Source organism: Nyctereutes procyonoides, unplaced genomic scaffold, assembly GCF_905146905.1.
Source record: "Nyctereutes procyonoides isolate TBG_1078 unplaced genomic scaffold, NYPRO_anot_genome, whole genome shotgun sequence".
Classification (NCBI taxonomy): Eukaryota; Metazoa; Chordata; class Mammalia; order Carnivora; family Canidae; genus Nyctereutes; species Nyctereutes procyonoides.
The window spans coordinates 49,414,069-49,987,086 of NW_026575126.1; the positions used below are offsets into that span (position 1 = coordinate 49,414,069).

At 47.7% G+C, this 573,018-nt stretch overlaps 7 protein-coding genes and 1 long non-coding RNA gene across 22 annotated transcripts in view; 4 read left to right on the top strand and 4 right to left on the bottom strand.

Annotated features, from left to right (window-relative positions):
* The first annotated feature begins 23,567 nt into the window (after positions 1-23,567).
* On the top strand, positions 23,568-137,197 carry BMERB1 (bMERB domain containing 1). Its single transcript, XM_055341209.1, has 6 exons — positions 23,568-23,805; positions 86,174-86,297; positions 125,500-125,573; positions 131,820-131,934; positions 132,894-132,976; positions 135,407-137,197. Exons 1-6 carry the CDS (start codon positions 23,700-23,702, stop codon positions 135,517-135,519), a joined length of 615 nt encoding a protein of 204 aa, XP_055197184.1. The 5' UTR covers positions 23,568-23,699; the 3' UTR covers positions 135,520-137,197.
* Positions 137,198-146,638: 9,441 nt separating this feature from the next.
* Positions 146,639-187,476, bottom strand: MARF1 (meiosis regulator and mRNA stability factor 1). Of its 6 annotated transcripts, none has more exons than XM_055340361.1 (27): positions 187,403-187,476; positions 183,627-183,828; positions 181,336-181,485; positions 179,842-180,016; positions 178,704-178,930; positions 177,127-177,244; positions 176,396-176,568; positions 174,046-174,474; positions 173,677-173,834; positions 173,431-173,589; positions 171,616-171,808; positions 170,718-170,896; positions 169,090-169,170; positions 166,171-166,407; positions 165,926-166,045; positions 165,034-165,209; positions 163,559-163,779; positions 162,550-162,692; positions 162,243-162,376; positions 160,888-161,090; positions 159,824-160,051; positions 156,450-156,680; positions 154,303-154,515; positions 153,059-153,119; positions 152,846-152,971; positions 151,284-151,454; positions 146,639-149,318 (listed from the first exon to the last, which is right to left on the bottom strand). In XM_055340361.1, the coding sequence occupies exons 2-27, from the start codon at positions 183,768-183,770 to the stop codon at positions 149,074-149,076; spliced, it is 4,695 nt and encodes a 1,564-aa protein (XP_055196336.1). In that variant the 5' UTR covers positions 183,771-183,828; positions 187,403-187,476; the 3' UTR covers positions 146,639-149,073. The 6 variants fall into 6 exon arrangements, with proteins under 6 accessions (XP_055196336.1, XP_055196334.1, XP_055196333.1 ...); XM_055340359.1 differs by having other exon boundaries at positions 171,616-171,805; positions 174,046-174,471; positions 180,778-181,485; XM_055340358.1 differs by having other exon boundaries at positions 174,046-174,471; positions 180,778-181,485.
* Positions 187,477-192,190: 4,714 nt separating this feature from the next.
* NDE1 (nudE neurodevelopment protein 1) lies at positions 192,191-219,185 on the top strand. 4 transcript variants are annotated; one of them, XM_055339715.1, is made up of 10 exons: positions 192,191-192,256; positions 198,072-198,183; positions 199,705-199,830; positions 200,822-200,975; positions 207,134-207,282; positions 212,997-213,133; positions 214,473-214,652; positions 215,949-216,040; positions 216,974-217,125; positions 217,958-219,185. In XM_055339715.1, the coding sequence occupies exons 3-10, from the start codon at positions 199,748-199,750 to the stop codon at positions 218,049-218,051; spliced, it is 1,041 nt and encodes a 346-aa protein (XP_055195690.1). In that variant the 5' UTR covers positions 192,191-192,256; positions 198,072-198,183; positions 199,705-199,747; the 3' UTR covers positions 218,052-219,185. The 4 variants fall into 4 exon arrangements, with proteins under 4 accessions (XP_055195690.1, XP_055195689.1, XP_055195693.1 ...); XM_055339714.1 differs by lacking the exon at positions 198,072-198,183 and having other exon boundaries at positions 192,194-192,256; XM_055339717.1 differs by lacking the exons at positions 192,191-192,256; positions 198,072-198,183 and adding an exon at positions 192,764-193,374.
* Positions 219,186-220,230: 1,045 nt separating this feature from the next.
* On the bottom strand, positions 220,231-337,649 carry MYH11 (myosin heavy chain 11). 4 transcript variants are annotated; one of them, XM_055339712.1, is made up of 43 exons: positions 337,568-337,649; positions 320,687-321,048; positions 310,614-310,770; positions 291,983-292,010; positions 280,406-280,508; positions 278,797-278,817; positions 276,287-276,379; positions 274,995-275,058; positions 271,310-271,408; positions 267,717-267,860; positions 261,025-261,120; positions 258,629-258,747; positions 257,781-257,933; positions 256,717-256,890; positions 255,389-255,562; positions 253,746-253,860; positions 251,106-251,299; positions 249,215-249,336; positions 249,022-249,091; positions 248,678-248,838; positions 247,175-247,283; positions 244,626-244,757; positions 244,322-244,528; positions 243,259-243,396; positions 242,172-242,295; positions 241,227-241,398; positions 239,445-239,657; positions 237,927-238,071; positions 236,144-236,350; positions 234,674-234,778; positions 234,434-234,586; positions 233,974-234,222; positions 232,181-232,393; positions 231,626-231,838; positions 231,222-231,383; positions 230,747-230,875; positions 230,321-230,409; positions 229,765-229,888; positions 228,940-229,148; positions 227,934-228,042; positions 227,671-227,843; positions 223,987-224,025; positions 220,807-220,942 (listed from the first exon to the last, which is right to left on the bottom strand). In XM_055339712.1, exons 2-42 carry the CDS (start codon positions 321,029-321,031, stop codon positions 223,995-223,997), a joined length of 5,838 nt encoding a protein of 1,945 aa, XP_055195687.1. In that variant the 5' UTR covers positions 321,032-321,048; positions 337,568-337,649; the 3' UTR covers positions 220,807-220,942; positions 223,987-223,994. The 4 variants fall into 4 exon arrangements, with proteins under 4 accessions (XP_055195685.1, XP_055195686.1, XP_055195687.1 ...); XM_055339710.1 differs by lacking the exon at positions 223,987-224,025 and having other exon boundaries at positions 220,231-220,942; XM_055339713.1 differs by lacking the exon at positions 278,797-278,817.
* On the top strand, positions 236,357-236,680 carry LOC129519316 (uncharacterized). Its single transcript, XR_008666392.1, has 2 exons — positions 236,357-236,471; positions 236,573-236,680. It is a non-coding gene; the product is annotated as an uncharacterized LOC129519316 (long non-coding RNA).
* Positions 337,650-345,142: 7,493 nt separating the features above from the next.
* On the bottom strand, positions 345,143-362,334 carry CEP20 (centrosomal protein 20). Of its 2 annotated transcripts, XM_055339719.1 has the most exons (5): positions 362,244-362,333; positions 357,730-357,927; positions 354,734-354,818; positions 350,403-350,539; positions 345,143-345,687 (listed from the first exon to the last, which is right to left on the bottom strand). In XM_055339719.1, the coding sequence occupies exons 1-5, from the start codon at positions 362,269-362,271 to the stop codon at positions 345,611-345,613; spliced, it is 525 nt and encodes a 174-aa protein (XP_055195694.1). In that variant the 5' UTR covers positions 362,272-362,333; the 3' UTR covers positions 345,143-345,610. The 2 variants fall into 2 exon arrangements, with proteins under 2 accessions (XP_055195694.1, XP_055195695.1); XM_055339720.1 differs by lacking the exons at positions 345,143-345,687; positions 350,403-350,539 and having other exon boundaries at positions 354,730-354,818; positions 362,244-362,334.
* Positions 362,335-389,643: 27,309 nt separating this feature from the next.
* On the top strand, positions 389,644-525,262 carry ABCC1 (ATP binding cassette subfamily C member 1). 3 transcript variants are annotated; one of them, XR_008666370.1, is made up of 31 exons: positions 389,644-389,758; positions 428,660-428,836; positions 431,461-431,586; positions 436,317-436,454; positions 437,595-437,720; positions 448,700-448,761; positions 450,076-450,207; positions 458,608-458,838; positions 459,729-459,906; positions 461,182-461,343; positions 465,041-465,133; positions 466,946-467,149; positions 476,400-476,546; positions 478,218-478,305; positions 481,304-481,379; positions 482,886-483,012; positions 486,420-486,596; positions 488,404-488,571; positions 491,207-491,390; positions 500,940-501,030; positions 503,441-503,576; positions 506,277-506,484; positions 508,468-508,778; positions 512,952-513,151; positions 514,844-514,970; positions 515,760-515,861; positions 518,596-518,742; positions 520,942-521,100; positions 521,773-521,939; positions 522,840-523,089; positions 523,594-523,717. XR_008666370.1 is itself a non-coding variant. In XM_055339515.1 (31 exons), exons 1-31 carry the CDS (start codon positions 389,711-389,713, stop codon positions 523,700-523,702), a joined length of 4,596 nt encoding a protein of 1,531 aa, XP_055195490.1. In that variant the 5' UTR covers positions 389,644-389,710; the 3' UTR covers positions 523,703-525,262. The 3 variants fall into 3 exon arrangements, 2 of the variants coding, with proteins under 2 accessions (XP_055195490.1, XP_055195491.1); XM_055339515.1 differs by having other exon boundaries at positions 522,895-523,089; positions 523,594-525,262; XM_055339516.1 differs by lacking the exons at positions 389,644-389,758; positions 428,660-428,836; positions 431,461-431,586; positions 436,317-436,454; positions 437,595-437,720 and adding an exon at positions 445,029-445,119 and having other exon boundaries at positions 522,895-523,089; positions 523,594-525,262.
* Positions 525,263-530,256: 4,994 nt separating this feature from the next.
* ABCC6 (ATP binding cassette subfamily C member 6) overlaps positions 530,257-573,018 on the bottom strand; it is a 55,146-nt gene continuing 12,384 nt past the window's right edge. The window contains exons 8-31 of the mRNA XM_055339518.1: positions 569,459-569,662; positions 567,942-568,119; positions 565,013-565,174; positions 562,971-563,063; positions 561,789-561,992; positions 560,472-560,618; positions 559,502-559,589; positions 559,031-559,106; positions 557,202-557,328; positions 556,819-556,995; positions 554,552-554,719; positions 553,927-554,101; positions 552,509-552,584; positions 550,995-551,115; positions 548,968-549,175; positions 547,768-548,078; positions 545,601-545,800; positions 543,549-543,675; positions 542,455-542,556; positions 541,663-541,809; positions 539,776-539,934; positions 539,530-539,696; positions 531,116-531,310; positions 530,257-530,793 (exon numbers count right to left, since the gene is read on the bottom strand). Of these exons, the coding sequence (XP_055195493.1) occupies positions 530,685-530,793; positions 531,116-531,310; positions 539,530-539,696; positions 539,776-539,934; positions 541,663-541,809; positions 542,455-542,556; positions 543,549-543,675; positions 545,601-545,800; positions 547,768-548,078; positions 548,968-549,175; positions 550,995-551,115; positions 552,509-552,584; positions 553,927-554,101; positions 554,552-554,719; positions 556,819-556,995; positions 557,202-557,328; positions 559,031-559,106; positions 559,502-559,589; positions 560,472-560,618; positions 561,789-561,992; positions 562,971-563,063; positions 565,013-565,174; positions 567,942-568,119; positions 569,459-569,662 (3,721 nt within the window). The 3' untranslated portion in view covers positions 530,257-530,684. The remainder of the gene's footprint in view (positions 530,794-531,115; positions 531,311-539,529; positions 539,697-539,775; positions 539,935-541,662; positions 541,810-542,454; positions 542,557-543,548; positions 543,676-545,600; positions 545,801-547,767; positions 548,079-548,967; positions 549,176-550,994; positions 551,116-552,508; positions 552,585-553,926; positions 554,102-554,551; positions 554,720-556,818; positions 556,996-557,201; positions 557,329-559,030; positions 559,107-559,501; positions 559,590-560,471; positions 560,619-561,788; positions 561,993-562,970; positions 563,064-565,012; positions 565,175-567,941; positions 568,120-569,458; positions 569,663-573,018) is intronic.

Here is a 573,018-nt window from a genome sequence, read left to right on the forward strand (position 1 = left end):
AACACTGTTGAATGTGGGATGCCTGGGTGGCTCAGCGGTTGTGTGTCTGTCTTTGGTTCAGGTCGTGATCCCAGGGTCTGGGATTGAGTCCTGCATTGGGCTCCTTGCAGGAAAGCCTGTTTCTCCCTCTGCCTGTGTCTCTGCCTCTCTCTTTCTCTTTGTCTCTCTCTCTCTCTCTCTGTGTCTCTCATGAATGAATAAATAAAATCTTTTAAAAAGGTCACTGTTGAATGAATTAGTGTAGTTTGTGAATTTATCATCTGTTGCTTTTTGCTGGTGTTGAGAAACCTGCACTGATCTCACTTTTTTTGTTGTTTTGTATTTATTTGTTTGAGGGAGAGGGAGAAGCAGACTCCTCCCCTCTGAGCAGGGGAGCCTGAGCAGAAACTTGACAGGGGGCTGGGTCTCAGAACCAAGGGAGAACCTTTATGTATTCTCACTTTTATTTTCATCCCCAATATGCAGGCAGCTGTCCTGTTTTAAGCTCAGCACAGCCTAGACTTTTACCTATTCCAGCCTCAGGCTCAGACATTTATGTCTTCTTAGGGATGCTTATGACTTACGGGCTTTAGTTTCCTGTGCCCAACTTGCACATATCCCTCAGAAAGGCATCTCATCACACCTCTACAAGGGCTAGATTGTTTGTCTTTGAGAATAGGTAGAATTATGGTAGTTGGACTTTCTCTGAATCACTGAGAAACATTTTCTAATGGTTAATTATGTGTCAACTTGACTGGATCCTGGGAGAGCTAGATATGTGGTCAAACACTCTGGGTGTTTAGAGAGTGTTTTTTTGATGAGGTTAGCATATAAATTGATAGAATGAGTCAAGCAGGTTACTCTCCCTAATGTGGGTGGGCCTCATCTAATCAGTTGAGAGACTGAATACAAGACAAAGGCTGATGTCGCCGGAGTAAGAAAAAATTCTTCCTGCCTTCAAACTGGGACACTGGCTTTTTTCCTGCCTTTGCACTCAAACAGAAACATTAGCTCATTTTGGGTTTTGAGGCTGCTGGCCTTCAGATGGGATCTACACCATCAGCTCTCTTGGTTCCCAGGCCTTCATACTTAGACTAGACCTAAATGATCAGCTCTCCTGGTCTCTAGCCTCCAACTCACTGGTAGAGGGATTTGCCTCCATAATCATATGAACCAATTCCTTATAATAACCGCCCCCCCCATATATGTACATCTCTTGGTTGTATTTCTCTGGAGAACATTAAACAATACCTCTTTGTTTATATATGTTAACATTTCATAGTTTGTGGTTCATGCATTGTGGTTGTCTGTGGGCGATGACCACCAGCTCATAACGATTATGGAATTACACAGAACATTATTTTCTGGGACCCCTGAAATCATAATGTGTAGGTAGGTGGTCATCCACCCTAATCCACAGCCTCTCTATTAGGACCACAAATCTATATGACCTGAAAATATTTCAGCCAGATAGCCAGATAATTGCCAAATAATGGAACTGACTGCGTGTTCACTTTAGCTTGACAGTGGATGGATATGTATGTTGTGAATTCTATGAATCTTGGGGGCTGAGAATGGAGTCCAGTTAGACTGAGACCTTTAAGTGCTCGATGGTGTTCTTTCTTTTTCTTCTTTTTTAAAAAGATTTTATTTATTTAAAAAGATATTATTTATTCATGAGAGACAGAGAGAGAGAGAAAGAGAGAGAGAGAGGCAGAGACACAGGCAGAGGGAGAAGCAGGCTCCACATAGGGAGCCCAACACAGGACTCGATCCTGGGTCTCCAGGATCATGCCCTGGGCCGAAGGCAGGTGCTAAACCGCTGAGTCACCCAGGCATCCCTAAAGATTTTATTTAGTTAGTTGAGAGAGAGATAGAGAGAGGGAGAGAGCGCAAGCAGGGGCAAAGGGCAGAAAGAGAGAGGGAGAAGCAGACTCCCCGCTGAGCAGGGAGTCTGATGTGAGACGCAATCGCTATCCGAGGACCTCAGGATCATGACCTGAGTTGAAGGCAGATGCCTAACTGGCTGAGCCACTCACGTGCTCCTTGCAAGTGCTTCTTTAGTGAAAGAGTCAATGTAACTGATATGCCGCCTCTATGCTAAGGTCAAGTTGGTAGTCAAACACCTGCCATGTGAACATTGCTTTTTTAGTATTTGTGATGAAAAGCTGTATTTGTTCATCTTCTAACCCTGGGGTGAGTCCTATTCTCCCAAACTACAGAGTTAGAATGTTCTTTCATATTTGGGTCAGGAAGTGTTGTAAGGGCAACACCAGTAGCTTTGTTTTTAAGTTTAAATTTTATGTATAAAACATGTATATTAAATTTTTGGTGTATTGTGATGTAGTGTATATGAGAAATAAATGAATTTTAGTTAAGTACAGTAAATGACTCTGGCTATATTGTGTTATTGGTGGTATGAATATTCTTGGAAATATGTAAAGGAAATGAGATTTACCCTAATCCTCTTTATTGCAAATATGAAATTTATGCCCTTACTTTGGATTGAGATACAAGTTGTCCTTATTCGTTTACATGTGTTCTTGTCACTTATTTAATTCTTTCCAAATGTTTGGCTTACTTCCTATGTATGTCCATACAAACATACTCTCAAAGAGCTGAAAATTTAGAATTGAAATCTTTCCCAACTGGTTTCTCAAAAACCATTCTTTTTGAGCAGAAGTAGGAAAAAAAATTGCAGTATTAAGATCCCTTTTACTAACACTGTAGAGGCAAATTTGAGCTTCAACTTCAAGTTACTAAGGCTACTTTTGCACCATTTAGAGCTGACTTGGCTCCTTTAGGCTGGAGTATGCTCTTCTCTTCTTTTGTGATTTATATTCTTTCCTACTGTCTTGACTGAAATAGATTTCCCAGAACACACTCAATGAGAATGTGTTCATTCTCAACTGGGAATATGCATTTGAAAAACGTGTTGCATTGTTCTGAAGTTGAGTTCAGCAAATATTTGCATGTCTATTCTGCTTATGAACATATATATTCGTATGCCTCAAGGTCACAGAGGTCTTTTCTTGGCTACTCTTGCTGTATTTACTGCATCTGCATTTTAGGTTCCTTTTTGCTGCTCAGTATAGACTCAAACTGTTGTGGGGGTGTCTGCACGGCTTAGTAGGTTGAGCGTTTGACTCGTGATTTTGGCTCAGGTCATGATCTCATGCATCCTGGGAATGAGTCTGGCATGGGGTGATGGGAAGTTAAAGGGGTGGGAGGTGGGGGGGGGACTCCAAGCTCAGCAGGGAGACTACTTGGGATTCTCTCCCTCTGCCCCTCCCCATGTGCATGCTCTCCCTCTTTCTCTCAAATAAATAAATAAATATATATATATATATATATTTTTTTTTAAAAGAATCTGTTGTGGGTAAAAGAGAGACCCCCCCCCCAAAAAAAAAGACTCTTCGGAGCCACTGTGTGGCTCAGTGGTTGAGTGTCTGCCTTTGGCTTGGGTCATGACCCTAGGGTCCTGGGATGGAGTTCCACATCAGGCTCCCTGCAAGGAGCCTGCTTCTCCCTCTGCCTGTATCTCTGCCTGTCTGTGTGTGTCTCTCATGAATTAAAAAAAAAAAATCTTAAAAAAAAAAACAGACTCTGAACTATAGAGAACACACTGATGGTTACCAGAGGGGAGGTGGGTGGGGGAACAGTGAAACAGGTGATGGGGATTAAGGAGCACACCTGTCATGATGAGCACCAGGTGATGGATGGAAGTGTTGAATCACTATATGATAGACCTGAAACTAATATACCACTGTATGTTAATTAGCTGGAATTAAAATTTCTAAAAACTGTTGTGGGTATAATGGGAATAGTAAGTAGTCATCAGGAAGTGAACTTGGGAGTATGGGAGCCAGAATTCCCTTCCATGTACATGATGCTTGCCTTTTAATTCTAGAATCTGAATGGGGATGGACCACATGGAATTAAGCTACACATAGCATTCAGGTTTATTAAATTTTCATGTATCATTCTCTCTGAATGTCTTCTGTGTAACAGTTGTAAACAGGAAAATTGAAATAAAAACTAATAAACCGAAGTAAAAATATTCCACATTCACTTGGTTTCTTTAAAGATTTATTTATTTATTTATGATAGACAGAGAGAGAGAGAGAGAGAGAGAGAGGCAGAGACACAGGCAGAGGGAGAAGCAGGCTCCATGCACTGAGAGCCCGACGTGGGACTCGATCCCAGGACTCCGGGATCGCACCCTGGGCCAAAGGCAGGCACCAAACCGCTGAGCCACCCAGGGATCCCCTCACTTGGTTTCTTTAATAGCAGGTTTCCATATTGAAGATAAGGAGAATGTTTTAACATTAACAACAACAAAAAAACCCCACATGTGTCCATGTCCATGTGTTCACAAGAACTTGTATAAATTCTTGTACATTTTGGCCAGTTTGTCTTATTTCATTTTTTTGCTATTGAAGAAAAGTTGGGGGGGGGGCATCAGTTTATGCGGTTGGATGCCAGAGAAAATGCTTTAATAATATTTGGAGGTCTTAATAAAGAAACATGAAGTATTACATTAATATACTGAAAAGTAAGATATAAACCTACCAGGCAGAAATTATAATCTGTCACATTTTTGCAGACTGTTTTTACTCCATAATGATAAATAATACCAAAATGAGCCACGATTTCCAGGCTTTGGGCCAATAATGAATTTGTGAGAATAGTGTTAGAGAATTTCCTGCAGGTGATGTGTGAAAATTTTGAATAGAGTTAATAATTCCAAGTGGTTTATTTTACCCTCTGGGAGGAATTAATAAAATGTGATATGTACATCTTGAGTCATTTCTCAACAGTTTGGCGCAATGATGCTTTCACCTGAAGAAATGAAAACTCACAAGGACAAAAAAAGTGTATAAAATGGTCAAGTGTAAGATGAAGGCTTGAGGAGGCAATTTTTAACTGCAGATGTGTAGAAAGAATGATGAACGATACTCGCAAATGTTTTTACAAGGGAAAATCAGCAATTTCTGTATTCCTCCCCCCTACTGTAGACTGGTTTCTTCATGGTCCTGTTAGAACAGCTGACATTTGCTCATGTGTCCCTTCCTAGGATATTGTGTCTTTGCCTCTTTTTTAAAAATGCAAATTCTGAGATGCCTGGGTGGCTCAGCAGTTGAATGTCTGCCTTTGGCTCAGGGCATGATCCTGGGGTCCTAGGATCAAGTCCCGCATCCCTGCAGGGAGCCTGCTTCTCCCTCTGCCTGTGTCTCTGCCTCTCTCTCTCTCTGTGTCTTTCATGAATAAATAAATAAAATCTTAAAAAATAATAAGATGTAAATTCTGGTCATAAATCCCCTTGGTGGAGGAGAGTGGGCCTAGGTTAGTATTCATTCCTGTGCTGGCTCTGGTCAGTATGGGCTCTGAAGGCTCTTCCCCAGGGTTAGGGAAAATAGGGTTGTGCACACATGGTGACTTAGCAGGCTGGGCCATGATGGAGCCACACACATGTCCATCTTGCTAGAAAATGGACATGCAGGCAACAAGAACTGCCATGTAGATAGATCCTGTGCATGGACCAAGGCCAGTGTTGGTTTAGGCAGTGATCGATGCCACTTCTGAATATTGACCTAGCTCGTCCTTGCTGAGGAGGTCTGATATTCACTTCAGAGGATGGCCTTTCAATGCTTACTCAACTCCTCCCCAGACAGCGTCTCTCTCTCTCTCTCTCTCTCTCTCTCTCTCTCTCTCCAGCCCCAGAAATCTCTCTGCTTGGTCTCCCCCTTCCATTTCACCTCCCTCTACCTCCCCGGGTGAGGTAATCTGAGTCTTCATTGATTCTCCACAAATCTATTAATCATTGCCAGAATTTATGCCCTGAGTCCTTTGGGACTTTATTTTTGATTCTCAGAGGTAAATTACCGGACCATAAGAGGTATTTAAAAGTCATCCTTCCATGATGAGTTTCCAAAGCTTGTTTTGAAATCCAGGAGCTAATGATTGGACTTCTGGGTTATGTATGGTTTTTCACTGCGTCTTCCTTCCTCTGAGCTGCTGGGGCTAGGGAAGGGCCATGCATACAATGCATGATGGTAGAGAACTAAAAACAATTCACTAGAGTACCTAACTACTCATTCATCCATTTATCCCCCCCCCTTTTTCTTTTGAAGTAGGCTCCCTGACCAGCATGCAGCCCCATGCAGGGCCTGAACTCACAACTGTGAGATCAAGACCTGAGCTGAGATCAAGAGTCAGAGGCTTATCCAACTAAGCCACCCAGGCACCTCTTCCATTTATCCATTTATTCAACAAATATTTATTGAACTGAGTACCTATTCTGTGTTTTATAGTCGGTGTTCAAAGCCCAGTCCTAAACTCCTTGCCCTAAAGCCATCTTTGTGGGATGCCTGGGTGGCTCAGTGGATGAGCGTCTGCCTTTGGCTCAGGTTGTGATCCCGGCATTCCGGATCGGGCTCCCCATGGGGAGCCTGCTTCTCCCTTTGCCTATGTCTCTGTGTCTCTCATGAATACATAAATAAATAAATCTTTTAAAAAATAAAAAAAAAATAAAGCCATCTCTGCCTGGTCTGGTCATTCCTATACAGTTCTTTTCACCTCTCAGAGCGTTTACAGTCTGTACCCCACAACGCAATACTTAATGACATATTATTGTGTATTGTAAGCTGTCTTACGTATATTACATTTTCTTCCAACAAAATTGAAGCTCATTGAAGATAAGGAGTATGTTTTAGGTTGGCTCTGTATCCCTCCAGCCCAGTGCCTTTGCCCAAAGGGGTTCAAGAAATACTTGTTGTTTTATTTCTGTGTAAATGGGTACTAACATTAGCATTGATTGCATTCATGCATAGAGAGCTCCTAAAATTAAAGAAAGCTGATTTCTTTGATTTTGCTATCTGGCATAATAAGTAATATGCCATTAGATCTCAAGCTGGTAGAGAAGGAAGAGGAGAGAAGGTGTAGGGTGGGAATTAAGATCAAGAGCAATGGTTCTCAGCTGGGGATGAGTTTGCCCTCCAGGTAGGGCTCATAGATTTAGCAAATAAAAATAAAGGGCACCCAGCTAAATGTGAATTGCAGATTAACAATGACTAATTTTTTTAGTCTAAATATGTCCCAGAGGTTGCATTTGGGGACATATGAGTAAAAATGATTTGCAGTTTATCTGAAATGTATATTTAACTGGAAACTTCCAGCACTTCTGTGCTTTATCTGGCAACCCTACTGCCAGTGGTTATTTGGCAATGTCTAGAGACATTTTTGGTGGTCACGACCTGGGGATGTGGGAGGTGCTACCAGCATCTACTGGGTAGAGGCCACGGGTGCTGCTAGACATCCTACAGCCCCCAGAACAGAGAATTGTCTAGCCCCAAATGTCAGTTGTATCCAGTAGAGAAACTGTTCTACAGGGTAAAAAGAAGCTAGTTCCAGGATATTTTGTCTTAGGGGGACCGTGAACACAGTGCTGAGGGTCTCTGACCTTTTTAAGGGTTTATAGAAATGTTAGAAACTTGAAATGTGTGTGTATATACACACATATGCCTTTCAGGTATATACATATACATATATGTATGCACTCACGTAGGTGTGGCTTCAAAATACAAAAAAAATCTTGGAAAATTAAAATGCATACATTTAAATGTCTTGAGACAATATCATGTTTGCTAGTCATCTGCAGCTCAATGTACTAATTCTATCATCTATGTTAAATGGGGGATGTGGGTGCATTTTAATACGTTTAACACTATGTAGGGTAACCCTCTAAAAGAAAGAGTGTCCAGGTTTTACGGAGGTTTAAAAATAGCTCTGCTGAAGTCCAAAATATTGTTTCTGGGTTGGTGCATGGAAGGAGAAGCATGAGGTTTCAGGATATAGAGGATACTGGAATATTTCAGGATATAGAGATACTTAAAGATTATAGTTGAAATAGCCATGGAATACTTGTTGAAAAGCACAGGCCAATTAAGGACAGAAATTAGAGGCAAGGGAGAAAATAAGGAAAAGCTTTTCTGGTGCAGCTGGCTGGCTTAGTAAAGCATTGCCCAATTCTTGATCTCAGGGTCATGAGTTCAAGCCCCATGTTGGACGTGGAATCTACTTAAAAAGAAAAAGAAAAGGCTTTTCTGCGTTATTACAAATACAATATAGTTTGTTGTAGAGTGCCCCAAATCCTACCTTCTTTTCTAGTCGTCAGATGAGTAAGCCATTTTATGTCCCTCCCCCGAGAATAAACGCTTGAAATGGCTCTTTATCTCATGCTGAAAACAAGCCAAGATTATTACAACAGTTTGGAGATCCAACCACATACCCTAGTGTTTTGACCCTCTGACCTTGGTTCTTACATTTTTTTTCTCTTCCTCACATTCTCCAGGCATATTTATTATACCTGTTGCTGTGTAACAAATTGCCCCCAAAGGTGATTACAACAGACATCTATTCTTCCATGGAGTTTCTGTGGATCAGAAATCTGGGATTGGCTTAGGTGGGTGGTTCTGGTTCAGGGTCTCTCATGAGATTATAGTCAAATGACAGCTGGAGCTGTGGTCTGGGGACAACAGACTGAGGCTGGAGGATCTGGTTCCCAGCTCACTCACACGACTATTGGCTGGAGGCCTCAGGTTTTCACCAGGTAAACTTCTCCATGGGACAACTCTCAACGTGGCTTTCCCCAGAGTCTGAGACCCAAGAGAAAGGACATTTGAGAGAATGTCAACGTTGTGTATGACTTAGCTGTCAAGACACACTTCCACTTTTGCCACACTCTGTTCTAAATCCAGCCCTCAAGGGTGTGAATACCAGAGGCAGGGATCATTGGGGGCCATCTTAGAAGCTGGATACCACAGGATCTTTGCATAAGCTCTTCCCTATGATAACCTCAGGGCCAATTCTCTCAGGTTCCTCAATTCTTTGCTCTAATATATCTTCTCAATAAGGTCTTCTCCTACCACCTTGGTTAAAATGGTCATGAGTCCCCTTTCCCCACCTACTCTTCCAATCTTCCTTACTCTGATCTACATTATTTTTCTATGGCACATAACATCTTTTATTATCTATATAGTTTATTACCTTTATTGTTTGTTGTATGTCTCCACCATTCTCTTCCCTCGAGCTCAAGGTAGGCTATTGTCTATATCCTTGTCTATTTTGCCCACTAGTGTATCTCAAGCTCCCAGAAAAACAATTGGCACATAACGGGCACTCAATAAATATTTTTGACTGAATGAATGAATAAAGACCATAAGTAGAAATAGTTTATTTGAAAATTAATTTATGAGGCACCTGGTGGCTCAGTCAGTGAAGCATCTACCTTGGATTCAGGTCATGATCTTTGGATCGAGCCCCACGTCAGGCTCCCTGATTGGTGGGGAGCCTGCTTCTCCCTCTCACTCTGCCACTCCTCCTGCTTGTGCTCGCTCCCTCTCTCTGTGTCAAATAAATACATAAAATCTTAAAAAAAATAAAAATGAATTTTAAATTTTCTGATGGCTCAAGTAAATATATAGAAAGTGTATCAGAGACTCTTATCTCAAAAGGGAAACTGGAACTTAATCAAGTTTAGCCTTCCACAGGATAGGAGAAGATAGAAATGAGAGATAAACCAGAAGTCTTTTAATAGATGCATGCGGGTGAGAACGGACAAATCTGGCCCACAGAGTGCTTTTTATGGCACCCACAAGGTTTAAAGACTTGGAAGATTTCATACTAAAACTCTGGTTTCTGGCATCTCCTAAAAGAGGGGAAGATCCAGCCCCATGGTTGCTGTGGTCCTCCAGTAAGCATTGTGCAATAGTACCCGCCTCCATTAGAAAGTTCACCATTGACTTCATATCCTATGGTCTTACAACACGCTCAAGGTATTTATTTTCATCACCCACCTGGCCACTGTAGCCATGAGTTTGCGCGATCCCTGTTTCTGATGATACACTACGTTGGTGACATTGGCTAGAAAACCACATATGGCTTATTAGCTTAGTTGATAAAGAGCATAAAACCATGAAGGGACGGATATGGTGCTGTGACAATATTCCTTGTATCTGTCTGCTGGTGTAATGAGGAATCTGTTGGTCAGGGATGGTCTAATTCCATCTTGCTCACTATTTAGCACATCATGTTATATTAATAGTGGTAACATTTGATGTGGTACAGTATGATTCAGATTTTCTATTCCACTTCTCATGGCAACAACAAATGTTTTCCTTCTGAGTCAGCATTACCTAGATGCCACTGCTGACCAAAATTAGACCATATATTTTCAACCACATAAATATGAGCAGTTGAGAATTTTCTTAATATTGATTGCGTCTGTAGTTCATATAATTAGCCTATGTTTATAGTTTTGTGATCTATGTATGGCTGCTACAGAGCCAGAAAGGGAAATGCAACAGCATTTTCTCTGTTATGCAAGCATCATTACATTATAATGAATAGGTAATTTTAAATTGGGCTGATGAGTCATATTACAGTAATCCAATATTTCCTGTGTAAAGTCCCTGAGGTTTATACAAGGAAATTTTTTCTAATAATAAGAGCAGAGATGATGAAGCATGTGCCTCTCAGCACCTCCTTCTTCATTTACTAGTTATGTGATCCTGGGGAAGGAGCTCAACCTTCCATAGCCTCAATCTACTCAGGATTAAATGAGATTAACTATGTGGAAACTCGAAGAAGAGTCCCTGGAACATAACAGGATCGATCAATGTTAGTGCATTTTTTTTAATAGAGATTGATTCTTAAGATCCACTAAATGATAGATGAGACTTTCTCTTGAGAAATTTATTTTCCTGTGTAGTAGGGGATTACATATCGTTCACACACAGGACGCTTCTGGGATAGACGTAAGTGAGGAAAAGAAAAAGACTGATCTTACTCCTTTCTACTCTCAAGCCAGGCAAAGCAGACCATGACCCCTTACTTGGCATTTCTTTTCTGCACTGACAAAAAAATTCTAGCAGACCCCTAAAACATGTACTGGGATATATCGCATTTTTAATCCCAGTCTATAATTCAGCTAAATCTAGCTCGTTTAATTTACTAATGCCATGAACCAGCAAGAGTTTATGTTTTCATGTTCCCTAGAGTCAGGCAATCCTCTTTTCTTCTGGTTGACACAATTTCTACAACTCTATCACTTTGTAGTCACCATTCCAATCTTTAACATTAACTCAACAAATATTTAAGCTGTGGCCCAGCCACTGTATGAAGCATGAGGGATTGAGATAAGAGAAGGACCTTGTTCTCAAGAAACAGACTTGTAAGCAAAATAGAGCTCTAGATTTTAAGAATTGAGTGATTTATTAAACATTTGTTGATATTTAAATAATAAAATATCTTTATCATTTAATAGAGTTTTTAAAAAAGATTTATTTATTTATTTGAGAGACAGAAAGAGAATGAGTGGGGGGAGGGGCAGAGAGAGAATCCCCAAGCAGACCCCCAAGGAGTATGGAGCCCCATGTAGGGCTTGATCCCACAACCCATGACATCATGACCTCAGAAGAAACCAAGGGTCCCAGGGCACCCGGGTGGCTGAGTGGTTGAGTATCTGCCTTTGGCTTGGGTCATGATCTCAGGTCCTGGGATTGAGTCCCACAGGGAGCCTGCTTCTCCCTCTGCCTATGTCTCTGCTTCTCTCTCTCTCTCTCTCTGTGTCCCATGAATAAATAAATAAAATATTTAAAAAGTAAAGCAGAGTTGCATAGATTAATTCAAACATTCCTCCTTTACCATTTGTAAGAGCTATGTTAGCCTAGTGAGGCTATCCCATGCTGCTTGGTCAACAAGTCCTGTTGTCCCTTTAAGGTCACTTTGGTCTAGACCTCCCTTTTGATCTCAGTGCCATTGTTCCTTTCAAGACCCATTGTTTCTCATGTAAAGCCTTGCTACTCAAAGTATGGTCCACAAACCACAGCCTCAGTATCATGTGGGAACCTCTAAGACTCTCATTTAAGACTGTCTGAATCAGAATGCCTGTTCTAGCACATAAAACTTTGAGAAGCACTTTTGTATTTTACCACTAGAGCCTCCCAACTGATATTCTTGCCTCTAATTTTATGTCATTTCCAATCCTCCACCCCATTCTCCTGGGTACCATCAAATGACATTTCAGAAATACTGACTATGCCTCTCTTCTGCTAAATATCAGTGGTTCCTTCAGTGGTCCCTCGTGGCCTTCTGGATAATCTCTAAATTCCTTTGACCGAGGCGGCAAATGTGACTTTTTCCGGCCTGGGCAGTCTCATCTCTTGCTGGTACCTAACTCATCCCTCTACTACAGCTTAGTTGTAGGATAGCTCAGTGGTTGAACACATGGCCTTTAGTGTCATACAGACTTAGGTTCAATGCCTGGCACCACCTAGGTGACTTTCGGAATCTCACTTAACCTCACTGAGGTGGTGTCTTCATCTGCTAAAAAGAAGGGAGAAAGGGGCACCTGGGTGGCTCAGTGGTTGAGCATCTACCTTTGGCTCAGGTCATGATCCCAGGGTCCTGGGATTGAGTCCTACATCGGGCTCCCTGCAGGGAGCTTCCTTCTCCCTCTGCCTATGTTTCAGCCCCTCTCTCTCTCTCTCTGTCTCTTATGAATAAATAAATAAAATCTTTTAAAAAAAGAAAGGGGTGAAAAGGCAAGTGTATAAGAAAAGCTATCTCATAGGCTTGTAATATGCACAGGACCCAGAGCTCAGAGTCCGGCACAGCGCAAGCTCTCCATACAGTAGCCACTTTTGTTTGGACTTCCCCAAACTCACCAGACTAACACATTTGTATCTTTGCACTTGCTGTTCCAGCTGCCCAGAAATCTTTCTCTCTTCCCTTGATAACTCTTATTCATGCCTCAAAACTTAGCTCAGATGTCACCTCCTCCAGGAAGTCTCTCACTTGTCACCTTCTTCATCTAAATCAGTGCTTTTTGGCATTTGTGGCTTACCTCTGTCATAAGTCTTTATGGGCATTGACTTACATATGTATATGTTTAATAAAATGGGGACATCATATATATTAACAAATGTAGCTTGTTTATAAACAGAACCTAGCAAAATATGGCATCCCCAGGGAAATAAATATACAAGATCTTAGTTGAAACCAGTATGTTCCTTCTCATGAGGGTTTCCCAGTACGTGCTTTGTGATGTATGGTTTTAAGAACCTTGTAACTGTTATCTGACAAGAGGGTTCCTTGCTCAGAGAAGTGTGGAAAACACAGGGTTACATGGGGCTGAACAGTTCTCAAAGCTTCTAAGACGTTAATATCATAACGAACCTCCAAGAAGGTGATATATTATGCATTGGCCACCTGCATCGGCCCACAGTTTTCTGCCAACTACTGAACAACACTTCTTCATGGCTGAACCCTGGAATCTAGCACATTCCCTGGCACTGAATTCATGCTCACAAATATTTGTTGAAAGAGTAAGGTTAAATGTATACTGCATTGTCCAGGGGAGACATCACTGGAACCGAATTTGTTCAACGGTAGTAGAAACGGAGAGGAAGGGATAGACTGTAGGTTAATTGATGTAGATGCACTCCAGCTGATATCAGCAAGATTTGTAGGTCAAAATACACATTTTCTGGCTTGAATGACTGGCTGAAGCAAAAATGTCATCCACCGTGGTTGGTTTTGGAGAGAAGGGATTTAATTTGAGGTGCTTCTGGGACATTTATTCTAGTGGAGCTGTCCAACAGAGTTGCATATACACATCTGGAGATACAGATCTGTGAACTTTCAGCACCTCTATTCACTTTGCTATTTAGTTTCCGTCAACCTTTTCCCAGCCTCGATGGTGATGGAAAATTGAAGAGAGTAGAATTGGGTCTGTATCTACATAGTCAGTGTGGATAGGGTGAAATGATTTTGCTCCCTGGATGGAGAAGTATTGTGGAGCATCCAGAAATATCAGCCCCATGTGCAGAGGGATGCTCCTGAATCATTCCGCATGGAACAGTCAAGTGAATATGGACACAGCACAGAGCAGTTGTGTTATGATGTGCTTATGAGAGCTATACACAAATCAGGGAGCTTTTAATAGACTTTTCTTCCATTTATTTAGTTTATTTGTTCATTCAACAAATATTTACTGAGTACCTACTGTGTGCCATTCGATCTTCCAGCTCTGATGATTATTTATTTATTTGAGAGAGAGAGAGAGAGAGAGAGAGAGTGTGTGTGTGTGTATGTGAGATTAAGCATGAGCAGGGAGAGGGACAGACAGGGTGGGGGTGAGAGCAAGAGCCCAACTTGGGGTTCGATCCCAGGACCCTGAGATCATAACCTGAGCTGAAGACAGACATTTAACTGACTAAACCACCCAGGCACCCCATGTAGTACACACTTCTGGTGAGTATAACTTGGCATGACATCCCTGGAAGATGGCTTAATAAAAGGCACTGAGTGCCTTTGATGATGTACACATCCTTCGACTCAGCAATTTCAGGTTTAGGAATTCATCCTAAGGAAAGAAAGGATGTCTACAGAGCTTTAACTGCAAGACTATTCTCACAGTTTTCTTGATCATTCCAAGAAGTTGGGGGAATAACCTGATTTCCTCAAAACCAAAGAGACCGGTTATGTAAATTATTCTTCAGGCAGTGGGAATGCAATGGGGGTTTTTAAGCACATGAGTGGCATTGAGTGTGTGTGTGTGTGTGTGTGTGTGTGTGTGCTTCAAGATAATTTTAGAAGCAGTGTGGAGAATGGTCTCCAGTGGGGAGAAAACAGAGAAGATGTTTTTTGCAATAGTCTAAGTGAAAGATGATGCAGAAGTGAGCTAAAGCAAGGCAGTGGGAATGGAGGGTACGGTTGGATTTGGGAGAGGTTCCGAAGGTCGAATCAGTAGGATTCGTTGACCGACTAAGGTGGAGGGAGACTGTAGAATATTGGAGAATGAAGTACTGAGGAAAAATATGAGATTTATAATTCAGGTGGAGCAGGTTTGGAGGAAGATCTAAGGAGTCTGATTTTGAACATTTTCAGCTTGAGGTTATAAATCCCTTTTCCCGGCCATTGCCATGGTGATTCCTGGAGAAGAAAGGAAAGCTTTGAGAGGTGGTGTGAACTGTGGGTAAGTGTTTGGCCTCTGGAACTGGCAGGCTGAGACTGAATGCAGGTCCTGCCACTTATTAGTGAGCAGTTTACTTACTTATTAGTGAGGAGCTCTCCAAGCCACAAACCCCCATCTTGTAGGATACTGTTTGGAGTATAGAGTTAAGAAGGGTAGTGCTTGTAAAGTGTCCACTATATAGTAACCACTCAATAAATGTCAGTTGGAAAAAAAAAAACAACTAAAAAAGCACCATAATACAGGGAGAGTCCCCATGCATCCTGGGGATTTTTCTCAGCCTCCCTCTGTACCCTACACAGGCACGTAGCCTTGGCTTCTCTCATAATAACTTCATGTCCCAGCAGGGCCAAAACACCTGATCCCCTCTCCTTGAACAATTCGTGCAGAAGCACCAGCCCCAGCGCTCTAACAGATGCAGGATTTCAGATCCTAAGTCTTGGGTATATATTTCCTTAGCTTCCTTTCTCTCTCCTAAGCCTCCTTCAAGAGCAATACACAGTGTGCTTTCTGGAACTCTCTTTAACTCTATTTGCTCTTCCAAATCCATTTCCCTCTTTTATCAGTTTTCCCAAGACTGCTGGGTCTTTCCAAGAGGTATGGCGGGGGGGAGTGTGTGGAGTGGAACATTTCTGAGAGGGAAAGGAGCTGCAGATGGAGATTAGAAGCCATTAGAACAAATGATAATTTTAACTAGGAAGGGGGTGAAGAATGAGACGAGAAGAGCCAGAAGGGGATGAACACTTGGCAAACCATAACTGAAGGGGATGAGCATTGGGAGAGGAGCTCCTGAGGGGGATGGCACAGTGGAGGCTGGGGTCAGGAGGACCAGGAAAGAACCTTCCTAGAAGCCGGGTGGGGGTTGGGAGTTTAGAGTGGGGTCTGGCTCACAAGGTTGTATTTTTTTGGAGAGATTAAGTAGGATGATGACTGAGACAAAGCTATTGGATATGACAAGAAATAGAGCATCAGGGATCTTAGAGCCGTTTCAGCTGAATGGAGAGAAGTGACTTGCCCAAGGGTCACGAACTGGTAAGTGGTATGGCTAGAACTGCACACACACTAGAATGTTAGTAGCGTCTCTTGGTGTGTGTGTCTGTGTTGGAAACTAATGATGTGCTATGAAACCCTAAAACCCAAACGCATACTTACATGCTTACTTCAATATTCACTTCTCCCTAAACTGGGAGGAGGTCTATTGACACATTTGGTCCATTGTACCCCATCTGTATTTATTTTAGATGCCAAACAAACACATCCAGATTTGCTTTATAAAAGCTTATGAGCTCCTAAGACATTGATCACAGGCTTTACAAACAGAACAAACCAACAGAACAACCTAGTTCTGATGAGAGAAGAGAGTTGTGGTCCTCCCAGCTCTGTGTAATGAAGTGTCCATTTCTGGTTTGGAAACAACCTTCCCTGTCTCCAAGTCCTAGGCAACCACTAACCTGCTTCCTTTCTCTATAGATTTTCTATAGATGTGCTTCCTCTGTAGATAGACATCCTAGGCATTCCATACAAATGGGATCATACAATACACATGTGGTCTGTTAGGACTGGTGCCTTTGACTTAGCACAGCATTTTCTTTTCTTTTTTTTTTTTTTAAAGGTTTTATTTATTCATGAAAGGCACAGAAAAAGAGAGGCAGAGACAGAGGCAGAGGGAGAAGCTGGCTCCCCAAGGGAAGCCTGATGTGGGACTCGATCCCAGGACTCTGGGATCACACCTTGAGCTGAAAGCAGACCTTCAACCACTGAGCCACCCAGGCGTCCCAGCACAGCATTTTCAAGATTTATCCACATCGTAGGGTATTATCGATGCTTCATTCCTTTTTATTGCCAATTATTGTTTCACCCTAAGAACATACCACATTTTATTTGTCCATTTGTCCACTGATGGACATTTGCATTGTCTCTAACAGCTCGTGGATAATGCTACTATGAACGTTCATGCACACAGTTTTATACAATCGTATTTTTTCGTTTTTAGCAGGATTGGAATTGCTGGGTCCTATGGTCACTGTGCTGATCCTTTTTTTTAATTTTTTTCTTCATTTATTTATGATAGTCACAGAGAGAGAGAGAGAGAGAGGCAGAGACACAGGCAGAGGGAGAAGCAGGCTCCATGCACCGGGAGCCCGACGTGGGATTTGATCCCGGATCTCCAGGATCACACCCTGGGCCGAAGGCAGGGGCCAAACCGCTGCGCCACCCAGGGATCCCTGTGCTGATCCTTTTGAGAAAGTGCCAAGCTGTCTTCCAAAGCGGCTGTACTGTGGTACATTTCCACCAGCAACACCTGAGAGGTCAACTTCTCTACTCAGTGACTTTTAATAAATCTCTGTTTTGTTTTGGAGACCTCACTGGGTAAATGCCCCAAAGGTGAGAACTCCATACCGTCAGCCAGCACAATGTATTCGTAGTAATAACAATAAAAAGAGCAAAGACGATGACAGCGACCACTTGTACTGGGGACCTCTGATGTAGTGTTGCACGTGGTCTCATGTCACCAACATGCCAGTCCCCGGGGATATTGTCATTAGAGGCTTAGAGGTAAAGAAAGTGAAACTCAGAGAAATTAAGTGATATGTCACACAGGGTAACACAGCTGGCAGGTGGCAGTGTCGGGGCTTGAACTCAGATGCTCCAGATACCAAAGCCTGTGTTTTTGAAAATTGTGCTGTTCTGGTAAGTTCGGTGTCATGTACATTTGCAAATTGTTAACACGCCGGATAAAGTACCAAATTACCAAGCTGATATTACATTATTTTCCCTTTCAATCAACCCAAATGACAGTTATAAAAGTGTGTGGCACTGGGCCCCGCTGCCGCCCTGGCTCTTTGTAATCATCCAGCATCCCCTACGAGTCTGGCATTCCCAGAAGAGTGAGGCACTGAGCCAGGATGAGAAGCCAGGGCTGGAATAGCCACTTAATAATTCCACGCAGATGGTTACTTCAGCCAGTTACTGAACTTGAAGCATTACCATCCCAGACTAATGCAAACAGACAGGGTTCTGGGCACGGCTGTGGCAGGGCTCGTTTTGTCCTCTAGGATTATGGAATTGTATTACACATTTTTAGAAATAGAATTCATCTATCTTTCAACAATGACCCAGCATGTGATCAGTAGAGATGATTGGAGAATTCAGAAAATTAAAAAGGAAAAGATTTCCCCCAACCCTCCACTCTTAGAAACGACCATTATTAATATTGTTGTGTGTTTGTTCTTCATCTTTTTATTTTCCATGCATTAAAAACATTATTGATTTTTTTCTCTGATTATAAAAGTAACACATACACCTTGTGGGAACATTAAGGTGGTCACTCTTAATGCTTTGGTACGTGTCATTTCAATGTTTTCTTTTATTGGATATGTGTATATATGTGTGTATATATGTGAGCAGATAACAAACTTGGGATCACAGTATTTTTCATTTAATTTCCACTATTATCATTTTATGAAATACTTAATATGTTTGAGATTACAGTGTACGCTTGATCTTAATCAAAAGATCAAGAACGATAGCCCATACTTCACATTACATTGTGTATTCCACTTTTCCCTTTTATGTTCATAGAACATTGTGTGATAATGTTTAATATTTCAAATATTTCTTAGGGTAGATTCCTGAGAGTTGAATTTTGGGTCCAAGAGTTCTGGCTACTTTTCTGTTCTTTTTTTTTTTTAAAAATACATTAATTTTAATTTAATACAGAAAAGTAGAGAGAATAGCATGACAAAGATCCCTGAACCTACTGACCATTTTAAATTTTATTTATATACCCATTTGTTTAGTTTTTTCAATTTTTATTTTCCTTATTTTTAAAATATTATTTATTTTAATTTTACTTATATACCTTTGTATTTAATTAGGCTTTTTTCCCCCAGAGATTTTATTATTTGAGAGAGAAAGCATGAGCAGGAGGAGGGGCACAGGAAGAGGGAGAAGTAGACTTTCAGCTGAATAGGGAGCCCAATGTGGGGCTCCATCCCAGAACCCTGAGATTATGACTTGAGCCAAAGGCAGATGCTTAATGGACTGAACCACCCAGGCATCCCATTTAATTAGTTTTTAGTACAGGGATATAATTTCCATATAGTAAAGGGCATATCTCTTAAGTGGCTTTCCCAATGAATATCTGTATTCACATATATATCCATATAAAAATATATATCCATACACACCCATATCATCATGTCATCAATCATTTCAATACATTTCTAGTATTTTAACAATTCCCCTTCTTGCTTATTGTTCAGTATCCCCCTAAAAATAACCACTATTCTGACATTTATCACTACAGGTAAATTTTGTCTGTTTTTGAACTTTATATGGATGGAATTCCTCAGTATATACTATTCTGCATCTGATTTCTTTTGCTTAATATTAAGCCTCTAAAAGTCATCCCTTTTTGGAGTAGTTTGGTCTATTCCATTGCTGTGGCTTCAATCACAAAAAAAAATATGTATATATCATAAGTTTTAGGGAGGGTGTGGAGAAATTAGATCCCTCATGCATTGCTGGAGGGAATGTAAAATGGTTCAACTACCGTGGGAAACAGTTGTTGTTTCTCCGAAAGTTAAACATAGTATTGCCATATAACTCAGCAATTCCACTCTTCGGTACCTTGAAAGAGGTTCTCGAACAGACAGTTTTGTGCAAATGTTCAGAGCAGCACTGCTCATCATAGCCAAAGGTGGAAACAACACACATGTCCATTAATGGATGAATGGATAAGCCAAATGTGGTGTATTCATACAATAGAAGACCACTTGGCTGTCAAAAGGAGGGGAGTACTGATTCACACCCCAGTATGGACAGAACCCTGAAAACAGTATGCAAAGTGCAAGAAGCTGGACACAAAGGTCGCGTACTGTATGATTTCATTCTTGTGAAATGTCCAGAACAGGCAAATTCATAGAGGAAGAAAGGACTGGCAGTTGCCAGGAGGTGGAGGGAGAGGGAATATAGGATAACTGCTTAATGGGCATGGGAGTCTCTTTAATTTAAGCAGACTCCCTGCTGAGCAGGGAGCCTGAAGCGGGCCTCAATCCCAGGATCCCAGTATTATGACCTGAGCCAAAGGCAGACACTCAACCACTGAGCCACCCAGGTGCCCCTATGATCTTAGGAATTTAAAAAATTTTGCTTTTTTCTCATTCAGTCCTTTCATCTCCCTGTGATTTGTGTGTATATATGATAGGTAGTACAGGGTTGACATTTTTATTTTAGTTTTCCATTTGGTTAGGCAACCACCTCACCACCATTTAGTGAAAAGTCTATCTTTTCGGTATTTATTCATAATGCCTCCTCTGTCATATACCAAATTTCCAAAACATGTGGATCTATTTTGGGGCTCTCGATTTCCTTCTTATGTCTAAAGGCTTTACAATAGCTTTTTGTTAAAAGATTTTATTTATTTATTTGAAAGAGAAAGAGAAACAGAGACAGAGCAAGAGCGGGGGTGGAGGGGAGGGGGAGAGGTAGAAGGAGAGGGAGAGGGAGAAGCAGACTCCCTGCAGGGAGCCTGACACAGGCTTCAACCCCAGAACTCCAAGATCATGACCTGAGCCCAAGTCAGTTGCTTAACTGACTGAGGCTTAGTTTATTTTAAAGTCCTATTCCCTATAGAGATCATGACCCGAGCTCATTCTTTAAAAGAAATAAATCTTTAACAAAAAGAATCCAGTTTTTGGGTTTTTTTAAATAAATTTATTTTTTATTGGTGTTCAATTTGCCAACATATAGAATAACACCCAGTGCTCATCCTGTCAAGCACCCACCTCAGTGCCCGTCAGCCAGTCACCCCCACCCCCCTCCCACCTCCCCTTCCCACCACCCCTAGTTCGTTTCCCAGAGTTAGGAGTCTCTCATGTTCTGTCTCCCTTTCTGAGAATCCAGTTTTTGTAATGATTATTACTTTTTTTTATTTCTTAAATACATTTTAGTAATTTGCTTCTTAAAGTTATCTATGTCAACCAGTTAAAAAAAAAAAACCTTCCTGTATTAGTGTTATGTCTCCTTTTTCATTCCTAATATTACTCATGAGTGCCTATCCTGGTGAGTCTAGAAAAGTTTTACCTTATTTATTTGTATATTCCCCCCAAGGAATCAGGTTTTGGTTTTGTGGATCTCCTCTATTGCTTCTTTAATTTATGTCTTATCATGATGATTTTCTTTTTTCTGCTTCACAGGTTTTATCTGTTCTTTCTTATTATTTTTAAGTTCTATTTCTTTCTTTTAGAGAGAGACAGAATGCAGGGAGTTGGGAGGGAAGAGGGAGAGAAAGAGAATCTCAAGCCGACTCTTTGCTGAGCACAGCTAGACACTGACACTGGGCTTGATCTCACGAACCTGAGATCTTGACCTCAGCCCAAATCAAGAGTCAGATATCTAACCATCTGGGCCACCCAGGTGCCCATCCCTTCTTCTTTATTAAAGTCTTTTGAGTTGAACACTTCACCCATTTTTTAAACCATTTTTAAGTGTATGTCACTGGTATTAAATTCATTAATTTTTGTGCTGCCATCACCACCATCCATCCCCAAAACTCTTTTCATCTTGTAAAACTGCAAATCTGTACCCATTAAACAATAACTATCCTCCCTTCCCCCAGCCCCTGGCAACCATCATTCTACTTTCTATCTCTATGATATCTGACTACTCTAAATACCTCCTGTAAGTGGAATCACACCGCATCCGTCTTATTTATTTATTTATTTATTTATTTATTTATTTATTTGACTGGTTTATTTTGCTTAGCATACTGTCCTCGAGGTTCATCCATGTTGTAACATATTGTGGAATTTCCTTCCTTTTTAAGGCCAAACAGTATTCCATTGTATGGATAGACCACATTTACTTATCTGTTCATCCTAACCTACTTAGTCTTATGTTTTTTAATGCAGGCATTTAAGGCTCTATATTTGTTTCCATCAAAACTTATACGTTTTAATATGTGGTAGTCTTAGGGTTATTCAGCTCTAAATATTTCATGATTTTCATTGTTATTTCCCTTTTCTCTCATGGGCTATTTAGAAGTTTATTATTGATAATAACTTTTTAAAAAGATTTCATTTATTTATTCATGAGAGACACAGAGGGCAAGGCAGAGACACAGGCAGAGGGAGAAGCAGGCTCCCTGCAAGGAGCATGATGCAGGACTTGATCCCAGGATCCTGGGATCATGACCTGAGCTGAAGGCAGACGCTCAACCACTGATCCACCCAGGTATCCTTACTGATAATAACTTTTTAAGGGTACTTACTACCAGTAGCTAAACAATTTTCTGGAACAGCTAGGCCATTCTACACTTTCACAAGCCAAGCGGATACCAAAAATTGCCCCAGATGACATCTTTTTTTTTAATTTTTAAAAAATTTTTTATTTATTTATGATAGTCACACACACACACACACACACACACAGAGGCAGAGACATAGGCAGAGGGAGAAGCAGGCTCCATGCAGGGAGCCCGACGTGGGATTTGATCCCTGGTCTCCAGGATTGCACCCTGGGCCAAAGGCAGGCACTAAACCGCTGCGCCACCCAGGGTTCCCCCCCAGATGACATCTTAAAAGCAACAACGAACAACAAACAACTCATATTCTATAGTGTCTCCCCCCACCCCCTCCTGCCGTACAAGACACCATATCGATGTAGTCTGAAGAGTCAGCATAATAAAGAGGCTAGGTCTGGATTCAGTTGCTGACCAGGCCACTCGGTACATGTGGGACTTGGAGCAAATAATCTTGTTTTCTTTTTCTGCTCTGTAAAACAAGGCTGACAAAATAGTATCTGTTTCAGACAGCTATTAGGAAGTGTTTAGCACCTAGCCTGTCATTTAATAACCATTACTAATTTTTACCCATGTAGCTGCTGATTTTACTTTGAACTTTTAATACGGCCATGCTGTGTGACTAAGAGGAACCCCTGAGTTTCCGGAAAGTTAAAGACCCACGTTCTGAACAGCTTGGCTACAATTGTATCCAAAATACGTTCCTGTCCCTCTCAAGTTCATGCAAACACACAGAGTTGACATAAGCACCTGCCTAACAAGACTGTCCCATTTCATAGTCCCATATGTCCCATAACGTAGTCCAGTTACACGCAGAGAAGCAAACCACAGAGATGCCCTCGGCCAAGCACAGAACCCACAGATTCAAGTCCACACTCAGGCTTCTGCACCCTCCCCACAAAGATGGATCCGTCGCCCACAGCTAGGGATGCGCTCACAAATCCCACTCAAATCCTAGCAGCGCGCTGACGGAGCCCGAGCGGCGCAGAGTGCCCAGGCGGAGCATCACCACCGGCTCCAGCAATGGGCAGGGGCCTTATTTTTACTCCCCATTTCAGTTGTTTCTGTTGTTCTTCTTGGAGTTTTCATCTGCCCCTCTTTCTCTCTACCCAACCCCCAAGCTCCCCCCCGCTCCCTCCTCCCCTCCCTCCTCCCGCCCCCCTCCCGGGCCCCGCCGCCCGCATTGCGCATGCGCCCTGCATCCCTCCCCCTGCTGGGTACCAGTCGGCGCTCCCCGGCCCTGGCGGCGGAAGAGATGGAGCAGCGTCACGAGCGCCCGGCCCCTTAAAACGCTGCTGGCTGGAGCCGCCTCCCTCCCTGCAGCCCGCGGCGGGGATGGAGTAAAGGGGGGACCCGCCGACCTGCCCGCGGGGATCAGCGATGGAGTTAAAGCAATCTCTGTCCACCCACCTGGAAACCGAGAAGCCTCTGAGGCGCTATGGGGCGGTGGAGGAGACGGCGTGGACGGCCGAGGGACTGGGGCGAAGTGAGTACTCGGCTGCAGGGGGGCAGCTGGGGATCCGGGCGCTGGAGCCGGCGGTGGCGGGAGCGCGGGGCTCGCGGGGAGCCGGCCGAGGGGGGCGCCCCCGCAGCGGGGCTCTCGGCGCGGGGGGATGCGCAGCGCCGCGCAGCGCAGCGCCGCGCTCTCCCCGAACAAAAGGGGGACCCTCCAGCCTGGGCTGCACCGGGAGCTCGGGGACGGGGCGGGGGAGGGACTCGGTCGTCCCGGATCCCTAAGCTCGCGGCCCGTCTCGGAAAGTAGGGTCTTGCCCGCGGCCGCCAGGGGAGAGGCGGTTCTCCGCCCGGGATGCGCTAGGACGCGGGAGCGGCTGGACCCCCCTGCAAACAGGGGGGAGTGTCCGCCGGGCTTCTCCCCCGGTGTTTCAGGTTCAGGGCACACACCTGAAATCCCCAGCGCGTCCTCCCCCGCCTGCTCCCGGGTCGCGGGTGGGGAAGCTCAGGGTTAGGGGAGCGTTAACCCTGTGCGCACCCTTCTGCTCTCTGCCTCGACTCCCTCCGTCTCTGGTTTGGGGACAATCCTAGAAGGCACTTCGGAAACGGGCGAGTCTCTCTACGGTGTTCGGGTGCCAACAATGTTTACCAATAAACGGAGGGTTTTTGTTGGCAATGAATGGGGCGCAGTGGTTAAAAACTCCTGCCTTCGAGTCTAGAGGCGGCCGCAAGGGCCCGAGGGTCGCCAGCCCTCCCTGCAAAGCCGGGGGCGCTCTGCCCCTGCCCCTGCGCTGCTCGTGCTAGCGCGGTGCCTCCTGCCGGGCTGGGAAGGGCCTCTCACCCTTCTCAAGGACCCTCAGCTTCCTGCCTTGGCTCTGAGTAACCATGCTCAGCACCAATCTCAGAGCTCTGTTGGCCCAAAGTATTGTGAATGTGGTTTTTTTTTTTTTTTTTTTGGTAGGAGATTGTGTGTGTGTGCCCTTTCCCCACACCTGTAATTACAAATTCAGAAAATCTTCCTAGAATGGCTCAACTGTATTCCAGTTCTCAAGGGTTCAGGTTGAAATCACAATTCGAGGGCTCAGTTCTGCACCTGGAACTCACAGTGCTCCCAATCTTTTGCCTTTTCTTGCTCCTTTAAAAATCTGGGTCCTTTCTCCTGTTTCCTCCTTTCAAAACCCTTTGGCTTTGGTACTTTGGCATGACACCAGGACCGAGGGTCCCTTTGGCTTTGGTACTTTGGCATGACACCAGGACTGAGGGGCTCTGCTTCCTACAAGCTCAGAATAATCCCCACAATGGCTGCCCGGTTTGATAGACGGCCACGCACCAGGTCCTGGGCTGAGAACTTTATTTTTTTTTAAGATTATTTATTTATTTATTTATTTATTTATTTATTTATTTATTTATTTATTTGACAGACACAGACAGAGGCAGAGACACAGGCAGAGGCAGAAGCAGGCTCCATGCAGGGAGTCCCATGTGGGACTCAATCCTGGGACTCCAGGATCACACCCTGGGCCAAAGGCAGACGCTTAACTGCTGAGCCACCCAGTTGTCCCTGACAATATTTTTAATATTTTATTTATTTATTCATGAGAGACAGAAAGAGAGGCAGAGACACAGGCAGAGGGAGGAGCAGGCTCCATGTAGGGAGCCTGATGCAGGACTCGATCCCCAGTCTCTAGGATCACACCCTGGGCTGGAGGTGGTGCTAAACCACTAGGCCACCGGGGCTGCCCTGGGCTGAGAACTTTAAATGCATTATCTCATTCGGTGCCCATGGCTACCTCCCGAGGTGAATATCGTGGACCCCCTTTTCATAGCTGGCAAAGCCTGGGCTTGCTAGGTGCCCTGACAGTGAAGCTCCAGAGCCAGGATTTGAACCCAGAGCCCCTCTCTGCTTTTAACATGATTATTTATTGCTTTCACAGTTTTAGGAAGCTCTAAATCTGTTGAGAGAATCCCAGAAGACATATAGCAATTTTACAAATATGAGGCCACCCTGTTGGTCTCTGGAGCTCCCAGTGGCCTTGAAAGAATGCTGGGTCCTTGTAGAGTAGAAGCTGTGTTCACATAAGCTCTGGGTTTGAATGGGGCTCTGCTCTGCCCCTCGCTGGCTCTGTGACTAACCTGAGACACGTTTCTAAGCCTTACTCTGCCTCTGGTCTCTGAAAGAGATGATCATAGGACCTACCTTATAGCCTCATTGTGAAAACTCAATAAGAAAATGTCTGTAGAGCTCAAGGTAAGTGCTCGATATGTGTTTGCTGCTTTGATTTTTTTTTTAATTACTATGTCTGTAGGAGCAACAGAGTCTGTCCTTCCATCTTTCACAAGGGAGTGCATAAAGTGACACTCTACACTCACACTGCAGTATTGGTCAGTTTCCTAATAATTCTCTTCTACCTTTTCATTCTCTTGCCATTTTATTAGGACAGTTTTCAAACATACAGGAAAATCATACCAAACACCCCATTTATAGCATTTGAGCTCTTGAAATTTTTATCCTTCTGAGTCTTAGGTTGCAAACTGTTAAAAGCCTGGTAGAAAGGCTTTCTCATCTTCTCTGTTCCAAATCATCAAAGACTCTGACTTTTGCTTCCTGTTCACATACAAGACCACAGTTTCTGATCTCCTTTTGGTTGGATCCCGAAATCTGCTTCTCCCCCCACCCCTATTCAAACTTGAAATACTCTTAAAGCACTGATCCAGAGTCCTGCTTTTGAATCTTAAAACTGGGATTGTTATCTTTAGAAAGCTTTGATCTCTGGACTCTTGTCTGCAACCTGACCTTTTTTTGTTGTTGTTGTTTTTAGTTTTATTTTTCTTAAGATTTATTTGTGAGAGAGAGAGAGACAGAGAGAGGCAAAGAGTGAGCATGCACACAGGCCTGAAGGGCAGAGGAAGAGGAAGAGAGAATATAAAACAGACTCCACATCCACCAAGGAACCTGACACAGGGGTCAATCCCACAACACTGAGATCATGACCTGAGCTGAAACCAAGAGTCAGACACCTAACCAATTGTGCCACCCGGACACCCTCTGACCCTTTTGGATACAAGTGGGTTTTTTTGAACTCCCTCTCAACTTCCTCGGGATCTATGGATTCGTATCATAACATGTGGGACCTCCATTTATTTATTAATGAATGTGAAAATTAGTACTGTTGATTCTATGGAATTAATAATTGCCAAGTCAACAGAAAGTTGTAATGGATGAAATGCTGGAGGCAAAAAAAGAAGCATATTACAAAGAAGCTAGGCTTGGGGCACCTGGCTGGCTAAGTTGGTAGAGCATGAGACTCTTGATCTTGGGGTCAGAGGTTTGAGCCCCACATTGGCATAGAGATTACTTTAGAAATAAATACTTTTTTAAAAAAGAAGACATGCTTTAACTCCTACCTATATTTAAATATTTTATGTTAAAACTTGAGTGTTACTCAAAAAATAATTTTTATTTTATTTATTTTTTAAATATTTTATTTATTTAATCATGAAAGACACACAGAGAGAGGCAGAGACATAGGCAGAGGGAGAAGCAGGCTCCCTGCAGGCAACCCGATGCAGGACTCGATCCCAGGACCCTGGGATCATGACCTGAGCCAAAGGCAGACACTCAATCACTGAGCCACCCAGGTGCCCCTAAAAAGAATTTTTTAAGCGCGGGGTGGCGGGGGGTGGGGGTGGGGATGATTGCAGAACTGGTCATTCTCAGTGTAGATTGTGTTAACTACTATCTTTAATTTTAACTATAGTTTTCAAATGGAAGATATGTATAGTCCAGTAGCAAAGAATGGGAGTTTTGAAATCAGGTGAATTGGGTCCAAATCAGCTCTAATGCTTTGTTGCTTTGTCACCCTAGGAAATTGTTGCACCTCCTTGGGTGTCAGCTACCTCATTTGCAAAATGGCAAATTTTGTTAGATTTGAGACCTTGGGAGCTTCCCCTGGTGAAATTCAAACCGCCCCCCCCCCCCCATACACAGAGAGGAAGGATGGGTAGGCTGCTCCAGATGCGTAGGTGGCAGGTTCAAGAACCAAGGACATTTCTATGTGGTTGCAAGATGAGTAGATCTCCATGTCTGCCCTCTAGAACCTTAAAAGTTTTTATGCAGGCCTGAACAGGTTCAGTCATGTATACTTCCAGATGATCTAGGTAACTCTCTCGAGGCTGTGCCCTTGGAATGGCTTCCCCTGTGAAAATGCTGGTACCTTTCAAGGACAGGGCAGGGGGTGAGGAGTCTCCCCTTGCTCCAGGGCCAGCTCTTGGGTCAAATGGTGGTCATGTCCTCTCCATAACCTCCCCCTACAGGATAGTCATCATCATGACCATTAAAGGCTGTCCGGAGGATTCAATGAGATAATGTATATAATGCACTTAGCACAGAGCCTGGCACACTGATAGTCGGCGCTGAATGGTTGTCATCATAGGACAGAAGCGGATGGCACCAGCCAACATGAGAGAAGATTATTCTGAGCTTACCAGTCAGTTCTTTTCTTGTGTCCGTTGCTTTGTAATTTGCAGATAATGATTGTGTACCCACCATGTTCCTCCTCATGGGAACGTATGGAGGAATGGCTTCTGAACCCTTGAAAACCACCTGGTGTTTTCTCCTTTGAGAAGGATTCCCAGCATTCGCTCCCATCCACCTTAGACAACATTTTCCCACTAGCAGGGAGTTAGTTTTTTCTTTTCTTTTTACTCAGTTGGAAAATGGATAGTGACATTTCAGTGTTGTGAGATATATAAAAATATTGCTTTCACCCAACTGTAATTAATTGAGGGAGACACAAAGACAAGGTGACTTTTGAGAAAGCATGGAGTTTTTTAAAAGCACAGTTGTCTGTGGTCATAGCCATTTCATGATAGGCTTACATATCCCCTAAAGGATGATCAAGATTTTGGACTGGGGACATGCAGGGTTCAAGGCTGGGATGGGGAGGTGAGAGTGGCACAGCAGGGGAGGGAATGCCCCAGAGGTAAAAGCATTGGCAAAAGCACAATGGTAGAAATAAGTGTGCTGAGAGTGGGGGATTGGAATTAAGTGGAAAGCTCAATCACCAGGGGAGGTGACGATTATTTAAAAGTCCAAGGGTGTGTACTGACTAGCAAGCAGATTGTTCCCCTGGCTGAAGCTTCAGGTATAAACAGCGTGGAGGCGGAAATAATACGGATTGCCGGCAATCCACATCATTGATTCTTGGCAAAGGTTTTTGTGTTCCTTTCATCTGTCTGATGAACTATGCTAATTTCATTATCTCAGTTTTATTTTGTGCTGGCATTATTTCTTTTTTCAGATTATAGAATAGTATGCGTACTTTATTAAAAAATGGAAATTCATCTGAAATATAAAAATAAAAAGTGAAAAATGACCATGATCTGCTTCGCCCCTGTGCACCCCATTTATTCATTCAATTAATAGGTACTGAGTGTAAGTGCCAGAAAGTGTTCTAGTGCTCTAAGTGCAGCAGATACAGCATTGAGCAAGACAGAAGAGGTTCCTGCCCACGGGGAGCTTCTATTCAGAGAAATGAAGGTGTCAGATAATACGTAGGCAAACAAATAATGTAGCTCAAATGGTAAGTGTTACATGAGAATTAATAGGGGAGGAATATTTCCCATCTGGGTGGTCAGGAAATATCTAAGAAGGTGACATTTTGCCAGGAAATGTCAGGGATCAAATGCAAAGGCCCTAGCTGTGTTAGAGGAAGACAGAAGGCCAAGGTGGCTGGCACCCAGTCAGGGAAGAGAGTGGAGATGAATCAGAGAGGAGCCAAGGTAGGGCCTTGTAGGTTGTGGTCACACACACACAAACATACAGATTTTATTCCTATTACAGAAGAAGCTACTACAGAGTGTTAAGCAAGAGACTAACATAACCTGCGTTTTGTTTTCACTTTTTTTTTAAAAAAATTTTTATTTATTTTTGAGAGACAGAGAGAGAAGGGGAGAGAACAAATGAGGGGGAAGGGCAGAGGGAGAAGCAAACTCCCCACTGAGTAGGGAGCCCAAAGCAGGGCTTGATCCCAGGACCCTGGGGTCATGACCTGAGCCTAAGATAGATGCTTAACCAACCAAGCCACCCAGATGCCCTGGGTTTTGTTTTTAAAAGGTCACATCAGCACCCTGGATGGAGAATGAGACCACAGAGGGCAAGTAAGGATCAATGAAATTATCCTTTGCTGTCTATAGTCCTGGTTCTTTCTTTAACCAATCTTGTTGATAAGTGGTAGGAATTTCCGTGAGTGTGAAAGGTGTGACAAGGGGTAGGGGCAGCTTAGGCTGTCGTGTGGGAGACCGAGCTCTGAGGAAATGTGACCGTCTCTCCTCTCTGCTGGATGGGCAGCTGATTGTGTAACTTACTGCAGGAATTATCGTAGCAGGAACGTGAAGATTATGAACAGGACTGTATCTAGTATGCACTTAGAGCAAACCCAATTATTTATGTTTCTCTGAGTTCATACTGTTGTTTCTTTCTTTCTTTCTTTGAGAGAGAGTGCACACAAGCGGGGGGAGGGGCAGAGGCAGAGGCAGAGGGAGAAGCAGACCCCCAGCTGAACAGAGAGCCTGGAAAGGGACTTGATCCCAGGACCCTGGGATCACAGCCTGAGCTGAAGGCAGACCCTTAACCGACTGAGCCACCTCGGCGCCCCTGTCATTTGATTCTTGCAACCATGTCTTTCTTACTTGTTAATTGAAGGAAAAACTATTTGCGCCTCTTCTTGGTCTCTGATTAATTATTAAAGACTTATTAATAATAATAGTAGTTAATGAGGTCTAGCTGGGAACTTAAGCTTATTAAATTCTCATCACAACCCTATCAAGTCAGCTGAATTCTTGCTCCCCTTTTACAGATGGGGACACTGGGGCTTCAGGAGGTTGAGAAACTTGCTCTGAAGGTCACGAAGCTGGTATGTGGCAGTGCTGGAACCAGAATCTCATCCTCCGTGACTGTAAATGTTCCTTGCCAGTGTCTATTATTCCTAGCATAGATGCTGTGGAGATTAGAAATGAGATAAGACACAGCCACCACCCTTAAGAAGCTTCTAGATTTGGAGAGTGTGGAGACACAGACATCATTTGTAATATAGTAACATGAAACAAATGCTAAATGAAGGGACAGCAAGCAGCGAGAGGAAGGAGATCTCTGCTCTTCCTGGGGTCCCCAGCGTGACAGCAACGAGCAGTGTGGGCACTGGGCCTGAAGGCCAAAGCAGGGTTTCCCTAGGTCACTCACAGAGGGACGGGCATTTCAGGTGAGCTGCCCGGCCCCATGCAAGGAGGTGGGGGTCCCCAAGGCCAGGGTCCATGCACTAGGACTTTTTCTTTTTTTTTTCTCTTTCCCCTTGGCTTTCAAATCCTGGGACTCAGGGTCTGTCTGATTCATGGATGTGAATCCTCTGCTACCCGGATGAGCCTGCAGGTTGGAGACCAGCAGAGGCAGATAGATGCTAGCAGCGTGGCCACTCAGACCAGCACTCACAAGGTTCCCCCAACAAGGCTGCCCAAGTGGTTCATTCATTCCTTCACTGTTCACTTATTCAGCAGGCTCAAGCCCCTCCTGTGTGCTGGCTGCAGAGGCAGAGAGAGGAAAAAGACCCAGACCCTACCCTTTTTTTTTTTCCCAGACCCCACCCTTAAGGGGTTCTCCGACTATCTGTGTTCCAGGCCTCTGTCCACTGCTTCCTCGCCTTCTGATCTTGGGCCAGTCACCTACCTTCCCCAGACCTCAATTCCTTCCTCTGAAACCCAGAGATGTACTTAATACCACTGAACTGTACCCTTGAACACAGCTAAGATGGCATATTTTGTGTTACGTGTGTTTTGAGGGATGGTTCTGGGCGGTCTGAAGTAGCCTGAAAAGATGAACAGTATTTCAACACTGATGGGGAGGAACAGCCTTCCAGGCAGAGGGAACAGCCCCTGTGAAGACACAGACCTGAAGTGACACATGCGACCTGGGAACTAAATGTATCAGTAATACTCTAGGCTTTAAATGCATGAGAGAGGCAAGACCAGAGCAGGAGATGAGCAGGCTTTGAAGCCCAGGGCGAGTCTATTTTGGGCTGGATATAGAGAAGGCTCAGCTCCCCATTGAGACAAAATCTTCCTGCAAGGTCCAAGTGGGACGGCTAAGGACCAGACCCCTAGAATAAGTTTCTTTGAATGAATCAGTCATGTTCATGAATTTTTTTTTTAAATTAAAATGCCTCTACACATAGAGATGGTTAAAGGAGAAAACACCAACTATTCTAAGGGAGGTAGAAAGGAATGATTACAGAAAGTAACACGTACGGAGCCCTTCCCGAGTGCCTGTTCCATGCATGTGTGTGTCTACATACATCCTCTAATTTACTCTTTCTAAAATACCTTATGATGGGAGGCATGTGGAAATATTAGTTGCATTTTACAGATGAGGAAATTGCCTCTCAGGGAGGTTAAGTGACTTGCCCAGTGTCACTTTGCCAATAGATGGCAGAGCTGGGACTCGAACCAAGCCCAGGGGACTTAGCCCTGCTGCTTTCCTGGTCTCTTGGGATTGGCTTGGGCTGCCATTTGTCCACATGGGTAAGGTCAGGTAGTGTTTCTAGTGCATCTTTGTGTTTCTTAGTACTGATTCTGTTCTCTGGCTCATTAATTTCCACTACACACACGTCTCTTGTAAACTTGACTCCATCTCACTACCTCCTAGTGCCTTCAGGGTGAAATGGGAGCAGGTTCACAGAAATGCTGCAGGAAGAGCCTTTCTGTTTTGGAGAAGATGTGTAGCTTCACAGACAAAGGCCTCCTTTGGGTGTTCAGGAAAGACATCTTGGGCAACAGAGGGGCAGATTAGCGTAGTGTTTGAAAGTGGAAGCTCTGCCTACATTTGAATCCTGGCTTTCCCTCTCATAAGCTGTGTGACCCTGGGCAGCTTACTTAACCTCTCTGAAGTTCAGCCTTCTCATCTATAAAATGGAGCTAATAACAGGACCTACCTCATATGGTAATGAAGAAGATCCAAAGAGAAAATATGTGATAGCCCTTGGCATAGAGCCTGGTGCTCTCGGTAAATGGGGGAGATGGTGTTGAAGGAACAGGACATATAGTGGGCCTCAACTGGGTACATTTAGACAACTGGAGAGAACAAGGGACATCAAAGTGGGTGGACTAGCCTCAGAAAAGAATGCGGGTGCCAGAGCATGTGACGATTGCTGGAGGCAGGCTTGGACTTGGCTGCATCAGGAGGAGTCATGAGGTATGAGGTTGGTTGAGCAGGGTCACGACGCTCGGCCAGAATAAACATGACAGGTGTCCGGAGCAGGGCAAGGGATAGAGGTAAAGAAAGTAGCATTTTGGGGATCCCTGGGTGGCTCAGCGGTTTAGTGCCTGCCTTTGGTTCAGGATGTGATTCTGGAGTCCCAGGATCGAGTCCCGTGTTGGGCTCCCAGCATGGAGCCTGCTTCTCCCTCTGCCTGTGTCTCTGCCTCTCTCTCTCTCATAAATCAATCAATCAATCAATCAATCTTTTAAAAAAAGAAAATAGCATTTCAGGAAGACTTGTCTGGCAGTGGTTGTACATTGTGGGGAAGGGCAGGGAAGCAGGAGGGTTCTGGAATCATCTGGTCATGAAGTCACCAAGGCTGGGGCCTACAGCAGTGGCAGTGGGTGGGGGAGGAAGGGGCTAATCAGATCTCCCAAAGGGAGAAGGCATTAGTAGCTGATTACAGGTAGGAGGCAAGGAGGGTGTCCGAAGTGCTGGCAGTGTGGTAGGCAGGGAGTTAACAGTACGGTTAGCCGGGGTCTTGGGAATTAAATACATTGGCATCAGTGTGGCCCACTCTCACTTTCTATAGTGTTTGAAGAGGTGCAGGGATTGGTGTATGGGGAGAATAATGACCCCATACATTCATATAGCGCTTTCTAATATTTTTCCTGCGTTTTTGCATTTGCTCTTTACAAAAAAAGGGCAAGGAGCTGGAATTGTTGTGTCCCTTTGGATGTAGGTAAACAGGTTAAGGACTCATCCCAGGGAAGGGGTACAGCAGTAAGACTGAGTAAGAATCTAACAGTCTAGGCTGCTTGTACTAGACCAGGGTTTCCAGGGACATTTTTATTTGACACACAACTGCATTTTTTTTTTTAACAACTGCATTACAAATGGTATGTCTTGGGGCTCCTGGGTGGCTCAATGGGCTGTGTTGACTCTCAATTTCAGCTCAAGTCATGATCTCAGGGTTCTAAGCCCTATATCAGGCTCCTCGCTGAGCATGGAGCCTGCCTGAGATTCCCTCCCTCTCTCTCTCTCTCTGCCTACCCACCCCCACCTCACATGACTTTCTCTCTCAATAATAATAATAATAATAATAATAATAATAAAGTATATCCAAATTCCATAACATCCAAATTGGAAATTAACCATAATGTGTGACACTCATTATTCTGTGCATTTGAAATTCCCAAACAGGTAAATCATTCATTCACATGTCTGCCCATCTTTCCATTCATTCCTCATCCATTCAATACATATTTATTGCTGGCCTCTTATATGCCAATTATGGTGCTAAACTCTTGAGAATACAGTAGCATTTTGAGTAAGATGTTTATAGCCCCTGCCTTCAAAGTGATTTAAGGTCTACTAGTAAAAATAGAACTGCCATATGATCCAGCAGTCCCACTTCTGGGTATATATTTTTAAGGAAACAAAAACAGGATATTGAAGAAGTATCAGCACTCCCATGTTCATCGCAGCTGTATTCACAATAGCCTCGATATGGAAACAACCTAAATGTCCATGAATGGATGAATAGATAAAGAAGATGTGGTGAATATCTACAATGAAGTATCATTCAGCCAGGAGAAAGAAGGAAATCCCGCCATATTCCATTTGTGACAATGGATGGTCCTTGAGGGCATTATGCTAAGTAAAATAAATCAGAGAAAGACAGAAATTGCATATCACTTATATGTGGAACCTAAAAAGGAGACATAAAGAAAAAGAATTAATACTCAAGCTCACAGAAACATAGTAGAGAAGTGGTTACCAGGGGCTGGGGGATGAGAGAGAGGTTGGTAAAAAGGGTACAAATTCTAAGGTATAAGATGAATAAGGTCTGGGGATCTAATGTAAAACATGGTGGCTACAGTTGATAACACTGTATCATATAATTGAAATTTGCTAAGGGAGCAGAACTTAAATGTTCTCTCTGTCACACACACAGAAGATAAATAGGTAAGGTGATGGGGGTGTTAATCACTAGATGATAGGAGTTTGTTCACAGTGTATCCCTGTCACAAATCACCACGGTGCCCACTTGGAAGATCTTCCATTTTCATCTTTCAATTACACCTCAACCAAGCTGAGGAAAGGGGGGTGGGAGGGTCAGCTGGGAGCAGTCCCTGTTTCCAGTGGTGCTGAACCAAGGGACCAGAGAGAGGATGCTGTCCTTCTCAGTCCTTTGGAGACAGGATCCAGGTTAGTTTGCTGACCTCCATGCACTCCCGGCAAAATATTATCCAGAGATTAATTCAGTTGTTTTGCTATACACCCATTTTTGAAGGTCCTTGAGAAGATGAGTCCTCATAAGGTCAAACCACATTTTATGGCCAAATCCAAGTGCTGTGATGTGATTCTGACTTCTTGCAAGAACAATGATCACAGAGACACTGGGTGTCATATTTGCTGCTCAGTGCTGAATGCCCGGCATCTACCACATTGGCCAGCACTTAGAAGCTTCTCATTCAACCCATAGCTGCTGAATTAGGTGGCTGTTAATCCCCAAAGACTGAAGTGCAAATGATTTAATGGTGTTTGTAATCCTTTGAAATCATTGAACTGAAGAATAAAGTTAGCTGGAGTCTTGGTCTGAATCGCCTGCCCATCTCCTAGTTTAGACAGGTTGTTCCTGATGCTTCCAGGGAAAGAGGCATTCAGAGCAGATACAAAATAGCAGGAATAGGTCCTGGTTACTGCGAACTGGCAGTGAGCTAACAAGTCATGACGGGTGTGGGCTTGGCTGGTGCTTTACATATGAATCATATCTCCTTGACTATTAGGTGTCCAGAGAGGTGGGGCACACCAATCCAGAGTCCCTCACATCTTTCCAGAACAACAGAAACAAAACCCAGCATGGCCATGTTAAATACACCGGGCCATTAAAAGGCCTTTTAATTTCATGCAGAGAACAAAGTCCTCTTAGATGCTGCTGGTGGAACCGTTGAGCGCTCTAGCCTTTTTGGAAAGCAACCGGATAACATCTATTAAAATTTAAAATGCTCGTATGCTTTGACCTAGCAATCCCGGCTCCTGGGACTCCATCCAACAGAAATGAAAACACCAGCATACAAAGACATATGTGGGGTGGAAAAAAAAAAACTGGACACAAAATGAAGGCCCATCAGCAGAAGGATGGTTGAATAAATTATTGTTCATCCACTGAGAAATGTTCCAAAGCCATTAAAAAGGAAGAAAGTAGAGCAATAATAGTTGTCTTAGAGGTATGATTGAATGAGGAAAAGGAAATCCAGGAAAGTGTATGTAATAGGATCTCATTTTTGTAAAACAAAATTCTGTTTCTATGTATAGCACATATAATGTATAGCATCCACTTGCATGCACGTGCCCGTGTGTGACCTTATCAGTAAGAGAAAAAGATGGAAGGATGAGTAATAAGTTATTGCCATAGGCTATGTTGGGGAAGGGATTGGGGACGAAGCTGATGTGAGGGAAGAAAAAGGTGGCATGGGACACCTGGGTGGCTCAGTGGTTGAGTGTCAGCCTTTGGCTCAGGTTGTGATCCCGGGGTCCTGGGATCAAGTCCCACATCAGGCTCCCCACAGGCAGCCTGCTTCTCCCTCTGCCTATGCCTTTTCATCTCTTTCTGTGTCTCTCATGAATAAGTAAATAAAATCTTAAAAAAGAAAGAAAAATAAAGAAAGAAAGAAAAAAAGAAAAATAAAGGGGAGGTGGTAGCAGACAGCCAAGGGAAAAAGAGAATTTTAAAAAGTACTTCACTGGGGATAAGAAAACATCCTCTGATAATATTATCACACTTACATGTTTGTGTTAAGTTACACATTTGTGGAACAGGAGAAGGGGCATCCTAACTTCAGAAATGATAAAATGTGGTGGGAAAGGTGGGCCTCAGAATCGAGGAGAGAGAATTTCGTCTGATTTAATCCTCACCACAATCCTCTAAAGATAAAGCAGTGTGTGTGTGTGTGTGTGTGTGTGTGTGTGCGCGCGCGCGTGTGCATGTGCGCATATACAAATATATATCCAGGAGCAGAGAGATGGAAATCATACCCCATTAGTCAATAGAGAAGGGATTTGACTCTCTAGACTATCTGATTAAGAAGTTCATACCTTTCCCACTACAATTATTTATGAACATCCAAGTATATTAAATTCCATTGGAATTGTGTATTTTATTTTTAAAAAAGGAAAGGCATCTGCAATCGTTTGTGGAGCTCTATTTTAAGAATCTGGGTCATCACCATGTGGACCATGTTCCTTTAGATCTTCTCTCTTTGCACTTCCCAGTTCCCCCTGGTGGTCCCCAGGGCTGAGTAGTGAAACCACTCATGCCCCATAATCCCAGTCTCAGAGACAGTATTTGGGAAATAGGCAATAATCAGCGGAGGAAGAGATCCTACCAGGCTTCCCTTAACTGTTTTGCTTTCCGTGTTTACTCTGCTCAGGCTGCTACAACAAAAGGCCATAAGCTGGGTAGTTTATAAAAAACAGAAATTTATTGCTCACAGTTCCCGAGGCTGGAAGTCCAAGATCAAGGCACCTGCGGATTCTGTGCCTGCTGAGGACCTCCTGCCTCACAGACTGTCCCGTAGCTGTGCCCTCACGTGGCGGAGGGTACAGGGGGTCTCTGGGGTCTCCTTTATCAGGGCGCTAATCCCACTCATAAGGGCTTCATCCTTGTGACCTTGTCACCTCCCAAAGGTTCTCACCCCCAAATACCATACCTCGAGGATTAGATTTTTTAACATATGAATTTGGGTGAGGGAGGACATGCATAGTCAATCGACTATGGTCCTGGAAGGCATTAAGATCTGAAAGCTGGAGATTAGTCCAGGCCCCCACTCCCGGGGTGAAATGCTTTTAGCAGGTGGCTCTAAAAGGCGGCCATCATTTTGACAAGAAACAGAAATTATTCCCAGTTTGGGTCCATTTTGTTCTTCCACAGTCAGCACACCAGGTGAGACCTATGCACGCATCATGCGCTTGCAGGGCTGTGTTGGTGCTGGACACCTGCCGCCCACCGGTCCTGCAGCCCATCCATCTTCATCCTGTTTAAACAGACACATGGAAGGAGCACATCCTGGTGGTTACATTCCGTGCAAACGCCATCCGTAAAAGCAGCTCAGCTTGGGCCCAGGACGCCGGGCTGGGTTCCAAGAGCTAAGAGGTCTGCTTTCCTAGGGATCAGTTCTGCCTTACAGCCGGGGTTTGTTACTTCCCAAATGCTTAGCCAGGACTGGTTTAGCTTTGTGCATCTTTCTCCTCTACTGAGATAGAGATTCATTCATTCCTTCCTTCTTTCTTTCCTTTTCACTGAAACTCACATGCCATAAAATTAACCCTTAACCATTTAACGTGTACAATTCAGTGGCATTTAGCATATTCACAATCTTGTGCAATCTCCACCTCTACCTACTTGCGAAAAACCCTGTACCCTTAAGTGGTCCCTCCCTATGCACCCCTTCCCCTAGTCCCTGGCAACTACCTTTTGTCTCTATGGATTTACCTATTCCGGATATTTCCTATAGATTGAATTGGGCAATATGGAACCTGGCTTCTTTCACTTAGTTTTTTTTTTTTTTTTGAATATTTTATTTATGTATTTGAGAGAGAGAGAGGAAGAGCACAACAGGGAGAGGGCCTGAGGGAGAGGGAGAAGCAGACTCCATGCTGAGCAGGGAGCCCAACGCGGGCCTCGATTCCACCCTGAGATCATGACCTGAACCAAAGGCCCAACCGACTGAGCCACACAGGTGCCTACATAACCCCTTGCGAACACATAGGTAGAGAGAGGGAGGGGTTGCTATAATGTCTCTTCTAATAAGGACACTAATTCTACCTGTTTCTTATGACCTCATTAAACCTAGTTACCTCCTTATGGCCCTGCCTCCAAATACAGTCACACGGGGGTTAAGGCTTTAACATGGGGACTTGGGGGACAATTAAGTCGATAGCAATAGACTTATTATTTAGGATTGGAATCATGTTTTAGCATCATGACATCTTAGGGCTGGAAGGAAATTTGTGGAGTCCTGTTGTCCAGGATTTCTCAACCTTGGCCTTATTGACATTGACATTTGGGGCTGGACCATGCTGTACTGTGGGGGGTGACCCGTGCACCGTAGGATGGTCAGCAACACTTCTGGATTCTGCCCACTAGATGCCAATAGTACCAACACCCACTCCTGCCAATCGTGACAACAAAAAACTCTCTCTAGACGTTGCCAAATGTTCACTAGAGGGGCAAACTTGTCCCCAGAGAAGGGCTGATCAGATCTCATTCCTTTTTGATATGGATACCCTAGTTTTGTGATGCAAAAGAGTCCAAAGGTTTTTTGACCCCATCTCTGCACCTCAGTCCCTAGGTTTCTGGCCTCTGTTTCTCCACATACCTCACGGTTTTCTGTTCACACACACAGAAAGCATTGTCATTAAAAACTGTATTGGATGTGCTCAGCATTAAGCCAGGAGGAACCTGATTATGAGCTCCCTGAAGCATAAAGAAATATCCCCATGCAAAATGGATTCGATTTTCCTTAAGGCTCCTGCCTGGGAAGATTCCTATTTACTAGAAATTGAAGTGAAGAAGAAATTGTCACTTTCTCTTATAACAAAGAAAATGTTTCAGGTAGATAAGTAGAAATACCCCTTCAACAACAGCCCTTAACTCTGCTACCAAAATGAGAAGGACTTATGTCAGCCTCGAGAACACGGACTCAAAGTTTTCTCTGGAACACTGTGTCTGGGGACTGACCCTTTTCTTCTTTATCACCACCCCAAAGAGTGCACAGCCAGTCACAAAAGGGACCAAGAAAACAGCACAACGGGTGACAGATGACATCTCCATTCTTGTGAACTAAAGTGAGCACTTCTTTTGATGAGGGGGGGAGGAGACAGAAGGCATAGTTCTTTTAATGTTCTTGGATGAATTTCTTAGTGTAGACGTATACAAAGAAATCAAGTATTCCTAATGGTTCAGGTGTCCCCTTCTCTTCTTCAGAAAGACAGGCTGTGTATATGTTTGGCCATGTTTATCATTCTATTTCTTCGATAGAACATAGGATAAAAATGGCTATTTCTGGAGATAGTCTAGTTCTGTATGATTCTAAGCTCTGGCTGTACATTAGATAAATCCCCAGAGCAGCTTTGAATACAGTTAGCCCACTTCTCCACCCCCCCACCTTTTTGTATTTTTAAAAGATTTTATTTATTTACTTATTGTTTGAGAGAGTGCATGTGTGTGTACTTGAGGGCACACGTGCAGGGTGGGCAGACGGAGAGGGAGAGAGAATCTCAAGCAGACTCTGAGCTGAGTGCAGAGCCCAACAAGAGGCTTGATCTCATGACCCTGAGATCATGACCTGAGCTGAAATCAAGAGTCAGACACTTAACCAACTGACCTACCCAGGCATGCCCATCCCTCCCTTTTTAATGGATTAGAAAACCTTACCCCAGAGGGATGATCATTTTCCCAAATGTTCAAGCTGGGTAAACTCAGTAGAACTTGAACCCATTTATCCTGCCTATTTGAAAAGGACTAAGTAAATAAGAGTTCCCTTCCTAATAAAGGACTTTCTCCACCAGGTCATGATGGCCAACACCTGAAAACTCAGTACAATAAATTATTAAATACTAAATTGTAAATCTGTCATTGCTGTTGGGAGAACAATTCAACCCACGGGTCCTGTTGCCCTAGATCTGCCATCCATTTCTGAATACAAAAGGTACTATTGCTATTATGATTAGCAAACATTATTCAGAAATTTGTCATGGATAGAAAGATGTATAGCCTGTATCAGGGGGACGAGCCTCTCCATTAATTTAGCTCCTTTTCTGAAACACAAAAAAACTGTATTTAGAAAAGATAATTATCCATTAGCTAATGCGTTTCTCAAAGAAACAGTCTGCTACTATATGACAATGTGGCATTAGCAGGAGAAATTCACCCATAGTTCTAATGGGGCATAGGGCAAGAGACAAGGCATATTTGAGAGAATGCAGAAAAACATTAATGTATTTTTCTCTGTTATTGTTAAAAGAGAATTTTCAGGGGCACCTCGGTGGCCCAGTCAGTTGAGCAGCCAACTCTTGGTTTCAGCTCAGGTCATGATCTCAGGGTCATGGGATCAAGCCTCACATCCACATCTGGATCCATGTTCAGCAGGGAATCTACTTGAGATTCTCTCTTTCCCTCTCCCTCTGCCCCTCCCCCAGCTCACCCACATTCTCTCTCCCTAAAAATAAATAAAAAGATAATTTTTAGAAAAAGGTAGAATCATGACTCTCACGATGATATAAAAATAAACACATGTTAGGGGACACCTGAGTGGCTCAGTCGGTTAAGCCACCGACTCTTGATTTCAGTTCAGGTCATGATCTCAGGGTTGTGAGTTTGAACCCCAAATTGGACTCTTTGCTGGGCATGGAGCCTACTCTAAACCATTTTTTAAAAATAAACACATGTGGGGATCCCTGGGTGGCGCAGCGGTTTGGCGCCTGCCTTTGGCCCAGGGCGCGATCCTGGAGACCCGGGATCGAATCCACGTCGGACTCCCGGTGCATGGAGCCCGCTTCTCCCTCTGCCTGTGTCTCTGCCCCTCTCTCTCTCTCTCTGTGACTATCATAAATAAATTTAAAAAAATTAAAAAAAAAACACATGTTAAAGGTTTTCCTCTGCTCAATGAGGGAACCAAGTACATGTAATAATCCAATTCAACAGAATCTGAAGAACAGACTCATATATATAGATCAGAAATCTTGAAATGAAGGGTTAAATGCAAGTAAATCTGGATTTTCCTTGAAGGAAAGAGAAGTTACTCAGACTTCTACCAGCTGGGCGAGGATTTGCATGTGCACAAGAATTATTTTTGCCTTGTTATACTACTACTTACACAATTGTAGAACAGCTCAGAGACGAGGAAGGCATAGAATCAGATAAGCCAGAGAGGTGACCACTAGATGCATAATCTCCCGTCAAAGCATTTTCGCTTCCGACATGCCCTACATGCTCTCCTGAAGAGGAAGCCGTGTGAGCCCAGGCTCTGAATTAGCCAGCTTTCAGACACAAAGAAAACTACACGTTTTCAAGAGGTACAGTGAGGAAAATTACCCTTGAGAGAAGAAAACGATTTCAGAGGGGACGTGGGCCAGTGAAAGTCTGTATTTGAAAACCAGTCTGGAGGGCACTGAAAAATGAGCAACCCAGTCTATTAATTATCCAGATGTTTAGCTCTTGATGCCAAATAGCTTATGGACTTTAAAGCACCATCCAGATGTTCAGCTTGATTGAAGCTGTGAGGGGGTAAGCCTTGCAGTTGTCACGTAGCTGCCCAGCAATCTAAAATTACCTACTCTCTCTTAAATATATATATTTAAGTTCAGGGTCATTACCATACATCCTGTGGCTGATGTCTACCAACCTTGCCCGGTTAACAGATCTTCCTTTCAAAGAAGAGGCTGTTAAACGTGGGAACCGGCACACACTAGGAATTCAGTACGAGTTTGCCGAACTGCATCGAGGTATTTGATTCCTAAGCAGCTGAGGCATGCTGCTTCCCTTCCTGAGGAGGTAGGGATACTGGGCAAGATGCTAACAAGCTTCTAAAAATGGCCTTGAGAGAGGAATCACTTTGGCCTCTGTGGGATTGGAATTGGGTGTCTCGATTTACAGTATGTACTCAGCTGCCACTTGTATTCTCTAAAAATAAAGCAAGGCAGCTTGAAGTCGGCGAGTGAGTCTAAACCCCTCGGTGTTCGATTACTTACTAGCTTGACATACGAGGCGGCTCGGTGCATAAAGATCTGGAGACTCCACACAGAGGCGTATTGGAGGCCGGTTATAAAGATAGAGATCCGCGTATCCATTTGTCTTGGCTGCATTTATGAAATCAGCCATCTGGATGCTCATGGTCCAATAAAGTGATCTCCCGTATGACCATAGGCCTTTTCTCAAAGGCAGCATTTCCTAAGCCATGTTCTGAGGAAGAGCAGCTATTGGCGAGTTTTCTAAGAAAATGGGAGGCCTCTGGTCAATAAGCTTGGGAATTGCTGGGTGAAATTTGTGATGCACATTTCTTGATGGTAGAGATCTTCGATCGGCCTTTAGTTGGCCTCTGACACCAACTACAAACTCTTCTACCATATATATAAAATATATATTTTAGAGAGAGTGGGGGAGGGGCAGAGGGAGAGAGAGGATCTTAAGTAGGTTCCACACTCAACGCAGAGCCTGACTTGGCTCTATCTCATGACCCCGAGGTCATGACCTGAGCCAAAATCAAGAGTTGGGAACTTAACCACCTGAGCTACCCAGGTGCCCCACCTGTATCATATTTTGTTGGTTGTTCGTATTTATTTATGTATTTAAAGATTTATTTATTACTTTGAGGAGAGAGGGAGAGAGAGAGAGGCGCTAAACCGCTGAGCCACCCGGGCTGCCCTCATATTTATTTTTTAATTGGAGTATAATACACTCTGCTTGGTCTTCCCCACCCTCAGTAATCCGCATCTTTTCTCCCTCCCAACAAACTTACTTTCCTCTGTGCTCTCCAATTCACCTTTGATCTGAGCATCAGTCTCCACATCCTTGTGTGTAAAATGGGGATAATAGGTACCTGTCTCCTAACAATGATCGAGAGCATTCAGTGAAGGTACTGCCGGTGGGGCATTGAACACAGTGCCCCCCACGTGTAAAGGGCTCGATTATAGCAATGGTTATTATTATTGTTGTCAATATTGTTGACATATTGACAATATTGTTGTTACTCCCTTCTTTGCGCCATGCCACCCTCCTTTCTTGTCTGCTCAAGCGGGATCCTACCTTTCCTTGGTGGCGGCTCCATCGGTCTCCCAGCTTCTGCAGCTCCTTTCCTGTGATATGCACAGCTGACTCCTGCCCCTTACGTAAAGAAAAAGGCAAATGTAGCTCCACGTTCCCAACCAGATTGTCTCCAAGCCCCTCCTACATAGAAATAACAGGTGTTGGGGCACCTGGGTGGCTCAGAGGTGGAACATCTGCCTTTGGCCCAGGGCGTGATCCCAGGGTCCCAGGATCGCGTCCCACATCTGGCTCCCTGTGGGGAGCCTGCTTCTCCCTCTGCCTGTGTCTCTGCCTCTTTCTGTGTGTCTCTCATGAATAAATAAATTAAAACATCTTTAAAGAAATAAAAAGGAAATACAGGTATTGCCAATGCCCCAGGCTCACCTCCACCAGGAGCCCCCATGTGTCCTTCCAGTCCACTCCTTCTTTTGACCTCCTGTTGCACTGCCCATCCTGGGTCCTTGATTTGTTTCAGTTGCATGGAGACTGTGTCGCCCTGTTGGTCCTGAGCTCCTTGAGAGCAGGGACCAAGCCTTACCTTTATTTTAATCTCCCTCCAGCATTTAGGTCAGGGGTTGGCAATCTCTCTCTGTACGGGACTAGATAGTAAATATTTTCAGCTGTGTGGGCCATACGGTCTCTGTCAAAACTACTCAGCTCTACTGCTGTAGCCTGGGTGCTGCCACAGATGAGAATGACCTGAATGAATGGACATGGCTGTGTTCCTTATAAACTTTACTTCCAGACACTGAAATTTGGATCTCATGTAATTCTCACACATCATGAAATATTACTCTTCTTTTGATATTTTTTCCCAACCATTTAAAAATGTAGAGGCCATTCTTAGCTCATGAGCCAGAAAAAACAAACAAACAAACAAACAAACAAACAAAAAACCTGGCAGTGGGCAGCTTTGGCCTGCAGGCTTGTCAACCCCTTGCCTAGACAAATGCCAGGCATAGAGAAGGTGGTCAGATCCCAAGTGATGTTTTGTTTGCTGCAGGAGGAGAAAATTCTGGCCAGTTTGGCTTTGCTCTTATGCTTGCCTGCTCCCAATCACCAGTGGCAGGCTTTTTGCTCGTAGAGCTCGTCCTGTAGCTAAGGAGAGTAGACTGCCCGAGAGAAAAGTTGGTGTGGTTTAGTATTCCTTTTATAGGTGCTCATTTGGGGCTTTCCACACACGACAGGTAGGATTATTGACAAGTGAACAGGAATCGACTCAGGATAACTGAGAGGCTTTCCAGGTGTGGGAACAACCCATCGATCAGTTTAAGGGGTTGCAAACAGAATTTAAACAATGAAATAGAAAATATAAGGATGCATCTGAGGGACTAAGGATAAATATCATTTTGTGCAAATTTTATTTCACTTATGTTTATGTAGATACCAGGACCACTCTGTGTGTGTCTCACTGTGGGTCACATTTGTTTATTTAAAGATTTTGCTTATTCATGAGAGAGACAGAGAGAGAGGCAGAGAGAGAAGCAGGCTCCATGTTTTGGAGCCTGACACAGGACTCGATCCTGGGACTCCAGGATCATGCCCTGGGCCAAAGGCAGGCACTAAACCACTGAGCCACCCAGGGATCCCTGTGGATCACATTTAAATAAGCTTGCAAAGCACAGAAACTTAGGAAGAAAAAAAAGTTTATTAGAGGCATGTGAAAATCCTTATAGAATTTTTAAAAAGGCTAAATAGCTAGACTTTATTTTTTTTTAATTTTTATTTATTTATGATAGTCACACACAGAGAGAGAGAGAGAGGCAGAGACACAGGCAGAGGGAGAAGCAGGCTCCATGCACCGGGAGCCCGACGTGGGATTCGATCCGGGGTCTCCAGGATCACGCCCTGGGCCAAAGGCAGGCGCTAAACCGCTGCGCCACCCAGGGATCCCTAAATAGCTAGACTTTAAAATGAGTGTCCATGATAACTGTAGAGTTCCAGGTAAAAATAAATAAATGAGTAAAAAAAGTCCAGGTGGTAGAAAATTCAAGCTGCATCAGCACCCCCTTTCTCATTTTCATCCTCCAGACACTGTGTTCAAGATTCAAACACCCAGGGGGAGGACAGACAGAAAAATCTCTAAGTTAACCAGAGTTAGTTCTGTTGCTTGAAAATAATTCTACCTCCTGCGTATGGAAGCCGCCCAAATGAGGGGCACCTGCGTGGCTCAGTGGTTGAGCTTCTGCCTTTGGCTCAGGTCGTGATCCCAGGGTCCTGGGATCCAGTCCCACATTGGGCTCCCTGAGAGGAGCCTGCTTCTCCCTCTGCCTGTGACTCTGCCTCTCTCTGCGTGTCTCTCATGAATACATTTTTAAAATCTTAAAAATAAAAAAAGAAATGCTTAAAAAAAAAACCGTCCCCAAAATGGGAACCTATAAAAGGCTCGCCGGACTCTACAAACTTTCCCCAAATCCCAGTGCCTCCTTCCGGTATTGACCTTTGCAACTACTCTTGGGCGGTGGACTCTCGCCTGCAACCAGGCAAGCTCCACGAGCAATCGGTGTTGCACCGCGGTTGGCAGCAGCCAAGCTAATAGGATCAAAGCCCAATGTGTTTATTGGTCCAGCTCGATCGGTACCCAACCCTGGAGTAGGACGAGTGGGGCATCTTGGTTGCCAGTCCCAGCAGACGGCATTCCACAGGGAGAAAGAATTTCACAAACACAAGGGAGGTGCATGACCAGAGAAAGGACATCGGGTGCTTGCAGAGCAAAACCCCTCAGTCCCTCTACAGATAACCACTAAGGGGGTAAGATTGTCTTTCCCTCACCAATAAAAACAACTAGCTTTTAAATTCTGATAACAAGAGGATTAATGCTCATAATTTTTTAAAAACTAGATCCTCAGTTTATTATAAAAGCATATAACTCAGGAATAGCTAGATGGAAGAGATGCGTAGGGCAGGGTATGGGGAAAGGGTGGCGAACTCCCAGATGCGCCTCTTTCCCTGCTCCTCCACATGTTCAGCAGCCCGGGAGCTCTCTGAACTCTGTCCTTCTGGGGTTTAATGGAAGCTTCATCACCTAGGCATGGCTGAGTCATAATCTTTTTAATTAAAAATACTGAAGATTATCAAAGAAAGCAAATGTCATTTAAAATAATCCTGCCACCCTCAGATAACCACCAAGAACATCCTTCCAGATGTCCCTTTGTCTTCCTTCCTCTCCTTGCCCTCTCTCCCCGCCTCCCCCTGTCCTCTGAATCACGCTTCTTCTCAAAGAGAGACAAGTCACATTTTGGAATCTGGCCCCTTTTTCTCACACATTTCCACTGTTTTAGGGCACATCTCCCTCCCTGTGGACAGAAGAGAGGGCTCTTTTTTAGTGTTTGGAGGGAGGAAGTCTTCAGGCAGAGCTGCATGCGGCTCAGAGCAGGTGAGAAGTGGCGGCTGAAGAGAAAATAGTGCTTGACAAATTAGATGTAACTGGTATAATTTGGAGCAACAGTAACGAGAATGGGATGGAACAGAAAGTCTAACTTGATTCAATAAACATACGTTTTGATTTCTTTTTGTGCAAATGGCTTGCTGGGCACTGGGTTTGTGCATTCACCACCAGCCAGCGAGAACTGGGCATTACAGAGAGACAGAGGAAAAAGCAATTAATATGCAGCTATCAATTAGTTTGTTCTGAATCATTTTCATCTCACAAATAAGAGGGCATCTACCTGGTCTGTTTTGCAATCCAGCCTCACCTGGATCCCCTCCTAGTTGGTTGCCTTGCTCTCATTTCCCAGGGTGGGGAGCCTCTTCTGCGGGGTGCCTTTGCTTGGATTCTCTCCTTTCTCACCTGGCAAACTCCTCCTTCTCATGCTTTAAGGTGTCAATGCCGCCCCCCACCCAAGGCTTTCCCTGGTGTTCCGTAGGCTCAGTGTCCTTCTGTCTTGGCAATTTTCTTCCCATCACATGGTTACTCTTTCCCTTAATTCTGTTATAGAAGGGATCACACCTGTTAGTCACTCGGCGCTTGGCAAGTTCTCCATTAATATCTGTTGAATGAGTGAGAATTAAGTGAATGTGTCCAATGTGAGAATACCCGTGTTGAAAAATAAAATGCAATGGAATAAGTTTTAGAGATCTTACTGGCTTTAATCAACGATTCATGCATCCAAATCCAGTAGATAGAACAGAGCTCCAAAGAGCAGTACAAGGTGAGAGATTTTATAGCCAGAAGGGAGCACAAAGAAGGTTGGACTAGAAAAAAAAAAAAAAAAAGATAGTTGGACTAGGCAAAAAAAAAAAATGGGTTGGTTATGGCACGTTTACTTTCTTTAAGGGGATCACACGGGTGTATCAGGCAGATAAGGTAACTAATCTGATCAGACAATTCCTGATCGACTGGTTTAAGGTTCCATTTCTGGGAGAGACAAACTGTAATTTTTTTTTTCCAAAACTGTAACTAAGTTAAGTCTCGGTTTGGTGATGTGGGGCTTGGCATAAGTGATTCCATTTGAGGTCTGCTGTCTGGTTTCTAACACACTCTAATGAGAAAAGGGAGCTGATGCTTTTTGTCCTGATTAAGATAGGGTGGCTCTGTTTAGTTAACAAAGGGGGATGCTAAAGCAGTGTGGGATGCTGGGCTGGATCCTGCAGCAGAAAAAGAACTTTAATGGGGGAAATGAGTGAATTCAAATCAAGTCTGTGGGGTAGTGAACAGTACTGTACCAATGTAATTTTTTTTTTTTAAGTAAGTAGGCTCCAGGGGATCCCTGGTGGCTCAGTGGTTTAGCACCTGCCTTTGGCCCAGGGCATGATCATGGAAACCTGGGATCAAGTCCCACATCGGGCTCCCTGCATGGAGCATGCTTCTCCCTCTCCCCATGGCTCTGCCTCTCTCTCTCATGAATAAATAAATAAAATCTTAAAAAAAAAAAAAAGTAAGTAGGCTCCGCGCTCAGCTTGGGGCCCAATGTGTGGTTTGAATTCATGACCCCAAGATCATGACCTGAGCTGAGATCAAGAGTCAGACACTTGAGCAAGAGTCAGAAGCTCTCTGAAAGTGTGAATATTAAGACCTTTGCCGGAGGGAGCGGGGGGGTCCCTGGGTGGCTCAGTTGGCTAAGCATCTGACTTTGGCTAAGGTCCTGATCCCAGGGTCCTGGGATTGAGCCCCACATCAGGCTCCATGCTCAGGGAAGAGTCTGCTTCTCCCTCCACCCTCTTCTTCTGTTCCTCCACCTGCTCTTGGGGCACCTGGGTGGCTCAGTGGTTGAACATCTGAGCCATCCTTTGGCTCAGGTCATGATCCCAGGGTCCTGGGATCAAGTCCCTCATCGGGCTCCCTGCAGGGAGCCTGCATCTCCTTCTGCCTGTGTCTCTGCCTCTCTCTCTGTGGCTCTCATGAATAAGTAAATAAAATCCTAAAAAAAAAATGTATGAAAGCATCTAAATCTTAAAACCTGACTTGATGTAATTGAATAATGACTAACCCTATTTCTCCAACACTCGCAGAGCACCTCAATTTAGCCTAGGACATTTTTTAGGTTCTACTGAGTATATGGAACAATATGAAAAAAAACACATTCACATTTCCAAAATATGTGAAATCCTGCACCTGGGATCAAATGATTTTCAGTCTCCTAGAAAGGGGTCTTTTGTGATTTGAAGAGTGTTTTAAAAGTCTCCAAAAAAGGGTGCTTGGGTGACTTAGTTGATTAAGCACCCAACTTTTGATTTCAGCCCTTGATCTCAGGGTCTTGAGATCGAGCCCCACATCAGGCTCCATGCTCAGCAGAGAGTCTGCTTGAGAGTCTCTCTCTCCATCTGCCCCCACCATATGCACACATGTGCTCTTCCCCCGCCCCAACTCCCGCAGTCTCTAAAATTAAAAAAAATCATGATAAGCCTAGCCATGGCTGATGATTATTAACTGCTTTGATGGGGAGCAGCGGAGCTTGAATATGCTAACAAGTCCTTCTCAAACAAGCCATCGGAAGGACCAAAAACTATAGAGTTTCCAGCACTATTGCCTTCCATGGGGTCAGTGTCCCTCCCATAGTACGTCCTAAGATCACCTGTGCCCAGACGCCATCTCAATCCAGAGATTCCAGTCTCTGGGAATATGCAATAGGCTTTTGACCAAAATGACTTTGTTAAGCTACAAGATCAAGATTGCTACTCTATTATACTGTGAGCATGGTGAGGACTGAGCAGGAAAAATGGAATTCAGCACTCAGAAAATTACATTTGAAAGGCTCTCCTTTGAACGCAGCAACGGTTCAGGTAGTGGAATTTGGTTATAATGAGTATTTTGTGAGAAATCGCTCACGCAGGCTCTGAAGCATCAACAGTCTCTTGCAACTAGAAGCCTTGAGATGATTAGGGGAAGAGTAGAACAAATGTCATCTGAAAAAATACGCAACAATGGTCATTACAAGGGGCTTCAACCATTTTGGGTTGCCTGAGCCTGTCCCAAGTTTAGCACTGATAAGTCCTGCATTCCAGGAAACCATCAGTCCAACCAGCCTGGTTTGCCCTCCTACTACCTGTTTTATGGAGATTGCAATGGTTAAGAAGGTTTTTGCTACACAATGGTGCACAATATAACGGGTCACCCCCTGCTTATCCCTGGCACAAAAAGCCAGGTACTGTGATGCTGAGGGTAGCTGCTGCAAGAACATGGCCCCAGAGGAGAAAAAAAATGTGTCTGGAATGAGCTGGTATATTGGATGTACAACAATTGAGTCAATAAAGCAGTGGTAATGTTAACTATGTCAAGATAGATAGGAAATAGCTTTACTTTAAGGGATGCTCCTTCCCCTCCCCCTTCTTGATTGTGAGTTTGAGACGCATGTTGGGAGTATAATAAATGCTCTTCTGAGGTGGTATTCCCCAGCAAGGCGTTTAGCCTGTATCCTGAAGCCAGGAGGCTTCTGGCCTGACTTTCTATCCACATTCTTGGAAAGGGCTATAGTTAATGTTTGACTGTTCTTTAGCAGTTTCTGGCCAACCAAGTTGACATTTTCTTTTCTTTTCAGGCAGCTGAGATGTTAAGAGATTGAATTAATTTCGTGGCATTTATTGCAGGGGCTGCATAGATGCTGTCAGTAAGCTTTTCAAAAGTCTTTTAAAAGTCATACGTGCTCATTATAAAAATTCAAGCAATTCAAAATGTAAAAAGGACAAAGTAAAAGCCATTTCTCACCCTCAAACAACCATCAGATTTGGTGGACATATACTAACATAGGTTTTTTTTTTTTTAATGAAAACAATTGTATGTTTACTAACAGAGCCTAATGTTTTCACTCAATATCACGGCCCACATCCTATGTCAATAATACAAAACTAGCTCATTTTATTTATTTATTTATTTATTTATTTATTTATTTATTTATTTATTTAAGAACGAGAGACAGAGACAGTAAGCGGGGGGTGGGGGGGTGGGGTGGCAGAAGGAGAGGCATACAAGTGAACTCCAAGCCAAAATCAGGAGTCTGATGCTTTAACTGACTGAACCCTTCAGGTGCCCTCAGCTTATCCTATTTTTTTTTAAGATTTTAGTTATTTATTCATGAGAGACACACACACACACACACAGAGGCAGAGACACAGGCAGAGGGAGAAGCAGGCTCCATGCAGGGAGCCTGATGTGGGACTAGATCCTAGGCACACTAAAAAATATCTATTTGACATAAATGAAGTCAGTAAAGGAGGAAGAGAGGAATAAAAAAGACAGGAGATGCAGAGAAAACAAAGAGCAAAACGGCAGGTGTAAATTCAATCACACCAGTAATCACATTAAATGTAAGTGGATTAAATGCTTCAATTAAAAAGCAGAGATTGTCAGACTGGATTGGGTGGGGGTGAAGATCCAACTACATGCTGCCCACACGTTTTATTTATTTATTTATTTGTAAAAAGATTTTATTTATTTATTCATGAGAGACACACAGAGGCAGAGACAGAGACAGAGGGAGAAGAAGGCTCCATGCAGGGAGCCCGATGCGGAACTCAATCCCAGGACCCCGGGATCATAACCTGAGCCAAAGGCCGATGCTCAACCACCCAGGTGCCCCTACCTACACATTTTAAACACACTTTAGATTCAAAGACACAAATAGGTTGAAAAGAAAAAGATAGAAAAATATATCCCAGGAAAACATAAGAGAGCAGGAATGGTTCTACTAATCTTGAATGAAATTGACTTTAAGACAAAAAACATTTTTAGAGACAAAGAGGGGCATTTTACAATGATGAAAGGGTCAGCCCAATAGGAAGTTTTGATGTTTATAAACATAGATGCATCTAAGCACAAAAATAAAAGGGAAGAGTAGAATGAATTGTATGTTTTCAGAAGCATCCCTTTGAACCTCTCTGGGTTCTTTACCTGGTGTCCCCCTCTCTATTCTATTCTGAGGTATCATCACGCTCAGGTGCACTGTAGTGGTGGCTTTGATGCAGAAAAGAAATTACAGCAGCATCAATAGGAAACAGCCTCAGGGAAGAGCCACCATCATTGTTAGATGGGGCAGTGGAGGATGCTTGAGAAGCCATTCTCAACATCAGGACTTCTGCTTTCATTCTCTTCTTCTCTTATCTGATCTCTATTCTCTCAGTTGCTCTCCCTCTTGCCACACCTCACTTCTCATTAGTTCTGGTCTTAATGCCACCAATCTTCCATTCTCCCCATGGAATTGGCATGTTTTCCACTTCAATTCCTGTTCCACTCTTGGAATGGACAGTGACAAGAAGCCCTAATTTAAGTTATTCCTCTAAAATTCCCCTATCCCTCCAACTTCTAAGGAAGTAGACTCCCAAGAAGAATTCTCTGAGGGGGTTGAGGATTCTCTGAGTGGGATGCAAATTGGAAAAGTCTATAGAGTGGACTAAACATCCCTACATAAGAAAAAGAACCTGCCAACTATAGGTACAGGGAGTTGGAGTCCTGGGTGTTTGGGACCCTGGAGCCAGCTTGGCCAGAGAAGAGTGGGAGGAGAAATAAGGAGGAGAATCAGGGGAGCATAAAGGGTGTATAAGCAGAAAAGATGCAAAGCAAGAGAACATTTAGAAATTTTGCTCTGCGATGAGTCGCGTAATTATCTTGCCCTAAAGCTTCAATTAAAAAAAATTACTATTGGGGTCAGGTTTGTTGTCTTTGTTCTTTATTTTGTTTTTGTTAATTTGTTTTTGATGTTATTATGTGCCCAAAGCGGCCTGAAGATGGTCAAAGGTAGAAGCAGGGCTGGGCCACATTGAGACGAGGCAGTCAGTGTGACACATCAGTGAATCAGCTTTAACACATCAACGACTATTGGCTGAACATTTACCAGCTCTACCTAGTTACAGGGTTTCCAAGATGAATGAGACACTGCACCTGCCCTCAAGGAATTTATGGGCTGGTGAGAGAGACAGACACATTAATACATAATTATATAATATGTTAAGTGCCTCATAAGAGGGAAGATCTGGGTGCATTGGGAACTCAGAGACTTCTGACCCAGCCTGGGGAGCCCAGGAAGGTATTCAGACAGAAATTACCCCTGTGCTCAGGTAACCAGATGAGGAGGGAATGAGCAAAGTCGAGGAAGGGAATGAGCAAAATCAAGGAAGGAAGGTAGGCTGGTTGGGTAGGAATGTTCCCAACCAACCTTCCTTCCTTCCTTCCTTCCTTCCTTCCTTCCTTCCTTCCTTCCTTCCTCCCTTTCTTCCTTCTTCCCTCCTTCCTCCACACACTCATCCATTCACCTATCAGAGTTCATTCCGATCCCATCTGTACCCAAAACTTGATTCTAGGAGCCAGGAATAAAACAGGGGAGAAACAAACCTATCCATTGCCCTCATGGAGCTAATCATACAAGTGGAAATATGATTTCCATCTGCAGGAGAAGTCCAGGTAAGGTTGCCAGATAAAAATGCCCAGTTAAACTTAGAATTTCAGACAAACCACAAATAATTTTTTGGAAGATAAGTATGTCCCATGCCATATTTGGGGATATACTTATACTAAAGAGTTTGTTGGTCTGGAAGTTAGAGTTCACAGGGCACCCTGTATTTTCAGTTGCTAAACCTGGCCACCATAAGTCCGAGATACCATGAGATCACCTGGCTGGAAGGCCGGGTCTGGGGCAGAGTTGGGGTGGTTGTCAGAGACAGTGTGACATCTGTAGCACAGAAGCCTTTACCTGGGAGGGGAGTCTGGGAAACGCACGTGTTTCTGGAGGAGGAGACAGCAGGAACAGGAGTGGCAAACAGCCTGGAAAAAGCATTTGAGAGCAGGCCCCCACCCCCCGCCCCTCTGGGGCTTGAGGACAGAGATTTAATTTACTGGGACATGGAGAGAGGAAAAGAAATAGAAAAATAAATAAATAGATCACGTTTTTAAGGAGGCTGCTATAAATGTCAGGTACAGTGACTCAGGTTATTGATTCTAGAAGATTAGTCAAGGGGGCTGAATGCTGGACTCACTCAGCCCTTCTGCTGCCAGATGTCAAATAACTCAGACGCGGAGGCTGGGAAGCAGGCAGCTCCGGATCCTTGAACCATGCAGAGTCATCCCTCAGTTTGGTGGACATGGCCTGGAGACACTCATCCACAGAGTTTCACAAACTGGAAAGGGTTCTGGGAGGCCAGTTTGTTTCTGCTTGAGTATAAAGCACAGCCGAACTGATCTGTCCGAGAGACACCGGGGAAGCCTTTTAGTCAAGGAAGCAAGCTTTGTTGGCCATGTGGCTGCAAGGCGGTGGTGAAGAGGATGAGAAAGGATCTTGTACTCGACCTGCTGCTGAAACCACAGGGTGACACCTGTGGTTTCACCAAGTGGACTTGGACCAGAAGCCAAGTAACTGTGCAGCTGGCCAATTGCCTGGAGCAGTGGCTCTTGATCAGGGACCATTTGACCCCAGGGGACATTTGGCAATGTCTGGAGATACTCTTTTTTTTTTTTTTTTTTTTTTTTAGAGAGAGAGAGAGAATGAATAGTGGGGTAGAGTAGGGGGACAGAGGGAGAGAGAGAAAGAATCCCAAGCAGGCTCCCCTGCTGAATGTGGAGCCGACTCAGGGCTTGACCTCAAGACTCTGAGATCATGACCTGAGCTGAAACCAAGAGGCAGATGCTTAACCGACTGGGCCACCCAGGCGCCCCTGGAGACGTTCTTAATTGTCACAACTGCAGGCCTCTGGTGGGTAGAAGCGAGGGGTATTGTTAAACCTGTGATGTGTGGCTCAACCCCCCTCCTCCTAACAAGGAATTATTTGGCCCCAAATGTCAATAGTGCTGAGGGTGAGAAATCCTAGCATGGATATACTGATGAGGGGAGGAGAGGAAATGTCATTCTGAATCCAATGACAGGAACGAGGTCCTGTGCCTCCTTCCAATGGTATCGTGGGTGACAGAGTCTTTGAAATGCCCCTAAAGGCCTCCTTGGAACCACTGTTACAGCAGAAGCAGCAGGGTCCTAACCCGTAGGGTGAATAAGCCAGGGCAGGAGCACGTGGAGGTGGGGGAGGAGGCGTAACAGGAGCGTCTCTTTACCCACCTGCCTCTGCCTGCCTCATCGCTGAACCACTCAACAGCCTGACCTTGGCTTTCACACAACTTCTCTGGGTCTATTTTCGTTGTGGCCTTAAAAATGATCGCAGTAACTTCTCACCTAAAATATTCCTGAAGAGATGCCACGTTGGGAGAATAGATTCGGGGAAAGCCACCCCATGCCTCACTCTCCCCCTTCCCCACACCCTCTCCTCAACCTTCCCCACTCCAGCTCCAGCAACTGCCTTAGTCATCGTCAGGCTATGGGTCTTCCATATGGGGGTATGTCTCAGCATCATGGAGCAAACTTAGGGTTCTTTCTGTGAGTATTTTTTTTTTTAGAGATTTTATTTATTTATTCATGAGAGAGAGAGAGGCTGAGACACAGGCAGAGGGAGAAGCAGGCTCCCTGCAGGGAGCCGGATGTGGGACCTGATCCCAGGACCCCAGGATCATGCCCTGAGCCAAAGGCAGCCCTGAGCCAAAGGCAGACAGATGCTCAACTGCTGAGCCACCCAGGTGCCCTTTTTTTCTTTTTTAATTTCGGGCATAAGACTAGCACAGAGAAAACCTAACACTCCTATATCCAGATTTGGATATTGCTAAGGTCTTTACTTCACATCAGTTAAAAAAAAAAAAAAAAACTTAAAAATTCAGCAAAGTTCCCTTTAAAAAAAAAAAGATATTATTTATTTGGGAGGGCACACATGAGTGGGAGGAGGGACAGAGGAAGAGAGAGAAACAGACTTCCCACTTTCCCACTTCCCAAGCCCCAGACTTCCCCGAGCTGGGGCTTGATCCCAGGATCCCAAGATCATGACCTGAACTGAAGTCAGACGTTTAACCAACTAAACCATCTGGGCGCTCCTGAAGATCCCTCTTTAATCCCCTTCCTTTCCAAAGTGCTTATCCATGTGCTTTCTTTTTTTTTACCGTATGATGTATATATCCATAAATAATATGTGATAACACATTGTACATATCTTTTTGCCACTCGTTTTTGGCACTAAACTTTACATTTTCAGGATTTATGCACGTTGATACATGTAGAACAATTTTTTAACTGCTCAAAATATTTATAGTATATGAATATACCATAAATTCTTCACTCAATGTCCTATTAATAATATCTGGGTGGTTTTTGATTTTTCATTATTAGCAAACACTGCTCTCATGGTCCCTGGTTTGTATCTTTTTTTTTTTTAAAGATTTTATTTATTTATTCATGAGAGTCACAGAGGGAGAGGGAGAGACATAGACAGAGGGAGAAGCAGGCTCCATGCAGGGAGCCCGATGTGGGACTCGATCCCAGGACTCCAGGATCACGCCCTAGGCTGAAGGCAGACACTCAGTCACTGAGCCACCCAGGTGTCCCTCTGGTATGTATCTTTTTGGGCCCAAGAGTTGAGGCAGGGTATTTATCTAGAAGTGGAAGTGCTAAGCAGAGAGTATGCACATCTTCGGTTTTAGTAAACACTGTCAAATTGTTATCCAACTGTGACTGTTACAAATTTACATCCTTCCCAGCAGGGTAGAGTAGCCGTGTTTTTTAATATCCACACTGAACAACCATCGGCTCTCAAGATTATTAAAAATTTGCCAATCTTATGAGTGTGAAATGGTATTTGCTATTTTATTTTTGCATTTTCCTGATTACCAGTTAGGTTAAACATCTTTTCATATGTTGATTGTATATTTGAATTTCCTCTTCAGGGAATCCTTAGTTCATATCAGTTTGCTGTGTTTTTTTTTTTTTTCTTTTTTTCTTCCTATGGTGGTGGTGTTTTCAGGGCATTCTTTATGTTTGGTTCCTGATCATAGGTATATTTGTGTGTGATAAATACATTTTCTCAGTCTGACCTGTCTTAAAAAAATTTAGAGATAATTGTACTGCACATGGAGTTGTTAAGAAATAATAGATCTCTGTCTACCTTTCACTCATTTTTACCCAACGGTAGAATTTTACATAACTATGGTGCAATATCAAAAGCAGAAGACTGACATTTATGCAATCATTGATATTATTCAGATTTCCCCAGATTTACATGCAGTGTGTGTATTAAAATCATATATATTTTTTTTGAGATTTTTTTTATTTGAGAGAGAGAGAATGTGCATGTGCAGGGTGGGAGGGCAGAGAGAGGGAACCTCAAGCAGACTCCATGCTGAGCCTGGAGCCCCACACAGGGCTCATCTCCTGTCCCATGAGATCATGGCCCATGAGATCATGACCTGAGCTGAAACCAAGAGTCAGACCCTTAACCAACTGAGTCACACAGGGGCCCCAATTTTGTTGATTTTTCTCTATTGTTTTGATGTTTTTTAATTCCTTGATTCTGCTTTTATCTTTATTATGTCCTTCCTTCTGCATTCTTTGGGTTTATTTTACCATTCTTTTTTTTTTAGTTTCTTGAGATAGGAACTTAGATTATTGATTTGAGAAATTTCTCTTTTCTATCATATTTAGTGCTACAAATTTCCCTCTCTCTACAGTCTTAGCTGAATTCCATATATGTTGATATATTGTATTTTCACTTTCATTTGGATCTTTTTTAAAAATTTCTTTTGAGATTTCTTTTTTGAGCCAAGGATTATTTAAAAGTATGTTGTTTAATTTCCAAGTGTTGGGATCCCTGGGTGGCGCAGCGGTTTAGCGCCTGCCTTTGGCCCAGGGTGCGATCCTGGAGACCCGGGATCGAATCCCACGTCGGGCTCCCGGTGCATGGAGCCTGCTTCTCCCTCTGCCTATGTCTCTGCCTGTCTCTCTCTCTCTCTGTGACTATCATAAAAAAAAAATTTCCAAGTGTTGAGAGATTTTTCTGTTATATTTGTTATTGATTCCACTATGTTCAGAGAACGTAGCTTGTATGATTTCAACTGTTTTAAATTTCTTAAATTTGGTTTTAGCCCAGGATGTTGTCTATCTTGATTAATGTTCTATGGGCACTTGGGGAAAATGTGCATTCTATTGTTGCTGGGTGGAATGTTCCATAAATATCAGTTACATTTAGTTGATAGAACTCTTCAGTTATTTGATATCTGCTGATTTTCTGTCTAGTAGTCCCGCCAGTGGATATATGTGGATCTGTCTGTCCTTTCCACTCTTTAGTTGGCTTCATGTATCTTGAGGCTGTATTGTTTGGTGCATAAACAGGGTAGCTATATCGTCTTGATGGACTAACCCTTTATAATTATATCATGTCCTTCTTGTAATTTTCTATGCTTTGAAGTCTACTTTATCTACCTTGAAGTCTACTTTTATCTGATATTAGTATAGTCACTCCTTCTTTTGACTAATGTGTGTTTAACTTTTTCTGTCATCTTACTTTCAATCCATGTATGCTGTTATATTTGAAGTAAATTTCTTGTAGATAATATATTGCCAGATCATAAGTTTCTATTCACTTGCCAACTGGTTTTTTTTTTAGTTGATATATTTAGGCCATTTACATTTAAGATAATTATTCATGTCTTAGGGCTTAAGTCTGAGCCCAGCTCTGCTTGGAATCATTATGTTCCTCACTGCCATGCACTCACAGGTAAAAAACAAACATCAGTTTCACTTAAGAATGTTCTTGATGAAACAATAAGAATTATTAATTTCTTTTAACTTTTGACCATTGAGTACATGTTTTTTAAATATTCTGGATGATGGAATGGGAAGTACATATAAAGCACTTCTGTGTATTCTGAAGGAAAAACACTGCAATTGTTTGAACTGAACTAGCTGCTTTTCTTTTCTTTCTTTTTTCTTTTTCTTGTATAGAGTGCCGTTTTTACTTAAAAGAATAACTGACAATTTTCAAGGCTTGGCTGTTTGCCAGACGGTTTCTCAAAAGTGAATGAAGTGAGACTGTCACTTCAAGGAAAACAACTGACAGTATTTGTTGCCAGTGATAAAACTTGAGCTTTCAATAGACGATTAGGATTTTGGAAAACTTGCATCTGTTCCCATGAGCTTGACAGCTTCCCAGTACATGACTTGTCAGATGAGACTGGTAGTAATGTGAATTAATATGATTTTTCTGATGAAATGTGTCAGCAATGAGAGATTACCATAACTAATAAATCAATATTTTCTAAATGACCAATGTATGATATTGCAAAATTATGCTTAGCTAAAAGATTTCTTCAAAGAGTAAGGTAAATCAATGGATTTTCATGTAACAGAATATAAAAAGTTCATGATATAGTTTCAGAATCCACATTGTGGCTAACCTTGAAGATACTACTTGTTGAGTTTTGGTATCGTAGAAAATAAAAATATCCACAATAATCTGGAAAGGCTATTAGAACTACAATAGCCAAATTATGGAAACAGCCTGAGTGTCCAACTACTGATGAATGGATAAAGAATACACAATGGAATAATACTCAGCCATAAAAAAAAGGATGGAATCTTGCCATTGGCAATGATACAGATGGATCTAGCAGGTATAATGCTAAGCAAAATAAGTCAGTCAGAGAAAGGCAAATACCATATGATTTCACTCATATGTGGAATTTAAGAAACAAAACAAATGAACAAAGGGGAAAACAGAGAGAGAGAGAGAGAGAGAGAGAGAGAGAAACCAAGAAGCAAACTCTGACTATTGAGAACACACCAATGGGAAGGGGCGGAGGGCGGGGGATGAGTGAAACAGGTGATGGGGATTATGGACTACACTTGTGATGAGTACAGGATGATGAATGGAAGTGTTGAATCGCTGTATTGTACACCTGAAACTAATATTACATTGTATGTTAACTAACTGGAATTTAAATAAAAACTTTTTTAAAAGCTTATTAAAATACTTCTATTTGCTAACCATATATCTGTGTAAGGGTAGATTTTCTTTATTGCTCCAACCAAAACAATATAACGCAATAGACTGAATGTGGAAGCACTTATGAAAATCTAGCCAGACATTAAGGAGATTTGCAAAATGCTTAAAGATTCTGTCCCTCTATCCCTCCCCTGATTCATGCTTGCTCTCTCTCTCTCTCTCAAATGAATAAATAAATCTTCATAAAAAAAAAAAAAAACATAGGGTAGCCCCGGTGGCGCAGCAGTTTAGCGCTGCCTGCAGCCCAGGGCATGATCCTGGAGACCCTGGATAGAGTCCTACGTCAGGCTCTCTGCATGGAGCCTGCTTCTCCCTCTGCCTGTCTCTGCCTCTCTCTCTGTCTCTATGAATAAATAAATACAATCTTTAAAAAAAACAACAAAAATAGTCAGAAACTTATGATATTTTTTGGAAGATGATATAAAATAAATATTAGCTTTTGTTTTGAGTCCCTCTACCTTGGAGAGGACAATTAACCTATCACTGAGTTCCCACTTGGGCAGTGGTGGATTTGTCAAGACAATCAAGTGCATTTTACTGCTCATTGCCTCCAGTCAATCATGCAATTTTCTCTTCTATCTTATGTTCAAGTTCAAGGTAGTAAGTGTGCCTATTCTATAAATATTAATCTCTTTGTGGTGACCTCTTGAAAGGAAGAAAAATACTGGAATATAGCAAACTTAAAATACTTTTCCTAAATACATATCACAATTGTCTGTAAAATCTTGAGAAATCAGCATCAACTTGAAAGAATAAATTTGGAAATTCATTTGGCTTTTTGGAAAGGCCCTTAGCAATACTCAACATTATTTTAAATTAACCTCTCCTTTGATCCAGGAATTTCCCTTTTAGGGACCTGTGTTTCACACACACTTGCACAAAGGCATGAAGCTCTCTATAATGGAATTTCATTATAGCGTTGTATCTTGCAATGAAAATGTGGGAACAACCCAATGTCCATCAATAGGGAAGTGATTAAACTTTGGTAGAGCTTTAACATAAAATACTATGTAGCTATATAGAAAAGACTGCAGTAGATCTATTTCGAAAATCAAGGAAAAGTTCTTCAAGACAAGTCAATTAGGTAAAACAAGTTGCAGAATATGTATATTCCTATTTTTGTAAAACACAATCAAGAACCCTGCACCTATGCATATATGTATATGCCCGCCCAACTATCACCAGTGGTTAGTTACCTCAGGGAGAGGCATGGGCCCAGAAGAGAAATGTCAAGGGAACGCTCTTCTTTCCTTTTTTAGTATACTTCTAGATTGTTCAAATTTTCTACAATGAGAATTAATTCACGTATTGCTTGCGTAATTCTAAAACATCATTGGGACCCTGAACCAGACCTTCTGTGAAAAACAGAGACGTTTCCTTGCAGGATAGGATCCACTGCCATTGATGTTGGCAAGATGCCTGCAGCTCCCCAGCCTGCTCCAAGTGGCAGAGTGACCTTGAGTGGAAACCAGCCTTGAGAGAAAGGAAAAAAAAGCCCGATCCTAATTGGAGGGACTACCCAGAGGTATGGGATGATGCTAAGGCCACATCTTCTTTATCTCTAAGGAAAAAAGTCTCTGCCCAGCACATAGGCTGAATTGAATGCCTTGATGTCACCACCCAAAACAGGAAGCCATGAGATAAACAGAGATGCCGTTCCTGATGCCTAGGGTTGGGAGTAGGGCATGTGAAGATGTCTTGGTGGCCACCAGAACCATCCACTGGCTGGCTTTGAGCCCTGTCACCCTCTATGGGGCAACCCTCTTTGGAGGGACAGCTGGGTACAGAGGGCTGATCCTGGAAGAAGCCAGTTTCTTTCTGCACAGAGCAGCATGGAGCTGAATCAAGGTCACATCTCAAGGGCACCTGTGGAAGAGCCATGACTCACTACTACCTCCAGTTTTCCACCTGGAGGAGAAAACTACTGACAGGGAGCAAAGAGAGGTGACTTCCAGGGGCTGTGATGTAGGAATGTCCTATGTTTAAGACAAAAGCCAAAAAACAAAAAAAGGTTCTACAGGATTTTGAAATAGCATTTATTGTCTGTATCCCTAGCTACAAAATTAGTACATGTGCATAATAATTGTAGTTACAGTTATTTTGTTGGGCATTTATCCTAGGTCAGACAGTGTGCTTTAAACTTTACAAGCATTATCTCATTGGATCTTTATAACAATTTGATGAGAGGAGTCTTAATATTATGTCAATTCTACAGACATGAAAACTGAGAAAAAATGTAAAACATACAGAAGAGTATCACCCACAATTCCACCTCCCTGAGTTAAGCAACATCCTGATGCATGTTTTCTTTCCAGTAATTTTTCCATATATTTTTCCCATGCAACTAATAATAAGCAAATATTCACTTTTCCATATCCCGCCATTTTTTTTTACTTGGCACTATATATTGCAACCATGTTCCCAACTCATCAAGTATTCTTCAACAACCTGATTTTAACTAGCCCCTACAGCTGAACATTTGACATTTCCAATTTTTACTGTTTTTTAAAAAATATTTTATTTATTTATTCATGAGAGACATAGGGAGAGAGGCAGAGACACAGGCAGGCGGAGAAGCAGGCTCCATGAGGGGAGCCTAAGGTGGGATGAGATCCCAGGACCCCAGGATCATACCCTGAGCCTAAGGCAGACATTCAACCACTGAGCCACCCAGGTGCCCCTCCAGTTTTCACTATTATGAAGAATGCTGTCATGAGTATATATCTAGCAGGCTAAATTCCATGGATTATTCTTCCATGAAAGCCTTAGAAGGATAAATTCTTTTTTGTATTGAGATGTAGTTAACATATAACATAATATTAGCTTCAGGTGTACAACATAATGACCCAGGATTTGCATATATTGTGAAATGGTCACCACACTAACGTTCATCACCACACATTAGCTTTGCATTTTTAAAATTTTTGTCATGAGACCTTTTCAGATCTACTCTCTTACTTTCAAATGTACAATGTGGTATTATTAATTATAGTAACCATTCTGTACATCACATGCTCGGGACTTCTTTTTTTTAATTTTTTGAATATTTACTTATTTTACAGACAGAGCGGGAAGGAGGGGCGGAGAGAGAGAGAGTCTCAGGTAGACTTTGCACTGAGGGTGAAGACCATCATGGGGATTGATCTCATGACGCTGAGATCATGACCTGAGCTGAAATCAAGAGTCAGATGCTCAAGTGACTGCACCATCCAGACACCCCAGGACTTATTTCTTTTATAACTTGGACATTTATAACTATTGACCCCTTTTGCTCATTTTGTATAAATTAATTTAAGGGAGAAATCTGAGTGTACATGCTTTTCCTTCTAGAGAAGACAGCTCAGGGGCAGCAGGATGGCTCAGTGGTTGAGCATCTGCCTTCAGTTCAGGTCATGATCCCGGGGTCCTGGGATCCAGTTTCGCATCACGTTCCCCGCAGGGAGCCTGCTTCTCCCTCTGCCTGTGTCTCTGCCTCTCTCTCTGTGTCTCTCATGAATAAATAAATAAAATCTTTAAAAAGAACAAAGACAGCTCAGCCTAGCTGAGAGTCAGATGAACCTGGATTTGATCACAGCTCTCCACTACTCCCCAGCTGTGCAAACTTAGCTCAGTCCCTTTCTGTGCCTCCCTTCCCCATCTATAAGATAGGGCACTGTATTATTTCCTTCTTGGAAGGCTTGCCCTGAGGATAAGTGATGTAATTAAGGCTTAGCTCTTTATTAGGCCTAGGAAATGCCTCTCACTCATTTCCTGCCTCCCGACCTCCAGAGGACAAGACCAAAACCATCAGTCAGGATCCAGCTCCAATGCCATCCCCTCCATGAAATCTTTAGTATCTTCCTGGCTAGAATTATGTCCTTTCCCCCCTTCTTCTTTTCTTATTTTTAAAAAATATTTATTTATTTATTTATTTATTTATTTATTTATTTATTTATTTATTTATGAGAGAGAGAGAGAGAGAGTGAACACCAGTAGGGGGTGGTGTGGAGAGGGGCCAAGGGAGAAGGTGAAGCATGCTCTCTGCTGAGCGGGAAGCCCGATGTGGGACTCAATCCCAGGACCCTGAGATCATGACCTGACTGAAGGCAGATGCTCAACCATAGAACTACCCGGGCATCCCGCCATCCCTCCTTTTTTGGTTTTAAATTGAAGCAAAATTCAGACAGTGTCAAATTATCCATTATACAGTGTATTGTTCAGGCACTTCGTACATTCACAATATCTTGCAGTTATTACCTCTACCTAGTTCCCAAACATTTTTGTCACCTCCAAAGGAAGCCCAAAACTTCCCATACAGCCCTCTTCTGGAGACTCTGTCTCTGGAATTACCTATTCTGGATATTTCCTCTGTACGGAGTCCTACAACATGTGGCCTTTTGTGTCTGGCTCCTTTCACCGTCTTTACTTTTCTGACATTGAAAATACTTGTTCTACTCTTGCTTTTCCTCTTTGGTCTCATGAATTCCTCTCTTTCTGTGGGCTTCAAAGTTCCTTGGCCGCAGGACAACCTCCTGTGTGCACCCAACCCCTGCCATCCAGCAGGTGGTCCTGCCCAAAGGAAGCCCTGAACCCTCTTTGCTGAACTGAATGGGAAGTGCAGCCCCAAACAGGTTCCCTGCATCGGAGGCTGAAGAATCCAAGGAAGACCCAAGACTATGACAAATAATTATTCGCTGTGAATTGATTCAGAGCAGCCTGGATGGCTTTGCCAAGCCAAGCAGCATCCCTCTGGGGTGTTCTTCCAGTAGACCCTTCCGGCAGTCTGACTGAACATCCAGAAAAATAACTTCAGGGCTCAATTTATTTTATTTTTTTTAAGATTTTATTTATTTATTTGACACAGAGAGAGAACACAAGCAGGGGAAGCAGCAGGCAGAGGGAGGGGAAGAAACACACACCCCGGTGAGGGCTTGATCCCAGGATCCAGAGATCATGACTTGAGCTGAAGGCAGACGCTTAACCAACTGAGCCACCCAGGTGCCCCAGGGCCTAATTTAGAAAGAGCTAAAGATGATCTCTTCTGTGGGCGACAAAAGACCCCGATGTAGGAAAAGGATCTTTTCTGGCTCATGTTCTTTCAATGGCTCCCTACTGCCCTCACCCTGGCATCTGTGTGACGAATGGATTGTGCAGGTTCAAGGCTGCGGCCATGTGGCTCTAGCAATTGCTCGGATGATGGGGCAATGGGATGGCATGAAGTGGATGGATTTGGGATATGCTTTAGGATTATAGTTAACAGACCTGCAGATGAGGAAGAGAGAGAACCCTCCAGCCTTGTCTCTTGCCAGTTCCTAGCCCAGATCCTCAGCTGCCCTCCCTCTCTCTTGCTGCTTGGTCTTTGCGTTGGCTTTCCCTCTGCCTCTCCGTCTCCTTTCCCACTTCCCTGTGTTCTCGGTCCTCTTACACAGCTAACTCATTCTTTGAGTGTCCGATTAAAGGTCGCTTTCTCAGGGACACCTACACTAGGTGATGCGTGATGCCTCCCCCTGCCAAAGCACATGTTTATGTTATTGTAATAGTCGATCCCATTATCTGTGAGGACAGAGTGGGTCGGTCTCTCTTCGTTCACCTCTATGTCTGCAGCATTGGGCCCAGCATCTGGCATGTAGTAGGTGCTCACTGAACAGTGTGTGCAAGAATGGCTGTTGTCATGTTCAGCCTGCTGGTCATTGCCAGGTGTTTGGAATGTGCAGAGCAGGAAGTGACCAGCCCTGCAGGCTATATGATGATGGCTGCACTCCTCAGGTTCAAGCAACACAACTAATTCAACTGGTTTAAGCTAAAGAAAAAGGTGATTGGGAGCACCTGGGTGGCTCAGTCGGTTGTGTGTTCAATTCTTGATTTGGGCTCAGGTCATGATCTCAGGGTCTGAGGACTGAGCCCCACAGAAGCCCAGGCCCAGCTGGGAGTCTGCTTGAGGATTTCTCTCCCTCCTCATCTGCCCCTCCCCCCACTCATGCTTGCTCTCTCTCTCTCTCTCTCAAATAAATAAATAAAATCTTTAAAAAAATAAAGAGGTTATTGGCTTAAGAATAGACCATGTTGGCTTCAGGCATGGCTAAATCCAGGGGTTCAAAAATGCATCAGTTCAGTCCTGGATCCGGAGGACTCAGTCTTTTCATCTTCTTTAATTCTCTATCTCCCAGTGTTGGATTCCCAGTGTTGGCGACGCCAACAGCCCAAGCTTATGTTAGCCATCAGCTAGCAATCCCAGTGGGATAGAGTCCTCTTCTCCAGGAGTTTCACTAGAAGTCCTGGGACTGACTCTGGTTGCTCCAACTGGGATAATTTCTTCATCTGAACGAATTACTGTGGCAGGAGAAAGGGCAAGAGGTGGCAGTAGAATGTTCTGATAGGCCAGGTTCTGGGTCAACTGCCTTATCTCCCAAGGGAAAATCAGGAAATGTCTACACCAGCTGGGGCAAAAGAAAATTCGTCATTCAGAGGTCACTGAGCTTGAGAAGCTGGACTCTGAGGCCAGAGGCCTGATTCTGACTTTGCCATAGTTCGCGAATCTCCTGGCCATTCAGGCTCATCCATAAAAGGGACCGTCACACCCATTTGAATGCCAATTTCTACCTATCCTGGAAGATAGTGCTCTCTTATTCCAACCCACTTGCTTAATCTCCCAGAAAAGGGTTTGGAGGATGTCTGAACCATTTCCACCTGATGTGACGTACAAGGAAGTTATGGATGCGCGCCAGTCATTTTAGTAATTGGCTCTGAGACACTGTTTATCTCCCCCAGCTCCACGCCAAGTATCAACTGTCATTTCCAGCTGTTTAACTGGAAGAAAATGGGGAGCGATGCTTGCTTCCTTCTCAGGAAAAGAGAAGTAAACAAACCTCCACCAGAAAACCAAGACCAAAGCCTACAACCAATTCTCGGACTCCCAGATTGTCCATTTTAGGCATAGTCAACGAGTCCCTCCACCTGCAAACCAGTAGTTCCTGAGAGCTGGCCTAGTTAGCGCACAGCTGAGGGAATAATTAGAAATACAGAAAATCCATTATTTGAGAGGCCTGTGCTGATGATTCAGAGAATGTAAAAATTGGAAGACTGTTTTGCCCTTAACTGGGCAACGTTTGAGGATCCTTTCTGCTGTAGGTAATTGAAGCCCATTCGATTTGGCCACAAGGGGATATTGTTTAAGGATTCTGGGATTGTATTAGTTAGGATTCCCCAGAGAAACCCAACAGGATACGTATATGTATGTATACGGTTTATTAGGAAGAATTGGTTCATTAGATTAAGGAGGCTGGGGATTCTCATGATCTGTCTTCTGCTACCTGGAGACCCAAGAGAGCCTATGGTGTAATTCAGTTTGAGTCCAGAGGAAGGCCTGTGAACCAGGGGAGCTGATGGTATAAACACCAGTTCTTGAATAGAAGAAGATGAGATGAGCTGGCTCAGCTCAGTCAATGAAGTAGAAAAAACAAAACAAAACAGGGGTGAATTCCTCTTTCTTCTGCCTTTTGCCCTGTTCAGGCCCTCAAAGAATTGGAGGCTACTCACCCACACTGGGGAAGGCAATCTACACAGGTTTGAACCACACGGGTCCACTCGTATGAGGATATTTTTCAATAAATACAGTATAGTCCTGCAAATGTATTTTCTCTTCCTTATGATTTTCTTAATAATATTTTCTTTCTTGGGATGCCTGGGTGGCTCAGTGGTTGAGCGACTGCCTTTGGTTCAAGTTGTGATCCCGGGGTCCTGGGATCGAGTCCCACAACAGTCTCCCCGCAGGGAGCCTGCTTCTCCCTCTGCCTGTGTCTCTGCTTCTCTCTGTGTGTCTCTCATGAATAAATAAATAAAATCTTAAAAAAAAAAAAAAGCTATTCTGCTCACTTTACCTGGCCAGAAAGACCTTTTTTTTTTTTTTTTTTGCCAAGTTTATCAGCATAGTAAGTTTATAAAGACAAGTAACAGAATCACTTTTCCCAAATGTCTAAAGGACCCCTTTGGATAAGGGTTTACAAACCTTTTCTTAAAGGACTAATAGTAAACATTTGTGTCTTTGAAGCCATATGGTCTCTATCCCAACCATCCGACTCTGTGTGAAAGCAGCCATAGACAATACATAAACAAATGGGCATGGCTATGTTCCAATAAAGCTTTATTTATGGACACTGAAATTTGAATTTTGTATAATCTTCGCATGTCACGATCCATTCCTCTTCTTTTGACTTTTTTTTTCTCTCAACGATTTAAAAATGTAAAAACCCTTTTTTAGCTCACAGGCGGTACAAAAACAGCAGCGGGCTGGATTTGGCCCTCAGGCTGTGGTTTGCAGATCCTGCTTTTAGGAGCCCATCATGGTAGCATTCTGAGTGAAGGCAGGCTGGAGACAGCAGGACTGCCCTTTATCCGCAGCTCTGTTCCTCCGGAGGCATTTCCACCCCATGCTGCTCCTCCTCACACATTTCTCTTAAAAGGATGTGTGTGGAGTGTTTGTGTGACTCTCTTGGTTACATGCAGCAAGAAACTCTCAGAACTGTTTAGGCAAAAAGAGGACGCACTAGGTTCTATTTCTCTGGGGGTGGTCTATCCAGGGTTTCAAAACCCCTCACTGGTTTCTGTCCATCTCTTAGCCCTTGACCTTCTTCCATGAAGGCTTCACTCTCAAGATCCATGTGACAGCAGGTTCATGTCCAGCAGGAAGTTGGACAAAGTTTGTCTTCCTCCAAGAGTTCACGTAAAAGTTCTGGGCCAGATTCCTTGCATTTTGCTCTTGGGCCCCTTGCCCATCTGAACCAGCCCCAGCAGCTGGGGAAATGGAATCCAATGCCTGGGTGGGCTCTGCTCCACAATCCCCAAGACTGGGGTGTGTAGGGCGGGGGGGGGGTGTGCGGAATTGGGAGGGAAGCCCACATTGGTTCCCCAATGGAAATAGGGGCCTTATTACCCAAGGAAGGTGAATGGGTGCAGGGAGGCCAAAATCTACAGATGTCCAGTCCACGTCAGAGACATGACACAATGACATTTAGAATCTAAAGGCCTTGAACAAAATGAGCCCACAGCAGGAAACAGCCCTTCCCACCCCCTCGTCTCGAGGGGACTGCTTGTCTACCCCCCTTTAGCAAAATCTTTGCAGAGTCCAGCTTGTCTTGGAGCAGACCTCCTGGGCTTGTGAAGCCTGGAGCTACAGAAAGGTTTATTTTTCATTTTCCGTGCAATCGGGTGGCCTCGACTCATAGGCCTCCTTTGATTGAAATTCTGCTTCAGGGAAACAGTGACTTGAATAGCGAACAGCCAACTCTGTCACTCGGCTCAAAATAGCCTTTTCCTGACGTGGGCTCTCCGTGATTCACACTGCAGTTTTCCACGCTCACGGATATTGTGGACAGCTTCTTCTGCGCTTCTCTACCCCACGGAGTTTAGTTTTTCCTACATGTTCCCCCCATGCCCTTATTGCAGGGAACACTTCATTCCCACGCTGTTTTTGCTTCCTCCAGCTTTTCCTAGACCCAGGCTGTGGCCCCTAATTACCGGCACCCACTTTCAGAGACACTAAACAGGTGTAGGGGGAAGAAAAAAAAATCTTTTTCTCCCACACATGTTACAGTGCTGGGCTGGGGGCCTGTAAATTAAACTGACAAAAGATGGATTATCAAGACAGAAACGAATAGCAGTTGATTTCACAGCCCAGAGCACCCCGTGATCAGTAACTCTCGGTACTGGTTAGAATTTGGGCTCATACAGCATCTTTGCAAAAGAACAGTACAGTTTTAGAGAAGTGAGAAGTCAGAGGGGAAGGCCTTTGAGCTGCCAGGCAGTAAATCACGGGAAGGTAAATGTATGGGGGGAAATTAATGGCAGACAAGGGCTAGTTTTTAGCAGCATTTGTTTCTTAGATTTGTCTGATGCTGATAAGGGTCTAGAGTTCTCTGCAGTGATTAACCTCTGGCCTACCTGAGAGCGAGGCAAGAGACACCTTTAATGATTGATGTCCTGCTTTTAGGCAAGTGGGGAAGGGCAGAGAGCTTTCTTTGTTTCTGGTTTGTTCACTTTTTTTCCTCACATGCCTTTAGCTCAAAATAATTCTTAGGCCAAAGTGGCAAATTTGGGGATGGCACATTCATGTTCTGCTAAGCCCTCACAAGGAAACTTCTGGACACACTTCAGGGCTGACTGAGGCCTGGGCTGGTGTTTCAGGCCCTGCCGTGTGTGCCTGGGTGTGTGTGCCCCCAAACACTCTGTATCCTTGTGGTTTGAATGCCACACACCCCCCAGTCTGGAACAGGATGGAAGGGATGCGGGGTGGGGGTGGGGGGGCTCTGGGCTGTCCCACACCCAGCAGACATGCAGACAGGTTGCTGCTGAGCTGGCTGTGGCTGAGTGGGGGAAAAGCAGCCCACATCTGCGTAATGCGTTCAAAATGATTGTCTTCGTTTTATTTTATTTTATTTTTTATTGCATTTATCGATTGCTGGCTATGACCAGACCCCGGGCTAAGCACTTTGCACACGTCGAGATGCATTTAATCCTCAACAGCCCTCTGAGGCGGTAGCTGGAGACCTCCAGGCCTTGAGTCCTCCAGCCTCTCCCTGTCCCTACATTCCAGAATGCTGCTCTGCTTCCTCATCTTGCTCCAGCCACATGGGCCCGTCTCTGTTGGTTCTTGAACACAAAGCTGGCTTTCATCTGAGAGCTTCTGCACCTGCAATTCAACCTCCTTTTAACTTCCCAAGCTTGATCCTGTTGGCCATTCAATGGCAGCTCAAATGTCCCTTTCTCAGAGCGGTCTTCCCTGACCCCATTGTCTGAAGGAGTGCCCCATCTATCGCTTCGAAGCTCATAAGGGCATTTTACTCACTGCATAATTCTGTCAATTTAAAGGATGTTGTCTATCTGCATGCTTTTGGCTCATCTCCCTGCCTAGGAGGGCTGTTTCATTTTTGCAGGCCAGCTCCTAGAACAGTGTCTGGTGTACAGTAGCTATGTTGAATAAACGGAGAGTCACCAAGTGACATATGAAGCCATGTCATCTGCCCAAAGCTCCACAGAGAAAGGACCACCCAAGGGGACAGAGCCTTGAGTGTTCAAAAAGAATGAATGCACTATGGGCAGCCCCAGTGGCCCAGCATTTTAGCACCACCTTCAGCCCGGGGCGTGATCCTGGAGACCCAGGATTGAGTCCTATGTCAGGCTCCCTGCAGGGAGTCTGTTTCTCCCTCTGCCTGTCTCTCTCTCTCTCTCTCTGTCATGAATAAATAAATAAAATCTTAAAAAAAAGAACGAACTAAATGAAAAAAGTCAGCGCCTATGAAAAGAATACTGTCTGAACTTCTTGCCTTGCTTTTGTGTCCAGTGTTCCTTTTTGTTTTTTTAAAATTTTTTTTTTGTGTGTGTGTGTTGTTTGGTTTGGTTTGGGGTTTTTTTTGGTGTCTTCAGCTTTTCTGAAGTCAGGTTGACCCTTGGACTTAATGCTCAAATTTTGCAGCTCTTGCAGCATTGCTGGGGAGCTGGCTCTTGCCACATCTCCAGGTCAGGCTGGGACACATGAGAAATTCTGGGCTTTTGCTCCACTGGCATGTGATCCTCTTCATATTTTAAAAAAGATTTTAATTATCTATTCATGAGAGACACACAGAGAGAGGCAGAGACATAGGCAGAGGGAGAAGCAGGCTCTCTGCAGGGAGTCCAATGCGGGACTTGATCCCAGGACCCCAGGATCATGACCTGAGCCAAAGGCAGATGCTCACTGGGCCACCCAGATGCCCCTCCTCTTCATCTACTAAGGTGGGAATATATATCTTCTGATTATTAAAATAATACCATAGTCCACCCCTCAAGGAGGAGAACATAACTTTCTACCCTGTAAATGTGAGCTGTGCTCGGTGACTTCTTTCTAGAGAGGGCAGTATGGGAAGGAGTGTGGCAGAGGGGAAGAATAACCCTACAGTGAAGGAATCTGACAAACACTGCTCAGCCAGGTGATCAAGGTCAGTATCAGCATTGACAAGTTATCTTGAGAACATGTGCCCTTGATAGAAAGTGATGAGAATGGCCTGTTCCCTCTGTGGTCTTCTTCCTTCAAACCCATAGCCTCAGGGTAAGGATCAGAGAAATAGCAGACAAATCCCAAATGAAGGACATTCTACAAAACAGGTGCTGAGTACTCCTCCAAACTGTCAGTCATCATCCAAAACAAGGAATACTGTCACAGCCAAGAGGACTGTAAATGTTGTGGTAACCTGGTTGGAACTGAGACTAGAAAAAGGGCATTAGGTAAAAACCGAGGGAATCTGAATAAAGTATGGACTTCAGTTAATTAAAAGAAAAATCCTTGAGTATTTCCAGTCCTGAAGCTCTTGCCTTTGTGATTGATCATCTCCCTGTTGGGACCACAGCTTACTTCCCATGTTGGATTTCCAGTCCAGCATCTTCATCTCCACATTGGCTTCTGCCCCTGGCTTCCCAGTGAGCCATCTGTGTTGATGAACATTGACCTTGGCCCACCCATGCTAGCGTGCAGTCCTTGCACTGGCTTCCCTGGTTGATGCTCTCGGACCCTCAGACACCTTGAATACCACCCAAATTGCCTCCATTCATATCATGATTTATCCATGCTGTTCCCCTGTCTCGCATTTTCTGAATGAAAATAATGTTCTCCAAGTGGTTTATCCCTAAGTTTCCAGCCGATGAAGGATGAAATGAGCCACATGATTTCCAGGCAAGGCAATTTTTAAAAACTGAAATATTACTTTAGACAGTCACAATTAATTTTCCTCTAGATCCCAATCATTTTAGCCCCACCAAGCATGGTTTTAAGCAGTACCATCTGGTTCTCTATCCATCCTTGCATGACCCTCGTCCTTCACTTACTTCTGAATTGGTTTGTAAATTGCCAATGTTAGGGAGTCTTAGTAAGATGCATGAATCACGACTCAGGATAGATTAATAATGGTCTATATTCATGAAATCATTCTGAGATTGCAGGGTTGGAGGATTTTTTTAAATGAACTTTGAATAATAGAATGAACCTGCAAAGGTGCTAAAATTAGTTGTTTATGCAATTTTATTTTTATTTTTTGAATAATTATTTATTTATTTTAGAAAGAGAGAGAGCATGAGCAGGAGGGGCAGAGGGAGAGAGAGAGAGAGAGAATCCTCAAGCAGACTCTGTACTGAGCACCAAGCCTCACACAGGGCTTGGTCTTAGGACCCTGAGATCACAACCTGAGCTGAAACCAAGAGTGAGAAGCTTAGCCAACTGTGCCACACAGGTGCACCATGTTTATGCAGTTTTAATTAGTCATCTTATTGTTATTACAAAGTTATCCATTCCACAGTCTTTTTTTTTTAAGATTTTATTTGTTTATGGGAGACACAGAGGGAGAAGCAGGGTCCCTGTAGGGAGCCAGATGTGGGACTCAATTCCAGGACCCCAGGACCATGCCCTGAGCCGAAGGCAGATGCTCAGTCGCTGAGCCACCCAGGGGTCCCTCCATTCCACAGTCTTAATTCTACATCCCTAACAATTCCTACTGAATTAGCAAGAGTATTTGCTTCTCTTATATGATCTCAGAGGACTTCATAAGCCAACCCAAGCCCTTCCACTCGGGGTTGGGAGAAATATGACAGAGCTGTTTGGTGAAGCATTGAAGGTCACTTAGAAGTGTTGGAGGGAGGATGCCAAGTAATAAAAAATGACATTACACATTGTTAAATGATCTGCTACAACTCATGTGTCATCTCCCTCAAAGTCCCACCTTGGTGGTAACACATGCATTATTCAGATGAAAGCCTTTCTGGAAATCCTCCTTTGGAATTGTACTTCCAGTCTGTGCTGAGATCTTGTGAACATCCACAATAGTGATAAATCTTTGCCTTGGAGAGGGAGTTTGATTTTTTGGAACTACCCAAAGTCATTCTGAGTCACTTATGCACATAAAATGGGTAATCAGATCATGTGAATATAAAAACATGAATTTAAATGTGTTAAACTAAAAAAAAATGTGTTAAACTGCTTTTCTTCAATGGCTCCTAAGCTGATTTGAAAGTAATTATCAAAGAGTTTGTTTATTAATACCTCTCCTTATTCCATAAAGGATTTATTAGTCATATAAGAGTCTAAGAAAAGTCTTTTTTTTTTAAGAAAAGTCTTAAAAGGCTTGAGGAATGTTGGTATTAATAGAAGGATAAAGAATTCCAAGATGATTCCTTGAAGGATAATATTCTAGAATATTTGCTTTTAAAAAAGAATTTATTTCCATTACCTTATTATCACCCCCCCACACACACACCCAAAGCCTAATGCTGATTTTGTGGATGATGTAGGTGGTACACACGACTTTTGGTCCTTCTCTTCCTTCTTAAGAAGGCATGAGATGGGATGGTGTATGAGGTGGAGTATTCCCAATGAACAGAGTTCTGGGAAGGGAAGTAAAGGGGACAGGGGCTCCCAAGGGGTGCTCTCTGTTCTTTCCCACTCCTACCTCCAGCTGTGGTGGGGTGCTTTCTCTCTCTTTTTTTAAAGATTTTATTTATTTATTCATGAGAGACACACAGAGACAGAGAGAGGCAGAGACACAGGCAGAGGGATAAGCAGACTCATGTAGGAAGCCCGATGTGGGACTCGATCCTGGGACTCCAGGATCAGGCCCTGGGCCAAAGGCAGGTGCTCAACCACTGAGCCACCCAGGTGTCCCGGGTGCTTTCTCTTTTGATGGTGATGGTGATGGTGGTGGTGATGGTGATGATGTCATGGGCATGGCATGGTGATAGTGATGACAGTGATGGTGATGGTGATGATGATGATGATAGTGGTGGTGATGGTGAATGATAATTGACACTCATCAAGATCTAACTTGGTCTTTTTGATGTACTAGCCTTATAATCTCTGACTCAAGACTCACTACAACCAATGAGTAGCTTCTATTATTGTCCCCACCTACAAATGATGGATACTAAGGGTACATAAGATTGCATAATCCACTTATCAACTGTGCAGATAGTTGTTATGGAATGAACAAATATTGTGAGCGAGTATTATTAGACCGACTTTAGTGAGAAAGAGGTAACTCGAATAATTTAAATAACTTGTCCAGGGGCACAAGCCAGTAAGGGGCAGAGCCAACATTCTGACTTGAGCCTTGCCATCAGTTATGCGGTGTTGTGCCATGGCTGCTGACATTGAGCTGGGTGACATGGACAATGGCCAGTGAGCAGGAGGGCACTCTCCCTGCTTGATTGTCTCACGTCCTTCACCGGATTGAGGTCCCTACCCACAGACACAGTTTCTACCTTCAAAGATGATAACGACCCCATCCTAGGACCCTCCATGGTAGGGAGGGTAGACTGTGACAGGCTGAATATTGACACCTCTAAGATGTCCACAGACTAATCCATGAAACGTGTGACTATGTTAACCTTGTACAGCAAACAGGAAATGTAAGGTGTTTCTAGGTGCTCTCCTGAAAAAGTGGAGCTAAACCAGTGATTGTCAGCCAGGGATACTTTTGTCCCCCAGGGGATACTGGCAATTGTTTGAAGATATTTGGGGTTGGTGGGAGGATGCTACCAGCATTTAGTTGGTAGAGGCCGGGGACATTGCTAAATATCCTACAATGCACAGGACAATCCCCTTAGCAAAGAATGATCTGGCTCTAAATGTCCATGGTGCTGAGAGGGAGGGACTCAGGTCCAAACAGTGCTTAGAAGCTGCTGAGCAGGGGTAAGATCAAACCCTTGCCTTTGCTTCGGTCCCCGAGCTTTCAGAATGAGCCTTCAGTGTTCTCACATTGTTTCCTTACCCCCATTTTACAGATAATGACACAGAGGCTTAAAGAGGTTAAGTCATTTGCCCAAGGTCAGCAATTAGAAAGGGGCAGAGCCAGGGTTTAAACCCAAGTCGACTTGGCTGGGGCACTTGTTTCTTTACCCTAGTGCTGAGCGTACATTCTCTTAATTACTTTTGCCATCTCGGACAAGTCAGATGTGGCTGAGAAAATAGAAACTCAGAGACATTAAAAAATGAGCCCAAAGTCACATCAGAGAATAATTATCATGGCCAAAGTTTGGAGGCAAGTCAGCTTCCTCGGCTGCAAAGCCTTCCTTGTGGGGCGATTGTGAGTATAAAGAGACTGGGGCGGGAAGGCCCAATGTAGCAGGAGGGATGATTACATGCAGGACCCAGCGGCACCCTCCTTCATGAGGCAGGCTGGGGGGGAATGGAGCCGCCGGGAGTATTGGAATTAAAAGCAGTTACTTCATCTTCTTGGGAAATGATGACTCATTAAAAGCAACCGGCTGTTTCCTATCATATTCCCGTTATAGCGAGAGGGCGAGATGCTTGGTGCATCCCATAATGCAATGTTTGGGGGTTGAGATGAGCTTCTTTCCTACATGAATGATTGATGACAATAAAAGGTGGGGGTGTCACCAGGAGCCTTGGAAGTGCATCAGGATATAGCAATGGGGCTCAGCTGTATTTCCCTGGTATTTAAGATTGTCGGGTGGGAAGACGTGCCTGGGTACACTTGGAAGTGAGCTAAGAGACTGGCTCCTGTCAGAGGGCTTATGGGTACCCTCTGGACTCTGCTTCCAGGGCAGGTGGAATTGGAGGACCAAAGTCTTACCTAGAGGGACAGAAGGATGGCCCAAATGCAGCATGTTGATCTCCAGATCTGATGCTCCTCATCCTGTTTCCTTTCCTCATTAGTCTGGCTTCTTCCACGGGAAGAACACATGAGGGTAGTCAGAACGAGACTGAGCACTCTTTGTCGTGCCAGGTGCGGCACCAAGCACTTGACATTTTATGTCGCCTCCAGAGCAGCAACTCTGTGATGTAGGAGTCCCATTTTACTAAAAAGGAAGCTGAGATTAAGAAGACTGAGTGGTGGGACGCCTAGGTGGCTCAGCAGTTGAGCGTCTGCCTTTGGCTCAGGGCGTGATCCCAGGGTCTTGGGATCGAGTCCCACATCAGGCTCCCTGCATGGAGCCTGCTTCTCCCTCTGCCGGGGTGTCTGCCTCTCTCTGTGTGTCTCTCATGAATAAATAAATAAAATCTTAAAAAAAAAAAGAAGAAGATTGAGTGGTGTGTCCAGATCACACACATAGTAGTAGATCCAAGATTTGAACCAGACTCTGCCCAGATCTACCATCCGGGATAAGCTGATGGTGTACTAATGACCTTCCTCCCTGACGTGTAAGCCCCTTTCTGGAAGGTCAGCTCAACGAGGGCAGGGATTTTGTCTGTCTGTTCCATCCTCACTGCTTAGAGCGGTGTCTGGCACAACGTGGGTTTTTAGTGCATACTTACTAAAGGAATAATAAGAGCAAATATTACAGAGAGAGTTAAAGAGAACTTGTTATGTGCCTGGCACTTAAATAAATTATGAAGTGAGTATGATTGTCTCTATGTTGCAGATGAAGAAACTGAGGCCCAGAGTCATCAATGGATGAGACCAAGGTCAGCATAGGAGCCAAGCCTGAGACCCCAGAGTCCATGCCCATGACTACCCCCTTCACTTGCCCTCTTCGGGGGCTGGCCTTGCTCCTACAGAGCCCGCACTCACCAACCCTTTTCCTTTGCTCTTCATTTCTTTATTTTAAATCTACCTTGATTTACTCCTGCTAATGCTACAATTCAAACAATATAGCCAATAGCAATGCACCAACATCAGCGTCTTGGTGATGTTGGCAACAGTGGGAAGGGTATACGGGAAATCTCCGTGATACCTTTGTAACTTCTCTATTAACCTAAAATCATTCCAAAATGGCAGATTTATTTAAAAATTCAAACAATGGGGGCACCTGGGTGGCTCAGTGGTTGAGCATCTGCCTTTGGCTCAGGTCGTGATCCTGGGGTCCTGGGATCAAGGACCCTCTTGATCCCTCTGCCTATGTGTCTGCCTCTCTGTGTGTCTCTCATGAATAAATACATAAAATCTTTTAAAAAAATAAAAATTCAAACAATGGAAAAGGATGGTGGAAGGGGATCCTAACACTGACCCCCCATTCCCCACAGGTAACCACCAAGGCCCTTCTCTCAGGTGTCCTTCTGAGGTTGTTCTAAGGATGCTAGGCACCTCACAAATGTTTGTTGGGGCTGAAATCAGTGTGTCAACTCATGTAATTGCCTCTATGATATGAGCTGGGTTGAAATAATGACTCAGTTGGCTGATGCATCTTTGGATGACAAAGTGACACATGGTTGAGACTTTTCCTTCAGACTTCCATTCTCATTTAATTTTCCAGTGACAACTCCAGATTGCAGTCCTATTGCTGTTTGTCAAGGGACCCTCAGAACCCAATCCTGTTGTGTCAGGTCACACCCTGTAGGGCACAGACATGACGCTGACCAAACGACCTCTAACACTGTTCCAATCTGTATGACAACTTTTCCGGGGAGTGGGGTGAAAGGGGTACCCCCAGTGGTACTCAGATGCTTCTAGCATCAAACAACATTGAATTACATTGTGGGAAATTTGCCCCCACCCCCAATTATCAAAGAAAGCCTCAATCTGGTGGTTTGCCTTTAATATCTCTCTAGCACTTGCTAACTTTCTAGGATTTGCTAATCTACCTTGTTGAGAAAGAAGCATTTGGCTTCAATCTGAGCATTTAGCCGGAATTTAACAACATTGCTTTGTTTCCACTGGAATTATTTTTATGGCTACTTCCCAATTATGCTAAGTAATAGTGACTTATTCTTTATGGATATGATAGGAATTTCCTCTTAAGGAGCCTATTTGAGTGAAAAAAAAGCCAATCTAAAGAAATATTGAATAAATGATAGTATAGATCATGCCTTTGCTTGGGCAGCTTTAGCAAAATACCGTAGACTGGGGAGCTTATGTTATAAACATTGACTTCTCACATTTCTGGAGGCTTGGAAGTCCAAGATCAAGGCGTTGGCAGATCTTGTGTTTGGTGAGAACCCCTCCCTGGTTTGTGGATGGTGGTCTTATCACTATGTCTTTGCATGGGGGAGAGCAGAGAGAGAGTGAAAGCAAGTTCTGGTGTCCCCTTCCTTTAAGGACACTAATCCCATCATGGAGCTTCACCCACATGACCTCATCTAACCCTGATTACCTCCCAAGGGTCCCCTCTCCTGATACCATCACACTAGGGTTTAGGATTTCAACATATGGGTTGGAGGGGGGCAGTCACTCAGGCCATAGCCGATACTGTGTGATGCAAAGCTGTGATGAGTTCCAAGCAGTGACTGAGGTTTTGGAAATGCTCTTCTGTAGCCCTTTGATCTACAACATGGGTTCTGAAATCAGAAAGACCCGGGTCTGAGTTCTAGCTCTGGCATTCACCGGTTCAGTGATTTTGGCCAATGACTTACGATCTCTCTGAACCTCATCCTATCGGTCTCTAAAGGAAGGGTACTAATGCTAGTGTATCCCTGCTAAGGCACTGGGGTGTGTGGTGACATGCACCACACTCACAGTAAATGCTCCATGAGCTCAAGCTCTGAGGGGGGGCATCTACAAGGTACATGAAAGTTGCAAAGCAGAAACAAGGTGATGGGGGTGGGAGACTGTCTGGGGGACCCCGGGCTTAAATTCCTATTCGGATCCATGGTTGGAAAAGACAGACTAGGGAAGCCTTCTCTGTTCCCCAGCATGGTTTTACCCCTTCCTGCCTATAATTAAATCACAAGCTTCGGGCAGCCCCTGTGACGCAGCGGTTTAGCGCCGCCTGCAGCCCGGGGTGTGGTCCTGGAGATCCGGGATCGAGTCCCACGTCAGGCTTCCTGCAAGGAGCCCGCTTCTCCCTCTGCCTGTGTCTCTGCCTCTCTCTCTGAATAAATAAATAAATAAATCTTTAAAAAAATAATAAAAAAAATAAATCACAAGCTTCTAGGAGATGCCCAGCCCTCCCTCATCTACCATCACCACCACCCTATCCCTGAACAGCTTTAAATTTTCCAGGTGTATGGTGAAACCTGCAGCAACATCCACATCCCGTCCAGGGCTCAGCTCTTGTTAGCTTGTGCTGCAGGGTTCATGAGGCATGCATTTCCCTGGTGTCGCATTTGGGGATAAAAAGATGGATTTAGCTACCTCAACCCCCAGAAGTGACTCAGCTCCCGGGAGCTCAGTGACGATGGCAGTGGCAGTTGGAGCCCTGGGGACTTCCTTGCCTTCGGGCTCTGCTCTCTCTAGACAGCAGCCTTGGAGTCTTGTGGGCACCATCCTCTCTAGCCAGCCAGAAACGCTTGGTCGTCTTTTCCCAGGATTGGTCCTGCTGGTGGACACACTCATTGGCAGCCGTTGGATGCCTGCCCTGCAGCTGGAAAACGTTGTCCGGAAGGTTTCCATCATGCTAGCGCTGTCTCGAAAGTTCAGACTGAACAGAAGCTGAGCATGTGTGACATTGATTTATTCACGACTTGTACCGGTGCCCCTCACAGTCTGGCCTGAAGGCTTTCTACATAGGTTCCCTGGACAGGACCCCCCAGCCCAGTCTTAGCCTACTCTCCTGGGGTAGAATCAGAGAATCTGCCTTTTTCACAAGCTGCCCAGATAATCACCATGCCTGCTCCTCCCCGTTTACCTAGAGCAATAGAAAATGCTCCATTTTCTCTCTTGTCAAGATGGTGATGATACTTCTGAAGCTAGGGAGGTAGTTCTGAAATGAGTGTGATTATTTCAACAAGGGCTTTGGAGTAGGACAGATCTGACTTTAAATTTCAGCTCTTTTCTTGAGCTTCATCTTGCTTGTCTATGAAGTGAGGGTGTTAAATAGGGCTGTTTTGAGACTCAAATAAGGTAATTTGATCCTAGTATATGACAAATATTCAATAAATGTTGGCTCTTATTGTTACTGGGTAACTCTTCTTTCTTTCTCTTTCTTTTTTCTTTCTTTTTCTTTCTCTCTTTCTTTCTTTCTCTTTCTTTCTTTCTTTCTTTCTTTCTTTCTTTCTTTCTTTCTCTTTCTTTATCTTTAAACTGGGGAGATTATAGCATCTACTCTCTAGGGCAGGGGTTGGTAAACTTTTTCTGTAAAGGACCAGACAGTAAGTATTGGAGGTTTTATGGACCATGCGGTCTCTGTTGCTGTTGCAACTACAAAGTTCTGCTGTTGTAACGTGGAAGTGGCCACACATAGTATGTAAATGGATGAACATGGCCAGTGTTTCAATAAACGTTTATTTACACAATCAGGCAGGGGCCAGATCTGATGCTGTGAAGATTAATTGACATGAGGCCTATCGTGAGCCTAACACAGAGCTGGCACAGAGCACTCAGCGCAAGAAGGGATTCTAACCATGCCGCATCCGATTTGAGGCCTAGGCTTTGCTCCTTTCTCCAGGAGATGGAGAGCACCCCTGCAAGACTTTTCAACACAGGGTTCAACCCATTCTCTGCCCCAAGTCAACCCTAAATGCTCATCTTAGCACCTGGAGCCTGGCAGTGCTACCACTTCCATCCTCCCTTGAGGTCGGAGGTAAAATGCCAAACCATAGGAGGTGATTGAGGCCTTGTCCTGTGTTTTGCCCCAGGGTATGTGGCCATTTTCAACATCTGTCTGATGGCAATCAGGTTGCCCATCTGAACCACGATGTGAGAAATTAGGATACTTATACCTGCAGGGTGGTTAACCACACGCTTTTCCATCGACAAATGCCTTTAGCCCTTGCCCAGAGGCTATGTAATGTGCCTGAGAGAGACAGAGATTGTGCCCTGGGTTTGCATCCCGTCTCTGCAACATTCTGATTGTGTGATGTTGGCCAAGTCACTTCCTTCTCTAAGCCTCTGATTCCTCAGGTATAAAATAGAGATTAAATGAAATCATACGGGGCAGCCCGGGTGGCTCAGCAGTTTAGCACTGCCTTCAGCCCAGGGCCCGGTCCTGGAGACCTGGGATCAAGTCCCACGTCGGGCTCCCTGCATGGAGCCTGCTTCTCCCTCTGCCTGTGTCTCTGCCTGTCTCTCTCTGTGTGTCTCTCTGAGTAAATAAATAAAATCTTTAAAAAAAATAAATGAGATCATACAAAACCTCAGTACAGCATAGTGCATGGTAGCTACTGAACCCCATTTTGCAAAGGAAGTAAGAGAAGCTAAGAGGTGAAGGGCTCATTTAAGGTCATGCAGCTGGGATCTGCTTAAGGCCAAAGATCTCTAACTCTGCCTCTCCCCCTGGCTGCTTCCTGGGACCCCAGCTGCTTCCAGCTAGGGCTGGACCCAGTGCAGCGACTGAAGCTTTCCAAGAGGGGACGCTGCCAGCAGGGAGCTTGCAAGCCCATGGCCATTCATCCCTGTGGTGGGTTAAATTGTGCGCTCCCCAAATTCACCTCCACCGGGGTACCTGGGTGGCTCAGAAGTTGAGCCTCTGCCTTCAGCTCAGGGCATGATCCCGGGGTCCTGGGATCGAGTCCCCACATTGGGCTCCCCACAGGGAGCCTGCTTCTCCCTCTGCTTATGTCTCTGCCTCTCTCTCTGTGTCTCTCACGAATAAATAAATAAAATCTAAAAAAAAAAAATCACATCCATCCAGAACCTCAGAATGTGACCTTTGAAAATAGGGTTTTTACAGAAAAGGACACACAGAGCCGCAGGGAAGACAGCCCCATGAACACAGAGGCAGAGGTTGGGCAATGCTGCCACAGACCAGGGATTGCCAGGATCCACCAAGGTCTGGAAGAGGCAAGGAGGGACCCTCCCCAGAGCCTCTGGAGTGAACACAGCCCTGCCGACACCTTGATTTGGAACTTCTGGCCTCTAGAAATGCAAACAAAATAAAGTCCCATTGGTTTAAGTCATTGAGTCTGTGCTGCTCTGTTCCTGTAGCCCTGGGAAACCAAGACACTGCCCTTGCCTTTATGATGTGCATAGACAGCGAGAGCTGGATGTAAAACATCTGTTTGCACAAAGGGTGATGGTGATGGGGACAAGTGCCCGCCTTTGGGAGGCAGACAAGGGCCTGGCTCCTTCCGTAGCCAGTTTCAAGCCTTTGTTTCCTTATTTGTTCCACAAGAGAACGTCTTGATCCTACTGGTTTATGGTGAGGATTAAAAGAGCTGGCGCGGCAGAGGGGGCTGGTGGTAATGACACAGGGCATTGGAACAAGGCATGGAGGCTGATGTGCCTGTTAATTCCATCCTCACAACTGCCCTGGGTGTCCTTACATTACAGACGAGGAAACTGAGTCACGAGATGTTAGCTAACTCTCTGAGGCCGCACAGGTAGGTAGTGCGGGGCAGAGCTGGGACTCAGACCCCAGCCATCTGACTCCAGAACGCCCCCAACCCCCATCCCTGGTCACTACAACCTGACACTGCCCTGTGCCCAGAGTCCACACTCCTCCAATCTGGCCTCAACTTCTAGCCTCGTTAGAGGCTGACACACAGTAACGTTCAATTAATATCAATATTTTTATCCTGTCCCTGCCTTCCTCCTCTCTCAAGTCAGGCCTCATTGATCCAGCCCCCGGAGCCACCTTGATTCTGGCGTCAGGGATCATAGGACCCCAAATCTGATTCCGGGAACCTTGAGATCATGACTCAGCATGTCACATGGACAGTCCCTAAAATTCCTCCTTAGACATCTGTCTCTCTGCTCAAGTCCCAGTCCTGAGACAGCTCCTCTGATCCCCCTCCCTCTCCCTCCTCTTTCTGATGCTCACCCTCCCACCCCCAGCCCCTCCACCTCCCCTTTCACCCCCATTTTGGCACCAGCTCAGTCTGACAGCAGGATGGTCTTCGGGATTCATGATGCTCGGAGGGCTGTGGGAGGGGATAGTGTGTCCCCGATTTGACGTTTCCTCCATCTGCCCACCTCCCCACCACCCATCTAGGCAATTGTTCACTGCCCTTCTCCCTGGCTCAGCATCATGCACTGTCCGTGCTGGGAAATCTGGGACTTCTTGGAAAGTATAAAGAGGAGATGCTGCTCTGAGGGGCTGAGCAGAGTGGGGACAAGGTCTCCAGTGAGCCTACCGCTGCCGGGCCACAGTTTCTTCACCCTGACTCATTTCTTGCCTTTGTCCTCATTTATCTCTTACAAATTGTGAATTATTACAGAGAGCATTAGGGAGACCATTTGTTGGAAGGTGGGAGTCAGCTACAGGTAACAGCCTTCCTCCTGATTCCTCAACACAAATAGGGAGTTCTGGTGGGTGGAGGGGAGGCCTACGGAACAGACGTGTTAGGGGGCGGGTGATTGACCAATATGGCAATTCGTCCCAACCTGATATTGAGTGGAGAACCCTGGGTCAGGAGTTTCCCACAGATGACAGAGCAGTCCGGCAGGCTTCTCTGAGTAAGTGATGACATGAGATCCAAGCAAGCAGGAGTTGACTTCAGGGAAGTCTGCAAATCACAACGCCCCAGCCCCTGGGTCCCCTGGATCAGGGATCCAGGTCAGAGTCAGGAGTCCAGGTCATAGGAGGGAGACAGGTAGAGAGAGAGAGCAGCTTTCCAAACCATTGACCTGGAGGTAAGGAAAAAGACAAACGCCAGGCGGTAGAGCCAAGGTGCTGGGTGTAGAAGGAATGGGCAGATAGATGTAGGTTATGTGGAGTTGGCCTCAGCAAAGCAACGCTATCTCCTCCCCTGTATCTTTTTCTCTCCCTGTGAAAGATCTCAGGACCCCACAGCCTTTAAAACCCAGCCTTTTGCTCTGGCAATGCAAAGACTCAGCTCTGAGAATGCTCGTCATGGGGCTGTTTATGGAGGGGAGAATGGGAAACAATCTAAATGTCTGGGGGTTGGTGGAGTGATTCATGGTAAAACCACAAATAGAAGACCACAAACCTTTCCCACTGCTGCTGGGGACAAACACCCAAGGATGTACAAAAATGCTCACAATATGTTACGGGAAAAGAACAGGTAATAAAATGTGAGACCCTAACTTTATATCACCCAAACCAGACCTGTATCTTGGTGGAAATATTGATATACATTGGTGTGGGTGTGTATGAACATTTTTAACTACTAACAGTTTAGTATACATTTTTCCAGTTTTTTTTAAGGTATGTGTATTTACTCCTTTTTGTGAGTTTGTACCCTTAACAACTCTTGAACGACATCAATTTTACCACCCCCCCCCATCCCCTGGTAACCATCATTGTACTCGTTTTCTACAAATTTGACTTTTTAAAATTCCACATGTAAGTGATAATCATACTTGTCTTGTCTTCCATCGTATATATACCACATCTTTTTTTATCTGTTCATCCATTGATGGGCATTTAGGTGATCTCATATCTTCACTATAGGGAAATGCATGTGTATATAATCTTATGCATAGAAAACATATAAAAACCCCACATGTATTACCCCAAATATGCACACCACATATATAATATATAAATTACTATGTATATACTAGAAGAATGTACACGAGAATGTTAATGGCACTATATGTGCTAATACGTATATGTACAAATATATTATACATGCATATTGTCATGAACTGAGTCTTTACGTCCCCCTGAATTCATATACTAAAGCCCTAACCCCCAGGGTGGCTAATTCATAGAGAAGGCCTTTGAGGAACTGACTGTGGTTAAATTAAGTCATCAGGATGGGGCCCTGATCTGATAGGATTAGTGTCATTGTAAGAAGAGACACCAGAGCGCTCTCTGCGTGTGTGCAAAGAAAAGGCTGTGTGAGCCCATCGAGACAAGGTGGCCATCTAACAAGCCTGGAAGAGAGCTCTCACTAGAAACTGACCCTGCCAGACCTTGACCTGGGATTTCTAGCCTCCAGCACTGTGAGAAAATAAATATCTGATGCCTAAGCCCCAGCCTCGGTCAGGGGGAGCAGAAGCTCAGGAGCTGGGGACCTGGCAGGGACTGTCAGAGCCATGTGTATAACTTTGCACGGGTTTGGTGAGCCCGCCTGAGCCTCCTCCTTGCCACCAGAACAAGATTCCTATGAAAATGGGGTTTTCCAGGTTTCCAAAGGGTTGGCTCATAAATACATGCATGCATCTCAGGGTGCTATCCGTGTGCCCTCTCGGGGTGCCATGGGCACTGGGGCAGGGCAGCCCCCTGGAACCAGCCCAAGGACTGTCCTAAGGGAGTTCTTGAAAAACTGGGGTGGCCTTGGGGTCTTGACGCCTATGTGTCATGTCTCCTGCACAGATCAGCTGGACATCATCTCCATGGCAGAGACAACCATGATGCCCGAGGAGATCGAGCTGGAGATGGCAAAAATTCAGCGCCTCCGAGAAGTGTTGGTCCGACGGGAGTCTGAGCTCAGGTTTATGTGAGTGCTTCAGGGACGTGGCCGAGGAAAGGAAGGGATGGGGAGGGGAGGGCACCCAGACAACCTAGCATTTACTATTCATGACTGTGGGCCAGGCGCTGGGATAAAGGCATTGCGTACGTTGAAAAAAAAATCTTGTTTGGTTCTCACTACTGCCTAGAGGGGTGGGTATCAGAGTCTCCTATTTTATTATTTATTTATTTAGCAAAGATTTATTTGAGAGAGAGTGAGCACAGTGGGGAGGAACAGAGGGAGAAGGAGAGAGAGTCTTAAGCAGGCTCGGCGCTGAGCACAGAACCTGACCTGGGGCTCGATCTCACAACTGCGAGATTGTCACCTGGGCTGAAACCAAGAGTTGGATGCTCAATTGACTGCACCCCCCAGGTGCCCTCATGGAGTCTTCCATTCTAAACAAGATCTTGAAGTTGGGATTGAACTCAAGCCAGGCTGACTCAAAGACCAAAAGAGTCCAAGCTCTTTCTATGTTTCCTTCTGAGAAGAGAAAAGGGACAAGAGAGGGTGGGCGGTGGTGGGGGAGGGTTGGTGGTGGTAGAGATGGGGACCCAGAGGTGATACCTCTGCCCCTGTTGGTAGGTGCATGCCCTCTGGGTTCAGATAGTTCTGAGATCCAAAATAGCTGGGAGAGTTTGGGGCAGGTTCTCTCAGCACTTCATTTCCCTGATTTGGGAAATGGGGGAAAATGATAATACCTCTCCCCTTGGGTCACTGGCAACCTCAGAGTCACATGATTTGACTCAACCTCCACTGGAAGAAGCAGCAACATCACACCTTCTGGGCATGCCCTGGAAAGTGCACGTGCCGCCTGTACCCTTTTACTGATTTCACTTAGGCCCGTTATGGGATTTTTCCATTTTGCAGATGAGAAAGACTGAGGCTCAGGGAAGTTACCCTGCTCAGGGCCTCCCAGCTAATAAATAGAACAATTAGGCTTCAGGTCCTGCTCTTCTTGCTTTCAAAACTCGTATTCTCCTTGTGTGGCCTTCTCTCACCCCATGAGGTGGCCCACTGGATTTAAGTGCTGCCATTTATTCGGTTTATTCGGTTTTATGTAGGCCAGACCCTGTGCTAAATGCTTCACAGGCACGGTCCCTTAGAAGAAAGCTCTAAAGCACCCCACTCTATGAATGAGAAACATCTTCCCTCTAACCTGGGAATAAGCTAAATCCCTCCCTACGTGAGTGTCCAGAAACAATTCTTTCCTCTTCATGGGTTTTGCTTTTGGTTTCGGTTTTGGTTTATCAAAAGGACTTGAGGAAGGATCGATTGTGGAGGAGAAGTATGACCAACTGTTCTAGTAAGTCAGGTGATTCCGGGGTGGTGGAAAGGGAGGTAGGAGGGGGGTTGGGGTGACTGGGTGACGGGCACTGAGGGGGGTACTTGATGGGATGAGCACTGGGTGTTATGCTATATGTTGGCAAATTAAACTCCAATAAAAAGAAATTAAAAAAAAAAAAAAGGTGATTCCAACCACGGAGATAACTAGGACAGGAGAGGACTTTGAGGTGCCTGTGGGTGATCCAAGTACAGATGAGTGGCAAGAAGTTCTGTGTCTTTGTCTGATGTGCACAAGAGACCACTGGACTTGACACAGATTCTCAGGGCTCGCCCTCAGATTGGCAACTCCTGAATTCAAGTAATGGCTATGGTCCCCCTGTGTTAAACGAGTAGACAAACAGCAAGGATCAAGCATGGGATTGGCGAATGCTGCAGTCTCCATGCAGCTCCTCCTTGTGGATGGACTCAGGGCAAAGGGGAAAGCCAGAGAGTCTGGAATAGTTGAGGGTTCCCTGGCAACAAGAGGGTTTGGGATGATCACAGTCTATAAATAATACAGGTGTGCCTTAGACATATTGTGGGTTCAGTTCCGGACCACTGCAGTAAAGCAAAACTTGCTATAAACTGAGTAAGATTAATTTTTTAGCTTCCCAGTGCATATAAAAGTTATGTTTACACTGTACTATTGCCTACTAAATGAGCAATAGTGTTGTCTTTAAAAAAAATGCAAAAAAAAACAACAATGCACATACCTTAATTAAAACAAGATTTTATTGCTAAAAAAATGCAAACTGCTAGCTGTCATCTCGGCATTCAGCAAATCATAATCCTTTGGCTGGTGGAGGGTCTTGCCTCGATGTTGACAGGTGCGGACTGATCAGGCTGGTGGGTGCCAAAGGTGGGGGTGGCTGTGGCAGCTTCTTAAGATGAAACAACAATGAAATCTGTCACATGTATGGATTGTTCTTTTCATGAACGGTTTCTCTGTAGTATGTGATGCTCCCTTGATTTCATTTCACCCAGAGTAGAATGTCCTTCCAAACTGGAGTCAGTCCTCCAAACCACATCGCTGCTGCTTTATCTACTAAGTTTATGTCATATTCTCGATCCTTTGTTGTCATTTCAATAGTCTGCACGGCATCTTCACCAGGAGTAGTTTCCATCTCAAGAGACCACTTTCTTTGCTTGTCTGTGAGAAGCGGGTCCTATCTGTTAAAGTTCTATCAAGAGGTGGTAGCAATTTAGTTCCATCTCCAAGCTCCACTTCTAATTCAAATTCCCTTGCTATTCCCACCACATCTGCACCAACTTCCCCCACAGCCTTGAACCTTCAATCTGTAAAAACAATGCAATATTCGGTGGCTCAGTGCTTGAGCGTCTGCCTTCAGCTCAGGTCCAGGGATCAAATCCTGTGTCAGGTTCCCCTGCAGGGAGCCTGCTTCTCCCTCTACCTATGTCTCTGCCTCTCTGTGTGTGTCTCATGAGTAAATAAATAAAATCATTTTTTAAAAGTGCAATATCAAAAAAATAAATAAAAATAAATAAAAAATAAAAAGTGCAGTATCTGTGAAGCGTAATAAAGTGAAGCACAGTAAAATCAGGTGTGCCTGTACATACTTTGTGCATGCAAATCAAGTCTTTGTTCCTCCATTCTATCTTTAATCCCAATTCATAAAAATGACCTGGGTTAATAGTAATGGCTTTTATTAATTCTGGTGGATAGTTTTCTGACTACTCTTCTATTACTATAGAACCTTTAGTTGGGGCGCCTGGATGGCTCAGTCAGTTGGGTGTCCTACTCTTGATTTCAGCTCGGGTCATGATCTCAGGGTCGCAAGATCGAGCCCCGTGTTAGGCTCTGTGCTCAGTGTGGAGCCTGCTTGAGAGACTCCCCCTCTCTCTCTGCCTCTCCCCCTGCTCCTGCTCTCTCTCTTTCTCTCAAATAAATAAATAAAATCTTTTAAAAAAACAATTTTCTGTCTTCTCCTCAGCCCCCCACCCCGTGTGTGCTATCTAAAAAATAAATAAATAAATAAATAAATAAATAAATAAATAAATAAATAAATAAAAATAAAAGGAAGAAGACAGAGAACATACAGGTTCTGCTGTAAAGTAGTGAAGAGCTCCCTTCAGCCTGCAATGGTCAAGAGGGAGCAAAGACTGCTTTTGTTGCTAGAGGAACAATGGCTGTCACTTTGCATTTACTGACCTTTGCATCGAGTGTGCACACACTCATTAGTCCCAGCCTCTGGCACATGCCTGACACACAGTGAGGGCACAGTGACAAAAATACCTGGCATTTAAGCTCCAGCTCTGAGCCAAGTGCTGCACTAAACTCTTGACCTGCAACCTCGATAAATTGTTCCATCATGCTCACTTAGGGACAAATGTCGACCATGGATACTTGAAAGCAGCTATGCTCTCCAGGGGACTATCAATACATCAGTAGATACTTGAATAAATCAAATTATTCAAAGGATACAGAAAGATGTCAGTGTAGTCAGGATATAAGAGAGGCTCAGTGACATTCTCCAGGGGAGGGGCCAACTTCCAGGCTCCCTGGAGTGGGGAGACTTGCTAGGAGCCTGCAAACAATATACTGATAGCTCCCCCATCCCTCTACCCAGCCTGGTATTGTACCTGGTGGTACATCTACCTTGTCAATCTCAGAGGTACACAGTGGACCCCGGATGACAGGATAGAGATCATTGCCCACTCAGACCCAAACAAACGCCTCCTCCATCATCCTTGGCCTCGCAGGCTAGCAGTCCATGGGTGGGCCATTCTGGAATTCAGTACCCCGGCTATTTCTCAGAGCCAGGCCCTCACACAGCTATAGGGGCCCTGTTCTTGCATCCCTTTTAGAGAAGAGAAAATTGGAGGTTAAAAATTTTGTCCGTGGTTGCATTAACTAATAAAAAGCCAAGCTAGGATGCAGGGAGTCCAGAGTATTGATTCAGTGAGTGAATGAAGGAAGAAAGGAGGGAGGGAATGAAGGAAGAAAATTCTTTAAAGAGTATACACCACGAGGGTAGGAATCTTATTTATCTTTCTCACTGTTCTATCTTTCCATCATTTTGAACTGGGCACTTATTAGGCCAATTATTATTTGTTGAACATGCAATAAATTATTCTTTCACATTCCGTCCTTACTGAGCAACTTCCCTTCACACACACTACATACACACACACACACACACACACACACACACACATGAGGGCTCTGGGCACAGAGTAAGAGGGGAAATAGAATTTCAGACCATACTAAGCATTTGCAGGCTCAGGTGGAGAAGTGCTGAGTGACAGGAATGTGACAGCTGTTGACTGAGACAGTCCCAATGATTGTAGCTGTAATAACCAAGACCAGATTGGTTTTGTCACACCTGCTCTGAAGTAATCAGGTTCATACCCATCAGCTCCTGTGGAGACTATGTGAGTCCAACCACATTTCATGGTCGCGGGTGTCTTCTCACTCTTACTGTCTCCTGCTATATTGACTCATTAGAGAATGGGTCCAACAGCTGCTGCTCCTAACACTCCCAAAGTTTAGCATTTTTCTTTCATGGATTTCTATGTTCTTTGCTATGTTCTTTGAACCTTGCTGGTTCAACCTCTCCTCTTGCCAGGATGGTGAGGAAATAGAAGAAGGAGATTTACCCAATCCCCAGGGAACTAGAATGAATTGATGAGAAGTGAACTCAGGGATCATCCTGGCTCTCCCACATCCTAGGTGTGTGACCTTGGGCTCAGGACAGAGTATAGAAAAACTGCTGTGTACTCTTCGTTCCCCCTGTCTTTGCCCAGCACTTCTGGAATGCAAAGACAAACTCCCAGTTGGATGCCTGCAATCCCACAATCTCACCATCCCACATTGGGTTTTGTCTTGTTCCGCCATCTTGAATTAAGTGTGGTAGAAATGGAAAGGATTTTACTGAGGGCGGCTCAGGCTCAGTGAACAGGACTGAGTCAGGACTTCTCCATACTCTTGCCCTGGAGACAAGTGATTTATTTGGAACCTAAAATGATGAGCTCTCATTTGGGCGGCCAGGTGTGCAAGTCAACCCGCCAGGAAGTCATAGTAGTGCTCTACAGGGGTTCTCAGGGAGCTCAGTAGTCAACTTTCAATAAGCCCTGAACACATGTTATCACATCATCTATGGAAAGTGCCTACTAATGGAAGGATGAATCAGGGCAGCCTTCCCTATGCCTTGGTGAAGGTCCCCAAGGTCAGGTTCGGGGAAGGGCTATGAATGACCCCGGTGGGCATGGTGTTGTCACCTTCTCCATGTCCCTTAGCTTGTACTCTGGTTTATAGGCAGCTAAGCGGCAGCTGGAGATCTCCCTCATGAAGTTTGATGATTTTACAAGCTTCATCTGAATGAGTCAGTGAAAGCCCTCAGTATCACAAAAATGCCTCTGTAATAGGTGCCAAATGTCCAGGCCATAGAGCTTGAAGCCTACTTTGTGGGCTCCTTGATCTCTATGCCACCCAGCTCCCGTCCGTCTGCTGCTGCCCCACGTCCGTGCCACTCCCTAGCCTGTCCTACGGAGGCTGTCGCCAACATCACACTCATTTTCTCACCTTTAACTCCGGGCACTGAGTCACACCAACAGCTTCCCATGACTCCACAGCCCGAGCCAGCCCGGCTCTCCCGCATCCCCGTACCATCCCAGTCCTGCTGTTTAACTGGCTTTCAGATAATTAAGAATCTTCCACCTCTGAGCAGGGGCAGGGGGTGATTATCTTCATTTCACACCTGCTTGGTGGATTTTCATAAAAGGGACAGTGTGCTCTGTCACTCAGCTTGCCCTGGGCAGTGGCGGCTTTAAGCAGGGACACTGAGAACCGCAGCGGGCAGGGCCAGGGAAGGAAGGATCTCAGGAGCTCGGTGCTCACAGTCCGCTGTTTCCAGAGCCTGGGCTTGGACCCCAATGACCTCATTTTATTTGTTTATTTATATTAAGATTGTATTTTTTTATTTGAGACTTGGAGAGCAAGAAACCCAGAGAGATAGAGCAGGAGTGGGGTGAGGGACAGAGGGGGAGTGAGGGAGAAGCAGGTTCCCCTCTGAGCAGGGAGCCTGATCAGGGACTCGATTCCAGGATCGCAGAATCATGACCTGAGCCGAAGGCAGATGCTCAACCGACTGAGCCACCCGGAGCACCCCAGTTGCTTCATTTCATTAAGAAGTACTCGGTGCGGTGAAGAGGTCAGGCCCTAGGATCCAGCGGAGATTCGGGTTGGGGAGGTGGAAAAGTGCGTAAGTTGTAAATAGCAGTTTTTTAATACTTGCAATGCTGAGCAGTGTTCTAAATATTTTACATGCGTTGATTCATTTCATCCTCACCACAACTATAGAGATAGGTAATACCCACCCCACCCCGCTATTTCCCACCCTCCCTGCCAGAAGGAAACTCATGCACAGAGAGGTCAAGTAACTTGCCTGGGGTTGCACAGTGTCCATTAAATAGCAGATAATGACATATCCCAAGCATTCTGGGTCCAGCGTCCATCCCAACCATCATGCCCGGGGTGGGGTGGGGGGGGGTCTCTCAACTGGCTTAGAATCTCACTTTTTACTTGTTACCAACTATCTGACCTGGAGCAGATTTTTAGCCGTGTTCTAGCTTCAGTTTCTCCCTCTGTCCAGTGGGGCATCGATGCTTCCCTGGCAGCAAGACAGCAAGAAAAGAGAGGACGTGTGTGAAAGTAGGTGCCTGGCTCTTCCTAGGAAATAAGCAGATCCAAATTCCCCTCCTCCCTTTCACTGTTAACACTGAGCTCTGAGGGATCGTAGGGGATTGGGGCTGCTTAGTCATCCCCGGGGAATACCCAAAAACACAGTTGTCTCCCCCAGAAGCTGGGGAGTGGCTCTCCACCAGTAAGACCAACTCTGCTCCAGGGCCTTAACTTTATTGTTACTAGTGTTATTTTTAAAAATGTTTTATACACCTGCATTTTTTTTTCCTCTTTAATGAGCTGATGTTCTCAAGTCTTGTTAGGAAAAGCTTCAAGCCAAGAGCAAATTGAAGCATGTGCATTTATATAACTTGACACATCTTAGCCACCTTCAGGGGTTCTGCATCATGCTGGTTGCCCTCTGGGTTTTAAATAGCATCCCCTAAGAACAGGTCACTGTTCCCAGAGCCACTGTACACAATGGGTGGGGAGCAATGCCTTTCGATGCAGAAGATCTGAAAAGCAACTTGTTTTGGACAAAATGTACAGGAATGTGAGGAATTGGGGCGGGGGAGGGAGGAGAGAGGATGGAGGACATTGCAGGTTGGACCTCTGAGTGCAAGGATCCTCCTGAATTTCTAAGCATGCCAGGAGGTAGGGATGAGGGTGGGAATCTGGGCTGATCAAACGGAGAAAGACATGTCCCCCACCCGACACGCTTCTGTTCCAAGTTGCCTTTTGCAGTCAGACCACACTTCAGGAAAGGAAATTCTTCTCTCTTGGAACTCGGACTGCCTTACCAGGACTTCATTCTCTTACATCCAAGGATCTCCTCTGAGTCTCCTGTTTGCTGGGAGACTCTCACAGAGAGAGGCAGAGACACAGGCAGAGGGAGAAGCAGTCTCCATGTAGGGAGCCCGCTGCGGGACTCGACCCTGGGACCACGAGATCATAACCTGAGCCAAAGGCAGATGCTCGACTGCTGAGCCACCCAGGCGTCCCACCATCCTAGGCTCTTGTGACAGTTAATTTTATGTGGCAATTTGACTGGGCCATAGGGTGGCCAGATAGTTGGTCATACATTATTCTGGGGGAGTCTGTGAGGGTGTTTCTGGGTGAGATGAACATTCGGATCAATAGACCAAGTAAATCAGATTGCTTTTCCTAAGGTGGGTGGTCCCCATGTGATCCATTGGAGGCCTAAATAGAACAAAAAGGCTGAAAAAGAGGGAACTCTGTCTGCTTTGCTGATGAGCTGGGATATTGATCTTTTCCTCCTGTGGACTTGAACTGAAAAATCAACACTTCTTGGGGCCTGAACCTCCAGCTTTGGGACTGGAGCTATATCATCGGCTTTTCTGCTTCTCCAGCTTGCCAATGACAGATCTTGGGACTTCTCAGCCTCCATAATCATGTGAGCCACTTCCTTATAATTAATTAGTAGATCAATCAATCAATTGATCAAATCTCCTATTGTTTCTGTTCCATAGGAGAATCCTGACTAATCAGCCCTGTTTATTCTCAGAAACTTCCATCTGGATGCTTTATCTGGCTAGCAAAGACCTAGGAAGTTGAAGACTGATTAAGATAAAAGGATATTGGTTCTAGCACTTTGTGAAACAGTCGGCATCACCTAGTAAAGATGAGCATGTACTTATTCTACAGCCAGCAGCTTCTTTCCTGGGTAATACCCTAGGGCTGCTCTGTACAACTGGGTAGGCACTAGCTTCACATAGCCATTTCACTTCAAATTCATTGAAATAAAATAGGGGGAAACCTGGGTGACTCAGTGGCGAAGTGTCTGCCTTTGGCTCAGGTCGTGATCCTGTGGTCCTGGGTCAAGTCCCACATCAGGCTCTGCACAGGGAGCCTGCTTCTCCCGCTGCCTGTGTCTCTGCCTCTTCTCTGTGTCTCTCATGAATAAATAAATAAAATCTTAAAAAACGAAATGAAAAAAATACAGTCCTTCAGTAGCTACTACACTTCAAGAGCTTCTTAATCAATTGTGCCTAATGGCTGTCCTGCTGGAAGGCATACACATTTTTGTAGAACATTTCCATCATCACAGCAGTGCCCTAAAGAAATGCTCACACATGAGTGCCAGGTGGCATATCCCAGGATATTCTTTTTTTTTTTAAGTTTCTTTTCTTTTTTTTTAATTTTTATTTATTTATGATAGGCACACACAGAGAGAGAGAGAGAGGCAGAGACACAGGCAGAGGGAGAAGCAGGCTCCATGCACCGGGAGCCCGACGTGGGATTCGATCCCGGGTCTCCAGGATTGCGCCCTGGGCCAAAGGCAGGCGCCAAAGCGCTGCGCCACCCAGGGATCCCCTATCCCAGGATATTCTTATCAGCCTTGTTTGTAAGAGCAAAAAACTGGAAACAGCTCAAGTGTTTATAGGCAGTAGAAAAGGACAAATGAGTTGTGGCCTAGTCACTCCGTGGAATACTATATAGCAGTGTAAATGGATGCTCTACAGGCATTAACCCAGTTGCATCTCAAAAATAAGACTTTCATTCAAGATGATGTAAAGATCAAAATGTCTAAAACCAAAAAATGTGCAGGTATTCATATAAAGATATAAATTATAAATAAATTTATAAGATATAAATTATAGAAAGAAAAAGCATTACGAGAAGCTCAGCCTAGTGACTACCTCTGAGGGAATGAGGGAAACTCAAAGGAACAGGGCACAATGGGGCTTCTAAGGGTCCCATACAGGTTATGACTTAGGCAAGATGATGGGGACATAACTATTTATTACTCCACAAAAGGCATATATTTATTTTATGCCTACTTTTGTATATAGTTCACAAACACACACATGCACATTTTTTCCCAATTTTTTTGTGGCAAAATAGACATAAACATCAAATTTACCATTGTGATCATTTGTGAGTGTAGAGTTCAGTGGTATTAAGAACATTTACACTGTTGTGCAACCATTACCTCTGTCCATCTCCAGAACTTTCCAACTTGCAAAACTGAAATCCTATATCCATCAAACAACAACTCACCATTTGCCCCCCAGCCCCTGGCAACCACAGTTGGCTATCTGCCCCTGAGATTTGGATTTGACTACTCTAATTTCCTTACATAAATGGAATCATACAGTGTTTGTCTTTTTGGACACACATGCACCTTTTACTTTTGCTTTTTTTTTTTTTTTTTTTTTTTTTTTTTAGAGAGGGAGAGAGTGCATGAGTGTCAATGGGAGAGGGGAAGGGCAGAGGGAGAAGGAGAGAGAGAATCTTAAGCAGGCTCCAAACCCAGTGCAGAGCCCAATGCTGGGCTCAATCTCATGACCCTGAGATCATGACCTGGGCCAAAATCAAGAGATGGACACTCAACTGACTGAGCCACCCAGGTGCCCCCACAAGCACCTTTTTAAAGGAAAAATGCTAGGAAAGGGAAGGAAGTTTATGGTCTTTGATATCTTCACATCCATGTTGCAGGTACATCAAACCCAGTATGTCCAAGTCCAAACTCATGACCCCCATGCCATCCCACAGCCCTGTCCCCACCAAATGTAGCTCTGCAAATGGCCCAGCACCATCATCTACTCACGGAAATACCAAAATCTGAAGTCAGACACCATTCTTGATTCCTTCCAATTTGCCACCTTGCATAGTTAATGCACCCCCAAATTGAGTCAATTTTACCTCCTAAAGTAGTTTTAAAAACTGTCCACTTTCCTCCCCCGCCACAGTCGTCACCCAAGAGTGCATTCCCATCTCAGTCTTGGGTCTCAGGAGCATCCCAGCTTTCCACCCTGCTGCTGCCCTCCCCGCCAGGGTACCACAGCCAGAGGAAGCCTCTTGAAATGCAAATCAGGCCACGGTCCCAGTGTTAAACACCCTCCATAATTTGTTACTGTGACCAAGCCTGGATCTGGTTCCACTGGGTCTGTTCCTGTCTCTTCTGCCCTCTGTTCTTCATCTTTCCTCCACCCTCAGCCCCCACCACTGATCAGCATCCCATGGGCACCCTTCAGTTCCCCCACATATACTCCAGGCCCTGTCCTGCCATGGGGCCATTTCCAATGCTGTTTCCTCTGCCTGGACTCCTCTTCCTGCCACCCTCTTTGCCTGGTTATCTCTCTCTCTCCCTCCAGGGCTCAGATCCAGGTTTGCATCTGAGGGGAAGCCTTCCCAGCATTTCCCAGACTCTCCAGTCTTATCCCCATAACCGCGATCCTTTCCTTAGATTCCCTCCATTTATAAATACATGCATTGGTGTGAGTATGTGTTCAGTATCCTTCTCCAACCTGATACTGGCCTTGATGGAAGCAGAGGCTGAGCTGTTGCACCCCTAGCAGTATTGGCGGCACCCAACGCGTGCCCAAACTCAGAGCAGGTGCACAGTGAATACCTACCATACAGATGAGCAAGAGTATTCATATTCCCACTTGTCCCCACACCCGACCCGTTGCAAGGGCTCCCCTGGGGCTGGCAAGTCCAGGCAGGGAGAGCTTCCTGGCCCTCTGAAGGGTTATCTGGATCCAGTTCGTAGTCTTCCTGCAGAATGACAGTGTGATGCAGTAGCTTGTAGTGTAGATGCTTTGCTATGTGCATGAGTTTCTCGTGGCTGCTGTAATAATCTACCACAGAGTCGGTGTCTTTTTTTTTTTTTTAAGATCTTATTTATTCGGCAGAGAGAGGGAAGGTGCACAAGCAGGGAGAGAGGCAGAGGGAGAACCAGGGAGTCACCACCGAGCAGGGAGTCCTGCGTGGGGCTTGATCCCAGGACCCTGGGATCATGACCTGAGCCAAAGGCAGATGCTTAACCCACGGAGTCACCCAGGTGCCCAGAGCTGGTGTCTTAAAATAACACACACTTATGCTCTAACAGTTCTGGAGGCCAGCGGTCTGAAATCAGTTTCACTGGGCTCAAGTCAAGCATCAGCAGGATCATGCTCCTTCTGGAAGCCACAGGGGACAATCTTTTTCCTTGTGTTTTCCAGTTTCTAGAGCTGCGTTTCTTGCAGTCCTTGGCTGGTAGCCCCCTCCTCCCCTGTCAAAGCCAGAAGAATGGAATCTTGAAATCCCTCTCTGCTGATGTCTCCTGTCTCCTTTCCTCTTCTGCATCCAGTCTCGCTCTGTCTCCCTCTTATAAGGATACTTGTGATTACATTTTGTTTGTTTTTTTTTAAAGATTTTATTTATTTATTCATGACAGACAGAGAGACAGAGAGACAGAGACACAGGCAGAGGGAGAAGCAGGCCCCATGCAGGGAGCCCGATGTGGGACTTGACCCCGGGTCTCCAGGATCCCACCCAGGCCGAAGGTGGCACCAAACCCAAACCACTGGGGCTGCCCTGTGATTACATTTTGAACCCACCTAAATAACCCCAGGAAGATCTCTCCGTCTCAAGAGCCCTGATGTGATCACACCCCCAAATCCGCTTTTGCCACACAAAAGTTATCTGGGTTAACATAATCCCAGATCCCAGGGATTAGGACACCCATATCTTTGAGGGACATTGTTCAGCTGACCACAGTAGGAGAGACAATTGCAATGCACATAAGGGCTCAGGTTGAGCTGGGGTCCCAGCGTGGCAGTGACAGTGACAGATAGGGCTGACAGTGACAGATAGGGCCATTGCCAGGCTGAGCAGAGGAGAAGGCACAACTCCATGGGGAGAAAGAACCCTCATCGCTTTATCTTATGCTAAGTTCTCATTATTTTTTGAAATCTCCCAAAGAAACAGCATCTTATGAGGGGGGGGGGGCGGGGAAGCGAGCCTCAGTAATGCAAATAGAGAGGCCCGACAAGGGTTTTCGCGCTCTCTTTGCTTGTTTCTGGAACATCACTGATTTGAGTGGCAGCAGAGGTTGAGAAGTGCTTGTCCCTGTCAGTGGCTGGTCTCAACCGAGGGCTCCGCTTTTCCTCTGCGCTCAGAATCAGAGGATGCTGGACGGGGCCGCCTCAGTTCCACGTTTCTTTTCAAATGAGAGCCAGCCCTCCCTTGAGATTTCCCAGGGTGGGAGGCTCACGGAGAGAGGAAAAGACGGAAAGTACAAAGGGCTTAGCAGGTGTGCCTGGGGGTTCCGGGTCCTTAAGCTTAGCTGCCCCCCTCCCCCGGAAATGTAAATATCCTGATTTACATCTTTCACTTCATTTAATTGGCTGCCATTCACTGAATGATCAGATAGGGGATCTGATCTGAATTTCCATCTGGAATTTTGACCCACTCTGGGTCGTTCTGTCCTTGGTCCCCTAAACTCCTCAGGGGGTTTGGGTTAGATTCAGTCAATCCAAGACACTCCGGGCTGGCTTCTGCCGGTGGGAGGGCAGCCTGTGTTTTCACTTCTGGGTGTCCTCACCTTTGACAGCTTTGCCTTCTGATAGAGAGACCTCTACTTGCTCCACGTGAGATTTTTCCCTACGTTTGAACGCTAGCCCTGCCACTTACAAGCTGTGCAGTCTTGGGCAAACACCTTAACCTCTCTGGGCCTCCAGCTGTCTCATCTGCCAAATGGGAAAGGCTCTGACATCACGCAGGGGGCTTACGGGGAGTAAAAGTAGTCACTTATAGATGGAGCGCCCAGCCCCGTGCCTGCCACAATGTAAGTGCTCAGTAAATGTTACTTTTCTTTCCTTCTGGAAGAAATCGAGTTTGGAAACGAACAGGTGCATCCTTAAGAGCAGACGTGGGGCCCACGCTCTGGATTTTTAGTAATAGTTATTTAGCCTCAAAAGGGGGCACAGAAGAAGGGGGGATTGGAAGGCGGCACGAAGATCTCCTCCACGGCGAGGATGTATGGACTGGAGAGGAGAGGGCTCGGGGCACCTGATAGGTCTCGAGACAGCTGAAGGATTGGCCCATGGAAGGCGGAGTCTGTTTCTCCTACATGCAACCGGGACCAAACATAGACGCCGCCGGTGAATCAGCTTACCATCTCAGCCCAAGAGAGGCCTCTCCAAACACTCGGAGCTATAAAAAGTTGGAGCCTTGGGAGGTAATGAGTTTCCACACCTGGGGATTATCAAGAGTTTATTTATTCCTTCCTTCATGCAGCCGGCATCTACCGTATAATTACCGTGTGTCACGTCCTGGGAACGTGGGAATGAACAGTGTAGATGGGAGCTCTGCCCCAGTGCAGCCCGAGGGAGGACATAAAAGCTGCGTGACTCCTGGGGGATGTGTGGAAGCTTCAGATGGGCGATGGGGTGGGCCAGCGGGTGCCAGGGTGCTATGCTCAACTCTTAAGGCTGTCACGTTTATTGATTTCTCTGACATCTCCTGAGCACCCCCACGGTGCCACGCACAATGCTGAACTTATGTGGATCGCCTGCTTTCATCTCCATAGCAACCTGACGAGGCAACTACTATTGTGAGCCACATTTAACAGGGGAGGAGATTGTGTTTCATGGAAGTGAAGAGACTTGCCCAAGATCACCCATCTAAGAACTAGCAGGATTGGGATTCTAGATGCAGCAGCCTGGCCCTGGCGCCTGGCTCTGTGGTGCTCACCCAGTGCCAATCCTTGACTTCCAGCCTATCCCCTCTTCTTAGAGAACCAGTTCCAGGTGTAGGGCTGGTTCCTGTCTCTCCTTACTCCCCTCCCCCTGGCCAGAGCTGACTGGTCCAGATGGGCTCAGTCTGGGCAGATCAGAGTCTCTCTCCTGAGATACACAGAGACTGGGCCAGTTCGGTGATGGATTTGCAAACCAAAGACACTGGATGAGCACAGAAGGCCTATCTTTGGGAAGGAGGACAGCACAGCTGCCCCCAGCATAGCAAACGAGAAAGATTCTTGTCCCCGGAAGCAGAGAATGACATGACATTCCAATGCCAGTCTCCAAGCAGCTCAGCTGAACTGGGCCTTTCCATAAGATGTCACATCTTCTTCCCCCCTGGGTGTCCACTGTCCAGACCCTTGGAGAAATGTCTGACACCCGGGTTTCTGCAGTCTGGAGAAACCCAAGGTCTGCCGCTGTGATGTTACTGAATTTCAGGGTTTCCCTGCTCAGCTCTTCTCTGCTCCCAGGCTTGGTTTCATGCATCCTGGAACCCCATCCACGTGGGTAGGAAACTCGGTTGCTTCACCAGTTTCCATAACGACAGAATGTAACAAAGCCCTATGCTACTCCCATAGGTCATCTGAGGAGTTGTCGAACTAGACATCCAGAAAGGGCTTGCACTGAGCTCTTCACAGCAATGAAAAAACCCACAGTTGGCATTCCTGGCTAATGAGGTCCTTTTAGCTATCTTGTACTGAGCGGTTCCTTTTTCTTTTTCTTTTCTTTTTTTTTTTTACTCACAGGGCCCAGGCTCAACCACCTTGCTTGCTATCTCCTAGCTCAAACCTCTCAGTTCTAAGGAAGACAACCTCCCTTCCCTGTCTTCGTCTTTTTTTTTTTTTAAGGTTTATTTATTTGAGAAAGAGCGGGGGGGGGGGGCAGAGGGAGACCGAGAGAGAGAGAGAGAGAGAGAGAGAGAGAGAGAGAGAGAGAATCTCAAGCTAATTCCATGCTGAGCTTGGAGCCTGATATGGGCCTTAATCCCAGGACCCTGAGATCATGACCTGAGCCGAAACCAAGAGTTGGATGCTCACCTGACCCAGCCACCCAGGTGCACACTGTTCCCTGTTTCATGCAGAGCAGTTTCACCTGCTTCCAAGAAGCCATGGCACCAAGAGATGCTAGGGCTCTCGGGAACCCTACTCCATCTGTTCGTCAAGTTATAATTGAGCAAAAACTCTTTCTTCCCCAAGAATCATCTAGGTACCAGCTGTTGAGGTACTAATATTTCTCCCCGTTTTTTACACCTTTACTAAACTATCTTTCATCAAGTGAGCTTGAGGGAATTTCTATTCCTTCTAAGCCCATGCTGGGAGGTTCTGTTGAAACCGAAGCTCTGTTGAGAACTCCATTTCCCAGAATCCCTTTCCTTGTCTGGTTCCAGATGAAAGGTGGGAGATCTGAGAGACAGACAGGAAGTGCAGTGTTTACTCGCTGAGGGCCACCAGATTTAGATGAGGAGGTAATCAGAGAGAGGAGGCCATGGAGGTTCCAGCACACCCTCACTCTCCCTAACTTATCATCCAGCTATCATCACAACTGCCAGCCCTGCTGACCAACAGCTGTCCTCCGTCTTCTAAACACCTGGCAGGCAAGACAACAGCCTCCCAAAGATCCCTCCACCTGCTTTCCCTCTACGGCCCCACCTCACCAGCTAGATGTGCCTGACTTCTCAGATGGGCTGGCTGGTGACTCCTCTGGTCTTCCACAGCCCCTCCCAGACCTTTGCATCCCCAGCTCCTCCCACGATTGTGAAAGGCCTAATTCCTACCATACATCCCTTGCCCCATGATTCATGGTGGCTCTGCTTCTCTGATGGAGCCCTGACCCATACGCATCCAGAGCCTTTACAGAAAAAGCAGCCAGAGGCTGGAGGCAGTAAATCACATGGGAATCACATGGAGAGCTTTAGAGAAAATGCTGATGCCTGGGTCTTGTGCTAGAGTCTGATTTAATTGACCCCAGGTGTGTAGTGCAGCCATTGCAAGTTTTAAAAGCAGTTGGGGGTGATTGTGCCCACCTCCACCTCCCACCGCACAGACGTCCCTTCACCTCTTCCCTGGGTGAAGTAGAAGCTGGTTGCTTACAGATGACTCATCTTACTTTCTCTTTATAATTTTTTCTTGATGAAAATTGGTCTCAGCCTGAAAGTATAAAATCTGTCCAACATTAGCATGGCTCCTGGCATGCCAATAGGTACCTCTCTTTCGAGTTGCTTCAAATCGTGATTGGAATCAGAATGAAATGTATGTTTGTGGTCTCCCATGGCATATGAAAATCCCAGTGCCATCTGTTGTCTTCATCATCGTGTCCGTTATCAAAATACATTGATTAAGACTTTAATTGAACCTGGTGCTGTATTTACCAAGAAAATCACAACAATTAGCTTTCTAAAAGCTTGTCACCGAAAGCCGAATTTAAAATCATTCAGCAACAATTGCTTTCATTTTGCTCCATTGCCCACCTGTTTTTGACTTCTAAAAACCCAATACACAGTCTCCCTTGTTTGTTTTTATTTTTTTAAAGAGCTCAAGTGAGCAAGCTGAGGGTTGAAAGGGAATTTCTGAGCTTCTGCACTGAACTGCAGAGGGATTTGGGGATCAGAATGTAAGATGATAAAGCTGGATCCTGGAGCTGGATGGTGCAGACATTTGCTCTCGGCCTTACCACTGACGAACTGCACACACTCAAAGCCTCAAATCCTGTAAAACTGGTGCAATTAAAGTTCACACCTCATAGCTCTGGAGTGAGGAATAAATGAATGAATGCATGAAAAGAACTTAGCATAGAGCGCAGCCCCTGTAAGCACCTCCTATGTCTTAGTCATGGGAATGCTCACCGAAGCCTGCCTGTGATTCCAAGAGGAAGTTACGGAATGAGCACTTGGCTCAAGACAAAAATTGTCCATTTATAAAATGAGATGCAAATTTCACTTTGAAAGCAACACTTCAGGAAATGCCTGAAAAAAACTACCATTTTGTCTTCACATTCAGATGGGAGTTTGGTGAGCTGTACCAGGTCATTAAAAGGGAATCCTGCACCTTCCTGCCCCCCACCCCAAGGGGGGATGATGACTATCCAGTGCTGTTCCAGGTCTTCAGGAGTTCGGGCTGCCCCTTAGACCCGCCAGGACTGGCCTTTCAGGTTCTGGGGGAAAATTGCACCTGCTGCTAGAACAATTTAGAGTAGATGCATCGCAGTCTGTCATCGGCTCGGATTAAATTTAGGGAGACTTGCCCAGAGCATCATTAACCACCTGGAGGAGTCAGCCCTCTGGCCATCTGTTGTCTGCTGTGACTCTGTCTGGTTTTCCCTTTGGTCACATTGAGCCTTCTTGAGAAACTTCAAGAGGTCCTCTCCCCTTGCTGCACTGGCACAGTTAACAAGACACACGGCGCGGTCAGCGGTTCTGCATCGTGGCCGAACCAGCTTCGGACTGGGGGACAGGACCTGGGTTGAGATCTCAGCTATGTGACCTCAGGTGATTCAGTTGGTCCAGTTTTTCCCAAAGTGGGCTGCAGTCTGGGGTGATGTTAGGTGGTAGCCGGGGAAACATTCATTGAGAATTCGTTTTCACATCTTTTAAGGAAAAATATTGGTTCGCCATCTACGATGCTGTCAAAAGTTTTATATCAAAATGTTTTCGTATGGAAATAAAAATATTGAGTTATAGTGGAGCAGGCATGAGACCTGGAGGTCATTGCCATGGTGTCAGGCACATGACCAATGTTCAGGAAACAATGACCTCACCCCAGTGAGCCTTCTTTCCTGCAAGGGGCATGTGAATATTGCCTCTGCAGGGGAAGGTGAGGTAGTCACTACAGATAGAGGAAGCCTATGGAAGGATCGAAGGTCAAGAGCTGTATTTGTGTTAGAGCTGTGTCCCAGCTGGGCAGCTCACCAGCTGTGTGATCTTGGGCAAATTGTTTACCTTCTCTGTAACTCTTTTGTTTAGTGTGATGTTATTGATCAAATATGTGTCATTTTTCCATACCAATTCTCTGATTCTCTGACCCTAATGGAATACCCAACAATTTAATTCAATTTTGACACTATCTACCCGGAGTCAAGGTTGGATCCCACAAAATAAAGGGCTCGTTTCCACAACACTGCCCTCACTTCAGATGCCCATCACAGGTCCCCAGGTACCTACGCTACTGTCCAGCCAACTACAAATTCAGGGTTCCCATGATTGTCCCCCCAGATTGGAGAATTTGCTAGATCGACTCACAGAATCTAGGGAAGCATTTTGCTTGTGTGGACTGGTTTATTATGAAGGATACAATCAGGAACAGCCAAATCGAAGAGATGTGTAGGGCACAAGATAGGGATGGTGGGGTGATGCAAGAGCTTCCATTCCCTTTCTGGGCACACTGCCCTTCCCAGCTCATGTGTGTCCACCAACCCAGAAACTCCTTGAATCACATCATTCAAATGTTTTTATAACTCAACCTGCATTCCCTTCCTCTCTTCTGAACGAGGTGTGTGTGTGTGTGTGTCTGAAAGCTCCCAGCTTCTAATCACATGTTTGGTCTTTCTGGTGACCATCCCCTACATGAAGCTTTCTAGGGGTCCCACTGTGACCCCCTCATTGGCAGACTCTGGTGTTTGTGCCTGAGCGGGTCATTATGAATAAGGAAAGACTCTCTTTTCCCTTGGAGAAATTCCACCAAAGGTTTTAGGAGCTCTGTGCCAGAAACCAGGGACAAAGACCAAATAGAAAGATAATAGTTCCCTCTTATCTGAGGGGATACTTCCAAGAGCCCCAGGTAGATGCCTGAAACCACAGATAGTACCAAACTCTATTTATACACTATGTTTTTTCTTACATATATACATATATATATACATATATATACATATATATATATATATATATATATATATATACCTATGAGAAAGTTTCACTTATAAATTAGGCACAGAGATTCGCAACAGTAGCTAATAATAAAATAGAACAATTACAATACAGTGTAACAAAAGTTATGTGAATATGGCCTCTCGATGAATATCTCAGTCCTGTACTCACCCTTCTTCTTGTGATGACGTGAGATGATAAATGCCTAAGTAATGAGATGAAATGAGGGGAATGACGTAAGTGTTGTGACCTAGCGTTAGGCTACCACTGACCTGACCATACACTAACAAGAGGATCATCTGCTTCTGGACCACCCACATGACCGCGGGTAACTGAAACCATGGAAAGAGGAATCGTGGATAAGGGGGGAGTTATGTATTTTACTTTATTTCTTAAATTTTTTTAAAGAGAAAGGGGGCGCCTGGGTGGCTCAGTGGTTGAGGGTCTGCCTTTGGCTCAGGGTGTGATCCTGGGGTCCTGGGATCGAGTTCCGCATAAGGCTCCCCGCAAGGAGCCTGCTTCTCCCTCTGCCTGTGTCTCTGCCTTGCCCTCTGTGTCTCTCATGAATAAATAAATTAAAAATCTTTTAAAAAAGAGGGATCCCTGGGTGTCGCAGCGGTTTGGCGCCTGCCTTTGGCCCAGGGCGCGATCCTGGAGACCCGGGATCGAATCCCATATCGGGCTCCCGGTGCATGGAGCCTGCTTCTCCCTCTGCCTGTGTCTCTGCCTCTCTCTCTCTCTCTCTCTGTGTGTGACTATCATAAATAAATAAATTTAAAAAAAAAGAAAATACTCTTTAAAAAAAATAAAAAATAAATAAAAAAGAGACAGAGGTGGGGGGGACACCTGGGTGGCTCAGCAGTTGAATGTCTGCCTTTGGCTCAGGGTGTGATCCTGGGGTCCCAGGATCAAGTCCCACATCGGGCTCCCTGCATGGAGCCTGTTTCTCCTGCTCCCTCCCTCTGCCTGTGTCTCTGCCTCTCTCTGTGTATCTCTCATGAATGAATAAACAAAATCTTAAAAGAGAGAGAGAGAGAGAGAGAGAGAATGAGGGAGAGGCAGAGGGAGAGGGAGAGAGAGAGAATCTCAAGCAGGCTCCATGCCCAGCTCAGAGCTCCATGCGGAGCTCAATCTCATGGCCCTGAGATCATGACCTGGGCCAAAATCAAGAGTCGTATGCTTAACTAACTGAGCCTCAGGACTGCTGTATTTTATTATACCACACTTGTTTTCCTCAGAGTGAGTTACCTGATAGGGAATACTTTGTGAAGAGCAGGTAAGCTATATACAAAAGTCATGATGGTACCTAAGATATAGTAACTACTCAATAAATGCTAGCCATGATGTTGCTGCTCTGTGAGAGATTACCAGATATGAAGTGTTGAAAAATGTCAACTGAATGTGTTGAGAAGAAGCCAGAGTCTTTTATTACACCTTTTTAAAAAAGATATACTTCTTTATTTGAGAGAGAGTGTGTGTGTGAATGAAGGTGAAGTGGGGGGCGAGGGATCTCAAGCGGACTCCATGCTCAGCGCGGAGCCTGATGTGGGACTTGATCTCACAACTTTGAGCTGAAATCAAGTTGGATGCTTAACCGACGGAGCCATCCAGGGACCCCTTATTAAACTTTTTAAATAAAAATTACAAATTGGAAATAAGGTAAAGAGGATGGAGGGAGCATGTCCTTTTCATAGAGGAGCATTATTTAGAGGCCTGTCCAAGCATTACTGAATTATCTGGGGTGGAGTGTGTGCATGTATTTGACTCTCTCACCTACTATTTGACCAGAGCACCAACACTAGGAAATTACATTAACATGTGGATTTTATCCAGTAGAACTAACCCTAAAGGTTATGATTTTATTCATTCCAACCTAGCAATCTTGTTCCAAGATTGTCATTAAAAAGTACCCATGAATCCAGTTTCTTAAATGCTCTGAGAATGAGCCTTACCATCTTACTGCTTCCCTAACTAATGAGTTAAATACCTTTTTGACAAGTGTTTGTTCTCGATCTGTAGGAGTCTGTTTTAAATTTTGAAAACTATGCTCCTGCATGATCATCAAAGTGCCAGGTCCCAGAGAGTTCCCCATGCCCACGATTTAGTTCAATGAGCATTCCCAGGGCACATTCCATGTGCGAAGCACCGTGCTGGGTACCACAGGAATGATGAGAAATGGGTAGGACTGGTCCCCAGAGCCAAGGATTTCATTAATTACTTATGGGGAGATAGGAAATATATAAATTAATTCTTCCACTGTGAGGAAGAGAAAAGAACCTCTAGAGGTAGGCAAGAGCTGGCCAGGTACTCGTAGGCCAAGTGTTCTCCTGCCGGACATAACCCTTCTGCAGATCACCGGCATCAGACAAGGCAATTCCGGGACCGTGGTAGATCAAGACCAAATAAAACAACTTCATGAGCGCATCTGAGAGCAAATAAGATGTGAACATTGTGCAAACCACACAAATGACCAGACACCTAGGTATCCTGGCTCATTTGAGGGACTGCTGCTTCCTTACCGGTCATAGCTTGAGCTTGCTCTGTTCTTCTCACATTATAGGTAAGAATTACTAAGATAACTTATCAGAGGATCATCATTCCCCACTTCCTGACAATATCCAATGTGGAGTGAAACCATCCCCAAAAGCACCTAAAGGAAGCCCCAACTGTTATAATCAGTCCTTTCTAACATCTTCTTAGTGGTACCTTTCTGTCCAGAAAGGAATTAAGGGGCAAGCTAGCCAGCTACCAACCTATTGGAGGTGCAACAGACTTAGTAAAGTGACATGAAATGGAGAAAATTGTCCCCAACAATTTTCCCAACTTCCCTTAGAGGAAGGATTCGTGTGGGTGGCAGGAGCCACTTGGGGGAGAAGCTTGTTTCCGTTCGGGTTCTTGGCTGCAAGCAACAGAAATCAGCTCTGCTGGACTCAAGCAGAACTAAAACAGGACTGACTGCAAGGCTGAAACTGGGGTTGAGTGGGGTGGAGGGCTCATAGAACCCAAGAGGGGGCTTGGGAAATGAGCAGGAATTAAGAGGGCTCCAGGGGCTGGCCACAGGACCGATCTGACCAGGACACCACTGCCATCGTTGCTGGATACTACAGCTCCAGCTTCACCACCCTTTTTGTCATTTGCTCAGTGGTCTTGGCAGGATCTTCTGGTTGGTAGTGTCTGGCAAAGTTGGGGCAGGGGCCTCCATGTTTGAACTTCTCTGATGAAAATTGACACAGTGAATGGGTCCCCTAAATTTAGAGTTTGGCTATCTAGCAACCCAAACTTGAAACTCTCATCCCATCCAGGAGTCACGCTCCACACCCCCCACTCCCTCCCTCACCCCAAGGGCAACAGTGTGAATCACAATAGATGGTCTCTGAATAGTTTTCTAAGTAGGCTGAGTCCTGCCATCTGCAGGATTTGGGGTTTTTGTCTTTTACTAGGGTTATATAGTACTGATGTCAGAATTAAATTTCTTGGAGCAATAAAGGAGAGGCTTTGCATGGACATCCAAGTCAGACTACTTAGATTAACACCCTGGCTCTGCCATTTAATTACCTGTGCGATTTTTTTTTTAATTTGCATTTATTCTATGCAGAATTTGCTCCTGGGCCATAAGCTTTTGTTTCTTCCATTTCTTCTGGGATATCTTTTTCTTCTGTGCAACCTCCTCTTTTGGTTTAGGAACAATCTGCTCTTTTTCAGTAAGAATCATCGATGTGGCAGAGAGCTCATGTATGGGTTAATCCGGCGATGAGCCCTGTAGGTTCTACGTTGCATCTTGGGGGCTTTGTTCACCTGGATGTGTTCAATGACCAGAGAATCTACATCTAAACCCCTAAGCTCAGCATTACTCTCTGCATTTTTAAGCATGTACAGTAAAAATTCGGCAATCTTCTTGGGCCACCGACCCCACTGTTTGGCCTGCACACACCTACCAACTCCTCCACCATTGTAGCGACGGAATGGCACGCACTGCTTCTGCAAAGTGACATCTTTCAGAAACTTGGTGGCTTTTTGTACATACCCTTGATGGCCTGCGCAGTTTCACGTGTGTTCTTAAAGTGAACACGAAGATTTGAACCTCTCAACTTACATGATTTTTTAAGGTTTTCTGGGTCTAGCGAGTAGCAAACCATTTTCGGAGGTCACCCCAGGCCGCTTGGGGGAAGAGCAGCTGTGTGATTTTGGTTGAGCCATTTAACCTCTCTGAGCCACAGGATCTTTCAGCTATAAGAGTGATGATCACATGAGAATCCACTTCTCAGGGTTGTTATAACCCTATATGGATTCATTGAGAAAATCTGTGCAGAGCACTTAATGCCTGGCATGTGGTGAATTCTGAATAAATTGTAGTTAAAATCACCATCATCTCATCACCATCATCATCACCACTGGTAATCTCCCCACACAGCGTTCAGATCCTCTTTTTTTTTTTTTAAGATTTTATTTATTTATTCATGAGAGACACAGAGAGAGAAGCAGAGACACAGGCAGAGGGAGAAGCAGGCTCCTGCAGGGAGCCCGATGCGGGACTCAATCCCGGGACTCCAGGATCACGCCCTGAGCCAAAGGCAGATGCTCAATTGCTGAGCTACCCAGGCGCCCCTCAGATCCTCTTTCTAAATAAATGTTGAATAAATATTTAAAGAATGTTGAAGAGACACCCCCCTAAATGTGTTCACCTGCTGATTCCAACCAGTGATGTTAAATTTGCAGGAATCTTCCCTGCTCATTGTTGAACTGTTGGAAACTTGGAATTCGCCATGGTAGGAGTATTTACACCATGGAAATTGGCAAATGACACAAAAATCAAGGCTTCTACTTGGTCCCTGACTCCCAGGCAGCTGTTAAGTATTTGCCAGCAGCACTGCTTATGATAACCCTACTCTGCCTGGTTCTGGGGCATCCAGCAGAGGCTGGATATTTGTGTTCACTGTTTCTTTGTGATTTGGCCAAACCCTAAGGTCCTCCTTCCATGTAAAGGAGGCCACTAATCACTGGTGCTGAATAAACATGAGGTTGATTTAAATGTTAATATACTTATCATCAAAAGCAGATCTGCTTCTGGGGATGCAGTGAGTCTAACAGGGACTTTGGGTGGTGATGGCAGACTGTTCACACTCCAGAAGAATCCTTGGCGTTCTGGTAGGTCTAGAGCTGAGCCAGAGTGTGGGCAGACCGCCCAATGCCTAGACCCCCAGGGATGGGTGGGGAGAGCAATGGGGGAGCCCTTCCTGGGTTGGGGGCTTGCAAATTGTTTCTAAGTTTTTTTTTTTCTTCCATCCTTAGATACTCAGGAATGACAGCTTTAGAATTCCCATATGGGGAAGCTTCAGGACTGCTTTGTGGTCACAAGGAGGGAGCAGGGGATTGATCTGAAAGCTGCAGCTGCCATAGCATGACCACGGTCTTTATCCAACGCTGGGTGGGACAGAGCGCTGGGTAGCATGATTTTCTACCAGGATTTTTACTTACACTTTACACAAAATACTGGGGGGAATTCCTATAGCCTATCTCAAAGACATTGAAATGTCAAGGTGGTTTGGCTAGCTAATGGAAATTATGAGATGGAGCTGAAGTCATCCCCCGGGAAGCCCACACCTTGGAACTGCCACTTGTTAAAACCGTTTGAAAAGCATCCTGACTGCACGGATGGGGCAAAGGATGGGGGTCCTGGGGCAGAATGGGACAATAATATCTGGGTAGCATCTCTAGCCAGTGTGTCATAGTGGCAGTTGTTAGGGCTCTGGAGTCCGCCTTCTTTCAATCTTGCTTTTTTTTTTAATTTTATTTATTTATTCATGAGAGACACAGGGAGAGAGGCAGAGACACAGGCAGAAGGAGTAGCAGGCTCCATGCAGGGAGCCCGATGCAGTACTTGATCCCAGGACCCCAGGATCACGCCCTGGGCCAGAGGCAGACACGCAACCACTGAGCCACCCAGGTGCCCTCAATCTTACTTTCATGCTTTGCCAGCTATGTGATCCTGGACGATTTACTTAACCTCTCTGAGCCTTCAATAAGGTTAGGAATGATAATACCTGCCCTACAGATGAAATGAGGTAGTACCAGGTCCTGTTCCCGACCTGCGTACGTGCTCAGGCGAGTGCTCGCTGCTGTTAGGACTGTGTGAGCATGAGAGGTGGGCGTGGGGCGGGGAGGGTAGGTTTGGGAGAGGACCTAGCACACCTGCGGAGACTCAGCAGGTAGCAGAGAAAGCACAGGAGGCCCAAACGCCCAAGGGGCTCAGAATAGAAACTGTATTGATAGCAAAATGCAAAGCAGGATCATTTGAAATCCGGATGTGTAATTGGATTTCTCTGGGGGTGACTCACCACCTTTGATAAATGCTATTGCTCTCATGAGGTCTCTATCATGGGATTTGAAAATTTTCCACCTGCAATTGCAGTCCCGAGGCCTTGTTTTAATAAAACTCCGGGACCATGTGTCTGCTCCGTGGCCACCCGCCCACCTGCTTATCACAGGTTGACTGAGACCTGTCAGGTGCAGGTGAACCTGAACCCTGAACCGCAGAGGGAAGACTTGAGGTCCTTAGAGGGTGCACACAGTCTATTAGGGAGAAATACGAGTGTCCAGGTGGTTATGGGGGGGGGGGTGGACGGCGGTATGACCTGGGCCTTGGCAGTGTGAATGAAGAGCACCTGATCCAGCCACAGGGGGAATCAGGAAGGCTGTCTCGGGGACTGCTGAGGAATTAGCCTGAGACAAAGGTATTTTGATCCCGGGAAGACTTGAAGGGAGAGCAGGCTTGAAGGTCGAAGGTGAGGATGCACGCAGGTGTGCACTGGGCTGCTAGCCCAGAGTGGCCAGTCCATGGCTAGAGATGAGGCCAAAGAAATAAAGCCGCAGATGGGTTTCTACTGTGGCTGCAGTGACCCAAGGCTGGCCAGGTTTGCCTCTGGGGAGATGGGTGGCCTGTAGTAATTTAAAATGAAAAACAAGGGGCTCCTGGGTAACTCAGTGATTGAGCATCTGCCGTGGGCTCAGGTCATGACCTCAGGGTCCTGCGCTGGAGCCCTGTGTTGAGTTCCCTCCCTGCTCAATGGGGAGCCTGTTTCTCCCTCTCCCACTCCTCCACTTGTGCCCTCTTTCTCTGCCAAATAAATAAAATCTTTAAAAAACAAAATGCCTCTTTCTTAAAACTTTTATTTATTTTCGAGAGAGAGAGCAGAAGCAGGAGAGGCAGAGAGAGGGAGAGAGAATCTCAAGCAGACTCTGCAATGAGCACGGAGCTTGACGTGGGGCTCGATCCCACAACCCTGAGATCACAACCCTAGCCAAAAGCAAGTCAGATGCTTAACCGACTGCACCACAAAGGCACCCCCCAAAAACAAAACACTTTAAAAGTCATCCAGATATCATACCAAGCATGTTTTCCAACCACAGAGGTATATGCATATTGTGAAAAAAAATTAAAACACAGAAGCAAATGAAAGCAATAAAAATTCCTTCAAAATCATCACTGTAACATCTCGAATGGAGTCTGTGCATATGTACTTTGCAAAACTGGATCCTCACATTTGTTAACCATTTTTTATAGGGTTTATTCTCTGACACCAATCCCATCTCTCCCACATGTCATTTTTAATGCCTGGGTTATGAATCCCGTTATGCCTATGTCCCATACTTACTTATGCAGCCTGCTATTAATGGTGGGCATTTAGGTTGCTTTTTGTTTTTTTTTTGCTATTGCAAACGAGGCTGTATTGCACATAATCATTGCTAAATTTTTATGGTACCCTTAACACTCTCTTGAGGATGAAACCTTAGAAATGGAAATCAGTGGGTATAATAAAGAGTTTAAATGTTTTCAAAGCCCTTGACATAGGTTTCCAAATTGTCCCCAATTTTCTCCTCCCATCAGTCCATGGGCCATGTTTCTTATTTCTCCCTGAGACTTTTCATCCCGGTCTTCTCAGACTCCCACAGGGCAGGAAACCAGTCAACAGAAGGCTGTCCAGTGGCCGTGGCGAGGGCCGAGTCTAGGAGATGCAGCCACTATTCTGACTACTGCGGCCTGCAGAAGACTTCCCTCCTCCCCCAGCATAGAACATTCTACCCCCTACTCCCCAGCCCCGGGCTTGGAAATGAAGTTGATGCTGAAACTCTAGCCTTCCTCTTCTCCTGGGATTGCCAGAGAAAACACAGGACGCCGAGTTCTATCTGAATTTCAGATAAACCGCAGATCCTGTTTTTAGGGTGGGGTATGTTCCAAACATTGTGTGGGGCATCTTTATACTACAAATTATCAGATATTTATCTGAAAAGCAAATATAATTGGGTGCCCTGGTTTTTGTTTGTTTACCAAATCGGTCAGCCCTAACCCCTTAGTATCTCAGCTCATCTCTTCTCTCTTGGCTGTACTTTCTCGAGGGGTCCTCTTGAGAAAATCTTTCAGGCTGGCTGGCAATAACCTCATAATGGTTGTTGCGTTCTTGTTCTTCCTTATAGAGGTTGAAAATTATATATGGAATCCACGTGCTTTTTTTTTTTTTTTCCACATGCTCTTCTGGAGCATTTACAGTGATTCCTTTTCTCTGCTCCCTTCTCTTTTCCCTTTTTTTCCCTCCTACCCTCACCTGTTTGAAACTTAATCTTTCTCCACATCTTTAATTCTTTTTTTAAAAAGAATTTATTTATTTATTTGAGAGAGAGAGAGAGAGAGAGAGAGAGAGAGAGAGAGAGAGAGAGAATGGATGAGGGAAGGGCAGATGGAAAAGGAGAAACCGACTCCCTGCTGAGCAGGGAACCTAACATGGGGCTTGATCCCAGGACCCTGAGATCATGACCTGAGCAGAAGGCAGGCACTTAACCAGGTGCCCTGTCTGCATCTTCAGTTCCTGGTGAGCCACTCAGCCAAGGGCCTCAGGGCCAGGATTAGAAAAACCTGGGGCCAGAACTCCCTCCCCTTCCTAGCTTTCTGAGCCATTCAAGAGACCACTTACGGATCTCAGTCTAGGCTCTATCTTGGTAGGAGATTGGAGCCTCAGCATAAAATGAGAAATGAAATCTCAGAAACTTAGTATCTCCTTTCAAGAGACAAAGGACGCATAGAAGGACAAATGCTTTTGCAGAAATTGCCAGATCACATTAGCTGGTGCCTGCAGGCAGTCTGTTGGCCAACTTTCTATGCATTGGGCACAGCCCAATTCCCTGCTGGAGCCCGGAGAAGAGGGCAGGCTGGACCCCTAGTGAAAGCAGCAGGACCCATGAGAGCCCTCCCAGCTCACCGCATGGCCTTGGTGGCTGGCCTGGATACTCAGTGGCTTGTGCAAGTGAAAATTGAGTCAGGAAGCCTGGCACACAGTAGGCTCTTAATAAGTATTTTCAGGATGATTGATTTATTAGATGCATCAGCAAGTCAATGCATCTGTGAGCAATAGTCCCCCTCTATGGGGATTGGCTTCTTCATCCATATAAGGTGAGAGCTCTTCCAGCCTCAGCAAGTCCTTTAGTCTCTGATTAATGCATGGTCCTTTCTGAAGATCAGGACTCGACAAAACATTTCTACAAAGAGCCAGCTGGTAAAAATGTGAGAGTGCAGCCGGCCGTAATACAGTCTCTGTCCCAATGACTCACCTCTGCAGTTAAGCGAGAGCAGCCACCGACATCCCGTGAATGAATGGGCATGGCTGTGTTCCAATAAAACATTATTTATAGACACTGAACTTTGAATTTCATTTAATATTCATGTGTCCGGATATTTTATCCTCCTTTTGATTTTTTTTTTATTTAAAAATGTAGAAACCGTCTTATCAAGGCATGCTGGGGGGGCTCAGTCTGGTGAATGTCCAACTCTTGATTTCATCTCAGGTCGTGATCTCAGGGTTGTGAGATCCAGCCCCATATTGGGCTCCATGCCCCAAACCAAAACAACCCCCCCCAGAACAGAACAAAACCCCCCATTTTTAGCTCATCCAATGTACCAGAGCAGACAGTGGGCTGGATTTGGTCTATGGGCCGTAGCTTGTCAATGGTGCTGAAGACTCATGAACAAACCCATCCTCCATGAAGTCTCCTGGGTACCTTACACAGACAGTTCAGAGTGAGGGTGCTCTCTTCCAGGTGTGTGCACACGGGTCACACATCTAGCCAAACTGGCTTTCATAGACACGTTGCCGTGCCATGCTCTCACTCTAGAACCCAAGATGGCTCCCATGGTAGGCCTTTGTAACCCAGACCCACCAATATGTCCTATGCAGGTGGACTCTTCACTTGCCACATACTTGGGGACAACACATGCCTTCCTGCAGCCAGCGTGAGTGAGCTGCCCCTGTTGCCTGAGCGCCTGGCACCCTTCTCTCCAACATCAAGGCTGTGCCGTGGCAAGTGGCCCCTCATGCTGCGAAACCTTCCCCCCAACTACTCTGAGCTCTGTCTTCCTCAGACTCCAACCATCATAGGGGATGGAACTTGCATATTCCCAGTGGGGAGACCAGACTGCCTCGGTGGTTCAAGTTCCTGTCGCTCTGTGACCTTGAACAAATTCCTGACATCATCAGAAGGGTGATAATAATAGTATTCACCTGGGAGGGTCGCTGTGAGCATTAATTGAGGTGTTTTGTGCTAAATGCTTAGCCCAGAGCCCAGCACCAATAGTACAAAAACATGAATAAATGTCAACTACGGTTATACTTCTGTATTGCTTGACATTTTTACAGGGAGGCTGCATTTAAGGAATATTTAGACAATAACCAAAGATCAGAAATACCCTTCTAGGCCTAAAACAAAACTCAACAACATTGTGGAAAATTTTTTTTTTAGGTAAATCTGTAATTGACGCGTGTGGCACACACACAGGAAGGGACACAGACCCTCACGGTTCAGCTTGATGAGTTTTTCAGTGCTAGTAATTTCCTTTGACTCACAAGTGAGACAGTCTAGAAAAGCCCTGGGGAGTGGGGTGCAGAGAAGTAATCTGTGCTCCTGGGGAGGTGATGTTCTTTTGGGAACAGAGGGTCCCGGGGAGGTGATGTTCTTTTGGGAACAGAGGGTCGCATCGAGGAACAAGGGTAGGGTTATAACAGAAGAAGAAGCACACAGATCACAGACATGTCACAGAGCAAACAGGCAGCTTGCTCCTCAGTGTTGCGTCACAAGGATGTCCCTGTCGTAGATGTGTCACCTAAGCCCGTGACTGGCGTCTCTCTGGGCCCTTGATCCCTGGCAGGATGCTAAGAGGTGATTGAGTCCACGGGCTCCCCGAGATGTCACAGTCCTTATATCCCCCCACCCCCCTGGGATAGCATTTAAACTCATTAATCCAAGAACACTAAACAAATGCCCACGTTCATCATCCTCATCATTCGGCTTGAGGACACTGAAATAGCACAGGAAAGTGAGACTCATTCTCTGATGCGGGGACAGTAGTGAGAATTCTTCAGGAGTGTCTGACAGGCGACAGCCTGGCCGCACACCTCCTCACCCAGGGCGGACGGCTGTGACCTTTATCCTGTGCACCGACTACGTGTGTGCCGAGTGCAGGGCCACCTGCTGGACACCAGGAACTTGTTTCATGCTCATGCAACCCCAAGACAAGGGTATAATTCCTTTTACAAGCAAGAGCACTGAGGCCCAGACCAGGGCGGGACCTGCCCAAGTTGTACAGGCAGTGAACGGTGAACTGAGATCAGCCGTCAGGTCTGGCTGGCTCCATGTGCTAGCAGAGCATGGCTCAGATGGGCCAGGTGCATGGCCCAACATAGAATGAGGGATCCCCTCATTTTATACACGAAACAGAGCTCCTGAGAGGGGAGGAATGACTTGTCCAAAGTCACTGCGGAATAAGAAGTATGTCTGGGCTTTGACTCCAGTTTCTGATACAAAGGTCCTGACACTCTTGTATTTTCCTGAGTGATAGGAGGTGCTGGGAGCACCTCCTTTGTGCTGCTATTTGGTCTTTGACCAAAGTTCCCGACATGAGGAGACCCTAGGAGTTTTCTGAGTGATTAGAGTATCTCCTTGTATGCTGATAAGACGACTGGTGGCTGGGGCCCCTAGATGGCTTTAGAATGGGGGCAGGTCACCAGAAAGACCAGGGCATGATTAGAAGCTTGGAACATTCTCTAGGGGAGGGAGAGGATCTGGAGACTGACTTCAGAATTAATCATGTTAGGGAGCCTGGGTGGCTCAGTTGGTTGGGCATCTGCCTTTGGTCAGGTCATGGTCCTGGGGTCCTGGGATAGAGCCCCACATCGGGCTCCCTGCTCAGGGGGGAGCCTGCTTCTCCCTCTCCCACTTCCTTTGCTTGTGCTTTCTCTCTCTCTGTCAAATAAAGAAATAAAATCTTAAAAAAAAAAAAAGAATCATGCTTACGTGATGGAGCCTCATAAAAAAAAAATCTCTAAAGTAGGATGTTGGGAGAGCCTGGAGAGGGCTCCCCATATCTGGCTCTGTGCTTCCTCTTCATCACTCTGTTCACCTGTACCCTTTGTAATATAGTTTATAATAAACCAGAAAATCTAAATGGACGTTTCCTTGAATTTTATGAGCAGTTCCAGCAAAGTACTGAACCTGAACAGGGGGCTGGGGGGAACCCCGATTTATGGCCAGTTGGTCAAAGTGCAGGTGATCTGGGTTTGCCATGGGCATCTGAAGCAGGGGTAGGCTTAGGGGATGGAGCCCTTAACCTTAGAGTCTGTGCTACCCTCAGGCAGCAAGTATCGAATTGAGTTAAGTCGTAGGACACCCAGTCAGGGTCTGCCAAGAGAATTGCTCCTGGAGAATTGCTCAGTGTGGAAAAACACACACATTTGGTGTCAGAAGGGTAGAGTGTATAGAAAGCCAGAGTCTTCCTTTTAGTGATGGGAGAGGTTTGTGCTGGGACTCAGGTCAGGGTCCAGGCTCCAGGCCCTAGACCAGTGTTTCATCTCTGGATGGATGCTACTTCTTCTCACCCCATCCCAGGAATGCCACAGCATCCATAATTTATAAAAGAAAGAGCCAGATAAATATTATTTTTACAAGTCAGCCTTTTCCTCTGTCAGTCTACTTCCACCTTCGTATTACGGTCTCTGCTGGATTTCCATTAGGCTCCAGACCATGTCATTTTCAAAGATATTTGGTAAAGCAGCTGCACCATTATTCTGACAGAGCTTGATCACTTTTTCCTGCCCAGAGCTGGTAAAATGACCAATTTTCTCCATCGTCCCTGCATGAAAGGCTGAGATGCAGAATGGCACGGGCTGGCTGCTTTTCCCTGTTGCATTAATCAGGTTCTTGGAGATGACATCTCTCTCTCTCTCTCTCTCTCTCTCTCTCTCTCCCTCCCTCTCATTCTCTCTCTCTCTCTCTCTCTCTCTCTGTGGAACAAGCTGGCAACAGCAGAGTTTAATTTCTAGGACTTAGCTCTATTTCTACAGAGAACTAGACTAACGTGCCTTATTCAAAAGTTCCAGCCAAGCTTCAGAAGTGCTTTGCATAAACTATTGAAATACTTTTTAATGTATCAGTGAAGATGTCTTCAGCTACAAGTAACAGAACATTCGATTAATAGTGTCTTAAATCTAGGGGCACCTGGGTGGCTTAGTCAGTTTGGCGTCTGACTCTTGAATTCAGCTCAAGTCATGATCTCGGGGTCATGAGATCAAGGCCTATGTTGGGCTCTGAGCTGGGCATGGAGCCTGCTTAAGAGTCTCTCTCTGTCCCTCACCTATTCAAAAAAAAATTTTTTTAATAGTGTCTTAAATTTAGGGTGATCAGCTGTCCCCCTTTGCCTGGGATGGGCTGGTTTTCCATGACATGGGAATTTCAGTGCTAAAGCTGAAACAGTTGCAGGTAAACCAAGACAGTTGGTCACTCTACTTAAACCATAAGAACATTTAGTATTTACTTCACAAGAAGTTCAGATACGGGTGGTCTGAGAGTCAGCAGGGTGCCTCCTTCTTCTTCCTTGCCCTTGCCATTCTCATCACAGTGACTAACTGAAGCATCAGGACTAGGGGCGGGGTAACACTGAGGATTTGGATCATCTTTCCACTGAGCGGCCCCAAGCAGACTTCCTCTTCCATCTCATTGGCTGGAAGTGGGTCTCTTGGCTACCTCTAGCTGCAAGGGAGCCTGGGAAAGTGGATGTCTGGCAAAGGCAGATGGGATTGCTATCACTGTTGCTGCAGACTAAATTTTTACCCCCAAAATTCATATGTTGAGGCCCTAATCCCCAGTGTAATTGTACTGGGAGGTGGAGCCTTTGGGAGGTACTTAGGTCATGAGGGTGGAGCCCCTACAAATGGGATTAGGGTCCTTATACAAATAGACCCCAGAGAGAGAGAGGATCCCTTTCTCCACCCTGTGAAGATTTAGCAAGAAGGTAGCCACCTGCAAACCAGGAAGGAGGCCCTCACCAGGGACCATATTGGCTGACATCTTGATCTTGGTGGACTTCCTAGCACTTCAGAACTGTGAGAAATCGATGTTCATGGTTTAAGCCACACAGCCTATGGTATTTTGTTATGGCAGCCTGAGCTTACTAAGACAACTGGCTTCCATGGGGGGGGGGGCAAAGATACTGCTTCCTGAACAAGCCAGGGCTCTAGGAAGAAGGTGGAGGGTGAAGGTCAGTTCGATGGGCAACAGATCATGTCAACTCAAGGACAAGAACCAACTCAAGGAGTCACACAGACAGGAGCCACCACGGCAAAGTGGTCAAGAGCACAAGCTCGGGCTGAACCCCAACTGCCCCTTCTCAGGGTGGAGCTTTGGGCACGTTGCTTAACTTCCCTTTCATCTTCTGTAAAATGAGGATACACACCCTTTTCTCATAGGACGGGCTGCAAGGACTTAGTTGAATTTATGCATAGAAAGTGTGAGACAGTGCCTGGCACATAGCAGATGCTCAATACATGTTGACTTTTTGTTTCTCTTAATGGTGAAAGCCTTCCCTCCATGTTCCAGAGAAAGACCTGATTTTTATTTATTTATTTTAAAATATCTTATTAAAAAAATAAAATATTTTATTTATTTATTTGGGAGAAAGAGAGCGTGAGTGGCAGGGAAGGGCCAAGAGAAAGAGAGAGCAGACTTCCCTCTGAGCAGGGAGCCCGACGAGGGACTCAATCCTAGGACCCCGGGATCATGACCTGAGTTGAACGCAGATGCTTAACTTACTGAGCCACCCAGGCCAGCCAGACCTGATTTTTATTGAGGTGAATAGTCTGATAAATAACTTAGGAAGGAGGACGAGAGAATACGCTCCTTTCCTGGGGGGATGTTCAAGGAACCAGCATGCTTTGGGCTCTACAACTGGGGTTTGTAAGTTGAAGACCAGAACTGGGTTGTCTGGGATGGGAGGGCCATCCTTTGCCTGCAAGGTGTGTGGAAGAGGAATGGAGAGAAAGAGAAGACATGGGAACTGGTAGCAAGAGAGAAGTGTGAGGGCAAGAGTGCTATCTAATGGGGATTTTCATGAGGATCTGCAGCATGACTCCCCCTGAGAGCTTCTGAAGGTTTCCACCTTACCTGTTAATGGTGGTAGATTTGAGTGTGTTTGGGAGAACTCAAAATCATGCTGCCTGTGGCTTCGAGAAGGACAGAAGAGTGAGGACTAAGACCTCCCAGGGCACGCCTGCCACACTCGGGTTACAGAGAGGAGACACTCAGAGCAGAACAGCGGCCTCTGGGTTGCGCGGGAGGTTCGAGGTCACGCATCATTTTAGTTTCCTTTCTCGTACCCATTGGTATTTTCCAAAAACTCTGCAGTGAGCAAGGGTCTCTCCTACAATTAGGTAAGAAGTTATCTGAAAACTTTTGCATCAAGGAACATAACCAATAAAGATGATTATTTCTCAGGTTGAACACATTCCATTTGTCAGATATTTCCCCAGCATCATTTGCTCTCTCTCCCTGCTTCTTTGTCATAGCTAATTGTTACAACAGATGCCAATTACCGAGCACTCTACTCTATGTGTCCCGGGCACACGCTCAGCCTTTGACACGTGGAATAATCTGGGGAGGCAAAACTGTTACTATTTCCATTTTAAAAATGAGGAAAGTGGGGACACCTGGGTGGCTCAGTGGTTGAGCACCTGCGTTTGGCTCTGGGCATGATCCCGGGGTCCTGGCATCGAGTCCCGCATCGGGCTCCCTGCATGGAGTCTGCTTCTCCCTCTGCCTGTGTCTCTGCCTCTCTCTGTGTGGCACTCAAGAATAAATTTTAAAAAATCTTTCAAAAAAAAAAAAAAAACAAGGAGAGTAAGACTCAGAGAAGTTAAGTTGCTGGTGAGCAGCCACTTAGACATAGAGCTGTTGGGTGCCAGTGCTCTTGCTTCTAACCATTGCCTCTCTTTTGCCCCTATCACCCCACCTTTCCTTCTTTCATCTCTCAAAAATGATCAGTCAGGTACCCGTCTCAATTCTGTGGTTATAACCCACGATTTTTCAATGTGAGCATGATTGATTCAGACCGGATCAGTCTCTACCACGGGGCCGTCCCATGCACTGTAGGATGTTTAGCAACATCCCTGGACTCTGCCCAGTAGATGCCAGCAGCCATCCCCACACGCGCCCAGTTGTCACAACCAACGTGTCTCTAGTCGTTGCCAAATATCCCCGGAGACCGAAATCATCCTCATTAGAGCCACTGATGTAGGCTGATCTCTGCAATCGATGCAGAAAAGGATTCTGGAGCCCCTCCAGCTGAACCATCGCCGATAGGAGCCCACGGGAACAGGCTGTGCCCTCCTGGCAAGCCCTCTGTCTCACTCGAGGCAGCTGCCACCTGCTAGGACATTTTAGGGCAGGGCCTGACGAATGACAAATGGGGGCCTCTGGCAACGGGGAGATGATCCTGCTGCTTGTCCTGAAAGCTGGGAGCTAGTATCAGAAGAGTGGGGTCATACGGGCCAGCAAAGAAAGGGCCGGGGGGGGGCCCAGCTGGTCTGTGGATGGCACTTCTGAATGGGAGGAGCAGATCTGTGGAAGGAGGCTGCAAGGTTGGATTCAGAGGAGTTGATTTCTAGTCCTTGGCCTGTTCCCACTTGCTATGTGGACTCAGACAAGTCCTTTGAGAATGTGAATGTTCCCCTCTTGCTGGGATAGTAGGATGATATGTCCAAACGGGCCCCTCCATCCACCTACCCCCAACCCCAGCCATGCCCTTCGCTTTAGTCTTCTTCAGAGCATGTGACATTCTGTTGTATTTGCATTCACTGTCAACCCACCTAAATTTATAGCTCCTGAGGGCAGAGGAAGCTGATGCCTGCCTGGAGCCCACGACGGTGGTGGGCACAGGAGATGTTCAATAAAGATGTGCAGAATGAAGGCAGATACCCACCACGCCCCACAGGGAAGTGATTTGAAAATATGTCTCAGTAGCTGCAGCCACGTCAAGCTCTTTGTACTCAGTGATGCCACTTCTGAGAATCCACGGCCCCCACTCCAAATAATCTAACATGAAGAAAAAGCCTTATGTGAATCCTTTCCTTTCTCGTACCCATTGGTATTTTTCAAAATCTGGAAAATTATTTCAAGATTCTAGATGTATCCGACAGTGGCTAAAATGGCACCCCCAAAACCCAACCTGAAAACCCCACCTACATAATGAAGATAAGGAGGTAATTAAAGCAGCCTTGAAACATCTACTTGGTGAAATTCCAGGTATCCAGTACATGTATTGTTTACAACCATCTAAGTTAAAATTATAGCACATCTACAAAACTGTAATTCGTAATGCCACATTGTCCAGGCAGCCCGATGAGTGAGATAATAGGAGTGAGCATCCTTTCACACAGTTGGTGGGAATATCATGCACAATCCATCTGGAGGGCAATTTGGAAGTTACTAATTAAAACACAAGAGCTGGGGTGCCTGGGCAGCTCAGTTGGTTGAGCATCCAACTCTTGGTTTTGGTACAGGTCATGATCTCAGGGTCCTGGGATGGAGCCCTGCATCAGGCTCCCCTTCTCTCTGCCCTGCCCCTCTGCCCCTGCTCTCTCTCTCTCTCTCTCTGTCAAATAAAATAAATCTTTAAAAAAATGTAAATGTTATATGTCACTTGACCCTGTGATTACATTTCTAGGAATTAATTTTTCTAGGAATTAATTTTTCTAGGAATTAATGTATTTCTAGGAATTTATCCTAGAAACAATCCAGATGTCTGCGCATTGGGGAATGGTTAAATAAATCACCATATAGCAATATAATGAAATACTATGCAGCCATTTAAAACGAGGAGATGTGCATGTACTGACACGGAAAAAGACCCAAGATATATCATGAACTTAAAAAAATTGCAAAATGTTTTTGCATAATAACAATGATGTCATAACTTATGGTATAAACATGAACATTTAAAAAAATCTGGAGGAATACATACCAAAGTGTTGACAATGTCTTTTTTTCTAAAAGATTGTAGGAGATTTTCCTCCACATTATGAATTTCTATAATGTTTAAAATTTTTTAATATAACTGATAAAAGAAAACACTGAACCTGCAGCCTGAGTTCACTTGTATAAGCAAACAGAATCAAGGACGTGAAGACCAAAAGCAATCAAAGTATTATTAACAGTTATTGATCATTTCTAAGTAGTAGAATAGCAGGCACTTCTGTTTTTCTTCCTTTTCTCTTATTTTTTAAAATTTTTATTTATTTAAGTAATCTCTAAACCCCACATAGGGCTCGAACTCACAGCCCCAAGATCGAGAGTCAGATGATCTTCTGGCTGAGTCAGCCAGGCACCCCTGTTTTTCTTCTTTTGAAGGAGAACTTGTATAAAGAGCATATGTGGGGGGCACCTGAGTGGCTCAGTGGTTGAGCATCTGCCATTGGCTCAGGTTGTGATCCCGGGGTCCTAGAATCGAGCTCCACAGCAGGTTCCTCGCAGGGAGCCTGCTTCTCCCTCTTTCTCTGTGTCTCTTATGAATAAATAAATTAAATCTTAAAAAAAAAAGAGCATGTGTGGTCCACTGGTCAGAATAGCTAAATTTAACAAGTCAGGAAACAACAGATATTGATGAGGATGTGGAGAAACGGGAGCCCTCTTACACTGTTGGTGGGAATGCAAACTGGTGCAGCCACTCTGGAAAACAGTATGGAGGTTTCTCAAAAATTTGAAAATAGAGCTACTCTATAACCTAGCAATTGTACTACTAGGTATTTACCCAAAGGATATAAACACCGTGATTCAAAGGGGCACCTGCACCAGAATGTTTATAGCAGCAATGTCCACAATAGCTAAAATATAGAAACAGCCTTGATGTCCACTTGATGTCCATTAACAGAAGAATGGATAAAGAAGATGTGAGAATATATATATAATAATACACACACACATATATATTGGAATATTACTCAGCCATCAAAAAATGAAATCTTGCCATTTGCATCAATGTGGATGGAACTAGAGGGTATTAGGCTAAGCAAAATATGTCAATCAGACAAAGACAAATACCATATGATGTCACTCATATGTGGCATTTAAGAAACAAAATAGATGAACATAGGGGAAGGGAAAGAAAAATAAGATGAAAACAGAGAGAGAGGAAAACCATAAGAGACTTTTAACTCTAGGATACAGACTGAAGGTTACTGGAGGGGATGGGGTGAGGGGATGGAATAACTGGGTGATGGGCACTAAGGAGGGCACATGATGTGATGAGTGCTGGGTGTTACATACAACTGATGAATCACTAAATTCTACCTCAGAAACTAAAAATATACTACGTTAATTAAATTGAATTTAAATTTTAAAAAAGAGCATGTGTAGTCTTCACAGAGGATAACATCCTCCCCTAAACCCTTTGTTTAAACTGGGTGATGCTCAGGGTATAGAACGTTCGGTCAACGTAACCAGCTGTGGCCTGGTGTCCTGTCTCCCCAGGATGGATGACATCCAGCTCTGCAACGACATTATGGACCTGAAGCAGGAGCTACAGAACTTGGTGGCCATCCCAGGTAAGCATTAGGGACTCCAGCCTAGCAAAGGAGCTACCCAGAGCACCCTGGCCGGCCCCATCTGTGCCCCTTCCGTCTGGAAGACAGAGTTCACCTCCTGTCCTAATGCAGCACCATTCTTGCAATGCACCACTCCACATCAGGTAGACTCGGTTTCAAGTCCTAATTCTACATCCCCCTTGACCTTGGAAAAGTCACTTTATCTGACACTCAATTTCCCATCCTCTAAAAATGGGACTAGTCATAGCACTCATTGGCTATAAATCTCATTGTGATACACAAAACATGGCAAGCTATGAGCTTAGCTTCACATCTGGCCTAAAAATAAGAGTCTGGTGAGTATTAATAATTATTACTATTACTATTCTTTTGGGGGGCAGATAGAGTAGGTTGGTTACAAGCTCTGACTTTGAAGTCCAACCTAGATCTGTCCATTACTAATGACATGACCTGGAGCAGCTTACTCCTCTAAAACTCAGGTTTTGTCACCTGTCAACTGGGACAATGATGATATCTACCTCGTAGGGTCATTGTGGGATTGACTGAGTGGAAAACCATGTACGGTGCTATGCACGGTTCCCATCCTATAGTAGGTGCTTAATAAATTATTCCTGTTGTTATTGTCATTTACTGAACAAATTTCCACTCACCCTTTTAACATATTTATTTATTAATTCATCTTAACATGACAGTAACAAACCTGAACCGTAATTATCTTTTCCAAACTCACAAATATTTAATGAGAAAGGTGGCATTTTTCAAGGATTTTATTTATTTATTTGAGAGAGAGCAAGAGTGAGAGTGAGCATGAGCAGGAGCGGCACAGGGAGAGGGAGAAACAGATTCCCCGCTGAGCAGGGACTCGATCCCAGGACCCCAGGACCATGAGCTGAGCTGAAGGCAGACGCTCAACTGACTGAGCCACCCAGGTGCCCTGAGAAAAGTGGCATTTAAAATTTTTTTTTTATGAAATCTCTTTTACATCTTGTTTAATATATTGTCATATCTGCTCTGGTAGGTATTGTGTTGGAAAATCTTGTTTTGCTTCAAGAATATGGAATAAATCCAGACATACAGACACATATAATTTCTCCCCATCCTTCAGGTCATAGTTTATGTGGCCCCTTTTCCCGAGAGAGCCTTCCCTGCTCATCCAGGCTGGCTGGGTGTGGGAATGAGGGCCTGGTAGGTGCTAAGGGAGGGGGTAGTGGATCCAGGAACACCACCCCATCTCAAGAACCTTGCCTTGGCCTTGGGGAGGAGCAGCACAGGCCGGATAAGCACCCCCTGGCCCCTACTTGAATGTGTTTGCCCTTCTATCAGTTCCGTAAGTGTGTCTCACGAGGCACTGCAGCTGCAAGCCTGGAACTAGGTGCTGGGCATGTGGTGATGAAGACAAAAGGATTCCCTGCTCTAGCCGCTCATGAGCCAGCAGGAAGAGACAGGGCCTGGCACATGGCAGGTTCCGGAGAGCAAGAGCAGTCGCTATGACGGAGCAGGACACGCAGTGGAATGCATTGCAGATCCAGGGGCGCCTGGGTGGCTCAGTTGGTCAAGCACTCATCTCAGTTTCAGCTCAAGTCATGATCTCAGGATGGAGAGATCGAGCCCCATGTGGGGCTCTGTGCTCAGCGTGGAGTCTGCTTGGGATTCTCTCTCTCTCCCTCTCCCTCTACCCTTCCCACCACCTCGCTCGCACACACTCTTTCTCTCCCTCTGTAAAGAAAAAAGAGAAAGCGAGAATGCGTCGTAGAACTGGGCACTGTTCTAGATGCCTTCTCACTAGGACATGCAGGGCTGGGCCATTCCTTGTTGGGGTTAGTGGGGGGCTGTCCTGTGCACTGCAGATGCTTAACAGCACCCCTGGGCTCTGTCCCCCAGATGCCAGTAGCAACTCCCCCACAGCTGTGACAACCAAAAATGTCTCCACATGTTGCCAAATATACCCTGGCAGGAGGGTGCAACACTGTCACCTGTCTAAGGAGCCCTACATTAGAGCCCAATGACCTGTTGAATCCAGGCTTGCCAGACAGGTGGCCTTCACGTGGCAACCCGATTTCTCTGAGCCCTAAATTCCTTGTTTGCAAAATGAGGCCAATAACGCCACCCTCACATGGTTGCTCGGCAGATGCTGTGAGGTAGTAGAGGCAAAGCAGGGGAGCACTCAGTACATTCTCGTTCTGCGGGCAGTGTGTATAGGGCTAAGAGATCCTTCAGACACCACTGCTCTAGCGAGCTGTCACCAGGTGCCAGGGACTGTGTCAGGTGACAGCAAACGGGTATAGGGTTTCTCTTCGAGGTGATTCAACTGTTTGAAAATTGATCGTGGTCATGGTTGCATGACTCGATGGGTATCTTGTAATGGTATGTGAATTATATCTCAATAAAACCATTACAACAGAAAGTCAAATGTCAGACCCAGAGAGCAATGTCTAGGCATCACCCACTAGAAATTCCTTTCGGTTAGTACATGGGTCATTTTTGAAAGTCTCATGAGATGGAGAGGAGCAGCCACGGTGAAGAGCCACCAGACCTGTTGTGCGGTTGCATTTCATATCCTGTCTAGAAGTAGTTTCAGAGCTATAAATACCCGCCCCAGCTGACGGAAGCACCCAACGGGCAATGACAGGGGAGCCCCCTGGAGACCTCAGCCATTGTATTAGCTCCCTGTGGCTGCTGTAACAAATTCCCTTGAAATCAGCAGCATGAAACAACATAAATTAATTCTCCCTCAGTGCTGGAGGCCAGAAGTCCAGAATCCAAGTGCCAACTGGGCCCTGCTCCCTGTGGAGGTTCTAGAGGAGAGTCCTTCCTTGCCTCCTCCAGCTCCTGGTGGCTGCCTGCAATCCCTGGTACTGCCTGGCTTGCAGCTGGCTTGCTCCAGTCTCTGCTTCCGTCGTCCCATGGCTTCTTCCCCGTACGTTTCTGTGTCCTCTCCCCTTTTCACAGGACAGCTGTCATTGGATTTATGCTCACCCTAGTGAATATGACTTCATCTCAACTAATTACATCTGCAAAGCTCCTATTTCCAAACAGGGTAGTCATGTCATTGGCAACGTGGGGGGTGGGTGGGTGGGTGGAATGATACTATTCAACCCAATACTGGCATGAAGCTCAATCCAACCTCACAAGGGTCCAGAACCAGAGACAGGGAAGTTGTTGGAATGTTCCTTCCCTCTCTGTCTCCTGTCTCTCTCTCTCTGTGTCATTCTCTCTGTCATTCTCTCCTGTTTTGCATGAGCCAAGCCAGGTCATTCCATCTCCTTCCCATGATCTTCCCACACAAAAACCCAACTCTTAGGGCCACTGTGTCCTAATTTCCAGCCTCCCTGGAGAACTCTGATGGGCCTAACGTGGTTGCTTTCTCCCTTCTAGGAAGGAGGATTTCTGAGACCACTGTTGGCTCAGCAGAACACATGGGAGCTGCTAAAGCAAAGGAGACATGGGTGTGTGACCACTGGACCAGCCAGGGCCACCGCAAGCCATAAGGGCTCCAGTCAGGGCCATGGCAGCCTCTAGAACACAGGTGGAAATGGTTGGGAGCAGGGCTCCTTGGTTGACACAGTCCTTGGCATGCCCAACTGACCAGGACCAGGACTAGGGTGAGGAGGACAAGGGGCTCAGCTGGAGCACAAAAAGAGTCAGTAATCAGGACAAATAATATATTAATGCAATATTTAAAATGCCAAAATTGCAGTGCCTGGGTGACTCAGTTAGATGAGTATCTGACTCATGATTTTGGCTCAGGTCATGATCTCATGGTTGTGGGATCGAGCCCTGCTTTGGGGCTCCATTCTCAGCAGAGTCTGGTTAAATATCCTTCCTCTCCCTCTCTCTCTGCCCCTCCCCTCCCCGCTCTCTCTCTCAGTCTCTAAAATAAAATAAATCTTTAAAAAAACAAAACAAAACAAAAAACCCCAACACACACACACACACACACACACACACACACACACACAAAATCCATGCCGAACAAAAAAACCAAAAGTTTGAATTAAGATGAGTACCGATACTCAGTAGGCAGACCAGTGATGCCACAACCTGCAGTGTGAGGGAGTCCCACATGAAGAGCACATTCCGCCTGAAATGTCATTGACTATCCAGCTGAGAAACACGGGCTGACAAGGTCATGGGACCAGTCAGCAACAGAGCCCAGGTCCTTAACACCAGTCCCATTGATTGCTCCAGGAAATCAAGTTTTCCCAGACACCTTTGTGTAGAAATTCACAAACTAAAATTTTCTTTCTCCTGCTTTCCCACTCACCCCTCCCTACATTCTCCTCCCAACTCCTTGCTGAGTCTTTCTGTGTATTCCCCAGACCACAACCAGGTGTCTAGATGGATTAAGCTGAGTGGGGGGTGAAGAGGGTGAAACAGGGCTCCTGGCAACACATCAATAGAGGTATTAAGGAAAGAGCTCACTGAATGGCCAAGAAATCCACACTTCTCCAACCAGGGTCAGAAGATCACTCACCAGCTCCCAGATGGTGGGTACAGATGTCTGGTTGGAGAGAATGCCTGGGGCCCTCTCTGCCTTGAGGGCTCCTCAGGGACAAGTCAAGATGTCTTATCTCACCTCCTTGCCACCACCGCCACTTCAGAACCCGGGATGTGTAGCCCTGGCTGTTGAGGCCATGGCACCTTGCCCTCGGACCTAAAAAATAGTAGCTCTCTCATAGGGTTGTTGGAAAGGATTAAACTAGTAGTTCTCAACCAGAGGTGATTTTGCCCCCTGGGGACACTGGGCAATGTCTGGAGGCATTCTGAGTTGTCACATCTGGGGTGGTGTACTCCAGGCATCTAGTGGGTAGAGGCCGGGGATGCTGCTAAACATCGTCAAGTGTAGAGGATAGACTTTGTAACAAAGAATGATCCAGTCTTGAGTATCAGTAGTGCCAAGGTTGAGGAACAGGGATTAAATGAAAGTGACAAGCTCATGGGAATACAAATATAATAGCTCCAATTTATGAAGCACTTTTCATCTGCACACTTATGCCATGAGATTTGCTTTTTATTCATTAAATAAGTCTTTCTTTTATACTTGATTCAGTAAATACTTAAGAGGGAGGCATTTAGTCATTGAAACAATAGAGGCGACGTAAAAATAATGGCTTATAATAGGAGCTGCTGACAGTTTATGAACCCTCGCTATGTGCTAGGCAGCGAGCCTACTATTTTCCTTGGTTTATCTCTCTTAAAATTTGCAGTAACTTCATGATTATCTATGTTGAGAGACTGGATGCTCGGAGAGGTTGTGGAACATGCCCAGAGTCACACAGCTAGGAAGAGGAGAAGCTTGGGCTTGAAGGCAGGATTGTCTGGTTCTACAATGGGGTGCTCACAGTTTTGTTGTGGGGACAGGCCAGCGAGTCCAGTAAGAAGGGCACACATGGTCCAGGAAGAGATGGCCTGGGCTAAGGAGATGTGCTGGAGGAGAGGAGAAGCAAGTTGGAGAGTCACGTTGGTAAGCACATGGACATGTTAGGAATCAGGTGTGTGGTGCCAGCAAGCAGGGGGTGAAGCTGGCAAATTGACAGTTCTCATTGGCAAGTAGGTGGAGGATGTTGGCAAGCACGAGGATCACATGACCAAGCAAGTGGTAGTGCCTGCAGGCAGGTGGGTGGTGCCTGGAGGTAGGTGGGTGGTACCTAGAGGCAGGTGGCTGGTGCCTACAGGCAGGTGGTTGATGCTTGGAGGCCAGTGGGTGGTGCAAGACAAGCCACCCCATACTTCTTACCTTCTGAAGAGGTCTGAGTGGAGGGAGCCAAGGCGGGTTCAAGTTTCTCCCCTCCTACTTCTCTCAGTCATCATCTCTAGGCCTGGGTCTTTTGTTCTCTCTTTGGCCTTCTAGCCCTTAGTATCTGGGGCAAGACTAGAGCCATGAGCATGGATGATTTCCATGTGCAGATTTATTTGCCTTGGCTGTAGACTAACCCTCCCGCACCCCTACTCCAGCCCTCCGAGCCCCTAGACTTCTGCGTGACTCCCCTTGTTGATCATTACCACTTCCCGAGTAGCTGCCATGGACCAAGCTCTGTGCTAAGCCATTTACTCAGGCCCCTCTGTTTAAGCTCCATTGTGTGTCTTTACCAGAAGGGAAACTGAGCCTTGAAGAGGTCCAGTTGCCTCTTCAAGGTCACCCAGCAAGTGACATGGCAGTTCAGGATTCCAACCCCGGCCCTCGGACCCATGTGCTTCCAGCAGTTGCACTCGACTGTTTCTTTGCTGGTGTTTTCTTCTTCCCAGAAAAAGAAAAGACGAAGCCACAGAAGCAGAGAGAGGATGAGCTAATCCAGAAGATCCACAAGCTGGTGCAGAAGAGAGACTTTCTGGTGGATGACGCGGAGGTCGAGCGGCTAAGGTGAGTGGGCTCCCGTGCCCTTGCACCAGGCAGCTAGAACACAGCCCTCGGCCTCCTCCCAAACCTGTGTTCTGCTGCAGGGACTCACGGCCCGGCCTGCCAGGTATGGCCTTGGCAAATGTTCCCAAACACTGGATCCAAATGAACCCCTAGCTCTCTGGCCTGAGGACCCGTTGCACATTCCAGGGAAACTGGAATCCAGCTCCAAAAGCCTTCAAAGGCAGACACACCTGCCACTTGATCTGAACAACCATGGGGTCTGGAGCCTCCTGCTCAAAGGAGAGGTATGAATGTTGATTCTTGAGTATTTTCACCCTGGACCCAGGCCTTTGGAGCCCTCCGCAAGGAGAGAGGCTCACAGGGCCTCTTCCAACCCAGAAGGCAACTAGCTCTTTATTGTCTGTGTCCTCCTGGGTCCTCCAAGGCCTGGAATGCTCCTTGCGTGTCTCAGCCAGGCTGGGTCCTCCGACTTCATTCCTGGTAAATTGTTGGAAGAGTTCAGGTGACCTGCTCTGGACACTTGCCACATACCTCGGGGGAGCACAGATGTCCAGGGTGACTTAAGGGTACCGGGTCAGGAGGGGTGTTACTCAGCTCGCTGAACCCCCAGCAAGGGGCTGAGTCTTACCATGGCCCTGCCTCTGCCCTGGGATCTCACCCTGGCCCCGGCGAGACCATCACTGCATTGTTGATATGTGTCTGTGCTTCAGAGCTTCTGTGCATCATCAAATGCAACATGCACACGCCATAGACACATAACACACAACAACAACATATGTGCACCACGCACACAGAACACAGAACAGCATTCCCATCCGCACGTAACACGCGGCATGCAGGTACTAGCCATAGAGCCCAACACATGGTCCCACACAATCTCTGCCTCCATTTCCTCAGTTCCTTGATGCTTTCCTTGCTTACCCTTCGTAACTCATGTCTTTATACACCTGTCTCCACAGGGAGCAAGAAGAAGACAAGGAAATGGCGGATTTCCTGAGAATCAAGTTAAAACCTCTAGATAAAGTAACCAAATCTCCAGCCAGTGAGTGTATCCGTTATTCCTCCTCCTTCCTCCATCCAAGAGAAAAGGAAATTTAAAAGAGGTCCTGGAGCCATAGTTGGGGGGGACAATAAGATGCTTTCTAGAGATCAAACTTGGGCACACAGTGGCAGCAGGTGGGGCCAGCTTTGTGGGCATGCCACCAGTGAAGCTGCCCAGGCCCCGATGCCCAGAAGGGCACCATGCCTGCTTTCATGTTCTGCTATTGCTGTCTTGAGATTCTTAATAGTTTTGCAACAAGGGGCCCTGAGTTTTCATTTCGCACTGGGTTCTGCAGACTGTGTTTCTGGTCCTGGCAGCCAATGTCCCTTTACCAATCACTGGTTTGGTGGATTTCTTAGGAGTTGTGTAACCACTGGGGCAAAAAGATGGGAGCTGAGGCTCAGGGAACTCCAGCCTCTGTTGATACTCAGAGCGAAAAGGGTTCTGTGTGACATAAGTTTGGGAAGTGCTGCGTATTTGACCCTGTCTTTGGTGCCAATGTCTATTAGCCTATAAAAGTGATAACAGGTCCTGCTGTCAAGGAACTGTCGTCTCTTTGTTGGCCCAGTGAGGCCACTTTCAGTTGTAAGAAACGGATACCCAATTCAAATTTGCTGTAGCAAAAAAGGGGGATTTGTTGGAAGAAGAGCAAGAGGAACAAGCTTCAGGGACTGGACACTATTAGAATGCCCTCACTTCCCTTCCGTTTCTATCTCTGCCCCTCATTGTACGTGAGCTTCATTTTCTCCTACTACACAGGCCTTCTTCATAGGGCCTGAACTCCAGAACCATAGCTTAGCAACAGCAAAACAACACCGTGGGCTCTATGTCCTGGTATCCAAACACATCAATCTCAGGGGCATATTCTGATTGGACCTTCTCGGATCATGTTCCCACTTCCTAGGCCATCACCATCATCAAGAGGCTGGGATACTATGGTTGGCCAGATCTGTGTTGCATGCCTACTCTTGTAGCCACAGGGACATCTGCTGTTATCACAGAGAAGGGACTGGAATTCTTGCTAGGAAGACGAAACCCAAAAGCCACCACCATCTACTATGGCCATAAACTCAGTTTTCCCTGACCATCTATTAACGTCCCATGAAATGTGGTATAGAGTGCAAGGGTATAAAGGAAGAAGAAAGTCCCTTCAGCAAGCCTCTAATATGACAAGGCACAGGGTCCTTGCCTAAATCCAGCATCCTCAGTGGACTGTCTCTTTCATGGCAGGCCAATTAGAAAAATCTCACCTAGCAGTGTGGGGAAGGAGCAAGGAAAATTGCCTTTTATGCAGGGTTATCAATAGCCAAAAGAAATCTGGCAAGAAAATCAAAACACCAAGCTTATATCCTATGCAAGGGGCCAAGTGTTCAAATTTACTCTAATCATCTAGTGCTGGGATCTAAAGTAGAAAAATTAAAACGAATATAAAACCAGTGAAATCTCTGGGACTCCAGCAAAGCAAATGCAAAACTGCTCAGTGGGGACACTTCCGCATCCCGAAATATGTAACCCACAGATAAAACGACCTCCGTGAAGATGAGCTGTCAATAAAAATTCTAAACCCATGAAGAACTGAACCACCATGATTGGAGTCAGTAGCTGCCACAAGGAGAGTGGCTGCCCTCCCAAGAATCAGAGATAACAGACTACCTAAAAGAGGCAATATCGTAAGTGTATTTAAAATGATGAAAGAGATAAGAGAAGGGATAAAACCCAAAGTGAAATCGCAGGATGCCATGAGCAAAGAATTCGTAGATTTGCAAACAATTAGGTTTCTATAATATATATATATATATATATATATATATATATATATATAGTCACAGAAGTAAAAACTCAGTAGATTAAGCAGAACTGAAGTGAGAATTCAGAATTGGAAGGCAGAGCCGAGGAACTTAACCAGCAGTTAACACAAAGAGACAAAGAGATAGAAAATGCCTTCCAAAACATGGAATAGAGAATAGGAAGGTCCAACTTCCTTCTCATAGGCATTCCAGAAGGGGGGCAACAGGGAACAAGAGAGTTCGAGGTATCTGAAAAGATCACGTTATGGCCACTTTCCGGGATTGAAAGACATGAATCCCCAGATTAAAGTGACTTGGACAAAATTTCCCATTTATCGGTTCACCAGATGCTTTGAAAGCCAGACCCCGTGCCAGATGTGGCAGATACAATAGCAAAGAGAACTGAATAGGATTAGAGCTGAAGACTGTGATTGGCGGGGGTGGGGGGTGGGGGTGGGAACAGGCTTCGGAACCGTCTAAAAACACACAGCCCAGCCGCTCTCTGCACCTGTGGAGCTGAGCAAGCCTGGCTAGGGGTCGGGACGGGGCAGGGGCTGCAGGTGGTCAAGGGGCTCTCCTTATATCACCTCTTCCCCTCTCTCCCTTTCTCCCTCTCCCCCTCCACGCTCCTACCCTGCTGCAGGCTCCCGAGCAGAGAAGAAAGCAGAGCCCCCACCTAGCAAGCCCACAGTGGCCAAGACCGGCCTGGCACTCATCAAGGATTGCTGTGGGGCCACCCAGTGCAATATCATGTAGCCCCCCCATGTGGGGTGCCCCCGGGGCCACGGGGACCCCCCCACCCTCCTGTCTTCATAGCCCCCATTTCACCGGGGCCTGAGAGCTCTCCAAGGCGGAAGGGGTTGAAGGCCAGCCTGTGACTGCCACCAGGGGCCGTGGGCGTGGCGGGCGGGCCCGACCGCCCTGTACAGAGTGTAGCAATAGGGAGTCCCTCACCGTCGCATGGCCCCCCACCCCCCAGAGCATGCCAAACCCAGGAGTCTGTCTCACTGTTTATCCAACCACCAGGAAAGATCCTTCCTTGAAAAAGTATGTCTCCACTTCTATCTATCTATATCTAACCCACCGTGCGAATGATCTGGACGAGGGGCACGATCCCCAGGTGTGTATAGTCGTGACTTTTCAACAATCCAGCACCACGTCGGACACATGCCTCATCCACCCTCGTAGCTCTGCTATCCGGCCAGCCCCAGATGGGCACAGCTCCCTTCCCCCTGTCTGTCCCCTCCCAGGGGCTGTGTTCTGGAGGCCTCCACTCAGCCCAAGCACCATGGAGACTCGAGGGCCCATCTGTAAAGGCTGAGCTCGTGTGTGGTGTTGTGGTTACATCTCCTGCTTCCTCCCCTCCCATGTCTGGGCACGGTTCACATTGAGAGTGTGTCTGTTTGCTCTTGGCCCTTCCTTCCCTTGCAATGTGTGCCCCAGGTGTGTGGAGCACAGCAGGGATGAGGGCCTGGGCTGGAGCCCAACCAGCGCTCGGAAGAGGTAGCGGAAAGCTAGAGGCTCCAACACCGGGCAAGGGCAGGCTGAGAAGGGGCTCCAGAGCTGATGCTGCCTCGGGTGCCCTCCACCCACTGGGGGGCCACTGGAGGGAGTGCCAACAGGACACACTCACCAGCCTAACACACAGACCTCCGTAAACATCAGCGGCGGCGGGCGGGAAAGGTGGCCTGACCCAACCGTGTCCCATTGGTCGGTGGTGTGTTTCAACCAGCCTAATAATTCCACCTGTGTAACTTGATGTACATTTGCTACAGCCAGCTCGGCACAGCCCGTGTGACCTCTCTGTATGTGTGCGTGTCGTGACCGGCCTAACATAGTTAGCCTAACTCAAGATTCGCTGATGTGCAATCATCCATCGGAGAAAATAAAAGTGGAAACCACGTACACAGCATTTTTAACGTTTTTTTACTTTTTCTCTTGATTATGGAAGTCATCCATGTACATAGTAAACCTTTTAAAAGTATAGAAAGTATAAAGAAGTTTCTTGTTTTCTGTTTGTATCTCCCAGAAATTTTCCAGCTCGAGACCTTGCTGCCCTTTTGGCAGGTTTCCTTTCATGCATTTTTTTCCTCCCACAACCGGCATCATATTGTATCATCTTATAACCAGTTTCTTTTTTCATTGAGCATTAGATCACTATCATTTTCCCATGTCATCAAGAGTTCTTTGTAACAAACACTCCTCACAAATATTTACAGCGGCTGCTCAGTAATCCATCTCGTGGCTATGCTATAATCTATCTAACCCTTATCTTACTATCGGACATTTAGACTGCTTCTACTTTTTAGTATTATTAAGAATGTCATGGGGCACCTAGGTGGCTCATTGGGTTGGGCCTCGGCTCAGGTCATGATCCTGGCGTCCTAGAATCGAGTCTTACATCGGGCCCCATGCTCAGTGTGGAGTCTGCTTCTCCTTCTCCCTCTGCTTCTCCCCTGCTCATGCTTTCTCTCTCTCAAATAAATAAATAAAATCTTAAAAAAAAAAAAAAGAATGTCAAGATAAATGCCCTGGGGGATAGAGCTGTATCTGAATTTCTGATTTTTCCTTAAGATGAAAGTAAAGTTCTTAGGTCAACTTTTTCAAAAATATTTGTAAGTCAAAAGTTAATCTGAAGGTCTTTCAAGTCACAGCAGCTTTGCAGTTGACACAAATATCTCTGACTGAGAACCCCAGAGCCTTGGGATCCATGGCTCTCCCAGGGGGCAGCACACTCTCAAACCCTGCCCCCATCTTGGATGTGTTTGTGCCTCAGTCCAAGCTTTGGCCTACACCACACTTCCTGCCACTCTGAAGCCAAAGAGGGTGCCTTAGGCCACTGCCTGTGCCACCACATTGGCTTCAGGGGACCCTTTGGCCTCCTTCACTGCCCTAGACCAAGCATGAAGCCAGACTCTGTGAGCTTCCCAGGACGCGACAATAACATGTTACCTCAACCAGAGTGGCTTAAAACAACACAAATGTACCCTCTCACAGTTCCGGAGGCCAGAGGTCTGGAATCAAGGTGCTGGCAGAGTCATGCTCCCTCTGGAGGCTCTAGGGAAGAATTCTTCACCACTCTCAGCTCCTGGTGACTCTTGGCAATCCTCGGTGTTCCTTGCCTTGGCCACCCCAGTTTCTACCTCTGTCTTCACATGCTTTTGTCTTCTGTGTATGTGTGTCTATGTCCCATCCTCTTCTTCCAAGGTTCGCCTACAACCCAGAATGCTTTCCTGTAGATCCTTAGCTTAATGACTTCTGCCAAGACCCTACTTCCAAATAAGGTCACACTCTGGGATAGCAAGTACACCTGAATTTGGGGCGAATGCTATTCAAGCCACTCTACGCATGCTTCCCATTCTTGCAATAAAGATCCAGGCTGCAAAGGGTCTGCCCGTCTTCCTCCTTTGTAGGAAGCATGAGTCTGGAAGGCCTGACCTCAGACCAATTAGAGAGCAGTCACTCACTGATCCAATGAGCCAAAGGAGATCGAAACCCTCATAAAAATCCTGCCTCTAGTACATCCCCAGAGCCCTGGGGTACACCTAATTTATGTTCCTGCTATTTCTATTGATTTGTTTTAAACAAACAAACAAAAAAACCCTCCACCATTTATTTAGGATTTCACACAAGAGCAGAAGAAAGTAATCATTCAAGATGTTTCCAGATCACCAGGGCTGCCTGCAAAGCCAAGAAACCTTGCAGATCCAGACACACTCGTTTTGGAAGCTGGAGCAGGAAGGATACAACTGGAGAAACATTTACTGAGAGCCACATGTGCATTTTCTCTAAAGTCCCTCACATGGCCCCCAGAAGCAGATGCTCTCGTCACTTCCACCGTACAGATGAGGAAGTGGTCCCAAGTCCTTTGAGCGACACCCTAAGAGTTGGTGGTGGGAGCCCACCACCTAGGAGTTGGGATGAATGGTTGGGCCATTCATCCCAACTCTCCTCCTGTAGACTCAAAAAGCCTTCCTTTTCCCTTCAGAATTGAAACAAATCTCTCCCATTACCAACCAACCAACCAGTGCTCCATCCCATCTTCCCCTGCAGCCACCACTTCTTTCTCCATCTTCACGGCCTTACGTGTTGAGAATTGTCCGCCATCTTGCTATCTTCATTCCCTCATCTCTACTCCTGTGCTCATCCTATTTCAGTCTGGTTTCTGTCACTCTCTTATCCCTGACCCCTCTCATTGGGGATGTCACCATGTGGTTATGTAGGGAAGGAAAAATCCGTTCCTTTATTCAACTTAGGTTCTTCAACTTGGTCCCTTTCCATAAGACTGCCCAAAGAAGAACAAGAGAAAAGCAATCAGGAGTGTATGAACACAGGCGTTGCATGAGTATACGTGGCAGCACGCAGCAACCCAAAGAGATCTTTAGAACTTGAACTTACAAACCATTTGAACTAAAAGGAACAGGGGTTTGGGGCTTCTGGTGGGGTGGCAAGTTATGGGGAGGGGCCCAGGAAGAGTATGGTAAATAGCGGTTGTATGATAAGGTTTGTTATGCAGATTTAAGACTTGCCTTCACTGATCAGACTCCTCCTCTTCCTGGTGTGTGAGAGCCAGACACCTTTTACAAATGGAAATTTCCTTTATAAATGGAGATTGCAAAAAAAAAAAATTGAAAAAAAATAAATAAATGGAGATTGCCTTTCTGAAAGGAGAGCTTTCCCTGAACTAGTTGGTTCTCAAGGGCCTTTAGCTCAAAATAACCCATATGCCAAGGCGCAGCATTTCTTGGGGTGGCCTATTCTGGTGCCCAGCATTTACATCTACTCCATGCAGTCGGCCCTCATGCTAGCTCTCTGGAGTGTGTTAGAGCCCACTGATGACACTGCCAACATGCCCTTTCTCTAGGGGAACCTCCTAGCACCCAGGAGAACATCTCTCCAGTCTCCTTTCTCTCTCTCTTGACCTCTGGGCCTGGCTCTCAGCATTCTGCTCTTCCTCCCTCCTGGCCTTGGTAAATGGCCTTTGCACCCCAACTGCTCCTGGATTCTCTCCTTCACCTAGAACTTTCTCCTGTCCTTGGACACACTTCCCTGCTGCCTAGACTCTCCATCTGAAACCAGAGTAGGCACATCAAATGTGACAGGTCCTATACCAGGGGCCAGCCCATGGTCCCATCACCTGTTTTTTGTAAATTGAGTTATATTGGCAGATAACCGAGAGCATTCATGTATATATCGTCTCCGGCTGCTTTTGTGCTACAAGAGCACAGTTGAGTACTTGTGACAGAGACTGTGTGGCCAGCAAATCCTCAAATATTTACTCTGGACCTTTCTGAAAAAGTTGGCCAACCCCCATCCTAAACTTTAGCCTCAGCTTCCTCTGCTATTTCCCATCTCAAAAAAGATTATCCTAGGACTTGACCTTGACTCATCTGTCCCTCCTCAAATCCACACAACTGCCAAGTCCTTAGCTTCTGCCCACTGAGTTTCCCTAGCGTCTGTTGCACACCACCACACCCCCAGTGTAATCACCATCATCTTTTGCTTGATCAACCTCGGAGCTCTGAGCCGGGCTCCTTAGCACCTGGTCAGTCCTACACCGAGGTCAGCCGGCTGCCTTTCTGAATAATACAGACCTTATTGTCATTCCCCTCTTTAAAACGGTGCCCATGGGCAGCCCGGGTGGCTCAGTGGTTTAGTGCCTGCCTTCTGCCCAGGGTGTGATCCTGGAGACCCGGGATCGAGTCCCACTTTGGTCTCCCTGCGTGGAGCCTGCTTCTCTCTCTGCCTGTGTCTCTGCCTCTCTCTCTCTGTCTCTCATGAAAAAATAAATAAAATCTTTAAAAAAATAAAACAGTGCCCACGTCTTCAGGTTGAAATCCAGGCTCTCTCATGTGGATGACAAGGCCCTCTGGCCCTAGCCCCTCCCCACATCCCTGGCCCCATCGCATCCACTCGCCTATTGTGCAGGGGGCCACTGAAGTTTTCTGAGGTTTTTATGGTTCTTCTGGCTATGCCGCCTGTCGGCATCTCTCCTGGGCCCTCACACATTACTCTCCCTGCCAAGAACTTCTCAGATTCCCTGCCAGTTCTTTCTCTAGCTCTACCTGTGCACCACGCTGAAGCCAAAATGACCTTCCTAATGTGCGAACCTGGCCAGTTTCCAGCTCTCTTGCACCTGCCCCCACTCTTGCAGTAAAGTCTTTGGGCTGGGGCCTGGTTTGCCAAACCTTAATGTGATCAGCACCTCCAGGGCCTTTCCAACCTCCGGCCTCACCATTCCTCCAGCCTCACACCGTTGTTCACACTATCATTTAAGGGAACAAGCAGTAGGAGCAGCTGGGCAGGAAGAAGAAACACCTGGCATTGTCAGAGAGGGGATGTTCTTCAGCATCTAATGTGACCCGGGGATCATGTGACCTTAAAAACCTCATGGAAAGGGCCCAAGGGATGTTGCAATAGGATGGGGTTGGTGGGGGGACACCTGGGTGGCTCAGCAGTTGAGCATCTGCCTTTGGCTCAGGTCGTGATCCCGGGGTCCTGGGATCAAGTCCCACATCAGGGTCCCCGCAGGGAGCCTGCTTCTCCCTCTGCCTGTGTCTCTGCCTCTCTCTCTGTGTCATTAATTAATTAATTAATAATAAATAAATATATTTTTTTGAAGCATGGGGTTGATGTGAGCAGTTTCAGCAAGGTGCTGGCATGGAAGCCAGATGCATCAGGCAGGAGAGTGCCCCCTCACCTACTGTTCCATCACAGTGGGGGAGAGGCCATCACTCCCATTTGGCAGATGGGACAACAGAGGCTCAGCAAGGGAAGGTGATTAGCCCAAGTTCACACAGTATGGCCGTGGGGGAGCGAAGACCTGAGTCTGAGAGCGTGGTGAGAGCTGGGCTCAGTGTGTTTCTTTCTCATTTCGAACCCCAGCAGCCTCACACCCCATTCCCTGTTGAGCCGTCCTCAAATGGAGGGGAGTCACGACCACACCTGCAGCAGCGGAGCCTTTTCTAAACCTTTCTGCTCCGCCCGTGGTGGCTGGACAGCCCTGAGCTGCAGGAATGCACCGGCTCAGCTTGAATGCAGCTTGAGAAGCAGCAGTTACAATGCACCCACTGCCACCAGCCAAGGCTCAGACACCTGCCACCACCAACAGGACCGCAGGGTGGGCATCATGGGCTGGAGCAAGACAGGACGGCTGGCTTGAAGAACAAGTGGCAGGTCATTTTTCCATCCTTTCACGTGTTTAATTCCACTAGTGAGTGTTGCACACGGCTGGTACCAGGGAACACGGATGAACCAGATGAGGGGGGTGGGGCCTGCCTTCCTGTAACCTGTCTAGTGAGGGAGATGGGCACCGAACAGGAGGACAGGGGTAGGCCTCCTCAGTGGCGGTAGATCCGAACAAGACCTGCTGACCAGCAGGATTAGCAAAAGGGAAAGCAATCTAGAAGGTGCTGAAGGGCTTCAGCTTGGAGTCAGCCTGCCTGGGTGAAAATCCCCGCTGAAGCCCTCCCTGTGGGAGCCTGGGTGATCCCTTCTGCTCTCTGCACCTCAGTGTCCAGACCTGTAAGACAGAGAGAACACTGGGGCATCGATGCGACATCAACCGTGCAGGACAGGCTCAGGGCAATGCACGTAGTAAATAATGTCCTTAGAACAGCAGGCTGTTACTGGCCACAGCTGAAGGTAAGGAGCTGCGTGATCAGAAGGCTGCTCAGGTTCAGGAATTTCTGGGGGAGAGGGTCCTGCCCCCATGAAGCTGGCAGTGAGCAGACTTGGGAATAGGATGTGGTGACAAAAGTTGCTGTAATCTGTCACTGTCAGCTGGAGCCCCAATCCACGTGCTTCCCCAAGATGTGGGCACCTGCCCGGGCCTACAGCCCCCGCCACTGGTCACCCGCGACCTGGCCTGCGCCACCACGAGCTCTGCATACCCCTCACATCCCTTCCCTCGGCTGTGCCCTCCTCCATCCGCTGAGTCCCACAAGGAACTCACCTCCTTCCCCAACTCACCACAGAAACCGAGCTGCACAGAGCTTCAGGACACAAAGCCGACCTTCCAGAATGTCTATGGAGGTGGGTGCGGGTCTGCATCACAGCTGCACACACTGGTGAGGACCCACTGCTCCTTTTCCCACCAGCCTTGCCACCAGCCACCGTAGGGCCCACCTCTGTGTCCCCAGGCCTCCTTGTGAGCAATTTCCCTCTCACTTTAATAGGAACAATTCAGCTCCTTCTGGGCTGCTCATACTAACTCAAATCCAGGTCCCTGGGCCCACTACCCACACCAGGGTCTATTCCTCTGCCAATAAGGTGTCTGCAACTCATTGCCCCTCTGACCACAGGAGCAGCAGGTGCAGCGGTCTTGAGTTTTGCTAAACAGTGGTGGGGTTGTGGACTTCTGTTCTACTGGGAGAGTGGTGAGTGCAGAGGCCCCGGCAGCATGGGAGGGGACAGCTGCCTGCATCTGGGGTTCGGGGATGTCCCTGAAGGAGGACGCACCTCTGCAGCGAGACATAGCTCGGAGAAAAGTTGGAGGAGGTGAGGTTGGGGTGGGGACAGAGGCCTGGGGCTGCCAACCCTGCAGTGGGATGCTCTGGGTTGTAAGTCACCAAAACAGAAGCCAAAGAGGCCAGAACACAAGAGCATTTCCTGGCTCCTGCCTCGGCTGAGATCAGGGGTTCAATCAACCCACTGGGCCCAGGGGTTCAAGTGCTGTCGCCTGGACTCCGTGTTTGTCTGCCTCCGTGCCTGCCTCCCTCGGGCTGGCTTTATCCTGGGCAGGGTCTCCAGCAGCAGCTCTGGGCACCTGTCCTGGGGCCTCCTGGACCCCACCATGGGGTTGGCAGGCCTGGCTTGTGTCATGGCAAAAGGTAAACTGAGGCATGTGAAAAATGTTAAGCTCACTTGAACGAAAATCAATTCGAATGAGGCAACATCCAAAGGAACAGAGAGGTGGGACGCCTGGGTGGCTCAGCGGTTGAGTGTCTGCCTTCGGCTCAGGAATCTGATCCCAGATTCCCCGGATCGAGTCCCGCATCGGGCTCCCTGCATGGAGCCTGCTTCTCCCTCTGTCTCTGTCTCTCATAAATAAAAATCTTAAAAAAAAAAAAAAATGAAGCAGAGAGGAAGGCTCTCTGAGGAGCTGTACAAAAGGAAAGCCTTTCATGGGCAGGAGGGAGCAGGGGTGGAAGGTACACTAGGCCAACGAGCAGGCTGGTCATCGTGAGGCCACTTTCCTTTAGGGGCCCCCGGGGGCCTGTCAGGCAGATTACCTGACTAGTGCTGATTCTGATTCCTGGGAGCCCCGAAATTGTAGCAAAGTCTTGGTTCAGTGGTACGGAGCTCAGCATAAACAATTCCATTTGGGGCCTCTTGTCCTGTTTTTTGTTTTTTGTTTTTTTCTTTTTAACAGTCCCATGACAGGCCCAGTATTACTTTGCTGGGTCAGAGAGGCTGGTTCTCTGCTTTGTCCCCACCGCCCCCCGTTCCCATCTGTAAACGTCAGTGCAGAGGTGGAAGTTGGGTGGACTGGAAGGCAGTCCATCAGGGCCCTCGCAGCTTTGAAACGTGGCTGCTGACCCTCTCTGATGCTTCAGCCCGGGACCCAGCCACTCACTCCAGGATCACGGAGGAGCCCGAGGCTTCCTTCTACCTGAGGGATGTTGGCAAGGACGATGGGAAGGCACTCCCTTGACTAGGTTACATTCTGTGAGGCTCCCTCCTAGCCGACTGGAGGTTATTCTTGTGGGTTCAATGAGCTAAGGTGTCATTTTGAGGGAGCCCATGTGGCAGGGAACTGTGGACGGCCTCCAGGGCTTGCAGGCAGGCTCCAGGGTTTGCAGGAGGCCTCCAGGGTTTGCAGGTGGGCTCCAGGGTTTGCAGGTGGCCTCCAGGGATTGAAGGCGGCCTTCAGGATTTTCCGGTGGGCTTCATTCAGGGTTTGCAGGTGGGCGTCAGGGTTTGCAGGTGGCTTCTAGCTGAGAGCCAACCAAACTTGGGGCCCTCTTTCAGGACAGAGGGCAGTGGGGAGAAGTTGGGAGGCTCAGGACTCAGAGTCCATGTGTAAAACCCTATTCTCCTCACATAGGGAGGTGAGACAGGGATTCTACTCGAGAACAGAGAGGTCTTTCCTGATTCCACATCTGGGCCACACACCAGATTCAGAGGCTGCTAACACCGAGGGCAGGGGCTCCGCACTCACTGTGAGCGACCTCAGAAACTCTGAGGGAGGCAGGGTGGGAGGTGGGAGTGGGGCCTTCTCCCGCGTCAGGCCCTGCAGCTGGGAAGGCTTCTGGGCAGAGGTGGAAGGAGAGGCCTTCCTGTGAGCTGCCTGCAGCGGATGGAGAAGATGGTGCCACTGTGCCCTTGACCACCACAGGACTCCTGGCCACTTCATACTGTGGTGGTGGCTCTTGAGCTTCCACGTGCATGTGCTTCCTCTTGCCTCCTCTGCACTGAGTGCCCCATTTCCAAGTCTTTCCTTCCCAGAAAATGGGAATTCTTCTTGTCTGGCTAAGAAACATCCTGGCCCTCGGTTTCTGACTTGAGAGCTTCTGGGTTCCTGTCCCCGCACACCTGCAAAGTGAGCGGTTCTCTCTGTCCTGCCATTTCCATCATTAGCTGACTGTGTCCCATAGGTAATCAGCTGTTTCCTCCTACTTCCCAGGGCTGTCTTCCTCCCAGGGAGAGACTAGAACTTTCCTGGCAAAGTGTTGATTCAAACATATTGGCTCGGTCTGTCCCCAAAGAGTGGCATTAGGTGACACTAATGCTGTTAACACAGCCAGGAGACTGGCTATCTTGGGAGTGTGTGAAGTGCAGGTCGAGCAGGCAGTGGCCACGCCAAGGGTTGGTTTCTGGGGCAGTGAGTCAGGGTGGCTGGTCCTCCCACAGTCCCAGAGCTAATGTGTGACCTGTCCCAGTCTGCGGAGTATGGTCACTGATGGGGGAGGCAGCAGGGACGCTTCTGAGCCATGACTTGGTCTCTGCCCACGGGAAGCTGCTAGAAAGCAGAGAAGAGAAATCCCAGAGCACCGTGCTCCTCACGGTAGAGGGAACAGCTAGGGCAAAGCATCGGGAGCCAGGTTCTAGATGTCAACACCCATCTCCTGAGCACAGACAGGTTTACCTGCGCTCAGCCGGCCCCCTTCGAAGCCACCACCTCTGGACCATGTGGGAACACACAGAGAGAAAGGCAAGGCCCCACTGCAAACCCATGTCCAGACCTACAAAACTACGAAAGGGGCACGGTGGCAGCTCAAGTTTTTCTGGAAGATCTGCTACCATAAAAGACGACTAGAAAGGACGGCCAAAAGTCTTTAAGAGCTTTTTAGTGTTGCAATTAAAAAAATTGTTCTTCATGAAGAAGCAATTTAGCCAAACATTCGAGTATCTTCTAGGTCCTTCCAGATTCTCGCACGGGGATGGGGGGAGTGGGCAGGGTGGCAGGGAGTGTCACAGTGGTGTCAGGGGAAGGGCTTCACAGTGGAGTCTGTGAAAGGGTCTTTTCCAAATGGGCTTATTGGAAAGGCATGCCTGGCAGTGACAAAAAAAACAAGGTGGCCTGCAAAATGGATTTCTCTTACAGGGAGAGAGATCCAAGGGATTTATCTCAGGTTTATAAACAGAGGGGCTTGTAGTTACTATATTTGCCCCACATGTGTTCATACACTGGAACTCAGCTGGAAACCTTGGAGGGTCCTAACCATGCCAGTGGGAGGGCAGCATTAGTGTAGACACCTGCCAGCACCGTGTGCTAAGTGAAAAGGGCCCCTAAACTGTCAGGCCAATCCACTCTCTCCAACAGCTGGATTTTCAGAAGGGGTGAGAAGTTGGGGGGAACCCAAGGTGAAAAGAGGACCAGACCGGATGGTCCCTCCACTCAGACAAGTCACAAAGATTGGGAAAACTCGAATTAGATGCTTGCTTTGTAAAGTTTATTGACAACTGTTTGGTCCCAACACACAAAACAGCACTTGAACCACAAAAAAAGTGTTCAAACAAAGTAGACGGTTAAGAAAAAAAACATCTCTTCCCCCAAGCCCAATCTGAAACAAACAGTGCAAGATGGGAAAGGGGGTTGTGGTGGTAACTTTTTTTTTTTTTTTTTCCTTTAAACAGATATATCTAATCTGGTACATCTTTCCACCCAGAAATAAAGAATTTCTTTGTCTTAATTCTCATACATTATTTTGTCACATCATTTAATTAAGCCTCTGGATAAAAAAATAGATAGCAATCAGACTGGCCATTTGTGGAGTACATCACGGACACAACAAGCTCACGCCATATTCTCTTATCTTCCAGCAGCGACTGTTAGGGCCACACACGCGTTCCAGACTGACTGGCGATCCCAGCAAACAGTTCGGTTCGGCCACACTCCCATGACAGTGTGCGCCTGCAGGCTCTGTTGCCCAAAGCAGCTGCTCTGAGACTGTTCCTCGTGACTTGTAATGGTACCTCTGACGTTTTTAGAATCAATCCCGCATATGCGAGCAAAACTAAAGTCCCAGAGTACAAACTCAGCCTTAAGAAGTCTCAGAATAAGGCAACTGAGGTTCTCAATACCAACTTTATCACTGTTTAAAAGCTTAAAAAGAAAAAAAAATTGCACATCTGCATTTGACTTCCTGCCATACGTACTATGTCTGTAGAAGAAATGCCTTCATTCGTAGAGGATTCGCACAGGGCCATGATGCTTGGAAGGCTTTTCCAGTGTTGTTCCATCTTGACTGGGGCCATGTGTGAAGAACTGGGAAATCACTGGCTTCATTTTAAAGATTTTGGGGAACAAAAACCTGACTTGTAAAAAATCTCTCTTATAGCCCTTGTTTTGTGGCATTTTATCAAAATGCTGGCTATGAAATCAGAGCCCATTTTCTGGCTTTCTAGAAATTACAGAATATAAACATTTTCCCCAAAAGAAACCATCTCAGTAGTGGAAGACCTTATGCCAACTGGTTCTTTCTGCTCTATGAATGAATCCGCCTTTTTGCCCAACAAATACAACCCATTGTAAATGTCAGGTTTCTCCAGGAGGGGTGGGAGGCCACCCGTCACCGGATGCCTCTGCCACCTCGAGGCGAAGCTCGGTCCACAGGGCAGTGCTCCCTCATAAGGCTGGCTTTTCCCAAATGCCAACATCAGACACCACAAAAAACCCAACATGCTTCCAACTGCGAGAAGTAACAGTAAAAGCAGATGCTATTAAAAGACACTGAGCCAACATAGACATACACACACACACACACACACACTCGCTCACACTCCACATAAAGCTTCCCAGCTACCAAAACCAGGTTTAAAATTACAAATACAAGGTTAAGATGATCAACCTTGGCCTTCACATGTATAGATAGAATTTCTGTCTCTTCCTAGTGGAAAGAGTATCGATATCGCTCCTGTCAAAGCACCTTGCCCCTCAGCTCTGATTTGTAATTTATGCATTTCATGCATATTTTAGAAAATCAGGCTCTCTTCCCAACATTGCCGCTCGACACACAATACTGTGTGCTAGAATTCAAATGCTGACTTTAAATTCATGACACTAAGACCATCTCCTTTTCCTTAACCTAAATCCGTATCACACTGGAACGTTAACATAAAAGGGAAGCTTAAAACATCCTCAACGTTCTAGAAAGCTCTGACATGGCACCCCGAAGTGGAAACATTTTTAAAAATTTGTGATGAAGTCACATTTGTCAACTACAGACATAGTTCAATAAGACAAACAAGGCACGCTTACAAGTCACATGGACGCCAGGAACCTTTACACCCAACCTGAAAATACATTCTCCCCACCTCGCCTGCCCTTCTGCTTCCACGTGGGAACACGCAGGGCCGTGGAGCAGGCTTTGCTGCGTCACACACTCTGCACTGGATTCATACTGTCTGGAAACACCAGCAAGCAAAGGCTGAGAGGCTTTCTTATGCTACATGTAAGACTCTACCACGAATGTGGCTTGAATGGAAGTAAAACCATTCCTTCTGAGTTCTCACTGCTTTCTTCTCACAGAACACCATTACATTTCATAATAATTCAAAAAAATTTGGTAAGATATATATATATTAAGGATTCCTTAACAAATGCCAAGAGGTTTTTGGGTTTTTGTTTTTTTTTTTTTTTGGTTTGTTTTTTCCAAATAATTAGGAGAGAAGAAAAAGAAACACTTCAGCTCTAAGCTGTGTTCAACGTAAAAGAAACAAACGTTATGGGATACATCTAAAGATGAAGTAAGTGGCTTCTAGGGGGTCTGCATTCAAACAGAAAAGGCTGTGTTTTCTGAACCCACTTTTGTGTGCAGAATCAGACAGTGTTTCCCCATCCTAATTCTATGTTCAAAACGCGAGTCAAAGCTTGGTTATAGGTGCAAAGGAAAAATTGGCTGCCAATTTTACTCTATTTTTGGGTTGCTTTTTGGCTGGGCTTTCCACGGGGTCCTTGCTGGGCAGTGACTCTGAGGTTTCCAAGGAGGGGCAGGGAGGCACTGGGTCAGCTGCTGAGATGCCAGAGGAGCTGGAGTCTGAGGCTGGGTGGTTGTTCTTTACTGGTACTGGGATTTCAATTTTCTCTGCTTGGTTTAAAATCATAATTTCTGTAAAGACAAAAAAGCAAACACATTAAGTTCTAAGACCTGTAAGATGTGCTGGGTTTTTAGTTTCTCCCTCATATTATTTCAAAAAATATTCTTAAAGTCACCCACCAAACATCATGCCCTTGTTGCAATTACATACCAGTCACATGGCCAACATGTCACGTGAGTCAGATATTTATAGATATACTGCACCTCAGCTTTCTCTGGAATTACAAAGTTTTAGAAAGCTTCATTTTGGGCTATAACTCCATGGGCAATGGTGTAGAAATATCACCCACCCACCCGCCCCTCATGTGGATTATTTGCCCATTCATTCTGTCAGGTAAAGATAGGACATGACCCTCAGGGGACCTAAAGACTCTCCCCCAAGGGGATCCCTGAGTGGCGCAGCGGTTTAGCGCCTGCCTTTGGCCCAGGGCGCGATCCTGGAGACCCGGGATCGAATCCCACGTCGGGCTCCCTGTATGGAGCATGCTACTCCCTCTGCCTCTCTCTCTGTCTCTCTGTGTCTATCATGAATAAATAAAATCTTAAAAAAAAAAAAAGAAAATATGTATAAAAAAAGACTCCCTCCTGACACGGGGCTTCAGTGTCAGGAAGCCCTGGCCTGTACCACTGACAGAGGACTGTACCCTGCGTGGCTCTAAGGTGGGCAGGGATAAGGAGAAATGTGCACAGAGTCAGAATCACCCTCAAATATCCAGGCAGTGAAGCACAGCCATCTCCCCTGTGTTTATAGGCTGCTCTTCCTCTGGTCGAGCCCCAGGTACTGGGCGTGCCACACACACACAGCCAATTTTGCTTGAGATGTCGTGTACCTCAGACTCCCACTGCGTGCACCAGGGACCCTGGCACCAGAGGCACAGAAAGGCCAGAGTGACGGAGGGATGCAGATTCCCAGCTCCCTTCTCAGGCGGGCACTCGGGAGAAGTGCGGACAGAACTGCCCACGCCAGAGAGTAGATCTCTCTCTCTGGTCACATGTGGATGGACGGCTGAACTCACGTGGACTAAACGCATCAAAGCCACAGCCCGCGCGGGAGGCTGGAGTCGGTCTCGTACCAACTGCAGCCTCCTAGGGGAGCACTCTCCTGCTTCTGCCACAGGTTATATCTCCCAGGAGCAGAAGCAGGTTTGAGTTTCCCCATCTCCTGCTTTCCAGTCTCAGTTCTTTCATGGGGCAACACGAGGCTGTTTCCCCTGGAAACAGAAGCAGAGCGGAGAAGAACTCATTGTGACAGATGAGGGAAGGGCCTGGACAGAGCAGGTGGGCCATCCTCTCCGGAGGTGAGGCAACACAGCAGCAAGACAGGAGGCCTGGGGTTCAAATCCCAGCTCAGCCACTTCCCAGTCCAGCAGCCTGGGGCTGGTGTGGTCTCTGGCGGCAGGCCAAGCTGCACCAGCCCGCCATGCCCTGCGCTGCAGGGCTGAGGTGAGGAGGAGGCAGGAGTGTGCCTGGGAGCCTTAGCGCAGGATCGGACACAAGGGGGCCACCCAAGGCAGGCACCAGGTAGATGCCCTCAGCAGTGGACTTCCTGTCCCTTCTCAGCTCACCTGTGCAGGGCCCTCCCTCCCCTGCTCATGCCCCAGGAGGCCCCAGTACCAGAGCAGTCACTCAGCTCTGCGCCAGACCGGAGCTGCTGTGCCTTTAGAAGGCAGGCAACACGGGCCCAGGAAGCCCTCCGCGCACACCTCTGTGGGCTTCTCCACGGCCCAGCCACATCATCCCTCCAGACCCGCCATCATTCCGGGGCTTGCTGCTCCCTAAGCCACCCAGGGCTGTGAACCTAGTTTTGCAAGGAAGACTGACTGGAAAAGAGGGTCCTGAATAATCAGGGCAGGTATTCTTGTGCCTGAAAACGTAGCTTCCCCCTACCTCCGTCAAACTTTTTACCGTTCTGGAATCGTGCTTTTATTTTTTAACCCACAGAGAAAATACCCCCGCAACAACACTATGTATCCTTACCAGAAGTCTCTTGAGGGTGTTCCTCAAACTGAATGAGATCAGCAGATTGGAGGATGACGGGATCTGGTCTCAGCTGAGGGGACGGCAGGCAGGAGGGGACAGGTGCACACAGGAGGTCCACAGGAGAGTCGTTGGTCAGGCGGAGAAGCTCCTGTTCTGCCTGGTGGGGCCCTGGACAGAGAAGGCAGGCCGGGCTCAACTCAGGACAGCAGTCTACCACAAGTCTGTGCCTGAGGCTTTCTCTCTTGGCCTTCAAGATGAAAAAGGCCAGGAAGTACTCAAGAACTCAAGGTTAACAGCAACAACAAAGCCATTAACAGAAAGGTCTGGGTCACTCTGGTAAAGGAAATGCCACAAACCCGGATCTCCCAATTTGTATTCTCAGGAACAGCAATGCCCCAAGGGGTCACAGCCAAAAATGGGCGGGGGGTGTTCCACAGTCAGTTTCCAAAGAGGGGAAATGACAGTCCTTAGAGGAGGCACAAGATAGTTAAAATGAGCACAAGCTCCAAATTTTAAGACTTGGGTCCCAGTTTCATCACTCCCTTGCTGAGTGATCCTGGGTAAGTTCTTTAACTTCTTGGAACTTGGGTTCCTCATTTGGACACTGGAGGTAACCCCCCGGCAGGCTGTGTTGACAGGTGAGGGCAGGGTGTGCCATTCCCTGCTTTATAAAATGTGAAATGTGTCCTCCACACACAGACCACAGTAATGCTTCCAATTAGCAATTTACAGAGTCGTAGAAAGATAGAAGTCTCATCCACAGCAATGGGTTCAAGACTCAGTGAAGTTACAATTGCTATAGTGCTCAAGTGAGTCAGTTTGAGCTTCCAGAGGAGGCTCCACATAAAATCTGAGTGAGTCAATGTTTTGAGTATTATTAATGCATTACTACCAAGTCTTTCCCAGGGAGGCCCCGTGACAAAGACTCTTTCCTTGATCCAACTTGAGCCTGGCCCTTTCAGCCCTCTTCTCCACAAGGCCTTGACCTTGGCTTTCTGTGTTTGTCTGGTCCTTACTGAGCCCAGTCTTAGCAACCATCTTGGGAAGTCTGTTTTGCGAGAATACCCCCCTCCTGCCCCTCCAATCCCTGCTCTTTGATCAAGGTCCTTATTCCTCCACCCTGATATCTCCCGGTGATGTCCGCCCACACTCATGCCCCCTCACTTTGCTCCTTGACTAAAACATCTCTGCTCCTCCTTGTACTCAGGGTTGACCTCCATCTCCCTCCCCGGGTGCAGCAAAGTTGACCCTATTGAAATTGTCTTAAAGTACTGTTTTAACAAACATCAGAAAATTTTTTTCCTCTAACGTCTGAACTGAGCTGACATTGTCATTACAGGGGTGTCAACATCCTTCAAGAACCTGAACCAGGAACCATAAAATGCTATCAAGTGCAGGCTGGTTTTTCTGTTAGCAACTGAATACCACACTGTTTCCGAAAATGTACCAAGACTTAACTTGAATGAATGAAGATGGTCCCCTGCTGTCCTTGACTCCCACCCACTCCCAGCCAGTTCTCTGAGACTTTCACAAGCTTGGCTGGGTTTTGCCTTGCTTACCATCGCTGCTTGCTCCAAGGGTGAGTTCCGAGGCTATGCGAGATTCAGGGGCCACCAGAATGTGCTCTGTGGATGAAGGCTGGTTTTCAGGATGGGTGGGGGCCAGGCTGAATGAACTCAAACGACCTGGGGGATCAAGAGCACCCGTCAGAGGGAGAAGTCAGTGAGAGAACTGGGATTTCTGAAGTGGGGAGGGGATGGGGGCTTACTTACTTTTCATGTCATTTTTTAACACTACAATTCTCTTATGACCATGTCCTTTTATCCAGACCACCTGCACACAAGACATACTACTGGTTAAGCAGTGGAAAAGGAGGGGAAATAAGCCCTAAATCCAGGAAGAATGTGACCTGTTGTGGTGACCCTAAATATATTAAGAAACCAATGCCAAGGAAAATTCCTCTATACTTTCTTTAGCTTTTAAAGTAACAGGTGGCAGAAACATGCCCCTTATAAGAAGTGTGGTCTAAAAATGGTGCGACTCAGCTTTAAAAATATTTTATGGCTTTTAGAAAGACTATCTCCCCTATACCAGTTCTGTTCTGTTAAAGAAGACAGTTATCACACGAGAGTCCTTACTATTTTCCCCAGAAACTAAATATTCCATAAAAGAATTCATGCAAAACTTCCAGACCTCTAAAACTAAGCTCCCGGTCCTAATCCTGAAACAGAGTCCTCTCTCCACCTCAGCCAAGCAAGAGTAGGAATGGAGGCTGTTGGCTCCCAGCACTTCCCGACATGTATCTGTCACCAAGTCCCCACCCAGCCTCCCTGGGTGCTTTATTGCCCCTCCCACAGGTTCAGTCTCGTTCTCACTCTCACCTGTGCTCTGGCCATGGCCAGGGTACTCACCAAGCTCCCTCCTCCCCTCTTGCTACTCTGGATACCGTGGTGACATTGGTGCCTTTCACACACAAACCCGAGGCTCCCCGCTCCTCTCTTCCAGGTCATTCTACTTACCTGGAGGAGCAAGGCCCTCCATGCATGAGCTCTAACTCCACTGGTGGGCCCCTAACTGGTTTTTAATGCCCTCAATATTCCACACTACTTGTCACTACTCTGCATCTGCTTATGTGGTCCCCTCTTCGTCACATGGTTCATTTCTATAAATCCTTGACATTGCGACTCTGGAAGGAACCCCGAGTCTGGGCATGGGCTGTATCCACCCAAGGCTGCACTGACCATACTGCCTCTTCACCTGCCAGGTGCCCTTATTCTCCATTATCTGACAGCTTTCTGAGGAAAGGGGCTACAACTTACTCACCTGGCATACAGGAATTTAATAAAGGCTTGTAGAATGAAGCAGAAATGCTAAAATCGTTCCTTTAATGCAAACAGTATGTTTTTTGAAATGCCTGCCATTTTCTTCTCCTGGCAGCATTTCATTACTGTGCTCAGGAGAGTGAACCTGGGGCTCTCCAGGAAGATGCTCTCTAAGCAGCTCAGAGGACACCCACCTGCGGAATTGCTCCCAAGAGCTCCTCCACGCTACTGTAGCCATAGGTCTTGGGTTGCAGTGTTTCTCCGACATACTTGGTATAGGCCATGGAAAACTCATGGAGAAAAAGCTGCTGGTAGTGGTAAGTATGAAGTAAAGACCGCACGTTCTTGGCAAACAAATACAGGCTTGTGAGCTTCACACACTCTTCGGTCTTATCATTAGTGAAAACCTGGTTCAAGAGAAAATTGTGGCATTAGAAACTTCCAGAGTGACTGGCCATGCCCCCTAGGAGCCAGGGCCTCCAGCTGAGAGTGAAAAGGTGCCAAGTCAATTCGAAAATGGGCAATAAGCCTGGGAAGAGGGGGCGCTCATTCAAGGATCTCCTTCGCCTTGAACAAACTTCAGTGTGTCGGGGATGGCAGAGGTCTGGAAACTGTGTCAGGAAGGAGGGAAACTGGCAGACTTGGGGTCTCAGACTGAAGGACAGAGTGAGGAGGGAGCAAACCCCCAGAGAGAGAGAGAACTGCATTGGACAGCAGGGACTGCAGCCAATGAACCCCCTCTCCCAAAGTGGGGGTCTGAGGAACGCTGTGCTGTGGGATGGTGACATTAGTCTTTAAAAAGGAAGGGGGGCAGTAGGGGAGGAAACCCCAAAAGCTCTTCTGGCCTCAAGTAAACAAGTTTCTTTACCATAAACCTTTTCAGACTCTTAATGTGTGCTGAGAATCTCCAAGGGAGGGGTACTTCCCAACCCGAGCTGGGCACAGAAAGCCTTCCATCTTGGATCATCCATTTACGCTGCCTAGAAGCACTGTTCACTTAATAGGTAATTAAGAGAGTCTTGAAAATGTTGGATTTGATATTGTGAGGACAAACCAGAGCTGGACAGTAGTCATAGTAAGAAAAACAGATTTTATTCAGGAACTACTGCAATAAAAGGAAAGAATCTCAGTGCAGAATTAGGCTCAATTCTGAATATAGCAAAGAAAGTGGAGATTATAGGTAAAGTGGAAAGGGGTGTTGGGGGACGGACAATTACTAACATCCAAAGTCGCACTGTCATCTAGAAGGCGGTTCCCAGGAGCCCGGCCCGAGTTTGGCCAAAGACAGAGTTTTTGTCCACATCTCTTAACTACTTACTTAGTCATCACTCACATGGTTACACAGTAACACTCTTTTCCCCATGTTGCTGGACTTGACTGGTTAGTACCCTATTTAGAATCACTATCTTTTGGGGGACTGTGTTAGTTTTAAAGTTGCTTTGGCTTCATAAAGTGAAGTGGTGAGGTTTTTTTGGTTTTGTTTTTAACATGGCTTAGAATGATTTTTAGAAGTTGGGAGTTATTCTTTAAAGTTAGTGAAAAATCCAACTGTTAACCTATCTGGTCCTGGTGTCTGTTTCAGTGGTAAAATTTCAATGATCTTACAGCCTCCTTTTTGTAACTGGTCTAATTTTTAACTTCTTGGGGTCAATTTGATAATGGGGGGTGTGTAGAGACCTCATCTATTTCTGTAGTATTCTATGATTCTTCTCATCTTAAGTGCTATTATTTTTTTAAAAGATTTTATTTATTTATTCATGAAAGACACACACAGACACACACACACACACACACACAGAGAGAGAGAGAGAGAGAGAGAGAGAGAGAGAGAGGCAGAGACACAGGCAGAGGGAGAAGTAGGCTCCATGCAGGGAGCCCGAAGTGGGACTTGATCCCAGGTCTCCAGGATCACGCCCTGGGCTGAAGGCAGGTGCTCAACCACTGAGCCACCCAGGGATCCCTCTTAATTGCTGTTCTTAAAAGGCTACCCAGGTGACCAATATTTCTTTCTGACCTGTACCTAACTGATGACAGAGCCCCACCCCTACCCTCTGCCCCGACACCATCTACCTTATTCAGAAAGAACTAACAGTAGCAAACTGCAGCCTGGAGTAGCATGAAAGCACCCTAGCTCAGGACTCAGGAGGCCAGGGCTTCCCTCTTAGCTGGGCACTCATTTGGGCAAGGTGCCTGCACCCCTGCTCTGCCTCATTTGTTCAACAACAAAATAACTGGAAGGTCCCTTCCCACGTTATACCCTCTAACTCAGGCCATCAGGTGATCCAGGAACAGTTCAGCAGTTCTCAGTAAGATGGCTCTACAGAACTGTGAGCACGCATACCTCCACTAAGTAGGGCAGACTCTTCAGAAGTTCAGTCAAGGTCATGAATCCATATTCACAGGGGTTGAGGGGAGCACTGTGGGTAGTTTCGTAATGTCTCTTGAGCTCATCGACAGAAAGGTGAGTGGCTCCTTCCCAAGACATCAGCAACACCAGCAGCTGGGCAGTGAGGGCACGCAGGGACTTGCGGTTGATCAGCTGAATCTGTTTGCCCGACTCCATGTCAGCAATCTGGGGGAACAAGAGTCCCAGAGTTTCCCAGATTGAGAATGGCACACTGGGCCACAGCCACTGGCTCAGCTACTATTCTTGGGGCTAGGGAGACCAACACAGGGAAAACCTCTACTTCCTTCTCTTACACGGAAGTGAACGTGTGAGTTTGTTTCCAGCTGCTATGGCATACCAGAGCAGGGACTGTTCCCTCCCTTTCTGCTGGTCCACAATCAGGTGGCCATCAGTACCATCCTCTCTTAGGGCATTCCTTCCACTCCCCTATGCAAGGAGGTGAGACTGGCCGCTGGCATCCCGGGGCCCACGCCCCTGAACTGAAGGATGCTGCACTCAAGGGGTTAGTCTGGACTGCAGGTGACAGTCCACAGGGTTGTCTACATACTCCACATTTGTGCCCCAGGGACTAGACTGGGGTGGGGACTGAAGGCCCACTTGGACTACAGGCATCCACACTAATCCATCATCACCAGCCAGCAAGTGGGTATTTTCCTATCTGACTACATGTCTATCCCTTGATTCTCTCTGGTTCTTGAGATACAGGGTTGGAGTGATGACGTGCAAATGGAAGGGGAACCTTTTGGAAAAGACATAGGTTATCGTCTGGGAACCAAACAGCATGTGAAGAAACAAGCATTTGCTAAGTGGGAGCCGCAGGCCTCGGGCAGAGGAACAAGTCTGTGAAGTGAGCCTGGATTTACAACAGGCAGAGCTTCAGCATGCAGGCTGCTTAGGTGTAGGTAGGCAAACCAAGTTTACTGTCACAGAGTTTCCCTCTGTCAGGTTTCCTAGCCAAGACCACCCATCTCAGTGCCTCAGTAAGGGCTGGGTAATCACAGACTCACAATCTCTGGGGCTCTGGGTTCTCAGAGGCAGAGAGAGGAAAGTAGCACTTGAGAAACCATCACACTCCCAGTGTGTCCCTGGTTTGGACGCTCACCCACAGCCAAAGCAGGACGTTAGTTGGGTAAACCCACCACCCCACTTATTAGGGCTACAGATTTGTGGAGATTTTGATGACAGATTTCCAGGATGCAGGGTTTAATCAATCAACAGATTCAAGTCTAGGGGAATCTGAGTCATCATCTCAGATGCCCAAATCATTGCTACAACTTCAGCCTTTCAAGGAGAAAAAAAAAAAAACCCTGCTCTTTTGATGCTACTTAGATACATCTTTTGATTTTCAATGCACGCTATGCACAGAATCAACTAGGGAGCTTATAAAAAATGCCAATGCTCAGAGCCCACCAGGACCAATTACATCAGAATCTCAGAGGCAAGGGTGAAATCCCGGCATCAGCATTTCCCAGAAACTCCCGGGAGAGGCAGCAGCGGCCAGGGCAGCACACTGGAGCCCATCCGATCCTGATTGCTTTGCCCCAACTCCCTACTTGCTTGCCCTCACTCATCAAAGTGTCTGGTCACGGCTTAGACTTGCTATCCACTGAAGCCCCACTGCCTTCGAGATGGGGTAGGAGACTGGAAAGAGATTCCAATGATCAGCTCTTCTTCCCCTTCTCCAGCTTTGCCTTCGAGGACTCCCATGTCCTCCCAATTCAAGTCCTTTCCCTTCCTCAAATTCCTCTCTGGTCCATCTTGGTGCTGACAGGCCATTAATTCACTGCCATTCTGGTCATACTCTGTAAACTCCTTTGTCCCTGTGCCTTTTCTTTGCACCTTCTAGCAAATTCCCACCTTGAGCTCAACTGTCTGCTCTCATAGCCCTGCACCAGTGACTGTCCCCACGGTGGCCCTATGGGCACCGCCTCCCTCCTGCAGAGCTCCCCCTACTCTCAGCACCCCTGCCTGATATCCTGGCCGATCCCACGCACTACAATGGCTCCTTCAATCTTGTATCCTGTCTTTTTCGCCCTTTCTCCTCCATGCAGTTGCTCTCACCATCCACTTGAGAGAAAAACAGCTCACAAAAGGTACCTCCCTCCTCTTCCAAGTGAGGAACATCACACTTACGTATGTTTGCATCCATCCTATACTCCCTTCCTTCAAAGTGCTCATATCAGGGCTGTGCCTCCTTCCACTGAATAGCAGTTCCCAGGCCTGCCTCCTCAGGACCCCTGCCCTGCCCCACCAAGCTGTCTTTTGCCTTTCTTCCTCAAGCAGATCTGTCCCTGTGGCCCCCACACAACTCAGGTCTCCCTACCTGGGAGCTGGCCACCAGAAAGCTCACTGGCCCACTCAGTCTCGTGATCTCCCCTCACCATGCACTCACTCACCTCCCTACAAGTACACAAGCCGAAAGCTGTCTGCATCACCTGTCACCATGGTCACCTCCTACTCCTCCTGCCTCAATCCACTCAGTGTGCCTTTCTTTGGCTCCACCCCGGCCAGCACTACCACCATGTCCTTCCACATAGCTAGGCCCAAAGGTCATATCAGTTCCTGCCTCCCTCATCCTCCCAGCAGGCGACACTAAGGCCATTCCTCCTCTGTGGCCATGAGTGCGCCACACTCCTCCCACCTCTCCTGCTCTCCAGCAGCTGCTTCTCTGTGTCCTGTGAAGGTTCTTCTCCCCATCACCAGACAGTATGTCACTGGATCCCTTCCATATCTGTAAGCTGGGCTGACCCCCACTTGGTGGTACGTTTCACCTTCCACTTCTCCTTCCTTAAAGTGAGTTTTGTGGTCTCGTGCTGGAGGCAGCTTGAAGCCATCTAGCTGCTCTGGCCAGGGCAGGAAAAAGGAGTTACCCTCTCCAACCTCCTATTATCAGCAACTAAGTTAGCCATAAGCCTTGCCTGCTTCTAAATCTACTCAAGTGAGTCAGAATCTGGAGGGGGAAAGAGGGAGAAAGTGATGACAGTCTCCCCAAACCTTCAGAGACCACAATCCACTTAGAAGGATACACCTGAAAAGAAACACCCTTGGATAACACAGAGATCTCCTCAGTTCAAAAAGATGTTCCAAGGCCCCTTGCCAAAGAAACACACAAGAGCAAGACCAACACTTTTACCTGCCAAACCAGAGTCATCTCCTACTACCTAAATGTATTAATGGCATACAAAGCACTGCCTGTGAAGCAGTAAATAGTGCCAGGTGTGGACAGAGACATGCGAAGCACAGGTAAGCATCCTGGCAATGATGATGCCACCACATATTGTCGTCCATAAAAATAAAACCCTGCTCACCTTTACAACATGGCAGAGTTTCTGTGTTAAAGCTGAAATTGAACTGACGTCATAGTCTTGGAGACGAAATGTGTAACCAAATGTTTTAGCATATTCTGTAAGTAGATCTGTCATCATGAGGCAGTTATCTTTTTGGGACCGAAGGAGTTTGACAAACTGGGCAGCCAGAGCTTTGAAGCGTTCCACCTCTGTCAACGTGAGGATTTTTTCTTCTCCACATTCTAATACCTTGGAAAACACAGAGAAGGAGGAAGGCAAGAGTGAACATGTTATTACCTTCATGGAATTAAATGGCAGAGAAACATATACAGTCAGTGACTGAGAAGCACTTCAGCATTCCTTCATGGATATAGAGCTTCAGTTTTGCAAGATTAAAAAGTTCCAGAAATTGGCAGCACAGCATGTAATATATATACATATACACCTATTTTTTAAGTAGGCTCCACACCCATCATGGAGCCCAGCACAGGGCTTGAACTCATGACACTGAGATCTTGACTTGAGATCAGCAGCCCCATGCTTAACGGACTGAGCCACCAAGTGCCCCACATATGATGTATTTAATACCAGTGAACCGCAAGCTTAAAGAGGCTTAAGAGGTAATGTGTATTTTAAGATACATGAGAAAAAACTGAAAAGCACTTTAGGTGTCAAAAATAGTAATTCTGATAAAACAAGAGAAATCTAATTCAACTTAGCAATGGCTTAACAGCTAAACATTCCTATCACCTTGTATACTCTTGTCCCCACCTCCAACCTAAGATGTGAAAAGTATGGTGCTAATAGAAGGACATCCCATTTAAGAAATCAAAATATTTCATCTTTTTTTCAAGAATTATCTGAAACAAATTTGAAGTATGATTTATTTATTGAATAGGAAAAAAAACCCCTACGTTTATCTAAAAACACAAGTGAGCCAATGACATAGCTTCTCTGACCAAAATATTTAAAGTTTTCCTCCTATTTCTTAACTCTCTGCTTCCCAGGAAAATAGGCCTGGGGGAAAAACAAACACTCCCCCCATATATTGTTCAGAAAAACATCATTGAAATCTCTTCACTCACTTGTAAGATATCAGGTATGGCTTCAAAAAGTTCAAGTAGTTTGGTAAACCCATAGTAAGCAAGTTTGCACTGTCGGCCAAAGTGGTGGTGGTAGGAGGGGATGAATTTGTTAAAGGGCATCCGGAAGTGTGGCTGGTGCCGCAGCAAATCCACTACGTCCTTGGAGAACTGTTTTGTCCTTTCTATTTCATCCTGGGTACGCTCTTAAAAAAGAAGGAAAGAAAGAAAGAAGTCACAGTTTTCTTCCACTCATTTGTGTTAAGCTTTACTGCTATAGTTAGTCCTACCCCAGAAGCCAAGGGATATCATCACTGCCTTCTGAACACATTCAACCTGAAACAAAAATGTTCATGTTCTCTCTCTGCAGAATGGTTTTCAAATGCATTCAAGGGCACAACACCAGGAAGCCAGGAGACTATCACGGAATACTATGAAATACACATCTTGCAAATACACATATACTAGCTTGCAATTTCGCCTTGCAAGCTAGACGTATTTTCTCTAGCTCCTTGTCCCCCACCCCATCCCATATATATAAGTCTAACATGCATCCAGGTCTCTGTACTTATAAAAGCGGCCTAGAAATTATTTTTGTAAAATCACATTTCTCAATAGCCACATACTTTTTGTTTCTTCTTCTGATCTTCAGTTAAAATTGCTAGCAGAAAAGAGTATCAGGCAATGAAAGTTTAACAAAAATACAGGGAGAAAAATCTTCAGCTTCCATTTTTGTTTCTATTTTTAAATTAGAATTGGGAAGACTGACATTACTCCAAAAGCTTTGGAGTATTATGATTCCACGAACATCAGTGTTCTGCAGGAACACAGGTTAAGAATCACTGATTAATATTACTGGGAAAACAAGACAGTAGATAGATGTAATTTCACCTATCCCAGCTCCCAGACCTCAACCAGAATGACCAAAATGTGAAAGATAAAGCAAAACATTTGCTTGGATCTTCTTTCCTTCTCAAGAGTGCAGTCAAGTAGCTCAGTTAAAGACAAGAGACAAGCAACCAACAGCCATGGTAACTGACTCTGACTCTCAGCTGGATAACTGTGGTGTCAATAGCCACAGACAGGCTGAAGAAGGCATTTCAAGAAAGTGCTGCTTATGCCCTTTCCCCCCCTACACTGAATTCTAAAAAACCAGCTTGCTTTTCTTGTTGGCAAATGGCTGCATCTGCTCCAAAGAACCTTGGATCCACTGTTAAGTGAGAGTTCTCACACTGCACTGTCTATGGAATCTTCAGAAACCACAGAGGTGGGGGGGGGGGGGGGAAGCATAAAGGATTCTGTGTTAAGATAACCACTGAGATATGCAACGGTCTTCCAGCACATTTAAGTCAACATACCTCTTTTGGGGATACAAATCACCATTTCATTATCTTGTTGGGATAAGCAGATGGTTGTGTCTGGGATCTCTGATACAATATCGATCAACTCACAAACACCATATTCGGTAACATCCCAGTCTTTTGAGAAACACCTAGAATTTAACCATGGAAATGGGTAAATAATGAGAAATATCACTTGCTTAATTAACTTTCTAAGTATTCCAAAAGAATGGTAAACAGAAAATGTTAATTATTTTAAATTTGTGGGAAGAAAACGTGTTTTAAATATTCGCTTTCCCCCCCCCCCCCTTTCTCATCAACTCACCAATGATAAGCCTGTGAGAACTCCCTCACAATGACCTGTTTGCTGGCTTGGGATTTGAGAAGTTTTAGTAAATCCTGAGTAAAGCGCTTCACCTGAGCCCTGTGGGTAAGGGTCAACAAACGTTTGGAGCCCATTCCGAGAATCTGCAAATCAAATACTTTTGATTATTTACACTTGTCAGACCTTGGCATGTATTGACTTTCTGGCTGATGGCATTCTCTCCCACCTGTTGCTACTCTCAGAGAATAAGTGCTTTTATGTATGATATCTGCATTTTCAAACACATGTAGATCAACAGAATATAGATGGTTAAAATGATCAACAGATCAAGTGCCTGGGACCTCCATTCCCTTTCTGTTTGCCCTTCATGCTCCTTCTCAGAGAGTCACGAGTATAGAAATAAAAAGATTATTAATCTACACAACTAATTTTGCCTACAACTAATTTTGCCTACACCTACAGCTAAGGTGTTCCAAGTCATTTTATAAATGGAAAACTGTTTTATAGGTAGGATATAGAAAAGTCTGAATTGGGACGTCTGGGTGGCTCAGTGGTTGAGTGTCTGCCTTTGGCTCAGGGCATGATCCTGGAGTCCCAGGATGGAGTCTCTCATCAGGCTTCCTGCATGGAGCCTGCTTCTCCCTCTGCCTATGTCTCTGCCTCTCTGTGTCTCTCATGAATAAATAAATACAATCTTAAAAAAAAAAAACACTCTCAATAAGGCAAAGACTCCTTAGGAACCAATGCTAGGCTCCAGTCCAGGAGCTGGTCTTCAACTCATTGGTGAGAGCAAAGCCCGTGTTCGTGGCAGCTCTTCTGTAAGAATAAACAATCCTGAAGCGGTCTGGGCCAGGAAGAGGAAGTCGTCTACAGAGATTAGAAGGAAAATACTCCTCAGTGCTCTAACGGGTTCCTTCTTTAAGTTTAAACTCACAGTTTTCTGGGAAAACTAAGAAGCTACCGAGGAACGTTCCTGTCATTAAACAAATAATCCCTAAGCTTTCCTTACCTGCAACACATGAGGCACGGCTTCCAATAATTCTATCAGCTTGGAATATCCATAGTCTGATACCCGACACTGCTTTGCAAAATGGTGGTGGTAGGATGGGATGAAATTACTAATGGGGATGACACAGGACGGCTGGTTCTTGAGCAGGTCAATCACTTCCCTGCTGAACTGGATCAGCTGGGGGTTGCCCACAGGACTTTTGGAACGCAGAAGCCAAGGGTCTAGACAGGGAGAAAAACAGAACGTGCCTCAGATAGAAAGCAGGATTTCACTGCTGAAAGAAAGGTAACTAACCTCGCATTCCCCTGCCTAAGCTCAACCGTGACCAAGGAGACGAGACCAAAGGGCCGCTTTACTTCTCAGCATCTATACTCGGGTCCCATATAATCTGCAGGCTAGTGCACTTCTTTATGGGCTGGCAGATGCTTGACCACTACTTCTCAGTGTTCTACAGTCAAAGTAGTTTGGCAAAGTGTCAAAAGCAGAAGTAAAAATTAATACAGGACTTTTCCAGCTTATAAACTGGTTGTATTTCAAAGACTCATTTGTAACTTGGTCCCATGGAACATACTTTCCAACAAATAACAAAGTTATTTAGATGAGCAGCAAGCAGGTAGCCCAGAAAAGTCTAACACACAGGAAAGCTGAAAAACTGCTCAGGAAACCACGGAAAGCAGTAACATAAAACTTGCTGATATAAAATTGAGTAAGAATGAAGTTCTTACATTTATCTTGAATGTCCACTTAATTAAGAAAAAAATTTTAATTTTAAAGTATAACTGGATAGAAACCTTTCTACAACATTGGCAAGCTAATGACAAAGGAGAAAGAGCACACTTTATGGTCTAGGACTGAGGGAAAGGCAGAAGGTGGTGAGCAGCTCTGACACAAACATTTCTCCTTCCCTGGTAATCTTTACCTTTCTTCCTCTTGGAGAAGGAGCAAAAAGAGGAAGTGTTTGGGGTCAAAGAGAACGAAGTGTCCATAGGAAGGCCACAATTTAGAGTGTTGTTCACAGGTGGTGGGATTAGACAGGAACTCAGAAACTCACCCAAAGCTACGTTTACATTTCTTGGTCCTTCACACTGAGAACTCAATTTGTTTTCACATTTATCAAAGTCAGAAATACTGACCAGAATGAATTTCAAAGGTAAATCAGCATTTAGAGGTATTTCTTTCAAATGCCTGGAATGATTTTTAAAAGGCAAGTCAACTGACAAGCCAAAAAGCTTCACAAAATTAGGTTAGGGCTAAAGACATTCAGAAGTGTGGTCTGGTTTGTGATGAGCACTTTTGTGCTCATCACAAAAGTCTGTTTCTGCCAAACCTTCAGCACTTTAGAGTAGTTTTGGTTTTTAAAAGATCAAGGGGAAAAAAAAAAGATCAAGGGAGACATTCACGGTGCTTTGTGCTTGGCAAGCAGCCTCCTCTCACAGTAGACAGTGGCTCAGAAACATCAAATGCCTGACTCCCACCTGTGTTTGGAGGTGGGGGCTTGTTGTGAATCCATTTGACCACTTTGACGCCATTCTGTGTGGTGGCGATGTTTACACCTGGAACACAAGTGATGAGGTGTTCTAGGGGAACACCCCCTTGATTTTCCTGCACCACTTCCAGTCCTCCAAACTCGGCAGCATAACAATCTGGAAAGCTGAAGCAGGGGGAAAAATAAGGCTAATCAAAATAATGGAACACCAAAGCACCTGCCAAACAGAAATCTTTAATATATACATTAATAAATCATTTCTCTTTAAATCTTCAGGATCTGGGTTTGAACATGAAAATTCAGGTCCCAGGGAGGGGAGGCAACCACTGTGGCACTGATCTCTTTGATCCATTCTGATGATACCAGACATTCCTGGACAATGTTCCAGCAGAGGGGAGTTAGAAATAAGGCACAACTGGGTTCCAAGCCAGTTATTTACCTGCTTTAATGTGTCAGTGCCTTTAGGGCAACCTAATCCTGTGCTGGCCCTTTTCCTAAGTGTACCATGTGGCCCATGGGATGGTTATATGGCCTTGTAAAGGACACCTCTCTCTCAAGTTTTACAACCTACTGCTTGAGGTCCTGTACATTCCTGCAGCATGTGTGCATACTTCTAGAATAGCGCTTACACTAATCTCATCTCTGCAGGGAAGAGACATTCCTAGTCATTGCTTATGTTTCTAAAACTCAGCACAAACGCTAATTTGCTTGAAGTACTGAGCCAATGGGTCCCATTTCAGATCTACTTGGACTTGCACGGTGCTAAAAATGTGAGGATGAAGCATTCTAGAATACTTGCTTGGAAGAGGTACAGGCAGAGGGCAGACCTTCTTTAAAGAGAAGACCTAAGTCATCATATCTCAATGGTTTGACATGTTTACCTTAATAAAGGCACAGTGCCCTCATGTGTCTGCAGGAGACTATGAACCTGGGGCGCAAATGTCTTCAAAGAGAGAATCACAAAAGGAATCTTATAGGAGTCTGGATCAAATTCATGCTCACTACAGAAAAGAGAAAAAACTGTTAGGGGACATTTCTCAGTGGTCGAAAACGTCTGCAAGGTGATTGCCATAGACAGTACACGCCCACATGCAAAAGGATTATTTCTGAAGGGGAATATATATACCTGAAGTCCTTATTGGAACAATGCTGTCTGCAGACAGGCTCGTGATATTCTAACTCTTCAAATATAATTGGGCTGCAATTTGTCGAGGAACCGTCATGTGACTGAGAAGACCCCAAGGGACTCTGCCGGGCCTGACTGCTGGGTAAGAGACACACCAGTCTGCCATTCCCTTGTTCACGGATTGCGACTGTGTCTGTTAATTTATATAAATCCGACACATTCAACTTGTGTCCAAACCTAAAAGCGAGGAAAAGGAGAGATATGCTGACATAGGATGTTTTTCTTGGATTATACAGAAATGCCTATGTATCTGATGAAACAAAGGGCTATCACCAAAAATGTTCCTCAGGCTCTTCAAAAGTCAGAGTGGAATAATTCTACTATAAATTCATTCACTACTAAACCAGTAATGCTTGGCACTTGCTTCAAGTCACCTCTGGCCCACTGCCCAGTAGTCTCTGTGTCATTTGGTACCTATTCCTCGAACTCTGCAGTTTCTGTAAATGACCTCACTGAATTTTCTCACATGGAAAGCTATCTGACAGGACCTCTTTCAACTTGGCTCCCCAAGCTGGAAATCCCTCTGTATTAGCTACCCCTCACCACCTCTGCTTTCCTCTCTCAAAAGAGGTATAGTCCTTTCCAGCTACTCTCTCACCTCACCTATGCCTCAACCTCATGACCCACTCTTCGCGAAGCTTAACTCCTCAACCACATGTGCCGCCCCCCACTGCTCCCAACATAGGTCTTTCATACTCGGGAGCTTAAAATCACAAGCTTGGAAGGCAGATTTTAGTTCACATCCTGACTCAATCTGTGTGGCCTCAGTCACCTTCTAGAACCAACCTGGGCCTCAGCTTTCCCAAACGCAAAATGGGAAGATATTACCTACCACATAGGGTTGATGTGAGGATTAAATGTCTGGAAAGAACTCAGGACGTATTAAGCACTCATTCAACCACTCCAGTGGTTTTTTTCCCAGGCCCTACACACACACTCAGACGTCCCCCTGACCAAATGCAGTCTCACGCCCTCACTCGCACGGTCTGCCCCTGCACACGTACACACACCCCTAGTGCTCTCAGTCCTATACTCTGGTCTTGCCTCTAATGGAAACAGCTGCTCTCTCAGGAGCTGCTCTGCCATTTTACCATCCAGCCTGTCAGCCTGCTCCCCTCAGGATTTTATCCACAGAACTCTGGAGGGATGGCTCTCAAGTCACCAGCAGCCGCCTCCTCTCTGCCAAACCTCGCACATCCCCATACATCCCGATGTCATTCTCACCTCCGTCCCTGGGGGCATTCCATCCAGTTCTGCCTCTCTAGGTTCCCTGTCCCTCCCTATCTGCTCTTGTCTTTCACGATCCCCTTTAGGAAAGTAACTGTCACATCAGATCTCAAATGTCCAAAACCAAGGTCAAAAATTCACTGTACCTCCTAAACATGCTTCCTTTATCTCTCAATTTCTGGCTTAACAATACAACCATTCTCCCAGTCATCTGGCAAAATAACTCAGCATCAAATTGACCTCTACTCTTTAGCTTCCCTGCTATGTAAGACCAGTCACCCAGTCCTGTCTCACCTGACAACTGGAACCTTAGCACTCCAACAGCATTTGCCCAGGCCTGGGGGCTGGTGTGGCACTGTCCCTCCTTCATCTCCCTTCCTGCCCTGTCCATTCCATCTCAGACCAGACCACCACCATAAGAGTCATCCCGAAGCATGGTTCCCACCACCACACCTCCCCCCCTTACTCTTCCACTACTCAGGGCTCCCACAGTTCACAGGGTAATGGTCCAGCTCCTGTTCTTTCCATCCTTATAGCATTTTCTCCTCCCTGCTTCTCCCTTCTGTTTTCTTTGTTCTATGTAATGATTTGTGTTTTCTCTTTCCTTTCAGACATGAGTTCCTCAGGAACAAGGGTTGTGTCTTCCCAGCTCTGCATTCTCCATAGAGCCTCACACTTTCATTACACTAATACCTGCTGAGCACCTACAAAGCCCTGGGTACTGAAAGCGAAGGTCTTAAGTCCTTGTTGTCCTGGAGCTTCTAGTTCTAGAAGATACTCAAAAATGTTCACTCAAGGTGTCTGGGAAGCTCAGTTGATTAAGCATCTGCCTTCAGCTTGGGTCAAGATCCTACAGTCCTGGGAATGAGCCCACTGTCAGTGTCGGGCTCCCTGCTGGCAGGGAGTCCGCTTATCTTTCTCCCTGTACCCCTCCCCTTAGCTTGTGCACTCTCTCTCAAATAAATAAATAAATAAATAATCAATCAATCAATCAATCTTATGTAAAAAAAAATGTTGGGGCACCTGGGTGGCTCAGTGATTGAGCGTCGTCTGCCTTTGGCTCAGGTCATGACCCCAGGACCCTGGAATCGTCCCGCATCGGGCTCCTCTCAGGGAGCCTGCTTCTCCCTCTGCCTATGTCTCTGTCTCTGTCTCTCTCTCTCATGGATAAATAACTTTTAAAAAAAATCTTAAAAAAATAAAAATAAAATAAAAATAAAATAAAAATAAAATAAAAAATAATAAAAAATTTTAAAAAATTTAAAAAAAATAGAAAAAATAAAAATTAAAAAAAATTAAAAAAAAGTAAAAAAATAATAAAAAAAATAAAAAAATCTTTAAAAAAAGTTCACTCAATGATGAATAAAACTCAAAATTCAATTGGAAAAAAATAAAAGTACAGCTTTAGAGAATGAAGTCTCAATTTACTAAAAACCAAAGACATTTTTAAGATGTATGTTAAAATCAAATTCAGAATATCACTGCTTTTGTGTCTTTTCCTCTACCAAGCTGGAAATTCCTTAAAAGCAGCTACCATAATTTTATGTCAATCTCCACATCAATATAGGAATTCTGGAAGCTGCCAATCAGTATTGACTAGATTAATGAAAAAACAAAAAACACCTAACTTACTTTTTTTCATAGATATCTGTAAATTTAAAAAGAGGCAGACAGCAGGCAGGAGCATCCTGAAGAATCGACATTGTTTCTGCACTGTAAAACAAAATTTTACTCAATTAGCAAATAGATGTTGGATATCAAAAAATGTTTTCCAAGTTGTACTTAAAAAACTCATAAAATTAACAAGATGCATGGCTGACCCTTGAACACATGTCTGAATTTCAAGAACCCACTTATATATGGATTTCTTTCAACAGAAGTAGTACAGTCCTGTAAATACACATTTTCTTATGGTTTTAGTAACACTTTCTTCTATCTTACTTTATTGTAAACATACAGCGTGTAACACATAGAACATACAAAACAGGTTATTAATCCATTGTCTATGTTATCAGTAAGGCTTCCAGTGAACAGTACACAATCAGTAGTTAAGATTCTGGGGAGCCAAAAGTTATATGAAGGTGTTTGACTACATGTGTGGGGGAGTGGTCAGCACCCCTCACCCCTGAATTTCTCAATGGTCCACGCAACATAAATTTGCCAGTTTCTGATATATCAAAATTTAGTTCCTGGAAAAACTTAAAAACATGTAGTTAGAGACAAGGTGATTGAAGAATATAAAGTCAGACAATGGGATTTTTATCAGACTCAAGCATAGGGCTTCTCACACCTGTGTATCAGAAGGATGGTGACCACTCTGAGATAAACACCTTGTTAACAGAGAAAAAGGCTTGAATGTCTCCTGCCATGCTGTGGTTCACCTGTTAGAGACCTGGGGGGTGGAATTCCCACAGTTCAGTACACAACTGAATATATCATCCAAACTTTGGTTTTAAAAAATAAAAAGACACCCAGAAACACTCTGAGAGAAAACGAAAAGGCAAACTGTTGAGTGCTTGGCTTTGAGCCGCAGGATTATGGATTTCCACCTCCCTGCCCCCTCCAGCTTTTTTTGTTTCTGACCTTTCCAAAGTTTCTTCAGTATTATTTTTATTCTAGGGGATAAAAACCATAATTTAAAATAATGGTGAAGTACATGTCACAGAAAAAGATCTCTGAGAGTTCAAACAGATTTTTTAGGAGCGAGTTCTGTTTCACTAGTTTCCCCCAAAAACAGGGAGAGCTGAAGCATCACCAAAGCGCATTGAGAATAAAATCATCACCAGATTCCTACAACTGACATTATCATAATGCAGACTTTTGGAGCGTCTATTTGATGTTTAGGATCTATCTGTAAGTTGAGTTTGGAGCTTTGTAGATCTACCCTTTACAGACAAACCTACCTTCTCCTAAGATTTGGAGGTAATATTTCAGACTTTCCAGGCTTATAAACTTTTATTGTAGAGGGGTACTATTTTTAGAACCTGTTCTGGATATGTGGTATATTACTTTACTCCTAACTGCCTGCCAAGCTTAAGCTGTACTTCACCTTTGAGTAATGACTTGAAAAAGAGTTGGATTATTCTAACTAGCTTTTTGTTAACTTCTAGCTTATTTATAAGCTCTATCAATTAAGAATAAGCATTATTGCATATTTAATCATCAAAGAGGGCTGGAAATGTGATCAAATCTATTTTCTTATTTCCAAAATTGTTTCTGGGCTACAATGTTATTTCTTGAAATAAATGGTTTGTTTTTACCTCAGTAAAGAGAGTGATTTATTAGCAGCTCCTGTGGCAAGTGAGACCAGGATCTTCTTGCTGCCAATTTTGTATCTGTGGAGGCTATTCACCGCACTGATTGCTTCTTGTAAGTTCTCCATCTGAACAACAGCCTTGAGCTGATAATCTGTATGGGGGCTGAGCTCAACACTCTTCACCTACAGCAGTAAAAAGGAAAATGGAATGCTAGGTCTACCCAGAACCCTGTCATCTTAAAACTAAAGGTGAATCATTAAGGAACATGTTTGTGAACTTCCATGCTTCTGTGAGGGAACTTGTCAGAACTCTACACTTCTGCCAAGCAAAACCTAAGTGAACTAGGACTGAGTGACCTTCAGGGATATAAAATTGGCCTGGCTTGCCTGCATGCTCTGGCACACACAGCTCTCCCATGCAGGCTCAGGGGCCAACACATGCGAGGAGTCTTTGGAGTCTTCTCCAGACCCTGCAAACACCTGGGACATAGCCATTTTAATAATCTGCAAGAGGTGCACTTCTAGCAAACACCACCTAAAAACTACATCAAATACAGTAAGGTATTAACAAAAACAGACAACATTACTTTAGAGTCCTATTTCTGTATTTTAGCAGACAGAGCCAAATAAGATCCGTCAGCGTTTTATTTCCTAAAGTGCCACTTAAGTCCCTGCCTATAACTACAGCTGCTTCTCCAGTAGGTCTCTTGCTCTCTCGGGCTATGTCCTAAAAACCAAATGTATAGCATGACCATGAGCAGACCATAGGGAAAAGGAAGGAGTTCAAACTCATTCAGTAATCCTTATATCCTGGCTGTGGTTACATGTGTTGAATGACATTCTCTTGACATGGAGTGCTAGCAAAAGGTAAAAGAAAGGCAAGAACAAAAGAGAAAGGTTACCTTGCCGTGCTTAGAAAATGCTTCCTGCATGAGCTGCTGCAGCTCCTTCCGGGATAATCTGTAGTCGATGTTGCTGATCTGGATGTCAGCACCATTTGCAAATGGGTCTGGACTGTCGGCACCAATGCTCGGATTTGCAATGTTGAAAGCAAGTGGGGATGCTCTGTTTAAAAGGTTTGGAGACATACTCCTGCTTAAGACACACATATTGAATTATTTTTAAAAACTGTGACTCTATTTACTTCATTTATATCATTTAGACTTTGTTTGAAGCTATATGTAGAAAGCAGCCTTCCACAATACAACCAAACTATTTGGTTTTCAAATGTAGGTTTATCTTAAATACACACTGATTGATATTTATTGTCAAAAGTACTACCTGTTGACCCCTTATTAACAACCAGTACATGATTTAACATCAAATATTCTTTTACCAGATTATTTAAAACTAAAGGCAAAAATTATAGGTGGGGGACGCCTAGGTGGCTCAGGATTTGAGCATCTGCCTTTGGCTCAGGGCATGATCCCAGAGGTCCAGGGATCAAGTTCCACATCAGGTTCCCTGCACGGAGCCTGTTTCTCCTTCTGCCTGTCTTTCTACCTCTCTCTCATGAATAAATGAATAAATTCTTAAAAAAAAAAAAAAGAAATTATAGGTGGCCCTGATGAATTAGTTTTCCAATTTGGGCATTTATTCTTGGTTTAGCCTGTTATACCAATATGTCATTTAACCTCTCCCTGGCTCTGAAAACGCTATATGTTCTTGCTCAGGTGTTACAGTCTTTCTCCAGATCAGGAAACTTTTATGTGATTTATTTTTTTTAAAAGATTTTATTTATTTATTCATGAAAGACACACACAGAGAGAGAAAGAGAGAGAGAGAGAGAGAGAGAGAAGCAGGCTCTATGCAGGGAGCCCGATGCAGAACTCAATCCTAGGACTCCGGGATCACACCCTGGGTCGAAGGCAGGTCTAAACTGCTGAGCCACCTAGGGATCCCCATTATGTGACTTTTAAAATGTAACTTTACAGGGACGCCTGGGTGGCTCAGTGGTTGAGCGTCTGCCTTTGGCTCAGGGCCTTATCCTAGAGTCTCAGGATTAAGTCCCACATCGGGCTCCCTGCATGGAGCCTGTCGCTCCTCCCTCTGCCTATGTCTCTACCTGTCTCTTTCATGAATAAATAAAATCTTTAAAAAAATAAAAATAAAATGTGACTTTACAGATACAAAGTCACTTTCTGGAGTGAGTCTTCACCAACTCAGCAGAACAAATATGACGCCTGAAGGAGTTCATGTGATGCAACTCGGCCTTGTGGCTCCTGTCCTCCAGAAGTACTGAGTGAGTCTGGATAGCTTAGGTAAGCTAAGTGTTACTTAGGTAATTATGGTGGTTTACAGAGACCCTTGCTTCTCAAACGGCTCCTGGTAATTATGCTATGAATAAGAATAACCAACTCGTGTCCAGTTTGGGCTTCTTCCCCAACATGACAAAGTGAGGAAGAAACAGTAAGGACATCTTAACGTGCCTCCCGTCCAGACCAGGGACTCCTGGATAAATTTCTTTGTACTCTGCTTACCCTGATTCCCATGTGGAGGAGGGAGAAATGGTGAGGACCATTTCTCCAAACGTTAGCTAATTACCTAAGAAACGTTAGCTAATTACCTAAGAAAAAGTGGGGATGGAGGAGGAGGAGTGGAAAACTCATCTTTCCCTTTGAGCACTCCTATATCACTTGCATTCTTTTCAACAAATGTTGTTCTGTAAGCCCTACCCTTTTGAGTAACTACCCCCACGATCAAGAAGCCAGACTTACCGAGAAGACCAAGACTGTGCAGTGAGCAAAGGACTAACTTGCCTCGACGCGATCAACTTGCTAAAAGCAGATGGGTAACTCACTTGGAACGGGGTCTCCTCTTTGTCTTTTTTCTCTACGGGAGAACTGGTGACACTTCGGGCACAGAGGTTCTCTTTTCTAAAGGAGGGAAAAATTGAAGGGGATGGGTCATTGGGTTTCCTTCATGTTAGACAAGCATCCGTGAGCAAGAGTAATTTAACCTACTTCGGATTGGTTTTGTAAGCAGATTCTGCTGTCCCCGAGCTTTTAGGTGCGGGCGCTGTGGCGCTCGAGCTTCTGTGAGGAGGTGCTGCCAGTCTTGGGTTACCCTGCTGGGAGTCACTGTTTCTAGTCCCAGTCTTCGACTCCAGGCGGCACAGCTCCTTAAAAGAGACAAGTGCAACGGATGTGAAAATGTAGGTACCCAAGGAGTGTTAACACCCGTACAGAAAAGAAAAACATGGAACTCGGAGTATCATCAAAGACAGAAATTAAAAAGGGACACGCCAAAAGCAGGCAGGCATGTAAAACACAGACACCAAAGAAAAACCAAACCTACCATAAACTTCAGAAAGCAAGAGGTATCAAAGTTACCTGTAAACTTTTAACATTTGTGGTTTTTGTAGCAGATCCAGAATTTGCCTGCGACCCTTTTCCAGGCGTGGCTTTGGCACTGGAAGATTGTTCACTTGTATCTTTGATGAGGCACAATTTTGGATTCTTAAGTTTTTTGGGAGACTTCGCTTTATCGGCAATTGCACTGGAACTCTTTGTCTCACAGAGTTCTCTAGTTTTTGGAGTAAATGACACAATGATCCTATTACCAAAGACATCTTCGTTTTCCATTCGCTTCTGAGCCCGTTCCGCACTATCTTGGTTTATGAAGCGGAGAATCGCACTGCAGCCTGTGATACTCAGCACTTTCCCACCACAATTATCAGACAGGCGTCTGAGCCTGTTGCTGATGCTCTTGCCATCTTTATTTGCTGGTAGGTTATAAACATAGAGCAGAGTATGGCACTGCTGATACAGAGGAGAAGTGTTACAACAGGTTAACTCAGGGGCACACGTTCAATTACATAATTAGAACAACAAGGAGGGATCTCTAGACTTAAGCTAACAGCCTTAGCCTTGGAGGGGAGGTCATAATGATTTACAGGGGAGAAGGTAAACTTATGTGGACTGAATAAAAAAAACACAGAAAGGGAGAAATGTACCTTAAATGATCACTCTAGTGAATGAAAATGGCCAGATTTACAGTTCTGGATAATCAAGTCTTTTTTTTTTTTTTTCCTAACCATAAAGAATAAGGATCCCAAAAGTGGACAGTGTGTTACCTAAAATATATTTGACTTAAAGGTCTTTGACTTCAGAAAAGGGAATGCCAATTTCTTTATATATTTCTTTATATATTCTCCAAAGAGCTTAAATACAGCTCAACACTGTGGTAAACATGCTTATCCCAAATTAAAACTAAAAGAAATGCTCACCCTGCTGGAAATATGATCCTAGCATGTGGCTCAACGAGCTACAGGTGTAGCAATAACCACACCTAATTGTGCAAGTGCGAATGCATGGTGGGGAATGTAACTGTAGAAAACAAGCCCAAGGGTTCCTGGGGCTTAAGGATTAAATGCCTCAATGGTATACAACTAGGGGCACCAGGGTGACTCAGTCAAGCCTCTGACTCTTGGTTTCAGTTCCATTCATGATCTTGGGGTAGTGGGATCGAGCATCGTGTCAGGCTCATTGCCGAGCAGTCTGCTTCAGATTCACTCTTTCCCTCTGCCCTCCCCATACTCACACATGCACTCTCTTTCTTTAAAATAAATAACTCTTAAAAAAATTATTTTAAGAGTTATTTATAAATTTAATAATTTATTTTAAATTATTTTGCAACAAATACAATTATTCTGTTTATTTGTTGCAAAACATGAACGTGTGCAAACCACCACCATATTCTTTATCCATGCCCGGAAGTTAATGGAGTAATAATGTTTCCATTATTCCAACCACTAGACACAAAACACTGCTGGCTTTGGAGACACAAATGGCTCTTGGTAGGGTTAACCTATAACTCCCTATGATACGATGCAACAAAATAAAAGTAAAATCCATTCATATCAATTTTCTGTAAATTTTTAAGAGAAGAACTATTTCTTTTTTTTAAAGCAATAGAATATTTTATTTTAATGTTTTTAATAAATTAATTTTTATTGGTGTTCGATTTACCAACATACAGAATAACACCCAGTGCTCATCCCGTCAAGTGTCCCCCTCAGTGCCCGTCACCCATTCACCCCCACCCCCCGCCCTCCTCCCCCTCCACCACCCCTAGTTCATTTCCCAGAGTTAGAAGTCTTTATGTTCTGTCTCCCTTTCTGATATTTCCCACACATTTCTTCTCCCTTCCCTTATATTCCCTTTCACTATTATTCATATTCCCCAAATGAATGAGAACATACAGTTTGTCCTTCTCCGATTGACTTACTTCACTCAGCATAATACCCTCCAGTTCCATCCACGTTGAAGCAAATGGTGGGTATTTGTCGTTTCTAATGGCTGAGTAATATTCCATTGTATACATAAACCACATAGAAGAACTATTTCTAAGCCTTATTTAAAAACTCTGGCTAGGCAGTCCTGGTGGCTCAGCGGTTTAGTGCCACCTTCAGCCCAGGGTGTGATCCTGGAGACTTAGGATCAAGTGCCACATCAGGCTCCCTGCATGGAGCCTGCTCCTCCCTCTGCCTGTGTCTCTGCCTCTCTCCGTGTGTCTCTCATGAATAAATAAACTCTTAAAAAAACAAAACAAAACAAAACAAAAACCTCTGGCCAGCCTCCTGCAAAGAACGGCCTCACTTGGTGACCCCTATTACAGGTGGTCTTTAGTCTCCATAATGTAGCGTCAGAATACAGCAAAAAAGAATGCAAACCCACTTACTGGCATTTTTAGTGGTAACCTGGGGGGCAAGTCGGAAATGAACTCTTCAAATCTGATCAGCTCGTTAGCATGATGTAGCAGGGCTTCTGACGCTTGGTTTTTATGGACCAAAATTATATGGAAACCATGCCTGTGTCTCAGGTCACTCAGTTCCAATGCAAAATTGACATCAGCTGAAAGAAAAGGTACAGCCCACCCCCACCCCCAAACATTAGAAGGACAGAGACATACAACTCCACTGACACATATTGAGAAAAGAGGGATGGCTAGACCATATCCAGAGTAGCTTACCACCTCCCATCCCCTTCTTGTGGGACAAATTAACACTAACAGGACAATTTTACCACATATTTACATTGAATTCCAAGACACATGTTATTTCCCGTAATAAAAAAGAGCAAATATTGACATTTTATTAGGGAGCATCAACTTTGGAACTAATTCTTCTTAGGTTTTTACAATTAGCAATACTGGGACCAGGGTAAAAATAAATAAATAAAAATACATTTTCTTTAACTGGCTCCACAAGAACCTGTACTCAAGTTCTAAGGAGAAAATACAGAAAACCCAAATAGACTCCACTTCTTCTCTAAACAGCTCTCAGACATAAGCGTTAAGTATGTCCTGTGTGTTTCAGCCTCTCTGGGGGCATATTTTACTTTAATGTGTTCCGGCTTCTCTATTCCCATATAGTGGGTTTTGCTGAAATTAGCAGATGCTTCTGCACTTACTTGACACAAGAACCACTGTGGCTGGAGCAGTGTGCGTGTTTGCAAACCTTCGGAGACTCTGGCGGAGCTTATCGTCAGCCGCATTCTTTGCAGTAGCATTGATGTGGGCAACAGTTACCTGTGTTAATATAGAGTAAGGACAAACAAGCGAGAGCTGAGGTCAGAAAACGACTATGCGTTCTGCCCACATCTTAACAGATGGTCCCCAAGGAAAGACACATTACTGCCACTTAGGAATGGAAGAAAATTATAAGTGGATCTCAGTAACTTCAAATTTGTCTCTCTGTATAAATGAACTGGATCCATTATTATGCCTGCTTGCCTCTCTGATCTTCTGCTTTTGTACTTTATCCATCCCCTCTTCAGAGAACAGGCAGAAAAGGAAGTGAAATCTGAAGTAGGTAAATTAGCTCTAACAGCTTCTGCCAACAGCTGGGGAAGTAGCAGAGATTGGTATATGATGAAGGTATGACTTAGCACTGTATTTGATGTCATTTGTCTCCACCATACATTGCCTGTGGCTTTTGGGTCTGGGGTCAGGTGGTGGGACAGGGGAGGCTTCTGTGTCCCCCCCACCCCAAGAGTTAAAACGTGTTTATTTCTGTTAAAGCCATGAGGCTTACATAGCAGTCGCCAGAGCAAGGAAAGGGTTTGAGAGGTACTTCAACTACATGCAATACACAATAGAATTTATTAGTTTTTTTTAAGGAGCATGAATACAGAATTTTAGGCAGCAATATAGCATATCAATAGAATTACTTGTCCAAGAGTCAAAAGAACTGGATTCTAGTTCTGGTTTAAGATAACAGACTGCAGCCAGACCATCTGGATTTAAATCCTAGCTCATCCAGGGCACCTGGTGGCTCAGTGGTGGAGTGTCCACCTTTGGCTCAGGTCATGATCCCTGGGTCCTGGGATCGAGCCCTGCAGGGAGCCTGCCTCTCCCTCTGCATCTCTCATGAATAAATAAAGTCTTAAAAAAATAAGTAAATCCTAGTTCATCGGCCATGTGAACTAAAAAGTTGGTTAAGGGCAGCCCTGGTGGTTCAGTGGTTTAGCGCCACCTTCAGCCCAGGGCCTGATCCTGGAGACCCTGGATCAAGTCCCACGTCCGGCTCCCTGTGTGGAGCCTGCTTCTCCCTCTGCCTGTGTCTGTGCCTCTCTCTCTCTCACTGTCTTTCATAAATAAATAAAAATCTTTAAAAAAATAAAAAACAAAAAAGGTACATTTAAAAATAAATAAATAAATAAAAAGTTGGTTAACATCTTGGTGCCTCAACTGAATTTGTCTATTTCAAATAAATTCTATGAGCCCTTTCCATAGGGCAGTCATGGAAGTCAAAAGAAACAATAGACATAACCATCATACTAGCAGAGCAATAATCACATATAAGTAGATTATTGAAACATCAGATATGATTAAATGATTTCTAGCACTTTAGAAATAATTTTTTGCTAATTTCCTCTATTTGCAAACTTGACAGAAATACATATTAAACTAACTCTAAATTAAAATTCTTTAGGAAAAAAAAACCCATGTGGTTATTCTTCTACCATAATAATTTTCTTTTTTTTACCTGGCAATTATTCAGCTCTTGGATAACTTCTTTGTTTTCTTTACTAATGTCGCACACACAGATGAATTCTGCTTCTCTGTGGCCTTTAAAAAACTTCTCACGGATTCTCTGTACAACAGCAGTAGCTGAGCGGCCAGAGGGAACTGAACAGTTTTCAATATCCCAAAAAACTCCAATGGGGGGTAAGTTTTCCAGCACCTGTCCGGTTAGTGCAACTTCTGGTGACCCTTAGGAAATGTTAACACTTTCAATCACATATAGTGAAAAAAAAATGGCAAACTAAAATAAAATCATAGGTAGCTACCTATCATTTTTACTGGCAGAAAAATGAAATTACTGATTGATGTTAAGTTTAAGGATACCAACCTCACTGGTTGACCTAATAGCACAACTGCAAGTTGCAATAGTATTTCTAAGCCATTATTCCTATTTTTCAGGAGAGAACAAATCTAAAGGTCAAGTTACTTCAAGCCCACAATAAATCCATTGCAAAGCACGAGCCATTCTCAGGCTGATCATTACGCTTCTCTGAGGTGAATGGACACTGCAGCTCTGCGACCTGATTGTTATGTCTGCTCATGCTTGTCTACCCACTCAGTATGGAAGAGCAATGAAGAGGTGACAAAGTGTAAAGTTGTTACTGTCCTTGATTAAAAAAAAAATGTAACACTGCATTAACATCTGACTTAATATTTTAAAAAAGGTTTTCGAAAGATAAAATACCACATTAGCTAGTTTTGGGGGAAATGACAATAGGTTTTCACTTACTATTTTTCATCAAACATTATAAAATCTTTCTAAATACTAAGTATTTCTATAGAGTACACAATTAACAAGCATGATTATTTATGAACCTGTGTAGATAAAGAGTCCCCTCTAGCGCTTACTTCTCCTAATATACTCCCTATTTTTCTATACACAGCGTCTGGTCTCAAATAGGCGCAGCTCAACATAAAAGACAAACGACTTGTTGGTCTGTGAGAATAAGAAGATTTTTACCAAGAGGTAGAAATGAAGACTCATATACACAGTAGCTTTAGAACCACAAGGAATCTTTTCAAGGCGATTAAATGCGGTGTTAGTATCAGATACTGCAAACTACTTAAATATGCACATTTTATACCATACTGTCATTTACCAAATTTCGAAGAAGCTTTGCCTAGACTGGTCGCCAATAACAACGTGGTCTCCTTCCCTGTTCCTTTGGTTCCACAGCCATTACACAGAGGAATAGTAACAGGTGCAGTTTGAGTATTTGGAGGTGGTATATTTGGCCAGACTTTAGCAGCATCAATTATACTATTTCTTGCCGGCTGTTTTAAAAATTTTTTTAAAAAGAGGAGGAGGTTTCAGATACATCATTTCAGAACCTAGAGTTAAAAACAACAACTGAAAATACAGTCTAAGTGTTTCTTCTTTCCACCTGTTAACCTCTGGTGGAATGTATTTTCAGTACTTCAGGGCATTCCTAGAACTATTAGCCATCAGTTCATAAACTCACTTCAAGAAGTGACTTGAAATGATCTAGGAAGATATTCACATGATCAGACCTTTACAATCTAGGGCACGTGTATACTGCAAAGGCGACCCTGAACACTCTACGCGGAAGTGATTGAGATCTTTGCTTGAATACTCATGTGATTGAGGCCAAGTTCCAAGACCCTCAAATTATTACAAAAGAACAACACGGCGTGACCTACATTACACAAATGGGTCCACGTATAAGGTGAGTATTAAGTTATGAGAAACTGCAATTGTGCTCTAGCCTTTAAAGACAGAACAGAACACGAAGCATTGCCAAACTAGGGTTTACAAGAAACAGATTTATTACAAGAGCCTCTAAAAGCATCAACTACATAAATGATGACTCTGCACTTTTTTGAATGGCCCTTCCATTTTTACCCTTTGCTTCTTTCAGGACCAAAAGAAGCTGCACTGATGGGGTGAAAGCTACCTCACAGAAGAATCTTCAACCCCATGCACAATAAAGATTTTTCAAGATCTACTTTTTAAAAAAAAAAGTCATTCCTCAAACATCAGCTGCACCCAACAGAACAAATAAAAAGATACACACCTTGTTTAGACAGTCTTCGCAGTAAAGTGAGCCCTTTAAACAAACCGGAGGTACCACATTTAGGTGCAAAGAATTGGTGCACAAGTGAGGCGTTAGCTCCGACTGTGACATGTGCTCTTCCAAATGCCCTGGAGCCCCGCTTGTGAAATCAGAACAGGGGAAATAGCCAGCAGAGGTGCAGCCCTGGAGAGCTGGGAACTGATGCAGCTTGTGCACATTACCATGACATGATTGGAAATGAAGCTTTCCACAACAGGGCAGGTGTTTGCAGGAAGACAGATTACTTTCTAGACACATGCTGGGAAAGTCACTTGCAATGCCGGCCAAACTGCTCCTAGCTGAGGCATTCTGGAGTGAAGACGCAGACTGGAAAGCAAACCCTGACCCTACCTGACACGTGATGGTCCTGGTGCTCTGCGAGTCTAACAGTGCGCCTGGGTGAATCAAGCTACCAGTACCTCCACTACTGCCGCCGCCGCCGCCACCACCACCACCACCACCACCAAAATGCATTGGTGAAGTGGAGGGTTCATTAGGGCAATGAGCACAGCAGCTTACTTTGGGGACAGGTGAAAGCTGTATTTTAGGTTGCTGAAGAGAATGAATATCTGGAAGTGGGACTGCTGGAAAGAGTTTAGAGCCAGCATGAAGGGGAGATGGCACATCCTTTAATTCCACAGCAACTTTCTTGTTCTCCATGTAATCTTTCTGGGAAGAGAAGATCAAAACGCAAGTTAATGTTATGAGGCCAGTGACTTTTGGTTACTCACATCCTACTGCAATCCCAAAATGAAAATAGTGTTCAATCTTGTTCACATTACTCCACCATAACCAAACAATATGGAATGGCAGCTGAAACCAGGGGTATTCTTCAGAGAGGTCTGCAGGAGGTGAACACTGAAACAGACAACTAAAATCAAGACCGTGTCTGTCCTTGCTGAATTTTAGGTGACTGGGGGTGGGTTCTGCTTCCATGTTCAGCAGGGCAAGTTAACCATCTGTGCCCCAGGGACTTCCCTTCGATAACTTCCCCTTGCCTCCTAGGGTCTTCTAAAAACAAAACAGGTGGCATGAAAACAACAGTCACCAACAGCATTCAATAAAGATGGCTTCCAAGCCATGTACTTTGAGGAAAATACTTAATGGTTCCTGCAGTCAGACCATCAAGGGTTTAGGAAGGTCCTCCAGAGGATTCCAAACATTAAAGATGAGATTAGCTATCTGTCCAAGTGGCCCACCCTTGGAGGTTTCAAATGTGTAGCTGATGACATTAAGCAAGTTCCAGGGTATCATGACCTAAAGCCATAATGCCAACAATGACTTTATAGCCAGGGACAAGATTAAGAGTAATTAGAAAATTATTTGGGAACAAGGTTCCAGAGAAAGAGTTTGTCATTCACCTCTAACATAGACACAGGAGGCCAGAATATTTACAAGGTTATAGCATAGCACAGTGGCAGAGACTTGGGTCTGAATGCGCTCAGTAACTGAGGGCGTTGGGTAAGTTACACAACCTGTCTATACTTTAGTTTCTTCCGCCTTCAATTGGGAACAATAGGATATACCTCCCGCAGTTGTTAGAAGGAGGAAATGAGATAGTGCATGTAAAGCACTCAGCAGAGTACCTGCCTCTTAAAGGAGATCCAGCTAATCAGTAGCCCTTACTGGCTCACTGCAGGAACTATTAAGAGAAAGAGGATGTCCTGATATAGTGAGAGCGACATGCTCTTCTCTCAGAGCACAGAAAGGGCCATATGACTGCTATGATTTCACTCCTTTGGCTGTGGTTCTACACTCATCTGGGAGAGTACACTCATTTAGGAGAAATCTGGATTTTTCACTTGGACATTTCCTAAAAGGGAGGTGACAGTAATTGACTGACTGCCAACAAGCAGTGTGTTCTGCCCTCTTTGTAATTACAGTTAAGGCTGGAAATTCATCTACTGGCATTGTGATTTATAGACACCTGGCTCTCATGATCAGGGTTATTATGAGTTGGTCCCCCTGAATTTACTCCATTCTGGGTGCCACTGATAAAATCAGGTTTCTGGATCTGTAAAGCTGAGAGCACAATCCTGTACCATGTGACTCCACAAGGGTCAGATCCTCCAGCCCAGAAGCCCTGCCTAAGCTGCCAACCCTGTTGCCAAATGTCCCTAAAAGAAATGACCTCAATTACTGATGCCATGAAAAAAAAAAAGAAAAAGAAAAAAGTTAAGTATATAATGAAAACCTAGAGAAGATATGGAATTTGAGTTTTTAAAAAGTTACTAATACCCTTATGTAAATTTACAGTAAAGACCCATTTAAATTCCAAGTGCAATAGCAAAAAAAAAAAAAAGTGGTAATATGGGGCATGAAATGGAATCAGAAAAAAGTCAAAATCACTATGAAAAAGCAAAGGAAGTTACAGACATGTTTAAATATTCAAGAGAAATCTTGAATAGAAAGACTGCCAATAAAGTCCTATTAATCTCGCTTTAATTTTGAGACTCAAATCTCAGAAGGCTAGAGTGAAATAAAATCTATTTTATACTTTCCTCTGATTTGACTCTATAATTTGGATTTTATCTCTGGCATCTGTGGCTTTTGATAAGAAACAAATCATCCCCAAATTTTAACATTAAATATTTAAAGCACCTACAATACTTAGAATAGGAATACAGGAGTTAAAAAATTTAGGCTCTCCTTGAGTCAGGAATTATAACCATGTGCTACAAGGAGGAATAGGCTGGATACGAGATAAAACTTAGTACAGACTCCAGGGAGAGAGACTGCCCCAGACCAAATGGACCGCTCATCTATTTGCATAAGGAGTTTGCTGTGTCCTCAGTCTTGCGCATAGTTACCGTTTGGGGACTAAGTGGCAATGTCTGCTCAGGACGAGAAAAGCAATTAGAGAATTTCCAAAGCCATGGCTTAGCATCATTATTTTGTTGCAGCCATCCAGGTGTTCTACTGCAGGAGTCCTCAGTTCCGCTTCCTTCCATCATACAGCCATACAAAGTGGTTCAACATTCTTTCATCTTTCTTTTCTTTCATTCTTCCACCCTGTTAAGAAGGAGACTGCAATGTTATTTATTTGCCTAAGTACAAATTTCATTATTAAAATGGAAGATTGCAGGGGCACCTGGGTGGCTGTCGGCTCGGATCACAATCTCAGGATCCTGGGATGGAGAGATGGAGAGTCCCACATCACGTTGTGCTCCCTGCTCAGCGGGGAGCCTGCTTCTCCCTCTCCCTCTGCCACTCTCTCTCAAATAAATTTTAAAAAGTGAAACCGCAACTGTACTTATGGAACAACATTATTTACGGTATAATGGCTCCCATTAAGTCAAAGAGTAAGGAATAAAGGTAGAATTCTAGCCAAATGCCAACCCATTTAGCCCTGAGCAGGCCTTTTCTATAGTTTTTCTTAATTCTTCTCAGCCACCTCTCCCTAAAGACTCTACTGGTAAAGGTCAAAAAGTTAACCAAAAGAGTACATAATTTTAGTAAAAGAACAGCTACATGTCTTCATTACCAACTACATAAGATTGTGAAATTGACTTAATAGTAACCTATCCCACTGTGTCATTGATGTGACTATGGAAGGTCCAAACTAAGTGAACTCTTTGGACTCTGAATTTGATTTTGCTACAGAACAAATGGAACCAATTTCTTCATTTACTTATTACAAAAATACAATCAGATATACCACCAAAAATCTAATCGAGAAATCTCCAGTCACAGATGTGCTGTATCTACCCCAGTGCAACCAACCGCATTCTTACAAGTCTTAAACAGTACAATAAAAGCAGATCAAATCAATAACAGCCAGTGGGCATGGAGGCAGACTGCCAATGGTAAGGACAACTGAACCTCATTTCCAAGTCTTTGCCATCATACCAAACAACTGCCTATTCTTACCTGCAGTGGCCATTTTAAGGTTATCGATTTATCAGAAATTTCAACTGGACATAAAGAAAGCAATTTCTTTTAAGTCCCTCTCTCTGAAAAGATGCTCTTCTCAAGAGATTTTAATATCTACGTAGCATGGTGAAGGGAGAGATGAGTATTCTATCTAAAATATAGAACCAATCACATATAGCCTGCCAGCCAAAACCAGCCCTTTGCTTGTATTTTAAAGACCTTCAAACTAAGAAGGTATTTTATACTTTTTAATTCTTGGGGGGGGGGAATCAAAAGAATCACATCTTGTAACCCAAAATTATATGAAATTCAACTTTTGGTGTCTCTATTTTAAATACATAACTTTGTTTAAATACTGTCTGTGGCTATTTTTGCACTACAGCTACAGAGTTGAGTATTTGCAAGAGACTGCATGGCCCACAAAGCCTAAAATATTTACTATTTGGCCCTTATGTGGAAGCTAAAAAAAACTTATATTAAGTTTCAGTCTCTTCCTCTGCAGAGTGTGGCTAAGTTCTTCCCCTCTACAGCATTAGGAAGGGGGAAAAATTAGATAAATGACCCCAGCATCTGTCTTCACCAATGTAGAGCTTGCGCCAAGTACAGGGTTTGCAACATAGTATATACTAAGTAATTACTGTTAAGTGAAGAGATAAATATAGTAACTATTTACCTACTACTAAAAGAGTTAATCTGGAGGGAGAGATGGAGTGTACCTCCACAACTACAATAAATTATGAGTTGTTCTTCCTACTGAACACAGATCTCGTAACCCCAAACCATCTCCTCTCTGGATCATGGGAACCTGTGATGTTCACAATATGCAACTTCAACATGCTCTTTCAAATTTCTTCAAGACCAATCCTGAAAGTGAGTTAAGAGGCAGAGTACAATACAGATCACAAACCATTTTTATTTAACATTGTTTCCTCATTCAACAACTATTTATTTAGTATCTACTATATAGCAGGCCTGTGCTTGGCACAAGAGATACAATGATGAAAACAACCAGACAATAAGATTCATTTGTGTAATTATTTTCCCCCCACAGTAAAGCAGGAGCAGGAAACCCGAGCCTGAGCTATACAAGGGTGAGCTAGACAAGGGAGAAGTGAGCTACATTTTACCTAGGAGTAAACACAAGTTTAATTAGGTTTTGTAACTTGGCCAAGATCACAGAATTAGAAAGGGGGCAGAGCCAGGCTTGTCCACCTCTTTCTTTCCATCACACCAAGGCGCCTGCCTTCTGTATTTATTGCTCAACACAATCAAAAGTACAAATGTATTAGCTTTGGGGATCCCTGGGTGGCTTAGCGGTTTAGCACCTGCCTTCGGCCCACGGCGCAATCCTAGAGTCCTGGGATCGAGTCCCGTGTCGGGCTCCCGGCATGGAGCCTGCTTCTCCCTCTGCCTGTGTCTCTGCCTCTCTATGTCTATCATGAATAAATAAATAAATCTTTAAAAAAATGTAATAGCTTTTAAGTGGCCTGCACCCAGAAAATTTCCCATTCCTGGGAATGCCACTAAGTAACTCAGGTAGTCAAAACAAGTTTTTTGTTGATTTGAGTGGGAGTCTTTGAACAATTAGTGCTTGAGAGCTCAGCCTTCTGATGTCCGCCTGTATATTAGTCCCCAATTTTGCTGCTCCCTATCCAGGCAGCTTTTAGAGAGTTCGCAACCTCTCTGAACCTCAGATCCTATGCGTAAAATGGGCCTGATTATAACCGTAGCATCCTCATAGGCCTGTTGTAGGGATTTAACGAGACGAAGTATAAAATCTAGAAGCGGCCTCCTCTTAACACAAGTTAGTCTTCGACCCCCACACGACACAGTCCCCTTACTTTTTGTTTCCTAGCTCTTCTTACTGAAATTGTTTTTTTTTTTAAATTATGCCTCCCCGACTTGAACATAAACTCCATGGCAGCAGACAAGCAGACACCACGTTTTCTCATTCATTGCTCCACTTCCTGCACCTGCCAAGTGCCTAGCACCGTCTCAACGATTGCTGAACGAGTCAAGGGTTCAAGAAATGTCTAGGAAGATCCTTTAGGTCTTGATTTCCCAACATGCAAAACTGTATTTCCAGCTCGGGGGGAGAGGGGGAGTGGGGGAAGTCCAGAAGATACAAAGGTGACTGGTAAGCTCTTGGTAATGCCAGAAAAAAAAAAAAAAAAAACTACTTGGGAAACTAAAACGCGTATGGAGGCGTAGCGTTACAATTAGTAGTGGGAGTGGCTCAAGCCCTAAGGCAACTCGACACTACCTGTCAAGCCAGAGACTATACCCTAGGGAGTGCTGAACCGTCTGAGGGGAGTGCAAGAACGCTCAAGGGGGGGGGGGGCTGAAATACATTCACCCCTTTCTTCCCTTCTTAACCTTCCAACTGTGCACGCTGCTCCGGAAAGGCGCTCTCCACACCTGGAAGCCCCCCAGGGAACAGGGAGACAGGTGCGGGCGGGCAGCCAAACACCCCCAAAGAGCAGCAGCGGCGCGGCAGTGACAGTCGTGAACCGACCTGAAAGGGTGACAACACAAACCCACGGTGGGGGCCTGTCTGGGGGGTCCCAGTCCTTCCCCCCGGAGCAGACAACCTCCCCCACCCCCGCCAGCAAAGAGCAGGGGAAAGGGGGGGGACGCTGTCCCGCCTCCAGCCGGTGGCCCCAGAGCAGTAAGCCCATCAGGAACCAGTCCCCAGCGGTGCCAGCCAACTCACCTCAGCCGCCGGCTCCACCTCCGCTCACATTCCGGCCCCGCCGCCTTCCCCCCGCCCCCCCAGGCCCTTTGTTTTGATTCCCGACTCCGCAGCTCCCGCCGCCGCCGCCAAGCGCACCCTCCACTTCCGCTTCCGCACCGCACCGCCCCTGTCGCAAAACCGACGCCCTTCTCTCTCCCCCCCCCCGCCGCGCCCGCCCGCCCGCCCGCCGTGGCCCCGCCCCTTCCTCCACCCCGCCCCCGCCGCCGCGTCCTCCCCGCGCGGGGCGTGCTGGGAACCCCGGGGGGGGCGGGGCCTCGCGGCCCTGCAGCCTCGTCAGGCTCAGTCCCCTCCCGATAAACCCCTAAATAGGGACCTTCCCAGGGGGAGACCCCGGCTTTTTGGGGCCAAAACCCCCTGCTTAGGGAGGCCTTCTCCCTGGCTTATCGTGGTGGAGTGGAAAGGAACCTGATAAGCGGAGAATGAGAGGGCTTGCGAGGTGGAGCCGGGCGGGGGGGTGGGGGTTGGAAAAAAACCTGCCAATCGGGATTTTGATACGATTGAGCTCTTTGGGTCTTTGGAGGGAAGGCGATTTAAACAGGATTTTGATGAAAAACGCGAGGGTTTTGGCGCTCTCGCTGGTGCGCGCGCGCGAGCTCCGCTCTCCCTGGTTCCCTCTGGTCACGTGATGGCTCTCTCTCTCTTTTTTTTTTTTTTTTTTAATTAAGGGATGCATAATTTGCGCAGCGTCCTTCTTCTACTGCAACCTAGTGGCGAGTGGAGAGAAAAATAACCGCCCGCGGGGCTTCCCGCGAGGTCCCGGTGGGGCCGCTTCTTGCAAGAGGGTGACCCAGGGGGCAAACAAGTGAGGTGTGTGCCCAGGCTGTGTGCTGCACACTGGCCCCCGTCCCATTAAGGGGTCCTCGTGTTTTCAGTTAGAAAGCGTCATTTTTAAAAACCCTGTAGTCCAGAGCCCGCTGCAAGTGCATGCAAACTTTTCAGGGATGGGGTGGGGGGAAGCCCTGCGAAGCCTGTAAGGGCTTGTGTTTTCGGTGGGTGGATGTGACATGCATGGTTGGGGTTTTTTTTTGGGGGGGAAGGGAGGGTTGGTGCTTCACGGTCTTTTACCTGAAGTCATTAAAAAAAAAAAAAAAAAAAAAAAAGCCTAAGCATGAGACGGTCGCTTCCGAAACTGCCAACCGCTCCCTACTTCCTGTGGCTATTGAGAAAAACAAAACCCGCATCTAAATCGAGATGTATTTAAGACGTGCAAGCTCAATCCGACCTACAAGTTCATTTCTGAAGTTTGCTGGGAAACAGATTCATTTTGCAGAAGAATAAGTCGAAATGGCCAAATGGGATTTTTTTTTTTTTACCCCCTGCAGGATGAGGCAATTTCATTAAACAATTTGGATTTTGTTGGGGGGGGGCGGGCGGGGGGTGATTTCAGGGGAAGCTGATACATCCCTGTAGGCATCCTTGTATAGTCCTATTGTGGAGGGCAAGATCAAACACGTAGCTGAAGCACCCTTTGTGCTTGATTTTCATTTTCCAGAAAGCAGATGACAAGCACACACATCATCTGCCTGCTTAGGTATTTATTACTGCTAAGTAAATCCTCATTGTGTCTGTGTGTGGGTATTATTTTCCAAGTGGGAATTAGAACAGATGAAAAAACAACCCAGTGTCTACGTTTTTTTTTTTTTTCCTTCCCCTTTCTTTCTCCCAAAGTACCAAACAAATATACAAATATGCTTCTCTTTAGAGGAGTTTTTTCTTTTTTATTCTGGTTGAGTATCTCTGAACACAGACCCAAGCAACTAAAAAAATACAAAAAGGAAACAAAGTGACTGGATTTTAAATTGCCTTTTTAAAAAAGTTGGTGGTGGTCACAAAATAATACAGAACAGACACATTTTGTTTGACTTTGCTTGGCATTCTTCCAAGTCCAGAGCTGTCCCTGATCTCAACAGGTTAAACTCCCTAAGTAAAGTGGACTCAATCCTACTACATGAAAAGTTAATGAAAAGTCTGAATCACAATTTTTAAGGAAATGCAGTTTTAGTGTTTTCTGTAGAAAACCAGCTGTTTTCTGGTTTGCACCAGCCCTTGAAAGCAATTATGAAGTGAAAGCAATTTGATACTTGTGAAAGAGTGCTTTCGTATTTTTCCTAGGGGTTATTTTCTTAAATATAGTCTCTGTTAATCTTATTCTTATTTCTTTGCTGGCCAGACTCTTTTACCAGAGAGTAACTTTTGGTTTTTCTATGTCCAAATTATAATCCTCACATTTATGAAACCAGGATGTTTTATTTTTGTGCTGCTTAAGAGGCCACTTTACATTCATTCCACCTCTTAAATTAACTTAGCTACCACTAATGGGGTTTCTCCCCCAGCAACTTCCCTTCCGCCTATGCTCGGTTTAGTGTTCCGAAATAATAAATTGTAATGGAAGGACGAAAGCAAGAGAAACTGAGCTCTCTGCTAATTTGTATCTAAAAGCTACAAGGAAAACACTGAATAGAAGAAGGAAAAAGTTTTAAAGTACACTGAATTTTCCTTTTATTGCAAAGGTTTTACCCAATAACAAACCCTTTCCCCTAAACTATTCCTCAAGAGGACTTTCATCATTTCAATGCACTCCCTCTTGTCTTTATGGAAAATGAAGGAAATTGGAAACTAAGCGACTTGATCAATGCCATTGAGGCAGAACTGGTAACTCATCAATTTGTGTTTCTGTTTATTTGTAAACTGGGAATGATTACTCCCTTCCCAGAGACCTCACGGGGGAGTGGTGAGAGTCAAAATTCTGAGGATGAAAGAGAGCATCAGAGGAAAAATGTCGAGAGGGTGTGAATGATTTTATTAGTGTTTGTGACCGGGATGGAAATTTCCTGAAAGACATGTTGGTACTTTCCTTAACTCTGTTGGTACAGGTAGTGAGGTTCCCTTTTGGGTCTCTGAGTTTCTTTAGGAACTTGAGGAGTCAAAACAAAGTCAAATTAGAAAAAGGCCATTCTTAACCAAGGCAGAGAGGCAGGAAGGATTCTAAAGATTGTGGCAGGAGGCCTCAAAATAGCTAAAAATCTCTTTGCCTCTAGGGTAGTGCTGAAGAGGGCTGGTGTAGGAGTCCAACAGACCCAGGTTTGAAGCCTGATTTGTTATTGCTAATTGGGACTCCTTGGGCAACGCATTTAATTTCCTGCACCTTTGTTTTCTCAACTTTAAAATGAGAGCAATAGGGCAGCCCTGGTGGCCCGGTGGTTTAGGCCACCTTTGGTCCAGAGCCTGATCCTGGAGACGAGGGATTGAGTCCCACATTGGGCTCCCTGCATGGAGCCTGCTTCTCCCTCTGCCTGTGTCTCTGCCTCTCTCTCGCTCTATGTCTGTCATGAATAAATAAAATCTTAATAAAATGAGAGCAATTAAAGTGCTTTTCTGTCATTTTCATCTGGGTCTCAGCTCTGTTGTCACCTCCTTAGAGCAGCCTTCCCTCACCATCTAAAGTTACCCCTTCCAGCTCTTTTCTCTCAAATGACCTTGCACCTGAAATTACTTTCTGTTTGCTGGTGTAGTGTCTTGCTTTCTTAGTCGCATAAGCCTTTTGAGGACTGGCATTTTGTTTGACATTTGTTGTGTCATAAGCCCGAGTGCTCAAATAAATATTTGTTGATGAACAGTTGGGATTGCTGTTACGAATAAGAAAACCCACATTTAAGAAGTCAGCCTTGTGGGGGCACCTGGGTAGCCTGTTGGTTGAGCATCTAACTTCGTTCGGCTTAGGATGTCATCATTGGGGTCCCTGCGAGGAGCCTGCTTCTGCCTCTGCCTATATGCCTGTGTTTCTCATGGATAAATAAAATCTTTAAAAAAAAAAAAAAGGTTAACTTGTGCCTGACATACATAACCAATGAAGAAATCATGGTCACTTAACAGTTATATCAATTTTCTTTAACTGTGTGCCAGGCACTACCCTAGATGTTTCACAGATTCCAAATCTTGTCTCTGCATAATCCTATTAGGAGCCCCTATTTTATTTTATTTATTATTTTATTTTATTTTTTTATTTTATTTAGATTTAATCCACTTATTCATGAGAGACACAGAGAGGCAGATACACAGGCATTGGGAGAAGCAGGCTCCATGCAGGGAGCCCGATGCAGGCAGGAGTCGAACCCGGTTCTCCCGGATCACGCCCCGGGCCGAAGGCAGAGGCCAAACCGCTGAGCCCCCCACCCCCCGGGCTGCCCAGGAGCCCCCCTTTTATAGAAGAGGACACTGTCACCGAGAGTTTAAGTCACTTGCCAAGATCAACCAGCTAGTAGGAGCAGAGCTAGAGTTCAAAGCCAGGCTCGGAGCCAAAGTCTTAGACGCGAAGTCTGCTGCCTTTGAAGAAGATAACGATGCTGAAATCTTTATTATGGGCTAAAGGCCACATGGAGCCTTGCTTAGCCTGAGCGGACCTGGATCTCTGTCCCTCCCAGCAGTTGGGGAATAATTGCGAGCGGCGTCTAAGGGAAGGGAGTCGTGTTTTCTCGAAGAGCGTGGCGCTCACGTTCGAGCCCGTCCCGGGATGCCCGGGGACCCGCCCGCACAGTCCCAGGCCGGCCCTGCCCCTGCCCCCGGCGCCCGCCGCCCGCCGCCCGCAGCGCGGGGGAGCCGCCGCGTGGCCTAGCCGCGCCCGGGCCCTGGGAAAAAAAAAAAAAGTTTCCAAACCGCGTTGCTGGGCGCTGATTGGCTGAGGCGAACGCGGTCCCGCGGCAGCGCAGCCAATGGCCGGCGGGGGCGGGGGCGGGGCCAGAGGCCCGGGCTGTGCAGTGCCCGCCGCCGCCGCTGCCGCCGCCGCCGCCGCCCGTCCTCGCGGACCGCTCCCGGGTAAGTGCGGGGCTGCCGCGGCCGGCGCCGGGGCCGCCGCCACCGCCGGGAAGCCCTCCGGCACCGCCGCGCCTCCTGGCGGGGGACCCTTGCAGCGCCCCTCCCCGGCCGCCCGCGCTCCGCTGGTCCCGGGCGCTGGGCTCAAAAATCCCGCTCCCCGGAGCCGCCCTGCCTAACTTTGCGCCTTCCCACCCTTGTGTCCTCGCGCCCAGCTCCTCGCCTTTGCCAACTTTCTCTCCCAGCGCTGGCCCGTCTCCCGACCTGCTGCCCTCCGCTCCCTCCGGGTCTGCTTGCCCCTTCTGCCCTCCTCGACCCCAGCCCCCGCGGCCCGGCTCCTCCGCCCTCCGCCCCTCCCACCTCCACCCCTCCCGACTCTCCGCTCTTTTTTTTTTTTCCCCCTGTCTCATTCCCCCCACCCCTTTTCCTCCTGCTGCCCCCGACTCCCCCCTCATTCCTCGTACTCCCCCTGCCCCCTCCAAACTTCTCGTCCACTGCCCCTTGCTACTTCCACCCCTCAGTTCAGGCCTCCTTCCAAAAGCCTCCCCCCTCCTTGGCATCCATCTCCCTTGCCTTCGGGAACGTGTTTGGAACAGTCGCCTTCCCCCTGCTTTTTCTCAGATCTCTGCTGCAGGGAGGTTCAGATTTCTCCTGACTGCACTTTGGGGAAGGATTGGATAAAGGATGAAAACGCTTATTCTACAGTTTGAATGCAGTGCTGGGGCTTACCTGCCTCCCCGAGGTCATGGGAAATCCCGCCATCATCACCTTGACACCGCTTTTGGGGGGGAAAGCAACCTTATCTTCTCCAGTCATCTCAAGTTCTCTGCCTCCTGAGGGTCTGAGCTCCCCAGATTTCTTTGTCCAGGGTTGGTACCAGGTTGTGCCTCTTTTCTACTTTTAGCCTCAAGGTCCCTTTTAACTTTCTTTCTAAAGAAATGGCCTTTACAGGGTGCACTGGGCAGAGGTTTGTCATTTTCTATGCTAGTTTTGTTTCTGTATTCTTGGAGAGGACGGCCTTTTTAGGATATGGATAGGGTGCTTTGAAGAGCAGTTGGATCCCGGTGACTGACTCCCAGAGCTGCTTATCTGACCCCACCACCACACTGCTATTTAACCAGGTTTGAAACTTAAATCTTTCCTCTTACTGTGTCCTTTGTGTAGGATTAGATCCTTGAAGTCTCAGGGGCCTCCGACTGGCATATTTTATCCTTTCATTTTGGATAATAGTTTAACTTGGCTTTTTCTGTTAGGATGTTATTTTTGTTTCCAAAGTGTGTTCTTTTGCCTCAGAAAGTGTGAGCCCAGAGAGATTACACTCCCTTTCCTTACCAGATAATTTCCTGACAGGAGAGGGCCTGCATTCAAAAAGTTTGTGTCAGCAGCTAGGACTGTTTTTGCACCTAGTACTGATGTACGTGCCTTCTGCCTGCCTCTCCCAGCAGTGCCTTAAGTACCTAGTAGGTGTTTGGAAATGTTGGAGAAGGGATGGAGGAGAGGGAAACCAGCGTATGGAAAAAATCTTTCCCTGGTATCTTGATTCAATAGAATAACCTTATCCTGAAACAATAGCCATTCTATTTTTTTTTCATTCTATGTTTTGATCTGAGTGTAAGCTTTTTAAAATTTCAAAAGCAGCCTATGCTTATTGTAAAAATCAATGCATACAGTAGTGTGTCTGGAACAGGTTTTTTTTAAAGATTTTATTTATTAGAGAGCGTGGGTGGGGGCAGGGAGAGGGAGAAACAGCCTCCCCTCTGAGCAGGGAACCCCAACACAGGGCTCGAGCACAGGACCTGAGCCAAAGGTAGTTACTTAACCCAACTGAGCCACTGGGCACCCCTCCCCCTGCTCCCACCCCACAGGTCCTATCTCAGTGCCTACTTTACCCCCGTCTGGTACATGCTTCCAGATCCTTTTCATGTATGCAAAGAGAGCGACATACCTTTACAAACAAAACTGGTAACCTTCTTTCAACGTATCATGAGCTTTCTTCCATATTAGTTCATATATTTCTTAACGACTACATAATTTTTCCCAGTCCTCTGTTGACAGTTGAGCTGCTCCAATTTTCCACATCAGTGAATGATGGCATACACCCTTGAGTATATGTCCTTGCATGCCTATCTCAGTATTTTTGTAGGAAGATCATTATAGACTTGGAAGGTGTAGAGACAGAAGCCAGACTTGCTGACTCTTGACTGGTTTTGCCCCAGTGATGCCACTTCTGCAAAATGCAGGGCCTGCGTCATAACCTAGAAGCTGTTGAAGCACATGCTGACGTTTGGCCAAGTCTTTCTGACCCTCCCTCTCCATTCAGCTCTTCCATTTGTTTTGGTTGGGGAGGATGGAGGTTGGTGTGGAGGAGGGCGGTGTGTTAATTCTTGATAGTTTATCCATGTGTATTGTTCCTGATCAGCTATGCTGGCTTTCTTCTAAGTGAAGAAAGGAGATTGCTTTTTTTTCTCTCTAGGGTTTCGAAAGCAAAGGTGTGTCGGGAGATCGAAGTTACGCAAAATGGAGAACACATAATTTTTGAACTTCTTGCTCCCAGCTTGTTCTTCCTTGCATGCTGTAGCATATACTTTCGAAGTGCCCATTGGATTTGTCCATAGAGCTCCTGGGGCACGATGGGCTATTGAGAGCACAGGCTCAGAGGCAAAATGCCTAGAACACTTGTAGCACAAATGTAATAAATGCATGTAGCACCCATTTTTAAGAGAGCAGGTACAGAGTTGTATATACCGAGACCTAGCATTAACCCGTGCCTGTCACAGTGCCTTTGAAGAGACAATGTGGGCCGGATGAAACGAGTGAATCTGACCTCTGAACATTCTCTTTGCAACCCCAAGGAGACCATGAACTTGAATTCAAAGGCCCTCCAGTCACCCCTCCCAACTTGCACTTGGTCTGGTTTGCCTCTAGCCATTCACTTGCACCTATGGAAATGGCCAAGGCATGCAGTGTTTCTGCTCCAGCTTCTGCTTCTAGGAGCCTAGTGATGTCTTGCTTACTCTTATAGTCAGATGGCTCAAAGGGGATAAACTCGAAGATAAGTTATTACACACCCAGCACAGGGCAAACAGAAGGTGGTGGTTCAACTCAGTAAGGAGAGAGAGTCTTTCCAAGTCATCTTACCTGCTTTCTGTGGCAAAGAATAATGCACATTGGAACTGTGAGACATTTTCAAATGGCAAAGGAAGAATCGTACATTTTTAAGATTGTTGTTTCAGTGTGAAGTTCAGCTGTTACTGCTTCTTAGTCTAGGATATATATTTTTTTCTCTTCCCTAAGGATTGTTTTTAAATTGCACGGCGGTTTGGGTTGAAATGCCAAGCCTGTGGTTTTTGCCCTTTAGTTGAAGGAGCTACAGTTGGTTCAGGCTGTGACAGGAGCTCAGGTCTCTGCTTAGCTTCTCCCCACCAACTCCTGGCCCTGAAGTCCAAAATCAGCCCACCCATCAGCACCATTATAATTAAAGCCTCTCTTGCATTGGAAGTGCCTCCTAAAACATCTCAAATTCACTTCTTTCCCAAGGACTTTTAGTCCTCACTGGCCATGTTTTAAGAGTGCAGGATGAACCGTTATTAAACCCCAAGAACAGTATCAGATGATCCTTATCATGTACACCTGAGGAGGGGGTCGTTTCCAACATGGTATCCTCTCCTGCCGCTTCCCACTAATGAGATGCCATACAGGTGCTGAGGGAGAGTGAGGTTTTCCTGACAAGCCTCTTAGAGATTTACAGATGTCAACTATAAACTAGTCTTCAGAGGTTTCTGCCTTCCTGCCTTTCCTTAACCTTACATCCCCTTCCTGCTAGTGGTCCCATACTGTGTTCCCCCTTCATTCCACAAACATTTACTGAATGCCTAGTATATGCCAGGCACTGTTCTAGGCATTGGGATAAAAAAGCAAGACCCAGAAGGCCGCTGTATTCAATCATTGACATTCCAGTGGGGGAAAATAAAAACAAAACTCAAAATGGTGAAATAAAACAAAGTAGGGGTTAATAGTGAAGAACCGGAGGGGATATTTGGTGGGATATTCAAATAAGGTCTCCCTGGGGAGGACATTTCAGCTGAGATCGGAATGACAAGAAGGATATCTGGGCAGAGAGCTGAGGGAGAAGCATTCCAGGCAGAGAATAGCAAGTGCAAAAGCCCTGAGGTGGGAGCAAGCTTGGTGTGTTCAAGGAACAGAAAGAAGGCAATGTGGTTTGAACCACATTGCTAACGAGGGGGGCTAGGGTTGGGGAATGTTTAGAGAAGTAGGAACTAATTACATTAAATATTGGATGTGATATTTTCCCAGATAGCAGGAAAAGTCGATTTACACCCATTGTTTTTAGTTCTCACTTTTTTGGCTTACTACACAGATTCCCATGCCATGCAGTTGAGACTGTACTCTACATAATGGCCACACGGTCCTCAGTTGCACAGGCTCTTGACACTAGAGGCGGTGGTTTGGGGATTTTGTATTGAAGAGTTCTGGGGTCATCAGAGCTTAAGGCTTGAGCAGGGAGTACCAGACCTGAGTTTATCCTTACCTCCTGCCATGTTAATTACTGTTATTTACACTCCAGGTGCTCTGTTCTTTTTACTTTCAGCAAACAACATCTTTCACTACTTACCTTAATCAGGATCTCCATGGTAGGAATCCAATCCTAACTGGTATAATCAAGAAAGGTGGTTGGCGATCTCTCATAACCTTAAATCAAGTATGACTGGATCCAGGTGTTCAAATGATATCATCAGGACCCAGTGTCTCCACCTCTTGGCCCTGCATTCCTCTGTTTTGGCTTCCTTCTCTTATGATGGAGGGATGATCTCTGGCAGCTCCAGGCTTACCTCCTACCGTCTTACCCTAGTGGAAAGAGTTTCTTTTTTCTCCCAGCTTTATGGAGATATAATTGACAAATAACATTGTGTAAGTTTAAGGCATATAGCATGATGGTTTGATAAACATGTATATTGTGAAACCGTTACCACAATAAGGTTAGCTAACACTTCCAGAGTGTCTTTTTTTTAGATTTTATTTATGTATTCATGAAAGACACAGAGGCAGAGACATAGGCAGAGGGAGAAGCAGGCTCCATGCAGGGAGCCCCATGTGGGACTCGATCCAGGGACTCCAGGATCACGCCTTGGGCAGAAAGCAGACGCTCAACCGCTGAACCACCCAGGCATCCCCCAGAGTGTCTTTCTTGATGGCTCTGCGAAAGCCCAAGACCTGGACACTGGTTGGCTCAGTTTGGGTAAGGGCCAGCCCTGAACCAATCATTGGCCTAGTTTGGGTTTGACCTGCCCCTGTCATTGGCTCTGCTTGGGTAAGGGCCAGCCCTGAACCAATCAATGACTCAGTTTGGGTTCAACTTGCAGCTGTCATTGGTTCTCCTTGGGTTAAGGGCTAGCCCTGAACCAACATTGGCCCACCTCTGAGCCAGTTACTGATACTGGAGGCATCCGTCCAATCATGTGTCTCCTAGATGCTGGTGCGAAGTACATCTGAATCACATGGAATGAGTATAGGGTTGGTTTTCCTAAGATTGGGGTGGTGTTCCAGAAAGCCGGAAGAAGAAATACTGGACTGGAAAAAAAATCAACAAATGGACGGCTTTCTACTCTGTCCAGCTTTTCTGCTTTCATCCAGCTTTCAGAGAAATTCTGTTCCCCAGAAGGTGGTAGGTGGGGAATGGGGCATCTTGTCTCTGAATCTGGGAAGGGAGAGAAATTAGCAAGATGTGAGTACAGGTACTAACAAATCTAGTTATAAATAAGGACTGTGCTCCAATATAATTAATTTTTTTTTTTGCCAGGGATCCAGAAGTTGGTGATTGTGTCCATGTCAACTCTAACATATTTAGCTGAATGACTCATATTTGTAGTAAAAAATACAGCTTGTTATGGGCGCCTGGGTGGCTCAGTTGGGTAAGCATCCGACTCTTGATTTCAGCTCAAGTTATGATCTAAGGGTCCTGGGATGGAGCCCCAAGTTGGGTTCCATGCTCTGAGCTGGAGCCTGCTTAAAATACTCTCTCCTTCTGCAGTGCTTGCTCTCACATGCGGTGTCTCTCTCTCTCAAAAAGAAAAAAAAAATACAGTTATACCTTGCAAAGTGAGGGGTTGCGTTCATTCTTTTGTCCCTAAGGACACCACATTGTGAGCTCCCTTGAGGGAAGGAAGGGACCTTGGAGACCTCTCATTTGGATTCCTGATGAACTTTTGAGAAGCTCAGAGCCTTAAATTCAGAGAATAAGCTGTTAAGTGGAGAGGCTCTACCAGCAGGGAGTCTGAATTGCCAGCTGTTCCCCAGCCGCTGCTCTGGGTGTCTGCAAGTCCTTGGAGCCAAGGCCCCATTCCCACCCCCTGCCCTCTAGCTACTCTCCCGTTTGTCTGCTTCTCACACCCAGCTCTCCAAAATTCCCTCTACTTCCTCTTCTTCGCCTCCTCATAACCACCCAATTTATTCCTCCTCCCTCCTCCACTGTGTTGAAACTACTCTTGCCCACATCACCAGTGACCGACATTTCGCTAAGTCTCCTGGGTATTTTCCAGTCCTTATCTTAGTTTCTCTGTTGTAGCATGGATACTGTGGAACGTTCCTGCTTTTCCCCTTGACACCATCTATTCCCAGGACAGCTCACTGTCTGGTTCTTGTCTCTTCATTTGTCCTCTATCTCCTAAGATTACTATTTCTTTCTTTGCCTACCAGTCAAACGTTGGCATTCCTCAGAGTTCCATAAATAGTCCTCACTAGATTCTCCAGCAATTCCGTCACAAGAAAAAGGGAAGAAGCAGCTACAGGCTCAGGACTCTTAAGTTTGTGTCACCCTAGAGTTTCAGATCTTTTGCTTCTGGATGTGTCACAAGCATGTCAAACTAGAAATGTCCCAAACTGGCCTCATTATCCTCATGCCCCGAAGACTTTCCTTCTCATATTCTTTATCACTGGTGATGGGGATGGTGGTATACCAGTTGTCTAAACTAGAACCCCAGGCGATGTCCTCACCTCCTTCTCCCCTCCCTTGGCAACCCCTCTCTCCCCATGAAATGAATACAGTCTTGGTAGTTTTGTCAACTTGTGGAATGTAATGTGGGTGGGCTGTATTTTGTCTGGGTTTAGTTTCAGTTTTTGGCAATGTTTTATCATTTAATCCAACATAAAATTCAGGAGGTTTCCCCCTATTAAAGCTCATCTATTTAGGGGCACCTGGGTGGCTCAGTCTTAGGTTAAGTGTCTGCCTTTGGCTCATGTCCTAGAGTCCTGGGATTGAGCCCCATTTGTGTCGGACACCCTGCTCAGTGGGGAGTCTGCTTCTCCCTCTGACCCTCCCCCTGTTCATGCACTCCCTCTCGTGCTCTGCACACACTCTCTTTCTAGTAAATCTTAAAAAAGAGATCAGCTATTTAACCAGATATGGGTAATAATATTAAAGCTTTCTCTCCTAGACACCATGCCACAAGGAGAGTGACCTCTTCCTTTGTTTTCACAATGGAAGACTCCGGAAAGACTTTCAGTTCTGAGGAGGAAGAAGCGAACTACTGGAAAGATCTGGCTATGACCTACAAGCAGAGGTCAGTCTTCCAAAGTCGACCCTGCTTTTTCTTCCCACTGGGGTGTTTTGTGGCCTCTTAAGTGACAAGCACTGTAAAGGACCTTACACACACTCTGTCCATTAAATCTCAAACTGCCTCCTGAGGAAACAATTATTACCCCATTTTGCAAATGAGGAACTGAGCCTCCGGGAAGGCAAATAAACTTGCCCACCAAGGTCACACAGGCAGTAAGTGGCTTGGCTAGAATGTGAGTGCCAAAGCCTATGGTCCTAAGCAAATTGCTGTCTGTGCTCCTTCCCATCTTATTTTCTGGCAGGATTTTATCCGTTCCAGATGCCATATCTGGTCATTCCCCCGCGCGAGAGGAAAGAACCTCTCCGTGTGCCTGACAATATGGGCTGTTGCAGATTTTAGATCTGAAGCCAACAATTCAGTGTCCCTATCTGGGAGTAGAGTGTGTGTATGTGTGTGTGTTCAGCATTGTTTCTTTGTTTCTCATGGACTCTTTTACTCTCCACCTGGAGGTCTTATTCCAGTTCCTCTAATTTCCTTATTCTTACTTGGACTTAAAGATAATTCAGATTTAGTATTAAAAGAAAAAAATGTTGCTTGACTTTTAAGGCTTGAGGAGCAGGAATTGAGTGGGGGTGGGTGGGGGTACATTGCAGCCGTGGGGATAAGCAAACATTTATATTAGATCCAATTTCTGCTTACAAGTAAATCTGCGGAGGGCATGCAATCCCAAGTCCACATTGAGTTTAAAAACAAAATACGTTGAATGAATGAGCTGAGGGTGGGTTGGTAAAGAAATGGCTTTGGAGTCAGGAACACCTAGGTTCAGGTCTGAGCTCTGCTTCTGACTCCTATGACCTTGAGACAAGTTACTCAGCTCAGCCTTATCTGTAAAATGAGGGTAAGGAGAGTTTCTGCCTCAAAAGGTCTGCATAACACTCAGCAGCACAGTAGGTGCTCAGTAAATGATTGCCTGACACAGCTGGGAATTTTTTAGGGCAGAGAACACGCAGGAGGAACTCCGAGAATTCCAGGAGGGAAGCCGCGAATATGAAGCTGAATTGGAGACGCAGCTGCAACAGATTGAAACCAGGAACAGGGACCTCCTGTCGGAGAATAACCGCCTTCGTATGGAGCTGGAAACCATCAAGGTGAGAGGAAATAGCAGGTCCAGACAGCCTTCCCTCCTGGTGTGTGTGCTTGGGAAAGTGAGCCCTGCCGTGGGAGGCCAGCCTGCTGGCCTGCTGGGTGCATATGGTAGTAGAACTCTTTTTTTTGCCCCCGTTGGGAGGAGCTCTATGAGAAACGAGTCACACATGTGTCCACATGGTCATCCTTGGCTACCTACCACAACCCCACAAGGCATATGAAAGGTAGATGTTCTTATTTATTTATTTATTTTTAAGATTTTATTTGTTTGAGAGAAAGAGACAGCACAAGCTGGGGGAGGGGCAGAGGGAGAGAGAGAAGCAGACTCCCCACTGAGCAAAGAGCCCAACGCAGGGATTGATCCCAGGACCCTGAGATCATGACCTGAGTGAAGGCAGAAGCTTAAGCAACTTGAGCCACTGTGGTGCCCAAAGATAGACATTTTTAGAGTATAGGGTGTCACTAGATCTGCTCATCATTATATTGTGCAAGGCCCAATATACTCCCTCCCCCCCCCCCCCATGATGACAACCAGAAATACCTTTAGATGTTGCCAAGTATCTGGAGCATCACTGGTTCCAAGAGCAAAGACTGCCTTTTGGACATTTTGTAGGGCTTAGCAGATAATCACTCATACAGTGCCCTGGAGACTTCGGCTCTCAGCCCTCACTGCCAGGCTGGATCACCTGGCTAGTTTCATGAATATTAGGCCTGTAGGATCCCTGAGTGGCTTAGCGGTTAAGCGTCTGCCTTCGGCCCAGGGCATAATCCTGGAGTCCCAGGATCGAATCCCACATCACTCCCTGCAGGGAGCCTGCTTCTCCCTCTGCCTATGTCTCTGCCTCTCTCTCTGTCTCTCATGAATAAATAAATCTTAAAAAAAAAAAATCAGGCCTGAACCTACCTCTGCCCTGAGGTTCCTGGTCTGAATGTGTTTGGGGGGGCACCTAGCATGTCTGCATGCCTTTTTAAAGATTTATTTATTTGTTTTAGAGGTAGAGTGAGCAAGGAGAGGGCCCGAAGGGGAGAGAGAATCCTGAAGCAGACTCCCTGCTGAGCACGGAGCCTAATGCAGGGATAGATCCCAGGACCCAGAGATCACGACCTGAGCCAAAATCGAGTCGACCACTTAACTGACTGAGCCACCAGGCACCCCTTCAGTTTTTAAAAATAAAGCTCCCCATGTAAATTTTAATGAGGTGCTAGAGGAAAGAACCAAGGGTAAGGTATGGTGGATAGTGGAGGGAGATGCACTCCTGGTATTCCGGAAGCTCTGTGAGGAAGAAAAACCTAACCCCAAAAAGCACTTAAGATACCCAATTACATAGTACCGACCAGGAGATCCTTCTGAGAAAGGTCTTCATGAGCTGGAGAGAGCTTCATGGGGAAGCTGGGAGGGATTTGATCTGATGGTTGAGGGTGAGGGGAGTCTGTGTGCATGTGTGTGTGTGTGTGTGTGTGTGTGTGTGTGTGTGTGTGTGTGTGCGCGCACGCATAGCCAGCAGGTTAAGGTGTAGGGGTTAGTGAAGAGTTAATCTGGACCTTCCATAAACACAGACAAGAATGGGTATCAAGCAGACTTGAGAATCCTGGCTTTAGTAGTACATGGGAAAAAGTGGGACCAGCCAGTGGGTTGGGGATTGAGGGTTGGGGAGGGGCAGAGGAAAGATCCCAAAGATCTCAGAGCTGAGCATAAGCTTTTTATGTTGTAGACCACAGAGCCCACACTGGCCATCTACAGATCAATCTGGCCCACAGATGTTTTCGCCTATTAGCCTTTGGTGGTTTTTATTCAACATTTTGTCATGACAGTTTTCATGCACACAGCAAGTTTGAAAGACTTTTCCAGTGGCCATCGGTTTATCTGCCACTGAGGCTCTACTAATAACCTTTGCCATGCTTGACTTTTTATTACCTATCATATCCATCTATCAATCTAGTTTTCTGATGGAGTTCAGAGTGACTTACATCTATACACTTGCCTGTCAATACTTCAGCATGCTATTATTTTTAAAGATTTTATTTGTTCATGAGAGACACACAGAGGCAGAGACATAGGCAGAGAGAGAAGCAGGCTCCCCTGCAGGGAGCCCGATGAGGGACTTGATCCCAGGACCCCAGGATCACGCCCTGAGCCAAAGCCAGATGCTCAACCACTGAGCCACCCAGGCGACCTTCAGCATGCTGTTATTCCCTAGAGTTGAGGGTTTGTTTATAGTTTATTCTTTTGGTAATAAAATTTTCATCTTTTAGTGTTTTTTGTTTTGTTTTGCTTTTTTTTTTTTTTTAAGATTTTTATTTATTCATAAGACACACACAGAGAGAGGCAGAGACATAGGCAGAGGGAGAAGTAGGCTTCCTGTGGGGAAGACCTGAATCCCAGGGCCCTGGGATCACGACTGAGCTGAAGACAGATACACAACCACTGAGTCACCCAGGTGTCCGTCTTTAATGTTTTTTAAAGATTTTATTTATTTAGAGAGCGTGGATGTGTGTGGAGAGTGCAGCAGAGGGAGAGAATCTCAAGCTGACTCCACGCTGAGTGCGGAGCCCACGTGGGGCTCAGTCTCAACCCTGATGTCATGACCTGAGCCAAAATGAAGAGTAAGATGCTTGACGGACTGTGCCACTCAGATGCCCCTACTTAAGTACTTAATATTCAAAGTTGTGAGGCTTTGTATAAAAATCTGGATTCCTGACTCCCTTTGAGAACCAGCAGATCTGGCCATACCAGGCCTGCATTATTCCACACCAACAAAACACCACATAGTGGTTGCCGAGACAGAGCCACTGTTCACCAGTCCATCTGAGTTCCCGCAACCATCCCCCACCTCCATTTCTGACACTGAGGTATAAGTGTCCCTTGCTTTATCTCTACACCTGGCCCACATCACTCATTTGATTAACAACCTGACCCCTGCCATAGGCACTAAGGAATCATTCCCATGCTTAACTTGGAAGGGACTCAGGGACGCAAGAAGCAGCGTGGAAGTAAAATCTGTGAACCAGAGTCGGGAGAGGGAACAGGCCCTCCATGGAGGCAGGCTCATACTGCGCAATTATGAAGTAATTAACTGCTTCCCAACAGAGCCCTTGAACCTGCAGAAGACCTCTTCATGACAGCCACATGATAGATGCATGAGGTGCAGAGCATAGAGCCGGGAAAGAAATAGAAATGCAGGAAAATAGGATAACTGCCGCCAGGGGGGTTCCTGGCTGGCTCCACTGTTGGAGCATGCGACTCTGGGTCTCAGGGTTGTGAGTTCGAGCCCCATGCTGGGGTACAGATTACTTTAAAAATAAATAAACTGCTGCCAGCAAATATCTGTCAGTAACTCAGAGAAATGTATTCAACTGAGTCAGACTTCTTGACAACTGGCTTATTCATCACAAATTGAACAAAAAGGCCTGTAAGAGATCAAACAGAGCGTCTGTTGAGGCCTCCATCAGCTGACAGCTTATTATAATTAACCCCAAATGAAAGCACAATATTTAGCAATGGCTTTTCATGTCCCTAATTTCAAAGGGCATCATTTGAATCTTTATGCTGGTGGAGAAGCCCCTTAACTACATCATTTTGGAAGCTGCATTTGAATTTAGGTTACTGACCTAGGATCCTCTACACTTCTGTTTTATTTGGTGATGCACCCTGATAAAGGGTGTGAAGCCATCAGAGCCAGCCCTGGGAATTTGGGTGTGGAGCTTGGTCGGCCCCTCCTTGCCTGAGTGGAGATGCTTCCTGTGCTCCCAGCCAGGAAACAGAGTATCAGAGGGGACCTAGCAGTGAGGATGTGGAATGCCCTCCCTGTCAGCGCCTTGTAAATGATCTACTTGTTCCGTGGGAGAAGGGCTCTCACCACACCTCTCTGGCCCAGGCACCATTATGTCACTCTCCTGGCGCATCCAGATTAGCAACGCCTTTGTTTACTTGAGGAGAGAGGAGTTCATCTGTTTTTCAAACTTCCTTTTTTCCTTTTTTTAAGATTTTATTTTTTAAGTCCTCTCCACACCCAATGTGGGGCTTGAACTCACAACCCTGAGATCAGGAGTTGGATGCTCCACCAACTGAGCCAGCCAGGACCCCTCAAACTTTCTAAGTAGACTTTGGGCCTTTCCTGTGGGAAGTGTTTTCTTTTGTGTGTAGATGAAGGGAAAGCAGTAGGGGTGTTGGGTGAAGGAAGGTGATTTGAAAGAGAAGCCTGAGCAGAGTGTGTGTGTGTGTGTGTGTGTGTGTGTATGTACACGACCAGTTAATACCTATGTGTTCTGGAAGGAAATGTTGGAGGGCAATTTAGTATAGTTGTTTTAAGAGCACAAGCCTGGGGATCCCTGGGTGGCTCAGCGGTTAACCATCTGCCTTTGGCCCAGGACATAGTCCTGGAGTCCCGGGATCGAGTCCCACATCGGGCTCCCTGCATGGAGCCTGCTTCTCTCTCTGCCTATGTCTCTGCCTCTCTCTCTCTCTCTGTGTGTCTCATGAATAAATAAATAAAATCTTAAAAAAAAAAAAAAAGACCCAAGCCCTGGGCCACCTGGTTGGCTCAGTGGTTGAGTGTCTTTGTCTCAGATCGTGATCCCGGGGTCCTTGGATTGAGTTCCGCATGGGACTCCCTGCAGGGAGCCTGCTTCTCCCTCTATGTCTCTGCTTCCCTCGATGTGTTCTCTCATGAATGAATAAATAAAACCTTTTTTTTTTTTTTTTTTTTTTTTTTTAATTAAGAGCACAAGCCCTGGTGGCCCAGACTGGATCTTGGCTCAGTCATTAGCTCCCGGTTGGCTTTGGGTTAATGAAGAAGCCTCAGTTCACATCTCTGAAGTGGCGTTAAATGGGCCAATATAAGTACTGTCGTGAGCCCAGAAGCTGACCCAGAGTAAGCATGTGATGAATGTTAGCTGCTGAAATTGAGCAGCAGCAGATCGCAAAGTCATTTGACTATTCTTTGCCTTGGAAAGCACTAGTCAGATCACACTGAGCTACTTTTGGTAATTATTACTATTGTTATTTTTAAAGATTTTATTTATTTATTCATGACAGACACAGAGAAGCAGAGACACTGGCAGAGGGAGAAGCAACTTTTGGTAGTTAATAATAAGTTGTGGGGTTTATTTTTTTGTTTTGTTTTCCTTCCTTCCTTCCCTCCCTCCCACAAAGGTCCAGAAGTCCCTTCTAACTACCCCCATGCTGCAGGGGCGTGTCCTGGATCACAAAGTTAGAACAGTTGTCAGACTAAGTTCATGGTTTCCTGCTCTTAGGGCGAGGCACAAGCATCCAAAGTCATTGTGATTCCTGATAACACAATCCAGGGATGTCACATGAAGTGGATTTGTGTTGCCCTTGTGGATGAGAGTTGGAGAAGTTTATGTGGCTTTCTATGGCTGTGGATGCTTTGAGCAAAATAATTGCTTTGAAGATTGTCAGGGGCTTCTTCACACCCAGAGGCTGCAGGGACCGAGTTCTGGAGGGGGCAGGATGCAAGATGCTACGGGGCCAGGAGGCAGGAAGCACTTGGAATATAACAGCTTTGAATGGTGGTTCCCTGTTCTTGCCGTCTGCCCTCACATGGTCATGATCCATGTGGAGAGAAGGTTCTGCTGGCTGATCTTAGGCTTGTCCCGAGGCTGTGGCAGGAGGCTGCTAGAATAGAATGTCTGGGGCCTCCTTGTGAGGATGAGGTGAAGACTGGTCCCATAAAGATCCTATAATAAGGGAGAGCTAAATCCCCTAAAGAAATCAGGATGCTGCTGAACTGCACACATAGGGAGAAATGGATGTTCATGTGCTAAAAACAACAGTGTTTGGGGTACCCAGGGGGCTCAGTTGGTTAAGCGGCTGCCTTTGGCTCAGGTCATGATCCCAGGGTCCTGGGATGGAGCCCTACATCGGGCTCTCTGCTCAGTGGGAAGTTTGTGTCTCCCTCTGCCCTTCACCCCACTCATGCTCTTGGGCGCGCTCACTCTCTCTCTCTCAAGTAAATAAAATCTTAAAAAAAAAAAACAAAACAACAAAACAACAACAAAACACAACAGTGTTCACTCCAGCAGGAAAATGTATGTTCAAGGATTAGTCTTCAGCATTTTTAAGGAAATGACAGGGAAGGAAGGTGAACACCGCTTATCAGAAGACTTAAATCATACCCTCAGTGTCAATTTTGTCCTCCAGGAGAAGTTTGAAACTCAGCACTCTGAAGGCTACCGGCAGATTTCAGCCTTGGAGGATGACCTTGCCCAGACCAAAGCAATTAAGGATCAACTTCAGAAATACATCAGAGAGCTGGAGCAAGCAAATGACGACTTGGAAAGAGCAAAACGGTACGTCGGGAAGGAGAAAACAGATTTTAGAGCCTTTTGTCTTTACTGTTTGACCCCAGCGCCTGGGTACCAAGCACTGGGTTGAGTATAAAGAATTCAGCAGGGAGCCAAGTCAGTGTCCTTATAGGAAATGGACAATGGACAGATAAGTGCAACTTTTTTTTTCTTTAAAATTATTTATTTATTGGAGAGAGACAGCTCGAGCCTGAGTTGGCAAAGGCACTGAGAAGGAGAAGCAGATTTCCTGTGAACAGGGCACCCAACTTAGGGCTAGATTCCAAGATCCCAAGATCATGACCTGAGCCAAAGGCAGACACTTAACTAACTGAGCCACCCAGTCGCCCCCCAAGTGCAACTTGACTACAGCAGTAGGTGCTGCAAGTCTAGGGGGCATGTGATAGGATGCATTAGTCCGGCCATTGGCAGGTAAATGTTAAGTAGGACTTCCCAGTGGAAGTGACATTTGGGCTAAGACCAGGAGATGCATCATCCAGGGGAGGAAGATTATGAGGTGAGAACATCCCAGGCAGAAGGACAAGCATGTGCTAGATACCGCCCTAAGGTAAGCATGTGCGAAGAACAGGATTTCCTAAACTGACATTCTGTTGTTTACCAGAATACTAACAATCCTAACTTTTATTATATAACTACTCTGTGCCAGGCCTTCTTTTTTTTTTTTAATGAAACCACTTTAAAAGTTAGATATAAATTGCATATAGTGGCATGCACAGATTTTAAGCATATAGTTCCATCAGTTTGGATAAATTGCATATATGTTCACATGACCCATGCTCTTGTTAAGATATGGAAACTTTATGTCGCCTCCACAGTCCTCTGCATCATTATTAATATTATTATCATTATCATCATCATCAGTTTAAGTAGACTCCGTGCCCAGTGCGGAGCCCAATGTGGGGCTTGAATTCACAACCCTGAGATCAAGACCTTAGCTGAGATCAAGAGACAGAATGCTTAACAGACAGCTACCCAGGCACCCCTCTCTTTATGTCTTTGAGCAGAGCTACAGTAGCTACTTGAAAGTCCTTTCCTGCTAATTCTCACGTCTAGGTTATCTTAGGGCTGATTTGTCCCTGTGATTGCCTTTTCTCCTGAGTTTGGATCACATTTTTTGTGTTCTTAACGTGTCAAGTAATTTTGAATTCTAGAACATGCATTATGAATGATGTGTTACAGAAACTATGGATTATGGTGTTTTGTTTTGTTTTGTTTTTTTGATCTGTTAACTTGGCTGAACTAACACTCCACAAACTGTTTCTGCTTAATGGGCAGAAGCTGAAATCTGTTTGATTCTTTTAGCCTTGACCAGACTGCTTCAAGTCTGCTGTGCATATGCATGGTCCAGGGGTTCGCCAGAGATACGAGAAGAGTTTGTATGAGAATTTGGCACTCCCCTGTGTTGGTGGATTTCTATCACTGGAGCTGTAGGCAAAGCACTAACAGAGATGCAACATTCACCCACTGTATTGGCTCCCATTATTGCCAGGGTCTCCAGACTCTAGTTGTAATCTATGGGAAGTTTCGTCTGATACAAGCCACCTTATCATTATCAGAAATGGGGTCTCTTTTCTTATCCATTTGTCAGAGCTCTTTGTATATTTTCACTGCTAATCTTTTTGTCCTACATGGGAAATATTTGTCCTAGAATAATCCAGTCTTTTGCCTTTGTCTCTGTTATCATTTTCCATACAAATAATTACCATTTTTAGATCATCCAGTTTATGTCTCCTTTTTTAGCTTCTAGGTCTCCAGAGTTCACTAGGGAGAGCTCCTTGATCCTTTGTGTGTGTCTTCTTTTAATTTGTTTTTTGTAAGACTTTTTTGTTTTATACTTATGCTTTTAATCTGCCTGAAATTTATCTAGTACAAGATACTAGATCCAATCTTTTTTTCTAAAGATTTTATTTATTCATTTGTAAGAGACACAGAGAGTGGCAGAGATGGAGGCAGAGGGAGAAGCAGGCTCCCTACAGGAAGACCAAAGCGGGACTTTATCCTAGAATTACCCGAGCCAAAAGCAGACGCGCTCAACACTGAGCCACCCAGTTGCCCCCCAATTTATTTTCAATGCATAGATAGCTGATTGTGCCAGTACAATTTATTAAACACTCATTTTTCCCACTGAGTGTAACCCATCTCTGTCATATGTTAATCTCTGACATATCCTGGGATTCATTCTGAATTCTTTATTTTGGTCCAGTGTACAATTTGTGAATTACTATACCAATACTGTAATGACTTGATTTCCGTGACTTTGTAGTATGTGTGATTTTTAGCAAGCCACTGGCATACCATTGTTTCCACCCATATTTCATTGATCAAAGCAAGTCACATGGTCCAAGTCAAGAGGTGGGACAGTATATTCCACTCACAATGAGGCCATAGCAAGGATGTGGATGTAGGGAGGGTGAAGATTTAGGACCAGTGATGCAATCTACCATGAAGAGATAGTACATTCACCAGTTCAAAAATAATGTACAAAAGGTAGAGTTTTTTTAATGCAAATTCAAGCAAATAGCGAAAAAGGGAATTCATATTATCCCTCCCTTCTGCCCTTCCTACAAAGAGCATTCTATACACACTGTTGCACATCTTCTTTCACATAACAGTAGATCTTCGAGATTTTTCAGGACATAAAACATTCTTTGTTCTTTTTTCCCCAAGTGCATAATATTCTATTGTATGGTTGGTATTGTATAATACATAATAATATATTTGTCCAGTCCCCTGTGGATGGTTATCTGCTACATTTGCATTCTTGTGCAGTGATAAGCATTACTGTTACGAATGCTAAACACTGCTTGCACAGATGTTTATTCGTAGAATAAATTCCCACAAGTGAAATTGCCGGGTCAAGGGATAGATGCGTATGTGATTTTGATAGTTATTGCCCATTTGTTCTCTATATGGTTGTATCACTTTATATTCCCTGCAAGTATGTATGTAAATCCCTCTTTTCCAAATAGCTTCACTAACGGAGTGGTTTTCAAAACTTTGCATCTCTGCCAGTATAAGTGACCAATGGATACATTTCTCAATTATGAGTGATGTTGGTTCCTTTTCCTAATTTAAGAACTGTTTTATGTCTTTTTCTATGAACTGTTTATCTTTGCCTACTTTTAAATTGGGTTGTTTTTCATTTCTAGGAGATTGTTATATATTTTGATACAAATTGAAAATATTTGGAGTTTAGATTTGTCCTCCAGCTTTGTTGTTTACGTTACTGCCAGAAGTTATTTGATTTCTCTGTGGTTAGATATATCAGCCACAGTTGGAAGGGCATTCTGCAGTCCAAGGTTTATAAAGCAGTTAGTCTGTGCTTTCTTTTTCTTGTCTGTCTTACATTTCATTATATTTTTTAAAATTAAAGGCACATAGGATTCCCATTGTGGCCAAATGCTGAATTGTTTGGTGTTAAAATCAGATGAGGTAGGGGCACCGGGATAGCTCAGTGGTTGAGTGTCTGCCTTTGAGTCAGGTCATGATCCCAGAGTCCTGGGATCAAGTCCTGCATCAGGCTCTCGTCAGGAAGTCTGCTTCTCCCTCTGTTTCTTCTTCTGTCTTTCATGAGTAAATAAAGAAAATCTTAAAAAAAAAAAATCAGAAGAGGTAGAGGTGAAGCCCAAGTCATCATTATATCATGAATATTATATATTCATATCATTCATATATATTCATATATTCATATCATTATTTTTTTAATTTATTTATTTATTTATTTATTTATTTATTTATTTATTTATTTATTTTATGATAGTCACATAGAGAGAGAGAGAGAGAGAGGCAGAGACATAGGCAGAGGGAGAAGCAGGCTCCATGCACCGGGAGCCCGACGTGGGATTCGATCCCGGGTCTCCAGGATCTCGCCCTGGGCCAAAGGCAGGCGCCAAACTGCTGTGCCACCCAGGGATCCCTATTCATATCATTATATATATAATGACCCATCATTATAGAATGAATAAAGTTATGGAATACTGAGGTTTATTAAAAAAAAAAAAATTAAGGGCACCTGGGTGGCTCAGTGGTTGAGCATCTGCCTTTGGCTCAGGTCGTTATCCCGGAGTCCTGGGACCGAGTCCCGCACCAGGCTCTCCACAGGGAGCCTGCTTCTCCCCCTGCCTGTCTATCTGCCTCTTTCTGTATCTAAGACATGACAATTTTATTATAAATTTTTAATGGTTGTATTTGGAAAATTTGACCATCTACTTCAAGAACAGTAATTTCTCAGCCCTACCAGCCATTTGCCTGTTAAAGTTCTTCTACTGTAGATCTGTTAAATGAAATGGCTTACTTTTAGGAAGGGCATAACCTTGAGAGACTCAGGGCCTAATTGGAAGTAACTAAAAATTAAATACATTCCTTAAGGGTTCTTTTTTGTTTAACATGAATGCTAAGGTATAAAAAAGGTTAGAATTGATTTTTTTTTAAGATTTTATTTATTTATTCATGAGACACAGAGAGAGAGGCAGAGACACAGGCAGAGGGAGAAGCAGGCTCCATGCAGGGAGCCCGACGTGGGACTTGATCCCAGGTCTCCAGGATCATACCCTGGGCCGAAGGCGGTGCTAAACCACTGAGCCACCCAGGCTGCCCAGACTGATTTATCTAATTTTACTCTTCCATGTTCCTGTTACACAGAAGTTGGAAAAAAAAACTTCTTGTGATAACACATTACATCAAATTCACCATCTTAACCATTTTTAAGTGTACAGTTGAGAAGCATTAAGTATATTCACCTAATTGTGCTACAGCTCTCCAGACCTTTCTCATCCTGTGACATTGAAACTTGGACCCACTAGACGCTAAATCCTTCTCCATGCTCCTTCTGGCCCTCAGTAATCCCCTTTCTGTTTTTTCTGATTTTTCACTACTTTGGGTACTCTGTAGGAGTGGAACCCTACAGTATTTGTCCTCGTGTGACTGGCTTATTTTCCTAGCATAGATCTTTGAGATTCACCCATGTTGTAGTGTGCGACAGGATTTTCTTTTATTTTATTTTTAAGGCTGCATAATATTCCAGTGTATGCACAGTTGAGTCAACACAGGTTTGAACTGTGTGGGTCTGCTCACAGAATTTTTTTTTTTTTTATAAATTAATTTTTATTGGTGTTCAATTTACCAACATACAGAATAACACCCAGTGCTCATCCCGTCAAGTGTCCCCCTCCGTGCCCGTCACCCATTCACCCCCACCCCCCGCCCTCCTCCCCTTCCACCACCCCAGAATTTTTTTTAAATAAATGCAGTCTGTTACTATAAATGTGTTTTTTCCTATGGTTTTCTTAATAACATTTTCTTTCACTTTATTGTAGAGTACAGTGTGTAATACATAGAGCATACAAAATATGTGTTAGTTGACTGTTGTTGATTATGCTTTTGACCAACACTAGATGATTCATAGTTAATTTTTGGGAGTCAGAAGTTATATATAGGTTTTTAACATGTGAAGGGTTGGCACCACTATCCTCCTCACCCGCTCTGTTCAAACATTAACTGTATATGCCACATTCTCTTTATTTATCTGTTCGTGGATGTTTGGGTTACTTCTCCTGCTTGATTGCTGTGAATGATGCTGCTATGAACATGCGTATACAATTATCTGAGATCCTGCTTTTACTTCTCTTGAATATATGCCCAGCAGAGTAATTGCTGGATCATATGGTAATTCCATATTTTTATTTTTTTTTTTTTACCAGGGCCACGATCATGTCTCTGGAAGACTTTGAGCAGCGTTTGAATCAAGCCATTGAAAGAAATGCCTTCCTGGAGAGTGAGCTTGATGAGAAAGAGAATCTCCTAGAATCTGTTCAGCGACTGAAGGACGAAGCCAGAGGTCAGGAGGCCATGGCTTTGTTCTTTGTGCCCTCACCAGTGTTTTCCCCTCTCCCTCCCTGAGAACAGCTTGTCCTGCAAGGTTGCCCAGCATTACCTTGGCTGGAAATCCATGCTCCACTTGGCACATGAACAGTCTGGGTCAGAGGGTATAGAACCACACTGGGTAGCCCTCAGCCTCAGTCCTGACCCCTTGCTAGGAACTGTCTGATGTCTGGCCCTGTAAAGACCCCTTGTGGTTATTTAAACCCACCCCTAGCTTTCTGATCAGTAGGGGTATAAGAGTTTTGTGGGGAGAAATTCGTGTTGATGGAATTCCGTGCTAGCCCGCTTGTTTTTGTGGCTTGATGGCAGCTGATACATGTGCCTTAGAGCACTGAATTCCTGTCAGCATTTGCTCCATGGAAGTTCACAGTTCGAGAGGTAGATCTAGGTGCAGAAGAGATTTTTTTTTTAACATCCCAATTAATTGTTCATAACATTAATTTAGTTTCTAAAATAGAGCCAGTAGAAGGTAGATTAAAAAGAAAACACTCTTTAAGCTTGAAAGATAGTTTATTTATTTAAAAGATTTTATTTATTTATTTATGAGAGACACAGAGAGAGGGCAGAGACATAGGCAGAGGAAGAAGCAGGCTCCCTACAGGGAGCCCGATGCGGGACTCGATCCCCGGAACTACGGGATCATGCCCTGAACTGAAGGCAGAGGCTCAACCGCTGAGCCACCCAGGCGTCCCATTGAAAGGTGGTTTAAATTCCTATCAGTAGTGAAGTGGTTAAATAAGTTGCATAGATTTATTTTCTGGAACGTTAAACAATTGTTAAATTATAGATATAAATATAGTTAGGTTAAGATATACTGTCATAGTCAGATATGTTTCTATTTATGTTTAATAAGAATTCCTATTATTTGTCTAATAGAGATCTATGTAAACTGTATGTCTGAAAATACAGAGAAAAAGGATTGAAAATATCTCTCCATATTATAGTGATTATGGGTAAGGAGGGGCATTTGGGGATGGGCTGGGAAAGCATATTTTCACTTAGTATTTATTCTCTATTCCTTATTGCACTGAAATTGCTTTTGAAACAAGGAAAGCAATAGTGACCTGCCACTGCCATAGTTTAAAAAAATTTTTAAACCTTAATGTTTTTACTTAAAACATCTATAATTTTCCAAGCCTACTAGGCCAGGTCCCTTGGGTTTCACTTCATTGAGGGTTTCACCTATGATTTTCCATTCTGGTACTTCTTTTCCCTGACCAGTGTCTACTGTTGACCCTCCCCTCCCCCCCATCACCCGAAGCAAGGACCTAATCTGAATCCTTGTCCTGGCTCAGATTTGCGGCAGGAGTTGGCTGTGCAGCAGAAGCAGGAGAAGCCCCGGACCCCCATGCCTAGCTCGGTGGAAGCCGAAAGGACAGACACAGCTGTGCAGGCCACTGGCTCTGTACCATCCACTCCCATAGCTCATCGGGGACCCAGCACTAGCTTAAACACACCAGGGACATTCAGACGTGGTAAGGGAATGGACATTGGGAGGATTTTCTCTGCTTCACAAAACTCTCCCAGGAGTCGGGTTCTGGGTGAGACAGACACTGGGTGTGTTTAAAAGGAGCATATGGGTGTTCCCAGGGTGGGGGGCAAAGCTTTGAGATAAGAAGAGTTTGGTTGTGAGGTAATAGGGAGCGATGGAGTCTGTGGTAAGCAGGAAAATGGAAGCCTCATCTCGAGGGGGCAGCTGCCACTCTGCTCCTACCCTGGGCATTAGCAGACATTCCCAGTCTTCATTGGAAGCCAGAAATCCTCTCCTTAAACACAAAGTTTTCGAAGTTGAAAATTGCAGTAACCAGATAAAAAAAATTGGAAAAGCTTCTGTGAGTCCAGGAATATTTCCATCTAGAAGTAGAACCAGTATAACCTGGGCTGTATGGTTAAAAAAAAGAAAGAAAAATTTGAGTTTTCACCCCAGCTCCTCTGCTGATTAACTAAGACTGTTACTGGGTGACTTAATAGCAAGTAACAACAATAGACAATTATTGGGTACTTGGTATATGCTCATTAGCCACTCTGCTTCAGATGCTTTGCATATATATGACCTCACTGAATTCTCACCACAGGCCAAGATGCCATGCTGTCCCCATGGGATGGGTGAGGAGATGGGTGAGGACACTAAGGCCCTGATAAAGGAGCTTACATCAGGTCATACAGTTGGTGAATAGCAGAGCTGGGATTCAGACCCAGGCCTAGCTGGCTCCAGGGCTCACACTACTACTGACTATTTTATCTGTTAGCCTATTCCCTGGGATCAAGAGACTGGTGAGACTTCCAGAATCCCTGTCTAGAGCAGGGCTTTCCACACTTCGGTATGCACCTAAGACTCAGCAGGTCTGGGCAGGGCCTGGGATCCTGCATCCTAACCAGGATGATGCTGGTGCTGCTGGTCCTTGGGTCCTGCTTGGAGGAGAGAGAGGGGCTCTGGAGAGGAAGCCCCCTTACAAATGTGGTTTGTTCGGATGATGTTCATAACTACATGGAATTCCTAGAATTTCAAGAAGACTTGTTTTGATTTTGCTTTAAAAGAATAACACATAAAGATAAACAATTAATACGGTAGTTTTAAGGCTGCAAACGGTTGCTCATCAGGTAGACTTTTTCTGTCTTAGTTAACTGTCAAGTGAAACAGGGCAGCATGCAGGATCGGAGGGCAGAGTTAGCTTCCTGCGCTCACACCCGTGGTTCTGCATTTAGGGATGTTTGTGCACAAACTTTCGACTGTGCGTTGGTATTACGTGTCCTTCCTTTTGCACACCCAGGTCTGGACGACTCCATGGGTGGGACTCCCCTCACTCCTGCAGCACGGATATCAGCCCTCAACATTGTGGGAGACCTGCTTCGGAAAGTAGGGGTAAGACTGCCACCTCCCTGGGCTTTGGTGTGGCTCCTTGCCTGTTTCAGGATATTGGAGAGGGGTGACCTGATTAGTTCTTTTCCCTTTTAACAGAGACTCCCTGCATTTTAGGCAAAACTCTGGTTCTGTTAGTGTCCTGTAGCATCATTTGAACTTCTGTGGGCATTGTTATTGATGAACACCCAGAGCTCTAACTCTCATCCCTTTGATCCCTGGGCATATCTTTCCCTGCCATTTTTCTTTGGAATTTGAGAAATTTGGTTGGTGTCTATGTTTTTTTTTCTTAATTTGAAAAAAACTGAGAACTGAGAAACATTTTAAAAATTGCTTCCTCTTTTTAAATTTCTTAGGGAGGGACGCTTGGGTGGCTCAGCAGTTAAGCCACCTGCCTTCAGCCCAGGATGTGATCCCAGGGTCCTGGGATCAAGTCCCACATCGGGCTCCCTGCATGGACCCTGCTTCTCCCTCTGCTTGTGTCTCTGTCTCTCTCTGTGTATTCTATGAATAAATAAAATCTTTAAAAATGAATGAATAAAATTATTTATTTATAAATAATTATAATTATATATTATACAATTATAAATAAGCAAAATTTATTTATTTATTTGTTTGTTTATTTATTTATTTCTTAGTTAAAAAACAAAATCTTGAAAGGCTAAGACAAAATCCAAAGTGGATTTCATATTTCCCATAGGCAGAACTAGATGATTGGCAGGGTGATTGAATTTCTCAGGAAGCTCCTAAAAATGTCTGAGGCTAGTGGCTCTAAAAGTTAGATATACATTAGGTCCCTTCAGGGCCCCACTTTGGAATTCCACTGTATAACACAATTTGAGAACCACCGTTGCAAGTTATTGTCTGTGTTCAGGCTCTGGGTGAGAGGGGAGTTCTTGTCTTTAACTTGAAAGATGAAAACGTGTTTCTCTGCAGGCCCTGGAGTCCAAACTTGCGTCCTGCCGGAACTTTGTGTATGATCAGTCCCCAAATCGAACAAGTGGCCCAGCCTCCGGGCGGGGGAGCAAGCACAGAGATGGCAGTGAGAGACAGCCAAGCAGCACCGGCGTGCCTCTGGGTGATAAAGGGTCAGTACATTTAGCTGCCCATTCCAGGTGGGAACCTCTAACCCCTGACCAGTAGCCATTTGGGAAAAGCTGCAGAGTTATGTCTGTGAACCTTGCCCCCACCCCCTTTGAGACAGAGTTAGGTGGTATCTTGTGGTTAAGAGTAAATGGCCAGGAAGAGGCTCGTTTTCATTATTTGATGCTGCGGCCCCATCTCCTGGTCACCCTGTGAGCACCTCCTCTATAAAACACTTGTTTGGGACTTGAGCTTCAAACACTGCTCTGCTTCCCCCAGAGGAGGATTTTTTTTTCCTTAAAAAAAAAAAATAAATAAATAAGATCTTTTAGAAACTCAGGAAGTAGGCATTCAGTTCTAGCCAGACTAGATTCCTGAAGCTAGTCACCTGATGGGAAGACACAAATCTGATCTCTGGCAGCATCGCGCATTTGCTTACCTGAGGAGCATAGGGGCAGCTTCTAGATTGATTAATTTTCTAAGCTGTGCCACCATTTTCCTGGCCCCCAAGCCATGTCACTGTGGCAGACCTGTCACCATGGCAGACTGCTGGTGGGAAAGGAAGACTTGTTTTGTATGGCATGCACACAACTTGCATCCCTGTCGAAGAGGATGTCTTTAGCGGGTCTTCTATGTGACTGGGCTTCTCGTGTGGCCTTGGCAGTGTGTGAGCTAGGTGGCCAGTGTCTTTTCCTTCATTTCATGGGAGAGAAAAATGACACCCAGGGAGACACTGCTCCTGACTCCTGATATTCACTCTTAGAACTTGCAGGCCCCAATGCTAGCCAGTCTGTAACAGCTGTAATGTCCACCTAATTTGGTTTGCTCTGTCTGAAGGTTGGGAAAACGCCTGGAATTTGGGAAGCCGCCTTCAAATATTTCCTCACCGTCGCTGCCGTCAGCCCAGGGTGTAGTCAAGATGTTGCTTTAGGAAATCCACGGAAGCTGAAGCCCCGGTGTGCCTGTGCGGGAATCATACCTTTCTTCCCCTCTTTAAACTAGGTTTTTGTGTTTTGAAGCTAGTTTGAGAAATAGGAGCAAACAGTCACATTAGCCAATGAGGCCGTCGCCCGTGGCCCCAAGAAATGTTGTATCGTAATCCCCATCCTCCTTGCTGGTGTGTTGCAAATGGGACAGGGACAAACCGGAGCCTGTGGAAAGGGTGCTAAGGTGTGGATGCTGAGGCTACCCCATCATTGTGAGCTGACCAGACTCCCGAATGGTTTTGAGATGCGTTTTTAATGTCTGGAGATGCCGTAAAAGTGGGATGTGAGCCCATCTCAGACTCAGGCTATCTTCTAGAACAAAACTTTGCTCTGTGGCACAGAAAGGGTCTGTGTGATGAAATCATGTCTAGGAGAGCAGAGTAGAATAGACACATACCTTTTAAAAAAGAAACTATGGTGTAGTGTGCCTCTGGGACATCTTAATCTGCCTCTTACTGAGGCATTTGGATGTGTGCTTGTTTCAGAGGGGATCTTGTGTAGACCAAGTCAGTTGGAAAGTTCGCATCCTCTTTAGATCGATCCTGATCGTTAGTTTTCCTGGAACTTCTGCCCTGGCCTGAGGTTGACCTTTGTTTGCTTCAGGACCCTGACAGTCTTTGGGGTGGCATGGCCTTATGAATGCAGCCCTTAAGAGCAGGACTTCATTCAAAGCCTTGATAAAATCATCAGGGTGACCTCCAAATAAGATTAAACCACAGGATTGTTGTTGGAAGCTTCCTTGTCAAAGAAGAAACAAACATGGGATTTCCACTCGGATGTTGTAGGTACCCAACCCTGCTTGTTGTGAACTGTGTCTCACGCTTTTGGAGGCAAGTAAAAAAGAACACATGAATTCAGGAGCATGCATGCAGCTTAATGACCTTTTTTACTAAGTTATTTTTCCAAAAGAATAGCAAAAATATCCTTGAGTTAAAAATAGAACTTCACAAGTGCTACTGAAATTCAACAGAGAATTGATCTCTGGTGCCTGGTTCCTTACCCTGGGAACATTCTAACCTGTATCGGTAAAAGACATACTTTTATTTTTTTAAAAGAACAATAAAATCAAGAGAAACTAATTTTCAACTAGCTTGTGGTGGTGGTCAGTAAATGTCACTTCATTTGTGCTTTTATGTTTGCTCGTATGGTGGTGAAAAACTTGTTTTTTAACCAAGTAACTATGGAAAAAAAAAAAAAACAAACCTAAAACCGTCCTTTTAAAAAATGCCCCTTCAAGTCGGCTTCTTAGTGTGTTTGGGATATATTTGGGTTATTGCTCAGGGTGTATTCATATTTGGTCATTGGCTTGAGTTTTTCAGTTTGCATTGTTTCTTCTCAAATCTATTGGGCCTGTGGAGTCCGTACGCCGAACTGTTTTGTGTCAATTAGGACTTTTGCAAAGGATCTCTGTCTAGAACACTCAAGCTGAGGAAGGAAAAAACCCACAGTGTGGTTGTTGTATGGCCTCTGCAGCAAGAATGGTTTTTATATTTTTAAAGGGTTACTTAAAAGGAAGGAAAGGAAGGAAGGAGAACATGTGAGAGAGACCGTATGTAGCCTAAAACATTGACTCTCTGGCCTTTACAGAAAAAGTTTCCTGACCTGTGCTGGATGAAGTCTTGTGTTTTTTTTTTTTTGTTTGTTTGTTTGTTTGTTTGTTTTTTACTTTAAAATTCAAGCATGTTTTATATTCTTCACAGTATGTCTGTCTGTATGGGTTTGAATTGATAAGGACATGCTTCCCGGTCACATTCCTCTTTCCTGGGGCCTAGAGCTGCCCACCTCTGTTTGGAGAAGTCTCTTTACACAGACTCCTGTGACATCTCTACATGCTTCCTTCTTCCTTCTTTCTTTCTTTCTTTCTTTCTTTCTTTCTTTCTTTCTTTCTTTCTTTCTTTCTTTCTTTCTTTCTTTCTTTCTTTCTTTCTTTCTTTCTTTTTTTTTTTTTATGGCCAGCTTTGGGATCTCAGACAACTTATTTCACCTCCCCAGCCTTCAGTTTCCCCGTTTGTGAATGAAGAATAAGCTGATTTCACAGGGTCGTCGTAACAACTCAACGAGAATCCCCCCCCACCCCCCATTCTTTGACTCTAGAAAACAACAGAAAAGCTGACTGCATTCCAGTGATTTATAACCTTTTATTAGTGAGGGTGTCCTTAAGTACAATCGGGGTGCATATAAAACAGTGTAACATTCCTGCTCTTAACCCGCTGGAGCAGTGTCTCCTTTTTAATTCCTGTGACTACCGAAGGCACTTGGTCTCCGTGAACTGTGTGCGTCTGAGGTGTGTTAACCAGGAGGGGAAAAAACTCAAACGGGCCCACTCGACACATTGGAAGGGTACACAGGTTAGAGAATGACTTGGGAGTGGGAGGCGGCGGTGGCACCCACTTTGGTGATTTTTTTCCCCATGTCACGTACACTAAGTTGCCAGGGATCAGTTACTGTGGTTATATGTTTTCCCTAAAAACTCAAAATCTCTGCACGATTCACCGCTAGGGGGAGCGGGTGTGTCTGTGTTGCCTGTTGGGTTCTTCTCATTGGGTACGTCACTCAAAAGTTCCACTGATACCCCGGACTCAGGGCGGTGGTGTTTATATTCATCGTGAGAGGTGTCTGTGATGTTTGGAATTTGAAGACGGGTTTAGACAGTGCTAAGCAGAGTCCACTGGGTTTTGTTTTGTTCTGTTTGGAGCAAGTTGTTCATTCACTGGCTTTGGTTCCGTTGAAGTCGGCGTCGCGAGCATCCACTTCCTCATCAGAGCCATCTGCATTTTCAATAACTCGACGTCCTCCAGACCTTCTAGAGGGAACAAAAGCGGTCTCGTTTCCTCGCCTGTGGGATTGAAGAGAATATGTGTCTGTTGAGTACAGAGATCTCCCTTGAGATGGGGAGAGATTTTTCAAGGGGCAAAAAACACACGCAGACAAACTCAAATGAGATACAAATATTCAGGTTGAAGTCAAGCCCTGACCGGTCTCAAGGTACAGTAGCATTTCATCAGCTTGCATGGGGCGGGGGGGGGGGGGGAGTAGATTTTTCAATGTAAGACTATCTGCATTAAAAAAAAAAAATCTGGCTTGGTCATCTAATGACCCGTAGGATTCTGGTCTGATGGGGTCTTTATTTAGAAAAGAACTTTTTAAAAAAAGAGGTCAAGTGGGGGCTGACACGTTCCCGTGGGTTTATACATACTCTGTGGGGCCAGTATAAAGGGGAACATGTTCTCATGCTGTACTTCCTTGCCTTCAAAAGGTAAAAAGAAAGAGGGGAAGAGGTCTTAGGTTTTCAATTGGAAGGAAGTAGAAATGAACATAGGCGGTATTGAAGGAAAGAGGATGAACATAGGCAGTGTTGAAGGAAAGAGGTCATTGTGTGGATGCCAGAAGGATGTTCTTGGTTAAAGCAAGTCAGGGGCCCCTGCTTGTGTGGAGCAGAATTCTTGGTGTGAGTTCTCACAGTGCGGAGGTCTTACCTGATTTTTACTCACCATACAGGCACCATGCATGGCCTATAAAGAGGTGCTACAGTGAATATTTGTTAGATAAGACCTGTTAATCCAAGGGGTATTTTAGCTCTGGCTGGTAGGACACCCGTTTCTTTGCCTAAGGACTCCCATCTCTGGAGTACTGGATGCCCTGAGTTACTGCCAGGGCCTGCCCGGGGCACCTGAAGTGAGACTTTGCTTAGAAAAGCAGGCCGGCAGAAGGAGAAGTTGAATCCACCTGCATTCAACCTCCTCTGCTTGGAAGAAACATTTGCCATCTCTTCTGCAACCACACCAATAATTGTGTTGGGCTCCAGCCATCTGGTCCCGTTTGACCTGAATTGGAGGACAGATCTTAGCTCATTTTAGGAAGCCTAAGCGGAGTACAGACTTTCTGTGATGAAAATGACCTGCTTCGCCACCTGAAGTTACTGGACAGACAAGTCACAAGGGAGAGCCCCATTTCAGTGATTGATTGTTTAGTCAAAAGGGGCAGCTCAAGAGAAGTAAGATTAGAGGCATAAGCAAGGCCTAGAGTGTCCTGATCGCTCACTGAGGAGGGGAGTCTCAGCTTGAGCCTTTTGGGGTCCGAGGATGGGAGAAACATGGATGGTTTGGGAGAACCTGCCCAGGTTCAGAGTATGGTACTTTCTAAGGGGCAGCTATCAGGAAGGAATTCTCCCAAGTTGTAGCCACTCCCAGCTAAAGTCTCTGGCCGGCCTTACATCCAAGGGAAGCTTGGAGGTGCTCAGCGCCCTTAGAACTCACTGTCCATCACTCTGTCTCTCTCTTGAAGAGACCTTAAAAAGTATTCTTTAGCACTGTCCTAAGAACCTGGGTCCAGGAGAAGGGTCTCAGAGTACAGGATAGAAAAAGTGGCAGCTGATGCTTGCATGTCTCTCCTCCTGCTTCTACCCTCCTGGTTCAAAATTCCTGGGACAGCCTCGGGCTGGGAAACTGTCTCACCTACCATTCCAGGCTCCAGGCACTCTTTATCTCTTGGGACAGTCTGTATTTGGACGTTAAAGTTCAAGTGATAATGTGTTCCCTTGACCAAAGAGGTCAATCAAGCCCTGGGTCACCAGAAGCCCCCTGCTCGGCCCCTAGTCCCGAGAGCCTATCTGCCAGTGCAGGTGTCCTGCTTGAAGGAACTGGTTTCAAATCCAGGGCAAAGGTTGGCACTGTCTGCCTCACTCACAGGAAATAAGGGACCCCTCTAAAGATTGCCTGCAAGGGTCTGATCCTGGAGAATCTGGCTTCTATTCATGGGCTCAAAGAACTTGTGCAAGGCACCAGTAGTGTGCCAAGAATCCGCACAAGAGTATGAGCATTTGCTTTGCAAGACCTCAGTTCCCCCATCACCCAGGGGGTCCATCATTCCAGTCTGAGCTGGCAGGAGTGCTGCTCAGAAGCTGTGTCATAGAGGCTGAAAGTTCTCCTAAAGCTCCTGCCAATACCTCAGTCAGCTTAAGTATTTGGGTAGTGGCAGCAAAGCTGAGATTCTCCTACAGAGCAGAAGGGACACCGGCTGGGGCTCACTTGGCCTCTCAAAGATGAAAGGGACACCAGGCCACAGGGCCTAACTTCACGGGTGATGAAGCTCTTAGACTCCCAGACAAGTCAAGGCTTCTAAACTGTTTCTTGTCAAGGGCCCTGTGTTCTTTCTCGAGTGTTGGGTGTCCACTCCCCACTCTGAAAATGTGCCCACAAGACCTCTGGAAAAAGCTGTGCCAGGACCACGTGTGGCTCCAAGGTGACCAGTGTACACCCCCGCGTGCTGGAAATGCAGGTAGCAGGTAGGCCTTACTTCAGCCTCACGCAGCCCCAGCAGTTGTACAACGTGCAGCGAGAGCTCATTTCTTTCACAGACATGTTTGTGAAAAGCCCAGCTGCGGGGGGCGGGGGGGTGTGACAAGTTGCTGAGCTGTGGCTACCATGAACCTGTGCTCTGTGAATTCTGATGGGTGAGCCAGACCAGCCAGCTTGAAGCCATTCTCCGGAAATGGACCCAGACTGTGGAGCTGTCAGACACACAGTCAAGCATCCTAACAGTGTGAGAGAGGCCCTCTTGGGCAGGTAAAAACAATCCAGGTGATACACACGCAGCCTCCAAACACTTGTCAACACACGGTGACAAGGACACACTGGGTGCCATGTCAGATGCCAAGGCAGAAGTAAGGAAGGAAGATGGGTCAGGAGATGAAATCTTCTTCAGTTGATCTTGGCTGTGATGAAAGAGTTTTGACCTAAGATACCCATGCCTTCAGGTTTTGCGGCAATCTCATGGCAATTTGGGGGGACCAAAAAAGGGGGGAGAGGGAGGGCAGGGTAGCAGGAAAGAAGTGGACCCGAGTACAACATACATGAGCTGTGAAGCTAGAAGGCATGATACCTGGTGAGTCATTGCGGAGTTTCCTGGGGGAGGGGCCCTCTGAAACAGAGAGAGAGAGTCCCTGGTGGTTATCATCCTCAAACGAGAGGGAGTCCGTTTAAGTGTGTTTTTAATCATTAAAGGCATTCACTTCAATTAAGTCATTAAAGGCACTTAGAAGTCAACCTTGCAGTGAAGCACCCGATACCAAGAGCTCTTAGGCTGGCACATGTAAGCCACTGTTTCCACTGAAAAGCTCGTGTTGGAGATGACTGGCGTCATGGCAAGTGCTGGGTACAGCGGTCAGGCTTTAACGGGAGCGCATGTTGAGATTTACGTAGTCGGGAGAACTATGAAACTTGCTTTGCAATTCTTTGTCCGCTGAGAGCTGGCGAGGCTCGCCAACCTCATTCAAAGCTCGAGTGCTTGGCTTTAGGTTTTGCTTATAGACAAGACTCAGGAAGCAGAAAAGTTATGATCTGTCTGCACCACACCTTAATGTATGCTCATACTAAGACCATAAGGAGCCGCGTGTTCAATACTGGCCTATACGGCTTAAGAAGGGTGGTTTGTCTGGGGCAGAACCCACGGGGGATGTTCAGTGTGTGCCAAAAGGATCATTGGTCCTGAGAAAAGGGAGCAGTGACAGCTTAGGGGTGACGGAGCCAGAATGGCAGACTGCTTCCCCACTGCTCAGCCCATCGCCGAGGAGGTCTGCATGGTGAGAACAGCTCTCTTGCTGGCCATCCCCCTGGGGGTTGCTCCCAAGCCCCTGTTGGACCTGGGGGGTTATGTCTGGCTTCCATCCCCTCAGTAGGACCCACAGCCCCTCACCTTGCATGACCTGGGATCTGCTTCCCGAAGCCCTATACTCTGCACCAGCCCTTCTCTTCCTCATTCTGAAAGGGGTTTTGGCTTTCCCCTGATCTCATGCAGTGGATCTCAGAGTCTGGAGTCGATATGGCAGGTGGTTTCATGGTTCCTGGGCATGCCACTGGATAACTCAGTTGCACAGTGACAATATTCCCTTCCCGACTCTTTTTAAAATACATCAGATTATGTCAGAGACCGTCTTTTTGGTGCTAATATCTTCTCTCACTCCCTTGTTAACTGAAAAGTAGGCCCTCTGGTCCTAGTCCTCAATTTATAGCCACAGTAGCTAGAATTCATTATTGTTTTGTTTCCACTGTATTTTAATTTCGTTGTGACCTGTTAATGCTGGTGATGCTGGTTTAACAATACAGGGGTGGTAGATTTTAGTTGCAAATAGGTGTGTGTATGATTAGAACAGTTAATTTCAAAGACAACGTGAAGTCAACAATGGTACAGGGAGTGAGAGACTAAGGCAGAATGGTCAAGGGGGTATGACAACGAGGTTGGGGAAACATCATCTTTGACTCATTGACTGCAGGTTTGTGCCCAGCACCATCCCAGACACCGGGGATGAATAAACAGACAAAACCTCGGTGCTCACGGAGCCAGAGTGAAGGCTGCAAATGACATATGTAGACTAAATAGCAGGTTACATGGTGACAGATGGGTAGGAAAGAGGAGAGTGAGGGAGTGAGGTTGGAAGTTGTAAACAGGGTAACATGGATAAGTCAGTGCTTAAGGAAGGGAAGGAGGGATCCAGCTATGTGGAGAGCTGGAGGAAGGGCATTTGAAGCAGAGGGAACCACCAGTGCAAAGGCCCCGAGGCAACATCTGTAGAATTGGAGGGCTTATTTAGGAGGCAGTGGACAGAGATCATTAGGGCCTAGTGGAACCAACCAGCATAAAGATGATGCTTTCAATCTGAATGAGGTGGAAGCCATTGGATAGTTTCAAGCAAAGGCAGGTTGTGACTCACCTCCATTTAAAAAGGATCCCTCTGGCTACTGTGTTGAGAACAGACTATAAAGGCACAGACACACAGAGGCCCCTGAGGAAGCTGTGAAAGTTATCTAGATGGTAGGAGAAGGTGGCTTGAACCAGGATGGCAAGGAGCACTTGGATTCTGGATGTACGATATTTTTAAGGGAAAGTTGACCAGATTCTCTGACAGACTGGGTGTGAGGTATAAGGGAAAGGGAAGAAATAAAGTATGACCACAGGATCGTGGCCTGCGTTAATGACCGCTTTATCATTCCAGTTGCTCAGCTGGAGAAGTCTGTGAGAGAAGCTTGTTTAGGGGTGAAGGGATTCAGTCAGGCCTCAAGATCTGAGCTGCCCGTGAGGCATTGAGGGGGGGGAATGGCTCACAGGTCTGGGATTCCAGGAAGAAATCTGGGCTGGAGATAGAAACTAGGAAGTCACTTGCCGTGGGTGGAATTCAAAGCCACCAGGCTGGTTGAGATCACCTAGGGAGTGAGCAGAGATGGAGATGAAGAGAGACCAAGATGGTGCCCCGGGACAGGCCAGCAGCAAGCCGGCCTGGAGATGAGGTACCAGCAGAGGAGACGAGGAAAGCCAGAAAAGTAGGAAGCCAACCAGCTGAGGGGAGTGCTGGGAAGCCCAAGACATTCTGCAACTGAGTCTGGTGAGACCTGCACACTGACCATTAGGGTTTTGTGGTAAAGGGGAAGCGGGGATGAGGCTCAGAGGTTTCCTCAGCTCATGGAATGACTCCGTTGAGGGAAGATGTTGCAAAGGAGAGAAAGGTAAGAATTTCTGGAACAACGTACTTGAGTGAAACAGAGGTTACGTCTAGCAGAGGTGTTGGCCGGAGCTGGTGCTAGACCGTCCAGCCTGGAACTGGGGACAGAGAAGAAATGAGTGCAGGTGTCGGGAGGTAGTTCGATGGGGAAATGGGAGCTGGTAAGGATGGGCAGGGGGGAGAAAGTCTGGGGAGAAGGGGAAAAGCAGAGGCCCAAGAGAGTGGGAGGATGAGGGGAGCCTGAGGTCCAGGCAGCACTGGTGGGGTCCACCCCACGTGGCCGTAGAGAACAGAACACCCCGCAGGAGATGGCAGTGCGCTTGTCTGCTTTTCTCAAACCGCTCTGAGCAGCAGAAAGTAGGAAGGGTGATTTAATTTGGGTTGTGTTTTAACAAACTAAAGAAGGCAGCAGGCAGATGACTCGATGCTTGAGGGGCAAGTTAGAGCCAGTGGTAGAGCCCGTGGAAGGATTGCGGAGGGGAGACAGTCAAGGATGGGACTCAGCTCCAGGCCTGGAGGTGCAGGTGTGTGGGAGAGAAAATCTAACCCCCGTTAGGGCAGAGGTTCTCGACCACAGGCATCTGCACTCCCAGGGGAATTGGGCAACATCTGGAGACATTTTTGGCTGGGACAGTCCAGAGCGTGCCACCACTGCATTCAGTGCGGAGAGGCCGGGGATGCTGCTCAACATCCAACAATGCACAGGCCAGCTCTTGTGACCAAGAACGATCAAGCCCCAAACAGCAATGGTGATGAGAGACCCTCAGGGTAGACCAAGGAGCGGAAGAGAGAGTCCAGAAAAGGGGCTCCGGAGAGAAGGGACGTGTATGGCTTCAGGTGGTGGGGGTTTATCTCCTCCTCCTCCTCCTCCTCCTCCTCACCTGACCATGGGAGGGGAAGGATAGCAGTCCTTAAAACACTGGAGGGAGGATTGGCGCCCCAGATGGGTGCCTGGCCCACACTGGTGCTGCGGGAGTCGGAGCCTCAGAAAGGAGCGGCGCATCGGGGAAAGGGAGCCCTTGCATCTATGAAGAAATTCGGTGGGGGCACGTCAGGCCGGCGAGCCTTACCTGAGCTTGCTCTTGAGCGCATTCACCTCGCGGCCCATGGCCTCGTTGCTCTCCGTGGCTTCATCCAGCTCCCGCTGCAGCTTCCTGCGGTTGGCGTTGATGCGCTGGGACTCCTCCTCCGCCTCCTCCAACTGCCTCTTGAGTTGCTTGACCTTCGCGTTTCCTTTCTCTGCCTGTCAGGGAGAGGTCTGAGGGTCAGGGCAGGGGTTGGGGGCACCGCTGGGGTCCCTGCAGGGCTGGGAGAGGCCCGGGAGCCGGGTCACCTGCTCCTTGTATTGCTCTGCCATCTTGCGCTCGTCCTCCACCTGCAGCAGGACCTCCTTTAGCTTCTTGTCCTTCTGCTTCAGCGACTTGGCGGTCGCCTGCTTCTCTCTGCACACACACAGGGGGTACGGATGGCTTCCCGTGCCATTGGTGTGGAGACCTGAGCAGCATCTCACCCACCGAGGGCTCTTTTCCCGAGGCCCAAGTCAGGGCTCATCCCCCAAATCACATAAAGCACTGTATTTGGCCATAAAAAGGAATGTAGTACTGACACCTGCTCCGACACACGTGGACATTGAGGACATGCCCAGTGAAAGAGGCCAGTCACACAAAAAGGCCCATTTATAGGAAACATCCAGAATAGACCACAGAAACGCAAAGTAGATCAGCGGTTCCTGAGGGCGGGGAGAGACAGAGGGTGATGGCAAAGGGGCACAGGGTCTTACTGAGGTGACGAAAATGTTCCGTGGTTGAGTATGGAGAGGGTGCCCCTCCCTGCGAATATACTAAAACCCATTGAGCTGAACACTAACTGGCTGAATGCTAGGGTAGGCGAGTTACATAAAGCCACTACCAAAATAAAAAGAATGGGTCGGAACCTGGACAGTCTGATGTGACAAAGGTGCCGTGACCGTACTTTCTCAGTAAGATGAGAAGCGTTACCATACTTGCTTGTGCTGCACGGGTTGCTGATTTGGACTCTTTGTGGAGCCCTTAACATGACATCCTGCAAAAACGCAGGCCAAGGGGAGCTTGGCTGGCTGCCCCCACCCCCTCGCCCCCAGAGGAGGCCCTGCTACTCAGTGCTATTGGTAGGGGCCTCCTCCGGGCCAGGCCCACCTCCCTCCGGTGTCCACACGCAGGTCTCCCAGCACTCCTGCAGTGTGGGTACCGCTTGGCTTCTTTCCCAGCCAGAACGGATGCCCTGAGAGCTCTCCAAGTGACCCCTGCCCGCCACTCACTATCAGGCAGGCAGGGTGTCTTTGGAGCCCAGGCCCCACCTACCTGGCCTCCTGCTCGACCTGCTCCTCCAGTTGTGCGATCTTGGCCTCCAGCGCCGCAATGGTGGATTTGAACTTGGACTTGACTGCCCCCTCCATCTCCTGCAGCTTGCTCCGGAGCTCCTTGTTCTGCCGCTCGAGCTGCTGCCTTGCACTCTCGTTCTTCTGGGCTGCGCTGCGTTCCGTGGCCAGCTCGTTGTTGAGCTGCTCGGCCTGGGGAGGATGGTGAAGGGCATGAGGTGGAGGGCACAGAAGCCTGGGGTGGCCTGCTGAGGTGACAGTCTTCTCCTGCTGCCCCCCAGCCTTCTTTGGATTCTGCATGTCCCCTTGGAGCTGGAGAACCCAGGAGCCCTCCCCACCTCCTCCAGCCACCAGCTCCTTTCTGGGCGCAGCTCAAGAGGTGGTGTCCCAGTGCCACCCAGGCTCCCCGTCTCCAGGTCACACGGTGGGTCCCCAGCACCTGTCACGGAGCTGGGACTCAGTGATGTCACTGAGCGCTCACCAGTGTAAGGCCAGGGTCTGGGGCTAGGGACAGAGCAAGAAGTAGACCCCCGAGGCCCTTCCTCTAGACACACATCATCTGCTGGAGGGGCCAGACATACACTGGCCACCTGATGAGACACTGCAGGCTGGCATGACGTGCTGTGACAACGGTGCTGCGTAACTGTGAGAGGGGCAGCCAGCAGATGTGCTGGACCCCTGCTCCCGCTCCCCTCCACCCCCACCCAGGCCTGGCACACAGAAGCCTGCAGTACATGTCACTGGACCAGTGCTGGGCTTCTTACAGGGTGGAGCCCAGCTCCGGTGCCTGCCCCGCTCCTGCCCCCACCTGCTGTGTGGCCTTCCGCACGCGGTCGCTCATGGACTCCATGTTGCCTTGCTCTTCCTCCAGCTCCTCCTCCAGCTGTGCAATCCGGGCCTCCAGGCGACGCTTCTCGTCCTGAAGTGTATTCCTAAGGGAAGTGCAGCCACGTCTGGTACTCCGGCCTCCAAGTTTAGAAGATTCCCTCTCCTTGGAGGAGTGATGCCTTAGAGTTGCCCTCATTTATAGCAGGAAACGGAGGCCCAGAGACTTGTCCAAAGTCACAGAGCTGGGAAGCAGGGAGCCAGGACTCCTATCTGGTTGGTATCGGCAGAGCCATGCCTGGTGCAAAGACCAGCTCTCTCCTCTCTGATGTCCCCAGCTGCTCCCGCCCAGCCCCAGCCCCACCAAGCTGTTCGTTCAGAATGAATGAAAACGGCCACACACTCAAATGGGGTCTGAAGACCTCCAGACTCCTATGACAAGCTCAGCTGGTTACTGTCATCTTCAGCATTAAAATAGGGGCCCCAGGAGGCTCTCCCATGAGCTGCCTCTCCCTGCTCCTCCCTGCGTGGCTCCATACCTTCCCGAGACACTGCTGGCCAACTCCTCGGCCAGTTCCTCCTTCTCCAAGTCGGCCTGTTTGCGAGCCCTCTCAGCTGCAGCTAGATCCTGGACGATGGGGGTAGGAGGAAGGACACTTGTTATCTACCATGGAAGGGCTGAGCCCCACCCAAAAACCCACCTGCTCCTATCACCAGGCCCCCAGCAGTTTCTATGACCACTCTTGAAAGTGGCTGTGACTTCTCTGAGCCCGGGGGAGGCCCTGCCTCTACACCAGAGGAGGAAAATCCTGTCTTTCTCTCCTCGTCTCTCCCTGGCCTTACTGCGGGGGTCCACCTACGTGGAATGCTGGATGAGGGAAAGAAATCTGTGGGTGCACACACTAGGATGCCAGGGGCTCCTATCATGATACCCCCATCTGAGCCTCTCAGCGAGAGGGCTTTACCTCCTGGAGCTGCATGAGGTCTGCTTCTAAGCTCTTCGCTTTCTTCTCATTCTCTTTGGCGGTGGCAAAGATCTCGTCTCTGGAGGCACGGGCATCTTCCAGCTCCCTTTGGAAGTCCTTCATCTGAGCCTGCACGAGTCAACAGGAAGGACAAGCTAAGATGTCCTTACTTGCCAGATTATGCCAACCCCTAGGATTTTCCACAATTAACCACAAAGAAATCCCTGTTGCATGAGCATTGCCCACAACCTTGCACAGCCAGGTTGCTGTCTGGGGGCACATTCTGGATGGCAGTGGAGATGTGGTCTGAGGGTGAAGGCCAAATGCCTGGTAACGGTGGCTAACCCAGGGTAGGAAACAGCACCCAAGTGATGAACTGTGGTGGGAAACCACCAGCTAGTAGGCCCTGGTGCTGCCACCGGGAGGGAGCCATGCCCTCCTTCCACCTGTGCCCTGCATTCAGGGCATCACCCACCTGCAGTTTGCGAAGCTGCTTGATGGCTTCTTCCCTGCCTTTGATGGCCGAGTCGGCCTGCAGCTCCAGGTCTTTCAGATCGCCTTCTAGCTTCTTCTTGGCCGCAGCTGCCAGGGCACGTTGCTTTCTCTCATCTTCCAGTTCTGTCTCATATTCGTGAAGCTGAGCGAGGAGGGGAGATGTGCGCTGCTGGGCTGACCTGTCCCATGGGGAGGCCCTCTCCCCACCTCAGCCAGTGTTCAACAAGCTCCCAGGTATGCACAATCCCCTGCAAGGTGGGTCTGCTCCTCCCCAGATTGCAGGGGAGAAAACCAAGTCTCCCTTGGGCCAGGAGGTGGTGGTGGAAGGAAACTGGCTCTACCTACCTCCCTGTCCCCGCTTTTCCCTGACCTGATCCAGATTACCTGCCTCTGGAGCTGCCTCCTCTTCTCTTCGTTCTGTTCATCGCGGGCCTGGAGGTCCCGCTCAAACTGGCCCTTGAGGGCCTGCATGTTGACCTCGAGCCGCAGCTTGGCATCTTCTGTAGCCTGCAGCTCGTCTTCCAGCTCCTCCAGCTGGGTCTTCATCTCCTCCATCTGGGTTTCCAGGGCCCGCTTGGACTTCTCCAGTTCATGGACCTTTCACATGAGAGTTGGCTTCATGAAGGTGGTCCGGCAACCCACAGTGACAGGAAGCTCATTCAGGTCAGAGAGGTGGCTTGTTGCCACCCACAGGATGCATGGCCAGGAATCAAGACCAGAGCCTTTCCTTTGGGAACCCTGGACTCAGCCCCCCATGCAAACCGCTGTTCCTAACCAGCCCCCATGTGTGACAGTCAGAGGGAAGCCTTCATTCCCGATCGTTTCACATCAAAGAGGCACAGAGCCAGCCCCCCTCATCCCACCCCCATGAACTGGTAAATAGTGGGAACGGTGGGTTGGTGAAACATAAACAAGCCAGGACAATGAAGAGGGACTTACGTTCTTGCCCACATCATCCTTGGAGCTAACCAGATCCTCCATCTCGGCCTTGAGCATTTTGTTGGTCCTCTCAAGTTCCTCTTTGGCTTCTAGGGCCTCCTCGAGGGCTCGCGCCAGGGACAAGGCCTTGGTCTCCTTTTCCCTGGCTTCTGCCTCCGCTCTGTCCCTTTCATCCGCGTATTTGGAAGAGATGCTTTTCTCCTCAGCCAACAACTGTAACACAACAAAAGCCCCAGAGGTGATACCCAAAGGCATACCCAAAGTTTGGCCTTCATGTCATTGCAAATATGGGCTAGAAGCATTGTGTCCTGCTAAATTTATTCAGGGGCAGGTCTAAGTAATTAAGGTATCTATGGAGAGAGTTAATAATAAGCTTGCTTCTGACTTCCAGGTCAGCCTTAGGCAGAGCCAGCATCTGCCCAGCCTCTGTGCTTGGAAATCACTTGTGCCTCCCGTGTTGGTTAGAACACACTACTACTACTGAGGTCAGAGTGACACTTAATCCCACCAGGAGCCAATAATTGTTTTTGTTTTTTCATGGCCACTCAACGCCGGCTCTCTAAAGCGCTCTGTGAGCTGGAGTAGGGAAAGGGTGAGTGTGTGGATGGAACTGCGCGCGCCCCCCCCCCACACACACACTTATTCCTCTGCTTGGAGGGACGATTCAAAGAACACACTGTCCTGATGTTAACCTCATCTGCAGAGAGCTCAGCATATTATACACTGAAACATCCAAAAACCAGATTTCTAGAAGTCACCAGAGACAGGTTAGTAATAGGGGCCCCCTAAATAGCACAGTTGCCACAGAATCCTACACAATAGGTGACAGGAAAATAAAAAACGTGATCTCAGGCCTTCAAACTGAGAACAGAGCAGCAGAATGGAAGCAGTGAGGACAGGCTGACCGCACCAAGACGGAAACTGGAAGAGCCTGCACGTCACCTAGAAGCCTGGTACTCTGGGCCCCCATGCCTCTGGCGCTGGCCTAGCACAATCCCCAAATTGATTTTTAGGACAGTCCCCAAGTCACTTGCAAACCAAATGACATTTGCTAGATTTAGATTTGAGTAACATATACAAAGTTGGTATTTAGGGGTTTAGGCCACACAGGTATGTGCATTTATCAGCACTCAAGAGAGTGTACGCTGAAGATTTCTGCATTTCCACATAAATTTTTACCTCACAAGAAGCAAAATTGTATTTTAAACGAGAACTCTAGCTGACTCTAGCTGATAGTGTTGAGGTATGGAGGGGGAGGGCTGTAATTTGCTTTGAAATGCATCCAAAAGATAAGATGCCATTGACAGCTGCAGTTTATCCTTATAAATAAACATGTAATAAAGCATGTTTGGTAAAACACTGATGATCGAATCCAGGTGTTGCCTGTTTCATGCTTTGAGCGTCGCACTGTGCTAGAAATTCTCCAAAATGAAATGTTAGGGGAACGTGGTTATCTAAAGGGTGGAAACACTAAATTACTTGGAATATTCAGGAGGTACTCAATAAATACTTGCTGAGTAAATAAAATAAGTCTCATTCCAGGGCTAGAAACTAAGGCATTGGTGGAGTCTCGGGCGAGCATCACGGTGGGGGGCACCTGGCAGTTAGGCCCGGGCATTGCCGCCGTCCTTGAGCCTCACATTTTAGGGTCACCCAAGGCAAGCTAGCTTTCCATAGCTGCCAGCACAGCAGGGGCTGGGGTGCAGGCACACAGCAGCCACACCGGCTGCCTCACAGACCCACCGACCCCAGCCCATGTCCTCGAACACAGTGGCCCACCCTCCAGCCCTTACCTGATCGAACTTCTTCTGCTTCTTTTCCAGGTTGGACACCAGTTGCCGCTGGTTGTCCAAATCGACGACCAGGTCGTCCAGCTCCTGCTGAAGCCTGTTCTTGGTCTTTTCCAGTTTGTCATAAGCAGCTGCCTTCTCTTCGTACTGCTGGGTGAGGCCTTCGATTTCCTTCTGGAACTTCTTCTTGCCCTCTTCCAAGGCTTCCACGGTGCTGGCAAAGTCCTGCAGCTTCTTCTTCGAATCGGAGAGCTAAAACGGCAGTGCCCAGGGTCTGGTGAGAGGAGGGCCATTGGGTGATTCCCATCCCCTACCCCCACCCTGGGAAGAGACCGCTTTCTCCTCGTTGGAGACATTCAACATCAGGGGGAGCCAGTGAGCCAGTGCTCTACTGGAGCACAGCCGAGCTCCTGATGGGCCCTCGCGGCTTAGACCGAGAAAAGCAAGGACACACAGCCAGCACCTGGATGTTCAGAGTCGAGATGTGGCGCTCCAGGTTCTGCTTGGCTTCCATCTCCTCGTCCAGCTGGTCCTGCAGGCTGTTCCTCTCATCCTCCAGCTGGCGCAACTTGGTGGACACGTTGAGTTTCTGCCGAGTTTCTTCTTGAAGCAGTTCCTACAAAAGGACACACAGAAGTCCCAGGGGCCCACACGCAGGAAGCTCCTACCCCGGGTCCCTCTGGGTGGGCGGCAGGATACCCACCTGAGTGTCCTGGAGCTGGGACCCAAGGGACGCCACATCCTTGGCCAGTTTTATGGCCTTCCCCTCAGCCTCATTGAGCATCCCTGTGACACTCTCCACTTCGTTCTGAGGATGCCAAGAGACTGTGGTTAGAACCTCCAGAGCGGGACCCTTATTAAGCTAGAGAAGCCCTCTTAACTCACATGATAGGTCTTGTGGGAATACACTGATTGAGAAATACCCGAGCCATGATGGGGCTGATCACGGCAGTTCCGTGGCTCCCACAGAAAGTGTGTCACCTACAAGTTGGGATGCCTGGTTCTAAGAACCTCTTAGAGCCCCAAACTCGTATTGCACTCTGTTCCCACCAAATAGATCCTGGGTCCTTGCCAAGGTTGGCAAAAATGAAACAGCAGGTTCGAGAGCCCGACACAGAGCTGCTCTGGACTCACCTACTCCCTAACGTTGGAGAAGAGGATACATACGGCACCTCCGCTTCCAGGGGCCCTTTTACCACCACCTTCTTCCTCACCCCTTACTCTTTGCCCTTTCATTGGCCCCATGGCCAAAACCAGAGATGCAGGAGCAGGTCCTTTTGGAGGTATCAGCCTACCATCCGTCCTCTTCCCACTTACAATGAGGATATAAATGATCTTGACTCTACTCCTCTAGGACATCGCTTATGTTAGGATAGCAGAACCCCTGCTCTCCACTGCTTGTGGGGAAAAAATCCTATTTAATGCTCCCCTTGCCCCCTTGTCCCAGACTGTAAGCACATTAAATATTTATCGAAAGTCTGCCTGTATTCCATGAGTGGAAGTCAGGCCAGATGTCTCGTCAAAGCTACGTAAGACCAAAGACAAACAGACCTTGTGATTGCTCATCTTAAAAACTATCAATGGCTTCTTGTCACTCAGAGTAAAGACAAATGTACATATAATAGGACCTGGAGGACCCTGTGTCACCCGGCCACAACCTACCTCTCTAGTCCCACTTTATACCATGTTTCCCCTGCAGCTCAGCATTCTAGCTCTACTTCTGTGATCTCTCCTAATTTCCCACTTACCCCTGGGCCCTTGCACGTGCTGTTCCCTCTCCCTGCTAGACTTCTACTTATCTCAGACTGTACCTCCTTCTCAGTGAAGCCTTTCCCGACTCCTCCTCCCGCAGGCCAGGCCCCTTGTTACCTACCCTTACTACATCATTTTACATTCATTCATGGGATTATAAATGCCTTTCCCTCCCTCAGGTCGGAGTTCTGTCGGGGCAGGGGCAGGGCCTGTGTCTTTCTTGCTGTTATATCTTAGCTTGGCCTGCAGCAGATACTCCGATACTTGTTGAATGAGCAGATGAAGGACTCTACAGACTGGAGCATGCAACAAGAGGACCACCAACTTGCTTTTCAGCAAGAGAGACTTCAGTTAGCTGGGAAGAGCTTCGGCCCCCACGGAGCTGGGACCAGGGGGGATGCTTGCTGTGTTGCCGCCTCACCTGCAGCTTGTGGACCTTGTCATTGAGCTCGGCCCGGGCCCGCTCCCCATCGCTACACTTGGACTGCAGCTCCTGCAGCTGCACCTCCAGCTTCTTCTTCTTGTGTTCCACCTCCTGCTTTGCCTGGTTCAGGACCCGCAGCTCACCGGCCAGGTCTGCGTTCTCCTTCTCCAGTGTCTGCTTATTCTTGTCCAGGTTGGCCTTGGCCTGGCCAAACAAACAGAGGGGAAGGAAAGCATCACAGCTCTGACCAGGAAAGCATTTTGAGATGGGAGCCCACATTACCTGGCACACCGCTTGCTACTGTTTCCCCCAACCCCTCCATCAGGTAGGTTCCAGGGACTCAGACTTGTCCCCACAGGGGAGGAACATGGCAACGTGGCGGACACACAGCCACCACAAGACTTTCTGTATTCTGTTTTTCTCAAGCTCAAGGTGACAAACCAGCGTTCCACGAGCTACATCCAACCTGCTGTCACATCCTGTTTGACCTATTCTTGGTTGCCAACATTTTAATAAAGAAATGTTACATAGAAATCTGAACTCCAGCTATTTTTTTAAATTTCATGTTCTAGATCATGACAGGTGATGGTTATACAAAAAAGCATAGATCTATCAAAATTAAACTATACAGTTAAAACTGGTGAGGTATACAGGTAAAAATGCATATACGTCAACAATTCTGACTTTTAAAAAACAAGAGGAGCATCATACTCAGTGGGGAAAAAACTGAGGAAAGACCTCCCCGAAAGGCAGGAACAAGACAAGGTTGTCCATTCTCACCACTTTCATTCAACAAAGTACTGGAGGGGGAAATGCATTTTGTAGGTACAATTAGCAAAATCTTATTCGTCCAGAATACATAAAGTATTAGCAAAATGTCAAAGGCTAGTATTCAGATCCCATTTGACAAGAGGACACAAACAAGTGTCCTTTTATTCATCAGGAGGGTGAGGGGGGCTCTCTCGGCACTCCGCTCTTCCAAGAGCAGTCCTAAGACTGCTTGTATGAGGCTGGAAGACAGGGCCTGGAGATATGCATGTTAGCAAGGCCACAGGGGAAATGAAATGAATTAGTGTTTGTAAAGCAATGAGACAGTATCTAGCACACAGTTGGGGCTACAGAAGGGATGGCTGCCATTATTTTAATGTGCAGGAAATTTTCAGATTCTGATAGAAGTAGCCATAAACCAGCTCACCTGAAGGTGCTCACTACATCACCTCCTGAAAGAATATTCACCTTGGCCAGTGACAGAAACAAATGCAAACTCCAACAATTTTTAGGTAATGCTACCCCCATTTAGTCTAGCTTCGGGGGGAATATCTAGAAAGTGCAGGGATGTGGGAAGCCATAGCACCGAGGGTGATGGAGGTGATTCAGATCTTTAGGGATACAACCCGGACGTCACAAGCTAGGAAGTTCACCCCACATGGAGCCTGCTTCTCCCTCTGCCTCTCTGTGTGTCTCTTATGAACAAATAAAATCTTTTTAAAAAATGTATTTACGTTAGAGAGAGAGAGCCTGCAAGAGAGAACATGAGCAGGGAGGAGGGGCAGAGGGAGAGAGAGAAGCAGACTCCCCACTGAGCAGGGAGCCCGATGCGGGACTCGATCCCAGGACCCCGGGATCATGACCTGAGCTGGAGGTAGACGTTTAACCCACTGAGCCACCCAGGCACCCCGCTGTTTATCTGTCTGGGTCACACAGACCCTGATATGTAGCTATTTGAAGCTGCGTGCACGTCGCTGTTTTGCGTGTGGTCCCCAAAAAGATGACGACGTACCCTCTTGAACTGCTCCAGCTGCTCGGTGAGTTCCTCCACTGCCTGTGTGTGCTTCTGCCTCATTTCCTGGACCTGGGCCTCATGGGACCGGGTCTCCTCATCCAAGGCCTTCTTTAGCACCGTCACCTCCTGCTCCCTCTTGGCCCTGGACAGAAAGAACACAGTGGATGGCCATTGAGGGGAGAATGGGGCTCCCCTCAGACAGCGCTGTGCAGAGGAACAAGAGCTCTCCCAGGACCCAGCACTGAAGTCTCCATCCACCACCAGCCCTCCCTGGCTGGGTGACCTCGGCTGAGTCACCTGACCTCTCTGGACCTGGGATCTCCTCAGCTGCAAAATGAGGAGCATGTGACCGCCCAGAAACTCTTAAGACCAGCAAAAAAAAAAAAAAAAAAAAAAAAAGTAGTATTAGCTCTTATTTATTGAGCACCTACTATGTGCCAGGCTCTGACCTAAGTTCTTCATGTACATCACCTCATATAACCTTCAGGGTAACCCTCAGAGGCACATATATTAATTTTTCCAATTTTACAGATGAGAAATCTAAGGCTAAGGGTAGGCAGTCTGCCCACGTTGGCACAACCACCACGTGACAGAGCCAGAATCTGAACCCACGTGGTCAGGTGTTTAAACACTGCACTGGGCTTTCCTGGATCATGGGCCAGGTGGGAAGGGAGCAGAATATCGTGCTGGCTTCTAAGCACAGGTAAGGGATGTGACACAAAACCCAAAGTGTAGGTAATCAGTCTCAGCATTAGCATCGCACCTGATGCCAGATGCACTCAAAATGCATTTGTATAGGGACACCTGGGGGGTACAGTGGTTGAGCACCTGCCTCCGGCTCAGAGCATGATCCCAGAGTCCTGGGATCGAGTCCCACATTGGGCTCCCTGCAGGGAGCCTGCTTCTCCCTCTGCCTGTGTCTCTGCCTCTCTCTGTGTATCTCTCATGAATAACTAAAGTCTTAAAAAAATACATTTGTATATGCGTTGAGTGAATCAGCGACCTACTTTCACTAAGGTCAGCATGCATTATCTAGCAGGTGACCAGTTTTTGTTGGGGGACGGGTTGTGTGTTTGTGTTGGGGTGCTTTTTTGTTGTTGCTGCTGGTGTCCGTTAGCCTCCAAGAATCCAACAAATGTTGGATCCAACCAATGTTTTTTTACAACATTTATCACAAAAATCCCACACACACTCTTGGAGACTGGAACCTGGAGAATTATTTACACACATAGACACACACACGACAAGGATAGGAAGGAATACCCCAAAACATCAGCCGTGTTGGGACTAAGGATGATGCTTTTGGTGTCTACGTTTCTATAGCTTTGAAATGGTCCTACTACCATGATGCAAAATAAGATGAGACAGGACTGTGCCTCTCTTAAAGAGGGTCACTGTAGGGCCTGAGCAAGCCAGGGGTTCAGGATGTGCCTGGGGGTTGCCCCTTCTCCACCGGCCACCCCATCGTGCAGTGGGGCAGGGGGAGCCGCTGGGCTCCACGGGCCGGCCTCCCACCTGAGCTCCTGCTGGGTGGCCGTGCTGTCCAGCGTGTCCTCCAGCTCCGTCTTCAGCGCTTCCAGCTCCTCCCCCAGGTCCCGCTTCTGCTTCTCGGCCTTGTTTCTCGCGGCCCGTTCTGAGTCCAGGTCCTCCTGGAGGTCTGAGATGTGACCCTCCAGCTCCCGGATCTTCTTCAGAGCATTGTTCTTCTGAGCAATTTCATCATCGAGCCTGCCGGGGACAGATCACCAGAGTGAAGACCCCCGGAGACCTCAGAATGCGGCCAAAAATTGCTTCCTGGGACCAGTTACCACAGACATCAAAACAAGTCCCACCCATGTCCCCGAGACACAGTGGACCGCTTCTTGCTAGGCTGGGACTGCTTGCAGATTGGGACCTGTGTGATGTCAAAAAATAGATTGTGGAGTGTGTGTGTGTGTGTGTGTGTGTGTGTGTGTGTGTGAATGCAAAGCATGATCCCAGACGAGCCAGGTGCCCAGTTCACACCAGGAGCTTAATAGAGACTTTGTGAACACTGGACAGTTGTTTCTCCTCAGCAGCTATTTGTTTTCCTTTCTTCCTTTTGCTCAAACAGTGGCATGGAGCCTGCTCCAGGTTCCATGTAAAGCACTTGGCCAGGTGTTGCTTGGAGAGAGATTAAAACCAGGGCCCCCAGTGTGGGGGACGCAGTGACTGTGGGGTCAAGGTGGGGGATGAGAAGCATTGTCTGAATGGCCTGGTGTGCATTAGGAATCTCATGGAAACAGCTCCCTCCTGACGCACGGTGGAGCTGGCCTCTTGCTTTGCTGTGATGGATGGAAAGGGAACAGCATGAAAGAGGGCCCAGAGGCAAGATTCCTCAGGACAGGGGGAGGTGAGCACCCAGGTTGTACTGAGTTTGGGAATGGGGAGAACTAAGAGAGAACCCTAAATGGTCGGGTTAGGGTCAGGCTGCGCAGGCGGGAAGCTGGCCTTCCCTGCACAGACCAGCAAGGTCTTCCACGCGGGTTCACAACGCAGGTGATGGCTCTGGCCCATCACCCTAGCGCCGTCCTGCAGCACACACTGGAGGAGGAGCTGGCAGGGGGATTGGTCAGAAAGTTCTGGGGCTGAGACCCCAGCTCTGCCTCCAAAACACGGTGTGATGGTCACATGTTCCCTCACCTCGCCCCACACACCACTTCCTGCCCAGTGACACGGAGATCACAGCAGTGTACCTAGCCAGTGCGTGTGAAGACACTGCCTGGGAAGAGCCTGGCACACAGTGAACAGGAAAGTCACCACCGTAGCTGCTGGATTCTCGGTGCGAGCCCGTTAGCGTGAACCCAGCCGGGAGCTGGGGGGAAGGCAAACCGGGTGGTGCAGGGACAGGTTTCGAAGGGCCCGTGGGGTGTGAGGGCTGCTGCAGCCCGGGGGTGGGCGGAGAGCCAGCAGCAGAGTAAAGGGGAGACTGGCATTCACAAAAAAGACCCTCCGAAGGAGGGGCAGGAGGGTCGTCCCGGCCTCAGGCAGGTGGTGCTTGAGAGGCCAGTGGAACGGACTCCGTGTGTAAGTGTAGACAAGGGAAGGCCTGGACATGGAGAGGCAGGCATGGAGGAGGTGGAGGGGAGACGCAGAGAGAAGCTGAGCTTGCGGGGAAGAGAAGAAAGTCACCGGCACGGCTCTGGAGACACAAGCAAGACAGGGGAGGCACCCAGCAGGACGGAGGCCTGCCTGGAGGAGGAGGAAGGTGGGGCCCGCTCTGGTCCGGCGGGAGCCCACGGGACACACGAACACACACAGCGTGTTCAGCCGGGCTACCTGCCCAGGGCCGCCTGCAGCTCCTCCTCCTTCTTGGCCAGCTGCATCTTGAGCTCTGCGATCTGGGCCTGCAGGTCAGCTATCTGCTCGTGGAAGTCACTCGCCTCCCCTTCCAGCTTCCGCTTCAGCTTCTCCAGCTCCTGCCGGCTCTTCTCCTCCTTCTTCAGCCGCACTGCGACGAAGCCAGGGCCCCTCAGCAGGTGGAGACCACCAGAAAGGCGCCCGGAGGACAAGCCTTCCTGCTCCGGCAATTCACATACACACACGCTCATGAACACACACACTCATGAACACATGCACAAACACACACATGCATGAACACACGCATGAACACATAATAACACACATGCACGAACACATGAACACAAACACATACATGCATGAACACACATGAACACACAGTAACATGCATGCGTGAACGAACATGAACACACACAAACATGAACACACAATAACATACACTTATGAACACAATAACACATACACGCACGAACACAAACACATACAAACATGAACACACATGGACACAAACACACATGAACACATACTCACACTCATGAACACAAGCACAATAGCACATACGTGCACAAACACACAAGCACAAAAACACGTACATGCGCGAACACGCATGGACACGAACACACAATAACATATACATGCACGAACACACATGAACACACATAACACATACATGAATGAATACACATGAACACAAACGTGAACACACACACATGCACACACAGCCCTACAGGGAACAGTTGCAGCCCAGACCACTATCTTTTTTTTTTTTTTTCCCAGACCACCATCTTGTGGGAGAAAGCCAGTGCTGATGAAAAGCACCTCCGTTATGACAGGTGTGTTGGCTGCAGGAGCCTAGAGAGGCTCAGATTTGCTCTCTCATTTTAAAACACCCATCTAACACCCTCCTCAGGGTAGCCAGCTTACCTTCCAGTTCTGAAATCATAGATTCATGCTTATTTTTTAGCTTGGTAAGATTCTTGGCCTTTTCTTCCTCCTCTGCAAGATTTGTTGTTAAGTCACTAATCCTCTCTTCGAGGAGTTTTCGCTCCTTTTAGGGGAAAGAAAAAGAAACATCGGTGATTTTTTTTTCTTTTTCCTTTTCTCTGGGATCTACATTGCATTTTTTAGTCATTTCTAGAAAAACAGTTGGAAAGAAAAACCTGCATGAACACCAAATACAACCTCTAGTTTCAAAAGGATAAAGAGGAGTTCCTTGATGGTTATTCCTTAAAACCCAACTATGTGGGACGCCTGGGTGGCTCAGTGGTTGAGCATCTGCCTTTGGCCCAGGGCATGATCCCGGAGTTCCAGGATTGAGTCCCGCATGGGGCTCCCTGCATGGAGCCTGCTTCTCCCTCTGCCTGTGTCTCTGCCTCTCTCTGTGTGTCTCTCATGAATATATAAAGTCTTAAAAAAAAACCCAACTATGTCCCATCTCATGTGACCTCTGCCCCTCACACTTCATGTTCCAAGCAACCGTGCCCTCGTCTCTCTCTGCCACATGCTAGCTCTTCCCTGCCTCAGGGCCTTTACACAGAGAGGACCATCTGCTGGGCTGCTTCTTCACCCCCTTTCCAACTACTCTTCATTCTTCAGGTTTCCTCATCATTGTCACCTTCTCCAGGAAGCCTTCCCTGAATACCTCACTTCCATCCCCTAATGATCTATTTTTATAGATGGTAAATGCAATCTTCAGAACCCTGACTGTGATGGTCATTAATGGGTAGGTGTAGGATTATCTATCCTGCTTCCCTAGAGTATGAGCCCCACCAGGGCAGGGCCCACTTTCACCACACATGCCCTGCACCCCAAACAGGGCCTGGCTCACAGAGGTACCTGGCTGACCTGTAGCTCAGAGAACTACAGGGAGCCTGAACCCAGTGGGGCTGCCTGGTGGCTACCACCCAGGGTGACCTAATCACCCCGGGTGTCGTAAGGACTTGCCCAGTTTGGGCTTGGAGCCCTTAACTCTGTGGTCCTGCCATGTTAACCCAGACACGGCCCCACTCACTTTTGACAGCTTATTGTTCTGGTCATCCATGACCAGAATATCGTCCTCCAGTTTCTTGATCTTGGCCTCAGCCGTGACCTTCTCGAGCTGTAGCTTCTGCCTCGCGGCTTCCTCCTCCTCTAGCTGTTCTTCTAGGTCCTTTGTGGGGGAGAGAAAAGAATCACAAGCCTCACTCCCAGCGGGGTTCCTCCCTTGGAGCTTGGGGACCGACCCACGCAGAGGCCGGGCCTCAGGGCCCCGTGCTCTGCGTTCTCCTTTGCACTAGAAACAAAAGGTTTGGGAAACCACTGGCCTCATGGAGCCTCAGTCTCTCCATCCATCAAATGGGGAGAGTCAATTCCGTGGTGGTTTCAAAATGTGTCCGTGAATTCTCTGGTACCCCTCCCTTCGAGAAGCAGAGGCTAATTCCTCTCCCCATCAGTGCGGGCTGCACCCAGGACATGCTTCTAATAAGATCGGGAGGAAGCATTGGAGTGTAACCTCCGAGATGAGGCTATGAGAGGCATTGTGGCCTCCTTTCCTGTTACCTCTTGTGATTCGTCCCCCCACCCTGGGGGAAGCCAACCAGCCACCGTGTAGCTCTAAGGAGAAGCCAGCCACCCAGCCCTGCCCCAGGGAGAAACTGAGGCATCTTGACTGCAGTCATGGGAGCAGGCCACACAGACACAGGTCCTTCAGCCCTGGGGTCGCACCCCGACTGCATCCCCGGGACAGACTCCAGGCCAGAACCTCCCAGTGGCTGAACTGCTCCGAGGTTCCTGACCGTATGACGTCATGCTTTGTTATTCCAAGCTGCTAAGTTCTGGGGCCTTTTTGGTCCTGCGAGGACAGCCAACTAATGCCACCGCCCCTCAGCCGGGGCTGCTAGGGGGAGAAAAGGTGTTTGCACACGGAGGGCAGGAGAAGGGAGCTGCCCAGGGGACCCGCGTTCAAGGCTGTGCCGGTCCTCTCCAAACTGCACCCCCCGGGGGGGAGGGCCATACAGGACCACGCGCACCTTTAGGCCTGCAGCGGGGGTCCAGTGACACGGCGCCCAGCGAGGGCAGCCCCTGCAGGGCCTTACCAGCATCTGCTGGGCCATCTTCTTCTTCTCGGCCTGCAGCTGCTGGCCTCGGTCTTCCTCCTCCTCCAGGCGGGCCTCCATCTCGTGCAGGATCTCCTCCAGTTCCTGCTTCTTAGCCGCCAGGCGGACCCGCATCTCCTCGGCCTCAGCGTACAGCTCCGTCTCTGCCTGCAGCTGCTCCTGGAGCAGGTTCTTCTCCTCAGCCAGCTGCACGTGGGGAGCAGGGAGGTGGCCCGTGAGCCCCGCGGGGACACGTGTGCTCCCCCCCGCCCCGCATGGCCCCCGCCAGGCTCCAGCCTGCTACCTGTGTGTGCTTCTGCTCCAGCTCCTTGAGCTCGTTCTCTGCCTTCTGCTGCCGCTCCTTGGTCTTTTGCAGCTCATCCTCCTTGGCCTGCATCTCCTCCTCCTGCCGTGTTACCTGCAGCAGGGGCTTCACCTGCGGACACATGGTCAGCCGTCACTTGCTTTCGTGGCACAAGGAAGAGGTAAGCTCTCCTAGCAGCTTCGATCCGTGGTTCCCAACTAGGGGCCATCCCACACCAAGGGGACACTTGGGAATTTCTGGGGACGGTTTGGGCTGTCCCAACAAGGGCAGGGGGATGCCACCAACACCTAGTGGGCCCAGGCCAGGGATGCCACTGCATGCTCTAGAATGCACGGGACAGCCCCCACAACCAGGGATTATCCATCCCAAAATACCAGGAGTGCTGAGGTTGAGAAACCGTAAATCAGAACCGAAAAAAAAGGTGCACAGTGTAAAGGAAAAAAGTCTCTCCTTCTCCCACTTTGTCCTTTTCCCAGAGAGAGAAATTATGCTGACGAACTGGCGTGTTCCAAGGAGAAAAGGGAGAGAAAAATCCATCACGTTCTACACCCCCCATCAAGGTCATTACACGCATCGTTGGCATTTCCCGCCAGTCTTTTCTCCTACATGCTTAAGAAATACGGCCGAGATCACGTTGTCCAATTTAATATGTCGCTCCCATTAGTTAAAACCACAAGATAACTACTGCCCCATGCTGCCCTGTCAGCTTCACAACTTTGTTTTTGGATCGCTGCCATTTCTGCGGACTGGAAGTGGTGAGAGAGGGCCTCCCTCCCCGCCTTGCTCCCGGCTTAGGGGGAAAGCTCATAGGTTTTTCCCAATGAGGATGATGTCAGCTGTGTGTTTTTCATAGCAGGCCTTTATGATGTGGAGGTACGTTCCTTCTAAACCTACTCTTCTGGGTCGCCTGGGGGGCTCAGTAGCTGAGCATCTGCCTTTGGCTCAGGGCGCGATCCTGGAGTCCCGGGATCGAGTCCCGCATCGGGCTCCCTGCAGGGAGCCTGCTTCTCCCTCTGCCTGTGTCTCTGCCTCTCTCTCTGTGTGTCTCATGAATAAAACAAACAAGCAACACAAAACAAAACCTACTCTTCTGAGGGCTTTTCGATAGCCATCATTTTTAAGAGCTTAAAATTCTCTCATGGATGGATGAGTCTGTTGGGACTTGGGCACTGATGTTTTGCTACTGCTAATAAGACCATGATAAAGGAGAAAAAATAAGTGGGAAATATCAGAAAGGGAGACAGAACATGAGAGACTCCTAACTCTGGGGAATGAACTAGGGGTGGTGGAAAGGGTGGTGGGTGGGGGTGACTGGGTGATGGGCACTGAGGTGGGCACTTGATGGAATGAGCACTGGGTGTTATTCTATATGTTGGCAAATTGAACACTAATACAAAATAAATTTATAAAAAAAATAAGACCATGATAAATGCCCTCAATTCCTGATTTCCATTATAGCAGATGGCTTTCTTAGGACAGTTGTTCAAAAGTCGGGTCAATGAAGATGAAACCTGCCAAAGCAGCTTCCCCTCCCTGTTTTTTTTTTTTTTAAGATTTTATTTATTTATTCACAAGAGACACAGAGAGAGAAGCAGAAACACAGGAGGAGGGAGAAGCAGGCTCCCTGCAGACAGCCTGACTCAGGACTCGATCCCAGGACTCCAGGATCATGCCCTGAGCCAAAGGCAGATGCTCAGCCACTGAGCCAGCCAGGTGCCCCCCCTCCCTGTTCTTGATGGGGCTGACTCCTAACTCCTGCGTTCCAGCCCTCACCAGGCACCAGAGATGCCTCTGTTGTGTAGACTCCGGCTCCTTCTATGCACTTACCCTACTTTACTGTTAGGTATTTGTTTCTGTGTTTATTTGCTCAGTGTCTGCTCCCCAGCGTGTCTAGAATATTCATAAACCAGAGCCCATGATGGCTGTTCATCGCTGTATCCCCAGCACCTGGCATGTGCCTGGCACACAGCAGGCACCGGATAAATATTTGCTTGATGAAAAAGGTTTGTGCCAATTTTCACACCCAAAGGCACGAAAGAGGAAGCCGTGTCTGTGACAGCCAGTGGCCCTGCAAGGACAAGCTGCACCCAGAGAACAAATGGTGGATATACCCACCAATCTAGAAGGATCTCCAGAGAAAGGTGCTTTGTAAAAGAGCCAGTCGCCAGGATGACATACTGCACGACTCCACTTCTATAATGTTCTCGAAATGGCAAAATCTCAGAAATGGAGAACAGAGGAGTGGTGCCGGGGCTACGGCGGGGACGTGAGCATGGCCATAAATGAGCAACACGAGGGATCCCCAAAGTGGTGGAGATGCCCTGCATCCGAGTCTCGGTCATTTCTAACCCACGTGCTGAACAAGGAGGGGGCCCTTCTCAGGCCCGGAGAACTGGTGCCAGCTCCAGTTGAGTCGGAGCCCTCGAGTGCACACAGGCTGTCAACCAGATGCAGCCCCACATCTGGAGCATCTGCAGCACCAGGCTCGGGCTGAGGGGCCCAAGGGCCGTGGGGCCCTGAACACTCACTTTGGTGAACAGCCTCCACCACTGCCAGTTCCGCAGCTTGAGGTAGGCCGCGCAGTTTCTCTGGATCACCTTCATGGCCGTCAGCTGTTGCTGCCGCTTGGCAAAGGCCCTGGGGAGGAGGGGGGGGGGCGCGTGAGAAGCCCAGGGGACCCAACACCTGCCTCCCCGGGTCATCCACGGCATCCTGAAAGCAAGACACACCTGTCCACAGTATGTGATTTTGTGACTCACGTGGGGACATCCCCTGCATCCTCTCCAGCTCAGATCCCTCCCCCAGGAGGCTCTGAGCATCAGCACCTGCACGTGGTCTGGGCACAGACCAACTTCAATAATCTGGAGGCCACAGCCTTTCTTGGGGGGGCAAAGAAAACCCCAGCTCACAAAAAGCCCCAGACTCAGAGCTATGGTCCCAGCACCACCCAGGAAATCCATCTAGGCTACGCCATTCCCAGGGGGACCCTCCACATCCCCAGCCGTGCCTTGTCTTCCCCACAGCTGAGCGTCTGACAAACCTACTCTTCACTCGAGTGTATTTTAGAGATCTCGGATCTGCCTTGGAACCAACGCCTGTTGTGTTTAAGGGCCGTCGGGTTGGGCAAAACCACTGTAGAGGGAGCCGGGTCCTCCTTCCTCCCCTTGGCTGCCACCTTGGAACGAGGGTGAACTTGAGGAATGAGGCTGCTCCAGGTAGTGGCGGCGGGAGGGTGCATCGGGGAACTTTGCTATGAAATTTAACCGCTTAGGTCTGTCCCTGGACTCCGAGCTCCCCAGTTCTGGCCTTGACCGTCTTGACCCACTCAGCAATGAATGGGCTTATCATGATCAGGGCTCTGCAGCTGCAAGCGTGGTCCCGACCTCATGGCAACACACGCCTGGACGGAGAGCCGCTCGGCCAGCCCCCGCAGTCCTCTTTGGGGTGTGACTTCCCTCCAGGAACCCCATCCTGCCTGCAGACCCCAGGCCTCACAAAACAGAAGGGGCATCCGGACTTCCAAGACCCTGCCTTATGAGTCCCTTGTGGACACGGGGATTTGCACACAGCCAAATCCTCTTTCCTCTGATTCTTCATCATATTCTCACACTGGTGAAAAGATAACCAGGCCCTGTGTTGGCCCTCTTTGTGCAGCACTTTGCCGACTCCTCACGAAGAAACCCATGGGGGCAGGGATGAGTATCCGCATCCTCCAGGGGAGGAATAGGAGCCTTGGAGAGAAAGCCAAACTTGCCCAAGGTTCACCAGCAAGGAAGTCGGGGAACCAGGGCAATGCCCAGGGTCTCACCCCCTTCCGGGCCTGCCCTTATACCTAGCGTGCATCCCTAAAGTGGTAGCATTTCTGCCTCTCCAAGAAGGAGCTGCTGGTCAATCAGGATGCTTCCTGAAGCCTCCGGTCTCTTAGAAGCAGGGAACCCAAACATGAGCCCAGAGAGCCCCCCAGCCCCACCCACCAAGGAGTGTGTTTTTCTGGGCTGTTTGCAGGGAGGCCACGGCACCCGGGTCCTTACTTTCTGGCCAGGTAGCCACGACACATGGCCTGGAAAGCCATGATGACATCTGTGATCTTCAAGTCCCGTTCCTCTTCCAGGTGGGCCAGGACCCCCGTTCGGAAGAAGATTTTGCTCTGTCCAATTCTGTACAAGTTGGGGTCAAGTTCTAGGGCTTTGATCTGCAGAAGGGAGGGGGACAGGCGTTCTTGTTCTCAGCTGTGACGTGTGTGCATTAGGTGTGGTTAAGGAAGGTCCCACCCCAGCAAGCTCCTGGCTGTGCACCCCGGGACCGGAAGGTTTGCAGAAGGTTTGCAGGAGGGTTTGCAGTCGGAGCCCTGGGGAGGGGCCGGGGCAGGGCTCACCATGAGAATGCAGGCCTGCTTCCCGTCCATGAAGCCCTTGGGAATGGCATTGGCAGCCAGGATCTCGTAGCTGGAGACAGAGCAGATGGCACCGATCAAACACCTCTCCAGCGTCCTTCCATCCCTCCACCTGAGCTGGCTTACCACCTGCACCCCACGCATCCCCCCCAATGCCTGGCCCCAGCGGGCTCACCGTTGGCGGAACTCCTGGAAGACGATCCTGTTGGGGAAGCCCTGGCGGCAGATGCGAATGCCTTCCAACACCCCGTTGCACCGCAGCTGCTCCAGCACCAGGAAGGCGTCCAGCTTGCCTGACTACAAGGACAGAGAGACTCGTGGACCAGTGCAACCGGAACTCACGGAGCAGCAAGCCCTGAACCTCAGGGCTGGGTGACCCACCTTGTCAGGCCACCCCGGTTGACAGAGGCACCGGGTGAGGTCTCAGCTGAGGATTCAGGTACCACCTCTCTTGTACTTGGTGGCACCAGCATCACCTGGCTAGAAACTGGGGCTTCCTCCCTGTCACCTCTCCTTCCCTCACTTCCTCTCCCTCACTGGCTTTACAGCAGCTCCCTCCCAGATAGCTCCCAATGGACCCACTGCCATCCGCACACCGTCACCAACCCCTACATGCTTCCCACCCTTGTCTTGCCTCCCTGCAACCTCTCATTCTTTTTTAAAAATTTATTTATTTATTTATTTATTTATTTATTTATTTAAATTTATTTATTTATTTATAAAAGGTACAGTGAGAGAGGCAGAGACACAGGCAGAGGGAGAAGCAGGCTCTCTGCTGGGAGCCTGATGCAGGACTCAATTCCAGGACCCCGAGATCATGCCCTGAGCCTAAGGCAGATGCTCAACCACTGAGCCACCCAGGTGCCCCTCTCATTCTATTTCTATAACATCAGTCTGATCATGACATACCTCTGCTATAAAAGCCCCCAATGGCATCCTCTGGTCAATGCCATAACCTCACTCCTGCCAAATGATCCACCCCATCTTTCCCCCAATCCCTGCCACACACCATTACACGTCAACATGAAATGACCTAGGGTTTCACTGCCTCGACTTTTCATTCCTCAGCTCACATCTTAGTTTCTACCGCTCCCACTGCCTAGGATGCCTTCCCCACTTTGCCTTCCACGTCATCAAGCTGATGCCTCCTCGTTTCCAAGGCAGCTTTCTCTGAGCCCTGAAGCTGCAATGGGAGCCCCAGCTTCACAGTGTTCTCATAATTTACCACATTACATTGTGCGTATCAGCTTGTGTGTGTCTCTCTCCCACTGTGTCTCCTATAACATCAGCACTACTGATGTCTTGGGCTGGATTAGTCACTGCTTTTCCCACTCTGAGTGCTGCCCTGTGTGCCATAGGGCATTTAGTAGCATCCCTGGCTTCTGCATATTGGATGGGAACAGCAGCTCCCTCCCAGTTATGACTGCCAACAAAGTGTTCAGATATGGCCAGATGTCCCGGGGGTAGGGGCACGACTGCCCCAGCTGTGAGCACCCTGCACTAGATCACCATAAGAAACCTGCAGGCAGGGCAGCCCGAGTGGCTCAGCGGTTCAGCACTGCCTTCGGCCCAGGGCGTGATCCTGGAGACCCGGGATCGAGTCTCGCATTGGGCTCCCTGCATGGAGTCTGCTTCTCCCTCTGCCTGTGTCTCTGCCTCTCTCTCTCTCTCTCTCTGTCTCTCATGAATAAATAAATAAAATCTTAAAAAAAAAGAAACCTGTAGGCAAATACTACAATTTATCCAGCACTGTGTCCTCCATACCTGGCACAGGTGCAGCTCAGTAAATATTGACTGGAATCATGAAAGAATGAGTGATTTGATGCCCTGGAAACTCCAAGGCTGAAGGTCACTTCTGTCCCCTTGCTTCCCTTTGCCTCCAGGATGGGGAATAGGTACCCAATTCAGACAACCTTCCACCCGTGTCAGATGGAGCCGTTGGGGTATGGAGTCAGGCTGTCTTCCTGCCCCTCTACTCTGGTCTGCCTTTCCCTTTCCCAAAGCCCCCTGACAATATCCCAGGGAGGATATTTTGACCATCCAAGGAACCAGGCAGGCAGCCTCACTCTCTTCTCGTGGTTGGGGATGATGCAGCGCACAAAGTTGGGTGTGGTATTGCGTAGCGTGGTCATCAGCTTCCCCAGCTGCTCTTTGTACAGCTGCCCCACGGTGCGGAACATGCCCTTCTTGGTCTTGGAGGCACTGGGCAGTGAGCTCTCTGTCATCTTGGCCATCTGGTCCAGGCCCACAATGCGGTCCACTGTGGGGCACATTAATGTTGGTGTCTGTCAGCCTCTGGCCATCCCAGGGGCCCTCCACCCCCACCATAGACCAGAGGACCAAGCCCAGAGGGTGGAGACCCCAAGTCCTCTGCTCCCTTTTGGTGGGCACCACCCCCCATTCTTTACTGTGCTGACCAACACCTTTCTACTAGCAATAGGTAAGGGGAGGTATGCAAAGGATTACTTTCCATGTATTATCTATTTGGAAAATCCTGAAAGCCCCTGAGTAACACAAAGAACAAATTCTCTCTGATGTTGTCACATAAACCTGGGAATAAATCCTGCTCTTGCCACTGCCTTGGCCTGGTGCCATGTTGTGGCACTCAGCTTCTCCTTCTACAAAAAGGGGGTAACAACAGCATCTACTTCATCAGGCAGGCATAAGGAAATAAGGCACACCCCTCCTGCCTGTCTTTAGTCCTTCATCTACCAACAAATATTTACAGAGAACCTACTATGTACCAAGCTCTATGGATACAGACATGAACAAAATAGAGACCCTGTGTCTCCACACACACATACCCCAGCTCATATCCTATGGATACTCTAATGGGAAGGGACTGACAATGATTACATATGTAAGTATATAATATTCCAAGTGGTGAGATGTGGTTAGAAAGATAAAGCAGGGTAAAGGGGGAGAGAGAAAGTAATGGGGGTGATCTCCCCAGTAAGTTGAGTGAGTAATTAAGTAGATATTCAGAGAAATAATTTTCTGGGCAGAAGGTATAGCAAACCCTCCCAGGTAGGAATCTGGCACATTACTAGGTGACTCAACAAAGAACAGGTGGTGGTATTACAACCACAGTGGTTCTTTTTCTTTCAAAAGAGAATGAGAGACTCTTACCCTTCCAGTGGGCACTGCACATGCCAAGCTGAAACCATTGGCATTGCTATGAATTTCCCTCAAGGCACTGCTTTTGCTGCACCCCACAGACTTTGGTAAGTTGTGTTTTCATTTTTACTTAGTTAAAAATATTTTAAAATTTCACTTGAGAAAATTAAATTACATACCAAAACACTTCTAAACAACACATGGGCCAAGGGCCGAGGAAGAAGTTTCTTGGGCCCACATGCTATTTAGAAGTATGTTGTTTAAGTTCCACTATTTGGGGATTTTCCAACTATCTTTCTCTTATTGATTTCTAGTTTAATTCCATGGAGCTCCAAGAACAGACAATGTATGCTTATTCTTTTAGATTCATTAAGGTGTGTTTTATGCCCTAGAATGTGATCTAACTGGTGAAGTTCCACGTGAGCTTGAGAGGAATGTGCATTCCATCATTGCTGGATGAAATAGTCTACAGATGATGGTTGTATGCAGTAGGCTAATGGGGGTTCAGTTCAATTCCACTGGCATTAGGATGCTCTGTTTCTCCTCCTTGTACTCAGTTAGGGTCCATGTAATAATATCTTTGCTTATATCTGTCTCCCGCAAGGCTCTGGGCTCCTGGAGGGAAGGGCCTTGCCGAAACGGTCACGAATCCCAGGGTGAGATGCCATGACCCCATTACCCCAGGGCCTGGCACATGGTGAGCACTTAGTAAATGTCTGCACAACAGAACCCTTCCTACAGCATCTTCTACTGTGCTTAAAACAAGGGTGGCCAGACCTCTAAGCCCAAGGCCCACAGGCTCTGTGCAAGGATAGAAATCTGTTGCAGGCACTGAGGTCCAGAAATAAGAGCAGAAAACCCCACCACCTGTAGTAGTCGTCATGGCAGCAGGCACGCACTGAGCCTTTACTATGGGACTGGCAAGTGCTAAGCACTTCACATAGATTATCTCTTCTCAGAGGGAACCAAAGCGTGGTCCCCAGGGCAGCCTCAGCAGCACCTAGGAACTTGTTAAAAATGCGGAATCTCAGGCCCCACCCAGACCTGCCAAATCAGAACCTCCGGGGATACAGCCCAATTTTCTGAGATTTGACAAGTCCCCCAGAAGATCCAGATGCGTGCTCAAGCTTGAGCTCTTGGTCTAATTCTACCCTCACAGTAATCCTAGGAGGGTTGGGGACCGTTATTACCTTCTGGTTTTACTAAGGAGGGCACTCAAGTTTAATGACATCAAGAGACTTGTCCAAGATGGCACAGCTAGCATGTGGCAGAGTTATGATTAAGTGAAATCTTTCTGACTCCAGATAGGAAGTCACCATGCCTCGTGCACTGTTTTCTCTGTTACCACCTGTGCCCTAATTTAGGACTTTCTCTCTGGGATCCAGGTGTGGGACTGAGGGGTCAGGGGTTACCACTCAGGAAGTGGCTAAATGTGCCAGCAAGTCATCACTAGCACCTGTAAACACGGCCCTCTCCCTCACCCCCATATAGGCCCACCCCTCATAGCAGCAGGTGTGGGAACCCGGGCAGCTGGGAAGAGGTGGAGGACCTTGTGTCCAATCCTCCGGTTCCAGCCAGGAGGGCCTTACCGTCCTTCCACAGGTCGGCCACAAACTTGTCTGAGGAGGCGTTGAGGAGGGAAGTCACGTTGTCATTCAGCGGGTCCATGTTCTTGGTCAGCCAGGCGCTGGCATTGTAGTCCACCTGCCAAGGATCACCCCACTGGTCAGGTGCTTCTGCCTCCATTACAAACTAAGGCCAGGACCCAAGGCCTCCTGGTTCCCTCCCAATCTTCCAAGGTCAGAGAGGAAATGGCATCAGCAGCCATCACAATGGGAAGCCACGAACACCCATGCAGAGACCAGTAGATGCACGGTGAGGCATCAGCTAACAGCACCCCTCACTGAATCTACTCTCACTTCTCTTAGTAAGCTTCTGACAGCCTCCACTCTGCATAGCCCAGTAGGATGGCTGTGAGTTCCGACAGATGGAGAGCTTTGCTGATGGCAAGAACCCTCCCTCCACACCCAGGGATCCCCTCCCACACAGAGAAGCCTCGGCAACAATTACATTATGTTTGAGGAACCTCCTTTCTCATCTCTGATGAGAATGTAATTTTTGCGCCTTGGAGATCCTGATATATGGATATACAGAAAAAAAGGACGAGTAAACCTTTTTCGATTCCGGACTTGAACATGGACAAACCTTTTATTTTATTACTGTGGCTCTGAAATGGAAGGAACCTGTAAAATAGCTCTGGAGGGTTATTATGGGATATGGGCTGTTACCATGGTAGCCAGGCCTGATCACAGGGAAAAAAAAACACTTGGGAAGGCAGAAAAGAGAAAAAGAGTTATTCTGTGTGCTTAAGGGAATGTACACTCCCTTGAGTATAGGGTAGGAGTTGGCAAACTTTTATGGTAAAAAGCCCAGATAGTAAATATTTTCAGCTTTGCAGGGCACAACATCTCTCTCATGTAGTGTCACAAGCAGCCAAAGACATTATGTAAACAAATGCATGAGGCTGTGCGCCCATAGAACCTTATTTACAAAAGCAGGCTGTGGGTCAGATGAGGCACATGGGGCCGTGGTTTGCCATCCCCCTGGTATAGGCAGGGCATTGCCTGTTTGCACGAGGCAGTAGAGGCACTGGAGAGATAATAAAGTAGTCGGATCCTGCAAGCCAGGCTAAGCTGTGTCTTTTCTACATTACCCAGGACCCTCAGGAGCCATCGAGGAAGCTCCTATATATTTATAGCCATCACATTATGATCATCATTATCAAGAAGAAGAAGGGGGAGGAGGAGGGGGAGGAGGAAGAGGACAAGGAGAAGGAAGAAGACAATCATTCCATATTTGCCTGGAGAGTACAGGCTGGCAGTGGCAAGCTCAAGACTGTGGTCAGGAAGATTTTTGTTGGACTCCAGAGTGTGTTTATCAGTCATCCCATCCCAGTTGGCCCTTCCTGTTGGGTTTAAATAGTAGCAGGAAGGATTCAGAGTCTATACGAGAAAGAACTTCCTGGCCACCCTGGTTGGGAAATGCTATAGAGGTTAGAGTATATATATATACATCTTCCTTATAGACACTCAGATGGATCATATATCGCAGGACTTGCTGGATTTGCTTTACACGGATGCCTTTGGACTCTTCCGTTCCCAAACCACTCCTATTCTGAGTGCCTTGCCTGGTCCCTGGAGACAGAGAGAGCCCTGGCACCCGGGGCTGGTACCTTCCCAGCATAGTGGATGATGGAGAACTCTGTTTTGTCCTTGAGCTGCTTGGGCTTCTGAAACTTGGGATGGTTGCCCTGCTCTGTGCACAGCTTCTCCACGAAGGACTTGTCTGTGGCTTTGGGGAACCAGCACTCCTCGTCCAGCAGGGCCAGCACACCTGGAGGGTTGTTCTGTGGGAAACAAAGAAGGCAGGATCACAGTTAGGGTGCCCAAGCCTCGGGCTTGCCAGAGAGAGCTGGCCACCGAAACACACCATAGGCAGCCTCCCCCTGGCTCTATCACCTTTTCTACCTATGTATAAAGATGGATTTATGCCTTCCACTCCTACAAATCTAACCTCAAATTACCCTCTGTCCAGTGGACCTCCACTGGGGATGGAAGGGCAGGCACCAAAAGAACATGCTTGCTTCTGCCCCCTGGTGGACAGCACACACTGAACAAAGATTTCACTCGTGAATTTGTTCCTTTACATAAATATTCACCTCAGGGTTACTTTGAATAAGCTCTTTTCTGTGGCCTAGACAGGCTAAACCAAGGTGCCAAGAATATGGCCATAATTTACACACATGTCATTCACTCTGCTGGGAGGGTCTTCACTTTTTAGATTCCAATCAGAGAAGTTTCTTTCTTTCTTTCTTTCTTTCTTTCTTTCTTTCTTTCTTTCTTTCTTTCTTTCTTTCTTTCTTTCTTTCCTTTCTCTCTCTCTTTAATGTAAACTCTACACCCCACGTGGGGCTTGAACTCACCACCCTGAGATCAAAAGTCACATGCTCCTCTGACTAAGCCAGCCGGGCACCCTGAGAAGTATTTTTCCACTGCTCTGTCCAAAGCAGGCCTCCCTAAATCATTCTCCACATAGGCCTTATCAGAGGTTTAGTTGATTTGTTTGTCTGGTTTCATTATCTGGTCCTTCAAGAGGGCAGGGACTAAGTCCATCTGGTTCCTGGTTCCCTCCCTAGCCCCTAAAGAGGCACCCCGCTCAGTACACAGTCATTCAACAATTATTGATTGTGCACCTACTATGGACATGCTTCTAGGAATTAGGGATACATCAGTGAACAAAACAAAGGCCCTTGCCTTTGAGAATGAATGAATGGGGGGAAGGGGGAGAAGGGAGGGGAAAGGAGGGCAGGGAGGGAAGGAGGGAGAAATAAAAAAAAAAAAGAAAATACCTTTGATAGTGAAATGTGGGCTAAGGGAAAGTGTGATCGAGTTCACAAGGACTCGGTGGTGGGGGAAGCCGTGCACACGCGGGGCGAGGGCAGGGCCCACGTGCCAGCCGAACGAGGCCACACACGCATGCGAGTGTGACGTGGGCCCTCACCGGCCGCTCAATGAGCTCGATGCAGGGCTGCAGGTCAAGCCCGAAGTCGATGAAGTTCCACTCGATGCCCTCGCGCTGGTACTCCTCTTGCTCCAGGATGAACATGGTGTGGTTGAAGAGCTGCTGCAGCTTCTCGTTGGTGTAGTTGATGCACAGCTGCTCAAACGAGTTCACCTGGGTGTGTGACACAGGGGAGGCCCAGTGAGCATCCTGGTCAGAGGACACAGGGCACAGAAGCTCTCCCCTGAGACAGCGCCGTGGCTGGCACCCTTTCTGCAAGAGCCCGTCTGCCATCCCAGAGCCCAGAGAGGGCTTCGCCCCAGCAAAGGCTGCCTAGAGTTCATGGGGCTGGCGATTGTCACGTCACAGCCCCCCACCCCCAGGTTGTTTTAAGGACGGTTATCTCCTTCACCTGTACAGTGACTTATGGGTAGAACAACTGTGTAGGGTACTTCAATACCACCACTGTATAGATGTGGACATGGAAACTCAGAGAGGGAGTCATTCTCTAGTAAGTGCTGTGTTTTTAGAAAATCTGTCAATCTCAAGACCTTCCCTTCCACTGAGAATGTCCCTCTAATCTGTGGAGGTAGGATCCAGGATTCACACTACATGAAGTATGGCAAGACCCTGAAATCAGGGCTTGGCCCAACTCAGGTAAGAGTCAATGAGACTCAAGTGCAAGATTTTGGTTTGAACTGTTGGAAACAGTTGGAACTGGTTGGAACTTCCAGGGTTGCTGAGAGGTAGTTTAGAGCTGTGGCAGCCATCTTGCCACCATGAGGGGAAAACTGGCTTGAGAATGGAACCAACATAGAGGGTGGGAAAGAGAGAGGGAGATGAAAGAGATCAGGTCTTGCCTGCTGGGCCCAGCTGTAGCTCTGGCTTTCTCAGTTTCACCAAACAATAGATCTCTTACACTCTCAAGGGTGTAACCTTAGCTAGACAGCCTCCCACTCTAAGTGGTCATCTGCCTGCCTTTCTCTGAAATAATGACTTCTCCAAAGGGAAGCTTCATCCCAGAGAGCCAAGACCATGGCTGTCATGATCCCACCAAGCTGTACCTCAAAGATCTCAAATCCAGCAATGTCTAGGATTCCCAGGAACGAAGCCCCTTGCCGGTGGGTCTTGTCTAGGGCTTTGTTCACACGGCTGAGTATCCAGCGGAAAAGGCGTTCGTAAGTAGCCTTGGCCAGAGCCTCTACGGCAAAGTCTGCCTGTAGGGAGAAGTGAGGGAACATGGTCATCCCCAGTGGGCCGCATTTTCATATGAGCCCGGCCAGCAGCTCAGATTTTTATATCCCTCCTACCCATAACCAGTCCTTAAAAAATAAACAAAAAATGGAAATTATGCCATCTCTACAACCAGCAGAAAAGTGGCAGTAAGGAACAGAGTGGTCAGACCTAAGGAATGACTGTGTAGATAACTAAATGGATCCTATCAGAGGGATGGAGGGACCCGGAACAGCATAGAGCCTGTTCCATCCCTGGGACCATTTAGAAGTGGTCAGTTCTGTTTCCAGAAAGGGCACACAGTCATTTTCAAAAATATATCTTTTAGGTCTGACCTCATGTGTACAAACTAAGAGATCAAGATGAGATTGTGAGTGAGGTACTGTGCTGCTCTTGTTCAGTACTGGATCTTCAAAACCTGATATGGGATTTTGAATATTCTAGTATTGGATGGATGAGGGACAAAGAAATGGACAGATGGATAAAAAGGTGGATGGATATATGGGTGCATGGATGAGTAGATGGATGGATGGATGAATAGATGGATAAACGGATGGATAGAGGAGTGCATGGATGGGTGAACAGATGTATGTATGTATGTATGGAAGATTCTGCAGAAATAAATGGCAAGTGTAGAAATAACTTCACATGCAAAAATAAACAGCAAGTGCATCATTACCTGTTCTTTTGTCTGAGCTTTCTGTACTACATCCCGCCCAACTTTGATACGTGGGGTCAGGATGGACCTGGTGAAATCTGTCACATTAATCCCCATGAGGTGGCAAACTTTCTGAGCAGCTGGATAGAGGAAAAAAGCACATCAAGTGTATCACAAAAGAGAAGGCTTAGGAAGGCAGGCACATTCCATGGGATATTTGTGATCTGTGTATACATTGGGCATTTTTTGAGAAATGGAGCATGATGGTAGTGAACATAGCATTAGAGAGTCCCGAAAACTGCTGTCACTGGTGACCCCATCCCCAGTGCTTTGCAAAGAGGTGGGATGGAGGTATGCTCCACATGGGGCCTTAGGGTCAGACAATTCTAGGTTCAAATTCTTGCCCCTTTCCCACTTCCTAATTATGTGATTTTGGAAAAGCTATTTAACTTCCTAGAGCCTTGCTTTTTTTGGCTTGTAAAAAGAGTGGGCCATTTGGTACCATGTGGGCTTGTCAACTCGATTAAATGAGGTAAGGCATGTAAAGCGCCTAACATATGGTCAACTACCAATAAAGATGTGTCCTACTGTGCCAAGATAGGTGCTGCATCATTTGTGGCGGAAAAATATTGGAAATGACTTAAATGTCTATTAATATGGAAGCAAATAAATATATCATGGTATTTTCACAAGGTGAGTACCAAACAGCAGTTAAAGGAATGACTTCAGTTTTCTCTTTCTCTCTAGACCAATAAATAGCTCTTAACTGGGGATGATTTTGCCCCCACAGGACATGTGGCAAGGATGGGAGACATTTTTGGTTGTCACACTAGGGGGCGCTACTGTCAAGAAACCCTGATCCAGATAATGGTGAGTACAGAGAAAAGTTGCAGAAGGATGTCTCCAGTGTGACATCACTCATGTAGATTAAAATCACACTCACTAAGCAACACTATCTATTGTTTAAATATATGTATGGGAAAGTATAAAAACGCAATTGTAAGGGGACAATTATGTTGTGGTCGCTTGGAGACACAAGGAGAATGGGACCCTACTGGGAGAATGAGGGGATGTCACTGTTGGCTACTCTGTTTTATTTTAAGGACTAAGTAGTATTAGAACATGCTCACAAATGTCCATTCTGGATGGTGGACTCTTGTTATATTAGTGTATTTCTGCATTTTAAAACTTTTCTTTAAAAGAAAATAAATTAAAAATAAGGACTGCTTCCTTCACTCAAGGGCTAATCTTGCTTGGTGGTTTGTGCATGTGTGGTGAATGATACATGGTGTGGTTTTAGGATTTTTCCCCCTGTCCCTTTGCAAGGAGGAGGAACACCTGACAGGTCCAATGGAGGGCAAGCTCTAGGGAGCTTGCAAAAGCCATACAATACCCGGCCTGCGCCGGCCTGTGGAGACAACAGGTGGACAAGCTGGGGACTTAAATTATCTTTTGGTTCAGCCACTCACAAGCATGGGGTACCCAAGCAATCTTTCCATAACATGAAACACCGCTTATTTGCAGGTAAGGCTGTCAAATTTAGAAAAAAATAACAACACAGCATGCTTAACTAAACTTGAATTTCAGGTAAACAATCAACATTGACAAATTATAGTTATGTCCCAAATATTGCATAGAACCTACAACATATTATAAAATGTCATTTTATAATGACATCCAGATAATATAAATATATTCCCAAATATATTATTAATATAAATATATTATCCCCAAATATATATTCCCAATTATATATAAATACTTATTGCTTATCTGAAATTCAGGTATTCCTGGGCATCTTCTATTTTATCTGGCAACTCTAATTGCAGAGAAACTTGAGGTCTGTCTCCCCAGCAAGACTGTATGAGCCACGAGGAATGGGGCTGTTCCTATTTAGTTTCTTGATGAATCCCAGAGCCTGGCCTATTATACATGCTCAAAAGATTTGTTTAAGAAAACAAATAATGGAGGCTGGCTTAGAATTGATGCTCCCTAAGGATCCTGTCTGGTCTAAAACCATTAGTTTCCACCTCCCACCATGCTTTGATTCAAGAACTTCCCACTGTAGGGTCTTCAGCAGTAAAAAGTCTAAAAGAGATAAAAGTCAGTGAAAATAGCTTAGTTTAGAGGTGTCTGGGTGGCTCAGTGGTTGAGCATGTGCCTTTGGCTCCAGTCATGATCCCAGGGTCCTGGGATTGAGTCCCGCATCAGGCTCCCTGCATGGAGCCTGCTTTTCCCTCTGCCTGTGTCTCTGCCTCTCTTTCTGTGTCTCTCATGAATAAATACATAAAATCTTTAAAGAAAAAAATAACTTAGTTTAGCACTTGTTAATATCCTCACCCAAAAAACAACCAAAGACTTCCTTTGGCCCTCCTTCCCATCACAGACATTGTCAGTTATTAAGAGGCAACAAGCACCTGTGTTATCCGGCATGGATGCCTGGTCTGTGTTTCTTTCCTTCTTGAAGACAATATTTCCAAGTTGCAGTACAGATGACACCACTTTCAGTATGGCTGGGGTGAGAAAAAAAAAACAGATAAGACACAGACGTCAATGCTCAGATGTTCAGGAAGTTTAGAGTCTAAAAGGTTTTCCCAATAACTTGACCTTAGAGCCAATCTACATATTTCTCCCCAAAACACTCAGTTGTGAGTTCCTAAGTCTAGGAAAAAGGCAAACTAACCTAATTCCCTGCTAACATGGTAGAAAATCTGGCTGGGGGTAGCAACATGTGTTCAGATGGTTCCTAAAAATATTGGGTTACAAGGGAATACTGTACAGCGGAGGTTGGACCCAATCCATGGAGGAAACCACAGCCCATGAACCAACTCTGGCCCACTGCCTGCCATTGTAAATAAAGTTTTATTGAAACACAGCCACAATCATTCATCTATATATCGTCAGTAGCTGTTCAATGCTACAAGGGCAGAACTCAACAGTTGCAACAGATGTCGTAGGACCAACAAAGTATTTACTATCTGACCCTTTACAGAAAATATTTGTCAACCCCTACAATACAGCAAGGAGAATGAATGATTTACAACCACAAACAATAAAGCTGTTGTATCTCACAAACACAAGCGCTGAACAAGACGCCAAATGCAAATAAGAACAGAACTATGTAAGTCTGCTTACAGAAAGTTCAAGAACAGGAAAAACTCTGCTGTCAGAAGCCAGGATAATGGTTATCCTTGACTGAGGGAAACTACGAGAAGGGCTATGGAAAGTTCTGGGGAGCTGTTAGTGTTCTCTCAGTTAAAATGGGTGCCAGGAGCACAGGTGTATGTGATTAATAAAAATTAATCAAAATGTGCCCTTATGATATATGCAATTTTCTAAATGTAAATTATGTGTCAATGAAAGATGTTTCAAGAGCAAAAAACAAAACAAAACAAAACAAAAATCCCTGTGCTGCTTAATATCATCTGGTTGAGTGTACAAGTTATTGATGCTAGAATTGAGAAGAAGGAGGAAATTTTTTTCCATTTGTTATCTAGGTGTCTTCAGAAAAAAACAATGTGTTCCCAGGCCCTGGGAATCCTTCAGATGCCATACTCAGCCATGTTAGTGTTAAAATGGCTCCTATGTCTGAAATCCCAAGACCATGAGTTACTGGAGGTAGGGGATTGTCCTATCATCTCTGTATTCTCAAAGCCTACTTCAGGGTCCAGACACACATAAAAAGGAAGGGAAGATGGATGGAGGATGCAGGATGGACGGATGGAAGGACAGAAGGATGTATGGGTGGATGGAAGATGGATCATGGATGCATGTATGGAAGGAAGAGAGATGAAGCAATAGATGGATGAGTCAGTGGATGGATCAATAGAGGGATGAGTTGATCAATGGGTTGATGAGTGGATGGACTAATTGATGCATTGACAGATGGATGGATGGAAGATGGACAGATGACTACCATGCAAATGCTTGCCTTTAGTTTAACACAGATGCAAATCCCCCAGGGTTCTGGCTTCCAAGAAAAAAAATCACTGTGTCCTGGAACAAAGCCTGGAGACCCCAGCCTTTTCTGATTCCTTAGGCCAAATGAAGGGTGACAGCCTTTCCCAACAGCTGTCCTCACACCTCAGGGACTCTGGCCCAGCTCAGCAGGAGGAAGGCCCAGTTACTGACCACCCACCCACCTGCTCCCACTATTACAGAAACCCTTCCTTTCCAAACAAGTAAAGCTTCTTTTGATGGGAAACAATCAAAGCAGCTTCTTTTAACAATACCAAAGGGGCTTTGTAAACTGTTAACTGCTATACTAATAATTTTTAAACTCCAAGTTTAAACTAAGGATTCCTGAAATGCCTACAGAGCCCAGGAAGCAGCCTAACTCAGGGTGGTCTCACTCTTGGCGCTACTGAAATCTGGGGTCAGGTATGTCTTTGGTGAGGGGGCTCCCCCCATGCATTTCTGTAGGATGCTTAGCAGCATCCCTGGTCTCTAACCACTAGGCATAAGGAATGTCTTCTCTCCTGAGGTGTGAGACTCAAAAATGTCCCCTGGAGGGCCAACCACCCCTGGTTGAGAGCTCCTGCTGGTCTAAATGAGCAAAGCAACTTATGGGGACTGTGGGGACACGTGGGGGCCATAACCCTGCCTGAAGGGGGACAGCTCATCTCTAGTCAGGGCTGCAGGGGAGGCAAGCCCAGTGCTGATTTTTCCAAGGTTAATGGAAACCTAGATTCTTACTATGAAATCTATTCATCTTTAAATGTTAGGAGCCCATTTTCTAAAAAGACTTTCTTTCTTTCTTTCTTTCTTTCTTTCTTTCTTTCTTTCTTTCTTTCTTTATTTAAGAGAGAAGAGGGGAGAGGCAGAGGGGGAGAGAGAGAGTCTCAAGCAGACTCCCTACTGAGTGGGGTGAGGGGTGGGGTGGCAGGGGCTTGATCCCAGGACCCTGAGATCACGACCTGAGCCAAAACCAAGAGTTGGACACTTAACCAACTGTGCCACCCACACCCAGGAGCCAATTTAAAATGACTTTGGGGATGCCTGGGGGGCTCAGCAGTTGAGCATCTGCCTTCGGCCCAGGGTGTGATCCTGGGGTCCTGGGATCGAGTTCCACGTCAGGCTCCCTGCAGGGACCTGTCTCTCTCTGTGTTTCTCATGAATAAATAAATAAAATGTTTAAAAATAAAAGATAAAATGACTTTGAAGGCTGTGTAGGTCAATCTCCCTGTGGACTCAGGCCTCATCAGGCTGCTCTTTCTGGTACAGATAATGGGATCACAGAAATGGAAGAACGGCCGCCACACTCAGGCTGCAAGGGATGAACCAACAGAAAGAGCGTTGGTGGGCAGCAAAGTGGCAAAGTGGAAGCGGCTACACCAACAGCAAGGGCAGTGAGGGCTGGTGGTCAGGGGCAGTGGCTGAACACCCCAGTTTCACCATGTGGAGCCTCAGTTTCTCTGTCTGCAAAATGGGGCACCTGCTTCACAAAGTTTCTATCAGGGGAAATGGGGCAAGCAAGGAGCACGGTCCAGTGGGTGCCAAACAGTCACCTGCAGTGGGTTGTATGGAGGCCTCCCAAAAGATGCATCTAGTCGGAAACTAGAAATGTGAGCTTACACAGAAAAAAAGATCTTTGTGGGTGTCATGGAGTTAAGGAGCTCAGATGAATCATATCGGTGGATTCACTTGGTGGACCCTAAATCCAATGACAGGTATCTTGGTAACAGAAGAGGAAAGGGAGTGCACAGTGGAAGGCATGGTGACACTGGAGCCTGCCCGTGTACAAGCCCAGGAGTGCCAGCTGCCAAGAAGCCAGGACACAGGTGTGGGACAGATGTTCCCTTAAGGCCTCCAGAAGGAGCAAACCATGCAAACACCATGACTTTGGACTTTGAAAGTCCAAAACTTTGGACTTCTGGCTGCCAGAGCTGTGAGAGAACCTATTTCTGTTGTTTGAGGCTCCCAAGTCTGTGCTCATTCGCTTCAGCAGTCCCAGGGAACCGACACACCATCCTCAGTGCCGGGGAATAGGGACACGGGCTTCCCAACACGGCCTGAGTACTGCCAGCGGCCCACAGGACGGGTGATCTTAGGTGACGTGGTTCTACAACTCCGACTCATTAGGTATTTACTCTAACTTACCAGAAATCGTGCAATCAGGACATACAATTAATGATTTTACAAAAATTGTTGTTTAGGATAAAACCTGGAGCGTAAGGGCTGTAGAAATCTAGACCCTGCCCAAAAATATTCAGCCAATGCTAATATGGCTTGGAACCCAGAAGTGGCATCATTTACAAATGATGAAGTCTGGGAAATGGATCTAGACAGTCCCTAGGAGGGGTCTGGGTGCCTGGGTGCTGGAGCTAGCTGCCAGGGGGTTCGCTGCCTGGCCCTGTTCTTAGGAGCTGTGTGACCTCAAGTCAGGCATCAGCCTCTCTGGGCCTCTGTTTTGCCATCAGAAAGCCCATAAAAACACTTAGATCCTAGGATTGTCATGAGGAGGAAACGCCTAGCACCCGAACACGGTCGGGACCCAAGAACCACTGGTTGCTGTGATGTCATCATGACTCTAGCCCTACAGTGCCACTAGCTCTCCGTGTGGCTGGCACCTACTTCTCCCTCACTGAGCTGCAGGAACCAGAGGGGCTGGTCACCTGGGGCCCCACGAAGCTCTGGGGCTCGCACCTGACCCCCCACCCCCCCCAGGCCAGCCCCATTCTCCTCCAGCCTCTCTTGTGGAGCCCTAGGGGTCTCTCTGGAGCTGTAACTGGGGGCTGGCATACACACTGGTCTAGGTCCGAGTCCGACAGGGCATCACTCGTCGCACACGCTCATCCTAACACTCATCTGTGTCTGTGTCCCATCCACGCTGCTCTTCACTTAACGTTTTTCTAGCCATTCACTCACTTCTTCTTCCTGAAGCTTATTTTACTAGGAAACCGTATAGCAAGTGAAAGATGAGCTTCCCTTGCCATATAAATAGGAGGCAACTATAGAAATCAATCCAGGGAAAAGGGAACGATATTAGCAAATTCTAGCAAGATGCTGGGTCCAAGGTCTGCTCTGTGTGGTGAAAGGGAGAAGGAGCAAGGACCAGAGGGGGCTGAGGACCTAGTGGGTGCCCAGCTGCTACTCTCTTCTTGAAACTCAACAGGAGAATTGAAAAGGGGCAGAGACATGATAATCATCCTGCAGTGGGATTCCATGTCACTGGGATTCCATGTTTTAGAATACACTGGGCTCTTCCTCGCCTTGATTTCCAGACCTTGATTCTGATAGAGATTTTTGAAAGATTTTGTACAGGACAAAAGCCACCTTTCCACAGACAAAAAAAAAAAAAAAAAGATGGTGAATCACACAATGGGGTGTGAGAGTCCCTGAGACCTGAAAGGGACAATGTGCTGTGTGTCCTCGGGGAAACTCCTTCACTTCTCTGCACCTCAGTTCCTCATGTGCAAATTGAGGATAACAGTGGCCACATGGTTGGGTTCTTTTGATATTAAATAATACATATCAAGCACTTAGCAACATTGCTTTGTCACTTTAACTACATCAGAAGTATTTCCGCCAGTATGTGTTTCAAAAATGATTTAGAAAGCAATCCTTTTCTTGGAGCACCTGGGTGGCTCAGTCGATTAAGCGTCTGCCATCGGCTCAGGTCATGATCCTGGGGTCCGGGGATGGGGGCCCCTGCTTCTCCATCTCCTCTGCTTGCTCTCCCTCTCTCTCAAATAAATACATAAAATCTTTTTTTTTTAAGAAACCAATCGTTTTCTTTCTTAAGGCCAAATAATAATGGAATAAATCCTCTCTGATCAACATTTTAGTTTGTTCTGGTTTTTTTATTATTTTAACACTGGACGTCTCCCCCCCTGCCAAAGAGGCATTAGCGAATGCCTGGCACACAGCAAATACTTAATCATTAGTGGTTTGTGTGTGTGTTTAAAGCACAGATTAGAAGTAAAAATGACTCACGTCCCAAATCAAATAAATCACTCTGGGAGAGCCAATGCCATCAGGAAGGGGTGCTGTTAATATTGGACTCTGATGTGCGGCTCTGGCCAAAATCCACAAACACCACCCATTTGTCCACTGACCCATGGAGCCCGCTTTTTCTGGGGAGGGGGGGCTGCCCCTCGGTGGTGGGGGGCTGCCCCTCCCTGTCTGCTGCATTTCGGCAACCTTACCACTATTCTGGGGCTCCAAAGGGGTGTGGGCGTGGGAAGGGACAAACATTTTCCACAACCTTGTCCTGTGTTCCCAAAAGAGATTAACCTTGAATGCTGGGGCACATCTAACCCAGAAGGACAGGTATTTCTTGAAGCACAGTGTGGAAACCAAGATTATCTCTTTGAGCTTTCTTGATCTCAGGATCAAACATGTTTCCTGGCCATTGGTTGGTGATGCTGATGAACATGGGTCCATGCCCAGAACTGCCTTTCCAGGAGGAACCCAAGTTAACCTACTGCCTCATTTTCTCCCTCCAGCCCCACCCATCCTGTTTCCCTATGTTCTTGACAAGGCCAACGTCCTATCTCCAGCTCCAACATGGAATAGAGACCATAACATAAGCCACTCAGAGCTTTCCGTAACCCTGCATCGTTGTGAATAACTCAGAAATATGACACCAACCTAAGCCAACTGGTAAGAGTCAATAAGACTCTACTCATGGACTCAGGCAGGGAACCCAATCTGTTCTGTTGGACATAAATCCAAAGGAGGTAAGGGCTGGAGCCATGGCAGCCCTTCTGCTGCCAAGAAACTGTAACCCACCTAAAGACAACATAGCTCTGAGACCAAGTTCTAGAGACACAGAACCCATTGTACCTGAAACCCACATCCCTGAACTTTCCAGCTCTGCAAGTGGATCATTTTCCTTTTTGCTTAAGCCAATTTGGGTCGCTTGTAACTGAAAGAGCCCTAACATATGAAGCCACTTTTCTAAAACACCAATAACCCATCTAAGGTAATATTAATTTTCCTTCTTCTTCTTCTGCTTCTTCTTCTTCTTTTTTTTTTTTTTTGAGGGAGTGGAAGCAAGCAGACATCTGTCCTGACCAGAGAAGAGCCTCTAATTAATTCTGGCAGTCCTGAAGGCGTGAATCGAGGTTCCCTCACCAGCACCCAGCCTCCAGGTGTGAAGACTTACACAGTTGCTCCTCCTCACTGAAGCCCATGATTGCCATGGCCTCCACTGTTTCCTGGAACATCTCGTCATCCTGGGCGGCCGGGATGGGCACAAAGCCATTGGAGAGGAATGTGTAGTTGTTGAAGCCCTCCAAAAGCAAGTCATCTAGAAGGAGACAAAGATGGGGCGGTGATTAGGAAGATGGAATTTGGATATGAGGCAGGAACCTGGTAATGGGTCTGGACCATCATATTTTCATTTCCTTTCCCAAGATATACACGGTTTAAAACCTTCCTTCTGTTCCATCCCACAGAAGGCACCACCAGCCATCACCAGCTTCATACAGTGGTGTAGGTTGTGCACTGTCCCAAGGTGTCTGGAGCCGAAACCTACACTTGGCTCCATTTCCTAAGCCATGTTCCCCAATACAGGGTTGCATCTAGCCAGAGGAAGAGATGCCTTTATCTCAGCTGCCCCCAAACAGCCTGCCTTTAGGAACAGAGCTGCCTGCAGAGTTAGATAATTATTTATCCATCCACTTAGGAAACTATCACATCATTAATACACATGATTTTAAAAATCAAGTACTACTAAAAGGTTTATAATAAAAACACCATTCCCTGTCCATCCTTTGTCCAATTCCTACCTTACCCTATAGTATTACTTCTACCTTTTTTAGCTGTTCCTTCTGGTACTTAGCACCATCTCTCTATTTAACAGGCTTAATATAAATTATATATAACACAGGCTTGTATATATGTCATTTTTATGTAGGCTTATATAAATTATAATGTTAATGTTTATATATCACCTATAATTGGCTATTTCTGCATATTCCAAAATGAGATATTATCTAAGGATCTCCTGCAATGGTGGATAAAGATTTAGCTCTCTTACACTGCCTTCCCATACATCTGTTTCTACTCGAGTCAATAAATAAAGTTGATGTCAGGGCTTGTCAAATCTAGTCTGCTGGTTGTTTCCTAAATAAAGTTTTATTGGAACACAGCCACTCGCATCTCCTTGTCTCTTTTCTAAGTCTGCTTTCATGCTATGGGGGCAGGCAGATTTGAGCAGCTGCCACAGAAATGATGCCCTCCAAACCTAAAATATTTACTATCTGGCCCTTTAGCAAAAACATTTGCCAACTCTGGTTCTATCAGGAAACGTGGTTCTCTGTAAAGTGATTTCTGGGGTTACATTTTGTTGCTACTCTTATTCAGCCCTGCCCCCACATTTATAATTGCTTCTCATTTTCTTGTAGGCTTTGCTTTTAGGACGGCCTCCAATACATCAAGTGTCCTCCTCCAGATAAATCTTTAATGAAGCTGGATTTGATTATGGTTTTGGAGAAAAGTCAATGAGATACTTTTCCTTTTGAACAAAGGTCTTTCATGGGTCAAGTCACTCGGAAGGTGCCTCAGGTTAAATTGACCCAAGACACCAGTTAACTCCAGCCTTTGGATTAGCCGCGATGCCTGATTAAAGTCACAAGGATTTGGGTCTTGGCCAAGATTTCATGATCCAGATTATGGGTAAATTTAGAAATGCTTGATCCTTGCTAAAAGCCTAACCTCTTCCCAGATCTATCAGCAAGAATAAAAATGGCCCCTTGGAATTTCAGTAGTTAGCCTTATCCTTGCCCAATTTCTGAGAGACTAGGGACACAGCACAAAACTGGAGCCCAGATTACCAAACAAGCAAACAGTTGACCTCGGTGCCAAAGACAAGGAGAGACATACACATTTCTCCCTGGGCCACCTCATAATGTCCTGCACTATAGCTGATAATTTACCTAATTTCCAGCGTACAACATCTGTTCAGCATGTACCCCCCTTTTAGTCAAAATTGTGCCCCCTGGGACTCTATTATATGCTCCAGATCACCAAGCATCAGGGTTAAACAATGAATGAGGTTCGCCTCCCTAGTGGTGAAACATTGCAACACACCTCATCACAGCAGAGGCACCAGCACACACATCCCTTCCGTAGGGTTTCTTCAGCAAAATAACTAACCCTGGGTTCCCAAAAGTGATGAGAAGCAAAGTTTGCGTTGCTATCATAAAATTTTAGTCTTAAAATCATCACTATATTGACTGGTATGTTCTTTTTTTTTTCCAGCTATGTGATCTGTATTTTCTTCTAAGAGTTAGCATGCTCAGAACACATAATTTCCTACTGGAACCTGGTATACAGTAGGTTGCACTTACAGGGAAAAATATTTTCCCTACCGGTGACAGATGTTAACTATACTCATGGTGGTGATCACTTCACAATATATATAAATGTAGAATCATTATGTTGTATACCTGAAACTGCTATATGTTAGTTATACCTCAAGATAAATATTTTTCCCTAGGGTGCCTGGGTGGCTCAGTTAAGTATCTGAAGCTTGATTTCATTTTTTAAGATATTTATTAATTTATTCATGAGAGACACACAATGAGAGAGAGAGAGAGAGAGAGAGAGAGAGAGATGCAGAGACACAGGCAGAGGGAGAAGCAGGCCCCATGCAGGGAGCCCGACGTGGGACTCAATCCCGGGTCTCCAGGATCGCACCCTGGGCTGCAGGCAGCTCTAAACTGCTGCGCCATCAGGGCTGCCCTGAAGCTTGATTTCAGCTCAGGTCATGATCTCAGGGTTGTGAGACTGAGCCCCATGTCGGGCTCTGCACTCAGCGGGGAGTCCTCTTAGTATTCTCTCTCTCCGGGATCCCTGGGTGGCGCAGCGGTTTGGCGCCTGCCTTTGGCCCAGGGCGCGATCCTGGAGACCCAGGCTCCCGGTGCATGGAGCCTGCTTCTCCCTCTGCCTGTGTCTCTGCCTCTCTCTCTCTCTCTCTCTCTCTGTGACTATCATAAATAAATAAAAATTAAAAAAAAAAGGATTCTCTCTCTCCTTCTTCCTCTGCTCCTCCCCCACTCGTGTGTGTGTCTAAATAAAATCCTTTTTAAAAATATTTTCTTTTTTTAAAAAATATTTTCCCCTACAACAGAGGTAAGCAACTATAGCATACTGCCTACTTTGCAAATAAAGTTTTATTGTAATTTAGCTATGTGCACTTGCTATATATATTGCCTATGGCTGCCTTTGCTTTACAACAGCAGAACTGAGTAGTTGTGACAAAGTGCCCTCACCTGCACCTAAAAGATGTATTACCTAGTCCTTTACAGATGGCTTGTTGGCCCCTGCCCCATAAAGGCCACTTAAGGTTGATTTCAACACGGATAATGAAAAGTGCTTGGTTTCCCTTCCAGACGCCTTATGAAATTGCATCTTACATACTTCCAAGTTTTGTAAACTGGCAAATACTGCAATTGTCTCTCTCCCTTCTTGGAAGGCAGATTGTATCTAATTGGACTTGATTAGTTAATTAACCAACATCTGATTAGACTGGCTGCTATGTCCCATAGCAGGTGCTCGGTAAATGTGGCCTGAACCAAAGCCACAGTCACTGAAAGGAGATGAGGACTCATACACCTGCCACCCAAAGATAATTATTCCCCTGGCAGCACGTGAAGCTCTGATTTAATAGCCAATCTATTAACTCTGGATCATGATAAGTGGGAGAGCTGGACCCCACCCCCCTCCAGTGATGTGTCATCGCAAGTCACTTACTTTTCATCTTGTCCTTGGCTCCGGCAATCAGGTAGTAAAAGATGTGGAATGTTCTCTCGTCTCTGGCTTGGCGAATCGCCCGGGACTTCTCCAGCAGATCTGGTTTGCGGGGGGGAGTTAAGAATTCTGGGGATACCACAGGTGTTCCCCTTGCCAGAACCTACCCTTCCTCCCCAATCCCTGCCTCACCAATTGCAGGGCGGGACATCTCATTTGAGCCTCACAAACTATCCTAGGAAGTAAATGCAAATATTATTTGTATTTTCAACATAGAGAAACAGAGGCTCAGGGAAAGAAGTCATTGTCCAAGAGCACACAGCTAGGAAGTGGTAAGCAATGTCTGTGGTGGCCAAAAACACCCTGGGGTTCGGCTTGCCTCGGGAAGGAGAATGGGAACACAGCCCTAATTCGCCTAAGGGGAGAGCCCATTCTGCTGTGGTGCAGCGTGGAGACCAGGGGGTCGCGGATTGCGGGGGATGGCACACGGGTGGCTGGGCTGTTGCACCAGGTGGATTTCTTCACCCCCAAGTGCAATGTTGTAGGACATCGGGGCAGGCCCACCTGTGCTCTGCAAAGGTGGCAGTCTTGCCTTCCTGGAGACCTAAAACAGCTAACAGTTGCCTCAGCTGCCCCAACCCACTTCCAACTGCGCATCCTTAGAAGCCTTGTTAAAATTCAGGGGCCAACCCATTGCTGGAGCTCTGAGTCTGCAGGTCTGGGGCAGGGCCTGAGGCCTGCATTTCTAACAAGCTCCTGGGTGACACAGGTGCTGCTGGCCAGGCTACGCACTTTGCCGGCCACTGATCTAAAGGGCAGAAGCTGAGGCCAGAGGGAGGGCTTTCTGTCCGGGACTTGCCACAAACATAGGAAATGAACAGCTGAGAAGTGTGAGTGGGGGCCGGAGAACAAGCTATAAAGCAGACTCTTCCCTGGGCTGGGGGAGGGCTGGCCATGCAGCTCCAAGATCGTGGGGCTCTCAGCACATAGAGGACAACCCTGGTCTCAGAGAGGCTGGGCTGGTTGGTGGCCGGGGGCCTGCTTCCCCCAGAACACACAGGAAGCTGTTCCCTTACACCTAAAGAACCAGGATTCCACTGGCCCACCAGCACCCATGTCCTGGCATCAGCATCCCAGTGGCAGCTCAGGGCACGGCTGGGTCCTCTACAGACACCGCATCCCCACCTCTCAGAGTAGGGCCAGAAGTAAATGAGATACTATGTCCTGAGGGCCCAGGCTGGCACCCAATGCACAGTGACCCCTGCGTAAGGTTAACGATCATAAAAATGTCACAACCCTTGGGCCAGAAGAGTTTCAGAATTTGCTAGACTTTGGACAGACCACTGTGGATATATGAGTATCATAGGACACTTTTTAAAAAAGATGTATTTATTTATTTATTCACGAGAGACACAGATTGAGAGGCAGAGACACAGGCAGAGGGAGGAGCAGGCTCCCTATGGGGAGCCTGATTCGGGACTTGATCCCAGGACCCCAGGATCATGACCTGAGCCAAAGGCAGATGCTCAACCACTGAGCCACCCAGGTGCCCCCATATGACACTCTCGATGGCTCCGAGGGACCCACCGATACAGCAAAAGGTGTTACGGCTCTCCTAAGGGGAATAGAGAGAGAGACACTACAAATTGCCTCTTGTGGGCTCAGTCGCTTTTACCACCAGCTGAGTTTTGGTTTTCAGAAGTTTCTGGATTTTAGAATCTGTGGGCCTGTATTGTAAGAGGCTTTGAAAGGAAACACTGCCCTGCATGGACTGACACGACAGAGCAGGGGGGAAGACACAATCTGATCCGGGGATTGGGGGGTTCAGGGAAGAAATGCTCGTCCCCCTGTGGCTTCAGCCAATTTTAACACAGTCACCCAGAGCCTGGTTCTCACGTGTGAATTTAAGGCACTAGCATTTGCTGTGGGCGCTTCTCTAGATGAATACTGACATTTTGCACCGTATGAATACTGATTTTCCAGGGAACAGAGTTTGGGTGGATTAAAATAGAAAATGACAAAAGTTGGGGGTGCCTGGGAGGCTCACTCTGTAGAGTAGCCGACCCTTGATTTCAGCTCAGGTGGTGATCTCAGAGTCGGGAGATCGAGCCCCGTGTGGGGCTCCGTGCTCGGCAGGGAGTCTGCTGGAGAGTCTCCCCCTCCCTCTCCTGCCTCTGCCTCTCCCTGCCTACCCGCATGTGCTCTCTCTCTCTCTTAAAAAGAAAAAAAAAAGGGGGGGGATCCCTGGGTGGCTCAGCGGTTTAGTGTCTTCAGCCCAGGGCATCATCCTGGAGTCCCAGGATTGAGTCCCACATCAGGCTCCTTGCAGGGAGCCTGCTTCTCCCTCTGCCTCTGTCTCTGCCTCTCACTGTGTGTGTCTCATGAATAAATAAAATCTTTAAAAAAATGAGAGAAATTAATGGTGGTGTAACAGCCACAGATGCTCGCTGTGGGCCATGCCCTGGGCCGAGGGCCATGCTCATGATTTCACTGAACCACAGTTTAACGGCAGCTTCACAAGTAGGGGCTGTTATCACCCCCATTTCACAGGTGGCAAAAGTGAGGCTCGGAGAGGCCAGGTGACTTGCCCCAGACCCCACAGCTAACACGGCAGAGCTGAGAATGAACTGAGACCCGAAGCACCCCCAAGTCCTCCCTCACCCAAGGCACCGAGATGCACTAGAACATTCCCTGGGATCTCATGAGTACTGAGCATGTGCTCCACAAGCGACTATAAAAATACAACGTTCTTGAGCCTGAGAGGCATCTGTTGTGCTTCTAAGTTGGTTGATCCCTGAACCACAGACTGGTCCCCGAGTCCAGAAATTTCTAAGTGGCTCCACTTTGCCATCCAGAGTCTCAAAAAGGCAGTGCTATAGGTCCTCTGCAGCACCGCTGTTCCTCTGGGCAAGTCCTGCCTCTACTAATTTCTTATCTCTGGGCTGGAAACTGGTTACAGACCAGCTCCCTAAGCAGGACAAGGGGGCCATGGCTCTGAAAGGATAAAGTGAAGGGGCAGCTGGGTGGCTCAGCGGTTGAGCATCTGCCTTCAGCTCAGGTTGTGATCCCGGGGTCCCAGGATCGAGTCCCACATCGGGCTCCCTGCATGGAGCCTGCTTCTCCCTCTGCCTGTGTCTCTGCCTCTCTCTGTGTCTCTCATGAATAAATAAAAATGGGATCTTGAAAGAAAGAAAGAAAGAAAGAAAGAAAGAAAGAAAGAAAGAAAGAAAGAAAGAAAGAAAGAAAAAAGGAAAGAAAGAGAAGATCACATAAGAGCCGATACTCAGCCAGCCTTATCCTGTCCCTGGCGCGGTCCCAATTGCTTTTTATGTGAATTAATTCACTTTATTCTCACAGCAGCTCTGTGAGGCAGGTACTGTTATCACCCCCATGAGTGATAACAGATGAGGCACAGAGACGTTGAGTAACTGGCACAAGGTCACCCAGCTAAGGAGAGGTCAACCCAGAATCACACACAGGCTGCGTGGGGTTCACATTTGCGTGAACACCACGTGGAATGCCTGCTGTCGAGGGATAACAACTCCAGGGCAGATTTGTTCTGGAAGGAACCCAAGAGCCTGGGGGAGAGAGGGGGGCAGCTCTTGCACCTTCCCAGGGCCTCTCGGGCTCGGGGCAGGAGGTGGGTTACGGGTCAGGTGCCATGTGACCTGGGCTCAGCAAAGGATACACGTCTCAATGTTGGCTCCCACGATGTAGCCGGTGACGTCGAAGTTGATGCGGATGAATTTGCCCTGCCAACAGGAAAACATAGTTCCTGGGGGGCTCCCCAGCCTCAGCTCCCCCAAATCAATTTCATTTGGCTCTTTCAATGCCCCTCAGCTGGTCATGGTTATCCCCATTTTATTATTATTTTATTTTGGGGGTTATCCCCATTTTAAAGATGGGCAAAGAGAGGCTGAGAGAGGCAATGTGACCTGCCCAATGGGACAGTGCTCTTAAGAGGTAGAGTCACAGTAAGGAGGAGGTAAGTTTTGTGGCTGGAGGACTCCCTCCCTGCCCCCTGCCCAGATGCATGCTGGCCCCACCACGATCCACCAGCCTCCAGTTAATCCAGCTGGGAATCAAACCTCCTCTTTGGGTGAGCCATGTCTTCATGTCATTAACCACCCACTTTTGGGGTTCTCCTGCCCCCCCTGGGGCTCAAGGGGGAGAGGGAGCCCCTTGGAGTCTGCAGAAGCATGGGTGGGAAGGTGGCACCTCCTGCCCCATTGACTTTCAGCTCCCCAACTAGACCACAAGCCTCATGAAGGCTGGAACCACTTCTGAATTGTCTGCTACAACCCTGTGAGCCTGGCTCAGCGTCTGGTCTACAGCAAGTGCTTAACAAAAACCAACAGAGCAAACAAAAAAGCAAGAAGATGGTGCATGTAACCGTGTACAAATGATTATACACAGCAGGTGCCTACTAAACACTTGCTGAAGGATGTATGTGCCTCGTACCTAGTGGGGGCTCAATTCGTGTTTTGCTGATTAAATGAATGAGTATTAAGTGTCTAGCACCTACTAGGTGCTCAGTAAATATTTACTAAATAAACATCAAGGGGCGCGTGGGTGGGTCAGCGGTTGAGTGTCTGCCTTCAGCTCAAGGTGTGATCCCAGAGTCCCGGGATCGGGTCCCGCACAGGGCTCCCTGCACGGAGCCTGCTTCTCCCTCTGCCTGTGTCTCTGCCTCTCTCTGTGTCTCATGAAAAAATAAATAAAATCATTTTTTTAAAAAAAGAATAAACGTCAAAAGCCTCACAGGTGCCTAGTATCCAGCAGATGCTCAGTGAATACCTGTGGAGTGAATGAGTGAATGAATGAAGGGATGCGTGGCAGGAGCCCTTGCAGCGTGGTAAGGTCACAACAGGACTGAAGACGCAGAGCCATACACTGCTGGGACATGCACCCCCGCATCCTGCCTCGGACTCTCCCCCCTTCTCTGGCGGGAGAGGACACTGCAGGGGTTTTGCTACTTACGAATCGTGAGGAGTTGTCGTTCTTGACCGTCTTGGCATTGCCAAAAGCCTCCAGAATCGGGTTTGCTTGTAGAAGCTGCTTTTCCAGCTCACCCTGGAAATTATTCACGTCTAGTTAGTGGAGAAAGTAGCCCAGGCGCTCAGGGTCCTGCGGTGGACGGAGGCCGTCCCCGAACTTGGCCCCTTCCCTGCAGCTTCTCTCCTATCCTGTCTCCTGCCCGGTCGACACTCCAAAGCTAGTGGCCAGGTCTGCCCAAGGATTTCAGAAGACAAGCAACTGGCCGGGCTGTCTCACAGCTGGGACCTCTGTTCCCTAGGAAGGGCACTTTCTGACCAGGGCTTGCTCATCTGTGCAGCGTTACTTCACTCAGAACCACTGCACGTTCTTTCCCCGGGCCTCCGTCCACCAGGAGGGCAACACAGGGAGCTGTCCCTAAAGGGACAAGACGGGAAGCTGCTACTTATTTCTACATTCGTTTCCTCACGCGCCCTGCTCCTCTGCCAAGATGAAAGGAAGATGTCACCTTCGTGAAAGTCCCGGGCACAAAGTTGAGGATGTCATCTACACAGTAATGAACTGCGCTCCTTGGAGCTGTGCAGTGCACAACCTGCCCCGCTGTCCGTGGCAGTCCTGCTGCTGCGCACGTTTAACCGGCAGCTGTCTTCAAGCTGACCTCTACGTTCCTTCTCCTGAGGGGTTTAGTGTGATTTTTTTTTTTTTTTAAGTTGCAAGTTTCCTCTTCTCGGGCCTAGTTTTCTGAAGTCTTTTATGGAAGACCAATAAGGAATGCACAAAACCCACCGGGAATCGTCTTAACCGAACTGCAGAACAAAGCCTCAAAGCAGGTCGCCTGAGCTCCATTCATCAGGTTAAATGCAGCGGAGGCTGTCCACAGCCCACCGGCCCCCTCCGAGGGGGCTCCTGTGCACAGATGCGGTCACGTGATTAATCGTGGCAGAAAAGGGCCAACGAGGTAAGTCATGCCAGGAAAGCGATGAGCTGCTTTTGCCTAGCCCGGAAACATGGCAGTTGCAGACCGGCCCAGTGGCCTCCCCATCCAAGCCCTTCCTCCAGGCTCCCCCTGGGACCCGAGGGTTTCCTCTTGTCCCCTTGTCCCCTCTGCCAAGCTCCCTGCCCCTGTCCTCAGGCCAGTAGGACTGGGCTTAAAAAAAAAAAAAATAAAGCTGGGAAGGTTCTAGAGGGGAGGAGGAGCGCTCAGCTCACTGCCTGGGCCTCCATCCACTAGGAGGGCATCACGGGTAGCTGTCCCGGAAGGGACAAAACAGGAAGCTGCTACTTATTTCTGCATTTATTCCTTCATACGCCCTCAAAGATGAAATAAAGGTGTCACCTACATGAAAATCTAGGGCACGAGTAAAATTCCCATAACTGGGATCCGTGGGAATCTGCAAGGAGGGCAAAGGGCTAAAGGGATTACTACTGTCAACACAAACTTGGGGTCACCGTGTGCCCCCCAAAAAGGTTCCCTGTCTAGAATGGGAATTCTGGCTGACGGGGCCAAAAAAAAAAAAAAAAGATCCTTCTCGGGAGAGCTTTAAACATGGACATCTGGTCCCAACTGCTCATTGTATGGATGATGAGAACCGTGGCCCAGAGAAGTTAAGTGACTTGGCCAGGGTCACACAGGAGCAGATCCCAAATAAGAATCCTGACTCTCCTTCTGATCCATCCAGGACATTGCCTCCCAGCGTCTAACTAAGACGGAGTGAGTGTGACCCCAGCCCTGGATGCTAGGACCTCTGAGGATCTCTTGCAGAATGGGACCCATATGCCAGCCCCCCCACCCCCAAGCTCTGCGTTAGAGAGGAGTTCATGTCTGCAGAGGTCCAGGCAGGGGACCCTGTCGTGTGCCGCATAGCTGGGGCCTTACCGTGCCACCAAAGCTAGTACATCGCAAACTCCAAGTCTCCTGTGTCCGGAGCCTTGGGTCAAGCAACCGGCATGCAAAGACAGACACGCACTGCACACACATGCATGAGGACACACCGGTGTGCGGGGGCCAGGGCTCGGGGGAGAAATTCAGGGATGACGGCAGGGAGGAGGGGGAGGGAGGCATGCCACAGCAGTGCCATTAACCGACTGTCAATCAAGCCAGGGAAGCTTCAGGGCCAGACAGTCCTAAAACGCTCAACCAGATGGAACAGACGTTTCTAGGGCAGTCCAGTTCGGGGGGGTCCTGGTGGAGGATGCATTGGAGGGAAAGGGTGGGGGGTTCATTCTGAACCAGGGACATCCGTTCCAGGCTGGAGGCCCCCCTGGGGCATTCTGGTGGGGGCCCTGCGGCGGGCGAATGTACCCAACACCACACGCTGGTGTCGGACCCCCACCGGACGGTCCTTTGGTGAGCTTGTCGGTTTGGACTGTGACACTCGGGGGCCCCGCCCCTTCTACCATCAGCTATGGGACTCAGTGGGTGCAACAGGAGCATGCAGATCTAAATACACTCCGTGCCTCCCGTACACACCAGGAAAACACTCCCAGTTACTCACGTAGGCAAGAGCTGGGCCTTGCTGTAGTTGAACAATATGGTATAAAACAAATATCAGTGTCATTCCAATCACGTGCACATCAGGGGCAGGAAAATGAGGATTTCAATACCCCGAGCCCCCACCCACCACCCACCCTGACCCCAGACAGCCTGGATTCCCCAGAGTAACCGGAGAGGCAGCAACTTTTCTTTGATTCAGTTTCCTTTCCATTCCGACTCGTTCCTTTTAAGAATTTCCCAGAGATGCAGACATCTCAAAAGGTTTTGTGATGGCGGGGGAGGCGGGGGGGGGGGCAATAACAGATTAAAATGTGACCAACAAGATGCTGTCTGAGACAGGTTTGCAGACGTGGAGGAGAAAAGTGTCTGGCACATCGTAGGCACAGGGGAGAGATCGGTCATTATTAAGTGTTCTCATCTCTTAGGTTTACGGTTACAGGGAAAGACGACGCAGCGAAAAGCCGCGTTTCACTGCCACGCAAACTTAACCGCAGGATGGTGTGTTCCAACACGTTGTGCCAGAGACGGCTTGGAAATGCTGGATTTCCTGCATCTGTGGCAGGGAGGAGGGCTCCCCCAGCCACGAGCAGTGCCCGCCCCAGACCTCCGAGAGCCTCCAGACGGGCCGTCTCTGTGACAGCTCCCGCGATGGCAGGAGCCATGACACCCGAAGCCGTCTCCAGGCCACCAATCTGCCGTCGCCCCAGCCCCAAACCTTCAGACAGAGGCGCCAGCAAGTCCTTCAAGCAGCCCCACTGCATGTCCCCTCCTCGGGGACAGATGAGGCCAGGCCAAGACAGAGGAGGACAAAGAGGGGGATGGACCCAAGATGGGATGATGCTAGAAACTTGCTCTTCTTTTCCTTTGAAGCCCCCCAACTGCATCACTGTGGGTTTATCTGAATGGTCATTTGTCAGCGATCTCTCTTCCCCACCCATCTAGAAGCCCGGGTGAACAGAATGACAGCATTGCTTGGATGCAGGGCTGGACCCCATCCTATGATGCCCAGCCCACAGTGGATGTCCAGTCAAGTGCACTGGACCAAAGCCCAGAGCCGAGTGACACTGATATTCCCAGCCCTTGGGGTCTCAGTCAAAGGAGCACACGGAGGAGCGACAGGTGTGTCTCGGTCCTACAGAGTTTACATTTACAGTGGTGGTTCCCAGCCAGGGGCAATTGGGTACCCCCAGAGAACCCCTGGTGATGCTCGTAGATGTTTCTGGTTGTCACAGCTTGGTGGAGGGGCTTGCTACCAGCATCTTGTGGGAAGAGGCCAGGATGCTGCTCAAAGTCCTACAGTGCATGAGGCAGCTCCCCAACCCCCACAAAACTATCTGGTCCCAAATGACAATGACACCACTAGCGGGAAGCCCTGATGTGAAGCAAGACTCCTCACTGTGGTAGGAGAGGCCTCATCCCATGTCATGAGGCGGGACCGCTCAGGATGATGATCCTGGCCAAGACGAGGGATGGGCCAGACCCCTAGGGCCCACCCAGTTAGACCCCTCTTGTGAGTTGCGGGGCAAGGGACCTGTTAAATACGGGCCTTCTCAATGGAACCCAGAGACCCGGGCCCCGTGGCTCGGCCACTGAGCAGGGGCCACACTCACCGTGATGCTCGTGTCCTTCTTGCCCTTGTGGGAGGAGGCCACCACGGCCAGGTACTGGATGACTTTCTTGGTGTTTTCTGTTTTCCCGGCTCCAGACTCCCCTCTGAAAGACACGAGAACAGTGAGCCCCTGGAAATAACCCTACCCTCGTTCTACAGCTTGGGGCCATTCGCCAGGTCGGGCAGGTGAGGCTCCCACAGGAGGGGAGGTGACTTGCCCATGGTCAGGCCGCTGGCACACAGCTGTGCCACACCGAAAACACTAGCCACCACCTCAGTGTACTCCTCCCGAGAGGATGCAGGAGAGGACTCGGAGGAACAGAGTCAAAGAGGAAAACAGAGTTTGCCCTACCAAGGTCCAAACTTAGGTTTATTTGCAATCATCGATTTTTTGTTTAAAATACTTAATTATCTTTAGAGCATTTTCTAGGTTTACATTGGGCAGAATGTACTCTCAGTTCTCATATCCCCCTGTCCCTTCCTGTATGGCCACCCCTACTACCAACACCCCCCAGGAGAGGGGTACCTTGTTCTAATCAATGAACAGACCTATCATCACCCAAAGTCCAGCGTTGACACTAGGTGTCACTTTTGGCACTGGACGTTCTATGGGTTTGGACACACGTGTGATGATGCGAGTCCATCACTATAGTGCCACACGGAATAGTTTCTCTGCAAATCATCTACTTTTAAGACATCACTAGCTTTGTTTACAGATAGAAAGATCAGGGCACCTGGGTGGCTCAGCAGTTGAGTGTCTGCCTTTGGCTCAGGACGTGATTCCATGGTCCCAGGATCCAGTCCCACATAGGGCTCCCCACAAGGAGCCTGCTTCTCCCTCTGCCTGTGTCTCTGCCTCTCTCTCTGTGTCTCTCATGAATAAATAAATAAAATTAAAAAATAAAAAGATCAGGCAAAGGGCAGCCTTCCAGGAAGGAAATAGATATGTCTCAGAGTGCCAGACCCAAAGGCAAAAGTTTTAGAAGCTTCCCTTACAGATTATCCTACCAGCCATTGGGCAGATAGAAGTCCCTTCATCCTCTGCAGAAGCCCACTCTGATTGTAAGGTGGTTAGCTAACGATCTGAGTCAAGAATCAAAGGATAAACCTGGCTGAGGTAATTTAGGCTAAAGTGTAAATGACTGATATGTTTAGGTGACATTAGCTATCTTTTCAAAAGAGCACTCCCAGAATATGGCAGTTTTTTGTTTGTTTGTTTGTTTTTTTAAAATCAAATGGCCTCCTTGAACCACCTGCCTCTCTTGGCCACAAAGATCATCATGGTGGGATTGTGTCACCCGAGGGCTCCAGATACCAACTCTGTTTTGTTAAGATTTTACGTATTTATTAAGGAGAGACACACAGACAGAGGCAGAGACATAGGCAGAGGGAGAAGCAGGCTCCCTGCAGGAATCCCGAAGCGGGACTTGATCCTAGGACTCCAGGATCACACCCTGAGCCAAAGGTAGGCGCTCAACCGCTGAGCCACCCAGGTGTCCCCAGATATGGACTCTGACTTCCACTCTTCCAGATAAATTGGAAGGACAGGGCCTCCGCCAAAACCCTTCTCATCCTCCCTTCTCATCCTCCTCTCCCAGTTTTCTTCTTTTGTTTGCCTTTATTTGCCTAGATGCTCACATTTTCTGAGCTCACTGAATATACTGAAACACAAGAGATACTTTTTTTTTTTTTTTTTTTAAGTCTGGAAAAAAATGTGTCTACGGCGAGGTCAGCTCAGGGCTCTCCACGCTGAACCAGTGCCACAGCACTAGTGCGGTCCTTGTTCTTTTTCCTAATTAGGAAAGAAAGAAATTAATTTGCCCTGCCAAGCGCCCGTTAACAACTTTGCTCATGGCTAAAAAAGAAAGAAAGAAACACGTGCCCTGAATTTCTGAACCTAGTGCTGTGGGCCCCAATGTCCGGACATCAAGTGTCTGATCTCCAGGAATGCTGGCCTTAGTCCGGCCCTCTCCCTCTTTTTAATGGTTTTATCCCAGTGGCCAGTCCTTTCATGTGGTCTCAGAGGCACTTTGTGAGTGGGGGACCATAGAGTCATTATCCCTATGACTTGAGGGAGAAACAGAATCCAAATCAAAAAAAGAATTTTTTTTGTAATTTTTAAAAAGATTTTATTTATTTGTTCATAAGAGACCCAGGGAGAGAGAGAGAGGCAGAGACACAGGCTGAGGGAGAAGCAGGCCCCATGCAGGGAGCCCGACGCGGGACTCGATCCCAGGTCTCCAGGATCAGGCCCTGGGCTGAAGGCGGCGCTAAACCGCTGAGCCACCCAGGCTGCCCTTTTTTTTTGTAATTTTAAGGAGAGAACTGACTTTTTAAGGGGAATAGAGACCTCATGCTAATTGTTTCACATGCATTATCTCCTTTACCTTCCTCCTTCCCCGACCCTAAAGGTAGGACGTACCACTTCTGGGTTATTAGAGAAGAGGAACTCTGGCCCAGAGTAGGTAAGCACCTTGCCCTAGGTCACACAGCAAGGCAAGGGACAGTCAGAACTGAAAGTCAGGTCTCTGATTCCAATGCAATCAGGACTCTTTCTACTGTGTCTCACCCAGTCATTACACAACTCAGGCCCACTCCTCCAGGAACTTGCTTTCTAAGGCCAGAGGAACCAATGAACCAAGCCATTCAGTCATTCACACCTTAGTATGAATTACTTCAATCAGGCTAACATTGGAATGCTTGACAGACGTCACCCTGACTGAAGGGGTAGGTTCTGACCAGAGCAAGAGGAAGGAGAGAAAATATGAGCATGGGAAGCCACTTTTATAGGTGGTCCTGTGGCTATTCAGATCCAAGACAGTACACACTGTGTCCAGATCCCCAGATCCTCCCCTTTCCCACAATAATCTCATTTTCCAATCTCATTTTCAGCCTCTTCCACCTCATCCCTTCTACAACAAAGATATTGTCATGACCATGACCGTGGCCCTGGCCCTTGACCTAAGGAGGGAGGGGAAGTGGGACATATACTCTGGGAATCTGCTTCTCCCCATGTGGGCTGCTTGGCTCAACAGTTTCCAAGTTTTATTGATAAAAATAAATTGTCCTGGGAGGTTGTGCCAAAGAAAACTCCAGAGCTCCAGGCCCACGGGTGTCTGAAGATTGATGTGCTCAGGACTGCTTTAGAAACATTAATGTCTTTGCTTTTCTGATCCCTGAACTCCGGGGGTGAAGATGCCTTCCTGATCGGAGTGCCCAAGACCTCTGTCCTGTTTTGTAGGGAACTTGGCGCCCAGTTCCTTGCTCGTGACCATATAAGGCCTCCTGGCCTCGTAATCCTCCCCCTGCCAAGTCCTGCCCTGGCGGCAATGGGTGCTTTAACCCCAGCTGGTCTGGCTTCACGGGAGGGCCTGTGCTTGACTTTGTGCTCTGATGTTGCCATCTTGAAATTATTATTTTTTTAATATTATCTATTTATTTGACAAAGAGCACAAGCAGGAGGAGGAGCAGAGGGAGAGGGAGAAGCAACTTCCCACTGAGCAGGGAGCCCCACGTGGGACTCAATCCCAGGACCCTGGGATCATGACCTGAGCCAAAGGCAGATGCTTAACCTACTGAGTCACCCAGGCACCCCACTATCCTGAAATTCTTAGTACTCTGAATAAAGGGCTCTGCATTTTCATTTTGCATGATTTTACACATCACGGTGCTGGTCCTGGGTTCCGTGGGGGTTGAAGGATATTTACACGTTCATTTCAGCCTGTGGTCTGCCCTTGGCAGCAGAGCCAAACTAGCTCTGGGTTTCAGAGCTGGTCCTCATGGGATTCCAGCCCCTGTAGCCGGCGAGGTCCTCTAGCAAGTGTGCTGTCCAACTCCTACACACCCTGCAAAGCCCAGACAAGCATTACCTCTGTTCTGAACACCACCCTTAGGCAGAAGCAATGCCTCCTCCCCCTATGGCATGAATCAGCAGAATAGCCCAATGGGCTCCAAGGCAAGAGTTCAAATCTGAGTCTGAGTTCAAATCCCTGCTCTGCCAGTTACCCGTGAAACCTTGGGCAAGTCATTTAACTATTCCCATGCCTTGGTTCCCTTACCTATAAAATTAGGTATAATTTTTTTTTAAGATTTCATTTACTTGATAGAGAGCAGATGCAAGGGGAACAGCAGAGGGAGAGGGAGAAGCAGGCTCCCCACTGAGCAGGGAGCCCAACGCGGGGCTCCATCCCAGGACCCCGGGATCGTGACCTGAGCCCAAGGCCGATACTTAACCAACTGAGCCACCCAGGGACCCCTAAAACAGGTATAATTAAAGCACTCACATGATTGTTATAAGGCTTAAATAAGTGAATATGTATAAGATGTTTAGAACAATGCCAGATACAGAAAAATGTGAGCTATTATTACTTAAAACCATTTCTTCCTCATGCTTCTATTAATACTTACATATTAATGCTTATATAATGTTTCTATTCTGTTTATTATCTTCAGCATTCATACTATTATTAAAACATGAATCCTATCCTATTTTTCCACTGTATAAGCCAGGAGACTGCAAACCATTCCAGTAAAGAGCTGGATAGTAAATACTTAGGCTTCCAGGGTCATGCATTCTCTGTCCCAAATACTCAGCTCTGCTATTGTAGCGGGAAAACCAACAAGCATGGCTATGTGCCGATAAAACTTTATTTATAAAAAACAGAGAAGGGCCGAGTTTGGCCCAATGGTCTGAGTTTGCCGACCCTTGGCTGTGGTCTCCTAATGCTTTCCTGTCCATTTTAGATTAAAATTCAAAATCCTCCCCAGAGCCCAGAAGACCCCACCTTACCTCCTTCTGACCTCCTGCCCCACCACCCCCTTGTCTCTTAATCCAGCCCCTTGTGACATACAGGTTATTCCTCAAACACACAGCTCCCTCTCCACCCAAGGCCCCTCCACGCCTCACCTAGGCCTCCCATCTGGTCACACTGAATGAACAACATGACATGCTAGACCAGACAGGACTCAGCTCTAAACACTACATTCCCTCACCTTCCAGATTCATGACGGCTTAATCACTTGGAGCAAAGCATGACTCCCAGCTGGGCTTACCTGGACCCCTGATTTTTTTTAAAAGCTCAGACCCTGCTATCAACACGTTGGTCCTCAAGCCACTTGGGTGGATTTTAACAATGGCCAAAATGAAATTTAATAAGGACAGCTAAGCTGATGACGGTTCAGGGGGTGACTGGACACATTTGCAAATAAAAGTTGAAGGGCTGGGGGTTTCCTCTGTACCAGCAGCCAGTTGCCTACTCACTGGGTGCTGGCCATGTACAGGGGCAGCGTGCGACAGGATGGGGACGCTGTCCCACTGTCACTGAGCTCACATTCCAGGAGATGGAGACAGACACTAGCCAAGGAAATGAATAAGTATTCAAGGTCATCTGAGGGTCTGTTGTTGCTATATCAGGGTGGCATGATCGGGGGCTGGGGTCTGGGGGCGGCTGTCTGTGGGTAGCCAGAGGGGGAGCAGAGCCCTGTGGGAAGATGCAAGGGTGAGGAGTAGCAGGCAGGGGGAAGAGCAAGGAGCCTGGTGTGGCCGGAGGGTCAGGAGGGGGTGTCGGTAGCAAGTGATGAGGGAAGAAAGGTAGGGTCAGATCAGGGCCAATCTTCTTGGCCATGATGAAGAGTTTTGTTATTATTCTAACAAGTACAGGAAACGATTTAAAGAGGAAAATGGGGCTTGAGGACCTGTGGGGGGAAATATCAAACCTTCAGGCTAGAGCATGGGTTGCAGGGAGGAGACTAAACAGTAAACACAACACAGTTACAGCAGTTGATTCGTGTGTGTAGGGGTGCTCACCAAGAGGCAGTGGCATTCTTAGGCTCTTCCACGAACTGATTCGTGAAATCCCCACAACCACCCCCCAGTGGAGCACCTATTGGGCCCATTTTACAGATGGGGAAACAGGCCTGGAGAAGTTAAGGGACTTGTTTCTGAGAGCATGCCGCTGGCAGTGATGGGGCTGGATTCGAAACCCAGAGGTTGGGCTCTGGAATCCACACCCTGCTCCATCATACTACTTCGCACAACAAATAGCTACTGAAGGAAGGAAGGAAGGAAGGAAGGAAGGAAGGAAGGAAGGAACGAACGAACGAACGAACGAACGAACGGGGCATGGTCATGGAGGGGAGCAGGGCTGTGGGAAGCCCAGCTAGGGGGCTACTGCAACCGTCCAGGCAAGAGGTGACAGGTCCTGAATGAGGGAGAGCAGAACCAGAGGAGTGGACAGAGGTACAAAATACTTCAGAACCATGTGTCTAAAGCAGGAGTCACTAGCTGCAGGTGGCTATGAAGACAAAGTAACAATCCGGTTCCCCTGTCACGTTAACCACATTTCAAGCGCTCAGCAGCCATCAGCACAGAAAGGCCTGATGGCCAGTGCTGTTCTAAGGGAAGCAGAACCTGGTGCTGGTGTGGGTGTTGGGGGTGAGGGCAGGGCGGCTGCTTCCTCTTCCTCAGGGCCTCTCCATACTCAGCACAGAGAAGTTAGGTGACCTGTGCAGGGCCACACAGCTAGGAAGCCATCTCCAAGGCACACTCTCACCTGCTCCTCTCTGTCAGATGCTGATGAGCAACGCTGTTGCTACCTGGGAGACTGGGGAGATGTGTGGCTCCCACCTGGTGCACAGGTGCTCAAAAGGCTCCTCTGCCAACTGCTCCCTATATAATCTCGCCTAATGTGTGTTTCTGTTTAAAGACACTTTCATATATATAATTGATTTGTCAACGTTGAACTCACAGCCAACAGCTCTAAAACTCACGCCTGAAAGAAGCTCATCCAGCACACAAATTTGCTCCGTAAGGCACAGCTAGCCATCTTATGCTTAGGAAGACGGCGCTTCAGCCCCACGCTTGGGATGCACTGTTAACGGTGAAATCACGAACAAAAAGCCACAAAAATGCAAACCATGTGGTGCTGAATCTAGCACACAGAGGGCCCCTGCTCACAGCTCGAGAGTTGAAACAGGAAAGGAGAGTTCCCTCAGCTGGGAAGGTGTGCCCTGTTGGGCTGCTCAAGCTTTCCCTGGCTCGGCGTGTGTCTTCGAAGAACCCCAAAAGCACCCGGAGTCTCAGTTGGGGGTTACAAATAAATTTTAGCAAGTAGGTGAATTGGCAAATACAGAATCAAGAAATAAGAAGGATTGATTGTATATAATATATATAACATATATATTATATATATCTTTTATCTATATATATCTATATATCTTTTATGTTGTACTTCTGTATATTTTTTAAGCCTGGAAACAATCACAGCTACAGTCCATGGAGGGTAGTTTTATAAAACACAGCATTTCTGGGCAGTCACAGGGAGGGAGGCTGGTTTTTGTAGGACCAGAAAGAACGCACTCTAAGGTCCACTGCTGAGGGGAAAAAGCAAGGGCAGACTGGCTGTGTTTTCTAAAATCCAGAGTTCTGGATCCTCCTGGGGGAGGCAAAAACCCCCAGCTAGCTCTAGGAACAGTGGGTCAGCATCCTCCCACAGTATAAGTTGTCTCGGGCACAGTTGCAGCTGCCCCTCGAATGCGTGTGAGCTTTTCAGTTTGCCACAGTCCCCGCTACTCCCTAATGTCACCCCTGACCTAATCCACCCCCTTCTGTTACCTGCCAGCCTCTCCGAGGCATTTGCACTTGTAAATCCTGGTCTGGGAATACAACAAATGCTTGTAAGCAGCCAGCTGTAGATCTACTGGCCATGTCTAAAAATGCATTAAGAAAACCATGGACATATCTTGGCAGAGAACGTTTTAATAAATAAATGCCTTAAAAGTATTTAAAAAAAAAAAGAAAGTCGCGTTCATGGCTTATCATGAATATGATTGGCTACCTATCTGTTACCCTATAGGTTTCCCTTGCTTTCGCTTATTAGCATGGCTAAGGGCGACGCAGCACTTTCAAAAATAACTGATGAGTGACAATTATCTTCAATGAGCCTAAAATGACACTATCCGGCACCGTGCTCAGTGCTTTCCGTGAATTGACTCAGGGATGCCTCACAACCCCCCTGGGAGGTGGGTGCAGCTGCCCATTTTACAGGTAAGGAAACTGAGGCTCAGACAGGGTACATGGCTTTCTGTAGCCACGTGTCGAGTTCACCGGCTGCCCCTAAAGTGAAACTCTGGCCTGTCTTGGAGTCAAAACAGCAGTCGCTCAGGAGCCAATGTGCAGCCACATCTGGGGACAGAAATCTAGCAGGACCCACACTCAGGGGTACCTGAGATGGTTTTAAGCTGCACAAGGTCCCCAAAATAAGCTGACCAGGACAGCAACAATTGGCACAGACATGATCACTAAACCCAGCAGATTCAATGTGGACCAGGTGAGGATGGTTAACATCACCAGGGACAGGTCACCTTAGTGTCATGTGGTGATGACCCCCCCCCCCGATATGGTAGCATGAAGAAGTCACCTGGCCTCTGCATAATTCTCCCCCAAACCCATAACTGCAGTCTAGTGACCTAGAACAACATCAGACAAACCCAATTTGAGGGGTGTTCTGCTAAAGCCCCGGTTAGTCCTCAAAACCATCTGGGTCATGGAAAATAAGGAACGTCTGAGAAACTGTCATAGCCAAGGAGAGCCTAGGGAGACATGATGACAAGATGCAATTCTGGATGGGCTCATGGAACAGAATACAAAAAAAATTAAATATCTGTGTTCATATACATTTTTACATTTCAATTTAAGTTAAAATTAGTGAACCTACAGTCTACAGTTCAATTAACTGTGTGATGTCCCAACGCTGGTGTCTTCGGGTGACACATGTGTTGTGGTGACGTCACATGTTACTATCAGGAGAAACTGAAACTTGGCAGGTGGGGTATGGGAACTCTATCTTGGCAATTTTTTTGGTAAATCTAAAATAATTTCAAAACTATTCTATTTTTTTAAGCGATTCCACTTAAAGAATAATATTAATTTAACAATAACATGCACATACGGCCAAAACCCTAACCACGGTGACAGGCGAATGAGGTTGGGGAAACACAAGTTTTTTTTTTTTTTTTTAAAAAAAAAAAAAAAAACAAGCTCTGGAATCAGGAGCCTTAAGCCAGACACAACCTTGGCTTTTGTGATCCTACTTCTGCGATCCTACTTCCGTCCCCAAAGAAAGAAGCTGAGGGATCACAGAGGAAGTTCTGCCCATAAAGTTGGTCATCATCATATTTTTGTTTGAGGATAAAATTTAAATGACCTAAGAGCACCACACTGGGGGTCTGGTCAGGTGTTTCACTGGCTCCCTGGAGGGTCAGCGGTCATCCAAAAGGGACGTTTGTAAATAATGTGGAAACGTGATGTCGGTGGAATGTCAAATGGAGAAGAGTAAGAGAAAAAAGTGCATATAACTGAGTTCATGTTTATGTTTAAAACAGCCTATAGAAAAAAAAAAAGAAGAGCTACATCAAGATTCACTGGGGTGAGGGGTGGTTTGGGTGGCTCAGTCTGTTGAGCCTCTGACACTTAATTTTAGCTCAGGACATGATCTCAGGGTCCTGAGATCAAGCCCCATGTTAACCTCTGTTCTCAGCAGGGAATCTGCTTGAGATTCCCTCTCTCTCCCCCTCTGCTTCTCCCCTTACGTGCTCTCACTCTCTCTTAAATAAACAGAAACAAACAAACAAATAAATAAAATCTTTTTAAAAAATCCCAAAACCATTTACTGGGGCCAAGCTTGGCAGTGGACTGTGGGTGAAGTCTTCCTACTATTCACTTATGGGTATTTATCTGCATTAGTCTTACAGTTACAAAAAAAAATTAAAATATGTGTCCGCATGCATTTTGCACTTCAATTTAAGTGAAAATTTAAAAAATTTATTTTGTTTCTATTGTAGAATGGAAAAAAAGAGAAAAAGCAAGTAGAGAGAAGTTTATTGATTCGCCTAAAGCTGAGGGTGGGCAAACTTTTTCTGTAAAGGGCCAGAGAGTAAATATTTGAGCCTCTGAGGGACACAAGTGATGTCTATTGCAAATACTCACCCCTCACTCATAGTGGCCCTACAGCAGCCACAAGCAACACAGACATGAATGGGTGTGGCTGTGTTCTGATAAAACTTTATTTATGAAAACAGACCAAGGGCTGGATTTGGCCCTTGGGTCATACTTTGTTGATCCTGCCCTAAAAATTACAGAGGTCTAACTCAGGGATCCTTGCATCTGTGCAAGTAGAGGTTCTATTGCAGCCAGGATTCTGATTCCTAGGCCTGGGTTTCTCTCCTGAACACCATGGCGCCTACCAGAAGCAAGGCTCAGCAAAACTCCGGCAAAATACCACCACTGCATCAGACAACCAGGGAACAATGACAGGGCACCTACTACACGCCAGGGACCATGCTAAGTTATCCCCCTCGATACTGCCCCTTTGGTCCTCCCAACAACCCCAGGGGTGGGGGTCACAATTGATATCTCCATTCTACAGATGAGAACACTGAGGTTTGCAGACTTACCCAGCCTGCCCAAGGACAAACTGCCAGCATGCAGTGAGGCAGGAAAGCCGACCTAGCCCTGTGCCTCCAAGGGCCCACCTCCTAACCACAGCACTGCCCTCTTGAGGTATCTGTGTCCCCTCAATATTAGACCATGTTATTAAAAAACATCTTAAAAATCCTGTAGGCTTCTACTGGGAAGTATTTCTTCTTCCAAACTAGAGCAGAAGGGATAAGGCAAGGTGGGGTCAAGGTAGGAGGCCTGCAGGAACCTGGGTGGCTCAATGGTTCAGCATCTGTCTTTGGCCCAAGTCACAATCCTGGGGTCCTGGGATCGAGTCCCACATCAGGCTCCCCACAGGGAGCCTGCTTCTCCCTCTGCCTGTGTCTCTGCCTCTCTCTCTGTGTCTCTCATGAATAAATAAAATCTTTAAAAAAAAAAAAAACAAAACCTTGTGATGACTCTGAGCCATCTGGATAACCTTGACAATCTCCATATATTAAGGTCCACTGATTAGCAACCTTAACAGCATCTGCAATCTTCATGCCCCCAGGCCACGTGACCTGACATACAGCTTCCAGAAATTAGGATGCAGAGATCATTGGGCGGGGGTTGGGCATTATCTTGCCTATGACAGGAGGGATGTTCCTGAGTATAGAAGATTCCCTGAATGATTCTAAACTGAGCTAACGTATTTGGGTCTTTGAAGACACAGTGATGCCAACCAAATACGGCACAAACGTGCTTGCTCACTGTGACCTGTTAGGGCAGTAACACAAGCCAAGGTTTCTTCGCTAACAGAGATGCCTTCCACCTTCACACAGCTGTTCTGCAAAGAGGCGCAACTCTGTCAATAGTTCAGGGCCGAGCATGCAGTAAGTGCTCAATAAATGCGAGTTCTAGGAAAAGGGGATGGCGCAGAGCCAGACAGTGCCAGGTCCCACTGGCAGTTGGGATGTGCCTACCTTGGCACGAGGACTTCCGTTCAGCAAACGTTGAACATGCATCTACTCCACGCCAGATACAAGCGAGGCATCAGCAACGGTAAGCAAAGGCCTCGCCCTCAGGGACCTTTTCTCTTTAGTAGGTTGCATCTCGACCATAGAAAAACAGGAGGAAAAAAAAAAAAACAGAGGCTCCACTTACGTGCACAGAATGGACTGGTCCTCTCGATCTGCAAACAAAAAGAAAAAAAGGCCATGAATTAGAAGTAGCTCCAAGCTGAGGGTCTGGATATGCCTCCCCCCCAGGACCCCCATCCAAAGCTTCTGCACACCTGCCCCACCAAGGGGGTGATGGGCCAACTGAACTCATTGCCCAGGACAGAGCCAAGAGGACAGCAGGGCTCTTTTAGATACTCCTCCCTAGCCCCACGTCCTGGAGGCAACCCCAGAAAGATGCTGGGGCCTGGCTAGTTTGGAAGGCCGTGGGCATCCCAGCGCCTCCAGCTCCGGGGGTGGGTGGGGTGGGGACCCGGGATCCCAATCTGCCAGACAGAACAGACCGGGGTCCCACTCAGCCACTTCTCAGCTCTGTGGCCTTGGGTGGATAGTCTTAACCCCTCTATGCCTCAGTTTCTGCACCTGGAATGTAGGGTAGTGGACAGTTTGGGTTTGAAAACCTAGCATTTCCTTTTTAAAAAAAAGGTTTTATTTATTTATTCATGAGAGACACACAGAGAGAGAGGCAGAGACACAGGCAGAGAGAGAAGCAGGCTCCCCCATGCGGGACTCGATCCCAGGACTCCAGGATCATGCCCTGAGCCCAAGGCAGACGCTCAACCACTGAGCCACCCAGGTGCCCCTCGCATCACCTCTTCTGGGAAGAGCATCCTGTGTTCCTCTAGGAGACGTGCCTCTGATCCCACCCCTGCCATCATGTTCAGTCTTAGGGGGGCTGCCCCACTGGGTCCCCCAGCCAAGAGGATGGGGAAGCACAGCAGGTGGACAGAGCCCTCAGGCCCTGCCCCAGGGCCCGAGAAGCCCATTCCTGCCATTCCTGAGGCTGGCTCTCCAGGCTTCCCACCCCACCTGCAAGCCCGCTGACAGTCCTCCAAACATTCCTTTCCTGGATCATATCAGTGCTGGGTTGATCTCTGGCTGACCCCCGGAGAGCCTTGCTGGGGAACACAGGGCACCATGAGATTAAATGTGATAAAGTAGACATTACTGATCACCTTCGACTCTTAAAGTGGCCTCAGAGGGTGAAGCCAGGGTCTGGAACTCATTTCCTGTCCTACGAGGGACAGTTACCGACGCCTTCAGTTATCGGCCAATTAGCTATAGCTGAGAAATCAGGGCATCCTATCTGCTGACGGGCAATGCCCAAGTTTTCTGCAATCCATCCAGTTTCTGAAATTTCTGCAAGTGTTTCTGAAATCCATTCTCTGGCTCTGTCCTTGCTGCCATGAGGCTCGGGCTGTCTCAATCCACACCTCGCCAAAGATCTCCCTGGATCTCGCCCATTCCTCTTCCAAACACCTTCCTGCTCAGAGTGATCTTCCTGACAAGCTGTGTTGCCGATCACTGCAACTTAACACTCTCCCACTCTGGAAGTTTCTTTCTTTCTTTCTTTCTTTCTTTCTTTCTTTCTTTCTTTCTTTCTTTCATTTTTTTGAAAGGTTTTTAATTTATGTATTCATGAGAGACACACACAGAGAGAAAGGCAGAGACATAGGCAGAGGGAGAAGCAGGCTTCATGCGGGGATCCCGATGTGAGACTTGATCCCAAGACTCCAGGATCACGCCCTGAGCCAAAGGCAGATACTTGACCACTGAGCCACCCAGGTACCCCTGGAAGTTTCTTTAAAAGTCCAACATAGGGGAGCATCTGGGTGGATCAGTCGGTTAAGTATCTGACTTTTGATTTAGGCTCAAGTCCTGATCCCAGGGTCATAAGCTCAGCTTGTGATTCCCTCTCCACCCCACTTGCCCATGCTCTCTCTAAAGAAATAAATAAAAAGAGGTATATCACTACACATGCACGCACGCACATACACGTATATACACACACACACCCTCAAGTACCTATATACGCATTGGCTATACAGTGAAGCCACCAACTTGACATGGCCCACAGTGGCTGGCCCTGAGGAGAGGGTTCCTGAGAATCAGAACAGGTGGGACACCTACTTTCATGCCATCTGCTTCTAACCTGTTCACGTTTGTGCTATGGGCATGCATTGCCATTCCCTCATCTCGCCAAAAATTGGCCAATGCAAAAAATACTCTTTACTGCTCTTGAGGAAACCACTATAACCCCGAAGCTTAGGACACAGAGAAGGGAAATAGCCACCACTACCCACAATGCCCCCAGTAAGTGCCCCTCCGGAGTGCTCACTGCCCCTCACACCTGTGCTGAGCTCCTTCGGTGCTACGTAACCCATTTAATTCCCATGGCAGCCCCAGAGGTGAGCCCTGGCTTCACCCCCATTTTACAGATGAGGAAAACAGAGTGCAGAAGGAAGGTGACCCGCCTCAGGTCACTGTGCACCCCCACCCCAGGTCACTGCGCCACCCCCCCACCCCAGGAGATATGTCTGCTCTGAAACTCAGAAGGTGACCTTATTTAAAATCAGGGTGTTACAGGTATAATGAAAGATCTCCAGGTGAGATGATCTGGGACTTAGGGTAGGATCTAAATCAATGACCGGAGCTCTTATTATTAAGAGAAAGGATGGTGAGATTAGAGACACAGGGAGAGGGAATCCCTGGGTGGCTCAGCAGTTTAATGCCTGCCTTTGGCCCAGGGTGTGATCCTGGATACCCAGGATCGAGTCCCATGTCGGGCTCCCTGTGTGGAGCCTGCTTCTCCCTCTGCCCCTCTCTCTCATTCTCTCTCTCTCTCTCTCTCTCTCTCTATCATGAATAAGTAAATAAAATCTTAAAAAAAAAAGGAGAGACACACAAGGAGAAGGCCGTGTGAAGGAGGAGGAGAGACGGGAGGGATGTGTCTACAAGCCGAGGAATGCCAAGGAGTCAGCCACCACCCGAAGCCAGGAGAGAGACACAACCCAGATTCTTCCTCAGAGCCTCCAGAAGGAGCCAGCCCTGCCAATGCCTTGACTTTGGGCCTCCAGAGCGGTCAGAGAAAACAAATCCCATTTCTCCAGCCACCAAGTCCATAGCAGTTTGTACAGCAGCCCTAGAAAATGAGCACAGTCTCACAGCTAGCAGGGGCAGGCTGTTTTTCCTTCCTCGGGCAACCCACACTCGTGCATGGGTGGCACCTCCTTCCGAGATTAAAACAGAGGAAAAAACTTAAATGTCCCCAGTGCATTGTAGAGAGAGACCGAAGTCAGGGGCACCTCTCCTGTCCATGAGGCATCTGCAGAGGGAGGCGCCCGGCATAGGTACAACCCGGTTCCTTGTCCTGGCATCAGGGAATGTGGACGTGTGGGTCTCTAACTTCCACCCAGAAGGAGAAACCCACTCAGGAGCAGAGCAAAATAAGAAACCCGTTAAAAACAGTCATGGGGCACCTGGATGGCTCAGTCGGTTGGGCGCCTGCCTTCGGCTCAGGTCATGATTCCAGGGCCTTGGGTCTGAGCCCTGCACTGGGCTCCCTGCTCAGCGGGGAGTCTGCTTCTGCCTCTGCCTCTGCCCCTACTCATACTCTCTCTCTCTCTTTCAAATAAATAAATAAAATCTTAAAAAAAAAAAAAACCCAGATCGCCCTGTGATCAGAACCAAGCAGAGGGGCACCCCGCCCCTGGGGGCTGGCCCAGACAAACTCCACTATTTTCAGGAATGATTTCGAGACTGACAGACAGACAGGCTCTCCTGATCCATCTGCTCCAGAGAGAGGGGGGTCAGGCTTCCCCCAGCAGCCTTGGGAAGCCTGGCCCAGAGCACAGGAGATTTATAGGGTCGGGTGCTGGTCCTGGGGCCTTTCCTCACAGCAGGTCCCCAGGAGAGGCAGCAGGGGGCCACCGGGGACCTCAGGCCAGGGACATTCCCATCGGAAACACACGGCCCGCAGGCGTGGGAAGCTGACGGCGCCGGCCACGGGGCGCAGGGAGGCCTGGCGTGGGCACCGCGGGCTGACCCGCACCTTCCCGGGGCCTTCCACCTCCCGCGGAGCCCGAGCATATTCCATCTGACCCGAGGGAGCAAGAGTCGTCTGGATGTGGGAAGCAGGGTACCCACCCCCGCCCCGCCCGAACTTTGCACGCCGCCGCTCCTGCCCACAGCCCCCTGGCCCTGCCTGACCCATTTTCCTCCTCCTCCTTATCCCCCTGGAGATGAAATTCGCCTAACACAAAATTAACCAAGTCAAAGCCAACACTTGGGCGGTGTGTCGTATGTTCACAGCGTTGTGCACTGTGCATGGTGTGCCTAGGGCACATCTAGTTCCAGAACATTCTCATCTGCCCATTCACCGGTCACTCTTCATTCCCCACTCCGTTAACCCCCAATCTGCTTTCTTCTCTACAGATTTACCTATTCCAGACATTTCCCATAAATCCAATTGTACAGAATGTAGCCATTTGTGTCTGCCTTGTTTCACTTAGCATGATGTTTGCACAATTCCTCCCTGTTATTGACATGTGTCCGAACTTCCTTCCTTTCTATGGCTTGCTAATATTCCATTACATGGATATACCATATTTTGCGTGTCCATTCGTCCAACGATGGGCATTTGGGTTGTTTCCTATCTTTCAGCTATTGTGGATAGTGCTACTCTGAACATTCAAGTACACGTTTTTATTTGAGAATTCATTTTCAATTCTTTAGGGTATATACCCCAATCCATTATTTTTTTAAAGATTTATTTATTTGAAAGAGAACAAGAGAGAGCAAGCATGAGCAGTGGGGGGAGGAGGGAAGGCAGAGGGAAAGGGAGAGAATCTCAAGCAGACCCCCTACTGAGCATGGAGCTGGACACAGGGCTTGGTCTCATGACCCTGAGATCATGACCTGAGCCAAAACCAATAGTCAGATGATCACCCTACTGAGCCACCCAGGTGCCCCATCCCAATCCATTCTTGAAATGGCATCTTGACAGTCACCTCCTTTATGATTTTTCTCTGACTCTATACCTCCCTAGAGCTAAATTGGAGGCCCTTCTACTGCATGCCCCCTCTGGGGCTACCATGGACAGTGGTACAGGTCGTACACTGCATAACTCTAGAGGGAACCATTCACATGGGTCATTATAGATGTGTACATTTATTAAGACAATCTTCTAACAGGTGGAGGAAAAGTGCCTTGAGAAAAGAGTGCCTTTCTCTATTTTTACAATGACACCATGTGGCTTAGTGGTGGCCCTGGCTTTGAGAGTCCAAAGGTTCCCTCCATCATAGCACTTAATCTCATTACGATCACTGTTTCGCCTCAATATTTTGTAGCAGGAAAGGGTATAGATTATCTGGAAAAATAACTGGTCATTTATCCATGATAGGACAGGCAGGGTTTTTCTTTTCCAACTTTGTAAAAATTACACTACTTTACATTATTGATAATAGCTCATAAGTAGAAACAATAAAAAGAAATCCATCAGCTGCTAAGGGGATAGACAAAATGGGGTACGTCCATAGAGTGGAGTATTACTCCGCCATAAAGAAGAAGTAAAGCACTGACACCTGCTACAACATGAAGCCATTCTGCTCAGGGAGGGCCACATCTGGTAGCATTCATTCCATTGATAGGAAGTGTCCAAAGTAGACAAATCTAAAGAGACCGAAAGTAGACAAGCGATCGCCTGGGAACTGTAGGTAGGACAGGGAGGTGACTACCGACAGGCACACAATTTTTTGGCTGGGGGAGGGTGAGAGAAATATAAAATTAGATTGTGCTGATGACTGCATACTCCTGTAAATTCACTAATGACCAGGGAATTGTATACTTTAAATGGATTAATCTGGGACACCTGGATGGCTCAGTGGCGCGATCCAGGGGTCCTGGGATCGAGTCCCACATTGAGCTCCTTGCATGGGGCCTGCTTCTCCTCCCTCTGCCTCTCTCTGTGTCTCTCATGAATAAATAAATAAATATTTAAAAAATAATAAATGGATTAATTTGTGGTATATAAATCATATCATAAAACTTTTTAAAAGATTTTATTCATCTATTTGATGGAGAGAGAGAGAGTGCACAGGCAGGGGGAGGAGCAGAGGCAGAGGGAGAAGCAGGCTCCCCACTGAGCAGGGAGCCTGACTCAGAGCTCAATCCCAGGACCCTAAGATCATGACCTGAGCCCAAGGCAGATGCTTACCTGACTGAGCCATCTCGGTGCCCCCATAATAAAACTTTTTTTAAAAAACTATGCTAAGCTTATACCATGTCTGAATTGAGAGCCCGGACTCCTTAAACTTCACACAGAGCTATTTGTTTTTCACAAGTTATAAAACTGCTTTCAATGCTTCTCCTCCCAGCCCTGAAATGCTGAAGGTCAAGGGCTGTGCCTGTTCTCAGGTGCCAGGAACAGTGCCTGACACATAGTAGGTACCGGGGAAATGCTTCCTCATTGGCATCTCTTCTTCTCTCAAGGCAACCGAGACAGAAGCAATGGTGAACACTTCCATCTGCGGTCACATACTCACTCAGCAAACAAGTCCTGACCCCCTACCATGTACCAGCCCCTAGAAACGTGAAATTCATGAAGACCTCTGGAAGTCTGCTTTCGAGAGGCTTACAAGGCAGTGTGGGAGTCAGATGGGCAAAGCAATGACCAGAAGGAGTGAGCAATTCCTAGGACGGGTATTTGCTGCTGCCTGAGAGAGGGATGGTTTAAGTCTTGGCAGCTGAAGTGATACTGAGCTGCCTGGAGAAGATTGTGTAGGAATCCACAAAGCAGATGCCTCTCAAGCAGAGGGTCTGGGACACAGAGGGTCCCACAGACAGAGAGGACACAGTCCAGGAGCCGAGGTGTGCAGGGCTGGAGCTGGCATTCCAGCCTCACCCAGCCCGGAGCCCTGGGGCTCTCCTTACCTCACACTCACCCCTACACATGCCCCTCTCTCTCCTCCTTCTCCCCAGACTTGGGGTCTGGCCTTGGACGTGCAAGTCTGCGGGTGAGCTTTCCGAAGAGATAAAGGACTCCGGTGGTCCCTCCCCCAAAGTGGGCCCGAAGACTCTCAGGGGACGCCCAGCTCCCCACAGACCAGCTATTTCGGCCCGATCCCAAACACAAGCTCGTGGTTTACAGCTGGGGAGCCAGAGGCCTGCAGGCTGACCATAAAAGGAGAAAACCAAGCTGGGACTAAGAACAGACCCAGGCTCACTGCTTCTCTTCCTTCCCATGCCAGGCTGCTAGGGGACCCAGCGAGGGGGAGGTGGCCAAGCCTGGGTCCCTGTAGGGTCACCTCCACCAATGAAGGCAGAGGCCAGAAGGTTCCAGATGACAGCTAACACCTGCTGCACTTGCTGTGAACAGGCAGTGTGTTCCCCATGCACTGTCCAAATTAACCCTTGCCACAATTGGAACAGGCCCAATTATTAGCCTCACAGGACAAAAGCAAACCAGACACAAAGAAGTGGGTACACTGCAGAATGGGGATTTGAACCCAGCTCCAGAGCCCATGTCCTTACCCACTACACACTCTGCAGGTCAGGATCCTTCTCTTCCTCTGGACTTCCTCTCCCACCTTCTCCTCCAGCAGAGCTGCTAGGAAGAGATTCTGGGTGGGAAGAGATACCTCTGAGGGTTTGTGCTGGACCCCAGCAGGAACCCAAACCCACACAGAGCACTGGCATCTTTAACGGCAGACCTGGCCAGTTGATGGATGGGGTCAGGGAAAAACCAATATTTTCATGGTGGTCTCTTGGGTCTCAGCTCCCCCGGCCCCACTCTCCCTCCTTCTCTCTGCTCCAGCCCCAACCAGTCTATGGATCCCAGAGCCACCTCCTTGTTATGCCCATGTGTTGCCTCGCCTGCCCTCCCATAATATGACAGGCCCCAGGGTCCAGCTCACAGCTCCCTGGAACTCCCTTCCACAGCACATGTATTTGTGGGGATGATGTGATTAATCCCCACCTTTTCCCTTGCCTCATCCCTGCCGAGTAGATGGTGCCCCTCCTCACCATCCCACAGCCCACAGTGGGGTCTCAACACTGTTGAATCAAAAGGGGAACAGGGAGCCAGATTCTCTTTGAGGTCAGCGGAACACCGAGGGAACAACAGGCACCAGCCAGAGCTTCCCAAGCCCCCTGAGCATGCCTGCTTCTTCAACTCAATACTTACTGCTTGTTAAAAAAAAAAAAAAAAAAAAAGAATTCTCCCGAGCTCTCACCCCTTCGAGTAAGACACCACAGGCGGTCCATAAAAGGCTCATCAGAATCAGATGATCCTTTCCCCTTCCTCATTTCCTGGCAAAGAACGTGAACCTCTCATGATAGCTCAGAGCGCCAACCTACACGTCCCAGGGCCTCGGCGAGGACCGAGCCGGGCAGATGGAGCCACCGTCTGTCCTCCCTGCCACCAGGCCAGATGCAGAGCCAAGAGCTGCTGCAAAATCTCCAACCACGCATCTGGTCCCCGCTCTCCGGGGCCACATTGTCAAAAGAGCACGGTCTCTGGAGCAAAGCCACCTGGAATGACTGCCAGGCTCCACCTCTGAGGCAAGACACTGTCCTTACGAGGAACACAAGGACCAAAATCCATACTTTTCAAGGACATGAAAACAGTGAAGACTGGATGCACAAAGCTTAAAATTGCCCCTGCACGTTGAGACCCTCAGCACCTGCTCTGATCGTCGCCAGGGCCGTCATCAATGTCATCCGAAATGGAGAGTTCAAGAGAAGTGATTCTGGACAGCAGCGATTCTGTTCCAAGGGCACAGGGTATCAGGCCAGGCTCAGTGCTTTCAAGCGAGAAGGGCTAAGCCTGCCCCTCAGCCTCCTGGGGCCTCGGTTTCCTGGTCTGTGAAATGGGGGTAACAGCACCCCACTACCACACTACCAGCCTTGGAGGGAAGATAAATGCTTCAAGGGCAGCAGAGGGTGACACCTCCAGGTGGGACACCGGGCTCTAGGGCCAATTTGCTTGGTACCCTGAGTGTCGGTTTCATCCGTCTGTCCAGTGGGCAGGCTCTGCCGCTGGGTACGGTCCTGCATGGTGCCGGAGAGGGCCGAGCCCTGCAGGCTTTCCAGAGCGGTCAGCCAGGGGGACATCGGTGTCATCCCTCTCCCTGCCAAGCTTCCAGAGCAGCCTCTGGGGAGGGGGGTGAGCCTGAGGAGCCCCCAGGCCCTGCAGCACCCTAGGGCCTGCTGACCCCAGAGACAGGGATGCCACTGAGTGTGAGAACTTGCAAAGCAGAGAGCTTAGAGGTTAGATCATGCCATCTGCCAGATTTCCCTTCAGTTTGAAGAGGGTTCAGCCAAGAGCCCCGAGCTGATAGAGGTCCACCGGCTGTGCTTTCTTTTTTAATCCACTGAGAGGTGGACCCTGAACTTTATGGTCAACTAATATTCGATAAAGGAGGAAAGACGATCCACTGGAAGAAAGACAGTCTCTTCAATAAATGGTGCTGGGAAACTTGGACATCCACATGCAGAAGAATGAAACTGGACCACTCTCTTGCACGATACACAAAGATGAACTCAAAATGGATGAAAGATCTAAATGTGAGACAAGATTCCATCAAAATCCTAGAGGAGAACACAGGCAACACCCTTTTTGAACTTGGCCACAGCACCCTCTTGCAAGATACATCTATGAAGGCAAGAGAAACAAAAGCAAAAATGAACTATTGGGACTTCATCAAGATAAGAAGCTTTTGCACAGCAAAGGATACAGTCAACAAAACTCAAAGACAACCTACAGAATGGGAGAAGATATTTGCAAATGACAGATCAGATAAAGGGCTAGTTTGCAAGATCTATAAAAAGAACTTCTTAAACTCAACAGCAAAGAAACAAACAATCCAATCATGAAATGGGCAAAAGACATGAAGAGAAATCTCACAGAGGAAGACACAGACATGGCCAACATGCACATGAGAAAATGCTCTGCATCACTTGCCATCAGGGAAATACAAATCAAAACCACAATGAGATACCACCTCACACCAGTGAGAAAGGGGAAAATTAACAAGGCAGGAAACAACAAATGTTGGAGAGGATGTGGAGAAAGGGGAACCCTCTTGCATTGTTGGTGGGAATGTGAACTGGTGCAGCCACTCTGGAAAACTGTGTGCAGGTTCCTCAAAGAGTTAAAAATAGACCTGCCCTACGACCCAGCAATTGCACTGTTGGGGATTTACCCCAAAGATTCAGATGCAATGAAACGCCGGGACACCTGCACCCCGATGTTTATAGCAGCAATGTCCACAATAGCCAAACTGTGGAAGGAGCCTCGGTGTCCATCGAAAGATGAATGGATAAAGATGATGTGGTTTATGTACACAATGGAATATTACTCAGCCATTAGAAACGACAAATACCCACCATTTGCTTCAACGTGGATGGAACTGGAGGGTATTATGCTGAGTGAAGTAAGTCAATCGGAGAAGGACAAACAGTGTATGTTCTCATTCATTTGGGGAATATAAATAATAGTGAAAGGGAATATAAGGGAAGGGAGAGGAAATGTGTGGGAAATATCAGAAAGGGAGACAGAACATAAAGACTCCTAACTCTGGGAAACGAACTAGGGGTGGTGGAAGGGGAGGAGGGCGGGGGGTGGGGGTGAATGGGTGACGGGCACTGAGGGGGACACTTGACGGGATGAGCACTGGGTGTTATTCTGTATGTTGGTAAATTGAACACCATTAAAAATTAATTTAAAAAAAACCACTGAGAGGGCCCTTGGTGCTAACTACATGAGGATGAAACACTCCCAGCTGCTATCTTGCACAGGGTAACAAATCTTGAGGGCTCCACTCAACACATCAGAAGGAAATCAATCCTATGTGCCTTTCACACCCTTCCCCCAGGCCTCCCACCCCACCCGGGGAAGGGGAGGCAGGAAATCCGAAGTGGCTTATCAGGAAAGCCTCAATAGTGGTGCTTTCCCCATTTAACACCCTATTAATTTACCCCGATCACCTATCAGTCACTTTGCTAGGGCTGAGCCTGCCACACACCAGACAGGTAAGATGAGAGACCTTTCCAGGAGCAAACCACCTTCCCTGGGGACCATCAGGGGCTCAATGCAGCAGCTAGGGCCACCCATCAACTGCCAAGCCTTAGGTGTGGGCAGCAGATAAGCCCAAGTTCAAATCCAGCTCTGACACTCACGGGACCTTTGGCAAGTTCTTCACCTCTCCAAGCCTCCGTTTCCTAGGCTCTAAAATGAGGCTAATAATTGCACCTGCCTCCAGGGTTGGATGTGTGCACAAGTCGTATAAACACAGGCCCACGTGCACATGCACACCTCAGGGATGAAGGGAGGAGAAGTTGATGAAAACTTTTGAAAGGATTTGGTATTTGCTGTTTTATAAAAACCAGCAATGGGGGGGCACCTGGGTGGCTCAGTGGTTGAGAGTCTGCCTTTGGCTCAGGTCGTGATCCCAGGGTCCTGGGATCGAGTCCTGCATCGGGCTCCCTGCGGGGAGCCTGCTTCTCCCTCTGCCTGTGTCTCAGCCTCTCTCTGTGTGTCTCTCATGAATAAATAAATAAAATATTTTTTTAAAAAATAGCAACGGAAATGTGATGGGGAAAAATAAAAACGTTGTTGGCCCTCCTGACTTTATAATTTAGTATTGTTTTTATTCTGGATTACCCATGTGGACACTATAATAGTTTCAAGGCTTAATTTTATTTTACTTATTTTTTTAAAAAAGATTTTTTTATTTAAGAGAGAGAGAGAGCACAAGCTGGGGGGAGGGAGGAGCAGAGGGAGAGGGAGAAGCAGACTCCCTGCTGAGCAGGGAGCCTGATGTGGGGCTCGAGTCCAGGACCCTGGGATCATGACCGGAGCTGAAGGCAGATGCTTAACTGACTGATTTACCCAGGCGCCCCAAGGCTTAATTCTAAAGATCTTAATATGATCTTGTCTGCCTTGCAGGTTGGGGGTTAGGATTACTGGAAATATTCCTGTAAATCCCTGAGCACAGAGGAGGCACATATTAAAAATCCATTATCACTGGGGCACCTGGCTGGCTCAGTAGGTAGAGTGTATTTGACTCTTGATCTCGGGATTGTGAGTTCGAGCACCACGTTGGATGTAGAGATGACTTATAATACGTTTTTGGGGGAAATCCACTATTGTGATTTGGGGGGAAAATCCACTATTGTGATTACCACTTCTTTGAAAAGAAGGTTTGAGGGAATTTCCATTGAGGAATAGTGGGTTGGGCACACACAGCTACTGCTCCTTCCTCCCCTAACCTGAGTAAAATTCCAGTAAAGGGATTTTTCAAGCACACATGAACCAGTTGAAATGAACTGGAAAAGAATGAAGAGTAATGAAGTCTTGGAAGCCAGAAAATGGGATGAGTGAGGACAGGCCCAGGAAAGAAGTCTAAGCTGGCAGTGGGGAAAGCTAGAAGCGACCCAATTTCATCACAGAACCCCCTGTCCCCTCAGTAACTGGCGGCAGCAGGGGGCTCATGAAGACAGGGCAAAGGAGGACACATGCAAGTACAAGGATTGCCTGCAAGTCTGTTTGAGAAGGTGCTAGATAAGCAAGATACAAGTGACTGCCCTTGCCATGGCCCATAGCAGGAGGCAGATTTTATTTTCTGAAGAATAAAATTCCTGGAGGGGTGAGGGACACCAGGGACTGTACTGAAAGGATAATCTGCAAGTTTCATTCCACAGTGTGAAATGCTTAGCCTCTGGACTAGACCCTCAAAACGACGGTAGACAGATCTTTACCCTCCAGGAAGAAGATTGCATGAATCTTCCCTGAAAAAGCTGATCAGCCCAAGGACAAGAAAAGATGGAAAGATCTATCAGAAGTGCACCAGTGCTATGGCCCAGCTCTAACCAAACTATAGCCAAGCTCATCACCAGCAAGCTCCTCCTGCAAAGCCTGTTGAGCACCCAGCAACGTTGCACTGGATCATCCCAGATGAACAGACAGCGGAGAATCAGCAGATGTCTGAAGAAAGCTACTAATACATCAGACAGAAGTTGAAACAAATCACTAGGAGGTGACAGCCCAGAAAAAAAGAAGAAGAAGAGAAGGAGATGAAAAAGGGAACAGTTCAATTCTGGACATGAGAAGACTTCTAGAAAAGCAGAACAGAGAACACAGAGAGAAATAAATCATCAAGGAAGTAATTCACAAAAATTTCCCAGAATTTAACGCCAGGAATTTATAGATTAAGAGCATCCACGAAGCCTCTAGCGCAGTGGGTGAAAGCAGACCCGTGACAAATCCCATCATCGTGAACACAGGGATAAAGAGAGCTCTAAACGCTTCCAGAGGAGAAGAAAAAAAAATTGGTCACACACAAGAGATTAAGAATCAGATTGGCAAAAAAAAAATCATATTGGCTTTTATCTTCTCGGAAACGAAGTAAGCTAGAAGGCTATGAAGGCATGCCTTAAAAATTCTGAAAGAAAAGTATTTGTTCCTTAAAATTTTAACTGGGCTGAATGGGCCCTTACATATCAGAGAATCATCAAGTCTTCAGTTGAGATATGCAGGATCCCAATCTGTCTCATCTACAGACTTACTTGAGAAGATACTAGAAAAGGTGCTCCAGGTGTAAGCAAGAGGGTAAATCAAGGAAGAGGAAGACATGGAAACCCAGAAACAAGGAATCCACCAAGAGAGGGCTGAAGTCAAGTCCAAGCATGATAAGGAAGGTCCCAGATGTCGGCTACCTGTCATAGAGGGTAGCCAGGACAGGTTGGAAGGCTCCAGTAGTAATCACCCTCGAGGACAAGGTATAAGTAGCGTCCTCAACACATATCTAGACGTAGTAAAAGGAGATCAACATGTTTAAAAAGGAGAGTTTGGGGAAGAATTAGTGATTAAGTACATTCATTCATTCATCAACACATATTAACTGAGCAGCTACCATGTGCCGGGCAGATGCTGGACAGACGAGGACAGAGTCTGGCTCCTATGCAGCGTATGGGTCCTTGGGAATTTAGGGGTTCATGTAACACATGCAAACATTGCATTCTATATTCTACGTTCAGCGCATGTGTTATCCATCCCTCCCCAACCCTATCTCTTCACACCCCATCTTGTTCTACAAAAGGATTTAGGGAGGAAGCCTAAAGGGCTGCTCCCTTTACAACGAAAGCCAACGTGGGTCCCAGCAGAGTGGCCTTACACCGTGGGATCACGATCTTCATCAACAGGGTCACAAACTGGGCCTACGCCTTCTTCCGCAAAAAAACAAACTTCCACTTTATAGAGAAAAAGTTATTTTTCCCAAGCTTGCATTTCCCCCTCACCTCCATGATTTGTTTCATGGGAATTTATCATTAGTAAGTTTTCCGGAAAGTAAGAGGTATTGCCAAAATGAACCCATATGTAGCAGCTGTTAATATTGACACTAAATAAAAAAAAATTGAAACAAAACAAAGTTGATCTTTTATGGATGGGTGTGCTCACCCTTGTCACTGTTACAACGTGTCAATGTTTTTTGTTTTTTTAAAAAGAAATCTTTTTTTTTAAGATTTTATTTATTTACTCATGAGAGATGCAGAGAGAGAGAGAGAGTGAGAGAGAGAGGCAGAGACAAAGGCAGAGGAAGAAACAGACCCCACACAGGGAGCCCGACGTGGGACTCGATCCCAGATCTCCAGGATCATGCCCTGGGCTGAAGGCAGTACTAAAACCGCTGAGCCACCGGGGCTGCCCATACTATTTCACAATGTGATTTTGTGTTATAGCCCAGAGCCTAGAGGGGAGACAATATATTAACACTGGGGATCCTCCTCCTCATCTAGTGTCACAACGCCCCGCAGTGGAGGGGTTGTCTAGGAAAGCAACAGGACCACAACACAAAAATATCCTTCACTGAGTCAACTGCTTAGGAAATCAGACCCCACTGAGGCATCCTTCTTCAGCCTGCACACCACTGCACACCAACTCAGCAGCTCTCTCTTGCCGATTATTGGGGAGCAACACCCACCATCATTGTGATACACAGAACAAAGCAGCAGCTCTGCGAAACTGCAGATTTCTTTGAAGCTGCAGGGTGTCACGAAGTCAATGAGCTTGGAAAGGCCACCCCCACACACACAGACACAAGTCAGATTAATTCACAACTAAATATTGCAGAATCATTATTAACAACAACACGACGGGGGTTTTATGAAGCACCCTCAAACACAAAACAACACTTGGGAAGACTGGCGACCCTTCTAATAAGTCTGCAAAAATTATTTTCCTTAGCTCCTGCTGCAGGAATCAAACATGGTATGAAGAATGTTGTGTCATCTCATGTGACTCTGTCCGAAATAAAAGCAAAAAAAAAAATCCCTTAATTTTATACTCAATCTAAGAACTAGCATCTAGTTGCATTTATAACCAAACTCCTATTAAATGTAGATAAAATAGACTGACAATTTGCAATGTCATTTCCCCAGTCTAGACAAACCCTTTCCCCCACCCCCTTCCAGTGAAAATTTGGTCCCTGTTTTAAGTGATTTTTTTTTCTGGAATCAATTATTTTCAGACAATCAAAAATTCCTTCACTTCAGGATGTTCAGCCCAGTTATCACATGAAAGGCTACGTACCCAAATGTTAATGGTGGTGATCTCTGGGTGACAAAATCGTGGGTGCTGATATGTTCTCCGTAGCTTAAATAAATGTTTTAATTTTTCTAGGATGAACATTAAATATTAAAGGTTTTTTTAAAGTCACACATGCGTATTTTAAGAGCACTGTGGCAGTGCTTACCTGTCACTCCCCCCTTCTCCTTTGCTAACAGAATTTCATTTTTCTGGTATTCAGAGAAAATGTGCTTGTGGGAGTTCCCTCAGCTCCAAGGAAAGAACCAGGAATAGTCTAAACCAATTATGAAGGTCTCAGTCCTCTTTGCCAATGAGTGGCTTAAAGGTTGGCATGTGACCAAAGGTTTAGTCAAGGAGACATAATTACAAACAGTCACTAATGTCCCAGTCCTCTTTGTAACCATCTAAACCAGAGTTTAGAGGTTGGCATGCGACCAAGTTTTAGCCAATGAGATGTAAGGGGATGTCTTCCGAGGAGTTTCTGGAAAAGGTTTTTCTCCCTGATAAAAAAGAGACAGGGGGAAAGAACCTAACTTTTTCCTTCCTTCGTGCTTTTGGATATCGCCGTACAAGGATGTGGTATCTGGAGCTATGGCTGCCATCCTGTGACCATGAGGAAGAAGCCAAGAAAATCCCCCCAAAAGTCTGTTTTTGAGCTGTTGAATTAACTAACCCATCAACCTGTACACTTCTTATTATGTGAAATAACAAACTCCTGTGAAGTGGCTCCTAATTAGAGCCACTTTAAGTAGTTGCCATATGGTGTGTTATATTTTTGTGCAGCTTAAAAGCACCCCAAATGACATGAACACTCTAACTTGGTGATGTTTAGCTTCTTTAAAAAGGTGTGTGAACCATCCCTGCAAACTTTTCCATCAAGGCAGCACACAAAGTTTATTTATTTATTTAAACAAAGACACATCCCTAACTCCAGGAGCCATCCTTCACGACCTGAGATTCCATCTTCACAGCCCCTTCTGCAAGGCTCCATCTGCTCGCCTTTGAAGGTAATGGCTGCCCCATGTCTGCAGTTTGGGCCATACTGGTGGGGTCTGGCTAACTCTGTCAATAATCTGGGGGCACCTCTACTCAGCCCTTCTACCTTGGGGGGGTATCTCTTAGGCACACCTGGATCCCTACCCTCAGGGGATCTCCAGAACTGAGCTCTCAATTCCTGACTCAGCACACCCTCAGAGGTAGGGCCAGGTAGTTAATATAAATGAGTGCCCCAAGCCAGGTAAGGACTGGGACACTGGGAAACTCATGCCCCTAGAAAAAGACACACACATTTTATGTATAATTTCCCAATTTAAAAAAGTTGATGACTTTTTTTTTTTTTAAGAACTGGTGATTCTTTTTTTTTAATTTTTATTTATTTATGATAGTCACACAGAGAGAGAGAGAGAGAGGGGCAGAGGGACATAGGCAGGCTCCACGCACTGGGAGCCCGACGTGGGATTCGATCCCGGGTCTCCAGGATCGCGCCCTGGGCCAAAGGCAGGCGCCAAACCGCTGCGCCACCCAGGGATCCCAGTTGACGACTTTTTAAGATACTTCAAGTACCTTAAAACTCTGTGTGGACCAAGCCAAACTTATCTGAACGCTGGATGCAGCCTACCAGCTGCTGGTTCACAACCTCAGGATTATTCACACCTCATAATCACATAATAATTATACACAGCTTTAGGACAGCCCAAGCCCTTTTCTGTTGCCCTCTCCCAATGTAAGGATGGGAGAACTCCTGTGTCTCAAGACCAGATCCATTTACAGGAAAGAAAATCCTCTTACCCTTCCCGAAAGGTCAATGACACTGGGATGGGTGCTGCCCTTTATACAATGCATCCAAAACACATGGGGAGAAATGCAAGGGCTCAATTGTTTTCAGGCAAAAGGATTCACTGAGGGAGGACCAAGGCTGTTGAACAGATAAAGCTCACAACTCAGAGGGACACGTGGGTGGCTCAGTGGTTGCGCGTCTGCTTTTGGCTCAGGGCGTGATCCCGGGGTCCTGGGATCAGGTGCCCCCAGAGCTGGGATTTAAACACAGGCACCCCTGTTTTAGAATCTAGGCTTTTAACTAAATCTAATATACTGCTGTTTTTTGTTCCATTTGAACTAGATTGTGGGGGAGAAAACTGATGAGAAAAATCTTAAGTAACATAAGGACATCATTTTTATGAAATTTAAGAACAGGCAAAACTGATGGTGATGGAAGTCAGAATAGTCGTTACTTCTGGGGGGTATAGGGGAGGTATTGACTGGGAAGTGGCGTGAAGGAACTTTCTGGAAAGATTTCACATCTTGATCTGAGCAGTGGCATATGAAGACATACACCAAAATTAATTTAAATCTGGACACTAAATTTGTGTACTTTATGTCCTCTACTGTATGTATATTTTCCCTCCATTAAAAGCTCATTAATAGGGGATCCCTGGGTGGCTCAGCAGTTTAGCACCAGCCTTCAGCACAGGGCATGATCCCAGAGTCCCAGGATGCTTCTCCCTCTGCCTGCGTCTCTGTCTTTCTCTGTGTGTCTCTCATGAATAAATAAATAAAATATATTTTTTAAAGATTTTATTTATTAATGAGAGACAGAGACGCAGGCAGAGGGAGAAGCAGGCTCCATGCAGGGAGCCTGACATGGGACTCGATCCCGGGTCTCCAGGATCACGCCTCGGGCTGAAGGCGGCGCTAAACCGCTGAGCCACCTGGGCTGCCCAATAAATAAAATATTTAAAAAAAAAAAAAAGGAGCTCATTGATCATAGTAATAGTGATAATAATGCACAAACACGGAGGTAATAGGTGAAGATCTTCAGTCTGGACAAGCCTCCATGAGAATCTCCACCAGCTGCAAGAGGGACCCTAACACTCCCTTTTTACAGCCGGAGAAACTGAAGCCAGAGAGGAGAAGACCTCTGGTAGCACCCGGGGGTGAGCCACAGCTGGCTGCAAGTGCAGAGCCAGCTGGCGGGCATCCCCCGCATTTGCCCAGGCCGTGTGCCCGCCCTCGCCCTCCCGGCCGTGCACCCAGACGTTCAGCTGCCTTTTTCCCTTTTTCAGTCACAAGGCTCCTGGGACCCACGCGGCCCGCCCGCCTCCGCATTCCTGGCGGGGACAGCAGGCCGGGGGCCCAGGCAATCCCGGGGCGGGGACAGAGGCCCTGCAGCGCCCGTGCAGCCCGCGCTCACCCTGCAGCATGCTCCGGTAGGCCGTGTCGGCGATGGCGTAGATGTGCGGCGGCATCTCGTGCCGCTTCTTGCCCTTGTACATCTCCACGATCTTCTCCGAGTAGATGGGCAGCTGCTTGTAGGGGTTGACCACCACGCAGAAGAGGCCGGAGTACGTCTGCCAAACAGAGAACCCAAGCTTACTTCCAGCACTACGTAGGTGTGGGGGAGCCCAGCCACCCAGTCCTCAGGGGCCCCACGCAGCGACGCCCACAACCACCTGCATTTCATATCCACTGAGCACTTCTGGGTGCGTTTTCTCCCTGCAGCCTCACGGCGAAACTGCTAGATGCATTCACATTGCCATTCCAGAGATGGAGAAACTGAGGCTCAGAGTGCTAATGGGAAGGCCATGGCATCACTGACAGGCTGGGTATGGGGGAAGAGGAGCGAGGGCCAACAACTGGGCCTCTGGACACCCCCATGTTCTTTTTTTTTTTTTTAAGATTTATTTATTCATGACAGACACACAGAGAGAGGCAGAGGGAGAAGCAGGTTCCCTGTGGGGAGCCCGATGTGGGACTCGATCCCGTGACCCTGGGATCACTCCCTGAGCCAAAGGCAGATGCTCAACCACAGAGCCACCCAGACGCCCTGAGCCCCTATGTTCTATCTCACAGCTGCATGCTTTCCGACAGTCGGGGTTCAGACCCTGGTCCCTCTCCTGCGTGCTGCTGCCCCTCACTGCCCTGAGCCTCTTGGGTTCGGGTAGCAGCTTCCGCCTACTGAGCGCTTACTGTGTGCCAGGCACCCAGCTCTAAGCACTGCGTGGGCACCTATCTGCTCACCGAGTCTTCTTATCCACCCTGTGACAGTCCCTCTGCGATTTCCCTGCTGCCCACGTGGCAGATGGGAAAACAGGTTTGGTGAGGTTGTCACCAGGTCACACAGCTGGCAGGAAACTCAGAACCCCCCAGAGCTCACACGTCCTGGACTGTTAACAAAGCACCCCCTCATCTATAAAAAGAAGGGACCGGCACAGCTGTCCTTAGGAAGGAATGGTCCTGCCACACACTACGGCACAGACGCACCCCGACACGGAAGCAGCCAGCCACAAAAGGTCGCATGGTTTAGGATTCCATTGCCAAGAAATGCCCAGGGTAGGCCAATCACAGGGACCGGAACAGATCTGGTTTCCAGGGACTGAGGAGAGCGAGATGACTGCTAAGGGCTACGGGGTTTCCCTTTTGGGGTGATAAAAATGTACAGGCTAGAAAACGCTGATAATCGTACAACACCGTGGTGGTGCTAACTGCCTCGGAAATGTATCCTTAAAACTGGCTAAAGTGGTGAGTTCTAGGTTATATGGATTTTACCATAATTTAAAAAAAAAGTTGTCCTGCCCCCACCAAGTAAGTGCACAGGAGCATCTGGAAATAATCAGAAGAGGGAAAGGGGCGTGAAGGCCCTTGGCAACACCCCCCCCAACCCCCATGCGTGTGCACACACGAGCGAGGCGTTATCATTGGTATCACTGTCCTCTCCTAGACATCAGATTTTCCCCTGGGCTGAGGTCACAGCTCAGTGGACAGGCTCCATCCTGTCCAACAGGAACTGTTTTTTTTTTTTTCCCAAAAGACACAATCAGGGCTGCCAGAGGCTCTCCTAGCCATGAAGCAGGCTCTCCCTCCAACTCCCCCTAGAAGGGGCCAGAGGAGGAGCAGATGGCCCATCTCGGGGGGACATGCAGGCCAAAGCACACACCAGAGAGGGTGGGCAGCCTGACCAAGGTCACAAAGCGAGACCCTGGCAGCCAAGCCCAGCTCAGCCCATTCCCAGGCCTGAGCACTGCCCGGGAGGCTGTCCGACTTCTGCTCGTCCTATAGACAGAGGAACAAGGCATCATTAATTCACTCACTCCCTCATTCATTCAGCGTGTAATATCCTCAACACCGTGCCGCAAGGCTCTGCAGAGGAAGGCAGAGGCCAGGTTTAAAGACCACAAAGAAACACAAGGTCCTGCCCTCAGAGGGATTTCAGCCGAGGGCTGCAGGTGGTGGGAGGAGGAGGGTCCCTCCAGGGCTCAGCCTGCTAGGGGACAATGGTGTGTGATGGCCCTGGGTGGCAGGGGGACAGTAATCTTCAAAAGGTACAGGATTGGTGGGGGAAGGAGGGCATAATCTCCCTGGTTCTTACCATTCCCCTAAAAAGGCAGGAGTGAGGTCAACATAGGGCCTGTCTAAACATCATCAGCCACTTACTGAGCACCTACTGTATACCTGGTCTGTGCTAGATGCTGGAGATAAATACATCAGTGGTAGCCCCTGCCCTCAAAGAACCCACAGATCAGAGAAGGGATGAGGACATTTAAAAATAATGTCATAAGAACAAGGACAGAGCCCAGAGAAATGGGGGAGGAAGGGAGAGAGGGTCCTAATCCACACTGGGGGGCGGTCAGGGAAACTTCCAGTTGGGTGGGGGTGCTCCCTGCCCCTAATCTTCACGGACAGGAAGGTGTTAACCTGCTTGGGAGGTAGCAAAGGCATGGAAGGCAGCAGGGCGAGGGGCACATGGGTGAGCTGCAGGCAGTTTGGTGTTTTTGGATCATGAAGACGAGCGAGCGAGGGTGAAGGGTGAGGTTCCTGCAGAGGGAGGCAGAGGCCAGGACCTGCACTCGGCCTGACTGGTCCGCTGTGGGCCCCTCCCTCATCGGATCATCCAGTCCCCTCCTGCCATCCCATTAACACCAGTGCAAGTGCCCTGGGGGTGGGAGCACCCTCTTCCTCCTCTTCGGGCCTGCATACAGTAGGTGCTCACTAAATGCTTGCTCCATAAGTGCCTGAGGGGTAGGTTAATTACTAAAGCTTCCCTGGAGCAGGGGCCGCAAAGCCCTCATCTCTGTGACCTGGGGCTTTGCCCTGGGCCGGCACACAGCAGGTGCTCAGCAGATGTTTGCTGTGCTGGTGGCAATGCTGTCCTAGGGCAGGGGCTCCACGTCCGGTTCATCTGTGCCCTGGTCCCTGGCCCGGGGCCTCCCACGGAGTAAGTGCCCAATCAACCGATCAACCATCAGTCGTCTGGATGAAGGTCAACCCACTCCCACCTCTCCCGCGGGTCTTAACTCCACCTCCAGATCTTTCTGGGCCATGCCCACTGCCAACCGCCACACCCTTGTTAGAACGTGGGGGTCATTTATGGCCCAAACCACCCTCTCACCAAGCCTTTGGCCTGGAGGCAGTAAAGGGCCGTGGTTAAGGGTACAGAATCGGGTACTGAGGACTTGGTTTGAACCTCATTCTGCTACTTCCTGGCTGTGTGACCCTGGGCAAGTCTCTTGACCCCTCTGAGCCTGTTTTTGTCAACTGCAACATGAAGGTGTGTCGTAAGAGATCCTTTACAGGCTTGCTGTGAGATAATGCAGGCGAAGCATTTAACAGAGGGCCCAGTAGATAGCAGGTGCTCAATAAATGTTAGTGACCATACCACGCTCACTCTATTTCATGATGACAAAAACCTTGCCACCTTGGAACCTTCGCATGACCTGGAATGGGTCCCCCCCTCAGCCTCCCCAGAGCCATTTCCATCTCCCCTTTCAGGGTTCATCCTAAATGCCGCCTCCTGGGCCGCAAGCTGCGCACCACGGTATCTCCAGCCCAGCATGGGGCCGGGCACAAGGCAGACACTCAGTAAGTACTTGCTGAATACAACAAACAGAAGGAAGGAGGAATGCCTGGCTCTCCCAATCCCATCACCAGCTTCTGAGGAAGGAGCGCTTTCCTCCTGTTGGCCTAGGACAGCTCCCGGGGCTGAGCCCCCAGCGAGCACTTAATCCAAGCTTTCAGGAGAATCTGAATCTCTGTTCAGTTTGGCAAATCTTTCCAGGGCACAAGGACCCAAGTCAGGAAGGGCTGGGCAGGCAGCAGCACGCCCCACGCAGGGTGGCCGGCCTTCAGAATCTGGAGGCTTGAGCTCTGTCGTTTAACCCCGGTTGACTTCAGCAGACCCAGCCCCCCTGCAGTTGGTGATGTCTCTGCCTCCCTGTGCCCCACAAGCTCCTCTCCAGCTGGCCCAGTTCAGAGCTCTCAATAGCCCCCGCTTCCTGTGTCCCAGCCAGGATCCCAGGGTCCCCATGCCACCAGTGGGCCCCAGCCACAGGCCCAGGCTTTCCCTCTTGTGACCGTATTAGGAAGTGACTCCAGTTTTTCCCTGACACTTTATATGGTCAGCCACAGAGCCCTGGGCAGGAGACTGCTCCCTCGGCTGCCTCCTCCGGCAGAAATGAGAATCAGTGGGTGGGGAAGGTGGAAGGCACACAGGGTTTCAGCAGCGCGGCCCAGGGCAGAGCCTTAACTTTGCCCTAATTACCTGCAGGATTCATGTGAGTGGCTGAACACCTGAGCCTCTTCCTCCCCACGTATGAACGATGGAGAGGAGCACCCGGGGGGCTCAGCTGGCTAAGCGTCCACCTTTGGCTCAGGTCATGATCTCAGGGTCCTGGGATCGAGCCCCACGTTGGGCTCTACCCTCAGTAGGGGAGTCTGCCTCTCTCTCTGCCCATCTCCCTGCTTGTGTTCTCTTTCTCTCCCTCTGTCTCTCTTTTGGATAAATAAAATCAGTTGGAACAATGTAGGTTAATTGTTGGAACAATGTAGGGAAGGGAAGTCCGTAAGCCGGATCCATAACTTCAGGATAAGAATAAAATAAAATAAAATAAATAAAATAAAATAAATAAAATAAAATAAAATAAAATAAAATAAAATCTTTTTTAAAAAATGATGGGGAGATGTACATTCTTTACCAGGTTATAGTGCAACGTCATGGCGTTCAGGACATCTATCGGAAAGACAGAGTCCAGGAAGAATGCAATTTACTGCAGCTTTGATATTTAAGGGAAAGAAAGACTAGAAACAACCTAAATATCCATCAGTGGGGGACTAGCTTAAAAATTATGGCATGCTACCATTAAAAAGAGTACATTTAGGGATCCCTGGGTGGCACAGCGGTTTGGCGCCTGCCTTTGGCCCAGGGCGCAATCCTGGAGACCCGGGATCGAATCCCACATCAGGCTCCTGGTGCATGGAGCCTGCTTCTCCCTCTGCCTGTGTCTCTGCCTCTCTCTCTCTCTCTGTGACTATCATAAAAAAAAAGAGTACATTTATATGTATACAAATATGCATATATACAAATATACATATATTTGCCTGTGAAATATCAGCCACCATGAAATATTTCTGGAAGCCTATGTAAGAAAGGTCCTCACAGTTTCTCTATGGAAGGGAATGGAATGGGGATGAGGGACGCCTGGGTGGCTCAGTGATTGAGTGTCTGCTTTTGACTCAGGGTGTGATCCCAGAGTCCTGGGATTGAGTCCCGCATCAGGCTCCCTGCAGGGAGCCTGCTTCTCCCTCTGCCTATGTCTCTGCCTCTCTCTCTCGGCGTCTCTCATGAATAAATTAAAAAAAAAAAAGAATAGGGATGAAAGGAAAAAACTGGAGTATCCTGACATCTATTTAATATTTGCATGTATTACCCATTTAAAACAACATTTTCAATCTGACTAGATAGTTAACAACAAACACAAGAAAAAGCCACAAGACAAGATACAAGCTTCTTATTTTTAAATATTCTCTTGTGGTCTTGCATGGATAGCCCTGTGTTAGTGGAAAGCTTCTTTGAAGCAATAATTCAAGAGGTCTAAACACTGAGCTCATGGAGCTCAATAATGGGAAGATTCCAGTTGTGTTTTCTTTCTATCTTCTGAGACCTGGTGCACTTGTAGATCTTATTTCCATCCTCCAGGACCCTTGGGGACTCAGGAGGCCTCTGCTCACAGCCTGCTCTCAGCATCCCCGGGCAGATACTTCTTCAAGTCATTGGGCCAAGTGTCTAAGATGAAAACATTGTCACCTGCTCGATTTTGGAAGGAAGGCCTCTCCTTACCTCCTGGTCTTCCCAGAATAGTGCAATCAGAACCAGGAAAATATCCTTTGGGGTTCTTGGGTGGGGAATTTGGGCTTGGAAACCCAATGGATAGGGAAGTCCATCTACATTTGCTCTGGATCATGTTCCCAACCCCAAGCCGTTGGCATAGGGGTAGGAAGTCCCCCTGTTTACAGAGATCAAGCAGCTTGGAGATGAGTGCACTGAACCAGGTATGAAGGTAAAGTAGGTGTAGTGATCAACAATGAAAAAACTCAGCCCCGGGAAGGGGACTCTCTCCCTGGAAGACAGCAGGGAGCAGTGAGGCCTATGGAAAAACAGTGCCCACACCCCACCTAACACGGCAGTCACCTAGCAATCTGGGCCCAGGGGTATCAGATCCTCTGCTTTTTCAAGCAATGCCAGAAACTGAGATTTTCTTTCTTTTCTTTTCTTTTTTTTTGGGGGGGGGTAAGGTGGATAGGGAAAGGAGATATACCAAATTAGCTCAATTATTTTAAAAAAATCACTCACTCTGCACCAACAACTTGCAACCTAGTAGGTGCCCAAGAAATCATAATTAAAAAGTTGGACTTCTTCCTTCTGTGCACTTAACGGTTGTCCAGCTCCAAGCTAATGGCACCCATGGCATCATCCCCACCTGCCCTAGCCCACACCCATCCCCTCCTGCTCAAGCTTTCAGCTACCCTCACACCCTTTACCATCCACAGGTAGTCAATCACTCCAGCCCCGGAGGCAGAAAGCCTTGCCTGGATCCCAGTTCTGCTCACTTCCAGAAATAGGACCGAGAGCAGCTGAGCTCAGTGCCCTGGTCTCTGAAATGGGGTACTAGCCTCACTGGCAGGATTAAATGAGTAGTGGTTCAAAGCACTGGTCCCAGAGCCAGCCTTCCTGGGTTCAAGATCCAGCTGTTTTTCATCACGTTATATAAGTTTTCTAAGGCCTAGTTGTTGTTGTTTTTTTTTAAGATTTTATTTATTTATTCATGGGGCGGGGCACGAGCAGAGTAGGGAGCCTGATGCTGGACTTGATCCCAGGACCCTGGGATCACGACCTGAGCTGAAGACAGATGCTTAGCCTCTGAGCCACCCAGGCGCCCCTCTAAGCCCCAGTTTATCTGCAAAAATGAGACTAAAAAAGCAGGGCAGAGTCTGAACTGGGTTCCTTCCCAGGCAAGTCACGGCAGCTCTCTGCCTCAAACAGGTCAAGGGCAGGGTGGGAGGTCCGCACCGCTCTCCCCAGTGGTATAAAAGGACAAAACGGGTTGGGAAGGACTCGGGACAGTACCCACCACAGGCAAGGCACACACTTTATTGAGCTTCCTCTGCCTGAAACCCTTGCCTGTCCCTCAACAGAAAGGACAGAGCCAAGGGCTGAGCGGTCCTACTGAGCTCCTGGCAGAGAGCATCCAGCGTCCAGAAGGGCAGGTGAGTGCGGACGAGGGCTCACATGCTTGTGTCATGTGTGTACCATGAACTAGTAAGGTAAGAGCCTGCATCTCAGGGGTCAGACACAAGACCCCATGGCTTCCACAGACTCTTCTAGAACCAAGAAGACAAGGGTCTTCATTCGAGGTGCACTTTGCAGAACAGAGGGGAATGTTCTCTTCATTAGCTGGGCCAAGTCAGGCTCCCTGGCTGCCTCAGCATCACCTGCCACCCACCTGCTCCCAAGGGCCACACCTCCTGCTGTCATGTGTATGCTTTCCCTCCCCCACCTCCCTCTTCATTTCCTCCATCAAGGACAACGGTTCTATTTAAGTGACTAACCTGACCAGAAAGGAAGGAGATAGGAGGAGGCACCTGGTCACAAGGCTGAGAGGCTTTTCATCTAATCTGTCCAGAGAAGCATAGCAGGAATTTAGCGCTTTGATTCATTTTTTTAATCTGCTGTCAGATTAGATATTTTGGGTCTCAGGACCTTCATAAGCCCATTATTATTTTTTTTCTGATTTCTATTTTGGGATCAAATGCTACGTCAGAGGACAGCAGGTGAGATTTATACATGGGCCTGTCCTTGACCTCGCCGAGGGAGAGAACATATCTTAGATGGGAGGCCTAGAAGAGCTCCGTTCCACCTCTCACTGCCCTCACCCCCCCTGCCCCCGCCCGCCTACCTCCCAGCTCCTGGCAGGCTGGCCTTGGAAATGCCCACCCTGTACCGACAGCTCCAAGTCCATAGTATTTCCATACAAGGAGTGGCTCGGATAAAGGGGACCTTGGCTGCTTAGTTAGGGAAGTTAAGGATAGGCTTCAGCATGCTGAGACCAGCTTGCTCACCTGTTAAATGGGACACATACGCTTATTCCATGGATGTTGTATTGATTAAAGGGGTCAAGGCACACAACAGGGGTTAGAGGAGGGATTTGATAATTACAGGTCGCTCCTCTGTTCCCTCTTGGTTCTTAAAAAAAAATAAAAGCCACTGTTAGCCACTCTGAGCTATCCATATGAAGAATGGATAGCCAGTTATGGCACATCCGCGGGACAGATTACATAGCCCCTCAGAGGGTAGTATTTGGGGGGTAATAGCAGAAATGTGGGGATGCTCAGCAATGACTCATACACGGAAAAAAAGAGTGAGCCGCCAGCCTATGTGTGCAGGCTTGTGTTTATGTAAACATGTACCGTTCACACGAGCAAAGAGCTCACGAATGCACCATTTCATCAGCTGCCTCTGGAGGAGGACTGAGTTTTTGTGTTTTTGCTGTGCTTCTCTGAATTTACCAACTCTCCTGTAGTAAATGTGACTTCTTTTCCTAACTAGGAAAAAAAGAAAATCCACAGATCCTTTTTCTAGAGGACAAGGATTTTTTTTAAAGGGTAAATTTCACGCAGCAATGTGACAAGGGCAGGGCCAGAGGACGTAATGATGGAAGGGAATGTTCTCACAAGTTTGCACAGGGTCCAGGAAAAGGGACCATAACAGTGACATAGCCAGTAGGAACACCTAGCATTCTTTTTTTTAAAATATTTTTTCTTTATTTATGATAGTCACAGAGAGAGAGAGAGAGAGAGAGGCAGAGGGAGAAGCAGGCTCCATGCACCGGGAGCCCAACGTGGGATTTGATCCTGGGTCTCCAGGATCGCGCCCTGGGCCAAAGGCAGGCGCCAAACCGCTGCACCACCCAGGGATCCCACACCTAGCATTCTGAGAGCTGGCAGTGTCCCCAGACGCGTGCCAACTAACCCACTCGCGAGGTCGGTACTAATCTTGTGCTCATGTCACAGAGAGGGAAATGAAATTTCCGAGAAACCAGGTAATTTGCCCAAGGGATCAGTGTGCCCTTTGTGAGAAGCACACAGACAAAAGCTAAATGGAAGGACACTCCTGCTCCCAGCAGCTTGACACCGGGGGGCCACCTATGTCCTTCTTGCTCTGGGGAGTTGGTCCAAACCCACAAGGAACAGGTGTACCCCCCGAGTCACATCGCCCCCCATCAGAACTTCCTGTGGGGATGACAATGTTCCATCCCGTGCTACCCAATACAGCAGCCGCTAGCCTCCAGTGGCTCTTGAGCACTTGACATTGGCCAGTGCAACTGAAGAAATGAATTCTGATTTCTAATTGACTTGCATCTAAATTTAGTTAGCCACACGTGCCCAGTGGCTACCCTAGTGGACAACGCAGCTCTTGGCTGCTCTGATCTACACCGTTGACCCCAAGGAGCCCCGGCTCCAATCTAGGAATTCCCACTTGTGACGGGGAAGGCCTCCATGTCTCCTCCCACCTGGCTGCCCAGATGCTCCAGTCTTCCTAAGAGGTTATGAGCTCCCCCTCATCTCCAAGATGAAGGAAGAACAGGAAGTACTTCAGTGAAACCTGTTGAGCATTGGCCACGCACCCTGGCCTCCGCATTGGCGACCACATAGCATCTTTGCGCCTCCTTTATGTGGGGAGGGTAGTTATTCCCACTTCACCAGTAGGAAAACTGAAGCTTCAGTAAGTGAGAGAATTTGTTCGAGGTCACCGAACTAGGTGGGGCAGGACAGGTGTGAACCCAAGTCTGAATGAATTCTAGCTCTCCATGCGGCCTCCCTCGGGTCAAACTCTCCTCCTCCCAACCTGTAACCCAAACACATCTCTAAAGCTCTTCCTCCCTTAGAGGTGCGGGAGGCCTGGGAAGAAGTGACTGGCTATCCCCAGATACTCACGTAGATGAGTCCTGAGAAGTATCTCTCCCTCAGATTGTGTAGCACAGAGGCTTCATTAAGGCACGTCAGCTCCGCCATGTCCTCCACCTTGGAGAACTTGGGTGGGTTCATCTTCTGGATGTCATCTTTGCCAACCGTGACCTTCTTGCCATTCTCCACCAACTCGACAATCACCTCATCCCCTTTCTCCTCCTTGATGCTGGCTGCCTCGAAGCCTTGCTTTTCTGAAGGGACCCAAACCAGCTTCTTGGCAGCCCAGTCAGCCTGGGCGACTGGGCTGTTGACGAAGTTTTTGTCCACAAAGAGAAACTTCTCATCATCACTGAGCTGGCCTTTCTGTGCCATGGTGCCTGGTTGGTCCCCTGTGGAATGAAGGAAAGGACAGCATCAGACTCCGGCCAGAATCGAGCCCTAAAGACAGAGGAATCTGTCACCTCGCATGCCTAGGAACACAGTCTGCAGAGACATTCCACAAAGTATGAGGATGTGCCCTACAGTATTGTTTATATGGTCAAAGAATGGAAACAACCCAGAGCCCCTCAGAAGAACATCTTCATCATTGCCTATAGTCCATCATCATGGCGCTGGACACATCAACCACAATATTTTCTTTTTCTTCTTTTAAGGTTGATTTATTTATTCATGAGAGACACAGAGAGAGAGGCAGAGACACAGGCAGAGGGAGAAGCAGGTTCCCTGCAGGGAGCCCGATGTAGGACTCGATCCCAGGACCCAGGATCATGACCTTAGCCCAAGGCAGATGCCCAACCGCCGAGCCACCCAGGTGTCCCAAGATATTTTCATACAACAAAATATTATGCAGGGGTTGGTATGGTCTATTTATAGGGTGAAATATTATTCAGCCTGAGAAAAGGAAGAAAGTACTGATTGATACACGCTGCAACACAGAGGAATCTCAACAAAATTACATTAAGTGAAAGAATCCGGTCACAAAGGGCCACACGCTGTGTGATCCCATTTATATAAAATATCCAGAACATGCAGATCCATCAAGATTGAAGTAGATTAGTGGTTGTCAGGGGCTGGGAGAGTGACAGCTCATGGGTATAGGGCTTCTTTGCGGGGGAAATGGAAATATTTTAGAATTTATTATAGCTGTGGATACACAGCTTTGTGAAAATGCTAAAGGCCATTGAATCGTACCATTTATTTATTTATTTATTTATTTTAATTTTTTTTAAAGATTCTATTTATTTATTCATGAGAAAGAGAGAGAGAGAGAGAGAGAGGAGAGAGAGAGAGAGAGAGAGCGCCACAGGCAGAGGAAGAAGCAGGCTCCATGCAGGAAGCCCGACGTGGGACTGGATCCCAGGTCTCCAGGATCAGGCCCTGGGCTGAAGGCAGCGCTAAACCGCTGAGCCACCCGGGCTGCCCCTGAGCCACCCGGGCTGCCCCGAATCGTACCATTTAAATGAGTGTATAGCTTGTGAATTATAGGTCAACAAGGCTTTTTAAAAAATAAAAGAGAGAATGGAAACAGTAGGTATAATATCCCACTTTTATTTTAAAATATATAGAATAATACGGGCAAAAAAATTGTGGAGAAATACCCACTTTTGAGTATACTTAGGAGGGGATTTTTACCTACTTTTTTTTTTATGAGAAAAAAAGAGAGCATGAGTGGGGGCAGAGGGAGACAGGGAAAGAGAATTTCAAGCAGACTCCCTGCTAACGCGAAGCCTGACACAGGGCTCCATCTCATAACCCAAAGATCATGACCCCAGCCAAAATCAAGAGCCAGATGCTTAACCAAGCCACCCAGGCACCCCAGAGGGATTTTTAACTTTCTATCATTTTTCCCAATTTCTTTTATAATAGAAGATTATTCCATCATATGTGTATTAACACATTGTGCCTATCCCTTCTTTTGTTGATGGGCACCTGAGTTGCATCCATGTTTCAGCTATTGTGAAAAATGCTACTGTGAACATAGATATACTTTTGATGATCTCTTTTTATCATATTTGTAGTTCTGTAATTTTAAATTTACGATCAACAAAAAAAAAATAGATTTTTTTCCCCAAAGACCTTCAAACAAACCATACGCATGAGAAAAAGATGCTCAGCCTCACTAGTAAATGAATTAAAGAAAGGAGCTGTTGATTTTCCCCAATCAGCTTGGCTGAGGTGAAAGTTATTGGTAATATCCAGTGTTGTCAAGAGTTGTAGGGGCTGGGCCTCTGCACACACCACACTTCTGGATGGAAAAACCTTAAAATCTATAACTCTTTGATCTGAAATTGCACTTTTTCTTTCTTTCTTTCTTTCTTTCTTTCTTTCTTTCTTTCTTTCTTTCTTTCTTTCTTCTTTTTCTTTCTTTCTTTCTGTCATTTGAGAGAGAAGGCACAAGTAGGGGGAGGGGCAGAGGGAGCAGGGAGCCTAATGATGCGGGGCTCAATCCCAGGACCCCAGGATCAGGACCTGAGCTGAAGGCAGATGCTTAACCCACTGAGCCACCCAGGTGCCCCCAGTGATGTCTTCTTAACTGGGACATCCATGCATCACGGGTAATTCCCCTGAAAATGCAGAGTGTGGACTTCCTCTTATGCCAAAATTCCTTTTCTTTTAATATGTTTATTAAAGGGTCATTTACATGCCATAAAATTCTCTCATTTGCAAATGTACAATTCAATGACTTTTAGCAAATTTTCAAAGTTGTGCACCTATCACTACAATAAAATTTGGAACGTTCCCGTCACCCCAAAAAGGGTTCCCTTGTGCCAGGCTGCCATCACTCCATCCCCAACTGCTGGCACCAACTAATCTACTCTCTCTATAGATTTGTCTTTTCTAGACATTTCATACAAAGGGAGTCATACAAGATGTGACCATTGATCATACAAAGATGTGTATGATGTATTTCTAAGTTAAAATTATACCTAAAAAGCATCCTCAGGAAGAAAAAAAACAGATCTCAAAAGCATTAGGCAAAGCCAAAGAAGCCAGACCCAAAAGGCTCTATTACCTCACTGATACACAAATCTAGAAGAGGCAAAACCATCATGAGAGGAAGCAAAGCATAGTCAGCTGCCAGAGGCAGGGAGAGGAACTGACTGCCAAGAGGCACAAAGGAACTTTCAGGGGGAATGAAAATGTTCTATATTCTGATTATGGTGGTTACACAACTGTATACCTTCATCAAAACTCACTGGGCTAGACACTTAAAAGCCAGTGAATTTAAAAAAATAGTGAGTTTTCCTGAATATAGATTATATCTCAATAAGGCTTATTGAAATATTTGTAAGAGAATCTGTCTTGTGATTTGGTACATATGTATATACATTTTTAGAAATCTAAAAGACTGGGGCGCCTGCCTGGCTCAATCAGTGGAGCATGTGACTCTTGATTTCAGGGTTTGAGTTGGGTGTAGAGATTACTTAAAAAAAAACTCTATGACACTATAAAATATTAAACTATGGTTCTCTGGTCCAATGCAGGAGAATTTGAACATCAGTAAGAAAAATAACTATAGGGATGGAAAGCAAAGTATGTTTAAATCCACGAAGCATGGTGATTAACATAAATTTCAAAGGTCATCCATGTAAGACAGGCAATCAAGACATTATTTTGGGGACGCCTGGGTGGCTCAGTGGTTGAACGCCTGCCTTCAGTCCAGGGTGTGATCCTGGAGTCACGAGATCGAGTCCCACATCGGGCTCCCTGCAAGGAGCCTGCTTCTCCCTCTGCCTGTGTCTCTGCCTCTCTGTGTCTCTCATGAGTAAATAAATAAAATTTTTAAAAAGACACTATTTTGAAAACTGGTAATGAGGAGGGGAAGGGAAGCGAAATATTGATTCTGTCTTCCTGATACAAATTGTTCCTCTAGGTCACTAAATAATTGTCAGAAAGAGAAGTCTTTATGTAAAATTTCAAGTCATTCAACGTCCCCTCAACAGGAGGAGCCCATTTGAGACAGTCTTCTTCCTACTGTCTAGGTGTGTGTCCGCAAGGAGGGTGCTGAGACACCAGGCTCTTTATCAGTCTGTCTGGTGGCCCGTTCCTGACCATATCATACCCTTGCCCTATAACACGTGCTGTCAGCTGGATCCTCCCACCTGCCCCATCTTTCCTCCCCAACCCACTGCTGTGGGTTGCACTCTGTGCCCTCCACCCCCCAGGAACTAAGGCGCAGGCTGAGTTAGGAGGGGTGGCCGCCAGGACATACTGTGTGGCTGCCACCCCTACTTCAGCAGAGAATTCACAACTCCTCTGAATTCACCAAGATGACGCCCACGCAGGGACCCCAAATCCCATGGAGATGGAGTACCCCCATATCCCATGAAAGGGCAGTCAACTCCTGAGATGCAGACTTTGCAAGGCAAAATGCGGCCACTTTTCTCTTTCTGGGGTGAAAATAACAGTAAGAAAAACCAGAAACTGATATGCTCAGAGGGGGTGGTTAATTCTTCTAAAAGTCCTGATCTAGTAGCTCATTTTTGTTTTTAAGAGTTATTTATTTATTTCAGAGAGAGAGAGAGAGAGCACACAAGCAGAGGGAGGGGCAGAGGGAGAGGGAGAGAGTCTCAAGCAGCCTCCAACTCCTTGCTGAGCTCAGAGCTCCATGCGGGGCTCGATCTCACCACCCCGAGATCACCACCTGAGTCGACATCAAGAGTTGGCCGCTGGGGCACCTGGGTGGCTCAGGGGTTGAGCATCTGCCTTCGGCTCAGGGTGTGATCCTAGGGTCCTGGGATCAAGTCCTGCACTGGGCTCCCCACAGGGAGCCTGCTTCTCCCTCTGCCTGTGTCTCTGCCTCTCTCTCTGTTTGTCATGAATCAATAAATAAAATCTTAAAGAAAAAGAATTAGTCACTTAACCAACCGAGCCATCCAGGTAATAGTTCTTGTAATACGAACCCCTGTAATAGTTCATTTTTAAGAAGGTGGAGAAATGAGCAACTTATTCCCTAAATCTGAGTAATTACTTCGTCACTCCAAGAAGTGAAATAAGAAGTGCATACAAACTTAAGTTTAACAATCACATTTCCTGGGGATCCCTGGGTGGCTCAGTGGTTTAGCACCTGCCTTCAGCCCAGGGTGTGATCCTGGAGACCCCAGATCGAGTCCTACATCAGGCTCCCTGCATGGAGCCTGCTTCTCCCTCTCTGTCTGTGTCTCTGCCTCTCTCTCTCTCTCTCTCTCTCTCTGTCTCTCTGTGTGTGTGTGTGTGTCTCGTGAATAAATAAAATCTTTTTTTTAAAAAAAATCACATTTCCTGCATTTTTAAACTCTTACAAGTTTTTCATGGGACGTTACCCCAGGAGCAACCCTCCTGCAACCTCACTTTTAACTGTTGTTAGAGAACACTCCCGCTACTTGGAACAATGTCACTTAACAAATGTAGAAGAAACGACAAAACTAGAAATGTAGCAATTTGGGAACTCCTAATAAAATAAGGGTCCCTGACGATGACCATCTGTAGCTGCTAAAATCATCAGACCAGAGGCTGCACACATCTCGTGCACCAGCCTCCCCTGGGGGCTTGTGAAATCCCAGATGGCTGGGCCCTCCCCCCAGAGCTTCTGAATCAGCAGGGCTGGGAGGAGCCCCAGGATCTGCACATTTAACAAGTTCCCCTGGGTGATGCTGAGGATGCGGGTCTGAGTCCAAGCTGTCAGACCCCGGTGTTAGATGAAAAGCAGATGCAGAGCTTTATCATTGGTGCATGAGGATGGCATCACCTAAATGTGCTAAATTAACCTTATTATCACAATAAGTTGTCGATCAGATACACGTGTCTCCAAATGGGATGCCATCCAGAGCGCTACTAGCATCAAGGAAATATTCTTCCAGAAAGGCAAAGGGGAGGGGGTCGGGGGCCAAAGCGGACAAAGCCTTTGGGTCTAGTGCCCACAAATGCCGGGCACAGGGATCATGCTTAATACAGTCACGGAGGGCTGGTGGGGGGAATGCAACAAAGTCCACAGGTGGGCAGGCATAGGACAAATGACTACTTCATTAGAAAAGTACAGAAGAAAGGAGAGGAACCTATAAACTCAAAGGAGCTTTGAGACAGAGGAAAAATGGGAGCTGAAGGCCAACAAAGACGCGTCTCCAGCTTGATCATTGTCAAAGTGGAGTGGCAGGTGCCAGGGAGTGTGTCCTAACATTCTCCCTACTTGAGCATGCATTGAAACACTTCCACAACGAAAAGGTCCAGCAAGGACAATAAAAGACAAACATAGAGGGGGGAAGGGAGGGAATGAAGCCCCTTCTCCCCGCAGGGCACACATACAAGGGCAAATCAGAGAGAAGGGCACGTTTTGCATTTTTATTTTTTTTTTAAAGATTTTATTTATTTATTTATGAGAGACACAGAGAGAGAGGCAGAGACACAGGCAGAGGGAGAAGCAGGCTTCGTGCAGGAAGCCCAATGTGGGACTCGATCCTAGGTCTCCAGGATCACGCCCTGGGCTGAAGGCAGATGCTCAACCACTGAGCCACCCAGGCATCCCATGTTTTGCATTTTTAAAAAGCCACCCCTTGCATGGAAAGCTTTAAGTGACATGCAATTGTGAGAAAAAACCCAAAATTTGACAACCCCTCCAAAAACGTAAGAGCCACTCCAGAAAATTCGAACATCAACTCGATAGCCTTTATATTAGGGAATTTGTTCAATTTTGGAAGGGTGACAAAGGTACTATGACTTCCTCTATTTAGGATCCTTTCCTGGGGTGCCTGGGAGGAACATGGGGCTCTTGATTTTGGGGTTGTGAGTTTGAGCTGCATGTTAGATGTAGAGATGACTTAAGTGAATAAACTTTTAAAAAGTATTTAGAGGGGCATCTGGGTGGCTCACTGGGTTAAGCACCTGCCTTCGGTTCAGGTCATGATCTCGGGGTCCTGGGATCGAGCCCCACATGGCTCTCCCTGCTCAGAGGGGAGTCTGCTTCTCTCTCTTCGCTCATGTTCTCTCTTTTAAATAAACAATAAAATCTTTTTTTAAAAAGTATTTAGAGTCTTTTCCTTTCAGAGACAGAGGGAATCGTTGTAGCTGAACTGACAAGCCTGGGTTTGAGGGCTGGGGTGCCTGCAGGTGGGTTACGCTGTTCTGCTGACTTCTGCAAGTTTGATATTTTTCCTTAAAAGGAAAAATATTCCTACATAAAATGAGTACAATTCTCATCTATGTGTAAGCAATGTCAATATCCACCATCTCCCATTCAGCTTGTACATCATCCCCAGGGCCAAGTTTTCTGAATACTAAGAGTGACAGTTAACACTCACAGACCCTGTACAGGCCCTGGGCTGAATCGCTCACATGCAGGATCATCTAGCAAAGCCAGCACAGCCTTTGGAGCGGGGTGTTACAGGCAGCTCCACCTTACAGATATGGAAACAGAGGCTCAGAGAGGTGAAGGAATCTGCCTGAGGTCACACAGCAGAGCCAGGTTGATTGGTTAAGGACACTTAAATTAGTTGTGCAAGGAAAAGTGTTTAAAATAGGAGCCAGAGGGGATCCCTGGGTGGCTCAGTGGTTTGGTGCCTGCCTTTGGCCCAGGGCGTGATCCTGCGGTCCTGGGATCGAGTCCCCCTTCGGGCTCCTTGCATGGAGCCTGCTTCTCCCTCTGCCTGTGTCTCTGCCTCTCTCTCTCTCTCTCTCTCTCTCTGTCTTTCATGAACAAATAAATAAAATCTTAAAAAAATAAAATAAAGGGCAGCCCGGGTGGCTCAGCGGTTTAGTGCCACCTTCAGCCTGGGGTGTGATCCTGGAGGCCCGGGATTGAGTCCCGCATCGGGCTCCCTGCATGGAGCCTGCTTCTCCCTCTGCCTGTGTCTCTGTGTGTCTCTCATGAATAAATAAATAAAATCTTTAAAATAAAATAAATAAAATAAAATACAATACAATAGGAGCCAGATATACTCAAGAGGGCTGGGGATGTATTTGATTTGTTCTGAGCAGTGACACAACCAAGTAGGCTCTCTCGAATTGTGATGTTGGTCAGCTGCCTAAAAAGTCAGAAAAACAGAAAAAATAAAAATAAAAACAAACAAAACAAACAAACAAAACCCAGAAAAATAAAAGAATACAGGAATCCCCACCGCCGGGAACCGTGTCTAATCTAGGATTCAGAAACACAAAGAGTGCAAAGAGTCGGTCTCTGTCCAAAATAGGAGCGGGAGAGGCTGGCTTGCTTCTCACGCTTTGATGCTTCTGACAGTTACCAAGTGCGAAATCTGCTTTAGTCAAAGGAAAGAGGAGCCTGGCTTCACCCTGGAATGGCATTTCCCAGACTGTGCTCCTTGGAACCCTAATCCCTTGAAATTAGGGGTGGGGGGTTGGGTGGGATTCAGGGAGGTCACGATACTCTTCAAAAAATAAAAAAAGATTCTGCGGTTGAATCCACTTGAAAAGCACAACTTCCCCCTCGTTCTTATTCCCCCAGGCTCCCAGCCCCCCACCTCTGTCGTGGAGAGGCAGAGCAAGTATCAGGACATCCAAGACCTTGGCAAGGTCTGAATCCCAAAAGCGATTTTACGCCCGAGGCTCCTCAAAACATTTGGCCACAGACCTCTTTTCCCACCAAACCCTGATGGAATCCGACAGATGTGCCCTTGAGGAAATTCAGTGAGCCTAGCAAAGTACTACCACTAATATTAGTGATCAGAGCTGCTAAATCTTTACTGGGTACCAGCTATTATCTGATTTAACCCCCGCATAAACACCAAGGTGCCCCATTAACTCTGGTTTGCAGATGAGACAGGCACAGAGAGGTTAAGCCACTTGCCTATCATGGCACAGCGAGCTCTGGTGGAATCTGAACAAAGGGCTATTTCCAAGGTGACCTTTTCTGCTTTGTTGGCCTTCTTTGAAACAGGCAGGGAGCACTCGAGGACCGTGGGAACTAGAGGCCAGCCTGAGAATCACCCCAGATCAGTGCTGGAGGCTCCAGATAAGTCGCTGTCATCATTGCAAGAACGTGCTCCGGCCAGGCACGCAGAGTCTTGAGTCTTCAACATCAGGGGGGCTGGCAGCTAGCAAGACGCCTCAGATCGGGCATCAGAGGAGGTGCGGGGACGAATAAATAGCAGCTGGCAGGGCAGCCCAGGGGGCTCAGCAGTTTGGCTCCACCTTCAGCCCAGGGCGTGATCCTGGAGACCTGGGATCGAGTCCCACATCTGGCTCCCTGCATGGAGCCTGCTTCTCCCTCTGCCTGGGTCTCTGCCTCTCTCTCTCTCTCTCTGTGTCTCTCGTGAATAAATAAATATAATCTTAAAAAAAAAAGGCAGCTGGCAAAAAGAAAAAAAATTGCTGTAAATAAAATCTTTTTAAAAAAGGCAGCTGGCAAAAAGAAAAAAAATGCCATAAATAAATAAAATCTTTTAAAAAAAAGGCAGCTGGTAAAAAGAAAAAAAATGCCGTAAATAAATAAAATCTTAAAAAAAAGGGGCAGCTGGCAAAAAGAAAAAAAATTGCCATAAATAAATAAAATCTTAAAAAAAAAAAAAGGCAGCTGGTAAAAAGAAAAAAAAAATTGCCGCAGTGATGGGGGAGCGTGAGCCAGTAAGGGATTCCCCGCGCGCCGCGTGGAAGCAAAACCTGGCGTCCTGCCCTTGCCGTGGTCCTTTGCTCCAAGCAGGGGCTTCCAGCCTGGGCACTCTGGACACTTGGGGCTGATTCTCTGGTTGGGGATGGGGCTGACTTGCACATCGCAGGATGTGTAGGGCACCCCGGGGTCCCAACTACTCCCCGCCAAGGAGCCACCCTTCCTGCTGGTTGTGACAACTCTGGACATTGCCAGATGCCCCTTGGGGGGGGCAAAAGTGTCCCCAGTGAGAACCACTGCTTTAGAGCAAAAGCAAGGGCTCTCTTAGGAAGACCATTAAATCCGAGGACACCCGCTACCTCGTCCACACCCGCTTGGAAGGCCAACTGCAGAAGGTCACACAGGTGGAGTGAAGACAGCAGATCAGACAAGAGACAGACGCCTGGAGGGCCAGACCCCAGGGAGATGGGGGGGTCCCCACCCTCCTTTCAAGGCCTCCTCCTCCTTCCCCGTCCCCTCCCCCGCTGTCCTGCATCGGCTCCAGGGGCTGGAAGGGCACTTGCAGGGTTATTGCTCCACTAAGGACAGTTTATTGAGCAAGGGCTGCTCTCAAACAGTTTGATGGAAACAGGACTCGGCTGCTCTCCGTGTCACCAACATTGGGCACAGCCGAGTGTGTCCGCCACGTCCACTGTCCCGACTGCCTTGCCAACACCACACCGTTTCGTCCTTTGAGCACAAATGAGCTCTTCCTTAGCCTCCGTGAGACCACAGGGGTTACAAGTCCCAGTTCTGCTATGAATTTGCTGGGTGACTCTGGGCAAGTTGCTCTGCCTCTCTGAGCCTTGCGTTTTTTCACTTCGGGGGAACATTTTGCACTAACATTTTAGGGCATCTGTGACTCTGTATCAAAGGGTTGAAACTGGACCGATCGAAACTGTTGAGCTGCTCTCATGTGTTTTCACATCAGCTTTACTCCCCCTCGAGGAATGCAGGGGTAAAAGATTTTGCCCTTTCTGCTTCTGCACTAATGAAAAGTGCATAAAATACTCCAGGGCCCAAATGGGGTAGGATTTGCACATCATCACTCCTGCTTGACAGCTTCCCTGAAGATTTCATTGCCAAGCTGCCAGCTCAAGAGCTTAGGCCAGAGACACAAACCTAAGTGTCCCCAGGGTCAGGTAAGGAACGTAGAGTGACTCAGGCTAGAGGTGGCTGGCCAGCACCCTCTCACCCTGCCTAGAGATGGTGGGTCACCCAGTGAGAGGGTGGGCCCTGCATTGCCAGGTGTTCAACAGACCCAGAAGTCTGAATTTAGGTACGAGAGAGAGCCACCCCTCAAATTAAATCACTGCACGTTTTTAAGTGCCATGCAGACAAAACAAATGCCCTCTGAGCCTGATCTAGAACACAGTCCACCTGCTAGAAGGCCTTCTGCATCAGAGAAACTAGGTCAAGGCCTGGCCTAGGTGTGGGAGGAGCCAGATGTGTCGAGGGAAGCAGGAGAGGGACCAGGCTCCCTGGATGCACCAGTTCTCCCGGCCCCAAGCTGTCCCCATGAAGTAACTGGACTCTATGACTAATAATAGCACCATAATTACCGGGCCCCTTCTATTCATGGGGTAACAGGCCAGGCCATTCATTAAATACACGAGTGCACTAGGTGGAACACTAAGTGTTCCACAAGGTGAGCATAATCTTCATTCCTTTAAGATTACAGGGATCCCAGAAAGTCACCTACATTAAAAGCCTTCCTGTGTAAAACAGTTGGAGCCCGGATTTAAAACCAGATCTGCCTGACATGAGTAGAAACGCTCTTCCCGGCTGCACGGCCTGGCCCCCTCACTGAGCATCCATCAGTCACACACCCCACCTCCTGAAAATGTGGTCCCGACCTCACTTGACACGTAGAAGATGGGCAGCAAAATGGCCACTTCAGTGTTGCTTTAGTACATCTGCCTAACTCATTTATTATTATTATTTTTTAAGATATTAATTAGTCATGAGAGACACAGAGAGAGAGGCAGAGACATAGGCAGAAGGAGAAGCAGGCCCCTTGCAGGGAGCCCGAGGCAGGACTCGATTCTGAGGCTCAACCACTGAGCCACCCAGGCTCCCTGCCTAACTCATTTAAATATTGTGTTTAAAGGCACTCTGGAAGGAAGTTTTTTAGTTCATAGAGCGAAATGATTTTTCTCCCCTACCAAGAGAATGTGGTTGTTAGCAAGAGACAGTGTCACTCCTATGGAAAACACTTTTGGCGGACGCCTAGGTGGCTCAGCGGTTGAGCATCTGCCTTCAGCCCAGGGCGTGATCCTGGAGTCCCGGGATCGAGTGCCACATCGGGCTCCCTGCATGGAGCCTGCTTCTCTCTCTGCCTGTGTCTCTGCCTCTCTCTCTCTCTCATGAATAAATAAATAAAATATTTAAAAATAAAAAAAATAAAGAAAACACTTTTGGGTTAGAGAGAACTGGTCATTTCTGGCCCTAAAAGCCCCATTGTATTTTGTAGCTTACAACTCTGGCATGAGACAGCTTATGGTAAATGTATAGTCTCAAATGCAACAGGTATTTCTCATATCTATCCTTTTTTTTAAGATTTTATTTATTTATTCATGAGAACACACAGAGAGAGAGAGAGAGAGAGAGAGAGAGAGAGAGAGGCAGACACACAGGCAGAGGGAGAAGCAGGCTCCATGCAGGGAGCCTGATGTGGGACTCGATCCCGGGTCTCCAGGATCAGGCCCTGAGCTGAAGGCGGCACTAAACTGCTAAGCCACCCGGGCTGCCCCATATCTATCTACTTAAAATGTGCATTCTGGGGCCCCTGGGTGGCTCAGTCAGTTAAGCATCTGACTCATGATTTCAGCTCAGGACACAATCTCAGGGTTGTGAGATCAAGCCCTGTGTTGGGCTCTGAGCTGGGCATGGAGCCTGCCCAAGATTCTTTTTCTCCCTCTTCCTCCTCCCCTCCCCTGCTCTCCCCCTCTTTTCCGTCTGCCCCTCTCAATCTCTCTCTCTCAAAATAATAATAATAATAATAAATAAAAATAAATGTGGATGGCCTCTGACTTAGCCATTGCATTGCTGGGAATTTATATGACAAATAAACTCATGTAATCAGACAAAAATAGATATAAGGATGGTCCCCAAAGTACTCTTTATAAGTGATGGGGAGCAGCTGGTATGTTTCCATAAGAGGCTGTTTCATAAGAAGCTGTACTTTCAAATAATAGGGTATTATGCAGCTGATTTTTTAAAATGCCAAAACATGCTGATTTAGAAAGATGTTGAAGATCTATGATTAAGAGGGGAGGAAAAAAACCACCCTAATTTCCAGAATGCCAATATTTGTGTAAGAAAAAAAAAAAAGGAAATTCAACGTAGGAAAGTTTTGGAAAGATACATGAGACTATACTACCCATGATTACTTCCAGGGATGAGAAAGAATGAGGAGGGGATGGGGAGAGGGAGCCAGGAAGAAGGACATTCGGCCTAGGGGTGATCATGACCCCAACTGGCTCCTTTTGGGATTCTGTATCATTGGCTGCACGCTTTGCTGCTCCAGGGTAAGGAAGGAATGGGTATCATGACCTTGCAAGGTCAAGCTTGCGTCAGTGAGCAAGGGGGAGTCCTGTGGCCCTTTCTTGGGGACTTCTGATGAGGGCTGTTCCTTCCAAGCCTCTGAATAACCGATTCGAGTCCAAGCTACGGGACTCCCCACGGCAGAAACAGCACTGCTAGCTCCTTCCTCCTTCATCTGATCCCTATAAAATTTCCTTCAAAGTCCTGCTTGGCTTTCTCCAAACTCAGCCTTTCCTCCAATGTGTGGCCATGGTTAAATTCTTTCACGGTCAGGAGTGGAGGCCGGAGAGCCCAGGGAGCAAAAGAGCCACTGTAAAAGCCAGACAGGTCTTCTGTTCACAGGTGAGCTCTTAAAGGATGCCATCGCGACCCTACATGAATCACAAACAGGCCAGTGTAGCTGGAATCTGTGGTGTTCCTGGCACAGGGAGGAAGTGTGGCCATGTTAACATCAAAGAAGATTCTAGCAACCATCTTCAGGGCAAATAGGAGTCGGGTTTGTGAAGATATTACAGAAAAGGGAAATTAGGGCCAAGTTTCTCCTCTAGAGAGAGGCCGCACAATAGGCTTTCTGGTTCTGCCAAGTACCGGCCGTGCCACATTGAGCAAAATCCTCAAAGTCTCTGGTCACGTACATTATAAAAAACTGTCCACTGAAGTTTGCCAGGGGCCAGGCGCTGTGTTAAACCCTTCATATGCATTATCCCACTTAATCCTCCCAACAGGGAAATACCGTGGGCTGTAGAGTTCGAAAGAGCTAGATTTGCAGAATCCATTCCTCCTCCTTGGCCAGTCAAGCTATCTTGAGCCAGTTATTCAGAGCACACTAGTAAAACAGTAATAATATCTGCTCCAAAGGGTTGCTGTAAAGTTGGTAAAACGATGCCAGTAAAGAGCTTAGCATGTTGACTGGCAAAAGAGCTCAACAAACGTTAGCTCTTCCCCACCCCATTTTTCAGATGGAAAAGCTGAGGTTTGCAAAGTCCAGTGCAGATGATTTCTAGGTTTGCTCATGACATTCTAGGATCCTGGTGGATTTAACACTGGACTTGGTTTTCCAGGAAAATCCGATGCCTATCTGATTTTAGAATCACACGGTTGTGCCTACCACAGAAAATCCACCTGCTTGGGTTTGGGGTCCTGCAGAAAGAAGAGACACTCCACCCCCTTAAAAAAAATAAAACTTCCAGGAGAGACCATGTGAGCAGACAACGAGAAGACACCCTCCTTCCAATCTGGAAGAGTGTCCTCACCAAGAACCGTGACACTGGACATCACAGCCTCCAGAATGGTTCCTCTTCCCTTCTTGAAGATTAGGGGTCCTAAGTTGGCCAACTGATTCAGTCAGTAATGAGCCCCCAATGCTGGGTAAGGGTCTCAGGTAATTGGCAGTTGATGAAGAGGCAAGATTCTGATGAGCTGGTTTGAGCGACCCTTCTGTGGGGCCGAGCTCTGGGAAGGGGCAGCGCAGAGGAGACAGTGCCAGGGGCAGACGTGCAACGGGAAGACAGTGGGGACCTGCTCACAAATCAAGGGACAGGACTGTAGAGTATTAAAGAAGCTCATCAAAGGACTGGACGGCATCCCTCACAGCCCTTGTGAAGCCTTGGGGTCACTGACCACCAGTGCAAGAGGGTCTCACAAAGATAATCACCTTCTTCCAGAACCAGAAGTCCTGTTCTCTATTCCCCACCTTGGAAAGTGGTAGCTTAATAAACCTGAGCGTCAAAATTTTAAAAATAAATAAATAAATAAAGCCTCCACATAAGAGAGGAGCAAGAAAAAGTCAGCCCTCTTCCCTCCCAAAGGTCTTCTTGTTGGGGCTCCTCCACTTGTTCCCCATCGGCAAGAACCAGGGCAGAGAAATCCCCAGAGTCACGACCAGCAAGGCTGCAATAGGACGCTAATTTGCGAGCGAGCCGGGGATGGCTTCGTGGAAAACGCTACCATACATGGGCATGTTTGCCTCAATCTCAGCCCCTGGACAGAAAAGTAATGATAACAAACCCATAACAAATACCTTGTACGGAATAACACGTCTATGTCAGACAGGAAAATAGAAAATCATGGTGGGTACAAGGCGAAGCCCAGAAGCTTCTTGCGGAAGGCCCGGCCAGCTCATGCGGTGGACTGTCCTGATGGCAGCCCCGACCGCCCACCACCAGGGGACAAACAATGCATTTTATTTTAAACTCAAAAAAAGGTCAGTTGGTTGTTTGCCTCAAAGAGAAGATGATAAATATTTGCCTTCCTGGAAGCATTTTGTGTGCTGCCTCCCCCCCCAAACCTGGTTCCAAAAAGAATATTTGTGCATGGTAAAGACAGTAGGGTCAGGGCTACAGCCTTGGCATCAGACAGACCCAGGGATGGGTTTCACGACTTGCCAGGTGGGTGACGCTAGGGAAGTTCTAGAACCTCTCTGAGCCTAGGCTGCCTTTTTACTCAACAGGCATCATGATGCCTCCTTTAAAAGGTGGTTGCAGCGATTCACTGAGCTCCCTAAATTGCATCAAACACAGCTACCGTGCCTGGCACCTACGTATCCCGTCGGTGTTGGCTGTCTCGGTGGCAAAACGCAGAGGGAAGAGTTCCCTCCAGAGAGTCCACGTCCTGTATTTTAAACACTGCCAGCCACTGCCTTTGAGCCGAGCATCTTCAAGAAAACGAAACCAATGGAGAAGACCAAACAGAACTCAAGTGTGCAAGGGGCCTCACCAACAGTCGGCCTGCCCTCCCCTGGCCAACCCCGGGCCACGCTGCAATTTAACCCATCAGTTCTTAACGCTCCACACTCTCTGGCCTGGGTCTCTAAGTAATTTCTCTTCTCTAACTTCTTGATCAGCATGGCTTTGAACAGTGCTTTTCCAGAAGCAGCAAACACCCCCCCCCCCGCTCTTCATGCGGGGTGAAAACGGCACCAGCCACGCTCTTTCTCACACGTTGCCCACCTTCCAGGGCAGGTGAGAGCAACATTTGTACCAGCCGCGCTGCTCGCAGTCTGGCGCCACCTTCCCTAATACACCTGCAGGTCGTGGATGCAAATTGAGGCTCAAGCATCTGTCTGGGTGGGGGTCAACTGGGTTAAGATTTTTTTTTTAACTTTGGAGGGGGGTGGGGGGTGGTCTGCATGAACACTGGGCTGTAATGAATATACTGTGTCTCAACCACCCCTACCTCTCTGGGGACATCCACAAGCACATCCTCTAAACTGGTGAAAAACTCCCCTCTTTCTTCGGAGTGTCTGCCCGTGTGTTTTTAACTGATTTAACACAGTATCAAAAGAATTAAGCCGGGCTTCCAAATCCACTTGGAACATTACTGTGCCCGCCTCTGTGACTGGAAATGACTTTTCGGTGAAGTTCAGTTGCACTTTGTGCCTAAAATAAAAATTAGAAGCCTGTGGAAGCTGGTCCTCTGAGATGTTAAGGGATCACATCTCCCGGATTTGCTTTATAAGAATTGTCTGGGACTCCTCTTTGGTTTGGTTGGTTTTTAAGCAGGTTTTCTGGATTCAAGTGGATGGGGAGGTGGCCCCCCGGAACTGCTGTCTTTTAAGTACCCCCAAGGCGGTCCTTAGCATTGGCAACCTTGGGAGATGCTGGTTTGGGGAAAACCGAGGCTGACCGGGCAGAGAAATGAAAATTGTGACTCCCCACCTCCTCACCACAGTCCTTGAGAGGCTGACAAGCAGAGCCCTCACCGCTCCAGCCGCTGTAGGGTGCCCCATGGGACCCTCAAAGCCCCTACCCTATTGCCCCCCCACCCCGCCCCAGGACCACCCTACTTACAGATCTCCAACTGGGGGGACAGCGGAGAAGACACTGGGTGGAGAGCTCAGGTCTGGCACACCTCCCAGGCAGGGGAGCCCAAATCTCCCGGGTCGCCGGGGACGCCTCGCTTTATAGACCCAGCTGCCCGCGGGTGGGAAAGGGGAGGCGGCCCCGGGGGAGGGGGTGGGGAGGGTTCCGTGCCCTCCCTCCGCAGCGCCCCCTGCAGGGCCCGGGAAGAGCGGCGTCCGTGCGGGATCCGCGGCGCACCTGCCGGGCGGGTGGTGCGCAGGGAGAGAGGCGCATGGGGGGCGCGGGGGTGCAGGGAGAGGCGCATGGGGGGGCGCGGGGGGCGCAGGGAGAGGTGCTTGGGGGGGCACGGCGGGCGGTGCGCAGGGAGAGAGGAGCCCGGGGGGCGCGGGGTGGCGCAGGGAGAGAGGTGCATGGGGGGCACGGGGGGGAGCAGGGAGAGGCTCATGTGGGGGCGCGCGGGGGGAGAGGCGCATGGGGCGGCGCGGGGGGGCGCAGGGGGCGCGGGGGGCGCAGGGAGAGAGGCGCATGGGGGGCGCGGGGGCACGGCGCTCCCCGCGGAAGCCTGGGGGAGGTGTCTCTCACCCCGCCTCCGCCCGGGGACAGTCACCCCGCGCCTGGGGGGGATCACGGATTCTTCGCGCCTCCTCCCCACGGCCGGGAGGGGGTTGTGGGGGCTGGAACTGTGAGCCCCCGCCCCAGTCCTCATTGTATTCGCCTCCCACGGGCTGGAGAGGGGGCCCCGGCGTTGCAGGAAGGGAAGAGAAAGGGGATTTTGTGAACTTTGCCGAGTGGGGCAGAAGCCCCGACGGCGGGGAACTGTCCGGGAAGGGGAAGTTTTAACTCTTTCCAGTTTGCGCCACTTCCACCCACGAGCAACAAACAAACAAAAGCAAAACAAAAGCAACCCCGCTGCTGTGACTTCAGGCCTGGAAGTGCCATGGGCCACGGCCTGGCCTCAGGCCAGCCACCTCCCTGTTCTGAGCCTCAGTGTCTGCCCTGAAAAATGGGTGCGTGTGTTGGGGAGGGTACTTCATGCAACTTGCAAGGTGCTGTCGGGGTCCAAAGAGAAAGTGGGTGAGACCCCGCCCTTGCGAGTTCCCAAGCACCGCTCCCCCGCCCAAGAAATTCTTGCAAATGAAGAAGCTGCTTAAAACTTCACCCCTGCCTCCCCTCTTTCCGAGGACCTCTCTCTCCCCTCCTCCCCCTGCATCTGTTGGTCTGTCTCTCTCTCCCGTCCTTCCGATGCAGTGTATCTGCATCAGGCTTTGTCTTCCAGTCACTCTGTATATCTCTGTCACTCTCTCACTTTGTCCTAAGTCTCTCTCTGTCTCTGGCCCCGTGTCTCTCTCTCTCTGGCCCCGAGTCTCTCCCAGGTGTCTCCCTCTGTCTCTGGCCCCTGTGTCTCTCTATCTCTGGCCCCGAGTCTCTCCCAGGTGTTTGCCTCTGTCTCTGGCCCCTAGTCTCCCTCTGTCACTGACCCCTGTGTCTCCTTCTATCTCTGGCCCCATGTCTCTCCCCTGTGTCTCCCTCTGTCTCTGACCCCGTGTCTCCCCCCTGTGTCTCCCTATGTCTCTCCCTTGGGTCTCCCTCTGTCTCAGGCCCCTGGGTCTCCCTCTGCCTCTCAACCGTGTCTCTCCCCTCGGTCTCTATCTCCCGCCCCATGTTTCTCCCCTGGGTCTCCCTCTGTCTCTGGCCCCATGTCTCTCCCCTGTGTCTCCCTCTACCTCTCCCCTGGGTCTCCCTCTCTCTCTTGCCCCTGGGTCTCTATCTCCCTGCCCCGAGTCTCTCCCCTGGGTCTCTCCCCTGGGTCTCTATCTCCCTGCCCCAGTCTCTCCCCTGGGTCTCTATCTCCGCCCCGAGTCTCTGGCTCCAGGTCTCTCCCCGGGCCCTGTCGCCCGCACGCCCACAGGCCATAAAAGGAAGCCGAGGCGGTGGGCTGGCCCCGCGCCAGCCGGGACCCGCGCGCCCCGCTCCCGCCGCCCCCGCCCCCGCCCCGCCCCGCACGGGCTCCGGTTCCGGCCGGTCCTCCCTCCAGGGCGCGGCGGGGGGCGCAGGGCGGGCGACAACCCAAAAAGGGCAGGCGCGGGCTCCTTCCTGCAGGAATTCCCAGCGCCGCATACCAGCCCGGGCTGCCCGCTCCCCCTGACTAAATATGGTGCCGAGCGGCCTCCCGGCGCGGCGGGCCCGCGGTGCGGGGGGGTGCGGGGGGGGCGCCTCCCGTGGCTGCGGCAGGCCGTGCAGGGACAGGGTCAGAGGAGGCGGGAAGACCCCTGCCGGGCTCTGTGCGCTAGGTCCACTACCCCCGGTGCCAGATCAGAAGGGGGGAATCTGTATTCATACCCCCATTTTGCAGGTGAGAACACTGAGGTCCTGGAGGTCTGCAGAGATTTGCCCAGGCCCACCCGTTGCCATGACTCATTTCCAGAGAGATTTGAAAGGGAAATGCCTTCCCGGGGTGAATTGGCTTAGAGGCTGAAGACAGGTCTCTGAGGCAAGTAGCTGGTGCCACTTTCTGGCTGTTTCACCATGGGCCAGTCACTTAAATACTCTGGGACTCAGTTTCCCTACCTGGCTGTTTGTAAACAGTTGGTGAGATGATCCGCGTGAAATGAACATATTGTGCTGCTTGCTGTTGGTATTCTCACCCGAGGAAACCACGTAGGCCTTGGGTGCGGGATGGTGAGGGACAGCCCGTCCCTCCTGCAGGCTCAGCATCTCAGACCCTCTTGGTCTGCTTCCAATGTCAAGCTCTCCTGCTGTTGCACCCCTGAAAACACCCCACGGGTCTAAGGCAGAGGCAGGAACTGCTCGAGTTCAGCTGATTGCAGAGCTAGGGAAAAGCTCTTCAGAAAATGATGGATAAGCTGCTACTCCACGTGCCTTTTATTGTCCACGCTGTAAAAGGAGTGGAAATTGTCCCTGCGTTGGTATAGACGTGGTGCGGAGCGGAGGGTGATGGAAGGGGAAAAGTGAAGTTCACTACCATCTTCCCGTTCTGGAAAGAACCCAGAGCAGGCCGTCGGAATCACACTTGTTGGCAATTTTTTTCTTTTAAGATTTGTATTTACTCATGAGACACACACAGAGAGAGGCAGAGACACAGGAAGAGGGAGAAGCAGGCTCCATGTGAGGAGCCTGACATGGGACTCGATCCCAGGACCCCAGGATCACAACCTGACCCAAAGGCAGATGCTTAACCACTGAGCCAGCCTTTTAAGCAATTATTAATAAATGGAGGCTTTATAACGAACATTAAATTTTCCTGCCTTCTCTCTCCTCTTCCTTAGAACAACCCTATGAAATAGGTACTTTAAAAAATATATATTTTTTCCCCATTCTGCGGTTGACAAAGCAGGTTGGTGAATTAAGGAGCAAGCCAAGGTAGCATAGCTCGCTAGTGGTGGGGCAGGAATTCCAACCCCACATGTCTGCTGGAGTCTGTGTTGAGTAGATGGGAGGTTTACATGTCTGAGATTTACACATGGTCTGCGAGGCACCAGACCTGAAGCCCCAAGACAGTCAGGGAACGGAGCCTGTGTCTTCTCAAGGAGGAGCACAGATGGACAGAATTTTTGCTTCAACCACCTTCCTGAGTCGTCAAACATGATGATGCACGGGAAGGCCTTATATAAAGTATTCCATACCTTTCTGGTACATTCTACAAGTGCTTGGAGACCGTATGTGTACATAACAGTCATTCATTAAACATCTGTGCAGTGCAGAAGCTCAGTTCAAGTCTTCAAAAGTGCATTGTTACACTGATGAAGTCAAATGTCTGTTTTATTTCTGATGGCTCAAAAAGCCGGTTATTCTAAGATCTAGGGGGAAAAAATACTTTAAAAAAGTGTTACTTCAAGAGCTGTCCAGTACGTTTCCTTGGCTTGTCTTTTCGGTGAGGTGCTGTGTAATGGGAGTTTCCATGAACTCATGAAACAGGATGGCAGAGGGTTAATTTCTCTCTTGGAGTCTTCTCCTCTTTGTCAAATAGCTTTGTGTTTGCTATTGGCTTCAAAAAGCTCCAAAATATGATTCCCTCCAGTTTTGAATAATATCAAAGATTGGGCCCAAGCATGGTTTACTTCTGCCTGTGTTTCACAATCTCATTATTTAAAGAGGTGTATTATCACCACTCAAGTCTTCCAGCCCAAGATTTGCGCAGGACTGTGCCTTCTTGTGAATGAAGGGACATCATTCCTGGCCACAGGCCTGGCTTGGCTCCATCTCTCTTGCACAAAGTCACTCCTGTTTCACGCATGAGAGCTCCACACTTCTCCAGGTCAAGCTGGTATGGCAGTGACCTGCAATGCTCTTTCCTTCATCAATTTCCGACTCTGGTGTTGGTTAACTCCAGATTCCCTACCCTCCATTGGGAAGGACTCTAAAATTCTCTAGTTTTACAGTGTCTTACAAAATTAAACATATTCTTAACATGTGAACCAGCAGATCATACTCCTTAAGATTTTACCCAAATGAGTTGAAAGCTTTCATCCATGCCAAAGCCTGCACTTGGGATGTTTAAAGCAGCTTTACCCAGAGTTGTCAAAACCTGGGAGCAACCAAGCTGCTATTCAGGAGGCAAGTGGACAATCTGTGGGAAACTGAGGTGATGGAGTATCATTTGGTGCTAAAAACAAACGAGCTCTCAAGCCGTGAAAAGACCCAGAGGAATCTTAGGTGCATATTACTAAGTGAAAGAAGACAGTCTGAAAAGACCACATCCTGTAGGATTCCAACTATGTGTCATTCTGGGAAAGGTAAAACCATGAAGACAATGAAGACGTCTGTGGTTGCCAGAGGCTGGGGGGCTAGAGGGATGGACAGGCCGGTCAGAGGGTTTTTAGGGCAGTGAAATTACTCTGTGCGGTATTACAGTGGTGGATACGTGTCATTATACATTTGTTCAAACACACAGAGTGAACAGCACCGGAAATGAACCCTGATGTAAACTATGGACTTTGAGTGTTCGTGATGTGTCCATGTAGGTCCACTGATTGGAACAAATGTGCCACTCCCATGGGGGGTCCTGCTGTGAGTGTGTGGGGGGGAGGGATAGGAGGTATACAGAAATTCTCTGTACCTTATACTCAACTTCGCAGTGAACCTAAGGTTGCTTTCAAAAATAGTCTATTTTTCGGAGGTGCCTGGGTGGCTCAGTTGGATAAATATCTGACCCAAGGGTCCTGGGTCCTGGACCCAGGGTGTTCCTCCCCACATTGAAGGAGTCTGCTTCTCCTGATTCTCCTGCTTCTCCCTCTGCCCCTCCCTTGCTTGCTCTAATAAATAAATGTATTTTTTAAAAGGTCTTTTTTTTGAAAAAAGTAGTTTTACCTTTTGTTACAAACAGACAAACAAAAAAGACCATGCAATCCTTGCAGAATGGTTGTTAACAAAACTCAAATACCAAGTGGCCAGGAAGCATGGTCCCAAATGCCTTTAAAGGCATATTCTCACAATGTTAATCCTTCAAGTACACTTGGCTTTAGGTTAAAAGAACACATCAAATGTTATATAATCACACAGGCATGTGAGTCGTATACAACTGCGTTCTTGCACATAATTATAAAGCTATCAGTTTACTCTGTGCAAACATATACGCTAAGCTAAATTTATCATCTTCTAACGTCACCTCTGCTCCTGCTTGGTTTTCAGACTGCCCAAGTTTTATATTTCCACTTTCCCTAAGTCCCTCTTCAGTTCCAATTCTCATCCTGTTTTTCTGTAAATCCAAGTCTTCTCCTAAAACTTCTCCGTATTTCTGGAAGACAACTTCTCCCGACAACCCCAGGAAAACCACCAGGCATGATGTACTGATTTAGTTTATGAGAATAGTTTGATGTGTCGTTTATATTTGTCTTGTCTTTCTCTTAGTTTTTTCTTTTTAATGTCTCAGCCAACGTAACTTTTTCAATGACGGGCTTATAAATTAATTGACACCATTCAAAAATCCTGAGTATAAAAATTTCTAGAGCAGACTTTTCAACCTAAGGTCCTTTGTGGAAATCATAAAAATCTCAGTTTTGAACATAGGTGGTTTTCTCTTTTCCAAATATAAAAAACTACTAAATATGTTTTGAGCCCCTAAATGCCCGCCCTAGATTACAATACTTTTCCCCCAGAGACTGATACCATCAGCCTCCTGGATGAAGAGTAACCATTGCAGGGTGACGTGGCTGATACTGAGTGCACACCCACCAGGAAAAGTTTCCCTCCCTCCACCTCTCTACACCCTCCAACAACGAGGCCACTAGAGATCCTGAAGGAAGGTCTGGGGAGCCACCTGTCCTGATGTTCACCTCCTGATGACAGAAGAGTCATAGGTATAACACTAACTGCACAAAGGTGAGTTGCTTAATTGTTTTTTTTATTAAATAATACATTCAAAGTATAAAAGTTGCCTAGGTACAAACGAGTTACAGAGTAATGCATACAAGCACTATGGACTACATGTGACAATTCTGTTTAGCTTCTATTGTGATGATTTTATATCGGTGATCAACATTATAAACTCCAGCATTTTTTAAAAATCTAATCCTGCATGGTTGTAATTCCTGAGGTAAACTTAGCGTCCACTGCCAACATCCTTGGATGAAAACCAAGTCCTCTGAGAAGAATTCAGATATTTATATTCCCACATATAATACAATGGAATTCAAAATTGTTATCAGATACTACAGATTTAATTTAAAAAATGAAAATGAGCCCTTATAGTACACTTCTACATCTATATATGTAATTCTAGCTCATCAATTGGGCCTCTCAAAAATCCTCTGACTTGTAAAGTATGGCTTAAGGGGATTTCTTTAATAATTTTCTTCAAGTAAAAATTCCTGGTTAATCTGTAAGGACCAACCAACACCAAACATAAACTCAAAAGTTTCAATAATTTCCAAAGACAGCACAGAATCAACACCCTGAAGGGAATGCCAATTTTGCTATTGACAGCCCTTCTCACCTGTCCTGTGGAAAACATTCAAGTTCCGTCTGAATATACTTTATGACTTTTGCCAATCAAGGGCTATTATAATAGCTGTTGTTAGGGACATTAGTCTGTAGACTCCACGTTATAAAAATGTTGTAGTAAATATCAAATAGCATTTTAAAGATAGCACAGCAAGAACTCTTACCATTTTTCTATCCCAAGAATAAAAAATTGACATGTCATGAGATTCAGAGTCCAGATAGGTAGGGACTAGCTCTTTCATAGCTCATCTTGTAATTGCACAGCTGAGGGCCACATGGAGGCTAAACAAAGCCATCCTTTAAAAGGTGCTTTTTGGTATTTCTCCTAAAGCCTGTCTCTTCATGCTTATTCCACATTCTTTGTATAATAAAATAAACTCTTTGTTTTACTTACAGCAAAATTAAAAGAATTATTTCCCCCTCTACCTTTTAATTAAATCTTCCAGTAGGAGCCAAAATGGTCTAAGGAAAGAAAAAGTACATTGTTACCTAGTTTAGAAGTTCAAATTTAGATGGTAATTCAGATATTCAAACCAAATTATAAATGGTTATCTGAAAAATCACTAATCGTAAACAACAAAAAAAAATCAAACTACATAGGAATTCATTTTTTCTGGCTTTAATGTTCTTTCAAATGCTTTTTAAAAACATAAATGAATTTTTCTACAAATCCATATAATTCCAGCCTGAAGGAAATGTAATCAACGTAATCTTGTTAAAGGGCAGAGCATATGGCTATAAAGACCTGAATCTTGTTTTTTTGGAGAATATACAGGGTACTAAAAAGTCCTTCCAGTTCTCACAAATTTAAAAACCTTTAAAATTCTTTCTAAAGAAACAATGCATTTTCTTTCGAGTCAAATCCAACAAGCTAGATGACAGAGTTAGCTTTTACTCACAAATGTAGTAAAACAGGAGGGGGCTAAATGTTTTGCAGAAACCCGATTTTCTACAAATATTAGTGATATATTTTGGTAATGTTGGGAGAATAAATACATTACTTAATCCACACAATTTTTTTTTCTTTTAATACATACAATTTTAAGACAAAAGATGACCCGAATGGAAAGGTCATCTCTTCACTGCTTGAGAAACAAGAGGATCTTCCATATTAGTACTGTTCCCCTTCTCTTTTTGTAAGTGGTCATCTGAAATGAACAGAAATAAATGTCAGTACTTATTCCAAGTCAAAGTAGGCAGTGTGCAGACATATCTACATATATTTTCAGATGTTACATATTTAATATTGTATGAATTCTTTAGGTGGCTTAGGACAATGAAATCAACTCACCATTTTTAAAACATTACTGAAGAAATCAGAAACGTTTAGTACTAAAGACTCACTCTCAAGTGTTTTTAAGATTTATGTATTTAAGAAAGAGCAAGAAAGTGAGGGTACAAAGGGAGAGGGAGAAGCAGACTCTCTGCTGAGTGGGGAGCCCTATACAGGGCTCAATCCCAGGACCCTGGGAGCAGATTGAGCCACCCGAGCGCCCCTCTAAAATGTTTTTAAAGGAATAGAGAGCACCTTGGAGTAAACCCAAGTGTAAGGAGCAGTTATAAACTTCTCTCACATGATACGTATGGAATGGAATCCATGAGAAAGGACAGAGTGTTCAATTAGCATTTTGAGGGATGCCAAAGTTCTTCAACTAAAAAGAAAGGAGAAAAAAAAAAAAAAAAAAAAAAACCTCTATCTTCAAATAGAAATGCCTCTAGGAGCACCATCTTGTGGCAAAACAAAACAAACTAGCAGAGTTTACATTTTCCTAACCCAAATCAGAAAAGTATCCAAGAAACTATAGAAAATGTTCTTCAAGCAAAGACACAATAAAGGTCCCTGAGAGTTCGGAAGAGCCCAGAGCCCCTGTGACCACCCCCTGTGCTCTGACAATAGAAGGGGCCCTAGTCACTTTTGCTGAATTTCTTTTGTCATAGGGAGCAAGGGGTAGAGGGCAGAAGTACCCTGAATTAAAAGAACCTGAAGAGATTTACTAGCCAAATCCAACAAAAATGCAAGGCAAAGCTAAATTCTGAGAAATTGTGGAAACCTGAAAATATTCCGAAGGCACTTTTACAATGGAAAAACCCATTTTTTATGATTTTGATGACAGGAGAAAAAGAACACAAATTTAGACAGTTGTTAGAAACATCCAGCTTTAGCACCAAAAACATACTGGATTTTCTAATTATAAAGACAATCTGCTTCTACATCCAGCCTGGCCGGGCCACAGCAGCTGATCGCCCTCATAAAGAATGGAGACTGTAGGTCTGGGTCACAGAGGACTATCCCCCTCATTTTTAGGCAGCATGTTGGACAGAACAAAATTAACAATACCCTGAGACCATAACCATTTTAAGTTTTCTAGAAAAGCAGTATTAAGAAGTATGTTATTCATGGACTTCATAGAAATGCATTAAAGTTGCGCTGATAATGATTTTCTCTTTTACGAGATACCTGATCTTTTAATTATTGCAAGAACTACTTTGCCTCTAATATTTTAAGCTCTAACATCAGCAGCACTAATCAACTGGTTACCATCCCAAAGGCACGTGTGCCTACATAAGCCCGGTTCATTTTTTTCAGCACTTCGAGAAAAGAAGTTTTCCCGTTGGCATGCTTTAGACTTAGGTTCACAGAAAAGACGATTTCATTTTAGTGTTTTGTATTTCAGCTGGATGAGCTTCTGTAGAAATCAGGTTACTGTAATCTGAATAATTATTTTAAGATCTTTGTAACCTTTCAATGTTGTCAAATAAAACATGTTTCTATCAAACACTAAGCTAGAATTGAGGAAGTAAATGCTGAAGTGTGTTACTGGGACAAAATGCCATTTTTGGCTGGCAATTCTTCACAAATCATTGCACAAAGAGTTCACTGTTACCAAGAAAATTTCTGAAGGTCAAGAAAAATAATTACCAAAATCCCTATTCTTCTGTTACTGCAGCAGTCCTCCTCACCTCTGAGCCTGGCATGGAGCTTTCCACTGAACACGCACCCACAGTTCTACTAACCTGAAATGGATTCTCTGATGTCTCTGAAGGCCCCAGAGCAACTAATGCACTCTCTTCCCTCACCCTTTGTCTCCCTTTTTCTTTCCCTCTCTCTCCCCCACACCAGCCCTCCCACCTCCGCAGTGTAAAGCTACCACTAGCTATTCTGTGACCCACATCTCAAAAGAATAGAACTGAGTTAAGAAATAAATACTCGGTTACTTGTAACTTTGTTATAAGTCATTAGCCATGAATGAGATTGATTATAAAAAGCTTACAAGCCATGCAAGGACATGGATAGAGCTAGAGGGTATCATGCCAAGCAAAGTAAGTCAGGGAAAGACAAATACCAATGATGTCACTCACACGTGGAATTTAAGAAACAAATGAACAAAGGAAGAAAAAAGACAAATCAAAAAAACACTGAACTCTAGAGAACACACAGACGGTTCCCAGAGGGGAGGTGGGGGGTGGATGGGGTAAATAGGTGATGGGGGTTAAGGAGGGCACTTCTGGTGATAAGCACGCCAGTGGGGTGTTGAATTACTATATTGTACACCTAAAAATAAACAAATAAAAATAAAGAGCTTACAAGCCAGAAAAGTGATTTCTCAAGATGTTATTTTTCCTTATAGGACTGAAAGAACCCAAGTCATAGGTTTGCCATGTTAGCAAGTGTTCACATGTACAATATCCCCTGGTGGCAATTAAATAGAGATGCTGGTATTATCATTTATTCTTGGTGGGCATGTAAACTGGTAAAGCCTTTTTGGAGGGGAATGAGACAGTATCTACTACGTTTTTGTTTCTTGGGTTTTTTTTTAAGATTTTAATTTATTTATTCATGAGAGACACACGCAGAGGGAGAAGCAGGCTCCATGCAGGGAGCCCGACATGGGACTCGATCCTGGGTCTCCAGGATCATGCCCTGGGCTGAAGGCGGCGCTAAACCGCTGAGCCACCTGGGCTGCTCTCTACTACGTTTTTTAATGGGCACAGGCTTTGAACCACCAATTGTACTTCTAGGGTGTCCACACCAGAGAAATACTTGTGTGGATGAAGAAGTAACTCTACACTGCAATATGGTAAAAGCGAACAATTAAGAACATAAAAGTACATCAGTAGAGGATGATTAGCAATACTATGCTGTAATACACCAAGTTAAGAATGAGGTCAAAGAAGCTCTACATACTTCGACAAGACGAGTGAAAACAAAGTGAATGGCAGGAGAACACAGAGAGCAGCAATATGTATAAATCTACATGTGCAAAAATGAATCTGGAAGGAGATCCCACCCTCCCAGCTGCTGACAGGGACCTTCCACGGGAGGGACGGAGACTGGGGAGTTTAGGGACAGACAGGAGGGAAGAGAGTCAAGGGAATTCTACACTGTATGATGTGAATGTTTAGAGACTGACTCATGCACTTGTGTGTTTTGTTTTGCTTTTTAAGTACTCGTCAAATAGTAGGCACCAAGCCCTGAAAAGGGAACTACTAAAACTTCTTTACATTCTTTAATGGGAAAAGCGTACAGGAATAGCACTTGGAGGTGCTGATTCGGTTAAAAATGATCAGCTGCAAGCTTCAGAGGAGTTACAACCTCTCAGTCCTGGTTTTCTCAACTGCCGGGTAAGGAGGCAGGAATGATTTCTTTTTCAATGCTCCATCAGCTCAGCATTCTAAGATACAGAAATGAACAGCTCCTAGTGAAATCAGAAATAACCTCCAAAGGTGGTCACCTTGGTTCACAAATACTACATTTTCAGATCTTAGGAGACACAGCAAATATTTAACGTGATCAGTACTGCTCACAGCAGTTTATGAAAACTAACAGAGGTGGGATGCCTGGGGGGGCTCAGTGGCTGAGCATCTCCCTTCAGCTCAGGGTCCTGGGATCAAGTCCCATGTCGGGCTCCCTGGGGAGAGTCTGCTTCTCCCTTTGCCTGTGTCTCTGCCTCTCTCTGTGTGTCCTCATGAATAAATAAAATCTTTAAAGAAAAAAAACTATGAGAGGCAATTTGTATTCTAGATGTTTCCTGTAAGTTTATTTCAACGTTCTTTAAGATTTAGATTTGCTCTGCTAATCTGATGCCTGAGCCCCAGCTCTAACTGTCCTTCTGAGAAAGAGATTAAATCTACCAAGGTTGGGAAGGAGCTATAAACCATTCAGTTCAGATGGTCAAACTGAGATCCTATTGCTGATGTGATCAAAGCAAATGAAAGCTCATTAAGGAGTAAACATTCTGAAAACAACAGGGGCTATGCTCCTAGGAATTTAGTTGTAGGTAACTGTCAGTCTTTCACAAACAGTACCCTAAGAATGCAAAGGATATAGACACCTGTGACTTCTCTATCTGTGCTCAGTAATCTTGCCTTTCTTCAGTCTTGAAGGGGGAAAAAGTGATGACTTGATAAAAGGCTATTTCTTCAGTATGCTAATGATCTAAGCTGCTCCAAAAGAGTACAAATCTCTGTGAAAATCAGGTTTTTCCATATTTTGGCATAGAAAGAGTGCCTAAGAATTTTGTCCACTCTCCCATCCCAAGATTCTCCTTCCAAAAAGCATTTTGTTTCTTGAAGAATTAGTAACACAGACTCAAACTTTATTAGATGGAAGTAGAATTAAACTATAACTCAAAAGCTCAGGAAAAACTATTCCTGAGAGAAAGATATTTAAGAAGAAAACAATACTTGGGGCACCTGGATGGCTCAGTCAGTGAAGCGTGTGACTCCTGATCTTGGGGTTGTGGGGTCCAAGCCCCATGTTGGGTATGTGCATTACTTAAAAATCTTTAAAAAAATTTTTTTTAAACAAAAGTAGAACAAATGCTTGCTGACAGCTAAATGATGAATCTCAGGAAATTCATACCCCTTTGCTTTCTTCTGCTAGGCTGTCCACCAAGATTTGGGTTTGGAGGCTGAAGTGAAGACCCTCTCAGGAATGGATTTTGGAGGTCATCCTTCGTTCTGTGTAAAAAATGAGCTAAAATTCCATATAAAAGAGGTCTGTAGCAGGAAGAAAACCAAAATCAATTAAAATTACAGATACAGGAAAAGCTTAAAACCTCTATTCTTTAAGGCTTCCTCTGCCACCAAAATGGCCACGTAATTTTCGAGACTTAAAAGAAAGAAGATGCACGGTTACTATCCAAATCGCAAACTATTTGAGCTTTTTAAAATATAAGAGTACCATTTAACTTGAAAGACAATTTAAAAACCCAGAGAACCCATGTTAACTATGTAAACATCACCCAAACTGAAACACAGTGTCATCAATACACAGGAATTCTGCTTTTCGACTTTCAAAGTCCAGTGGAAGATTTTCCAGTGCCTAGCACTGTCTGATAGATACACAACAGGTATTCAGTAAACACTAAGTAGAGGAATAGATCCTTGCCTAAAGATCACATGTGGGCAAAGCCAGACTGTCTAGGTTAAAATCCTGGATTCAGCACTTGACCTCAGCAAGATTCTTCATGTCCCCAGCCTTCTCCATGTTTCTTCCTGTATAAATGTGAATAAGCGTAGCCCTTACCTTCAAGGGTTGTTGTGGACCAAATGAGCCAATAAATATCAAGTGTTTAGAACTGTGCCTGGCACACATTAAATGGTATATGAATGTTAGCTATTCAGCAGTTGGGTTAGAATTGATATTTAACAAGCTATTTTTTGGGAGGCAGGGCCCATTAAAAAAGCTACTTTTACAGTTTACAAAATACTCTAACCTCTCTCCATTTTATCTTCACTTTGTGGATAAATGAGAATACCACAGCTCAGGGAAGATTTAGAGATTCCTTAGTAAGTAAACAAACTTTCTACTTGAACCTCAAGTCCTATATTCTTCTCACGACAATATGCTGCTGGTGATTTCTATTAGTTCCCCTGCAGAAAGGGAAGCTACCTGCTGACAATGAAGACAGGTACTACAGAAATGTTTTCGTTTCTAATCTCATCACTGAAAATACAATTTCACTGATTTTTTTTTTTGAGATATTTATTAGTTGACGTGATAGATTAAAGTAGGACATGACTTTCTCTTCACACGGTGGAGCCTAACTGCCCTCCCCTGGAGTGTGGGCTCAAGTCACTTCTATGAACCAAATAAGGTATTCAGTGACAGCGCTGTGCAGCTTCCAAGACTAGGTCATAAAGCACTGTGCACCATGGTCTCCTCCATGCCTTCTCTCTGGGGAAGTCTGTGCCATGTCATGAGGACACTCAAGCTGTCCCAGGGAAAGGTACACGTGGAAGGAATGGTCTTGTGGGAGCGAGCCACACAGAAGGGGATCCTGCAGCCCTAGCCAGGCCTTCAGACCAGGGCCTCCCTGGCTACATTGTAACTGGAATCTCCAGAGAAATGCTGAGCATCAGAAGCGCCCTGAGATTCCTGACCTACTACAGATAATAAATGATTTTTTCAAGCTACCAAATTCTGGGGCACTCAGTTAGGCAGCAATAACTGCTTGCATGCCAACTTCTCCAGATCATGAGGAAAGCAGGAAAGTAGGTTTATCTATTTAAGATGCCCAACTCTTATGAAAGGAATATATCTTACATTGTAACTCTCATAACCAGGAATGTAAGATCTGTCTTTTCATTTAATTTTAAACCCATGTTTCCCAATGAGCTAACAGGTTCAAGAAGATTTTTAAGTTTCAACAATTTTGTTCTTAAATTAACATCAATGAAGTTTTAAGACTTAAAATTTTTAAGACTCAGATACTTTTTAATGTTATTAGAAAATACATAGCTTGCATGTTTAATCCATGAATTCATGGATATTTAGATTTTTTAAAAATAAAAGTTCAAAAAACAGATTTTTTTTTAAGTTCGGCTTTATAATTACCTTATTTGCAAATGCTGAAACACAAAAACTCTGAAAACTAGTTTTCTTCATAAATTTGGCACAAACTGTTGGTAGCATGGCTTGACCTAACCAGGGCTATTATATATTTTTATTGTACTTTGTGTGAAAATTCTTAAGCTTCCCAGAAAAACTATCAGTATATTTATGGAGTCACTGTATGTTCACACCGGCACATACACCTAGTATTTGGTATACTTGCCATATTACCTTTTTTCTCCCAGCTTTACTGAGTTATAGCTGAGAAATAAAATTGTAAGGTATTTAAAGTGTACCACACGATGATCTGATATACATATACACACACACTGTGAAGGAATTCCTCTCATTGAGTTAACATACCCATCACCTCACCCATTTACTTTTGTGTGTGCTACTTTCATGGATGAAAAAACATTTAAGTTCTACTCTCTTAGCAAATTTCAACTATACAATCCATGTTACTTTCCAAAATCTGAAAAGTTTACAATGGAGGGGTTTTGTTTTGTTTTGTTTTGTTTTGAATGTAGACTCCACACCCAGCATGGAGCCCAGTGGGGGCTTTGTAGTCAAGACCTGAACTGAGATTAAGAGTCGGACGCTTAGCCGACTGAACCACTCAGGCAGCCCTATAGCAGAAATGTTTTAAACAGAGCAGTAACTGCCTTTCAGAAAGCAAACTGTTGGCAGTATGAAGGTAAGTTGGAAAGAAAGTGCCTAGAGACAGACAAAGCAGACAGATGGCTTCTAAACAGTGCAGGGCAGTGGGAAGGGACAGGGAACACTGTGGAGCAGAAGTGACGGAACCCACAAGGGGAAGGAGCCACAGATGGAAGTAGACTCCGAGTTTAAGACCCTAATGGCTAGATAAGGAACACACAAGGTGGGTTTAAGGAGGTGAAAATAACACATTTAAATTTTGGACACAGTGAGTTTGAGATGCCAGCTGAAACGTGGGCCCACACTTCAGGGTGTCTGTTGGGTTTAAAGACACCGGGCAGCCTGGGTGGCTCAGCGGTTTAGCACCGCCTTCAGCTTGGGCGTGATCCTGAAGACCTGGGATCGAGTCCCACATCCGGCTCCCTGTATGAAGCCTGCTTCTCCCTCTGCCTGTGTCTCTGCCTCTCTCTCTCTCTCATGAATAAATCTCAAAAAAAAAAAAATAAATAGAGTCACCAACATGGAGGCATCATTAAAGACTCAGGCATACTTGGAAAAGTGGGCAAGGGGACAGGAGGACAAAACCTGGAGACTGCTCACGATCTAAGGGAACCCTAAACGAGCCAAAGAAGAAACTGAGAACACTATTAGGGAAGGGAAAACCTAGACAGTAAAGGATCAAAAAAGACAAGTGACAAAAAGATTCTTAAGAGGCAACAGTCACTATTACAAAATGCTACAGAAACTCAAGCAAAATTGAGTTGCTTAAACTGGAAATACAGATGTATACCCACCCTGGTGCCAGGGACTTAGGACAAAGCACAGGATAAAGGGGGCATATGATTCTGGATTATTAACGGTACAAAGATTTGCAGGAGATTTCAATCTAATTGGTATGTCATTTACAGCATTTGTAAGGTAAAACAGATAATTATACCATGAAGCAGAAAGAAAAAAATTCAAGAAATTTTCATAAAGTGAAAGCATAAGACTTCAAAGAAAATTCTTGCCAGGGAAGGGCTGTTTTGAGCTATGTCCCCTGGCCTCCTAGGTACAATTGTATTTTTTTTTTTTTTGTGCCATTCAAGGATCCTCTGGAAAAAGTTTGAGCGACCTTGAGGGAGGAAAAGAACTAAGAAACTACCTGAAAGTAGTCGCCCTTCTTTTCAAGAGCACAGTTTCAGTATAAATGGCGAGGGAAGAATTTTTGATACGCACAGAAGGCAAAAGAGGGGAGAGAAACAAAATGAAAGCAGATGGCTGGTTATCACTAAGTTCAGTGGTAAAAACGACTTGACCGGTATTTTTTTAGATCTGAGTATATTCCTAGGTTGAAATGGAGGAAATAATCAGAAGAGTTTAAATATTCAGAAGAGTTTGACGTGAGAAAAAAAAACAACTGATAGAGCAAAGCCTGAGAAGACAAAAAAGGATGCATCAAGAAGCCAAGAAGAGTGACCCTTACTTAGCAAGACAAAGGTTCGGTCCTCTGGAACTATGGGAATTCTAGCTCAAGAGCAGATGCCTTGTCTTATTTGGATTTGGTGCAGTGTTAGACACACACTCGAACCAAATAAATTCCTGCTCAATTAAAATGAAATAAAGCCACTAATACATGATTAGGACTACAAAACAGTAATAACTAAAGACTTATTTTTAAGTTTTTATTATAAAAAATTTTATTTAAAAAAACTTACATTGTATCATCCTTTGATTCTTCAAATGCATTTAGTTCCCGGATAAGAAATGGTCTGTCCAATGGAACTACAGGTTGACCAGATTCTGGAAGAAAAATTGTAAGTCTTTATTCTTCTAAAAAGCACATATGATTTTGATAAGAACCACTTACCAAGTATACAGACTTTTCAGATTTTGGGAGGGTGATAATGGCACATTCCAAGGCAGATCTATGTGATTTTATGATCTTCAAAGTATCATTTTGTTATACATATAACTATTTTTTTTTTAAGATTTTATTTATTTATTCATGAGAGATACAGAGAGAGAGAGGCAGAGACACAGGCAGAGGGAGAAGCAGGCTCCATGCAGGGAGCCTGACGTGGGACTTGATCCCGAGTCCCCAGGACCATGCCCTGGGCTGAAGATGGCGCTAAACCACTGAGCCACCCGGGCTGCCCGTTATATATATAACTTAACAGAATTTAACATAAATTCATTTTTTAAATCCCCCAATTTTTTGTTAGGAACATACTGCTTCTGCATAATGGACTTCAGAAGGCCCCCCCCCTTTTTTTGAGAAGCCCACAAATTAGATACAGGACAGGAACAATATTTATTTGGTAGCAATAATTCTAAAAGTAAAATTAACCCAAATATGAAGTGCTGGCAGGGATACAAGGCAACTGGATACTCTCATACTTTGCTTTGCTCGTAGCAGAGCAAAATGGTACAGCCACTTTGGAAAACAGCTGAGCCGTTTCTTATAAAGGTGAGCATGTTCTTAACCACAAACAACTGCAATCCCACTCTTACCTCCTTACTCAAGAGAAATGAAAGCTTACCTTCACACAAAAACCTGTGTGTGAACTTTAGGGCATCTGGTTGATAATTGCCAAAAACTATAAACAACTGACCCTCAACTGATAATAGATAAATCGGCACAGCCATACAAAGGAATGCTATTCAGGGGGAAAAAAACCAACACAGCTAAATCTCAAATGCATTATGCTAAGTGAAAGGAAGCAGACTCAAAAGGCTACAACCTGAATGGGCTCATTTACAGGACATTCTGGAAAAGGCAAATATTAGGAACAGAAAACAACAGATCAGTGGTTGCTAGGGGTTGGTAGCTGAAGAAGTTAACTACAACAGGGCAGAGAGAATGTTTTGAGGTGATAAAAATATTCTATATTGTGATTTTAACTGAGGTGGTAGTTACACAACTGTATGCATTTGGTAAAATCCACAGAACTGTATACTAAAAAAGGTATACTGCATTATTAATTACACCTCAGTTTTTTAAAAAAGCCAAGACACCTAACATGAAACTTGACTATTGTGACTACTTTTTATTCTAGAGAAGCCCAGGTCCAAGACCTAATTCATTATATTTTCATAATGTTCTTCTTTTCTGAGTATTAATAGTATTATACACCCATCTCTAACTAAGGAAAGTGGGGGCTAATACGAAGATTCTTAGACCACTAAAAATCACCGGTCTTGAGCAGCCTGGGTGGCTCAGTGGTTTAGCGCTGCCTTCAGCCCAGGTTGTGATCCTGGAGTCCCCATGATCGAGTCCCGCGTCGGGCTCCCTGCATGGAGCCTGCTTCTCCCTCTGCCTGTGTCTCTGCCTCTCTCTCTCTCTGCGTCTCTCATGAATAAATAAATAAATAAAATCTTTAAAAGAAAAATTACCAGTCTTTACTCAGTTAAGGTATATGCTTAACATTAAATAAAAGATCTAGAATATTAATTTAAAAATCTATTAAATGGAAAAGTTCCAACACCACAAAGAATTTATTCTCTCTTCCAAAATCGAATTCATGGTTTCTTTTCATTGATGAGGCAAGAGATAGTTTTAAAACACAGATTAATACAAATTAAAGTCATCGTTCCAGTTCCGTGTCTCCCTCCAGTGCAGATGAAAATCTAACTTCAGTACTATGCATTCCCTCCAGTTCTTTCTTCAGAAATAAAATAAGTGTATTTTAACTGAAATAAAATGAGAAATAGAATGAGATAAGTGTACTTTAATTTTTTTAACTCCCCAACACCATTTCTCTCCCTCCTATCGCTGTAGTGAGTTGGCATTTACCTTCCTGATCCTTTTTAATTAGATCCCACACTGAGTGCAGAGCCCAACTCGGGGCTCAAACCCACAGCCCTGAGATCAAAAGCTGAGCTGAGACCAAGAGCTGGATGCTCAACTGACTGAGCCAGACAGGCACCCCAGTTCACAACGGTTTTAAAATACCATGCTTTTACACACATTTCTACATATCCCTAACCTACAATATTAGCAATATTTTGAAGTTTTATCTCCAACCTTTCATATTTTTAATAAAAAATATACACATCAAAACTGTGTGTATTCTTAATTTTAAAGTAGTCTCCATGCCCAGCATTGAACTCATAACCGTAAGATCAAGACCTGAGCTGAGATCAAGAGTTAGATGCTTAACCAACCGATCCCCCAAAACTGTGTATTTTTAAAGCATCTACATAGAAAAAGCTGGCAGCACACAAGATAAAGTGTAAATCACTTTTAATTTTCAGAATCAGGAATACAAATGATTTTTCAAAGTACACAAGTTTAAGTGTTTAGGTATTTATTTTCCCTTATAAGACAATAAGCCCCATGAGAATGTATTCAAGTTATGGAAAGAGCTCAGGAGATTTTTATGTCCCAGTCACTTGAACAATACTGTATGGTAATGGAATTAGATTTTCAGCCTAGGGGCCTAGGTGGCTCAGTGGTTGAGCTGAGGGGGTCTGCCTTCGGTTCAGGGCCTGATTCCAGAGTCTCAGGATCGAGTCCGACATCGGGCTCCCTGCATGGATCCTGCTTCTCCCTCTGCCTGTGTCTCTGCCTCTCTCTGTGTGTCTCTCATGATTAAATAAAATCTTAAAAAAAAAAAAAAAAAAAAAAAGATTTTCAGCCTAAATATTTCCTGAGAATTGAGGAAAGGAAAAAGCAGATTTTTGTTTCAGGCAAGTAATAATAACCTCTTACCTGATATGAGGACAGATGCTGTATACTTATATTTGTTGAATTCAAGATATTCCCGAATTAGTTCATTAATTATAAGGTTTTCATGAGACAATGGTGGTCGGGGTTCACTTTCATCATCTAGGGCACTGAATACTTCAGCTCGGATCCTTGCTTTTAAATGCCCTAATACTCCCCTTTTCTCCAAGGTGTCCTTTAAAACTGTTAAATATAAAACATTAATGCAGAATAAATTTGGTCATTCTTAGGTATACTTTGAAGAAAAATGTTTAAAAGGTAAATGGCCTAATAGCCATTGTTTTGATTTAAACAATATGCTGAATGGAAGTTATCCAATTATATCCTGTTTGTAATAAAAAATAAAGTTCTCAAGTTGCAATGATTTGCTATTTCAATATATTTAATCAAATTCAAGTTTATTTTTCCAAAATCATCACTGTAGGACTATGGTCTGGTACACATCTTCAGTGAGGAACAAAAAGGGAGCACAGAATTGTACTTAGCTTACCGGGGCCTGAAATTTACACTGGCTCCTATATTTTCAGGAGTGTTAATCACTGCAGACAGGTTCTGTGTCACTAAAAACCTCTAGTCTAGAAAGATGATTCCCATAAGGAATTTGTTGTCTTTTGATAAAAACCTTTGATATCCAGAATCCTTGGGGGATGGCCTATTCTGAACAAAAAGGTGTTTCTTTGGGTTTTGTTTGCTTTTTAAAGACACTTATGAGTTAACTTCCAAAAAAAAAAAAAAAAAACAAAAAACAAAAAACAGTAGGATTTGGAAATTTTAAGCCTAAATGAAATTTATCACATGGCTATGCCACTGCCATTTTAAGGAATCTGGGATCTATACGCTGAATGTAAACTAACCTCTTGATGAGCAAGGGTTATATTACAGTATCAGCTGTGATAATTACACTTAACTATAAATACCGGTAGGGACACTGGGGCAGAGAACTGAATTGGTATCATTCCTTGCAGTGGTCTAGGACCTTCTTTTTTCACACTGTCCCTAACGGCTAAATAACAAACCTAGACAATCAATATGTCTCATGCACAGTGATTAGAACATAGTAAAAGCTCAATAAATGCTACCTGGGAGCATAATACATTGCTGTATATTATTGGTGTAATAAACATATTTTACTACTGTACTGCACTCTGCCAAAGGCACCAAAATAAAGAAAAATTCATAAATAGGGCCCAAGGAGCTTATCCACATAGGCATAAACATAAAACCCCCATAAGCTTTAATACATAACAAAAACCTGAGCCATATGATTACAGAGACACGGTGTAGACTAAACTTTAACCTTTCTTGCCCCTTGTTTTTAAATCATCCCCTCAACCTTTTGGGCAGGTATGCAAGTACAGTTATCACCCAATCAGACATTGCAACAGGCCCATAAAAGGAAGGTCCAGCCTTATCATATTCTTGGGATCATAACCAAATGCACTTCTTTAACTCCATCTTTGGAAATTAGATGGAAGAGATTTTCTTCCGCTGGCCAGGATCCTGTCCCAATTACTCTGAATTTTTTTTAAAGATTTATTTATTTATTTATTCATGATAGACATGGAGAGAGAGAGAGAGGCAGAGATACAGGCAGAGGGAGAAGCAGGCTCCATGCCGGGAGCTCAACACAGGACTCGATCCGGGGACTCCAGGATCACGCCCTGGGCCAAACGCAGGCGCTAAACCGCTGAGCCACCCAGAGATCCCCCAATTACTCTGAATTTGCACGCAACACAACCTCAAACTCAGCAGAGAAATGAGAATTAATGAAGCTGGAATTAGGAAGCCTATCCTGTGTCATCACCAGCTTATGCCTCAGCTGCCCTTTGCAACATATGGAGTCCTACATCTCAGAGGCAGAACCAAGTGAGGTGGAAAATGTGAAAATGTTTAAAAAGGTAAAAGCCCAGGGGCACTTGGATGGTTCAGTTGGTTAAGGACCAGACTCTTGATTTCAGCTCACGTTATGATCTCAGGGTCCTGAGATGCAGCCTTGCATTGGGCTCTACAGTGGGGATGGAGCCTACTCAAGATTCTCTTTCTCCCTCTCCCTCTGCTCCTTCCCACTTGCCCCTCTTTAAAGAAAAAGGTAAAAGCCCATACAATGTAAAATGATTGAGTGGGAAATAAATTTTCAAGAAGTTTCTCTGGGGGCAGCCCCAGTGGTTCAGCGTTTTAGCGCCACCTTTGGCCCGGGGTATGATCCTGGGGATCCGGGATCGAGTCCCACATCAGGTTCCTGCATGGAGCCTGCTTCTCCCTTTGCCTGTGTCTCTGCCTCACTCTGTCTCTCATGAATAAATAAATAAATAAAATCTTTAAAAAAAAGTTTCTCTGGAACACACAGCATATTCTGAAGTGGTAAATGCAGAAGAAAAAAACATAAAAGGATATATGTAGGGATACATCTGCATAGGACACTCCTAATCTCCTATTACATTTTCTTTTCAGGTTGCATACTATTTTGCCCTTTCTCTAACTATGCCTCAAACTTTGTACCCTAGCAACAACTTCAGAAAGAGGTTCTTGGGATGCCTGGGTGGCTAAGTGGTTGAGCTTTTTCTGCCTTTGGCTCAGATCCTGATCCCAGGGTTCTAGGATGGAGTTCTGCATCAGGCTCCCCGCAGGGAGCCTGCTTCTCCCTCTGCCTCCCTCTGTGTCTAATGAATAAATAAATGCAATCTTAAAAAAAAAAAAAAAAAAAGAGGTTCTTAACCTGGCCTGATATCCCAAAGCATCTTTAAATCCTCTGATTTACAGTGAGGGTGACAAAACATGAGAGACACCTAACTCTGGGAAATGAACAAGGGCTGGTGGAAGGGGAGGTGGGCGGGGGGGTTGGGGTGACTGGGTGATGGGCACTGAGGGGGGCACTTGGTGGGATGAGCACTGGGTGTTATGCTATATGTTGGCAAATTGAACACCAATAAAAAAGAAAAAAAACAAAGAAAAAAAATCCTCTGATTTACACGTTATGGATTTCGTGCAGAGAGGGTGCTCGGATTCACTTAAAAGACTATTCCTTGTGGATAAAGGCATGCCTTTTTTTATGACCATTCATGAGCCCAATGCCCCAAATACACATTTGTATCAATGCTTACTGAACTCTACCCTCAAAAGAGATTCAACCCCTCCTCACTAGGTATTTAAGAATGACCTTTTTAGGGGCACCTGGGTGGCCCAGCGGTTGAGCATCTGCCGTGGGCCCAGGGCGTGATCCTGGAGACCTGGGATCGAGTCCCCCATCGGGGCTCCTTGCAGGGAGCCTGCTTCTCCCTCTGCCTGTGTCACTCTTATGAATGAATGAATGAACGAATGAATGAATAAATAAAATCTTTTCTAAAAAAAATGACTCATTTAAGAGCTCAAGGTCCCTGAAAACCGGAACTAGTGTTATTAATCGGTAGCAGTATGACCCAGGGATGAAGACCTGGAGCTCGGGGAGGTGGGGAGAGCTAGGGGAACAAACCCAGGTTCTCACGCACTGCCTCGCACTGCCTCTTTCTAGCTCGGTTACTTGGCGAGAGCTATTCCAACTCCCTGCACCTCCATTTCTCACGACCTACACAGGCCTAGGGTGTCACACAGACTCCACTGGGTAACACAGGGGGGCTGGGCAGGGCCTGACACGGACGGCTCGGTCGCTTCTCGCCTCCGACTACTGTTCGCTGCTTGGACACCTCCGTTAAAACCAACGGTGCGGGGATCCCCGGGTGGCGCAGCGGTTTAGCGCCTGCCTTTGACCCAGGGCGCGATCCTGGGGTCCTAGGATCGAGTCCCACGTCGGGCTCCCGGCGTGGAGCCTGCTTCTCCCTCTGCCTGTGTCTCTGCCTCTCTGTGTCTCTATCATAAATAAATAAATAAACCTTGAAAAAAAATTTAAAAACCAACGGTGCGCAAACACCACCCCGCTCGATGACTCGCACCTTTGCGGAACTCTTGCGGGGGGGGGGGGGGGCGTGGCCAGGGCAGGCCAGACCACTCTCCTACCTGCAGGCCTTCCCGACGGGGACCAGGACCCAACCCGCAGGTTGCGGCAAGGCTTCGGTGAGACAGGTAAGCAAGCTAATGGTTCGGGGTGGCGCCGAGGCCCGATCACGGAGGGGGACGAAATCCTCAGCCCCCGACGAAAGGGGCAGCCCAGAGCCTCGGCCCGACAGGGCTCCGACAAAAGCGCCGGAGGCCCACCGAGCAGGACTGCAGACCTCTCGGGAACCTGCGGGTCGCGCAGCATCTCCTCCGCTCGACGACGCACCTGGGACCCGCCCAGCTGGTCCCGAGCGACCGCTTCTCTCCCCCAGGACCCCTCCCCCCCTCCCCCCCCCCCGTCCGCGGCGCAGCGGCCGCCACGCCAGCCGGACGCCTTGCGGGCCCTGACGCCGCGCAGCGACCCCCGGAAAGGCTAACTCTGTGTTCCGCGCGCTCTCCTTCCAGCCCATCCTCTTCACGGGAGGAAGACCAGGCGCCGTTCACCCGGCACACCGCCCACTCGAACTCACCAGCCTTCAGCTCCGCGACAGTCGCCATCTTTCAACCGGCCGTCACGGGCGTGCGTCGGCTGTGCGCACGCGCAGCGCCGGTCTACAGCCAATAGGCGCGCCCCTCTCGCGCTGCTCAGTCCCGCCCCTTTCGGTTTTCGCCCTCCCGGATTCGGTGGGTGGTGACGGTCCGGAGGGATCCTACCAATCAGCGAGCTCTCTAGGTGCTGAGGGAGGAGGTGGGAGGAGCCGGCCCGGAGACCAGTTAGAGACCTCACCTGCAGATGCTGCCCGCTCTTTAGTGCTGCACTGTGGCTGATCAGTCCTTCCTTCAAACTCGGAAGATTTGTTAAAACAGATCACGGGGCCCCACCGCTGGGGTTTTTGATGTAGTCAAGCCAGGGTGAGAGATGTGAGAACTGCATTCTATTCCATTCTATTCTATTCTATTCTATTCTATTCTATTCTATTCATTATTTTATTTTAGAGAGACGCAGTGAGAGAGAGAGAGAGAGAGAGGCAGAGACATAGGCAGAGGGAGAAACAGGCTCCCTGCAGCGAGCCTGATGCAAGACTTGATCCTAGGAACCCAGGATCACACCTAGGAATCATGGGGCCCCACCGCTGGGGTTTCTGATGTAGTCAATCCAGGGTGAGATCTGAGAACTGCGTTCTATTCTATTCTAATTATTTTATTTTAGAGAGACACACACACACACAGAGAGAAAGAGAGAGAGAGAGAGAGAGAGAGAGAGGCAGAGGGAGAAGCAGGCTCCCTGCAGCGAGCCTGATGAAGGACTTGATCCCAGGAACCCAGGATCACACCTAGGAATCACGACTTGAGCCAAAGTCAGAGGCTCAACCACTGAGCCACCCAGGCGCCCTCCAAGAACTGCATTTCTAACAAGTTCTCTGGTGATGCTGGTGCTGCTGGTCTCACTGTGTTAAGGACTTAACTGTGAGCCTGACACTGTGCTAAATGCTTTATATATGTTGGCTCAGTGATTTCTCTCCTGTAACTCCCATTTTACAGAGGAGGAAACGGAGTCTTGGATGACCGATAAGGCTTAAATCAAGATCATGAGCAAATGGTGGAGGTGAGATTTGCATCCAGGCCTCTTGCTGTTCAAAGCCTGTTCTCTTCCCCTGGCACTTAATTATGGGTAGTGCACCTACGGAGTCCAAAAGCTATTTGTGAATAATTGAGGAACGAATAAACTCTACCATCCCAAATATATGAAGAAGAAAAAACATGGGAATAATGGGGATAATTTACCCAAAAACTGAGTGTGAGACTCTGTGCTTCCAGTTAGGAATCCTGTTATGTGATTCCTTCCATTGCCAGGAAGGTCTATGTCTGTGACCTAGATCCCGGAACAGTGCCCTTTAAATTGCTAGTCTTAACCCATAGTAGGTTCTGAAATCTATTTATCAGTGGCTCCCAATGAACATATTTTCAATGAGATGGGATGGAACAAATAGAAAACAAAGAAGTACTGTTGTTTTTTTTTAAATTTCTGTTTTGGGTAAGAATGTTGTGACCTGGCTTTTGGTGTATTTCTTAAAGTAGATAGCCACACACACACACGCACGCACGCACGCACACACACACACACACACAAAACATTTGAAGGCCGTTGTAACCTAGAGTCCATTCCCATTCCAAAGGAGATTAATTTTGACTTTGTGGAACACAGATCTGTTCTGTAAACTTAGAAAGACTCTATTGTGTCATACTTCCCTATTCTGTAAAACCCACAGAGCCTGAATTCCTGGCCAACATCTGAAGAGATTTATAAGGATTAACCAAATTCTGTAGGTAGAATGTTTGAGCTCCTCAGAGAAAAAGGACTCTCATATATCTTGATGAGAAACTCAGAGAAAGACAAATAATAATGTGATCGATGGGTTTGTAGTGGTAATCGTATGATGGCATCCACTGCCACTCTGCGTATGACAGGCACGGCTCTAATACTTTACTTCAAGTTCTCACCAACAACCCTCTGAGGTACTCACACAACAATCACCCAAGACGCTGTGTTGAGGATGTGGGGAAACAGACATTACCATTCCTAGCTGGTATGTGTATATATTGGCCCCACCTTCTCAGAAGGCTCTTTGGCAATATCTAATCAACTTTTCACACCCTACGACCCACCAATGGCAGTTCTAAGAATGTATCTTATGGACACACTCACAACTAATCACCAAGGTTATATGTATAAGAATATTCATATAGCACTGCTGATAGTAGACAAAATCTCTACGTGCCCATCAGAATGGCTGAAATGAAAATGAGTGACAATGACAATACCAGATACTGGTGAGTATACATTCATTGCTGATAGGAAAACAAAGTGGTAGAGTCACTTTGGAAATCAGTTTGGCCACTGCTAATTAAGCCAAACATATACTCACCAGAAAATTCAGTAATCCCACTCCTAGGTGTTTACCCAGGAAAAATAAAAACTTATGTCCACACAAAACCGCTGTGAAATAATAGCATATTTGTTTGTAATTGCCCCACCTGGAAATAACCTAATGGATTCCAACAGGTGAATAGATATAAATTAGCTGTAGCATATATCTGTGCCACGGGATAATAAATGCTCAATAATAAAAAGGAGCTGATCACTGATACATGCAACAACACAGATGAATCTCCAAGATGTTGTGTTTGGTGAAAGAAACAAGACTCAGAAATCTACATCACAGATGATTCCACTTACGTAATATTTTGGAAAAGGCAAAGTCCCTTTGGAAAAAGTATGGAAAGGTCATCATACTTTGGCTGCCAGGGGCTGGGATGAATGAAGGGGACTGTCCATAAGGAGGCACTAGGACAATTTTTGAAGTCATGGAACTGTACTATTCCACTCGAGATGATCAGTTGCCATGATCCTGTGTCAGAAAGCTGAAGCTCATGATTGCAGTAATGAGGCATCATGCAGGGTCTCCGCATTGACTTCCTCCTCCCCTTCCCCAAATCCCTTCTCTAGATGTTGATTGCAATGACCCTCTGTAACAAACGCCCTCCACACATACAGTCACCTTCCCTGGGAACCTGTGACTTGATCCCAGAGACCAGTAATAAGTTCTGGTGGCCTCTGGTCCCCTGTCTGCTCCACTTACCCACTTTCTCGAGGGTGACTCATCACTCAGCAACTCTGGAGTGAAGGGCGTTCCCTGCACTGCACCTGGAGAGTGACAGGAAAGTTGAGCATAAGTCATCCTCAGAAAGCCCCAGAACTCCCCCCACCCCACACCACCCGCCCTGGCAGCGCTGCCCACATGTACTGAGTTGTGATGCTATTTCACACCTGATGCCCACACTTGCCGGGTTTACAGGACAGAAACCTCACCTATTGTGATCATCTCTGGTACAAACATTTGTAGAATGACTGGATGAATGAAGGGCTGCAAGGCAGCTCATCTCACAGATGAAACTGACTTTCAGAGAAGTAACTGGCCCCAAGCAAGTAGACTTTGGGGTGGAGCTGGGATTATACCCCAGCCTTGCTCTGTGGTGACTAAGAAAATGCAGCCCTTGGAGATTATAGGTTCCAGCCTCTGAACTGGGGCATATATGTGGTTCTCACATTGGAACATTGACATGTGGGAGGTTTTAATATGGAATTTTATTTTGGCAGGAGTGGAGAAGGCAGTGGGTATTAATGTCAGCCCTTTGGAGGAAGTAAAACAGATCTGCTGGGTAAAATAAGAATGCCACTTTCAAAAGGTCTTTTTCAGAGGGATGAGCAATACATTTATTCAATGCCTTGTTTACAAAAAGGATTAGGGATTAAGGAATTCTTGAGGTAACTCTTGCTGAAATGTATTTTATCAGAGGAACCCAGCTGGACAGAGTTGAGTTCAAATGAGTCTAGTGTCTTACCAAAACTTAGTCACCTCCCTCCTTGTAAGCATGCCTTTTCTTAGGACCTGCCACAAGAGGCTGTAGAGAATAGGAAGAAAAAAAATCCATAAATGGAATTTTACAAATTGGAGACAACTACATTATAGAAACAGTATCTCCTTGTCAGACAAGTCAAGGCACTTCTGAAACTACAACAAGCCTCCACATTGGCCATTCATGGTCCCTGAGACTATGGCAACCAAATCCAAACTGCTGGTTCAAAGGGATGGGTCCAAATCCTAGGGCAATTCGAATTCTTTCTGCATATATTAAGGGGGAAAATAGCTTCTGTCTTTCTTTCTTGTTGCACTGAGCACAATCCAAAAAACAGAAGTGGCTGTTGTTTTTGAAGAAGTACTCATCATAGGTACTGTGTGAAACATTTTGCATGTACCATTTAATTTATTCCCAGGAGGTAGGTGCTGTTGTTATTCTGGTTTAAAGGTGAGAAGAGAAATGGAAGACTCAGGGGGGCAAAGTGACCTGCCCGAGTTCAGACAGCTGGGCGGAGACTTGGCCACATTCACAGTCTGAAGCCAGCCCCGAGGTTTTCCATTTCATTTGCCCAGCAAGGGAACAGCTTCTTTGATATTCTAGCTAGACTAGACAAATCAGTGATGTGTGGTTGCTGCAATGAGCTCACAGATCAATACGATAAATATGGAAAAGAATGTAGGATAATGTCAATGTCCTCCCCAAAATCTCCCCCAATTTTCTAAATCTTTGTCCAGCATAAGGCTTCCCTTTTCTCTCTGGCCTCCAATTGTAATGAGAATATACACACTAGAACCAAAGCACAGAAGGGTCAAGCATTTTGCTCAAGGTCACATAGAGGATTGGTGGCAGAGCCAGTCTTGAACCCAGCCAGGCAAGGTGATGTCTGGATAGGTCACCCCTGCTGCACTGGCTCTTGATGACATTCTTACAAACATATCCCTGGCCCCTTGCAGCTCTAACCATAACCATTGCAGCATTCTGGTTATCTGCCCAGCTTTGTTGTCACTCAGAAGTGGGTGTGAATGCTGGCAAGTTATGTGCGAATCCAAGCATGAAACCAAAGGAAAGCAGAAAAGGTCTTTACTGGCTCCTACTTCACCTTGACTCGCTCCTGCTTTGTGGGCCCATCATTCTGAAGATTCTTCTTGCTTCCAAGCAGGATGATAGGAGTGTCAGGACAAAAATGTTTGACTTCCGGAGTCATTACTCTAGAATTTTTTTTTCTAAACTATCAAGGCTGTCATTAGGAAATACATCAGTATAACAAGTGTGTCCAGGTATGAGAGTGGCCTCCAGTGATCATCATCTTCCTGCCCAGCCATGTCCCACAAAGCCGACTCCACCTGCTTTCCATCTACTTGGACATCAGCCACATGGTTCTCAAACACTGCAGGCACGTACACCTCTGGGGACTGGTTTTTGCTAAAGACACAGCACAGAGCTTACTGGTCAATAAGAAAGTAGCAATTAGTCGAATATTTAATTACAAACTAAGATAGGAGGTATAATAAATACAGAGACAACAGGGACCCTGCCCTACCCTGAGGAGGTGGTTGAGGAAAGCTTCTATACCAGCATCTATTCTTCTGGAACAATGATCCCCAAACTTCGTGGCTTAAAACAGCAACATTTATTTTTGTCCACAAAGCAGCAATTTGGGCAGAATTTGGCCTGGACAGCAACTCTGTGCTCCACATGGCATCAGCCAGGGCAGCTTCACTGGAATTGGCAGGGTCTACTCTACTTTCTTAAAGATGTAATTTTCATGCCATAAAATTCACCACTTTAAATTGTACAACTCAGTGGTTTTTAGTAGATCCATGAGGTTGTGCCATCATCATCACGGTCTGATTCCAGGACATTTTTATTCCCTTAAAAAGAAATCCTGTACCCATGAAAAGTCACTCCTTGCGTTTTCCTCTCCCCGGCCCCTGGCATCCACTACTCTATTTTCTGTCCCTATAGATATTTACATTCTGGGCATTTCATATAAATAGAAACATGCAATATGTGGCCATTTATGTCTGGCTTCTGACACTTGATGTTGTCAAGATTCTGGAGGATCCACTTTTAAGATGGCTCATCACATGGCTGGCTGGCAAGGCAGTGCCAGTTATCTGCTGCTGTCACCCAGAGATATTATGGACCAGGAATCCCAGTCCCCCTCCATGGCGGGGAGGGGGCTTCCGTGGCTACTTGGGCTTCCATACAGCATGGTGGCTGGATTCCATACAGCATGGTGGCTGGATTCCAAGAGTGAGCCTCCCAGGAGAACTGGGCAGAAGCTTTTCCCTTTTATGAAAGTGACATAGTGTCACTCCTTCCAACGTCCCATCATGGCACTCCAGTGGCCTCAAGCTTACCTGGATTCAAGGCAAGGGAAGACAGACCACACATCTCAATGGGAAGAGTGTCAAAGTCACCTTATAAGAACAGAACGTGCTGTGAGAGTTAGAGTTGTGTATATAAAACTGCCACAGCTTCCCCAGGGAAGGGATGTTTGAGCTGAGAGCTAAAGAATGGTAGTGTCAGCCAGGCACAGTGGTGGAAGACCATTTCAGGAACGTGGAACAGCATGTGGAAGGGCCCTGAGGTAGAACATGAGTTCATTTCAGGAAGTGGAAGCAGGCTCAACTGACAGGGTCAGAGAGGCACAAGGTGAATTTGATAGGGCAGATTGCATGGAGCTTCGCCTGTCAATGGTCAGAGGAGAAAAAAACTTCCAGAACCTCTCTCAGAGATCCAGAAACACTTAGCTAAACTCTCCTCATATCCCATTCATCTGAGCTGGGTCTCATCTCTCTTTTTTTTTCTTTTTTTATTTATTTTTTTTCTCATTTCTATTAATTCCTTAACTCATTGAGGTAAAATTCCCATAACATAAAAATCACCATCTTAAAGTGTACAAGTCAGTGGCTTTTAACACATTCACCACGTTGTGCAACCACCATCACTATCTATTTCAGAGCATTTTCATTACCCCGAGAGGAAACCCCACTAAGCAGTCACTGCCCACTCCCTGTGTCCCCACCCCCAGGCCTTGCCAACCACTAACCTACTTTCACACTCCATGGATTTGCTTGTTCTGGATATTTCATATAAACAGATTCATATAGTATGTGGCTTTTTATGTGTGGGTTCTTTCTCTTAGCATGATTTCAAGATTCATCCACAATGTAGTGTGTATCAGTACCTTACTGCCTTTTGTGGCTGAGTACTATTCCATTGTATGGCTAGACTAGACGTTATTTATCCATGCAACAGTTGATGGACAATTGTTGGTTCTACTTTTGGACTATTATGAATAAAGAGGCAGGTAACATTCATGTACACGTTAATGTTTGAACACTATTTCCATTCTGTGATCTATGCCTTAGGCATGGACGCACTGGGTCATATGACAATTATTCACCTTTTTGAGGAACTGCTACACTGTTGTCCACAGAGAATGCTCTATTTTACATTTCTATCAGCAGTGCAAAAGGGTTCCAGTTTCTCCACATCCTCGCCCAAAATCGTTTTTTTTTTCAAAGATTTTATTTATTTATTCATGAGAGACACAGAGAGAGGCAGAGACATAGGCAGAGGGAGAAGAAGCAGGCTTCTCACAGGAAGCCTGATGTAGAACTTGATCCCGAAACTCTGGGATCACCCTGTGAGCAGAAGGCAGATGCCCAACCACTGAGCCACCCAGGTGTCCCTCTTGTCACAGTTTTTTATTTAAAGTCTATTTTTTTTATATCAGTATAATCATTCCAGCCCTCTTGACCACTGTTTGCATGGAATATCTTTTTTTCAGCCCATTTGTGTCTTTGGATCTCCAGTGAGTGTAAAGTTCATTCGTGCTATTTGCCAATTCCGTCAACCTGTTCTTTAATTGGAGAGTTTAAGCCATTTACATCGAATGTGATTACTGATAAGTAAAGACTTACTTCTGCTATTTTCCTCTTTGTTTTCTCCATGTCATATCTTCTTTGTTTCTCAATTCCCCCGTGACTGCCTACGTTTTTTTGTTAGGTATTTTCTGCTGTACCATTTTGATTTCCTTATCTCTTGTACTATATATTTCCCAGTTATTTTCATAGTGGTTGCCCTGAGGAATTACAACTAACATCTTAATTTATAACAAGTTGGTTAAAATGAGTACCAACTTAGTTTCAATAATATACGAAAATTTTACTGCTACCCAAGCCTCAGTTTCTTTTCTGGACAGTGAGAGTCAGATCAGAGGAGGAGGAGGTACATTCAACACTCAGAGGATGCGGTCATTAATCAGTGGCAGTTGATTATCGTGAATCTTATTATTGGTGGTGCCACAAAAGGGCAAACTATCAATCCTTCTTTGCCTCTGCTTCCTCACCTAGAGAGTTGGGATATTAATATACTTGCTCATAAGATTATTAGGAGGATCAAACAGACTAGAAAGTGTCTTGTGTGCTGCCGGCACATATAAGTGCACAATGAATGTTAACTAAGATTTATTCTTTTCTTTGTCACTATGCTTTGGACACAAGGAACTGCTTAGAACAGCTTGAATATGCTCCATTGTTAGCAGCTTCCATGTGTTTTTCTTAGCTGTGATTTCTGCCTAGGACACCATCCTCCATTTCCCTGTGTCAGAACCCCAGTTGTGTCTCCTCTGTTCTCCCCTGCAGTCACTGGTCCTAGTGAAGTCTTTCCTCATCCCTCCATTGGGACTTTTTGAGCTGTCTCAGGATACTTATTTCTGGCTTTGGGTGAAAATTCTATTTGTCTCTTCTCTTGAAGGAGCCCCATTCTCTACTTGAGGTAACATGTAAACCAGAGCAGATCCCATTAAGTTACTTGTTGCCCTAAAGAGGCCAGAGTCATTTTTTAAAAAGATTTTCTGTATTTATTCATGAGTGACACAGAGAGCCACCCAGAAGACCCAGAGCCATTTTTGGAAGGAACCAGATAAGGCCTGCTTGGAGTCAGGGAAAACAAGGGACTGATCCCATCGGTACCTCCCATCTATCTGCTGCCAAGAGTGTATTGATAGGGACCAACTCCTGTGGTTTAAGGAGCTGCTGACTTGTGACCTCCTGTCCAGGGAGAGACCACACGAATGGCTTCATCATTGCCTAATGGAGGAGGCCCTGTCCTTTATCAAGGACAAAGGGAGCTGAGGAGCCTCCCCAGGCAGTTAAACTGTTGGAAACACAATGGGCCAATTGCTACAAAGGCAGGCAGGCAAACAGGATGCGCAAGCAGGACCTTTCCCTAGAAGAGATGTTTCAATTCCTTTCTGGGAAGCAGATAAGACAGTCACCAGGGCCCAAGGCCTCCCACTCTTGGTTTGCAAACTGAAATGCTTTTAGGCTTTATACATGAGGTAAGAGATTTGTGAGCTCTTTTTAATTTCAGGACTAAAATGAACAACTGTCCTTCCAAGGCGTGCTGGATGGCTGGCCCATCAAAGGTGTTATCCCAGCAAATTTCCCCTTAGAACGAAGGAAACAGGCACATGGCTGACTCAGGGGTTGGAGCATCAGCCCTTGATCACGGGGTTGTGAGTTCAAACCCTACTTTGGGAGAGGAGCCTACTTCAAAACAAAACAAAACAAACTTAAAAAAAAATAAAATAAAAATGGTAAGAGGGGCAGGTGTCCCACTGAGCTTCAGGTCTTTCTCAGATGTCATTTTATCAATGAGGCCTACCCTAGCCTCCCCACTTAAAGTTGCACTCTGTCCCCACCTCCCCCCACCCCCCACATTCCCAGGTTCCCAATGCAGCTCCCACTAATCTCTAACTGTGCTGTGGGATTTAACCTATTAAGTATGTTTGATAATTGTCTGATGCTCCCTTTTTAAAAAATATTTTATTTATTTATTCATGAGACACACACACACACACACACAGAGAGAGAGAGACAGAGAGAGAGAGGCAGAGACACAGGCTGAGGGAGAAGCAGACTCCATGCAGGGAGCCCAATGTGGGACTGGATCCCAGGTCTCCAGGATCACGCCCTGGACTGAAGGCGGCTCTAAACCGCTGAGCCACCCTGGCTGCCCTGTCTGACGCTCCCTTAAGGGTGACATCCTAAAGGGTCTGGGTTTGAGTCACTCACAATATATCAATCCTATATAATCCCTTAACCCTGATGGACACATTGGTTGTTGTCAACCTCCTGCAATTATAAACATACTGTGGCAAACACCCTTGGGCATATGCCTTTGCTCATCTGTGTACTACATCGCAGGACAGATTCCTCCGTATAGAATTGCTAAGTCAAAGGTATGAACAGTCTAAATATTAATGAATACTGCCAATGGCTTTTCCAAAGAGTCTATCCCTTTAGGCTCCCACCCATGGTATATGAGAGGACTCAATAAAGATTCGAGGGACTGGGGTATGGGTGGGGAGGACCCAAACTCCCCTATACTGATAAGTTGCTCCTATTTACAATGGTATACTGACTCTTCACATAGAAGGGACATGAAAGTTCATCTCTTTCTCACCCAAATCTCCTCCCAAGGCAGCAAGCTTCTCCAACAGAGTCTTATTTTGAATTCTTTTCTTGTCTGCGGCTAGGATCATACTTCCCATCTTTGGTCTTTGGGAGAAATTGTCATGGCAAGGATCTCATTAGTCCCAGGAAGTTCATTATCTCCCTGGATCAAAATCTACTTTCCTGCAATTTCACTCCACCTACCCTAGCTCAGTTATCAGGAACAATTCAGAACAGGGCTAATCTTTTGGCATGTGACAGCCATTAAGATATTTGAAGACTCCGTGAAATCTCTTCTAACTCTTCTCTTCCCAGAGCAAACCTCTCCAGCTTCAACTACACACGTCTGTTGGATATGAAAGTGCTGACCTGGAGATCCTTTAGATGGGTGGCCAAGCGAGGTCCTCCAGGCCTGGATTCAAGTCCTTACTGCCACATTTTCTGTCTGACCTTGGCCAAGGCACTTCTCAAACTTGAATTTCTTCCCTTGGATAATTTGTATAACAGTAGTACCCACCTGGTAGGGTTGCTGATGGGGCCTTATTCCTCCATTAAAAAAAAAAAATCTAAAACTGTGTTTTATGATTGCATTGCTATAAAGACAAATATAATAAACAATATAATAAATGTTGTTTCCTTCTGATTTGAAAATAATTAAAATATTTTTATGGGACCCTAAAAGTAAGTATTATGGCTTTAGGCACTGTGCCTTCTGTAAGTGGATGGGTACGTGGGCTCTGGGTCACTGGGAGAAGTGAAGAAAACAGGTGGAGTATATAAAGTGCTTAGCATAGCATAGGGACTGGCTCTTTGTAACTTAATAAGTGATGATCAAAAATTTTAAAAGGCTGTGGAGAGAACAGAGTGAAACAGTGGGGAACGTCTCTCCAGGGATTGCTTTATCAGAACTTCTTGGGTTTGCACACTCCGCTTCTTCTGAATGCAAGGAACATAACCACTGGTCCCTTGTGTTTTTGCCTTGCCTGTGAGATTTTGTCAGAAATATACATAATATATGGCATTTGTTTTGAGAAGAGAGGTGTCTTAGTCTGCCCAAGCTGCCACAACAAAATATCACAGACTGTTGGGCTTATAAACAATATAAACTTATTTTTCACAGTTCTGGTGGCTGGAAGTCCAAGATCAAGGCCCCAGCATGGTTGATTGAGGACTCTTCCTGGTCCATAGCCAGTGCCTTCTCCCTGTGTCCCTATATGGCAGAAGGGAACAAGGGAGCTCTCTGGGGTCACTTTTATAGGGGCGTCAATCTCATTTACGAGGGCTCTACTCTCATGACCTACTAATCACTTCCTGAAGACCCTACTTACTAATGTCAACACATTGGGTGTAGATTTCAACATATGAATTTGGAGAGTACCACATATATTCAGACCATATACCAAGAGGAAATATAAATTATGGCTATCCCTTGGAAAAGGTTGGAGATATGTAAATGGACACAGGAGTAGGAGAGAGACTCCCTAATGTGTACCTCTTCATAGTTTCAATTTTCAAGCAATGATGATGTAGTACTGATTTAAAAACCTTAATAATAGGGCAGCCTGGGTGGCTCAGAGGTTTAAGCGCCCGCCTTTGGCCCAGGGTGTGATCCTGGAGTCCCGGGATCGAGTTCCACATTGGGCTCCCTGCATGGAGCCTGCTTCTCCCTCTGCCTGTGTCTCTGCCTCTCTGTCTCTCTCTGTGTCTATCATGAATAAATAAGTAAAATATTTTCAAGAATCTTAATAATATATTCTGAAAAATATATGCATATGGTAAAAAAAAATTGACAGTTCAACAAAGTTAAAAGCAAGTCTCCTTCCTACACTCAAGGAACACCTAATAAAAAGATCCAACATCTCACAGAAGATGTACAAAACCTCTGAAATATTGTAAAAAAGTTTTTTGAGAGACATTAAAATGGATCTAGTAAGTAAATGAAGAGGAATACCATGCTAATTGATTAAGAGATTTAAGATTGAAAGGCATCAATTCCCTGCAATTCTACAGAATGACTTATAGATCAAATGCAACCTCAATCAAAATCTCAGCTTGCTTTTTTCTTTGTTTTTTTGGGGTTTTTTGTTTGTTTGTTTGTTTTGTTTTTTGTTTTTTGTTTTAGAACTTAATGATCTGATTCTGAAGCTTATATGGCAAAGGAAAGAAGCAAAAATAGCCAGACACCCTTGGGTTGGAGGAAACCAAAATGAAAGATTTGCTTAACTGGATATCAAGACTTACCATGAAACTTAAATAAAACACAAACAGCACTAGCAATAAAAAGATACATTGAGGATATAATGAGCACTGGGTGTTATTTTTTAAAAATATTTTATTTATTTATTCATGAGAGACACAGAAAGAGGCAGAGGCATAGGAAGACGGAGAAGCAGGCTCCCTGCAAGGAGCCTGATGTGGGACTCGATCCCAGGACCCCAGGATCATAACCTGAGCCAAAGGCAGACACTCAACCACTGAGCCACCCAGGTGCCCCAGCACTGGGCATTATATGCAACTGATGAATTGATGAATCCCTAAATGCGACCTCTGAGAAGAAAGAAAGAAAGAAAGAAAGAAAGAAAGAAAGAAAGAAAGAAAGAAAGAAAGAAAGAAAGAAAGAAAGAAAGAAAGACATTGAGGGGCTCCTGGTGGCTCAGTCAGAGGAGCCAGAGGAGCATGCAACTCTCAGGGTTGTGAGTTTGAGTCCTGTGTTGGATGTAGCGATTACTTTAATAAATAAAACTTTAAAAACGAGAAAGAAATCGGTTGATAAATTTGAATGAACTAAATTTAGAAACTCTCTTCATAAAAAAAAAAAACTTCTTAAAAGAAGGTTAAAAAAAAACAAACAAACCCAGAGAGAAGTAGAAGGTATTTACCACCTATATAAATGATAAAGAGTTTATATCTATACTGAACTAAGAACTCCTTCAAATAATTAAGAAAAATATAGACAATCGGTAGAAAAATGGAGAAAAGACTTTAAAAGGCCCTTGCAAATAGTAAGAAATCCATAGGGCCAATAATATCAGAAGAAGTCCTCAGCTTCATTTGTAATCAGGGAGATGCAAATTAAAACCACAAGGAGATACCACACTACACAAGCTGCATATATTATGTGCTTTTTCTATATGCGTGTTGTATTTTACCATGAGCATCCATTTGAAAAATGTATATATGCACAAAGTAAAAAAAATGTAAACAAACGAATGCATGAAAAGTAAGTTTCCTGATCCCTGAACATCCCATCCCCTCCCTCCAAATATCTTACGGTTACTAGTGACTGGTAAGGCCTTTCGGGGATATTCTATGTATGCAGTAACCTTGATGAATACATGGTCGCCTTTCCTCGGGTAATTAACACCAACCTTACATCAATTAGGGCTTGGTCAGGGAAGCAGAATCAGTGGTAAGTGGGATGTGTTATTCAGATTACATCTTACACAATTGTGGCAACTGGTAGAGAATTCAGTGGACAGCTGCTACCTCTGTATTGGATGGAAGGCCTCAAGTTGCTGTAGGATCAGCAACACCTGCCAGCAGGTGGGGAGTTAGAGAGCTAGACATGAAGTTGGGGAGAAGGAAGACAAACCAGAACACACATCAATGCTGCCTTTTTTATTACAGCCATTCTAGAACATACAACGTGGTATCTTGTTGTGTTTTGCTGAAATATTTTAAGATAAGTTACAGAGACCGTGAGTTCACCTTAAATACTCCAGAACAGGGGCACCTGGGTGGCTCAGTCAGTTAGGTGTTCAACTCCTGATCTTGGCTCAGATCTTGATCTCAGGGTCATGAGTTCAAACCTACTTAAAAAAAGAAAAATAAAACAAAAAGAGGCCCTGTTCTTGTTTCAGGAATAATATATCGTCTGTTATCTCTCCACGATATTCATGGTAGCTTTTTGGGACTTTATTACCCTCATTGTCATTGTTTCCCCAAATCCCTTTTTGCTAATTGTTTTGGACTTGTCTTTCATAATAAAAGCTTTTCACAGGTATCTGGAGTTTTTAGCTGCTTGTTCATGTTTTGGAGTGAGGAGCTTAAAGCTTCTGGAAAGTTCTGCCATGAAGAGAGGTTTTGTAGACTAGACTAGTAAGCTCCATTGTAGGGAGATGTGAGGGACCCGGGCCTATCATGGAGAGCTCCAAATGTCAGTATTTGTAGATCTTCCTCTTGAGCTACTTAGTTTCCTGGAGAAGAATTCTGCAGTCTCCTTTATGAAGACTACGGTAGTCATTGGTCTCATTTACCAAGTATCTTAGGTCTCCTTCCTTTCAACTATACTTGATTCCTTGAGGTTGGCCTGGGCCATGTGGATAGTTCTAACCAATGGCCAAGTGATTTTGACAAGGGTGCCAAGGTTATTCATTGGGGGAAAGAATAATCTTTTCAATGAATGGTCCTGGGACAACCAGATATGTACATGGAAAAGAATGAAGTTGGACTTTTACCTCACACCATAAACAAAAATCAATTCAAAATTGATCAGGGACCTAAATATAAGGGCTAAAACTATAACACTTTTAGAAGAAAACATTGAAGTGAATCCTCATGATCTTGGATTTGCCAATAGATTCTTTTTTTTTAAGATTTTATTTATATATTCATGAGAGACACAGAGAGAAAGGCAGAGAGAGAAGCAGGCTCCATGTAGGGAGTCCGATGTGGGACTCGATCCCAGGACTCCAGGATCACACCATGGGCCGAAGGCAGACGCTCAACCACTGAGCCACCCAGGCATCCTGCCAATGAATTCTTTAAAAAATATATATTTATTTTAGAGAGAGAGAGAAAGAGAACATGAGTGGGGGGGGCAGGGAGAGAATATCAAGCAGACTTGCCGCTGAGTATAGAGCCCAACGCGGTGCTTGACCTCATGACCCTAAGATCATGACCTGAGCTGAAATCAAGAGTCAGATGCCCAACTGACTGAGCCACCCTGGTGCCCCGCCAATGGATTCTTAGACGGGACATCAAAAGTACACGCAACAAGAGAAAAATAGTGAAATTGGATTTTAACAAATTAAAGACTCCTGTGCACTAAAGAATATTACCTAGAAAGTGAGAGATGACCCACAGAATGGGAGAAAATATTTGCAAATCATGTATCTGATAAAGGCCTAGTATCCAGAATATATGAAGAACACTTATCACCAAGGACAAAGAAGCAAACAACCCAATGAAAACATAAATAACAGACTTGAATAGACACTCTGCCAAAGAAGATATGCAAATGGTCAACAAGCACAAAACAAAATGTTCCACATCATTAGTCATCAGGGAAATGCAAATATACTCATGAGGCTAGCTACAGTGGAAACAACCAAACAGAAAAAAATAACCAGTGTTGATGAAGATGTGGGGAAATTGGAACTCTCATACATTGCTAGTGATGTAAAATGGTGCAGATACTGTGGAAAACACTCAATTCTCAAAAACTTAAACATGGAGTCCCCCCCACATGACCCAGAAATTCCACTCCTAGGTAGACATCTAAAATGATAGAAACAGGTACTCAGACAAATGCATATAGACACATGTTGATAGCACACAATTCATTTTTTTAATAAAAGATTTTATTTATTTATTCAAGAGAGAGAGAGAGAGAAAGGCAGAGACACAGGCAGAGGGAGAAGCAGGATCCATGCAGGGAGCCCAACGTGGGACTTGATCCCGGGTCTCCAGGATCACGTCCTGGGCTGAAGGCAGGCGCTAAACCCACTGAGCCACCCAGACATCCCCACACTATTCAAAATAGCCGAAAAATGGAAATAATCCAAATGTTCCTCAACTATTGAATGGCTAAATCAATTGTTGTCTAGTTACACAATAGACTGTCATTCAGCCATTGAAATGATGAAATTCAGACATGTTACAACATGAATGAACCTCAAAAATGTTATGCTAAGTAAAAGAAACCAGATCAAAAGTCGCATAGTATATAATTCCATTTACAGTTGAACCTCATTATTCATGGAAGTAATGTTCAGTGAAGGCACTGGGAACACCAAACTAGAGCATACTGAATCGTTGTTCTTTTTTTTTTTTAATATTTATTTATTTATTTATTTATTTATTTATTTATTTATGATAGTCACAGAGAGAGAGAGAGGCAGAGACACAGGCAGAGGGAGAAGCAGGCTCCATGCACCAGGAGCCCGATGTGGGATTCGATCCCGGGTCTCCAGGATCGCGCCCTGGGCCAAAGGCAGGCGCCAAACCTCTGCGCCACCCAGGGATCCCCCTGAATTGTTGTTCTTAGGGGAAATACAGGTCCCATGAGCCTCTGGCCACAGTGGTTTTATGAACTAATCAATACATAACCCCTTGGGGCCTCTGGGTGGCTCCAACGGTTAAGTGTCTGTCTTCAGCTCAGATTGTGATCCTGGTGTCCTGGGATCAAGTCCCTTGTTGTCCAGCACTTTGCTCAGCAGGGAGTCTGCTTAGCCCTCTCCCTCAGCTCCTCCCTCTTGCTCATGCACACTCTTTCTCTCTCTCTCTCTCTCAAATAAATTTAAAAATCTTTTAAAAAAATCTTAAAAAAAAAACATAACCCCTTGATTTATGCATGCTTCTTTATTTTTTATTTTATCCCCGGGGTCCCGGGATTGAGTCCTGCATCGGGCTCCCCACGGGGAGCCTGCTTCTTCCTCTACCTGTGTCTCTTCCATTCTCTGTGTCTCTCATGAATAAATAAATAAATAATCTTTAAGAAAAATTCATAAGCAGGAGCCACCACTCCCAAGCCGCCTGCCTCCCCCCGGCCATGGTCAACCCGACTGTGGATGGCCAGCCTTTGGGCTGCATCTCCTCCGAGCTGTTTGCAGACCAAGTTCCAAAGACCACAGAAAATTTTCGTGCTCTGAGCACTGGGGAGGAAGGATTTGGTTATAAAGTTTCCTGCTTTCACAGGATTATTCTGAGAAGTATGTGCCAGGGTAGTGACATCATATGCCATGGTGGCAGTAGTGGTAAGTCCATTTTGGGGAGGAATTTGGCGATGGGAATTTCGTCCTGAAGCACATGGGTCCTGGCATCTTGGCCATGGCAAATACTGGACCTGACAACAAACAGTTCTCAGTTTTTCATCTGTGCTGCCAAGACCAATTGTTTGGATGGCAAGCATGTGTTCTCTGGCAAGGTAAATGAGGGCATGAATATTGTGGAAACCATGGAACACTTTGGGTCCAGGAATGGCAAGACCAGAAGGAAGATGGTCATCGCTGACTGTGGACAAATCTAATCAATCTGACCTGTGTTTTATCTTGGCTACCAGACCATTCCTTCTCTGGCTTGGAAGGGCACCTCTACACCCGCATCTGCTTGAAATATCCTATAATCTTTGTGCTCTCTCTGAAGCTCTATGGGGTTCCATATTTTCCTTACTCCCTTCCAAGTCTGGCTGGATTACAGAGTTAAGTTTATGATTATGAAATGAAAACAAAACAAAATAAAAATCCATGAGCATAAACACACAACATCATGAAAATAAATGGAAAATTTTGTAGGAACAACAACAACAACAAAAGAAACAAGAACAGGCTCTTAATAGTTGGAAATTTTATTTCCCTCTTTTTTTTTCTCTTTGAACTCATATTTCCATTCATCTTCCCTCAGAGATTTCTGTCTTAGTGTAATATACTTGAAAGGCTTTTTAAAAATTAATTACTTGATTATACTTCTCTGCAACAAAAATGCTTAAATGAAGTTACTTTTTTTTTTAAAGCCTTATTTCCCGAGGGGTCTAATTTTGAAAACTGTCCTGTGTTCTTAAGGCTGTGAGTGCTAAAATTTTTCTTTGAATTATCTGAATATAATTGATCAAAACAACAGAAATCGATTAGGTCGTGATCAGTAATTGTTATATATTAAAAATATTTTATTCTTTTTTATTTTTTTAAAAGTTTTTGTGAAAATTCCAGCTAGTTAACATACAGTGTAATGTTAGTTTCAGATGTACAATGTATAAAATGTTTCATTCTAAATAAGTCTTTTAATGAGATGAATGGGGTTGGCTATTTTTGTCTGTATTTTTTTCAGGTTCATCTACCTGTGGGTATTGTTCATGGCTGGAATGGGACAGAGTTTAGAGTAAGTGCTATTCCAATATTTTGTTTTTATAGAAGTAAATACTGAGAAATGTTTTTCACATAAACAGGAGACTGGAATGGAAATTTTGTCATTGTCAGAAATTATTTGAAGGAGTGCCTGGATGGCTCAGTTGGTTGAGTGTCCAGCTCTTGGTGTCAGTTCAGGTCATGATCTCAGGGCTTTGGGATCCAGCTCTACATTGACTCCATGTTCTGTGTGGAGTCTGCTTGAGATTTCTCCATCTCACTCTGCCCCTCTCCCTGCTCATGCTCTCTTTCTCTAAAATAAATAAAATCTTTAAAAAAACGAAAGAGATTGTGTGTAGTCACCTATCACTCAACAAGTCATGCTCCCTCTATGGGGAATGAAAGTAAACAGGAAACCATCTGAACTGCAAAAGTTTTCGTTTTCTGGATAACCCCATTTAAAGTATCCACTGTGATGAGTTCTGACAAATGCATATGCCTGTGTGATCTCCACCACATTCAAGATAGAGACAAGAAATGTCCTTCATTCCAGAAAGTTCTCTCATGCTCCTTTGCAGTCAATTTCCCCTTTCTCAGGTTTCAGGCATTTAGTGGTCTGCTTTCTGTGACTATGTACAGTGCGTGGCCCTTCACGTCTAGTTCCTTTCTCTCAGCACAATGAATCTGAGAGGGATCTAACGTGTACTTCCTTTTAATTGCTGAGCAGTAATCATTGCATGGATATATTGCGAATTGATTCTCATTCACTTGTTGATGGAGATTTGGCTTGTTTCTAGTTTGGGGGCTGTGATGAATAATGAATAATGCTCATCCAAGTATGAGTCTTTGTGTGGACGTCCCTTTTCACTTCTTCCGCTTGACTCTCTAGGAGAGAGCTGGGTGCTAAGTCTATGTGGAAGACAGATCCTCTTAAAACTGTCCTTGCCAGCAGCTCCTATTTCAGAAAGCATGTTTACTAACCTGAATCCAAAGAAGCTTTCGGATCTAAAGTTCACGGAATAGGGGCCCCAGGGTGGCTCAATCAGTTGAACATCCAACTCTTGATTTCTGCTGGGGTCATGATCTCAGGGTCATGAGATCGAGCCCTGCATGGGGCTCCCTGCTCAACAGGGACTCTGCTTGAGATTCTCTTTCTCTCTCTCTCTCTTCTCACCCCCCACCCTGCCCCTCGTGTGGGTATGAGCACTCTCTCTAAGTAAACAAAAAGCTCTTTAAAAAATTAAAAAAAATAAAGTTCACAGAACATATAAGAGACAGAAGAACAAATTAAACCTTCCCAAGGAAGAAACAAAAAGAGAAATCTGTGACATTCGGTATAATTGGCTTGTTTCTCTGCCGCAACAGAATGTTATTTAAAAAAAAAAAAAGTGGGGGACTGTTCCTAGGTCAAAATACACGTAAGGTACAAAAGAAAAGAATGCAGTGAATGATCCTTAATTGTGAGCAAGTGAAAAGGACATTAGGCTGAGAGAGGAAAAACTCAGCCTGGCCGTTCTTCAGGCTGGGATAACAGACACAACCAAACCAATTGCAAAGGTAACAGGAGGCAGTATTTCTCAAGAGGACACTCTGCACCTGTAAGGTGTCAAAGTGACCTCTCTCTTTGAGCGACCGTTCCTTTCTTACTTGGCGAGAAATTTTGTTCCCTAAAATCACAGAGAATTTGCAGTTTGAAACTGTACCCGTAGCAGTGAAATAGCTTTCTCTCTCCTGGAAGATCTGTTACCTGGACACAGAGGAGAAGCTGCCCCAATTTCCAACACCCAGCACAGAGCCTCAGATCAGGGCTTTCTGAACACAACAGTCCACAGTAACTTCACCTTATAGCTTCAGGGAAACGGGACCCTGGGTCCACTTGGCAGTCAAGGCTGACATTAGCCCCTTTATTCACAGACCTGTTTTGCTTTGATCTTATCACACTGTGTTTCCACTGTCCCACTGGCTGCCAAGCCCACCCTTGGTCTATTCTCCACGCAGCAGCCAGAGTGACCTGTTAAAACCTAATTCAAATCCCACTGCTTCTCAGCTGAGTTCTCTCCCATGACTTCCCTCAGCTCTGAGGTTGTAGGGCTGAAGCAGCTATAAAAAAAATGCTAAAGCAATGCATGGGACTGTATTCCAATGAGACGTTATTGACAAAAAAACAAAGGACTGGTAGTAGTTTACCCGCTTCTGCCCAGGACACCGCCGGATGCTCCATAAATATTTGTTGAAAATGTTGGAGAGGATGCCGAGAAAAGGGAACCCTCTTACACTGTTGGTGGGAATGTGAACTGGTGCAGCCACTCTGGAAAACTGTGTGGAGGTTCCTCAAAGAATTAAAAATAGACCTGCCCTACGACCCAGCAATTGCCCTGCTGGGGATTTACCCCAAAGATACAGATGCAATGAAACGCCGGGACACCTGCACCCTGATGTTTCTAGCAGCCATGTCCACAATAGCCAAACTGTGGAAGAAGCCTCGGTGTCCATCGAAAGATGAATGGATGAAGAAGATGTGGTCTATGTATACAATGGAATATTACTCAGCCATTAGAAAGGACAAATACCCACCATTTGCTTCAACGTGGATGGACCTGGAGGGTATTATGCTGAGTGAAGTAAGTCAATCGGAGAAAGACAAACAGTGTATGTTCTCATTCATTTGGGGAATATGAATAATAGTGAAAGGGAATATAAGGGAAGGGAGAAGAAATGTGTGGGAAATATCAGAAAGGGAGACAGAACATAAAGACTCCTAACTCTGGGAAATGAACTAGGGGTGGTGGAGGGGGAGGAGGGCGGGGGGTGGGGGTGAATGGGTGATGGGCACTGAGGGGGACACTTGACGGGATGAGCACTGGGTGTTATTCTGTATGCTGGTAAATTGAACACCAATAAAAATTAATTTATTAAAAAAATAAAAATAAATAAATATTTGTTGAGTGAGGGACGCCTGGGTGGCTCAGTGGTTGAGCATCTACCTTGGGCTCAGGTCGTGATCCTGAGGTCCTGAGATAGAGTCCCGTCTCGGGCTACCTGCATGGAGCCTGCTTCTCCCTCTGCCTGTGTCTCTGCCTCTCTCTGTGTCTCTCATGAATAAATAAATAAGTAATCTTTTTAAAAAAATGTGTTGAGTGAGTTCCTGAAGGGAAACAAGGTCATGTCCTTATTCTAGGAGGAGAGAAGAGCCCATTTAACAAACATTGGCAGGGAGTGTTAACTGCTATGAAGAAAATAAAGTAGGTGATGAGTTCAAGGGGATGGGGCTACTCAGGGCAAGTTCATTAGGGAAGGGCACTCGGAGGAGGTGATATTTGAGCTGAGTCCTGAGTGAGGGGATCCACAGGCCACTTAAAGACCTGGAGGAAGAAGGCTCCATGCAGAGGAATCAGCAGGGATTAAGGCCAGATGTGGGCAATGAGCTTGGTGAGTTCCAGGGGCAGAAAGCCCTCTGTGTGGCTGACATGCAAGGTTTGAGGACAAACAGGGGCAAGATGGCCTTTGGAGATGGACAGGAGCCTGGTCCCAGAGGGCCTTGTCATGTATCCTTATTTCTCAGATGGTGGCAAAATATACACAATATAATATTTATTCACAATATAATATTTCCCCGTTTTCACTTCTTGTAGGTGCATATCCAGAAACGGAAGCGCTGGACCATATCTGGTCGGGTTTTGTACTAAGCATGGTGGGAGGCCGGGCAGGCTTTATGCGGCATGTGTAGCTTTTCTGCTTTCACAGGAGCCCCCGGCTGCTGTGCAGAGCTCTGATTGCAGTGGGGAGGTCCAGGCACAGGACACCAGGAAGGAGGGATGCCACGTGAGGGATGGTTAGTATCTAGTACCTTCCAGTGCAGCCGAGGAGGCCTTCATGGAGCCAATAAATAATCAAATGACGGCAAATAGTGATCAGTACTGAAAAATAAGTGAACAGGACCAGGATGCTATGATTCAGGGAGGAATAAGGATCTCCCCAGCCTGCTTGTCTGCTGGATTCACTCACTCACGGTCTACCTTGAATGCCAGCGCTTGAAATCTAGATCCTACATTTTCAGCACCAGTTCCTCTGTTTTTTTTTTTTTTTTTTTTTTTTAAGATTTTATTTATTTATGAGAGACACAGAGAGAAAGAGAGGCAGAAACACAGGCAGAAGGAGAAGCAGGCTCCATGCGGGGAGCTTGATGTGGGACTCGATCCTGGGACTCCAGGATCATGCCCTGGGCCTAAGGTAGGTGCCAAATCACTGAGCCACCCAGGGATCCCAGCACCAGTTCTTCTGTTGGTTGTTGGTGGGGTGGGTTCAGCCCAGGGCCCAGAGCCGCTAGGTCTCGGATGTTTCTAATTGCAATTGAGCCAAAGGTGAGGAGGAAGGGGATGGAAAGAAGAAAAGAGGGCCTTTGGATCTGTGGCTGCGGGAGGAGCTTGGGGAGGGGAGGGCATGGCAGTTCAGAGCAGGCTTTGCCTCTCTTGGCCACATCCCAGAGATGAGACTTTGTGCGTTATCTCGTGTCCTTGACCCTCAATCTCTATTCCAGGAAAATGGTACACTTATTATTTATTTTCTGTTTTACATTTTTAAAAAAGATTTTATTTATTTATTCATGAGAGAGAGAGAGAGAGAGAGAGAGAGAGAGAGGCAGAGACACAGGCAGAGGGAGAAACAGGCTCCACGCAGGGAGCCCGACGCAGGACTCGATCCCGGGACTCCAAGATTACGCCCTGGGCCGAAGGCAGGCGCCAAACCACTGAGCCACCCAGGGATCCCCAGTCTGTTTTAAATTTTTATGTTTTATAGAGCAAGTACAACCAACATGAGTGTGCAGCTCAATGAATTTTAAGATGTGTGTGTGTGTGTGTGTACGTGTATAAAGCGTATAATTACCGCCAGATCCAGTTTGGTACATTTCCAGTTCCCTGCCAGGTCCTCTTGTATCCCCTCCTAATCAATACCTCCCAAACATAGCCATTGTTCTAACTCAGATCAATATTTATTAGTCACACCTCTGCTTGAACTTCTTATAGACAGCATCGTGAAAAAATGTATTTGTTTATGTCTGGCTTCATTTGCTCCTTACTTTTTTTTTTATTCCTTACTTTTTAATGCATTTTTACATTTGGTGAGATTCCATTCTTTCCTATTGTTACCTGTGTTAGTAATTTTATACTCTTTATATATTTTTAAAGATCTTATTTATTAATTATGAGAGAGGGAGAGAGAGTGCATGAGCAGGGGGGAGGGGTAGAAGAAGAGGGAGAAGCAGACTCCTAGCTGAGCAGGGAGCCTGATGTGGGGCTTGATCCCAAGACCCCAGGATCATGACCTGAACTGAAGGCAGATGCTTAACCCACTGAGCCACCCAGATGCCCTGATTTTTTTATTTATTTTTATTTTTTATTTTTTTAAAAAGATTTTTACTTATTCATGAGAGACACAGAGAGAGAAAGGCAGAGGGAGAAGGAGACTCCATGCAGGGAGCCCGATGAGGGACTTGATCCTGGGTCTCCAAGATCAGGCCCTGGGCCAAAGGTGGCACTAAACCACTGAGCCACCTGGGCTGCCTCTGATTTTTTTTTTTTTTTTTTTTTTTTTTTTTTTAGAGAGAGAGAGAGGGAGGGAGGGAATTCCAAGCAGAGTCTTTGTTGAGCACGGAGCCTGATGTGGGGCTCAATCTCATGACCCTGAGATCATAATTTGAGCCAAAATCACGAGTCTGACTCAACCAACTGAGCCACCCAGGCGCCCCTGATTCTTTTTTTAAAAGTTTTGGCTGTGTAGTGATCCATTGTGTACGTATGCCACAATTCATTCATCTTTTGACTGCTGACGGGCCACTTGTTTACTTCTAGTTTTTCACTACTCAAAGCTGTTAGGAACATTTCTCGTAGATGTTTCTCGATGCACATAAAGACTCCACACCCCAGCCCCGAAGCTCCTCCTCCTCCAGGGAGAGGAGGATTGCCACGTAATCGTAATCGTGTGTTTAGCTTCGTCAGAAAGTACCCAGCAGTTTTCCAAAGCGGTTGAACCAATTTGCACTCCCGCTAACAGAGTTGGGGAGTTTTTGTTCTGTAGCTTTGCCGAAACTTGGTATTTTCAACTTAATCACTCTGGTAGGTTGTCATGGAAGGGGTTTTATTTACATTTCCCTGTTGACTCATGATGTTAAGAATTTTTTCGTGTTTGTTCAATTAATATTTGTTGAAAGAATGAATGAACAAAACGTGTGGATGAGAATGGAAACACATCTGGCCTGCCTTGCTCTTAGGGCCCAGCTGAAGCCCCTCCCCTCCCTCAGCCAACAAGATCCTGCAAGCTCTGGCCCTTCTAATGCCTCTTGCCCTGGATGGGTCCCTTCTGCTTCTATCTCTGGATTCCTGCCACCCAGATCGTCTTCCAGTTCTTCTGAGGACCTGCTCCATCCTGTTTCTGTTTTCTACAGCCTGGTCCAGGCCTGAGACCAGACTTATCACTTAGATCTCAGCTCAAAAGCTTCATCCTTCCAGAAGCATTCCTTGACTTCCACTGCCAGTAGGCCAGGACCCTTGTTGGCTCTTTTCCACCTTTTCTTCCCATCTTTTATCACAGCTGTAAATGGCTTTTCTTTATGTGACTATTTAATTAACCCATTCCCCCACCATAAAAAAAAAAAAAACAAAAAAACAACTCAACACTTTGGGGCACCTGGCTGGCTCAGTCAGTAGAGCATCTGACTCTTGATCTTGGTGTTGTACATTCAAGCCTCATGTTGGATATAAAAATTATTTAAAAACAAAAAGCCCCTGATCTTTTAAACTCCACAGGAACAGCAACTTTCTCCTATTACTAGCAAGACCTGGCCTAAAATAGATGTTCAATAAATATTTGTTGAACGTATAAACCTCAAAGCAACTACTCAAGGAGCGTTATCACTTGAAAGTAATTATTCCTTAAAAACTCACTCTTGGGGGAGCCTGGGCCCATTAAAAAATCATAGAGGGGCACCTGGGTGGTGTAGTCAGCTAAGCATCCGAATCTTGGCTTTGGCGTAGGTCTTGATCTTATGGTCATGAGATTGAGCCCCACAACGAGCTCAGCAAGGAGTCTGCTTGAGATTCTTTCTACCTCTCCATCTACCCCTCCTGCTCATGCTCTCTCTCTCACTCGCTCTTAAATAAAGAAGTAAATAAATTTTTTAAAAGATCATAGAAACCAATCCTATATCCCTCCCTAGGCCCTTTGGGCGTCTCCCATTCAATCACTCCTCTTATTTATTCGGTGCAGTTGATGTGTGTGTGTAATGGAAACTATACATCAGGCAGGGGATTCGGGGGGGGGGGGGGAGGAAAGGTTTTGTTTGCTGGTATCCAGGGTGAAAGCTTAGACTCCCGGGCCCCAGCCCCTGCTCCTGTGTCACTGGCTGCCCATATATTAACCAGTGCTGAGGCGATACGGCAAAATGGTCATCGTTATAGATTCCTCCCTTCCCAACCAGTCTGCCTGAGTTCAAAGTGTGATTCAGCCATCTACTGTCTACACAGCCCCTGACAAATTACTCTGCCTCTGCCCAGCCTTCTCAACTGTAAAATGGGATTAATAATAATAATAATAACTTCATGGGGTGGTCGTGAGCATTTAATTCATGCTCACAACTAAGAACAGGGCCCTAGGAAGCCCCATGACTGTAGATGCTCGTTAATTATTCCTACAGATGGTCCCAGACTTAAATGATGGTTTGACTTAAAATTTTTCCATTTCATGATGGTGTGAAACTATACACATTCTGTAGAAACTGGCCTAAACTGGCCTTTGAATTTTGAAAAAAAATTTTTTTTGAATTTTGAATTTGAATGTTGGCCCCGGGCTAGCGAGATGTCCTATGATACCTTCTTAGGAGGCAGCAAGCTGCAGTCCTTAGAACTGATATATTGAGGACCATTCTGTTTTTCACTTTCAGTACAGTGTTCAATAAATTATGGGACATATTCAACATTTTATTATAAAGTAGGCTTTGTGTTAGACGATTTTGCTCAACTGTAGACTAACCTACGTGATCTGAGTCCATTTAATAGGCTAGGCTAAGCTATGACGTTTAGTAGTTTAGGTATATCAAGTACGTTTTCAACTTGGGATAGTGTCACCTTAGATGGGTTTATCCCATGTAACCCCCACATGTGTTGAGGAAGGTCTGTATGTCTCCAGGCTTCAGTGTCTTCAACCTCTAAGGTGACCTGGTTATTTCTTGAGGGATGCTCAAAGACGGTGGAGAAAAATGCCAAGGCGCTTTGTTGGGGGTGGTGGTGGTGGTGGTGGTGGTTGTGACAATGGTTTAGGAGAGAGAATTGGCCTCTTCCGCTCCCGAGCGCTCTGGAGCACGATGGGTCATGGGTTCAAATCCCATAGCTGCTGTGTGACCTTGGGCAAGGCACGGGCGCCTCTCTGAGCCTCAGGCGCTTTGCACACATGCGGAGGCGACGACTGTTTGAGTTGGGGTTTGGAGTCCCCCAGCCCCGAGCGCCCTGGCGTTTCGATGGGTCGTGGGTTCGAATCGCACTCGTACTACGGGCCTGCTGCGTGACCTTGGGCAAGGCTCGGCGCGGCTCGGAGCCCAGTGTCCCCACCTGCGAGGGGCAGACTTGGCGGGGTGCATCCAGCCCCTCCGGTGCGTGCCGGCTCTGGGGTCCGCGGGCTGGGGAAGCCCTGCAAGCGGCTGGAGGGATCCGGGGGGGGGGCCGGCTCGGGGTGGGGGGGCACCCTCGGGGCGGCCCGGGGCTCCGCACCTGCGTCCTCCCGGAGCCACCGCTCCCGGCGCTGTCCCCGCCCCCCCCGCCGGGCCTCCTGGGCGCCGCGCAGCCCCCCCGCGCCCGGCAGGGCCGCCGCAGGAGGTGAGCGGGGCGCCGGGGCGGGGCGGGCCGGGGCGGGGCGCCGCATCCCCGTGACGCGCGGGCCAACCAGGGCCTGGGCGCCGCCGCCTCCCGCTCGCGCTCCGGCTCGCGCTCCCGCCCTGCAGCCGCCGCCGCCGCCGCCGCCGCCGCCGCCAGCAGCCCCGGGCCCGCCCGCCGCATGGCGCTCCGCGGCTTCTGCAGCGCCGACGGCTCCGACCCCTTCTGGGTACGTGCTGGGCGGCCGCGCGGGGGCTCCGGGGGCGGGGTGTGCGCCTGTGGGGGGGAGCCCCGGGGAGCAGGGCGGGGGCTGTGCATGTGCCGAGCTCCGCGGCTGGAGAGACGGGGGCGGGGGGCGGGGGGGGCTGCCTGCTTTGCGGTTGCCTCCGTGCGATTAAAAATAACCTTCCGCGGAAGGGGACTCCGGAGATGGGGGCGGCCCAGGTTGGGGGTGTCCCCCGGATGAAGCTCTCCCATCCCCTTTGTGGGCGCCCCCTTGGCGAAGGTCTGCGCTGGGAAGAGGCTGGCGGGCTGTGCGAAGGGATGTCCCCCCGGGCGTGCTGCATCAACATTACTAGGTTGTGGTTACACTTTTTTTTTTTTTTTTTTTTTGCCATCTTTTACTTTCTGTCTGCCGCTTTAATTACTGTAGGGGCATCTGGGGGAAACGGGGAAGAATTAGGGGAAGTTGGGGGGGGAACAGCCAGGGAGGAAAGGAGGGCTGCTCACCCCTGATGTGTCTCACCTGACACCCCCCACCCGCCTCTCAGGGTGTCCCAGACCCTGGTACCTGTGCCACCCCCCCCTCCCAGGATGCCCCAGACCCTGGTACCTGTGCCATCCCCCCTCCCAGGATGCCCCAGACCCTGGTACCTGTGCCATCCCCCCCTCCCAGGATGCCCCAGACCCTGGTACCTGTGCCACCCCCCATCCCAGGATGCTCCAGACCCTGGTACCTGTGCCACCCCCCATCCCAGGATGCCCCAGACCCTGGTACCCGTGCCACCCCCCATCCCAGGATGCCCCAGACCCTGGTACCTGTGCCATCCCCCCTCCCAGGATGCCTCAGACCCTGGTACCTGTGCCATCCCCCCTCCCAGGATGCCTCAGACCCTGGTACCTGTGCCACCCCCATCCCAGGATGCCCCAGACCCTGGTACCTGTGCCACCCCCCATCCCAGGATGCCCCAGATCCTGGTACCTGTGCCACCCACCCCTCCCAGGATGCCCCAGACCCTGGTACCTGTGCCACCCCCCTCCCAGGATGCCCCAGACCCTGGTACCTGTGCCATCCTACCTCTGTAACATGAGGCTCCTCTCAGTGAGGATGCACGTGGCTTTCGCCCTGGCAAGTTTTCCTCTGCGTGTTCAGTGCTGCGCCTGGCCCCCGGCTCCGAAGTCCACTTTCTGTGGTTTAATCCCCACTGTCTTGGGCTCTAGTTTACCCTGTAATGCGATTTACCCCTTTGTTCCAGGAGGGCACGTCTGTGTCACATTGTCTTAATTACTGGTAGGAACAATAGGCAAATCTGGACATGATAGTTTCCCCTTTTGTTTAGGACTCAGGAGAGAAAAACAGCTTTGCCTGTTAGGAGCTGGTGATTAGCATCCAAAAATACCTCCTTGTCCTGTTTTGTGGCCCTTTCCTTGCAGGCTCCCTCTGGAGTGTGAAAAAGTCATCCTTTGAGGGTCCCAGGGAAGGCTTTTATTATTTTTTTTGGGGGGGGTGGCGTTGGGTATCAACCAAATAGACCTAATTTTCAGGCCAATGAGATCACAGATTTACACAGGGCTGGAAAAGATGCTTTTGCATTCGGGGTCTGGGGAGATTGGAGAACCGAGCATTTGCAAAGTAGGACTCTGGAAAAAGCTTGTGGAGTCCCTGCTCCCTATGCTGGGTATAACAGCACCAAGATTATTTCAGCAGAGGTTCAGAGGAGGATCTTGGTCTAGTGTTGCTGTGACTTTTGGAGTGTTTCCTTGTTTATTTTCTTCTCCTGGATGACACAGGGGGAAAAAAATAGGCGACCATAAATTAGATTTTGCATAGGGAGGTGCTTTATTGATGACAACTGGCAGTTGATGGTTAATGAGGTTTTCCAAAGCGCAGTGTGTTTGGGGTGCTCACAATTTATTTAGCTTGGAAGCTCGTTCCGGGAAGCCAATTGTGTTTTTTCTCCTTGGACTTTTTGCTACAGAAATTATCCAGTGGTGGTTTTCTTGAGGAAGGCAATGGCTGGCCTTCCATCTCCACCCAGTCTTTGAGCTTGCAGACTTTGCTATGTTTCTTCTCCTTCTGGATTCCTGGATGCCCCAGTTTTGGGTAGGAGGGGGAGGTGTGGAGCCTAGAACCGGAGTTTGAGAGCTGGCCCACTGCTGCATGAGAACTTCCAGGTAGCAGGAGAAACCAAATGCAACAGAAAGAAGGTGGCTTCTGTTTGCTAGGGTGGCACACTCAAGGCTGGGGGAGGCCAGCCTCCCAGCCAGTTAAGCTGTGTGACCTTGGGCCAAGCCTCTTTACCTTTCTCTGCTCAGATTCCTCATCTGTAAAATGGGAGCAGGACCCCCCCCCTCAAAAAAAAGCCTCAACTTTTGGGGCTTTTTATGGTTATGATTGTTTGAAGAGTGAGATCGGCCTGTGCCCTGAACAGAGTTAAACAGTATTTTTTACCATTCTTTCTAAAGATGAAGTTGTATGTTTCCACTTGCTCCTCCTTCCTTTGGACTTTTTCATCAACTGCTGGGGAAGGGATTGGGCTCCCCCACCCCACCACTTATGCCTGGCTTCTCCCTGACCAAGGTCGTGTGTTTAGAAATTAAAGGGACTGGCCCACGTGAGACTCTTATCAGAGCTTTGTTCCTGGGCCAGTGCCTGCCTCTGAGCTTCAGGAAACGTCCGGAAAAACCAGAACGTGGAAATGGCCCACGGTGAGGGTTCCACTGACTTAACCACCCTCACCCGGGCAAATGTTCTGGGATGAGATCAGAGGAGCTTCATTACCCAAATCAGTGTTGAGTTCACCAACATTTGGTTTGTTTTTTTTTTTCTGTTTGTGCTGGCAAGAGGGGCTGTTTCGTGGCTGGTGTTTGTATGATGGTTGGGTGAATGGGCCTGGGCCTCTCCCTGTGGGTTAACTTTTATTTTTTATTTATTTTGTAAGTTTTTATTTATTTATGAGAGCCACATAGAGAGGCAGAAACACAGGCAGAGGGAGAAGCAGGCTCCCTGCGGGAAGCCTGATGCAGGACTTGATCCTGGGACCCTGGGATCACACCCTGAGCCAAAGGCAGGCACTCAACCACTGAGCCACCCAGGTGCCCCATTGTGGCTTAACTTTTAAAAATTATTTATTACGTAGAAAAATTGGAAAAATGTCAAAGTGGGAGAAAAATCAGTAAGCAGCACACAGTGCCTGAGAGCGAGTGCCTGCGTCCCCTGGCTTCAAATCCTGGTTCTGCTGCTCAGTCAAGTTACTTCCGGCATGCCTTAGTTTACCTATTTGGAAAATGGAGGTGAGAACACCATACTGAGCAAAGAGCAGTCACATGGGAACAAATGGGCGAATCCTTGGCGGGTGCATAGAACATTGCTGCCTGGTATACAGTTGATGCTCAGTAATTGTGAGCGGTCCATACCGGTTGGAGTTCTCAAGTTAGGTTTTTGTTTTGTTTTGTTTAAGATTTATTTATTTGTTCATGAGAGGCAGAGAGGCAGGCTCGCTGCAGGGAGCCTGATGCGGGACTTGATCCTGAATCCTGGGATCAGGCCCTGAGCCAAAGGCAGATGCTCAACCACTGAGCGGCGTCCCTCGAGTTAGTTTTTGCTGCTGCACCTGCTGTGGCTGGGGATGAACCCCAGTAGCAGATCTGTGCTGCGGTTTGTGGAAGCCTGCTAGTATTTGGCTCCTGAGCTGCCGTTTGCCTCAGACAACTCAGTGAATCTCTGAGTATTTGAATCAGTAAGGGGTGGGAGAACAGAAATATTTTAGAAGCTATTAAAAATTCCTCCTGGGGTAAGATCTGGCCCGAGTCAGTGTAATTTTTTTAAAGCTTTTATTTATTTATTTATTCATGAGAAACAGAGAGAGGCAGAGACATAGGCAGGGGAAGAAGCAGGCTCCCTGTGGGGAGCCCCATGTGGGACTTGATCCTGGGACCTTGGGATCATGCCCTGACTAAGGCAGGCGCTGAACCACTGGGCCACCCAGGTGCCCCTGGACTCTGTGTAATTTGTCCCTTAATAGCTCTTCTGGGCTTCATGACAACCTTTGAAGAGCCATATTCCACCCCTAACTGCCCCCCCAACCCCTGCGCGTTTCCTGTTGGTTTTCAGACTCATCCTTTTTCCTTCTTCCACCTTCCCTTCTTCCCCCTTTTGTTCACCCCTCCTTCCAGTCTCCCCCTCTGGATTGTTAGAGGTGAAAGGGACCCTAGAATGAATGGGGTCCTCCCCTCCCCACACGGCATGAGCGGAGGCCTGGAGTGGTGGCGTGGTGGGCCCAAGGGTAGAAGGTGAATGACTTTGGGAGGAGAAAAGGGGAAACTTTGAGGGGACAGGGCCGGGTGAGAGCTAGTTTGGGGTTCTCTGGGTCGCCTCAGGGCCTTGTCCTGCTCTCATTCCCCCAGCTGGACTGGTTCCACTGGTGATGCTCTTGGAGACGACTTGCCTTTTGAATGTGGTCGTGGACTCAACTTTTAGGAACCGCTGTCTCCAGTGGGAGACGGGGCGTCTCCAACCTAGCCTGTCCCAAATGGAACTTTGGACCCTCTGCATTTCTCGTAACACCAGCCCTATCCTCCGAGGGCCCCAACCTGCAGCATCCGTGACCCACCCCTCTCCTTTCCCCCTCCTATTCCACATCTCTGAAGTCAGCACATCCTGTTGCCTTTTTCTTCAAAATGTTTCCAAATCTGCCAGCTTCTCACGACACCCCCCTCCCCCATTCTGGCCAGAGCCACTGTCGATGGGCTCACTCCAGGATTTGAACAGTCCCTCCCTCCTGCTCTTCTGCTTCCATCCTTGACCCCTAGTCTCAACCCAGCAACCAGAGGGGTCCTGTTCAAGACACAGGTCAGGTCCTGTCCCCACTTCTGCTTGAAACCCTGCAGTGACTTCACACTTTGCTCAGAAGCCAAAAGGCTTCGGCCTACAGGAGTCAGCAGAATTGCCCCAGCACCTCTCTGACCTCATCACCTACTTTGTTTCTCACTTTCTTCCTGCCACACTGATTACTAGGCTGCCTCAGGGCCTTTGCACTTGTTTCCCTTGCCTGGAATATTCCTTTACCTTTGAATGTTTGTTCAGATGGCACCTTAGGCAGTTTTTCTCTGACTCCCTGCCACTTTCATGTACCTCTCTCCTTCCCTGCACTCAGGCTTCCCCCCGCCCCGCCTGCCCCTGGCCCTGAACCAATATAATACACCAGATATTTTATTTATTTTGCTTATTCTCTGTAAACTCTCACCAACAGGTCCACTCCACAGGAGTAGAGTTTTTTTTTTTTTTTTCAGCATGTGTTTATTTATGGCCATAATCCTAGCACTTAGAATGGTGCCCGAGATGTAGTAGGTGCTCAGTAAATATTTGTGAAGGAAAGAATGACACAAAGCACTGGAATGGCTTTTGAGCTGCGTTGCAGCCTCTCTCCAGAGGTCTCTGATGGAAGAGTCACTCACCTGTGTGGAACAGATACCCAGGGAGATTGAGCCCTCTGGCTTGCACACTTGACGGCATAGATTTTACTTTGCGAGGGTCAGCACCGAGTCTTCCTCCTCTCTTTTTCCCAGGACTCAGTGCCTCACACATACTAGGGTCAATCAGCATTTGAATTCGAGTCTCTAAGGTATAGATCTAGTCCACCAGTGTGCTGGCTTGGCCTTATTTATAATTATGAATTCCTGTCATTGCTGCTATTTACTCACAGAAAGAGTGCACAGAAAAACACTTATTTCTGACTTCTGAAAAATCAGAAGATGTGATAGCCGTGGGGCCCGTGTTGGTACCTGGTAGTGGTCAACTGGGGCTGCCCTCCCCAGAACAGGCCTTCTGGCTCCCGTTTGCTGTAACTGCCAGGCCTCCTTGTTGTGGCTTCAATCCTGGAGCCCAGTGTTGCTCGCTTTTTTCCCTTAGTGCTTTCTCACCAGGTCGCTTCCTTCCATGAGGGAGCCACCTGGCACCCGTGGCCAGTTGAGTGGACATCCTCTTCCGGAAGCCTAAAGCTTTTGGCGAAGTGCCTGGGGCCCATGCGACTTGTTCGTTTGGTGGTGCAAAGACCAAGGGCTCCACCAAGTTCATGTTGGCTGGTTTCTGGCTTGGGGGAGTGTGCAGGGGGAGAAACAAATTGCCAATGTCCCAGGAATTTTTTTTTTTTTTTTTTTTTTGCCCCAGGAATTTTAAGCAAGTGTCTTGTGTGTCTTTTGGTTCTAGATTTTCATGGGGGATGAGGGTGATGAGGTCTAGCTTTTATTATCATAGCCTAATGATTAGTAAAACTTGAGCCCATCAAAACTTGCCTGAACATTTTGCAAAAAGGAAGTGCTAATAAAAGGGATTGGGGATAATGCCAAGGGGTTGAACATCCTGAGGCGAGGGCTTCCCCAAGCCTGGCATGGGAACTGGGATAGTGTCTCGTGATGGAGGCATGGAACCTGTACTTGCCTCTTGGAGGCTGAGGGTGGGTGGGTGGGGCTTTGGGGAAGCCAGTTTCGGGACAGGGGCGGTAGGCGTGAAGCACAGATTGTCAGCCTTGGCACTTTGGCATTCGGGGCCAGGTGGTCCTCTGCTGTAAGGGCTGCCCTGTGGGACATTCAGCAGGATCCTTGGCCCTCTCCCCACCGGGTGCCAGGAACCCCACCTTCTGTGGCACCAACACAGATGCCTCCAGACATTGCCACATGTCCCTTGGGTGGTAAAGTCCCACGGCCATTGGAGGCATCTGGAGAATAAATCTGGGGCAAGATTTGCCTTCATGCCTGCGAGATGTTAGGCTGTTGCCCTTCTCGTGTAATTGGCTTACAGGGGTTGCCTTGGAGAAGCTTAATGAGACCATAAGGAGGTTAGACTCTTAATTCCCTGGAGCAGGAACTTGCAGGCATAGCCTTGCTGCTCGCCTCTTTGCACCCAGGCCTGTGTTCCTCTACGCTCCTTCATTCTGGCTGGAGCGTGTGTGATGATAGAGGTTGGCTGGGACCCTTCACTCCCTCGTTTTATTTTATTTATTTGAAATACTTTATTTATTAGAGAAAGAGCAGGAGCAGGGGGAGGAGCAGAGGGAGAGGGAGAAGTAGACTCCCCGCTGAGCAGGGAGTCCCACGCAGGACTCGATCCCAGGACCCTGAGATCACACCCTGAGCCGAAGGCAGACGCTTAACCGACTGAGCACCCCCCCCCCAAGGTGCCCCTTGACTCTCTCATTTTAAACTGCCCCAGGAGAGGTGGACAGTCACGAAGTTGAGGTCCTACTTAAGTGTCCCCTTAGCTTAATTGTGGGATTCACGTCCTGGGGGAGGTTGCCAAGTCCTGGAAAATGGGTTTAGATAACTGGGGAGGTAGTAATTGACTTTTTATGAGGCTTCTCCCTTCCTCTCTGAGAATCTCAGTTTACCTTTTATAGGCCCCTTAGGTGGTTACTTGATTGGGAGGTGCCCTTCTCGTCGGAGAGTATTTCTTTAGTTTTCCCCAGCACAACTTCAGAGTGGTCTTTCAAAACACTGGATTTGATTGCTTGTTCTTCCCACAACTGTTTCTTACTCATTTAGTCAGTCTTTTGTTAATTGAGCATCTACTGTGTTCTAGATACTGGGCATACAGCCACAAACAAGGTAGATGAGGTCCTTGTGCTCATGGAGCTTACATTAGGAATGACCAGAACGATTTTGGGTAGTGGTAAGTGCCGCAGAGACACAAACTGGGAGGAACATTGGGGGTGGGGTACAAGCTATGATAGAGAGGTATCCAGGAACAGCCTTTCAGAGGAGATAACATTTCACCTGTGATCTGAATGGCGAAGCTGGCCGTGAAAGGACTGGGGAAAGAAGTATTAGGTAGAGAGAACCACGGGTGCAAAGGCCCTGGGTTGCGTGGAGTTGTCAAAGTATCAGAGAGTTTAACTCAGAGGAACTAAGAGCCCATATCATAAAAATCTTGCCTACAGCATCCTGCAAAAACGCAGAAAGCACTAATAAAATGGCTTGTAGTAATAATAGGGGCCTGAAAATTCCAAAGAGGAAGCTTGGCGAGGAAATAGAGCCATACTTGCAGAGGCGTGGGCTTCTGATCCATTTATGTTGGAATGAGTCTCAGGTTTTTACAATTAAATTCAATGCTTTTAATTTTTTTTTTTTTTTTTTTTTTTTTTTTTTTTTGAGTCTCATCTGTTTCTGAACCGTAGCTGAAAACCCTCAGGGTCAGACCAAGCTGGGATTCCCCGCTGCCCTCGATTCTCTTCCAGAGGCATTTCGTGATTGGTTTAGATGACTTCCTTTAAATTGCCAGGAAACTCTTCTTTTAAAGCTGGATGTTGAGGGGCGCCTGGCTGGCTCAGTCAGAAGAGCATGCGACTCCTGATCTCCGAGTTGAGTTCAAGCCCCGGTTGAAAGTACAGGTTGCTTTAAAAAAATAATCTTTAAAAAACACTAGATTTTGAATTGATCTGGCTGATTGCATGAAGATCTTGTGTGGTAACTGTTTTGATTGTGCTATTTTAAAAACGGTGAATAGGAGAATATGGGGGAAAGTAAACATTTTAATACGGCTCCTCCTCTTTTCCCAGGGGTAGCCACTGATGATAGTTTCTTGAGTATCCTTCTAGAAAAATGCCAGGCACCTGCAAATATGTATGAAGGGGTACGAGAATACCTATATCTTTTTTTCTTCCCTAGAGAGCTTCATATTCTAAACGTTTTGTATTTTGCTCCTTACACTTAAAAAAACCGATGTGGATTTTTTTCCCCCACGTTAAGTCCATGCAAATCGAAAGAAAAAGGAAATAACGCTTCTGTTCAAGCCATGCATTCTTCTCTTCTATGACCGTGTCATATGTTTACCTCGGTCCCACCTTGGTCGCTGTTGGGGTTGGTTCCAGAATTTTGAGATGAGACACATCGCGGCCTGGAGCATTCCTGGGTATTCATTTTTGCATATGTGTGCAAGTCCATGCAAATGACTCAGCAGAATAAGTTCCTCCTTGAGGAACGGTTGGGTGGAAGGATCTGTGCTTTGAAAATTTGATAGTTCTGATTGCACGGTGGCTGCTCTCCGCTCTTGGACCCACCAGCATTTATTAAACACCTGTTGTGTTCCTGGCATTCGAGGCCAGGAATCCGGCTGGAAGTTGACCAGGTTCATGTTGCTTCTCTGTGTAGGAGAGAATTTTTGTGGGAGTTCAGTCTGGAAAGTGCTTGGCTTTTGCTCCCAATTTAAGAAGATACGGTTACGTTTTAAGCAGTCTTTGCCTTCTCTGTCATTTCCGAAGAGCTTTGACATCAACAGTTTAACAACGTGTGAAGTTTTACTCAGTCTCATCATGCTAATGCAGTCCAATTTAATTTTTTACACATAAACCTTCCAGTTTCGTCAGTTGTCTGACATTACATTTTACAAAACAAACATCCCATGGACAATTTATTTATTTAAATTTAAAATGTATTTTGTATATATTTTTTAATATCCTATTTATATATTCTATATTTTGTATATATTTTAATATTCTATTTATACATTCTATATTTTGTATGTATTTTCTAAATATTTTTTAATACTATTTATATAGTCTATTTTGTATATATTTTCTATATATTTTAATATTCTATTTATATATTCTATATTTTGTATATATTTTGTATATTCTATTTATATATTCTATATGTTGTATATATTTTCTATATTATGTATTTTCTATTTCTATAAAATATTATATAATATTTTACATATTATATAAACCCTTGTCCAACATGGGGCTTGAACTCACGACCCTGAGATCCAGAGTCATAGGCACTACTCATTGAGCCAGCCAGGTGCCCCCATCACCAAGTTATTTAAAAGATGTGTGAACCTGCTGCTCCCTTGGGCTAGGAGAAACTGAGGTCTTCTTCCGGGCTTTTCTGTGACCATAGAAATGTTTACAAACATAAACAGGTTTAAATAAAATGAATTATGTTAACGTATTCTGCTATTTTTTACTTTAACGTATGATATGTGTCAATACATAGTGTCTATTTGCATAATCTTTATGTGACATGTAACGATATTTAATACAGCATAACTTATAATATCCATAATTCTGTGATATTTCAAGTTACAGATTTGTTATAATTAACTCAGTGGTTTTTCCCTATTATTAACTACCACTTGTGTCATTTCCCATTTTCCATTCCTGTGAACAGTGCTCCAGTAAGCATCCTTGTCCGTAATGTCAAAATTCTGTACGTTTTTTTTATTTTTTAAGATTTTATTTATTTATTGATGAGAGACACAGAGAGAGAGGCAGAGACACAGGCAGAGGGAGAAGCAGGCTCATGTAGGGAGCCTGATGTGGGACTCGATCCTGGGACTCTAGGATTGCACCCTGGAGCTGAAAGCAAGCACTAAACCGCTGAGCCACCCAGGGATCTCTGTAAGTTTTTTTTAATAGGTTTTAGCTGGTTATTCTCCAGAAAGGAGAATTTTTAAAAAAGATTTTATTTACTTATTCATGAGAGACACACACACACAGAGAGGCAGAGACACCGGCAGAGGGAGAAGCAGGCTCCATGCAGGGAGCCTGATGTAGGATCACACCCTGGGCCGAAGGTAGATGCTCACCCGCTCACCCAGTGTCCCCAGGAAGGAGAATGTAATGCATTCTATTACCACTGACTGACCACGAATGAGAATTCATGTTTCTCTGCCTCATTCCAGGTACTGGGCATAATTGACTTTTAATTCGATGGATTAAAAAAATATATATATATATATCTTATTTTTGCTTGCATTTCTCTTTTGGTTAGAAGCTGAGTGTCCCCCAGCATATTTCCCAGTTGATACACGTGTCCTTTCCTATGTCTTCTTTGCCCATCTTTCCACTGGTTTGTCTTTTTCCTGTTAATTTGCAGACACTTTTGATTTGGGAATCTTGCCTCTTTGTCATGTGGCTCACAGATATTTTTCCACAGGCTGTTGTTTATTTATTGGCATGTTAACATCTGATTCTTGTGCAGATTTGTGTGTAGTTTGCAGGGGCGCCCTGGACCATGCCTATCAGTTTCAGTCTTAGGGTTTTTCATTTACTGTTGGAAGGATTTTCCCACGTTCCTGTATAACTTCTTAAATTATACAGTGTCAAAGCAATAGTTCCTTGTATTGGTGGACTATAATTTACATAATTATTACCTGTGGTTGACATTTAGATTGCTGTCTCTTCTTTTTTTTCCCCCCCTTAAAAGAAAACATAATGAGTATCACATGGATTATGCCTGTTGATTTAGTCCTTGGAGCATATTCTCAGGAGTAGAGCAAGTGTCTCAGAACATTTGAAAAGATTTCACTTTAGCTAGAGCTTTGTTTTGTTTTGTTTTGAAGGGGTTGGCTCAATGCACCATTCTAGCAAAGTCTAAGGATACCCATCAATAGGGTTGTTTTTATTACAGAGGGCAGACGATCGGTGCATGTTAGTGACAGTTTTTTGCTGGTCCCTCCAGTCAGCCTAGAAGCTGGAGACCAGTGGCCCAGAGGCAAGTTGTTGCTGCTGGATGCTGGGAAGATGACCTGGCGGTTCTAATTTGGTTACATTATCTAGGAGCCCTGTGATAAGGCATCTTCCTCAAGATCATTGTCACTAACCCAAGATCAAGGAGAAAAGACACATGGTAGATTAGACTCTGTCTGAGGACTGCTGTCATAGTGTCATGGGGCTCTCTCATCTTTTTGATGAGAGAAGTCTGGGGTCTGGGTGGGCCACACCACGTTCAGTGTGGAAGTCTGGTGGCCCACCTCCAGTTCACTTGGGTACTTGGTGGGGGAAGGGCTGGAGAACGGGCTCAGCCCTGAGTCAGACCCTCTTTATTTTCAAAGGGGCTATAGGGGAGGGACCAGCATTGGCCGTTCAAGTCATGGGGCTTCCTGGACAAGAAAGTACAGCTTCAAAGAAAGCCAGGGAGTTCTCTGTCTGGGATCAAAGAGGCCAGATTCAGGAGCTTGTGTTTCAAAATCTGTCCTGCTACTTCCCAGCATATGACCCTGGGCTGGTTACTTCTGGGAGCCTCAGTTTACTCACCTGTAAAGGTGGCATCATGATGACATTGCATATTTTACATACTTGAAGAGGTAAGGCGCAGGGGATGCAGAGCTCCAGTGGGCACTGGCCATGGTTAGGAGGCTGGACAGCCGAGGGCAGTGGAGAGGGCATTTCGGGTGTCGTGATTCTCTTCTGGTTTATCATTTCCTTGCAACCCCTGGGCCCATGCAGGCCTTGGCAGAGTTGGGAAAGAGCCCAGCCTGACCACATGGATTTAGACACCTGTCCCCAGCCTCTGAGACAATTCGGGTTAATTGGCCCGGTTGTTACTGGGTGTCTGTGGTTTTGTTACCACGTGTCTGTGGTGTTTACCGGGTCTGAGTGAGGCATGCTGGGGTATCGAGTATCAGCTTTGAAATTGGGCTGGTGTATGGGGAAAATTGATTTTCCCCATGCTTTTCTTCATAGTTGGGTACTTGCTTAAGTATTTAAATCGATGGCATACAAGTCAAATTGTGATAGTCCTTTTTTTTTTTTCTTTTAAGATTCTATTTCAGATAGAGAGTGAGAGAGAACAAGCAAGAGCAGGGGGGAGGGGCAGAGAGAGAAGCAGGCTCTCCCCAGAGCAGGGAGCCGGATGGGGGACTCGATCCCAGGACCCCGAGATCATGACCTGAGCTGAAGGCAAATACTCAACTGACTGAGCCACCCAGGTGCCCCAAGTTGTAACAGTTCTGAGAGCTGCTGACATTTGTATACTTGGAAGGTTCCAGGTTTTCTGTTACCATAGACATGGCAGTGATTGAATTATTTAAAGGGACTTTTTTCTTTGACTCTCTTCTTGGTCTGATATTATAAGAGATACAGTATAGAATGAAATCGTACAGGATGGAGTATATAGTACAATCCTCCGTAACTACAGTCTTCTGGAGATAATCTCTTATTGGCAGATTGGCGTCTTAACTTTCAAATCAGTCTGTTTTTGCCACTTACGCTAAATATGTAATGTCTTGTAAAAACAGGGATGGGATCCTGTAAAAACCAACTCTTCATTTTTTTTTGTTTTCACTTGTGCATCTCAGATATGACCCATTTTTTTCATTAACATATTTACTTGATGAAATGTCAACATGGACCTAATTAAGTAATTTGCTAATAATTGTTCCCTCTCGAGGCGGTTGGGTCCCAGCCTTGTTGTCTTAGCCTCTGCACAGGGAGCTTCTGGGAAAAATGTGAAGGGAGTCTTGAGTGGGTGGGTGTTGGAGGGGCATGTCTCGTCCTCTCTTAGGTGCCCCTTGCAGGAGACAGAACCTCTGAGGTTCGGTGCCTGTGGGACTGGGCTCTCATCCGTGGCTTGTCCCCATTCAGTCCACAGCTTTTGGGGGTCTCCTGAATAGCCTTGCTGGGCTAGAGAACCTGTAAGTTATGGGATTGATAGGGCAAGTGAGCATTTGGTTTTCTGCTTTTTTAGTGGGAGAAAGGAGTTGGGAGAGGCTGCCGTGTACTTGGTTACTTAATATTTTCTTTTAAACCAATTCACTTTTTTTTTTTAAAAAGATTTTATTTATTTATCATGAGATGCGGAGAGAGAGGCAGAGACACAGGCAGCGGGAAAAGCAGGTTCCCTGTGGGGAACCTGACGCCGGACTCGATCCTAGGACCCCGGGATCACAACCTGAGCTGAAGGCAGACGCTCCACCACTGAGCCACCTGGGTGTCCCAGCAATTCACTTTTTTAAAACCTAAATCGCTGTATCCTGAACGCAGTTGCCTATCACTTTTAGGAACACATGCAAAGTCACAGGGTGGCTGTATTCAAGTATTTACCAAATAGCTATTAACCAGCTCATTACTAAAATGAAAACATAGGGTATTCCGCAGACTGCCCAGGTCAGCGGTTCTCAACGCCAGGCAATTTTGCCCTCGCGGGACATTTGTCAACATCTGGAAGCGTTTTAGGTTATTGCACCTGGAGGGAGGGTACTCCAAGCCAGGGCTGGGTAGCCCCAAGCTGGGGCTGCTGTTACACCCCACCCCCTCCCCCACGAGCAAAGAGTTATCAGGGTGCACGTGTCCCTGATGCTGAGGTTAAGCCCTCACCTGGGGCAGCCCCAGTGCCCTAGCGGTTTAGCGCCGCCTTCAGCCCAGGGCGTGATCCTGGAGACCTGGGATCGAGTCCCATGTCCAGCTCCCTGCAGGGAGCCTGCTTCTCCCTCTGTCTCTGCCTCTCTCTCTGTGTCTCTCATGAATAAATAAATAAATAAAAAATCTTAAAAAAAAAAAAAAGAAGCCCTCGCCTGGATTCAGGCCACATGCAGCCGTGGGTAACGTAATGCTTTGCTAGTTGGCTAACACTCAGTCTCCGTGCAGTTCTGTCTTTTCCGGGTGACTCATGGGCGTGTAACCGTGACACTGTGCAGCTGGCTGTAGCCTGCTAGTGGATTCCAGGCCTGTCCCCACACCTGATGTCAGATCTTCAGTGAACCTGTTCGGTAGTTTGCATGCGGATATGGATTCAGGGTCCCGTGTGCCTCCCCACCCCGAGGACCGTACAGACATGGTGGGGACAGGGCGCGTACGGGAGCCTGAAGTGGTTGGAATTCGTGACCCTCTGGCCGGGCAAATCCGCTTTCAAGTGCAGAGAGGATTTCTCCTGTGGGCCCAGGCGGAAAACCGTGGCCTGCTGGTGACCGTGCCCATGGGAAAGGGCTGTACTTTGTCAGCTAGGAGATTTTATCACCTCCTCTCTGCCTGGGTTTGGCAAAAACACTCTGACCTGGGGAAGGAAGTGTGTAGACAAGGCAGGTGGATGTGGTCGGAGGTGCCGTTGGCAGCTCTGCCCAAGCTGGCCCGGTCAGGTTGCTTGACAATCACCGCCCCACCGCCTCCGTTAAAGTTAATTGCAGTGTTGTGCATGGAGCAGTAGTGAGGAGGCGGGGTGGGGGGGAGGAGTGGAGGGGTGGGGAATGGGGGGGAGTGGGTGGAGGGGGGGCGGTGATTGCTGTCTTGCATTTTTCACTCTTCCTTCTTGATTCTGGAAACTTAGGAAAAAGCCTCTTGCTGTCCCTAAAGGTGAGTTCAATGAGGATCAATCAAGGATCCGGGCTGGCCTGCCTTCTGTCGAATCGAAAAGGCCTGGCAGCTATGGCATGCATCCTAGTTTCAGAGACGTTGTGCTGTGCAGAGATAGCCAGCAGAGGCTGTAGGATTCCCTGATCGGGAGAAGCTGATATCAGAGGAAAATGTGAAGGATTTGGGGTTTATTTATTTTTAAAAATATTTTATTTATTTGTGAGTGAGAGAGAGCACAAGTGGGAGGTGGGCAGAGAGAGAAGGAGAAGCAGGTTCCCTGCTGAGCAGGGAACTCTCAGGCAGGACCCCAGGATCCCAGGATCATGACCTGAGGTGAAGGCAGGTGACTTAGGCAGGTGACTTAGCTGACTGAGCCACCCAGGCACCCTGAAACGTGGGTTTGGAATTAATAGCTTCCAGTCTCTCCCTCCCTTCTTCCCACTACTGTGAATTAATCCTCTTATTGCTATAGGTCAGATACTGGGAGTACATCCCTGGTGAGTGACACAAGCGGCCTCCCTGTCTCTCGGAGGGGGATGCTCAGAGGGACATAGCAGTACAGGTTGCTAGTGTAGCTTCCATTCAGACCCCAGTTCTGCTGCTTGCTAGCTGTGTGAGTTTGGACAAGTCCCTTGACCTCTCTGTGCTTCGGTTTTCTTGTGTGCAAAATGAGAATGATGGTAGTGCCCACCTCATAGAATTGTCAACTTAAAAGAATTCAAGTAGACTAAGGTGCTAGCCCTGTTCCTGAGTGCTGGTCCTGTCACTACTGCTTGTCCCTTGTCCTTGTTGAAATGGTCATCATCATCAGTACACAGCAGTCCCTTGCTCTGGTCTAAAGGGGAGTCCGAGGATGCTGAGATGGGAAAGTATGGATGGTGATAAGATCCTGGGTCCGTCTCCCCACCCACCCCTGGCCAAGTCAGCCATGTTTAACTTCTGCTTCTCTGGGTAGCACAGCCTTCTTGGTTCAGGTCCAGAACTTTGGACTTTGTGCCTCAGTTTCCTCATCTATCACATGGAGAACAGTAATAATACCTGGGTTGTCAGAGGTTTATTTTAGGGATTGGACAAGAGGAGACATGCACAGTGCAACAGTCTGTGTCCAGGCTGTGGAAGGATTTGCTGTGATGGTATCTAAACCTCTCTAGCAAAAAAGCTACCCTGGTCCCTTCCACCGTAAGCACTGTTCCCTTGATCAGAACCTTCCCTTGACCCGGCACCCAGCTCATAGGCAGTCTTCCTTGTAGGTGGTGTCTTTGCTCTAGTTCTCGGTCTAGAGTGTGGACCCAGGGGGCCAGCGCCTGTCCCTCTTTGCTGATGGCTTCTGCAGAGCTGGGGGTGCCCCCTCACTTTGATTCGTGACAACTGGGTCATTTTCAACAGGATCCTCTGCCCTCGTTTGCTTAGCTCTAGCGTGCCTGGGAGCTTCCTGGTTTGGGCTGTGAAGGGGCCAGCATATACAGACTGCTCCTTTTCTTGCTCTTGGAGTTGTTTCCTTTGGACCCGTGCCCATAACTGGGATTGTTGGGTTTCAGGCGGGATGGAATCTCTAGCTTTCCTTTGCACGTTTCTGGGTTGCTCCTCGGATAGTTTGGTTCACTCCTTTTGTTTGCCGAACAAATATTGAATGAGAGCCTACTGTATGCAGGTGAATTGAAAGGGCATGGTCTTTTTTCGGGAAGATTCCAGGTAGAGTTCCAGTTGGAACTCCTTAGGAAAAAGAGTTGAGAGCGTAGACTTCTAGAGCACGCCTAAGTGCCAGGGAATGTTCTAGATGCTTTATGAGCACCGTGATTTCATCCCACAGTAAATAACCTCTGGAGAAGGGACTGTGGTTATTCCCATCCGATGGATGGGGAAACAGGCAGAGAGAGAGGTGATGTCACTCAGCTAGTAGACGGCAGAACCAGATTCAAACCCAGAGTCTGGCTGGGAACCCCTGCCCTGTGCTACAGGAATATAAACTTTGGGGTGCTGAAGGAAATATGCGTTTAGGTTCTAGTGAATATTGGTGGAGTTGGGCACTTTAGCCAGATGAGGCCTCTTTCCACCAGCTGGCATCTCAGGCAGCCGTGGAGGGATGAGATGTTGCTGACCAGGCCGGGGCATTCTAGGTCCAGGATAGAGCCGGTGGGAAGAAGCTGGGTGAGCTCAAGGAGCAGTGAGAGACCTGCGGGTGGGTGTCAGGGGCTGCATTTGGGGGGGCCAGGGAGATGACCGTGCCTTGCCGGGCTAGGTTAAGGCTGATGAGAGTATTAACTCACAGTCCTGTTGCTCATGAATCCCAGGCCTCATTCAAAATGCTTTCCATTTAACCCTCAGAACAGCCTACAAAGTTGGTAGATTAGTTATCACCCCCATTTTACAGATGGGGCACCTGAGACCTAGGAAGGTTATGTACCTTGTTGAACGTCCCACAGCTCATATTGCAGCAGAGCTGGGACTGAACGGTGGCCGTTTGGCCCAGAGTCCAGGCTCTTAGGCGTGGCACCATCCTGCCACTGTGATGGGAGTGTCCCTAGTGGCCTGTTTTAAAATAGCCATTGTGGGTGCTTCCCAGTCAGTGGCAGGACAGCAGGACTCTGGGGGTGGCCCGGAGCAGTCTTTTCCAGCAGGCTGTGCCAGATGACTCTGGCTGATGCTGGAACGAGATGGAATAAAAATCTCTTGAGTGGCTTTGGCCTTGTGGTACATGGTGTCCTGAGCTCACTTGGGGGTGGTGAGGCTGCAATAATCGTAGTAGTAGCAATGTTTTAGAAGTGACAGCGGTGAACTCGGCCCCAACGGCTAACCTCTCCCCGAACATGGAGGGTTAACAGTCTGGTGAGAAGTGAGTGACCACAAGTCAGAGAGGTGGAGTGACTTCCTCAAGGGCACACAGCCAGGAAGAGGTGTTGCTAGGGCTTCAGCCTAGGTTGTCTGCACTAAGGCCGGTGCTCCTGACCACCGCGTCGTGGTTCTCCCGACCGCCGCGTCGTGGTTCTCCTGACCACCGCGTCGTGGTCCTCCCGACCACCGCGTCGTGGTCCTCCTTTGGACACCACGTCCTCCCGGTCCATCTCCCTGTGACGCATTCTGGCACAGATCGGGAGCACGCAGCTTGGATTTCTGTTTGGAGTAGAGGGACCTTGGGATAGGGAAGAGGGAAAGCTCGGATGTTGGGGCGGGGGCCTCTCGGGGAACTTTCAGAGGATGGTGGTGGTTTTCCCAGTTTCCTGTTTTGGGCTGTACTCAAGAGAAGAGTCTGAGAAGAATGAGCCAGAAACTGAGGCTCTCGCTTTCTCAATGCCTGGGAGCTTTTGCAACGTGTGGATGATGCAGCACTTTCCTGGTGGGAATCCCAAGTGAGGCTTGGGTTTTCCTTTGCTTAACTTGCTCAGGCCCTGGCCCATCCTCCCTGCCCATCTGTCGCCCAATCCCCCTCCTGGCGCTCTGTTCTCCTTGTGGATGGACATGCGTACCTGAAGCTTGTCTTGGATCCTCTTCCACGCTCCCCTTAGAACGCATTGCCCCATCTCCGCGATGGCACATCTCGGCATGTTTGCTGCCCTTAGGTCTTACCTAATTTGAGAAACCTGCCCTGAGCTCCCAAGTGGAAGCAACAATGACAATGACTTTCACTAATAGACAGGTCACCAGGTGCCCATCTGTTGTCCTGTGCTCGACTTCTTGGGGAGGCGGTACCTGCGGCATGAGCCAGCCTGCCTGTGTTGACATCCACTCCTTCTACTTCCAGGCTATGCCACCTGGGGCAAGTTGCTTTACCCTTTTGTTCCTTGGTTGCTTTTCCTGCAAAATGGGAACATCCCACTGGGGGATGAAAATGAAATAACGTAATGTGTAGATTTCATCCTTGCGATGACTTTGAGAAGCACATGTTGTCCCTGCTGTGAGGATGAGGAAACAGAGTTTTCATCCCCTTGGCTTGGTGACTTAGTCCCTCTGACTGCTCTGGAGATCTCTTGTCACTTATGTGTAATTCCTCAGTGACACGTAGTACTTGAAAAATCTTTTGTTATAGCTGTATAGCTAACACCCTACTTCCTGTATCAGATTCTAAGCTTCTTGAGGGCAGGGTAGATAGGTGGATCGCATGGTTCAACTCCTTTTGCAAAGCAGGGCTCAGTAAACATCTTAAATGAATGGACAGGCACGTGGATGGTCTTTGGAGTCACTAGATACTGGTGGCAGGAGTGAGGCCATGTAGAAAAACCGTTAAAACAGTTGGGTCTCAACTGAAGTGATTGTGCCCCCACAAGGGGACATGGGCACTTTCTGGAGACGTTTTTGTTATCATGACTTGGTGGCGGAGGATTGCTATTGGCATCTGGTGGGTAGAGGCCAGGGATGCTGCTGGACATCCCGCCATGGGCAGGACAGCCTCACAACAGCATGATCTGGCTCCAGATGTTAGCTGTGCCAAGGGTGAGGAATCTCAGGTTAACGGGACACGTAATCTAGTTAAAAGCAACATAGCAATGGGAAAAGACATAGCATTCAAATTTATTATTATTTTTTAGCAAATGCAAACGAGTCCTGTCTAGATGATTTATCTTCTTACTGAGGTGATGAAGGATGTGTATTTGTTTTTGAGAAGGGTGTCAGGTTCTAAAGGCAACCTATGTGAGGTGAGAATTCAAATAGTTAAAATGACCCTGGGTCGTCATCGTCTTTTTTTTTTTTTAACAGCTTTTTTGGGATACAATTCACACACCATATGATTCATGCATTTAAAGTACACAGTTTGGTGGTTCCTAGTATAATCACAGAGGCACAGAGGTGTGCATCCATCCCTACGGTGGATTTTGGAACATTATTTGTGTTTGTGTCCTTCAGGCATGGCCGGGTGTGTGCCTCGTGTAATGGGTCATAAATGTTATGTTTACAGTTTGCGGAGACTCTGGTGTCTGGTTCATAGATCCCACAGGTGCTACTGAGCACCTGCCATGTGCCAGGAGCTGCAGCTGGTAGGAGGGGAAAAATCCAGGGTCACTGCCTGGGCATTCACTGCCCCCACAGAGGTGATAGTCCCAGGGGAGGGCAGGTGGGGGAAAAATTCATGTCTGAAGTAACATCAGATCAAGTCTTATGAAATTAACTGACATTCAACAATTTTGACCTATGGCCAGGGTTTGCAGACTTCTTCTGGAAGGAACCAGGTGGTAAATAGATTTGTGGGTCAAGGCCAAATCAAGTGACTGCGCTTGAAAGCAGGCAAATCATCTGTTTTATATTTTATATTTTAAAAATGTGAAATTGGTTCCTAGTTTGGAGACAAAGCAGGCAGAGGGTCAGATTTGGCACATGGGCTTAAAGTCTGCCAACCCCTGACCTCAGCAAATGGCTATTTATGTGGTTTTTGTTATCATGTGTATTACACATAATGTGTTATATGCTATATTGCATATTCCAGGACATATAAAACATTACAGTGTTAAGATAGTATGTAAAACATCAAGTAATATCTGAAAAAAGTAGTTAATGACTATATAGTGAGTGCTCTGTGGGAAATGTACAGAGCTCCCTGAGGTGGTTAAATCAGGGATTTGATGTGCTTGACAGAGGTGGGGAGGTGGGCAGGCCTCCCCGAGGAAGGGCTGCTTCTGCTGAGGCCCAAAGGCTGCCTCTGGGTTGCAGGCAGGGCAGTGAAGGGGTCAGGGCTCCAGGGGAACAACTGTGCAAAGGCCCTGAGGCATAGGGTGGTCCAAGAGCAGTGAGTGAGGAGCTTCAGGCAGAGAGTATGAGGTTTGGGTTACAGTTTGAAGGTATCCCTTGTCTGTGGGGTGGAGGAGAGGCCCAAGTGGAGGCCAGCAACCAGTTAGGAGCCTGGGTAGTAACCCAGGAGCTATTTGCCAGGTGTGGGAGGGATTGAGTGAATCCCCTATCTTCTAGTGGTGGACCACTTTCTATTTTTATTATTTCATGTTAATAAAAGGACTTCATGTTTATCAGATAGATACCAGAGGTCATGGCTAGGTTATATTCAAAACAAATCCATGTGCCGTCATTTCCCTGATGATTTCTCTGCCATCCATTGCTTGGACCAGTACCATCTGATAGAAATAGAACGCAGGCCACGTTTGGAGTTTTAATTGTCTGGTTGCCACTTTAAAAAAATAAAAAGCAGGTGAAATGATTTTAGTGATATATTTTCTTTATTTGTAAAGATTTATTATTTTAGAGAGCAAGTGTGCATGAGTGGGGCAGAGGGAGAGGATCTCAAGCAGACTCTCCACTGAGTGTGGCGACCAAGGCAAGACTTGATTCCATGACCCCTGAGATCATGACCGGAGCCAAAACCAAGAGTTGGCTGCTCAACCGTCTGACCTAACCAGGCATCCCTTTATTTTTATTTCTTAAAGTGGGTTGATTGATTGTGGTCTGTATACCCAACGTGGGGCTCTAACTCATGAGACCCCGAGATCAAGAGTCGTGTGCTCCACCATCCGAGCCAGCCTGGCGTCGGAGTTCAGCTGTTGCAGATCGCACACGTGAATGAGAACACACTGTTTGTCTTTCTCTGTTTGGCTCATTTCACTTAGCACAAAGCCCTCACGGTTCCTCCCTGTCGTCACGCACGTCAGGATGCTCTGCTGATGTCTGGATGATGCTCCATGGTGTCCGTATACGACACGTTTTCTTTATCCCGTCGTCTGCCCGTGGGCCCGAGTTTCCCCGTCTTGGCTGTTGCGAGTGATGCAGCAGTGGACGTGGGGATGCACATCGCCCTCCAGGATTGGGATTCCGTTTCCTTCTGATGCATTTCGTGATGTTTTACAGACTGGATTCCCACAGGGGTGACCGGGCCAACATTCATCACCGCTTTTATGACGCTCATTGTGTATCTCCGGCTTATCCAACTTAACCCGCACCACCTTGTTTTCCGCCTGGGAGGTTTTAGGAGTGATTAAGCAAAGCTGTTGAGCCTAGGGTCAGGCCTTCTGTGTTTTCTTCAGTTTGAGGAATAATTTCTAAGGGGATTCCTTGAGTCATTGTTTGGAATAGCAAAAGATTGGCAGCAACCCAAGTGGTGGGCAGCAGGGGCCTGGGTAAATAGATGATATCCCGCCCATTCCGCGGAGGAGTGGGGGCGCTTCCAGAAGAAAGGAACAAGTGAGGACAGGGCCTGCCTCCAAGATCCTTTTTTTTTTTTTTTTTAAAGATTTATTTATTTATGATAGACATAGAGGCAGAGACTCAGGCAGAGGGAGAAGCAGGCTCCATGCCGGGAGCCTGATGCGGGACTCGATCCCAGCACTCCAGGATCGTGCCCTGGGCCAAAGGCAGGCGCGAAACCACTGAGCCACCCAGGCATCCCCCCCCCCCCCTTTTAAGTGAAAATGTCAAGATATAGTCATTGTATTTGGTATAATACCTCTTGGATAAAGAAGGGGACAAATAAGAATATGTAGCTGTATTTGCCTAAAGAATTCCAGAAAGGTACGAAGGAAACTCATAAAGGTGGGGTTGGGTTTGTATAGGGAGATGGGGTGCGGGGGACGGTGCAGAGCAGACACGGCTTGTCAGGGAGAGGGAGGCAAGAGTAACTTTTTACTGTTGGGTGCACACATATATTTAAATCAGAGTCCCATACAGCCTATGAAAATCAACTTAAAAGGAAGTTGATATTTTCTGTTGTTCCCAGCTTCTGCCATTTAAAGGCATTTCCAAAGCACCTTCCCTATGGAGGAAGCAGAGATTGTCATTTGGGAAAGTGCTCTGGGTGATCAGAACCCCTGGTGAGCGGAGCAGGTGCTTTGGGACTGGGTTAATTCAGGCAGGATGAGGTGGAGGCCAGGACCCCCCCCCGGGGGGGAAATCGAGGCGCGAAGGAGTGTCAGCTTGGTGAGGGCACAGCCAGCCCTTGTCTCCTGCTGGCTCCATCCATATGCGATATCATGCACATGCATGGTGAAATATTTTGCATGTAACTCATGAAAATGTCGAAGCAGCATAGGAAGAGGTGGATCTGGAAGTAATCCCAATAAGACAGTGACATTTATTGAGCGCCTGCTGCATGTTCTGGCCTGTACTTAACTGCATGCTTATTTGCTTCATTCTGTTGGTATCCACACTTTATGGCTTTGGAAACAGGCTTGGTTGCCCAGTGTCATGTGGTCAAAGGCTGAAACTGTGCCTGATACGGGATATGATGAGGGCAGGGACTCTGTTAGATGGGGTTTCTCAGCCCAGCACTGTTGCTCTTCGGGGCTGAGTACCTCCCTGTGGTGGGGCTGTCCTTACATTATGGATGTTTGGCACCATCCCTAGCTTCTGCCCACGAAACGCCCAGAGCGTTAAGTCCCACCCCAGTAGTGACACCAGAAATATTTCCAAACATTTGTCAGATGTTCCCTGCGGGAAAACTTGTGGAAGCAATTTCTCTGGAAACTGAAATTAGATGAAGGCCTGAAATCCGTGGTCCCCATGTCACTCAGAGTGAAAGTTTAAAGTGCCTGTAATGGCCTGTGAATCCTGCGTAGTCTGTCCCTCCCTGTCCCCTGCCTTCCTCCCTGACTTCATTTCCCACTACTGCTGAATCATATTGACCTGTTATTGCTGCAAAATACCAGACATGTTCTTACCGCAGGACCTTTGTACTTGCTGCTTCCGGTGCTTTCCCCCAAAATGGCCTTTTGGCTTACTCCCTTGTTTCTTTCTTTTCTTTTTCTTTCTTTTTTTTTTTTTTAAAGATTTTATTTATTTGTTTATGACAGACACACAGAGAGAGGCAGAGACACAGGCAGAGGGAGAAGCAGGCTCCACGCAGGGAGCCTGATGTGGGACTCGATCCCGGGTCTCCAGGATCCTGCCCTGGGCTGAAGACAGCGCTAAACCGCAGAGCCACCCAGGCTGCCCCATACTCCCTTGTTTCTTTAATGTGTTACTGAAATACCCATTCTCAGCAAGTTCTTCCTGCCTCTTTGAGTCGTTTTCATCATAGCACACATGCATATGCCCACACACATATATGTACATGTGTATATTTATGCACACTCTGTGTGTGTGTGTATGGTTTTTCCCTTTATCCTGTTGACGTTCTCTCTCTCTCTCTTTTAAGATTTATTTATTTATTTATTTATTTATTTATTTATTTATTTATTTATTTATTTATTTTTGATAGAGGGAGAGAGACACACACACACACACAGAGAGGCAGAGACACAGGAGGAGGGAGAAGCAGGCTCCATGCCGGGAGCCTGATGTGGGACTTGATCCCTGGACTCCGGGATCGCACCCTGGGCCAAAGGCAGGCGCCAAACCACTGAGCCACCCAGGGATCCCCTCTCTTTCTCCTCTTATAAGGCTGTCAGTTCCACGAGGACAGGCCTGCCCTTCACAGCTGGGTCCTCAGCAGCTGGAAGCAGTGCTCAGTTAACGGATGAATGCTGTCTGTCCTATTTACTGCTGTGTCCTCAGATATATTCCTCTGGCTGGTATATGCCTCACCCCTCTCAGGTCCCTAGAATGTGACCAAATGGAGGATTCCCTGAAGCTCCAGAATCTGATCAGAGGACAGGAGGTGGCTGGGGACAAAATCAGCAAAAATAGTCAGGGTGGGCTGGGGACCATGAGGGCAGGGGCATGCTTTGTAGGGAAGGGCCCAACACTGGGAGAGTTGGCGTCAAGGCGGGTCAGAGCAAGCTACTGGCTGCGGTTGACATTTGGACACCTGTGACAGGCAGCCGTGGCTCTGATTTCATCTTGGCTGTCAGTCCTCTTAAGCCAAGAGTCTTGGATTTGCAGGTAGTGCCTGTCCCTGTCTTGCTCAGGTGTTCAGTTCTGCACCTTGGGTGCCAGGATGCAGTGATGCTTTGAGGCTCTTGCTTACACAGGGCCATGGCCTGACTTCCTGGGTGCTGGCGGTAGGGTCTGGATGTAGCCCTTCTACACCCCACCCCCACCCCCGTTAATATTTCTGGGCTTTATTCTTAGCTCTGGTGAGTCAGAGGGTGAGGAAAGGCCGAAGCTCAGTGCAGCAGCAGGTGGGGGACATGGCTGCCCATGTGATGCTGGCACCTGCTGCCCTTCTCTCACCGCGGGCTGCCCTGGCCTCTCTCTGTGTCAGGGCAGGACAGGCTGGAGACCTCCTAGTTGCTCTCCAGCCTCTGCCGGGGCAGTGGAGGCCTCCTGCTGTCTCTGTAAATAGGATTAATGGCCAGAAGCCCAGCAGGCCCTGACCTGACTGACCTGACTCCCTGCTTCCCTGTGCTCCTCAGCTCCGCTTGCTTCTGGCTCAGCCCTGTCCCTCCGCGGGGGATCTCGCGCTTGGATTGGTTCCCAGCAGTCACCTCACCTCTGCTCCTCAGAAACAGGGCTCCTTGCTTGGTTGTGTCCTGCACATCTCCTTCTGTGCCTGTGCTGGGGCCCTGCAGCCAGCCTGTCGGGGTTCAAACCCAGCTCCCACCAGGTCCTGCCCGTGTGCCTTCCGACAAGTCTTCTTACCTCTGCTTGCCTCCGTGTCCCCCTCTGTAAAATGGGGAGAATGCAGGACCTGCCTTACAGGGCGTGGCTCTGATGAGGAAACGGAGTGATGGATGTCAGAGCAGCAACACGAGCCCCTGGGTGGCTCGGTTGGGTAGGCGTCCGACTCAAGATCCCAGCCCAGTCTCAGCCTCAGGATTGTGAGTTCAAGCCCTGCATTGGTCCCCATGCCGGGTGTGGAGGCTACTTAAAAAATACAAATAAAAGTAAATTAAAGCAGGAACACAGTGCTTGGCACACACGGTCAGTGCTTTGTACGGGCTCCTCTCCTATTCATACTCTCATCAGCCTGAGTCGCAGCCCCGTGGCTTCACACTGGCTTCCTGGCATCCCTGCTCTACACCCCCACACATCCCAGTCCATGCTGTCCAGAGCTGATTAGGCATCTCCAGGCAAGCTAAGCCCTTAACCCAAGGTCTGCACAGCAGGTTCCATTATTAGATATATTTGCAGGTGAAGGAGACCAGGGCCGGAGAGTTTAGCTAATTACCTGAAGGTCAAGGGGCAAAAGTGAGCTTTGGCAGCTGGATTCAAACCCAGGCCCTCCAGCTCCAGGATCCCTTGTCTTTGCTGCTCCTACTTGTGTTCATCTTCTGGAATCCTTCCCTCCCTTCTGCATTTTTGAAAAGGTGGTTACCCACATGACGTCTGCCTTGGAGGTGCTTGCCCCAGATCTCTGCATGCCAGGCTCTTTCTGACCCTTGCTTTCTCCACTGCTGAAATGTCACCTTCCCTGACCCCCACCTTGATGCTTGCTGTCCCAACACCCTTCCCTTTCCTGCATAGCGAACATTGCCCTTTGCAGTTATGTTCTGTGACCTTGTGTCTTCCTTCAGTGGACTGTGAGTCTTAAGGAGCAGGAACTGTGTCTGATTTATCCCCACATCCCCTTGATGAGTCCAGAGCGTGGCACAGAGTAGGTACTCAATAAACACTCATGTGATGGAGAGAATGAATGGATGGATGGATGGATGAAAGAAACCAACCAACCAACCCTGTGTTTTATTGATTGGTTTCTTGGCCAGGAACTGAACCTGGAACCCTTTTGGGTCATATCATTTAACCTTCCTGATGAATCTGTAATAGCTAGGTTCTAGAACGCATTTCACAGATAAACTGAGGCCTGGTGAGGCCACTGCTTTAGGGTGGAAGGGTCAATTTTTGCCTCCCCTGGGGCTATTTGGCAATGTCTGGAGGCATTTTTTTTTTAATTTTTATTTATTTATGATAGGCACACAGTGAGAGAGAGAGAGGCAGAGACACAGGCAGAGGGAGAAGCAGGCTCCATGCACCAGGAGCCCGACGTGGGACTCCATCCTGGATCTCCAGGATCGCGCCCTGAGCCAAAGGCAGGCGCCAAACCGCTGCGCCACCCAGGGATCCCTCTGGAGGCATTTTTGATGGTCACAGTGGCTGGGTGTGCTGCTTACAGGTTACAGGACTTGAGTTTCCATGAAAGGGATTTAGAGCACCTGCCTTGGAGAGTCATTTGTGAGGATTAGATGGGATGTGTGCTTACTGAACAAAGGTCAGAGATGCTGTTTAATATCCTCTGATGCACAGGATAGGTAGCCCTCAAAACGAAGAATTTTCTGGTCCCGAATACCAGTGGTATCAAGATTGAGAAACACTGCTTTCAGGCACCTATCTGTGTGTGACAAGGTGGAGACTAGAACCCAGACTTCCAACCTTGTATTCTTAGCTGTCTCCTTGCTACCTCCACATCGGGTAGGTGGGTCGGGGGAGTTGTGGCATATTTCCACCTCTGCGTTAGCACATTACCTCTCCATTCTGCACAGTTGATCTTGGACTCCCTAAGGCCTGAGGACGTTTACTTGATGTCTTGCTCAAAGAATGTCGCCTCCTGGGGACACCTGGGTGGCTCAGTGGTTGAGCATCTATCTGCCTTCGGCTCAGGTCATGATCCCAGGGTCCCGAAATTAGTCCCTTATCGGGCTCCCCATGGGGAGCCTGCTTCTCCCTCTGCCTCTGCCTCTCTTTCTGTGTTTCTCAAGAATAAATAAATAAAATCTTAAAAAAAAAAGAAAAAAGAATGTTGCCTCCCAAGTTGGCCCAGGCTGGCTAGTGAGGCCCTGGAGCATGCACATCCCCTGGAGTTCCAAGTACCTGGCTGAGAGGTGGTGCAGCCTGGGAGGTTAGGGCTCAGTGTCTGTCTCTAGGTTCAAAGCCCAGCTCTGCGACCCTAAGCAAGCTCCATAACCTCTCTGGGCCTCAGAGTCCCCTAGGTCCGAAAAGGAGGCATTCTAACAGCCCTGACTTTGTAGGGCTTTGAATGGACTCATGCTTGGAAAACCCTTAGCACTGTGCCCGACATTTCAACTATTGAGGTCTTTACAAGCGCCCAGTAGATATGTGTGTTTTCCTTGTTCTCAGCTCAGCATTTAGCAGTGTCTCCCCTTAAATTCCTGCTGTCACAGTTTGTTTATTCAAAGTGCGAATTCCTTTTGTTATTATTAGAGGTAATACAGGCTGAGTGAAAAAAAACAAATGGTGCTAAAGATAATAAAACAAAATGAATAGTGGCTTCTTACTCTAGCCACCCTGGAGATAGTCCCTGTTAGCTCTTTCTTTCTTTCTTTCTTTCTTTCTTTCTTTCTTTTCTTTCTTTTCTTTCTTTTCTTTCTTTCTTTCTTCTTTTATCCTTCTAAGAAAATGTCCCTGCCTGCAGAAGCATCTGTATATGTATACCCTTTTATACTTATTTTATTATTTTTTATATACTAATTTTAAATGGGAACAGTAGTACATGCATGTGATTAAAAAAAAAAAACGAACAGAACATTTTCTAGGTATACGAAGGCATCTACCCTCGGATTCAAATTCCTGGCTACCCATGCTGCCTGCAGGTTATGTGACCCGGCCTCAGTTTCTGTATCTGTAAAAAGGGTTTAATTACAGTGCTTGCCTCCCAGAGTTGTTTGTGAGGATTAAATGGGATGTATAGGGCCACTAAGAACCCCCATGAGCCCTCAGACTTTTTGTTCCTGTTGATGGGGGAAAGTGTCACGTAATTTCTGACTTGCAGGTCTTTGCTTGGCTCTCCTCCTGGCCCAGAGCTCTTTCTGTAATAGTACCCACCTCCCACCATTATTCTCTGTCCCCTCTACTCTCCTTCAGGGCATGTGCTGCCGTTGGACGTGCATGTAGCTGTCTATTTAGTATCTGCCTGTTTTAGTAGAATGATCCTCTTGAGAGTAGGAACCTGACCTCCAAATGTTATTGGAACATAGGAATCTCCAGATAAATAATTGTCCTCTGAGTGATAGAAAGCCACCTGTCATGAGTTGCTGAGGTGATCACATCCGGGAAAGGACCCTCAGGCCCCACTGGAATGCCTAGTTCAGAGTAGGTCCTTGTGACTAAATAGGTCAGAGGAAGCCTCACTTCCAGATAACAGGTGACCCAGAGCCAGGGTTCAGATTCGTAACTGTGTACCCTGCCTGTTGTTTGCTGTCTGCTTGCCCTCCTCTCTAGAGCCACCCCTCCTGTCCCAGGGTCAGCCAGCGGGGCCCTGGGCAGAGCTGTTTCCCTCATCCCTGCAGGCCCAGGCCTGGTGTCCCTGTAGAAGCTGTGTAGGCCAGGTAGGAGCAGCAGGCTGTGGGGGAGCCCCATGGGGCCCCCTGCCAAGGACATACCCTACAATACAGTACTTCTGTGACCAGCTCGATTGAGCTGAGAGAGCGGTCAGCATCAGGACCACTCCGTGTGGGGCTGCCACTTGGGCTGGGCAGCCCTGGGGTGGCTTCTGGACTTGACCCTGCCGAGGGGAGTGATGGTGCCAGGGGGAGAGCCATTGAATGGAGGTGAGGACAGACCAGAGTGCTCCTGACGGCACATGGTAGGCTAGATAATGGCCCCTCCAGAGTGCCCTGGCCTGGTCCCCAGGAGCTGTGAAGCCGGGATGCTGCACGGCTGATGGAAATAAGGCCACTATTCATAGTTGACCTTGAGATGGGTGGTGTCCTGGGTTATCTGGGCTTGCACAGGAATCACAGGGGTCTTTGTCAATGAAAGAGGGAGACATGAGAGCACAAATGAGGAGAGGCAGCAGTGTGAGCAGCACTTGGCCTGATGGCTCTTGGCTTTGAAGATGGAAGAAGGGGCTGTGACCAGAGGAATGTGGAAGAGGAATGTCTAGAAGCTGGAAGAGGCAAGGAAATGGATTCTCCCTCGGGGTCTCCTGAAGGAACGCAGCCCTTCCCATGCCTTGACCATAGCTCACTGAGACCCCTTTCAGGTTTCTGACCTCTACACCTGTGGGATTAAACCAGGGTGTTACCTTAAGGCACCAAGTTTATGGGACCCCTGGGTGGCTCAGTGGTTGAGCATCTGCCTTCGGCTCAGGGCGTGATCCTGGAGTCTTGGTATCAAGTCCCACGTCAGGCTCCCTGCATGGAGTCTGCCTCTCCCTCTGCCTGGGTCTCTGCCTCTCTCTGTCTCTCATGAATAAATAAATAAAATCTTTTTTTTTTTTTTAAAGGCACCTAGTTTATGGTGATCTGTAACAGCAGCATGGGCAGTGAGTACAGGTAATGGGGTCTGAACTTGGTGTTGATGGAAGGACTCACATCTTCCTCTTGGCCCAGATTTTTCATGGACACGGGCACAGCTCCAGAAAATCCTGCTAAAATTCCTATGTTCCCCTTCAAGAGGAGCCAGCACGGGGATCAGGAGGGCAGCTCAATAGTCAGGCTTCCTAAGTTTGAGTCCCAGCCTCAGCACATACAAGCTGATTGACTCACGGCTGGTTATTTGTCTTCGTGTCTCTTTTCTTCATTTAGCAAAGGAGCTTCACAATAAAACCTCCCTTCCGGGTAGTCATAGAGGTTAAATGAATTAATTCACTTCAAATGCACAGAAATAGTGCCTGACACATAATTAGTGCTTAGCTAATGCTATCTGGTATTATTATCCGTAATGATATAAGATCACCATGTGAAGTTTATACCATATGAAGTTTATACAATGGCATAAGTTTTCATTAATACCATTATTTTATTTATATACTTAATATACATGCCATTTATTTGTTATATACATTATTTTTTTTAAGTTTTTATTTATTTATTCATGAGAGACAGGCAGGCAGAGACACAGGCAGAGGGAGAAGCAGGCTCCATGCAGGGAGCCTGATGCGGGATTCGATCCAGGGACCATGGGATCACACCCCGGGCCGAAGGCAGACGCTCAACTGCTGAGCCACCCAGGTGTCCCTGTTATATACATGATTTTGTAATGGTATGATTCTTGTTACTGACATAAGAATTAAGATTACTGACAATAGTGTGCAGGACCCTGTGTGTAATTTTAGTTAACCTTTGGGATAGCTCTAAGAGATAGGTATTCTCAGCCTTGGAGATGAGACTCAGAGAGGTTAAGTAACTTGTCTAAGGTCACATGCAAATAGAGAAGAAAACTGGGTCTAGGAGACAAAGGGATAGTCTTTTTGGGAGATGGGGTGGGATGATGTGGAAGGAGAAGGAGAATAAAGAAGGAGGAGAACAGAAGGAAAGAAGTGGGATCTAAAAGAGTCAGCTGAAGAATTTGTATATAATAATAATCATTTATGTGGGTTTTTATGATCCCCTAGGGAGGAGAGGGTGGTAGCTACATTTTCCTGGTGGGCCATGTGAGCCTCAGAGATCAGTGACTTACCCAGAAATATACTACTGGTAATGGTATAAACCCTAAATTCATGCATGTCAAATTCTGAGTCATTATCTGAAAGTTGACTCAGTGGATCAAAATTTGTATTATTGGGATGTTTTGTATTGTGAAAGCAGATTCATTTTATTTATTTATTTATTTATTTATTTATTTATTTATTTATTTTATTTATTTTTTTATTTATTTTAAATATTTCTATGTGGTCTCTGTTTTAAAGAATTTATTTATTCATGAGAGTCACAGAGAAAGAGGCAGAGACACAGGCAGAGGGAGAAGCAGGCTCCATGCAGGGAGCCCGATGTGGGACTTGATCCTGGGACTCCAGGATCATGCCCTGGGCCAAAGGCAGGTGCTAAACTGCTGAGCCACCCAGGGATCCCCTATTTTTAATTTTTGAAAAAAGATTTTATTTACTTAGAATGAGTGAGAGCATAAGCGGGGGGGGGGGGGGAAGAGCAGAGGAGGAGGGAGAGGGGGAGAAGCAGACTCGTCGCTGAGCAGGGAGCCTAGCACTGGGATCATGACCCGAGCCAAAGGCAGATGCTCAACCGACTGAGCCATCCAGATGCCCCAAGAGCAAATTCATTTTAAACTTGTTTAAACAATATAGTGAATTTATTGGGAAAGGTACACTGGGAAGAAGGACTGCAGGTGAAATTTGATCCAGTGGCACCCTTCCCCCATCCCCCCCCCCATGGCACCAAGTACAAGTTTCTTTCATCTCCGCCTTTTATAATGTCCACTTTGTTCTCAGCTCTCCACAGAGGTGACACTCCTTCCTTCCCCTCCCAACTTTTGGTGCTTCCCTGGTAAATAGCTGAGACACCTATAAACCCTACATCCTCAGCCTGCATCACTGGGGACAAGAGAGAAGCATCTTTGCTGTGATTGGATTGATTTGGATCAAGATGCCTTAGTTCCCGGTGGCTCAGTTTCCTCATCTGTGAAACGAGCATAGCTTTAGTGCCTCTCCTGTGAGGACTGAGTGATATGCCTGGTACGTCGGTGCTCAGCATGCCGGTCGTCATCATTCTGCTCCAAGAGAGAAGGATGTGAGATGAAAGCACCCAGTAGATATGTTACAAACTCCCCGAGCTTGTGGGCCAAGCAGACTTGGATGTGTGCCCCCCCCCCATCCTCGAGCATCAGGGCTGGGGGCTGTAGGGGGAGGCACATGAAAGGGCACCAAGGCTGTTGAGGTGTCCTCACACCATTAATCGTATGGGTTGGGGGAGTCTGTGATGCTCTTCTTGTATGGAGCTTTTCTTGGGCCGCATTCCCCACGGTGCGCTGCCTGGGTCCACACTGGTGACTGTTTTCTGGACTCCCTTCTCCCAGGGTTGAATTTTGTCACCAGCCTGGGGCCCGATGGCCGCTCCAGAATTAGAGAGCAGTGGTCAGGCCAGCCTGATTGCTGAAGCTCCCTGGATCTGGAGGCAGAGCTGCTGGAAGGAAGAGTGGGGTGGCTGCAAGCCCTGAGGTCATGAGCCACGAGTGGCCTGCAGACTCTCCGTGAGGCCTTTCCTAAGCCTTCCAGTGGCCCTCCGCATTTGCTGTTTCCTGCCCAAACCCCAGATAGCGGGGTCACGCTGCTGGTCTCCAGGGGGCGGCTAAGGGAGTCCCTTTTACAGAAGATTCCTTATAATCCCAGCCAGTGAGGGACACACCGGACGCCTTGACACTGTTGTCTTCATTCTGGAGACAGTTGTCAGGGCCCCTGTTGGCCGGCTGAGGCGGCCTAGGGGCAGGTGGCATCTTGGCTGCCTCCTGCAGCAGTGAAATTGCACGTTCACGAGCAGGTTTCCCCTCTCTGCGTGCCCCCCGGTCCCCCCTTGCTGCTCCCTCCTGCCTCTCCCTCTGGGTCAGGGCGGGCGTGCGGCTTGGAGCAGGAAGCTGCCTTCTGAAGGGCTGGCTCCTGCCTTCGCTGAGCTGAGCATTTCTTCAGCTTCTCCTTGCCAGGGATTCCGTGTCCTTAGATGCTCCCCAGTTTCCTCTTGCTTACTTCCTAAGTCGAGTATTTCTCTGTCCTCTGAGCTTCCTGAGTCTGGGCCCTGCCAGTGCCAGGGGTGGGGATTAGCGTGAATTCTTAGCGTCTGCTACTGGCTGTCACCCCCTCGTGTCTAGAGCGTGACAATCCTATGCAGAACACCTCTCATGCACTGTGCCTTTTGCTACTGGCCAAAACCCCCTCCAGTCTCACTGGGGAGGAGACTAAGCTTGGAGAAATGAAGTGACCTGCACAGGTTTTCATGAGGTCAGGGCCTGAACTTCAGTCCGCATCTGCCCAACCAGTAAGTCCAGGGTTGTATCCAGGTTCTACCTGAATAGATTGTTATTTTTTAAAAAGCAAAGTCGGAGATGATGTTGGAGAGGGGAGGCATGGCATGAGCCATTTACTCAGTAATTTCTGGGTACCTGCCAGGTGAAGAGGAGAGGTGTCCAGAGTAAATAAATATGGTCCTGGCACTGAGGTCCTTGCATGGTCCTCGTAGAACAGAGGTAGTGACAAGTAGGAAAATAATTGCAAAGATTGGGGGGATGAGTCTGAGGATTTGGGGGGTGGGGAGGAAAGCTTCCTAAAGGAAATGCCCAAGTTGGGTTTTGTGGGATGCATAGGAGTTTGTTACAGCAGAAAGACATTTCAGGAAGAGCATCTAGCCAGAGGTATCCCAGAGAACCATCCACCTGACCAGCAGCTAGGGAGTGCCTTAAAAGCAGGGACCATGGCCCTCCTGAGTCTCCAGTGCCTTGAACAAGCCTGATGCACGTGTGGTAAATGCTTCTTTGAGTGAATACCGGAGTTGACACATTGGGGAACAAGGGTGGGAGAAACTGTAGGAGAAATAGATGGGGCTCAGATGTGGAAGATCTCACGAACCACAGCAGGGATCGGCTTTTGAAGGGGACAGGGAGCCATCCAAGCTGGTTACCCGGAGGAGAGAGGACAATCAGATCTGTCCCATTTATTAACATGAATACTTAAGTCTGTGAATTTTCTCCCCGAGCAGGAAAGCCTTACTGCTTTTTAACACATATGGAAAGATCTTCCATTTCACTCATTATGGAGGGAGGGAGTGAAGCTATAGTGAGCTATTTTCCACATCCACCTCTGCAGAGATCAAAAAGCTCGTAATACGTGTTGTTTGGGAAGTAGCCACCTTTGTACCTTGTTCGGTGGAATATAAATTGATACCCCCTTGGAGGACACTGTCTGTCTTAACTTTAGATGCATGCACCTTTTGTCCCCACACATTCACTTCTAGAAAGTTATCTTATATATATGCCTGTGTGTATGTGAAACAAGGAACTTCCCAGGTTATCAATTTACTGCCGCATTGTTTGTCTATTAGAATAGCTCATGCCCAAAAAAAAAAAAAAAAAAAAAAAAAGAATAGCTCATGCCCGGTCGGTAGGAGGCTCGTCAGTTAAAGTCAAGTCCATACCAAGTACCTGGAACAAAGAATGAGGAAACACTTCTTTCGCAGTGCAGGATGACCTTTAAGGCCTGTTATTTAAGAGAAAAAGCTGGGCGCCTGGCTGGTTTAATTTGTAGAGCATTGACTCTTGACTCTTGATCCTAGGGGTTGTGAGTTCAAGCCCCCCCCCATTCAGTGTAGAGATTAAATAAATAAAAAAAAAACTAAAAAAACTTAAGAGAAAAAGCAAGGTACAGAACAGTGAGAGGTGGATGCTCCCTTCTATTTGATAACAGAAAATATGTATTTGTGTGTGTGTGTGTGTATATATATATATACACACACACACGAGAAAAAGCTGGATACACACACATATACACACACATACATAAAATATTTTCTGGAAGGATACGCAAGAAACCCATAATGGTTGCTTCTAGAGACAGGGTTAGAGACTGAGATGCAAAGATGGCATGTCACTTTTACCTTTATTTAAAAGAAAGGTCTTAAGAATAAATCATACCTCTGTTACTGAGAAAATCAGTTGCTAATATTAGGCTAAAAACAGAATACAGGGCAGCCCGGCTGGCTCAGCGGTTTAGTGCCGCCTTCAGCCTAGGGCCTGATCCTGGGGACCCCGGATCGAGTCCCAGGATCGAGTCCCACATCGGGCTCCCTGCATGGGGCCTGCTTCTCCCTCTGCCTGTGTCTCTGCCTCTCTCTGTGTGTGTCTCTCATGAATAAATAAATAAAATCTTTAAAAAAAGAATACAGAACAGTATATTTTATACTTTTTTGGGAAACGAAATCGATACACTTCATCTGGAAGATATTTGGAAGAATACACAAGATGTTAGCAAGGGCAATTTTGCCTGTGGGATGGGATAGGGGTCTGCAGATTCAGGGAGGGAGATTACTTCTTCACCATTTGTATGCCATTTTATATAGTTTGAAACATTTTTGACACATAAAATGTATGACCTTTTATTTTTTTTTAAAGATTTTATTTATTCATGAGAGACAGAGAGAGAGAGAGAGAGAGAGGGGCAGAGACACAAGCAGAGGGAGAAGCAGGCTCCACACAGAAGCCCGACATGGGACTCCATCCCAGGACTCCAGGATCATGATGCTCTGGGCCAAAGGCAGGCACTAAGCCACTGAGCCACCCAGGGATTCCCTGTATGACCTTTTAAAAAAGTAAATTAATACAAAGAGAGAAACATGGATGAAATGTTGGTTGGGTGCATGAGTGGGTAGATGTATGGATGGTTGATGCATAGGTTGGTAGATGTTGGGGGGGTGGCTGCATGCATGCATGGTTGGATTTGTAGAGAGTGGGTAGATGGATAGACAGGTAGATGGATGGATGGGTGGCTAGGTACATGCATGTTAAGGAGAGTGTAGATGGATGAGTTGGTACATGGGTGGATGGGTAGATGGATGCATGTATGCATGGACACATGGCTAGGGAGTGGGTAGATGGGTGATGAGTTGGTTGTGTGGGTGGGTAGATGGATGCATGGATGCATGGGTAGGGAGTGGGTAGACGGATAGATGGGTAGATAAATGAGTTGGTACATGGATGGATGGATGCACAGATCCATGGGAAGAGGGTGGGTGGATTAATTGATAGATGGATGGGTGAGTTGGTGCATGGGTGGGTAGATGGATGGGAGTTGGTGCCTGGATAGGTAGATGCATGGATGTATGGGTAAGGAGTGAGTAGATGGATGGATGAGTTGGTGCATTGGTGGGTGGATGGATGGATGGGTGAGTGGGTGGGTAGATAAGTATCTTGCGGATACACGTATGGATGTCCGAGTAGGTAAGATAACTTTGGCTGTAGTAGGGACGACTGAGTGGGGCCAGGAGGACTGGAAGCAGGGAGTGGTTAGAATGGTTAGAGAATTATTGAAGTAGTCCAGACAAGGAATAATTGGGGCAAGGATTAGGTTATGGAAATGTCTCATCCATGAACCAGCTTCTGCTATACAGAACCGCATATATTATTGCCCAGCATTGTTTTCACAAGAAAGGCAAATTCTTTTGGAATGAGCTTTTTCTGGCAACTGCTCAGAAACGGTTCTGTGTATAATAACCAACTAACAGTTTAATTCTCTTTTCCACCATCACCTCAAGAATTACAAGTGATGCGAAATCAGTCAAAATAATCAGTCTTTGATCTAAACCACTCTTATTCTCATTTACAAGGCTGTCTTCCAAATGCCAAGTCCATGGAGGCGTGACCTTTCTCCTTTTTTAGGATTTCTTTGTGTCTAGAAGTTTCCTAGCTAATCCCTTTGTGTGCGTTGACCTTTTAAAGTGTATTTATCAATGATTTTCTTGTTCTTGGTTCTGGAGAAATAACTGTTCGTATCCTAGAATAATTATACCTCTGAAGAACCAGTTTAGGTACCTGCTTAATAACCAGAGCCCCACTTGCGCTCTTTCTTAATGTCAAATCCTTTCTTTTTTTAACCATCTTAATAACCATTTTGAAGTGTGCATTTCAGGAGCGTTAACTATGCTCAGTGTTGTTGTTCATAATGAGGTGTCTTTTCTGAGAAGCTTGGAGTATGTATTTTGATGAAATGTGTGTTTTAAGTGAAATGATCTTTTTGTTCCCATTACCTTCTTTCACGTCCTCCTATGTGGCTTGAAAGCTTGTTAGAGAGCCCTAAGTTTCTGGGTTCCTTGGAGTTCCTTGGTGGTCCTGCTTACCTGATTGTGGGGAGTCTATAGGGATCAGAGGTACCTGGAGCTTTCTGGAGTGTGCTTCGTCTGGTGGTGGGGAGAAAATGCTAGGAGGGAAGTAGGCTGCATGGGGCCTGGGAACACCCGGACCTCATCCTAAGAAGGGCTGCTCCCCAGCTCTCCTGCTGATGGTTGTGGAGCAGGAATTTGGGCCCAGTGCTGCCAGATTTTTCTCATTTTCTAAGTGGAGCCAGATCTAAATGTTTACATGAAATTTTCTGATTTTAAATGTTGGCATCTAACCTAAGACTCTTTAGAAAGCATGCTAAAACAGCAGCAGTAACAACAAACCGTGGGCCAAATCGGCCTGGGGGCCGCCGGTGTCAGATCTCTGATGTTACCTGACCTACTCATGGTAGAAATAGGAAGTGAAAACCCCAAGGTAGGGTAATAACTTTTCCCAAAGTTGTGTAACTGTCAGTGGTCAAATCAGGACTTGAATTAAATTCTCCATTTACAGAAGTCTTAACTGACAGATGAAGTTTATTCTTGGGCCCATATACTTGATCCATTTATTATGTGTCTGCTTATCTGTTTGGCTCCTTCCTTCCTCCCTCCCTCTCTCCTTTCTTCCCTCCCTCCCACAGAGAGAGGCAGAGACACAAGGCAGAGGGAGAAGCAGGCTCCCTGTGGAGAGCCCAGTGTGGGACTCGATTCCAGGACCCTTGGATCACCCCCTGGAGCTGAAGGCAGATGCTCAACCACTGAGCCACCCAGGTGCCCCTGTTTGGCACGTTTCTGATGAAACACGTGTGGGTTCCTAAAAAAAAAGAAAGCAATTAAATTTGTTTCCAAGACTGGATAACTTAGTGGTTCAGTGCAGGGACTTCAGAACCAAATTGGCTGGGTTTGAATTGGGCTCCAGATCTTGCCTACTGTGCGGTACTGGCACATATCACCAAACCTGTCCGTGCCCTGGCTCGCCCTTCTGAAAAAGGAATGACAGAGTCCTCAAAGAATTAAGGGAGATAACCGCATACAAAGCATTTAGAATAGAACCTAGCACTTAGATTACAACTTGGGCATCATCCATGATGCTGATGCTGCTAATGGTGGTGGTGGTGGCGCTGCCGATGGTGGGTGTGGTCATGATGATGGTGATGTTGGTGGCACCGATGGTGGTGATGGGGATCAAGAAGAAGACTTTCTGAAGTCCTCAGGTAAGGTAGGGTGATTCATAATGACTCAAGGACTCTTCAGTTGACAGGGGAATACCCCTCTGGGTTTCTTCAATGACAGGCTCTAGCTTCTTCATGATGGCGGGACTTGCCGCAGGTCCCAGGCCTTACTGGTTCTGTGAGAGGCAAGACCTGCCTTTATGCCTTATTTTTTGTCTCATGGTCTTTCTGGCTCCTGATCTTTCCAGGTGGCACGTTGTGCCCAAGAGGGCCTCAGGGTAGGGTCTCATGTGTTTTCTTGCGCTCCATCGTGTCGAGTTTTGACCTTTGGGCCCCCCTCTCCCACGGCCCATGGGTCCTGATCCTATGTTTTCGTCTGCAGGAGTGGGACGTCTCGTGGAACACCAGCAACCCCGACTTCACCAAGTGCTTTCAGAACACGGTCCTCGTGTGGGTGCCTTGTTGTTACCTCTGGCTCTGCTTCCCCTTCTATTTCCTCTATCTCTCCCGCCATGACCGAGGCTACATTCAGATGACATATCTCAACAAAACCAAAACTGTAAGTCCCTTGGGGTTTCATCGAGGTGGCAGGTGGGGTGGGGTGTGCTTGGGTTGGGGAGTGGTGGTTGGTGAAGACAGACACGTTTCTTCTGCTTAAGTGGGTTCCTTCTTCTAGAAGGTGGTGGGCAAAGGCTGAGGCTTTGGGTTCAGACCTGGGTGCACAGGTGGGCTCTGCTTCTTACCAGCTGTGTGACCTTGAGCACAGTTTTTGACCTGCCTGAGCCCCTGCTCCCCCATCAGTACAGTGAGCATGATAAGCTCTCCCTTACGAGATGATCAGGAGACAATTAGGAGGTCTTCATACCTGACCCGGGGATTTCTTTATCTGCCCTCCCCTCCCCTCCCAATAGTCTTTACCTTGAAGTAATTTCATGCTGCAGAAGGGTGGCAGGAAGGATCCCAGGAACTCCCCCCCCACCCCACCCCACCCCGCTGACCCTGGATCCCCGTTACAGTCAACAGGTTTTAACATGTTGCCACACTTGTTTTATGATTTGCTCTTTGTCTCTCCAGTTACACAGGTCATTTATTTTTTTCTGAGTCATTTGAGAATTGATAGCATCCATGCTGTCTTTACTCGTTGATTCTTATGGTGTGTCTTTTCTCAAAACAGGGCATTCTCTTATGTAACGACAGTATAGTTACTAAATTCAGGCAATTTAACATGAACACAATACTTAAAAAAAAAATTTTCTGTCTGAATTCCGCTTTTGTCACTTGTCCTACACAGCCCTGTCTAGCACCACACCCCCAGCCCCATCCAAGAACCAGTCTTGGGGCACCTGGGCGGCTCAGCAGTTGAGCGTCTGCCTGCAGCTCAGATTGTGATCCTGAGGTCCTAGGATCGAGTCCCATATTGGGCTCCCTGCATGGAGCCTGCTTCTCCCTCTGCCTGTCTCTCTCTCCCTCTCTCTCTGTGTCTCATGAATAAATAAATAAAATCTTTAAAAAAAAGGATTTTATTCATTCATTCATCCATTCATTCATTCATGAGCATGAGCGGGAGGGAGAGAGAGAATCTGAAGCGGACTTCACCCCTGAGTGCAGAACCCGATGTGGGGCTCGATCTCACCACCTCGAGATCATGACCTGAGCCGAAACCAAGAGTCAGATGCTTGACCAACTCAGCCGCCCAGGTGCCCCTCATGCAGTACTTTTAGTCATGGTGTCTCTTTGGTTTTCTTTAATCTGGAAGGACACCCCGCCTTCCTTTGTTGCTTTATGACAATGACGTATTGGAAGAGCGTGGCCCAGTTGTGGTAGAGGGAGTTCCTCAGCGGGGGCCTGCATGATGTTTCCTCAGGATGCTGGTAATGCATGTCCAGCTGGAAAGCCATGGAGGAGGTGTTGTGTCCCTCTGGGGTCTTATACCTAGGGTCGTGTGGTATTCATCCACCCCGGATTGATGGGGTTCATTTGGATCTGTGGTCGGAGTGTTGCCTGTTTGTCTCCATTACAGGGCTGTCTCAGGGAAGACATGTCAAGAGCAGATACTGGTCACGTTCTTTATTCCATTTCCTCTTCTCAACTTAGCAAGTGTCTCACTTCATTTTAAAAGCCACATTTCTGAAGACTTAATTTTCCTAAAAGCGAGAGAACTTGAGTGGTTTTACTGAAGCTGCTCCTTTGCCTACAGTATCCTCATCCAAACGTGTCTCGTTCATACCACACAAAACGCTATTGATTTCCCCCTCCTACGTGGATCTAATGTCTTCCTCTCAGACCTTTGGGGGCACTTTGTGCTTTTTTTGGGGGAGCAACATCTCCCTTTAAAATATAAAACAGATTTTACAAAGAAATGAACAACGCCTTACTCAAAAACCCTCTAGTAGAATAAAATCTTCACCGTGGCCCAGCCTGATCTGGTGCCCAGGCTCCCCTGCAGCCATCTGCCACACTCACTGCTCGTTCCACAGCAGCCATAAACCTGCCACACGCAGTTCCTACCTCAGGGCCTTTGCACTTGCTGTTCCCTGTAACTGAATTATTATTTCCCTCAAATATCCACATTTGGCTCTTTACCTATATGTCCCCTGATTGCAAGGGCCCTCCCTGACTACCCTGTGTTGCCGGTTTCATTTTTCCTCATGTCAGTTCTCACTCTCTGGCATCATAGCCTACATTTTGCAGGTTGGTTTTGGCCCATTTTTTCCCCACTAGAAGCTCTGTGATGAAGGCAGGGACTTTTGTCTGTTTTGTTCAGTGTTGTATCCTTGGCACTTTGAAAAACGTGTGGCCCATGGCAGGCACCCTGTGAATGTTGGTGAATGAGTGCTTAGAGCGTGAGGTGCCTTATGTAGGCGTTCAGGGTGGCAGATGGAGGTGAACTGTAGACTGAGCTCTTGAATTTTCCCGTGATGGGAAGAACAGCGACCAGACGAATGGCAATGCCCTGGGTGCAGAGGGCATCGTACTCTGGTTACAGGCTAGCGTGTGATGGCGCGGAGGCTGGCTCGCCCTACCTAGGACTTGCCCCTGCTCAGAGGCTGTGTGCTGTATCTGAGGACCACAGTGATGGTTTCGGGGTTGGCTGGTCCCTCCAAGGCTGAGCTTTTGGCAGGGGTGCTGGGCAAAGTTCCAGGCCGCCTGTTGTAAGACATGTATGTCTTTCTTCTCTTCCAGGCCTTGGGATTTGTGCTATGGATCGTCTGCTGGGCAGACCTCTTCTACTCTTTCTGGGAAAGAAGTTGGGGCAAAATCCTGGCCCCGGTGTTTCTGGTCAGCCCAACCCTCTTGGGCATCACTATGGTAAGTAGGAGCTAGCTGTCCACCAGGTACCACCAAGGCCAAAACCATCGGCCAGCGTCTAGAAATGAGAAGATCTCACAAGAAAAATCCAAAAATTGGGTTTCTCCTGAACGATTCAGATATGGCAACAGCAGCCTCATCGTCTCCTGGGACAACAATCAGCCGGACCTGAGAGATGACTGCAGCCTTTCAAGGGGGGCCTGTGCTGTGCACTTTGCCACAGTCCCCACCACACCTTGTTACCCTCCCTGCCACTGAGGCTGAGTGGCGTGTGCCATCTCCTGTCATGTCTGCTGTGTTCCGTTCTCGTGCTGGCTAGCTCAGCCATTGATACCAGTTGTCTGTGACCTAACGGCCACTTGAGTTTTTAGCTTCTGACTTACGAGGTGGGATGCCAAGCTGAATGGGAAACCACCCTGCCCCACAGGTGCCCATTATTGTGTGGGACACTCACCCAGGGCAACTGCTTTATTACAGCTGCCAGGTTTTAAGTACTTAATGTGTGCCTGGTGCTGTTGTTGGGGGTTTACATGTCTTGAAATGAGAGATTAGAATTCATCTATTCTCAGAGCAGCCTTGTCCCCATTTGGCAGGGGAGGACACTAAGACTCAGGGGCATTAAATGTCCTCAGGGTCACACAGCAAATACCTAGCTGAGTGAGGGGGTGGTCACTGCGGAGGCTGTGGTTTGGCACCCACATGCCACGTTGTTGTACTCTGAATGTAGGGCCGTTCCTGCGTATGCATGCCATACCTCAGTCCTCGGAGAAGCCTGGAAGGTTCTCAGCAAGCATAGCCCTCGAGTGTTTGAGAGTGAGCAGGGAAGCAGGTTCGGGGCAGGATGTTGTAAGTGGGGAGAACAGTGAGTCCAAGGAGGGGTTAGAGGCTGGGGGTGAAGGAGTAGAAGCCATCCGTGAAGGAGGACTGTGGAGTGGGGCTTCAGGGGGTACAGAGCAGCGGTTGGCAGCAGATGGGAAAGGCAAGGCAAGTCCGAGCCAGATTGCGGAGGCTCGTGAATCTTTATTGCACTTACTAACAGCCCCAATCTCTTTACATGTGGACTCATTAAAGGATTTGTGCTCTTTATTCCTGTGTTTGTGGATAAGCAAGTTGAGGCACAGAGAAGTAAAGGAACTGACTCAGGGTCACACAGCCAGTAAGTGGGCGAGCCAACCTCACACCCAGGTGTCTGCCCCACTGTTTGTGGGCTTCTTTGCCAATACGTGGCTCTCCCCGGGGGCTTGCTCACCTCTCTGTCTCCATAGCCGGGCCCCACGCCTTAGCATGTAGTAAGCACCCCATAAGTGTGTCAAGGGAATTGGTAAAGGAAGAGCTTGGTCTTGTTGACCTGAAGGTCTTAGACTGTACGTCTGGGCAAGAAGGTGTAAAAGGGAGACTAGTGTTGTCTGGAGTGGCTCATACCCCACTTACCTTCCTTCTTCCTGGTCTTTTGATTCTTCATTCACGAGTGTGTCTGTGATGTTGGGGACACAGGTGTGAGGGGCTGAGGATCACTGGGCCTTACGCCTTCTGAGACTCTGAGCTGGCTGAGAGGTGGCCTAGGAGATCTTCAGTGTCTCCCTTGCCCTGTAGGCTCCGTGACAGAGGAAAGGATCCGCCCTGCTGTTCCTGTGACAGTGACATTCCGTCTACACCCCTGGGGGCAGGAGGAGATGGCACTAGGAATACGGGGTGAAAGCAGTCAGCAGATAGATTTTTATCCTTACTGTGTGGCAGGGATTGGAAACAAGACAGACACAGTTCCTGTCCTTGTGGAGCATATGTGCAGTTGTGCAAACACTCAATGAACAACTTCCCCCAGAAGGGCACAGTTTGCTCTTGTGCAGTGTGCTGGAAGGGTGAAGTTTGGTGGACATGTTTGGCCTGGGGGCTAAGGAGCCAGGAGTGGTAGAGCCCGAGCTGAAACAATGAGCAGGAAGTTAAAAAGTTGAGGAGGCTGAGGACTGTCTAGTTGGAGAGAATAGACTAGGGTGTGCAAAAGTCCTGGGCGTCAGAGGGAGAAATGGGGGAGTTGACCTGTGTGGCTGAGGGAGAGGGAGTAAGGAGAGGAGGGCAGCAGGGACGGCAAGAAGGGCAGAGGGCTGACTCCATAGGACCTTGAGTTTGAGGGGAAGTGTTTTTTTTTGTTTGGTTCTGCATTCCCAAACTTTGGTTCTCCAACTTTCTTGTGCCATGGGCCCCTTTCTCCTTTACAGTCAGGTCTGAGGATAACGTTCCTAATATAAATACACAGGATCAGGGAGGGACGCCGGGGTGGCTCAGCGGTGGAGCATCTACCTTTGGCTCAGGTAGGGATCCTGGGGTCCTGGGATCAAGTCCTGCATCGGGCTCCCTGCAGGGAGCCTGCTTCTCCCTCTGCCTTTCTCTCTGTCTCTCATGAATAAATAAAATAAGTCTTAAAAAAAATTAAAAAAAATGTAGGATCACAAAGGAAACCAATCCTACACACATGTATATATGTGAAGATTTTGTGATCGTGTTTATGTTTTTACTTGAGGTTTAATTTAAATATAGTAAAATTCACTTTTTTTTTTTTACATTTTTTATTTATTCATGAGACACACACACACAGAGGCAGAGACATAGGCAGAGGGAGAAGCAGACTCCCTGCGGGGAGCTCGATGTGGGACTTGATCCCATGGCCCTGGGATCACAACCTGAGCCAAAGGCAGATGCTCAACCACTGAGCCACCCAGGTGCCCCTAAAATTAACTTTTTTAAGAAAAATACAAGTTCACGAGTTTTGATAAACCTACAGTGTCATGCAACTACCAGCTCCACAGTTGAGGCCTGGAACAGCCCCATTGCCCCAAAACGTTCCCTATCACCTGGCCTTTTCCAGAATGTCATGTGAATGGCACTGTACTGTCCGTGGCCATTTGAGGCTGACTTCTCAGACCTGCAGGCCAGCTGTGTTGTGTGTGTCCAGAGATGTTTGTTTGTTTTTTAGTTGCTCTGGGTGTATTTGGTGGCCTGGTTTCAGCACACATTGTTTATCCATTGTTCAGTTGCAGGGCACTTGGTTTGGGAAACCAAGCGTACTTAAAAACAGCAAAAGAAAAAAAAAACAAAAAAACAAAAAAACAGCAAAAGATTAAAAAACAAAGTAAAAAATATACATGCGTTCCACATCAGGATCTCCCAGCGGCTGGGATCCCTCCTTCATTTCCAAGCAGCGATGGCTGTACGTGAGCGCAGGAGACCTCGTCCCCCATGTATTTTCATTTTTTTTTTTAAATTTTTTATTTTTTTTAAATTTATTTATTTATGATAGTCACACACAGAGAGAGAGAGAGGCAGAGACACAGGCAGAGGGAGAAGCAGGCTCCATGCACCGGGAGCCCGATGTGGGATTCGATCCTGGGTCTCCAGGATTGCGCCCTGGGCCAAAGGCAGGCGCCAAACCGCTGCGCCACCTAGGGATCCCCCCCCCCCCCATGTATTTTCAGATACAGTTTCTAACGGCGACAGAGTCCCAGGGACTGCTAATGCCCTGTGGTGTATCGCCCTCACTTCTGACTGGTGGTGCTGATGAGAGAAAGCAAAGCTGTGATTGTTTTCCCATCCAAGTTCATGGACCTCTGGGTTCTGGCCACAGCCTGGTCCTTGGACCCCAGGTTAAACCCCCCAGTCCTCAAGGGAGACTTTAGGAGCAGGGGTGTGGCTTGCCTGGCTCTGTGTGTTCAAAAGCCAACTGTGGCCTCTGAATGGGGAAATGGATTGGATTATTGGGGCAGGTGGGGAAGTGGGGAGACCAGTGGAGGGCCCATGGGGTCACCCAGAGCAAGGGGAGGGGGCAGGTCCAGGATGAGCAGTGGATGAACAGAGCATTGGCCTTGGTGGCAGAGCCGGTGTGGATTGCTGATCTATTAAATGTGGGGAGTGAGGGAGATGAGGGCACCCCCCCCCCCAGGAGGATGAATGACCGGTGGCTGTGCTTCTGGGGAGTAAGGGCAGACTCCTCAGAAGTCTGGCTCATGACTGGCTTTGGGGATGCACCTCTGGAGGCCAAGTCTGCTTGTTTGGGGAATGGCCATGGCCATTTCTCCTTCTTTCGGGAAAAAGCCGTCTTACCACGTATTTTCTCTCCCTGATCATTAAATCATGTGCGAAATGGCCTACTAGTCCCAGGTATCAGGAATGAAATAAAATCGTAGGCTCCCCTGTCCACCATCATGCTGATGAAGTTCCCACAGACGAGTTGTATAAATGTAGGCAGGTGATGTAACTTCCTTCGTTTCCTTATGTTTCCCAGAGGAGAATAATTAGTCTCTGTCAGGGCTGGGATGACCTGTAACTGAAGGGTCGGCCTATGGCTCGTTTTTGTAAATAAAGTTTTATTGGCACTCAGCCATGCCCATTCACTCAGGAAAATGTGTGCCTCCCCCTATTGTAAACTGAACTTCCTCCCCGACCTCCCCATCCTATCCCAGATCTGTACGTGGCCTCCGTAAATTCCCACCACTTTCACGTTAGGTGCTGTTGTCCTTTCTCTTTTTGCAGACGAGGCAGCAGAGGCTCAGAGGAGTTCAGTGACTCTCCCAGGGTCACCAGCAAGGCAAGAGCAGAGCTGGTAGTGGAGCCACGTGTCCTCCCCAGACTGTGTTTTTTGTACCACTGAGCTGAGGGCAGGCCTAATACGTGCCAGGACTGTGGGGGTTCGGGGTCTGGACTTCTGACAACTCCTGTCGTGTGCTTCTCTCTTACAGCTGCTTGCTACCTTTTTAATTCAGCTCGAGAGAAGGAAGGGAGTCCAGTCCTCGGGGATTATGCTCACTTTCTGGCTTATAGCCCTACTGTGTGCCCTTGCCATCTTGAGATCCAAAATCATGACTGCCTTAAAAGAGGTAAGTGGTGGCCTTTTCCCACATCTTCCTGCAGCAGCCCTTGGGAGGGATGCTTGCTCCTTCCAGCTTAGGCGGAAAGCATGTGTTCCCACGGGAACCAGGGGATGGGTACTACATGGACCCAGTTTCTTCCACAGGGATTTCCCTAGCTCTTCCAGCCTTTGTTCCAGAACTTTCTTTCCTTGGGGCCCCACTTGTGTAGCTTCCGGGGCCCATGTGGGTTCTCCAGGGGTCAGAGCCACAAGCAAATAAATGCACACCACCCTCTGAGCATCTGTCAGCAGTTAAAGAGCAGGGCAAGTCAGCTCTGGATATTGGGCCTCTGGGGGCCCAGTACCTGCCCTCCTATTACCTCAGTGCCGTCAGCTACCACTCTGGCCAAGAAGTGGTTCACGTTGGCTGCCTTTGCTGCTCCCAGGAAATGGGAAGAGTGTGCTTTTTCAGATGCTAACTTGCTGTCCCCTGCCATCTTCAAGCTAGTCAGTAACTGCACATTGATCGATCACCTGTAGTGTTTGGTGTAGATGGTCTTTAGTACTAAGGGCAGCTGACATGTATTGAGGTCGTGTTTCCAAGGTACCAGGCAGGGCTTAGTTTTTTTTTTTTTTTTTTTTTTTTTTTTTTTTTATGAATAATCTTATCCACTACTCACAATTGCCCTGACAGGGTTGTGAGCCTCAGCACTAACATTTTGGGGTGAGACGTCTTTGTTGTAAGGGGCTGTCCTGACCTTTGTAGGACGTTTGGAGGGTATCCCTGGCCTCCCCACACTGGGTGCCAGTAGCAGTGCCCACATTACGGTAAACAGAAGTGGCTCTAGATACTACCAGATGTTCCCTCGGAGGCAGAATTCCCTCGATTGAGAACCGCTGGTCCCTTTATAGACGGCAAAACCGAAGCGCAGGAAGGTTGAATGAATTGGCAAAATCCCGCCACCAGCAAGCAGAGCCACGCCTGAGCCTCCCTGCAGCACATCAGACGCCCTCACCAGGGCATCGGGAACCACACTGTCGTGTAACTGCCTCCCTTCTGTTAGGGCAGGTGGCTCAGGGCAGGGGAGTTGTTCCTGGGTCTGCACCCTGCTCCCCTGGCCTCTCCAGAAAATGATCTTCTCTTCCTCCTTCCATGGCTCCTGTTTAGGATGCTGAAAGCGACGTGTTTCGCGATGTCACTTTCTACATTTACTTTTCCCTCGTGCTGATTCAGCTCGTGTTGTCCTGCTTCTCAGACCGACCGCCCCTGTTCTCTGAAACCATCCATGACCTCGTAAGTGTGATCAGAGATTGTTTGTGTGTGTGTGTATGTGTGTGTGTGTGTGTGTGTGTGTGTGTGTGTGTGTGTGGGAGAAAAATACTGCACCATGCCAGGTAACATTGATTGGACGTCTGTTCTGTGCCAATATTGTCCATTTGGCATCTCATTCCATCTTCCCCAAAAGCCCAGAGAGAGGTAATATCATCGTGCCCACTCTGCAGATGGAAACACAGAGGCCTACATGTGGCTAGGGGTCTTAAGAAGGGACTCTGATGCATAGTTGTAAAGTGCTGTGTCTTACAGGCCTGTAGGTTTTCTCATTTGGTTGCCATAGTGATTTTAGGAAATGTGAGCGAACATTTAAAAGTTAGGAAGTTTCCCATAAATTCTAACTGTGGAGGTTTTCTAGAAAAACGAGAAGTTCTGGCAGTATTAGGACCACTGACCCACATGGCAGGCAGCAGTTGACCTCAGCTGTGGCGTGTGGCCCTACGTTACCGCAATCCCCATTACTCTCTTTTGCATTATGTAGTCTTGGTTCCTTCTTTTACAGTCTGGGCCTGGCGCCTGAGGGATTTCCATTTGAGACCCTTGGTTCATTCGATCAGTTTGAGGGACACAGAAATCCTGTGTCTCCAGCAGATGAGTGGGTGGATGGAGATACGGCCAGTCTTCCTGCTGGTGAAATGAAAGAGAACATAGTCCTTTACTGCAGCTGCCTCTGTTCCTCTGCCCTGTTTCCCTGTCTTCCTTCTTCCTTCCCTTTCTTCTTCTCTGCTCCTTCCCTCTCTCCTTCCATCCACAGCATGTGCCAGGCCCCAATCTGGGCACAGGGGTGTGGCAGTAAATAAAGCAGAGTTCTTGCCTGCTGCAGGCCTAAGTTGTCATGGGGGCAGGGAAGGACAGACAGTAACCCAGGAGTCAAATATTATCAGTCAGGTGACAGTAAATCCTGAGGAGAAGAAAGCATGGAAAGGAAATGGACATGTTGGTTGAAGGTCATGGGCAGTTTCAACATGATAGGAGCCAGGAAATTAGTTGAGCAAATACCCAGAAGAAGAATGGTCCATGTAGAAGGGTGGCAAGTGCAAAGGCCCTGGGGCGGGAGCTGCCATGAAATGTCAAGGGAGCAGCAGGAAAGGCCAGTGTAGCTAATACCTGGCATCTCAGAGGTAGGGACAATTGCCTGTAGTTGTGTGGTCCATTGGATTTTATTCGGAGAGGGAGGGGAGAGTCTTTGGAGCATTTATTTGACGCTTTGTTCGTGGTTAGTCAGCTGTTAACTGGTGAAATTGCAGCAAGAGCAGTTTTCAGCTGCTGTGGTTCTATTGGGTTTGGCCTGGCCCTCAGCAAGAGGCTGAGGCTACAGTTATGGGTGGTGAAGGCATCTGTGGGGTCGGCTTGGGGAAGGTTGATGCTTGCAATATGTTTGGTAGAAACCCATGTCCTGGAGCGTGTTTGGAAAGGCCCCGTTCTTGGACTTCCCTGCTCAAAGTGGAACGGTGTTGGAGAAATTTGCAAAGTGTGTGTGTGTATGTGCATGTGCATGCATGTATGTGTTTCTGCCCATAGGCGTGTGTGCATGTTTATGTGTGCTTGTGCATATATTTATGTTCATATGTTCGCATGAAAATGTGTCTGTGAGTATGCATGTGTGAGTTAGGGTATTCTTGTACACGTGTGTGTTTTCGCGTGTGTATAAAGTTCACAAGGGCAGTGACCATGCCCAGGGTACCCCTTGGATCCCAGCTCATGCCTGGCACAAAGGAGGGGCTCAGGTGTCTATGGCTGTTGGGTCTCCTGTTCATCAGTGTTTGTGTACGTGGGTGTGGGTGTTCGGCAGGGCTGTGTCCCCATCAGGAAACATTTATTGCATGTCGGGCTCTGCTGTGGAGCTGGAAAGAACAATGAACAAGTCTTAACCCGTCCGGGGGGCTGCAGACCTGGGGTGGCTCTGAGGGTAAACTGAGCCTGGGAGAAGCTGGCAGGGTGACCTGGAGCTCACCTGGCTCTGCAGGCTCCCTATAGGACCTGAAAAGCAGCCGTCCACAGGGGCCTGTCTCAGATGCTTTGTGGGGGGAGGGAAGTTCTGATTTCTGGTTCCCTTTGGGGATTTGGATTAAATTTCTCTTGCTTCTTTCCTGGTTGCCTGTACATCGGGGTGGCTCATAGAGCTGGCTTCTTCCTCCTATTGTGTTTTCTACATCTCCAGCAGCCTGGGCCTGGAGCCTTCTCTGCCTCCCATGGGGGCTGCAGTGGCCTGGGACACCCTCACTCTTGTCCCTAGCATTCTTTTTTAATTGGGAATCTAAGCTTAGGGAAGATGATTGGACTGTTAGACCCTAATTTACACCTTAAATCTGATGGTGGAGGCAACGTGGTGTCATGAAAGAGGAGCCTCATGTTGGAGTCGGGTAGACTGTGGGCTCCCTCTGTCCCTTTATTTTTTTATTTTTAAATATTTTATTTAGTCATGAGAGACACAAAGAGAGGCAGAGACACAGGCAGAGGGAGAAGCAGGCTCCTTTCAGGGAGTCCGACATGGGACTTGATCCCAGGACCCTGGGATCACTCCCTAGGCCAAAGGCAGATGCTCAACCACTGAACCACCCAGGCACCCCTCCCTCTGTCCCTGTAACAGACATTTATAAAGCATCTGTTGTATCCTGTACCTCAGTGGTTCTGAGGACATGTGAAATTGATGTGGTTCGTGCCTTACATACTCTGCAACAAGCCACCCTGAATTTGGTCCCATAAAACAATAGGAGTTTATTATTCTGCTTCACGGTCCTGGGTGTTGCCTGGCTCAACTGGGCACTCCCCCCTTGGGGTCTCTCCAACAGGAGCCGTCCTCACTCATGTATCTGCTGCTAATTGCTCACCCCTGGCCCGAGCCACACCGGGGCTTGACAGTCCACTTCAGGGAGGCCAGGATGGCCTCACAGTGTGGCAGCTCGTGTCTGAGAATGAGTGTTCCCAGAGAGACAGTGTGAGGTGGAAGCTGTGTCACCTCTTATGACCCAGTCCCAGATATCTGCAGCCACACTCTTGGAGGCAGGTCCCAAAAGTCGGCCTGGGTTCAAGGGGGTGGGGACACAGCCTCCACCTCTAGATGAAGGAGTGGTCAGGTCTTATCCTAAGAAGAGCTTGTAGTGTGGCAGATGATGTCTGGCCGTCTTTGGATAGTGCAGTCCACGGGGGACCCTCAGGAAGCTTGTGGCCTCACGGGGGACAGCCATCAAATGGGCGAGCAGACAAAACGAAACTGGAGCGTAACTACAGTTGAGATGAAGCCTGGGAAGGCTGAGTAGTAGGGTCTGTGACTTAGATTTGTGGCCTCAGACAAGTCCTTCCCCCTTCCAGGACCTCAGTGCCCCCTTCTTGAAAACGCGTGGAGGCTCCATTTGATGCTTGCCCCGCCGCCTTCCCACTGGGATCCAGGGCCTGTGATCAGGAGAGGAGGACACCGTCAGGTGCCTTCCACTGCCTGCCTCCCTGTCATCCCCAGGGCTTGCATCACACTGGAGCCCAAGAGATGCGGAGAGTCTGGCCTGAGCTGCTCTCCTGATGTCAGAGCCGCGGTCACATGTTGCTTGTCCTCAGAGGAAGCGGTCAGCTATGCCCTCGGGTGGCCGGGGTCAGGCAGGGCCTGGGGGGGAACTGGCAGTGCCGGGCCCTCCTCTGCTGAGTCACCGAAGCCAGCATCCTCCCCAGCTGGCCCTGTGCCCTTTGCATGACTCAGCCATCTGTTCTGGCCCGGCTTCTGGTGGGGCTGCTCCCCTCTGTCCCCCCAGGCCCTGGGCTGCCTGGAATCTGGGAGTGGCTGACCAAGCCTCCCACGCTCTCCGGGGGTTCTTTCTGGCCCCAGCCTGTGATCCTTCATCTGGCCAGAGCAAGGCTCCAGTTGAAGATGATGGGGTGGGAGGGAGGAGGGTGTTTCCATTTGCACATCAAGGGCAAATGTGATCATGGGAGTGGACCCCCCACTTCTCAAAGTGGGGGTTTTCAGAGCAGCAGCAGCAGTGGCATTCCCCTGGTGCTGTTAGAAAATCAGAGTCTTGGGCCAGCTGCGCTCTGCTGGGTCAGAGTCTTTTTAACAAAATCTACGGGTTCATGGTTGAAAAGCATTGGTTTAGCACATTTAGGAAAATTGCTCAGCTCATTTGGCATAAGAGGTATTTTTAGCCCTGTCTGTAAATACGGAATATATTTCCTTCCCCCCAGTATTTTGCCATGAACATGTCCAACTCACAGAAAAGTTGGAAGAATTACACAGTGAGAATCCGGTCTGATTTTACAGTTAACACTTTGCTAACCTTGCTTTCTCACATACCTGGCCAGCCAGACAACAGGCTAAATTTTTTGGGGATCTGAAACTTACTTTGAAATATTCAGTATCCTTCACCTAAACACTTCACCGTGCAAACCATTAACTAGAGTTCTGTATCCATTGACAGTTCTTTCTTTTTTTTTCTTAAAGCAAAAATATACATAGTGAAATTCCTGAATCTTAAATTACTGTCTGATGAGTTCTGACAAGTGTATAACCCAAGTCCCCATCAAGATGCAGAACATTACCAGGAGCCCAGAAAGTTCTCTCCTGCCCCTCATGGTCCGTCTCTACCCCACACATCCCAGAGGCAGCCATGGAGCTTGGACTGCTTATGAAAGCCTCATAAACCCATTTTTTTGAAAGGATTTTCTTCTTCATGCTGTGGGTCATTAGGGAGTCGGTATTGTGCGGGGCAGGGGGTGGTGCTCAACCAGACCGAGTACCGAAATGAACAAACTTGACCATCCAGGAGAGGGTGGTGGGCAAATAAACTAACTACGAGGGACAGCGGGCTCTGAGGGGCCTCAGGAGAGGTTCCTAACTCAGCCTGTGTTCCAGGCTGAAGAGATGCCTGCGTCCAAGAAATGAGAGGTGTTGGCCAGGCCAAAGCCCAGGAAGGTGCTCCCAGCAGACGAAGGAGCATGTGCAAAGACCCAACCAAATAAAGGAACTTTTGGGTGTTTGGGAGCTGCTTGGTCAGTTTGGCCAGTTTGGAGGGGCCAGGGAACCAAGTGTGCAAAATCAAGGGTAGAATTGTGTGTCACTGAAAGGACTTGGGATTTTTGACCTGATGGAAGATTCTCAGCATGGGGAGTGACATGCTCAGGTTGTAGGTGTTTTGGAGGATCCCTCTGGCTGAAAGGAGGAGGGTGCATGGGACACAGAGAGGCTGGTGGCCTTTATAGTCGTTACAGCCCCGCAGGTGGGTCGGGAGGGAGGCTGAGTTGGACAGTGACCCTCTGTGTTGTTGTTTTTAACGTGGTCCTTTTCGAAGCATCATAGTGAGGCAGGACTTTGAGTCTCTCCTCGTACTGATGTGAGTACCAAGGGCCAGAGTGTTGGAGTGCCTTGCTTGAGTTCACAAGACTGGACCAAAAGCCCTTCTCCTGGGTTAGCACACCTGAGTGTGCATCCCCTGGGAGGCCTGGTTAAACTCTTAATGCTGAGCACCCTCTCCAACCACCCCGCCCTGAGTCTGAGTCCCTCGGCCCTGGTGGGACGTAGGCATTTGCATTTTTAGCAGATCCCCAGGCACCATGGATGCCGGGGATGGGGGCCATGTCAGAGCACCCCTGCTCTAAGCTGTACTGCTGTGGCAGGCACCCCTTCCTGCTGGGCACGAAGGCAGTGGGAGAATGGGAGTGACTGACAGGAAACAAAACAGAATCAAAACCAGGACAGCTGTGTGGGTACCCAGAGAATTTGTAGCGAAAAGGCTAGAGTGTTGAGAGACCCAGATGAGGTCCCCAAACTGCCTGGTGTGAGCTAATGAATGACCAGTTCTCAAAGAGCCAGTGCCTGGGGCTGTTGCACTAAATTGGTTTAAGCCACTTGGTTTCTGGCCAGACCGGCCAGTGCCAGGTAGAGATGCCAAAGCATGCAGCCTTCTCTGTACATCGCATAGACCAGGCTTTTTGCTCCCTCTGCCTTCATCTGGGGCTTGTCTGAATTACTTTCCTTTCTGAATGAATGAGGGACCCACTAATAAGTCTCCTCCCTCCTGGGATAGGAGTCACTCTGCTCCAGCCTCAGTGGCCAGGAAGCCCCAAGCTGGAAGCTCTGCCGTTGGTGAATTATGGGAGAACATTCTGCTTGGTGTCGGTCGAGTAGAATGCCATCTGGATTCTCATCCCTCACCCGTTCTCTTTCTTTTTCTTGTTCTTGAAGGATCAGTTCTTGACTGCTTGAGAATTGAAGTTGTCAATGATCATATCAGGCCTTCGATGTCAGATAGGGACTTCCAGAAACCAGCTTCCAGACTTACAGATTTCCTTCTGTGGGCTGGCGATGCGGACCTTCTGTCGGCGTGATGTGGCTTCTCATAATTTGAAAATCCCTGTTTGGATTAAAAGAGGGAGGAGGCGAATTGGACAAAGCTCTTGGAGCGTGCAGATACGAAACTGTGAAATGTTCTTGTACATAATGCGTGTGCGGGGAGAATTTTCTCGCGGCAGCTGGGATTTCTACTGGCCAGGGTGGGGATTAACCTTTTCCCCCTGGGCTAGCATTTCTTATGGTTTCAGGGGAACAACTCTATATGTATACAGTAGGGTGGACAGGGCATGAATTTGCCCTCAATTCTACAATCAAAAGGTTGCTTTGTTCTTGCCCCACGGCAGCTGGAGTTGTCTGATTTTGAGAGAATGCTAGGATTTGGGGACCCTTTGTGTGCATGTGCCTAACACCCCGCTGTTCTCACTCTGTCTCCATGCAAATGGGAAAAAGACCTTGTACCCCATCTGGGTGGATGAATTTGGGCACGGCCCTGCCTCCTTTGGGCTAACGCAGCCCCTTGCAGGCACAGGACTTGAGGGTCTTGTTGAGCTGGGCACTGGCTGCATCTGAGCCCAGACTTGCCCCTCAGCTGGGCGTCTGTTTGCAACGTCCGTAACCAACACAGCTGTGCTCCGTGGCTCTAATTTTATACCTTAGTGACCACAATTTCAGGGTGTTATGAGCTCTGATGTAATAAGCGGGGCTTAGCCAGCTTTCTGTGTCAAGAGCCAGACAGTAAGTATTTCAGGCCTTGTAGACCATATAGCTCGGGTTGCAATGACTCCCCTCTGCCGTCATAGACGGTATGTAAATGAGTAGGCATCCCGTGTGCCAGTCACACTTTGTTGGCAAGCAGCCAGCCTGTGGGCCTTTCTGTGCCAACCCTTACAGAAAGTGGTATGGTGCTCAGTGTATTGTGGGGCTGCAAGAATTATTATTGTTATTGTTTCTGATATTAGTATTAATACCATGAATACCATTTCCAGCTTTTGCTTTGTGCCAGGTACTATTCTAAGGACTCTTAACATGCTTCATCTCATTCAGTCACCTCACCAGGTCACTTGGCCAAGGTCCCCGCAGCTGGTAAGTGGCTGGACTAGGTTTCAGAGCTTGTTGTTTGCTGCCTCACACAGAAGCCAGCCCCCGGCCCCCTTCTCTCTCTGGCACCTTCATTTTTCTTCTGTGCTGTGGCTCTCCTGTTGCTATTTATATATTTAATCCCACCGGTTTGCTAATTGTCCACCTCCCCCTCCTTATCCCCGTGGGAAGCACTATCAGGTGAGGACCTCCCCATCTCATGTATAGCTCAGTCCCCAGCCCTTAGCCACCTCCTGGCATCTAAGCAGGCCCTCCCTAAATATTTATTCAAGTAATAAATGAGTCATTGTCAGCTGTGCCCACCCCCTTCCACTTCTACTTCCCCACTGGAACCCCGCCTTTTCACACTGGGTTGGAATTGGGCTGCAATTGAGATGCACTTAAGATTCACCCAATAACCCACCCACCACCAGGTTCCAGAGCAAAGGCCACCGCCTCCCCTGTGCATAATGTTGTCACCCTGGGTTAGAAAAGTTCTAGCTTACAGCACAGTCCCATGGACTCGTTTCACTTGTCCCTCTGTCCAGTCCTGTGAGGGAGGCTGAGCTGACAGACGAGGCGTTCCCATCACCCAGATTCAAAAACCAAGGCTTTGGGGGCAAGGGCGGGGGTGGGGGTGGGGCTTGCCTGAGGTCATTCAGTGAGAAAAGTGGCAACTCTGGGATTTGAACTCTGGCCCCAGTCTGAACTTATTCTGCTTTAGATTAGCTCAGAATGCCAGTCTATGGGGCAGCAGTGTCTGATTTCCTTAATTAAAATTTTGCAAGGCCAGGACCCAAGCCCAGAGACACTGATGGAAGCTGGTCTGGGATGGAGACTCTGGACCCCCACCCCCCGTTCAATGAGCTCCCCAGGTATGACTCTGGCCCAGGCAGGGCTGGGAACCTCCTGACACCTCATGGCCCCAGAGCAGAGCCTGGTGGTTCTGGGCTCAGGATGCATGTTTACATCACCGGGGAGAGTTTTCGTTTAGCTCTTTGTGATGGAAGCTTCCATATGTGTACAGAAGTAGAGAGCAGTGTATGACAAACTGCCACAGACTCTTTACCCTGCACCGTGCCGTGTAAACATTTCAAAACATATCGCTGAAAGATTGGAATTTAAACATGTTTAATAACTTTTTATTTTGAAATAATATTTTGACTTACAAAAGGTTACAGAAATAGTAGAATTCCTGTCTGCCCTTTACCTGATGATCCCCAGTGAGAATATCTGAAAGATAAGGATATAAACAGGACAACAGTCCCACTGCTCTCTGGCCTGAAAGCATTCATAATAGTTGTTGGGTATTGTCAAGTATTCTGATAATCCATTGAGGTTGCAAAATGGTGCATTGTCCTGAATGTTGTCATTCATTCTTCATTTATTAGCTGGACTATTTTTTTTTTTTTTTAGTGGGAGGTGGGAGAGAGAGAATCCCAAGCAGGCTCCACGCCCAGCACAGAGTCCAATGTGGCCTTTTCATGAATGACACCAAGGGGTTGCCCTTTTTTTTGTTTTAGTGTCATTTTGAGATTGTGTATTTGAACATAAGTGATGGTCACAGTCTCTTCTGCTTACTGTCCTGATCGTGGCTCGTATCATCCCTTTGTAGGCTGTTGAGAGCCACTTCTGGTTGCTTCTGAGGCCTTTTAACTTTACACGTCTTTAGCTTCCATGGTATCGGGTGTGACAAGACATCCTAGGCTTATCTGGTACATTTCCTGCTGAGCCACTTTGCCAAGGAGACCGTGGGAGTTAGAAATAAAAAACTTGATGCCCTGGTCCCACCCCAAACCAGCTTAATCAGAATCTCCAGGAGGTGGAGACCAGATATGGTGTTGTTTTTAGAGCATTTGCAACCTGGATGGAAAACCACCACCCTCTGATAGAACACGTGTACTTGTTGGGCTCTCCAACGCTAGAACGTGGAGAGGCCTCCTCATCAGAGACCTCATTGCTGCGTGGTGACCCGCCCCCCTCCCCCCCCGCCCCGCCTTCACTAAAGCATGTATTTCAGAATATAGATATGAATGTGTCAGCACGGAAAAAAAGCTGGGCTTGGGTGCCATCCCAGAGGCTCCATGCTGATGTACCTTTCCTGGTGTGTGTTTTTGGAGCTCAGCTCTATGCCGCTGGAAAAGAGGTTCTGTGCAAACTTGCTTGGGATGTATTGAGGACTTCTTATTGCCCTCAGGATGAAGAGCAAAATCCCTTTTGCGGCCTCCTGTGTAGACCACTCAGCCCCCTCTTGGTTCCCAGAGTAGGTTATCCTCCCTTCTGCCACAGGACCCTTGCACACATACTCCCACTGCCAAGACCACCTTGCTCCTCCCCTACCCTTGTTATCCTCTACTTGGTTTTCAGACGCCAGCAGGGATTCCTTCTCTGACCTTCATCAGCTATGTCAGCCCCCATCTGTTTCTCGGCTCTCTTGCTGGGAGCTCACTAAGATACTAGTGACCTCAGTGATATACCGACCTAGCTTCAGGGGATGATCCTCCTCGCAGTTGCGGTTGTGTGTTTGCTCACTGGCTCATTTGATGAATGTCTCTTTCTGGAGCCTGTTGGGGGCTGAAAGTCTGTCTCAACTGCTTTTTTTTTTTTTAAAGATTTATTTATTTATTTATGATAGACCTGGAGAGAGAGAGAGAGAGGCAGAGACACAGGAGGAGGGAGAAGCAGGCTCCATGCTGGGAGCCCCACTCAGGACTTGATCCCGGGACTCCAGGATCACGCCCTGGGCCAAAGGCAAGCGCTAAACCGCTGAGCCACCCAGGGATCCCCAAGTCTCAACTGCTTCTAGTTGGGGGAGCCTAGCAAGGTTATTCCGTCCTCTGCTCTTCTGTTTCTTTAACTCCACAAAGTGAGGACAATGCTTTTAACTACTTAGTAGGGTGGTTACAAAGATTTAATGAGGTCGTTTTTGTGAAGCACTTAGATCATTCTTGTCAAGCGCTGAAACAACAGGGCCAGCTAGTAGAGATGTTAGCAGGTGTCACAATCACTCCAGTACAGCATGAGCTTCCTGAAGGCAGGGATTGTGTCTGTATTTATACACATGGTGCTGGGCACATAAAGCAGGTGCTCAGAAAATACCTGTTGAATGAATGAATGGAACAGGAATAATGGTAATGACTGTGCTCATAAAGGTTCTGTGAGGATTCAGCACGATGCTAGCACTTTGCAGAGTGCCTGGCGCATGCTTGGTGCTCAGTTAAGTATTTGTTGAATGAATGTGTCAGCGAATGAATGGGGGAACGTCGGCCCCACCACCCTCACTGGGTTGCCCTGGGAGTCAAGCTATGGCAGGGCCAGGAGGTGGCTCCCTACCCCACTTTTGCATAGTAGACCCTCCGGAATGATTTCCTGGGTGAAAGTGGGGAGCTGCCATATGTTTCTTTGGAGGTCGCTGGGGCTCAGGAGAGAAACCCTTCTAGGGTGTGCGTCATCGACATGACAGTGGCTGCTGGTCCTTTGAGAGTAGGCCCGCTCTGCTCACTGCTTGCTGCCGGGCACTGGCCTCGATGAGAAGTTTAATCAATCGTTTCCCGTGTCCTCCCACCCCCTGTGTTCTCTCCACTAGAATCCCTGCCCGGAGTCCAGTGCCTCTTTCCTTTCCAGAGTCACCTTCTGGTGGATCACAGGGTAAGGCCAGGCCCGCGGTCCCTCCGACACCCTTCACCCGTGTGCCCAGCGTGTCTGCCCAGGGCCCGGGGCTCAGACACCGACTCTGTGCTCACACGTGCAGACTCGACGTGCATGAGCCACAAACGCTTGCTCCTCTGTGCATGGCTTCACCTGGGGCACTTACAGCCATGTACTCCAGGCTTTTGGATTGGGTTTTTGGTTTTTAATTTTTTATTTTTTTAACATCAGGTATAATTACCATTGTTGGCATCGTTTCAGAGAAATGCAATTGCCATTGGAAAAATAATACCTGTGCCCCGTAGGAAATGTGGGTAAGAGAAACATGCCTAGACCCACAACCAAAAACACCCAAGGCAACCGCTCACAACACTGTGTCCTTTTTTCCACACATTGTCAGCATCTTACCTGAGATTCTATGAATCCTTTCTCCCCTGATAAGCACCATTCCTTGTCTTTGTAAACTTTTCACAAACATCTTTTTTTAAATTATTTTTTATTTTATTTTATTTTATTTTTCTTTCTTTTTTTTTCTTTTTCTTTTTTTTTAAATGAAATTTTTTCAAATCATGGCTAAGGAACATCACTAGGACAGTTGGTGTAATTTGAGTGTGGGCTGCAGGTCAGGCCACCCTTGCTCATATTTCTGATTTTCATTAATCTCTCTCTGGCTTCTGTGAGAGCAAGTCCTTAGAGGGCATACGCTTACATTGAGGAGTGGAAGTGTGTAGAGTCTACAGCCTGCTCTCAAGGGGTTCAGAAAAAAAGGTCAATTTGGGTATGTTTATAGGTAGAGACAGAACAGTACAGCAGATGTGACAAAATGTTAGCAGTAAGCTGACAGAAGCAGGTAGGAATTCTTTGTGCAGTTCATGGGATTCTTCTATAAGTTTGGTGTTATTTCAAAATAACGAGTTAAGGTAATAGGTTTCCTTTCTATTACGAAAGTGTCCAAACACGTAGGAAGACTAGTCTTAGTTAATTGCAATGAATTCGTCACTCAGATTTGACAATTAATGCTTTGCCACTGAGCCTTTCAAAAAAAATTTTTTTAAAGGAAATTGGAGCCATTGTAATATTTCTATCCTGAAATATTCTGTGTCTTTTAAAAATGAGGCCATTTTTCCTGGGCGACCTAACAGAATTAGCAGTGATGACTTAACGTGCCCAAATGTCCCGAGCTGCGTGCTGTCCCCGGTGGCGGTGGGCTGCCCTGGCGCAGAGGGTGGGCTGGCGTGGCGGGTGTGGGCAGCGAGGGTCATCATCCTCTTCCTCTCGATTCTCATCGCCTTCCTCCTGGTGTTTTGGCCTCAGGTTGATGGTCCGAGGCTACCGCCAGCCCCTGGAAAGCACTGACCTCTGGTCCCTGAATAAGGAGGACACGTCAGAACAAGTGGTGCCTGTTCTGGTAAAGAACTGGAAGAAGGAGTGTGCCAAATCCAAAAGGTAAGCACGAGCCCCTTGCCCCAGTGGAGAGCCGGGCACTCTCTAGAATGACCTGGCCACCCTGGCCCCGGGATGGTGGCAGCATCACCTCTTACTAGCTTCATGGTCCTGGGCAAGCTGCTCTGCTCCTCCGAGCCACGGTTTTGCTCATCTGTAAATCCAGGAAGAGTCTTCCGTGTAGCTAAGGCAGTCTGGGTAGAAAGGGAGAGTGGAAGAGGTGCATCGAGCAGCAATTGATGTTGTTTGCTCTGGCCGTTGGGAGGTGTGTGCCTGCGGCATGCGGCCCTGCCCTGCCGGACACAGCTTCACTTAGACGGCCTTGCTGGGAGCCTCTGGCCTCCTGAGGCTTCTTAGTCCGCTCAGTGTTTCTGCTTCAATACACTGAGCCCACCACTTCATTAGTTATTCTGCTTTTGACTGTGCTGGTTTTATTTTTTTATTTTATTTTTATTTTTTTATTTTTTTGACTGTGCTGGTTTTAAAACCAAAACAGACTCGAGAACAGAAGGCACAGAGTTCTGTGTGCCCCCCCCCCCTCACCTGCACAGCCTCCTTCATTATCAGTGTCCCCCACTGGAACAGGACATTTGTCAGAATTGATGAACCTGTGCTGAGGCATTATGATCATCCCCAAGTCCATGGTTGGCATTATGGTTCACACTTGGTGTCCTGAATATTATTTTATTTATATATATGTTTTAAAGAGTATTTATTTATTTGAGAGAGCATGCGCACACGAGCGGGGGGGAGGGGCAGAAGGAGAAGCAGGAGAAGCAGATTCCCTGCTAAGTAGGGACCCCAACATGGGGCTCGATCCCAGGACCCCAGGATCATGACCTGAGCTGAAGGTAGATGCTTAACTGACTGAGCCACTCAGGGACCCTGGTATCCTGAGTTTTAGACACTTCTCCCACATAAGCTATATGCCCTCATGTGGCCCCTCTGTCATGTTATTTTGGGAATCGGACCAGGGCCTCCCCAGCACATACTTGATTTCCTCAAATCTAAGACGTCCTGAATTACATGAAACAACATGATATTATGCACCAGTAGGAAGGAGAAGTGGCTGTTACAGCGGGGTCGGTCGTTGACTTAGGATGTGTTCTGTGTCCAGAGAAAGCAGTTGAGAAGTATGAGTGACGTGGGGATGGTAGATGGTGGTGGTAGAAGCAGAGTAAAAAGTGGCTGTCATTACTCCTGTGGTTTTTATGGGGTGGGCCTGTTGTTGAGCTCTTAGCACTGGCTGATGATGGGGCCAGCCTGGTGTGCTGGATTTCCCACAGACCAGTTGTCCTTCCAGGAGAAAAACCTCGGACCCGAGGTCCAGTTGCCAGAACAGGTGTTAGAGGTCTCGGTCAGGCCTCGCTGGTGGGTGGAAATTGGGAACATTGGGGCTGTTGGCCGCTAGGACGCCAGCAGAGGACCTTGTGATGCTGAGCGGGTGGCCCAGTTAAGGCGGCCGTGGACACAGAAGTTGTTTTATGGGAGGCAGGTTGAGCGTAAGCCTCTGTGGGAGGGCATCGTGAGATGCATCATGAGATGGGCGGTGTTCTCTGCACATATGGTTCCATCTGAATCTGATGCCCATGACCCAGTTGGCAGTTCTCAGGTAGAGGTGGGTCCTTGGTTCCATCCCAAGCCTGGCCGGTAGCATCCTTCTTGATGACCAGGTTGCTGGAAACAGTGTGGGAGAGTTTGCCCCTTGAGGCTCCATGGAAAGTGGACTGGGCACGAACAAGAAGCTCTATCACTGGCCTGGCTCTTACTTGACATGTTCAGCAGATCTGATGTTATCTGCTACTGTGTGGTCTGTTTAGGCCCTCTGTGTCCAACAGTGGGACCAAACAGTCTTCTTGTTTGGTGCCACCTTACAATCCACATAGGAGACAGGACGGGAGTCAATAGAAAGATGGGAAAAGTTTTGGAGAGCCTTACGTTTTATGAGATTACATAAGGAAGTGGGGTAAGAGTGACTGAGGAAGCTGATGGAGACACTGGTCAGGGATGGCCTCTCTGAGAAGGTGACGTTTGAGCAGAAGTTAGTATCGAAGGAGGTTATGAGCTGTGTGCGTGTGTGTGGGAAGGGCTGTATGGCTCATGCAAAGGTCCTGAGGCAGAAGTGAGCCTGGCAAGCTTATGGAGCAGTGGAGTGGGGTGGTGTGGGGAGCAGTGTGGTCTGAGTGGAGTGTGAGGGGTAGAATGGGAGGAGCACTTTTAGGGGTTTCATCGGCCGTGCTAGTGAGCTAGGGTTTGATCCTAAGTGCAATGAGAAGTCAGAGGTTGGTTTTAATCAGGTCAGTGGCATGTCCTGAGTTTTATGTCCTGAGTTTTTTAATAATGAGTGGGGCTGCCCTGGGGAAGGTGAGAGAGAATGCAGGGAGACCAGGATGGGGGCCCTAGAGGCTGTCCCTGAAGTGGCTTTGTGCCCCTGGAGCCCCTGTTTTCTGCTCAGAGGGCTTTCTTTTTTTTTTTCCTCAGAGGGCTTTCTGACAATTCAGTGAGGTAAACGTCATCTGATAAGCCCTGTCATGGTCCTAAGTAAGCTCCGGGCAAGTCACACTGTACAAGTTGTGTTTATTCACTAGATGTGGCACCAGGCTGGGTGCTTCCATCCTGCCTGGGAGGGCATGGTGAGCCCTGGCTCCTCGGGCTCCAACAGGGGCCACCCCAGGGGCACTGGCTTTCTTAATGCCTTGGCCTTTAGGGCTTCCCAGCTTGGGGGTTCACTGTCTTGGGTCACTTGTAGCTGAGTCACTCTATTTCCAGAGGCACATACTGGACCTGGCACCTGTAACCCCTGTGGACATGGTGGGTGAAAGGTGAACAGAGAATCCTGTTCTAAGCTGGAATTTCTTGGTGTCACCCTTTGCGGCCAGGCCTCTTCTCTTAGCTAGGAAACAGGATGCAGGTGGGAGGGAGAAGTTACACCGGGGCCCCGGCAGACCTTGTAGGGAGGGGGCACAGATATATTCACCATCTTGGTTTTGCTGGCGGTTTCACAGGTATATGTATCCATATAGGTCAAAACTCAATATACGCTCCAAATATGTGCAATTTATCATACTTAGGTAATGTCTCAGTAAAGCTATATGTAAAAAAAAAAAAAGTACAAAGCCTGTTTAAAGACAGGATGACTATATTTGCTTAATTGTCTCTATTTTGTAAAGGAATGCAAATGGAAAATAACAAAAAAACAAAGCACCAGTAAGTGTGCATTGAACGGTGGTTCTGAACCTTCCAGACTCGTTGCCTTGAATACAGAGATTTTCCAACATTAGTATAGTTACTTTAAGGTAATCTATCAATAAAAATAGCCCACCCGGGACATGTGGGTGGCTCAGTCAGTTAAGCATCTGCTTTTGGTTCAGGTCATGATCTCAGGGTTCTGGGATCAAGTCCTGGGCTCCCTACTCAGCGAGGAGTCTGCGTCTCCCTCTGCCCCTCCCCGCGCTCATGCTCTCTCTCTCTCTCTCTCTCAAATAAAAATCTTTAAAAAGCCCACCCACATATCTAAAATTTTAAAAATTAACAAAATGCTCTCTCTAGACATTAAAGGAAAACTGAAACAAGGGATTTGTAATAAGACAACATGTATTTCAGTGAGTAAATGCTCAGGCGTGCGCTGGAAAGAGCAGAATGGAGAGTCCTTGCTTGTCCTAAAGTGGAGGATCCCTTGTGACAGCTGCAAATCCCTGCAGATCTCCAGAACCACCATCAGTCACCCTCACCGAAGAGGTTTTGCAGAGTGGAGGCCAGTGCTTGGCATTGTTCTGAACAAAATGCAGTCTTCCTTTCATTTTGGCAATAGTTGCATTCCTGAAAAAGTTCGAGGTGTATTTAAACTTGCAAGAACCAAAAAATACACACTGTGGGTTTATGTCCGAAAACAGAGTTAGATTCCAGACCTAGTCATTTCAGGCAGGCTTTTCAACCTACACAAATTCCTGTTGGGGTCTTTTTTTGGGGGTGGGGGGATTTAAAGTTTTGTAGGTTCCAGGAGGTCTGGTATCTAGCTCAATCTTTGACAGTCAGAGAACGTGGAATTTGCAAAGCACAGCCCCTTTTGGGAACCTCTGTTTTTGAGGAACAGAAAGCACTGAAAAAAAAATTTTTTTTGAGAAAAGGGTAAGATGGTGGGGGAAAGATCTTGAGTCATTTGCATTTGTAAGCAACACATTTACAGTTAGGATTAGGGTTCGACTGTTGTTTGTATATCCTTAGCTCTGAGAAGAGTGAAAATGTGCATCAAGTTTGTACAATCCATTCTCTGCAGTTGTAAGTCACGTCTGCCCTTGGATATTCACTGCAGGTCACAGACTGTGATGCTCAGAGTACATCCAGAAATGTAGAAATTTCAGGCGAGCTAAGATTTTTTTCAAGTTTGAGATTTACCTCTCCTAACACCTTCAAGCTAAATGACAGCACCCTCGTGGCGCCTCATTGCTGTTTGGTTGGTTCAGGCCTCCTACAGTGGCTCCCAGTCCTGTTCAGGTTCCCCTGAGGCGTTCTACCTGTTTGTGGAAAGGCTGCCAAACCTCATTTCAAATCCTTCACTCCAGGCCTGGCTCCCTGCTCCCCCTGCCCGGAGCACCCTTTTCCTTCTCCTGAATCTCGCATCCTACATAGTTTTGCTCTGATGTCACCTCCTCCTGGAAGCCCCCATGATAGCACCAGTAACACAGTCTCTTAAGTGAAGTCACGCCTGCTAATCCTTTCCTCTCTTGGGGTTCTATGATGGTGGGGGCTCTGTCCAGAGTTTGGCCCAAGACACGTCTTTAGTTAGTGGAAAAGTGACCGATGGGCATCTCTGCCCACGGTGACATTTTCCCAGCCTTCAGCGTCCTATGCTTTCTGTTCCCATGCTCTGGACAATTTTCTCCTGACTCAGACCTTACCCCTCCTTGCCGAAGCTTGCACATGCCCTGCTTGCTTCCTCTCCCCTCCTGGAGCACTTCCCTCCTTTGTAGGCCTCCGGTTCCTGGGATAGTTCTCCTTCTCAACTTGGCCTTAGCTGATCCTTCCCACTACTCTTGACCTTGTCCACCCAGACCTGTGTTTTCCTCCTCTCTGTCTGCCCGAGACCTTCCCCCTGACCCTTTGGCACCTCTTTCTTGGCCCTGGCAACAGCCCTGGGTCACCCGCAGCCCATGCAGGCCCAGGGCCAGGGCTGGCTTAGGAAGTGGTAAAGAAAATGAACAGGCAGGGTTGAGCCACTCCCTTCCTCTCTGCCTGCCCTCTTTCTTTCTTGCCAAGGAAGGCTGTGTGTGCTAGGAGGAATGATACTAAAAATCCCCGCCAGCAGCCCAGCTTCGGGGCAGGTCAGTAAAGGGAAAAGGGAAGACCTTGCATGGTGACATTGATAGTGTGGTTGGTGGGATAATGCCCCCACAAAGATGTCCACGCCCTGATCCCCAGAACCGTACATGGCACAGGGACTTGGCCTGATATGATCACCAGGCCCTTGTAAAAGGAGACAGGAGGTCAGAGAGAGAGAGAGAGAGAGAGAAAGAGAAAGAGAGGGAGAGAGGTGCTCTGCAGCTGGCTTTTAATTGGAGGAAGGGGCCACAAGCCTAGAAATGTTAGGAAGCCTCTAGACGTAGGAAAAGACTAGGAAACACATGAAAAGGAATGTAGCCCTGACCCTTAGATTTCTGATCCCAAGAATTATGAGACAATAAATTTGTGTTGCTTTAAGCCACTCTGTGGTAATCTGTTACAGCAGCCGTAGGAAGTCACACAACTTCCCACAAAGTTTAGATTTTATTCTGGATGCAGGGGGGAGGCTGTCAGGGGAGTTGAAGTAGGGGGATGGTATGTTTTTAGGACGGTCCCAGTGGCTGCCCTGCAGGACTTGGCTGTCAGGGAACAAGAGTGGGAGGAAATGAGGGAGCAGGAAGGAGGCCCCTGTGGTGGTTGTTTGCATGGGACAGAAGCTGTGGACCTAGAGTGGAGGGATGCCCACATGTATCCTGGGAGGGGCAGGTAGGACAGACCCCTGATTGACCCCAGGGAATGGAGACTCCCATGGTTCTGGTCCTCTCCTGGGGTGGGGAGTGAGCCAAGGCAGATTGGAAGGCTGTGGTCCCCAAGGGAAAGTATCAGGTGTTTTGAATAGTCAATTGTGTGGCATCGACCTAACGGGAGAGTCTTCTGAGATTGAGTGCTGTTCAATATACTCGTGCCATGGAAGGATTCTATAAATTGCAGAGGTTGGGTTAGGTGAGGATGAAGCATGTATTTGAGTGGTGGAGCCCACGTGGGGCCATTAGAAGATGTTCACTTGGTTTTAATTTGGGAGACAAGAGCTAGGATGTATGTCTGTTGTTGTGTAACATATTACCCCAACCTAGCAGCCGAAAAGGACAGCAAACATTTGCTATCTCCCATAATTTCTCTGGGTCAGGGATCCAGCCTAGCAGAGGCGGGGGTGGGGAGGTTCTGGCTCAGTGACTTCGTGAGCTTGCTCTCAGCTTGACAGCTGGGGCTGCATCATCTGAAGGCTCGACTGGGGCTGCAGGCTCCGCTCTCAGGTTGCACATGGCTGGCTAGTCCAGGCTGGCTCTTGGCAACATCTCCCCATTGGGGGCTCCTCCAGTGTCCTCCCCACTTGGCACTTGGCTTTGCCCAGAGTGAATGATCCAAAGAGAAGGTGAGACAGAAGCTGCCCCATTGTCTGTGACCTAATCTTGGAAGTGGTGCGCCCTCCATCATTTCTGTCCTCTTCCGAGCAGGAGGGCACTGTGCAGGGGCCTTGTGTGGGCTCCGGTTTCTCACATCCTTGCAGACATTTGTTACTACCTGACTTTTGGATGGTACACCTTGTGGGTGTTGAAGTAATATTGTGGTTTTGGTTTGTGTTTCTCTGATAGCTAATGGTGTCAGGCAACATTTTGTGGCCCTTTGCATATCTTTTTTGCCCCCTTTTAAATGGGGTTGTTGTTGTTTTTCCTTATTGTGTGATGAGAGTTCTAGATAGGCTCTGGTTACAAGTTCCTTATCAGATATTTCATTTGCAAATATTTTCTCTCATTCTGTGGTTTGTCTTTTTCACTTTCCTGATTGTACCTTTTGAAACGTAACTTTTTTTTTTTTTTTGACATAGTCCAGTTGGTCTCATCTTTTCTTCCACTGCTTGTGCTTTTTGGTGTCCTATTTCAGAATCCGTTCTAAATGCAAGGTCATGAAGATTTTCACGTTTTCTTTTTTTTTTTCCTGAAGATTTTATTTATTTATTTGAGAGAGAGTGCACCTGCAAGCGGCGGGGAAGGGCAGAGGGAGAGGATGAATCTTAAGCAGACTTCCTACTGAGCACGGAGCCTGACTCATGACTTGGGATCTCATGACCCCAAGATTATGAACTGAGTTGACATCAAGAGATGGACACTTAACTCACTGAGCCACCCAGGTGCCCCTCACTTGTTTCCTTCTAAGAATTTTATAATTGTAATTCTGTGTTTAGGTCTTGACCCATCTCGAGTTAATTTCTGTATATGGTGTGAAATGGGGCCCAGCTTCATTCTTTTGCATGTGGCTGGCTGGCTTCTCAGCACCATTTGTTGAAAAGGTTATTCTTTTCCCATTGAACAATCTTGACACCCTTGTCAGAAATCAGATTTATTTCTGGTTCCATTGATTATGTGCGTGTATGTGAGTGTGCGTGTGTGTGAATCCTTCCTTCTCCTTATGCCTATCCTGATTACAGTTACAATAAAGTTTGAAATTGGGGGCGCCTGGGTGGCTCAGTGGTTGAGTGTCTGCCTTCAGCTCAGGTCATGATCCCAGTGTCCTGGGATTGAGTTCTGCATTGGGCTCCCTGCGTGGAGCCTGCTTCTCCCTCTGCATATGTCGCTGCCTCTCCCTCTCTCATGAATAAATAAATAAAACCTTAAAAAAAAAAAGAAACAGAAAAGTGTGCATTCTCCATGTTTGATTTTTTTTTTTTCCTTAAAAATAGTTTTGGCTATCCTGGGTCTCTTGAGTTTCTGCATGAATTTTAGAATCAGCTTGTCATTTCCTATAGAAACAAGTCTGCTAGGATTCTGAGAAGAGATTGCGTTGTATCTGTAGGTCACTGTGGGGCTGGCCCTTTTCAGTGCCCTTCATGTGTATTAACACATTGGATTTTCAGAGCAACCTGGTGAGGTGGGTCCTAGGTGTATCTCTGTTTTAGCAGATAATAACCTGGACCTATAGAGCAGTTGGGGAATCTGCTCACCTAGCCAGCGCCCTGAGGCTGTGCTCCTAAGCAGCGGGCTCAGCTGCTCCTCTGCAGTGACTGGTTTCCTTTGGCTGGGCCTCCCCAAGGGGTGGACTGCTCTGGCCCTCATCCCCCCCCTCCCCCGGCTGGCCAGACAAGTCTCCAGAAGACCCCACAACCACTCCACACTCCTTGTGTTCCAGACAGCAGAGGAAGATCACGTACTCCTCCAAGGATCCTGCCAAGCCGAAAGGGGGCTCCCAGGTGGACGTGAACGAGGAGGCTGAGGTGTTAATTGTCAAGACCCCACAGAAGGAGCGCGAGCCGTCTCTGTTCAAGGTGTTATACAAGACCTTCGGGCCCTACTTCCTCATGAGCTTCTTGTTCAAGGCCCTCCATGACCTGATGATGTTTGCTGGCCCAGAGATCTTAAAGTAAGACCCCTTCCCTCTCATCTGAGCATGTCTTTGTGTCCCTGACCTTCCGCCTCCTTCTACCAGCAGCATTCCCGACCACTGCCTTGGGGTCCCAGGGCATGTCCCCCAGGGGCTTCAAGCCAGCCTCTCTGTCCCCCCTGTTTTGATTAATGCTTCGCATTGATAGCCATCTGAACTCAGGTTTATTTGGGTTCAGTTCTATTATAACTTTGGTTATAATAGAAACCACCTTCCCTGAAGCCACAGGAGGGAAGGGAGAGGATTGTCTAGGGAAACCAAGAATAAGAACATGAGCCAGAGAAACACCTGGGTAGCTCAGTGGTTGAGCGTCTGCCCATGGCTTAGGTCATGATCCCAGTGCCCTGGGATCAAGTCCCACGTCGGGCTTCCTGCATGGAGCCTGCTTTTCCCTCTGCCTGTGTCTCTGCCTCTCTCTCTCTGTCTCTAATGAATAAATAAAATCTTACAAACAAACAAAAAAACCCACGAGGTAGAGTGCATCCATCCGCCTGCAGCCTGAACACAGAACCTCACAAAGGAGCCCCCTCCCTCCTCTCTCTCTTTACCTCTCTCTTTTTGTCTCTTTGGGGCCCCATGTTCCTTTTCTTTGCCTTCCTCCCCCTGCCTCTCATATTCTCAGGTTGGGTGAGAGTATTCTCACCTCTGGGTGACTGTCCGGTGATGGAACAGAGCAGTCGGTACGAGAAGCCCAAGGCTTGGGCGCTCTGTGTGGTCACATCCCCACTGTGGCTTTGTTTTCCCGCATGAGCTGGAAGGAGTAGCACCCACCCCGCCCGGCTCCGAGGAGGTCGAAATGCCCAAGTGGAAGGACCTTCCCCATGGCGCGTGTGTCAGTGTCCCGTCATTCTGTCCTTGCTCCTTCACAGGTTGCTCATCAACTTCGTGAACGACAAGAAGGCCCCGGACTGGCAGGGCTACCTGTACACCGCGCTGCTCTTCATCAGCGCCTGCCTGCAGACCCTCGTGCTGCACCAGTACTTCCACATCTGCTTCGTCAGCGGCATGAGGATCAAGACGGCCGTCATCGGGGCTGTGTACCGGAAGGTGGGTGAGGCCGGACGTCACCTGCCGTAGCCTCAGGATCTGTGGGGACCGGGCCGGGGCACCGTGGGAGCTGCCGTGAGGATTTCAAGCCTTGCTTCTGGAGTGGTAGCGGGAGGGTGGCCCACATGACCACAGATGGCTAGGATCGGCCAGCAGGCATCACACTGCAGCAGAGCCGATGTCCAGGGTGGGTGGGTGCATAGCATCTCCTTGAGGCCTGCGTCCGCCACGGACGGGATTTCATAGGTGGTACTCAACTCGGGAAAATCCAGGTTCGGATCCGCACTCTGCCATTGATGCTCTGTTGGAGCTTGTTCCGAACCCCCATTTGAGCTGAGCCAGTGGTCCTTTCCCAGAATAGTGGAGTACCTAGCAAGCATTCATGCTTATCAGTTTAAGAGGAATTTCTCGCTTCCTTCAGTTTCTTAGCTTCTGGGACAGATGCTGCTTGAGCCCATGGGTTGAGAAGAGACTACCTAGCGATGGTCAGGAGAGGGGGCCATTTGGTTGGTGCTCAGCCCCATCTGTCCTTAGACTTCACCCGGAGAACTTCACGGCTCCCCTGTCCAGGCTGCACCGCAGATGAACAAAATCAGGGTCTCCGAGGGGGAGATCTGGGCACTAGTATCTTAAACTCCCCAGTTAAGAGTGTGAAACCATGTTTGAGAACCAGAACAATTTTGTCCTTCCAGGGAATGTTTGAAAAGAGTTTGGAGACAATTTTTGGCTGTCCTCGCTGGAGGTGGGGCCATGTAGTGGGTAGAGGCCGGGGATGCTGGTGAACACCCTATACTGCATCAGCCAGTACCACAAAGAAATACCCAGCTTCACATGTCAGTAATGGCAAGGTTGAGACATGCCAACCTTGACCTCAGTCCTTGTGCGTGATCTGCGGACCAGCAGCATCTGTATCACATGGAAGCTTGTTAGAAATGCATTGTCCTAGGCCCCACCCCAGTCCTACCAGGTCTGAAACCATAACAGATTTCCCTGGTGACATGTGTGCAACCTAAAGTGTGTGAGGCCCTGCTGGAGGGGCCTTCGGGGGTCCCTTCCCTGTTTCAGGAGTCAGGACAAGGCAGCGAGTGTTGCTGATAAGAGCTGGGCCTTCACAATGAGACAGACAGCTGGGAACGCAGATAAGGCGGCAAGGGAGGAGAAAAGAGAAGTGGGCCTTCTGCTCTGAGTTGTCGTCCTCCTCCAAGGGGGCCCGGAGGAAGGGCCTGGACTCTCGCCTGCCACACTCACCCTCTCTCCCTCTCCGTTGTCCTGCAGGCATTGGTGATCACCAACTCAGCCAGAAAATCCTCCACTGTCGGGGAGATTGTCAACCTCATGTCTGTGGACGCCCAGCGGTTCATGGACCTGGCCACGTACATTAATATGATCTGGTCAGCTCCTCTGCAAGTCATCCTTGCTCTCTACCTCCTGTGGCTGGTGTGTGTTTGACGTCGTCCCTGTTGTGTGGAGGGAGGGACCACCCCCGTGGGCGGTGGGGGGGGAGGGGGTGGTTGTCGGTGATAAGAACCTCTGAAATTCACTGGGGCCTTTTCTGGACGTTGTTCACATTTTCTCTCCTGGCCTGTTGGACAAGTCCTGGGTATGTTATCCCTTTCCTCAGTGTTTGGATTTATGCTCTTTTGGGTGGCACAATACTTATTTGCATTTGTCCTTTTTCTGACAGTGTATGTAATTCACAACCTTAGAACATTATGCACCACATTTCTCCCACCGTGTCTTCCCAAACACTAACCAAACTCCTGTACTCACCAGTCCCGAACTGCTTTGGTCAAGATTTCTCTGAGTGACAAGGGATAGAAATCCAGTTTAAAATAGTCTAAGCAAGTACAGGGAATTTTGTGAGTGTGTGTAACTGCAGAGCACAGGGTATGGCTTCAGGCATGGATGGATCCAGGTGTTCATTCAGTGCTGGAAGGACTCAGGCTCACTCCATCATTTCTTGGCCCTATTTGCCTCTGAGTTGACTTCATTCTCTGTGATTTCCTTCGGTGGCTTCCATACCTTTGGGCTTTTATCATCTTTGCTGAGAGAAAAGAAAATATTGCAGTCCTCATTTCCTCAGCCAGAGCCCGCTGGAGAGCTTTGATGGACCAGGCACTGTCCTAGTCACACCCCTGAGCCAATCACTGTGATACAGGAGGCAGAGTTCTCTCATTGGCCAGCCCGGGTCACATGCCCACAGGAGAGGGGGGCAGTTCCCAAAATGAAAAGTTGATGAGGTGCTATTGGCCTTACACGTGCCTTATTCTTCATCACCTCTGAGCCTTTGCATGGGCCTTTCCTTCTGCCAGGAGTCCCTTTCCCTCCTTCTTCCGTAAGGGTGGCGTCCTACTCATCTTTCAAGGCTGTGATGACTGCCACCTTCGCTAATTCCTTTTCCCTCTTGATTAGATGGGTTTCTTCCCTTTTTAAATCCCAGTAGTTTAGTGCAGAAGTTCCTCTAATGTTACCTTCTGGAATAGTTTTTTTTTGCTGATTGGTGTAGCAGCCCCTCCTCTTCTGGTAAGTGTATCCGTTACTCATGGGCTCAGTGTCTTTTTTTTTTTTTTAAGATTTTATTTATATATTTCAGAGAGACAGAGAACATGAGGTGGTGGGGGGCAGAGGGAGAAGCGGGCTCCCTGCTGAGCAGGGATTCCCAACATGGGTCTCAATCCCAGGTCCCTGAGATCATAACCTGAACTGAAGGCAGATGCTTAACCAACCCAGCCACCCAGGGGCTCCTCAGTGTCTTGTTTTTGCCTTATTTTTTATTTTCCTTGAGTGCAGTCCCAGCAGGGCCTGGTGCCTAATAGGTGCACAGCAAATCATCTGTTGATTTGACTGTAGTTTACATTTTTTTTGTCAGTTTATATAGCAGAAGATGAATGATTATAAATTGTTTCTAGCAATGAAACAGAAATAAATACCAGAATCTAAATGTCTTTGTGGGCTGACATCTTGGGGTACCCGCTTCTCCAGAAATTTCAGCCATGGGTGAAATATTTTTGGAACACTTCCTTTAGAATTGGCCTTCAGGGTTGATTTATGAACCATTAAGAAAATTGTTTTGTTTTAGATGAGGGTTGCTGAATGTATTATTGACATTTGGAACCAGATAATTTTCTGTTGTTGGGGGTTGTCCTGTGCCCCTGGCCTGTTCACACTGACACCAATAACACAGTCCCCAGCCTCCAACCCCAGGTGTACCCATATGTCTCCAGACATTGCCAGATATTCCCTGGGGGCAATTCTTCCTTGGTTAAGAACCACTGGTTTGGATAGAAATAGGATTTCTCTGACTGTCAAAAACACAGTATAGGATAGTGATGGTGGTTCTGGGCTCAGGAATCAGACTGCCTCTTCCATTATTAGGTTTGTGACCTTTTTACTTAATGTCGCTAAGCCTCAGCATGTCTGTCCTCTTCTGTAAACTGGTGATGACAATGGTATCTCTCGTCATAGGGATGTCAGGATAAAGGGAGGAGTCAATGCAGGTGCATGGTGTTTTTTACTCGTGTTTGGTATCTTTTAATTACTTTTTGTAATCCAAGTTCATTCTGGATGCTTTAGGTTGTTGGTAGAAATCACCTGCATTCTCAGAGGTGGATTAATCTCCTTGGGAAGAGATACTTCACAGAAACCGTTAGGAGCAACAGCATTGTTTGGGAGACTAGGACTGGTACCCCCATGGGTGATTACTTGGAAGAGAGTGATGCTCCTGGTTTTCTGAATGCTTAAGGGCAAAAAAAAAAAGATCACATTACCCTCTAGTTCCGTCTCTGTGTACCTGCTGAGTACATGCATACTGGGCCAGTTTCTCAACCTGTCTCTTTTTAGGTGTCGAAATTAAAAGATGGAGATTGTATCTTATCTTGGCCTCTTCATCTCCCTCGGGGGTATTTTCCTCATCTGCAACTGGGATGATAGAACAAGTTTATGACCTCTTGTCTGCAAATCCTCAAATCCAAGAGCTCTGAAAGTTTCCTTGGCTCCTTTGGTGCCATAACCTGACCTGAACTGATATGAAGTATTTATGATCTTGATGATTGTCTCAGTGCAAATGTTCCTATTCTGCTGCTGAGAAAGCAATTCGTTTGATTATAGAGTGCTGTGCTAGGACCCCAGTGGGCCTGTCATGCAGTATATGGACACACCTGTGTCAGCAGGTCCCAAGACCATGCCAGGTGGATGAGTTGCGAGGAGGACTCATAGCTCTAATTTACTACAGCAGGAATAGCAGAGGGTAAAGACGCAGGGGGAGGAATCAGAGGGAAGTAGGTACAGATTTCAAGAGTCCTCTCCCAGGTGACCCACGCAGGATGCACTTCATTCCCTAGCAACAAGTTCTGACAACGTGTGAAATGCTGTCAGGCAGGGAAGCTTGGTAGAGAGCCAGTGCCCAGGGTTTTTGTCTATAGGTTGCCTCTGCTTGGCACATACCAAACTTGCAGACTCCCAGGAGACAAAGAGGGGTTCAGCATAAACCATGTTGTTTGTACAAAGAGTTGAGGCCCACTGAGCCACTCTTGCCAGTTCTGAGAATGGTGGGAGCCTTCCCCAAATCCAGGCTCCCAGCTGCCAGCCAAGGGCCAAATTTGTAAGCAGACCTTTAAACAGGATCAACCATTAGGGTGGCTGTGTTAGCTAATTTCCATTCAACACCTTATTATTTTTCTAAAGTTTTTTTTTTCAAGATTTATTTATTTATTTCAGAGAGTGTAAGTTCACGACCCAAGGGAGGGGCAGAGGGAGAGGGAGAAGCAGACCGCCCTGATGAGCAGCCTGACACGGGGCTCCATCCTGGGACCCCGAGATCACGGCCTGAACCAAAATCCAGAGTCAGAGGCTCAATCAACTGAGCCCCCCCAGACACCCCACCTTTCTAACATTCTAATATGTGAAACTCACCTGTCCCCTGGGGTTTCAGATACCGAACATGTGTGTTCTTAAAGGGGTCGTGGGATCCCAGGAGATGTTCAGGAATAGATCCAAAAATTCTGAACAGCCCCATTTTTGAGTCACAGTTATGCAGGTGACCTGAATGCGCTCAGCCAGGTCTGTGGGGTTGGCATAGTGGGTGCTCAGCCAGGGAAGCCCCATGTCGAAGGCTTCTGTTCTCTTCCTTCCTTAGAACCTGGGCCCGTCTGTCCTGGCTGGGGTGGCTGTGATGATCCTCATGGTTCCCCTCAATGCCGTGATGGCCATGAAGACTAAGACCTACCAGGTAGGGTTCTGTCTCCATAGGGCTCCAAGCTGGGCTCTCTTTCAACACTGGGATTTTAGCGAGTTCTTTCTACGTAGGCCCTTGGGGTTCTCAGCCCTGCGTGCCTGTTGGAATCCCCTGAGGAGCATTCACAAATGCTGATGCCTGGGCTCCATTTCTGGAATTCTGGTTTGCATTGTCTGGGTGGGCTCTGGGCATCAGTTTTTGGGTTTTTTTTTTTTTTCTAAGATTTTATTTATTTATTCATGAGAGACACACAGAGAGAGGCAGAGACACAGGCAGAGGGAGAAGCAGGCTCCCTGCAGGGAATCTGACATGGGACTCGATCCCAGGACCCCGGGATCACTACCTGAACCAAAGGGAGATGCTCAACCACTGACCCACCCAGGCATGCCCTGGGCATCAGTCTTTAAAGCTTCCTGGATGATTATGATGGACAGCCAAGGTTGAGAGCTCCTGAAACAGTTAGACCTCATAGACCATTGACCAAAATCACATCTGTGAGTCTCTGAGAAATTCCATATTTCCCACAGAATTCAGTCATTTATGCATTTTCTGTGCATTTTCAAAAGTTGAGTAAAAATTACCCCTGACTTTTTTCCTTTTTCCCCCACTACCTTATGATAGGCAGAGTGTTCAACTATTTTCAGAAATGTTTTATACTTTCTAAGTTTTTAAATATCCATGTAACAGAGCACATGCCTTCCCATTATTAAAAAAATATTCAGTTGATAGAATAGTATATAATTTAAAAGGGGATGTCACCTTCCCTGCCCTCTCAATCCCAGTGAGCACGCTGAAGCAAATCCTTCTAGAACTTTACGTGTATTTATAGAGATATCTGATTATACAGGTGGGCTTGGTGGGCCTATGTGTGTGTGTCGTGTGGCATCACCACCGTGTAAGCTTTTATACACATGGGCCTGTTTGGCAGCCTGGTCTTATCATTTGACACCACCTCTCAGGGATCTTTCTGTGGCATGTCGTATAATCTGACCTCATTTTCTTGAAGTAGCGCCAAATGGTACGTAACCGAGAGGGGCCAGAGTTTATTTCTCTGCTCCCCAGTTGATGGCTGTTTACGATGTGCTTGCAAAATTGCACATGAGAGCGCTTGACTGCACAGATGATGCAGGAGGAGAGAGGAGTCCAGGACGTGGGCCTGTTGGAATGAGGCCACAGCAGGTGCAGGTGGGAGGAGGTTAGGCAAGGAAGGGGCACTGTCACCTTTTCACCTTTCTTCCAGTGCTATGCTGGCTTCCCTGAGTGACCTGCTTTTGAAACAGCTTCAGTCCCTGACTTTGACCTCACATGACTTAAAAATCATCCTCATCCATGAGCCAGGAATGACCACAGACAGCACTCAGTGACAGGGTTCTTGTTAGCAACATGTCACAGCGTATGGCTCAGTAAAGAGACAAAGGAAACAGAGAGGGAAAAAAAACCCCAAAACAACACAAAACCCCTGCATCAATCTCTCTCCTGCGTTTGGATCGGTGGGACGGGGCCCCTGCCCTCCTTCCCTGGATGCCTGTGGGGTTCTTGTCTCTGCTTCTCAAGGCTAAATGCAATAGGTGTCTCACATCCAATTTAACATGCTCCAAAGCAGGCTTTTTCCTCTGGGTAAAAGAGTCCTTTGTGCTCTCAGGGCCAAGGGCAGGCCAGGGGTGGGCGTTCATAGGGATCGCAGGATCGGCTTTCCCAGCCTTGGGAAGGCCCAGCTCTCATGGTTGGGGATGCTGCTGACGGCCTGCTGCCAGGCCTGGAAGTGGGTCTCCCCAGCTGTGGCCTTGACTGTTCTCCTCTCTGAAGGTGGCGCACATGAAGAGCAAAGACAACCGGATCAAGCTGATGAATGAGATTCTCAACGGGATCAAAGTGCTAAAGCTGTATGCCTGGGAACTGGCCTTCAAAGACAAAGTCCTGGCCATCAGGCAGGAGGAGCTCAAGGTGCTGAAGAAATCGGCCTACCTGGCTGCCGTGGGGACCTTCACCTGGGTCTGCACGCCATTTCTGGTGAGTGAAGCTGGATCTGGCCCCTGGGCCCCTACCCCCTTGTTGGTTTCTGTTTTGTTTTCGCACCTGAATATTGTTGGAAGGTCACTGTTCAACCAGGCTTTCGCCTACAACTCCTTTTGAAAAATTGCCACCCGCCCCTGCTCCCCAGCTCTCCTGCTTTACTTTATTCATAGCACTTAGTAGCTTCCAGCTCAAGGGATCCTCAAAAGTAGCCAGTTCAGGAACCAGTGGTTCCTAGGTTTGCGGTAAGGTAAGAAATTTGTGCCAGGATGTCAGGCAGGTCTCTTGTGTCCCTCGAGGAGAACATCTTGGTACGAGAAGCGTGCCAGTTGAACTCCACTCCGCTCTTCTGCTACCATAGTCAAGCTACATGATGGTGTCAGCCCCCTGATCTGTTGCCGACTGGTCACAAGCTGTGGATTTGGCCAGCGCCAAGCACTCTCTAAAATTTACTTATTTACCATCTCTCTCTCTCTTTCCACTAGAAGGTTGGCTCCAGGAAGGCAGGGATTTTGTCTTCTCTGTTCACAGCTGTACCCTCAGCCTAAAACAGCACACAGTAGGTGTTCAGCAAATATTTATCATTCAATGTAAAAAAAAAATAAATGAAACCAAACAAAGTCATAAAATGAAAAATATATTGTCTTCCCCTTCCGTCTGTCCCTTTCCTCCAAGGTGATCGTTTTATCTTTTCAGAAAAAAAATTATGAATTTAGCCCATAAAAATTTTTAAAAATATTTTTAATGTATTTGGATAGAGTCATGCATGCATAGTGTTCTTTCTGTACCCTTTTTGTACTTGACAGATGACCTCTCCCTTCATGCGTTCAGATCTGCTTCATCTGTTGTCATGAAGCATGCTTGCCCAGTGCACGGATGTGCCATAGTTAAAGTAACCCATCTCCCGTTGCTGACTTTGCAGGGTAGTCCCCTGGTCTTTGCTATTATGATCCATGCTGCACTGAATGTTCCAGTATGCGTGTTGTGGATCCTTTAATGAGTCTATCCCTGGATGGCCAACTTTGAAAGTTTAAAGATAACAGTATAAGTTAGTGTTTTTTCTTCTTGTCTTTCTTTTTTTAAATTTAAGATTTATTTATTTTAGAGAGAGAGCATGCACGTGCGTGCATGTGGGAGGGAGGGGCAGAGGGAGAAGGAGAGTGAGAAACTCAGACTCCTTGCCAAGTGTGGAGCCTGACACAGGGCTCGATCTCATGACCCTGAGACCATGACCTGAGCTGAAATCAAGAGTCGGACATTTAACTGAGTCACCCAGGTGCCCGCAAGTTAGTTTCTAAAGCTGCCCCCAAATAGGAGACCATATAAAGATGGATTCTGTAAACCCCTTAGGTACAGTTGGCTGTTAAGGATGGTTAAGGATCATGCCCCCCTCCCCCCGGTGTGGTTTTTTCTGTCTTTGTATTCTTAGCTGTACCATTATTATTTTAACACTGTGCTAATAATAATTATTGTCTCTTAGTTATGTTGGCAGATATATATTCTTATGGGAAGTTTCTCTGAATTAAAATCACACATTTTCACGCATATGAAACTCTTCCATAATAGTATTGCCCCTTTCATCTCAGCTGGGTCACAGGTGGAATGTTTAAGGAAACTCGTGCATTTTCAGTGTTTGTCAAAGTATGCTCCTTCTGACACTGGGTTTGACCTTAGGCTCATGTCTCCCAGAGTATGAACCTGCACATGGGTCAGTACAGTGGAAAGCAGCTGATGCTCACGCTTTAACACACGTTGGAATCACGTGGGAGGCAGGTTGAAAGAAGAACCAGTAGGTCTGGGTAGGACCTGAGTGGTTGTATTTCTAATAGATTTCCCAGTTTCTCCGGATTGCTAGTGGTTCGGCAAAGGGTACACAGTTTGAGAACCAGTGGAGTAGATCCTTACTGCTTGGAGTATGGCCTGTGGACCCGTAGCATCAGCGACACCTGACTTTCAGAAATGGAGACTCAGGCTGCACCATAGATCAGCTAAAATAGGACCTGAATTTTATCACCCACCTGCCCGCCCAGGTGGTTGGTATGCAGGTTAAAGTTTGAGAAACACCGGCAAAAAGCGGAAGTGAGCAGACTTTTTCTATGAAAGACCAACTAGTGAACATTTCAGACGTTCTGAGCCGTACAGTCTCTGTTGCAGCTCTTCTCTCCTGCTAGTGTAGGAGAGTGTACATAACACCCGTGTGAGTGGGTGAGCTTGCATTCTCGTAAAAATTTCTTTTATAGATACCGAAACTTGAATTTCATAAAAGCTTCCTGAGTCATAAGAAATGCTTATTTTTCTCATGTTTTGTCACCCTCTCTAATTTTTCTCATGAGAGACTCCTAATTCTGGGAAACGAACAAGGGGTAGTGGAAGGGGAGGTGGGCAGGGGGATGGGGTGACTGGGTGATGGGCACTGAGGGGAATGCTTGATGAGATGAGCACTGGGTGTTACACTAATATGTTGGCAAATTGAACTTCGATAAAAAAATATTAAAATATATTAAAATATTCATATTTTAAATATAGTATATTATAAAATATATATTAAAATATTCAATTTTAAAATAATTTTTTCAATTATTTTATTCAATAATTTTATTGAATATTTTGAATAACTTTTTCAATTATTTTATTCAATAATTTTATTCAATAAAAATATATATATTAAAAAACACATCACCAAAAAGCTTATTTTCATATTTCAAAAAAATATATCTGATTATGTAAAATTCTTCTAAGCCCATGGGCCAAACATAAGTAGGTGTGGACGCCTGGCTTAGAGTGGGGGTGCCTGCTCAACTTGGCTGCCAGCCCACCGTGTGCCCCGGAGCTCTTAGTCCACCTCCCTGCATCTGGGTTTTCATGTATGGAACATGAAGGGGTGGGGCCCTAGGGGTGTCACATATGGACCCCTGCCTGCCCCTCACTCCCATGTCCATACCAGTCATCCACAAACCATCGCGGGGCTCTCTCCCACTGAGTTCTGTTGAAGCCACACCCAGGTGACCACTGTCAGCTGACTGGAGTTGGCACACAGGGTGACATCTTTCAGCTGTTCTAGGACTCTGAGTTCCCTTAGATCCTTTCCGGCTCACATGCGCCAGCATTCCGGGCTGGAAGGTTCTGCTAGCTCATTCTTTGAGAACATTCTGGTCTCCCTAACTTTGCCCAGGTGTCTGATGGCTTTCTTTGATTTTCAGAAGTAAAATGTATTAGAAGACCGGTTGGTAGTTATATATGGGAATTAATAGTTATATTTGATTGTTTTCTTTTAAACTGTTAAATAGTCTTAATGCATTTATAACTGTGAAATATTCTCCTTTGTATATGTGATACATTTTATTTTAAAAATGTGGGCAGCCCCGGTGGTTCAGCGGTTTAGTGCCGCCTTCAGCCAAGGGCGTGACCCTGGAGGCCCAGGATCGAGTCCCACGTCAGGCTCCTTGCATGGAGCCTGCTTCTCCCTCTGCCTGTGTTTCTGCCTCTCTCTCTCTCTCTCTCTCTCTCTCTCTCTCTGTCTCTCATGATTAAATAAATAAAATAAAATAAATAAAAATAATAATGTATTCCCATGATAAAACTAGTTAAAGCTGTTCCAAAGGATCTAGGACAAGGTTTCTCAACTTTGGCACTGTTGACATTTGGGACCCAATAATTCTTTGTTTCTTTGTTGGGGGCTGTCCTGAGCGTTGTAGGGTGCTCAGCAGCATCTTGGGACTCTGCCCAACAGAGGCCAAGTGACCCCTCTTCCCCCACCTCCCCAGTCGTGACAATCAGAAGTGTCTCCACACACTGTCAGGTGTCCCTCCAGTTGAGTGAGAACCACAGGTCTTTCTTGCTCCCCAGACCCCCCATCACCTACCTAGCTTCTCTCCCTGTACCAGTTTCTTCTGAGTATTTCCAGAGAAAGCCTGCACATACAGCAGCATAAACAGTGACTGTATATATGTAATAAATGTAACTAAACTTTTGTATTTCTTTTATTTACTTTCACACAAATGATGGCAAGTCATGCAGAAATCCAAAGTGTTTTGAATTGCATTTTTATTTTTTAAATTTTACATTTTTTTAAAGGTTTTATTCATTAGAGAGAGAGCTGGAGCAGGGGGAGGGGGAGGGGCAGAGGGAGAAACCAACTCCCCAGTGAGCTGGGAGCCTGCCACAGGGCTGCATCCCAGGACCCTGAAATCATGACCTAAGCTGAAGGCAGATACTTAACTGAGCCACCCAGGCACCCCTTGAATGCATTTTAAAATTTTTATTTATTAATCATTTTAAAGATTTTATATATTTGACAGAGTGAAAGAGCACAAGCAGGGGGAGCAGCAGAGGGAGAAGGAGAAGCAGGCTCCCCACTGAGCAGGGAGCCCCATGTGAGCCTTGATCCCAGGACCTTGGGATCATGACCTGAGCTGAAAGAAGATGCTTATCTGACTCAAATCACCAGGGCACCCCTGAATTGCATTTTTTTTTTTTAATAGGAAGAGCTCTGCAGCCAGAGGGAGAAAGTTGACAGGGTTTAATATGTGTGTTGTGTGACACTTGGGAACCTTTTCCCATAAGGCCTGGCTCTGCACATGGGTCCTCTAACCAAATGTCCAGTTTCTAGCTCATCACTCAAATGTGCTGGCTCTTCACTTAACATCTCCTGTCCTCATCTTCATTAGGAAGCCATGGCAAGAGATGCTGAAAGGGGGGGGGGGCTGGCTTTTCTTGACCTTGAATTTGCCACTCTGTGTGTGTGTGGCGGGGGGGGGGGAGGTTGTGGGGAAGGGCAGGGGCAATGAGCTTCCAGAGATAGAGTTGGTTAAGCTGTTTGGCATGAAACAGATGAGCCTGGGTGTCAGTTGGGGACCTTGGCCCTGGCTGAGACACCATAGCCTCTGACTACATTAGGATAAAATATGTAGCCTTTGGTTCCCTTGAAAGGTGTTTGCATGTTCTTTCCACTGGCAAATTCCTGCGCTTCAAGGATGATGAGGTGTTTACCCACCGGTAGGTGTGATGGAAGACAGAGGCCTGGAGAGGTCAGACAAGAGCAAGGATGCCATTTGGGTGGGATTAATGGGATTGTTTTTCTGAAATACAGAGCCTGGCATCTATCATGTACACTTAATGCACTTTCCAAAAATAGTGTCCCCCAGGCAGCGGTCAATATTTAGCATTTTGAGTCTTGGAAGGTTTGCAAGCTTCCCCCCTTCTTACCCTTATCTCCCTTCGTTAGGATAATTATCATTCCATTTGGTAATTATCCATTGTGTACTTCTCTGCTGATCAGATCATCCGTGGACCTTAACCTTTGTTGTTGTAGTTTTTGCTTGTATTCCCAGAACAGGGGACTTGGCACGTGGTGCACATTCGGTAAATACAATGTAGAATAACTAACTGAATGAGTAAAAGATTTAAATAAACTGTGTTAGGAACTGTCGTGAAGTTGGCAGAAACCTCACTCAAATTAACTAGAGTGGGAAAAAATGGGCCTTTTGTGTCACAAAACTGGAAAGTGTAGGAAATTGCTGGTTTTGAGCATGACTGGGACTTCAGGCATGGCTAGATCTAGGTGGTCCAAAGGGAATGACCCCTTCTCCATCACTCAGCTCTGCATTCTCTGTTTTCTTTTGTCAGAGAGCTGCTCACCACATAATTACAGTTCATCCTGTCATCTTAGTAGCCCCCGTGGGGGAGAGGGCCCATTGACCCATTTTTCCCATTACTCTCTGCAAAGCTGTGGGATTGGGTCTCACTGTGGCACATGCTGTTGGCCTCATGCTTATCCCAGAAGCACTGGGGCCAAGGAGGTGGGATGCTTGGATTGACGAGGGTGTGGGGCTTCTGTGGAAGCTTGGGGGTAGACCATGAGCAATTGGCCAAACCTCATAGACTCAAATTTGGAAAGATTCTGTCCTCCAGAAGAAAATTGGGGATTGTTACTAGAAACGGGAATGGATGTTGGGCAGACTAAATGAACAGATGTCCACACAAAGAGACACCAGGTGTTTTAGGGGTTGGGCTAGAGTAGATGGTTGATTTGTTTTCCACATTTCTCACTGTGGAGGGACTATTAGCTCTTGCTGCGGGACACTTGTTCTTAATTGTTTGCAAAAAACTTTTCACATCCTTGACTCAACCTTCAGGAGGTGGTGGCAACACACCCTCCCCAACTCACTTACTGCTCCAGTCTTTTCACTGACCCCACTTGCCTCCACACACTTCCAAATATACCCCCTGCTAAACAGAACTCACTCAGTACCCGTTTCTCCTAGACTGTGGGTCTCAGGAATGCCAAACCTGCTGTACACAGTAGGTGCTCAGTTAATAGTTGATGAAGAATGACCTCCACTTCCTGGAGAAGCCAGGGCTGTGGACTCAGGGGCCACATTATGTTGTTTCCTATCTACAAGTGCCCTGTGCTGCCAGCCAGCCTCCTCCACCCCCCAATGATTGCGCTAAGGGGGCTGGTGTGTTGTGGTGGTGAAATGCCTGAGGCCTGGTTTTCCCTACTCTTGAGGAGACCCCTCTGAGTGAATGTTCTCCTGCCCACCCGTCTGTTCACCTGCCCACCCATCCATCTGTCCATCTACAAACATGGAGTATCTGGGCTATGCTCCAGTGGCTAGTATAGAGAGAAATCACTGCTCTCATGGAGTGGTCGTTCATTCTGATTGGGAGAGACTGATGATAAACAGTAGACGTGATAAATACCCCATATAGCATACTAAGCTGTCGTAAGTGCTATGGAAAAAAAAAAAAAGATTGGGGCCAGAGTGATAGGGAGGGCTTGCAGTTTTAAATAGGATGGTTGAAGGCCTCACTCAGGAGTCGACACTTGAGTAAAGGCCCAGTGGAGGTGAGGGCTTCCACCAGAGAGTGGGAGGAGCATGTGCAAGGACCCTGTGGCAGGACAGTGCCCGCTCCATAGAAGGAATAACCGTGGAGGCCAGAGGGGCTGGAACAGAAGGAGTGGGGCGGGGCAGGGCGGGGGCTGGGAGGATGGTAGGGGAGGAGGTCAGGCAAGTTACAGGGAAGGTATTGCCCTGGATCCAGAATCCAGACTTTGGTTTCTGTACTAAGTAAAATGGACTGACTAGACAGATGGTTTTTTTGGTCCTTAGTATTTTTACTGAGTTATAATTTAACCATCTAAAGTGGACAACCCTGAGGTGTTTAATATATTCACCAGGTTGTGCAACCATCAGCAGCCCTATCTAATTCCAGAACATTCGCTATCAACCCAAAAGGAAACCCTACAGTCATTGACAGTCATTCCCTGTTCCTCTGACCCAGGCACACACTCATTTCTTTCTGGACCCATAGATTTGCCTATTCTGGATGTAAACCAATGAAATCACATAATACGGGTTTTTTTGTGTGTGTGTGTGTCTATCCTGGCTTCTCTTTCACTGAGCATCACGTTATAATGGGCCATCCTTGTGGTAGCAGGTGTCAGTGCATATTCCTTTTTATGGCCGAACACTGTTCCTTTGTGTGGATGTATTTGGGGCGTTCTGAGTTAGAGTTGCTTTAGATGAGAGAGGCTGGTGCGTCATCCTGCTAGTTAATGTCAGAGCCAGAACAGGAACCAGCTCTCTACTTCGCAGCGCCTAGCTCTTGGGACCCGGTTAATAGGTTCTTTGGAAGAACGGACCAACGAGTCTGGACTGGGGCCCGTAACCAGACATAAAAACAGCTGCCATATATTGCATTTTGCTGTGCCCCGGGGCAGTGTGCTGATAAAAATAAGCACTTTGCAGAAGTGCCTCATTTCTTGCTGCCAGCAGCCCTGTGAAGGTGTATCATGATTCGCATTTTGTAGATAGGAAAGCGGAGGCTTGCTCCGAGAGGGGAGGTGACATGCACAGGGTCCTACAGCCGATACGGGGCAGAGCTATTGGTTTTTAATTTTTCACCTATGTTACCTGCCAGTATGTAATAAGGAAATGAGGTGACTCTGACCCTGAAAATGCACTGGACCACGCCACAAACCAGAGGCAGGGCCCACAGGCCAGCATCCTGACTTCCAGGCATTCTGCTCTGAGCTCAGAAGGGCAGGGGCCTGGGCAGTTTATTTCCCGCAGTGAAAGTCTCTACTGTCTCTGGGATCCTGTGGCTCCTGTGGGGGTGGGGACTTGTGTCCATCTGTCAGGATCCAGGGTTGTCTACATTGCTTCTGATAACGTGTACTCAGTGATCTCGTAGGACGCTTGCTCTTCGCCCCGCCTGGCAGCACCTGGCACCTGTCTGTCCCCAACAGTAAAGGAGGGAAAGGCCTGGAAACCTACCTGTTGGTCTCCTGCCTCCCTCCCAAACTGAGCAGCCCGCCCCCGGATGACTGAGTGTCCTCCCTTTGTCCTGCTGTCTCAAACATCCAAGGCCGAATTCCCGTTGGCTGGGAGCCTGGGTAGTAAATCACGAGGCTCTAATGGACGTCTGACTCTGTGAGGAAGAGAGTACCTTTGCCTCTTAGTTTTGCTTGCTTTTCCCCCATGCCCCCCTTCAATGTTCCTTTCCTGGGAGTACAAAATCCTACATTCTGTGAGCTGGGAGAAATTTTAAACAGTGCCATTAACTTTCCATCTCCACGGTCATTTCACGGATGAGACAGGAGGCACGGGGAGAGGAGGCAACTTGCCCAGGGTGTTTCTGGGTGCCCTGAAGATTGTAGGAGACCTGCCCTGTGGAGACCGCTGTGGACAAAACCCAAGTCCTCGGCCTCTGTAAAGTTTACACTGTAGTGTAGGGGCAGACGATAAATACATATGGCACTGCGGTAAAAGGTCATGGAAGTTGCTATGAAGACACATAAGCCAGGATAAAAGGATGCGGAGCAGGAGCGGGTCGTTTTGGGTGAAGGGATAGGGCAACCTTTCCAACGGGTCAGAGGGAGGAACCAGGCCACCATCTGGATGGGAAGGTCATTTCAGGCAGAGAAACTGCAGGAGCAAAGGCCAGGAGGCGCCAGGCGTTGTTATGGGGTCCCCAGAATGTCTGTCCAACCTGCTTTGGAGAAGGTTGGTGCGGAGGCCAGGATTTTCAGCTCCTGGTCACTCACTGATCTAGTTCATCCTTGGGAGTGTTTAGAGAGTGCCTGCTGTGTGCTAGACACTGCTTCAGCTTTTTTTACTGCCCTCCTGGTGGCCTATTGTGGGGCGGGCTTGAACACACCACCTGGCCAAGGTAGGGAGTGCTGTTGGTACGGTCGTGTCTCTGACGCAGGGACACAAGTCATTGCCATACGCTCTGTTTGCAGGTGGCCTTGTCTACATTTGCTGTCTACGTTACTGTCGACAAGAACAACATCCTCGACGCCCAGAAAGCTTTCGTGTCCTTGGCCTTGTTCAACATCCTCCGGTTCCCTCTGAATATTCTCCCCATGGTCATCAGCAGCATCGTGCAGGTACAGGCGAAGCTGGAGGGACCTCAGGGAGGGGTGATCTGGGGAAATGCGGTAAAAGCACATACAAATCCCCCTCCATGCGGCTCCCTCTGCATTACCTGTCCCACTGTGTGAGGTTGGCCTGATGAGGCTCACACCAGTGATAGGCCTCCGCCCACTGTTGGGGAAAACCCCAGCCTAAACGCCGCCCCCAGCACCCCCACTGGCCCCAAATCCCTAAAGTCCATGGCAGTGATTCTCTAAAGAGAGGAAACTGTCTGCTCGGTCACACTTTCACTCTCTGTGAAAGTTCCTACCCTTTGCAACTAGTGGTAATTTTTTTGTATTTTTCTCCCCAGCATTGAACATGTTCATGCTGAAAACCCAATTTTCAGCCATGCAGACAGATCCACCTTAAGATTTGGTTGTACAACTTGGGTTGTATGCTTTTATTAAAAAAATTAATAAGCAAATGAAACCCCCTTTTATTGTGAGAAAATTCAAATGTCCACAGAAGTAGGGAGAGAACAGAACAGTAAGTATAATAACGAACTCTGTAGCATTCACCCAGATTCGACATTTTGCCACACTTGGCTCATCTAATCCTTTTTCTGTCTTCCCTACCCCTCCCCCACTTCCTTCCTTCTTTTCTTTGCCAAAGAAATTTTTCCTTCTCTTTTTTTCTCTGTTTTTTTCTTTCTTTTTCTTTTCTTTCTGTTTTTTTGTGTTAAGATTTTTTTTTTAATTTTTAAGTGATCTCCATACCCATCGTGGGGCTCCAGCTCATCACCCCGAGATCAAGAGTCACAGGCTCCACCTATAGAGCTAGCCAGGCACCCCTGAGGAATTTTAAAGCCGACCTGAGACCTCTTGACATTTCACCCCTAGACGCTTCAGCGTGCATTTCTTCTTCCGTTGTTTTGTGGGTTTTTTTTCCCTTCCATTTACTTTTATGGGATAGGATTGATATATAATGTTGTGTACATTTTTTTTAAAGATTTTTTTTTATTCATGATAGACATAGAGGCAGAGACACAGGCAGAGGGAGAAGCAGGCTCCATGCAGGGAGCCTGATGCGGGACTCGATCCCAGGTCTCCAGGATTACGCCCTGGGCCAAAGGCAGGCGCTGAACCTCTGAGCCACCCAGGGATCCCCTGTTGTGTACATTTAAGGCATTACAATGTGTTGATCTCACACCTCGGTGTGTGGCTGCCAGATGACCGCTGGGGAGTTAACTCACACCTCTATCATGTCACATGATAGCATTTCCTTTTTCGGACAGGGGCTGTGGAGATACTGTCCGTTAGCCACCTCAAAGCATGGACCGCAGTATTGCTGATCGTCATCACTCAGCAGCAGCTCTCCAGCTCCTGCTTCTCCCCCTGCCACTTGGTGGCAAGTTTGTCCCCCTACACAGGGCCACTGCCTCTTGTCATTCTTTCTTAATCCCCCCTGCCCTCTTTTTTTTTAATGCCCATTGTGGGCTCTGAAAGGAAAATACACAAGAAACCAAAACCTGTTCTGTGTTTCATACTGAGGCACACTCTTGTGGGAAACACCAAGCCTCCAGAGAGGAGGGAGGATGTGGCCTCTCAACACCCAGGGGAAACCACAAGAAGTTAGCCTTGAACTGTTCGTTTTGCAAAAATACTTTGAAAACTAACTGCAGCCTGCAATTGCTTTCTCTGCAGGCAAGTGTCTCCCTCAAACGCCTCCGGATCTTCCTGTCTCACGAGGAGCTAGAGCCTGACAGCATTGAGCGAAGGCCTGTCAAAGACGGTGTGTGTGTGTTGAGTTCCCCTGTGCCACCCTTGTGCTCGCCCTGTGGCATCGAGGCTCCCCTTGGGGGTGGCTGCACCCTCAGCCTGCCTGCGAGGCCCAGGGAGCAGGAGCTCTGCAGAGCCGGGTGGGCGGTGGGCCTTATCTTGCATATCCCAGGCTGGCAAACTTCAACTTCTATTTTCTTGGTGTTTTCTGGTTATGAGACCGCCAGAGGGTGAGGCCTCCCGCACGGAGCAGGCTCTGGGGCTCCGATCTCCACTGTTCTGGGCCAGTGGGCAGGCAGGCGCAGCAAGGACATCAGTCTGATCGCCTCTGTGTACTTGGGCAGGTCACTTGACTGCCCCGAGCCTGTTTCCCCATCTCAGTAATGGGAACAAAAATGGCTTTGTGTGTCAGAGTGTTATATTTTTTTAATTTTATTGTTATTATTATTTTTATGTGTCAGAGTGTTACGTGGTGGATTTGTACTGGTAGGCTTCTGTCTTTTGTGACTCAGTAACTTATCATTTCCTAGGCAGCTGCCCTGAGTGGGGATCTTATTCCCAGCTGTATGTCCAAGCACTTAATCATAAATATTAATGCATTACCGACTGTGACTACTTTTCTTTTCTTTTTTTTTTTTTTAAATTTTTATTTATTTATGATAGTCACAGAGAGAGAGAGAGAGAGGCAGAGACACAGGCAGAGGGAGAAGCAGGCTCCATGCACCGGGAGCCCGATGTAGGATTCGATCCCGGGTCTCCAGGATCGCGCCCTGGGCCAAAGGCAGGCGCCAAACCGCTGCGCCACCCAGGGATCCCCAGTGACTACTTTTCACTTGACTGTCACTTCCATCGTGCGCATTGGAAACATGGAAACCCCCATTTTACAGATGAGGAAACTGGCTTAAGTCACTGGCCCGAGACTGCACAGCTAATAAGAAGTAGACGCAGGATTCAGACCCACAGCCAGTCAGTGGAATCTGCTCTGAGCCACTCTACAGTGTTGCCATAGGGAGATTTGCTGAGCGCCTACTGTGTACCCAGCACCACAGCGGTATGCGGTCCATGTCATTATTAGCTGTTGTACTTCACCGAGAAGCACAGTGAGGCCCAGAGAAGTTAAGTAACTTGCCCAAGCCCGTCCAGCTAGGCAGCGGTGGCACAGGGACTGGACCCATAGAGTTGGGCTCCAGAGCCCAGTAAATACAGGTCAGGGGAACAAACCATTCCCCTGCAACAAACGTATGCGTTTGTTGAAAGGTCTGAGCAATGCCCACCCCTAGTAGACTTTCAGATATCCTCGGTGGTGTGCAGGACACTTAGCGCAGCGCCTAGTCTGCACACGTGGTGGCCGTTACTCCCCTAGGGAGAGAGAGAAGGGATCTGGGACATTTGCAACTCAACCCTTTAGGGCTGGTTCCTTAGCCTCAGTGCTGCCGACGTTCGAGGCCTGAGTGTTCTTTGCTCTGGGGACCGTCCCTTGAACTACAGGATGCTGAGCAGCATGCATGGCCTCTACCCACTAGATGCCGGTGGCACCCACCCCAGTTTTGACAAACCAGAACTGTCTCCAGACATGATGTCCCTTGGGAGGGGGCCACAAAGTTGCCCCCATTGAGGACCCCTATTTATGGAATGCTGGAATCCTCTTCCCGGTATCCCTGGCCTTGGTCATGAGTTTCTGCCATCCCAAGGACCTGGTCTCCCCCGCTACCCTGTAGATGGTACAGTGCCATCTCCTCCTGGGTCACATTTCTCTGTGTAACATGAGGCCAAAGTTTGGGGCAGCCCAGGGAGGTTTCAGATTCCTAAAGTAGCTCCCAGCTCCCTGCGGGGGTCCTATTGGAAACCACCCCCAGGCTTCCTGGTGCGGTCCAGGCCTCAGCACCCCCTTCTTAGACAGGTTGACTTTTTGAGATGTTTATCTACACTCCATGGCTGCCTGATGAGGCCACCTTGGCAGCTCCCAGCCATGTATGGTGTTTTCTAGCTTGTCTGGTTCAAGAGGCTTTTATTAAATTACTTAAATAGCACCTTCCAATTTCTTCCTCGTTCTGTGTTGCAAGGGGGCAGGGTGCAGGGCATGGGTGGAGGGAGGGTGAGGTTAGGTTAACCAGTAACTTCCTCTTGCTGGGGGGTTTTTGTTTCTTTGATGTGTGTGTGGGGTGTGGGGGGATGTCTTTTCTTTCTCTGATAGCTTAAAAGCCCGTCCATCTTATCTCTAGGTGGTTTTAAGGAGACTCATAAAGAAGAGTTAGAAATTATTGTTTCAAGTAAGGGGGACATGAGGTCAAAGGACAGGAAGGGGGGAAGTAGATGCGGACAGAGGGGCCGGATCTGAGAATCCAGGGCTGTTGTGGATAGAATGCTGGCTTTGTCCTAGGACCCTGCCCACCCGGATCCGCCCTGATCCTCCCCGTGATACCCCACCTCCTGACTTTTCAGTCTGTGAATGGTGTTTCAGAAAGACTGACCTCCTGTGGTGTGAGCCTGGGAAGAGGGATCCGGGGAGAGGTGTTAGGAGGCAGCCCTGCAATCTGGGTACTTCGCCCGGGACCCTGCTTGAACATAAAGGAAGGGCCTAGGGTGTGGTGAGGGCTAGGGCCGGGGGGCCAGGCTGATGGAGAGAGCTGCTGCTTCCCCACTGGCCTTGCCTCCTGCTGGGCCGCCCACAGCTGCTTGATCCTCCCAAGATGGGGTGAGGGAGCCACAGAGCCTTGAGGAAACCCCGGCCCCCCCCCACCCCCGACCACTGCCAGATGGGCATCTGGATGGTGCAACCTCCTGTCATTCGGGGCAGAGCCCTGTTGTGGTTTCCTCTGTTTTGTGGGTCTGGTTGGGGTTCTTTAGAAACCGAGGCTGATGTAACCAGATAATGCCTAGTGCAAGTGTCTCACATCTGGCCTTGAGCTAAACAAAGATTAGGGAAAAAATAAAAAAGGGAGAGCCTCCTGCTCACAATCAGTCTCAGGACTTCCATCTCTGCCTGACATGTTGTTGCTGGTGCTTTCCAGGCGGGGGTGCAAACAGCATCACTGTGAAGAATGCCACGTTCACGTGGGCCCGGAGCGACCCTCCAACGCTAAGCGGGTAAGCCGGGATGTCGAGAGAGCCACAAGGCTCTGGCCAAACATGGGTTTGAATTCTAGCCACACTCTGTGACACTGAAGAGGCCACTTTGCCTTTCTGAGCCTCAGTTAACCCATCTGGGAAGTAGGTCCAGTCGTCTTCCCTTAGGCTGCAGGAAGGAGCAGGTGCGAGTGTGCTGGCACAGAGGGTTCCTTTGGATTGTAAATGACAGAAGCCTTGCACAGATAGGCATAGGCAACAAACGGAGATTTTTGGGTTGCATGAGTGAGAACCACTCTCAGGTACAGTGTGATCCAGGGGCTCGGTGTCATCAGGGTTCTCTCCATCTTGTCTCTCTTCAGTTTCCCTCCATGCTGCTTCCTTCTCAAGCTGCCTCTCCCTTCATGATGGCAAATGGTCCCCATTGGCTGGGAGTGTACCTGTTACCAGGGCTGGAGACACCCCCGCCCCCCCCCACGTCTCACTGGTCCACATTGGGTCATGTGCGCCTCCCTGAGCCAGTCACATGCTGGGAGAGACAGTGCACCCGGATTGGCGGGGCTGGGTCTGAGGCCGTGATGCTGCGGAGGGTGGCAGGCAGGCAGGGATCTGCTGAAGGGAATGCTTGTCAGCAGGGATTGGCTCCCAGGACACATGCCTCTTCTCCATCCTGTCCAGGGTCCTCGGCTGCCTGAGTCCCCCTCTCTTCCCACCCAGCCCTCATTTTCCCACAGCACACAGCGTCCAGGGAATTGCCCCAGTTCCCCGGGCCACTTGTCAGGTGCCTCTCTACTGCTTTCTGACCTGGGGAGGCCTTGCCCCTGGCTCTGTCAGGCTTCCCCATAGGAGTCCCCAAAACACAGGGCTAAGTTTATCCCCCAAACCCCTTAATGGTTGCCCCCTCACCAGATGGCCACATTGTTGCTGTGTATTAACTCAGGAAACAGGCCTGCGTGGGAGCGGGGGCGGCGAACGCTCTAGAGAAAAGAATCTTTGTTGACACCTCCCTTGAAAACTCCTGCATGCTTGGGAAGTTCTCATGTCTAACTTAAGTCCTGCCTGCTTCAATTTTAGCTTTTCTCTCATCTCTTCATCTCTGTTGTCTTCTTGCTCCAGTCACCCACCCCACTCCCACCCTTGAACTCCCCAAACCTTTCCCAATCCGCACTTTTTCTCTCCTCAGCCCGTAAAAATACTCCATTCCCGCCTGGACGGTCCCAGGAGCTGCCTCACTGGGCTTCGTGTTCTGTGGTGGCCCCGCCATCCGTCCCCCCCTCCGCACCAGAGCAAAAGCATGATGCGTGTGGCCGTGCCACAGATTCACAGCATTGACCAAGCCAGTGACAGCAAACGTCTAACAGTATTTCCACTGAAATGTTGAAGCCATAATAGCATCCGTGGGAAAGCAGAGCCCGAGCAAGGAAACCTGCCTCCCGCCTCTGTCCACTCGGGGTGCATCCGGCCGCGGTGGGCCGCCACCTGTTCGGGCGAGGGCGCGGCTGACGCGGAGCACCTGTGTCATTTCAGCATCACCTTCTCCATTCCGGAAGGTTCCTTGGTGGCCGTGGTGGGCCAGGTGGGCTGCGGAAAGTCGTCTCTGCTCTCGGCACTCCTGGCGGAGATGGACAAGGTGGAAGGGCATGTGGCTATCAAGGTAGGACGGGGACTGGGCAGGTGAGGGGCTGCCGGCCTGAGGGGCAGGTCAAGTGCAATGCTGGGTTTTGTTTCCCGACAGCCCCTCGATAGAAGCAAGAGCAGCCAGGACTCCCTCCTCCTCTCTCGTTCTCTGCTCTTCCCCGTGCCCTGCTAGAAGGCAAGAGTTGGCCTCACTAATTTCTTGTCATATTCCAGCCCCGAGAATAGCGCCCAGCAAGTAGTAGGTGCTCCATAAATACCGAGTAAACACATGGGTGCTCCCTGGTCCTCTCCCTCACTCGCTCACCCTCTCCTGGTCTCTGGCCCCCTGTGCATCTCATGGTCTTAGTGGCATATGAGTCTTTCTGGCTTGTTCTTTCTGTACATGCATCTCTCTGTATCACTTTTTATAAATGTAGCAAAGCGCAAATGTAAAAGTGTTTATTTGTATCTTTGTTTTGTTTTTTTGTTTCTTTTTAGAGAATCCTCTTGAAGAAAACTTTTTAAATCCCAAGCATTCCTGGGATTCTTAATATGGGACTAAAAGAAGGACTCACAGTTTTTATTGGTTTTTAAATATACAGAGTACTTTGAACTAAGTTGGAATACTTCTCAGGAGAGAGTTTAAAAGGCTGCTTCACTGACCAGATTAGTCTCATTGGAAGTCAAGAACCCCTTTGTGCATTTAGCTTATGCCCCATGAAGGACCTTGCCTGGTGTAAGAGTCTTCCCTCAAAGTTTTATTGACACCGGCATTTCCTGGAGCGTGGTCTACAGCAAACTCCTCTTGCAGTCGTTTGGAGGGTAGAAAGTTCTGGGCTCCCACGAACTTGGGAGATGCTGCAAACTCCACTTCCCTCCCTCTCGGTGACTTAAAGTAAACATTAATAAAGTAAAGGCTCTGAGAAGTCCCGCGAGGTGAAGAAGACCCATTTAACTTTGGGTCACCCACTGTGTCCCAGACATATTTGCCCATACTCTTTATTATTTGTTCAACAACTGTTGGCATAATGTCTCTGAAAGTCTCCTCTTGGGAATGCTGGTTTATGTAGTTGTTTTTATTTCAGAGCGAAATCCTTCGTTTATATGAGGCCCTTTAGCCTGGTATGCATTAGTAGAGAAGTACACGTTATAATCGTTGGATCTAAACTAATGACATTTAGCTGTTATTTTAAATGTCCTATCACTGCTCTCAAGTGCATGTTTACTAAAATAAGATTAATGACCACTGTGACCTAGGTTGATGGAGAAGACTCTAAACCATCTGCATTGTGTTCTGTTTCATTGATGGGGTTCCCACCACTGCAGCTCTATTGACCTTTCGGGCTGGATGATTTTCTTCTGTGGGGGCTGTGCTGTGCTTCTCTAGAGTGTTCAGCAGCGTTCCTGACCTCCACCCACTAGATGCTGGTAGCTGCCTCCAGTTGGGACAACCTAGAGTTGTCTGGATGTTGTCAGATGTCCCCTAGGGAGCAGAATTGCCCCTGGTCGAGAACTGCCATTTTAAAATAAAAGTATAAAAAAAGCCTTTAAATAAAAAATAATAGATCTAGAAGTTGAGGTTGCACCCGAGTATTTGGTTCGATGGGTTGACAGATTTCTAACTGGTTATTTTACCGTGCAAAGGCGCATGCTAGAAATATTAATTTTCTCCGAATATTTTTTTTTTGTCTGAATTACCTGTGGGCCCTCTGGTGGGACTTTGTGATGTTTTAGTCTCTTTTGAAGTGAGGGCATTAGAGTCAGTAGTTTAGCTTAGTAAATATTTATCTGAGAATGAAGGTTAAATTTGGGACAGCTGGATCCCACTGCCAGCCTCATCCCCCTAGAATTCCCTTATGTAAGAATCTTTACTGGGATGCCTGAGTGGTTCAGTGGTTGAGCATCTGCCTTCAGCTCAGGGTGTGATCCTGGAGTCCTGGGATCGAATCCCACATCGGGCTCCCTGTGAGGAGCCTGCTTCTCCCTCTGCCTCTGCCTTCTCTCTGTGTCTCTCATGAGTAAATAAATAAAATCTTTAAAAAAAAAAAAAATCTTTACTGGCTCTTCCAGAAAAGCCCACAGTCCCCATCAGGACCCCTGGCCTGGTGTGAGCTGGCCCCCCACTCCCCTGAATGTTCCTACCTGTCTTCCCCCTCACACCACGTTCCAGTGGTACTTGCCTTCCTGTTCCTTGGATGTTCTAGGTTCTTCTCATCTCTGGACCTTTGCCCGTGCCGTTCCCTCTGACCAGCTATGCTCTTCCACCCCCTGTTTGTCACACCCGCTTATCCTCACCTGTTGATCATTACTTAAAACTTTCTTACTAAAATATGTGAAACAGATACCCTCACCCCTAGCCCTTATTCTAATGACATTCTTGGCACTTTATCACGTGGAAATGAACAATGTACTTTGGAAACGGACAATTTTTGAAACTGAAGTCCTTGCTTAAATTTCATCAAGGAAATTTACCTGAGAAATCCTTCTGTGATGACCCAAGCTAGGTCTCCTTTTATATATATATGTATACACATATATAATGAATATATATATATACACATATATAATGAATATATATATATAATGAATATATATATATATAATGAATATATATATAACGAATATATATATATAATGAATATATATATATATAATGAATATATATATATATATACACATTCATTCATTCATGAGAGACACCGAGAGAGAGAGAGAGATTGAGAAAGGCAGAGACACAGGCAGAGGGAGAAGCAGGCTCCATGCGGGAAGCCCGACATGGGACTCGATCCTGGGTCTCCAGGATCAGGCCCTGGGCTGAATGCGGCGCTAAAGCCCTGAGCCACCTGGGCTGCCCTAGGTCTCCCGTTTTAAAAGACGTCTTGAAGGATGCATATATTTTTCTCTCTTAGTATTTACCATAACTATAATCAAATTATTTTTTTATTTTGTCAGGGATTTCTTACTTTTTTTTTAAGATTTTTTTTGGGGGGGAGAGAGAAAGAGTGCATGAGTAAGGGAGGAGGGCTAGAGGGAGAGGGAGAAGCAGACTTCCTGTTGAGCAGGGAGCCCAACATGGGGCTCGATCCCAGGACCCTGAGATCCTGACCTGAGCCTATGAGCCACCCAGGCACCCCAGGGTCGTCTTTTTCTTGAGATGGAGGAGTTTTAGTGGCTGTTGGAAGCATTCAGTGAATACTTATTAAGCACAGAACTATCATCTGTGCCAATTTCCACTCCTGAATTCCTGATATTAGAGTCTGTGACTGACCCAGCATGAGGTCTGATCCTAGCTCTGGCATCTGAGTCTGCCATGACTCAGTTTCCCCTTGCTCGAACAGTGGGTGTGATGAAAGTATCTTGGGAAGTAGGGCTCTCCAGGTGGGTGGGTGGGCTGGCTGCTATCTTGATCACCAAGGCTTGTCTGTCTGTCTTGCTGCCTTCTAGGGCTCAGTGGCCTACGTCCCCCAGCAGGCCTGGATTCAGAATGATTCTCTCCGAGAAAACATCCTTTTCGGACGCCAGCTACAGGAACGGTATTATAAGGCTGTGATTGAAGCCTGTGCCCTCCTCCCAGATCTGGAAATCCTGCCCAGCGGGGACCGGACAGAGATTGGTGAGAAGGTCAGTACGGCTTCAGCATGGCTCCTATTACTGGTGAGCCAGAAAATCTTCTCCCATTAGTGTGTGTGTGAGTTGATTGTAGGGGGCTGACCCACACTGGGCTCAGCTAGCCAGCTCCACTCCACATGGCAAGCCCACTGTGCTCAGGTCCAGCCTGTGGGGTTGGCTGAGGTCTGCCCCAGACCCCATCTTGTTGGGGCTTAGGCTGAAGGGGCAGTAGCTCTTCCCTGAAGAGGGGGGAGAGCTCTCATGGTGGCAGCGGAAGCCCAAGAGAACCCCCCCCCAAAAAAAACGAAAAACAAAACCACGTGATGACCCTTAAAGCATATTGTCATTTTCATTTGATTGAACAGAAAGATAAGGGAGCAGCAAGTGCACCCTACCTTTACAGTCACGTGGCAGTAATCATATGACAGAGGGTGCTATACAGGGGGCAGGGTACCCCTGGAGTCAGAGGTCCACAGTCCCTTTCAAAGTAAGGATAGTAGTAAAAATAACACTAGAGTAGCTAACAGTTACTGAGCATTTACTGTGTGCCAGGCAGTGTCATAAGCATTTTACATGCATTCTGTCCTACAGCAAGGCCATGAGATGGACTTTACTGTCATTTCTATTTCATGGTTAAGGAGGAAGAGGCATAGAGGGGCTGAGTGACTTGCCCTAGCTTTTTCCCACCTCAGGGCCTTTGCATGTGCTTTTTCCTTTGCTCGGCCTGCCTGTTGCAACACCCCTGGTGCTTATCTGGTGTATGCGTGGGGAGTACAAATGTTCCACAGCAGCACCAAGGAGCTTTTCCTGCCTCTCTTTAGTTATAAGCCAGTGGCTTCACCAGCTTCTTTCGTTGGTGAGCGATTTCTTTTATCTGAGGGATGTCTACAGCCCCTTGGAAAGAAAAACAACTATTAGCAGGGCTCTTTGGGTTTTCAGTTAGCAGAGGAGCCTGGGCTAGCTCTTGTTTTAACACAGTGTCTGTTTCTACCGCTTGCAGAGTCTCCTCTAACTGTCCCTGTGTAGGTCCCAGGACCAGACTCTAAAATGAGAGAATATGCTTGGGTCTGGTGTCTGCCCCTTGGCCAGGGGGCCCATTCAAAAGAATGTGGCTGCCAGGACCCCAGCTCGGTGCCTGGGGAGGGCAGGCCTCCCTCAGGAGAGACTGGGCACTTAACCAGTGGGCCGTCCACTCTGTGGGCGGTCCATCCCCGGCCACATACAGAGATGACAGGCGGTCATCTGTTCCTGGAGGGAGGGCTGGCAGTGCTGCTGTGTGTTCTGTGGAGCATCCCCGTGGGAGTTAGAAATGCATGCCCTTCCTGCCGGTGAGAGGGGCTGGGTTTCGGCACCCCCAGGGTACAGCCTGCCTCTGCTCTGTGTGCTTTCACAGCGATGGAGAGAGCAGAGCAGCCTCGCAAACGTGTTAGCTGTTACCACCTGTAACAGCAGCAGCCGCAGTAGGATCATCACTGCGCGTGCTGCTGCCTTCCTTGAAGCCCCCCATCATTTGCTGCCACCAGCTAGCCTTTGCCCAATATCTGCTCTGTGCCAGGTGTCTGCTCAGCAGCTCACAGGGGGCTCCAGTTTTCTCTTTTGCTTATTTTAGGGTCGAGTGTCCAAGACTCCACGGTGGGCCTTGAACCCAATTCACGCAGATACGATCTCATGCCTTGGCTTCCTGCTCACACGAGAGGAGGCGGGATAGCCACGCAGGGTGGCCAGCCTGGGCCTGCGGCATCCAGCCTGGGCCTGCTCCTACCCGTCTGCATGTGTCAAGGCCCCAGGAAACCCACCCTTCTGCTGTGTCTCTTCCCAGGGCGTGAACCTGTCTGGGGGCCAGAAGCAGCGAGTGAGCCTGGCGCGGGCCGTGTACTGTGACTCTGACATCTACCTCTTCGATGATCCCCTGTCAGCAGTGGATGCTCACGTGGGAAAACACATATTTGAAAATGTGATTGGCCCCAAGGGGATGCTGAAGAATAAGGTACCTAACAGGCAGGGCTCGGGTGTCTGGCTGTCCTGCTCTTTGGTTAAGTCAGAATGTGTCCCCTTTGGGAATCCTTCACTTCCCACTTACCAGGATTTTTTTTTTTTTAAATTGGACTTTAGAACACTTTTTTTTTTTTTAAGATTTTATTTATTCATGAGACACAGAGAGAGGCAGAGGCAGAGGCAGAGGGAGAAGCAGATTCCCTGCGGGCATCCCGATGGGGGACTCGATCCCAGATCACGCCCTGAGCCAAAGGCAGATGCTCAACCGCTGAGCCACCCAGGCGTCCCTAGAGCATATTTCTAACGCTTCCCTTGGATACCTTCCCAGGACAGCCTTCTTGCTCTTGTCTTTACAGGGGGAAGCCCTTGACACTGATTTGCAGTGCTCTCTCTACTTGGCCAACGGAGGCCCCTCTCTCTGACTTAATTATAGAGGTGGCTTCGCAGAGGGAAATCCCAGCCCCTCTGAATAGGCAGCCGAGGTGGCCGTGGGCCTAGCCTTGGGAGCAGGGAAGCTGCCACAGACCGTAATGACAGGAAATGGGTCCTCTCCTCTATATGATGATTATTATTTTTCTGGGATACATGGTGGCTGGGAGGGAGCACTGGTTCTTTTTCTTCTTCTTCTTTCTTCTTTCTTCTTTCTTCCTTCTTCCTTCTTCCTTCTTCTTTCTTCTTCTTTCTTCTTCTTTTCTTCTTCTTCTTTCTTCTTCTTCTTTCTTCTTCTCCTCCTCCTCCTCCTCCTCCAAAGAAGTAACACACATGCCCATGGGGAAAATATAGGAGATTCAGAAAAACACGAAAAAGAAAATCACAAGCAATTATGCATAGTCTCATCTCAGAGATTTTTCAATTTTTTTCAAGTCTTAACAAAGTTGTTTAATAGGGTTATTCATATTATATACGTGTATACATATATATATGTATGTATGTAGTAGGCATCATGCTATTTAACTTATTATAAGCATTCCCATACACAACAAAAAAAATTTTTTTTTTTTTTAAGAAATTTTGGTTACTAGTGGCACCTGGGTGGCTCAGCCGGTAAAGCGTCTGCCTTCGGCTCAGGTCATGATCCCAGGGTCCTGGGCTCAAGCCCCAATCAGGCTCCTTGCTCAGCGGGGAGCCTGCTTCTCCCTCTGCCGGCCACTCACCCTGCTTGTGGCCCTCCCTTCTGCACCCTAGTTCTTTTTTTTTCTTTTTTTTTTTTTAATTGGAGCTCAGTTTGCCAACATATAGTATAACACCCAGTGCTCATCCCATCAAATGGCCCCCTCAGTGCCCATCACCCAGTTACCCCCCACCCCCCCGCCCACCTCCCCTTCCACCACCCCTAGTTCATTTCCCAGAATTAGGAGTCTCTCATGTTCTGTCTCCCTCTCTGATATTTCCCACTTATTTTCTCTCCTTTCCCCTTTATTCCCTTTCACTATTATCTATATTCCCCAAATGAATGAGAACGTATAATGTTTATCCTTCTCCGATTGACTTACTTCACTCAGCATAATACCCTCCAGTTCCATCCACGTCGAAGCAAATGGTGGGTATTTGTCCTTTCTAATGGCTGAGTAATATTCCATTGTATACATAAACCACATCTTCTTTATCCATTCATCTTTCTATGGACACCGAGGCTCCTTCCACAGTTTGGCTATTGTGGACATGGCTGCTAGAAACATTGGGGTGCAGGTGCCCCGGCGTTTCACTGCATCTGTATCTTTGGGGGAAATCCCCAGCATGCACCCTAGTTCTTGTCTCGGGAGCAAGGGGCCAGCAGTCTGGCTTGATGCTTGTTTTTGTATCACCCTTGAGCTAAAAAAGATCTGCATTTTTAAGTGACTGGGAAAAAAATCCAAAGAAAAATAGTACTTTGAGGCCTACGGAAATGAGAATTGCATTGAATTTAAATGCCAGTGTCTATGCATAAATAAAGCTTTTTTTTTTTTTAATCTTCTTCTGTCTTGCGTATGGCCACCTTCCCACTGCAGCAGTGTAGCCAGTAGTTGCCATAACGACCAGAGGATCCAGAAAACTGAAAATATTTACCGTTTGGCCCTTTAAGAAAAAGTTTGCCAACTCAGGCAGTGTGATGAATGTCCTTCCCAACCCTGACTTAATCGGATAAAATATATGTACACGTATGAATTTCATAGTGGTTTTTTGGGGGTGGGAGGGGGGAGAGTTACTTTAAAGAATTAAGCCATTGCATGCAAATTGTTTTGTATCTGGTTCATTCTTTGAGTCATCCACACCGCCTACCCCTCATCCTTCAGATTGTTGTTCGCAAATCAGCTTCCCCATTACCCTTGTTAAAGTCGCAGCCCCCTACCCTCCACCTGTCCCCTTGGGACCAAAATGACAGAAATGTTGGACAGAGCCTTTGGTCATGTGACATCCAGCATGCACCGTGTTGTACTTCTGTTGGTCCTTTGTCCCCGACCGTGGAGTGTGGGGCAGGGTCCTGTTTCTCTCCCCAGTGCCCCCCAGTTCCTGGCAGCAGGTGTGGAATGAAGGCACCCACAGATCGGGGCATCCCAGGCACTCAGACTTGCGCTCGGCTGGCTAGGTGTCAGGGCATTTCCTGTGTCACCCGGGCGCTGACCCGCTGGTCCCCACTCTGCCCACAGACGCGGCTCCTGGTCACGCACAGCATCAGCTACCTGCCCCAGGTGGACGTCATCATCGTCATGACCGGTGGCAAGATCTCAGAGATGGGCTCCTACCAGGAGCTGCTGGCCCGGGATGGAGCCTTTGCCGAGTTCCTTCGCACGTACGCCAGCGGCGATCAGGAGCAGGCCGAGCAGGATGACGGTAGGGTCCCCGGGGTGCCTTGTCTGCCTCCCCGTTCCCCACTGCCTCCCGGAGGTCCTCCCTGCTCCCCTCCAGCATGGCTCATCAGTGCTGGGCCAGCCCCTTCGCAAACCCCGTGGAAGGATTGTCCTAAGGCTCACAGGACTGACTTGAGAGGGGGTCCCAGCGCTTTAGGCCGGGGTGGGGTGGGGGGCAGACCTGGGCCCAGATCCTCATACTTCGCTGCGAGGTGGCTTTGGGCCTGCTGAGCTTCAGGGTTCTCGTGGCAGGAACAGGGACAGTGATAATTATAGTCCTCCTGCCTCTCAAGAGGCGGTGGGAAGTGGTGACATACGTGGCATAATCCAGAACAGATGCTAGGGTCATGGGGGACACGCAGTGGCTGGGGGTGCAGGCTGGCAGTTGGCGAGACGTGGGTTCAAGTTCCACCGCTCCTCTTACCAGGGTCCTCCAAACCCTTCTGAGCCCCAGTCTCCTCGCTGATCAAGCAACATAATAACAACTTTCTGGCTTTTGGTGGAGATTTAATGTGCCGAATTCCACAGAGCCTTGATGGTGCCTGGCACAGAGTGTTTGATACAGGACAACTGCTGTCATTCCTTCCCTGGGAAGAGTGCCCATCATTTACCCCCCGTGCACTTGGCACCTGCCAGGTCATTGCAGACCTGCCCGCTTCCCAGCTACCGTACGCGGCATGTTCTTGCCGGCTGGGGCTCAGAGCTGCGGCCTCGCCCTGTCCTCACCGGAAGGCTTCTGTGGCTGCGGGGAGACTTCTAAGAATCTTTCCTTGCTTCTCAGTTGGCTTAAAATTCACAGGATTGGTTTGCAACCTCCAGGCTGCCCTGTGTTTCCATCAGTTAGACTGGAGTCTCAAAGGCTCCTTTGCTCCCCTTTCTTCTTGGAACTCTGACCCCACAGCGACGGAAGTGGTCATCTGACACGTTTGCTACTTAGCTTTCAGCTGTTGCTGAGAGGTCACCTGTCCTGCCCTGACCCCCCCCCAGCCCCCCACCCCCCGCCTCCAAGAGCTAATTACAGACTAGCCAAGCCTCGGGAGCATGTTCCCTGTGTACCTCATCCCCAGACCAGTTGGGCCCTTTGCCCGGCTGCAGTTGTCCTGGAAGTGTCCGTGATGTGCCGCTAAGACACAGCTAGTGTTTGCTGCAGGCTTACCAGGGCTCCTGTTCTCTGCAGGAGTGGTCACATTGACTCCTAACGACGACTCATGAAGGAGTAGAATTGTTTTTTTTTTGTTTTGTTTTGTTTTTTAAATTTATTTATTTATTTATGATAGTCACAGAGAGAGACAGAGAGAGAGAGAGAGAGGCAGAGACACAGGCAGAGGGAGAAGCAGGCTCCATGCACCGGGAGCCTGACGTGGGATTCGATCCCGGGTCTCCAGGATCGCGCCCTGGGCCAAAGGCAGGCGCCAAACCGCTGCGCCACCCAGGGATCCCGAAGGAGTAGAATTGTTATTCCCAGTGCCCTGGTGAGGAAGCTGAGGCTCAGGGAAGCTTGTCCCTTTGTCTGCCAGGGACAGCCAGGTTCCTGTCTCTGTGAATGGGGCTGCTCCCTAAGAGCTATTCACTGTTCATCACTATAGTCATTCAGCAGATTTTATTGAGCATCTACTATGTGTTAAAGGCTTGTGTTACTTCCCTAGGGCTGCTGTGACCAAGTGCCACAGCCTGGGTGGCTCCCACAACAGAAATGTTGATCCCTCATAGTTCTGGAGGCTGGAAGCCCAACACCAGGGTGTGGGCAGGATTGGTTCTTGCTGCGGGTCTGTTCCACGCCCCTCGCCTGGCTTCTGCTGGTCTGCCGGCAGTTTGGCCTTCGCTGGCCTATAGAAGCATCACCCCAATATCTGCCTTCATCTTCACACAGTGTTCCCTTGTGTGTGTCTGTCTCTGAATTTTCCCTTTTTATAATGACACCAGTTATGTGGGATTAGGGCCTGCCCTCATGACCTCATCCTAAGCAATTACATCTGCGCGTAAACTGTCTCCAAATAGAGTCGCTTTCTGAGGCACTGGGGACTTAGGCCTACAGTGTATGGATTTGGCATGGGGGTACAATTCAGCCCATGACAGTTTCGGGGAGACAGAATTGGACAACATCTAGACAAAGCCCTGCCCTCACGGAGCTTAGAATCTGGTGAGAGAGAAGGACAGAAACAAATCAAGAAATAAATGATTTCATAGAGCATTAAGTGCTATGAAAGAAGAAAGATGCAGGATGATGAGCTGGGGAGTGATGGAGGTGGCACCCGGCAACCCAGGGAGTGGTCAGAGATGCCCTTTCCGAGGAGGTGACGGTGACATGGAAAGGAGCCAGCAAGGAGAAGATCTGGGGAACAGTGTTCTGATGCAGGGAACGGTGTTCTGACAGAGGGAACAGCAAGTGCACAGGCCTCTGGCCTGGCGTGAAGTCAGTTTGTTGAAGGAACGAAAAGGAGGCCAGTGTGGCCAGACCACGGCGGGCAAGGAACAGCGGTGGGAGATGGGCCTTCGTGGGGTGGGGGGGTTGGTCTCTATGTAGCGGGAAGCCGCTGAATGTCGGATAAGGGGGAGCCGCTTGTCCAAGGACACGCAGCTGCTGCTGGCAGGCCTGGGCCATCCTGTCTGGCCTCTGAGCTTCAGGCCTCCTTCGTGGTCTGCCCAGGGTGGGGGCTCATTCATCCCTCCGTTCAGGTTTGCTGCAGGGGGTTCCTAGTGGTTTATGGTAAGTGCTTTATTGAGATAGAATTCATGCAATGTACGGTTCACTCACTCAAGGTGTACAGTCTGGTGATTTGGAATGTTCCGGGTTGAGCAGCCATCCGTAGAAGGGCCTTCAGAACGTTCTCGTCGCCCCTGCAGAAGACCTCCTTGCTGTTAGCAATCACCGCACATTTTCTCCCGGCTGCCCAGGTCCTAGGCACGCACGCCGTCTTTCTGCCTCTTGAACCATCTGTTCTGAACATTTCGCACAAATGGAATCTGTGTGGTCCCCTGTGCCCGGCTTCTCTCACTTCGTGTGATGTTTTCATGGCTCACCCGTGCGGTAGCAGGTGTCCGTGCTTCGTGTCGTTCTGCTGGGCAATAGCACGCCGTATTTTGTTTGTTCATTCATCAGTTGACGACGGTCCAGGGTGTCCTCGTGTTTTGTCTGGTGTAAGTTGTGCTGCTGTGAACGCTAGTGGTTTTAGAAGAAAGGCGTTTGCCTTTTGCCGACGAGAGGCGAGAAACTCCTTCAGCTGTTCATTCCTGACTGGGAAGGAGTTTCTGCATATCCATGCTCTCGAGGTTGGAAAGTTCTGCCTTTAAGTCTAGCCTGCGTCCCTCCTGCTGAGGCTGCTGAGTCGTCACCTTCTGGTTGTCAAGCCAAGGTGACCTGCTGGGTGAGGGTGCAGCCTCATGATCGCCGCCGCATCTCGCAGACCGGCCTCAGTCAGGTGAAAACGACCCCGTGTGCTTTCCCGAGTGACACGTGTGCATTCAGCTGGGACGAGGTCTCTCTCCTTCCGCTCCAGGTGCACAGGGAGTGTCCTTAAACCCTGTTGACCGCAGATGGTTTTTCCCCCTTCCCTTCCTCCGCCGCTGCCAGCAGATCCAAAGCAGTGGATACAGAGCAGAATGCTGCCAGTTTCTTTCTTTCTTTTTTTTTTTTTTTTTCCTTTTCTTTTTTCCTTCGGCCACGTCAGCACTTAATTTGGCCATGAAAACGCCAGCCGCCAGCTTCGCGCTGCTGTGGGGTCATTTTCCCGATTCAGCCATGCAGCCTCACGTACACAGGTGCTCAGCCTGTGGGTCTGAACTCAGACCGGGCACCCCATTCTCTTTCCACCTCTCCCGGGGGTGCCGGGGGTGCTCGGTGATATAGCCTGGCATCAGGGCCCATTCTTGCTCAACTGTAGCCAACTCCCAAGAGCCAGTGACCTTGGATTTGTTTGAACCAGATTTTTGGCTTCTCCTGAAGGGAAACTTTTTTTTTTCCCTCCCTGTTGGATGAATCAGGTCTTTTTTAGAACACCCAGGCTGAAGGGGAGGAGTGCTTGGTCTGGGGGTGATTCTTTTCCACTGGGGTAGAAAAGAACACATGTACCAGAAACTAGGCTTAGGACGGGGAGACACCAACCCCTCCCCAGGGGTACTTACTACACTAATAAGTCAGATACTTTTTTCTTTTTTTCTTTTTGGTCTATTTTTTCTTTTTTTTTAAGCTGACAACGTTACAAATTGGCTCATTAACGTTTGTACCTGGAAGGTGAAGAATGTTCCTATTTACTCTGGTTTCTTTATTAGGAATCTAAAGTCTGGAGCAGGAGTTTCCAGCGGGGAATACTTGTGTCTCCCAGGACACTGGGCAATGTCTGGAGACATTTTTGGTTGTGACAACTGGGTTCGGAGGGGGCACTGTTGGCATCTAGAAGTTAGAGACCAGAGAGGGCTGCTGAGCAACCTATGGTACACAGCAGACCCCATTCCCACCCCCCCACCCCCCACCAGCCCTTAACGTCAGAAGTGCCAAGGCTGATGGCTTCCCCGCTCTGGCTTCACACTGCCCTGCTCCCCCATCGTTTTGAGAGAACGACCTTTATTCCAACAATGTGCCCACTTCCCAGACCCCTGCTTGATTCATCCCTCAACCTCGTAACTGATTTTTCTCCATCTTTCAGATCTTTGCTGAAAGTTGTTTTGTTTTTGTTTTTTTACTGATCATAAAATCAGCCCATGCTCACTTTAAGCATTTGGAAACTGCAGAACCAGGCAAGAGAATCAGGAAAAAGAATGTCCATCCGCTCGCCCACCCGCCAGAAGGGTTGTGTCTGTCTTGTCTCGCCTCTCGGCCTTTTTCCCGAGAGGAGTAGCATCCTTCTCTGCTCTCAGCCACCAGTCCTCCTGCTTTGCTTGCTTGCTTTTCTTAAGTGGGGCATTGGTGCCTCCCCCTATTACAAAAACCCATCATAAACACTGCACAGCTGGAGCGTGTGTCGTACAGACAGCACATTCCTTAAGGCTGTCCTCAGTGGCCGTATTTCTTCTTCTTGAGTACTGAGAACTTTCTGGGCCCAGGCGGGTGGATCGGGCCGGGTGATGCAGCCGGTTAATTCCGTTTTTGGTCAAAAACGAAGTGCTGACTGTAAAGCAGTGACTTGGATTCTTCCCTTGGGGGAGACTTGCCTCCTGGCCCATGCCCAAGCAGAGTTCCAGAACCTTCTTGAGAATAAACAGCGAGTTCTGAAATGCTGGCTTTGAGGGCCAGTAACAGGCTGGACACAGAGCCCTGGGAGTGGCACTAAAGAGGTTCAAGGGCGGGGACAGCGCCAGGCTTGTCAGCATGAAAGCCCCATACCTGGAACCCGGCACCACTCGAGAAATGTTGACTGGATTACAAGTTTCATGCCTTTGCTTAAAAAAAATTCTTACTATTTTATAGCATCCCCAAGCTTTGACGCCTTTCGTTTTCCCCTTCCTCTGCTTTAGTTTTCTTTGTAGCACTGAACATTGCCTGACAGCTAATTCTGGATTCACTCCTTTATGTATTCTCTCTCTCTCTCTCTCTCTCTCTCTCTCTCTCTCTCTCTCATTTAAGCTCCATGAAGGCTTTTTGGTCACATCTCTATCCCCAGGATTGGAAGGAGTGCCTGGCACATAGTAGACAGTCAGTATAACGTATTAAGTAGGTGAATGAATACATTATGCCTTAATTGTTTAAGGCATGTCCTACCTAAGCTTTGCGCATTAACACAGCTGAATAAATATCCCAGTTTAGAAGAAACTATGCACTGATTTTACCCATTTCTCCAGGGCTGGTTTAAAAACCAGCTTTGTGGGTATGGGCTGGGAGATGGTATCATGGTAGCCAGTGGGATACCCATTCTGGCCCTGGAAGGTCAGCTCTGTTGGTCACTAGGCCATTCATTTGTCAGTCTGTCCATCTGCATATCGAGTGTATATAGAGCGCTTGCCGTATGCCATGGGGACACCCAGTACTTGCGCCACTATATAGAATAGTGCCCCTTAGATTATGCAGTGCACGTCCTGTGCAACCACACGTGGCCATCTGATGTGCGGGGTGTTGGGTATAAAGTAGTGGGTAAGACCTACTCTCTGTTCTCAAGAGCTCACAGTCTTGAGAGTGTCTCCCCTCTGTTGGGGGAGACAAACACCAAATAATCAAGGACGTGGTGGTGCTAAATGCAGTGATGGAAGTGAGCCTGGGGGCTCTGAGAACCCCGGAAGGCATCCTCATCCAGCCTAAGAGGGGCCAAAATGAAATATGAGCCAAATCACCTTCTCTTCTTCCCTTGGCTGCCTGTGCGTCTGGCTCAGAGTAAGATCGTGTGGACCAGGCCCCTCTCGTGAGCAGCATGTGTCCTCGAGGAACCAAAGGCTTCAGGCTGGAGCCGAGGCCTGTGCTGTCTCCCAGCTGCTGCACCTCCTCCGCCCACCCCGCCCGGCTGTGACACTTGACTTTTTACCCTCTGCTGCCATGAAAACAGGTGTAGATACAGAGGGTTGGCATGGATTTTTCTAGATCTTTTTATGTGTAAGCACAGCTATAACTTTTGGGGAAAGAGCTGGCCCCGTGCAGTGCTTGCCAGGGATCTACCCAGCACACATGGGGATGGAGAGGTGCAGGCGCAGCAGGTCCCTCGGCCATCTCTGGCCCTCTTCCTTAGGAGAAGACCTCCATTCACCCCTCTGGGCATTTAAATGGGGGTTTTGGGAGGAATTTTGTCTTGGTTCCTAACACTTTCCCGGATCTTGTGAATTCTCAGGTGGCAAAGTGGTGGACCAGGAGGAGGAAGGTCAGTGCCAGCTGGGTTAGAAGTCGTCATGCTTGCAGGGAGAGGCTGTGGATAGACTGGGCCTGTGGCTGCATGCTTGGGAAGAGGCCCTCGACTGCGTTTCTTCCCCCTTCCATTGTTCATCCAGCAAACATTTTGGGGGCACCCACTATGTGCCAGGCTTGGTGGTGGGCACTGGGGGAGATAGTCTGAATCCCCAGATCTCTTGCTCATCAGCTGGGTGACCTTGGTTAAGCTCTACTGTCCTAGAGATCAAACAACCATGACGAGCATGCCTTGGAGGAAAGCTTGGCACATGGCGGATGGATGGTGAACGCCCAGAAGTTTGGTTATTACGATCCCACCCTTACCTCGTGGACATGGCAGGACCTAGGCAGGCCAGGGCATACAGGGTGGTGTGTGCCTGACGGAGCAAGCGCGGGTGGCTGTGGGGGGCTGCCCTGGCTCCCTCTGGTGAGGTAAAGGCATGAGCTGACCCCTGGAGCGGACCCATCCCTCCTGCCTTCCGGAAGCAGCAGTGTGGCTGTGGCTCTAGACTGAGGGCTGTTCTGTAAGCCACGGAAGCTGACTCCCGCCCCTAAAACAAGGGGAAGGGGAAGGGGAAGCAGGTAGCTCAGAAACCGGAGGCCAGACCAAATAGGCAGGCCTCGGGAAATGGGAACTCCTGGAGGACACATTAGCCAGAACCATCTTTGGTTGTCAGGGGGCCACTGATGGTTCAGAGTCCTGGGGAAGGGGATTCTGACGGGCTGACCTTGGGCAGCAGCCTTCCCCCACCCCCCCCAGCATGGCCTGCCAAGACTTCAGGAAGAGGGGAAGGCAGACGGAGTGGTGGACTGACCCACGTTCACGTTGCCCTCCCGGGACTTTTGGTCCCTCCCCTTGCAGAGGAGAATTTTCCAGCTGCCCCAGCCAGTGCACCACCCTGTGAGCTAATGGGCTGGCACCGAGTGGGCCACTGTGAGGTCTCCTGTCTACACCTTGCAGTTCATACTGGAAGGAGCAGAAGGGAAGCTGAGCTTACTGAGCATGACCTGTACAGCCAGGTGGGCGAGGGGAGCTCTCTGAAGCCCCTGCCACGGGGCGGTGTCTCTGGGAATGTTCCCAGGGATCCCTACCCCGCACAGAGGAAGATGGGCAAGGCCAGGCCTGGGCCTCCAGTGCTGTGTGCATTTATGAGTGCTGACTGCATGCGCCTGCATGAAAAGTCCTGCTTGTTAGTTAGCATTCTGCTTTTTGATTTAGTTTAGTGGCTTTTTGTTGTTTTGTTTTGTTTTTCATTTAAGAGAAAAAAGGTGCTGCCCTTAAGAGAAATGTGTAAAGCAGTGATTCTCAGTCTTGGCTGCGCCCCAGAATTATCTGTAGAACATGTTTAAAAAGGAGAGTAATACTGAGCACCACCTCAGTGTCTTTCACTTCCCGAGCACCATGCATGGCCTCAGTCATCCTCCCTGTTGGGACGGTAGCTGCTGTGGTCACCCCCATGTTGTGGATGTGGACTTTGAGGCCTAGAGGTGTTGACTGCTCCCCTTAGTACACATACCTGGGAAGTGAGAGAACACTGCATTCCTGGCTTTGCTCTAACTCAGCAGCCAGAGCTAGAAGCTGGGCCAAGGGCGTCCCCGGGTGGTTGGGTGGCTGGGTATGTGGGGCATCGTTCACGCCAAGACGGAGAATCACCAGCTCAGAGCTCCCCGCCCCCCAACCCAGGAATGATTCCCGGCCCAGCTCTGCTATCTTTGTTCTCTTTCTTCCCGTGACTGTCATCTGAAAGAGCCTGCCTTTTTGCATTTGATTTCAGCTCGTGTCCCATCAGCCTGTTTCCAGGGTCACCCCGTCACCACTGGCTGTGTATCAGTCCCCTTTGTAAGGACTCCCCTGCATGCCCTCCCCTCCCCTTCCCAGCCAGCTGGTGGAGCCCTGCACCGTGTGTCTGTCTCTCTTGTAGGCTTCTTCTTTCTCCTGGCACCAGCATAGGAGACCAGTGCCGGCCGGGGGTAATGATAATGTATCACTGAGTAGTTGGGGAAATTAAGGGAGATCATGTATTTCAGCATAGCACAGGGGAGCCCCGCTCATTTAATCAGCGTTAGCCACTCTCATTGAGGTTATGGTGATTAGTGTTGGTGCTGGGGGCGTAGTTCCTGGGACTGGGATGTCTCATGGTGGCTGTACCAGTTGTTTGGGCGAACTGCACTGTTGCAGGTGCCCTCTTCCCCAGACCTCTGGACCTCCCCATGGTGTGGCAACCAAAGGGTTAACTCCTGGCACAGGGATGCAGGGTGCAGGTGCCCTCTGGGATGCCTCCTGTTGGCTGACGTTAATTTATTTCGAGTATTGCCCTCACTTGGATGCTTGGGGACCAGAGGGCTGTGCGCTGTTCCCCATGTGGCTCCCTGCATCCTGCCCCTCGGACTCACTTTAGTGCAGCTCTGATGCGGTCAGCTGAATGGCCTTGTACCTGTGGCTACTGGCACGGAGCACCTTCCCAGGCCCAGCATACTGCGCTTATGGGTGCCTGGAGACGGTGGCAGGTCACCATCTCTGCCCCAGGGGAGCCAGCTAGCTCCACAGACCTCCTGCACCTGTGCCAGGAGCCAGTCTGTGGCCTCGGCCAAGCACCTCTTGGTTTCTGAGCTTCCTGGTGGCCCGACAATGCGCCATGTCCCGTCCAAATGACGGGTTTTCCCTGTCTTTGGTCTTGGTGTCCAGCTCTCGAAACCACAATTTCGCTCTTTCCTCTCTCCTGCCAGGGTTAACAGGTGTCAGCAGTCCCGGGAAGGAGGTGAAGCAGATGGAGAATGGCATGCTGGTGACGGATGTGGCGGGGAAGCAGCTGCAGAGGTAGGTGCAGGAGGGAGCTCCGTTCATGTGGACTCTCCAGGTGCCGTGTTTCTGTGCCCCACCTGGGGGCAGAGGAGAGGGTCGGGGTACCAGCAGCTTGTCTGACCTACTGAACGCCTCAGCTCCCGGGGCCATGGAAGATGTGGGCTATCTGCCTCCTTCCCCAAATCACTAGGATACCTCACTTTTCTGCGGCCTGAAGGGGAGGCCTGGCGCTGCTCTCTCGGGAGGCACAACTCGCACAGGCCTCAGGATTTGACCACCTGTCTGCCCTTGTGATGCAAGTTCCCCACATGATTTGGGTCTTTGCTCAAGTCATTCAGAGGGACCTGGAATGTTCAGGTCTCGGGAGCCAGCACTGGAGTCAAAATAGTCGCAGTAATAGTGACCATGACATTTTACATACCATTCACAGCCAGATGCGGTGCCGAGCCCTGTGCAGTCGGTTGAACCTAGAGGTAGTCACTCTTGTGTTACCGTTTTATTTTTTTATTTTATTTTTTTATGTTTTATTTATTTATTCGAGAGAGAGAGAGAGAGAGAAAGAGAGAGAGAGAAAGCAGGCTCCATGCAGGGAGCCTGACGTGAGACTCGATCCTGGGTCTCCAGGATCAGGCCCTGGGCTGAAGGTGGCGCTAAATCACTGAGCCACCCGGGCTGCCCATGTTCCCATTTTATAGATGAGCAAACAGAGCGCTCTCCCTAAGTCAGGCAGCCAGAGAGAAACTGAGCTTGGATTTGAACCCAAGTCCTGCCTCTGAGCCAGCGCTCCAAAGTTCTGTGCTTTTGCTGCTTTAAGGGAGGTTGCTTTCAACTAGATTGTTGGGGATTTGGAGGAGCAGCATGCTGTGGACTTTGTTGTTTAACTTCTCTGTGCCTCAGTTTCCTTATCTGTCAGATAGGATCTGTGGTGTACCTACTGCAGAGGGCTGAAGTGGGATAGACACCCAGTGGTGCATGTGAGGTGCTTCGCACAGTACTTTCTTCCATCAACCCCGTGTAGAGAGCACTCACTTATTATTGGATGAGTTGGGGGTGCTGGCAGTTACTTCTCTGGCGTGGGGAGATTTCACAGAAATGGGGCTGGGAAGGAAATTGACATGAGCCCACAGTACCCTCCTAGACTCCGATTTTTATTTTTAGATTTTATTTATTTATGTATTTGAGAGAGAGAGAGCAAGTGAAGGGAGAGGGAGAGAATCTCAAGCAGAATCTGCACTCAGTACGGAGCCCAGTGTGGGGCTGGATCTCACCACCCTGAGATCATGACCGGAGCTGAAACCAAGAATCGGATGCTTAACTGAATGAGCCACCCAGGTGCCCCTGGCTCTGATTTTTATCACATGGGACAGGTGGAAATATTGCCTGCACTGTCGGTGCACCTGTCGAGGTGGTGAGCTAGGTGTATGTGTGCAAATCACTTAGAATAGGGCCTCACCCAGGGGGTGCAGGGGCACTGCCAGGGTTCAGGCAGGTGGCTGGTGTGACCTGTCCTGATTGCTGCCATCTGGGAATTTTCTGGGAGAGCCAAGGCGAGGCAGCACCTGCAGGTGGTCCTGGGACCTCGGGGCAGGTGACGGTGGGAGGCTTGCTGAGGAGAACCGTGGGCGGATTGAGTAGAAGCCTAGGGGACTCTGGGCATATCAGTTGCTATGCGGCAGATGACCTCAAACCTAGTGGCTGGTCATCTCATGGTCTCTGTGGCTTGGGAAGTCTGGGCACAGCTTAGCTGCCTGCTGCTCTGGATCTCACACAAGCTGCAACAGGCGTCTGCCAGGCTGGGGTCTCATTGGAAGACTCGGCTGGGGAAGGATCCGCTTCGAAGCTCACATGGCTATTGGGAGGATTCGTTGCCTCAGGGGCTGTATTACCGCCCTCAGTTTCCTGACTGCAGACCCCCGTTCCCAGCTCCCCGGGCTACGAGCCTGTGTGCTTTGCTTCATTGACGTGCACACACCAGGAGGGCGGGAGGGAGCATCAGCAAGCAGGATGGAAGCACACCCCAGCCCTTTGCCATGTGGTTCTAAGCCATCGCCGAGAGTGGGTATTCCCGCCTCATAGGCCCACACGTGTGTGTGCACACACCCACACAGCCGTGTCATCCTCCAGGATTACGAGTTCCCAGGGGAAGGGACTACCTCGAGGTCTGTAAAGACACCTTTGGGCCACATGATCTGCAATAACATGTCATGGTCTGTAGAAAGCTGCTGACCACCCCTGGCAGGAAAGAGGTGCTTTTTGGATAATGCCTGCGTAAAGGGACAGTTCTCCATGGGGCCCTGTGTCACCTTTCCCCTCTTCATGTCACATCTGTAAAATCGGAAGATTGAGCTAGTTTGGCACATTGTTGGGGTTGCCTCCCTGCCCAAGGCTTCCATTTGGTTGACACTGTGTGCCTTGGTTTCCCCAGACAGCTCAGCAACTCCTCCTCCTACAGCGGGGATGTGAGCCGCCACCACACCAGCACGGCTGAGCTGCAGAAAGCCGGTCCCAAGAATGAGGACGCCTGGAAGCTGGTGGAAGCAGACAAGGCTCAAACGGGGCAGGTGAGGGTTGGCTCCCCTGCTGTGGGCAGCAGCCGGTGTCACCACATGCCACTGCGTGTGGGTCCTGTGCACAACACTTCGTTTGTGTTAAATTGTGTCTCTCCCTCAACGAGCCTATAAAAATGTTCTTTTCTGGTGCTGGAAATGGGCGGGAGAGGCAAGAGGACTTGCCCAAAGTCACAGCCAGGGAGAGGCAGAGCTGGGATTTGAACCCTGGCACTCAGACTCCAGTGTTGGCGTGTGTAGCCTCTGCTATACCGGCTGCCGCCTCCTCGGAGCAGCGAAGGGCTCTTGTTGGCTGCAGGGGACCTGGGTGCTTTAGATCACGCCTCTCCACTGTGGGGGAAAGTGTATGGAGGATGGAGCGAGATAACACCTCCGTCATAACGCCTATCGTGACCGTGTGCGTGTGTGCGTGCACGTGTGTGTGCATGTGGTGGGATCTGTTTCTTATTTCTCTTTTAGCCCTAACGATTGCATAGTGAGAAAGCCCAAGTTGGGTGCCTGTTGCTCTTTCATGCCTGTCTCAGGCTGTTGGGGCTGCTCAGCAGAAGGCCACGGGCTGGGTGACTCAGAAGCAGCCCACTTTTATTGCTCACGCTTCCTGGTGGCAGGTCCCAGGTTAAGGTACCAGCAGGTGTGCATGTAGTGACGCTTGCTGCTTGGCTCAGAGACAGCCATCTGCTCTGTGTCCTCAGGGTCGGGAGGGGTGAGGAGTTCCTGGGGGCCCCTCTTAGAAGGGTGCGGATCCCCTTCTGAGGGCTCCACCCTTATCATCTGACCACTTCCCAGAGGCCCCTCCTCTGCACACCATGCCCCTGGATGGAGGGGTTAGGATTTCAGTGTGCAAACTTGGACACAGCGTTCGGATCCGTAACACGAACAAACCACCAAGTTCTCCTCATCACAGGGGGAATCTGGTTTTCAAGCTCTCGTTCTCTTCGAGGAGTTTCACAATCATGTATTTTGGGCACGTGTTGATAATTTTCCATTTATGGTCATGATCTAAAGTTTATTTTAAAAAATAAAACACACATGTAGTGTGTTTATTAATTTTTTTAAAGTAGGGAATGGAATTTTTTAAAAAAGAAAAAAGTACACACATCAACAGGCCACCGTGAGAGGTGGTACAGAAACGAGAGGTCGGGACCGTTCTCTTGGATCTACCTGGATACACCCAGAATCTCCTGAAACCTCTGTTCCAGGCTGCTTCTCCCATCTTCCCCTCACTGCCGTGGCCACGGGCACAGTACATCCTGCCTCCTTACTCTCGCTGGTCCTCGGGGGGGGCCGGAGTAATGACCGCACATCTAGAGCCGGAGAAGGAATAGGAGGCCTATTTAATCCTTACGTAATCCCACACCGCCCAGAGGAGGTCCTGGTATTACCTACCCGCCTTCCACATAAAAGGAAAACAGACTATGGGGGGCTTGTCACTCGCCAGAGTTGGACCAGGAGAGGCTCTGGGCTCAGCACATGTTCTCAGAAACTTCTCACTCCCACGCCCGCCGTGTCTGCTGCTCACCAGGAGCCCCCAAGATCAGAGGGCTGCTGGGCTTTGTGACGAAGCCAAATGGTGACAGTACACATCGTAGTTCTGGGACACCCCACCCCCCAAAACACACACACACGCACACACACACACTATTTCAGTTTGAAAAACAGAAAAGTTCAGAAAGAAACTCAGTTATACAGAAGACTTCTGTCCTTTCACCCATCACCTTTCAACCTGGCTGTAATTCGACAGATGGTTTTTATGACCCAGAATTCAGTGTGAAAAAGCTTAAAATGCCACTGAGCACACACACAAGGAAGGATGCCTGGTGTTGTTTGAAACCAGGCCAGGCAGGTGCGACCCAAAGCTGGTCACCTCAGTCTCTGGTGTTGAGGTCAGGCCATAGGCCACATTTTGGATGACTGAACATCATTAATTAGCCCTTATGGGGCTCCGTGGGGAGTATGGGAGTGGAAGAAATCCTCATTTGTCGCCCCGTGGCATGGGGATGCAGTTTAAGCAAGCCCCAGCCAATGGGAAGCCAGTGGAAATGATGCAGGACTGACCATCGCTGTTCAGAGGAAATGGGGGCAGCACATGGTCTTGGTTGCTTGGCAACGTGCCACATTTGCTCTTTGATGGCTTCCTGATGGTCCTGGACCAAAGCTCAGAATCTTAAACAGGATTTCCCAGACCCCGTGTGGTCTGACCACTACTTCTCCAGCTTGATCTTATTCCTCCTTCCGTTTCCTGAAACATGGTGCATTCCCTCCTACCCCAGGGCCTTGACACATGCTGCTCCCACTGCCCTGAGTGCCTTCCCCCCCCCCCCATTCTGCTTGCTTAATTAACTCTTGGTTGTCACTTCCTCAGGGAAAACCTCTGATTACCTCTCTCCTCGGTTAGGCCAATATACCCAATTTTATACTCTCACAGAACTCTGCACTGCTCCAGCCCTTCTCTATAATTATACATTTATCTGGGCCCCGGAAGGCCTGTCTTGCCACTTGACTGGAAGCTCTGTGAGGCCAAAAGCCTTGACTATATCTCCCACTGACTTTGTCAAAAAAACCCAAGGGGGTGACTGTGCCATGGATATGAGCACAAGCGGGGAGTGGGGGGCATGGGATCCCACAGCTGTGGCTGGAGTGCCCGACCCCTGGTGGGAACAGTCTGCAAGCTGTCCTCCCTCCCCTGGTCTGCAGGTCAAGCTGTCCGTGTACTGGGACTACATGAGGGCGATCGGGCTTTTCATCTCCTTTCTGAGCATCTTCCTTTTCCTGTGTAACCACGTTGCCTCCCTGGTCTCGAACTACTGGCTCAGCCTCTGGACCGACGACCCCATCGTCAACGGGACCCAGGAGCATACTAAAATCCGGCTGAGCGTCTATGGAGCCCTGGGCATTTCACAAGGTGGGGGCCCTTCCCTCCCCTCCCTCCCCGGTCCACCCAATTTGGGGCCCTGGGAACCACTTCCATGTCTTATTATGGAGTGGAGTCCCCCCGCTTGTCAGAGTTTTGTGAACCCCCAAACTAAGCCACGCTCACATGAACAGTAGTTATCAGTAGTTATCATTGTAGACACTCAGGCATTTAGCGAATATTTCTTCAATGCTCTGTTTCATGGGGCCCTAGGAGATGGAGAGAAGCTCGAATGTGCCCATTTTACAGATGAGCAAAGTTGAGGAACAGCAGCCCCCCTGGAGCATTGCCGAGCAAGGGCCCTTGTGCCTCGTTGCTCTGTCAGGATGATGGGGCTTCTGTAAACTCTTCATTTGTGGACTCTTCCCTGCTGCCTGATGGTGGGAATTAGTTTAGGCCAGTGATTCTCAGTGCAGACCGTGTTGTCCCGGGGGGGACAGGTAGCAGTGTCTGGAGGTACTCCGAGCTGTCACAGAGGGACAGGGTGGGGGTAGTGCTGCTGGCTTGCAGTGGCCGGGGATGTCAGGAGACGTCCTGCGGTGCACAGCACAGCCCCCACAACAGAGTGACCAAACCTCAAATGTCAGCAGTGACGACGTTGAGAAACCTTGTTTACCCTTCCTGTGGTTGCCTGAAGGTCCCCAAGCACCACGACATTTGGAGTAAGAGCTGATGTTTCCTGAGCACTTCCTTGATGCCTGGTTACATTCTAAACACTCGAATGGGTTTTATTTGACTTTTGCAGCAGCGCCACAATATTAGCAGCTGATATGTTGCCCATTTTAGAAACAGACTATACAGTCCAGTGAGGTTAAGTAAGTTGCCCAGAGTCACACAGCAAATACACGGCCCCCCTGGCATTGAATGAGGCGGTCTGGCGCCAGGAGCCCGTGCTCTTAATCCGTGCACCACACAGTGCACGAGCTGTGTGTTCAGGTGCTCACAAGAACAGTGGGCATCTACACGTACAGATATATATCGGTGTCTGCAGTACGGAAGTGTAGACGATAAACATAGGTTTGAGCACTTCCTGTACACCAGGCACATTGCCCTTTACATTCGGCTGTGCTACGAGGTAAGTATCCCTGCCCCCATCTTACAGATAAGGAAACCGGGGTGCAGGGAGGCTGAGTGACTTGTGGGAGGCTCCCACAGCTGGTGGGTGGCAGAGGCAGGATGTGTCACTGTCGGCTCCAGAGCCCATCATTTTAGGTGCTGCTTCCTTGAGGAAGCCTCCCCACCCCTGTGGAGTCTCCGCAGAAAACAGGTGCTCTCCTGTGGGTTGTTTGCAGGAGCCACGGGTGTGGCTCATGATCTCCAGGAGATAGCTTTGAAAGAACACCAGAAGAGCAGACATGGATTTCTTAGATTTCTGAATCCCTAACCACCCCCTCAGGGCAAAGGACTGGCCTCCAAACTGTCACTGAGGCTCGGGGAGGGTGTGATAGTTCCCTGGGCTCACACAGCGGCATCTGTTCTAGAATATCCACTCCAGGAGCCACTAGCCACATTTCAGGTGCTCACTAGCCACACTGGACTGCGTAGACACAGAACATTTGTGTCATCTCAAAAGTTCTGTTGCACATCATGGGTCTAGAGGGATATGGCACACAGATTAAGGGCATGACCCTGGAGCAGGCTGCCTGGATCCGAACCCCAGCTCCGCTTCTGATTGGCTGACTCTGTTGAGGGCAGAGGAGTTCCCCTGTCTGACCTTGAGTTTCCTTCTCCATAAAATGGGTGCCGATAGGATTTATATAGAGTCAGTGTGAAAATCAGATTCATGCAAAATTCTTGCACAGTGTTTAATTTATAGTGAGTCCTCAGTAAATAATAGCCACTGCTGTCCTCACCATCACCATTATTCTTAAAAGATAAGAGTCTAGGCCTGATGCATCCTCATGGCCACTCCTCCCAGCCCCCAGCTCGGCCCACGTCCCTTCGTTATGGTGTTTATGGCGAGATTGTTTGTAGGTATCACGGTGTTCGGCTACTCCATGGCGGTGTCCATCGGGGGGATCTTCGCTTCCCGCCGCCTGCACATCGACCTGCTACAGAACGTCCTCCGGTCCCCCATGAGCTTCTTCGAGCGGACCCCCAGTGGGAACCTGGTGAACCGCTTCTCTAAGGAGCTGGACACGGTGGACTCGATGATCCCACAAGTCATCAAGATGTTCATGGGCTCCCTGTTCAACGTCATTGGCGCCTGCATCATCATCCTGCTGGCCACTCCCATCGCCGCCATCATCATCCCACCGCTAGGCCTCATCTATTTCTTCGTGCAGGTGAGAGGTGGGGTCTTGGGGTAGGATGAGCGCTGTTCTGTGAGCTACTCCTGAGTGAGCTAAGGGCTCTCTCCGTCTGACCATTCCCTCAGTGTGGAGCTGTTGGGAATTTGCTGGAGGAGGGTTGAATTCGTTATTGTCAGTTTTAAACACCTCTCAAAGGGGGGGGGGCTATAATAGTTCCTAATGATATTAATAACGTACAATTAAGAGAGTTTTATGAAATTCTTTAGGTCCTAAGCCCTTGCAGAAAGTGGAGATGTGAATAACAGCAGCTTTAACAGCATAGACATTTTTGTCTTTCTCACGGTGGAAAGGTAGAGGCGGGTCACCCAGGGCTGGGATGGTAGATCCACAAGTCTGTTAATATCCTGGACTCCGTCACTGCTTTTTTGTGGTTGTTGTTCACCCATCTTTGCATAAGCCTTCATTTTTAAGTTGATCTCATGGCCCAAAACGGCTGCTGGAGCTCCAGCCATTAATCTGCAGTTCAGAAAACAAGACCGAGGAAGGAAAACAGAACAAGGGAGCACGGGACAGTGGAGTCACTGTGGTTTCTTAGGTTACCATAGCATGAACTGTGCTTGCAGCTGTAGATGAGCATATCGAGGCCCTGGTGGTGGAGCTGGGAGTGGGAACTCACATCTGTCTAATTCTAAAGCTTGTGTTGGTATCCTTGCACTGCCCCTTTTCGCCCTGAGAAGATTAGCTGCAGCATGGTTGTGGGGGGGGGGGAGTGGTTTAGATGGGAACCTAATGACCCCAGCACAAAATAGGAGAACCACAAAGTGCTCTCTCCATCAGTCTGCCCCCCCCCCCCCCCCCGCCGCCCCACTCCACCACACTGCGGCCCAGTGGTCGGTGAGCGTCGAACGCAGGTGGAACCAGAGAGAGCAGGTCTCTCGTGCCTTCATTGTGTTCTCTTTAAACTGGCGCCAGCTGTTTTGTCCTGCTGCATTTACTAAAAATATTACCCGTGTTCACACCCTGGCTGTACATTTTCCCGAGGGACTCAGTTCAAAGGAACAAAATAGGCCCCGTGCTGCATTTGCTGCAGCTCACACAGCTGCCAGCAGCAGGACCATGCAGCGATTCTATGACAGGATCTTCTGTCCGTTAATGGGGACAGTTAGGGAGGTGCTGTTGTAATACCAATTTTATTTTTAAATAACAAAGTTAAAAGGATCATGTTGTGTGTGTACTGTTATAATTAAGCAAGCAGAGTGTGCACATGCACAGCTGGAAAGGGAAGCAGCAAAAGGAAAACATATCCCTGAGGGTTGGGATTATGAGAGGATGTGGGTTTTTAATTTTTATTTTTTTAAGATTTACTTATTAGAGAGAGTGCATGCAAGTGGGGGGAGGCTGAGGCAGAGAGAGAATCTCAAGCAGACTCCCCACTTAGCACAGAGCCTGACTCGGGGCTCAGTCTCATGACCCTGAGATCACAATCTGAGCCAAAACCAAGAGTCGGGTGCTCAACCGGCTATGCCACCCAGGTGCCCCAAATGTGATTTTCTTTAATGGCTTTAAACTAAATATGCACTGACCCTACAACCCATCAGTCTCCCCTCACTGTATATGCAAAAGAAATGAGGAAGTGTATCCAGAAAGGATATAAAAGGTGCTGGAATGTTCTTGATTAGCCTCAAACTAGAAACAACTTGGGGATTTTGACCCAGAGGACATAAGAATTTTCTGGGATTCTGGAGATATTCTAGACTTTGGTCAAGTAGTGGGTGTGCAGTTGTAAATAAATATAAAAATTCATCAAGCTGTGAAGTATAATAGAAATGTTATGTTATGTCTTGATTAAGAAACGGCTTTAGATGTATGTACGTTCTCTCTGCCTAAGGTTATACACTGACATTGGAAAAATAGTGATTATCTTAGAATAATATAATGTAATTTTTTTTAAAAAAATGTATTTATTTGAGAGAGAAAGTGCAAGAGGGGAGGGGCAGAGGGTGAGTCCCAGCCAGACTTCTTGCTGAGCACAGAGCCCGATTCTCGATTCTCCATTCTCGGGGCTCAATCCCATGACCCTGAGATCATGACCTGAGCTGCAACCAAGGGTTGGACACTTAACCAACTGCACCAACCAATACACCCCCGTAATTAATTTTAATTTAGTCTTTCCATCTGTATCATCCCCCCCTAAATTTTGAAATGGGTATCCATTATTGTTTTTTTAATTAATTAATTAATTAGTGATTTTATTTATTTATTAGAGACACACAGGGCGGGGGGTGGGCAGAGACACAGGCAGAGGGAGAAGCAGGCTCCACACAGGGAGCCCGACTTAGGACTCCAGGATCATGCCCCAGGCGGAAGGCAGCGCTAAACTGCTGAGCCACCGGGGATGCCCTTATTGTTTTAATTTAAAAGCAAGTCATTTTTATGTAAAGGTGATGCAAGAGAGGTGAGGATATGGAATTGTGTTGGGGCTTCCTTGTTGCCAAAAGGAGGCATTTCTGTCTTGTGGAATGTTCTGGCCTCTGTGAAACCCTCCCAGCCACAGGTCCGAGTACCTTAGCTCACAGCCCGCTGCCTGTATCAGGCAGGCACGTGTCAAGCATTATTTTTATTCACGAGCACCAGGCACTTGGTCTGAAAGAGTAAGTAAGGTGAATCTAGGAGGTGGATTATGTCTCCTAGAAAAGAGTTTATTTTCATTGTTGTTGTTGTTGTTTAAAGATTCTATTTATTTACTTATTAGATCAAGCAGCGGGGAGGGACAGAGGGAGAAGCAGACTCCCCGCTGAGCAGGGAGCCCGATGTGAGGTTCGAACCCAGGACCCCAAGATCATGACCTGCGCCAAGGGCAGATGCTTAACTGACTGAGCCACCCAGGGGTCCCTGGAATGGAGTTTAAAAGGGAAGCTGATATATATACATATATATTTTTTAACTGAGTTTAAACACAGATATGCCTCAGTTTAGCTTTCTGTGGTCAATAAAGCCTGAGTGTATGACAAATGGCATAAGTTGAGCAGGGAAAACACGTGGGAATGATGTGCATCCGGGAAGTTTAGAAACAAAGGCCCGGGGAGGAGGCATCACGGCTGAGGGTAACGGGGCAGATACTGCAGGGCCGAGGCGTCCGGGTTTTGCTCAGGGCAGTGGGGGTCACCTGTCCGGTCTTGGCTGACAGAGCCACCGTCCCGGGACTGTCCTGGTTGGCGTGGCCCTGGATTAGCTTACGGAGTGGCTGGGTCCCGGAAGGCTGCTGACCTCAGAGCCCGTGAGAGCCCCCTGGGGGGACTGTGCCCTGAAACAGCCCCGGGAGCCCGTATCCCTGCCCACCCCGTGTTTCCGTGCCTTGGCCGTGTGTCTGGTTCTGCCGCTTGCGGAGCGGCTGCATGGACGTTAGATCCCTGGAGTGGGGAGCCGCGGTCTGTTTGTATAGACAAGGACACTGAGGACACAGTGTCCTCCGGTGACCGGTCCGTCATCTGTTCTTGGCTTCTCGAAGCTTCCAGTGGGCAATTTGCTTTTGTTCCATCCGCCCTGGTTATTAGGGCAGGAGCAGAACAGATGGATGTCTGCCCACGGGGCCCGGGGGCATCGGGCTTTCAACCGAGGCCTGGTTGTCCTCACAGCCTGTGCTGAAAGCCACACTGCTGAGTTCATGACACCCCAGATGTCAGCGGCTCAGGGACGCGGTGCAGCGTGGAGTGGGCACCTCACAGCTGGGCTCCCTGAGTCCAGACGCCAGCTCGGCCACCTGTGGCTGCTTGTAGCCCTGAGACCTTAGCGGGGAAGTTAGAGAGCTGCTTTATGCCTGGGTCTACTGAGTGTTACATGAGCTGGTGTCTGTGAAAGTACTGAAAACTGTATGAGAATTGGGGCACCTGGGGGGCTCAGTCGGCTAAGCATCTGCCTTCAGCTCAAGTCACCATCTCCAGGTCTTGGGATCGAGCCCTGAATCCAGCTCCCTGCTCAGCAGGGAGTCTGCGTCTCCCTCTCCCTCTGCCCCCACTCGTGCTCTCTCTCTCTTTCAAATAAATAAACAAACAAACAAACAAACAAATTCATTCTTTCATTCATTCATTCTTTGGTGGGGGTGGGAGGGAATAATGCTAGGACAGTGGGCTCTGCATGAGGCTTCGCTGCTGTCACTGCATCGTGGGAGGGGCCTTGCCAACTCCCTGGTCCGTTCTCTTCCCCCAGAGGTTTTATGTGGCCTCCTCCCGGCAGCTGAAGCGCCTCGAGTCAGTCAGCCGCTCCCCGGTGTACTCCCACTTCAATGAAACCTTGCTGGGGGTCAGCGTTATCCGTGCCTTCGAGGAGCAGGAGCGCTTCATCCGCCAGAGTGACCTGAAGGTGGACGAGAACCAGAAGGCCTATTACCCCAGCATCGTGGCCAACAGGTGGGCGCAGGAGGCCCGTGGGATGGAGGTGAAAGTCCAAGAACGCTGCTTAGTTCCTGGGGGTGGAGGGTGTGCAGCCAGGCTCAGGCCCTCGCATGGGGGACGGCTAGACTGGGGGGGCCAACGGGACGGAACGACCATGGAAAGCAGACTGGAGCATTGCAGCTCCAAGCGTTGCATCAATGCAGAGGCCACAGTTTTCCTGAGTCGGAAACTACTGCCACAGCTGTCCTTTACGTATTTACTTATACGAGATCATCAGGGACAGGCCGACTCAGCCAGTGTTTTTCGTGTCCCCATTCTTGGCTGAGAGGCAGTCACCCACCACCCTCCTGTGATGAGCACTGGAAGCCATCCGCCAGTCCTGGCGTCAATTCAGAAGAAGGGGCAGACGTTTGGTACTTGTTGATAACTAAATTCAGAAAAGTGTCTGATTTATCCCTAAAAGGGGATCTTCCTCACTCATGTCCGGATATATGTTTTGAGATGTGGGATGGAAAATTCTGGAAAACCCTGGGAGCGACCCATCCTAACCAAACGTCAGCCCTGTCATACATAGTTGAACCCTAGACTGGGGGCAGAGACCATGAATTGCTGGAGACCCTGCGCTCCCCTGCAGAATTCTTAGAGTTTGTCAAATCTGGCTCTTTGGAAGAAGCTACATACCCGGGAACATCAGTCACATGAATCTGAGGGACTCTAGTGCCAAAAAAGATCAAGACACCCGTCTCCCTAGAGTTTTTTTTTTTTTTTTAAGGTTTTTATTCATGAGAGAGACAGGCAGAAGGAGAAGCAGGCTCCATGCAGGGAGCCCGATGCGGGACTCGATCCCGGATCCTAGGATCATGACCTGAGCCAAAAGCAGACGCTCAGTCGCTGAGCCACCCAGGTGTCCCCTAAAATGCTTTTTATACCTTAAAACATTCATAGTCCTAATGTCATGTGATATCTTGCAAAAGTAAGCTTTAAGCCAATAACATGTCTGTTTATACTTCAAGAAGTAAAATAATACATTTTAACATTTCTAGAAGGAGGATGATCTGGCTCTGGGAACAGGAGAGCAACATTGAAAAATAGCTTATTTCTCTCCTTTCTCCCCTTTCCTGCCAAGAGAAGGTTATTTTTAAGTAATCTCTACACTCAGCGTGGGGCTCGAACCCACAACCCTGAGATCAAGAGTCACACGCTCCATGAGATCACCAGCTAGGTGCCCCAAGGGAAGGTTATTTTAAATCAGTGGTGTGCCTCTTACAGTTAACGGCTTCTTGGTATTTAGGAACTTTCCCAGATATCATTTTAAAGATGGGTCTGCAGGGGTATATTTTAAAGCTTCCAGTGAGAAAAAGCTGGTTCTTAAAAAGGCAAGCTTCGGTTTCCTGGGAAGTGTGCTTCTGGAGAACTCCGTTTTAATCCCTGGGGTTGCCAGATTAATGAGGAAGTAGGGAGACCCGGTCCCTTTGGCTCCCCCTTTCCCCATGAGAGGTCAGAGAAGGCCTTTCTCAGGAACTCTCGGGGAGTTATTTCAGTGAGCAAAGTGCCCACCCCAGCCACCCTCCCACCCCTGGCTTGAATCAGAAACAAGATCTCTGGAAAGCTGACTCCAGGTGTGTGTGTGTGTGTGTGTGTGTGTGTGTGTGTGTGTGTTTTCATGTCTATGTCTGTCTGTCCATCCATCCATGTGTCTGTGGGCAGGTGGCTGGCCGTGCGGCTGGAGTGTGTAGGCAACTGCATCGTCCTGTTCGCCGCCCTGTTCTCCGTGATCTCCAGGCACAGTCTCAGCGCTGGCTTGGTGGGCCTGTCCGTGTCCTACTCCCTGCAGGTAAGAGGGGGTGCTCTGTCTGTGTCATTCTCCCTGCAGGTAAGGGGGGTGCTCTCACCTGCATTTTTTAAAAAGATTTTATTTATTTGAGAGAGAGCAAGAGAGCACAAGCAGGGGGAGCAGCAGAGGGAGAGGGAGAAGCAGGTCCCCTGCTGAGCAGGGAGCCCAACCTGGGCTCCATCCCAGGACCCTGAGATCATAACCTGAGCTGAAGGCAGATGCTTAACCAGCTGAGCCACCCAGGCACCCTTCAGATGGATTTTCTAATTCCCTTAATGGTGGAGTCAGTTGTCAGGTTCTTAGGCCTATTCTTTGAATCCGGCCAGGAGCTGAGGGAGGGGGAAGGGGCCGAGCAGCTTGTGAGAAGCCCGGTGACCCACTGGCACTGGGGGAAAGGAGACCTGTGGCCAGGATTTCCCCATTAGTCCAGGAAAGCCTTTGACGGCCGACAGGATGCCTCTGGCTACAAGAAACATGCTTTTCTATGACTTTCCCTCTCATCACAGCTTTAGCTTAGTCCCCCAAATTTGGATGTGTTGTGTTTTCTTATTACCATCTAGTTAAAGATACTTTCTGATGTCTTCTCTGATGACTTGCGTGGCCCAGGGGTCATTTTGAAACGTGTTTGCTTAAGAAGTGCAGTGGAGCCCATCCGGGTGGTGGCCGTGCGCGAGGTTGTTATTTTCTGGACCTTATCTTACCTAAAACATTTCGTAACTCATAATTACTTCCTAAGATAAAGCAACTCATGCTCGCTCTAGAAGCTCCGTGTGGCTCTTCTGCCCTCAGGTCACCACGTACTTGAACTGGCTGGTTCGCATGTCGTCCGAGATGGAGACCAACATTGTGGCTGTGGAGAGGCTGAAGGAGTATTCAGAAACGGAGAAAGAGGTAAAGCCAGCCCCCGGCCTGACCTCTCCTGACCTCTTCACCGTGACTTAGCCCGGACAGTCCGCTGAGCCACAGCCTGCGTGCCTCCCAACAGGCAACCTCTATTCAACAAGAATTGTGTTCTGTTACTTGTCACATATGTGTATGAGGGCTTCTGTTATGGAAAATGAGACCCTAGCTTCCCCTTTAAGTTTAAAAATTAATTTACCAGTGAGTTGATTTAAAGCACTGAAAGTCACTAACAAGAGAATCAGTATGTGGATGTTGGTGGGGAATTGGCCAAAGTTTGGGGAACCCTGCAGTTATTCAATGGAAGTCCCCATTTTATAGGTGGAACAAAGGGCGGCCTAGGGAGGGACAGTGGCTGATCCAAGGTCACACGTGGTCAGACGGCTGGGAGTAGGACCCAAGGGTCCAGACTTCAGTGGCCCATTGTCCTTAGAACTGCCTTTTTCTGCTTGCACACCACCCCCAACAGCAGTGGTAGTGACCATCATGGCAATCATGGTTAATGCCTGGAGAGACAGCACTGGTAATTATAGGGACACATACTGTGCCCTCGGAGGGGTGTCAGGCCCTGTACTACACATCTGACATGGAGTACTTCGTACAACCTCTCCGTAGCCTCGTAATTCTCATTCTATCACGATCCAATTTTACAGATGAGGAAACTGAGACACAGGATTAAGTTACTTGCCCAAGATTACATGGCTAGCAAATGGCAGGTCTGTACGGTTACCACTGGCACGCTGCATCCCCATAGTGCCCCTTGGGGATGAGAGCAGGGCCCTGCTCCAGCTGTCTGGAGGCATCTGCAGAGGTGAGCGGTGCCCCGTCCTTAACACTCAGGCTCTAACTCACTCCTGGGAACCAGGTCCCCCGTCATTGGAGGGTGTTGATCAGAATGGTGCGAGCGCCCCCTGTGGAGATAAATAGGTATTACACCAGGGGTCTTCCCAGGGCATTGATTTTATTTTTTTACAATAGCTTTTATTTTATTTTATTTTTTAAAGATTTTATTTATTTATTCATTAGAGAGAGAGAGAGAGAGAGGCAGAGACACAGGCAGAGACACAGGCAGAGGGAGAAGCAGGCCCCGTGCAGGGAGCCCGACGTGGGACTCCATCCCAGGTCTCCAGGATCACGCCCTGGGCTGAAGGCGGCACTAAACTGCTGAGCCACCTGGGCTGCCCACGATAGCTTTTTTTTTTTTATAATAAATGTATTTTTTATTGGTGTTCAATTTGCCAACATACAGAATAACACCCAGTGCTCATCCCGTCAAGTGGCCCTCTCAGTGCCCGTCACCCAGTCACCCCACCCCCCCGCCCTCCTCCCCTTCCACCACCCCTAGTTCGTTTCCCAGAGTTAGGAGTCTTCATGTTCTGTCTCCCTTTCTGATATTTCCTACCCATTTCTTCTCCCTTCCCTTCTATTCCCTTTCACTATTGTTTATATTCCCCAAATGAATGAGAACATATAATGTTTGCACAATGGCTTTTAAGATCAGTTTCTCACACCATGCAGTTCATCATCTGAAGTATGAAATTAATCTTCTCTAAAGTGCCATGTTTTTATTTCTTTTGATTTTTTTAGTTTTATGTTTTTAGAATAAGAATATGCTTGAAAAATACAAAAGAAAGTAAAGATCATCCAGGATCTTACCACCATAAAAATACATATTTGTGTGTGAATATAGTTATTAGTTAACATAATATTTATGTTAACATATATTTTCATAGTTCGAAAGTTCCACCCACTTCTCTTCCAGGGCCCCCTATGTTTGTAGAGCTTATTCCCTTCATTTATACACATAAATTTATGAAAGGAAAGTATGCTTGTTGTAAAAAATAGTAATAATCTAACAAGTTTATGGAGAAGAAAGGATGAAAGTTCCCTTTCATTGTCGTCTCCATTTCTCAGTTTCCCCCAAGCTAGCCCCAAGGCTGGCCCAGAGCACACCCAGTTGTAGCACTCAGGAGGTATTGAACTGAACTAAGAAGCTCTTCAGAACTAAGGGCTGTGTGACCCTGGGCAGGTTACTTACCCTCTCTGTGTCGGTTTCCTCATGTGTAAGGACCCCACTCATGGAATTGTAGTGAGGATTAAATGAGGTCATGTGACTGTAATCTTTAAAAGCATCAGCCTTTGCTTTTACAGTTGCCCTCTACTCCACACGTAGAAGGCAACACCATTCAGAGTAATACCTCTGCCCTCGTGTCTGTCCAGAGAAGACCACTCATTCATTGATTCGGTCCGTGAATATTCACGGAGTCCCTCCTGTGTGCTGTCGGCCCCGGAGGGTGGCAGCGAACAGTGAATGAACCTGTCCTCATAGAGGGGACACTCCGGGGGCATGGGTGACAGGAATAAGCAAATAAAAGCATACCTCAAGTGCAGGGAGCTGCCACATGGTCTGAAGGAGAATGAAGCAAGGAGGGGATAGAGGGCCCAGAGCACAGGGGTGGTGTGAATGGCCCTGAGATGTGCAACATGTGAGGGAGCGTGCCCAGAGGGGAGTTTGGGGGAAAGCCTTCCATGCAGAGTGTGCAAAGGCCCAGGGGCGGGGTGTGCAGGTGCGTCTGAGGAACAGTGCAGCCATGGCGGGGAGCAGAGTGAGCCAGAGGGAGGGCGATGACGTCACAGGGGTTGTGCAGCCACAACCTGTAGCCTTGAGGCTCCAGAGACGGACTTAAAATCTTTTACCCTGTCTCTTCCCCCCCCCCCATTACAGGCTCCCTGGCAAATCCAGGAGATGGCTCCACCCAGCACCTGGCCTCAGGTGGGCCGAGTGGAATTCCGGGACTACGGCCTCCGCTACCGAGAAAACCTGGACTTGGTTCTCAAGCACATCAACATCACCATCAACGGAGGGGAAAAGGTGGGTACGCCTTGTTCCCCCAACAGTTGACAGCGGGACATAGCTTGGAACCAGGTGCATCGTTTCTCCAGTTTATCACAGTCTGATTCCGTGGGGTGGGGTGGCCTTATCTAGGAGGGGCTTGTGGAAGTAGAAGCTGCTAGAGTGTCCCAGGTGCCTTGTATATGGTTAGCAGGGAGCCAGATGAGGCCCGGAGGTATGTTTTGAAAAAAATCTGAATACAGGGATGCCTGGGTGGCTCAGCGGTTTTGCATCTGCCTTTGGCTCAGGGTGTGATCCTGGAGTCCTGGGATGGAGTCCCATGTCGGGCTTCCTGCATGGAGCCTGCTTCTCCCTCTGCCTGTGTCTCTGCCTCTCTCACACTCTCTCTCTCTTTCTCTCTCTCTCTCTCTCTCTCTCTCTCTCTCTGTCTCTCATGAATAAATAAATAAATATTTAGAAAAAAATCTGAATACATTGCAAATATTGAAAAATCAAGTGTGTCTTATACAAAAATCCATTTCCTGCCTTTTTTTTTTTGAGAACACATGTACAGGCAGGTGGTAGGGGGAAGGGCAAAGGGAGAGAGAAATCTTAAATCTTAAGTATGGAGCCTGATGTGGGGCTCAGTCACATGACCCTGAGATCATGACCTGAGCCGAAATCAAGAGTTGGATGCCTCACCAACTGAGTCACCCAGGTGCCCCAACTGCCTGCGTTTCTTGCAGAAAATCTAGCAACACTGGGCTTACACTCCCTGCCTTGTTTCTTTCTAGACAAGACGAGAGCCTCCCAGCTCACCTGGTCCCTCCCTGTCTCACTTACGTGCCTACTGGGCTCCCGTAGGCATTTGAGTTCCTCCCGCCTAGAATAGAAAGATGCCATCGTCACTGCGAGGGATAGCTCAGTGAACATGTGAGATTGTCAGAATTTTGGAACATACCCCTAGTCCCAAGCTATTCCTGGAAGACATCCTTGGCCTGAGACCCCTAGAGCCTCCTCAGGAATCAGAGGAAGGGTCTTCCCAGCCGTCTGCCAGAGGACAGTGTTTCTTTCATTTCTGAACATAGGCATTTTTTAAAAAGATTTTTAAAAATTTATTTATGATAGAGAGGCAGAGACACAGGCAGAGGGATAAGCAGGCTCCATGCCAGGAGCCCGATGTGGGACTCGATCCCGGGACTTCGGGATCACACCCTAGGCCAAAGGCAGGCGCTAAACTGCTGAGCCACCCAGGGATCCCCTGAACATAGGCATTTGCTAAAATGCCTTCTACCTCAAGGCTCAGAATGTTTCATTCCCATTAGATAATTTCTGTAAGTGAACAAGGGGAAAAACAGAGTGGGTGGTGATCTTTATGGCTCACTTTCCATTGTGAGTCTCTGCTGTTTGACATTTCGGTTAGAGGCTGGAGGAGGCCTGCCTTTCAAGAGCCCGGATGAGAAGGGAAGGGTTGTAATTGGATGTCAGGAATGTCAGTTGTTGGCCACTGAACACAGAGCGCTGTTTCCTCAAGAGAGGATGAGTGGAGGGATGCCTGGGTGGCTCAGTGGTTGAGAGTCTGCCTTCGGCTCAGGACATGATCCCGGAATCCTGGGATCCAGTCCTGCATCGGGCTCCTTACATGGAGCTTCTCCCTCTGCCTGTGTCTCTTCCTCCCTCTCTGTGTCTCTCGTGAATGAATAAATAAAAATCTAAAAAAATTAGCAAGAGAGGATGAATGGAGACCAGGTCCTATCCATAAGTTCTTGTTGCTCGTGCAGCCAGGATGGAGGGAGGAGGTGTGCAGGGGGATCTAATTGAATCTTTGAGACACTTCCACAACTCGGGATGGGAAGCTCACCGTCAAAGGGTTGAAAAACAGTATGAGGAAAACACCTGACTTATTACTATTACCTAGAGACGAAAATAGGGCTTTATGGAAAATCCCTTCTGCTCAGCCGAGCCCTGTCCCTTTAGGAGGTCTGTACTAACCTATCAAGAGGGCTGATTACCATTAGTTCTAAAAAGAGCTGGCACAGAGAAGGAAGTCTTTCTTGACCCTTGGCCAGCACGGCCCCTGAAGGAGTATCCCTGGGAAGCTGTTGGTGGGGAAGGCTGTGGTGGGCACTGGGTTGACCAGATGACTTAACTGCTTTAGGGCAGACACTGGGGACAGATGGGAGGTGACACCCGGATACCAGCATTCCCACCTCACCCTGGGCCCTTCCTGTCACACAGGTGGGCATCGTGGGGCGGACGGGAGCTGGGAAGTCATCCCTGACCCTGGGCTTGTTTCGGATCAATGAGTCTGCCGAGGGGGAGATCATTATCGACGATATCAATATTGCCAAGATCGGCCTGCATGACCTGCGCGTCAAGATTACCATCATCCCGCAGGTGGGGTCTGGGCGCAACGGGGGCATGAGTGGGGCATACGGAGAGCCGTGTATGCATGTTTTTGGGACAAATGTGAATGTATTCCTACTTTGTTATTTTTTTTCCTAGTTTCTTATTTTCATTGAAATGATAATGTCGCTTTGCCACTGAATCTCCTCTTAGTGTATAAATAACAGTGGAAATTAACTGGGTATCCTTCTTTTACTCCTCCTGGCTCCACTCAGGACAAAAGTAAGCCTCTCAAGAGCCAGGCAAGAAATACGAATCTTCTAGATTGATTCCTGTAGGGGGCGATTCCCTAATGTGTTGCCTTGTCATGTTATTTTTCCTAAAATTTCTTCTAAGACTCTTCCTTTGAAGGCAGGGAACAAGGAGGAATCCCTAGTACTCTATGCCAAGGAATTACCCATGCTGCTTCCACCTCCAGAAGCTTCCGTGTACTGGAGGCTCTGGGAAGTTTTGCCAAAAGAAATCTATTTTATTACAGTTACCCCAGGATTTTTCCGAACCTTTCCTCCCCCCTCATTACTCATATCTCCAGAAATAGTGATTCCAAGGAACCCTGGAACCCTGTCTTGAACAATTCTGGCTGGAACTTTGCACGCCCCCCCTGTTCACCCCGTGCGCATCCACCATGACGTGAGCCTCACCTGCTGTCTTCTCCCCGAACAGGACCCTGTTTTGTTCTCGGGTTCGCTCCGCATGAACCTGGACCCGTTCAGCCAGTACTCAGACGAAGAAGTCTGGACGTCCCTGGAGCTGGCTCACCTGAAGGACTTCGTGTCAGGCCTTCCTGATAAGCTGAACCAAGAGTGTGCAGAAGGCGGGGAGAACCTGAGGTAGGCAGGGGTGTGAGGCCCTGGTCGGGCCTCCTGGGCTCCACCTCCGTCCAGGTGTGTCCGGCCTGGGTTTGAGTCCCAGCTCTGCCATAGATGAGCCGTTTTCTCTTAACCCCTTGGAGCCTTGATTTCAGCGTGGGTAAGATGGGTTTCAGTCCAGGCCCGCTGTACCATGGGGTGTAGCCAGGATGGCCAGTGTGGTTCCTTTCTCACACTGGGTTTAGTTGGTTCAGAGTGATTGTTAGTTCGACTGTTGAAAGGCTTCTGTATCGGTCGGTAAATAGCACGTCTCTGAGCCCTCTGAGTCTCCACCCACTGCCTCGGGGAACCTGAGTCCTGCTCCAGTGCCATTAATGCCTTACCCATCCTGGTGACAACCAGCCACCAAACCTCGGATGTGTTCAGCTGCTGCAGCATGTGGGGCTCTGCTGTTCTTGGCTCCCATGTGTGGCTGGGGGTCCACTGGGGCAGTTGGGTCGGCTTCACAGGCGCCACCTCCTCCAGCGGCCCAGCCCAGCCACGGTGTCACGGTGATAGCACAGGGGCACGCGTGAGCAAGCCCTGGCGTGCATTCCCTCTGCGAGCCTCCACTGGCCTTATGTTTGCCACCATCCAATTGACCAAAGCAAGACCCATGACCGAGTCCTGAGTCAACTGGGAAGGAATGGGAATGGGGCCATTTAGTGCTTGGCCACACCATCCATGTCGAACTGGTCAGTTAGTTTGGATATCCACTCCGAGCCCTGTTTGGAATACAATTCGAGCCCAATTCTAGCTCACTAGCAGGAATGTCCCGAGCAGTCAGTGACACGTGCCAGGGGCGTAGGCATGGGGAGGGTGGCAAGTATCAGGGCCCTCCTGGTCTCGGCGACACCACGTGTCCCCCGTCCCTTCTTGCAGTGCAGGCCTGGGCTTCGGGGCAGGGATGGTGTTGACCCTCTGTCTCCTGGTCCAGCGTCGGGCAGCGCCAGCTCGTGTGCCTGGCCCGGGCTCTGCTGAGGAAGACCAAGATCCTCGTGTTGGACGAGGCCACGGCAGCCGTAGACCTAGAAACCGATGACCTCATTCAGTCTACCATCCGGACGCAGTTTGACGACTGCACCGTCCTCACCATCGCACACCGCCTCAACACCATCATGGACTACACGAGGTGAGGCTCCTGGCACTGGAGGCCTCCCGGCCAGGGGATGGCCCCATTCACTCAGCGCCGTCCTGTGTCTGGTGACAGCCCTCTTTTCCCTGGGCACTGCTGGCATCACTGCATCATTTGTTCAGTCAACACATGTGTGAAGTGCCTCTCACTTCCCGGCCCTGTTGTAGGTGCTGGAGACTCAGGAGGGGGTAGCAGATAAGGAGCCTGCCTGTGGGACCTTCTGGGTCAGGTGGGGGCTGAGTGTGGAGACAGACAATAAACACTGGGAAGGTACTAGAAAAAGAGAGCCAGTCCTGGGGGTGAGCATCACAGGACTTTGACTTTGAGCAGGAGGGCTCAAGGATGGCAGCCAGCTGGAAGGCTACTGCAGCAGTCCAGCAGTCCTAGCAGAAGATATTGGGGGCCTGACCCAAAGCCAGGGATTCGTTTGGGTGGCTCTTGCGGGCACAAGGTGCCCACCCCCTTCCCTGTTGCTCATGTCTGTGTCTCCTCCTCTCGCAGGGTGATCGTCCTGGACAAGGGAGAGATCCGAGAGTGCGGCCAGCCCTCCGAACTCCTACAGCAGAGAGGTCTCTTCTACAGCATGGCCAAAGATGCTGGCCTGGTGTGAGCCCCGGAGCTGGTGCGTCCTGTCAGAATTGCAGGGCCGACCTGCCAGCATCCAAGAATGACACAGTGAGGCACTATCCTTGCAAACCTAAGCCTCCTATATACTGAAACCAAAAATTAAAAAAACCAACCAACCCCAAAAACCAAAACATGCAAAGCAGCCACCATCTGGCCCCCAAGCTGGAATTGGCCGTGAAGCAGAAGAGACCCAGGTACAGCCCACCCAAAGCGCTCCCCAGCCTTGCCTCTGTTGCCGTTCTCACGCCCCTGGGAAGGCACGCTCGTGCTCCTGGTGCTCTGCAAGGAGGTTTTGGCAGACAGACTGCCAGAGAAATTGGTTTCATAAGATATGCTAGTGACCAAATCCAGCCAACTGCCTCAGACCTCTCCAGCCAAAGTCAACGGTTCTGTCTTTGAGGAGCTCCGCGGCCCCCGACGGCTGTCCCCGTACCTCTCGCATCCTCGTCTGGCTCCACCGGAGTGCTTCATCTCCCGGGGGTTGCAGATGGGAGGTGAGGGGCCTGGGAAGACCCCTCTCACCTCGGGCAGTACCCCAAGGGCCAAGGACCCTCTCCTCTCCCACCATCTGGTCTTCCAGGCGTTCAGACGCTGGGAACCCACAGCCCAGCCCTGCACCACCAGTACTTGCCTCCCAGGCCAGGGGCAGCCTCCACGTCCACCAACGCCTTACAGACGGGACTCAGTGGGACCCCTGGGCCATCCGGACCCGGAGCTCCGGGCCCCGGAGATCATCTCAGGGCCGACTCCCCAGCCTGGCCAGCCGTTCAGATCCTCCTCCACTCGTCTTGCTTTCTTCCCTCCCTCTTCTACCCATCGCTGCAATGGCTTTACTGCTCTAGGCCCCGAGAGAAGGTCAGACGCTGGTCAGGAAGCGGTCAAGGCCGCGAGCACCCGGTACGTGCTGGAAAGAGCCCTGCTGAGCCTCCTCCGCGTGTTTAGATTTCTTCTCTCGCCCTTGGCATCTGGGTGGCTTGAAGGATGGCGTTGTGGAGAACTGACCTTGCGTTACCGAGTCTCGTGGAAAGGACCCATTCACGAAGATCAGTGATCGCTTTTTCTTTCTTTCTTTTTTTTTTTGTTGTTTTTATGGCTTTTTTGTTTTTAAGCGCTGCTCCAGGAGAACAACAATCTCAAGACTGTAGCTTCTTGGGAGGGAAGCATTGGTTGAGGAGCAGCATTCCCAGGGAGTAGCCGCGTCGGCCGGCAGGCGACAGATGGGTGGTCCCTGTGTTCCTGGAAGAAGATGGAGAAGCAGAGTCCTTCGATGCCCATCCTGTAGGTCTCTCAGAGACCAGAGCGAGACCCAAGACACAGAGGAAGGTCACTGCTGCTCCAAGATGCATAATTGCTGACTTGAAACCCAGAGAGGCAACTTTCTTCTTTTAGGTGGAAATACATATTTATTTTTTTGTAAGTTATACCATTCTTTCACATTAGATAAACCAAGTTTTTCTTGGGGATCTTTTTCTAATGACTTACACTGGAAACATGAACATTTGCAAATAATTTACAGTAAAAAAAAATTTTGTTTCTTACTGAACGGTGGTTCTGTATTCTTTGGGGCATTAGTGGCATTGCCATGTCCTTCAGAGGTCAGGACGGGGTGACCTCTTGCCTGCTTCCTGTTCTTTGTGTCAAACCCGTTGTCTCCAGTGGGAGCTCCCATCCAGGACTGGGACGTGAGAGCTGAAGCAGCAGGTGGGGTTTAGTGGGGTGTGGGCATGGCACAGTGGACAGAGCCTGGGCTTGACCCTGCCTGCCCTTGTGGTTTGCTGGCCTTTGACCCTCGGTAAGTCACTTGACGTCTGTGCCTGGTCTAGAAAATGGGGCTGCTCATACCTGCCCCATGGGATTGTTGGGGCGATGAGCAGTGATGTGTTTGTGGTACATGACCTTGGTCATCTAGAACGCAAACCAGGCAAAGTCCCCTGTGGCCAAAATTACTCTAGAGAATCCCCCTATGTTAGGATAGGCCAGGCTGCACTGAGGTCCCAAATTAGCCCTAAACTCTTAGGAGATGAACACAAGGGTTTATTTCTGACTCATGTATTTTTTGATGGGCGTCCCACGCCCCTCTAGGATCCCCTGCCTTTCCTGCAGCAACGGAGAGATGCAGGCTGTGCTGGTCTCACAGCCTCCCCTCCCAGGGGCTGGCTTCCAGAGATGAGCACCACTGGGGGAGGGGAAAGTGTGGAGGACACACACCTAGGGCCGAGGTGCCCCAAACCAGAAGCAACACACGTCAGATCCACTCAGCCCGTTGGCCACAATCAGCCACGTGGCCCCGACCTCAAAGGAAGCTGGGAAATGCAGGGCTGCATAGGGAAGAGCGCTAGGTGCGTAGGGACCCTGTGGTCGCTTTACATGGTTTCTGAGCTGCTGCTAGCTGGGAAGTGAGGCTGGCCTGCTAGGTTTCTGATTTTGAACTGGGGAGTCTGGATAGAGAAGAATTGCCTGTGTTTGGGGAGCACGCCTTTCCTGCGGCACCCTGCCACCACGTGCCAAGTAAATGCACCGAAGGAGTGTCTGGGCACTGGCGGTCTCACAGCATTGCTGCCCCCCGTTAGGGACTGGGCTGTGGAAGCGCCCCGTGAAGACGAGCTGGTCGGGTGGTTCCTGTCCGAATGCCAGTATTTGGACGTGCAAGTTGGGGCTCGGTTTTAGATGTGCGGTCTCAGGTCAGGTCCTACACGGGTTTCCAGGTATATGACCTGGTGTGTGCCTGTGGGGCTGCCTGGGGGGCCTGGGTTAGAGCTCACTCTGCTTCTGGAACGGGAGGCCACATGCAGCGTTAACCCCAAAGAGGGGGGAGCCCAAAGCACCAAGGTTGGGGCTGGAGCACCTGCTCCCCTGCTCATCCAGGTAAGTGCTTTAGTGCCATGGAAGGAGGGGGCACCTCCTGTGTGCCAGACCCTAGGCTCAGTGCCAGCCTTGCTCACATGAGAAGGGGTCCCCAGGCCAGAGGGGAGTGGGGATTCACGTGACGCTCCCCATGTGGGTCCTGCAGCACATTCCAGCAGAGCACTGAGAATCTGACCACTTCTCTGCCATCTGGTTACCGCCATGCTGGCCCCTCTCTTGTGTCCCTAGGACAGCCACCGCACCTCAGCCACTGCCCAGCTTCCGCCCTGGCCACCCCTACTTCCAGTACAGTCTGTGCTCCACCCGGGAGCCATAGTGAGCCTGCAAAAACACAACAGAGTGGGCGGCCACTCCATCACCCCCGTCACATGGTCCCCATCTCTGGTGGCAGCCAGCTCCCCTGCACAACCTGGTTTCCCGCGACCTCTTTGCCCTCAGCTCCCCTCTGGCCACCTTGCAGGCCTCTCTGGCCACAAGCCCCTCTGCTGTTCTTCGGGCGTGCTGGCCACTGTCTCCACTCTGGGTCTTCCCTCTTCCCCAGATGTCAGCATGGCTGGTGCCTTCCCTATTTCTCTTACAGTGGCAGCTCCATGAGAGCAACGGCTTTGTTCCTTAACGAATCCCACCGGATGGGCACACAGTTTGCGTCCACTGACTGGATTCCCTGAACCAGGACCGAGCCCTCTATGCAGGGCCCTGGGCCAAGTGTGAAGTCATCGGGGCCTCTAGAACATGCCTTTCAGCTGTGCTTGCTTCGTTGGTACAAGCCGGGATCATTGTGTCCACCTGGCCAGGTGGGTGTGAGGATGGGAGCAGATCCAGGTAAAGCACCCGGTGCCACGCCTGGCCCTCAGGACGCCGTCATACATGGTGACGGCTTTCGTTCATTCATTTGTCCATCCATCCCCATATCCATCCATCTATCCACGTAATTATCATTTATTGAACACTCGTGTGTGCTGTGCATCGTGCCAGGTGCTGGGAGACACGGTGAACATGTGGACAAATCCCTGGCTTCAAGAAGGAAGTGAGCCCCTTGCTTCCCTTGTGGTGGGATACCAGGGTGGAATCCAGCTGTCGGTAAGCTGATGTTCTAGAGCTTAAGTGTGCACAAGGCAGCGTGGCACATGGTTAGGACGTGGGCTCGGGATCACACCACCCGGGTCCAGATCCCTACTTAGGCTCTGTCTGCGTTTCCTCCTCTATAAACGGGGCCTCATCAAAGCATCCCGGCGAGGGGATAACCATGGAACATTCCTCCTCCCATCTTAAGGATTCAGGGACAGGCCATGGCGGGCATTGGGGCAGGGCTTGGTGAGCGTTCGTAGTGATGCGAGGGGACACAGGAGGGTAAAGGACCTACTGAGGCTGGCACTGACCACAGGTCCGGACGTGCCTTGTCCTGCAGCTGTGCCCCTGAGCCTGTGGCAGGGGGAGGGAGGGCCTGCGTGGCGGTGCCAGCCAATCTCCAGGGAGCTGGGGTCAGTGTGGGCCCAAGAGCACCCCCGACAGTGCTGGCTCCTGAGGCGCACACTCCGCTCGCTGGCAAACGACCTCCCTCCGTGAAAGAGGAGGCCAGTGGCCCTCGAATGACCCCATGTGAGTTTGCCAAACAGCTGCTGCCACTTTGTCCTGCGGTCGCTCTGCCCGGACGTCAGGTGGCTCTCCTTCAAGCAGAGAAGTGCCAAGGGTTGTGTCTGGTCCCTGCCGGTGCCTCAAAGTCGGGCAGGAACCCCCACACCCTGTCTTGGGCCGTGGGGTGAAATAGGCCCAGGAGCAGACCCCACTCTGCCGCTGACAAGCCAGGCGGTCACGTGAACTCTCTGAGCCTCACTTGGTACATTTCCAAAATAGAGCTGGTCGGCGCTAGCAACAGTGGGGCCAGCCCTTGGTGGACAGGCCTGGGTGCAGGGAAGGGATGCAGACCCCAGATGCCCCTGGGAAGGCATCCATGTGAGCTCCTGGCCACACCTAGGCATGGGGAGGGATATCCTGCCCTCGGATCTAGGTTTAGTTTACTCTGGGCTGAGAACTCTAGGTTGATGGACCCACAGAAAGTCCATGACCTGGCTGGGACAGGCTAGGTCCTGTGTCCCGCCAGGCAGGTGGGTGTTCACAGCCCCTTCCTGATATACCAACACAGCCGCTGTCTGTGTATCTGGATTATCGATGGGGTCAATTAGTTTCAGCCTCTCAACCGGGTGATTGATCCCACAGGGGACGTTTGGCAGCGTCCAGAGGCATTTTTGTCACAATTGGAGGTGACAGTGCTATCGGCATCTAGTGAGTAGAGGCCAGAGATGCTGCCGAACCCCCCCACATTCTGCGATACAGAATTATCAGCCCCACGTCAGCAGTGATTCAGTTTAAAAAAATAATCTGGTGTGTATACCCTCTGCCCCATGGAGGACCCCAAGGAGGTCCTCAAACAATAGTATTTCCAAGGGACGCCTGCGTAGCTCAGTGGTGGAGCATCTGCCTTTGGCCCAGGGCATGATCCTGGAGTCCCGGGATCGAGTCCCACATCAGGCTCCCAGCATGGAGCCTGCTTCTCCTTCTGCCTGTGTCTCTGCCTCTCTCTCTCTCTGTGTGTGTGTCTCATGAATAAATACATTTAAAAAATCTTAAAAAAAAAAAAAAGTTTTTCCAAGAATAGTGCAAGTCGATGGAGCACGTACCCAGTGCCCAGCTCAGCTCTGGACCCTTCCATGTATTAATTGATCTCCACAGCGATGCCATGAGGTCACGGAAGAACCCGGAGCTGCCAGAAAGTTCTCATCCAAGGCATTGACTCATTTCTCAGGCTGCCCTTCACAGCCTTGTCTGCGTGACCTCAGGCTTGGCTATTTTAGACTCCGGCCCCTCTTTCCTGGGGCCTGCAGCCAGGCTGAGGAAATCTGTATTAGATTTCCGACTGCTGCGGGAATGGGCCTGAGCTACACACACAGCAGGCGGGGTTTCCCTTCCCAGAACAAGCCCAGAACCACCTCTGACCCTGACCTCTGACCTCTGGCTTCCAACAACAGCCTCCCACAGATGCTCTCTGGCTGTTGCACCTGCTGCTGGGACGACCACCCCCCCACACACCCCAGGAGCTGGAATTTGACCTTTCACCAACATAAGAAACGTGTAGATCATCTCAGTGGGGGCCCGGGTGTCCTGGCTCTGCAGATCTTGTCTTTGGACCTGCACGCATGTGTCATGCCTGTGCTCGTGCTGGGGGTCGGGGCTGTCCTTGCTGTGGGCTGTGGCTTGTGTGTCGGTTCGGACAAGACACTCCCTGGGGCTCATCTGCAAGGGCAGAGGAGCAGCAGGAAGTTAGTTTTCTGGAATCCTACAGGGAGCTTTAAAACGACTTACCAAAATGGAGAGCACATCAGCAGGTGCTTGCAGGGCAGGAGGAAGGTAGGCATGGTTGCAAACTAGCAACCGGAGGGGTCCTGGTGGTGATGGAGGTGTTGGGCATCCCGACTGGTGGTGGTGAGAGCAGGAGCTTGCACGGAAGCACGTGTGTGTGCACACACATGCACACGCATGTGCAAATACAAGTAAACAAGGGAAAAAGCAGACAAGATCGGCCAGTTGTACCGATGTCGCTGTGCTGGTTATGATACGGTCCTACTGTTTTTCAAGATGTTGTTATTGGGGGAACTAGTAAAACTACACAGGAACTTTCTAGATTATTTCTTATAATTACTTGTCAGTCTGTAACCATCTCAGAATATAGGGGGTAATTTGTAAGAGGTACACACTCCGTCATCCCAGCTCCAGGGATGTGGACTTGAACGGTGTGTGGTGGAGCCCGGGCAGGGGCAGGTGTCGGAGTTCCTCAGGCGAGGCCGGTGGGCAGCCAGCGCGGAGATCCACCATTGACTTCAGCTCCAGGGTGGACAGGGCTGGACGAGCCCGCACCAGGCCAACCTGGGCGTTGCCGTGTCCTCCTGGGTCTGTGGCGATTAGCCACTTTCTCTGCCAGTTCCTCCCAGAGAGCAGTGGGGTCTAGACCCAAAGCGGCGGCACCAGCAATGACTCCAGGTCCCTTGCACCCCCAGAGCACGGCAGCCTCTCTGGGTTGGTACGACGAGGCGAGGGCTGAGAGTTCACACTAGGCCTGACTCCTGTGCCAGCCTGTAAAACAGGCCCTTCTGGGCCAGTAGCTGGGCAGGGCTGCCGCTCTCTGCCACCTGCCCCTTGTCCATGACCAGCACCCTGCAGGGGAGAGGGAAACGAGTGGATCTTAGCAGCCCAATCGGCGCGAGCACTCTGCCACTGAAAGCCCAGCACGTCTGCTCCAGTCGAGTCTGGCCTTCCCTGCAGTTTCCGGACCCTGACAGCCAGGGTGGAAGCATCGCTGGGCACAAGTCCTTGGGCTTGCCCCTTCCCCTGTGGGCACCAGGTGTGCCACCTGTACAACGGGCCCTTGATAATCCATCCCAGCACCCCTCCAGCTCTAAACCCTGCTGCCTTCCTCTGCCACTTCGGGGCCGAGGGGTAGGGGGGCAGCTGAGCGCCAGCTGGGAGAAGGGCTTACCTGGCGCAGTCCAGCACAGAGCGCAGGCGGTGGGCAATGAGCAGCACCGTGCACTGAGCAAGCCAGCTCCCGAGGGCAGCCTGCATCTGGAGCTCTGTCCCCGGGTCCACGGCGGCTGTGGCCTCATCCAGGATAAGGATCTGGGTTTTCCGGAGCAGGGCCCGCGCCAGACACAGGAGCTGCTTCTGGCCCACACTGGGAACAAGTGGAATGGTCAGGCCGGACATTTGTGTGTCTGCCCACAGATGGGTTCCCCCGACAGCTGCAGACATTGGGCGGGGGGCAGGGGTGTGTGTGCATGTATGCACTTTTATACACGTTGGTCCCCAGTCCACAGAGCTGGTAGGGACCCCCAGCCTGCCATTTTTGAGCCGGGTGACTCTAGGCAAACACATTCAAAGCCCCGTGCCTCAGTTTCCCCCGCAGTGAAATGGCTATTTCTATTTCTGTTCTACAGTCTTCACTTTGTGCCGGACGTACCCTGAGTGCTCGTGCACACACTGGCCCACTGTGACTAAGGAGGGGATGAGGACAAGGTAAGTCCCATAAAAGTGCTCAGGTGAGGAAGTTGAGGCTCAAGGTCACACTGTCTGTGAGACCCTGATCCTGGAGACCCAGGGCCGTCTGGGGCTATGTCCTGTCGCGCTCTGCTGGTTCTCCCAGCAGTATCTCTTGAGAACCAAGGACCTGTTGTGGCCGTGCTGGGGGACTCTGGGCAAGTCTCAATTTGCCAATTCTGCAAAATGGGATTCGTGAGAGTGCCTCTCTGGTGATTACCGGGAATAATTCTTGTTCCCTCTATCCAGGCACTGTTTCAACAACTTTACACATTAGAACTCAATCTTCATACGGGAAGGAGATACTAACTGTAATTCGCATTTTACAGAGAAGGAGGATGAGGCCAGAAGGTTAACCCTAGGCCCAGGGTCCTGTTGCTGCTAATTGGCAGAGGCTGGATTTAAAGCACATCCAAACTCTAAGCCACCAAGCCACCCACTTCTCCAGTGTGTGGAATCTACCCACAGCCCCTTACCCTAATGCCTTTGGGGGCAGATGGTTTTCAGAATCCAGAACATCTCGGTTTTTAAAAAGGCACACAATTAACACCTAGCAGCATTCTTCACAATAGCCAAAAGGTGGAAGCAACCCACGTGCCCTTCAATGAATGAATGCATGGATAAGAAAAATGTGGTCTATCTATACAATGGAATATTATTCAGTCTTAAAAAGGAAGAAAGTTCTGACACCTGCTACACCATGGAGGAACCTTGAGAACCTGAGCTAAGTGAAATAAGCCAGTCACAGAAGGCAAATCCTGTAATATTCCACTTAAATGAGGTACCCAGTGTAGCCGAATTCAAAGAAGCAGGAGGCAGGATGGCGGTTAGGGGGCTGGCGGCAGGTAGGGGGAGAAAAGAGAATTATTTTTTTAATGGGGATTGGGTTTCAGTCTTGCAAGATGACAAAGCTCTGGAGATGGGTTGCACAATGATGGGAATGTACTCAACGCTACAAACTACATTAAAAAACGATAAGGTTGCTAAATTTTATTAAAATTAATAAATTTATAGGAGGAGGGGCAAGATGGCGGAAGAGTAGGGTCCCCAAATCACCTGTCCCCAAAAAATTACCTAGATAACCTTCAAATCATCCTGAAAATCTACGAATTCGGCCTGAGATGTAAAGAGAGACCAGCTGGAACGCTACAGTGAGAAGAGTTCACGCTTCTATCAAGGTAGGAAGACGGGGAAAGAGAAATAAAGGAACAAAAGGCCTCCGAGGGGGAGGGGCCCGCGAGGAGCCGGGCTGAGGCCGGGGCGAGTGTCCCCAGGACAGGAGAGCCCCGTCCCGGAGAGCAGGAGCTGCACCAACCTTCCCGGGCGGAAAGGGGCCCGCAGGGAGGTGGAGCAGGACCCAGGAGGGCGGGGATGCCCTCGGGCTCCCGGGGACACTAACAGACACCTGCGCCCGCGGAGAGTGCGCCGAGCTCCCTAAGGGCTGCAGCGCGCACGGCGGGACCACGGAGCAGCTCGGAGGGGCTCGGGCGGCGGCTCCGCGGAGGGGGCTGCGGGGCGGGAGCGCGAATCCAACAGCGCAGGCCCCGGAGCACAGGGCGCCGGGACACAGCCCAGGATCCGGCCTCCCCCGGGACAGGCAGAGGCCGGGAGGGCCCAGGACAGCGAGGACGCTCCTGCCCTGAGCTGAGCAGATCAGCCGCCCCGCCCCGGAGCCTCCAGGCCCTGCGGACGGAGAGCCGAGAGCCCCGAGCCCGTAGTTCCTGCGGAGGCTGAATCCAGGCTTCCAGAGTTGCCATAGCAACTGCGGCTGTTCCTCCTGGGGCCTCACGGGGTAAACAACCCCCGCTGAGCCCTGCAGCAGGCAGGGGCAGAGCAGCTCCCCCAAGTGCTAACACCTGAAAATCAGCACAGCAGGCCCCTCCCCCAGAAGACCAGCTAGACGGACAAGTTCCAGGGGAAGTCAAGGGACTTAAAGTCTACAGAATCAGAAGATACTCCCCCGTGGTTTTTTTTGTTTTTTTTTTTCTTTTCTTTTTGATTTCTGATTGCTTCCCCCACCCCCCTTTTTTTTCACCTTTCTTTTTCTTTCTCTTTTTCTTCTCTTTTTTTCCTTTTTCTTTTTTCTCTTTCTCTTTTCTTTCCTTCTCTCTCTTTCTCTCCTTTTCCCAATACAACTTGTTTTTGGCCACTCTGCACTGAGCAAAATGACTAGAAGGAAAACCTCACCTCAAAAGAAAGAATCAGAAACAGCCCTCTCTCCCACAGAGTTACAAAATCTGGATTACAATTCAATGTCAGAAAGCCAATTCAGAAGCACTATTCTACAGCTACTGGTGGCTCTAGAAAAAAGCATTAAGGCCTCACGAGACTTCATGACTGCAGAATGTAGATCCAATCAGGCAGAAATTAAAAATTAATGAGATGCAATCCAAACTAGAAGTCCTAACATCGAGGGTTAACGAGGTGGAAGAACGAGTGAGTGACATAGAAGACAAGTTAATGGCAAAGAGGGAAACTGAGGAAAAAAGAGACAGACAATTAAAAGACCATGAAGACAGATTAAGGGAAATAAATGACAGCCTAAGGAAGAAAAACCTACGTTTAATTGGGGTTCCCGAGGGCACCGAAAGGGACAGAGGGCCAGAATATGTATTTGAACAAATCCTAGCTGAAAACTTTCCCAATCTGGGAAGGGAAACAGGCATTCAGATCCAGGAAATAGAGAGATCCCCCCTAAAATCAATAAAAACCGTTCAACACCTCGACATCTAATAGTGAAGCTTGCAAATTCCAAAGATAAAGAGAAGATCCTTAAAGCAGCAAGAGACAAGAAGTCCCTGACTTTCATGGGGAGGAATATTAGGGTAACAGCAGACCTCTCCACAGAGACCTGGCAGGCCAGAAAGGGCTGGCAGGATATATTCAGGGTCCTAAATGAGAAGAACATGCAACCAAGAATACTTTATCCAGCAAGGCTCTCATTCAGAATGGAAGGAGAGATAAAGAGCTTCCAAGACAGGCAGGAACTGAAAGAATATGTGACCTCCAAACCAGCTCTGCAAGAAATTTTAAGGGGGACTCTTAAAATTCCCCTTTAAGAAGAAGTTCAGTGGAACAATCCACAAAAACAAGGACTGAATAGATATCATGGTGACACTAAACTCATATCTGTCAATAGTAACTCTGATCGTGAACGGGCTTAATGACCCCATCAAAAGGCGCAGGGTTTCAGACTGGATAAAAAAGCAGGACCCATCTATTTGCTGTCTACAAGAGACTCATTTTAGACAGAAGGACACCTACAACCTGAAAATAAAAGGTTGGAGAACCATTTACCATTCAAATGGTTCTCAAAAGAAAGCAGGGGTAGCCATCCTTATATCAGATAAACTAAAATTTACCCCGAAGACAGTAGTGAGAGACGAAGAGGGACACTATATCATACTTAAATGATCTATCCAGCAAGAGGACTTAACAATCCTCAATATATATGCCCCGAATGTGGGAGCTGCCAAATACTTAAACAAATTATTAACCAAAGTGAAGAAATACTTAGATAATAATACACTTATACTTGGTGACTTCAATCTAGCTCTTTCTACCCTCGATAGGTCTTCTAAGCACAACATCTCCAAAGAAACGAGAGCTTTAAATGATACACTGGACCAGATAGATTTCACAGATATCTACAGAACTTTACATCCAAACTCAACTGAATACACATTCTTCTCAAGTGCACATGGAACTTTCTCCAGAATAGACCACATACTGGGTCACAAATCGGGTCTGAACCGATACCAAAAGATTGGGATCGTCCCCTGCATATTCTCAGACCATAACGCCTTGAAATTAGAACTCAATCACAAGAAGAAGTTTGGAAGGACCTCAAAGACGTGGAGGTTAAGGACCATCCTGCTAAAAGATAAAAGGGTCAACCAGGAAATTAAGGAAGAATTAAAAAGATTCATGGAAACTAATGACAATGAAGATACAACTGTTCAAAATCTTTGGGATGCAGCAAAAGCAGTCCTGAGGGGGAAATACATCGCAATACAAGCATCCATTCAAAAACTGGAAAGAACTCAAATACAAAAGCTAACCTTACACATAAAGGAGCTAGAGAAGAAGCAGCAAATCGACACGACGCCCAGCAGAAGAAGAGAGTTAATTAAAATTCGAGCAGAACTCAGTGAAATTGAGACCAGAAGAACTGTGGAACAGATCAATAGAACCAGGAGTTGGTTCTTTGAAAGAATTAATAAGATAGATAAACCATTAGCCAACCTTATTAAAAAGAAGAGAGAGAAGACTCAAATTAATAAAATCATGAATGAGAAAGGAGAGATCACTACCAACACCAAGGAAATACAAACGATTTTAAAAACATATTATGAACAGCTCTACGCCAATAAATTAGGCAATCTAGAAGAAATGGACGCATTCCTGGAAAGCCACAAACTACCAAAACTGGAGCAGGAAGAAATAGAAAACCTGAACAGGCCAATAACCAGGGAGGAAATTGAAGAAGTCATCAAAAACCTCCCAAGACACAAGAGTCCAGGGCCAGATGGCTTCCCAGGGGAATTCTATCAAACGTTTAAAGAAGAAATCATACCTATTCTACTAATAAAGCTGTTTGGAAAGATAGAAAGAGATGGAGTACTTCCAAATTCATTCTATGAGGCCAGCATCACCTTAATTCAAAAACCAGACAAAGACCCCACCAAAAAGGAGAATTACAGACCAATATCCCTGATGAACATGGATGCAAAAATTCTCAACAAGATACTAGCCAATAGGATCCAACAACACATTAAGAAAATTATTCACCATGACCAAGTAGGATTTATCCCCGGGACACAAGGCTGGTTCAACACTCGTAAAACAATCAATGTGATTCATCATATCAGCAAGAGAAAAACCAAGAACCATATGATCCTCTCATTAGATGCAGAGAAAGCATTTGACAAAATACAGCATCCATTCCTGATCAAAACTCTACAGAGTGTAGGGATAGAGGGAACTTTCCTCGACATCTTAAAAGCCATCTACGAAAAGCCCACAGCAAATATCATTCTCAATGGGGAAGCACTGGGAGCCTTTCCCCTAAGATCAGGAACAAGACAGGGATGTCCACTCTCACCACTGCTATTCAACATAGTATTGGAAGTCCTAGCCTCAGCAATCAGACAACAAAAAGACATTAAAGGCATTCAAATTGGCAAAGAAGAAGTCAAACTCTCCCTCTTCGCCGATGACATGATACTCTACATAGAAAACCCAAAAGCCTCCACCCCAAGATTGCTAGAACTCATACAGCAATTTGGTAGCATGGCAGGATACAAAATCAATGCCCGGAAATCATTGGCATTCCTATACACTAACAATGAGACTGAAGAAAGAGAAATTAAGGAGTCAATCCCATTTACAATTGCACCCAAAAGCATAAGATACCTAGGAATAAACCTAACCAAAGAGGTAAAGGATCTATACCCTAAAAACTATAGAACACTTCTGAAAGAAATTGAGGAAGACACAAAGAGATGGAAAAATATTCCATGTTCATGGATTGGCAGAATTAATATTGTGAAAATGTCAATGTTACCCAGGGCAATTTCCACGTTTAATGCAATCCCTATCAAAATACCATGGACTTTCTTCAGAGACTTAGAACAAATTATTTTAAGATTTGTGTGGAATCAGAAAAGACCCCGAATAGCCAGGGGAATTTTAAAAAAGAAAACCATATCTGGGGGCATCACAATGCCAGATTTCAGGTTGTACTACAAAGCTGTGGTCATCAAGACAGTGTGGTACTGGCACAAAAACAGACACATAGATCAATGGAACAGAATAGAGAACCCAGAAGTGGACCCTGAACTTTATGGTCAACTAATATTCGATAAAGGAGGAAAGACGATCCACTGGAAGACAGTCTCTTCAATAAATGGTGCTGGGAAAATTGGACATCCACATGCAGAAGAATGAAACTAGACCACTCTCTTACACCATACACAAAGATAAACTCAAAATGGATGAAAGATCTAAATGTGAGACAAGATTCCATCAAAATCCTAGAGGAGAACACAGGCAACACCCTTTCTGAACTTGGCCACAGTAACTTCTTGCAAGATACATCCACAAAAGCAAAAGAAACAAAAGCAAAAATGAACTATTGGGACTTCATCAAGATAAGAAGCTTTTGCACAGCAAAGGATACAGTCAACAAAACTCAAAGACAACCTACAGAATGGGAGAAGATATTTGCAAATAACATATCAGATAAAGGGCTAGTTTCCAAAATCTATAAAGAACTTCTTAAACTCAACACCAAAGAAACAAACAATCCAATCATGAAATGGGCAAAAGACATGAAGAGAAATCTCACAGAGGAAGACATAGACATGGCCAACATGCACATGAGAAAATGCTCTGCATCACTTGCCATCAGGGAAATACAAATCAAAACCACAATGAGATACCACCTCACACCAGTGAGAATGGGGAAAATTAACAAGGCAGGAAACAACAAATGTTGGAGAGGATGCGGAGAAAAGGGAACCCTCTTACACTGTTGGTGGGAATGTGAACTGGTGCAGCCACTCTGGAAAACTGTGTGGAGGTTCCTCAAAGAGTTAAAAATAGACCTGCCCTATGACCCAGCAATTGCACTGTTAGGGATTTACCCCAAAGATTCAGATGCAATGAAACGCCGGGACACCTGCACCCCGATGTTTCTAGCAGCCATGTCCACAATAGCCAAACTGTGGAAGGAGCCTCGGTGCCCATCGAAAGATGAATGGATAAAGAAGATGTGGTTTATGTATAGAATATTACTCAGCCATTAGAAATGACGAATACCCACCATTTGCTTCAACGTGGATGGAACTGGAGGGTATTATGCTGAGTGAAGTAAGTCAATCGGAGAAGGACAAACAGTGTATGTTCTCATTCATTTGGGGAATATAAATAATAGTGAAAGGGAATAAAGGGGAAAGGAGAAGAAATGTGTGGGAAATATCAGAAAGGGAGACAGAACATAAAGACTCCTAACTCTGGGAAACGAACTAGGGGTGGTGGAAGGGGAGGAGGGCGGGGGGTGGGGGTGAATGGGTGATGGGCACTGAGGGGGACACTTGACGGGATGAGCACTGGGTGTTATTCTGTATGTTGGTAAATTGAACACCAATAAAAATTAATTTATTAAAAAATTTAATAAATTTATTGTGTATAAATTAAATCAATTAATTAAATTAATTAATTAATATGTGTATTTTAAATTAATTAATTAAATTAATATGTGTATTTTACCGCAGTTAAAATTTCTTTTAAAAGGCATATGCCAGGGCCCCCTGGGTGGCTCAGTGGTTTAAGCACCTGACTCTTGATTTCAGCTCAGGTCATGATCTCAGGGTCAAGCCTGAGTCGCACTTCATGCTGGGCATGGAGTCTGCTTAAGATTCTCTCTCTCCTTCTCCCTCTGCCCCTCCTGCCTCTACTCACCCTCTCTCTCTCTCTTAAAAAAAAAAAAGTCATGCCATATGTTACTCGATACCCAGTGAGCATGGGGTTAGCACCCAATATCAAAAACAATGCCTTTGGAGCAAAATAAGTGCTGAGTGGGATAAAGGAAGACTGGAAGTAGCCTTCTGTCAGTAAAGGTTGGGTCTTGTCACCCAAATAAATTTAGGGACTGAACTTAAGAAAAAGAAACTGGGTATTCAGAAACTGTGTTGGGGTTTGAATTGCGGATAGGGATGGGATTCGTACTGGCAGTGTTCACTGAATGGGGCTAGTAGTCCTATGGTGGGGGGCATTCCAGGGTCTACTATGCTGGGGATGGCGCTGGGGAGCCCTGGCTTCTCCCAGGTCCTGGTCGTGGTGGGGCAAGCCTACCTCAGGTCGGAACCTTGGTCGGTGCACTCATACTGCAGCTGCCCGGGCAGGCTGGCCACCAAGGGTCTGAGCTGCACCGTCTCCAAGGCTTCCCAGATGGCTTCATCCGTGTGCTCGTCCAGCATGTCGAGGTTCATCCGCAGAGAGCCGGGGAACAGCGTGGGGTCCTGGTCGGAAGGGGTAGCAGGTCAGAGCTGGGCCCAGCCGGGCCTCCCACCTCGGCCCACCCTATTCCCCAGACCTCACCTGGGGGATGATGGTGATTCTGGAGCGCAGTGTGTGCAGCCCCACGTGTGCGATGGGGACCCCGTCGATCCAAATCCCCCCCTCGGCCGCCTCCAGAAGCCGCAGGAGGCCCCCGGCCAGGGAGGACTTCCCGGCCCCCGTCCTGCCAACGATGCCCACCTGTGGGGGGGGCAAGGCTCGTTCTGAGCAGGCCTGGCCAGAGGAAAGCAGGCCACAGGCTGGAGGGGCCCTGGGCATCTGGGCAAGGAGATGCCTGCATCCAAGATCCATCCATCTACCCATCATCCTTTGAGCACCCACTGTCCTGTCATCTGTCTACCTTCCCATATATTCATCCCTTCTTTCTACACATCACTGTCTTCCTCTCACCTCTCCCATCTTGCTCCCCATTCCCCCAGCCTTGAAGCTATACACTGCCCTTCCATTACTCCTTCCTTCTCTCCCCGTCTCAACCGATTCATGTCCCATCATTCCGTCCATCTTCCTATCCTTCCAGGAATTTCCCGTCCTTTCTTCCTCTCCATCCATCCATCTCCCTTCCCAGCCCATCCATATCTCATCCTTCCATCCATCTGCCCATTGCTGTATCCCCAACCCTCCTCAGTGTTTACTGTTGCATTCTCAATGTCCGACACTCCACAGAGGTTCAACACGATTTGTTCAAGAAGTCAATGAAACGTGCCACCCATTGTGTGACAGGCATTTCCTAGCCTCCAGGAATATAGATATTAAGGGGTCCTGGCTCCACAGGACTCCCTGGCTGGTCTTGGAAATAGTGCAACTGAGCAACCCTAATCGGAATATGGCGAGACTAATAAATCCCCTCTATAATCAGACTCTGGACCTGAAGCTGCCTGGCAGAGGCAGTAACGGGGTAATCAGAGAAGGCTTTGGGGTGGAGGGGATTCTTGAGTGGAATCTTGCAGGGTGAGGAGGAGTTTAGGAAGGGCGAAGAGTCCAGGTAAACCACACCAAGTGCCAGGGCGTAAAGTCCCCAAGGGCAGCACCAAGTGCCCACCTGGCTCAGTGAGGCAGCTGTTGCACAAGGGTTGGCTAAGAAGCCCGGGCAGGGCAATGCATGGAGAGTTGGGTGCGGCCTTGAATGCCAAGCTCAGGAGTCTGGCCTTTACTCTGAGGGAAGCTGGCAGCAGGTGGAAGGTCTCAAGCAGGGGAACGACACGCCCAAATCAAGATCATAGGAAAACAGACTGGAGGTGGTGAACGGGGAGGCTGGGGGTTCGGCGGGGGGCCTGGGGCAGTCCAGGAGGAGGCAGGGAGGACGTGCACCTGGGTGGGGAGTCAAACGGACTAAGCCTCTGTAAAATGGGGTAAAACTGGTGCTTCTTCATAGGATTGTTGTCAGGGTAAGGCTGCAAAGGATAATAATAGAAGCACTGGCAAACATCTTGCAGCGCTTGCCATGTGCCAGGCACCGTTCCAGGCAGTGTGTGGGTATAAGTCGGGTGAACTTCACAACTGCTCTGTGGGGCTGACATTATGGTTCCCATCTTACAGATGGAAAAACTGAGATCAAGGCATGAAGCGACTTGCCCAAGGTCAGCCGTGGCAAAACCGGGAACTGAGGCCACACAAACCGGAGAAGGTACGTGAAGCCCTGAGCACTCGGCCTCGGCACGAGCAGGTGTTCGGCTACGGTCAGAGGCGAAAAGAAAGAAGGGGGTCGGGGAGCTGCCTCCTCATCTGGGAGCACCGGGGGCGGGGGGGTGCGTTTCACCAAGATGACGGCAGGTGTGGGGAAGACTGCAGGTTCAGACAGGGTGGGGTGGGTGTGCGGATGAGGGGGTGCAGGAGGCAGCGGGTGCTCAGGGCCTGGGCTCCGCCCCGGGCCGGGGCTCCGTGGGGAGGGGGTGCGGGAAGGCCGCCCACCTTCTCTCCAGCGTGGATCTTGAAGGACACGCCCCGGACGGCCAGCGGGAGCTCAGGGTGGTGTCTCAGCCCGAAGTCCCGGAACTCCACCTGCCCCCCGTGAGGCCAGGGGGACCGGGCTGCGCAGGCGGGCAGCCTCCAGGGCGCCTGGGGCAGGAGGGGACAAGGGGTCAGAGGAGCCTCTCTCCCTTCTGGAAAATGGGCTTGTTTACGGCTGTGGCGGGGCTGGAGGGGGCATGGAACACAGCAGAGCTACAAACAACATCCAGGATTCTAGAAGTATTGACTACTCCATATTCCTCTTATTAGCCACTATCGAGGCTCACAGAATATCCCGTCTTCCTCTAGAAGGGGGAGACAGGCCCCTCTTGTCTCTGTGAAGAGGGCGAGGTTGCACAGGGGGTGTCATGAGCTGCCACTGCTGTTCCTGTGACCTGGCCCGGGCCCTCCACCCCCCGGAGGGGACAGGAGGTCAGTAAGAGCAGTGCACGTGTATGGAGTGTCTCCAGGGTGCCCCCGGGACACCAGCGTGGTCAGCCTTGCCTTGTCGCCCTTCCGTCACTGTCACCTCGCTGTGATGCATCCGTAATGTCACTGTTGTGCTGCTGTTACCCATGGTCCCCAGTCACTCCCCAGAATGACCTGCTCTGCCCAAGTGAAGAAGCAAAGGAACCGGGATCTGTCCTGGCTTCTTAACCATTACCGCCGCGCTGGCTGTGACGCCAGCCCACGGGGACAGGGGCTCTAGCGCCTGCGTCTACACCTGCATCCCTGCACGTCCCCACCCATCACCTCCTTGGGCGTCTGGACATAGTCCTTCATCCGCTCCACCGACACGACGCTGCTCGCCAGGTCTGTCCAGCTGCGAACAGCCCACTGCAGTGTCTGGGTCACCTGGTGGGAGAAGACACCTCGGGCTGGCTTCCGCAAGGCCCCCTTGCAAGCCCGTGGCAGCCCCGAGGCGGGGGGCGGGAGGCAGGACCTGGGCAGACAGGGGGATGGGATGTGGCTGCTGCTGCCAGGACCCCTCCTCTCTCCCTTCTGTAGAACTGGACTATGCGGAGCAGAAGAAGCTTGTCTGACCCGTCTTGATGCAGGTGGGGAGACAGGACCAGAAAGGGCACGTGGCCCTCCCACGGACACACCGCAGGACCCAGGCCTGCTGACTTCCATCCTGAGAGGTTTCTATGCCTTGATTTCTCATCATTTTGCCTCATTGTAAAATGAGGAATACAGTATCCCTGATGGGTTGTGCGCAGGGTTAAATGAGTTAATATTTGTCAAGCTGTTAGAACAATGCTTCATTCATAAAGAATGCCGTATATATACATATATATATGTATATATATGTTTTTTCTTCATAGATAGGATCTGATGGTATATTTTTAGTTATTAATATTATAAATAATATATTAACATTATAAAATATGGCATACATAAATATTAATATGAATATAATAGTATAATATAGTTATATAATATTAATTAGTTAATATCAAGTATATATTAATATGTTAAGTTATAATATTAATAGTTAATAAAATTATATTAATAGTTAAGAGTTAATTAACTATTAGTTATAATTGATTAATTTAATATTAATTGAATATAATTAATTAATAGTCAATAAAACTTAGCAATGCACTGGAAATGTACTCTATATGCCTTGTCTCAACTAGTCTTTACAATGTGTGAAGAGATTACTGACCCATTTTTCAGATGAGCACACTGAGGCTCTGGGAGGGAAGACTCTAGCCCAAGGTCCAGGAAGGTCACCCCAGCTAAGCTTCTGTAGAGCTATGTTTTCCTCACTGGTCAGTTGTCTGGCCCTGGGTCCTTGAAGACCCCACTGGCAGGGGTGTATCAGTCCCGGGTGTTGGGAGTACCTGCAGGGCAGCAGAGACCGAGAAGCCCACGAGGCCGGCGCTAAGGTGGGCCTTGCTCAGCACAGCACACATGGCGGCTGCCAGCACCAGCATGTTCCCCAGCAGCTCCAGGTTGGCAGCCAGCCATCTGCGAGGGGAGGCAGGTGAGAGCAGGGTCAGCGGGGGCCCTCCCTGCACAAGGACTGGCCATCGTGCCACCGTGAGTCCCCCAGGGGCCTCAGCAATGGTCCCCTCCACACCCCAGGCCCCACTCAAGCTCAGTGGGTGGGGGAAGTTGATGCTTTCTTGTCTCACCTGTGCCCACTTCAGAGCCTGGCACACAGTAGGTGTTAAAGTAAAGTTTTGCCCTGGTGCCACTTTTCTGTCGCTGGGATATGCCTGGCCATATCCCTTGTGTTCCCCCTTCCTGAACCCAGCTTCCATCTCATCTTTATGTGCAAGTCAGCTCGAATGCCGCCTCTTGCGAAAGCCCTCCTGGACTGCTCCTGCCTTTCTCTCAAACAGGTCACTGATGATTTCATAACAGTTACCACTCTTTATAACAAAACTATTTAATCAGTCCTTGACTGTGAACTCCGAGAGGGCAGTGGCTTTGTCTTGTTCACAACTGTCCTCAGGACCTAGCATAGGACCCAGCACATAGTAGGTGCTCACTGAATAATACATTAAGTGGATGAATAAATATGCACCCCCTTCTCCTGGATTCCTACTCTAGCATTCATTCATTCAACACACATGTATTGAGCATCTACTGTGTGCTGTGCACGCTGGAGATGCTGGGGACACAGAGTGACCCGGTATTAAAATCCCTGACTTCAGAGAGCTCTGGGCTTTCCTACAGTATACTATCTAGTTCCCCAAAGAATCCCACAAAGTGGAGTATTGCTGTCCTGTTTGACAGGTGAGGACACTAAGGCTCAGAAGTAGGTAGTTGCCTAAGTCCACAGACATAGGCCTTTGAAGCCACGGTGCTCTGACCAGGAAACACAAACCTTCCCCAGCAGGTCATGGGTTTTCAGCAAAGCAGCCAACAAATGAATAAAGAAGCCGCTTCCTAGACGGCTGACCTTGAGACAGCCCCTTTGTTTCCTCAAATCCCAGTGGAACCATCTGTGGAATGAGATGACGTCTGGCTCCTTACACTTGAGAGGATTAAATGAGATATGCCACATGTGGCCCGGAAATCCCTGGGCCCTCCACATAGTAGGTGCATTCTAGATGTCCGTGAGGTCTTTCCTCCCTCGGTTTACCCCAGGAAGAGGTGGAATAGGTCATCCAGAAGGCATACGGGGTTTAGACACTGCCCACAGCCCCAGGGCCTGAGAGCCACAGCTGGCCAGGGACCCAGGGGATAAAGGAGAAAGGAATTCACATTTATTGAGTTCTTACTGTGTGCTTGCCCTCTCCACACTGTGGCACCAGGGTGCCTGGATGTGAAGCCTGACTCCACCACGTGTTTGCTGTGTGGCCCTGGGCAAGTCCCTAAATCTCTATGCCTGAGGTCCACCCTCTCCAGAACAGCCTCTGCCTCGTGGGTTATTCATAGGACTAAGTGAATACATCCATGTAGAGTGCTCAGAACTGGGTCGGGCATGCGGTATGCATGTTACAAGCACCAGCTGAGTGCATGTATTGGATCCTGAGAGCCACCCCGTGAATGCCGTCCCCCTTTGACAAAGGAGGCTCAGAGAGGTACGTAACCTGCCTGCGATGGCCCAGCTAGGAAGTTGCAGAGCTGGGATTTGAGCCCATGTCTGTCTGTGCTCAGACACTCTGTTACTGAAAGGAGGCTGGGGATGCTTATGTAGCTGCTCTATCACCAAAGCAACAGAGGCTTCTTCCCTTCAGCTGCCCCTCTGCGGCTGTGGACTCCTCAGGCCACGCTCCCAAATGCACCCACATGGTACGTAGCCTCGGTTTTATCCCTGACTATGTGACCTTGGGCAGGCCACGTGATCTCTCTGGCTGCACAGTAGGACACTGGGTCTCACTCTCTGGGGACACAGATGTGTTTGTAGTACAGGGCCTTCTCCGCCCCAAGGCTCTTCGTACCTGTCAGCCACCAGCCGTGGGAAAGTGACTCTCTGGCTTTCATCCACGTGTGTGTCATTCTGAGCCACAAAACGGCACTGGGCCTGGAAGGCTCTGACCACTGCGCTGCCCTGGAACGTTTCGGCCACGTGGGAGCACACGAATGAGTGCCTGGCTGACTCCAGGCGTCGGAGCTGGCATATGCTGGCCACATACAGGCTCTGAAGCGAGAACAGGTGAGGAGGGGAGAAGTCACAGATTGAGACAGGTAGTTTGAGGAGCACAGGGGAGCCTCAAGTACAGAGTTTCAGCTTGCTGTATGACCTTGGGCTAGTCGCTTTCCCTCTCTGGGCTCCCATCTCCTTACAGAATCAGAGTTACGTGGTTCTTTTTAAGATCGCCTAGGAAGCTCAAAAACCATCCAGTGCCCCATTCCAGAACTATTAAATCAGAATCTCTGGTGGGGTTCCCTTGGCCTTGGTATTTTAAAAAAAAAACTTCTGGGTGATTCTCATGTACAGCCAGGATTGAGAAATCACTCCTCTCATGCAACTAGGCTGTCTCATTCCCAGGTCTTAGGCCAACTGCTTCACTCAGGGCCAGTCAGTATGGGAACAAGACCATAAAGGACAAGGAAGGCAGTTGGCCAAGCAGAATTCATTCACATAAGTCAAGCTTCCATGGCAGGCTCTGGGAACATAACAATCCACAAATAATATGAGGTGTTATTTGGTTTGGGGTTGCAGTGTGTGCGCAGCCAGAGAGGGTGTGCATTTGCTGAACACCCAGGCTGTGTGCTAGGCTCTTTACAAACAGTATTTATTAACATGAGCTGGGCGTTAGTGGGCTTCACGGTTTACAGATGAGAACACCTGAGGCCCAGAGGGATAAAGCGGCTGGTTCAGGTCTCTATGGCAAGTAAGTGGCAGGGCCTGGATTCAAACCCACCTTTGCCCGACCCTAAAGCTGTCCCTCCCCAAGTCAAGAAGACACAGAGAAGATAGTGGTGGTTGTGGTTTTTGTCTGGCTACCATGGTTCTTTCTACTCTATTTCTGATATCCTGGGGTGGGCCTTGTGGGATGGAGTTCAACCATGGGACCAGATGGTGGAGGTGGTGGCATGACACAGCCTAGCCGGTTGGGGTAGCCATCCCTTTGGTCGCTCTGATTAGCCCAGGGATAAACACATGCCCCGAAGTAGGCAACTCTAATCTTTCCTGGGTCTGACGAACAAATGCCGAGCTGGAGAACAGGTTACTTTGTGCTGGTGTTGCTGAGGGGGATGCTGGGAGCACAGGGTTGCCAGGGGCCATCTGACTTGCCCCCGGAAAGAGAGTTTGTGCAAAGTCAGGCCAAGCAGACTAAAGCCAACAGTTCTTAAACATTAGCGTGCACCAGGGTTACCTGAGGGGTTTGTTAAAACCCAGATTTCTGGGCTCCATTTCCACAATAGCTGAGTCCGTAAGTCTTGGATGGGGCCCGAGAACATGCCTTTCTAACTAGCTTCCGGCTGGTACCGATGCTGCTGTTCTGAGACCACACTTTGAGCCCCATTGAGCAAAGACATGGAGAGACTATACAGCATCCTGGTGACAACTGGCCCACCCTGCACTTTAGGGTCATTAAATTCTATCCTTTTGTTTAAAGCTAATGAAATGGGATGCCTGGGTGGCTCAGCGGATGAAGGTCGGCCTTTGGCTCAGGGCGTGATCCCAGTCCCAGGATCGAGTCCCACACTGGGCCCCCTGCAGGGAGCCTGCTTCTCCCTCTGCCTGTGTCTCTCCCTCTCTGTGTCTCTTATGAATAAATAAATAAAATCTTGAAAAAAATAAAAATAAAGCTAATGAAACAATTTCTCTGGCAACTGGAAGAGTCAAACTTAATGCAGCAGTCTCTGAGACCTTGCAGTGCCTTCGTGCTGTCCAGATAACTGGAAAAGATGAAGCTGATTTCAGCAGCAGCCACAGGACAAAATCTTAGCTATTAAGAACTTTGACGTGGACCATTGGGAGACAGACGAGTATAGGGTGTTGGAAATAAACTGTGGTGTCTCTGCCTCTGGGATTCTTCTAGGGACGGCCCCTGGATGCCCATTGTGCAGAACCTCCTACACAGAATGCTGCCAGAGACAGGGGACTGGATGAGGTGACCTGAGCTGAGCCCCGGAACTTCCTCAATCTCTCCCTACCTGAAACCCAGCATAGAAGACCAGCAGCGGCAGGATGGCCACCATAGCCAGAGGGGTAGCCACTGTCACCACCAGGCTGACCTCCAGGAGTCCAAAGACATAAATCAGCAAGGACCGGAGTTTGTCTGGGATGTCCACATCAACTATGTCTGTCTCTTTGGAGAAGCGATTCAGTAGGTTCCCGATGGGGGTCCGCTCAAAGAAGCCGATGGGAGACCGCATCACATCCCACAGAAGTCTCTGGAAAAGCAGGCTGGATGCCCGGATCCCCCCTAGGAGCACCATGGCCATGGAGGCAAACAGCCCAATGGCTGGGGAGAGAGAGGTATCAGAGCATGAGAGCTGAGACCACCTCCCAACCCTCCATGGTAGACAACTTATGATTTGACCCTCCTGATAATCCCTCAATGGAACCCCCCTGTAGCAGGTTGAATATTATGCCTCCCACCCTCCAAATATATGTCCACCAGGAACCTCAGGATGTGAACTTATTTGGAAATGGGATCTTTGGAGAGGTTTTCAGTGAAAGAGCTTGAGATGATACCACCTTGGATATAGGGTGGCTTCTAAATCCAAAGACATCCAGAGACACAGAGGAGGTGGTGTGAAGACAGGCAAAGACACAACAAGCCAAGGATTGCTGGCCCCCAGCAGAAGCTAGGAGAGAGGCATGGGAGTGTTGCTCCCCCAGAGCCTCTGAGAAGAACCAGTCCTGCTGAGAGCTTGGTTTGGGGGCTTCTGGCTTCAGGGCTGTGAGAGTTAAGTTTCTGTTGTTCTGAGCTCCCAGGTGTGTGGCCATTTGTGTCAGTCCTAGGGAACTCACATGCTCGCTTCCTCCCTGTCTGATCTACGGACTTGGGATGCGGCCAGCTTGCTCCCTGTCTCTGGGGCCGGGCAGATTGGACCCCTGGCCAATCCAAACACTGCAGTTGGCCTGTCCTCACCCCAGTCCTCAGCTGTCCCCAACATCTGGGGGCCAGGATTCTGCATTTGCTGATGAGTCTGGCAGAGACACTGGGGGGCCCAGGAGGGGAGGGATGGGCCATGTCCCCCCCACCCCCAAGCTTTATCTGAAGGATGCATTTGGGCCCAGGAGGTTGGCACAGACGGTCATGAAGGGCAGGGTAAGCCAGGTATGGGCAGGCCAGGGAGCCCTGAGCACCTCAGAGGGAGGCTGGGAGGATGGAGGGCGAGGGGTACCTTGAAGGCAGCCCAGGATCCCGAAGATCGAGCCCCGCAAAGCCGCCTGCGTCTGCCGCCCGTCCACGGTGGGATCGTCCGCCCACAGGCTCAACCAGTAACCATGACAAAAGGAGGCCACTTGCTGGCAGAGGAAGAGGAAGAGAGCGTAGACACAGAGGGGAACACCCACAGCCTGGAAGTAGCTCAGGTACATGGTGGCCTTCACCTGTAGTGCAGGTGGGGGTGGTGGGGGCAGAGGGAGGTGAGGTGGGGAAAGACCAGGTGAGGCTCTCAAAACACATCGGCGGGGCACATGGAACACGATGCAGACCTTACGGGTCCCTCCTCGGGGCCTCCCACCTGGAGTATGTCTCTCCCTCAGCCCCACCGGCCTCCAGGCCCCCTTCCTCTGCAGAACCCTCAGAGGGCCTGTCAGCCGAGAAGGTGACAGGCTGTGGCACTTTCTGGCTTGGGAGTAATTTACTGAACACATCCTGCGGGACCAGCACGTGTCTCTGCCCCCATCAGAATTCCCACCTGACAGATAAGGAAACTGAGGCATGAAGAGGTTAAGATGCTTGCTTTAGGTCCAGCTCCCATGAATCTGAAGTTCTTCATGTGGCTACAGCCAGAGCAAACTTCTGGAAACATCAACCTGACCCCATCTGCTGTTGCTGATCTGCTCATGGCTTTCTCTTGCTCTCAGAAGAAATACCAAACCTCTAGTCTATGTCTCTGACCTTACCTCCTACTCACTGTCTGCTGGTCTTCTGGGATCCCCTTTTTTCCTCTGGCACCCTAAGCTCTTTCTCACGTCAGAGCCCTTGCACCTGTTGTTCCCTCTGCCTGGAATGCTCTCCCCCTGCTCTATCTGAGGCTGGTCTCTTGCTTTATGGCTCAGCTAAGTGTCACTCCTCAGAGCATCTCAACCCAAGTAGGCTCCTTTTTTTTTTTTTTCCAAGTAGGCTCCTGACCCTCTGTTGGCTGGTCCCCATCTCATTGCCCTTCTTTATTTTTTATACCATTTATCATTATCTAGTATCACTTTGCTTGGTAGCCTCATTGTTTGCTGCTTGTCTCCCTTCACTAGTGTGCAGTCTCCACCACAGCATAAACATTGCCTGGCAGTGGGGGTTCTGTAAATGTTTTCTGGGTGGATAAGTGAGTGGATGGTCGGGTGGGATAATGGGTGATTGGGCGAGTGGGTGAATAAATGGGTAGATGGGTGAATGGGAGAATAAATGAGTAAGTCTGTAGTTGAGTGGGTGCATAGGTGAGTTGATGGAAGGATGGGCAAGTGGATGAATGGGTAGATAGATGGAAGATGAGTATATGGATAGGAGGGTGGATGGATGGATAAGTGGGTACAAGGTGGATAGATGGGTGGGTAGGTGGGTGGATAAGTGGGTGCATGGGTAGATAGTTGGGTGGGTGGATGGATGGATAGAGAGTAGGTAGATGGCTAGATAGATGGAAGATGGGTACTGCATGGATAAGTGGGTGGATGGGTAGATGATAGCGGATGGCTGGATGAGTGAATGGGTGGGAGGTTGAGTGAGATGAATAGATCAGCAGGTAGATGGGTAGGTAGATGGATGGGTGAGAAGGAGGGAGGGGGTGAGTAGTGAATGAGAGGAAAGGTAGAGCAACAGGAATGAGTGAGTAGGTAGGTGGGTGGATGGGTGGACAAAACAGCATAGAAGAAAAGAAATAGTACAAGCTGCAGATTCTGGCTCTCCTGGACTTGAGTCCCCGCGTGGTCCCGTGCTAGCTATGAGAACACAGACAAACATTTCCAGACCTCAGTTTCTTCATCCCTAAAATGGAACTATCGCCATCTAATTTTAGGGTGGTTGTGAGCATTAAGAAATATGAAGCACCTCGAGTCTTGCTTGGCACGCAGCAGGTGTTCAATAAAAGTGAGTCTCTCCACTCCCTGCACAGAGCGATACCCGATGGGAGGCCTCGAGCCCTGGGGGGCTAGTGGGGGGTGGGGTGGGGAGCTGTAGCCTTGGATGCAAAGGGGAGGGAGCAGCCGGTGTTACCCTGCCATTCTGTGTGCCGTCCTCTCCTGCTGGCCGTCCTGCCCACTCGGGACCAGCTAGGGGAGCCCCTGTCTGGGCCTCTGAAGTGGTCCCGTCCTTCTCAGGGACTAACTTCATGGACCTGCCATTGAGAGGAAATGAGGACACATCAGGGTCCCTGTCCACGGGCTGTGTGTGTCCAGCCCTCCCGGCCACTGGTCGCCAACGAACCCTGAGGTACGCTCTCCACTCACTCATTCATTCACTCATTCGTTCAACTAGCAGTGCTCCGTCCTCCCTCCTGAGTGCCGTCCCCTACCCCAGAGGCGAGCAAGCCTGTTCTCCTGATGCCGTGTCACTGAATGAGCTTCATGGGTCCAACTTCAGAACTTGTTTTTTCAGAGTTTTTGTTTTGGCTTAAGCTTTGCTACAATCATTCTGCCTCTGCTGTTTACACTCCGATTTGTCATTCCAGGTGGCCAGAGTGTCACTGTCGCACAATTCAATGTTGAGGACTTCTTGTGTGTTCCTTTCATCTATGGATGGGTGGGCTGCCTCAATCTTAAATGCCAATTGCCACCTGCTGACCGTGAAGCCACAGGAGGCTGACTTAGCTGTCTGCCTCAGTTTCTTCAGCTGTAAAATGCGGTTAGTCTCTACAATCAATCATCTACCTATCCATCATTTATTGATCTCTTGTCTATCTATATATTCACCTATGTACATATGTCTATCTGTCTTTCTCTCTCATCTTACGTAGGATTACCATGCACTGTGAAGACAAGTGGGATTGCCCAGTATGTGACCAGGAGCGCTCTGGGAGGCTAGCTGGCATGGGGAGGCATTGAGCCCAGCCTCTACTTGCTCCCAGGGACCAAGGACCCTCAAGATCCCCCTACAGTCCCCCAACTATAGTCACTTAAGCTCACACTTCCTGGTGCCCAGGGGTCTGTTGTTCTGTTTTACAAAATCACTTTCCATAAAAAAGAGAGAGCACCATGTTGGCTGGGTTCCTCGGCTGCAGACAGCCCATAATGAGTCTGGCTACGGCCTATCCAGAGGGGGCCAGAGAAAAGGGGACATCAGGCCTTCTGGTGACCCCCTCACCTATGTGTTCTGGCCTGTGCCAAGTGATCCCATGAGTGTAGACTCAAGCCCTTTGTGTGGCAAGCCTGTCAAAGCATGAGCGACAGGACCAGGCATGTCATTAACAATGGTAAGGATCTTGCATTGCAATCAGCCCTGCCCCTCCCCTGCCATGAGACAACCTGACAAACTGTAAGGCATTCATCATACTTGAGGGCACACTGGTCATTCTATGAACTGGCCACTTGAGGACTTAATCATTGTAGCCAATTGATTATCCAATAGTTTTTGGTGAATTATCCCACAGCTGAGCCCCATGGCAGGTACTCTGGGGGGGTCCAGAATCATCTTGGCTCCCCTTACCCGCCTGAGAGGCAGTTGGTGACACAGCCACCCTGCCTCAGCCTCTGCCCATGCTTCCCTGGCGCTCAGCATCACAGTGGACTCACCTCTCGGGTCCACCTACAGGCTGCTCGCTTCCAGTAGGGCCTCTGGGGTCCTCTGCATTGGTCATGAGTTCTGTTTCTGCAAGGTCAGCAGAGTCCTGTCACGTGATGGGGGTCAGCACTCGGGGTCCAGATGCTGGCTTTGCCACCCAAAGTTGACCATATGGCCTTAACTTGTCTGAGCATCTGTTTCCTTCCATCTGGCTCCTGCAACTTCTCTCAATCGTCCCTGGGATCTTCTGGGAACATTATTCCTTCAATCACTCATTCATTCGTTCATTCATTCACTCACTCACTCAGCAGATATAATGGCACACCTGCTATGAACTTGGGGCTAGAAAAACAGTAGCAAACACTGTACACAGCAAACTGCCCCAGGTTCCCCCCAGCAGCCCTGTCCAAGCAATTCCTTGTTCCTGGAATGTTCTTTTCTAGGTGACTCCCACCCAACCTCAGAGTCACCTCCCCCAGGGGGGAACCTCCCTCTGACTGTCGCCCAGACCAGGCGGGTTCCGTCTCCAAGCTCCAGGATGGTGACATGGTGAGGCAACACTTGGGATTTTTACCAGGGTGGGCCAATGCTCAACAGATGTTTCCTGGCAAGGCAGACCCTGGGGTTGGGGCACCTGGCTGTGCATCCTTGCTTTGTCATAGTGTCATGGGGAATGTGGGGGTGAAGGACAGCATCCTGCCTACTAATGAAAAAGCACATACTCTGGAGTCAGGCTGCTTGGGTTCAAATCCCATTACCACCATTTAGAGGCCATGTAAGCTTGGGCTAGTTCCTTCACTTCTGGGCCTTGGTTTTCCCATCTGTAAAATGGAGGTAAAGATGGCCCCGACCTCACAGGGGCATTGGGATGATTAAATGAGCTAATGCTTGGAAGGTGCCACTCCACTGTGGGGGAGCTCACATCGGTGGCTTCACTTCCAATGCATGGTCATCTTTCCAGCACGTGCTGTGTTTTCTGGTTATTAGAAGCCCCACCTAGCGCGTCGTGGGCCTTCTGGCCTCTAGCCACCAAGTGACCATCTCGCTCAGCCTCTGTAGCAGTTAGGAACATAGGCTTCAGATATGAACATACCTGAGTTCTAATCCTGTGACCTTGGAAAATCGAATTGTCTTTGCCCAGTTTGCTCATCAGTAACATGGCAGCAATGACTGCATGTGCCTCATGGGCATGTTGCGAAGATCTAATGAAATAATCACTGCACTTAGCACAGTCCCCGGTTCAGAGAAGGTGACACTGGCTCTAACTGAGGGGATAGGTGGCCTCTTCAGAGAGCTGTCTGCTTCCAGGCCTGGGCCACCATGAAGGCTGTGGCCAGAGCATTCCAGCCACGCCAGTGGGATCCTTGGAGCCTTCTCCCCAAGGGTGGCAGGAGCCAGGGCCAGAGAACCGGCCAAGCCTAGCTAGTACCTCCATCTCCTCTGTCTCCTGGCTGTCTGGCTGCATCCAGAAGACCCACCAGGGCCCCATTCCTGTGCAGAAGCTCCTGGTAGGGACCCATCTCTGCAATGGCTCCATCTTCCAGCACCACGATCCAATCAGCTTGGGGCAGGACATGGAGCGCATGGGTCACGAGAATCCGTGTCTGGGCAGGGAAGGGGTGAGTCACACTCACATGTATGACCAGTCCTCCAGAGCCAGGGGTTGGGGGGGAAGTGTCAGGCAGTGTCCTGGGGCTCAGGGTGGAGAGAGCCCCCTTTCTTGTACTCCCACCCTCTTTCTCCACATCCCAGTAGAGAAATAGAGGGTCTCCTTCAAACTGTGTCTTGGAACAAGAAGACACACAGGCTCCACCTGAACCTGGATCTGGCCAGTGACCTGAGGGAGAGGAGCCTCATCCCAGACCCAAAAGCAAGAACAAACTGCTGTTGTAAGCCACTGTGATTGGGGGTTGCTTGTCAAGCAGCATCAGCAGAGCAAAAGCTGACTATTACAGAGGAAGGAGAGCCTCGAGGAGAGCGGTGGTGAGACAGACTGGGGTCAGGTCCTCCCCTGCCCCTGCCCTGTGGCCTTTGACACGTTTTCCCAAACTTACCGTTCCGTGGAGCAGCCCGCCAGGCCCGATGACCTGGTTAAAGATGCACTGGCCAACGTGGGCATCCAGGGCCGCCAGGGGGTCATCCAGCAGGTACACAGCGGCCTTGCTGTACACGGCCCGGGCCAGGCTCAGCCGCTGCTTCTGGCCCCCAGACAGATTCATGCCCTGTGGCCACAGGAGGGGGCAGGGGCCTGGGTGTAACACCTGCTCATCAGAGTGAAGGCCAATTCACTCTGCATGTCCCCCCAGGGCCACCTCCCAGCTTCCGACACTTGCTGTCAAGCCAGCATCCCCCTCAGCCTCTGCCCAGCCTCGCTTCCCCCTTTCCAGCCAGGCTTCCTGGAGGCGGTGGCTGCACACTCCACACCTACATCTTCTCCTCCCAGCCACTACTCCCTTGAGTCTGGCTCGTGTTCTCATTTCTCTACCGTATGATACCTCATTCCTCAGGGACACCAGTCATCTCTCTGTTGTACAACCCAGTGCTAGCCTGTCAGTCCTTATTTTCATTCATTCATTAATTCATTCCACTCACATTTTCCCCATGGCTATGATACACTCTGTTTTCTAGGCTCCGGGGATACAGCAATGAACAAGAGCCAGTCCCTGCTCTCATGGAGGGCACTCTTACACTCTAACAAGGGTGAGGTGAGAGACACATAATCAATAAATAAACAAGTAAAAATACATCACCTATGGGAAGGTGTTACATGCTCTGAAGAATAATAAAGCAGCATTAGTGTGTTTGCTGAACCAGCATGAACCCCAGACAGGGCTGCTGTGTGGAGCAAGGTCGTCAGGTAAGGCCTCTCCACTAAGGGGACATTTGAGTTGAGACCTAACAGACGTGAGGGATGAGGCATGTGGACCTGTGGGAAAGAGCTTTACAAGCAGAAAGAATAGCAGGTGCAAAGGCCCTGAGGTAGGAATGTGCTCTGGGTGTTTAATGAATATCATGGAGATCCACGTGGCTGGAGTGAAACAGGGAACGGGGGATCACGGAGAGGAGATGGGGTCAGGGAGGTAAGAGGGGCTAGACCTTGAGAAGCCTTGTTGCTGACTATCAGGACTTTGGCTTTGACTCTGAGGGTGATGGGAAGACCTTGGAAGATTCCAAGCAGAGGAAGGATGTGCTCTGTCCTACATTTGAACAGAATCCCTTTAGCTGCTGCACTGGCATTGGCCTATCCAGTGTGAGGACAGAGAGAAGCAGGGCAGCCACATGGGAGGGAGAACTGATGGGGGATGATACCAGAACACTCCTGGAAGGTGGACCCAACAGGATTTGCTGATGGATCAGATGTATGCGTGTATGGAAAAGAGGAAAATCAAGGATGACACCAAGGTTTGGGATCTGAGCTCTGGAGGGATGGAGTTCCAGGCAGTGGGGATGGTGAGTTTTGGGGGCACACGGATTCCGTTGAGGATGTGACAGTGGGACACAGGTGGAGGGCAGCAGGCACTCCTTCCTCCTGAAACACCCTCCCCTGGCTTCCAGGTGCCCATCCTCCTCGCTGGACACTCCTCAGCCACCCGTCGGGGCTCAACCCACACAGGGGCTTCTCCAGACCTTCTCCTGGGCCCTGTCTTCTCACCAGGAAACCCACTCATTTCCTTATTAGCAGCTCCTACCTTTGCACTCTCAACTGCCACCTGGGGGTGGGGGGGCAAACTTGTTCTGCAAGGGGCCGGACGGTAACTAGTTTAACTCTGGTCTCTAAGACCACTGCTCACCTCTGCCCCCGTCATGCAAAAGCAGCCTTGGACTGTCCGGTAGATGAATGGGCATGGCTGTGTCCCCGAAGACCCCATTTACAAAACTCTCGGTGGATTGGATCTGACCCGTGGGTCACAGTTTGCTGAGCCCTGCCCAGTCCGCAGCTCCAGGTGCGTCTGTCCAGTCTATGGGACATCTCTGCCCCAGACCCTTGGGTGAGGCCCAGAGAGGGGAAGCTCTTTGACCAGAGTCACCCAGAAAGGCAGGGCAGGACGGGAGCCTAGGTCTCCTGACTCCCAGCAGCCGAGGGCCCCTCACCCCCAGTCCCTGCCACGCCCCTGCTTTTGTCTCTATTTGCAACCATTTGCCCATTAAGCACTATTTATTGTGCTCTTCCTCTGGGTTTGGCCCTGAGCCAGGCCCTGTGTCTGCCCCATTTCTCTGCTCCCCTGTCTTGTCCCTCCCACCACGTGGCCCACAGGCCAGGGAGGCCAACGGCCCCCAGCTCCAATGACTGCCTGTGGCAAGAAGGCCCCGAGACCCTCACCTGCTCCCCAATTTTGGTGTGGACCCCTGCAGGGAAGCCGCTCACGTCTGGCCACAGGGCACAGGCCTCCAGAACTGTCTCCAGCCACAGCGGGTCCAGCTTCTGCCTGAAGCACACGTTCTCTACCACGGACGTGTTCTGGACCCAGGCCTCCTGGGGCACGTAAGCCACGGAACCCTAAAATGCAACTCACTTTGGCCATTAAAAGGCTGATAGGGATGGAGGTAGGAGCGGTTTTGGAGAGGTAGGAGGAGCAGGGAGGAGCCGGGAGGAAGGAGGCAGGTGAAGCTCTGGAGGAGGGGGCAGGAGTGGGGGAATGGGAAGGAGCCAGAGGGCTTTTAGGATGGGGAACATTCTAGCACACAGGCAGGGGGAAGCCTCACCTTGATGCTCACAGATCCCTCCACCTTTGACAGCTCCCCAAGGAGGGCAGAGAGCAGGGAGGACTTCCCTGCCCCCACGGCACCTACGACAGCCAGCAGCCGGCCCTGGGGCACAGTGAGGTTTATCCTGGCAACACAGGAGGGACATGTCCCTGGGTTGGGCCCAGCCTGAGTCTGTGCAGGGCTGCACCCCGGACAGAGCCAGCCTTTCCCGATGGTGACGCGGCCCGAGGTCCCCCTGAGTAAGTGTGGAGCAGCGTGGCCCCTCGCAGTCCTCGTCTGGCTACTGGAGCAGCCCTCCTGCCCCACACATGTGCATGTGCATCTCCACCCATGCGCCCTCCCACAGCGCACACGTATAATGCACATGTTCATTACACCACATACACACATGCACACAGCCTCCCACAAGGGCACACGCACATGCACACTACATACATGTGCAAACGTGAGCACACACGCCGACATGCGTGCACACGAATAATGGATGCACATGCACATTTACACAAACACTGCACCTTTTCTAACATACACATACCTGTAGGTGCACATATGAACGCCTGCATACACGTATGTACACACACACAGTTTAGTGTGGCAGGAGGGTACACCAGCCTTGCCTCTTGTCTAGGGTATTGCCATAGGCTGCCCACCGCTTGCACTCTGCCCCTGCCCACGTGCTGTAGCCCACCCTCCACGCCGTGGCTGGAGGGACCTGTTAAACCCACCTGGGATTGTAACACACTCTTGCTCAAACCCTCCAGTACTTCTCATTTCACTCTGGATCAAAGTTAAAGTCCCAACAATTCATGAAGGACCCCTAACCTCCTACGGCTCTGTCTCTTGGCTGCTCTGCCTCGGCCACACGGACCTCCAGTTCCTCAAAAACAGGAGGCCAGTGGTCCTCAAGTAGGAGGGATTGTGCCCTCTGGCTCCCAAGGGTCATTTGTCACATCCGCTGGGGGTTGCTGCTAGAAGCTAGAGGGTAGCTACTGGTGGTCCTGCTGAACATCCTACGATGCACAGCACAGTACCTACAACAGAGAAGTCTCCAGCTCTAAGTGTCAGTGCTGCTGAGGTTGAGGAACCTTGGTGAGACACACTCCTGCCTCAGGACCTTTGTACTTGCTGCTTCCACCGCCTAGAAAGCTCCTCTCCCAGACACTTGCAAGGCTCCTTCCTTCCCTTTACTGTGACCTTACTACACATGCCTCTCCCCCGGCATCACCCCCTCCCCCTGATTTCTCACTGATGGGCCCCCATCCGGATGTCAGCCCCAAGAGAGCAAGTCCCTTGTTTCTTTTCTTCACTCTGCCCCCCAGGCATCCAGCAGGGACTGGCACATAGCAAGCATTTAATAAAGACTGCAGAGTGGCTGAATGATAATGGACATAAATACTGCCCAGCGTATCTCTCTCCCTTCTTACGGGAGTGTTGGGGTTGGCTAGAGGTTTTCTGTCACAAAGACCCAGCCAACATTGGGGGCTGGAGGTGGCAGTGACCTGGAACACAGGAAGGAGAGAAGCAGACACAGCTGATGAGGCCAGGCCTCTCTTGGTGTCACCTCCGCCAGCCTGGGGAGCAGGCGGGTGTCTCCTGCCTGGCCTGGGGGGGTTCGGATTCCCTGTTCCTCCATCTCCCGGAGCCTTGCTTCCCCAGAACTCTGCCAAGGCCACCTCTTCCAATGTCCCTGACAGCCCCAGTGCAGACGGACCCGCCTCCGGTGCCAGGCTGGAGACCTGTGCTGTCTGTCGTGTGGGAAGCTGCTGGAGCCTCTGCATCTTCCTCCTGCCCGTGGCAAGGGAGTCACCAGGGAAGCCCTTCTATACCTGCGCAGGCAGGGCGTGCCTTCCCGGGACCAGGCGAAGGTGCCGTCGCGCACACGGATGCAGGTCTCCCCAGCAGCTGCGGGGCAGAAGCGGGTCACCCAGACAAGCCCTGCCTGCTGAGTCTCATCATGCAACTGTGCCCCTCACCTCTCCGATTTTATTTCTATCTCAAGGAACACCTTGCCAGGTTTATCTCCCTGACTTGGTGCACGAGGGCAAGGACCCTGTCATTTAGAGGGTTTGCGGCTGTACGCCCAGGGTGGCACACAGGAGGTGCCCGTGAATGAGTGGGGAAAGTAGCCTCCGCATCTGTCCCCATGTTACATGGCAGCCAGCCCAATCCGCAGGTGCCATCCTGTCACCAGCAGCCCCCCAGCTGGGGACCCTGGCATTTGGTCGCTGGGCTCCAGGAGCGCAGTGGGTCCCCTCACCCCTTCCATAGCCCCGCCCCCTGGCCAACTCTGCACTCACAGCATCTGGAAGGACTTAAGTCCACAGCCCCAAGGTCCAGTTCTTCCAGGCAGAGGAAGGCGGCCAGACGGTCAAAGGACACTCGGGCCTGGGGGAACCAAATCTCCGGGTCACTGGTGCCCAAAGAGCCAAAAAGAGGACTCGGGCTTCAGGTGTCTGGTGCCTCAGGATGTGGAAAGGCTTCTGGTGTCCCAAGCCCAAGGCACCGGCAAGGCCTTAGCACACAGCTTTCCAGGTCACGGGAAACTGTGCATGGAGGTGGTGATGATGATGGTGACAGTGACCTCCTGGCTACTCTCCCCTAACTAGCATAATAGGGACAATCGGGCGGCCATCCTGCATGCAGATGAGGCCCAGGAGGAGGATGGTGGCTTTTCCAAGGAGGTCAGCAGACCATTATCAGAAATGGATCCAGACTTGGTTCACCTAGGGCGGCCGTGTGGGTAGGGACGCCTCAGCCTGGTATCATCTTGCCATCACCTCCATCACGGCACAGTGGGCATGGACACGGGAAGGGAAGAGAATCGAAATAAAGACGCTTTGTACAAGAAGGGAGACAGAACACGAGGGACTCCGAACTCTGGGAGACGAACTGGGGGTGGTGGAAGAGGAGGTGGGTGGGGGGTGGGGGTGACTGGGTGACGGGTGCTGAGGTGGGCACTTGACGGGATGAGCACTGGGTGTTGTTCTATATGTTGGCAAATTGAACACCAATAAAAAATAAATTTATAAAAAATAAAACTAAAAAATAAAACCTATTATATCTTAATTCAAAAAAAAAAAAAAAAGAGAAGGGAGTGGGAATGCTGGCACATCCTGTATCCTCTGCCTCTCCGTTTCCCTGCCTCTTCCTCCCTCCCCCCATCCATCCTCCTCCTCTGCGGGCAGTGTGGGGGTGCATGGAGGTGGGGCCGTGCTGCTACACCCCTGCCTGTCAGCTCCCAGCTGGCCTCCCCGTGCCCTGCCTCACCTGGACCACAGAGTTGATGGAGAAGGGCATGAAAACCTGAGCCTTGTTGAGGATGGTGAGGACCGTGAGGGTCACAAAGGCTTTCTCAGCATCCATGGCGTTCTCCTCGGCCACCAGCGTATGGACAGCAAACACAACCAGTGCGACCTGGGGGACAGGTGGAGTGAGGGGGACAATGAGCTGGGGGCATGGCCCGGGAAGCTGAGTGAGCGAGACATGTCTGGAGGCCTGCGTGGCCAAACTCGCTCCATCCTCCCCTCGCCCGAAATTCTGCTAGCGCCCCATGCCTCATTTCAAGTTCATGCAGCTGTGTAGGTGTCACCAAAAATATGAGTGTATTGGTGAAGGGACTTGTGTGTGCAGCCCCCGTTCGAGGACCAGAAATTCTTGGTTGCAGACATCTAGGGATACCGTGCATTTGATCTTGGTAGCATTTGGGAGGTTCTAGACATGTGGGGCACTTGTGTTTCTAGAACACTTTGGAGATGACCCGAGGTTGCAGCTATCGTCTGCACCCGAGGGCAGGGCGGTGGGCGTTGGTGGCATCTGTGGCTCTGGAGTCCCTAGGGGGTAGTTCAGTTCTAGGTGTTGGAGATGTTTCAGTTCTAGGTGTCACTTAGTGTGATGACCTGATGGTCGCTTGGTGTGATGGTGACTCAGTGATCCTGTCTGGGGAGCTCTCATGGTTCTGAGTGGTGGTCCTGGTGGTTCTGAGTGTTGCTACTGTTGGTGACACCCCCCAGGATCAGGGTGGGGGGAGGTTCTAATCCTTCTGGGAATAGGTGTTGAGGCCCACCTGCCACCAGCCTTGAATATCTTATGAAGAGTTTGCATTGTTTATTTATTTGTGGGCACTGAGTCATTGCAGGTTTGTTGGTAGCAGTGTGACTGCAGTCAGAGCCATGCTTTAGGAAGGCCGATGCGGCAGCAATGGAGGACAGGACAGACATTGTGCCCAGTGCAGGGCCACTGCAGCCATGTGACAGCCAGCGCCGGTGTGGATGTGGGGCTCTACCTCCGCAGCTTCCCGCACCTGTTGCCTCATCCCCAGGCTAGAAACTGCAACAGCTACAGGCCAATGCCAGGCCTTATTGGCCACTGCCGCCTTCAGGGGAATGGTCTAAGTGCTTAGCTAACTCAGCACAAAGCAAGGATCCCTGTCAGAGGGAAGGATCCAAAAAGGTACACTTGGATGGATGCGGTGGTCTGCAAAGCAGGGCTCCAGGAGCTGGGGGGCGGGGGGCTCCGCCTACCTCATCCCGCGCTAGAGCTCCCTCCCTTAGTCTATGCTCTGCAGAGGGACCAGAGGGACCTCACCAGAAACGTGGACACTTGGAAGGACACCAGGGACACAGAGAAGAGGAGGCTGGAGGTCCTCATGGCGCCCAGCTCCTGGCCCCGGATATGCAGGACTCTTTCCAGAAAGGCTCCCTCCCAGCCGTGGGACTTGACCATCTTCATATTCCTGATGATGCAGCTGGTGAGCCGCACCCGGGAATCCTTCTGCCTCATGTGCTCTTCCTAGGACCAGAGGGGAGAAGAGGGCAGAGGGCAGGGAAACATCAGAAATTCTCCTTCCCCAAACCATCACACTCCACCTTCAGCTACTGCTGTTGATTCAACCTCCACGGCAGGCCCCAGGAGGTCTGCCTCTCAGCAGGGCTGGCCCCACAGTCCTGGCCCAGATCACTGTCATCTTGCACCTGGGCCATTGTAGGTGCCTCCTCCCTCCTGTCCCTGGGCTTCTGCCCTCTTTGTGGTTGAGAGGTGATGTGCCATCGCAGAGGGAAGCTCCCAAAGACCAGGGAAGCGGGAAAGAGAGCCGGGAGCTAGCTTGGGCATGGTGCCATCCGGAAGGCTTCCTGGAGGTGGGAGTGACACATGAGCTATGGTGAGGAGGTGCTGGGTGCACAGAGAGTGGGTGGATGAGGTGGACAGGGGAAGATGAAGGGGACAGCATGACCCAGAGGATGGGCAGTGTGGTCAGGGAGGGCGTGGGGGGACCCGGGGTGGGGGGCTGGGCTGGACCACATTGGGACACGGAGGTCAGGCAGAGGAGTTGGGGCTGTCTCACCAAGGAGGGCGATGGCACAGGGACAGGAGGAGGGTATGAAAGGGTATGTGAGACTGATCTTCCTTCCTCCCGGGGTTCTGAGCTGAGAGGGATGTGTGGAGAGGTCCGGGTCGGGGCGAGGGCAGAGGCGGGGACCCAGGGAGCGTGAGACAGGGGCACCGTTCTGGATGCATCTGCTGACGGACGTCATGTGAGAAAAAGAGACCATCAAAGCTGACCCACGGTTGGCTTGGGGCTTGAGTGCTTGGAGCGAGGGGAGCAGCCGTCCACAGAGATGCAGGGGGCGGGAGTGACGGGAAAGGCTCCCACACCCGGTCCCCCTTCGCCTCCTCACCCCCCTGCACCTGCCCCAGTGCCAGTCCCATGGCCTGCAGGCTCCCCTTCCCACTTCCCGCCCAGTGTGTCCCGTCCCCCAAACATCACACCTGATGCTGTTTCCTCTTCTTGGTGATGAAGAAATTCAGAGGGAGGAGGCTCATGAAGACGGCGATGGCAGTGAGAGCAGACGGTCCTAGAAGCTGGAGACAGAGAGGGTGGATGTCCCCAGATGCCTCCAAGAGCCCAGCTGGACGACCCCAAGGGATTTGGTCAGACTAGCATCCTAAGGTAATGGACTCCAAGGGAGCTGATGAGAGCGGCCGATGGGCGCCTGGTGAGGATGGAGTCTTTTCTGGTCATGGACGGGAACAAGCACCCCACACAGTGGTGGTGGGGTTGTGTTCAAGTACGTCACAAGGGTGCACGCCTGGCCAGAATGCTGAAGTTGGATCTCCGGGGTCAGGGTCTGAGTTCAAATCCTGACCCGGGCACTTACTGGCACTTACCTTCCCTAAGCTGTAGTGTCCCCATCTGTGAAAGGGACGTCAAGCATCACCCATCACATATAGTAAGTGCCCGTGTCATACAATTATTATCTTAGTCTTCATTTCACCCTTGGCAAGGTTGCCTGATTTAGGGTGGGGGGGGGAAGCATTCGTAGTTAAATTTGAATTTCAGACAAAACAGCAAATGTCTTCTTAGTATAAGTAAGACCATGCAATATTTGGGATATACTTATACTAAGAAATCAATCAATTTCTCTGAAATATGTATTTAACGGGACGTCCTGTATTTTGTATGGCAGCCCTACTCCACACCTGCTTTGTGACTTTGGGACAGGAATGTTCCCTCTTGGCTTTGGTTTCTCTGTGTGGAAAATGTGGAGGTGGGGGTAAGGTAAATGATTTCAAAGGGGTTGTTTGAAATTTCTTCCAAGGTCCTCTGCACCCAGTTTCGAGACAAACCCCACCTCCACTCCTACGGCCACGGCCACCGTGGCCCTCAGTTTCCCCTCTCAGCCTTTCAGAATACTATTTTGTAATCTGGACCACAGAGCCAGCCCGTTTGTTTTATTTATGCAGCCATCGTGCCACCCAGTGGCCACATGGAGAAGTGCCCAGAAGGCAAACAGCCCAACAGCCGGGGTTGGGAGAATCATTAAAAAAAAAAAAAAAAAAAAAAAAGGTGAAGAGAGGGCACCTGGGTGGCTCAGTGGCTGAGAGTCTGCTTTTGGCTCAGGTGGTGACCCCGGGGTCCTGGGATCGACTCCCACACTGGACTCCCGATAGGGAGCCTGCTTCTCCCTCTGCCTGTGCCTCTGCCTCTCTCTTTGTGTTTCTCATGAATAAATAAATAAAATCTTTAAAAAAAGAAAAAAGGTGAAGCTTTAACTGGCAAAAATAATATCACTTGGAAAAATTGCTACAAAATCTAATTGTGGCAAACTCAATGTCCATTCCTCCCTACCCCCGTCAACAAGATTTCAGGCTGACTTTCTGATGTTAGGGACCTTCTGGCAAAAGGCCAGGAAAGTGATGGCTGTGTCTTCTGCAGATTTGCTTGGGTCAGAGGCCTGCCCACTCATTTGCTCTGCATTTTTCTGAGTGTCCTTCCTTGCCCTCTCTCTTCCTAATAGTAACATCTAACATTTATTCATTTACTCTTAAAGATTTATTTATTTATTTGAGAGAGAGAGAGAAAGAGAGCGCGCACACATGAGAGAAGGGGAGGGCCAGAGGAAGAGGATCCTCATGCAGGCTCCCTGCTCAGCACAGAGCCCGTTGCAGGGTTTGATCTCACGACCCATGAGGTGACGATGACCTGAGCCAAAACCAAGAGTTGGACACTCAACCGACTGAGCCACCCAGACGGCCCTAACATTTAACATTTATGTACTGCACGTCAGGCACTGTTTGAAGGGCCTGACATGTGCCCTCTGTGTGCTAGGCCCTGGATACGAGCTAGCAAGTCAGAAAGGGTCCTGGCCCCCTTGCCCCACAGGGTCAGGGCAGTAGAAGGAGATGTACAGTAACCATGACATACCCTGACCAAATACCCCTGGATGGCACTGGGGAGTATTCCACACTCACAATCAGTATGACTGTGATCATTGATACCCCTGTCCAGACGTCCCTGAACGATGGCATACCTGCCAGAGATAGACAAAGCAGATAATCATCCAGATGATTGGCAGCCACAGCCCGTTAAGGTAGATGATACACTCAGTCAGCCGCTGCACATCCACGGACACCAGGTTGACCACGTCACCCACTGCGCTGGCCTTTCTGGAAGCGCTGGACAGGACCAGGACCTGGGCAGGGTGGGAAGATGAAGACCTAAGTCAGAGGGCAGGACAGGACGAGTGTGGTGGAGGGAGGTGGGGAGGCCCACAGAGGCGGGGAGGCCCAGGGCATGGATGGAGAAGAGCACAGCCACCTGGCGGGCCTGGATCTAAGCTGGTTTGCCCTTGGTCTGTTCACTCATCTGTAAAGTGGGCCAGTAAATCCCCAGAGCCGCCCTCCCAGGGCCGTTGTGAGAATTCAGATAGACAACAAAAATGGAAATGCTCTGAAATCCCTAAAGCACCGGAGTGATAAGTTAATAGCATAACACGTCGAACCCTTGGGTTTATGACGGTCATGGTGGTCCTTTGCTGAGCGCTAACTATGTCCCAGGCCCTGCGCTAAGTGAACAGCGTCGTTACTTTCTGTGACGGAGCACATCCCACAACCAGACGGAGCAGGTACTGCCGCATTTCATTCAATCTGGAACGCCATGAGTAAAACACTCTATTTTTGCATTGCTAAGGAAACATAAAATCAATGCAATTAAGTTAAAACACAGGAGACGCCTCTTGATATCAGAAGGGCTAAAAAAGGGGTGCCTGGATGGCTCAGTGGTTGAGCATCTGCCTTCGGCTCAGGGTGTGACCCTGGGGTCCTGGGATCAAGTCCTGCATTGGGGTCCCCACAGGGAGCCTGCTTCTCCCTCTTCCTGTGTCTCTGCCTCTTTCTATGTGTCTGTCATGAATAAATAGATAAAATCTTGAAACAAAAAGGAAAAAAAGCCTTAAAAAGGTGAGATAGGAATCAATGAAATGCAAAATTCCTAACCTCGTTTTACAGCCAAGGCTAGGCCAGGCTTGGAATCTGAGATAGGACAAAGACCACACACAAGAGCCAGACAGGGTGTTAGACCAACCTTTGAAGCATTCAATGTGCCTCTCACACACCAGCCTGGCTCTCTGGCAGTCCCAGCTGTGCTCCGACCCCGGGGTCACAGTGGACCCCTTCCAGCCTGTTGAATCCTAGTTCTATTTGCAATCCTCTCTGCTGAGTGCATGAGGAAAGAAGTAAGGGGGTGAAGATGTGAGCCCAGAATGACGCAGTAGAAAATCTCCAAAAACAAACAAACAAACAAACAAACACCTTCAAATCTTTATCAAGTACGTACTCTGGGCCCTGCAGGGACCTGAGTACCAGGCATATCGCTGTAAACAACAGAGGGGGATAGCTTGCTCAACCAGGAGCAGTTTGAGCTGGGAAGAAAATGAAATAAAGACTTACATAGCTCCTATTTTTTTTTAAGATTATTTATTTGAGAGAGAGAGAGAGAGAGAGAGAGAAGCAGACTCCTCACTGAGCCTGGAGCCTGATGTGGGGCTTAGTTCCAGGACCCTGAGATGACGACCTGAGCTGAAATCAAGAGTCAAATGCTTAACTGATTGAGCCCCCCAGGTGCCCCAAAACTCATTCTTTAATGACAGTTATGAAGAATGTTAGGGAGACATGTTTTAAAATATTATTCAGTAATATTAGTAATAATACTCAATAGTAATAATTACCATAGTTATTATTATTAATAGGAGTTGTCCCTTATGGTCCAGTCCCTGGCCCTGGGCTGATGAGGGCAAGTGTGTGGTGGCCCAGAGTGTTGAGAGCCCCAACAAGGGGGCGATCGGAGTGCGAGCTCTGGATTGGTTGGTAGGCACGTGGAAAGCAGGCTCCCTGGTGAGTCACTTACTACCTCTAGGAATTGGCGAGCCCTGGCAGGGATTGGCAAGGCCCCAGATGTCCAAGCACCGGATACGGAAAATAAGAAGACACCGTTAATGTGAAGACAGCCCAGCAGGAAGAGCCGGGGCCTGACCTAGAGATGAGCAAAGCTTCCCTAAGGGTGGGGATGAGAAGAGCGATGGCCTCAAGCTGCCTTGCTGTCAGCCTCAACTCAGCAGGTGGACTCACTAGGCCAGTCAGGCAGCCCTGAGCTCCGGCTCGTGTGCTTGGTGGGGAGACATGGGTGGGAAACACAGCAGGCAGGCAGTACAGGGAGCTGCCCGTGTGGCCATCCAGGAGCTTCTTCTGTTCCTCTTGCACTGCCTCTCCCCCAGGAAACAGCGCAGGTGTGAGAAGGGACTCATGGGGACCGGGTCACCCTGGCTCAAATGCTCCAGACCCCACAAGAGCTAGTATCTCTTAGGCAGATAGTCTGGCGGGCTTCACTTTCAGAGCTCCCGAGGGGGTGAGTCACTGCCCCAAGAGAAGCCCAAAGCTATGGCTTCCCACCAGGTGTTCATACTCCACTGACAGAATTTTCAGCCTTAATGAATTTACCAAAGGGTCAGGAGTCATTTTTACCATAAGCAAGTGTTGCCTGGTAACATAGCTGACAGCCCACCTCTTTCTGGTTTCCACACAGCCCCAAGATTAACCCTTTCTCCTCACAGGGGATGAGTGGAAGGTAGGTACGTGAAAAGAAATGGAAAGGGTGTCCAGGTAGTAGGAACAGCAAGTGCAAAGGCCCTGAGGTGGGAGGTTGCCTGGTATGTTTGAGGCCGGAGTAGGCTGAGCAAGAAGGAACTTATATGACGTGATAGAGTTGGGGGGGATCCCAGGGTCAGATCACTCAGGGTTTTATGGAAATAACCCAGAAGGTGAGAGGGTAGTGAGAGACTGTGAGTAAAGTAATGAATGAGTGCCTTTTCAGGCACAGATGATAAAAGATGTGACCCTTCTCAGCTAGAACATTCACAAATGAATTGGGATGAGAAAGACATACCCCTCCCCGCCAGGGCTCACCTTTCTGTACACCAGGCCCGTGATGGCCGTTCGCAGCCTCATCTGCAGCACCTTGAGCTTGTACATGTAGTGCTGCTCCAACAGCGATTGCAGGGAGGCGGAGAGGAACAGGAGCACTGCGAGGACATACCCCTTCCAGGCCGGGATTGTGGGATTGCCGATAAACTCCAGAAAAAGGCTTTTGAGAGAGGGAGGGTACAAGTGCTGAGAGAAGGCATGCGTGGCTGTTGCTTTTGCCTGAGCTTGGCAAGGTGGGGAGGATCACACCGTGGGGGTGATATTTTTGCCAATACGGGTGCAGCGATTTCTCCCACCATCTGCACACCTTTTCAATGTGACTGAGGCTCCTTCAACCAAGAGGTGAGTGTTTTATCTCCACCTGTCGTGGGCTATGTTGTGGACTTACCTATGTTAAGTCCTTTTTTTAAATTATTTTTTTAAGATTTTATTTATTTATTCATAAAAGACACACACAGAGGGAGAGGCAGAGACACAGGCGGAGGGAGAAGCAGGCTCCATGCAGGGAGCCTGATGTGGGACTCGATCCCGGGTCTCCAGGATCACACCCTGGGCCTAAGGCGGTGCTAAGCTGCTGGGCCACCGGGGCTGCCCCCTGTTAAGTCCTAATCTCTGGTGCTTTGGAATGCACCTGTATTTGGAGCTCAAGCCTTTCAAGAGGGGATTTAGTCAAAATAAAGCTGTTAAGGTGGGTGTCGTTCTAAGACATTTGCACACATGCTCAGGGGAAAACCCTGTAAGGACACAGCAAACCAAGAATGAGGCTTTGGATAAAATCAATCTTGATCTTGAACTTTGAGCCTCCAGAACTGAGCGAAAATAAATGCCTGCTGTCAAAGCCACCCAGCCTGTAATGCTTTGTCAAGGTGGCCGCACAAATGCACAAATGCACCATTCCCTGAATCTGGGCGGCCGTCCAACCAGCTGTGGCCCAGAAAACACAGTGGTGGCCGAGACTGCGCCAGCTCCAGGCCCGAGGCCTCACGATCATGCAGCTCTTGATCCGTGTCTCCGAGCCCTGCCAAGGGGCCACGGGAACGAGCCAGAGCAGGCTTTGTGGAGCAGAGACAAGCTGTCCCCGCTGAGAGCAGCCAGTCCCCTGGGCCAGCCCCATGGCGTGACCGCAGTCACACGAGTGAACCCAACTGAGGAAAGAAGAACTGTCTAGCTGAGCCTGGCCCAAATTGCTGCCCCACATTATCATGAGCCAAAGAAGTGGTTGTAAGCTCCCTGGTCTTGGGGCTGTTTTCTTATGCAGCAAAAGTGAACTGATACACTCAGGTTAGAGTTCATTCATTTTCTCTCCCTGAGGTTTATCACTCTCCCATGTATTTTTCCTCCCATTCCTCAGGGTCCTTTCAACCACCCTCCAGTGCCCTCTGGAGGACTAGGCGGGGCAGGAGGAGAGCTGATGCCCAGCCCCCAACCCCCAGCTCTGGGAGAACACCATGAAGGGAGGGACCACCAGCCTCCACAAAGCCCCCAAGGCCTGGACCCACCTGAAGAGCTTGGGGACAGCAAACCTGAAGACACTACAGATGACAAGGTTAAAGGTCGCCAGGAGGAAGGTAGAGCGGGACACCTGCCAGATGGCTCTCAGCAGTGGACCCCTCTGGCTCCCTTCTTGCTGCAGCAAGGCTTCCATCTCTGGGGCTTCTACGTCACGGCTTCCTTTCCTTTTAGCCTCTCTCGCCTTGGTGTGCCTTAAGGGAGAGAAGAAATTGGCTCTGAGCCATTGCAATAGATGCCCCCCCCCCACAAACTCATATGTAGAACCCTAACCCCAGTGTTATGGTATTTGGAGGTGGGGCTCTGGGGAGGCGATGAGATCATGAGTGAAGAGCCCTCATGAACAGGATGAGTCCCTCAATAAAACAGGCCCCAGGCAGCACCTTCCCCCTTCTGAGTGAGGACACAGTGTGGACACAGCCGTCCATGAACCAGGAAGCAGGCCCCCACTAGACACCGCAACTGTGGTGTTTTGATCTTGGACTCTCCAGCCTCCAGAACTGTGAGAAACCAGTCTCTGTTGTTTCTAAGCCTTTCAGCTTATGGCATTTTTGTTAGAGCCATCCGAATGGACTATGACAGTCCTTGTAAATATTCTCAGAGGTGGCAGCTGGATTTCCAGCAGGACCAGGCATCACGGGGCCATTTTTATGGCAATTGGGATGAGTGGGTGTGAGTCCAGCCTCACTCCCTCACCTGTTTTTCTTTGCCCCCCCAGCGGCCCCCATTATGAGACAATTGGGCAGGGGAGGGACCAGGCAGGAGGGCAGCCCTAAGACGTTAGGGGTGGTGATGGGAATGCACATGCACTGAGCACCTCCTATGTGCCAGGCACTCCTCACTCCTCTAAAGCTGGCAAGTTAGGTGTTATGCCCATTTCGCAGATAAGGAAATAAAGGGTTAGAATGAACTTGTCCAAAGCCCATGGTTGGGAAGTAGAAGAACTGGGATTTGATTCCAACTCTGTGTCTTCAGGGCCCAGGAGCTATGTGAGCCATTAATGCAGCTCCCCCTCTCCCTTCCACAACTGGCTAGCCCGTAGGTGGTTTAGAGCTGGTCCAGAGCCAGTTTAGAATCACAGCTGACATCCATGGCCCTGGCACTCCTTGGCTGAATGAAACCACAGATGGAAGCTGGGGGGAGGTGGGAGGAGGGAGAGCCGGCCGGTGTGTGGCCTTGGGCAGATGACTGCCCTCTTTGTCCTCTGCATCCTTGTTCATGAAAGGGCTCTCTGACTCCTTCCTGCTCTGACAACTTCCGGGGGTTAGCAATGCCTGTTTACAGAGCTGAGACCCAGGGCTGGGCACTGGGATCAGCCCTTTACATGCACTGGCTTATTGATTTTTCTTGACGTCCCTGCCTGGTGGGTTTCACGGGCTCCCTATTCTACCCAGGAGGACATGGAGGTTCCAAGAGGTGATGGCAGCTGCTCGAGGTCACACAGTGAGGACCAAGCAGGGACTTGAGCCCAGATCTCAATTCGTGATGCATATGGCACCTCTTTGTCAGCCCCACTCACAAACATTTTTAGAAAGAAGGGGCAAAAAAGAAACTGATCTTGGTGAGCACTGGCGGCCAGACCTTCACTAACAAGTCAAGGTCTTGCCCTTTGACCACGGCCCAGCTTCTTGTTTGGTTTGGCATCTCTCATATGGGTCTGTCACTGAGTTGGGCAGGGCTGCTGCTCACAAACATTTTGGCATTTGGGTCTCGAATGCCAGAAAGATGTCACCTTCTTGTCACCTGGCCATCCTTCCCCATCAGCCCACCATTTACTTCACCTTCAAAGCCATGCTCCAACTCTCACTTTTATATATTTGTCTTGTTAGAACTCCAGGTGGGCAGACTTCACTTGTATTTCCCCCACATTTGGCTCTAGAATGCAATAGGCACTCAATAAATACTTGCCAAATGGGAAAAATACAAATATGTGACATGTGTAAAGGGCCTAATAGGTGTGCCTGGTGCATAAAGTTAGAAAGATGTGTCAAAGGAAGGAAAGCAACCTGGTTTTCTCCTGCCTTGGAGCCAGGAGACGAGACTGAGATTCAAATGTCTGTGCTGTCCCCATCCCTCCCAGAGCCTCAGTGTTTCCATCTGTAAGATGGGGTATGCCAGGAGATGACTCTGAAGGCCTCTTTCCAGCTGGATGTTTTGCTCAGTTCTGCTCCACCCTAGAATTCTGAATCGCTGCGTTCCACCTGCAGGCTCCGTAGCTAGGCTCCTCCTTTACAGCGGGTCTCACGTTCCATCATGGGAGGTCTCCAGAATGGTGTCTGGTCTTTGGTCTCTGGGCCAAAGGACCATTTAGTGTGGGACTTGCAAATGACCACAAGGAGAGGCAAGGGGTGGGAGTGAGCAGCCAGGTCTAAGTTGGGTAAACAAAAGGAAGTGGTGGAGACTGTGGCAAACCAAAGAACACACACCCTGTCCACTGGAGCAGCTGCTACCCAGATCCACTCCCTTGTTGCTGTCCAGGGATGTGACCTGGCACTGCCAGTGTACTTTATTTTTTATTTAAGATTTACTTATTTATTTGAGAGAGAGAGAGAGAGAGAGACTGCATGAGAGTGCAAGGGGGGTGCCAAGGGAGAGAGAGAATCTCAAACAGACTCCTTGCTGAGTGTAGAGCTCCAATCAGGGCTCAATCTTATGACCCTGAGATCATGACCTGAGCTGAAATCAAGAGTCAGACACTTAACAGACTAAACCACCCAGGTGCCACCTGCCAGTCTCCTTTAAAAGAGATGAGAATTCCAGATTTCTGCATGAAGTCTGCAATGTTTTAAATGTTGGCAACATTAAAAAAAAAAAAAGAAAAGAAAAGAAACAAAAGTCCCAAATAACCACAGGAGTAAACACCAGGTGGACCAAACATTGATCTCATCTAGTCAGCAAGTGGCTGGTTCCTGACCTCTCAGGATGACGTCCTCTCCCTTCCCCCGAGAATTGCAAAATAATTTAGAAATAAAACCAAAGTTCTCTCTGTGTGTAATTAGCTCAGAAAATAACTGAGCTGGATCTTTGTAAGGCCATGCCTTCCTCCTTTCCTTCTGTCAATTGCTGTGGATTCTTTAACTGTTTCGGAGACTGTTTCCAGCTTAGCTCCCAAGTTCCCATGCCCCTAGGGGGCAGGTCACAGCTGGGAGAGACTGGGCCAGACCTGGAGGGGGCTTTTAAAAGATTATTTATTTATTTATTCATGAGAAACAGAGGCACAGGCACAGGCAGAGGGAGAAGCAGGCTCCCTGCGGGGAGCCCGATGCGGGACTCGATCCCAGGACCCCGGGATCACACCCTCAGCCCAAGGCAGATGCTCAACCACTGAGCCCCCCCTCCCCCGGTGCCCCTTGAGGGCCCTTTTGAATGAATTCTGTCACTTACAAATCACTGAAGAGTGGAGGAGCAGTAGGGCAAGATATGGCTGGAGTGAGTTGCTGTTTTAAGAGTTTGCTCATATCATTTACTCCTTTTGCAAAAATCACACACTTCACGGTGCCTCTGAAAGGACCACCAAGAATGGGGCCTGCCCCCGACCATGGGACTGGTC

Bases quoted from the DNA above. Each gene is read 5' to 3' on its own strand.
- MYH11 (XM_055339710.1), bottom strand. From the start codon at position 321,031: ATGGCACAGAAAGGCCAGCTCAGTGATGATGAGAAGTTTCTCTTTGTG. The intron at 249,337-251,105 runs GTGAGGCTGCCT...CTGTCCTTGTAG, and splicing joins TCCCCAACCACGAGAAGAGA to TCAGGCAAGCTGGACGCCTT. The intron at 231,384-231,625 runs GTAATCTGGATC...CTCCTCGCTCAG, and splicing joins GGAGGCAGCTCCAGAGGCAG to CTTCACGAATATGAGACAGA.
- BMERB1 (XM_055341209.1), top strand. From the start codon at position 23,700: ATGGAGTTAAAGCAATCTCTGTCCACCCACCTGGAAACCGAGAAGCCT. The intron at 23,806-86,173 runs GTGAGTACTCGG...TCTCCTGCACAG, and splicing joins GGCCGAGGGACTGGGGCGAA to ATCAGCTGGACATCATCTCC. The intron at 131,935-132,893 runs GTGAGTGGGCTC...CTGTCTCCACAG, and splicing joins GCGGAGGTCGAGCGGCTAAG to GGAGCAAGAAGAAGACAAGG.
- NDE1 (XM_055339715.1), top strand. From the start codon at position 199,748: ATGGAAGACTCCGGAAAGACTTTCAGTTCTGAGGAGGAAGAAGCGAAC. The intron at 200,976-207,133 runs GTGAGAGGAAAT...TTTGTCCTCCAG, and splicing joins TGGAGCTGGAAACCATCAAG to GAGAAGTTTGAAACTCAGCA. The intron at 216,041-216,973 runs GTAAGACTGCCA...GTTTCTCTGCAG, and splicing joins ACCTGCTTCGGAAAGTAGGG to GCCCTGGAGTCCAAACTTGC.
- ABCC1 (XM_055339515.1), top strand. From the start codon at position 389,711: ATGGCGCTCCGCGGCTTCTGCAGCGCCGACGGCTCCGACCCCTTCTGG. The intron at 428,837-431,460 runs GTAAGTCCCTTG...CTTCTCTTCCAG, and splicing joins ATCTCAACAAAACCAAAACT to GCCTTGGGATTTGTGCTATG. The intron at 483,013-486,419 runs GTAGGACGGGGA...GCTGCCTTCTAG, and splicing joins AAGGGCATGTGGCTATCAAG to GGCTCAGTGGCCTACGTCCC.
- MARF1 (XM_055340355.1), bottom strand. From the start codon at position 183,770: ATGATGGAAGGAAGCGGAACTGAGGACTCCTGCAGTAGAACACCTGGA. The intron at 178,931-179,841 runs GTAAATGACAGT...ACATTTCCTAAG, and splicing joins CAAAGCTTCTTCGAAATTTG to GGTCACCAGAAGTTGCACTA. The intron at 166,046-166,170 runs GTATATATATTC...TCTTTTCTGTAG, and splicing joins TGTTCCAATAAGGACTTCAG to TGAGCATGAATTTGATCCAG.
- CEP20 (XM_055339719.1), bottom strand. From the start codon at position 362,271: ATGGCGACTGTCGCGGAGCTGAAGGCTG. The intron at 354,819-357,729 runs GTAAGAGGTTAT...TTTTTCTTCCAG, and splicing joins AGCATCTGTCCTCATATCAG to AATCTGGTCAACCTGTAGTT. The intron at 350,540-354,733 runs GTAAGTTTTTTT...TTCCTGCTACAG, and splicing joins GAATCAAAGGATGATACAAT to ACCTCTTTTATATGGAATTT.